Source organism: Macaca fascicularis, chromosome 9 (assembly GCF_037993035.2).
Source record: "Macaca fascicularis isolate 582-1 chromosome 9, T2T-MFA8v1.1".
NCBI lineage: Eukaryota > Metazoa > Chordata > Mammalia > Primates > Cercopithecidae > Macaca > Macaca fascicularis.
The window spans coordinates 88,644,734-89,221,449 of NC_088383.1; the positions used below are offsets into that span (position 1 = coordinate 88,644,734).

Below are 576,716 nucleotides of genomic sequence, written 5' to 3' on the forward strand. Positions count from 1 at the left end.
GTAATGCTTGACATTGCATGTGGATAGGGTGTATCAAGTGTCTCTTCTCCTACAGAAGAGGCAGAAGCTGTTCTTTGGGCTGGCACTTGTGGGAAAACTTGAGGTTAAACACAAATTACAAGATGTCTTTTCCTATTGACCTTGACCATGGTCTCTGCGTCCCCTGACCCCCCAGCTATTCATTTTCTATATGAAGATTCAGATAAAAAAAGAATGGTATTTTCTAAATTAAGTAAAAATTAATTAATGATAATCTGAATTAAGCAATGTTAAATAAGCTTATTTGCTGCAAAGTTTTTTTTCAGAGCCTTTAGATGCAGCTACTAATGCTAATAAAATGATAATAACAATAACAAACATATTAAACACTAACTATATGCCAGGTATCGTTCTAAGTGCTTTGCATGATTTAACTAATTTAATATTTACAACAAACCTATGTGGAAGGTACTGTTATTATCACACCATTTTACACATGTATTAACTAAAGTCAGAGAAAAAAAGTCACTTGCCCAAGGTCATTTAGCTTGTGAGTTTGAGGATAGTATCAGTACATAGTATTTCTCAACCTTATTTGACTATAACCTTACTTCATTTCTTTTTTGTTGTTGTTGTTGTTTTTCCCTGTAGCATTATGGGATTAATGTTCCATGAGAAACAGTTTTGAAAATGTTGGAGTAGAGAGAATAAAATGTAAGAGAATTGAGAAGGGCGTTGAAGAATGATTCGTGATTTTTTTAGTCATATGAGATCAGCATTCTAGCAACCCCCAAAGATAGGGCAGTCCATCCTCATCTCAGTGATCAGATATACTATGTTCATGGCCAGGATTTAGCATTTTAAAATCTGTGATTTTCATCCCAGGTGGTGTCTTTCCATGTCTGGTAAGTAAGTTGAGTGTGTGTAGGGGGGTGATATTTGGAAGTAAATAAGGAAACAGAGGAAATTCTGACACATTGACACATACCACTCAAAAAATAATCCCTAATTCTAGAAACATGTTACTTCACTTGGTATGCATCCTTGACCCCTGTGTCCAATGCCTAAACCTGCTCCTGAGCAGATTACAATGAATTTTAACAGACCATATAAATTCTCTTTCTGTACCAAAAGGTCATTGTTCTTAAAGCATATGAATAGGAAATATATACATAGCCACAAAACATACGAAAAATGCTCATCCTTAACCAGAGGAATGGAAATAAGAACATAAATTAACATTTTTTTCCTATCTCGCAAATTGGCACATTGAACAGCTTATAAAAAATAGGATTGAAAAGATCCTTTTACACACTTTTAGTGGGAATGCAAATTATTACAATATTTTTGGAAGTCTCTTTGGGAGTCTCAGATAAACACAGTATAGATATATGCTTTGACCCAGATATTCTTGAAATCTCTACCTCCAGAATGACCTTCCTCCATTCTTCCTTGTGCAAAACCATATTCCATATATATATATATATATATATATATATACACACACACACACACACCACTTGGTAGGTTGCAGTATCATATTGTTAAATTACATTAATGTATTATTGTTGTATCATTTCCTCCCTCTGAGAAGATTATATATTGTCACTTTTTCCTAAGTGATTTGCTGTGCTCTTCCCGGTAGGATAAGTATATTTGCTACCTCATTAATGGTTGGGGTGGCCATGTGACTTGCTTTGGACAATGGAATATGAAAGTAACACATGCTAAGACACAGAAGACACTTCAAGAGCATCATGTAGTCTCATTATTTTTATCTCTTCCTTCTACCAGCAGATTAAAATAAGGCTGCTACTTTAGCCTGGGTCTCTGGGTAAAGAAAACATTGAACAAAACTGAAGCCAGCCCTCAGATGTCACTTATGTGAGTGAGAAATAAATATTGGATGAGCCATTGAGATTTTTGCTCACCTGTTAACCCTAATGTTGTAACCCAGAATAAATGAACAGAAGCTTTTTCAACAAAGCCTTCATTCAATATCCATCCTAGCATATATATATACTTTTTCAACAAAGCCTTCATTCAGTGTTCACCCTAGCATGTATATATACATATATATGTATAAAAATTCTTTCCAAATCTATAAAAATGTACAGTCTATTATACAAGGCTTTTAAAGTGTGATTTTTTTTCTAATATTGATTTCCCATTATATTAAATATGCCATTGCTCCCCCAAGGTGTATAATAAATTCCCTGAAGCCCCATGTCATGTCTTATTTTTTATAATTATTTTCTCTGGTCCTGGAAATATGGTAGGTACTGAATAAATAAACATTCTTCAGCAAATACTCCTACAACTATTTATTGAGAGTCCTAATATGTAAGCCATTCTTGCTTTTTTTCAGTTGGTAACAATGATAATTGAGAACTTTATTTCTGCTCGGGTTAGCAAGGAATGTTTATCCATTCCCTCAGGTTCCAGAAAGATTTACGGGGTGATTCGTTTACAGAGGCTCTTGTAATGACTGACTTCGTCTACATGACTCATGTTTTCATCTGTGAAAACCTGAGGAAATTAAAAAAACAATACTCAACTCAAAGAGGCCCCATTGTCACTGGAGTTGGAGAAAGATGTGGCTCTGAAACCTAGACAGTAACATGCTTGCTTATTTTTACAGTGAAGTAAAAAGGCAATTATTTGGTGTGTTTAGATTTTCTTTGCAGATAAATTACTTAATAGGGAATGTTTGTGTAAAGTGAAGAGTGCAGAGGCAAGAAGAAAGAAAAATAATAATCAGTTCAACTTCTTCCTGAAACAACTCCTGTTTTCTCTGGGATAGCAGTTGCTGGGCTGGTATGTTCGGCACAGGGTTTATAATTTCTTAACAAGGAAAACATTATGCAATGCATTTAAGCTATCTACTCATCTGAGTTCCAGGCCATGTTTCTTGATACAACAAGATAAAACTGATTTTTTTCCTTCTCATCTTGAAAGAAACTCAACTTCCTGAAACCTGTAAATGGCTTCCAGTGACTTCATATATCAGGCCCTCTGGCATATGGTGTGATTAGTCAGAATCCTAGTGAGGAAGGAGGGAAACCACCGTTAACATTTTAAGTAAAATTGAATGGCATTAATCTGAGAATAACGATTGTCTGGGCTAAATATTTCATACAAGGGGAAGCAGAGTAACACAGCTGTACATTTTCTATTTTTCTATTTTTGCTGAATAGCTATAACAAGTGCATAACATTCCTATTATTTTCTGTACTATAATCTCATAATATTTTGATCTTTAGATAAATGTTATTGAATCATTACACAGTTAACCTTGTGAGGTGTTTTGAAGCTAACAGGCCAACGTAATGTGAATTGATAGACGGCATTAAGTCAGGACTAAACAGTTATTACTATTAGGTGGTACATAAGGGCATTTTAATGTCTGGCAAGAGGATGAAGTGCTATTATTTCTCGAGGGAATGCATACAGGGTGAGGTTATGTTCCTGATTCTACAACGGGCTATGCACAACAATTGGAAAATTCCATCATCTCTTCATGCTTTAGTTTCTTTGTTTTTATACGATTTTTACAATTATATCAGGGAACTTTTTCACTCTTCAGAAGAAAATATCCAGAAAAATTCAGAGAATCTTACATTTGTAGAGTTGCAAATGGCCCTAAGATTTCTGGTCCAACCATCTCTTTATTGGTGAATAAAATGGGCTCCAGAGTCATTAAATAACTTTTCTGAATTCACATTTGGTATAAAAGCTGTGATTAAAATATTAATATTAAGGACATACTTTGGGTAAAGAAAATTTGACAAACAAAGAAAACAATAAAGAATTCAATTCAGACTGAAGGTTATCACTGAGAACTTTGTTGGGTGAGACCAGAAACCTGTTCACTGCCGTGGAAGGGCCACTCAGTGAGGAGCAGGGAAGTGCTTCATGTTAGGGAGGGAAGCACATTCGTGAACACTGATGAACCTGAGAATAGATGCAGAACAGGGAGATGATCCAGTGTGCTGTTGACCACAATCGTGTCATCCTGGAGGGATTTCTTATGTGATACGCTCTGTGGCTTAGATCTTTGCACTCAGCTGCCCAATGTTCTGTGTAGTTGCCTCAAAGGAATCTATGTCTACTGGTGATGAGAAAACACAAATATGGATGTGAAGAACAGGATTAGGACCAAAAACCATTTACCAAGATGTGAACCTTTAAAAAAAAATATTTCAGTAGTTTTGGGGAACAGGTGGGGTTTGATTACATGGATAAGTTCGATAGTGGTGATTTCTGAGATTTTGGTGCACCTATCACCAGAGCAGTGTACACTATACCCAATATGTAGTCATTTATTCTTCAACCTCCTCCCATCCTTCCTCCCTTAGTCCCTAAAATCCATTGTATTGTTCTTATGCCTTTGCATCCTCATAGCTTAGCTCCCACTTATGAGAACACACAACATTTGGTTTTCCATTTCTGAGTTACTTCACTTAGAATAATGACCTCCAGCTTCATCCAAGTTGCTGCAAAGGCCGTTATTTAATTCAGTTTATAGCTGAGTAGTATTCCACAGGGTGTGTATACTATATTTTCTTTATCTACTCATTGGTTGATGGGCATTTATGCTGGTTTCATATTTTTGCAATTGCAAATTGGGCTTCTATAAACTCGTGGGTGCATGCGTTTTTTTCATATAATGACTTCTTTTCCTTTGGGTAGATACCGAGTAGTGGGATTGCTGTATCGAATTGTAGTTCTACTTTTAGTTCTTTAAGGGATCTTCATATAGTTTTCCATAGTGGTTGTACTAGTTTACATTCCCACCAGCAGTGTAAAAGTGTTCCCTTTTCACCACATCCATGTCAACACAAGAAGTGAACTTTGAGCCTACAATAGGTAAAAATGAGAAGAGAGCTAAGAGAAATAAATAAAACAACCCCCCAGAATTTGCATAAGTTCAAGATTGGTGATGCTTAGCTTGACAGCATTTCAAGTGGTATACCCTTGGGTGTTTTAGTTGCCCACAAACTCACTGTAGTCCAATATTTTGTCACAATAATGCAATCTTAGGCTATTTTCATAGAAATGTTATATTTTTGTTCATATCAAAACATAGAACAGAACAACAGTATTCACTAGTGGTCAGACAATGCTAGAATTGTATCACTAAGCATGACCTTTGAAGGTAATAATGAAGAATTAAAGTGGTGGTTTCTAAACTTTCTCAGGTTGACCGACCCTTTTAAGGCTCCTTTATTCACTTTGACCACTTTGAATGCTGCATCCTTTATCCTCAGAATATCAACATGATCATAACATTGACATACAGTTTCAGATAATTTAAAGGTGCAGGTCAAGAACTCAAAGTAGAGATGACCAATAGGAAGGCAATTAGGAAGATGAGGGCTGTGAAAACTATGTCATATGAAAATCAGTTGAAGAAATTAGCAATGCTTAACTTGGAAAAGGAAAGCTCTCAGGGAGATGTTAAGGAGTCATTACCAGAGATCACCAACATCCATGTCTATTTTTCCCAGAACTTGGAAGAGTGCATTTTTCCCCTTTGAAGCTGAGTAGTCCATGTGAGTGGTTCTGACCAATGGAACAGTACAGGAAGGAATGTGTGTCACTTCTGGGCTGGAGTATTTGATTCCTCATCTGATTTCTTCCATTCCCATCTTCTCCTGCTTGTTGATCAGATTATATTCTCTGGTTGACACAGCTAAAAGATGGTGATTCCTCCATCAGTCTAGGTCTTTGAGTGACCCATGTGAAACACATTTTCTGTTAACTTGTGTTTTTACTGATCGTCATTCATTCAGGGTGGAGGTAGGTGGGCACGGAAGGTACTTACATTGCTTCATTCAGGGTGGAAATTTTGTGCCCCTAATGACATCAAACACAATTCCCATTTGGGAAAGTGCTATGTGTTTCTCTCTGCTCTTTTACAGAGAAAACTCCTATATGTTTCTCTGTATTATTTTATATTATATTTTACAATATAAAAGCACTACACATAATCTCTAAGAAAAGGAGCTTTATGTAGGGGATTTGCTGACATTACGTGTTTCTCTCAGTTTTTGAAGCTATGTGGTCTATCCTCTTGTAGGGCCATTTGAATTTTTGATGTCTTATTTAAGACTAGATAGCAATCATTGGCTGCTTCTCCATGAGAAAGAAAAATTATTTGCTACTGATTATTTCATGCCACATAAAGGGAATTTCTCAAGTAGTAAGATAAGACCTTGCTAAACATTACAACTGTCTGACAATTAATGATTTGGGAGTCTTGTAGCAGTTGGAATTAGTCAAATGCTGATTATACAGAAATGATTTGGGTACTAGGTAAACTTTTAGTTCCCATCATGTACTAAGAGTCTATGGTTTTTTTCTCTAAATTTCCCCAGACCCATCTATTTTTCTTCAAACATTTTTAATAACCATTGTTAAAACTATCACAGAATATCTTTGTAATGCAAACACATAAATGTTTATGACGAATTCTAGAACATTATTCTAGAAATCATCTAAGACATTATTACTTTCTTTTATTGCCAAAGTCCAACTTACAGATGCAAAAATAGGCTCATGGTTTGGTATATATGAAGTTGATAATGGAATTATTCATGACAGTGCCAGGGAGTACATGATGAACAGTCTTTATTAAGGGAGTCCGCACCAAATCTAGGCCCAGATACTATTTTTTTTCCTTTTATGTCTAGACCAGTAGCCCATGTTTCCTAACATTTAGAGGAGTGAATCCTTGTGAATCGCCTGATTTAGGAACACATCCTCCTTGTCCCCTCTCCCCATTACAGGAGTTACCACATCCCCCTTGCATGGCCCTCTTATGGCCTGTTTTGCCTGAGTCATAAAATAAATGTGAGTACAATTCCCAAGAAAATGAATCAGACACTAGTAGATGTTGGCTGTTTTCATTTGTATGACATGTAAAGAAAAAGAGAATCATGGCTTCATGAAACAGGTCATAGCCATCCACTAGAGTTACAAAGACCTTGTGTGAAGCTGCAGTGATTCCTTTGCCGGGAAATGTGAAGAAATGGGTTCATGGAAAAGGTAGATCTACACAGAGGTGATTTATTTGAACTTATATTCTCTGCTGCCTACATTTGGCAATATTCCCAAGGGAATCAAGTGCAGTGAGGCTATGTTACTTGCTGGTAAAATAGCACACTTCTTTAAAGTGAATTATGATAAATTCCATTGGTAATTATGTTGAATATTGTGGATTAAACATAAATAAAGAATGAATATTTGCATCAGAAAAAGTGTGACATTAATGACACATTAGCCAGAGGCATGAACGCCCTATAAAAAGTGAACTTAACTATTTCTAGACATGTGATCTTAGAAAAAATCTCCTTAAGTGTTGGTATTCTAATCTTTAAAATGGGAAAGATAATTTTACCTGTACCATACTTTTATTGTCAAGATTAAGTGAGAAAATGCATATAGAGTAAGTGATAAACTGCCTGAGATGTAGTAAGTACTTAATCAATATTTACCTTTTTTGTTTTTGTTATTAATGTCCACTTTTGGTCAGGTTGGTGGGAAGCAACATTGCGGTAGAAATGGTACCAGGAGGAATTGGCAGGCCTGGCTTCCTGTTCTTTCTTTACCACTAAAATGCTGTGTGGTTGTCAGCAAATCATTTGCCCATTCTGGACCTAGATTGAGTATTGTCTTGTTTGTTTTCCTTTTGCATGAATAAATAGATATCTAGATTTGAATTTCTCTAATTTTTTCCAACTATAAACTAGCCAGGCGAGGTGGCAGGCGCCTGTAGTCCCAGCTACTCGGGAGGCTGAGGCAGGAGAATGGCATAAACCCGGGAGGCGGAGCTTGCAGTGAGCTGAGATCCGGCCACTGCACTCCAGCCTGGGCAACAGAGCGAGACTCCGTCTCAAAAAAAAAAAAAAAAAAATCTGATTTTATGTAACTTAGTATCACACATACACAAGCAACTATGTGAGTTGATGGATATGTTAGTTTGCTCGATTTGCCTGTGGAAATCATTTCACTATGGATATGTACACCAAAACATCATGTTGACCACCTAAAATATATACAATTAAAAAAGAAGATTTCAACTATGTGAATTTGAGTATTAATGCTCTCCTATTTGTGTCTATTTATGGTCAGTTTGCAAGAAAATAAAGGGGAAAAATGAAATAATTGAATCTGTCAGAAATGTAATACTAATTCAGCACACCAGTTCAAAGAGTAAAACGGCAGCTCTGGAAGAACCACTGACATTTTCATGACTAAAGTCAGATAAAATTTGTTGGGCATATGCAAGAGCCCAGGCCTCCTTTTTCTCCCTTTCAGGTCTTAAGGATCAAAATATCTATGTCATGGACAAGTGAAATGATCCTGAATATAAATGAACACCCAGACATTGTAGGGCTGAAGCAATTGAGCTGTCTGAGGTATTTCTCACTGAAAGTATTTCTCACTGCCAGTTTTAACCTTGGCAAAGTTTTATGATCAGACATTGTTATAAATTCACTTTTCAGTTAAGAACTGTGGATAATTTTGCCCTAGAAAAAAATTTTGCACAAAACCTATTTTCTTTAAACTGTCAATGTTAGTGTCATGGAGAAGAAAAAGGCTTAAGGGATAAAAGGAAATTAAACTTCTAATAATTCTCTATCTCTCACGTTTCAAGAGGGTGGTGATGGTCCAATGTGAAATGGGAAGAAAGAGATTTCTCACAAAATACCAAATAATGGAGAGAGAAGAGTTCCTGTCCATCTCAGGTTAGGAATTTCCCTTTGATTTTTCTGAGTTCTTAGTATCTTTGATGATGGAGCATGGAGAATGCATGCTGACGACTAGAAGTGTTGGCCAATTGTCATACTCTTCCCGTTGGTCAGACTTTGAAGTCACGAAGAGAGAGGGCAAGATAGTAAAAATTAGTGTGGAGAAAGACTGGCTTAGATGTTCATGTTTGCTGATAGCTGATGGTTTATTGGTTGAAAAACTGTCTGAGCTCCCTATGTTAGATATATAGAGCTTTCAAAGGCAAAGGAAAAGTTAAGCAACACAAATGAGTGGAAAGTTTTGCTTTCCTTAATTTCAAGTGTCCATAGCAATGGAATGTGCACAAGGAAATAATCTGGAAAAAAAGCAGTGAGTTAGATTATAGAAAAATGTCTAACAGTGAAATGTGTTTATGGAATATATATTCTATAATATAAACATATTTATAGAATATATATTCTTATATACATATTTAATATATTTAGACATATACATATTTATAACTATGTTTGTATACTATATAATACTTTGTGTTTTATTTTAATGGATAATTATACATATTTATAAGTACTGTGTGATATTTTGGTACCTGTATACATTGTATGATTAATCAGAATAATAGCTTATCCATTACTTCAAACATTTCTCATTTCTTTGTGGTGAGAACATTCAAAATCCTCTTCTAGTTATTTAAAAATTTACACAATATTGTTAGTTACCCTACTGTGCAATAGAATACTGGAATGTATTCCTCCTGTCTAACTGTAATTTTGTATCCGTTGACTAATCTCTTCTACAACGTTTATATTTCTAGAATATAGAATATGAATATCTTCCAGATATATAAGTAATTAGATTTTTTTTGCATATAAATCCTCTGATGCAACTAAGAATTTTTTTTGTGACACAAATATTTACTTGGCAAATGAGACTGGATATTTTAAAACTTGCTTTTCTAATAGAAGTGGTACCTGTCCTTGATATTTTCATTTTTGGAAATCGATTACTTGCTGCCTTTTGGACAGTGATCTGAGTCCAGATATCAGTATGAGAGATCAATGTCATATGTTGCCAAGGATATTAGCTTGGCCTTAATGTTAAAAATTCATAGTTTACAGAACCGAGATGTATTCAGTTCTTAAAGTGCTTTGGATAATATCTTATTGCTGGATCTAGTGGCTAAATTCCTAAGATGAAAATATTAGCTTCATCTCTGTTCTCTTTCCTTCTTATCAGGCTTTTCTAATCTTGGTCATCCAAACACACAAATATTCAGTCCATTGCAACTCCCAAATCCCCTAACCCTGCCAGGTTGTTTTGGTTCTAACTTTGCCTTAGAAATGCCATCACACCAGGATTGATAAATTTGGATTTTGTTTTTCCAGTCTGAAGTGAATCAAAATGATTTGATTAAATCCTTTTAGGAGGCATAACTTGCTTTGTGTATGGCTTGGAAGTGTATGTCCATTTGAGGCCAAGTCAAGGGTCCTACTGCTTAAGGGGCTGATGGTCACCATAACCTAGAGTGGATATCAACCCTGCTTCTGTGGTTGCATTGAACTGGGTCTGATCTCTGATCTGGCTATGATCTTACAGCTCTACTATGCTAGTGGGGGGAAAAAAAAGGTGGAATGACCCTGGATCACGATGGGCTGGTTTGCTGGCCTGTTCAGTGAGAGCAGATTTATTTGGTAATTATCTTTAAATGTGTGACTTTATGGCTTCCAGGGCTTTTCATTCCCCTGCATTCTGTCTTTATATAGTGAGTAGTTGTTGATGTGATGATTCAGCAGCACTTAGAGTGTTGGGGTACTGTTTAATGAAGAATTGATAAAAGAGGAAAGTTTTCCTATATTTTAGGTTAACCACAGAAAGTATTATTTTAGAAATGTTCACAGGGAGCTGCATCATGGAGTCTATGAGTTTTCTGGTAATAACTTCTCATTTAGTCCCAGAATATCTTCTCTTACATTCCCATTGAAAGAAAACAGGTGGTCATTAGTAAAAGGAAAACGATCCCACTTCTTACACACAAATTACTGAGTAGAGTTATACTACATCTAACAAATGCCTTCTCTGTGTCAGATGCTGTATTGGGCATTGGTAATGTTTAAATGATCAGTCTTGGTTCCCATCCTCAAAAAATGACTTTTTGTTGTATTTTAGCACTTTAAAATCCACATAGATAACCCATGAAATTAAAGACTTTCCATGTGTTTCCTTGCTACATGTATATAAACATAGAAAATTATGCGATAAATAAGTTTCCAAAAAGAATATTAGTTAACACTGTTTATTTCTTGTGTCCCAACTCAATTCTACTGGTTATAATTTCATTAAGAGTCAGAAGTATATGGTAATTCTTTCCTTTTTGTTTATACCAGAGGCCATTAATTAATAGCCCACATGCTGAATATCGATAGTAGATGTATTTTTTGTCTTGTACTTTATTTTAAATGCATTTGAACTGACATTTAAAACTTGAAAATTTCAATAAAATAAGGTTGTGGCGATAGCTGCACAATTATGTGAATATACCTTGAGTGACTGAATTGCATGGTATATAAGTTCTATTCACTGAAAGTATTAAAAACCAATATATCTGGTTTCTCTTGAAAAATGCAAACTCTTTGGCAATACTGGACCTACATTCCCACATGGCAGCCATCAGTGGGACCTGAGCAGCTGCTGCTTTTAGGTGTGACATGAGCTCTCCTTACTCAGCCAACTATACCACTAATCCAGCAAAAAATACATGAGTCTGGGATTCTTAGTGGGCCAGTAACTTTCAGCCCAAAGCAGTTTGTTATGATCCTTGCAGGTAACGGAGGAGAGAGACTGTGATACTAACAATGTCATGCAAGATGGGGCCTCTAGGGTCCTTCCAGGAATGATCAAGTTCCCTGAGTTCCCCCATTAAAAGCCTCCTTGTTGTGAGTTCATGTCCTTTGCTGGGACATGGATGAAGCTGGAAACCATTATTCTCAGCAAACCAACACAAGAGCAGAAAACCAAACACCGCATGTTCTCAGTCATAAGTGGGAGTTGAACAATGAGAACACATGGGCACAGGGAGAGGAACATCACACACCGGGGCCTGTCAGGCGCTGGGGGGCTAGGGGAGGGATAGCATTAGGAGAAGTACCTAATGTAGGTGACGGGATGATGGGTGCAGCAAACCACCATGGCATGTGTATACCTCTGTAACAAAACTGCACGTTCTGCACATGTACCACAGAACTTAAAGTATAATAGAAACAAAAAACAAAAAAGCCTCCTTGTGAACACACCAAACAATGGGAGAGGCAGAGGTTTCTTTTCTCCTTGGTCTGCTGCCTAATATTTTACTATCTGCAACTAACCAGTCAGCAGAGTGTGTCTGGGCAGGCTGCTTGATTCACTCTCAATGCATGTCAGGGGGTAGCCCAGTTGAAACATCACACATGTATTCAAACCTGTAGCGTAGTACTTCCAAAACTGTTTTCCTCACAACTTTTGAGTCTCAAGACAATATAAAAAGCTTCTGTGTTTAAATATTTTGGGGAAATGCTGGGTACAATATTCACTCTTCTTATTAGCATTGCATATTAGCATATTAACAACCTTCAGAAGGTTCACAGTGAAGGAATCTATTTGATTTTGTTGTTTCCCAAATAAAATGATCTGGTGAGTTTACCCTGGAATCTTCACCTCAGTGTTTGAGGTCATATATCTATCAAAAGACTGGTGGGTCACACTTTGGGATATAGTCAAAGAATGTTGTTTGCATATTACAGTTAGTTAACTGTACATCATTTTAGCCATCAGCTGATATCCAATTAAGGACCTGAAAATCCAGCCTGGGAATAAAGGCAGGGTTGAGGTATTGAGAGATAACAAGTTCACCATCATTTATGAAGCATTTAAAAGCTGGAATTATATATAGAGAAAAATGCCTTTTGAAGTAGAATTCTAAGTCACTGAGTTGAATGTAAAACCTGAGGTGATCTGTAAATACAGCTGGGGACCTGATTGTTTCTCAAATACCCATCATGGTGGTCAAAGGCTTTCTTTTGATTATTTGAGGATAGAATGTCTGTTACCTTCTCTCCCTTTAGTACTTCCATAAGTGATCAAGTTGTAACATTCAAAGAAAGCATTTCTTTGAGGAACCTAGTTTGAGCTCTCCAGTTTGAGCACGGAGGTATGAAGAGGCAAAATCAACCAGTTGCAACCACTTATGAACACTTTGATCTATTTCCATCTCAATGTGCGTTGAGCATAATGTGAAACAAGTTCTGGCCCAGCTTTTTCACTTACGTCATGAGCATTTCTCTGCCAATAAAAATTCCTCATACACATTTTAATGACTACATTAGATTCCATGTTTTAGATTTACCATAAATTTTTAAACTGTCATTTGTGTTATTAAAGTAAATATGCATGTGTTTCTGGCAAAACCTTACTAATCATCTCTGTCCCAGGGCATGAGCACAAATAATGTTGAACTAGATCAGATGAGGACATAAAAATGCAGAAGGGCAGGTGACCTATTTAGATTACCAGCAGACCTGGAGCACAGCTGAAAACAGAATTTGGCCTTTTGTTGTCTGATGCTCAGTTCAGTGCCCCACACCTCCAATCCCTGCTGCTCACACCCTATCCCAGACTTCTAAGGAGCATTTCTGTAAAGACTGTCATTTAGGGGCTGTTGATTTGAGGGTAATTTAGCCTGCAGCAAAGGGAGCATAAGTGAGAAAATTGATGTCAAAATGCAGCGTGTCCCTGGAGTGTTGCTTTCTCTGCTTTGAGCCCTTAGAGACTCAGTGGAGGGCACAGGCAGAGAGGTTATGCTGTTGGCCTCTCTCAGTGAGAAATGAAGAGGGGAAAAATAGCCCTGGGGCAATTACCAGTCTTAATTGCTGTGAAAGGGACAAAATGCTTTTCACAGGGTGATCAACAACCGAAAAACCGTCCATTTAGTTTATAAATGAAACCGAGGAAGATAGACATCCCCATTTCTTAGGTAATCAGCACAGATTGCTTTCAAGAGGGTCAGGGAAACCGCGTGGCAATGGAATGGCACAGGAGACTCACCGCTGACCTGCAGTGAGAATGAGTGATTTGTGCCCTAATGACATAATCCTCTTTCCTTCCTGGGTTATTATCTTGCATCTCCACCTCTTTCCAAACCAATCATAACCTGGCAAGATGTGGTTTTCGAGGCCAAAAGAACACAGGTTAAAGTAAATGGTTTATTATTTTCTGTATCTATTCATTTGTTTCTGTCTCCTTTTAGGAGAAAACTAATATAAAGCTTCTCACAAAATTATATGAGCTTTCCTCCTATGGTGGCAGATTTATTCCTTTATTAGAGTTTTTGAGTATTGAATCATTTCCCCATTGATCAGAAAGATGAAATCATGGGTTTTGAAATTCTATATTCTGTGAGAGAAAAAAATGCAGCTTCAACTGTAATAAAATTTATGACTATCAATATTCACATAAAAGTGCATTGCATCTGTGCATGTGGAAACTGTTTACGTTGAATTATCCCACACAAAACCCATCAGGGAATCAGCCTCCCTGAAGCCTCTTTGGATTGTTCCGGACCCAGGCATAAGCACTTGGCTGAAATGTTGATTAGGCATTGTAGGAAGTTCTCTCTCCCATAAACATGTCCAATTATTATGTGCCAATTATAAACAAAAATTTAAAAATTACAATAAAAAAGAGAGGGCTCTTTCAAAGGCTGCTGGTAAGAACTTAAGTTATTCTTTTACCTAAAACCGGAGATATAATACCTTCTAGGCCATTGCATAGCTCAATCTCTGCAGCACACACCTTCCTTGGTGGCTTGAGGAGTCTCACCCTTGTCTGGCCCATGTGCCAATTCATAGGCTGGCTCAGGAGCCTAAGAGTAATGTTCTCTCTCTGTCCCTTGTGAAGGCTTGCCACAAGGAGAAAACAATGAGCCTTCTTCATCCTCATCACCGTCTCTAACATCATCGTCATCAGTTATCACCAAGAAGTACTTTGTTAAATTCTTTTTTTTTTTTTTTTTGACAGGATCTCGTGCTGTAACCCAGGCTGGGGTGCAGTGCATGATCACGGCTCACTGCACCTTCGACCTCCTGGGCTCCAGCCATCCTCCCACCTCAGCCTTCCGAGTAGCTGGGACCACAGGTCCATGCCCACCTAATTTTTGTATTTGTGGTAGAGATGGGTTTTGCCATGTTGCCCAGGTTGGTCTCAAACTCCTGAGCTCAAGCAATCCACTCGCCTCAGACTCCCAAAGTGCTAGGATTACAGGTGTGAGCCACCATGCCGGCCCCAAAGTATAATTCTTAAAATGTTAAAAGTACAACTCTCATACAGAATCTAAGCATATGTCAACTTTCATTTAATGCATTAACGAGGGAACCAGCAGTATGACAGAATGACTACCAAAGAGAATAGGAGAAACTCTTTTTTGGTCAGTAGAATAAAAGAGAATGCTGAGATAAGATTACCAAATTAGAAATAAAAGTGGTTCATGTCTTACAGGGGAAAAAAGTAATTGTTGGGACTTTCTTCTTTACTAGACAGAAAATAATCATATGGTATTAATTTCTTAGAGCTGCCATAACAAATTACCACAAGCTTGGTGGCTTTCAATAGCACAATTTTATTCTCTCACAGTACTTGAGCCTAGAAGTTTGAAATCAAGGTATTGATGGGGCCAAGCTTGCTCCGAAAGCTCAAGGAAAGAACCCTTCCTTACTCCTTCCTAGCTTCTGGTAGCTTCCAGAAGTCCTTGGTGTTCTTTGACTTGTAGCTGCATCATTTCAGTCTCTGCCTCCGTTTTCACATAGCCTTCTTCCCTCTGTGTTGCTGTGTCCTCTTCTCTTCTTATAAAGAAACAGCTGTTGAATTTAGTACTCAAGTCCAGGATGACTTTATCTCAGGTTCCTAATTACATCTGCAAGAACCCTACTTCCAAATAAGTCACATTTAAGGTTCCAGGTGAGCATGAGTTTGTGGGGGACACTATTCAACCCACTAGACATACCTTAACAGTTTTTCAGAGTAGGAAAATACTTGCCTACTAATCAGCCAAGCAAATACAATTAGATTCTCCCAGAGAGTAGGAGGACTCTGAGACAGACTTGTTTAAAAATGACAGCAGATGATCATATAGTTATATATACATTTTCCCCCAATGCCTACTCAATGCCAAGCACTGTGATGTATGATCTTTATCTATTTTCTCATTTAATTGTCATACCTCAACAAGTGGGTTTTGTTCTCTGCACTTTTTTACAGGTGAAGACAACTGAGGCACAGACAAGTCAAGTAACTTGCTTAAAGACACACAGCTAGTAACTAGTACTTTGTATCTGAACAAACCCCAAAGCCCATTGCTCTTTTTGCTACTTGTTCCTTCTTCAATTCAGGTTTGATGAAAGTCTTCCTTTTCTGTTATTATTTTTCAAGGTCCAACTGCCTATCATGGAAGATGAATATAACTTATCAGTGACTCCTTCTGAAGTGTTACATTACTTCACCCCTCATTGGAAGAAGAATATCACAATACATGACTCTTTGAAGATGTTTTCCTTAGATCAAGGCAGCCCCAAAGACACTCATTACTTTTCCTTTTACTTACTGCTGTTCAAGCAAATATGCAGATACTGCTGAACTTACAGTCTTTTGGAAAGTCATTAATACCTGCTGTTTGCTCAAGTCACATTTAAGAAACACACAATGGGGGAAAGCCATGCATGTTGCACTTCATTGAAGTGATAATGCATCCTGGTTTCCTAGGTTCGTACACATTGCAGTATGTGTTTTCATCTGGAAAACGTGTATTATGGATGTGATTTTTGTTTGTAGGCATTTATGAGGACATTTTTCAATGAGCTCGCTGAAAATCAGTGTTAGCTTAAATTGCAGTTTAGGTTGAAATAGTGTGCAACGATCCCAACATGAAATAAGTGCTCATGCTAAAGCAAATAATCTCTCCAGGATATCACAGGCTTGGTTTCTGTAATCCTGGGAAAACTAAGGAATGCTGAATGGTATAGGGGAAGGACTGCAGGCCAGGGGCCAATCTGTGCTATGCTGGAAACTACCAGTGTGACCTTGGACTGATCATTCAACCCATTTGAAGCTCTCTCTTCTCTCTAAATCTAATGTGAATGACCAGATGGTTAAGCTGTGTTCACTATATTCCCATTGAGTGATGTTTATTCTGTTTCGAAGTGTGTGTAAAGCAAGCATTTATCCACTAATAAGGATGTTTATTTTTAAAATTTGTTTGCTTAGATTCCCATTAGAAATATAAAAGCAAATGGAGTAGTTTGGTTTATTTTTTATTTTATTTTATTTTGTTTTGTGACAGGGTCTCGCCCTGTCATCTAGTCTGGAGTGCGGTGGTGCCATCATGGCTCACTGCAATCTTGGCTGCCTGGGCTCAAGCAATCCTCCTGCCTCAGCCTCCTGAGTAGCTGGGACTACAGGTGCACAGTACCGCTCCTGGATCACTATTTTTCTAGAGATGGGTTCTTGCTGTGTTGCCCAGGTTGGTCTCAAACTCCCGACCTCAAGTGATCCTCCTGCCTCAGCCTTCCAAAGCTCTGGGATTACAGGCATGATCCACCTCAACTGGTCATAGTTTGCATCTAAGTAGTACTGTTCTTTCTTTGAAAATCAAACTTGTTCATGTGTTAAATGCTTTGTCACATGTTGCAAGTGATCTACATGTATTTGACCACCTATTTACACAGATACGAGCTAAAAGATAGTAGCTGCCAAAAAGTCATTGGCTTTATTGCTGAAGAATAGAGACTAGATCTTAGGCAAATAATGTGTAGACTGATTTCCAGGCAAGTAAAGTACATTGTGGCTCAGTTTACAGCAACCTTGAGGGGTAGGTCTTTTCCACATTTTATAGCTGAGGAAACTGAATGTAGCAAATGCTGTTTGTGCCTTGAATATATATCCTCTTGGGCTTCACCTGTAGGGAAGCAGGACTTCCAATCCCCAGCATCGGCATCCTTTTGCTTAAAGACCTTTCCTAGCAGCTGGAGGCCACTTTGCCTCTGTGCAATGGCAGCCAAGAAGTGCCTAAGAATTAACACTCTCCAGGAGAAGCCCTCTCCCAAGGACTGACAAAGTTGGTGTATTAATACCCCAGCTTCCCCATCTCTCGGTTCTTCTTCCAAGGCATTTGGAGTATCCCTATCATATTAAACTACAATTAGTGGATAATGGATAATTTTCTTTGTGACTTCCCCACTCCTCTGCTATTGTTTCTTGAAACATTCTTTCAAATAAACTACTTGCTCAGGGTCTGTTTCTGAGGGAAATTGGACAAAGACACAGAGACTCAGATAGCTAAAGTACTAAGCCAAGGTCCTATCGCTGGTTACTAGCAGAGCTCTTTGAGATGCAAATCAAGTATTCTTTTTAGGTGAAAATTGAAATGGATTCATGTAAATATCCACAAATTTGTGTTGAAACAGTGATAATTTGAAAAGATTTTGAAATATGGGACTTATGAACATAAATAATTCAAATGCAGATAATTTAGTATAAACAAAAATATAAATAGACACTGTTAAAAGAAATAAAAACAGACTGAATTCAAGAGACATAAACTAGATCTCACTTAGCAGATTGTGTGCTTCCTAGATGAGGCCAGCCAGGTCAACCAAGCAAGCTGTAATTGAAATAAAAACAAAAATACCAATCAGTTGTTTAATATGAAAGTTTATCCAAAGCAGTGGAATTATGATTGAGTGAGGCGGAGGACTTTACATATTCACTCAACAGATGTTCATTACTAAATGGCAGGCTCTGTGTCAGGCTCTGTGTCAGACTCTGGGACTTGGTGGTGAACAGGAGAGGAGAGACACAGTGCGTACCTGTCTAGAACTTACGTTGCAGAGGGGGACACCAGCAGGTAGGTGACCAAGTGCAGTCAGGTGTACTCAGAGTTAATGACAGTGGAGTGTGGAATGCTCTGGAAATAGATAGGAAGCCACTGAGTCCAGATTGGGTAGGTCGGGGAAGACTGCCTAGGATAATCAAGGAATTGAGGGAGAAATAGGAGTCACCCAGGTGAGTAGGGACCAAATGTGTATAGGAGTCATCCACTGAGAAGGAATGGCATTAATGAGACATCTAGGGAATAAAACATATTAAGGTACCAAAAGAAGTTCAGTTTGGGTAGAATGAGGAGTGAAGATAGGATGGAGGGTAGGAGAATGGCAAGATATTATGGTGATTCTAAGACATTTGTGTCTCTAGGCACATTAACCTTGAAACTCTCATTTCACATTATATCCAGTATCCATATCCAATATCACATAACTTATGGATCAGTTTATAAGAACTATATTGAATAGCAATTAGTTGATAAAATGTTATGTTCTGTGGAAATTTCAGAAAACATTTGCTAAATGTGATACTGATTCTGTTTTCTTTTATATGTTGAAGGCAACTTTTTATTTAGCTTTTCAACATTTCTGTAGGTCCTTGAGAAACTTGAGGATTCTAAGTGTCATGTCCACTGGATCCACAGGACTAGGTGGGCCCATACCACCCACTGGGAACTAGAACAGGAACAGTTTTGCAGTGATGTTAAACCATCAACTTTTTGTCCCGAGGGCAATGGGAAATCATGGCAAGGTTTAAGTAGGGGAGGATCATTGTCAGAATTATACTTTAGAAACAGAATCCTGGCTGCAGTGTGCAGAACAGAAGTAAGGGGAATGTGTTGGGGTAGGGGTTGGGAATGGTGGTGTTAGGAGCAAATATCCAGGGAAGAATTGACTGGACTCTGAACTTATGTGAAGTTATGACAAAGAGTACAACTGTGATCCTGCAGGCTAGTGGCAGGATGAGGTGTTAGTGATTTTGCGATTTTGCCTGTAAGGATATCCTTTCCTTCAATCTTTGAAACAATTTTTTCATATGACCCTTTCTTTGATGGGGCTGTTCATTAGACCTGGTATAGCTGGTGAATTACACTCCATGCCAGAATGAGGTAAATAAAAAAAGTTGGCTGAATAATGGTTTGCAGCTGTTTGACCAACGGACCCACTGACTGATTTGAATGTGTCTCTAGGCACACCATTGCCGTTGGGACTTCAAAAGTGAGTTGGGAAGACACAGATAAAATATTCACTGTATTTATAAAATGATACATGTTTACTAAGAAGTCTCCTTTTTTATTATTTTCTATTGTAAAACCCACATAACAGATAATGTCTGCCCTCCTTTTGGCAATGTAATACATCACTTGCAAGAGTAAGTCCCAGTCATGCTTGGGTCTCTCTCCTCTGCGTTAATGCTTCCTGCTCGTTTATGTGACACAGCAAGGAATCTATCCATCTTGACAGTAGCCCCAAAGAAGCTTCTATTTTAATCAAGTTTACCTTGAAGTTAAGAGCTGGGGGAAAGCTTGTGTGCCTCACTTCTCACTTTGTGTAAATGGATGTTAATTGTACAGTATGTTTACATTTTATTTCCAAGTTCTCAAGGTATGGCAACTTCTGGCATGTGAATAATTGTATAACTGCCTAAGACTCTGAGGAAATTGTAAGCAAAACTCATTTTAAAACATATTTATCAAGCTTAGCCCTATGTTGCAAATTACATTTGCTAAAAAGTAATTTCAGAACTTGTTCTCCACCCTATCAATGATGATAATTTTTGGGGGAAAGATAGGAAAGAGTTGGACATAAACAGAGAAAATCAACAAATATTTTGTTAGCAACCTTGACACTGAAGAACTTTTGGAGACATGGGGGACAGGTGTCTTTATGGGAAGTACAAGTCTATTTGTTAGCATCTATTCATAAAGACAACACTTTAAATATGATTAACTGAAATAGCTAATTTTTTGTAATCCCTTATTCAAGTATATTGGAGTTTTAGAAGTTACAGGAAAGTGGGAATGATACCATGCATTTGTGTGATTTCCAGACAAATATACAAACCATTCTAATAGATAAAAAAGAGGAAAAACAGAAAATAAATTTTTGTGCTTAGTATACATACTCAACTCAACCCCCTGTGTGTCCTTACAATGAATGTGACCCAGAGCAACTCAAAAGGCTGCTCTGTGAACTTTAGTTTTGTCATCTGTGAAACAGGAATGACTTGTCTTAATGTTCCGTTGAACTATGTGCATAAAAATATGAGCCCTCAACCTGGGCAACATGGCGAAACCCTGTCTCTACAAAATGTACAAAAATTAGCTGGGTGTAGTAGTGCATGCCTGTAGTCCTAGCTACTTGGGAGGCTGAGATGGGAGGACTGCTTGAGCCTGGGAGGTCAAAGCTGTGGAGAGCTATGATCATGCCACTGTACTCCAGCCTGGGTGACAGAGTGAGACCCTGTCTCAAAGAAAAAAAATGAAATGAGTGCTATGATCCTATGAAATGCTAAATAAACAAACAAAAGAACTGCTCTTATCTACTACTTAATAAGGCAGGAACATATTCTTCACATTTAAGAGAAAATTTAAATAACTCTGGTTAAAATAGCCCACATCTCCATCAATATGTTTAGTACTTTATTAACTGGGAAATTCAACTAAGCCATTTGATAAATCAGTATTTTTATTGAATTAATTTATCATTTAATTTTTTCTGGACTTATTTTTATCTTAAGTAACTCATATAAGTCCGAAAATCAGAGCTAGTCAGTCATCACTTCCTGAAGTAGTTCTTTATCCCCTTGCCTGGAAGGTAGAGTTCAAGAAGCTGTGGGAAATTAAATTGAAAAAGAAAGATAGGCCATTTCATGAAGGGTAAGAAAGTGAGGGTAAGAATTCTATTCTGTGGGCAACGGGGAGTCTTTGAAGATTGTTAGCAGGAGAGTAACTTGTTCTGAACTGTAGAAGATTAATTTGACATTGGTGTCTAGAATTCATTGGACAGGGAAGAAATAGGAGTTAGGCATTTATTTTAATGGTATGGTGAGAGGTACTGCATTTCTGAACAAGGATGGTGGTGGTGGGAAAGGAGAGGAGGAAATGTGACAAGAAACATCACTTCAGCTGATTGAATAGGGCTGATTGGTTAATTAGATATGACAAATATGGGAGGGACAGCAGTCAAATGTGACTTGGCTAACGGAATAAAAATGACATTGAAACTGGAAAGGAAAAAAGAAGCAGTCAGGAGACATTGAAAGCATCGTAGTAGTAAAAGGGTTAAGAAAAAATTTAATTTTTATAATTTAATTTAAATTTTTGTAATTTAATTCAAATAAATATATATTAACAGGTTGAGAAAATATATTCCAGAATAATGGTAATGATTATAATAACTATGAATTTTCAAGGAAATATTCTGTCAGGTATGTGATAACCAGTATATCATGTATAATTCTTGCAATGTCCTTTCAAGGTAGATTTGCTTATCTCAATTTTACAAATTAAAAACAAACTTCCTAGAGGAAAATAAGTCTTCCCAAGCATTACTTAGCATATTGGTGGTTAAGTAAGAGTTACATACAGATCTGACAGATGCCATGTGACCTGTCTTATGATTGAAAAGACTTACAGATTTGTTACCTGTAAATTTGGAAAAAAATTATAACAATTGAGATAACTATGCTAAATTATTAGCATATTGCTAATATTATAATAAACTATGCTAATTACTCATACATGTAAAATAAAATATTTTAAGCACACAGTATGGTACAGAAAATAATATATCATATGCCCATGTACTTATCAATACTTATTTTAATGTTTTGCCATATTTGTTTCACTTTTCTTATCCATGCAAAGCCTTGCAGTTGACAATTTTAAGTTCTGTTTGTCTTTACAAACACTCAGCAAGTAGTTTCATGATTCCTATTTTACTGATGAAGAAACCAAAACTCTAGAGATTAGGCAGCTTGCTCAAAGGTCTACAGAGAACCCTGAAGCTAGAACTAGCTTGGCTCTCAACTGTCCTTTTTATACCACTCTAAAATCTTCTGGAAATCTATCAAAAGTCAAGAGATGAACAAATATTTTAAATTTCAAAAATGGAAAAATTTAGACCCCACAACTAAAACTCGTAAGTTTAACGTCAATCCAGATGCTTAAATTGGTAATTGGCTTATGAACACTTATAAAAGAAAGAAGTGTTAAAAGTCAACATTGGCTTATCAAAAATAGGTAATACTAAACCTGGTTTCATAAGGAATAATACTGTAGACTGGTAGAAGAGGTGAATACTGTAGATATAATATATTTTGATTTCAGATGATATGGTTATGGATAAGAAAACATATAGACTTGCTTATAGTAGAATTCACTGGAATTATACCCAGAATGTATGACAGTTAAAGTTCAATGTTAACCTCTAAGAAGCCCTCCAGTGCTGTGTCCCATGGGTCTGATCTGGGTCCTCTTCATTGAAATTTTAATCTATAGCAGTAGTTCTTGATGTTTTTATACCTGTGGCACAGTTTCAAAACATATTTTGATAACGTGATTGAAAGCTATAGTTATTGGACTTTTCACTTGGTTGCTCTTTCTCCCAAGTTCCATATTAGAGTGGAACTACTGAATGCTCTGCCTCCTTTTCCTCTTTCATATGCACGTGTGAGTTACCATGTGCATATATTCTGGTTCTCTGTTGCCTGCTTTTTATTACCTTTTGCCTTTGAGTGTAATGTGTGAGCATGTAAGTGCTTTATCAGCTCTTCCCTCCCAGCTCAGTGCTCCATCTGAAAGACAGGCATATGGAGTTGTTTTTCAGCCTGTTTGTTGCAAAAACAAATTTTACATGGGGATCAACATTGTTGAAAGCATACCTATGAAGACTCCACAGTACACTGGAGTAGCAAGGCTCATGGATTGAGAAATGATTAACTATAACATGGGTAGAGTCATGGAATAGAAGGTATATGCATTTTTGCATTTATAGGTAGTAGAAAACAATGGGGATGGTCATAATTTCTCATTGAGATGAACAAATTATGAGTTCTAAGAAGATGCATGTGCACACACACATACACATATAATGAACAAAATTTAAGTCATCTAGATGCTGGATGGGGAAAAATTTGATTTCAAAGCAAGTCATACAAATCTATTAAAATATAGTGTGATGTGAATTTTTGTGCATGGAAGTACAAGTTCTCAAACAAGTTATAAAGAAATCTCATATGTCCTAGTGATTATATTTGATCTTGAGTGTCTGCTATTTGAAATTTCAGCAAGCTGGAATATTTCCAGATGAGAGACTGAGGAACCTGAAGGAGTTGAGAAACCAGATTGTTTGACAATGGCTGGAAGATCTAGAGATGTTTGGTCTAAGGGAAGACTTACTAGAGAGAGGATTAGAGTTCTGAAGCAATGCTGAGCAATGGATAGATTATTTGAGCTATAGATGCCATCACATATGTGATTTTAAATTTTCTAATAGGCACATTAAAAAGTAAAAGGATATAAAACTAACTTTAATCATATATTTTATTTGATGTAATATAAAATATTTCACTATGTAATCCATTAAAAATATTAATGTGGTATTTTACCCTCTTTGTTTTTGTTCTAAGTGTTACAAATCTTGTGTGTGTTTTACACGTAGAGCACACTTCAGTTTTAACCAGTCATGTTTTAAGTGTTCAGTAGCTACCTTGTGGATGGTGCCTACTGTATTGGAAAGCACAATTCTAGAGTGTTTGAATGATTGTCACATGGAAAGAAAATTTGTCTTTTGAACTGATATTGATAAACTAAAATATAAAAGAGCAGATTTAACTCAATTTTCAACACATGTTAGTTGGGTGAAAAATGAATGCCTCTGTGTGTGGTATTGGGCTATCTTTCACTGGACTTGCTGAAGCAAAGATTGAATGACCATCTTTCAAGGAAGTGGTAGAGGGGATAGTGAGAAGAATATTCAACAGATGAATTTAAAATAGAATAAAATAATGTCTCTCATACAAATATAAAATGAACACACATCAAAATTTTTATTTAACTCATTGATTAATGAGAAAACCTGTAGTATTACAACAAATTCAGAAGAGAACTCAAAATGCCACATAGTTATAGTCAGATTAGGAATACTGAAATTAATAAGTGGATTTAAAACTACAAAACTGGTTGGTATCCAGGAAGTAATGATTACAGTCCACTGGACATAATTTGCATTTCTAAGAATAGGAGTTACTAGTATTATTCTCAGTTTTGTAAAGTAGCCTAGTCCACAGAAGATGGTAATAACCACGATGGAATTATTAGTCAGGACAACCACTAAATTTCAGAATTTTATTTTCCGCAAACAATGTGAGGGGTGATGGTCTGAATTGAGGTGTTGTCAGTTAGGTTGGAGGGCAGTGGGTTCTACACCTGCAGTATGAGAATAGATATTGTGCGGATGGGTAAAGAAAGTGTAAGACAAATTACAACCTAATATAGAATAATAGAGTTCATGTGACTTTGAGTCAAGGCTCTCTCTCCTTTTTTTATGTGTACTGTGATATGTCTGTTCTGTGGTTCAAAATCAGATATTTAGGACCCAGACTTTATGCATCTTCCTCTACTCGTTGGTGACTGCTAGACATTCTTTTCTTAGAGTTCTGTTTCCTGTGTATTAAGACTTTGGGAGGTATTAAGATGCCATGACACATACACAAATAAGCATTTAAATCTCTGTCAGCTCAAACTTTCTCAAATCAAAAATTGAATAAATTTCAGAAAAATAAATAGAAACATGAATGAAAACACAAAACATACGCATATAAATTGCCTACCCAGATCACAGAATCAAGCAGGTAAGAAACAGAACCGAAGTTCTGCAAGTTGAATAACTAAGCCAAACAAAGGCAGCAGATTAAACAGAAACAAATTTAAGGGCACTTCAGAAAAAGGACCTTTAAACGTAAGAAGATGGAAATGCCTTATGGAGTTTAGATGTGGTGAGAATAACTGTTGCCCCTACTTCACCAGTCTTGGCAGTGAAGAAAGAATGCAGAAATCTTCAACTTAAGTTGTGATTTTGTAGAATCTCACTAGTCATATTTATGTAAAAGTAGTTTTGTGATATTCCTATTAAATAGTATAATGGAAAGTTTATCTATGGATGTGTTTATTCTGAGATTTTTAAATACCATTTGATGCCCTGGTTTACATTCAAAATTGAACAGACAATATATCACTTTGTTGGGAATCATTTTGCTTAAACTTCATTAAGAGCCTGTAAAGGAAAATGGAACCTCTGTAAACATTCAGGAATAAGGAGCCAGTATTCTTTATTAGTTCTTTACTCATATCATTTAATGAGATTTACAGAACACTTACAGACTACACAATGCACTTAGGCAGGCAATTTTAAAGAAGGATAGTTCGATTTCTGAATCTTACTCTTGTATTTAAAATCATGCAATAAAATGGAGGGAAGGAATTTAAAATATGCATTATTAAGATGATTCCAGTTTTTAAGGTTTTATTTCACTTTCATTTTATTTTTACCATTGTAGCATGGCATCATTGATGAACTGAGCACATAGTATAATGGTGCTGACATGTAGGAGTAATTCCCCAAGGAATTTATACCACCTTAAACCAGAGTACAATAGGTCATTAGCTCTTTGCTGAATCCACTAGAGTGGAATTATTTTTTAGACATGCCAGCACTGTTGGTCTCCATAGTGATTTTTTATGGTGTCCATTCAGTAGTGGGCCAAAACCATAAGCCCTGTGTCTCTATTTACACATCTGGAATTTACCCTTTCAGTTACATTTTTACCATTAGAACTTTAGTGCAAACTACCATGATCTCTCTTGTACATTAGCTTCATTGGCTCTTAACTAGACTGCCTCCACGTGTGCCTCCCTACAAACTGTTGTTTACGCAGTACCTGGAATGTCACTTTCCTGCTTAAAACCAGTAGTGGCTTCTTTCTGTTGCATTTACAATCAAGCCAGATTCCTTACCCTGGCCCCTCCTTGTCTCCCCCATTGCTCTACTATGCTCCAGTCGTATGGTCCTTATTTTGGCCACTTAAGCATGCTTAGTTCATTTCTGCTTTAGGGATTTTGTACTGGAATGTTCTTCCTTGGGCCTTCAGATGGCAGATTGTCATTCCTGTATCAGTCTAAAACGCTGGTTTCTCAGGGAAGTGTTCCCAGACTAACATATCTGAGGTGGCCTTCTAGTCACTTCCTATTACATCTCTGTTCAGCCCTTACGTCTTTGGAATAATTTTTTCGTTGTGTATTTTAAATGTATGTTTGTAAAATTTATACAAAATTGTCTGTCTACCTATGTTTCATTTATTAGTCTGACCCCTACACAATTTCCCCGCAATCTAAGCCCCAAGGGATCAGAGTTTGTGTCTCTCTTGTTCACTACAAAAAAAAATCCAGTAACATAGAAGATTCTTCACAAATATTGAATCCATTAATGGATGGCTAAGAACATCAGATATGACATCAGATGGGCCTGCAGTAAATTCTCAGCTCTTCTTCTTACTCGCTGTATGATATTGGGCAAATTGCACAGCCTCACCACAACTGTTTTAATTTTATTAAATAAAGACAATTATTTTGCCTATCTTTATGGTCATTAAGAAAACAAAACCCAAAAAATACAGTGTTGAGCCCACTACCGCTTCCTCATAAAAAAGAAAAATTTACAGTCAATCACAGTTGTGGTTCTATGATTATTCATCCCACATCTCTCTCTGTTTTAGCAGCCATTGCCCTATAAGGGTGTCTGGATTAGGTTAGCACGATAAAGCTCTAAATAGTCTGTAAGATTATCAGGGATTTTAAAAAATAGACTTTATTTTCTAGAGCAATTTTAGACTCACAGCAGAATTGAGTGGAAAGTGTAGAGTATCTGTATACCCTCTATATACATAATCCATGCATAGATAGCCTTTTCTACTATCAACATCCCCCACCAGAGTTGTCCATTTATTTCAGTCAATGAACTTACACTGACACATAGTCGCTCAAAGTTCATAGTTTACATTAGGGTTCACTCTTGGTGTTGTACATTCTAGGGGATTTGGCAAATGTTTAATGGCATGTATCCATTACTATCACATCATACAGAATAATTTCTGTGCCCTAAAACAATCCTTTGTGCTACTAGGGATTTTAAAATTCAAAAATGTGTTTCTTCATTTTGGGAGCTAAACAGTATTAGCTCAAATTTGGTTTACACAGAAACAAACTTCTATAAGTAATTGAAGCTGTTAATTAAACACATTAATAAGAAAGCAATAGAGTAAGTAAATGAATAAATCTCATCCATGAATAAGGAGACTTATTCCGACCAGGCTCAATCTGGATATGTGAGAATGTAGAGACATATATCAAAACCTGCTATTTGAATGAAACAGTGGCTAGAAAATTGTCACAGGAGAGGAGACAGTCTACTATGTGAGTGGATATCTTTCTCCAGCATGCTCTGTGCAGTTCCAAAGTGCTGCTCATTCTTTTATTTATTTATTTATTTATTTATTTATTTATTTATTTATTTATTTATTTTTTGAGACAGAGTTTCGGTCTTGTTACCCAGGCTAGAGTGCAATGGCGCAATCTTGGTTCACTGCAACCTCTGCCTCCTAGGTTCAAGCAATTCTCCTGCCACTGCCTTCCAAGTAGCCGGGATTACAGGTGCGCGCCACCGTGCCTGGCTAATTTTGTATTTTCAGTAGAGATGGGGTTTCGTCATTTTGGCCATGCTGTTCTTGACCTCCTGACCTCAGGTGATCCACCTACCTCAGCCTCCCCAAGTGCTGGGATTACAGGTGTGAGCCACTGTGCCAGGACGTGTTCATTCATTATTATTTTTAAAATTATACTTTAAGTTCTGGTATACATGTGCAGAACGTGCAGGTTTGTTACATAGGTATACATGTGCCACAGTGGTTTGCTGCACCCATCAACTCATTATCTAGGTTTTAAGCCCCACATGTATTAGGTATTTGTCTTAATGCTCTCCCTCCCCTGGGCCCCCATTCCCATACAGGCCCCGGTGTGTGATGTTCCCCTCCCTGTGTCCGTGTGTTCTCATTGTTCAACTCTCATGCGTGAGAACATGCGATGTTTGGTTTTCTGTTCCTGTGTTAGTTTGCTGAGGATGATGGCTTCCAGCTTCATCCATGTCCCTGCAAAGGATATGAACTCATTCTTTTTTACGGCTGCATAGTATTTCAAGGTGTATATGTGCCACATTTTCTTTATCCAGTCTATCATTGATGGGCATTTGGGTTGGTTCTAAGTCTTTGCTATTGTGAATAGTGCTGCAATAAACATATGTGTGCATGTGTCTTTATAGTAGAATGATTTATAATCCTTTGGGTATATACCCAGTAATGGGATTGCTGGGTCAAATACCAAACTGATATTGGGTATTTCTGGTTCTCGATCCTTGAGGAATTGCCACACTGTCTTCCACAATGGTTGAACTAATGTACACTCCCCACTAACAGTGTAAAAGCATTTCTATTTCTCCACATCCTCTCCAGCATCTCTTGTTTCCTGACTTTTTAATGATCGCCATTCTAACTGGCATGAGATGGTATCTCATTGTGGTTTTGATTTGCATAAACTTTTAACAATTATAAAAATAGCTAAATTTTGCATAGAACTCCTGAGAAACTATACAAAACAATTGAATTATTAGAGGAAATATCAGACTGTAAAAATCAAATAAAATTCTGTGACAACTAAGTTGGAGAGAGAAAATTAAGTAAATAAGAGAAGACATTAAAAGATATTTTAAATAGAAATACTAGATGCAAACACTTTTAATCCAAGTGGAAAAACATAAGAAAGGAAAATGTGTTTTAATTATGAGTACTGCAACAAGTTTGGATTTGCTTTCAGGCTGCAAGTAACTTTTGCTTCAATATATCCCTTATTGTCAAAAGAGAAATGTTTAGTCAAAAGATAAATGTTCTAAAATTTATCATTTTAAACACCACTAATAAGCTATGGCACAAATTTTGACTAAATGTACTTTGATAGTTTTTTTTAATTTTTAAATTTTATTTATTATTATTATACTTTAAGTTCTAGGGTACATGTGCACAACGTGCAGGTTTGTTATGTATGTATACATGTGCCATGTCAGTGTGCTGCACCCATTAACTCATCATTTACATTAGGTATATCTCCTAATGCTATCCCTCCCCTCTCCCTCCTCCACACAATAGGACGTGGTGTGTGATGTTCCCCTTCCTGTGTCCAAGTGATCTCATTGTTCAGTTCCCATCTATGAGTGAGGACATGCAGTGCTTGGTTTTCTGTTCTTGCGATAGTTTGCTGAGAATGATGGTTTCCAGCTGTGTCCATGTCCCTACAAAGGACACGAACTCATCCTTTTTTATGGCTGCATAGTATTCCATGGTGTATATGTGCCACATTTTCTTAATCCAGTCTGTCACTGATGGACATTTGGGTTGATTCCGAGTCTTTGCTATTGTGAATAGTGCCACAATAAACATACGTGTGCATGTGTCTTTATAGCAGCATGATTTATAATCCTTTGGGTATGTACCCAGTAATGGGATGGCTGGGTCAAATGGTATTTCTAGTTCTAGATCCTTGAGGAATCACCACCTGTTTTCCACAATGGTTGAACTAGTTTACAGTCCCACCAACAGTGTAAAAGTGTTCCTATTTCTCCACATCCTCTCCAGCACCTGTTGTTTCCTGATTTTTTAATGATTGCCATTCTAACTGGTGTAAGATGGTGTCTCATTGTGGTTTTGATTTGCATTTCTCTGATGGCCAGTGATGATGAGCATTTTTTCAGGTGTCTGTTGACTGTATGAATGTCTTCTTTTGAGAAGTGTCTGTTCATATCCTTTGCCCACTTTTTGATGGGGTTGTTTGTTTTTTTCTTGTAAATTTGATTGAGTTCTTTATAGGTTCTGGATATTAGCCCTTTGTCAGATGAGTAGATTGCAAAAATTTCTCCCATTCTGTAGGTTGCCTGTTCACTCTGATGGTAGTTTCTTTTGCTGTGCAGAAGCTCTTTAGTTTAATTAGATCCCATTTGTCAATTTTGGCTTTTGTTGCCATTGCTTTTGGTGTTTTAGACATGAAGTCCTTGCCCAAGCCTATATCCTGAATGGTATTCCCTAGGTTTTCTTCTAGGGTTTTTATGGTTTTAGGTCTAACATTTAAGTCTCTAATCCATCTTGAATTAATTTTCATATAAGGAGTAATGAAAAGATCCAGTTTCAGCTTTCTACTTATGGCTAGCCAATTTTCCCAGTGCCATTTACTAAATAGGGAATCCTTTCCCCATTTCTTGTTTTTCTCAGGTTTGTCAAAGATCAGATGGCTGTAGATGTGTGGTATTATTTCTGAAGGCTCTGTTCTGTTCCATTGGTCTATATTTCTGTTTTGGTACCAGTACCATGCTGTTTTGGTTACTGTAGCCTTGTAGTATAGTTTGAAGTCAGGTAGCGTGATGCCTCCAGCTTTGTTCTTTTGGCTTAGGATTGTCTTGGCAATGTGGGGTCTTGTTTTGTTCCATATGAACTTTAAAGCAGTTTTTTCCAATTCTATGAAGAAAGTCATTGGCAGCTTAATGGGGATGGCATTGAATCTATAAATTACCTTGGGCAGGATGGCCATTTTCACAATATTGAGTCTTCCTATCCATGAGCATGGTATATTCTTCCATTTGCTTGTGTCCTCTTTTATTTCACTGCCCAGTGGTTTGTAGTTCTCCTTGAAGAGGTCCTTTACATCCCTTGTAAGTTGGATTCCTAGGTATCTTATTCTCTGTGAAGCTATTGTGAATGGGAGTTCATTCATGATTTGGCTGTTTGTCTGTTACTGGTGTATAAGAATGCTTGTGACTTTTGCACATTGATTTTGTATCCTGAGACTTTGCTGAAGTTGCTTATCAGGTTAAGGAGATTTTTGGGCTGAGACAATGGGGTTTTCTAAATATACAATCATGTCATCTGCAAACAGGGACAATTTGACTTCTTCTTTTCTGAACTGAATACCCCTTATTTCTTTCTCTTGCCTGATTGCCCTAGCCAGAACTTCCAACACTATGTTGAATAAGAGTGGTGAGAGGGGGCATCCCTGTCTCGTGCCAGTTTTCAAAGGGAATGCTTCCGGTTTTTGCCCATTCAGTATGATATTGGCTGTGGGTTTGTCATAAATAGCTCTTATTATTTTGAGATATATTCCATCAATACCGAATTTATTGAGAGTTTTTAGCATGAAGGGCTGTTGAATTTTATCAAAGGCCTTTTCTGCATCTATTGAGATAATCATGTGGTTTTTGTCTTTGGTTCTGTTTATATGCTGGATAACGTTTATTGATTTGCATATGTTGAACCAGCCTTGCATCCCAGGGATGAAGCCCACTTGATCATGGTGGATAAGCTTTTTGATGTGCTGTTGGATTTGGTTTGCTAGTATTTTATTGAGGATTTTTACATCGATGTTCATCAGGGTTATTGGTCTAACATTCTCTTTTTTTTGTAGTATCTCCGTCAGGCTTTGGTATCAGGATGATGTTGGCCTCATAAAATGAGTTAGGGAGGATTCCCTCTTCTTCTATTGATTGGAATAGTTTCAGAAGGAATGGTACCAATTCCTCTTTGTACCTCTGGTAGAATTCGGCTGTGAATCTGTCTGGTCCTGGACATTTTTTGGTTGGTAGGCTATTAATTATTGCCTCAATTGCAGAGCCTGCTATTGATCTATGCAGGGATTCAACTTCTTCCTGCTTTAGTCTTGGAAAAGTGTAAGTGTCCAGGAAATTATCCATTTTTTCTAGGTTTTCTAGTTTATTTGTGTAGAGGTGTTTATAGCACTCTCTGATGGTAGTTTGTATTTCTGTGGGATTGGTGGTGATATCCCCTTTATCATTTTTTATTGCGTCTATTTGATTCTTCTCTCTTTTCTTCTTTATTAGCCTTGCTAGCAGTCTATCAATTCTGTTGATCTTTTCAAAAAACCAGCTCCTGAATTCATTGATTTTTTTGGAGGATTTTTTGTGTCTCTATCTCCTTCAGTTCTGCTCTGATCTTAGTTATTTCTTGCCTTCTGCTAGCTTTTGAGTGTGTTTGCTCTTGCTTCTCTAGTTCTTTTAATTGTGATGTTAGGGTGTCAATTTTAGATCTTTCCAGCTTTCTGTTGTGGGCATTTAGTGCTCTACACACTGCTTTAAATGTGTCCCAGAGATTCTGGTATGTTGTGTCTTTGTTCTCATTGGTTTCAAAGAACATCTTTATTTCTGCCTTCATTTTGTTATGCACCCAGTAATCATTCAGGAGCTGGTTGTTCAGTTTCCAGGTAGTTGAGTGGTTTTGATTGAGTTTCTTAGTCCTGAGTTCTACTTTGATTGCACTGTGGTCTGAGAGACAGTTTGTTATAATTTCTGTTCTTGTACATTTGCTGAGGAGTGCTTTACTTCCAACTATGTGGTCAATTTTGGAATAAGTGTGATGTGGTGCTGAGAAGAATGTAAAATCTGTTGATTTGGGGTGGAGAGTTCTGTAGATGTCTATTAGGTCAGCTTGGTGCAGAGTTGAGTTCAATTCCTGGATATCGTTGTTAACTTTCTGTCTCATTGATCTGTCTAATGTTGACAGTGGGGTTTAAAGTCTCCCATTATTATTGTATGGGAGTCTAAATCTCTTTGTAAGTCTCTAAGGACTTGCTTTATGATTCTGGGTTTTCCTGTATTGGGTGCATATATATTTAGGATAGTTAGCTCTTCCTGATGAATTGATCCCTTTACCATTATGTAATGGCCTTCTTTGTCTCTTTTGATCTTTGATGGTTTAAAGTCTGTTTTATCAGAGACTAGGATTGCAACCCCTGCCTTTTTTTTTTTTTTTTTTTTCATTTGCTTGTTAGATTTGGTGTTTTCACATAATCCCATATTTCTTGGAGGCTTCGTTCATTTCTTTTTCCTCTTTTTTCTCTAGATTTCTCTTCTCGCTTCATTTCATTCATTTGATCTTCAATCGCTGATACTGTTTCTCCCAGTTGATCGAGTCGGTTACTGAAGCTTGTGCATTTGTCATGTAGTTCTTGTGTTATGGTTTTCATCTCTGTCAGTTCTTTTAAGGTCAATCTCTGCGTTGATTATTCTAGTTATCCATTCATCCATTCTTTTCCCAAGGTTTTTAGTTTCTTTGTGCTGGTTGCGTAGTTCCTCCTTTAGCTCTGAGTTTGATTGACTGAAGCCTTCTTCTTTCAACTCGTCAAAGTCATTCTCCATCCAGCTTTGTTCTGTTGCTTGTGATGAGCTGCGTTCCTTTGGAGGGGGAGGTGCACTCTTATTTTTGGAATTTGCACCTTTTCTGCCCTGCCTTTTCCCTATCTTTGTGGTTTTATTTCCCTTTGATCTTTGATGATGGTGTCTTACCGATGGGGTTTTGGTGTGGGTGTTCTTTCTGTTTGTAAGTTTTCCTTCTAACAGGATCCTCAGCTGTAGGTCTGTTGGAGTTTGCTTGAGGTCCACTCCAGACCGTGTTTGCCTGGGTATCAGCAGCGGAGGCTGCAGAAGATAGAATATTGCTGAACAGCAAGTGTTGCTATGATTCTTGTTCTGGAAGCTTCGTCTCAGGGGTGTACCCCGCCATGTGAGGTGTGAGGTGTTGGTCTGCACCTAGTGGGGGATGTCTCCCAGTTAGGCTACTCAGGGGTCAGGGACCCACTTGAGCATGCAGTCTGTCTGTTCTCAGATCTTACCCTCCATGCTGGGAGATCCACTGCTCTCTTCAAAGCTGTGAGACAGGGGCATTTACCTCTGCAGAGGTTTCTGCTGCTTTTTGTTTAGCGATGCCCTCTCCCCAGAGGAGGAGTCTACAGAGGCAAGCTGGCCTCCTTGAGCTGTGGTGGGCTCCACCCAATTTGAGCTTCCCAGAGGCTTTGTTTACCTACTTAAACCTCAGCAATGGCGGGCACCCCTCCCCCAGCCTCGCTGCCACCTTGCAGTTAGATCTCAGACTGCTGTGCTAGCAATGAGGGAGGCTCCGTGGGCATGCGACCCTCTGGGCCAGGTGTGGGATATAATCTCCTAGTGTGCCGTTTGCTAAGACCCTTGGTAAAGCACAGTATTAGGGTGGGAGTTACCCGATTTTCCAGGTGTTGTGTGTCTCAATTTCCTTTGGCTAGGAAAAGGAATTCCCTTCCCCCTTGTGCTTCCCAGGTGAGGTGATGCCTCGCCCTGCTTCAGCTCTTGCTGGTGGGGCTGCACCTGTGGACCAGTGCCAACTGTCTGACACGCCCCAGTGAGATGAACCTGGTACCTCAGTTGAAAATGCAGAAATCGCTTGTCTTCTGTGTCGCTCACGCTGGGAGCTGGAGGCTGGAGCTGTTCCTATTTGGCCATCTTTTTGATAGACATTTTTAGGGGTCAGTATTTAGTCAAAGATTACATATGTTGTTTTAAAGAGTTTTCTCATTGAGTGGTTTGATCATGAAGTTGTTAATCATTTACTAAAAATATATGAAGAAATAAAATTTATTAAGTCATTTAGAATACCATATTATTAAGGTCACTTAGAATACCATGTTATTTTTAGTAGAAACTGATTTCTAGTAATTCCATAAATCATATTAAATTATAATTATACATTATAATCATCATCTACTATTAATTTATAGCTAGTTTAATGTGATATGTGTGATTAGAGCCCTAAACTGAGTTAAAGTTAAGTATGTTATGTGAAATTGCGGTCTTTACAGGTGCTATGGGATAAAAAGCCTGGCCTGGATGTTCTGTGCTACTAACTAAGAAAAAATGATAATGGTTTGGTGTCCAAATACTGTCATTTTTTTCAGGTAAAACAAGGAGAAAACGCCAGTTGATTTCTATTTTAAAGTAAGTAGATGGTGACTGTTTCATGCTGAAAGGGGCTCGCTTAGTTTTAACTAATTATATTAATAAATCCTGTCAGATATATAAGCCTGTCTCACTCTACCTTTTAAGTTTCCTTTAATTCCTATATTAGACAGAATTGGCAACGTTAATGCTGGAGTAAGAAGCACCTCCAAAAATTTTAGAAACTTGACTTATGTTTTTTTGCTCACACTACCTGCCCAACATAGGCCAGCAGGAAGCTCTGCTCATCTCTCAACCAGGCTCAGAGCAACTCCATTGCAACAAAGCTTCCATGATCATCTTAGCTAGAAGATGGGGTGAGCCTTACACTGGATCTTAGAGCTACTGCCTGGAATTGACACTTCTGTTACCATTTCAAGGAAAATACATAGCTGGGCCTAAGTTCAAAGTGGACAGGGGAATGCAGTTCTGTCATGTGCCTGGAAGGTAGAGAGCCAGAAGTATATGGTGAATAGCACAGCTGCTCACTTTGTGAGGTCTTAGGCCTGGGTCATTGCTGGCATGCCAGGCATGTGTGTCACCGGTAACAAAAGAAAAGAAAATGCCTAAGATTTATGATTTATGATAAACAGTGACCTCACTTTAATATACATCATTATCTTGTGAACAGTGTGGCTTTTAAAATAACGTAAGATGTGTTAGATAAGTCATTAGAGAAGTCATCTGGAGATAGTGACATTATCTTTCTTCATGTTAATAGGCAGAAAAATCTCACTGCCACCAGGACAAGAACAGATTCACAGGCTGTTTCGAAATAGGAGTACACAGCTGAGCACAAGGTAGGCGCTCTAAGACTAATGAAAGAATCAAATCAGGTGTGTGAGTGATTTAACAAGTAGTTGAATTAGAGTCAGCTGCTTAGTCTGAGTTGGGTTAAGTCAGAGGAGGAGGGTTGATATTGGGTAATCAGAACAAAATGAGCTGGAGGACCAGCCACCTGTTTAGTCGGAGTAAGAATGCCTGCAGAGACCTGGACCGGAGTGGACAGAAAGGAGGTAGGTCAGAGGCTGGTCTGGGATACTGGGACAGGCAAGTGTATAGTCAGCTTATTGATATTGAGAGAAGGTAATATCTTAGCCTTTTGAAAATTTACTAGTTTATCAGAGGTAAGAATGTGTCTTTTTAGGTGCTGGAACTCTCCAAATTTGACTCAAAATGCAGAAATACTGCTTTAATGTGAATAAGAAAGTTCCTTGGAAGGTGAATAGGAATTGAATTCTTCAAATTCTTGTGGATGTGCTCACAGGAATGACATATGTTTGGATATCAAAATTAGATAAAATTGAGAGACTTAGTCAGTTGGGGTGGGATTGAGGGAATACATTTATCTCACAGGAATAACATTTTATTAATGTTTGATTGGAACTATTGAAGTTGATAATGTTTTAAGCGGTGAGTGATAGACTGGATCAAAGTAATCATTACAATGTAAGACATTATGCCATCTACCTTTTCAAACTGAGAGTATTTTCTCCCTCTTATCTGATTACCTATAACAGTGAATAAGGAATTTCATTTTATATTCATATTATATAGTATTATATAAGAGCACTGAGTAGGTGAGGTAGCTTATTTATTTTTTAGCTATTAATGATTAAACCTGTGTAAAGGCTAATTTTCTCAAACCAGTTGAGAGTTAATTAACTGGCGGCAGAAGGAGAGAGGGTATCAGAACCAACTGGAGAACATTAGCTCTCCCTTAAGAACAATAGCACACCAATTTCACTTTTTAATAGTGACAGAAACAGTGCCATTATTGCCCTTTTGCTATTTGTAAAATGGAGGCTTTAAGGCTTTAATTCTTTTTTTTTAAATTATACTTTAAGTTCTGGGTTACATGTGCAGAATGTGCAGTTTTTGTTACATAGGTATACACGTGCCTTTTTTTTTTTTTTTTTTTTTTTTTTTTAAGACAGAGTCTCATTCTGCCGCCCGGGCTGGAGTGCAGTGGTATGATCTCGGCTCACTGCAACCTCCACCTCCTGGGTTCAAGCAATTCTTCTGCCTCAGCTTCCCGAATAGCTGGGACTACAGGCCTATGCCACCACACCCAGCTAACTTCGTATTTTTAGTAGAGATGGGGTTTCACCATGTTGGCCAGGCTGTTCTCAAATTCCTGACCTCAGGTGATCTGCCTGCTTCAGCCTAATTTTTAAGAAATCCTTTAAGTAACTCTTTAAGCACACTGTTTCCCATAAAATAGGAAATGTTGGGTTTCTAAGAAATGTGTCTATATGATATTACATCTGTGGCTTTCAAAATAAGGATTCTTAATGAGAGTTTCGCATTGTGTAGACTTTTATTTTAAAACTAAACTACCTTAATATGACCACTTGATCTGGTCTTTAACTTTTCCCTTCCAAAATTTTTAATAAATACTAATGCACTTTTTTTTAAAAATTAAGTTTTCCACGTCTTTACAGAACACAGGTTCTTTGGTCTGCATTATTAATAAACTTCTTTATGTTCAGAAATGGGTAGAAAACGTTAGATTTTGCTCCATATCATGTTTCTAATAACATTACAACTTGACGTAAATCTTTGTTTAGAACTGTATTACGTCAAGTTGGAATGTTTCAAAATCAATATAATCACAAAGGTATATCACTAATGAACTTTCACTGTGATGTCTGTACATTCTTGAAAAGAAGACTTTAATATTTTGATACATTAAGTATTTTGTACATCATAATTTTATTTATGTATCCTATTCATTTGAGGTATACATGTCATGATATTTTTATATAATATTATATTCCCTTAGGTATGTTAAGTAGCTTAAAGTTTTATGGTAATATTTACACACACATTTAATTGTGTTATTTTATTATCATACATGGAACATAAATAATTTTAATAGTTGTTTAAACATTTAATAAAATGCAACAAACATCCACATCTATAATTAAGAGGTTTTGGGAAACCAGTAGTATGTAGAATTATTTACACTTGTGCTATCAATTATGAACCCCTCTGATTTAGCTCTGAACACTGGAGCCAGCAGATGATGGCATGACCCAGAGAGCCTGCGGCAGGCCCATTTACCTCCTCCATGTAGACAAATGATTAAAGGCTTCATCAGTCTTTTAAGGAGCTGCAGAGAAAAGTTTCAAAATCATGGTCATTCATGTATAAAGAAACAGAATATTTTCAGCATATATTTCAATTTTGCACAGAATATTAATGTGACAATAAAGAAGAGATTTAAATTGCAGTAAAATGAAGTTATTTCTGGTATTTTTAAATTGAAGTTCATGGTGGCTGTAGGGTTTTTACATTTTTTTCATGGTTATGACTAGTATTGTCTCATCACTTGGAACAGAAATTGGTGTATGGGAAAAGCATATGGGGAAAGTAGTACGGTAATGAATTTGAAGGAGATAGGAACAGATGTTAAGTAGAGATTTCCCCTAGAGTTCCATTATATATGATAGTTCCTGTTGTCCCAATCTGTCTACTTCACATAATTTATCTTCACATTTATTTGGAAATCAGCCTCATGGCACCCCTTCCAGGAAGCCTTCCATGACCTTCAGGAATGGGTTAGGGGGTTTGTAATTATATAAAACCATAAATATTTTATTTTTCCTCTATCCTCCATACCTCATCACACTCAAAATATTATAATTGCTTGCTTTCTAGATGTATACTTCCTTAGGCAAAAATTGTATCCTATTCACCAGTGATAAATCTATAGCTATTGTATAATAATTGTTCAATGAATGAATGCTTCTCATTCAGCCTGGGAGACTGACTGGACTGTGTGTACTGGGTTGCAGGATGTTTGGTTTTAAGTAGGGGTAGCATTGGGGAAAAAGACAATGTGTTTGAGGATTCAAAGATAGGAAGTTTGAAAAGGAATTCTTCCTATTGGTGCTTTTGTATTTAGAGTGGCAGAAAGTATTTTCGACAAGAAATCAGAATTTCTGAGTTCTGATTCTTAGTGGCATCTGCACCTGTTTAATGTTGGACAAGCCTGCTAACTTCTCTGGTCATCAGTTTCTGCACTTGTAAAAAGAAGAATCTTGACTATTTCCGGGGTTTCTTTGAGCACCTATATATAGATTATTATTATATCAAAAGGAAATTGATATCAATGACAGGACTGGCTTCTAATCTGAGTGAGCCTCCTCTTGAATTGAGAGTGGGTATTGCCTCATTTTGTCAAATGTCAGTTAAAAAAAACCTTGAAGCAGAAAACATTGAAGACCTTCCTGATTTGTGGCCTAAGGAATGTTTCTCATTCCTTATTATTTTCAGAGATTCTGAAGTGGAAATTATGATTGGGTTGCTCCTGAAGCAAAGATCTAAAGACTTCAGGAAGGGGAAGTTCCAATATAAACTGATTTCAGACTTAGCAGAAATGGGGTTATCATTTATTGTAGATGAACTACACTGGATAAGGAGAAGGTGAATTAGGCATAATTGCTACTGTAACAGAGAGATCAGATAATATAATAAGTTAAAGAACAAATACATGATTTTCTTTCTTTCACATTTGTCCAAGATTGGTATCTTCCACCCAGTCATTCAGGGACTCGGGTTATTTTCAAGTCATTGCTCTATTCTAGGGTCTGTTGTGATCTGTTCGGTTAAAGCTGGGTTGCTGCAAATTCATGGTTTCAGTAGAGACATGGAGGGGAGATTCTTGGGGGAGAAATGAATGCAGAGAAACACATGTGCAGTGTTTTAAGGTTTAAGTGTGAAAATAACATATATCCTTCTGGATATGGTTCATACTTAGAAGCAAGGGGAATTGGGAAATGTAATCTCAGCTATGTTTTCAGGAAAAAGGGTAGAATAGATTTTGATGGATAGCTTGCAATCTCTACTGATTTTATGACTTTTAGTAGAAAAAGTGGTCAAATGCATTCAGAATGCAATTTAAATCATCATTGTGCACTTTTGACTCATTATGTTATAAATACTTATAGTTCAATAACTAAATATATTTATAGAACATCCGTACAGTAGAATGCTATGTAGTCCTTAAAATACTTTTGTAAAAGAGTTGCTAATGGAATGGAAATCAGTACATGGTATGTAGTTGACTTTAGCAAGTCATGGAAAAAGTTAAGAAATAATGAGTTTTTGTAAAAAATATCATTTGGATAAGTATATCAAAGAGATGAGAGAGACAAAGTTTAAAATGTTACTGTTTGTTGTCTTCAGTGGTAGAATATAATTGATATTTTGTTTCTGTGTTTTTCTATTTATATATCCATATTTAAAAATGTTTCTCCATTAGACATGTATTTAGGAAATAAGCAAAAATCAATAAACATTTATATTAACAAATGAGATGTTTATAATGATCCAGAAGAAGTGAAATTTATCTACACTCAACTTCAGCTACTGATTCTGGTAGAATTAGTAATCTCTTTGGTCAGAAGCAGCCAGATAGACTTGCAGTCTCCCAAAGAAAATATGCCAGAAAACTTGGCATATAGAAATAAATGGTAATTGTACCTTATGGTCCTCTTGAGCTGTTCTAATAGTAAAGCAAATGCATATTGTAGTGCATTTGCACAAAGTCTTATGAGAAAGCCCATAAAAGGACATAAATGTCTTGCTTCCCATAATCAGAAAAGCAAAATGTCTGAAATGAATGCACCTTTTAAAAGATATAACTCCCTACTTTAATCCTAATGACTCAGTTGGTTAAAAAATTTAACCAACTATTATTTATTTGCCCTGAGTTTGGGTTCCAGATTACTTTTGATCACAGCCAAATTAAATAAGAAAACAAACTTTTAATCACAAGCAATGTTGTCTTCCCCTGATAATGGGATATATATGCACTTTTCAAGGCCATTTTTCTACATGATTATGATAAGTAGTCATTGTAAGTCTTATTTATCATTTTTCAATTAATCAGGGTGAGTTCATTTTCCTTTATACCTAAAGTAAAAAGAGATTTTTTTTAAGAAAAATAAGAAACCTTGACATTACTATCAGTATTCTCTTTCTTCATTGTTAAGTGGTAATATATGTCCATTAGGAGTGTACATAGAAATATGTGATCTATGTCCATAGAAGTACACATGGAAATATGTCAATTTACATGTAAAATAATCGGATTGGCAGTCCAGTTACTTACTGGCCCTTCTCTCCTCTCATTAAAAGAAACTGTCCTCTAAGCTGTGGCTATCACCAGGTTGGTTGTGCATTTGTTCTTGCCTGTATAGTCCCTGGAATGCTCTTCCAGTGCATTGTTGGGCTTTGGCCATGGTTCACCTCCAGTGGCTCAGGGCCATTATTCCCTAGGCAATTGCCTGTTCTTTGACAGAGCCAAGAGATGGGGTGTGCCAGCCTTTCCTGTATTTTTGCTTCCTGATTCCTTTAGTCTCACAGGATTTTGGGATGCCCTGAATTTTACCTTTAGTCTTGTGTCAGTATTTGGCCAAACCTGCTACTTGGCATTACCTTGTGGCTTAGCTTTTGGGAAGCTGAATGTAAGTGCATATGGACTTTAACGTCATGCAAATGTTATTGATGACACAGAACGCCTGGTGTGGGCTATGAATAATTTAGGAAGCCTCTCCCATTTATTCACACATTTCAGTCATGTGTTCAGAAAGCAGGTATAGTACGGAACATACTTCAGAATTATAGGTCAAATTTGAGAGCCTTTTATCATCATTCCTCAGCCATAGACAAACTGCACAATTTGCAAGAAATTTTGGCACTGCCTTATCATGTTCAAATAACTTGGAATAACAGAAATTACATGAAAAAAACAAAAAACAAAAAACAAAACCCTGCCCAAGACAAATAACTTTAATACTGTTCTTTGTAATTAATCTTATCTGTATAGCTATGAGCGAATTTGCTTACCAAAATCAAAATAGACTTATGAACTACTAATATTGGTCCTATAGAGAATACTTCATCTTATCAGAGCTTGTTGATCTTTCTTGTGAGGGCAGATATTTGTTGGGTGGGGCTTGCTTGATTTTTCTACCATTCTATTCCAGGAAAAATAATAACACAAGTATGTGTGCAGTGAAAGCTGAGTTGCAGGTGGAAATTTGGAGACTATTTTATGTATCTTAAAACTCAAGCTTATAGCTTCCTTGCCACTTTTTGTTTTTTGAGACAGGACCTCACTGTGTCAGCCAGGCTGGAATGCAGTAGTGTGATCCTAGCTCATTGCTGCCTTGAGCTCCCGGGCTCAAGTGATCCTCGCATCTCAGCCTCTCGAACAGCTAGGACTACAAGCATCTACCACCATGCCTGGCTAGTTATTTTTTAAAAAATATTTTTGTTTTTTGTAGGGATGGGAGTCTCACTATGTTGCCCAGGCTGGTCTCAAACCCATGGCTTCAAGTGCCTCCTGCCTCAGCTTCCCAGAGTGCTGGGATTATAGGTGTAAGCGACCATATCTGACTCATTACCACATTTTTTTTTTGTTTGAGGTTTAAGCACAATTTGTACACAACTGATTATGTGAAACAGCAAGGGCCTGTAAATATATTAGAAGTAAAAATAAGTAAAAGGCCATAATGTTGCTTCTGAAAATAGTATCTTCTGCAAGCAGTGCACAGAGGTTGAGTTTGTGAACTGCATCAGTAAAATTGTAATTGTCTTAGTCAGGGCTCTGCAGAGAAACCAAAGCTCCAGCTGAAGTCTGAGGGCCTGAGAACCAGCAGAACCAGTGGGGTAGTTCTCATCTCAGGGCTGGCAGGCCTGAGACCCAGGAAAAGCTGATGCTTCAGGTAAATCTCAAAGGCAAGAAAAAAGTTGATGCCTTAGTTCAAAGACCGTCAGACAAGAGAAATTCTCTCTTTTTTCAAGAGAGGGTCAATTTTTTTTTTTTTTTTTTTTTGCACTGGCTGTTTCTTCTACCCAGAACTGTCTTCTCCCTGATATCAGTGTAGCTCATTCTCTATTAGTGGATGATTAATATATTTCTCCACATTAAGGAGGGCGATCTTTATTACTCAAAGTACCAAATTAAATGTTAAGCTCATATAAGAATATGAGAATATAAGACTACCCTCACAGAAATACCTTGAATGATGGTTGACCAAATGTCTGGGTATCTTTTAGCCTAGTCAACTTTTTTTTGTTGGTTTGTTTGTTTTTAGAGACCAGGCCTGGCTCTGTTGCTCTGGCTGGAGTGCAGTAGTGCAGTCTTGGCTCGCTGCATCCTCCACTTCCGGTGCTCAAGTGAATGTCCTGCTTCAACCTCCCAAGTAGCTGAGACTGCAGAGATATGCCACCATGCAAGGCTAATTTTTCCTTTTTTTTTTTTAATACAGATGGGGTCTCACTATGTTGCCCCAGCTTGTTTTGAACTCCTGGACTCAACTGATCCTATTGCCTTGGCTTCCCAAAGTGCTGGGATTACAGGCATGAGCCGCTGAGCCTGGCCTTTAACCTCAGTCAACTAATCACATAAAATTCATTATCACAATCATCAGCATTTGGCTTAGGAGTTGAAGAGACTTTGACTGGTTACTACTAGAGGACATAAATACTTTAAGACCTTGGTGGCAACATCAGTCGTAGGAAACAAAAGAAACAAAACTGATCAAAATATACTTGATGTCTTCCATTGACCTGGGTTGGAAGTGAACTTCAAAGCAGTGTTGAAAATGTGCCGTTTGGGAGCAGTGGCTGCAATTAGCTAGTTACAATTCAGAAGCATTTTTTCTTTTCCTTTAATGGCAAACTTATAAAATTTGACTATTATTTTTAAAAGTAGTTGATTTTACTGTAATGTTATCGTACTGAAAATAGTTAAATACTATTATTTCACAGATTTTGGACTTAAGATATATTCTTATCTCAGAAAATTTTATTCTGTGAAGGCGATATTTAGCTTCAGTGTTATTTAAATTTTGATTTAAATACTCTGCCATTTAGCCTTTGACTAAAATGTATTTTTGCTGTACTTATATATGTTTCTCTCCCCCTGAAGATCAGGGCAATTTCAGAAGGGCATTATCTTGTAAGCATTTCCTGTTAAAATCTCAGCAAACTTGGTCTTTCCTTTGGACCCAGGAAGACAGTCCCCAGGGTTGCCTTCTTGCCACAATTATGTCACTAATATTTACACAATCATTTTTGGGTCACATTGCAAATAAGCATAATAGGAAGAAAAGTGAGAAGTTATCCTATTCCCAGAAGATCTGATGGTCCTTAGGGAGGGTTACAGCTAGAAAATTTCTTTTTAGAGGTGGATAGGGACAGCCTGGGGAGGGGGAGTGGGCACTGTGTGGACAGAAAAGGCCTCACTTTCATTTTCAAGGTGGGTGTTTTTTTTTTTTTTTTTGAGACAGGGTCTCACTCTGTCACCCATGCAGGAGTGCAGTAGTGTGATCATAACCCACTGCAGCTTTGAGCCCCTGAGCTCAAGCGATCCTCCCACCTCAGCCTCCTAAGTAGCTGAGACTATAGCTACACACATCACTACTCCCAGCTAATTTTTAAATTTTTTTGTAGAGACAGGGTCTCACTTTGTTTTTTTTTTTTTTTTTTTTTTTTTTTTGAGACGGAGTCTCGCTTTGTCGCCCAGGCTGGAGTGCAGTGGCCGGATCTCAGCTCACTGCAAGCTCCGCCTCGCGGGTTTACGCCATTCTCCTGCCTCAGCCTCCCGAGTAGCTGGGACTACAGGCGCCCACCACCTCGCCCGGCTAGTTTTTTGTATTTTTAGTAGAGACGGGGTTTCACCATATTAGCCAGGATGGTCTCGATCTCCTGACCTCGTGATCCGCCCGTCTCGGCCTCCCAAAGTGCTGGGATTACAGGCTTGAGCCACCGCGCCCGGCCCCGGGTCTCACTTTGTTGCTCAGGCTAGTCTTGAATTCCTGGCCTCAACTGATCCTCCCTTCTCAGCCTCCCAAAGTACTAGGATTGCAGGTGTGAGCCACTGTACCCAGCTCATGGTGGCATTTTTAGCCAAAATAGTAGTAGGTTAGGGAATGAGCTACAGTGGTATCAGGGAGAAGAGAGTTCTGGGTAGAAGAATGAGCCAGTGCAAAAGCCTTAAGAATACCTGGATTGTTCCACAAACAGCAAAGAGGCCAGTGTAAGGCATGAGGCCCTAGAGAGGCATGAGCGTTGCAAGGGGGAGAGTAGGAGGAAAAAAAAAGCCAGGGAAGCCATGGGGCCCAGGACTCCATTCACTATATAGCAACATGGACCACTAAGTGAGCTTCAGCTTTTAATAAGGAGGATGGTGAACCCATCCAGGATTTGGGACTGATTTGTGGCATGATCTGACTTTCCTTTGGAGCATATATGTGTAAGAATAAATATGATTCCACTATAAAACAACAGATTTTAAGGAAATGTTTTAGAATTTATTTGACATAGTACCTAGAGTTAGGCAAGCTACATAGTGTGAGGGAAGACTGTTCTCTAACGCCAGCCACAAATTCAGGTTTCCCCAGGGATATCTTTATGTCTGGCCATCTGGCTACAAATTTGGGGATTCTTATAATCCACCTCAGGTTTGATAACTCACTAGAATGACTCAACTCCGGAAGTGCTATACTTAAAGATTACGGTTTTATTACAACAAAACGATACAAGTTAGAACCATCAAAAATAAAGAAGCACAGAGCCAATTCTGGGAGGTTTCCAAATGCAAATCTTCTGTTGTCCTCAGGGATATGTTATCCTCCCAGCTTTGAAGTGTGACAATGCTTAAAGGGTATTGCTAAACCAGGGAAGCTCCCCTTAGCTTTGGTGCCCAGAGTGTTTATTGAGGCTGCATTGAATCATGATGTTGATTGACTCATTGGCCACATGGTTGGATTCAATCTTCAGTTCCCCTCTTTTCCCCCTTCCAGAAGTCAGGCTGATATCACACTGCTGAAAGCCTAATCTGTTAATCACATGACTGGTCTTTCTAGCATGACCAGTTCCCATCTTTAGTCATATTGTTAGCATAAACTATCAGGAATAGTATGAGGGACCCAACATAAATAACAATGACAGTACAATCACTCAGGACATTTCAAAGGTTTACAGTTTACCTCCCAGGAACTGGGGACAAAAGTCAGCCATATTCTTATTGCACATATAGATCAAATATGGATTATATAGAGATACTCTGATAGAATTGATAATCGTGTATATGTTTTCACTCTCATTCATGTCAATTCAATATGTACCTTACTTTCCACTGATTCTTTGTACTTAGAAATGCTATTTTTATCCCTCTTCCCATTCTTAAAATGAACAGATATTTTGTGATCCTTAACTTGTTTAGAACAACGGCGTTCTTTTTTTTTTTATCAGTAGCTTTAATTTGTACATATTTTTATATTTTTCTTTTATGAACTATTTTTCATAGATATTCCTTCACATATGCTTCCATCTTTTTTCTCTTATTCTCTGGTTTAAAATTCGAGGTATGAAACTGTGAGTGGGTAAGTTGTATAATCATAATTCTGTCTTTTTGCTGATGAACATTTCTGTGGTCTTAAAGTATTGCTCTCTTGCAAGTTTAGTATGTTTCTTCTTCACATGATCATTTAAATTCAGATTGGAAAGTTTACTCAATAAGGTTCCTACTCTACTTTGGGATTTTGAATAGATAGTTCTGCTGAAACATAATCAGTTACATCAGTTTTAATTGGACAATGCTACTCATATTTCTCACAAGTCTGATGCTGCTGGCCACCTAGTGCAGAAATCTTTGAGAACGATACAGTGCTTTTGAATTTCTATACATGCCAAATATAGAAAGCCAGAAATATTTAAGTTTTGGCTTCCCTCTTTTGTCATAGAACCCCCTTTCTAAGGTCAAATACCCATTTCAAGAGCTTTGAAAGGGACTTGAAAGATTTAAATGGTGTTGCGACAGGGAAAAGACTAGCCCAGTCTGAGTCAACAGCTGTGTTCTGTGTTCTAGGAGTCTCTCTCAACCAGAGTTACATTTGTCTTATTTTATTGTTTTCTGATACAAAGCCTTAGTCTTGGGTTTGGTTCATCAGTGACCGGAAATCTGATGATGGAGAAGGTACACAGGTTCTTAGCCACCTGCCAGGCAGATGATGCTAAGAACCAGGTGGCTGCCATTGCTGTAAGGCCTGATTTATGTTTTAAAAGAATCAGTCTGGCTGTTGTAACAAGAATAGACTCAGGAGACCTGGAAGAAGCCAGTTATAAGCTTTCTGCAGTATTCCAGTATGAGATTGTGGTAGTTTGCAACAAAGATATCTCAGTGAAGATATTTAGAATTGCTCAGATTCTGGCTGAATCTTGAAGGAAGAGCCAACAATATTTGCTGAGAATTTGGATATAAGGTATGAGAGAGAGGGAGGAGTCAAATGATGACTCTAGATGTATTGGTTATCTATCACTGAGTAATGAAGTATTTCAAAACTTAGAGGCTTAAAACATTACCATGGATTTCTCATAGTTTCAATGAGTGTTGCTGGGTGTTGTTTTAATGGGTTCTCTGGTTCTGGGTCTTTCTCAAGACTGCAGTCATATCATGGGTCAATTGGGAAGGATCTGCTTCCTGGCTCACTTTCCTGACTATTTGTCAGATTCAGTTCCTCCCAAGCTGTTGGCCAGAGATGACTCTTGGTGTCTCACTATGTAGGCCTCTCCATAAATCATCTCACAGTGTGGCAGCTTGCTTCATTAGAGTCAACAAGTAAAAGGGTCACAGAGTGTGAACAAGAGAGAGGCTGCTAACAAGATGGAAGTCACAATCTTTTGTAAACTAGTCATGGAAATGGCATCCAATCACTTTTGCTGTATTCTATTTAATAGAAGCAAGTCACTGGGTCCGGCTCACATTCAAGGGGAGGGGCATACCCAAAGGCATGAATGCCAGGAAAAAGAATCGTTGGAAGTCACATCAGAATACCTTAGTTTTAGCCTGTATCCACCATGCCAGAGTTTTAGCCTCCATAACTGGACTGTTAGAGATCATCTTTACTGAGATGAGGAAGACTGCATTGGGAGCATCTTTATGAGGAGTTGGGTAAATTAGAATATTTTATTTTTGATATGTTAAATTTGACATGGCTAGTAAACATCCATGTTGGCTAGATGTCTGACTTTAAAGGGTGCTATTCAGGCCGGAGATAAATAAACAGGAATCTTCTTGCATCTTGATTCATTATCACACACCAGTGACAATGTGAGCACACATGGTAGCATATGTTTTACATAAATCAGTATCATGGTGGTTAGCAGCAGAAGTCCCAAAGCACCACTGCATGGGTTCAAATTTCTGCTCTACCATTTACTGTCTGTTTGATCATGAATAAGTTAATTATTTTTGTACCTCAGTTGCTCATCCATAAATTGGGATAATAACAATAACTAAAACATAGAGCTATAATGAGTTGAATGAATAAAAATGTATGAAATGACCGTAGCTTTGCTTATAGTCAGTTTAGTATATTTTTATTATTATTGTTGCTTTTTTTTTAAAAAAAGTATCACCTTTTAAACAGCATGCAATTGGAGAATGTTGTTGCCATCTGGCAGCTTTGGGTGGCTAAAAATATACCAGTGTTCCATAAAATGCCTTATTCATCATATGTGTCTACATGTGATCTCTGGCTATTATTTGACTTGAAAATAATAAGAGCTATTTACATAAATGAAGCTATTATATCATGAAAATAAACAATTTGAAGTTTTTAAAAGGTGTTTCAAATACATTTAATGCATCTATTTAAAAATAGAATTTATTCCACCATTCAGCAAACTTGTTTTATTGTCTCCTATAGCTACATTCTGAGAATATTTATTGTGAAAGATTATAATATTCCTGAACACTTGTGTCATCTGCTCCTTTCATATAGTGGGTCAAAGATTAAATTAGGATCTTCCAGGTATCAGAGTTTAGAAAAGTGTTGGGAGTAAAAAGGAAAAGGTGTTAATCATTTTTTTTCTTGATTCCTTCTAAGAGAAGAGTGAGTCATAGGACATTGGTGGTGGGTGAGAATGACATGACTCTGATAGCTCTCAGTTTTTTTTTTTTTTTTTTTTACACAATTGGATGAGTGGTGAAAGACCTGCTTCTTTTTCTTCTCCCTAACTAAGACTCAGAGAAAGCTGAAACATGTGAGAATCTGCAGCCGCATTCGAATCTTAGTCTGAGGAATGAGGACTCTGAGGATGTGTGTCTGGGGCTATTCTGTGTGAGAGAGGAGCTAAGAGTGCTGGTGTTTGGTCCTACTCCCATTACTTCAACAATAAATTCTGTTTTCACACGTTTTGTACATTTGGCATCTGTGTCAATTTTGTTTAAAACATTTTCTTGGGCTGAAAATATTTAAAAATTATTACTTAAAAAGAAGCCTCTTTGTAAATCTCTTACACCTATGATTTCTGTACTTTAAACATTGATTAAAACATAAATGTGCCTGGGAAGGTTAAGGGGACTGGGCAAGGGGGAAGTGACACACCAAAAAGTCTTTGCTGAGGTGTTTCAGCCCAGTCAGATTGCTTTCCTAAACCCCTATTTATGATCCACATGAGAAGTGGGGAGCTTTGTGGAAAAGAGAAAAAGTGATGTAACCACGGAGCATGTGACTTTAGCGGTTAGGCAAGCCCAAGGGGACTCGCACTGAGAAAAATTTCAAAAGCCAAAGGGCAGTGTGAAGGCATTACATTTTTGTGGTGTAACAGAGGGATTACAAGAAGATAGATGTTAGCACAGAGGTGTAAAAGAATAAACTCTTAAATTTTTTAAAATCGGACTTCGTGTTGGCCGTTTTCCTAGTTTTTGTATGTCAGGAATGATATAGCCCCATATAAGAAAACCAAGGCCACATCTTAGGACTGGACCCAGGACTAGCTGGTAGGGTAACAGCAGAGTGTATATTTGCTATATATTATGTACCTGGGCTCATATGCAAATTAAAGGAAATTTTTTACAGGTCTTTGCTTTTTTGAAAATTTGTTTTTATAAATTGACACATTATAATTGTACACATTAATATTTGTAGAGTACTATTTGGTGTTTCAGTGTCTATCTATGATGTATAATGATTGAATCAGGGTAGTTACTGGATCCATTGCCTCATGCATTTGTCATTTCTTCGTGGTGAGAACATCCAAAGGCCTCTCTTCTAGCTATTTTGTAATATATGATATTTTACTATTATATACATTTTATGTGCAATAGACCACCAGAAGTTATTCCTCCTATCTAATTGTAATTTTGTACCCAGTGACCAACCTCTCCCCATCCTCTTCTTCCCTCCTTAGTCTCTCGTAACCACTGTTCTACTTTCTGCTTATATGATACCAACTTTCTTTTTCTTTTCTTTTTTTTGAGACATGGTCTCGCTCTGTCACCCAGGCTGGAGTGCAGTGGCACGATCACAGTTCACTGCAGTCTCAAACCTCCCAGGCTCAAGTATTCCTCTTGCCTTAGCCTCCCAAAGTAGCAGGGACTACAGGTGCAAGCCACCATGCCTGACTAATTTTTTTTTTCCTCTTAAGATTCCACATATGAATGAGGTCATGTGGTATTTGTCTTTCTCTGTCAGGCTTATTTCACCTAACCTGATGTCCTTCAAGTTCATCCATGTTGTCACAAATAACAGGATTTCATTCTTACTTAATTTTTTCTTTCATCCATAGGACTCTGCTTGATAGGAATTTCATTCTTTTTATGGCTGAATAGTATTACATTATGTGTATATGCCACATTTTCTTTTTTGAATTTAAATTTTATTTTAAGTTCTGGGATACATGTGCAGAGTGTGCAGGTTTGTTACATAGGTAAACATGCCCCATGGTGGTTTGCTGCACCTACTACCCTGTCACTTACATATTAAGCCCTTATGTATCAGCTACTTGTCCTGATGTTTTCCCTCCCCTCCCCACACCAACAGGCCCCACTGTGTGTTTCGTTCCCCTCCCTGTGTCCATGTTTTCTCATTGTTCAGCTCCCACTTATGAGTGAGAACATGCAGTGTTTGTTTTTCTGTTTCTGTGTTAGTTTGCTGAGGATGATGGCTTTCAGCTTCATCCATGTCCCTGCTAAGGACATGACCTCATTCCTTTTTATGGCTGCATAATATTCCATGGAGTATATGTACCACATTTTCTTTATCCAGTCTATTGTTGATGGGCATTCGTGTTAATCCCATGTCTCATGTCTTTGTTATTGTGAATAGTGCTATAATAAATATACATGTGCATGAGTCTTTATAATAGAATGATTTATATTCCTTTGGGTATATACCCAGTAATTGGATTGCTGGATCAAACGGTATTTCTGGTTCTAGATACCGGAAAAATTGCCACTGTCTTCCACAATGACTAAACTAATTTACATTCTCATCAACAGAGTAAAATCATTCCTATTTCTCTGCAGCCTCGCCAGCATCTGTTGTTTCTTGACTTTTAAGTAATCGCTATTCTGACTGGAGTAAGTTGGTATCTCACTGTGATTTTGATTTCCATTTCTCTAATGATGAGTAATGTTGAGCTTTTTTTCATATGTTTGTTGGTCACATAAATGTCTTCTTTTGAGAAGTGTCTGTTTATGTCCTTTTCTCACTTTTTAATGGGGTTTTGTTTTTTTCTTGTAAATTTGTTTAAGTTCCTTGTAAATTCTGGATATTAGACCTTTTGTCAGATGGGTAGATTGCAAAAGTTTTCTCCCATTTTGTAGGTTGTCCATTTGCTCTGATGACAGTTTCTTTTGCTTTACCACATTTAAAAAAATTTAGTCATCTGTTGATGTACACTTAGGTTGATTCATATCTTGGCTATTATCAATAGTGCTGCAATAAATATGGGAATGCAAATATCTTCTTGACATACTGATATCACTTCCTTTGGGTGTATACGCTGTAGCGGGATTGCTGGATCATATGGTAGTTCTATTTTTAATTTTTTTGAGCCACACTGCTTTCTGTAATGGCTGTGCTAGTTTACAATTCCATTTACAGTGTGTGCGTTCCTTTTCTCCATATCCTTGCCAACACTTGTTATATTTTGTTTTTTGGATAATAGCCATTGTAACTTGAGTGATGTGGTATCTCATCTCATTGTCCTGATGATTGGTGTTGCTGAGCACATTTTCAAATAGCAGTCGGCTATTTATAGGTCTATTTTTGAGAACTGTCTATTAAGATCTTTTGCCCATTTTTAAATTGAGCTACTTATTTTTTTGATGTTAGGTTTCTTATATATTCTAGATATTAACCCGTTGTCAGAAGTATACCTTGTAATTTTTTTTTCCATTCTGTAGGTTGTCTCTTCACTGTGTTAATAATTTCCTTTGTGGTGCAAAAGCTTTTTAGTTTTATGTAATCCCAATTGTCTACTTTTGCTTTTGTTGTCTCTGTCTTTAAGGTCTCATTTTAAAAAATTCTTGCCCAGTCCAATGTTGTTTTCTGTTTTTTTTTTTTTTAGTAGTTTTATAGTTTCAAGTTTTAGATTTAAATATTTAACCCATTTTGAGTAGATTTTTGTGTATGATGAGAGGTAGATAGGGGTCTAGTATTTTGTATGTGGATATCTAATTTTTTTGTATGTGGATATCTAATTTTTTCAGCTCCACTTATGGAAGACATTGTATTTTTTCCCAGTGTGTGTTCTTGGCACATTTGTTGAAAATCAGTTGCCTGTAGGTGTGTGAATTTATTTCTGAGCTCTCTATTCTGTTCCCTTGCTCTGTGTGTCTGTTTTTATGCTAGTACTATGCTGCTTTGGTTACTGTAGCTTTGTAGTGTATTTTGAAGTCAGGCAGTGTGATGTTTCCAGCTTTGTTATTTTTGTTCAGTATTTTTGTGGCTATTCAGGATATTTGTTGCATCATTTGAATTTTAGGATTGTTTTTTCTATTTCTGTGAAGAATGTCATTGATATATCCATAGAAATTGCATTGAATCTGTAGATTGTTTTGGATAGAATGGTCATTTTAACAAGATTCATTCTTTCAATCCATGAACATGGAATGTCTCTTCATTTATTTGTATCCTCTTTAATTGTTTTATCAAAGTTTTATAGTTTTCAGCATGGAGATCTTTTACCTCCTTGGTTAAGTTTATTCCTAGGTATGTTATTTGTATTTATTCATAGCTATTGTGAATTGAATTGTTTTCTTGATTTCCTTTTCAGGTAGGTCATTATTAGCATCTAGAAATGCTATTGATTTTTGCATGTTTACTTTCTATGCTACAACTTTACTGAATTTGTTTATTAGTTTTAACAGTATTTTTGATGAAGTCTTTAGGGCTTTCTATATATAAGGTCATGCCACTTCTACAAACAGGAACCAATTTGACTTCCTCCTTTCCAGTTTGGATGCCTTTTATTTCTTTCTGTTGTCTAATTGCCCTGGCTAAGACTTCCAGGACTTTGTTCAACAGAGTGGTGAAAGAGGGGATCGTTGTCTTGTTTCTTGTTCGCTATGATGTTAGCTGTGGATTTGTCATAAATGGCCTTTATTGTGTTGAGATACATACTATCTGTAAGTACTTTTTGAGAGTTATATCATAAAGGTATGCTGACTTTTGTCAAGTGCTTTTTCTGTATCGACTGAAATGATCATATGGTTTTTCTTTCCTTTTGTTAATGTGATATATTATTATAGAATTTATTGATTTGCATATGCTAAGTCATTCTTGCATCTCTGGGATGAATTCCACTTGACCATGGTGAATGGTGTTTTTAGTGTGCTGTTGGATTTGGTTTGCTAGCAGCTTGTTGAGAATTTTTAAATCTATGTTCATTAGATACTGGCCTGTAGTTTTTTTTGCTGTGTTCTTGTCTGGTTTTGGAAACAGGGTAATGCCGGCCTCATAAAATGAGTTTAGAAGTACTCCCTCCTCCTCAATTTTCTGGAACTGTTTGAGGAGAATTGATGTTTGCTCTTTAAATGCTTGGTGGAATTTTGCACTGAAACCATCAGGTCCTGAGCTTTTCTTTGATGGAAGACTTTGTATTGCCGTTTCAATTTCCTCACTTGTTATTGGCCTGTTCAGATTTTATATTTCTTTATAATTTAATCTTGGTCGGTTGTATGTGTCCAGTAAATTATTTATTTCTTCTATGTTCTCAAATTTGTTGGCATGTAGTCATTCATAATAGTCTCTTATGATGTTTGTATTTTTGTGGTATCAGTTGTAATGTTTCTTTTTTAATATCTGATTTTGTATTTTCTTTTCTCTCTCTCTTTTTTTTTTTTTTTTTTTTTTTTGTGATGGAGTCTTGCTCTGTTTCCCGGGCTGGAGTGCAGTGGGGCGATCTCAGCTCACTGCAAACTCCACCTTCTGGGTTCATGTCATTCTTATACCTCAGCCTCCCGAGTAGCTGGGGCTACAGGTACCTGCCACCATGCCTGGCTAATTTTTTTTTTTGTATTTTTAGTAGAGACAGGGTTTCACCGTGTTAGCCAGGATGGTTTCAATCTCCTGATCTCGTAATCCACCCGCCTCGGCCTCCCAAAGTGCTGGGATCACCAGTGTGAGCCACTGCGCCCGGCCTGTATTTTCTTTTTTCTCTTAGTCTAGCTAAAGGTTTGTCAATTTTGTTTACTTTTTCAAATAAACAACTCTTTTGTTGATTCTTTTGAATTTTTTAAGTCTCTGTTTCATTTGTTTCTGCTCTGAGCTTTATTATTTCCTTTCTTTTACCAATTTTGGGCTTAGTTTGTTCTTGTTTGTCTAGATTGTTGAGGTGCATTGTTAGGTAATTAGAAATTTTTATTTTGTGAAGTAGGCATTTATTGCTATAAATATTCCTCTAAGAACTGCTTTTGCTGTGTCCTGTAGGTTTTGATATGATATTTTTCCATTCTCTTTTGTCTTAAGAAAATTTTTAATATTCCTATTGACCCATTGGTTGTTGAAGAGCATACTTAATTTTAAAGAAAAGTGTAATTAGGGTTCAGGGTTAAGGTCAACTGATCAGATACTTGAGTGCAAATAAAATTCAGTTCTCTTTTTGGCATATTTGATATTTTCCCATTCAGAGACAACCACAGATATTTTGTGTATATGTCTACATGCATATTCCAAAGTTGTATTTTGTAAAAGATAGTATTAATCATGGTCTAATCTCTACAAAATGCTAGGCTGCATCTGAAAATGAGAGCTTGAGCTTTCCAAAGTCTATGATACAGAGTGAATATTACAAGACTATAGATTGAGAAAACTTAATTCTATTCCATGCATTCCCTTATGTTACAGAAATATAGTCAATGTTACATCTCCATGTCTCAAAGCCATCTTATACAAATTAGGATAGTAAAGCCTCCTCCTTTACATGCCTCTTATGCATTACATGCTTATAAAATTTTTTCTATTCCTTTGATAGAATTAAATTCAATTTTCTCACACATGTTACCTAAGGTGTGTAGCCTTTGCATTCTATATGTTTATATTGACATAGCCTTGAAAGGGTGGCAGGTCAATGTGGAATATACCAAGTTTTCTCTCTTACCACAGGCAGTTGTATGATCTTTCTATAAAGGTCTGACAATTGGACTGAATGTGGATGCTGAACTTTGCATCTAAGAGGAATGCCATCTAAAAGAAAGCTGCAAAAGACCATGCAAGGGACATGGTTTGTTTAAGCAAATATTTTTCAGCCAGTTCGTCTCCATTAAGAATGGTGAATTTTATCTGACTCATTGAAGCATGAAATACATCTCACCTCTTCAGCAGGAATAACCATTACTGAAGCACATGAATGTTTTCTTTCCATCTTTGCACTCTGTTTCCTCTTCAGTGGAATATTGATAACACGAAAACACTTCAGGTTTATCTCTGGCTCCTTCCGGTGCTGTGAGATTTAAGTGTGGAATTTCGGGCTCAAATTCTGCATGTGACTTGAACAAATTGTATTAAACTATGTCAAGGAGGAAGAAAGCAAGCTGATGATGAGTTTTAAGCACTTTTGTCAATACAATATACTGTAAGAAAACTTTTAGTATCAGTAAAATGAGAATCAATCAGCATTTTATTCTCTGGTAAGAAAGACAGAAAACAGAACTCCCAGTCCTTATTGGACCCCCTCCACATATCATTTTGTATATAAATCTTAAGTGTTTCTGATTAAATTACTTTGATTTTTATGAAAATAGTTTTTACAAATGGAAATTCTGTGTTATGATTTATGTGACTCCTATAAAAAAGGCTGGATGAAATCCCTTCACTACTTCTCATAGTTGGAAGTACTTCCTTATAGCTTTTTGAAATTCTGGAAAATGTAGTCCAGAAGTTCTATGTAGTCAACAGCACTTCCTCCTCAGGGGAGTGGGTGTGCTCCTTGTCATCCTGGGATGGTAAAAGTAATAGCTCCCAGATGTGTCCAGCACTGTTCTGCCTGCTTTATGTTTAATTCTCAGAAGAAACCCAAGTATGAGACGTAAGTGTCTCCTCCATTTCATAGATGATGAAACAGATTGAGGGGATTGAATGGCTTGTCTGAGGTCACACACAAGGTTACGCAGAACATAAGGAATTTGAACCAGGACTTTGATGCTAAAATCTATGCCCTAATCTGGACTCTTCCTTATATAAACTCAAAATAAACACAGAATTTTAATCTTTAAGCTGGCAGTAACTGAGGAATTCTATCTTCTGAGCATGAAAAGAGAATTAACGTCTTCCAAAATTACCCATGGCACATGAAGTGAAAAGACAGAGGGACATTTTCCCAATCCTTTTCAAGTAGAGGACATGACATGCATCTCAAGTCCCAGAATCTTCCAACCATGCCCCCCCCCCACCTTTTTTTTCCTCTCCTATTTTCTAAGAATGGATCCTTGAAGGAAATGGGATTGACTGTGATAGAGAAAGTAGTGAGAAGAGCCAGGCGTGGTGGCTCATGCCTATAATCCCAGCACTTTGGGAGGCTGAGGCTGGTGGATCACTTGAGGTCAGGAGTTCGAGACCAGCCTGACCAGCATGGTGAAACCCTGTCTCTACTAAAAATACAAAAAAAATTTGCAGAACGTGATGGTGGGTGCCTGTAATCCTAGCTATTTAGGAGGCTGGGGCAGGAGAATCATTCGAACCTGGGAGGTAGAGGTTGCAGTGAGCCAAGATCACACCATTGCACTCCAGCCTGGGCGACAAAGAGTGAGACTCCTTCTCAAACAAACAAATGAATAAACAGAAAGTAGGGAGAATAAGGAAGACAGCATTTTCTCTTTTGGGAGTTAATCTCTTATCACAAGATTTGTCCATAGGAAAAAAAATAAATTTGATTTTTAAAAGCTTATTAAATTTTTCAAAGTACTTCGCTCTAATTACCCAGATGGGGAGCTTGTAATTGTCCAAACCATCACTTCTGTACATTTCAATATTTTAAAATCAGGATGGATCCAGGAGTTTCAAAAAGATGAATTAGAAAGTCACTATTCTTAAAAAATGCTCTGATAATAAATATCAGGAAAAATTTAAGAGATAAGGTATTAAGAAACTCCTTCTTCCTTTTTTTTATTCTGTAACCGAACTGATCACTTCATTTTTATATGGCTTCTTTCTGTCCCAAGACCATATTTTCCATTCTGTACCCACAGTGTTACATATAGGCTTTTGGAGATTAGTACATTGTCAGAGAAGATAGTAGAGAAGACAGGATCACTTTTCTTAAAGATCATTCTTGTGCTGGTCACTCTCACTTAACCTAGTCAATTTTTCTCACTCTGCTTAAAATAATCAGAAATTACCTTGTTTATTTATTTTCTGATTTATTGTCTTTTTTCCTTGTTAGAGTGCCATGATCACGATAGAAAGAACCTTAGACTCTTGTTCTTTGCCGTGTCTTCAGGAATTAGGGGACCCTCCAGTAACACACTAAACGCTCAAGTTAACTGAGGAAGGGGATATAGAGTATTCCTTTTAGGAACATAATACTTTGATGTATTCTGATCAGTACCCCATAGACAGGCAATTTATTTGTGCAATTGGGACAAAATTAATATCAAATTTAATTAAAATATCACCATTTTACAGCCTTCTAATGAAGTAATGGACCTTGACAAAGATCATCAGCCCTGATGTTATCACAAAGAGACCAACCAGGTAATATAATGTGGTTTTCCTGGTATAATTGGTATAATCATCTATGAAAGATTCTTTTTTATTTTATTTCCAACTTCTGTTTTAAGTTGTGGAGTACATGTGCAGGATGTGCAGGTGTGTTCCATAGGTAAACGTGTGCCATGGTGGTTTGCTGCAGAGATCATCCCATCACCCAGGTATTAAGCCCAGCACCCATTAGCTATTCTTCCTGATCCTTTCTCTCCCCAAACCCCTGCCCTCTGACAGGCCCTAGTATGAGTTGATTCCCCTGTGTGCATGTGTTCTTAGTATGAAATATTCTTGCCAAAAATTTTAACCTGATTCATATAAGCTTTCAAATTAAATCAAATTTAATCAAAGGTTTACAGGAAATACAGGACAGAGGAATGTGTTATACGGCACCATGGCAATCAGCAATATCTAGAATGAGGGATTTCTATAGAACAAACAGCCTTATATCCTTAATAAATAAAATGAAAGTAGAAAAGTAAAGAGAAAAAGAAGCAATATATTGAAGGCAGTTTAGAGATATCACAATCAGCCGAATTATGAACTTTGGTTCCTATCAAAATAAGCCAATGTTTAAAAATAATTTTGAGTATTTAGAGAAATATGAACACTAAGTGGATATTTGATGTTATTGTGGAACTTTTGTTCAAGTTTTTGAAATGGGGAAGGCTGTCCTTGGGAGAGCTCCAAGCTGTAAATGGATTTCAAAGCAATTCAGTAAGTAGTTTCAATTTGGGGTGAATGCAGAAAGTATTTGAATGTTTTGTTACTGTGTAGCATCGCCTTTCATCTCTAGTAATACTTATTAAAGTCTAATTTGTCTGATAATACAGATTTTCCAAACTTCTTGTTGTTAGCTTGGGCATGGAATATATATTTTCATCCTTTATTTTCAACTTTTCTTGTTTTAGACAAATCTATCTCAAACCATATGTATTAGAGTTTTGTTCTTTGTTATCTACTCTTTCATTTTATCTTTTACTTGGATTATTAAGTTGCTTTATATGTCAAATGATTACTGATATGTTGGAATTTAAATATACCACTCTACTGCTTTGTTTAGTTTGTTCTTGTCCTTTATCTTCCTTTTTCCTTTCTTTTGAAATCAGTGTTTTTTCATTCTAGTCTTAGTGATTACACTTTATGTCATAATGTAAATTCTTAGCTTATCAAAGGCTATTATTAATTCATGATTTTACTTTCTTCCCAAATGTTCTAAGGATCTCTGATAATTATAACACAATTTACTTATTTTAGCATTTTTTATAATGTTTACTGAAGGAAAACTATGCTTTTATCAGCCAGAAAGTGTCTTTATTTTACTTTCATTTTTAAAGAATAAAATCACTAAATAGAAGATTCTAATGTGAAAGGTTTTTTTTTTTTCCTTTTCAGCATGTTAAAAATGTCATATCTTAACTTCTAGCATCCATTGTATCTAATGAGAAGTCGGCTGTATTTTTAGTCATTAAAAAAATCTCTACATAATCTGACTTGTTTTCCATTTGACTGCTTTTAAGATTTTTTTTCTTTATGGTTTTCAGCAATTTGAGTGTGATGTGCTTAAATGTGGTTTTCTTTGTGTTCATTCTGCTTGGAGTTTTCAGAGCTTCTTGAATTCAAGCACTGATATTGTCAATACATTTTGGGACATTTTTGGCAATTAACTCTTTGAGCATTTTCTTCTGTCTCATTTCTTTTCCTTCTGGAATGCTAATTACAGATATATAAGACCATTTGATACTGTTCTAGAGACCTTGGATGCGTTTTTCAGTTTTTTAAACTCAATTTTCTGTTTGAGTTTCAGTGTTGATAATTCTATTGACTGTATTCAAATTCTATTATCCTTTTTTCTACTGTATCCAATGTGCTAATAAGTACATTTGATGGGTTCTTCATTTTTAATGTATTTTGCTCCTAGTAACTCTTTTTTTTTGTCTTTTAAAAGATGATTTTGATATTGCTGCTAAAACCCCAGTATGTTGTACACATATTTATTACACCAATTTTAAAGCCTCAGTCTTATAATTCTAATATCTGTGCTATATTTGAGTTTTTATCTATTGACTTTTGTCTTTTAAACTAGGGTTTACGTTTTCTTACTTCCATGTATATCTCATTTCTTTTGATTTTATGCCAGATTGTAGGCAAAATCAGGAGAGACAGAAGTAAATAATATTTACTTCTAGAATAAGGTGCAATCCTTCTGCCAGGCCACTGGTGTAGGGGCTGAACTAATCCTATCTACAATTCAGCTGGTTCTGGGCTTCGTTACAGTTTTAATTTAGTTGTTTACCACTGTCTTTAAATAGTTTGAAGGTGAGGACAGTGCTTCTCCTTCAGAAAGACTTGGGATCTGAGTACTTGCGAAACTCTGGAAATGTCTTCATTATACAGTCCAGGTTCCGGCTTGCTGAGCTGTGAACATTTCTTTGCCCTCTATGTTGTCTACCAGTTTCCTGGGTTGTTAGGGAGTAATCCCTCCTCTCCAGTCCTTCTTTCAACTGTCTATGCCTCTGGAGATTTCTCTCTCTCTCCTATACTTCCTTGCCCCCAGCCTTTAGAGTATTCCTGAAGTGCACTTGTAGAAGGCCTGCGATGGCATGGGGTGACTCCCTCTACTTTCTTGCTCTACCCCCAGCTGGTAGCAGCTGCTGCCTTATACTCAGAGAAACCTGCTTCTGTTTGAGCAGAATTTTTTCAGTTCTCCTGCCCTGCACACACTCTGTGGGTTGCCATGCATTTTGAGAGGGCTCAATGTACCTTGAGAGAGCTCTAACAGTGTTTCTGTTCCACCTCAGCCTTCAGGAGCTACCTCCTCGTACTGGGAGAAGGTCCAGCGTGCCTCAGAGGGATCTCTCTTGGCAGTCCTGTCTGGCTCCATTCTTCATCTCTACCCCCGGCACTCAGTGAAGGTCAGTGGGTGAAGACTCATTCCTGGGCTTGGTTGACCTCCTGTTTATTCCAATCGATCACACTAGCACATGAGTGACTATTAAAAATCTGTTAAAAGCTCATCTGGTTTCTTTTGATCCCCATCGAAGGGAGATTCCTCTTCTTTCTGCTGACCCTTTAGGATGATAACAGCTATAGGTCTCTTCTCTCCTAGCCAGGGCTGTCTTTCTGGAACTTATTTTGTTTAGGTTATTTTTATTGTGTGTGAATCTTCAGCAATCTGAAAAGTTTAAAACAACTCTGATTTTTGTAGCTTATCCAGTTTGTTTATATTGTTGAGTAGAAGCGATCGTCTTTTGAAATATTCTACATTCTAAGCAGAAACAAATATTTCCAGGAACTGTAACTCACAAGTATCGACACGCAGAATTTTATTTTTTTTCTGTAGTGCATTGTGATTGAGTTTAAAACTCTTCAGGTCTCTTTCTTTAAATTTTCTTATTGCTGATTTCTAATTTAATTGTATTTTAGTAAGATAATGTGATCGATATGATACTCATTTTCCTTTTATTTATTTTTGATTTTTTCAGCATTTTTTTATTATCATTATACTTTAAGTTCTGGGGTACATGTGCAGAACATGCAGTTTTGTTACATAGGTATACACATGCCATGGTGGTTTACTGCACCCATCAACCCATCACCTTCATTAGGTATTTCTCCTAATGCTATCCCTCCTTTTGCCCCTCAACCCCCAACAGGCCCCGGGGTGTGATGTTGCCCTCCCTGTGTCCATATTTTCTCATTGTTCAACTCCCACTTATGAGTGAGAACATGCGGTGTTTGGTTTTCTGTGCTTGTGATAGTTTGCTGAGAATGATAGTTTCCAGCTTCACCCATGTCCCTGCGAAGGACATGAACTCATCCCTTTTTATGGCTGCATAGTATTCCATGGTGTATATGTGCCACATTTTCTTTATCCAGTCTATCACTGATGGACATTTAAGTTGGTTCCAAGTCTTCACTCTTGTGAATAGTGCTGCAATAAACATATGTGTGCATGTGTCTTTATTGTAGAATGATTTATAATCCTTTGGGTATATACCCAGTAATGGGATTGCTGGGTCAAATACCAAATTGATATTGGGTATTTCTGGTTCTAGATCCTTGAGGAATTGCCACACTGTCTTCCACAATGGTTGAACTAATTTACACTTCCACCAATAGTGTAAAAGCGTTCCTGTTGCTCCACATCCTCTCCAGCATCTGTTGTTTCCTGACTTTTTAATGATGTTAACCATTCTAACTGGCATGAGATGGTATCTCATTGTGGTTTTGATTTGCATTTCTCTAATGACCAGTGATGATGAGCTTTTTTTCATATGTTTATTGGCTCCATAAATGTCTTCTTTTGAGAAGTGTTTGTTCATATACTTTGCCCACTTTTTGATGGGATTGTTTGTTTTTTTCTGGTAAATTTGTTTAAGTTCTTTGTAGATTTTGCATATTAGCTCTTTGTCAGATGGATAGATTGCAAAATTTTTCTTCCATTCTGTCAGTTGCCTGTTCACTCTGATGACAGTTTCATTTGCTATGTGGAAGCTCTTTATTTTGATTAGATCCCATTTGTCAATTTTGGCTTTTGTTGCCATTGCTTTTGGTGTTTTAGACATGAAGTCTTTGCCCATGCCTGTGTCCTGAATGGTATCACCAATGTTTTCTTCTAGGATTTTTATGATTTTCGGTTTTACGTTTAAGTCTTTAATCCATCTTGAGTTAATTTTTGTATAAAGTGTAAGGAAGAGGTCCAGTTTCAGTTTTCTGCATATGGCTAGCCAGTTTTCCCAGCACCATTTATTAAATAGGGAATCCTTTCCCCATTGCTTGCTTGCATCAGGTTTGTCAAAGATCAGATGGTTATAGATAATATCACACATCATTTTCCTTTTAAAACCATTGAGATTTCTTTTATGACCTTTTACATATTCAGTATGTGTAAGAGTCTCGTGTAGTCTTTCAAACCATATGTATTTTATTTCTGGGGTCCAGTTATTTTTGCCTCTCTTTCTCTTTTACTAATTATCTATTTGTTTATGGGCCAGATTTATTTCTGCATTATAATATTTTATATTAATGACTATTAATTTCTTATTCTGATTTAATGTATTATTTCATAATTTATTCTATTTCAAAGTCTTCGTGATACTTTAATTTTAGGCATTGATTTCATCTGGGGCAAATTTACATTTAAGTTGCTAATTTTGTCAGCTTTGTAGCACTAGCTAAAATAGTACATCTTCCTGAGCTTGGTCAGTCTCATCTTAAGGCAGATTTTGTTGTTGTTATTTTCTCTCTCTTTTTTTTTTTTTTCTCTCTCTCCCTCCTTCTTTCCTTTGTACTCTCTCTGTCTAAGGATCTTGCCTTTTTGCTCACTGGCATCACCAAGCCACCAGCTCGGAAACCAGGCTTTTCTATGACATTTTGTATCCCTGCCCTAGCTGATATTAAAGATATTGCAGATCTACTGAGTGGCTTAATTTATTCTTGCTAACAAAGCTGTGTTGGTCCTATATAGGCCTTTTGTTTTTATTTAAGTTAATTTCTTAAGCAAGTCTTGATTTGAGGCTCCCCTCAGGAGGTGGGAAGACCCCCACTCATGTCCTGGATTTTGGCTCTGAGCTTGACTTTATTCTCCATCTCAGATGTCATTCTTTGCCCTGGTTACTCTGAGAAGGCAAACCATCACCTGCTACTGCCTCACTGCAGATTGTGAGCCCCTTAAATCATTTTTAGTTCCACCCTGCTCCTACTGTTTCTGAATCAAGCTAAGGCACTCACGTTTTTTACTTTGTATTAATTTTTATTTTCATCACTAATGTTACTGTTATTTCTTTGTTACTCTTGCCTTGGAGGGTCTCACTGTTTCCTTTGGATCTTGGATACTTACCTGATATCTCAATGTCAGTGTGTATGCACTCTTTGTTGAATACCACAGATACACTATGTGGCTCTCTTATTGGGTTCTAAAGCTAATATATTTTTCCTAGTTTTAATAAACTGAAAGGATCTGTTGATACTATAAGATTGGCTTCTCAGATGATGGTAAAATTTTGGCTAGTATCTTAAAAGAGATCAGAACTAACAGTTTTATTTTCATCTGTGTTGAAATTTATGTTGCTGTTTTTTTCTCCCTATTATTCTTTGAACATTGTGCTTTCTAAATGTCTTTTGAAAAGAAATAATGAGACTCTATGTACATGTATAAAGTCTATTCTCTTACACAAATTTATTTATAGAATGAGCTACGTGCGATTTGTTGGCACTAAAAGAGCTAATTCTTCTGAGAAATTGGTTTATTTATTCATTTTTTGAAAATTTCCTTTCTAGGCTTTATTTTTTAGTCTGGGAAAAATAGACAATCTTTGTTTTTGTCCTCATGCAGGTTGGTTCTTTCCCTTTTCTTTCTTTAAAGCTGTGTTAGTAGTTTAGTATTTTCAAGAAGTGTTTTGGTTGCTACTCAGGATAATAATGGCACATCCACGGCTTCAGGAAGAAGTTTCTGTCTTACCTATGATTATCTCAAGGCCTCAGAAGACCTGCCAGGAGAGGATGTACATTCTCTCAGTGTTTCTGTGTCAGTGAGCTCTTTAGGCACAACTCACCGCTGACTAACTCTTCGATCCAGCCCTGTATGCAAACAGAGTGGCTGCCATGGCCATTTCATTTGGTGAAGGCCAAAATGACTGCTGGCAGCTCAAATTTTTTCCCTGTTGGCATGGACAGACTCTCGCTATGCCTCACTTGCAGGGAAACCACATTTAGTTGTGTGCACACTGCAGAGTCCTGGGGAATACTCTTCATGTTGATTGCGATGGCACTCCCTATGTTTGTGCATTGACCATTAGTGCTTTCTTGTAAGACTGTTTCCTCTGGAAAATGCTGTTAAATGCAGAATATTCAGGAATATGGGTGTGTGGATTGGTTGGTTAACTATATATTAGATATAAACATGGTTTTGAAGGAATTAGGTATAGAGGGAGTGTGTTGGACTAGGAAATTGAAATAGTCCCAAGGACAGGTGTCTATTCTCATCTAGTAGGGTTAAGAGGGGAAAAACGCAGGGTGCAGTGGGAAGATAGTGTGTACTGAGTGAGGTGCTGAAAAGGGAAGCACCCAGTGGAAATTGGAGGGGTGAGCACTGAAGAGAAACAAACCTCATGGCTAGTTCTGTGAGAGCTTACCTTGATAAGGTTACAATTTTATTTTTATTATTACTATTTTCTTACAGACAGAGTCTTACTCTGTCACCCAGGCTGGAGTGTACAGGCAGTCATAGCTCATTGCAGCCATGAATGCCTGGGCTCAAGTGATTTTTTCTGCCTCAGCCTCTCAAGTAGCTGGGTCTACAGCTGTGTGACATCACACCTGTTAAAATATATTTTTTTTATTTTTTATTTTTTGGTAGAAGTGAGTTCTATGTTGCCCAGTGATATGGCTTGACTATGTCCCCACCCAAATCTCATCTTGAATTCCCACATGTTGTGGGAGGGACCTGGTGGGAAGTAATTGAATCATGGGGTAGGTCTTTCCTGTGCTGGTCTCATGACAGTGAATAAGTCTCACGAGATCTGATGGTTTTAAAAAGAGGAGCTCCCCTGAACAAGTTCTGTCTTTCTTTGCCTGCTGCCATCCATGTAAGATGTGACTTGCTTCTCCTTGCCTTCTGCCATGATTATGAGGCCTCCCCAGCCATACGGAACTATAAGTCCATTAAACTCTTTTTCTTCCCAGTCTCGGGTATGTCTTTATCAGCAGAATGAAAATGAACTGACACATCCAGGCTAATCTTGAACTCTTGGCCTCAGACAGTCCTCCCACTTTGCCCTTCCAAAGCACTGGGATTACAGGTGTGAGCCACTGTGCCTGATTTTTTTTTTTTTTTTTAACACATCAGGAATTATTGTTATGAATTATTATTACTTGAAATTTTATAATCATGGTGATCGTTGAACAACATTTGAATAAGATTTAAAAATCTCAGTTTATTAGTTTTCCATTGCTGCCATAACAAGTTACCACAAATTTATCAGCTTAAATAACAAAAATTTATTAAGTTACAATTCTGTAGGTCAAAAGTTTGCCCTGGGACTCAGTGAGCTCAAATCAAGCCATCAGCTGGGCTACATTCCTTTCTGTAGGCTCTGGGTAGGGTCTGTTTCTTTGCTGTTGACACTTCTTAGAGGTTGCTCATATTCCTTGGCTCTGTTTTTCCCGTTTTTCCATCTTCAAAGCCAGCAGTGTAGCATTTCTCTGACCTTACTTCCAGTGTCATATCGCTGTCCCTTTCTTCTGAGTTCCTGTTCTACTCTTAAGGACTCACCCACATAATCCAGGATTATTTAATGTAACTCACTGGTAATCTTAATTTCCCTTTGCCATGTAACTTAACATTTACAGATTCTGGGTGTTAAGACATTGTCATATTTGGGGAAAGAGGGTCTTATTTTCCTACTACAGTTGGTATGATGGTTTTAGTAATAGATAACATTCACTGAACATTTACCATTTTCACTGTGCTCAGTATTATATAAGATTTATGCACAAAGCAGCCCTAAGAAATAAGTACTCTGATTATTTTTATTTTACTGATGTGGAAATTGTGACACAGAGAGGACTAACTAACTTGTCCAAGGTCACATAGTAACTGGCAGGGACAGTCTTGACATTCATGTTGTGCTAGAGTCAGCACCCTAAGCAGTTTGCTGTTCTGTCATTTTTTTTTTTTTTTTTTTTTAGCTTACGCTGTTTTTCCTCTGAGAACTTTCCTGTATATTGAGAGTGATATCCATTTGTGTCCATTTCTTACAATATGACCCTATTATATGGCTGGCTATAAGTATTTGAACTATCAATGGATAGTTGGCTTAAACTGACCATAGTAGACTTTCTCCCTAAAAATTTGCATATTGTGACACAGGATTCTGATAATTGATTGGAGGCACTGGAGTAGGGAGGACATGTTTTAGTACCTGAGTAACTATTTCTGACCCCATATCTACACAATTAGTCAGTTCACTTATATAGAGAGGAATGAAGTAGGTATACAAATAGAAGTAGGCAAGATAGTTCATGTAGTTCCAGAATAAAGGAGGGTATTGTCTGACTTTCTTATAACTTTCCACTTTATTATAATTCTAGTACACTGTGAAGTTGTACCCCACTTTTTGCCTTCAGGGTCTGTGATATTCCCTTTATCTTTTTCCTATATTCTCCTTTTTACTTAAACTAGGCTGCCTGGGTCTTTGTATCTTGAAATCATAAGAGATCTTAACTAGAATTCTCAATACATTAGTTTTGTATTCTCATCTTCTTTCTTAAATATTTATTAATTTTGCCTTATAGAATACCAGACGCCATGTATCTGAGGAACTCAAATGCTAAAATGAACTGTAACAGTGTGGTGATAATGGTGCTTTCATCATTAGTATTTCAAAATTTATTTCAGTGTAAGAATGTGAGACATTCCAGTATTGTCACCGCTTATTCAACTTCATCATAAAACAGTTTATGATGTTTATTCAGGAAGTTGGAAGGAAGCTTTAAGGGTGATTATTCCTACTTAATTCTATGTGGTACATTTTCTCAAGATTAAGAAAGAGTATGTATTTTTCTTTTCTTTCTTTATACCTTTCATGGAGAGAGAGAAGGGTTGTGTTCTCACTCCTCGATATCTTGAATAGGGTGTCCTGTGTCAAGATACCGAAATTATCCACATAGGCCAATGGTGCACAACCAGGGGCAATTTGAAAATTTTGGGTGAGTGACCTTTGAACCTTATCTAGTCCTGACATTCCATGAGACCTCTCATTTTATATGCTAGGCCATTCTCATGCTAATCATAGTGAAACCTTATATTGGATGAAAATGACAGAATTTCTATGTATTTTAATGACCCTTAAGGACTCAGCCCATACAGCAAAAAAGATGCTTTTTTTCCCTATAAGAGCTGTGCTTTTTGTAATGACATTTATTAGACATCAAGAGGGACTCAGATATTATTGCAATGTGGTTTCTTACATGAATAAAACACACATGTATTTCTTTGAGCTTCCAAAAAGATATGAGTTGAAGACTAAAATGCCTGTTACAAACAGGTACAAAACTGAAATTTATTTCAGAGAATTTGCTTCTCATATTTATCTGTTTGAAAGCCACCACCATTGCAGTGCCACAGAGAAATCATGAAAGAATATCATAAAAAATAAAAATGAACAGCATCCTTTATCTTTATTATTAATGAGCAGCTAAGTGTTTATTAAAAATATCCTTTGTGTTCAATCTAGAACAAGTGGCTTTTTGAAATGATTCTTTCAAATAAAGCTTTTCAATGTTTTTACTGCTCTCTTGGCAATTAATATGCCAGTAACACTACAGTGAGTTTGTCTATATCCTGGAGGTCCACAGAAGCATCTGACAAAGGATTGTCCCGGTTGCTCATGTTCCGGTAAGTTGAGACGCTAACACAGATATTACAAAGCAGTGTTAAAGACACACACATGGGTTTCGTCCTGACTGCCTGATCTCAGGAAAACAACAAACCTCCCTAGAAGGATTTACTAATAAATTACTATGTTGGCCTACAGAGATCATTTGACATGGACTTTAAAATTAGCTAAGATTTAAAGAATCACATGGAGTAATTTTATAGCCAAAGCTCAAGTCATTTTTATCAATCATTAGTTGTAATATGAATAGCCATAGACACAGGGTAAATATGAAGAAGGTGGTTTTCTCTTCTTTGTAAGATTTTACTCATAGGTATGAAAATATGTTGGTGAGTGAAGGAATAGGATTTTTATTAGTAAAATAAATGTTTTGAGACACTTAGAACTAAGAGGATGAATACATGAAATGATTACATTATCATCAGCAAGTGTTGCGGCCCAAAGAATAGGTTTGTAAGTATATAAACTTGAGTTGGCCCTAAAGAAGAACATGTTAATTTCCTTGTGAAGGTCTCTCAAGGTCCTGGATGGTTGCCTGGTTTGTTTGAGAAATGTTCAGGTTTAGTAGAATAAGCTTCCTTCTGAAATATTTGATTCATTTCTTGAGCTTTTAAAGATTTTAACTTATGTAATTGTCTTACATCAGATGACAAAGATGAAAAGTTTTGTTTTATGTTTCCTTCAATCTAAATATTGGTATAAGAACATTCTACCTTTAGGGCAATAACCCTTTTGCTTTCTTGATCATTATAAATCTGTACTGCACTATGAGGCTCCATCTCTGAACTTGCAAATTATTGCTACATAAGGATTTTCAGCAAGTTTTTTTTCTTGTGAATATCAGAAATTTAGAAATGAACGGGAGTTTAGTGATTATGAAGCACAGTGTCAAGATGTGAATAAACAAGGGTTGGGATTGAGCAACCTGCCCAAGGTTAGACAACGTGAAGAGGAATACTCTAGAGATTCAGGCTTGACAAAAATTCCTATGAATCTCCATCAAGGTTGGAACCAGTCCTGGTTTAGATAAAATTGTTCTTAGACAAGTTCATTCTGATGGTGGTTTTAGTTTCCCCAGACCTCTTTATTTTGGTATCAGTGTATCATGTTCTGTCCTTTTCTCTTTTTGTTGTATAAAATTATTGTTCTGGGCCCTCTAAGTTGTATCTGAAACATGAAATTTAGATCCAGGCTGCCTGGGTATAAATGTTGAATTGGTCACTCACTAGCAATGTGACCTGGGGCAAATTACCAAACTTTTCAGTACTTCACCTTCCCTATATGCACAATGGAAATGCTGACAAATATGAGGCTTATATAAAATACTGCATATAAAACACTTAATAAGGACTTAGCTCATGGTAGGTAACTGGCAGTGGTAACAATGATAACTGCTTTTATTATTGTTGCTATCAAAATAGCACCCAACAGATGTTTCAAATTTCTATCTTCTGCTGCTGTCTTCTGCCTGTATCTTCTACATCTCCAAATTTGGTTGGTGGCAACATGATGTACACATAGGCATCAGTAGTGATTCCTGCTTTTTTTATTTTTAAACCCTCCACCATGATCCAATAGCTACTATTATAAAAACTGTTGATTTTAAATTTCTAAATATCTCTAAATATTTATCCTCATCTCTCCAATGTTATTGCTACTATCTCATTCAGGTCCTCGGTAGTTCTTTTTTAAATTTTTAGAAATAACTTTTAAATTTTTGTAAATATGAGGCTGGGTGTGGTGGCTTATGCCTGTAATCCCAGTGCTTTGGGAGGCTGAGGTGGTGGAATTGCTTGAGATCAGGAGTTTGAGATCAGCCTGGGCCAAACAGTGATAGTCCATCTCTACAAAAAAATTGTTTTTTAATTAGATGGGTATGGGGTCATATGCCAATCCTCCCACCTCAGCCTCCCAAAGAGCTAAGACTAGCTCTTTGGGAGGCTGAGGTGGGAGGATTGGTTGAGCCTGAGAGATAGAAGCTGCAGTGAACTATGATGGCACCACTGCACTCCAGCCTAGGTGACAGAGTAAGACCCTGTATCTAAAATACAATAAATTTTAAAAGTCTTGAAAATATTACACAGAAAGAAGCAATTTCATCTGTTGTAAAGATAGGTTGCCCAAATAAATTGCACAATCACCAACTCAAGAGATCTGAATTAGGTTTCATTAATAAAATAAAAACATTGGTATTTATCAATATTCACAAGGAACCACAGATAAAACTATAAACAAGGCCTTTATACCAAAAAAATTTATCAAATACAAGGTTTTGGGCCTATCTGAGTCTGTTTTAGGTGCTATAACAAAGCATCAGAGACTGAGTATGCTGTAGGAACAGAAATCTATTCCTTATAGTTCCTGAGGCTGGGAAGTCCAAGATCAAGGTGCCAGCAGATTCGGTTCTGGTGAGGGCTGCCCTTCACTTCCAGTTGCATCCCCACATGGCAGAAGAGGCGAATGCTGTGTCCTCACAAGGTGGAAGGTGGAAGGTGGAAGGTGGAAGGTGGAAGGTGGAAGGTGGAAGGTGGAAGGTGGAAGGTGGAAGGTGGAAGGTGGAAGGCAAGAAGGGCACAAGGGCCAGACAGCATTCTGAAGCCTCTTTTATAAGGGGCACTAATTCCATTCACAAGGGTGAGGCCCCCATAAACTTAATGACTTCCCCAAAGGTTCCACTTAATACTGTTGCAATATAGATTAAGTTTCAACATGAATTTTGGAGGGTACACAAACATTCAAACCATAGCAATATCTACAGTCTACCCAGGATTTGTCGTATTTCTTCCCACTTAAGGTGCAAAGCCTCAAGTCAATGTTTTGACTTTAAATTTGGCTATCTACAATAATCCTGCTTATTTTTAATATCCACTGGCAAGCATTGCAGTGGGTGACAGCCCCCATTGCCTCCTGCCTCTGGCTACATTCCAGCTCTTTTTTCAGTCTGATTCTAAGTACTGCGAATGACAAAGTAGGCTCTAGGGATGTGTTTAATAAGAAAAGCTTTGTGGTGTTTTATTGTATGTGTTGTACAGAAAAAGTACCATTTTTCTTTTCATCTTTAGACGTTAGATGCCAGCTTCACAGCAGGAAGGCATTTTTGAGGAAGGCAAAGACAAAGCAGAGAGTATCAGAAACAAGTGGCCTGATGCAGCCCAAAGCAGTTAATATCTAAATCTTGTTTCCTTTCTTTATGTATGCACTGTTTCACTTAAAGCTTTAAAATTCAAAAAACAATCATTCTAATCTTTCCTCTTGTTAAGATTTTGTAATGACTTGACTTAAAAAATATTGGGAAAGCCCAAACATTAGACACAGAGTTAAGTATGATGGGACATTGGACTCAGGTATGCAATGAAGCAGCTGGCAACCAAGTCTTGTAGCAGACTGCATTTCACGTGATGAATGTTAACTGCCTACAATAATATGCTGAGGTATGATCAGGTCTGTGAGCTGACTTTCAACATAAAATTTTGTGTGCGTCTTCTTGTAACACCTTCAACTGGACAATACTCAATGTATTGGTAAATATTTTTCCCCTAAGACAGTTTCTTAAACTTTGGTTTTTTCTTTAGAGAAGATACTGAGTTTTTTGGTCTCGAAAATGACTTGGCATTGTACATAGTTCACAAAAAGTGACGGCTGGATGATTCAAAGGGGGTACTTTCACATAGTTGGTGTTTCAAGAATGGACTTTTGTTCTTTTGAGTTATGAGAGCACAAGATCTATAAATCTAGACCTGTTATAAAAGTTATAAATAGCCCCAGGATTAAAATGTGGGCCTTGGGCTACAGGCGTCCATTATAACTTCTTACTTGCTGTATTTCTGTAATGGAAAGATTTTGGTATATAGAATTTTAATTTCTTAGATGCCTTTAAGCTCGATTATTCTTCCATTTCTTTGATCTCAGGTTGTTGCCTCATGTGACTCATGAGAAAAACAGGTGTTGAATAGCTTCTTTCTCCACAATAATCATATTGGTCTAGAAGACTTATATGCTCAATGTTGGGGGATATCATCCCTGGTGTGAAGGTAGGCAGTTTATCTGAAGAAAACACAAATGTAAAAGTATATGTTATATTAGGTTGAATAACCATGCCTTTAGGAGAAATTGCAGAGTTGGTGCCTGATGGGATGGGGTGGGTCAACAAGCTCAGGAACATCTGCCTCCTCCAGAAATATACCTTCTGGATATAAATATACCTCCAGAAATGTATTTCCGGAGGGAGCAGATGTTCCAGCGCTTGTTGATATGAAGATTGTGGGCAGATTCTCCATGACCTGCTTATCTCCTGTTGTTGTATTAGCTGAGATACAGATGTGAGGTTGGCACAGATAAAACTTTGTGCTTTGAACTTTTTTCCACACAGATGGAACTTTACTTACACCATAATTAGGAGACTGGCTGCTATGGAAATAGTATGCTCACTTTTATTTAAGATCTAGCTTTTAATATAAAGAGTAACTTTGGGATGTTTTAATCCAAAGAAATGCAGTTTTGAAGAATTATTATTTTTATGAGGATCGAAGTTTAATTTCACTTGTTTTTCAAGGCCCTGTTAAAACATTCTGAATGATACACTAGCTATGGGCAGGAGACTTCGAGCTCCCAGATGAAGGAATTGTTGGTGGTTGTGAAGTAGTCAGTGTACTAATGGACACATGGATATTAGCATCTCGTGTCCTTTTTGATATATCTGTTTAGTTAAAGTGTTTGCCCAAAGATTAGATGTAAGTTAAGAAGTCTAGAGACAAGTTTGTAAAATTGATAGATATTTGAGGTTTCCTGGGATTAAACTGAGATTCCTACCTAGGAAGCTGCTGTGTCCGTTGAATTGTAAGCTAGCATAAGGCTTAATATATATAATCAGATAGACTTTCCTGTGAACTATTCAGTAGTATAGGTGGAGGTACACTGTGTAGGTGCAAGATAGATTTCTGTTATGATCAATCTGAATATTGTGTCTAAAGTAACCATGTAATTACATTTGGGAGTGTGTTGAGAAAGATTAGGTGTTCATTTGCAGCCTGAGTGAAATCCAAAATGTGGGACTATATATAGTGAAAAATTCAAAAACATGAAAGCTTTTGGGAGCCCGAGCTGATGCTGTCTGTGGTTCTTCCTGAAATAGTTCATTATGGGATACATCATCAAAAGTAACCCTTCATTGATGATGTGTGTCCTACTTCCATTCATTCTATTTCCTTTTCTCCCATGATGGTTAACATTATGTGACTACCAGTCCAAGTGCAGAGAAGTCACGTGATTTATATAGGCTAGAAATTGCAGAATCACCCTCAAAATTAATTCTTCTTCACCATAATGCTATTTTATACTCTCCTAAGAGACAATCGCGTAGCAGGCATGTAGGTTACGGTAATTCTGTATACAGATACAGCAGCCTCAGTTACTTCAGTATATATATATATATATATATATTTTTTTTTTTTTTTTTGAGATGGAGTCTCGCTCTGTCGCCCAGGCTGGAGTGCAGTGGCATGATCTCGGCTCACTGCAAGCTCCGCCTCCCGGGTTCCTGCCATTCTCCTGCCTCAGCCTCCGGAGTAGCTGGGACTACAGGCACCCGCCACCTCGCCCGGCTAGATTTTTGTATTTTTTTTTTAGTAGAGATGGGGTTTCACCGTGTTAGCGAGGATGGTCTCGATCTCCTGACCTTGTGATCCACCGGTCTCGGCCTCCCAAAGTGCTGGGATTACAGGCTTGAGCCACCGCGCCCGGCTCAGTATATTTTTGTAATAGGTCATGTGAAATCTGGAAGTTAATTTACTGGCTTATTGGACAATTCATATGTTGCCAAATCAGGGCTATCTGGGAAACAGTTTAGGCCTTAGTAGAACTATTACTCATCATTACTTCCCACATACTTTCTGAAATTAGAAAATTTAGACTGCAGCTGCTCTAGGTCGGTTCAGTGTGGCTTTTTATCCTAAACATTTTAATTATGTAACTTCAGTGAGCTCATCTCTACCTAATATTCTTTTTCCAGGGAAGGTCCAGGAGCTTAGCTCTTCACTACGGTCTTCAGGCTGAGCAGAAAGGGAGTAGAATCAGCTGGCATTGCCCAGGTCACAGTGATGGCTGGACAGTGTCTCAGCTCCCAAGTCCTAGGCTCCTGCTTCCTCTGCCACCTTCCTTTAGGTGTCTCCACTGCCACCCTGTCCTGCCCTCCCTCCATTCTCCTTCTCACTCACCTTTTCAGGACTCTGCAGTATGTTCTCTTCATGCTTTGTATGTGCCCTTTACTAAAAACTCCTAACTCATCTTCCTGCCTTTGACATAACCTCCTTGGATCCACGCTTCATACCAGCAGAGATTTGATTCCTTCAAATATGGAAATACAGTTGATTCTTGAGCAACGCGGGGGTTGGGGTGCTGATCCCCTCACATAGTTTAAAATTTACATATAACTTTTGACTCTCTCCAAACTTAACCGCTAATAGGCTACTATTGTTCATAGCCTTATCAATAACATAAATCATTGATTAACACATATTTTGGATGTTATATGCAATACATACTGTATTCTTACAATAAAGGAAGCTAGAGAAAAACTGTAATTAAGAAAATCATAAGGAAGAGAAAATATATTTACTATTCCTTAAGTGGAAGTAGATTATCATAAAGGTTTTCAGCCTGTTTTTTTCATGTTGATTAGGCTGAGGAGGAGGGCAAGGAGAAGGAGTTGGTCCTGTTGTCTCAGGAAGAAAATCCAAGTGTAAATGGAACAGCATAGTTGAAACTTGTGTTTTTCAAGGGTCAACTGTACAACTCTAACTGGCTTGCTTAATGCCATTACTCTCTTATTATCCATAGAATATTCCCATTCCTCAGTGTGGCCTGCAATACAGGCAGCCCAATGTCTGACTCTTGTTTACCTCTGAATCCTCCATTTCTACTATGGCCCTATCATGACAGCATGGTAAATACTTAACATTTATACATGTTAAAAACTAATAGAATGGACTTGAAGCCTGCATAGAATTTAGTAGGAAAAACCAATTTGGGAAAACATTATTAGTTCATGTTAGAATCTAAGCAAATTAGGTTTTTATTAAAGAGCAATATATTTAATCTTAATTTTTGATGAGGTAATAAGGAAGTATGGAATATGACTTCTCGACCAAGATTCCTCTACAACTTGAGCTACCTTCATCTGTGGCTTAGGGGGATTTTTCTATTTTATACTTTTCTCTAAAAAGCCTCATGATAATTTTATCTGCAAGTAACTCATTTATTTATTTTGCTCTAATTACAAATGCTCAAAATCTCGAGATTAAATGTCAGTCTTTGTTGGCTGGCTAATACACAGTGTGTCAGCTGCATAAAACCCAGTGATCAACATATACTAGAGGTGATATACAATTTTATATTTAAATTGATTATGCTTTCAATATGTGATGGGAACCCCCTTTTTCAAGCTTTAGCTAGGTGGCAATTTTATTAAAAATACAAATGCTATATTATCTGTCGAGGAAAGCATAGGATTTAAGACCTTACTAAATTCTCAGTAAAATGTAATCGAAAAATTAGTTTGCACTGTGAACTGCAGGGGTAATACCTTGAAGCATGAATTTATAGACAATGTATGAGTTTCTTTAATAACTTTAACCAATAACTTGTTCCACCATCTTTGATCTGTATGCAGTGTTATATAAACAAAATAACACATTCAGTGTTTCTCTGAAAACAAAGATCCCAAGTTCAAAGAAATGCATCTTTCAAATTTTGATACATTTTGCCAAATTGCCTTATGAAGAGTTTATACTGATTGATATTCATACTATGAGATTTCATCTTTGCCCATAATCTTACAGTTGTGAAAGCAAAGCTCTTGAAAATTACCAGTATTTAAATTCTTACCAATTTAAGAGGTGAAAAAAATTAATCTCATTTAATTTTCATTTCTCTAATAATTAGCAAAACCAATAGAACTCTTTTGTAAAATATATGTTTATTGAGGAATAGATTATATACAGTAAAATTCACCCTTCTAAGGTGTGCAGTTTAATGAGTTGTGACCCATGTATGCAGTTGTATAAGCACCACCACAATCAAGATATAGAACATTTCCTTCGTTCTTTTGCTCCTCAGTATTCAGCTTTCTGCCCCTGCTCCAGCGAATGACAGCCTCTCGGCCCAAACTGCTTACAAAGTCCTTGTGGGAAATGCAATGCAGAATGTTGGGCTCAACAAAATAAATCTCCCTTCTCTCTGTGATCTTATCTTTGTAAGTCTTGGTTTATTAGCTTTTTGGTGTCTTCTGTATTTTTATGTCATTCAGTTTCTCTAGTTGTTCTTGGTGGGAGAGTTTGTCTTATACGGTATAGAATACGATTTTTATCACAGTGGTTCCCTACTCCTGGTACCAATTTTTGTATTTGTCAGGATAGGTTATGATGTGATTAGGAACAGTCTCCAGGCTTACATGGCTTATCACAATACATAAAAATATATTTCTTTCTCATGGCCACATGTCTATTATGGGTTGGATGGAAAGTGGATTTGCTATACATGACCACTCAGGGATCCAGAGTGATGGAGACCCTTCCATCTCAGAGTTGCCTTTTCTGGAGCACATGGCTTCCTTGTCTGCAGTAGCAGAAGAGACTTATTTGAGCTCTTATTCTTACTCTTGTATGTTTTAGCTAACACTTCTACTCCTGTAGCTAAAACTTCCATGGTCAGAACTAGTCACACAGGGCTGCCTAAGGGAAAAAACGGTGGATAATATACTCTTGTGTGTGTTCATTGCAAGGAGAAGAAATCTGGTAGCTAGCTACCATGGGAACTAATATTTACTGGGTGTCTACTATATGTCAGGCCCTGTGACCAGAGACTTACATGTATTATTTCTTCTAAGAATCCTATGAGAGAGGTATTAATAATCTTATTTTCAAGATGAAGAAACTGATGATTGTGCATGTTTAATGTCTGTCTGTAGGCCACACTACCAGTAGTGGTACAATCAGAATTTGAATCCAGCATGTCCCCTGTTTAAAAGTCTATGTTTTTTTATGGTGAAACCCTGTCTCTACTAAAAATACAAAAAATAGCTGGGCATGGTGGCGGGCGCCTGTAGTCCCAGCTACTCGGGAGGCTGAGGCAGGAGAATGGTGTGAACCCCGGAGGGGGAGCTTGCAGTGAGCCGAGATCACGCCACTGCACTCCAGCCTGGGTGACTGAGCAAAACTCCATCTCAAAAAAAAAAAAAAAAAAGTCTGTTTTTTTTTCCCCACAAGGACATAAATTATATGTGTAGTAAATATTTGCTGGAATAAATAATATAAGTTATAGTAAGTGGCAAAATCTTACAGAATTTGTTTTTAGAAAAAATAACTGCTGATTGAAAACTTACATTTTGGTGAAAAATGTCAACAAAGAATCTGTCATCTGTCATTTGTGGGAAGAACTATAGCTCACAAGAACTGAATTCTGGAAGTAGTTACTTTAAAACAATTATCCTGATGTCTGTCACTGTGGAAGATAAAAATCACTTTTTATAGAAAGGATTTGAAGACTGAAAAGGGAGGGAATATAAAATACAAGCAAAATAAACATATTCTGTGGGTAACTTTGGCATATTTCATAGGAGATTTTCAATAGAAGTAATATGGTATAGCTTGCAGCTGTGATTGGCACATTACATGTTTTTAATGATTAGAACACCAATAGGTTTTGGTCTCAAACAAATAGACCTTGGAAGAATATATATTGAATCTGATATAGTGCACTTTGAATAAAATGGGAGATTGTGGCTTAGAAAAACATGACCCCAAGAAACCACTTCCTCATTTTCCTCTTGTGTCTGGGAGGGAATGTGGTCTGCCAGCTAAAAAGGTAGTTTTGAAGGCTCTTCTCTTGTTTCTTAAACATGTCCTATTTTGTAAAAGGTTAATTGTTATTACACCACAGTCTGAAATTTAGAATTATGACTTAAGATGACATGCATTTGTGTAGTGAGGATGGGGGTAGAGGGAGTCCTTGTCATGTACCAGACACTGGGCCAAGTGTTTTTCAAAGTCTCTTATAACTGCTTAATTGGAGTTTTAAAATATGAGTTCAATACTCCAAATTATTTTTATCGTTATGCAAATGCAATGTGTCAACACCCACAAGTTTCTGGAAAAGCCTGCTAAAGGTTGGTAAAGTTAAGTTTAAGGAAGTTGAAGTAAGTTTCTGTGAAATTTAATCAACTGTCAAAAGAGTCCTTGGGGAGGAAAAATGAGAAATCACGGCTGCTATGACCCACGCCAGCATTATAAATAGATTTATAGTTTTGGATTTAACTAACCTGTTGAGAGTGGAGGCTGTGATTTCAAGTGTTTTTCTGACCATTTATTTACAAAAATCTTTGCAAACATCTCCTGAAATAAATGTGTTTTCCCTGATAGTTTTGCAGTTTCATTGCTTCCCTTCAGTTCTTTAGACTGGTCACAACAGAGGACTGCTGTCAATAAAAGAGCAATTTGTCTTTTGAACCAAACTCACACCATAGCTCCTTTTGCTGCTACTGACTATTGATTGCAACCTGAAGTGTTCACCTTTTCTTTCCTAAGGTCTTTCAGCCATTACTTCCTGCTGTTAATGAGACTGAATTCCACTCTTTCTTGTGCAAAACTCTTGATGTATGTCTGAACACTGAACTATTCTTCATGATGTTGTATTATGAAATTCCTCAACCTATACTACGTGGTCATTAGAGGATTATGTGTGTAGAGAAGAAACTTGAGTTTTCTTTGTGAATTGGCTTTGAAATGAGTATCCTTACAATATTTTTATAACATCATTTCCAATTTAAAACTCGGATTTGAAAAGGCCACTTTATGTGCTCATATTAAAAAGAATGATATGAAAGAGTTTACTCTGCAATTGTGACAAACAAAATGGCTTAAATTATGCTTCAATGACATGCCCAATGCCTTAGTGTTTTAAAACAATGAGATTTATTTTCCTGTCTATGCTGCATGTTCTTCATGGGTCTGAGGGAGCTCTGCTCCATGTCATTTTCCCTCAGGGACTGAGATTGTTGTAGCCACCACAATCCTTAATATTATGAGTTGTCATGAGAGAAAAAAAAATACAATTCTTATTTATTGGTTTTTAAAGCTTCCTTCTGGAAGTGATAGAGATAACTTCTGCTTACATTTCATTGACCAAAGAAAGTTATTTGGCTACGCTTTATTTCAAGCAAGGACGGAGATTATAATTTTGCTGTATTTCTCCGAAGGGGAGATTTGAAATATCTGTGACAGTTCTAATCACTAAGGGGTCATCATAATTGTCATAAATATTTGTTTCCATATTTTAAGAGTGACTTTTCTGAGCAGTATGCAATTTTAAGTGTATTTTGTCTAGGTTATTTACATCCCTAATTTTATGAAATGATCATTTAAAAAATCTATTAATATAAATTGATGAGTATGTAAACTATAACAATTTTTATTTAAATACAATGAATAAAATGTACTGATTTTCTAGTTTGTCTATTGTGAGCACAAAAATCTTGATAACAATAGTCATTGCATTAATCTTTTTTCTTCCAACATTTTATTGTGAAAAATATTCAAAAATACAGAAAAGTTGAAATAATTTGATATCAAAAGACATTTATCTAACAAATAGGTTCTACTATTAACCCTTCTATACTTATTTATCTACCACATATTTGTCTCTCTAGTCATCCATTGTTTTCTTACTTTTTGATGAATTTCTAAGTTAGTTGCAGAAATCAATACATTTCCACGTAAATGCTTCAGCATGCTCACTGTCAACTAGACTTCAATATTTATTTACAATCTTTTTATTTTGATCATGTACAACTCATAAATGTACCACTAAATGAGTTTTGACAAATGCAATATTTGTTTATATCAAAGCCCTTTCAAGATATAAAACATTCCCATAACCGTTTAAAGTTCCTTCTTGCTGCTTCCAATCTTCATTCCCCTTTCCCTTCTCTCCCCAGTCAAAAATTTTACTGATTTTTTCCCCTTAAAAAATTAGTTTTGCCTGCTCAAGAATTTCACAGAATGTTTATTCTTTTATTTGAGGCTTCAATGCGTTTTTCATATTCATCTATTCTTTTGCCTATATGTGTTTATTGCTTTTTATTGCTTCACAGTATTCTGCTACATATCATATTCTCCTAGTAACACTCTCCTGGTTTTCTTTTTCCTAGTTTTTGGCTATTATAAATAAGGCTGCTAAGAACATTGTCTGTGGGCATATTTTCATTTCTCTTGAGAAAATACCTAAGACTGCAATGGTTGGGTCATAGGGTATTTATTTATTTATTTATTTATTTATATCTTTGTGAAATTGCCAGAACTTAAACAAAGTTTATATCATATTGCAATTCCACTAGCAAAGTATGAACATGCTGGTTTCACCACATCTACCCAACATTTAGTGTTGTCAGTGTTTGTAATTCCAGCCATCCTGATAGGTCTATGTTGGTATCTCATCATGGTTTTAACTTGCATTTCCCTGGACACTAATACTGTTACACACTTCTTTGTGTGCATATTGGCTATTCATATGCCTTCTTTTTAGAAGTATATATTCCAATATTTTGCTCATACGGGTTTTTTTTTGTCTCTTAATTATTAAGTAGTAGGATTTCTTCATGTTTGTCATATATCTGTTTCACAGGTATTTTCTTTCAGCCTATAACTTACCAATTTGAATTCCTAATAGTAGTTTTGGAAAAGCAATATATTTTAATTAAATTACATTTTTTTTTTCTGTACAAGAGAATTTACCTACACCCATGACACAAAGATATTCTTTGATGTTTTCTTCTAAAAGCTTTATATATTTAACTTTTTAGGCTTAAGCCTATGATCTACCTCAGATTAATTTTTTGTGTATGGTGTGAGGTAGGGCTTGGCAGTCATTTTGTTTTTCCAGGTGGATATCAGTTTTTCTAGCTTACTTTGTTGAAAGTTTCCTTTCCCTCTGGATTGTTTCAATGACTTATTTATTTTCATTTTTTTGAATAATAAATGATAGCATAAATGTGAGTCTGTTTCTGGCCTCTCCATTCTCTTCCATTAATGGATTTGCTAGTTTTTATATCAGTACCACACTGTACTGAATGCTGTAGCCTTATAGTAGTTTTTGAACTTAGGTAGCCTAAACCCTTCAACTTTGTTATTTTTTTTCCCCAAATTCCTCTGGATTTTTTTTTTTTTTTTTTTTTTTTTTTTTTTTTTTTTTTTTTTTTTTGCCATTCCATATAAATTACAGACTACCCATGTCAGTTTTTTTATAAATGCCTGCTAGGATTATGATGGGGTTGTGTCAGATTTACAGATCACTTTGGGGAATATTGATATCCAAACAGTATTAAATCTTTAGATTCACGGATGTGATTCAATTCTCCATTGATTTAAATCCTCTTTAATCTGTTTAGCCAGTGATTTATTTGGTTGGTCTCAAACTATAACTCTGACTTTTGGATAGTGGCTCAGTTATTAGTTCAGTTTTTTTAATCTTAGTTGGGCTGCTAGAAATCTGTTTCATATATGCATTTTTCAAGGGTTCACCAGAGACTTGGGTAGAATTTATACATAGAATTTTGGGCTCCCCTTCTCTGGATTTCTCTTTTCCAATTGTCCCCTTTCACTTTTTAGTGGCTGTGGTTCTTCCAAACTCAGAAAGACAATGTGTTTTCTATAGGAATTTTAGCCACTAAGCAGGGCACCGACCGGGGCTGCCCTCAGACTAAAAGCACTTAAATCAGGGAATTCACAGTTCAGTCTTGTCTTTCAAATATCAACTCCCCTGAAAAATATGCCTGTTTTTGTTTCTCTCTAATTCATTTAATTTCTAGTAATTTTCTCTAGAGTTTATAGTTGTTACCTGTGAGAAGGTCAGTCCTGTAAAAGTTTACTCAACCTTGGAAGTAGAACTCACTTAATCTGGTTTGGACATCTGATTTTTAGCTATAGATGAAGGGATTCTTTAATTTGTGACTTTAATGTCAAAAAAAAAGGATTCATTGTAACCCATTAAACAGTAACTCTATAATAAGAATTGTTCATAGCTTACTGAATCTATTAATTTTAACAGATACCTACATATAACCATAATATGCAGTACAGTTTTTTTTTAACTTTATAATCCAGTGAAAACCTCAGCTGGAGGTGGCTGCAGCTTTAAGCCCATGTTATTTATAGGACCCTAGTTTTCCAGTTTTAGGTGTTATTTATAGGACCCTAGTCCTTCTAGTTTTAGATGTCCTTGCCTTAATCTTTTTCTTTCATTGTTCTGAATCTGCATTTAGTATATTGCTTCTCTTCTCTAGTATGCATCTTACCTCTACTCTTGCATACATTGTTTCAAGGATCTTAGCATTAATTTTAAAATCTTTAGTTTCTCTATATGTTATTATTCAGAGTTTGCACTTAGGTACCAAGGCTTAAGAAACAACTTTTATGGAATGTTGTATTAGTCTGTTCTCATGCTGCTAATAAAGACATATTTGAGACTGGGTAATTTATAAAGAAAAAGAGGTTTGATGGACTCACAGTTCCACATGGCTAGGGAGGCCTCACAATCATGGTGGAAGGTGAAAGAGGAGAAAGGCGCATCTTACATGGCAGCAGGCAAGAGAGCGTGTGCAGGGGAACTCCATTTCTAAAATTACCAGATCTTGTGAGACTTATTCACTGTAGTGAGAACAGTACTGGGGAAACAGTCCTTATGATTCAGTTATATCCACCTGGCCCCATTCAACACATGGGATTGTTACAATTCAAGATAAGATTTGGGTGGGGACACAGAGCCAAACCATATCAAATGTGTTGCCTTTTCTATTAATTGGAATTTAAGATTTAAAAAATTAGTACATATTGCAACATGACTTGTCTTTTCCCTGTATGTTTTGCTCTCTTCTGTATTCCTTTTTGTTTATTCTATTTCTCTAGGACTTCACTGTATCCCTTACATCGTGGTAGAAAGAAATAAGAATTTAGTTTGAAAATGACCTCACAATGATTCCTATCATATTTATTCCATTATGGACATTGATACTTGATATGTCGCAAAATTGGACACCCTTCCTGACTGTGAACTTTTCAGGAATTTATTGTGCATTTGTTTCTTGACTATTATAGATAGATTCCATTTGTTCTTAAACCAATTCGGTTATTTCTATTTCAAAAAAATCTTTAATCTAGTTAAATAGTTCACAAAATGGTTTGAACTTTAGAAGTATCCTATTAATCTAATAGATCACTTCCTGAGCCTTTAGTCCCACAGATTTTAGTGAAATACATTTTGGGTGAGGCCCTGAGATCTGGGTTTTCACTGCAACCACAGAGATTCTCAGGATGACAGTATCTTGTGTCAAATTATACAGTGCACTTATTCTAACACATTATTAGTTTGTAGGCAGGTGCTACTATGCTCCTGATGTAGATGGAGAAATCAAGGCACAGGCAAAAAACACGAAGAGTTGAAGAGCTTTGGAGTTAGTGCTGAATTTCATCTCTGCTAGTACCAACCTCCTCTTCTATAAAAGTGGGATATTTTCCTATCAAACCATTGAAAGAATTAAATAATTTTGTTCCTAGTCCCTATTGTACTTAAACTCTGAAGAATTTGGCACTGAAATTAAATACAATAAATGTAGAAGAACAGAAATGCATTTTTATGCATTGAATCACCTTTTATAGTTATACTGGCGGCGATCTTGCTGGGGACCTGGCTGGTGGCCCTTATAGTGTCTTTTTGGTGGGTTGCGTCTTGTGGCAGAAATTTCACCAAAGAGAAAACTAGGGTCCTATAACATGGCCTTTAAGCAATAATTTATTAATAACATTTTGCACACAGAAGCAGCTAAAAAATATTGATTTAATGACTGCAAAGCATCCTTTCTAAAATAAAAAGTCAAATCTTTACAATTTTTCTGGTTCTTGTTATTCTAAGCCTATTCATGGAGTACTTGTCTCTTTGGAGAAAAGAAATGAAGGTTCCTGTACTTTTGTAGTACTTCAGATTTACTTAGACAGTAAAATACCTCAAGTTGGATAATTGGTTTCAACAATTGGGTGCTACCTGCAATTTGATAGTGATTAGCTTAAATGGGTGATGTTTATACATGTAGTATATTATGGAATTATGGAGGTACATTCTCAGATAATAATATGTAAACTTTTCTTGCAAATCTTGAATGCAAAGGTGAAGCCCCCACTTTACCCCTTATCATACAGGTCCCAGATACTTGTCTTACAATAGTATCCTCTGTTTTCAGGACCCCAAGCTCTGTGGAAGGTATGTAATTGTTATGTCCCTGACTGCACACACTTTTTTTTTTTTTCCCAAGGACAGGATCTTGCTTTGTCTCCTAGGCTGAAGTGCAGAAGCACTATCATAGCCCACTATAGCCTCAAACTCCTGAGTTGAAGCAACCTTTCCGCCTCACTGCCCCCTGAGCTGGGACTACAGGGGTGTACCACCACACCTGGCTAAATTAAAAAAAAATTTTGTAGAGATGGGATCTTGCTGTGTTACCCAGTCTGGTCTCACACTCTTGGCCTAAAGCAATTCTCTCGCTTTGGCCTCCCAAAGTATTGGGAATACGAGCATGAGCCACCATACCCAGCCCTCTACTCTCATTTTTATGCAATATATCTTCTTTTAAAATTTTACCCTTTTAAATGCCTAGACAAGTCTAGCAATAGAAGAAGCCCACAACCTTGAGTTCTTTCTTTGCTTACGTTTCCCTAGGTTTAATTATTCATAGTATTTCCCCAGTTTAAATAATACTAATAGTTGCAATATTCATTGGACACTTACTATGTACCAGACACTGTGCTAAGTGTTTTGCATTGCCTCATATAAAACTCTCAAAATCTGAGGTGGGTTCTGTTATTATCTTCATCATATATAAACACTATGATTTTGGAAGTCCTTGGACTCTTCCAAAAGAGTGAGATAGTTTCATGTACAGTCATTTCCTGATGGCAGATACAATTCTTATGGAAAACAATTTTCTTGTGGAAAACCTGTAAGCAGTGACAAAGTCCATTGTTTCTTCAGTGAACTGCCTAAGACATCAATGATAAAATGTATAGACCAGCACGAAAGCTGTTATCTGCATGAGCCAGTGGCAGCCTTATTTGTTTCATTTGGGAAAAATTGACAAAGTAGGAGACATGTTGGCTCTAGAATGTGGCATTAACTCAGAAAATGCAATGACTTTATATAACCTGTACTCTTTTTTATAATAGTGGATGGAAAATGGGCTGTCATTTCTGATATATGGGACATTATCACCATGCTGTATAGTGGTTGTGTGATTCACAGTAATGCAATGTACTTCTCAAACATTTTATAAAGAATCATTTGACTTCTGGACTGGCACTAATTAAAATGGAACTATGTTGAAAATTATTTTGCAGGCAATTTGTGTATTATGTGTCAAATGGTATTACAGATTTTTAAAAAGTCTTTAATGTTACTCCTTTAAAAAGATTCCTTATGCAATATTGTTAATGGTGCACTTTTAGTAAAAAGAATATTTATGCATGTCATCAAGGAGTTTATATTTTGAGGGCATGAAGATATTTGACAGACCTCAATGGTATTTCATCAAATATTTCTAAAATTTGTGTTTTTAAGAATAAAATTTTTGGGTCACCTCTTAGCAAGTTTCACTTAAATGATCTTGTACATCTCTTTGGAATATGTGAGCACTTACCATTTTTTGCTTGCAGTTTTAAATATCCATTTGAAAATCCAAGGCCACAGGAAAGGTCTGACTTCATGTATTATATTAGTAATGTAGTTTGTACACTAAAGGTAAATAGCAGGACCTTGATGGTCATCTTCACAATTTGGAATGCTTTCATGTAATTCCTGTTTCTAGTTTCATATTATTACAAAAATATTAAATATAAACTTCTCAAACTGTATTTTACTTAGAAAAATGTTTTTCATCAAAATAACTTATGAACATAATTTTCAGAGCTAAATAGTTCTAAAGATATAATAATTAGTCTCTCTCTAGATCCCCCCACCCCCAGTCCTGTTCCTCTATGATAACCATTTTTAACTTCTTAAGTTAGTTCTTTTGGTATTTAACTCTATTTTTCTAAAATATTCTATACAGCCTTTTCTTTCCATTTGTTAATTTCAGACAAGTCTATAATTCTTTCCCTACACCCACATCTCAGGGGTTATTAGATGGAACATATTAGCATTGCCAATATTTGAATATTTATGACCTTCAAAAATGGTAATGTTCTATAGTTAAATTTAATGATAATTGTTTAATATTTTCTTTTGCTTAAAGTTTTCATCATGTCATTCAAATTTATACATTATACTCCTATTACTTTGTAAAACACTTTTGGAAAATTTTAACATCATTAAAATAGCTATATTATCTATTAGTTTCATCATTTCCTTTTCTGAAGACCACACTCTTAGAGCTCCTGCTCCAATCTGGATTAACATAAGACTCGTAATCTAAGAATTATTTTTTTTCTTCATTTTTTTCTTGGGCACTTTAGTTTTTTTAAGACTGCACAGTAAGTACTTCTTTTTCTGCCTTTGCATTTCTGAATTCCTTTTATTCTGCTCCTATTTGAATGGTAATTTGGCTAGGTATAGAAAAATTTTCATGATTTTTGAGGTATTTATCCTTTTTTCTGGTTTCTAAATTTCCTTCTGATAAATTGAAGCTCATTTTTATTCCTGATGTCAGATGAATGTTTTTCCCCTTCTGGTAGCTTAACTTTTTTTTCCTTTATGTCTGGAGTTTTGAAATTTCATAACAGTGTATTTTGGAAGAGATTGTTATTTTCATTCATTATTCTGGGCAATTACTTTGTCATTTAAGTATAGAGACTCATGTCTTTGATTTCTTGAATTATTTCTTTGATTATATATATATATATTTTCCCATTTCTTTGTAATTGTACCTTTTAGTGTATCCCCAGGGGTGACATTTTACAATGCTTGTTCCTTCAGCTGTAATGATTGTAAAGTATTTTGAATATCATTCTGACTTTTCTTATCTTACCTTACAACTGGTGCTATACTTTCCACCTTAGTGAGGGAGTTTTGTTCATAATACCTAAATATGCTAAGCTCATTATTTCTTTACGCTATTTCTCAAATCTGGATACTTTATCAGCTCTGAAATCCTACTACTGTCAATAATGATATATACTAATCCTTCCCAAGTTTTGTTGTGCATATTAACTTTTCATTAATCACTTAAACCATAATTTCTTTTTGTCCTTGATCAGCATATTTTTTGCTCAAAGCATTCAGTTTACCTTTTGGTTATATTCTATATTCAATTTATTATTTGTATTATTTACATTCATCTGGAAACATGTTGAGGGTCTTTAAGATCATTCCAAGATCATCCTGTTCTTTCCATGCTATATGGGTGAGATTAATCTGACAATTTAAATTCTGAGCCTCAGGAAGAGGCACTTGACCTGGGACAGAATGATCAGAGCACTCCATTCTCCCAGCCATGGGTGTTGGATCAGGGAGGACTGTAGCTATTAAAGTAGGATCAGATTGCACCCTGGGATTTGACTTAGGCTTACAAAGAAGACATACTTGCATCCTCTGGGAATGCAAGTTGATTGCCATATTTCCAACTATGAAGAAAAACTCTGTAGTAGAAAAGAGCTCACACAGAGAAATGGAGTGGAAAGACTGGAAGACAGAGTATGAGAGATGGAGAAGGAGAGATGGTGCAAGAAGTGTTGCCTTGCTGATATCCATTTTTTCTTTTTCTATCTTAATGAAAATAATGTAATGTTATATTTGTTAATTTCCATTATAGTTAGAGGTGGTCAGTTGATAGAGTTCTGACCAGTGAGATATAAGTAGAAATCACTAAGAAAGACTTCCCAGACACTCTTTGAAGAGAAAGAGCTGACTTTTATGACACAGATTACTTTTGTGTTCCATCCTTCTACTTTTTTCTACCTGCAATACATTTATTGTGGCTGAAGTTATAGTACCAGATTGGACAATGAGTCAACCCTGAAAATCAAAGCCGAGTGGTAGGGATGATCTAGCAACATACTAGGAGTATGGATGCCTGATGATTTTGGAGCTGCTATCTCAGCATTAGATTTCCTACTTCTGTAATGTTAAAAAAAAATCAACCAAAGTAAATTTAAAGAAGTTTAATTGAGCAATGAACAATTTGAGAGTTGGGCAGCCCCCAGAATCACAGCAGATTCAGAGAAACTCCAGGATACCTTGTGGTCAGAACAAATTTAGAGATAAAAATTGTTAGTGACGTACAGAAATTGGAAATGAGGTACAGAAACATCTGGATTGGTTGGTTGGTGTTTGCCTTATTTGCACACTGTTTGAACACAGCTGAAAGAATTTCACAGTGTAGTGTTAATGTTCAAAGAGACAATAAGAATCTTCCATCTGCATATCTACTTTGCCAGTCAAACTTTGCAGGGAAAGAACTCTGGGTATAGAGTTAGGAGATTAGGTTTAAATTTCAGCTTTGTCAGTTAGTGGTTGTGTGACTTTGTGGGTCATTCAACATTCTCAAGTAAGATAATTAACTCCTTGAAACTTGAAGTTTTTTTATTAATAGAATAATTTCATGCTTATCATCTAGGCTGAAATGTAAAAACAAGATAATCATAAGTAAAAGAAAATAGAAGGTAGGTATATCCACTATAGGGCTTTGTAAGTAGATAGGCTGGTTATTCTTTGTTTCAACAAGGCATTATTGACTAACAATACCCCCTCACTGGCCATTAGTATAGTTTCTATGAGTTTATGCCATTATTTTGATCACTCAAGTATTTATTAGGTGCATATTACATGCTTAGAATGTGTATGTAGGCACACAAAATGTATTCCAGCTAGAGGCTCTAGAACAGTAGCTATGAATAAACTATAACAAAAATGCTTTCTGGCACTCAAAGATAGTGATACATGTTATCTGCTTCTGTTTTATAAAATAAAAAAAATTCTGTGCCTATGAAACAAAAATCATTATATGCTTCCTGTTTGAAGGCAGTGAATACATACTCATGATGACTGCTTCTTTGAAATGCCATGTATGTACAGATACTTCCCACCACCTCTTCCCTTTGTTTATTCTGAGAAATGAGAAGTGACTCAAGGTCATGGATTTAATATTAATATTCTACTCAGGCTCAAATATAAATTAAATTGCACTTTGTTCCAAGTAGGTACAACATAATGCTGAGAAGCCTGAAAATTTCTTGTTATAAATCAGTCTTGTAGCAATCTTTTGTTTTATATTATATATTTTAGAATTTATATCTTCAAAAAATAGCTATCCAGTCTTTCTGGATGGTTAGATTCTCCAGTAAAAAATCACGGACTCCTTGTTTTTTAGTTCATATGTCTCATCATTAACACATTTTGCCATTGCCCTTCTCAGGAGCAGGAACTGTTTCATATTTCTTTAATTTTCTTCATAGAACCTAAGACATTTCTAGACATTTAAAAGATGGTGAAATATTTGATTGAGAAAAAATAAAATTGCTTTAGTTTAGACCACCTTCTATTAATGGCCAATAAAAGGCCACTTAAAAGTATGTATATTTATGTAATTCAAAGTATCCTAATAACTGAAATTGATATAATAGATTGGAGTTTTTATACATTATCTTACCTGAACATTGCCCAAACCCTATAATGTAGGGTCCTTCAACTCCATTTTAAAAATAATGACCCTGAGGCTCAGAGGGATTGGAACTAGTACAAAAAAGGGCTGATTTTCTTTTCTGTTCTGTTTTCTTTTTTTTTTTTTTTGAGACAGAGTCTTGCTCCATCACCCAGGCTGGAGTACAGCGGCACGATCTCGGCTCACTGCAAGCTTTGCTTCCTGGGTTCACGCCATTTTCCTGCCTCAGCCTCCTGAGTAGCTGGGACTACAGGCGCCCACCACCACACCCGGCTAATTTTTTGTATTTTTAGTAGAGATGGGGTTTCACCGTGTTAGCCAGGATGGTCTCGATCTCCTGACCTTGTGATCCAACTGCCTCGGCCTCCCAAAGTGCTGGGATTACAGGCGTGAGCCACTGTGCCCAGCCAAAAGGGTTGATTTTCTAACTCATATCTTCAGATTCCAAGTTATCTTTCCCTTTTATTCATTTAAAAGGTATTTATAGAGTGACTGTTATGTGTTAGGAATTCTACACCCTAGTGACAGAGCAGTGATAAAAAAGCCAAAACTGTTTCTGCCCTTTATAAAATAGTGTCCACATCTTTGTGTCATTATTGCTGCCACTTTCTAGGTTTAGATTTGCCAATTTAGGGAAGGGAGGGAGGAGGAATATTTTTGAGCATCAGGTGGATTATCAGGCATGTCCATGACCACATTTATTCTAATGTTACAACAACACTTCGAATGCCGCTATTATTATTGTCATTCTGTGGCTGGGGAAGGTATATTGTCCAAATTCAGATGGTGGTAGCGGTGATTCGAATGCAGTTCTTTCAGACTGTAAGTCTAGTGCTGTTTCCACCATGCCAGTCCGTGGATTGCCAAAGCACAATCCAAGAACAATCTGCCTCAGTATCACCAAAGCTTCACCCCAGGCCAAGATCATCTGAACCTCTGAGAGAGGGCCTGGGACCCCGTATTTTTAACACATGTCCCAAGTTATTTTAAAGCAATTCAAAGTTTGAGAGCTCGGCATTGTAATATATTCCTTCAACTTTATTTACCGAGCATAGAGGAACATAGAAATCTCCCTTAATCATGAGTGCGATGATGCAAGCAGGAATTGGTTGAGAATATTCTGAAGGGCTGTATACATCATTTCTAGCTAGAAATGGGGTGATGAGCTGATCCTGCAAGAATAGAAAGTACCCTCCTAGAATTCCCTGTCAAAGGACCACTTTCTTCTTTTAGAGCAACAGGACAATTAAGAATGAGAACAATGGAGGTGTACCATCTAATTTCTAGCAAGAAGTAAGTGTAAATATTCGATGGGCTTCATACTGATGAAACCTTTGCATAGTTCTTTGCACAAATTGACTATGAATCCTGTGAGTCATGAGCACTAAACTTGATCTGGTCTCCTGAATCTAGGGAATCACTGAAACTTGAATTGAACCCCCATATAAACCTGGATGGGAGATATAGATAACTATTTGTTTTAGATAGTGTCTCACTCTGTCACCCAGGCTGGAGTGCAGTGGTGCAATCTTGGCTCACTGGAACCTCTGCCTCCTCTCACCTCAACTTCCCAAGTAGCTGGAACTACGGGCACCCACCACTGCGCATGGATAATTTTTGTATTTTTAGAAAAGATGGGGTTTCACCATGTTGGCCAGGCTGCTCTCAAACTCCTGAGCTCAAGTGATCTGCCCACCTTGGTCTCCCAAAGTGCTGGGATTACATGTATGAGCCTCCGTGCCTGGTGGAATATTTATATTTGAAGAAAAAGTGGTTGAAGGAAACATCCTATGCTTCTGGAATTATCTGCTTCAACTTCTCCTTCATAGTCCTTTCAAGTTCATTTTGAGAACCTTGGTTACTGAAGATAGAATACAAATCTTTCTTAACTAGAACGTTGTCTAGACCTTCAACAGGAGAATTCAAACTCTATTCAGGTAACTAGAGAGGGGACTAAGGTAAATCTTTCCTTGTTTTGCTTTGCCATTAATAGGCCTGGAATAAGATTTCTCACGTCAGAAATGAAGATTAAAATAAAATATATAAAATTTATGAAAAAAATTTGTAGAAAATAAAGGAGAAGAATGAAGCATGCAAAAGATTAACCATTAGAAATAAAATAAATTAGTAAACAATTTCTGACCATTTTTAGGAAATTCAAGAGAAAAGAGACTGAAATAAGCTTGAAAATAAATGGAAGATGCAAGAGATCTAAGAAGAGATAAGATAAAAGAACTGAGATGATTAAAGGAAGAAAGAAGAAAATTTAGACCACTGAAGAAGTTAAAACCCCATTACAAATAATAGAATTAACATTGGAGCCGGCTGCAGTGGTTTAGGCCAGTAATTCCAACACTTTGAGAGACCCAGGTGGGCGGATGGCTTGAGCCCAGGAGTTTGAGACCAGCCTGGGCATCATGGCAAAACCCCATCTCTACAAAAAATACAAAAATTACCTGGGCATGGTGGTGCGTACCTGTAGTCCCAGTAATTCAGGAGGCTGAGGTGGGAGGATCCCCTGAGCATGGGAGGCTGCAGAGAGCCATGATTGGGCCACTTCACTCCAACCTGAGCAAAAGATTAAGACCCTGTCTCAGAAAAGAAAAAAAAAAAATGAGGCCAGGCGCGGTGGTTCACGCCTGTAATCCCGGCACTTTGGGAGGCCGAGGCAGGAGGATCACGAGGTCAGGAAATCAAGACCATCCTAGCTAACACGGTGAAAATCTGTCTCTACTAAAAATACAAAAAAATTAGCTGGGAGTAGTGGCGGGCACCTGTAGTCCCAGCTACTCGGGAGGCTGAGGCAGGGGAATGGCATGAACCTGGGAGGCGGAGCTTGCAGTGAGCAGAGATCACGCCACTGCACTCCAGCCTGGGCACAGAGCAAGACTCTGTATCCAAAAAAAAAAAAAAAAAAAAAAAAAAAAAAAAAAAAAAATTAACATTGGGGAAAAGATATCATATTTGTGGGACTGGCAGGAAACCATGTACGCGCATGTGTGCGCGTGCGCGCACACACACACAAATATATACACACACTTTCCCTGGTAGGATATAAAATGAAGATTTAAAAATTTTAAAAGAAGAAATAATGGACATTGAGGAAAGAAAGCAAAGAACCAACATATGTATTATTTGTGTTTCTGATGTTCAAATAAAGAACTGTTATATTAGCCATTTGTTAAAAGTGGAATAGAAAAAGATTAAAATGATTCAAAACATGAAAGAAGACCTGAGTCTGAAGGAAAGTCTCACCATGTTTCAAGAAAGTAGCCCACACTGAGAAAAATACTGTAGGACTGAGAAAGGACCCTACAATCTCCCAGGAACAAGAAACTGCCAGCTACAAAGGAAATGTACCATCAGGCTGGCCTCAACCTTCTCAGCAACTTCTGAGTCTAGTAGATAATGGAGCAAGATCTCTAGATGTTTGAGGAGAAACTTATGATAATCAGAAATTCTGCGACCAACTTTTGTATTATTCATGAATGAAGGGAATAGGAAGTGAAACCCCATCTCTACTAAAAAATACGAAAAACTAGCCGGGCGAGGTGGCGGGCGCCTGTAGTCCCAGCTACTCAGGAGGGTGAGGCAGGAGAATGGCGAAAACCCGGGAGGCAGAGCTTGCAGTGAGCTGAGATCCGGCCACTGCACTCCAGCCTAGGCGACAGAGCCAGACTCTGTCTCCAAAAAAAAAAAAAAAAAAAAAAAAAAGTACTAAAATTTTTCAAAAGCCAATAAAATCTTATTGATGGCATATTTCAGCTGAATTTATAAAGATTTACCGAAATTTATTAAAGTTGCAAATGAAAAATCCATACTATAAAAGAACTTATGGTGAGCAATGGTTTTATTTAAAATAGAGTTACATGTAAGAAACAAAATAACTTCAAGTTTTTGGAAAAAAGTTACATGCTGTGAAAATCATGATTTTGTAAAACTACACTAGAGCCAAAAACCAAAGTAGACATTGGAAAAGAAAGTGTGTAGGAGGAAAACTGTAATATGCTATACTGTTTTCTTCATCTCTTGTCAGGAAGAAAGAAAAGTTGCGTTTTGAAGTTGATACGTTGAGAAATATAGTTTTAAGAAAGTTATATATATTTAAAGTAATAATTACTTCAAAAGTTAAAACAAACTGAATTCTTCCAAATTTATTGAGGAAGTTGGTGAGAATAAAATTAAGTGATTCCTCAAATGGGGTAGAGAGGAGATACTGTGCAAGCAAAAGGAAAACATAAAATCAGAAAATCTTTTTATCACTTCATTTATTAAAATATGGATCTAGTGCTCATCTACTATATTAAGATAATATCAGACTGATCTTTTCAAAAAACCAGCTCCTGGATTCATTGATTTTTTTTGAAGGGTTTTTTGTGTCTCTCTCTTCTTCAATTCAGCTCTGATCTTAGTTATTTCTTGCCTTCTGCTGGTTTTTGAATTTGTTTGCTTGTGCTTCTCTAGTTCTTTTAATTGTAATGATAGGGTGTCAATTTTAGAACTTTCCTGCTTTCTCCTGTGGGCATTTAGTGCTATAAATTTCCCTCTCCACACTGCTTTAAATGTGTCCCAGAGATTCTGGTACATTGTATCTTTGTTCTCATTGGTCTCAAAGAATATCTTTATTTCTACCTTCATTTTGTTATTTACCCAGTAGTCATTCAGGAGCAGGTGGATCAGTTTCCATGTGATTGTGCAGTTTTAAGTGAGTTTCTTATTTCTGAGTTCTAATTTGATTGCACTGTGGTCTAAAAGACAGTTTGTTGTGATTTCTGTTCTTTTACAATTGCTGAGGAATGCTTTACTTCCAATTAGGTGGTCAATTTTAGAATAAGTATGATGAGAAAAATGTATATTCTGTTGATTTGGGGTGGAGAGTTCTGTAGATGTCTATTAGGTCTGCTTGGTGCAGAGCTGAATTCAAGTCCTAGATATCCTTGTTAACCGTCTGTCTTGTTGATCTGTTTAATATTGACAGTGGGGTGTTAAAGTCTCCCATTATTATTGTATGGGAGTCTAAGTCTCTTTGTAGGTCTCTAAGGGCTTGCTAGTTTTTTGAAAAGATCAATAAAATTGATAAACTGCTAGCAAAACTAACAAAGAAGAAAAGAGAGAAGAATCAAATAGACACAGTAAAAAATGGTAAAGGGGATATCACCACTGATCCCACAGAAATACAAACTACCATCAGAGAATACTATAAATACCTCTACGCAAATAAACTAGAAAATCTAGAAGGAAAGGATAAATTCCTGGACACATTCACCCTCTCAAGACTAAACCAGGAAGAAGTTGAATCTCTGAGTAGACCAATAACAGGCTCTGAAATTGAGGCAATAATTAATAGCCTACTAAACAAAAAAAGTCCAGGACCAGAAAGATTCACAGCCGAATTCTACCAGAGGTAGGTACAAAGATGATCTGGTACCATTCCTTCTGAAAGTATTCCAATCAATAGAAAAAGAGGGAATCCTCCCTAACTCATTTATGAGGCCAGCATCATCTGATACCAAAGGCTGGCAGAGACACAACAAAAAAAGATAATTTTAGACCAATATCCCTGATGAACATCGATGCAAAAATCCTCAATAAAATACTGGGAAACTGAATCCAGCAGCACATCAAAAAGCTTATCCACCATGATCAAGTTGGCTTCATACCTGGGATGCAAGGCTGGTTCAACATTCGCAAATCAATAAACATAATCCAGCATATAAACAGAACCAAAGACAAAAACCACATGATTATCTCAATAGATGCAGAAAAGGCCTTTGACAAAATTCAACAGCCCTTCATGCATGAAACTCTCAATAAACTAGGTATTGATGGAATGTATCTCAAAATAATAAGAGCTATTTATGACAAACCCACAGCCAATATCCTACTGAATGGGCAAAAACTGGAAGCATTCCCTTTGAAAACCGGCATAAGACGAAGATGCCCTCTCTCACCACTCCTATTCAACATAGGGTTGGAAGTTCTGGCCAGGGCAATCAGGCAGAAGAAAGAAAGAAAATGTATTCAATTAGGAAAAGAAGAAGTCAAATTTTCCCTGTTTGCAGATGACATGATTGTATATTTAGAAAACCCCATCATCTCAGCCCCAAATCTCCTTAAGCTGATAAGCAACTTCAGCAGTCTTAGGATACAAAATCAATGTGCAAAAATCACAAGCATTCCTATGTACCAGTAACAGACAAACAGCCAAATCATGTGTGAACTCCCATTCTCAACTGCTACAAAGAGAATAAAATAGGAATCCAACTTACAAGGGATGTGAAAAACCTCTTCAAGGAGAACTACAAACCACTGCTCAACAAAATAAAAGAGGGCTCAAACAAATGGAAGAACAGTCCATGCTCATGGATAGAAAGAATCAATATCATGAAAATGGCCATACTGCCCAAGGTAATTTATAGATTCAATGCCATCCTCATTAAGCTACCAATGACTTTCTTCACAGAATTGGAAAAAAGCTACTTTAAAGTTCATATGGAACCAGAAAAGAGCCCACATAGCCAAGACAATCCTAAGCAAAAAGATAATATCAGACTGATTATATTTGTTACATTAATATAAATTACATATAGTCACTTATTAACTAAAGAAATTTAAAAGATATGTTATATGCTCTTCTTACAAATATCTTCAATCACAATTTTTTACCCTCTTCAAATGGGCAATAACACATTTTTAGCTATGCCTTTCTTGACCACCCTATATTAAGTAGAAATCCTCTTATTCACACACTGCTTACCACTTTTCTGTTTCCTTTTCCTTTTTAATCTTTATGAACATCTAATGGATTTTCATTTTAATATCATTTCATTTCATTTTTTCATGTGTTACCCTCTGCCAGAACATAAACTACTCAGAAGCAGATTTTAAAACAATCTCTTTTCTTTATTTTTGCTTACTCTTTCATCCTTAGAGCCCCAAACAGAAGCTTGTATGTGCTTGACACTCAATACATACTTGTTGAATGAATGAGTGAGTGAATGAATGAAATTATGAATTAAAACATCATGACCTGTATATATTACAAACAATAACATATCAAAATACGTAAGACATATAAACACAAAGATAAGAGTAGTGTGAGACATTAAGTAGTTTTCTCAGTTTGTAGAGGGTTATGAAGAAAAACAAAAGAAGTAGGTGTTTGAAGATCTAAATAACATAATTACAGAGTTTTACTTAGTAGATATGTTTCAAATTCTGTATGTATTAAGTAGGGAATGTTATTAGTAATATTGTAGTAATAGGGAATACATTATTCATCCATTCTCCCTACAGCTGTGAAATATTTATAAACATTGACCACATATTAAGACTTAAATATGTTAAAAATTTTCTAAGAATAAAAATAGTAGAAAACTGCTATCTATGCACAGTATAATAAGATTAGAAACAAAATTTTAAAATACTTGAAAAAAACGAAACACTGAAACATTTTAAAGTAAATATATTTTTCTTTATAAATCTTTGGTCAAACAGGAATTTGAAAAAAAAATCTGTAGCGGATAGTGATAAAGCACTATATAATACAATTATGAAAACTAGAATAATTATTCAGGGGCAAGTTCATTTTCCTGAGCACTTTAATTTGTAAGCAAAAAAGTTAAAATAATTAAACATTAAAAAAAAATTTTTCAACCTGACAGATAAAATTGTATTTACCCTGTACAAACATCTTGTTTTGAAGTATATATACATTGTGGAATGACTAAATCTAGCTAATTAATATATTCATGTCTTCACATAGTTAATCATTTTTGTGGTAAGAACAGTTTACATACATTTTCGTAGCATTTTTCAAAAATATGAAATATTTTTAATTATAGTTATTATGTTGTATAATAGCTCTCTTTAACTTATTCTTCCTACTGAACTTAACTTTTTATCCTTTGACCAACAGATTCCCCATCTCCAGTCTGTGCTAACCATGATTCTCTACATCTGCAAGATGAACTTTTCTAGATTTCATATATGAGTGAGATCAAGTGGTATTTGTCTTTCTTTGCTCAGCTTATTTTACTTAACATAATGTTCTCCAGGTTCATTCATTTTGCAAATGACCGAATTTCCTTCTTTTTTAGGGCTAAATAATATTCCATTGTGTACATATACCACATTTTCTTTACCCATTGATGGATGCAGGTTGATTCCATATTGGGCTGTTATAAATAGTTCTGCAATAAACGTGGGAGTGCAGATATCTCTTCAACATACTGATTTCCTTTCCTTTATCTATATACCTAGTAGTGAGACTGCTGATCATATGGTAGTTCTATTTTTAGTTTTCTGGGAAACCCTCATACTGCTTCCCATAATGTTATAATGGCTGTCCTAGTTAATAATCCCATTAACAGTGTGTAAGTGTTCTCTTTTCTCTACCTCATTACCAACACTTGTTATAATTTGGCTTTTTGATAATAGTCATTTTAAGAGGTATGAGGTGATATCTCTTTGTGGTTTGACTTGTATTTTCCTGTGCTGCCTGGGATTGAAAGAGGGTGACATGAGTCATGTAAAACTGTTCTTCCTCTTCAATGTGTCTTTTCTCATTTTTGTGCTATAACTAGGTATTATAATCCTTCAGTTTGTTTCCTGAGCTCTTATGAAGATATCTTTGTGCATTGATAGTTATTCTAATTGATGCTTCTGCAGGGGGATGATCGTTGGAGAGTCCTACTTTATCATCTTGCTTTGCACCTCTTCCAGAATTAAAAATAGTACTAAAGAAGATAAAAGAAAATGAAGTAACCAAAGCAAATAGAAGGAAAATGTAACATTCTGGAAGTAGGGGGTGATATCTGGGAATTTAGATCCTATAATTCCTGACAAGATTTAAAGTATTTCTTATGAATAAGGGAAAAGGGCCAGGCTCATTTTCAGCAATGGGGCAGGGACCCCCTCTGATTTTGAAGGGAGTCTCAAGAGCTGTCTCACCTTTTAAAAAGTGGCACATACCAGCCTTTTGCCAGTAACTGAATAAGCTGACTAGTGACTTAGTGACGAGTCAGATGATGTGCCCCAAATTACTTCAGGACTTAATTACTAGAATGCCAGTACAAGACCTGATTCTTGACTAAGGGCATGGGGGCTGAATTCAGGTAACTTCAAATCCTTTGGAAAGGGATGGACCAACATGTAAAACTTCTCTACTTCAGTCTTATTTGTAATCAACTAGCAAATCCAAATTCTAAAAATAATGACAGAATATAATGTGGAGGAAGATAACACAATCAATATTTGGGAAAAATCAATATTTGGAATGTGAATTTATACTAGATTGTATTTTTAAATTAAAATGTACTTAACTACTTAGATTAAGCATGCTTTTAGGGTTTGCACATTATTAAATGAAGATATCACTTCCATTTAAAATAAAAGAACTTCAGTTAGTTATAAAATAAAACCAATAAGAAATAAAATAAAAATAGAGGATAAATAAGATAAGATAATTAATGCAAGTGCTTATATAGTATATTCATTGACATAAAAATTCAATAGGTGAAATAAACTGTAGATGGTACAGAATGTAAAAAAATTAGTAAACTGGAAGATGGTACTGAGGAATTCATCCTGAACATAGCACAGAGAGAAAGAGAGAGTTAAAAAATGTGAAAGAACCATTGAGACAAGAGGACTGATTGGATGACTCCAACATCTGTCTACTAGGAGACACTGAAGATGAGAAATTAAGGCCTTGGAGGAGAAGCAATATTTGAAAGGATAGTTGAGAAGTTTCCAAAATTGAAGAAATGGCTCTTTTTTCCTCCCAGATGAGAGAAACAACTCATTTGTTTGTATGGGAAATAATAGTTAGAACTACCTCTATCAGTAGATGAGAGGGGATTAGACTACACAATACAGTGGAGACACTGACCTTGCATGGGAGCAAGTCAGTTCTTCCATTGGAGCCCACGTGTCTATGGGCACAGTGGGAGACATTATATGTCATGGTAGGAACCATGGAGGTTATCTTCAAGTCAATTCTTCCATTGGAACGCATGTATCTATGGGCAGAGTGGGAGATGTTAGATGTTGTGGTAGGAACTATGGAGGCTATCTTCTGATTTCTTCTGTGTTCTCAGTAAACTGGGAACTAGACTCACCAGCTGAGGATGAGGATATAGGAGGAGATATTAGAAGTCTGAGGAAAAAATACTCTATGAGAGTAAGAGTATGGATGACTAGGAAAATACATATGGGGGCCAGTGGTTACACTGCCAGAATACTTAGAATCTGTTTGGGGTCAATGGTTACACATGTACAGTGAGAAGAGTCAGCTATCTTCTTCTCCAGCCACATCCAACAGTGTGGTATGAAGGAGAGACAGACCTTAATTTAACCAAAGCTAGAGTAGAGAAAGGCAGAGGATGTGAGATGATACATAAATGTGGGTTTACTACCATTTGAGCATGGACTTTAAATTAAGAGGAAAATAAGAATATGAAAGAATGAACAGTGAATAAAGGTGGGTGAATTATTGAAGAATTAGTTTTAGTGGGGTTGAAGAATTATTGGATTTGGGTATTAGAGAATGATTTGGAATGACTGGAGGTATGATCGGACAACAGGATGCTTGAATTCAGTATCATGGAAGGGGTTGAAGTTATTAGTAATGACAAGCTCTATGCTGAGTTTTCCAATTAGAGTGACAAAAATTGGTTTTAGTTTTACCACAGTAATTAATCTGCTCAGCCCCTCAGACAGCTAGATAAACCTGAAGTGGCCAGAACCCTCAGGTCCAAGAGCAGCCTTCCCCTATTCCTATTCCTCTGATGTGCCATACAATCACCTTCTTTGCATGCATGACATGAAAATGGTTGGAATGCACTGGTCTCATATGTGACTATATGAATGAGTAGCCAAGATAATGAGGATCGGAGATGGTATTGGAAAAATAATTCCTATGATTTTACAGTATCTTCTCTATGGCATTTTAAAATTCATTACTATGGTTGTACAAATGATGAAGAATTATGTCAAGAGCAATGTTGAGAAAGTAACTCAGAAGCAGTGGTGAACGTTTTCAAGGACCGAAAGGAAACAAGTCAGGGATCTTATTGTGACTTTAACATGTAGAAGTAGTAATGGTGTAGCCTCATGGCAAGAGATTCTAAAAGTCTGGGTTTTTTTTTTTTTTTTTCTCGAGTGGGAGAATGCTCTGGATATGTTAATGAAGAGAAAATTATATGTTCTGTGAGGGCTGAAGGGATCTTTAGGAGTTAGCCAATCTTGTAACAAGAAGGAATGTTGGAATAAGAGGTTGTACTTGACCTTTTGTTCTAAAAGGCACTTTGGAGAGGGACAGAAATAATGTTAGAAAAAGGGATGTGTGGAGCCGGTGGGGTTAGAGTTCAGGGGTAAGGGGTACTTGGAGAGTCTTGGACCTTCTATGGTGATAGAAACATTATTTAATTATCACTGATGCTTTTAAGATGGTAATTTAAGGTGGATCATGGAGGTGTGTCTGTGGATAGTGAGACAAACGAAATGGTGAGACTCTTTGCCAGAACACTTGGCAAACTTTCACCTTCCTCCCTGAACATAAGCAATTCTAGGTCTCTTTTCTCATTTTGACTTTGCTGTTCTAGGACCTGGCTCCTAGTTTAGTTCAAGACAATAGTCTCATGTGCCAGTTTTCAGCTTCCTATTTCAATCATAAAAATGTCTTCAATTATAAAGATCTTTCTTTTTTTATTGATAGAAAAGCGAGTTTGAGTACATGAGATACTTAGTAGATGTGAATGCCTAGGTCTTTTTTTCTGAGTTGGAGAAGAGTGAGCACTAAATTAGGAAGAAAATCAAGGCATATCTTACTGTCATGGTAAGCTTGAGACAGATCCCCACTAGAAGGCATGCTACATTGGGTGGGGGGCAGGGGGTAGGGATATTTATCTACTTGGTTCTTTCAGTACTTAATACTCAATGCCTAGAAAGGTGCCTGAGATATAATGTAGGCTCTCTCTTTATATTTGTTGAATGAGTAAGTGAATAAATGAATAAATTAAAAAATGAATAAAATAATAATAGATTACAAAATGAAAATGTCAAATAGAGTCTGGAGAGTTATAGAGACTAGAGTTCAGGGAAGAGAGGTCAGTACCAGAGATATAAATACATGTTCATTCAAGAAAAGTATGAAAAGTATGATAATGGTGATAGTAATATAGTTTGGATATTTGTCCCCACCCAAATCTCATGTTGAATTGTAATCCCCAGTGCTGGAGGTGAGGTCTGGTGGGAGGTGTTTGGGTCGTGGGGGTGGATCCCTCACGGCTTGGTGTTGTCTTTGTGATAGTGAGTTCTCATGACATCTGGTCATTTAAAAGTGTGTGGCACCTCCTCTCCAATCACTCTCTCTCGTTCCTGCTTTTGCCATGTGAATAGCCTGCTTCCCCTTCATCTTCTGCCATGACTGTAAGCTTCTTGAGGCTTCCCCAGAAGCTGAGCAGATGCTAGCACCATGTTTCCTGTACGGCGTGCAGAACGATGAGCCAATTACACTTATTTTCTTTATAAATTACCCAGTCTCAGATATTTCTTTATAGCAATGCAAGAATGTAGATGGTGATGATGACAATGACAAACCATTACACAGAGATATTGTTGACATTTTTGTACATAACTTTTCTATGCATATGCTAGAAAAAATAAAATTGCACTGTATATACAGTTTGTAATTTGGTATTTTCTGTTAATATTTCATGGCTTTCACTGTCACCACATATTCATTTACATTATTTGAACTGATGGCATGTTGTGTTTTTGAATAAAATGTGTGCTCTTCCATGGTATATTTATTCAATATTTATTTATATCAAATTCCAAATTCTGTTAGATTTTTTATTATGCTTTCTCCTAGCAAACTCTGTGCATATGTTAAATGATTACCTTAGAAGAAATTTTCTAAAAGTGCAAATAATGAGTCAAAAACAATGAAATTGCAGTTAATAAAAGCTTAATGGGCACTGCCACATTCCAACCCAAAAAGATAAACTCCCAGTAATGATCTATAACAGCACTTTCTTCTCTAACAGCAGACATTACCTTCTTCTTTTTTTTTTTTTTTTTTTTTTTTGAGATGGAGTCTTGCTCTGTCACCCAGGCTGGAGTACAGTGGTGTGATCTCAGCTCACTGCAAGCTCTACCTCCCAGGTTCATGCCATCCTCCTGCCTCGGCCTCCCGAGTAGCTGGGACTATAGGTGCCTGCCACCACGCCCGGGTAATTTTTTGTATAGTTAGTAGAGGCGGGGTTTCATGGTGTTAGCCAGGATGATATTGATCTCTTGACTTCGTGATCCGCCCGCCTCGGCCTTCCAAAGTGCTGGGATTACAGACGTGAGCCACCACGCCAGGCCTACCTTTTTCTTTTCTTTGCTATCTTTTCCTTTTCTGACAGGTCTCTGTTGCTTTGAAAACTTTCAAATAACGTAACTTTATATGAGGACACTTTGGGGGAAAAAAGTTAGTTTTTTACTAAGAGTAGGGAAATAGTTTTACCACTATGCACATTGGTAACATGTTAAGGAAAACAAGTGGGTGTTTTAGTCACTTGGAACTTTTGCAGTAAAATTTATTGAGTGAGTGACTTAAACAACAAAATTTTATCTCTTACAGTTCTGTAGGCTGGAAGCTTGAGATCATGGTTCCTCATGGTTGGGTTCTTGGTGACGACCCTCTCCCTTGTTCACCGATGGCCGTCTTCTCATTTTCTCTTCACATGGCTGAGAGCAGAGCAGAGGTGCAAGCTGTCTTGTTACTCTTTTTATATGGGTACTAATCTCATACTTGAGGATTATAATCCAATTGTTTAATTTACCCTCCAAAGGCCCCAACTCCTAATACCATCACATTGAGGGTTAGGATGTCAATATGTGAATTTGGTGAAGACACACTATTCAATATGTAGCAGTGAGGGATACGTTTTCTTAGAAACATGAATTAGATCGTTCCCAAATACCTGACTTTAAATTATTTAAGCCAAAGAAACTGTCAGTACAAACATTCAATGTCACGTTAATTGAATGAGAGCAGCTATTTTATTTTCTGTGAAGTAAGGCTGATTAAAAAGTCTCTTTTATCCTTTGAGATCTATGGATGACATAAAAATGTAGAGAGGTACTAACGTAAAATAGGAAAATACGTAAATTCAAGTTGGAAAAGTTTTAGAAAAATGGATTTGCATATATGTTCTTTAGAAATATTTACAAACTTTCACTCATATATCCTCATATATTTTCTTTTACATCTCATATTTAGTATTTAAATAAGAAATGTTTTCTCTGAAGGTAGTAATAAAACCAAGTCAATGTCTCAGCATAAGGTTTATATCCTCTTTTTATTTTATGAATCTCTCCGTGTTGAGACAAACACCTACCTGTGGTTCTCAAGAGCCACACTCTCATTTTTCAAACAGGCGAACACTGTAAGTGATAATCCCATGACTGGAGAGGATGTGAAAGGCAATAAACTCCTTCTGCTTCATAAACAGTGAGATGAAACCTTTACTGCTGAAATCTTTACTGCTGGGTGACAGGTTCCACCACTCTGGGAGTACTGTGCAAACAAACAAAGCAAGATTGTCAGACCAAGGATGTGAAGACTTTTTCTGTACTCTTTTAAAACAATTTGCTTTAAAGGCAAAATTAAAGAAATTTACATGAAGAAGTAGAAGCAGCAAGCAATGGAGGCTGTAATTGTGTAGAGGAACTGGGTGAGATGTGTCTTCATTCAGGATATCAGAGGCAAGAATTGAGATCCACGCTGAGAGAAACAGAAAGGTGAATGTGTTACTCAAAACGAATAATATGATCGGGAGCATTTTCTGAGGCTTAGATAAAAAAATCAGACACAAGAAAGGAATGAGCATACATTGTATATATACCAAAACATAGTATCAAACTGCATATTTAAGACATCATTTGGATAACTTTTCACTTTGAAAAGCAATACTAAAGAAAAAAACAGAGGGAAGATTTAAGGAATTCCCTGCCATTCTACCACCCAAAGACTTTTCCATTTTGATGTGTATCTTTCTTCAACACTTTTAAATGTACAGGTTTTTAAACACCTTTTTTTGGCTGGGCGCGGTGGTTCACGCCTGTAATTCCAGCACTTTGGGAGGCCGAGGTGGGAGGATCATGAGGTCAGGAGATGGAGACTATCCTGGCTAACACGGTGAAACCCCGTCTCTACTAAAAATACAAAAAATTAACCGGGCGTGGTGGCGGGCGCCTGTAGTCCCAGCGATCCCGGAGGCTGAAGCAGGAGAATGGCCGGTGAACCTGGGAGGCGGAGCTTGCCGTGAGCAGAGATCTCGCCACTGCGCTCCAGCCTGGGCGACAGAGCAAGACTCCATCTCAAGAAGAAAACAAAAACAAAAACAAAACAATAAAACCTTTTTTTAAATTATAAAAGTTATTACACTAAATCAAACAACCCAGGCATTTTTATGATAGAGTTAAAAATCCTTCCTTTTTTTTTTTTTTTTTTTTTTTAGTTTCTCTTCTTGAAGTAAAACACTATTAAATTTTATTTGTATTTTTCTAGACATGGTCTATGTACATGATACCAACTATATAATACAATATATAAATGCTGTATTATATATAGCTTAATCATGTTATATATGAGACATATAAATCTCAACTCTAGAGTTGTAAGCGTAAGACCTCATTACTTTTTTAGTGTTGTAGCTCCCAGTCCTTTCTAAAGAAATATTTTTCCTTTTGATAATTCTAGCACCTTGCCACTTTGGCCCATATTTATTCCATTTCTTTCTCTTTCTCTCAGGTAACAAGCTTTATTTATTTTGTTCTTTCCACAGGCTATGGATAATCTAATTATGCACTTGAATTTCTTGTGGATCATACAAAGATACATGTGTACCTCTCATCATGTATTGATTCATGCAATATTTGCCATGCAGTTGACCCAGAGAAACACAATTACTGCTGTTATGGTTCATTTAAAATAGTTTTCAACAGTATATGATGTTATCATCTTAGAGGTTCATTTAAAATAGTTTTCAACAGTATATGATGTTATCTTAGAATTGATCTGTTGGGGGATAGACCATATATATATATACACCATATATATAGACCATATATATATACACACACATACAGCAAGCACATATTCTCTTGCCAGAACCTAACAAAACTAAAAAATATATCATACTCAATATGGTTTCTTATAAAATATTTCTATTTTTTTCTGGATAAGAAGAAAACATTATCTTTAATTCTTAAGGTTCTCAGTTTTGTAGTTAGAAAATGAATCTGTTTCTTTACGTCAGTGAGTTTTGTTGACTTCCTATAAGGATTGATAATATAGTATGGGCTATGCAAATAGGGAATGTTAAGTGATTTTTCCCATCATAGTTTATTTTGCGTTAAAATTTCTCCTTTTGTTGTAGGCTCATTCTAAAATAATTTACACATACATACAAACATAAATATGAAAAGATGGACCTTTTACAATAATGTCTCATAGAAATTTTATTTACATTTTTATCAATATATTTATGACACAGTGACAGGCTTCTAGTTTCAATTACCATGTTTTGAGGTGACAAAACATCTATTCCTATTCTTCAATGGGTAGTACAATTGAATTATCAAATGAAGTTATATATCTTTTATATAAAAGTCTGAAGCTACTAGTTCTGTGTCTTTTATTTTTATACATTTATCTTTCTCCATGGATGTTACCTGGTAATAAAGTTAATATTATTAACATTCTTTTCTTCTTTTTTTATAGTAAATACAAATTTTTGTTAAGGATTTAGATGACATACATATTTTGGAAACACATACCATACTTGTCTGTTATAGTCACTTAAAAACAACCATTAGAACATATGTCAACAAACTCCTCAAACTTCTTAGTTAACTTGGGACTTTCTCTTCTCTAAAAATTTTTTTAAAACAATATTTCAAATGTTTTAAAGTCGAATTTAGTACTTGATTATATACTCTATTTTTGTTTGTTTGTTTTGAGTCACAATCTCATTCTGTTGCCCAGGCTTGAGTGCCGTGGTGCGATCTTGGCTTACTGCAACCTCCGCCTCCCAGGTTCAAGTGACTTCCCTGCCTCAGCTTCCCGAGTAGCTGGGACTACAGGCCTGCATCACCACACCCGGCTAATATTTGTATTTTTTTTTAGTAAAGATGGGGTTTCACCATGTTGGACAAACGGGTCTGGAACTCCTGACCTCGTGTTCTGCCTGCCTTGGCCTCCCAAAGTGCTGGGATTACGAGCGTGAGCCACTGCGCCCAGCCTACTGTATTTGTTTTTTTAAGCTCCTAGTTATTTGTTTCTAAGGACCAGGAGAGCAAGAACTGCCATCCCCTTCCTGTGAATATTTGGAAGCAAGGGCTGGTTACACAAATAGAGCAGCTGACAAGAAACATGTGTATAGCAGCCAGATTAATTCCTTTGGCGCAGACATGCTTGGTTTGTATTTTGAAAGATCGGACTACTGTAGAGAAATGTGTGCATTGCCATTTAAAAAGTACTCTTGGTTTTATTTTTCATTTTTTCATAGACATGGGCAAAAGAAATATTTCTTTTACTTTCCTGTTAACATTGCTATTAAAATAAGAATTATAATGCAAATGTATATATTTGATCTATCCCCCAAAAGATCATCAATTCTAAGATGATAACATCATATACTGTTGAGAACTCTTTTAAATACACTGTACCAGCAGTAATTGTGTTTCTCTGGGTCTACTGTATGGAAATTTTCATATAACTTTTGATCCACCCCAAACTGAACTACTAGTAGTCTGTTATTGACAAGAGGCCTCACTGATAACATAAAGAGTCAATTAACACATAGTTTGTATGTTTTATGTATCATGTAAGGGATATATATGTTATATATTAAATTATAAATATTATATTAGCACATATTTTGTATGTTATATGTATTATAGCAGGGATCTTCAAAAAAATTCATGAAAAATGTGTATGTTATAAAAAAGCTAAGGATAGATTTCAACATTTTTTTGCACCAAAAGAAACTCATACTATCTTGTTGTAACATGTCTGAAAAGGATCTAGTTTGAGACACTGAAGATAAGACCTCAGTTTGAGAAGAGACTCTGTCAGAGCAGGAACAAATTTATGGTGAAACTTGTGTGGGAGAATGATGAAATCGCTGATGCTTTACAAAAATGTTTATGGGGACAATGCCCCAAAGAAATTAGCACTTTGGAAATGTATAGTTTGTGTTAAGAAAGAAGAAGATGTTGAAGATAAAATCCACAGTTTACAAGATACAGCAGACCACCCACATTAATTTGTGAGGAAAAAAAATCTTGTTCATGCCCTAATTAAGGTGCACTGACAATTAATAACAGAAACAATAGCCAGCACCACGGACATCTCAATTGGTTCAGCTTACACAATTCTGACTGAAAAATTAAAGCTGAGCAAAATTTGCACCTGACTGATGCCAGAAATGTTGTGCCTAGATCAGCTGCAGACAACAACAGCGCTTTCAATGGAAACTTTAAACAGGTGGGATCGAGATCCTGAAGCATTTCTTCAAAGATTTGCAAGAGGAAATGAAACATGGTTTTACCAGTATGATCCAGAAGACAAAGCACAATCAAAACAATGGCTACCAAGGGGAAGAAGTGATCTTGTCAAAGCACAGACAAACCAGTCAAGAGCAAAATTGTGGCAACAGTTTTTGGGAGGACACTCAAAGCATTTTGCTTGTTAACTTTCTGGAGGGCCAAAGAACATCTGCTTATTATGAGAATGTTTTGAGAAAGCCAAAGCTTTAGCAGAAAAACCTAGAAAAGCTTTACCAGAGAGTGTTTTTTCACAATGACAATACTCCTATTCATTCCTTTCATCAAACCAGGGCAATTTTGTTACAGTTTTTATGGAAAATCATTAGGTATCCACCTTACAGTCCTGAATTGGCTCCTTTTGACTTCTGTTTTCTAATCTTAAAAAATCTGTAAATGGCACCCATTTTTCTTCAGTTAATTATGTAATAAAGACTGCATAGGTGTGATTAAAATCCAAAGATTCTTAGTTCTTTAGGGATGAACTAAATATCTGGAATTATTGCTTAAAAAAGTATCTTGAACTTGGAGAAGCTTATGTTGAAAAGAAAAGTTTATAGTTTTTAGTTTTATCTTTTATCCATGTTTCCGTGAGCTTTTTGAAGTCCCCGTATACTGTATTCTTACAATAAAGTAAGCTAGAGTAAAGAAAATGTTAAGAAAGTCATAAGGAAGTGAAATTACATTTATGGCACTGTGCAATATTGATTCTGTATGTTTACTTTGTTTACAAGATGAATCATTTGAAATGGTGGGTCTCTGCAGCAGCAGACATCGATCTATGGTACATATCAAGCAATCCAACTTTTTTTTTTGGTGATGTCATGACTTTTCTCTGCTTCTTGGGAGTACTTCCATCATCACTAATGGCACTTTGTATGGGTCTGATGATGTTATTTAAGGTTTAAAGTATTGCCTGAAATATAATGAAAAATACATGAGAACCAACAGAGATCACTATTTACTGCAATACACGATTTACTGGAGAGATGAATGGCTCACATGGAGATGATGAGCATCACACAGTGTTTTAAGTGGATACTTGCAACACTTGAGCTCACCACAATAGCAAGAGGAGATAGCTATTCCATTATTACAGTAGTACAGCATATACAGTATTATAGTTAATTTAATGCAGTTATGATTTAATTCTGCATCTTTGTGTTTGTTTACATTTCTCACAATTGCAAGTGGCATCGTGTATGGTCTGTGAATGTTGTATACATAAGTTTTGACACATTTCAACTATTCATAATACATTTATGTTCTATAGTAGTAAATGACAAAACAGACGAATATCTACGTATATTTTATGCATTCATGACGTATCTTTTTATTTTTAAAAATATGTTTCTAGGCTATACAGTTCACTTGGAACTTTTGAAAAATTGTTGCAAATTTCCAAAAATTTTCTCAATATATTTATTGGGAAAAAACCTATGTATAAGTGGACCTGTGCAGTTGAAACCTGTGTTGTTCAAGGGTCAACAGTGTATTAATTTAATTGGTTTCAGTGCAGTAAGACTTTGAAATGGCCTTGAGATAATTTTTAATTGTTTATAACTTCACATATAGTTTCTTAAATACCTCAGCTATACATAATGTTAGTATTTTATTGAAAAAAATGTGTGTAATTCTTATTAAAAGATGACTAGCAATAGCATTTCCAGGTTTAATCCATCAGTAAATTGCTCCATTAGCACAGAATTAGAAGCTCAGGGATTGACCACAGATCCACTAATCAAGGAGAATATTGTTTGTTCTATACTTCATTATATTATTATTATTATCATTATTGTATAGTTTACATGCAATACAATTCACACATTTAAGTGTACAATTCAGTGTTCAAATTTCCATCAAGCCAGTTAATATATAGGACATATCCTTGTGCCCAAAATGTTGCCTCGTGTACTTTTGAGTCAGTGGCTTACATCTCAACTAATCCCCGGCAATCACTGATCTGATTTCTAAAACTATAGAGGAATTTTGCCTGTTCTAGAATTTCCCATAATCCTTGCATAAGCACTTGAAAAAGTAATTCATTCTTCTTTCTCTCTGCATTATGACTGTGAGATTACCCATGTTGCTACTTTTATTATCAATGTTTGTTTTTATCCATGGTCTTTCACAACTATCCATGATTATTCTTTTTATTGCCGAGTGGTGCTACACTGTGTGAAAATATCAAATTGTATTAATGCACCCCCTTGTTGAACATATTTGTATTCTTTCCAATTATTGGCTATTATGAATAGGCTTCTATGAACCTCTGTGTAGAAGTCTTTGTTTGAATGTGTTTTAATATATTTCAAGTAAATATCTAAAGTGTTTGCTAAGTAATATGCAGAGTAATATTAACTTTGTGATTAACAAACTGTGAAACAGTTTCACTTTTTTCACTCCCACTAGTAATCCCTGGGAATTCCAGTTGTTCCATGTTTCTACTAACACTTGTCAGTAATGTCAGTCTTAAGCCTCAGCCATTCTGGGATGGTATAAAGCCATATCTCATTGTAGTTTTGACTTATACTTCCCTGAAGAGTAATGATTTGGGGCATTTTTTCATGTGCTTATTTGTAACTTTTATATTTGTGTTTATGAAGTATATATTTAAGTATTTCTCTCTGCTTTTATTCTCTTATCATTGAATTTTTAAATATATCCTGATTATAGGCCTCTGTTAAATGTGTATATAGAGGATACTTACTCCTAGTCTATAGCTTGCCTTTCCACTTTCCTAATCATATATTTAGAAAAAACATTTTAATCATGATGGATGTATGAAAATATTGAGTCTTCCAATCAATGAGTATGATAAGTCTCTTCACTTATTTAGACCTTTAATTTTCACAGTGATATTTAATAATTTCATGGAGTGGTCTTGAACATATTTTGGTGAGGTAGATGTGAAGGAAAATTCTGAGTGACTGTATACCTTGCCAGATGTGATACAGATATAAAAATTGATGTGTAAGCTGGGCACAGTGGCTCACACCTGTAATTCCAGCACCTGGGGGACTGAGCTGAATTGCTTGAGGCTGGGACTTTGAGACCAGCCTGGGTAACATGATGGAACCGCATCTCAAATACAAAAATTAGGTGGACATGGTGGTGCATATTGATAGTCCTAGCTACTTGGGAGGCTTAGGTTGGTGGATTCTTTGAGCCCAGGATGTCAAGCCTGCAGTGAGCCATGATCAGGCCACTGTACTCCAGCATGGGCAACAGAGAAAGACCCTATCTCAAAAAGAAAAATTGGTGTTTAAAGCAAAAATCCTTAAGACTTTAACTATATAGATGGTAAAAAAGGTTTTAACAGAATGGGAGAATTGATCCTTAAAAATTATGTGGGCAAATGAGCCATTCCTCAACATGAGGTCTTTGTAGCTGAGTGTAATGAAAAGCTGAATAGTAAGCATTTAACAGTGGGCAAAATCTCTAATGCCACTGTTTTCTTAAAATATTTCTAAGCAGAAAAGTGGTACCAATACGTGTGAGCAGTGAACAGCTGCTGACTGAGGCTGGGGAAAAGAACCTAAGTGCTGATGACAGTGATAGCTTGAGTAGCTTAGACAGGCAAGGTAGACAAGATAAATATCTTTCCCCTTTGAGTTTAATCCAATTAAGAAAGTTAAAGCTTCTTTCCATCTTTTCCATATTATAAAGAGTTACTGCCACTCAACTTGATCCAAGTCAGATTTGGCATGGCTTTTAGCTGGGTTTTTCATCTCATATTCTTGGTAGTAACATTATTGGAAGAGATCTCAACTGTATTACAAGTGGGATGTGTGACAATTACAGCTGAGATGGACACTGCTGTTCATGGTATTTGAAATGTTTTCATAGAGTGATTATATAAAGCAATGAACTCCTCTGAGAATCCTTTCATACATTTTGTTCTTACGCACAGAAGTTGTTTCCAGGCAGATTTGTACTCCTTTTTTTAAAAATCATTTTCTTTATTGTTTTTTATATCTTGGCACTTTTAGCTATTCATGTGCATTCAGAAGCAGAGTCAGTGCTAAAGGACAGATGAAAGATCAGTTTATTTTGTGTAAATGCCTATTATAAGTAGAAAAACATGCCTCAAAAATAAATTGGATTAAGCTATAGCTTAAAAGCACTCAAAATTGTTTAAAATAGAATGTTACAGCAATCCCAAATCACAATAAGACTATTTGAGACCAAATTAAATTATTAAATATAAATGGCATGTTATAAGGAAGCATAAGATTCCAGTTTAGATTGGCTATGTGTTTCTTAGGTCAAGATTCTTGTGGAAAATTTTATATTTGCCTGGAAGTTTTTCTGGTTTTTTGTTTCTTTCTTTTAAAACAACAATAACAAGGGAATCCTAATGTAGATAATCATGCAACTTGAAGTGGAATGCTTTGTAAAAGATCTGTATGTGAACAAAGTCTGCATATCCAGGTACAGTAGAATTGCTCTTAGATTATCTTTAATATATTACAAACAGCTCATTTTGATTATCTGTTGTCTGCTCACGTGTTGTATTCAGTTTGAAAGTTATTAATACCGGCACCTCCCAGAAGGAAAATAAATTTATTAGGTATTAAAGAGAAAATAGAAAAAGATAGTGTAGAGCAGTCATCCATATCCCTATTCCGACACTGTGACCCTGGTAGGCAGTTTTTCTGGAAAGGATTTTTTTTTTTTTCCGAGATGTCTGTGATTTGTAATGTATAGAAGATCCTTCTTGGTTTGTTTTTGGACCCCATTATTTGACTTGCTCTCATAGGAGATGTAGTCAACATTGAGCTGGGTCTCAAATAATCCTCTGAAAAGCAAGATGTTCCTTGAAGACATTCCAAGGCATGAGACGCCACTTCTGCCCCATCAGACAGAGTCCAGGTTTTCTTGATGGGCCCTTCCTCCTTAAGACTGATATGTAGAAAATGAGCTTATTTCAGTTGCTTCTTTATTGTTAAGATTCAGTGTAGGTGGTTCTCAGGCTTACAGATGAGATAGTTTCTCAGACGAGGTCTCACATTTCTTTGTCACACATTATCTTTGACTCATTGTTTATTATAAGCCTAAGAGTTTCTAAATCCTAAATATAACCTTTTTGCGTGTCTCTTTCCAAGGGGCCAAAAACATTACCTTCTGTTATAAACATTCCTTTAGCTGGTATGGGTACCAGCTTCTTTTTTATGTCAACTTCCCATATTTAGAATTTTCAGAAATATTTTCTATTTTAAGAAATAGCTCAACAGTATGAGAACACTTGATTTAGAAAGGGGTTGATATCTGAGCGGTTTCCAACATCCTACTTCTGGATTAGAATGTCCAAATACCACCACTCCAAGCTAAAGGACAGACGAAAGATCATGTTAGAAACCTGAGGTACAGAATGACAAAGTGTTTATGCCACGAAGGGACTCAGATTGCTGGTGTTCTGCTTGTCATCCCAGCTATCCTTGTTTCTCTATTCCTGCTCTTTCCTCAAGTGGTTAAGAGCATAGGTTGAGAGTCAGATAGATTTGGTTCAAACTATGTTTAAACTACATTTGTCCTTTGAGTAACATGAGTTTGAGCTGTGTGAGCCCACTTACATGTAGACTTTCTTCCACCAGTGCCACCCCTGAGACAGCAAGACCAATCCCTCCTCCTCAGTCTACTGAATGTGAAGACAATAAAGATGAAAACTTTTATAATTGATACAGGAACTAGAAATTATTTAGGCAGGTAGGGTAAGAGAGTCCTAGGTAAGGTTTCCTTTAAAGAAAAAGCAGCCCCCAAATCATTTCTTTTCTAACAAAAAGCAGCCTCAAAAATCAAGCTTCAAGCATAGATAAGCAACTTAAAAGCTTGCCAACAGAAAAGGGATACCTGGAAGCCAGGTATTTTCAACATGGAGGTTCCCTCTTCCCTTTTCTTTGTTGCCATGTGTGCAGTAAAAAGCAGGCAACATGGCACTGACCAGGTAGAGACTCCATCTGCATAATAAAAGATTAGAATGGGATTGCCAGCTTCTTTGCATGCTATGCAAAGGGCACAACTGGTCCGACCAATCTCTTGTGCCCTATGTAAATCAGACACCGCCTCTTCAAGCTCCTCTATAAAACCATGTGCATTTCACCACAGAACGAGAATATCCACTCTGAAGCTCCTATCTCTCTGCAGGAGAGAGAGCTTTTCTCTTTTCTCTTGCCTATTAAACCTCTGCTCTTAAATTCACTTCTTGTGTGTCCATGGCCTTGATTTCCTTGGCGTGAGAAAACGAACCTTGGGGTTTTTATCCCAGATGAATGACTCTGCTTCATAATGACCCACTCCCTCAGAATAGTAAATATATTTTCTCTTTCTCATGATTTTCTTAGCAACATTTTCTTTTCTCTAGATTACTTTATTGTAAGAATACAGTGTATAACACATGTATGCTAATCAACTGTTTATGTTACTAGTAAGGCTTCCAGTCAACATTGAGTAGGCTATTACTAGTTAACTTTTTGGGGAGTCAAAAGTTATACATAGATTTTCCACTGCACAAAGCGTTAGTGTTTCTAACTCCTGTGTTGTTCAAGCGTTAACTGTAGTTATGATCTTCATGGCCATGTATACAGTATTTAACTTCTCTGAGATTCAATTTTCCCCGCTATAAAATAGGAGTGGTAATCTTGCTTATCTTATACAGTGATGTGAAGACTTATTGAGATAATGCATGTCAAGTGATTGACTCAGTGTCTGACTCATAGGTATAGTAAATAGGCATTATTATTCCATTGCTGTTTATTAAATCACATTTTTATAAAAAATTATTGTATGACAATGAAACTCTTGAGCCTCTATGTGTACTTACTTCCCATTGATAGTAATGGGTTTGGACCTAATGTGCTTTAAATCTCCAGCTTATTCTCTAGGGTCAGTGATACACTTACTAGACAAAAGTCAGGCTCTTAAATCAGCACAGGTTAACTGCTATTACAACTTCCAAATCTCAATAAAGTACAGTTTTGTTTCTCACTCATTGGACAGCATGGTGTAGTGCTATAGTGGTTTTTTCTCTGTATATTGGTTTAGAAATTGGGCTTCTTTCCTTTTGTGGCTCCACCGTTTCCTAGGGCCTCGCTGTTCTACACTGGGTCCTTTGCAGATGGCTGACCATTTTTAAAGCATTAGGCCATTTCAAGCATCTATATAGCTAGTAAGATTTAGACAATGTGCTTCTGCATGGAAGACCATGCAGGAGTATTGTCGAGGTCTGCCTACAAAGTGGCAGACATCACTTCTGCTCACATTCCATTGAAGACATAAATTAAGCATTAGATTTACTTCTACATGTTATAGCTCAGAAATTTCCAACTTTATTCATTAAAAGTATCCCTGAAATTATCTATATAAAAATACTCATTATTGCTATTTAGGAAATTCATGCTGATGGGCATCATATTTTCATGCTATTCATAGTCCAATTTTTATTTAATTAAAAACTTGGAAAATGAAAAAATTATGCAGTGCATTTTTCTAAAATCCATTAATTAGCAAAATTCAAGCACAGAATTGCCATTCTTAGAATACAAACACATGGGGAGACTGGGGAAAGTAGTCTAATTGTAGACCCAGGAGGAAATGGAAGTAGGATTTGGTGAGCACATGGCATTAACTCTGAAACAGCCAATGTGGAGTCCAATACAATGACTCACATAGGAGAAAATGATCATATACTTTCAAAGCATTTTGGCATTTGAGCTTCACAACATCACAGTGACATTGATATACACTATCAGATAAAGGAACCGAGATATAAGTAATTTTGTTTATATGCTATGATTTCTGTTTCATTTGGCTTAAATAATTAGCTAACCCATGAAAAGCTATTCTTGTGATTTTAATATTAGCAAAACTAAAATTTAATCTCACACCATATTTTTCAGAGGCTGCTTAAGAGATTTCATAAATCCAGTATTTGGCAGACTATTTCTAACTGCTTTTGTAGATACTAATTTATTTTTGCTTCTTGAATAAAATTTCAGTTTGGTTAGCATAATGCCACATTTGTCTAAATCTTATTAGCTATATAGATGCTTGAAATGGCCTAATGCTTTAAAAATTTTATCCTTAATTAATTAATCCTCAATACCTTTCTGGAGGAAACTTCTAAAAATGACAATACTATATTTCAGTTTTGCTAGTTGATGAATTTTAGGCACAGTCATTGCATAATCTTTTAATTTTCCAAGTTTTTAATTAAGTAAAAATTGGACTATGAATAGCATGCAAATTTGGTACCCATAAGTATAAATCTCCTAAATGGCAATAATGGATATATTTATATGGACTGTCTCATTGATTCTTTTAATTAATAAACTTGGAAACTCCTGAGTAAAAACCTGTAAAAGTACATTTAAACTTTAACTTTAGCTCTTATTATTTCATGGAATTTGACTCTACCATGTTTATTTACTGAGATTTTCTGAAACCTGGATATTAACTAGCAGTCCAAACTGAGAGTGAGACAAAGTTAACTCCTAATTAAAAATTCAAGTACATTTTCCATGGCAGTATGTTTACATTTACACATTAGAAAGAACCTTCCTTACTAAAGCTAATTAAAATTTCATGTGGAAATCTTAACCAGATATTTTCATTTCATATTTAGCTTTTGGTTTATTCAATCACTTAATTGTCCTTCCATGTATGTTACTGTCCTGATTCTCTAACCCACATTTTGGCGAGGTGCTTCACAAATATTATGATCCTTAAAATTTATTTGAAGGTCATTTTGCCATTAACTTCTGTGGTTTTGTGTTTCCCTGTAAGGTTGGGAAGAGGAAATACCTATAAGAACATTATGAAAATATTTCCTACTTCCTTTGGTCTTTTCATAATCCAGATCTGTAGGTTCATCAAGGTTGGGTAGCATCCACTGCTTTATACAAATCTTATTTATGTTAAATTGAATTTTTAAATAGGGGTGGAGAGTTCCAAGAAAGAGGTAGTAGTTGATCACTTTACATGTTGCAGGGGGATCATGTAAGATGAGGACCAAAGTGCTTTATGGACAAGAATGGCATTAGGGCAGTTTAAATCCCTTACAATTTACATGTTACAGATCCAATCCTAGCTCCCAAGTTCTAGAACAGAGATTATTTGCCTCCATTTAAGTCCAGAGTCCAAGACTGATCCAAGATTGGGTGTCAGGGGTGGGTCTTGAAGAAGAAATAAGTGGAATTAGAGGGAGGGAAGGGGAGAAGATCAGAGCAGATTTATAGAGAGGAGTGCATAGAAGACTAAGAGTAGCCATGATAGTGCTCTGAGTCCTGAGTTCTAGCTTGTGGAAGCCTCGGTCCACTCCTCAACTTGGCTTCTCTGAGGCAACCAGCATCCTTATGTACAATATAGTCTCTGCTTAAGCTCATTCGAGAAGGATACTTCTTATTTGCAATGAAAAGTTTAAAGTAATCTGATGCCTATCTTGTTTTCAAAATCAACAGAATAACTTATTAGAACAGGATCTGCTTGATGACAACATCCAACATTTTACTTTTGAATAAAGTCTTGGAATCTACCTAAGCTCTCACTAGATCATTACCCTTAACCTTATAAAGGTTGGGACAGCAACCGTGCCTCCAAATGAATCAGCTGAAAGATTCGCTTCTATAGGAAAATCTGAGAATTCTGCTTTAGCCATTTGTCTTTGATAGAGGATATAGCTCTTTTTTCTCAGCCAGTTGAAGTGTATGTCATATTTTGCTGACTACAAATAAAAGAAATACATCCAGTCATAAAGAATACGTTCTAAGCATATTTGGAAACCAATATCTTTTATAATATACTGCTCTGTGCCTACTGTAGTTATAAATCAAGAAGAATTTGGTCTCACACTCTGTGATACAAGTATATGAGATAAATTGTTTTTAAAAGTCTTGCCCTTTTTATAGGACAGGAAATTTTCAGATCTTCATACAGGATAAATTGTTGCCATAGAATATCAGGAGCAGAATATATATTTTTGTGGTCTCTGGTGGAGATTGGAATTCACTGTTGTAGAAAGGATGAAATTTGTCTAGGAAGCCCACTTAGTACTTAAAACTCAATCACGTGAAGTCACATGCCTCAAACATGCATACATTATATGCTACTTATATTAATAAATAACATCACTAGATTTTGTGTTATTCAGCATCCCTCTCATAAGCCTAAGAAAAGGGAAACAATCAGAATCACTGACATATAGAAAAAGTTGTGTCACATGTGTTTTTTAAGAACTAAGCCTTAGAAAATAGTATTTTTTATTTTCATCATAAAAATGTTCAATCTAGTAATTGGTTATGGTTTCAGCTAAACAGAAAAGTTGCGAGGGTCATTTTAAATCAGTTTTAATTTGAGAGAGAGGATTAGCTATGTACTTCCTTGGGTTATTGTTGGCAATAATGATTCATACGTATACAGTCTCCCAATTTATGTCACTGCCGAAAAATGCCAAGAAGAAGGATTCCAAAGTTTCCAAAATTTCAAACTGATACCCTTCAAATTGCCCATATATTAGTCATCTAGTTCTCATATGTGTTTTTAGGCTCCTTTGTGAAATGGAGAAACTTAGAAATTAATTATTTTTTTCCAAAAAGTTCTTAGTTAACTAAGCTAGTCATCTTATTCTTTCCTGGCTGTTTCTAATGAGATTTACACTTAACGGTAGTCCCCCATTATCTATGGCTTCACTTTCCATGGTTTCAGTTGCCTATGGTCAACTGTGGTCCAAAAATATTAAACGGAAAATTCTAGAAGTAAAAAAATTATAACTTTGCTATGTCACAACTCCTACATCATTTACCTCACTTCATCTTATGTAGGCATTTTATTATCTCATTATCATTACAAGAAGAAGAAGGATGAGTACAATAAGATATTTTGAGAGAAAGAATGAGACTGACCACCTATATATAGCTTTTATTACAGTATATTATAGTAACAGATCTATTTTATTATATTATTGTTGTTAGCCTCTTACTGTGCCTAATTTATAAAGTAAACTTTATCATACCTAGGTATGTACAGGGCAATCCTAGTACACAAAGCCCTCAGTACTATCTGTGATTTCAAGAATACATTGGCAGTCTTGTACTGTATCCTAGGTAGACAAAGGGGGACCACCATCATCCAAAGTCATTCACAAATTACAGTTATGGAGGTAGACCATGCTTTGCCCTAGAACTTCTCTTCTCGTTTTCCCATGATTCTCATAGTTATTTTTTCAAATTCTGTATTTTATATTCTAGTACTAAAAGAGAGGATTAGGAATCTTGTTTCAAAGCTTTTAATATTTCTCCACTGATTATCAAGTTATGTTTATAGTATAATTTCTTTGGTACACTACTATAGCTCTTATGAAAAATTTTACTTGTCAAATCTCATAAAATATTTTCCTATGAAGTCAAACAGAATTAAACAGAAATTGTTTTTAAGAAATGATCCTGGCAACTTCTCTACAAAGTTGTTTTTGAGATAAAGCTTAAATGTTCAAATGAAATGGATTTTCGGCATTTCTCAGCTGTTGCTTCTTGTAAAAAATTGCTGACAATTTTGGACACTAAATGTTCACTGCATCAAACGGTGATAAATGTTCTGGGTAATGGCACTTTTTCCTGCAGTCTTGCCCCCAAATGATTAAATGTTTATATCTTCCTTTTGCTATTCTTGATGGTCTGAATTTGTTGCTTTCAGTCACAAGTAATAGCAGGTATAATGGATATAGACTTTTAAAAAATCCCTGGTTTCAAATTGTGCTATTTTAGGACAATGTTCTCTGTTCTCTGCTAAATTTGTTTCATAAAATGTGTGGTTGGATAAATATTTGAATTGAGTACTGGCAACATTGATTTTGAACTGATAGTGGTAACTATTGTTTGTAGACCTTGAGAAATCAAGTAAATGATGTAAAAATATAAGAAATTCTGAATCAATAAAACTGTCTCTAATACACTGTCATGTAAATAGGAAGTGGGATAAATTAACTATGAATATCTTCTTATTGCAGAACTCCTGTTATATATTACTTTACTATGTTTTCTTTGAATGTGGATATTTAGCCATTTCAGCAAATCTTGGTCCACTGAAGTCATCAGGGAATGGTTAGAAAGATAATAATTTGGGTTGTTATAATATGGAACTTATGAATAAGTCTCTATGTGACTGAACATAAATGAACTTTGAATTTGACGGTTTAAAAAAAAAAAGACTGCAGCCGGGAGTGGTAGCTCATGCTTGTAATCTCAGCACTTTGGGAGGCTGAGGCGGGTGGATCACCTGAGTTTGGGAGTTTGAGACCAGCCTGACTAACATGGAGAAACCCTGTATCTACTAAAAATACAAAATTAGCCGGGCATGGTGGCACATGCCTATAATCCCAGCTACTTGGGAGGCTGAGGCAGGAGAATCTCTTGAACCCAGGAGGCGGATCTTGAGGTGAGTCAAGATTTGCCATTGCATTCCAGCCTGGAAAATAAGAGCGAAACTCCATCTCAAAAAAAAAAAAAAAAAAAAAAAAAAAGACTGCTAAAATAAACCAAGCTATTCCAGGAATAAATTGCTCTTGACTCGTCAATCAGAACAAATGTCAAATTGTAATGAACTTACACAAAATATGCTATTAATTTTTATGTGAACATATTTTTGTTTTGTAGCAATTTTTTATTCAATGCATATCTATTTAAAATAATTAAATGTGATTAAATACCATGCTGCCATATTTAGATTGTTAATATATTAACAATACAACTGAATTAGACGTCAAGCAAGTTTGGCAATTATTATTAATGTTAAGGTTCATACACTAAGCACAAGTCACCATAGCTTATTAAATGAAATCCAATACACTTTCAAACTAGAGGTTCTAATCAAGGAAAAATTTTATCACAATCTACTTCTATTCTTTGGTATGCTACCATGAATTCTGATTTATAATATTTCAATGTTCAAAATGTGAACAAAGAATATGAGCAACATAAAGAGGAAGAAACAACCAATAAGAGTAAAAACCTAATTAAATTATGCTTGTAATAACTGCCTTTCCTTGTGCTACTCAACTGGATGTTAACTTCTGAAGTTAACTGGATGTTAACTTCTGAAGTCCTTTTTCTGTTCAATATGGAATCCATACAATCCAGAACACTAGGTGCTCAAAGATTAGATAAATGAGAGTCCATTTAGAAAACTGGTAATAATTCTCCATTTTCCAGAGTTACTAAAATAGCATGAATGTTGAGTTCCTAAATGGTTATAACCACCAGTATGTTCTAAATCTAGATGTTTCTATTTTTACAGAATGCTCATAAAATATCAAAATTCAATAGTTAAAAATTGATAAAAATATGTTATCAATGACTTTTAACTCTTGATTTAAGGCAGAAGAGAAAAATAGACTACAAATTGTTAAATCATGACAAATGCATTCATTTTTATTTGTGAATCAAAAATAAAATATCTAAGGCAGTTTACTGATTTAGTCTTATGTCTAATATGAATTAATCATCAGCGGATTGGCACATCTCAACTTTATTATTTAGTTTCTAAACCACCAACACTAGTACAACTCAATTAACTTTGAGATTTCAATTAAATCTTAATGGGTCCAGAAACTATTACTTTACCAGATTTGTGACTAAAGTGTCAACAAATATTTCTTTAATGTTTACTTTTAGTGGTCAGTAGCTAGTGAATAGACTTAGCTCTGATACTCATTCATTACTTCAGAATTTATTGAATATTGTTCTGTGCCACATATGGAACAAATATATGTAAATGCATATAAAATAATGCCAGTCAATGGGATGGTTTGTGGTGCTAGGTTTTAAAAATTTGAATTTATTATAAATTTTTAAGTTGGCTTTATATATGGAATCCGTAAAGTATCTGAAATTGGCAGAGAGCATTGAAGTAAAAACCCCTGGTGACCACATGGAAACAGTTCTCCAAGGTCATAGCCAGAGCTGTCATATAGGGAGGACTGGCAAAGTATAGAGAATTTTTGAGATAAAATGAAAGCAAAAGACCCAGGGACATTGGGCTTTGGCTGGTCAAGAAGCAATGATAAACCAGATGACCATTTCTCAAGGAGTAAAGAGAGACAGCTGCTCATTGTCATCTTTAGCATTCACTATACATCAACAGCGATTTACATTTCTCTGTGTTAATTGACGTTGTGTGGGATCATTGCAGAACCAAAACTCACAGTCTTCCTTGATGGAAATCTGTCTATGCCCTGGATCCCTCGTTCATTAATCCTCCTGTTTGGGACCAGAATTTCCAGATTATTTTTTGTGTGCAAAGATGGGGGCATACTTGTTAGAATGTTGAATATGGATTCATAAAAGCATTTTTTGCCAGATGGTAAAGTTGTGACAGAAGGCTGAGTGCTTCCATGCATAAAAAAGGAAATGCAACAAAATCTCCTTGGAATTTTCTTCATGTTCAGAGGATTAACTAAGGCAACAGAAAGCTCATATCCTGCTTTGTGGGGACTGATGGAGGAGCAAACAGATGCTCAAAATCAGAGCTATCTGGCTTATGTTCTGGCTCTGGGAGTAGGCCTGGGCCAAGAAAGAAACAGTCAGTGTGTGCAAGCCAGGGAGAATATTCTGGCTGTTCATTCTTATAGCCCAGGAGGAATATATATTATTTATACTTCTATTGTTATATATTTAGAATCAATTTATTAGTTAATATTTATCTGTTGGTGGACACTGGCAGTTACAGCATCAGTGATGGACAGTGGGAAGATTCTACATTTCTTTGTAGTTAATGTGATTTACATGCATTATCTTTTTTAATTCTCAGAAACATCTTTTAGGGAAGGTATTATTTTAAAATTTAATATATGAGCAAACTGAAGCTTAAAGAAGTGACATAAATTGCTGAGGTCAGGAGAGGGCAAAAGAGTCAGGAAGTCATTAGTGGCCACAAATATGGCTGTGGAGTGATGCTACCTGCCTTGACTCTGGAATCTGAATACTGAGCTCTTGTCACCTCAGGCAGCATTCGTGACTTTTTAAAACATCATTTTCTTTACCTATGAAATGGCAATACTAAAGGTACTTTCCTTAAAGGATTGTGGTCAGGGTAAAATGGGATAAGACAAATGATGTATATAGCACAAGGAAGGTTATTAAAGTGACAAAGTTAGGAATCAAGGCCAGGTATAGTTTTTAGATCACCGCTCTGCTTCCTATTAGAGGTTGAGACCTTAGGCCAATCTGAAACAATTATTAGAATCCAAAAGGCTTTTATAGCTGGTTATAAGGTAGTGTACTGTATTTTTAGCATAAGATAGTTTACTATATGTTTAATATACTAGAATCTAAAATCACCAGGCAAATAAAATTTTCGTTACAAATAGACACACACAGATGTGTACATGTGCATGTATGTCAGTTCTCCTGTGGCATTTGCCAAATGGATCATTTTACAGTAAGTCAAGTTTTAAATTTTCAGAGTATATCTATCATCTTGTGAAATACTGCCTGTATTTTACCTCAGGCAGGGACGGGAGAGTGGGAAAATCTTTTATAAAAGTTTATACATTTTTGATTTGACATTTACTTTTATAGAATGATTGAGACCCTTGGCTTTAGAGTTGGTTAAATGAGTGTTCAAGGTTTTGCTTGTAGGTTTTAGCTGTCTGACCTTGAGCAAGTTGCTTAATCTTTCTAAGTCTCAGTTTCCTCATCTGTAAAGTGACAGTAATAACACCTACCCCATAGTGGTGTTGTGAGCATTAACATGGATACTAAGTGTTGATATATAAGATATATAAGGAGTGAGGCCACCTGGCAGCATTCATGGATTTTTAATCTTTAAATGTCTCTGAAATATCACTGGAATATATCAGAAATGTGCACATTAATTTTGGTGCTCGTGTATCATTTCATACTTGACTGGATATATAAAGGTATTTCTCCTAGAGAACAAAACAGAGCCCTGAAGTTCTGAAAAAAAAATTAAGCAAATTTCAAGGATGGTCACCAGAGGCTGGGAAGGGTAGTGGAAGCCTGGGGAGTAGGGCAAGGGGGATAGTTAATGGGTACAAAAAAATAGAAAGAATGAATAAGACCTACTATCTGATAGCACAGTTGGGTTACTATAGTCAATAATAACTGTACATTTTAAAATAAAAGAAGTGAATTTCTATGTTACAGGTACCTAACCTGTCTCTGGTAAATTGAATTTTGTGTGTGTGTGTGTGTGTGTGTGTGTGTGTGTGTGTGTGTGTGTGAAAGAGAGAGAGAGAGAGAGAGACTTTCTGTCCCATTGAACTTATATTTAGTAGTAAGCTGAAATTCTAAATCCAAATACAATCCATACTGTTACTAGAACAAACACCCACAACAAATATAAATAAGCCATATTTAAGTTTAATGAATTCTTATTATTTGCCAACTCTATACCAAGTGCTTTACATATATTCTTTCCTTTGGTGCTCATAACACCCAGTGAATTAGATACTATGATTGTCATTTTCTGATAGGAAAAGTGAAAATTGCAGAGGTTAAGTAAGACTCCTAACATAATACAGCCAAGAAATTTCATGTTCTTAATCACTATGCTATGGTGTGGTACTATTTACTGTTATTTATTTTGTTATGTAAATTGTAAGCCTTTCCTAAGAAGTTCTCTGGTTCAGACTATTGCAAACTAGAGTACAGTAATTGCAGAAAACTGGGAACTGTTTTGTAAAATATATTTGCAATGAATTCTGCTTCAGTTCACACATTTCTGTATAATTTTTTGAGTATTCATTGAGTATAAATTACACTCTTATTTTGAGCCATTGTAGATCCTCGTGTAGTTGTAAAAAAAAAATGGTACAAAGAGATCTGTTGTACCGTTTACCCAGTTTCACCAATGACTATGTTTTGCAAAGTATATCTACAATATCTCTACCAGGATATTGACATTGATACAATCCATTGATCTTAATCTGATTTCTTTGTTTTTACTTGTCCTTATTTGTATATGAACTGTGTGTGTATTTAGCTTTGTTATCACGTGTGCATCCACCACCACGGTTCACACACAGAACAGTTCCAACACCACAGGATCCCTCCTGCTCTTCTATCCCCACCTCCCCACCTCCCCACCTCCCCACAATTCCTTTCCCTGATGTCCCAATTTCTGCCAACCATTAATCTGTTCTCTGTTTCCAAAATATTTTGAGAAAGTTATATAAATGGAACTCTACAGTATATTACCTTTTGGAATTGGAATTTTTTACTCAGAACAATTCACTTGAGATTCATCTAGGATACTGCATCTGTCAATAGTTTGTTCCTTTTATTTCTGAGTGGTATTCCACAATATGGATGTGCCACAGTTTAAGCATTTACCCATGGAAGAACAGGTGTTATTTCCAGTTTTGAGATATTATGAATAAAGCTGTTATGAACAATCTTGTACAGCTTTGTGTATGAATATAAGATTGAATTTCTCCAGGATAAATGCCCAAGAGTGCAATTGCTGGGTTGTATGAAAATTGCATTTTAGCTTTATAAGAAATGTTGCCAAATTTTTTTCCAGAAGCTGTACCATTTTACCTTCCTGCCAGCAATGCGTGTGTGATCTAGTTTCTCTATACTTAACAACAACACTTGATAATGTTACTACCTCAATTTTAGCCATGCTGACAGGCATGTAGTAATCACTCATTGAGGTTTTAGTTTGTATTTCTCCGATGGCTAAGGATGTGAAATGCCTTTGCATGTGCTTATTTGCTGTCTGTATATCCTCTTTGCTGAGATGTCTGCTCCTATCTTTTGTCTACTTTGAAGTTTTTGTTTTTCTAATGTTGAGTTTTGAGAGTTCTATATATTCTAAGTAGAAGTTTTTTGTTAGGTAAGTGGTTTGTAAATATTTTCTCTCAGTCTGTAGATTGTCTTTTCATTCTCTTCACAGAGCAAAAGTTTTTAATTTTGATGAAGTAGAATTTATCAAGTTTTTCCTTTTATGGATCATGTCTTTGGTGTTATCATAAATTCTTTGCCTATCCCTAGGTTGCAAAGCTTTTCTCTTACAGTTTTTTTCCCTTAGATGTCTTAGAGTTTTCTGATTTACATTTAAGTCCATGATCCATTTTGAGTTGACTTTTATATAATGTTTGAGACTCAGGATAAAGTTTATTTATTTTTGTCTATGGATATCTAATTTCTTCAGCACCATTTTCTGAAAATGTCACCCTTTCTCCATTGAATTACTTTTGCTCCTTTGTCAAAAATCAATTGAGCATATTTGTGTAGGTCTATTTCTGGGTTCCCTATTCTGTTCTTTTGCTCTGTGTATCTGTGCTTTTGTCACTGCCACACAGTCTTGGTTACAGAAGCTCTATAGCAAGCTTTAATATTGGTTAGAGTGAGTCCCTCAAATTTGCTTCTCTCTACTCTTCCAAGATTGTTTTAGCTATTCTAGGGCTTGTTTTTTTCAAATATGTTTTAGAATAAGTTCATCTAGATCTACAAAAAATCTTGTTGAGATTTTGATGAAATTGCAATTAATCTACTGATCAATTTGGGGAAAATTGGTATATTATGTTGGGCTCTTCAATTTTTGGACATAATACTTGCTTTTATCTGTTACCTTAGGAGCATCACTTGCTTTTTCCTGATTTTCAAAAATAATTTGTGGGCTTGGTGTTTCTTTGTACCACCTGTGCATAGGTAAATTTGCATCCAAGCCAGTGGAAGCTGTACCTGTAATTTCCCACAGGAGAGCTGTTTTTTCATTATATATCTAGGACAGACCAAAATGTCTTAGTTTAGAATACCTTAGAAGAAGATCTCAAAGTAAGGACTCAAATGCAAATAGTTTATTTGAAAAGTTAACACAACTAAGGGAATGATAACATTGAGACAGAAAAGCGAAGTAGACCAACAAAGACTGATTAACAATCAAGTTACCATGTGGGTAAGTGGAACACAATCTTGCTAGATGTAATGCAGACCATATCCCAGAGTTATCCCAGACAAGGAAAGAGAATGGTAAGATGTTTATAGGCTGACTCCCTGTTCATCGTTGATTTGGGGCACTTCTGAGGGGCATTCTCTCTAACACTTCAAGCTTGCCCTATTTACCCACCAAGCCAAAAACCCATACCAAACCTGCAGGCAATTCCATTTTATTAGAGGGCATTGAGGGCATCTGTCAAACCTTCCTTGTTATTACCCTGGATCAGTGAGTTGAGTCATGCAATGTTTCTTGCACTTTGCTTGTAGCCTATCCAGGACCCAGCTTTCTACAAGGTGCTTATTTCCATTCACCTACTTGATATAAGCCTGAGGTCTGCTCTCCAGTTTGTGAGGGTGTTAAATCCTAAACCTTAGCCATTGTCAGCTCCAATAACTCACCAGGGCTGCTGTACTATAACAAACATGACCAGCGCTCTGCACTTCAGCTTTATCTTTGCTTCTGGCCCCTGGATTTCTTTCAAGTTTTTGCTGATCTAGTTTATTATTTTGCTGGAATTGGAAGAAAACTTATTCTTTTTAATAAGTACATAGTACATTGTGGGATGGGTGCACATTTATTCAAACCATTCAGTTACTGATTGACCTTTATTTTTTGTGTTAGTTTTTTGTTTTGCTTTTGCACTACAAACATAAATGCTATAAACTTTCCTTTCCATGTATCTTTTGTAGTAGTACCTTTATCTATGGGATAATGTCCCAAAAATGATATAACATCACAGAAGTTTGAATTGATTAATTCTTTACTGCATTTCAAAAAGGCTATAACAATTTATATTTCCACCAGCAATGCAGCCTCGTGGAAAGATTTATTGGTCTTATAAATATAAGTCAGAAATTAAAGTCTTTTTATCCGAGCATTAATACTTTAATTCCATAGCTTCTCAGTAAAGAAAATAATTTTGCCATTCATTTATATAGAAAATAAATTATATAATAATAAAACCAAAGCAAAAGGATTGAATAATAAATCTGCAAACTTTCTTTCTGGAAAACCAGGAGAGTTCAGAAGAAATGTAGTATTACTTATACTTGGACCAGAGAAAAAGAAATAAGTCTTCATTTCCAGCTAAAAGGAACTCCATCCATGGATAACTGTTCTCAGCTCTGGCTGATAAGGTGTTATTCAGGTACTTGGTACATATCTTTAGGGAGCCATACTGTCAGAGGCATTCAAACCAGAGTGACTTGGTCTTTAATAGGGTGAGTAAAATTAGGCTGAGACCTACTGAGCTGCATTCCTAGTATGTTAGGCATTCTAAATCACAAGATGAGATAGGAGGTCAGTACAAGGTATAGGTCACAAAGACCTTGCTGATAAAACGTGTTGTGTTAAAGAAGCCAGCCAAAACCTACAAAAACTAAGATGGCTAAGAGAGTGACCTCTGGCCATCCTCACTGCTCGTTATATGCTAATTATAATGCATTAGCATGCTAAAAGACACTCCCACCAGCACCAAGACAGTTTACAAATGCCACAGCAACATCATGAAATTACCCTATATGGTCTAAAAGGGTGAGGAGCCCTCAGTTTCAGGAATTACCCATGCCTTTTCCAGAAAAACTCATGAATAATCCACCCGGTTTAGCATATAGTCAAGAAATAACTACAAGTATCCTTAGTCCAGCAGCCCAAGCTGCTGCTTTGCCTATGGAGTAGCCATTCTTTCATTTCTTTACTTTCTTAATAAACTTGCTTTCATTTTACTCTATCAGCTTGCCCCAAATTCTTTCTTGCATAAGATTGCCCTCTTGGGGTCTGAATTGGGACCTTTTTCTGGTAACAATATCTTGGGGTCATGGCTGTCTGAAGACATCAGTATGGTAATAAGGACATGGTTATTAAATCAGATGAAATAACTGCTTCCTTGGAATTTGATAAATGTCACCTCTTAAGATGTGTAGTGTCAAAGTTATCTTGAGGATGCTTGCATTTGAAACAGCCTTGTTGTCTGGAGCATCACCCAAGTTTTGTGGTCTCATGGCCATGGAGAACATGGTGTGGACACACAAAGAGTGAGGTTAAGAGCAGAAGATTAGCAGATGAAAGAAAGAGCTCTCTGCTGCAGAGAGGGGTCCTGGAGAAATGGGTTGCCAGATCCGTGGTAGAATGCAGGGGATTTTATAGATGCCTGATGAGGAGGTGGTATCTGATTTACACAGAGCATGAAAGATTGGTTGGGCCAGGTGTGCCATTTGCATAGGGCATGAAAAACTGGTCAGACCAGGTATGCTATTTGCATAGCGTGTGAAAAACTGGTTAGGACTAGGTGTGCTATTTGCATAGGGTGTGAATTTGACTGCCCCTACCCTAATCTTTTATTATGCAGGCAGGTTCTCTGCCTGACCTGCGCCATGTTGCCCATTCCTTTACTGTACACTTGGTAACAAAAAAAAGAGAAGGTGGAACCTCCATGTTGGATATGCCTGGCAGTCAGGTAGCCCTTTTCTATTGGCACAGCTGCCGGCATTCCCCTGTGCAAGCTTCTAACTTCCTTATTTCTGTTTGCAGCTCAATTTTTCAGGCTGCTCTTTGTTAGAAAGGAAATTATTTTGGGGGCTGCTTTTTGTTAAGAGGGAAGCATTGCTGAGGAGTCTTTTTCCCTCACTATCTGCCTAAATAATTTCTTTCTACCTCCTGTATCACATTCACAGGATTCTGGCACTGTTGACTGACTGGAAAGGCTTTTCTAAAATCAGCTTGGTTTATCTGTGTTAAATCTTCTTTTATTTCAGGCATGTTCCAATTGACAAAGATCTCCCTAAGGGCGGAGATCACCCCTCATACTGTCTTATGCCCACTTTTTGCTTCCAAAGAAAGAAGAAGTAAAAACGAAAAGGCAGAAATGAAATTCACAGGCACAGCCTGGTGCCGGACCCTGGGCCTGGTTAAAGATCGACCTCTGACCTAACGGGTTATGTTATCTATAGATTCCAGACATTGTATGGAAAAGCATTGTGAAAATCCCTGTCCTGTTCTGTTCCATTCTGATTACTGGTGCGTGCAGCCCACAGTCATGTACCCCCTGCTTGCTTAATCAATCACGACCCTCTCATGCGGACCCCCTTGAGTTGCAAGCCCTTAAAAGGGACAGGAATTGCTCACTCAGGGAGCTCGGTTGTTGGAGACCTGAGCCGGCTGAAAAAAGCCCTTCTTTCTTTAACTTGGTATCTGAGGGATTGTCTGTGGCTTGTCCTGCTACATTCCAAGCACTATGTGGCCATGGCTGTGCGCTTGCAATCTTTCTATGTAAACTGAGAAACTTTCAAATGAAAAAGATCAGCTCTGATGACAGTACGATTTCATTCTAGTAAAGTACAATTCTTATAAAATTTATTTGTTTTCATATAAAAGACACTGAAATAAATTTAACTGATTACAATATCAGTAGTTAAGTCTTTTAAATTCAGAATTTGAAATTCTGAAGTGCCCAGTGTGTTCTTTCTGCCCACTGCACAGGCAAAACCAATTCATAGAGACCATTACGTTGCAACAAAGAAAGAGTTTAATAGACACAAGGCTGGCCATGCCAAATGGGAGATAGAGTTATTACTCAAATAAATCTCCCTGAAAATTTGGAGGCTTGGGTTTTTCAAGAACACTTTGGCAGGCCAGGGAGTCTGTTTCTGGGTGGGGTTGTAGGACCCTTTGGTGGTTGGGTGGAGCCACCTGTCATCAGAAATGCAAAAACCTGAAAAGATCTCTCAAAAGGCCAATCTTAGATTCTTCAAGAATGAACTTAGTCATTAGGGAAGTTGCTATCTTGTGACCTCTGGAATAATGGCTGGTAATCATTTACACCTATGATTTAGCCTTAGCAGAATTTAATTTAGCCTTAGCAAAATTCAAGTTCCTCTCATCCTCCTAACCTAGTCGTCTTTCATTGGCTTGACAAAGATGGTTTTGTTTTGGGGAAGGGCTATTATCATTTAAACTGTAAAAGTTAAACGTCTTCCAAAGTTAGCTTGGCCTAAGCCCAAGAATCATTAAGGGCAGTTTGGAGGTTAAAGGCAAGATGGGGGTTGGTTAGATCAGATCTCTTTCACTGTCATAATTTTTTCAATGTTAACAGTTTTTGCAAAGACAGTTTTAAAAGTAGTAGTTGCACTGAAATTTATTTTGATATTATTGGCTGTCTGGGCATGGTGGCTCATGCCTGTAATCCCAGCATTTTGGGAGGCCGAGGTGGGAGGATCACAAGGTCAAGAAATCGAGACCATCCTAGACAACATGGTGAAACCCCATGTCTACTAAAAATACAAAAAATTAGCTGGATGTGGTGGCATGCACCTGTAGTCCCAAATCCTCGGGAGGCTGAGGCAGGAGAATTGCTTGAACCCAGGAGGTGGAGATTTCAGTGAGCCGAGATCGCACCACTGCACTCGAACCTGGCGACAGACTGAGACTCTGTCTCAAAAAAATAAATACATAAAAACTAAAAAAAGATTGGCTAACAATAATATAAAGATTATGAAGAAAATACTGAAAATTATTATGAAGAATAATTTTCAACTACTACAAGAGCAATATTTAATATAATAAATCTTAATGAAAAGCTTTGTAAATGTTTGCCTAGATAATATTTGGTAAGTCTCTTTCTAGTTTTTGTAGTGTAAACAAAAAATAAAATTCTAAGCCCCCCAACTAACCAAATGGACCCCCCTCTCTGCCAAGGGCATTCTAAAGTAAACCTGAAACACTAGTTGAGGCCATGTTGGGAATGGGTAGTTAGACATGCCTCACTATGCCTTCCTCCCTTTGGAATCCAGGCCCAGCTGACCAGCATTAACATTAAAACAAACACATTTAGACTGACACAACAGACTCTTTAAGTCTGATAAGAAACATTTGCATCTATTCTTGCTGAAGCCTGCTAGCTCGAGGCTTCCTCTCATCTGCATAATAAGAACCTTAGTTTCCACAACCCCTTATCTTAATCCAGTCACCCTCCCTTCTGTTGATTTCGGGTCTTAGGTAAACTCTTTGAACCAACTGCCAATTAGAAAATTTTGAATCCACTTATAACATGGACACCACCCCATCCCCCAGCTTTGAGTTTTTCCACCTTTCTGGACGGAACCAATGTTTGTCTTATATCATGTATTGATTGTGTCTTATGTCTCCCTAAAAGGTATAAAAGCAAACTGTATCCCAACCACTTTGGACACATGTTCTCAGGATCTACTGGGGCTGTATCATGGGTCATGCCAACCCACATTTGGCTCAGAATAAATCTTTCCAATTATTTTACAGTTTGATTGTTTTCGTTGACAGTAGATGCATGAAAATTTAAGAAAAAGCTTTTCTTTTAAAAAATAATTCTGTTATATTAATTGAAAATAACTTTTCATTAATCAATCTTAATGAATTATATATGTGGTCTTCTTTATCTCCATTTATGTATTTGATATCTGTTCAGAAATTGTTAGAGGTGAATTTTAGCTTCCAGAAGAATACTCAATATTGTCAATGTAAACCAAAAAGTATCTGAGACAAAAGGCAATCAATTTAAAAGTTTATTTTGATTATGACCTGTAACGCAGTGTCAGGAGGTCCTCAGAATATGTGCCTAAGATGGTTGGGTTACAGCTTGGTTTTACATTTTGGGGAGACAGAAGTTACTGGCAAAGACATAAATCAATATATGTAAGGTATACATTGGTTCTGCCAAGAAACATGGGAAATCTTAAGGTGGGGTGAGACTTCTAGATTATAGGTGGATTTAAAGATTTATTGATTAGCAATTTGGTTGTCTACCCATTTGCCTTGGTTCAGTTAAATTAAGCCTATACTGGGGACATTTCTTGTTTACCACATCAGCTCTGTATCTATAAAACTTCTATAGCAATGATTTAGTATATTTCTCAGCATGTGTCATAGTGAAATATATTATAACTTTTTGTAAACTCCTTGAGATAAGTGAATTTGAATGAAATATTTCTGTACTCACTCATCCTCAGAGTCAATGTAATTAGCATGAGATTTTCCACAGTTAGTAAAAAATAAATCCATGGTAATTAAAATTACTTAGGTGTATTTCTTAGGGGAAGGCAACATGGAATCACTGCTAAAGAGAAGAAATAACTCTGGCAGAAAGCTCCAGAATAAGTAGATTCGTGTTAGACAGATTATAAATTGTACATCACATAGCAAATTGCATAACTTAGAAGATGACGTTTGAGCAAATACCTGAATGTGTTAAGGGAGTGAAACATGTGGATATGTGTACTTTACTCCCCTGATTAACTGAGCTGTTAATTGTATCAGTTGCTATACTAAGATTTGGGGATAAAGTAATGAGCACATCCTGCTCTACTTCCTCCAAACTAGTGGGAGAGTCAAAATCAAGCAGATAATCATAAATGAATGGAAGATTAAAACTGGAACAAGTGCGTTGAAACAAAATTAATGATGTCTTAATCTATGAGAGACCTGACTTATTTTCAAAAGATAGGTCTGAGAAGATTCCCTCAGTAGTGTTTGAAGCAAAACCTGAGGATGAATAGAAATGGACTAAGAGAGGGTGCTGAAAAGAGGGTGGGGCATGTATGTGAAACACAGAGGTGAAAGGTGTTCCAAGTGAAAGAATATCATGAGCTAAGAGCCAGCAGAGGGTGACATATGTATGACTGAAGGGAGAAACTGAAAGAAGGTGGGCCCCTGGCTGGAGCTCAGAGGCCAAAGGGCAGTGTGGGTGGGAGATGGTATCTGTGAGGATGGGCAGGAAGCAGACCAGGCAGGCTTACTCTCTTATTGCTACAAATTTACAGTTGCCAAATACTTTGGCATTTTCAAAGCATGTTTATGTCAACTTTCTAATTTAATTTCTACTTCATCAATGTGACGTAGGCAAACAGGATGCCTATAGCTGACAGTATCAGAAATTCAAGTGCTATTCCAAGGCCCCATGAACAGTTAACTGAGGAAGCTAGAAATCAAATTCAGCTGACTTTTGAACAACATGGGTTTAACTAAGCAGGTGCAATTATATGTGGACTTTCTTCCATCTCTGTGACCGCTGAGACAGCAAGACCAACCCCTCCTCTTCCTCCTTGGCCAACTCAACATGAAGATGATGAGGATGAAGATCTTTATGATGATCCACTTCCACTTAATGAATACTAAATATAGTTTCTCTTCCCTATGATTTTCTTAATAACATTTTCTTTTCTCTAGCTCAGTGGTCACCAGGCTTTTGGCACCAGGGAGCAGTTTTGTGGAAGACAATTTTTTTCCACAGATGGTGATGGGGATGGTTTTGGGATGAAACTCTTCTACCTCAGATCATCAGGCATTAGATTCTTATAAGGAGCATGCAACCTAGATCCCTCGCATGCGCAGTTCACAATAGGGTTCACACCATTGAGAATCTAATGCTACTGCTGATCTGACAGAAGGTGGAGCTCAGGTGGTACTGCTCACTAGCCTGCCACTCACCTCCACTGTACAGCTCGGTTCCTAACAGGGAACAGATTGGTACTGGTTCACAGCCTGGGGGGGTTGGGAACCCCTAGTCTAGCTTATTTATTAACAATGCCATATATAATACATATAACATACAAAGTATGTATTATATGTATGTTATATGTGTTAGTCAACCCTTTTTGTTATCAGTAAGGCTTCCAGTCAACAGTAAGCTATTAGTAGTTAGGGGAGTAAAAAGATATATATGGAGTTTTGACTATGGGGATCAGCACCCGTGAGCCGCACATTCGTCAAGTGTCAACTGCAATCTGCATTCTAGTCCCTGGAATTTGCTCCCAGACTACGATAAATATTGTTTGCTGGCAGCAACTGTTCTTTTTTTCCTCGACTATGGTCTTGGTAGTTGACTTTGTATCTAAAACACTTAACAGATAAGTTAAATTGACTTAGTTTTATGTTGTCAGAGGATTCCAAATCCTGGTCTTTTTATCTGGCGCTTCTTGACTAAGTTTAAACCTTTAAAGACTGCACTCCAGCCTGGGCCACAGAGCGAGACTCCGTCTCAAAAAAAAAAAAAAAAAAAAAAAAAAAAAACCTTTAAAGAAGGGAAAATCACCCTACATGGCATATTTATATGTTCAAAATGAAATACTTTACAAAATCATATTTTTATAGTGCTCCATTCTAAACTGTGAAGCTTTTAAAAATAAAATTGTTAATACACTTTAATCTCATGAACTTTGGTTTTTTTTCTACCTTTTAACTCAGAATAATTAACTTTATGTTGATTCATATGAGTGTGTCACTGACATTGACTTCGAAATATTTACACATTTATAGAAATACGAAAAGTCTTCAAGGAAAGATAGAAATATCTGGAGACATTCCGTAAAAGGATTCAACAAGACCAACTTGTGCTAGTTCTATCTCCTTTTGCAGATAAAGACTTCCTTTAAATCTACTTGGAAAAATTTCATACTAGATCGTCATTTTCAGTTTAACATGCGGATTATCTTTACATATCTTGTTTAGAGGTTTTTTACACTCCCTTAATGGCAACAAGCAACTATATAATGTCTCTGAAAAGTCTCTTTGAAGAGAATGTACATGTTTAGAACAAAAGAAGCAATGATACTATCACATTATGTGTGTGGCTTTATTATGTTATTAAAATTTCAACACATACCTCTCAACTGTTGCTCTCTCTCTCTCCAGTAAAGATGATTATTATACATGCTTTTAGTAATATATAGCATAGGCATAGCCTGAAAAGTCTCTACCCTTCTGTTTCTTCATAATGACTTTAATATTATACCAATTTCTCCTTTCCTTGAGAGCTCTTTGTAAATATTTTTTATTCTCTTTTAGTTTTGAATTGTGCGATCTTTCACTATTAGGCTCTTATATCTGACTCTTTATTTTGTTTGTTTGTTTGTTTATTTATTTATTTTGAGACAGAATCTCGCTCTGTTGCCCAGGCTGGAGTGCAGTGGCGCGATCTTGGCTCACTGCAAGCTCTGCCTCCTGGGTTCACGTCATTCTCCTGCCTCAGCCTCCTGAGTAGCTGGGACTACAAGTGCCCGCCATCGCGCCCGGCTAATTTTTTGTATTTTTAGTAGAGATGGGGTTTCACCCTGTTAGCCAGGATGATCTCAATCTCCTGACCTCGTGATCCGCCCGCCTCGGCCTCCCAAAGTGCTGGGATTACAGGCGTGAGCCACCGCGCCCGGCTCTGACTCTTTAAGTTTTGATATGCATCTCTACTCCATACCCCAAATAAGTTTTGCAAATGTTCTATAAATATAGCTCTGGTGTGCCTGACTTTGTAGAGTATCTGTTGTCTCTATATTCGAGTTACAAAAATTCTGTAACAAGCCAAAAGCCCAAAGATGCAAAATGGCTGTACATCAAATAAAGGAAAATGAGAGGGTTAAGGAAAATTTGAACTGGAAGACAAGAAAGCAGAGCAAGCGGGGGGGACCTACCATATTTAAAATTCCTCTGCTTCTTAGGCCAGCTGACAAAGATAGTATATTTAAATTCTGTTTCAGTGTTGGTGGGGGACTTTTGACTATACAAGGATATTTAGGGCTTAAAATAGCCAATAAGGTTGTAATGCAAAAGTCCTTTGATAGAGATAAAGATAGAGTGTTATGGGAAGAAAGAGAAGACAGGCATCCACTGCTGATGGAAAGACCAATATGGAGCAGTATTTGGTGGATGATCTTAACTCACATTCTCTCTCTCTCCAGGGACTTCTGCATATAATCTGAAAAACCTGCATTCATGTATTTGTCCCGTATATCTTCTTGTCTTTATTATGTCCTTCTCAAAAGAGATGAAAGAACTTGTGACATTGTATATAGTATTCATATATGTCACCTAGATAAGAATAATACTCAAGAACTATTCTAGTGAGAATATCATGGGCCCTGGTAGAAATGAGATGGCATTCCATTCCTCTTCATCTAGTTACAGAACTCTAATATCCATATTGTGTATCTTTCTACAGTGATGCTGAATCCTTTTGCAGTCAAGTTGTAACACAAAATAAAGGTAGTATTTTTCTGTAGGGCTCTCATTAAATATTCTTATCTTTTGACAAAAAGAGTCTACAAAACAACACTATAAAAATTTTTAGGAAAGATATGGCTTTGTTCTGTGTTATTATAGTCTAAAAATTATGTTTATCAGAAAATATGATAAATTTAGGTTATACAATATTTATATTATAAAACTACAATTCAGAGGAAGATAGCTATGATTCCATGGTGAGAGAGACAAAAATAAACTCGAGTCATAGGGAACTACAAAACAACAGCAAAAACATTTTAATTTTCTTTTTTCTTTTTTCTCTAGTTCTTCTTCTGCTTCTTTTTTTTAAATTATACTTTAAGTTCTGGGATACAGGTACAGAATGTGCAGGTTTGTTACATAGGTATACACATGCCGTGGTGGTTTCCTGCACCTATCAACCTGTCATCCACATTAGGTATTTATCCTAATGCTATCCCTCCCCTAGACCTGCAACCCCCAACAGGCCCCCAGGGTGTGATGTTCCCCTCCCTGTGTCCATGTGTTCTCATTGTTCAACTGTCACTTATGAGTGAGAACATGCAGTGTTTGGTTTCCTGATCTTGTGCTAGTTTGCTGAGAATGATGGTTTCCAGCTTCATCCACGTCCCTGCAAAGGACATGAACTTATCCTTTTTTATGGCTGCATAGTATTCTATGGTGTATATGTGCCACATTTTCTTTATCCAGTCTATCATTGATGTGCATTTGGATTGGTTCCAAGTCTTTGCTATTGTGAACAATGCTGCAATAAACATGTGTGTGCATGTGTCTTTATTGTGGAATGATTTATAATCCTTTAGGTATATACCCAGTAGTGGAATTGCTGGATCAAATGGTATTTCTGGTTCTAGATCCTTGAGGAATTGCCACACTGTCTTTCACAATGGTTGGACTAATTTACACTCCCAGCAACAGTGTAAAAGCATTGCTATTTCTCCTCATTCTCTCCAGCATCTGTTGTTTCCTGACTTTTTAATGATTGCCATTCTAACTGGCATGGGATGGTATCTCATTGTGGTTTTGATTTGCATTTCTCTAATGACCAGTGATGATGAGCTTTTTTTCATGTTTGTTGGCTGCATAAATGTCTTCTTCTGAGGAGTGTCTGTTTATATCCTTCACCCACTTTTTGATGGAGTTGGTTTTTTCTTGTAAATTTGTTTAAGTTCTTCATAGATTTTACATATTAGCCCTCTGTTAGATGGATAGATTACAAAATTTTCTCCCATTCTGAAGGCTGCCTGTTCACTCTGATGATAGATTCTTTTGCTGTGTGGAAGCTCTTTAGTTTAATTAGTCCCATTTGTCAATATTGGCTTTTGGTGCCATTCCTTTTGGTGTTTTAGTCATGAAGTCTTTGCCCATGCCTATGTCCTGAATGGTATTGCCTAGGTTTTCTTCTAGGGTTTTATCATTTTAGCTCCTACATTTAAACCTTTAATTCATCTTGAGTTAACTTTTGTATTAGGTGTAAGGAAGGGGTCCAGTTTCAGTTTTCTGCATATGGCCAGCCAGTTTTTCCAACACCATTTGTTAAATAGGGAATCCTTTCCTCATTGCTTGTTTGTGTCAGGTTTGTCAAAGATCAGATGGTTGTAGATGTGTGGTGTTATTTCTGAGGCCTCTGTTCTGTTCCATTGGTCTATATATCTAGTTTGGAACCATTACCATGCTGTTTTGGTTACTGTAGCCTTGTAGTATAGTTTCAAGTCTGGTAGCATGATGCCTCCAGCTTTGTTTTTTTGGCTTAGGATTGTCATGGCTATGTGGGCTCTTTTTTGGTTCCACATGAAATTTAAAATAGCTTTTTTCTAATCCTGTGAAAAAAGTCAATGGTAGTTTGATGGGGATAGCATTGACTCTATAAACTACTCTGGGGAGTATGGCCATTTTGATATTGATTCTTCCTATCCATGAGCATAGAATGTCTTTTCATTTGTTTGTGTCCTCTCATATTTCCCTGAGCAGTGGTTTGTTGTTCTCCTTGAAAAAGTCCTTCACATCTCTTTTAAATTGTATTCTTAGATATTTTATTCTCTTAGTAGCGATTGTGAATGGGAGTTCACACATGATTTGGCTCTCTGTTTTGTCTATTATTGATGTATAGGAATGCTTGTGATTTTGGCACATTGATTGTTTATCCTGAGACTTTGCTGAAGTTGCTTATCAGCTTAAGGAGATTTTGGGCTGAGATGATGGCATTTTCGAAATATACAATCATGTCATCAGCAAATAGAGACAATTTGACTTCCTCTCTTCCTATTTGAATACCCTTTATTTCTTTCTCTCGCCTGATTGCTCTAAGCAGAACTTTCAATACTATGTTGAATAGGAGTGGTGAGAGAAGGCATCCTTGTCTTGTGCCACTTTTCAAAGGGAATACTTCTAGTTTTTGCCCATTCAGTATTGTATTGGCTGTGGGTTTGTCATAAATAGCTCTTATTATTTGAGATACATTCCATCAATACCTAGTTTATTGAGAGTTTTTAGCATGAAATGGTGTTGAATTTTATCGAAGGCCTTTTCTGCATCTATTGAGATCATCATGTGGTTTTCATCATTGGTTATGTTTATGTGATGGATTATGTTTTTTGATTTGCATATGTTGAACCATCCTTGGATCCCAGGGGTGTAGCTGACTTGATCGTAGTAGATAAGCTTTTTGATGTGCTGCTGGATTTGGTTTGCCAGTATCTTACCGAGGATTTTCACATCGATGTTCATCAGGAATATTGTCCTGAAATTTTCTTTTTTTGTTGTGTCTCTGCCAGGTTTGGTATCTGTCTTCTGTAAGTGGTTCAGTAGCCTTTCTGTTTAAATCAGCTAGAATGCATTTTGTTTTCAGTAATTGAACCCCGACTGACAAGTTTTTAAACTGAAATGTAATGATTACTAGATGCAGAATGTAGAAGTGGCTTATTGTTTAACTCATAGAGTTGAGAAACAGTTTTTGTCTTTGAAAGAAATATTTGTATATTGGACTTTAGACCTCAGGTAAAAATGTTTTATTAAAATGTTTACTAACTAAAATATCGTTAGAATAATTTCCCATACTATACAAAAAGTGAAAATTATTTGCAAAAGTATTTGATTGTCTAAAATATTTATTGTTTTTATTTCATTGTAAAAATAACATTCACATTAGATAAATCTTTGGAAAGCTAGTTGCATTTTAAATCTTCATTTTTCTCCAGCCACTCCCTATCTTGCCTTTGTAAACTCTTCATTTTGTAAAGACAAACTGTAAGTTAGCCTACTCAGGTGATACAACACTAATGTTAAACAGTAGCTTTTTCACTCAAATGTAAAATTATCTTTTACTAGCTACTTTTGTCAGTGCCTTTATAAATTTACATTCTGTATATATTTGAATGCTTAGTATTTCTGTTTCTTTATAAAAACGAACTCTTATATTAAGGTTTCTTTCCCCCATAGCAGTTTATCCTATCTCAGCCTTGACAATTAAATTTAGAAAAGGATATTATAACTTGCTAGTGAATTATTTATTTCTACTGAGTCACTCATAGTATTGTATCTCAGTAATATTATGAAAATAATTCTCGAGAAAATAGTTTTAATATGCTATAAATTTCAGTGTTATTTTAAAAAGGATAATTTGATTTCCAAACAAAGCAAAGCTTTAAGCAAAGGCTTTTTCTTTGTAATAAAATAGGGCACTGGGTTGGAGCAACATTTTTCAGTTTTCTTGATTAAAGGTTAACAAATTATTTGCAGTTTTGAAATGTGACATACCAAATGTCCTTGGAGAATTCCAGATAAAATTACAATAACAAAATATGTCAGTGTGCTTGGTGCTTTACAGCCAGTGACTTGATTCTATTTCAGTAGCGTAAGATTTCTTATCTCTTGGGACAATAATTTGCTTATATTTATATGACAATTCTTCAAACGTTGACTTTATTCACATTTTTAAAGGGTTTTCTATAGTCACTCATCCAACTAAGAAACCACAGAATTGCCCCTGTTCTCTGATAAATAAAAACAACTTGCCTGAAGGCAAAAGTACTGTTACATAATTAATATCATCTTGAAAATTTACATAGTGTCTAAAGCCATGTCTGTGGCTTTAGTCCAAGGCTTGAGTCCAAGGCCGTGTCTGTGCAGTGATTGGTATTAATGATTGATGTGTATCACACAACTGATTCACTTGCAACATTTGGGGATAGCTCATGATAATTAATGCACTAGATGTGTTGGTTATTTTATGGCCAAAGCCAAACCAATTAGCAAATACTACTTTTATCAAATTATTTTGTACATGATTTCCATGTCAATTTAGTGTTCATTAATAAAGGACTTGAAAGAGAGGCTATTCTTATTCTCTCTGACCCCTTAATATAATTGATTTGTGTGAATAGTGACAGTGAAAAGTAAATTAAAAAAAAAACATTATTTTCTTGGTAGCAATGATGACAACAATTATACTTGGATGTACCTTGAAAAGTTAAAGTATTATTTTTACTTGGTAAAATATTTAAAAATTTCGAAAGTACCTTTGTGATTTTCATTCTAATTCGCTTTCTGTAATAACTGTGAGATAGGGCATGATATGATTGTGCCTACTACGGAGATGAAAAAACTGAAGTTTAGCAAGATTTACTCAACATTGCAAATTCTTGTGGTAGAAAATGGGAAGGAATCTAAAGGTTTTAGATTTTAGAATCTAAAGGTATAACTTTATGAAGGTTATATCTCTACCTGCTAGTTACTGATATTTAACAACAAAATACTCTGCTACAGAATTTTAAATTCGCTGAGACAGAAAAACAAGGTACTACATATTTAAAAATCACAATATCATTATGTGAACAGGTAACTTATCTAAAAACTCATATGTAATAAGTTTCTATTAGGCATGGTCACATATGAGTGATCACCTATAGGTATAGTATGGGAATGTTAGTATCTATTAGTGTCTTTTCCCATATATTCATGATCCAAGATTATGTCTCCCTGTGGAGAGGGCGTGTTTCAACCAATCAGTTGCTAATGGAAACATGTCATTCGGTGCAGGTGACTGAGAACCAAGTAAATGTTGCAAAGCATGAACATGCATCAGCCAGTGAATTTCACACCTGGTTGATTAGAAGAATCAGGCTATTCTGAAGACTAGAGAAGTCTGGGATCACTGGAATATGCATATGGCTTATTGTCCAAGTCAAAGTAATACTATTATCTTTTCAGGTAGACCCAGTTTAAGTAGGAAGCCCCTATAGCTTTCCCAAAGAAGGATCAGCAATTCAAAGAATCAGTAGGGCATCAAGAAGACTTCTGGAATTTGGTGATTGAACTGAAATTCCCAATATAGAGCCTTTGTGTTCTCTGAAAACTTTGGTTCTGATATATCCTCAAGTTCTTAAGATTTTAAATGAACTTTACTTGGACATGTCACCATATCAGCTCTAACTCCCCATCCAAATCCCATGATCAGTGGACTTAGCTAGACCACCTTCAACTGAATTGGGACTGGGGAAAATGTTTTCAGAGATATCTGCAGTGATATATGCGGGAGGAAAGGACACACTGTCAGGTCTAGGACCTGGAACGTTAATTTGCCTACAAAGTAGAAAGTGATGTCAGTGAATTAATAGATATAATAGGCATATTAATGCCAGAGGCAGCAGTCCAACACAGTCATTGACATCAGAGTGTTACTGTCTTTCTGATGGCACTTATCATCCTTGCCCTTATCATATGCACAAATAATTTGTTGGAGTTTTTTTGTTTTGTTTTGTTTTTTGAGATAGGGTCTCACTCTCTCAAAGATTGTGCGGTGGCCCAATCCTGGCTCACTACAACCTCTGCCTCCTGGCTTCAAGCCATTCTTGTGCCTCAGCCTCCTGAGTTGCTGAGACTACAGACATGCACCACCAAGCCTGGTTAATTTTTGTATTTTTAGTGGAGATGGGGTTTCACCGTGTTGGCCAGGCTGGTCTGGAACTTCTGAGCTCAAGTGATCTGCCCGCCTTGGCCTCCCAAAATGCTGGCATTACAAGCATGAGCCACTGTGCCTGGACAATTTAGTATAAATATGGAAAAGAAAGTTAACAGACAAATTCTGTGGTGCCATGATGACAAAATCTGCTAACTGAAAATACAAAAGAAAATCATATAGGTAATCAATCTTCTTGCTCAAAATTCAAAACAAAAAAATGGAAAGAGGTTATTTAAATCATATTTTGTCTTCTGTAGTGACATACAGGTTGAGAAAAGGTCAGAGGGCCTACGTAAAGGAAAGCAGTAAATAAGAGCACTGAGAAAATCCTAGAACCATTAGGCAATCAATAAATTGTAAAATAGAATAGGACTCTCCCCAACTCACACACACATGAACACAGTGTGAACTCAGAAGCAAAGAAATCACTCCAACATATTGGCACAGTACAGGAGACTTCCCTAAGAGAAACAGCCTTTCATCTAAAACGTAAAGCATATTTTTATCCTACAAGAGGGAATGAGGTTAAGAATGGGATCTTTAGAGTTCATGTGGATTTGGCAATTCCAGAAGAAGCTGAACTGACCCCACCTACTATCTGTCTATTGGTTCTTTTTCTTTCACCTTTTTTCCTTTATTTCTCTCTCTTCTTTCCCCTTTTCTTTCTCTTTATTATCCTACTATTGAGGACCTACTGTGTGCCAGACATAGGAGCGGGAGCTGGAAATGCAACAAATAACAGCACAACATGAACACTTGCTATCATGGATGGATCTTACATTTTGCTTAAGAGAGTCATAAAATAGACACATACATATACCAACAAACAGGATAACTCCACATAATGGTAATGAAAACAAATAGGGTGAGCTGATAATGATCAATAGAGGTCACGTATTTCAACTTTAGATTAGGTAATGTGGGAAAACGACTTCAAGGAACTAAAGATTAACTAAGAACTGCAGAGTACTCACTAACAAGACTCACTAAAAAGAAAATCATAGGTAAAGTTTTCCAGATAGAAAAAAAAGCAAATGCAAAGACCCAGGAATGAATTTTGGCATCCAAGAAGCCCAGTGTGGCAAGACTATAGTGAATCACATTTGGAGTCAATAACCGTATGTCTTCTGCAGTGGGAAAAAATAGAGACTTCTGTGGGAATTAGAGATTGCATCAAGCCACACCTTCATAGCAGATCTAAATGAGATGGTTATAAAGAACTTGAGATGGCAACTGGAAGTATCAAAACAGTGTGGTTTGCCATTCTTCAAATGCATATCACAGAGGTTCCTTCTTCCCCATGGACAAAACTTATATTCTCAAGCTGAATTAGACTGCAGGTTAATAAACAGCTTATAAAAGTTTGATGCACAAAGTACTACATTTGTCATGCCAGAATGAACAGACTGAATAATGCATGTAAAACCTAATGGTTTACTAGGAAAGAATTCCTTGATGGCACAGCTGATATTTAATTTAACAAGTTAATTGAGGGATAACTCAGGCTTACATTTCAGAAAATGAATTTACCATCCAATTAGTTAAGGCAAAAGAAATGAAAGATATTATCTGATTATGGGATAAGAAAAACATGAACAAATGGGATTGGGATGCTTCTGTCTCAGATATTTTATAAGGAACATCCAGAGAGCCTAGTTTCCTGTTTGGAGCTCTTAAAAACGAAATTCTTAAAATATATATGGAATAAAATGTATCATAATTTACATATATAATTGATTTAATTTATAAAATAACATTAAATCTTCAGGTTCTTGCATATTTTTGAAGAAAAACTGGCTGGTGCCCATGGAAAATGAGTCACAGATAGAATGACTATCCCACTGGGAAATCTTTCAGTTGAACTTCATATAATTCTCTTCAAATTTTGGCATAATCTGAATTGACTACAAACCATATATAATCTCAAACACACATCTATGCACTTCTTTATAACTTTTTATATCATTCTGGACTCATTTGACTATATTATGAAGTTCTTGAAGGTAGAGGACACATGATTTCTTTTTCATGATATTCTGTAGAGTCTAGACCCAAGATAATATGACAAACTTGGTAAGCCAATATGATTTTTACTGGATCTTGTGTAGGTTTTGATTAGGTCACTCGAATAAAATAGATAAGGAATGAAAAACTATAGCTCTACAGCCAAAATGGCCTTCAGCACATTTTTGTAAAGTTTCACTAGAATACAGTCATACCTATTCATTTACTTACTATCTTTAGTTGCTTTGATGCTAGCAAAGCAGAATTGCTAGAATAGCAGAATTGACTATATGCAACAGAAACTATATAGTTCTCTAGATTGCAGATATATGGTACTTTACACAAAAAGGCCTGATCCCTAAAATGATTGTTTCCAGGTTCTTTGTGCTTTGGTGTGATTAAAAAAAAATGTACCTACATTTCCAACAGGTAGTTTAATGACTTAATTTTGACATTTGCTCTTATTTTGGTGTAAGAAGTAGTGTAAAAGTCTAATCACATTACATATTACATTCTTAAATGATGGTTGCCTCCCTACCACTTATTGGGTGATCCATCTGCTCATCACTAATATAAAACACCATATTTATTACATATCCAGGTATTGATTTAGAATATTAATATTAATTAACATATGCTGAGCTTTCACTATATGATAAACACTTTATTAGACATTTTACTAGTATAATTTTATTACATATAATTCTATAATGTATATACTGTTTATTATTTCCATTTTACAGATGAAGAAACTGACATATATATATTTTACGTAACCTGTCCAAGCTCACACAGTTAAAAATTTGTGGAGAAAGCAAATTTTGCAGATCTTAAAAGAGGTAAAAATGATAATTATTAAATACAGTTTGAATAGAAGTTGAATGAATATATAAAATTCTTATATATATATCTTGATCATAGCTTTCTATTGTATTTGTTTTGATTATATAACAAATACATGGTATCAAGCTCTGCTCTAAGCACATTATACATATTATCTCATTTAAACCTCAAAACAACCGTAAGAGGCAGGTATTATTGTAATCAACATTTTGACAGTAAGAAACTGAGGCCCAGAGAGATTAAGTGGTTTCATGATGGGCACCAAACAAGGCAATGTCAGACCGGGGATTTAAATGCAGAAAGACATATTCATGCAACCTTGCTTTTCTCTAGGCTTGCTTCTGTTCACTGATTTATTCTAGTATCGCAGAAATACATATCTCTAAATACTTAAAAAATGAGCTGCTGCTGATCTATAGGGAGAGCAGAAAATCAAGACTGAGTGAGAATTTCTAATTTAATTATGTAAGTAGACATCAAAGAAAATCACCTAAGTCAAATAGTATTAGTAAAAAAGTCCTTGCTTCATATTTCTTAACACACTAGAATATAAAAGTGGTCTATTTGGTTTAGAGAGGAATATTTACATGATATAATCTTGTGGAAGCAAGAACTAGTTGTGTAAATGGTCAACCTGGAAAACAGTCTGAAACCTATAAACATACACTTTTATAATAAAAGAGTTCATTATTTTTTAAAGCATTAAATATGGAATATTTTTTCCCGGTGAAATTAGCTTTATTTTTTTTCCCTCTTTTTAAAACACTGATTTTGGAAGAAGCACGTCTGAGTCATCTAAGCTTTTAAAAATATATGACCTATTCCTTGTGAGGTATGAATCTTCTCCTTGTCCTGTTTATTTGAGCTTGGATGTGTCAAATACAATAAAATGGAATTTTAAACCTCACCAGAAAAATCACCAGTGGCTTCTGCAGAAACTAGATTGATTTCAACCATAGAGTAATTTTTTTGTGTCTGAGCATCGAGGCACCTCTCATGGGTCCATGCACCTCAGCAGCTACTACATTAGGAAAGGCACCACTCTGGGATTCAGAACTGTTTCCTGGGAGCCGAGTAAAGCAGAATGATACATATTTATGTTTCCTAATTGGTTATACTTGTACAGTGGGACATGAGTTTTTCCCAGGAAGGTGCTGGTATTGGCCATATCCAAACTATGTGCAGAATCAGGTCAAAGTTCGTGTCTTTGGAAAATAACTTGGAGAAATAACAGAGGGGAATATTAGCAGAGATGATGCATTCTGGACAGCCTGTTCAGTTTGGTACCATTCATGACTTCTGACTTCCTGGGAGCCAAAACGTAAATCATTTTTAAATGGTTGTCCTCACTTAACATTGAGTTTGAAGAAGGTAATTTACTGGGTCACTGGCTAAGGACCAGCTTGAAAAGAATTTCATTTGCTAACACTGTGGCGCTCGTTGTCACCAGTGGCCTCTGGATCAACTAAGCCAACATCCTGAGGAGATATTGAATCTTGTGTTTCTGAATGCTGAATCTTTGTTTGTTCTTGGAAGATGAGAATGTCATTTTAATTTTTCACAAAAATTTTTATCTAATATTTGGTCCTATGTCAGTTGTGTTCTCTAGAGGGATAGAACTAATAGGATAGATGTATATATAAAGGGGATTTTATTAAGGAGTATTGACTTACAGGATTACAAGATGAGGTCCCCCAACAGGCCATCTGCAAGCCGAGGAGCAAGGAAGCCAGGCTGAGTCCCAAAACCTCAAGAGCTGGGAAGCCAACAGTGCAGCTTTCAGTCTGTGGTTGAAGGTCCAAGAGTCCAAAAGCTGAAGAACTTGGAGTCCTGTGTTTGAGGGCAGGAAGCATCCAGCACGGGAGAAAGATGGAGGTCAAAAGACTCAGACGGTCTAATCCTTCCATGTTCCTCTCCCTGCTTTTATCCTAGCCTCGCTGGCAGCTGATCGGATTGTGGCCAGCCAGATTGAGGGTGGGTCTGTCTTTCCCAGTCCACTGACTCAAATGTTAATCTCCTTTAGCAACACACTCACAGACACGCCCAGGAACAATACTTTGCCTCCTTCAATCCAATCAAATTGACACTCAATATTAGAAATCACAGGTCCCAAACCATGAAACAGATAATGATGAATGAATGCATTTACAATAAGCAGATCATTCTTTGCATGTTTTTTATGTTGACTGAACTCTGATAATAAGTGATTAGGTAAAAATGATGGGTCTTTTATTTTTAGTAAAGTGCTTAAAATAGTAAAATTAGTTTTTTTTCTATTTTTATATCAGTGCTACATTTTCATTTGACAAGTGGTATATTCAGATCACTATATCAAATAACCATATTATAATCACAGCACTTTAGAATCAGTGTTAATAAAGCCAAAACCTCATGGGAGAATAAAGGGAGGAAAGAGAGTCATCAGCAGATCAGCAGATAGATTATTTATTTATAAAGTCTTAAAAATATCTTTAAAATGCAAGGCCTCCGTGCAACTCATCTGTTCAAGGACAATCTTTCCTAAGTAATGACATATAATTCTACTTGTTTTGTGCTCTCTAGTGGAACATTTGTTTGTTTATCATTCTAGTCAAGAGAATGTTTGTGTCTGGGGGACTGATAGACAGGCTGGTGCCCATTTCCCTGTATTTTACTCAGAACCACATCAGACACAGTGTTTGGAAAGTTTGATAATACACAGCAATAATTCATAGCATTTTTTTCACCAAACCAACAACAGACATTTGATGCATACTGATTAAGAACTGATATGTGACAGAACTTTTTCAAACATTTATCTGTCAGAACAAAAAAACCTGAATTCAACATCACTGAATTACACTGGGCTTTGTTTCCCTCTTTCTGTATACATGTTAATTTGCCACAGGCCAGCCACTTAAGAGCTTTGTGAACTTGGATGACTTGTAGAACCATAGAATCTCCTGGATAAAGGAGATCTTAAAGGTCATCTTGTTAGTCACCTATAGGATCCTTATATCTCCTCTTCAGCATTGGCATGAAGTTGTATAACTTCTGTTTGGCTCTTTCCAATGATGGGGAACTCAGTATTAGCCAAGGAACTTTGACCATTTTTAGACAATTCTAAGTGAAAGTAAATTCTTCAAATACTGAGCTCTTTTTTTTTCAGTTATGTGAATGTAAATGGATATGATGACTACTGCCTTTCTTATATCACAAACTTTTGTAAGGACAAAATGAAGTAATATATGTAGAAAATGCAATAAATTTCATGAAGTGAGATCTACTGGAAGGTATTATTCTCATTACTCCAAGTGTGTTAGACTGATTAGTATTCATTTATTTGCTTTCCCTTCTGGGTAAGGATTATGGCATTAGATTTTCCTGTGTGACTTACTCTGACCAATGAAATGTGAATAGAGGTGACATGTGTCACCATATGTGTCACATCTGAGCAAAAGGTTTAAGAGCCAGCATGTGACCCCAAGTTATTTTCCCTCTGCCATAACCAAAGTTTGGGTTCCAGAGTGAAGATGACATGTAACAGAGCTACAGCCTATCCACGTGAGCCTGTTGCATGAGTCAGAAATAAATTTTGGTTGTAAACCACTGAGATATTGAGGTCATTTGTCATTGTGGTCTAACCTAGACTTTCCTAAATGGCATATCTTTTCTCAATTTAGGCCCAAATTATAAATTATATTCTTATGAACATCTTAACCACTGTGGGGCGAGTTCTCTTTTCCTGCTGAGTCTACAGGGGCAAAAAAAAGTTGGAAATGTTTTTCTAATTATCCCTATGAAATTTTCATACCAAACATAAGCTGTATATTGGTTTATGTTATTTTTAGTTTATACTTTGGCTACTAATATGTCTTTGGGGTTCTGTTTTAAGGTGGTAGACTGAACACATTCATTTAAAACTGCAGTGGAATGCTAGTAAAGAAACATAAAAGGTGATAACACTGAATGATAAAGGGTCAACAGTTGAAAGAGATGGCAACAGAATTTCTGGAAGAGAGAAAGCTTATGAAGGCATGTCAGTGGAAGAAACAGGGCTGAAAACAGGCCCACTCGTGCTGCATGAGAATGAGTTTTCCTTGGGATCCCATGGTGTGGTGGAGCCAGCTGCCACAGTTGTGCTCATCTTTTCCCAACTGCGAGTACAGAGATGTCATGGTGGTAGCTTGTAATTGGCCATGCTGGTGGACAAATCTCACTGCCCCTACCGCCAGTCCTCCAATAGCTGATTGTTAAACATTTACCAGAACATCATTGTCAGGAGCCCAACAAAAGACTCGAGTTTCGAGCAATGTGGTTTTAAAGGCAAGAGTGAAGGGGGGGCTCAAAAGGGGAGCACTGGTAATTAAAGCTCTAGACCACCTGTTTCAATCAGGCCTTATTCCTTTTATCCTATTTCTGCATGTCACATGCCATTTGAAGCCCTTGCAAAACCCTAGAGATCTCCTTTCAAGTAGTGGTTCTCAAGGCTTAGCCTGCATTAGAATTACCTGCAATCTTGTTAAAACAGATTGCTGGGTTTCTGATTTAGTCATTCTGGGTAGACAACAAGAATTTACAACTCTAAGAATTTACAACTCTAAGAAGTTGATGCTGCGTCTAGTGGTCTGGTGACCATACATTGAAAACCACTGTTTTAAGTAATTAAAGGAGAACACTAGCATGAATGTTGACATTGCAGACTGAAACACTTCTCATTTTAACACGTGGAATTGTAGAGCGCAGTCTATCAGCTAGCCTACGGCTCTTCATTGTAAAGTTGGCCTCTTAGGCAACAAATCCCTTCCATTAGACACAACCCAATTAACTTTGCCATTCAGCTAAGAGTAAACAAAACCAGTTATTTTTCTATAGCTTCCAGGAATAATCGACTTGATCTTTCCCCTAGGAACCAATCATTTTACAGACATGTCAATGTATCCCGGCCCGCGGGATAGTCAGAGCAGGCCCTGGAGGAGGGGGTGGGAATTTGGGGAACAAGAGACACGAGAAATGGAGACAAGACAGTGCTCTGATCAAGTCTCGTTTAATGGCGGTAATGCACTGCCTTATATACACTTGGAAGGGAAGGGGTTGGGCTAAGGCGGAAATGATCTCATTGCTGAGGGCGTGGCCAGGTTAGTTTCGGTTTCTCCGGTCGGAGGTCATGTTGCGCTTGCGCTATTAAGTAACAATTTTCCCGGGCGCGGGAAAAGTGAGTGAAGAAGAAGCAGGAAGAGCGCCATCTTTAATGAGGTATTAGTACAGGGGAAAAAAGGCAAAGATAGGGAGAAGGTGTGGGGTGGAAATGAATATAGCTCAGGCGTTTAATCCTCAATTATTATTCGCTATGGCCGGGACGTGCAGCTCCGGACATCAATGTAACCTGTTTATTATTTTTCAAAGTTTTGCAATTAACCTATAGTCAAAACATGAATTACGTAATTATATTTACAAAATAAAATGTATATACTATTAATGTTAATAATGTAAAAATAGAGAAAAGGTCAGAAATTGGAAGATCAAAATTGGGAAAACAGGTAGAAAGAAAAATAATAATTGAATAATATTTTACATAATGATCCTCTGAGTTATTATTTAAAGTTGATAGCAAAATATATAGAATTTTAGGTATATTATTGAACTTTACTAAGACAACCAATAGAAAAGCTAAAAATTTTTATCTCTCAAAAATTGAAAGGAAGAAAAAGGTATAATTAAAAAATCTTAGTTTTTGGCCGGGCGCGGTGGCTCAAGCCTGTAATCCCAGCACTTTGGGAGGCCGAGATGGGCGGATCACGAGGTCAGGAGATCGAGACCATGCTGGTTAACACGGTGAAACCCTGTCTCTACTAAAAAAATACAAAAAATTAGCCGGGGGAGGTGGCGGGCACCTGTAGTCCCAGCTACTCGGGAGGCTGAGGCAGGAGAATGGCGTGAACCCGGGAGGCGGAGCTTGCAGTGAGCTGAGATCCGGCCACCGCACTCCAGCCTGGGTGACAGAGCGAGACTCCGTCTCAAAAAAAAAAAAAAAATCTTAGTTTTTAAAAAATAGTAGAGAGTAAATCGAGTTTGGTGAAAGTAAACAAAAAGAAAAAGGCAAAATAAGCATTTGTTTACTGTTTTGGAGGTGACTACCATAAGTGAACACAGAAATGGTCAAAAGCATTAACCTCTGAGGAGTGGAATTGTTGGCATTGAGACTGAGGAGAATACTGATGTTTCTCATTATAAAATCTGTTCTGTCTCTTCATTCAAACTCTCAAGTGAACAATGTGTGTGTGTTTTTTTTAAGTCATCTATGTTAAAATGACTTTTTTTTTTTTAACTATGAACTGGCTTGACCATTTATAGTTTATAGCTTGGTTTAGAAATGGAACATGGGTATGCAAGACTTTTTAATATGGGAATGCTGACAGAAAATATGCTATACTTTGTAAATAAACCCCGACCCACTCACAGAAAGCACACCTGAAGTGAAATTATTACCTACTGACTGATAATTGACTGAGCAATTTTAGTTTTCATCTAGTTCTTTGAGTATCTTTGGAGACTCCTGATAATAATACAAGTAAATCAAGAGGACACTGATTCCTCCTGTGTTAGTGTCTTTGTCTTTTAATAGACATAAAACCAGACTGTAAATGGTCATAACACTCAGTTGAGCACTCTGAAGTTATTTACCAACAGAACCCCACACACGGACAGCTTTGAGGCATGTCAATAATCTGCTGCCCTATAAACTGCCTATGGTTTGAAGAAAATAGTATTTTTAGTCAGGAAAATTTCCAGCTGTAAAGCAGTGAATTCATTCAATGTTCTTCAAAGGCTGAAATGATTTCAGGCTTTATATTTGTCTTGAATTTGAGCATATCATGTTTTTTTATTAAAAGTTTTGAGGGGAAGGGATGAAAAACTATGAAAGTGAAATCCCACATGAAATTGTATCAAATTGCCTTTCAGTTGGCCGAATACATTTGTTATTGATTTTCTCCTTTAGTAACAATGAAGGGCTAATGAAAAAAATCACCCAGCTTTCATTTCTAGGTACAGAATTTCTAGTATATATTTAGGTGGCTTTATGTCCTTCCTTTGCCCCAAAAATGCATTTATTCATCAACTTTATGAGCTGTTATGATCAGAAATGAGTCATGCCACAATATCTTTAACTTTCAAAGCTAAATTTGAAATGACTGCTGTTTTGCATTCAAAGTAGGTGTTATTTAGCATGTAAGACCATTTACAGTGAAGATAATGAAGAAAATTTTTCCTGTCAACTAAGACAGCCCGGCAGAATGAGTGCTGGATGTAGGTACTTTATTTTTACATTATTTAGGATAGAGCATAGATGTACATATAGGCAATCTGAAGTATATTATTACTAACTATCCCTGGGACTAAGACAATAACTTCGAAAACTAATCTACTGGTACAAGGTAGAAGGCCCCATAGATTTAGTTTATTTATTTATTTATTTATTTATTTATTTATTTATTTATTTATTTATTTTTGTCTATAGCAGGAGTCTGGAATAGAACCATGCTTGTCTGGAAGATTCTGAATGGAACTTGAAATCTCATTTAATTTCCTATGTAATACAATTAATAAAATGCTCCTTTGCTGATTAATCCTTTTATTTTTGAAAGGTTATTTCAACAAGTTTGTTCTTCTAAGCATGTGGAGCAAAATAAAAAAGAGAAACGATTGGTGGACAATTTTTAAAATAAAAACAGTTTAATCTAAAAAATTGAAATGGGTTTTACTTTTCATAGGTAAGGACAATAAGTTCTTCACTCTAGGAAATTTTTCTTAAATTTTAGTTAGAATTAAACATTTATATGCAAATCTCAATCATTGAGATTGAGATTTATCTATATATATATAGAGAGAAATATAGACTCTATATGTATTTCTTCTCTCTTTATATATTCTTTATCTTTTCTGCTATGAGTCACACCCTCTACATTTTTAAGGACATGGACATTAATGTAAGGTCTGGTAGACGTGCAGAATAAAATGGAAGTGGTGACCTGTGCAGTTACACCAGAGGTTACTGAGGCTGGGTCATAAGGTTTCAGATCTAGGTTCATTTCAGATCTAGGTTCAGTTGTTATACTGGCAAATAACAATAGTACTTTGGTAGTTGAGAAAAGGCTGTGGAAGAGGCTTCTGGCAGTCAAAATATGCAAGTGAGACTCTTCACGTTTACCTGGATTTCTGCTCCTTTGACTGTCATCTCATTCTTGTTAGTTCCAGAGTAAAGATATTCCTCCTCCTCTTCTCCCTCTGCTCTTAATTTGCACTTTTCTTGGTTTATCTCATTCCTTGGAAATAATTGAATATATATACCCTTCAAAACAGAGCACCCAGATTCAACCATCCTTTTGCTCTTTTGGCCTTTATTTTATTAAAAAAATTGGGAATGAATGCAAACCATCCATAATGATTTACCTTGAGAAAATACATATAATGATGTATAGAAGGGAGGCTTCATAATAGAAAATATAAGTTATGAATCAATAAGGAAGAAGGGGAGTTTCCAGTGGGAGCAGATGAGAAATTTGATTTGTCCTGACACAGTGAGAGTGCCATCAAAATGTGCAGTGACATTTGTACTGTCATAAAGGTGATTATTCAGCATCTAAGCTCTGGCGAGGTTAGACCTCAGATGCTGTTTTTAAGATTGGGAAATAGGCACTGACAGCAGGTAGGCTGAGTTTAAAGGAACTCAAATGTTTAAGCACCTGGAGATTGAGTTTTGAGAGATTATAGGGCCAGGCAATACAATTACAATGCAGAGATTCATTGTGAATGAGCACAAGTGAAAATCTTATGTGATAGTAGTTTCATATGTAGGGCAATGATATGGAACCATAATACATAAGCCATAAGCAGTTAAGCTACTGAAGGGCTTAGCTATGCCAAGAAAAATAAATATAAATGGATAATTCTGCAGACCCAAAAGAGGGTGCTGTGTCTCTTCCTATGCATCTTTATATATATTGATTTAATCCAATGAAAACATCAAAGTAAAGGTTAATATATATGAGCTTAATGTAATATAAAATGCATTGGCAACTGGAGTTAAAATTACAACTATACCAAAGACAGTTTTGTTAGAGTTGAACAGAATTGGAGGACCTACATTACCCAATTTCAAGACTTTATAAGTTACAGTAACGGAGACAATCTTGTATGGGCATGTGGATAGATATATAGGTAAGTCAAACAGAATAGAGAGGCCAGTAATAGATCCACACATATTTGTCAACTGATTTTCATCAAAAGTGACAAGGCAATTAAATGGGGATAGAATAGCCTTATGAAAAATAGTATGAATAACAGCAGAGACATGAAATCAACCTAAATGCCCATCAACAGTGAACTGGATAAAGAAAACATGGTGGCCAGGCATGGTGGCTCATGCCTGTAATCTCAGCACTTTGGGAGGCTGAGACTGGCAGATCATCTGAGGTCAGGAGTTCAAGACCAGTCTGGCCAGCGTGGTGAAACCCCATCTCTACAAAACTACAGAAAAAGAAAAAAAAAATTTGCCCAGCTACTCAGGAACAGGAGGCTAAGGCTGGAGAATTGCTTGAACCCAGGAGGCAGGGGTTGCAGTGAGCTGAGATTGAGCCACTGCACTCTAACCTAGGCGACAGAGGAAGACCCCATCTCAAAAAAAAAAAGAAAAAGAAAAGAAAACATGGTACATATAGAATATTACACTACTAAAACAAAGAGCAAAATCATGCCCTTCGTGGCAATATGGATGTAGCTGAAGGCCATATCTTAAGTGAATTAACAGAAAAATGGAAAATAGAAAAACCAAAAATCAAAAACCAAATACTGCATGTTGTCACTTGTAAGTGGGAGCTAAACACTGAGTCCACATGGACACAAAGAAGGAAATGATAGACACCAGGTGGAGGGTGGCAGGAAGACAAGGATCAAAAATCCACCTATCAGGTACTATGCTCGTTACCTGGGTGGATAAAAATCTGTATGCCAAACCCCTGTGACATGCAATTTACCCATGTAACAAACCTGCACATGTACCCCCGAACCTAAAATAAAAGTTGGAAAAAAAAGAGAAAATATGGTATTAAAACAATTGGCTATCCAATTGAAAAAAAAAAATGAATATCAACACTTGCCTTACGCAGTACATAAATAATAAACTGAAATAAATCATAGATAAAAATGTAAAAGCAAATGCTAATTAAAAATCTTCTAGAAGGAAACATAGGAGAAAATCTTTCTGATTTTGTGGTAGGCATTTTTTTTAATTGAACAAAATACAACCTCTGAAAGAAAAAGATAAATGGGACACTATCTAAATTAAAAACTTCCACTTTTCTAATGAGACTAATAAGAAAAAAGTCAAGCCACAGACTGGGAGAAAACCTTGCAAAACATGTACTTGTCAAAAGATTTATATTGAAATTCCACAATATGAAGTAACTTACCTTATTTTAAAAATGGGTAAAATATTTGAACAGACACCTCACAAAAGGGCAATGATATGGAACCATAATACATATAGTCAATATATAAATTGACCAGTCAGTACTTAAAAAGATGCTTAACATCATTTGTCATCAGGAAAACACAAATTTGAACCACAGTGAGATAGTATTATACACCACTAGAATGGCTGCAGTATAAACAATGGAAAGTGCCAGGACTTAGGTAAAAATATGAAGTAAGTAGAACTTTCTGACATTACTTTTTTGAATTATACTACTTTATACTTCCCATATGACCCAGCAATCCCACTCACAAATACTTACCCAAGAGAAATGAAAACATATGTCCTCACGAATACTTGTATATATATATGATCATAGCATCTTTATTCATAATAGCCCCAAATTAAAAGTATCCAGGTTTCCATCAGTAGGAGAATAAACAAATGGTGCTATATCACAGAATGGAATATTACTCAATAATAAAATGGGGCAACAGATTGGCATATATGACAATGTGGATGAATCACAGGAACATTATTGTGATGTTAATTTTATGTTTTATGTGTCAAACTTGCTGAGTCATGGAAGTCAAATACTATTTTGAATGTTTTTTTGTTTTTTTTGAGACAGGGTATCGTTCCAGTGCCCAGGCTGGAGTACAGTGGTGCCATCTCGGCTCACTGCAACCTCTGCCTCTCAGTTTCAAGCGATTCTCCTGCTTCAGCCTCCTAAGTAGCTGGGACTACAAGTGCACACCACCACACTCATCTAATTTTTATATTTTTAGTAGAGACAGGGTTTCACCATGTTGGTCAGGCTGGTCTCGAACTTCTGACCTCAAGTGATCCACCAATCCCAGCACCCAAAGTGCTGGGATTATAGGCATGAGCCAACAAACCCAGCCTATTTTGGATATTTTTATGAAGAGGTTTTTGGATGAGGTTAACATTTAAATTGGTGAGCCTTGAAGAAAACAGAGTGCTTGCCATGGTGTTGGTGGGCATCATCTAATCACTTGAAGGCCTTTATGAGTTTTGTCAAATTTTTATACCTGTGTAACCACTTCTACTGTCAGAATATAGAACATTTCCCCAGTAGTCACTTTCCAAATATTCTCTTGTGCCCCATTCCAGTTAATTCTCCCCAAACTCCAGCCCCAGAAAACTTCTGACTCGTTTCCTGGCTGCCAAGCAAGAAGGAATTCTGCCAGCAGATGGCCTTCAGACTTGAACTGCAATACCGACTCTTCCGTTTATCTCCAGCTTGCTGGCCTGTCTTGCAGATTTTGGGCCTTCTAGTTTCCATTATTGCAAGAACCACTTCAATAAATCTCTCTGTATATATATCTATATCTATTATATCTACCTATATATATATCTATGTATATATATCTACCCATATATATATCCATATATCTATATCTATCTATCTATCTATCTATCTATCTATCTATCTATCTATCTATCTATCTCCTGTTGATTCTGTTTCTCTAGAGAATCCTGACTAATACAATTATGCTGAACAAGGGAAGTTATACACAAAAGCCCACATACTACATGGTTCTATTTATATGGACCTCTACAGTGACAGGAAGCAAGTCAGAAGTTTTCTGGGGCTAGAGTTTCGGGAGAATTAACTGGAATGGGGCACAAGAGAATATTTGGGAAATGTTCTATATTCTGATAGTAGAAGTGGTTACACAGGTATAAAAATTTGTCAAAACTCATAAAACATTCACTTCAAATGGGTACAGTTGTTGTATGTGAATTATACCTATGAAAAGTTGATTTTGAAAGCATAGAGCCTGTAAATATTACATGTGGGAAGAAGGGGAATTTGTGCACAAGCTCAGGGATGCTTTGCTGGGAAGTAAGTGAAGGCATTTGTAGATGGTGAAGTATGAAGGACAAGATTTATTTTGCATTATGGCTCTCCTCAAAGCACTTGAGATTACCTCAGGGCTTGAAGACTAGTGATGGGGAAAATATCTGAAAGTTGGGACCATGGATGTGGTAGAAAAGCACTGGAGAAACTTAAATACAATACTGGAAGAGACTATATAGTAGACATTTTCTCATATGGAACTTTCAGAACAACTGTAGAGACCATTTGTAAAGAATCTGGCTTTCCAGAGAAAAGCTGGTTATCAAGGAACTCAGATTGAATCTGCACACCACACCAGTCAAGGATTCGCTTTATCACTTCCCCATGGGGAACTTCTATTAAAAAAAAAATACAGATTTCAGAGTCTTAATCTAATGCTTTTAGATCTTGGAACTTGTAATCTATATTTTTAAACATGATTTTCTGGAGGTTCTGATGAACATCCAGGCTTGGGAAATAGTTCCTAGACAATTCATAGGGTGTAGAAAAAGCTACTAATGGCTCATAACAGGGTGGTGAGAGAATGAGAAGATGACCACATAAGATTCAGACTTCCCAAAGAGACTGACCTTCTATTTCCTGAGTAGAGGTTCAACAAGGGAAACTTTGCAAAATGCAATGAAGCAAAACAAACTCTCCATGGTTGCATTGTGGTTTCGCCTTGCTTAATTGGAAACTGCAGTATTTGTCTGGAAATGCTTGCTGATTAAGTCAGTATTTACTTTGTGGTGTACAATTTAAATGAAATTAAAACAGGTAGATTTAAGAAATGTTAACGATATTAATAAACCAATTCCCTGATTTCTCATGAGTTGATTTCATTAAAACACAAAAAAGCTGTATGTCAAATACTCTTTCATTGACAAAAAAAAAAAAAAAGAGAGATTTAAAAAAGAATAGCCCTATTCGTAAATTTTCATCTATTTGAACTCCTTTACATAATTAATATTTAGCAGGAACAATTGCATGTCGTTACACTTATTGGTAAGCTAAATGCAATTATGAGAGCATGTCACATTTGGGATAAAAAATGATAAGATTGACATACCTTCTGACCTCAATCTTCCTGGAAAATAATTCAAGTAAGATAAATTAGACTTAGAGAAATATAGGAACAAGATTCTTGTTAAAGAACACAGTCTTGTTATAAATGCCGCTTGAGTGGAGTACAGTCTGTTTTAAAATCCTTGAATATAATTGACTGTATATCTTTTTGGAATGAAGGCTAAAATATTCTTAACATCAGGAAATGGATTTTAAACAGGTTAAACTGTTTTATCTGTAATTTAGGAGCTTTACCTTTTTGCACTTTTAGCTTTAAATCTCATCCTCTAAAGTCTGAGAAGTTCTTTAAATGATGAAAGTTGGTTTATAGATGTCTTTTCACAAAACAACTGAGTCCTGGAAATTGTTAAAGGATTATGTTAGATTAATTTTTGATTTTGCTACAGACAATCAAATGCTCAACATCTACGGAGCATGTAACATCCTGGTATTCTGAAGTACAGGTGGGATAGAAAATCTTACAACCTGAGGTGGTACTGGTTGTCTTTTCTATTTCTGACATCACCTCTTTCTAGCATGCTTTTTACAGGCTGACTGCAGCCTCTACTTTAATCCTCCTAAAATAGGAAACTTACTACTTCACGATGCTGTCAGTTCATTGCTGGAGAACCTCAGTGAAACAAAAGATCTTCCTTATATAGAGTATTTCTTTAAATTCCACAGATTTACCCTACTTAAGTTTCAGGGAATAGCACAGGAAGCCTACATTTCTACATTTTACTCCATTAATATCTGAAAAAGCATCATGTTTCCCATGAGTTCTCTGTTCCCTTGTCTGTAAATTTCCTGTTGCTGTTCCTTATTTTTTCATGGAGATTTTTCTTCTCACCTACAGCATACAATTGCAATGTCCCATGGCAAGGGCCCTAGTCATCTGGTGCCTGCTTACTTTCTTTAGTTTCATTTCTTATTCTCTGATACTGCTCAATGAGCCAACCATGCTGAGATACCCACAGTTTGCCAGATGAAATGTGCTGTTTTGCAGTGGCATATTCTGAGATGTACTTTCTCCTATGACTTAAGAGTCCTTCCCAGTGAACTTTTATCATCTTTTAGGATTCACTCCATTGTCACCTGCTCTAGAAGCCCCACTTGATGCCTCCAGGAGAGGAAAGGTTTTCCTGCCTTCTGTCTTACCATCTGAAGATACCTCTGCTCAAAGTATATTCTCATATCTCTCTTCTTTCTGAGATTGTAAACCTCTTGAAAACAGTGACCATGCCTTTGTTATTGCTCTGAGTATTCCTAAGTTGCACACAGTGGGTATACAACAAATGTCTAGTGAATGCATGGACTGATATCCCTGATCCCAAGTGACAGAACTTCTCTGAACCCATAGATCTCCTGGTAATAATTATAATGTACCATAAGCATTGTATATAATCAAATACATATTATTTCTTTTCAAGTGTCAGTTTCTTTCTTTGTCCCTAAAAGGCCATAGGTGTCAGAGTTGAGGTATTTGCACTATATGAGTCACCTGCCTTATCTCCTTTAACCCACAAATTCAAGCTTAATCCTTGTAATTTATCACTCTTTTGGCACTCTCAACACCACTTTTTTGTTCCCTTCTTGACTTTCTGGTTCTTAGCCTTTCACATATTTCTGACTGCATTTACATTCTTTTTACTGATGCCAGGTGCTAGAAATTCTCTCCCCTGGTTCTAACTCTGACCTGATTAGTTCTGTCTCTTGACGCTGTCTGTGTTTCAGCATGATGTTTTCCTGTCTTGCTCTATTGATATTACTGCACCAGAGTCAGGTGCTAGGCATAAAAAGAGTCAGCACATAGAGTGAATTTAAGCAATGAGCTGGGAAAGGGATAGCTGGAAACTAGTACCCAAGGGAGAAGAATGATTCTGGAATAGATAATCTGTCTGAAAGGTGGGGACAAGTATACTAGACAAAGCCAGGTAGGCAGGTCAGCATCAGGACATATACAAGTCATGAAGATCAAAGCCTCCAGCAGGGAGAAAACCCAGGGGAGAACATACAACGGGATCCAGAATAGTATAAATACCAGAAGGTTACAATGCAGTTGGTCAAAGTTCATGTAAATGACTTTTTATTCCCCCTTTTCTACATGTGGGTCAGGTGCTGTTTGCTGCACATTGAGGAATGAATAAGGGAGTCACAACCCTGCACTGGGGTTGCTTACAGCTGAGTTGAAGGAGGCTTACCAATACGCAATTAAATCCCCTTGTGATGGTGGAATTACAGGATGCTATGGGAACATGTAGCAGCAACAGCAAGGCTGCTGCTACCACCCTGTTTAAATGCTCTAACCAGGCATTTCAGGGGTGTTTCTTTCTCAATATTCTCAAATCTCAGGCTTGCTTTCCCTGCCCTGTGACTACCTTGAGAATCCCCCAATCCTGGGTCCCAACAATCCCTCTTTATGCATTTCAGTCTCAGACTACAGTGTCAGACCAAGTAACAACACTGCTTTTCTTTTCTTGGCTTACTGATTCTCTTATTTATTTCACGTTCACTCTCTAATGCATTACCTGAGTGGCTGTTCCAGTCCTGTCCCTTCCAATCAACCTCAAATCTTTTCATCCTCAGTGCATGACCTTGTCTCTGATTTTCCTGAGCAGATTGAGGTCACTGAGTGAGAACTCCATCCCTCCACCCCTTGTTATCTGCTGAAATCCATCTCTACTGCCTCTCATTATTCCTCACTTTTACTTTTCCCTATTTCTTTCCTCCAGACTTTGAGAAAAAGGCAACCTTCTTCTTTTTATAGTGCTGACCTTCGCACTTGTGATTTCAACCCGACCCCCTCCTTCTTTCTCCAAAATTCTTTCTGGAAAAAGAGTTTTCTCTTCTTTTCTGTCATCTTCAGTTGTTCTCTCCCTATTCTATTTTTTTTCCAGGTACCAGAATGCATGCACACATGCTAGACTTATCCTAAGGAAAAGTCTCTATCTTTATATTGACCACTTTCTTACTCTCATTACGAAACCCATGTGCAAGTATAAGTGTCCCATGTTTACTTGACAACATGTTGGTAACTTAAGAAAGGGGATATCAAATTGGTATATCCCTAGTGCTTCTATTTCTTCCCAGATTTCTTTTTATTTTCCTTCTGTTTAGATTATTATCATCCATTTTTAACTTCTTTTTTTTCCGTAAGGTTAGTAGCACAATATAACACCTCCACCTATTTGAGCTTGCTGCAATTACCAAATAAATACTTTATCCTTTAAAAGAACTACATGCCTGGCAAAATGTAATCACACATTGAATGTAAGTTAGAATTTTTAAGGCATCTTTTTTATATCCTGTTTCCCAGTGTCCAAATTGTTAGAAATTTCTGTTTAAATCGAATTGCTAATATTTTGATTTGAACATGATCAGCTGCCAGGTATGGAGGTGATCAATTAGAATAAGCCAAGCTGAAACTAACAATTAAATCTTTCTTTATGTATTTTGACGGCACCAGCAAGAGGCAAAAAAGAGAGGCAATCATTCACCAGTATATTATTTTCCCCCAAAAGACAGAACTGGATGAGGCTTGAATGGACACATGATAGACAAGGGAGAATTATCTCACTGCTGAGGAGCCCCAAGCAAAAGGCTCCTGCATTTTTTTTTGTTCTAGCATTATTGAGGTATAATTCACAAATAAAACTTGTACATATTTAAGGTGTACAACTTGATATTTTGATATATGTATACATTGCAAAATAATTGCCACAATCAAGCTAATCAGAATATGCATGACCCCACAGTTACCATTTTTTGTGTTGCTAAAAGAAAAACTTCAGCCAAATTAAATTTAAAAGAGTTTAATTGAGCAATGAACGATGTGCACTTTGGGCACTCTTCCCAACCAGAGTAGTTTTGGAGACTTCAGTGCAGCCACGTGGTGGAAGGAGATTTATGGACAGAAAAAGGAAAGTGATGTACAGAAAATGGAAGCGAGGTAAGGAAACAGCTGGATTGGTTACAGCTCAGTATTTACCTTATTTGAACAGGGTTCCGACTGTTAGCTACATTTGGTTGGCCAAAACTTGGTGATTGCCACAAGCACAGGCCATGGTCTGGTTACACCTCCACTTGTTACAGTTCACAATGTACAGAGAAACCTTTAGTCCAAACTTACAATATGTTAGGAGACAGCTTTAGGCTAAACTTATTTCAACAGTGTGTATGTGGTGAGAACACTTACAATCTACCCTCTTAGCAAATTTCAAGTATATATTATAGTACTGTAAACAAATCACATTACTATACATTAGCTCTCCAGAAATTATTCATCTTGCCTAGCTGAAATTTTCTACCCTTTGGCCAGTTTCACCCTATTTCTTCCTCCCCTAGTACCTGGCAACCATCATTCTATTGTCTGCTACTATGAGTTCCCAACAGGTGTATGAAAATGTGCTCAGCATCACTAATCATCAGGGAAATGTAAGTCAAAACCACAATGATATATAACCTCATATGTGCTAGGATGGCTATTATCAAAAAAACAAAAGATAACTCTTGGTGAGGATGTGGAGAAAAGAGAACCCTTGTACACTGTTGGTGTGAATGTAAAATGATATATCCATTATGGACAGCAGCATGGAGGTTTTTCAAAGAATTAAAAGAACTGCCTTGTGATCCAGCAAGCTCCCTTCTGGAAATACTGAAAGGAAATAAAATACGTATGTCGAAGAAATATCTGCACTTTCATGTTTATTCCAGCATTATTCATAATAGCCAAAATATGGAAACAATGTAAACATTCAATGATGAATGAATAAAGTGCAGTACACACACACACACACACACACACACACACACACACACACACACACACACACACGCGAAGGAATACCATTCAGCCTTAAAAGAAGGAGATCCTGTTATTTGAGACAATATGGATGAAACTAGAGGACATTATGTTAAGTGAAATAAGTCAGACACAGAAATACAAATACTTCATAATCTCACTTATATGTAAAATCTAAAATGGTCAGGATCTGCAATTTTATGAACCCTCTGTATCCGGAGAAGGGAGAGGGGGAAGTGCTAGGAATAGAGAAATACTGAGTCAGAATGGAGAAGAGTTTCTTAGCTAAGGTTCTCTCCTTCCCACACCCCACCATAAGGACCCTAGAGTTAGGAATGTAGATACACCTATGAGCCTGGGGGGTAACCACCCCTGCCCCAGCCCAGTCCTTGACAGCAACTTCCTCTAGAATGCAATGAAGGAACTGCAATTAAGACCAGTCAAAAGAATATGTTAAAGTATAACCAACAATTTAAGAATTTTACAAGGAAACTACTTTAGACACAAAGCTAGTTAATATACAAAAGACATTGTCTGTTCCACCAGAGAGTAATTATTTGCATCTTTACTGGGCCAAAATCTTAAAGATAACCTCTGTCCCTCAAACTCGTAAATTGTTCAGACAATAAAAAGTCAAATCTGTACTGCACCGAAAAATAATCCAGTTCTCTCTTTTATCTGTTTCCAAGCTTCAGATAATTTTTCTGACACAGTGAAATGTGATTATTCTGACCTGCCTCTCAGCGTTGTATTAAATAAGATATTGTATGTTAAGCTCATCATAGTGGTCACTCAAATGCCGGGTGCCATTAGTTAGATGGTCATAGCTCCTCCTCAACCTTCTACAATTTGACTTTTCCACACTATTCAACTGAAATGTTTTGTTAGAAGGGACATCCCAAGAGCTAAGTTAATTGGCCTATTTTCGGATATTACTATTACTATTTTTTTTCCCTAGCATTTTGCCTAATTATCTACTTCTTATTGACACGTTCTCCTTCTTTGGTTCTTTCTTTTGGTTCTACTGCCCTCTCACGAAGCCTATTTCCTGACTTATTCCCTCCTATTAGTTTTAAAATGTGAGCACCCTGCTGCAGTGCCTCATCTTTCTTCACTTTTCCTCATTTTATTCTCTCCATGCAACACATATTTCCCCCCCAGCATAAATTGCAAACATATTTTTCATTACATTTTGGGAATTTCTACATAGAAATTTTATCAACATTTCTCAATAAACACATCTTATATTACTAAAATGTTTCCTGGCCTCGGGATTATAATTGTTTATTTATTTATTTTGAGAGACAAGCAATACCCTAAGACATTTAGGCTAGACACTCTCCTCTGTAACTTTTGACTCATTGCTTTCCTTTATTCTCTATATTTAATCAATTGCTCAAACTTATTGACTTTTATCTTAAAATAACTTTCAAACTTTTTGGCAGAATGTTATTTTGGTGGCCCTAAAGAAACTATGCTTCCTGTATTTATGCCATATGGAGTCTCTGTCCCCAAAAGGGGACAGTCTGCCCTGGAATGCTGGCATTGTCTGTAGAGAACTTAAAAATAATGACAAAGTCAACTGAAAGTTGGTTTAATTTTTGTTAGTGTCATGTACTTGAATTTTAAACCATGTCAGTGGCCAAGTACTCCTCCCAGCTGATGTAGACCTCTCCCACTGCCTCTTGGCTGGGTGCACAACTCTCCTCTACTCATTCTCAGTTTTGTCAGGTGGTTAACTTTCCCCAGTGGGACATTAGCAAGTTTCATGCATTGAAAGACGTGATAAAACTTGCACACTGGAGCTTGTCCTCTGGAATGTTTGCTTTTGGAGTGCTCCCTTTGTTGTGAGAAGGGAGCCATGTTGTGAGAAGCCCAAGCTATATGATGGTGCCATGTGGATAGTAATTGAGGAGCTCTGATAGCCCCATCTTAGTTCCCAGCTTTTTGTAAATCTGATAACAAAAATTCCTTATTTCATCTAGTTATGTTGCAGACCTAGAAATGATCTCAAATTATCATCCAAATATGCATCCCCCAAACAGTCATTATATTATAATAATAATACAGAAAATGGAAACAACATAAAAATAACTGATATAGTCATGTTCTGAGAAATACAACTGCAGTCAAAATTGAATTTCTTTTAGGCTAATAACAATCATCTTAGTGGATAACATAAAAGGTTCCTAGTAACTAGCAGGAAGAAATGAGGATTTTCAAACTTAATCTGACTTCCTGAAATAGAGACAGGAGTTGATGTTTTGTAGAATATCAATACTTTTATTTTCTGATGTAGAATTTAGCATACATGAAACTATATGGAAAGAGCTACAAAGAAGTGAGTAAATGAGTGAATTTAATCCTTTTTATGATTTGAAAAGAGACTATAAATTCTTTTTTTGAAAAATAAAAACCCCCAAATACCCAAATATCTACTACTTTATATCCCCTTACCTACATCTTCACCACCTCCCTGCCCATAGTAACCATTGTTTTATTTTCTAGCTCTGTATATTTGATTTAAAAAATTATTATAGATTCCATATATAAGTATGATTATATAATATTTTTCTTTCTATATCTGGTTTATTTCACTTAGCCCAGTGTCCTCCAGGTTCATTCATGTTTTATAGCTTAAATGTAGCCAATAAAATTTATTTTGAAAAAATGTGGTAATTGGGAAGAAAGCTGGAGAGTCTTTATTATTGCTAATTTTTTTTTGAGTGGGTATCATGCTCCATGTCTCTGTACTTTGGTTTGTCCAATTCAATAGCTCAGCTAATGTGTATTCAGAAAGTACTGAAACCAGACACAGTACTTGGTGATTTAGATGCTGAGATAAAAAAATACAAAATTCAGCATCCAGTAGTAGAGAAGACACACCATACGTGAGTTCAGTGTTGTGCTGAGTGCTGTGAGCAAAGAGCTTGTATACTGGATTCTGCATATATTGAGTTGCAGAAGCACAGAGGAGGGCACTTTGTCCTCAGAGGACAGGGATGACTTGTCAGAAGAGCTGTTGCATCAGCTCCCTTCAGCAATTTAAATTATCTATTTGAATAAAAACAGAGTAAGCCTTATGAGAGCAAGAGATGAATTAATCTACATGGTTAACAGTTCCTAAAACACAGAAAACACTAGATAATACCTCTTGAATAACTGCATGAAAGATGCTTTTGTTATATTTGTGAATAAAACAAAAATGTGAATAATATTAAAATATGAAGGTCTTTAGTGACTGAAATAACTGTCTTTAATAATAGGAAGTTTTAATAGTGAAAAACACAATGGGTTGTACTAAGTTTATGGAATCAAATGTCTATGGATAAGAGTGCAGAGATAATGCATAAATGGTGGCAACTTCTGTTCTTTGTATGGTTTCTATTTCTTTATTAAAGCTTCTCATTTTGTTCATACATTATTTCTCTAATTTTATTTATTTGTCTATCTGTATTTTCTTGCACATCATGGAGCTTAAGGTAATTATTTTGAATTCTTTTTCAAGCTGCTCATGTATCTCCATTTCTTTGGGTTCAAGTATCAGAGCTTTATTAGTTTCCTTTGTTGGTGTTCTGTTTGCCTGATTTTTTTTTTTTTGTTATCCATGTGGCATTACATATTGATGTCTGTGCATTTGAAGGCATAAACACCTCTTTTAGTCTTTTCAAACTGGCTTTGGCAAGTTAAAATCTTTTCCTGTTAGGTTTCCATGTCAATGGGATTGCTTCAAGGATCTTGGTTATGTGAGTGCCTTAATTTAAGGCACCTTTGTGTGCACAGGGCTGTCTCCAGAACATTGGTCCATTAGGCTGGTACTGGAATGAGGGCCCACTTCAGGGTTTATAGATGGTGGTCCTGTTACTAGGTGAGCTGATGGGTGTGGCTACCTCAGCATCTCTGGGAAGGCTCTTGTTGGATCACTGGGTGGGTCCCTGGACAGGTTGTACTGCCCTGGCCCATGATTGAAAGGGGCTGATGCCAATATTGGAAGCAAGACACAGGGTTGTTTCAGAGTCCAAAGCTGAGACAGAGATCTTCAGGCCTCTCTCCAGGGTCACAGATAGGCATGTGTCCTGGTAGGTTCTTGGGTGGGCAGGCGTGCTCTCAGATCACAGTTAAGAAGGGCTGGAGCCAATTATAGGGCAATTTCAAGACCCACAATGGGACCAAGGTCAGCAAACTAGTCTGCTAGGGCACTGCCAGATAGGTAGCACCTTCCACAAATGAGTCCATGTTGTGATGTTGTTGTCAGAGTCAAGGCATTATTTAGATTGAAGTAATGTGTTCAGTACAAAGAAGATGATAGTTCCACTGGTCTTATTGTATTTGTCAGAACCTCTCTAAATAATTGTTTCCACTTTGTAGTGCAACATTTTGCAAAACTGAATATGTTTGTAGGAAGACAGTCAAAACAATAAAAGTCTAAACACTACATAAAGAATGAAGTGGCCTTTTCTAGCTCTTAAGTTATATAGTTCTTTAGAATTAGAGGATTGATCCTGAATAAACAACTAACAAGCTCTGAAATTGAGGCAGTAATTTATAGCCTACCAACCAACCACACACACACACACAAAAAAAAAGCCTAGGACCAAATGGATTTATAGCTGAATTCTACCAGAAATAGAAAGAGGTGTTGGTACCACTTCTTCTGAAGCTATTCCAAACAATTGAAAAGGAGGGACTCCTTCCTAACTCATTTTATGATGTCAGCATCATCCTGATAGCAAAACTGGAAAGAGACACAATGATAAAGGAAAACTTCAGGCCAATATCCCTGATGAACATCGATGTAAAAATCCTCAATAAAATACTGGGAAACTGAATCCAACAGCACATCAAAAAACTTATCCACAATGATCAAGTCGGCTTCATCCCTGGGATGCAAGGCTGGTTCAACATATGCAAATCAATAAACATAATCCATCACATAAACATAACTAAAGACAAAAACCAGATGATTATATCAATAGATGCAAAAAAAAAAAAAAAACCTTTGATAAAATTAAACATCCCTTCACTTTAAAAACTCTCAATAAACTAGGTATTGATGGAACATATCTCAAAATAATAAGAACTATTTATGACAAACCCAAAGCCAATATCATACTGAATGGGTCAAAGCTGGAAGCATTCCCTTTGAAAACCGGTACAAGACAAGGATGCCCTCTCTCACCACTCCTATTCAACATAGTATTAGAAGTTCTGGCCAGGGCAATCAGGCAAGAGAAAGAAATAAAGGGTATTCAAATAAGAAGAGAGGAAGTCAAGTTGTCTCTGTTTGTAGATGACATGATTTTTTATTTAGAAAACCCCATCATCCCAGCCCAAAAACTTTTTGAACTGAGAAGCAACTTCAGGAAAGTCTCAGGATACAATATCAATGTGCAAAACTCATAAGTATTCCTTTACACCAACAATAGGCAAGCGGAGAGCCAAAGCATGAATGAACTCTCATTCAAAATTGCTACAAAGAGAATAAAATACCTAGGAATACAGCTAACAAGGGATGTGAAAGACCTCTTCAAAGAGAATTACAAACCACTGCTCAAGAAAATCAGGATTTTCTGAGAGGATTTTCTGACACAAACAAATGGAAAAACATTCGACCCTCATTGATAGGAAGAATCAATATGGTGAAAATGGCTATACTGCCCAAAGTAATTTATAGATTCAATGCTATCCCATCAAACTACCATTGACATTCTATACAGAATTAGAAAAAACTATTTTAAACTCCATGTGGACTCAAAGAAGACCCTGTGTAGGCAAGAAAATCCTAAGCAAAAAGAACAAAGCTGAAGGTATCACACTACCTGACTTCAAACTATACTACAAGGCTACAGTAACCAAAACAGCATGGTACTAGTACAAAAACAGACATATAGACCTATGAAGCAGAATAGAGACCTCAGAAATAACACCACACATCTACAACCATCTGATTTTCAACAAACCTGACAAAAACAAACAATGGGGAAAGGATATCCTATTCAGTAATGGTGCTGGGAAAACTGGCTAGCCATATACATAAAACTGAAACTCAACCCCTTTCTTACACCTTGTTTTAAGATGGATTAAAGACTTAAATGTAAAACCCCAAACCATAAAATTCCTAGAAGAAAACCTAGGCAATTCCATTCAGGACACAGGCATGGTCAAAGATTTCCTGGGAAAAACACCAAAAGCAATTGCAACAAAACCCAAAATTGACAAATGGTATCTAACTAAACTAAAGAGCTTCTGCACAGCAAAAGAAACTATCATCAGAGTGAATGGGCAACCTACAGAATAGGAGAAAATTTTTGCAGTTTACCCATCTGACAAAGGCCTAATATTCAGAATTTACAAGGAACTTAAAAAATATTCACAACAGGCTGGACGCAGTGGCTCACACCTGTAATCCTAGCACTTTGGAAGGCCGAGGCAGGTGGATCACTTGAGGTCAGGAGTTCTAGACCAGCCTGGTCAACATGATGAAACCTCTTCTCTACTAAAAATACAAAAAGTAGCCAGGTGTGGTGGTGGGCACTTGTAATCCCAGCTACTCAGGAGGTTGAGGTGGGAGAATTGCTTGAACCCACGAGGCAGAAGTTGCAGTGAGCCGAGATCAAGCCACTGCACTCCAACCTGGGCAACAAAGCAAGACCTTGTCTCAAAATATATATATATTCTTTTATCTGAATATATATGTATATACACACACACACACAAGAACAAACCCATCAAAAAGAGGGCAAAGGATATGGACAGACACTTCTGAAAAGAAGACATTTATACAGTCAACAAACATGAAAAAAAAACTCAACATCACTGATATCAGAGGAATGCAAATCAAGACCACAACGAGATACCATCTTGCACCAGTCAAAATGGCGATTATTTTAAAAAGTCAGGAAACAATAGATGCTGGTGAGGCTGTGGAGAAATAGGAACCCTTTTACACTGTTGGTGGGAATGTAAATTAGTTCAACCATTGTGGAAGACAGTAAGGCAATTCCTCAAGGATCTAGAACCAGAAATACCACTTGACCCAGCAATCCCATTACTGGGTATATACCCAAAGGAATATAAATCATTCTACTATAAAGACACATACACATGTATATTTATTGCAGCACTATTTACAAGAGCAAAGGCAACCAACCCAAATTCCCATCAATGATAGACTGGATGAAGAAAATGTACATATACATCATGGAATACTATGCTGTAAAAAAGAATCAAATTATGTCCTTTGCAGGGACATGGATGAAGCTAGAAGTCATCATCCTCAGCAAACTAACACAGGAACAGAAAACCAAACACTGCATGTTTTCACTCATAAGTGGGAGTTGAACAATGAGAACATAGGGACACAGAGAGGGGAACAACACACACCAGGGGCTGTTGGGGGTGTAGGGTGAGAGGAGGGAACTTAGAGGACAGGTCAATAGGTGCAGCAAACCACCATGGCACACGTGTACCTGTATAACAAACCTGCATGTTCTGCACATGTATCCCATTTTTTTAAAGAAGAAATAAAGAAAAGTAAGAAAAAAAATAGAAAAAAAAATAAGAATTAGAGGATTGATTTTCATTGGAGAAAACAATGTATCCCCAAGAAGAATAGTATTTCTTTGTTATTGAGACCATAGGTCTTGGCCTTGAAGAGTTTAGAAATTCATTATATTTCTATAATTTATGACTTTAGAAGAATAGAAAAATGATTTATGAAGAAACTGTGGATATTGCTAAGATTTCAATTTATAGAATAATTTATCTTCTATTTGGTCCATGTCCTGATTTATTATATAATAATATATATTCATGCATTGGTGATACTTTGTAAGTTTAAAAGTTTAAAGATACTATCCTAAGTTTAAAAGTTAAGGATATACAGAGAGCATAAACATACTTTTGTGACTTGAAGCCCCTGCCCCCAAATGATGAATCCTTAAATTGAGAAATAAGCCATAAAATGCCTCCATGCCTGAAGTAAGAGAGAAAAACTTTGAAACTGCTGTGTTATTATCACTTTTAAATGAGTGAATAACACTCAAAGTATGTGTAATGTAATCATGGATTGGTGTAGTTGTGTCCCTTAATATTTTCAAAATGATTATATAGTAAATTTCTGCTATCTATAAATCAGTTAAAAGTGGCCAAGGCAGTAATAAAAATATATTCTATAAATATTTAATATAATAATATTCTACTATGGACTAAGAATCTTATTTTCCTGAAAATAAAATTGCACTAACTTTAAAACAGATATCATGTGCTTTAAGTGATTTGTTTAAACTATCAAGGTAGTATCAGAAAGCAAAGTATGTATATTTTATTGATATTTTCCCCCTTGGAGACAAATCAGGTCAGGTTGAAAAAATAAAAAATAGAGAATTATGTAATACAATTCTTTGGAATATTATTTTCAAGTGGTGAGATTTGAGTATGCTTCAGTACATAATGAATAGCTATCAATCCTTAAATGTTGAAAAGTCACAAATGAAGTAATTTAAGATATGGTGTGATTGAACTCTGAGATAATGTATTTTATATTACAGTCACCATGAATATATGCACCAAGGGAATGAACACATAAATTAAAAGGTAAGTAAATGAAATAGAAAAGTACATAATTCTAGATTGCCAAGGAAAAATTTTAGCCCTGTTGAAATCAAAATCTTTGTCTCCCTCGGGTCTGCAGCTGCAGTGCTAAACATGACTGGTAGGAAACATGCAGCATTTCTATTCTCATTTTAAATTCATGACTACTAACCTCAGGTTGGCCCTTAATTGCTGTTTGGAAACCCTACTTTCTTTTCCCAGTTAATTCACTCTTCTACTTTTCTGGACAACCATTTCACAATTTTTTCTCTTTCCTCAGACTTCGAATACTTCCTTTTCTATACTCTCACACTTAAAATGTCCTGTCCATGATTTTATCTAACGTAGACCACACTTGTTCTACACAAACTGCATCCTCTTGCCTTTTCCCATGTAAGGAACTGGCTCTAGCAATTATCTGTCTTCTTTATACTTTATCACATGCTACCTGTTCATTGTATTTTACCTATCAATATGCACTAGTATTAATACCCCACTGCGATCCCACATTTTCTATTACATATTGCAAAAAAATGAAATTCAACTTTAGCTTTCGGCTATGAATGAGTAAAAGGTTTTAAAATGAGTCTTCCATTACAAACAAATTAGAAAACTGCAAAACCTGTAGCAAACAAGCATTTTTATACATTAGAAAGCAGGCAGCATAAGACTATGATCCCTGAGAGAGAAAAACAAGACAGTTGTATCCCTACAGAGAAAGGCTTGACTTTCTGCCTAGAGGTAATTTTCAGGCTATGGAGGAGAAAAGGAAAACCTAAACAGAACTTTTTTGGGCATAGTGCCCAATAGGAAAGAGCTGCACAGAGAAAAAGTACCAGAAAACTGTGTAGGGAACCCATTGAAACTATAGATAAACACAAATCCAAGCATGCCTAGGGTAAAACCCTATGAGGTCAGACAAGAACAAGTTCTGTGGGAAGAATTATTAAGGAACTGAAAGCTGAAGAATTCTCAGGTTTCACACAAGGCTGGGAGTTATTTGAGTTTTCACCAGCCAAGGCAGCGAGATCTTAACACATGGGGCATTTAGTAGAGACTACAGAATAGTCATGACTTAAAAAACAACTAAATTAATCCTGAAGTCTTCTCTTGAGATCCCCAAAAAGATATTAAAAATAAGGCTTGAAATTATCAAAGTGATCTTCAGTAACTTACCTGCCAGAAAAAATGGATACCTTTTGAAGAAGTTTTAAAGATCTAGCATTCAATAATATAAAAAATATATGCAGAAAAAGTGATCCATAACCTGGAGAAAATAAATAGAGACAGGAATTCAGACATAATAGCATCAGAATGGTTGAGCACAGTGGCTCATGCCTGTAATTCCAGCACTTTGGGAGGCCAAGGGAGAAGAACTGCTTGAGGCTAGGAGTTCAAGAACAACCTGGGCAATATAGTGAGACCCTGTCTCTATGAAAAATAAAATAAAAAACAAAAAAGAAAAAAACTAGCCAGGTGTAGTGGTACATACCTGTAGTACCAGCTACTTAGGAGGCTGAGGCAGGAGGATCGCTTGAGACTAGGAGATTGAGGTTGTGCCACTGCACTTCAGCTTGGGTGACAAAGCGATACCTTGCTTCAAAAAAAAAAAAAAAAAAAGTGTATGTATGCGTGCGTGTGTGTGTGTGAATAAAATAATGCTGCAAAGAATGTATATATATTCTGTAGAAGGTACTATATTTCTCTCAGGCTATGTTATCAGAAATAAAACTGCTGGATCATGGGATATATTCCTCTTCAATTTTATTAGACTTTACTAAATTGACCCCAACTTATAACAGGTTGAACCATTTTATGTATTTATTTATTTATTTTTATTTAATTATTTTTAAAAAGATGGGGTCTCACTCTGTCACCCAGGCTGGATGCAGTAATAGGATCATAGCTCACTGTAGCCTCAAACCCCTGGCCTCAAGTGATCCTCCTGCCTCAGCCTCCCAAAATGGTGGGATTATAGGCATGAGACAGGACATCCAGAAGGTTAAACTACCGTAGAGGATAAGGCACAATCAATTTCCATATTGTATATCCTCACAAATACTTACTAGGGCAAAATGTTAATTTTAGCCAATGTGAAAAATGAAAACTGTTATCCCCTTTTTGTTTTAATGTATATCTTTTAATGATAAGAGCTAAACACATTTTCAAGTGTTTATTAAGCATTTCCCCTCTTTGGGACTTACTTATTTTTGTCTAGGTCCTTTGGGACTTACCTACCTTTGTTCTTTACATGTACTTTTGATGTTAAAAGGTCCTTTGCCTGTAATCCCAGCACTTTGGGAGGCCGAGACGGGCGGATCACAAGGTCAGGAGATCGAGACCATCCTGGCGAACACGGTGAAACCCCGTCTCTACTAAAAATACATTAAAAAAAAAAAAAAAAAAAAAGGTCCTTTGATTTCTCTTTAGAATAAGGCAATGTTTTAGCTACATAGTGGCAATAAATAAGTATTTATTGACTTTAATTCATAGAGTTAGAAAAACATGTTCTATTGATCTTTGAAGAAATGGCTTTTTTCACCCTGTTTTTCTGTGCTGTTTTCTGAATCTTAAATATAATAGGATGTGAAGGGCAGAATCGTTTAATGTGAGAGCCTGCGCTTTGGAACCAGGTAGATTTGGGTTTGAATCCTGGCTCTTCCACTTAATCCCTGTGTAACCTTAGGCAATTTGCTCAGATTTTCTGACAGTGACATAATAATCAATAGCTCATAAAGCTCCAAATATTAACTTAAGAAAATAAGTATAAAGCCCTTAGCATGGTGACTATTAAATAGAAGATGCTCACTAAATATCAATTCCGTTTTTCCACACCCTTCATCTCAAACTGCACATGGAAGTAAACATTGCTTTGGTGTGATGAGATGTCCAGTTAACCTTTCTCACCGAATGTCACATAAAAGTCCCACCCAGGTATCCTGCAAACCTACTAATATACTTAATCTACCTGTAAGTGCACCTTTCTGTACATGGAACAACTTGTATTAACTCCTGAGTTTGAACCAAGAAACCTAAACAACCAATCAAAATAGGGGTTGTGGTTGCTGTGAGACAACCTTTCTCAATATATTCCTTTAAACTGAATGTATCGGGACACTCTTTTCATATTAAAATGTTAGCTGTACACAAATGAGGGCATGAGAGGGACAGGTGCAATGCCCCTGACTAGTCTGAATGAAAGATTGAAGGAAAAGTAGAGCTATTACATGCTGACATATATACACTTCCTTTAAATTTTAATGAATTGTCCCTGTCTTCAGAATTAGAGGCATATTTTTAGATCTTGCATTGGCTGTTAGTCTAGCAGCCTTTTAAACCAGAATCTCAAAGAATATTCAGTAACCATGCTGAAATTTGCCTTGAGAATTTAAATGTGCAAACACATGTGGACAGTAGGGGTCACAGTTGTCTTAGATTAACATCAGAAAATTGGTGTGTACATATTTTTTTTTGTTTTGTCTTTCTTTTTAAGATTTATATATTTATAGAATAAAAGCCTAAAAGCTGAGTTTGGTTTGAAAATGTGCTCTTCGGTCATATTAAGAGGTTTAAAATCTCGTCTTTCTCCCTTCTGCGTATTTGCATAATTGGCTTCAACATTCTTTCTCAGAGACAAGAATTTTTCATTCATGGACAGCTATGTTCTGAATGATGATATTCTTTTAATCACTGTCAAGCTGGAAAGGAATTTTCATTAGGGACTTTTAAATTTTCTAATCAAATTTCCTGAACTTTCTTTTTGAATAAGTGAGTTTCATATTTTAAAGTATGGTAAAAATTATTTCTTTCTTTTGTTTTGAAGAAATGAATGAAGTTTCTAAATTTTCCATTTTGCCTTAAGGCTCTAATTGACAGGAAGTTATTGTTGTAAGATGCTGTTTGCCAGTGATTAGTTAGAATACAAATTTTTACCCAAACCTCTGCATCATTGATTGTAATACATAACAGCTCATATAGCAATGGCAATTTAATGCAACATTTGATGCAACAAATTATGTACTTAGTTGATAACATTTTTATTTAAAAATATTTGTAGGAGATCAATTTACTATGTAAACACACAGGGACATACTATTTATTGTAGATTAAAAGAGGATAATAAAGCACTGATGAAGATAGGTAGTAATTATAATTCACATTGCTTGTAAAAGGGAAGCTAGTACAACTCCTCAAAAGACCAGTTTTTGGCAATACTACTAAAGCTGATCACACGCACACATAGCCCCTCTACTTCTAAAAATATATCTTAAAACATGCTGATAGCACTATTTGTATTAGTTCCAAATCAGAAACTGTCTGAAAGTACATTGACAGGACAATTGGTTAATACATTGTGATATAGTATAGAATGAAATACTACTATACAGTAATAAGAATGAACAACTACAGACAACTGTACGGATGAATCTTACAAATATAATGTTGACTGAAAAAAGTCAAACACAAAAGATAAGGCACTATATAATTTTGTTGCTATAAGCATCAAAACCAGGCAAAACTATGTAATAGTAAGATAAACCCTTATCATGGGGTTATTGACTGGAAGTGGGTGTATTAGTTACTGAAATGCTATATATTGATCTGTATGCTGGTTAAATAGGTAGGTTCAGTTTATGAAAATTGAATAAGCTATGCAGTTGTGACAAAGAAGGTAATGATGAGTTTGCTTTACCAATAGAGATTGTTGGGAGGTCTCAGTGCTTGACAACATTTTCATACATTTTTTCCTAAGGTTCAACATGTGATACTTAATTTGCATGTCTATAATTATATCTTTGTCAAGGTACTTTCTGTTGCCTGGATTAAGAACAACGTATTCATTTTAACTTATGGAAGACTGAGGAATAAATTAAGGTAGATGCATTAATTTAAAAGTAATATTCTTTACCATTAACTGGAATATTCAATTCCCTCATTCAGATAAACCTTCCTATTATTGTAAAATTAATAGCTAGAAGGCAGTTTTAGTGAGTGTACAATGAATGCAGAGGCAGGTGAATTATAAGGAGTTTTTCTTTAGAATATGTTGGTGCCCAGTGATTTGTTTCTTTTACATAACAGAATTTGTGTTTCTAATGTCTGTGGTAGTGTCTCCCAGCTGTAGTGTCTCGTCATCTTTTGCTCATTCATTTTTAAAGTCCAGCAGCCCTAGGGCCACAGCACAACAGAATAAGGGTTTGATTACAAACCTATGTACTGAAGTGTTGGTATTTTCTAAACATGCCTCAGAAGAGTTTCTCCATTGCAGCCCAAGATCTGTAGACATATATTCATGCAATTGAGCAATACCCAAAAGAAGAATATAACTTGTCTTTATAGGACTAACTACATGCAGTCATGGAGTTCAAGTCAGCAGGGGTTGACAGTGTTACATTCCAGCATGCTGACCCTGCCACATTTTTACAAGATGAAACTAGAGCAACTAGTTAAACTGATGTTGAGGATAAGGTCAGAAATTCAGCAAGGTTGAGTACTCATGGTTAAAGAGCAGGCTTAAAAAGCAAAATAGATAAAATATTTGCATTTTAGAAGACTTTGAATATAGAACATTTAACATGTTCATTACAGTTCATGATGATGCATGGCAATGAGCAAAGGAAATTAATTTCTAACATTTAGCTATGTGAATACAATACCATATTATAAAAGTGGAGAAAAAGATTATTTTACTGATTTCTTGTTGACCTTCTCACTTGGATTAGTAGCCATCATTAGATATAATACTGATAAGTTTGAGTAACCAAAGTATTTGTAAAAATAATCTTGGCATTCTGTTACCTCATTGCATCATGAAGAAATTTCCAAAGTGTATGTAAAAAAAAAAAAAAAACAAAAAACAAAAAACAAAATTCTGAGACAGATTATCACTGTGTTTCACCAAGGCTGGAGTACAGTGGTGCGATCATAGCTGCAGCCTTGAACTCCTCCTCCTCAAGCAATCCTTCCTCCTTGGCCTCCCAAAGTGCTGGGATTACAGGCGTGAGCTACTGGGCCTGACCTATAAAATGTTTTATGCTTTCATGAATACTAGGTTTCTGATTTCAGCTTTTTTTATTTAATGAAGATGCACTCACTCATTCATTCATTCATTCATTCATTCTCTACTTTATTCTAAATAATTACCAGGTGCTCCTGGGGAGATACATAGATGCCCAAGAAATAATCCATGTGCTTTAGGCATTTATGACTTAGAAAGTAATATAGAGTAAATTACCGAATAAAGTTAGTTTAGGTCCAAATGAAATCCATGCTTGAAGAGGTGCATTAGTATCCTGTGCTTGAAAAAAAAAAAGGACAATTAATTATTTTTATCAGGAAAGGCTGCAGAGAGGGGTGTTGTTTTCACTGGGTCTTGAAGGATAAGCAGTGTTTCAACAGCAGGGAATGGTGCCAAGAGCATTCTTGGCTGAGAGAACAGCAATAGCGAGGACACAGAGGAACGTTCTTGACATGCTTGGGACACTAGAGACAGTCTAATATTAGTGACGTTCACTGTGGGATGAAATGTAGTGAGATGGGAGAGAAGGTAATTAGGAAATAGGCCAATCTCATAAAGAGAGAAATGGTAGTCATTTCTCTGACATGTATCAACCCGAGTTTAGTACTGATTCAAAATAACAGCATGATGTTTACAACACATTTAATTGGGAAGGAATGTATCTCTCTCTCTTCTCCCCTCTTTCCAAGTCATAGGCTCAGAGAGAGGTGAAGTATTTTTAATCAAGACCATACAACCTGGAGGTTGGCTGGGTATGAAACATCCCAGATTGCTGTATTTGGTTTGTAACTCTTTCCACCATAGTAGTACAAGAGAAGCTGCTGGTCTATGTGGCAGAGTAGAAATCCAAGGCAGAGATATTCCCTGTTGTTGATGGTAAATAAGGCAGTAATTTCCTAGTTTTGTAAGTAGGCAGTGACTTAAATTTGATGCAGGTGACTTCTCAATATAGCAGACATGTGAGGAAGTGCAATTTGGTTCCAAAACTGACCCATCCAGGTAGTCAGGTTTGTGTTATGTGATCAATATCCCTACAAGGGCTACTTGATCAGGCACGAACATCTGTTTCCAATTGATCCATTAACATTCCTTCTTGGAAATTTGGAATTGGGAGATTGAAAGACTGAGATAAAAGATCATGTAGGTTAAGGGCTAACACTGAAATCCTGATGAGCTAAATCCAGATGTAAAAAGAGATAGAAAAAAAATAAAGTGAGTAAAAAGAGAAGAAAGAAGCACAGAGAGAGGCAGAGACAAAGAGGGATGGAGATGCAGCTTCAACGACACTCATTTCCAGCTGTTTCCCATCTTATTCAGTGATGTATAATTCTACCTTTTTGTGCCACGTCAGTTGGATCTGACGTATTTGAGCTGGCTTGCATGGGCCTCTGCTATGTGCCACTAAAGCAGCTTTGACTAGAAAAATCTATGTGACTCTGTTAACTCCAAATGATAAATAACCCCTTTGTATTTTCCTTTGAGTTGTGTTTTCTTTACTTCTCCCTTTGAACAAAACCAAACAACTTAACCCCCTGATTCCTCTTCAAATGAGAAACTCTAGCTTATCTATTTTGTTATTTGGGGGGAAATGCTTCCTTTAGACCTGTTGAGTTAGGATTGCCCCTTAAATTACTAAAGGATAATGGAAGCTGTCTGAAGCTGTCTTGTGTGCAAGGCCAATATGTATTAGACAGTAAGGTTTCAATTGCCTCTGGAACTGAACCCTGCATCAACAACATGCCTCTATCTGTTGCAGAATCACCTTCCAGTTGAATGACCAACTTGAAAATCTGAAGAACAGATGACTGATCCTTAATGGTTTTCTTTTCCCTCTTCACCTCATTATCATTAAAAAGGGCAATAGATCTTGACAGGAATGCTGAAAATAGCACTCTGTAAGAAGGAAAAAAATAGGTGTAGACACCATGCTGGGGTGGGTGTCACAGAAACAGCATTCTTACTGACCATTGTGCTCTTAGGATAATGAACCATCATAAATCTTTTGAACTAGGAAGAAAATGTTATGTATTTAACTAATGTGAGGCTAATCACGATATAAGAAGTACACCTTGATTTGAAAATGCACTTCATTTTATACACATTAATGTATAAATACCATAAATATATTTATAAATTGCTTGTAAATAATATATTTATAAATTATAAATATGAATTTATAAGACATATCACAATCACCTAAATATCATTTTGCCTATGAAGTACCATGCATCTTATTTAGCAAGAATTGAATTGCCTGCTGAATTTTGAAAGGAGTACTTACAAAAATTTTTCTGGCAAATATATAAACAAACAAATGAAGAAACAGGAAAGGGGTTGAATTGGCCGGAATGTTTAAGACATTCAGTGACTGGAATCTTAATGTAGACTCCTGGGTTTGGAAAGACCAATAAACAATTTAATCCAGCAGTTCGTTCTTGGAAAGAAGGAGCCTTCAAGGGGAGATTTGTGCTGGAGCAATTTGCAATCAATTCTCTAGCTCCTCCCTGTTTTAGTCCGGAAATACCATGGATTAATACTCATATCTCTTTCTTTGCTGAAAGGAAAGAATCACTTCAAGCCTCATTATCCTCATTAAACCACAATCAGTACCCGCAGATCAAGGACTACCTGCAGACAACTTTAATCAGGCAAAAAAAAAATAAAAATAAAAACAAAAACAAAACAGCTTCCATCTGAGTCTTGGAGCTCAGCAAGTCTGTTCATAGTGATCTTCCTGACTCTATGTTGATGCTTAACTCTGAGCACTTGCCAGAATTGACCTCTCCTACTTTAGTCACAAGTCCTTGAGATCAGTCCTAGTCCTTTTGTCTACTCAAGTCTATGTAAAACTCTTCCTTCACTTCTAAATTCAAAGTCTAGCCTTTCTTGACTAGCTGTCTCTCTGGCACCTCATCCTGTGGTTGAGAACCCAGAAATAGGAATCAGGCTTCAAGTGTTGATTTCCACACTGAATATTATTCCCAGAATGTTACTTAGTCTTTTGGGTGTTATTCTCTTCATCTGTAAAATAGGGAGAATGAAAAATATATTGCACAGTTGCTTTAAGGAATAGATAAAATGTATACTGGATAAGATGTATACAAGGTCTCTAAAAAGTTAAGAAGTATGGCAAAAATCTCAGAAAATAATAGCAAAAGCTTGCTCATTTGAGAAAGTTGGCTTTGTAGTCTCAAAGTATCTAGTATTACTATTATTGTTATACCATAATTAAAAACACATGGTCTTATTTTTATATTTGTTTATGAACAAGTATAGCAGTGTTGAAAATATATGTGCAAAGTATATCTCCTGCTTAAGACCCTAATTTAAATAATTACTTTGAGTTTTGTGAAATACCAAGACTAATCTTGTAGAATAAGCTTGCTAATAAGAGACTTAAAAATACTGGCTTAGCATTTGAAATCATTCATTTTCCCCCCATAACAATAGTTATAAGTACATAATAGAAGTGTAAAATGATATTAAGGGAGAGATTGGAGCCCTGAGCTTTCTATCCTTTCATGAAAGAAGTATCTGCTTTTTATGCCACCAGAATCACATCTCCTAGCTGCTGAAAAATGCAAAACTCTTTTATTTGAGAAAATATAAATTTAGGATTCTAAGTCTATTAGCAGAAAGGGAAATAATGAAATGCTAAGAAAAAGAATTTGGGTTAATTTAAAGCCACTTAGTCTTTACAGGACTTTGGCTGGAGTATAATATAAGTGTTTCTATTCAGGTGGCAGCATCTCTTGGGGGACCTGCCTTAGGTTCAGAATTGTGACTATTGATAAAGTGACTTAAGAGATATGATTTAAGTGATGTGCAGCTTAGATAAGTTCTCAGAGTTTACTGTCAAAAGAAAGGTCTGTGATTAACAGAAGAGAAATGGTCATTTCATCCATCCATCATTTTCCTTCACTTGGAGAACTAGTATCCTGAATGTGTATGTAATAGTGTCCCAGAAAGAACACAGTGCCCATTTAGGGGAGTCTGGATGACAATGATCTGAGCTCATCTCTGCCACTGGTCACCGCACATCTGTGGATGCTGTGGTTTTATGTAGGTGATCTTTACGTTTGAGTTCCTGAAAGAATGGGGTTTTTATCAATCTGATTATATTGTCAGAACCCTTAGATTTGAGTCCTAGATCCATTACTGTTATGGGTTGAATTGGGTCCCCCTAAATTCATTTATATGTTAAATTCCTAATCCCTGAGATCCCATAATGGACCATATTTGGAGGCAGAGTGTTTACAGAGATAATTAGTTTAAGATGAGGTTATTAGACTGGGTCCTTATGCAGTATGACTGGTGTCTTTATAAAAAGGGGAAATTTGGAGACAGACTTGCGTTCAAGCAGAATACCATATGAACATGAAGAAGACCATCTACAGGCCTGGAAAGAGGCCTGGAGCAGATCCTTTCTTCACAGCCCTCAGGAGACACCTACCCTGCCAACACTGAGTTTGGACTTCCAGCCCTCAGAATTGGGAAAAAATAAATTTCTGTTGTTTAAGCCACTTAGTTTGCGGTACTTGCTTATGGTAGCCCTAGAAACAAATACAATTACTTAAAAGCCGTGTGACTTAGACAAATTACAGTCTTCCCTCAGTATCCGTAGGAGATTGGTTCCAGAACCCCCCGAATACCAAAATCCAAGGAAGCTCAAGTCCCTGATATAAAATGGCATATAGCCTATGTACATCCTCCCATATACTTTAAATGATCTCTAGATTACTTATAATACCTAATACAAGGTCAACACATTACTTCATTTGTGTGGATTGTATGTAGCTCTGAGTGCATGGCAAACTCAAGTTTTGCTTTTTGGGATTTTGTAGAAATTTTTTTTTTTCCTAAACCTTTTCATTCCACTGTTGGTTGAATCTACAGATATGGAACCCATGGATGCATAGGGCCAACTGTACTTAAATTCTTTTAAACCTTAATTCTTAGCACTGAAAATGGGAATGACAAAAACAGAGTTAAAAAGGAAGAGTTCTCAAGCTAGTCCTTGGGCCCATATTCCAGTTCTACTACTTAAGAGATATGTAACCTTGGGCAAGTTGCTTAACCTTTCTCTGCCTCAGTGTTTTTAATTGGTAAAATAAAGATAATAATAATGGTTATGTGTCCGGAATTGGCTCCTTCCGGTGGGTTCTTGGTCTTGCTGACTTCAAGAATGAAGCCACGGACCCTCATGGTGAGTGTTACAGTTCTTGAAGATGGTGTGTCTAGAGTTTGTTCCTTCAGATGTTCAGATGTGTCCAGAGTTTCCTCCTTCTGGTGGGTCCGTGGTTTCACTGACTTCAGGAGTGAAGCCGCAGACCCATGTGGTGAGTGTTACAGCTCTTAAAGGTGGCATGCCTGGAGTTGTTTGTTCCTCCCAGTGGGTTCTTGGTCTTGCTGACTTCAGGAATGAAGCCACAGACCCTCACAGCAAGTGTTACAGCTCATAAAGGTAGTGCAGACCCAAAGAGTGAGCAGCAGAAAGATTTTGAAGAGCGAAAGAACAAAGCTTCCACAGTGTGGAAGGGGACCCAAGCAGGTTGCCACTGCTTGCTGGGATGGCCAGTTTTTATTCCCTTATTTGTACCCATCCACGTCCTGCTGATTAGTCCATTTTACAGAGCACTGATTGGTCCATTTTACAGAGTGTTGTTTGGTCCATTTTACAGATTGCTGATTGGTGCATTTACAAACCTTTAGCTAGAAACAGCGCTGATTGGTGCATTTTTATAGAGTGCTGATTGGTGCATTTACAATCCTTTAGCTAGACACAGAGTGTTGATTGGTGCATTTACAATCCTCTGGCTAGACAGAAAAGTTCTCCAAGTGCCTACTCAACCCAGGTAGCCCAGCTGGCTTCACTTCTCAAATCCCCCATCTAAACAGGACACCCCAACTGCTGTTGGGAATTGGGCGATGAGCATTCTAGCTACTTCCTGCTGGATAGGCACAAAGAAGGGGCCCTGCAGTTGTAGTGTTCTCCAGTGGGGAACTCTTTAGGCCAGTGAAGGGGCCAGCGGGTCTGTCGAGGGGTCCTCAGTAGAAGTTGTTAGTTGAGCTCATTTGGGGTTCCATTTGTAAGACCATCTGTAGCTTGATGGCCTCTATCCTAGAGGAAACAAATTTGACAAGAAGGTTAAAAATACAAGTCCTGAAGGTGAGTAATAGCAAGATAGCTGTCATAGGACCTAGAAAGGGGAGAAGCCATGTCACCCAACTCCAGAGGTTGGTATAAGAGTTTGAAAGGCATTGTCTGATTTCAGAAGCCTTTTCCTGTAAACTCAGGGTGGCATCTCATACTATCCCTGACTGGTTAGTGTAAAAACAACACTCTTCCCCTAAGAAGGTGCAGAGTCCTCCTTTCTCAGCAGTGAGGAGGTCTAGGCCTCAATGGTTTTGGAGAGTCACTGCTGCCAAAGACTCTATTTGGGATTATAGAGTAAGGATAGATTTCATTATTTCTTGCAAACTGTCTGAGAAATCCTTTTAAGCGTGTGGGGTAGTAGTATAATGAAGTAGATAAACTGACTATTCTGGTTCCTGTATCAGCCGTTCCTAACCCTATAAGTAGGGGTATTAGTTGCATGGCTCTGTGATGACGGACTTGAGCTTTGAGAGGTACTGATAGGGTCTGATTTCCTGGGGCAATATTAATGTTGGGACTTAGAAAGGATAAGGTTCAGGTGCCTGTCCAGTTAGTGGGGAGGCAGACATAGGTTGATGTTCCACATAAGAATATACCTTGGCTGGGTAGACAGAACTGGTTATGTTAAAAAGGTGTGTGAGTTTGTTGTTTTCATTTTCCCATACTCCTAGAGTACTTGCCAAGGTAGCTCCAGTGAGTGGCTGGAAAGAGCTGTTGGGAACAAACTGAGTGGCTCCTTGTGTTCTATTTTCCCAATGGAGAAAAAACCGTTTTGTATCTACTAGAAACCATTTGAGAGAGTGATTGAAAGAGGGGATGAGAAGGCATTCACTAGTGGTGGGGGCACTGCTACAGAGGGTCCAGGGGTGAATGGTTATGCGGGGAGTATGTTTGCCGTTACAAAACCTGGACTGTTAAGCAGGGAGGAGGTGATGATTTTTGGAGGACCTGAGAAGCAGACAGGCCAGCTGAATGGAGCTGTTTGGGTAACTTGGAAGTTACTATGATCAGTTGGGGCTTGAAGTTGTAGGGTATAATTACACTGATGGGGTAGTAGGTGCCCCAGGGTCAGGCCTGATAATAGGTTGCATTGGATGTATAAAGGGGCTTGGAAAGTTAAGATGGTGTTCATAGTTATGGGGTCATGTATGGGCTTTTCATTGCTTGTGTAATAGGTGAGGTTGGAAATGTAAGAACGTAAAAGTTGGATTGCACGTCCTATTAGGGTGTTCTTGGTCCTATCAGAGATGGGGAAGTTGGCTAATGATTGCATATTTAGAAGTCAGAAAGGTTCTTTTCCTTCATAACAAGGGTGGTAGGTTAAACTGGTAAAGACCCATTTTTTTTTGCGGGAATGGGAGTGGCAACGTAAGCAGAGGTTGATAGAGAGATACAAAGCCAACAGTCATTTGCCAGGAAAGGATTGGACTGTTTTAACAGAAAGTGGGTTAAGTTGAGAGTCTCGTAGAGGTAATTAGGAGCTAGTGGAAGGGGAGGAGTGATTGTATGAGGTACCCAAGGAAGCAGGAGGGATAGATAGGCAAAGAGTAAATATGAAAGTAAGGAGTGTGCTCTGGAAGACGAGATCATTTTATCCAGTCTGAGTTAAAGGTAAGAGTAAATTGCTGTCAGGAGGAAGGAAGATAGAAAGCAGGTTGATGTGATTAGGATTTTCATCCTGGCAGGAGCTACAGTATATAGTCCTATTGCAAAGAGTATGGTTAGTATGCTGCTTAGTAATATGATGAAATAGTAAAAGGATTCCATTAAAGGGGCAAGGAGAGGTGTTATAAAGATTATGTAGGTTTTCACTTATCTTTTTTAAGGAGGAAGGTGTTTTTCTTCAAGATCAGTGGTAGGAGCCTTTTCAGTCTGGGATATTTCCTTCTGAAATAGAAGATGCAAGTCCTCCAATGGTTCGCAGGTGTATCAAGGCTGGTCTGGCTGATGTTGGGACTCTTGAGCTGATCGTCCTGCAGTTTCCTCAGGGTGTGTCCAAAATTTAACTCAGGTGTGGCAAATCCAGGATTCCACTTCTGCCATCTTAACTGCAGTGGGGGTAGGGAGGATTACTAAGTATGGTCCTTCCCACAAAGAGTCCATACATGGGGAGGTAGAGGATAGAGATTTGGCCAACACTAGATCTCCTGGTTGAAACAACTCTGTTCCTTTTTCTCTGTGACATCCTTCAGGTAGATTTTTAAGGTTTCATTGATATTTTGCCAATGAAGTTATATCTTTGACAAAGTTGGCCATTTCCTGATCAAGTAGGAGATCATTTGTGAGAAAAGGTTGTCCATACAGCATTTCATATGGACTGAGCCCCATTTCGTGAGAAGAATTTCAGATTCTCAACAAGGCCATGGGCAAAAGAGTGGGCCATGGGAGATGAGTTTCTTGTGTTAGTTTCCTTAAGTGTCTCTTGAGTGTTTCATTTGTCTTCTCAACCTTCTCTGAGGATTGTGGCCTCCAGGTGCAGTGAAGGTGATATTGTATCCCTAGCGCCCTGGAAATTCCCTGAGTTATAGTGATTTTAAAAGCTGGACCATTGTTGCTCTGTAAGCTTTGGGAAGCCCAAATCTAGGAATTGTTTCATGAATTAGGACTTTAATCACTTCCTGAGCCTTCTCTGTCTTGCAGGGGAAAGTTTCTCTCCAATTTGTAAAGGTATCAACACAGACCAACAAGTATTGAAATCCCTTTGACTTACACATATGGGTGAAGTCTAACTTCCATTCCTCTCCAGGATAGTGACCTATTCTTTGTTCCCCTAAAGGGGCCTTATGATGGACCAAGAGATTATTCCTTTGGCACACCTCACAGGCTTTGACTACCTGTCAGATGGTCCAGGGGAGATTTGGCCCTATAAATAGGGATTTGGCGATTTGATGAGTGTTTTCAATACCCATATGAAAAGTTTGGTGGAGGGTTTTAAGTATTTTCCACTGACTGACTTCAGGTATAAGTACCTTTCCTTCTTCTGTGATTAACCACCCTGAGGGGAGAAAACTATGCCCCTGTGAAAGTCCCCATTCTGTTTCAGTCGGGGAATACTGGGGCTTAATCTCTTGGAGGGGTTGTTCCATACCAAGGGTCCTTCTATAGGTATTTCTAATGGGAGATTGTTTTGGCCTGGCAGCAATTTTGGCCTCGGTATCTGCCCAACGGTTTCCTTCTGCATGTTCTCCTTCACCTTTCTGATGGCTTTGGCAGTGCAAGACTGACACCTCCTTGGGTTTTTGCACTGCGTGCAATAACTCCATAATTTCCTTGTGGTATTTAATAGGGATTCCCCCAGAGGTTAGGAACTCCCTTTCTTTCCATATTGCAGCATGGGCATGTAGGATTAGATAAACATTCTTGCTATCTGTATACACAGTTATTCTTTTTCCCTTTCCCTGTTCTAAGGCTCGGGTAAGTGTCACTAGTTCTGCTAACTGGGCGCTGGTCCCTGGGGAAAGAGGCTTACTTTCAAGTACAGTTACATCACTAACTATGGCATAACCTGCCTTCATATCCCATTCTCCACAAATGAACTTCCATCAGTACATAGGTTAAGGTCAGGATTAGCTAAGGTGACTTCTAAGAGATCATCTAGGGCAGCATAAGTCTGGACTATAATTTGTTGGCAGTCATGCTCGATTGGTTCCCCACCTTCTGGGAGAAAAGTGGCAGGATTGAGGGCCATGCACATATGTATTTGAAGCACTGGTCCCTCAAGGAGTAGTGCCTGGTATCTAAGAAGATGGTTGTCTGATAGCCATAAACTTCCTTTGGCACCTAGTATGCCATTTACATCATGAGTAGTCCAGACAGTGAGATCCTTTCCTTGTATTATTTTGATAGCCTCTGACACTAGGACAGTCACCACCACAACTACCCATAAACAATGAGGCCAGCCTTTTGCTACTACATCAGTTTCCTTACTTAGGTATGCCACTGGTTGTGGGGTTGTCCCGTGAGTCTGAGTAAGTACTCCAAGAGCTATCCCTGCTCTCTCTGTGACGTATAAAGAGAAGTTTTGTCTCGTGGGAAGGCTTAAACCTGGGACTTGTACTAGGGCCTGCTTTAAGGTTTTGAAGGCTGTTTCTGTCCCTGGTTCCCATTCTACTAGATGAGTATTTGCCCTCTGGGTCTCCTTGATTAGAGTATGGAGTGGTCTGACCATCTCGCTGTATCCAGGGATCCATAGTCAGTAAAAGTTGGTGATTCCAAGGAACCCCTGCAACTGTTTTAATGTCTTAGGGTGAGGATAAGCCAGTATAGGCTGTATTTGTTCCTTGCTGAGGGTCCTGATCCCTCTGGCTAAGATTAGGCCTAGATATTTGACTTGCTGTAGACAAGGCTGGGCCTTCAACCTAGATGCCTTGTACCATTGATTAGCTAGAAAGTTCAAGAGATGTAGAATGGCCTGCTGGCATGAGGCTTCTGAACTGGTAGTCAAAAGTAAATAATCCACATATTGAAGGACCAGAGTGCCTGGACTTGAGAAGTGGCGTAGATCTTGGGCCAGTGCCTGACAAAACAGATGAGGGCTATCCCTAAACCCTTGGGACAAGACCATCCCCGTAAGTTGGGACGTGTGGTCTGTGGGATCCTCAAAGGCAAAGAAAAACTGGGAGTCAGAGTGCAGGGCAATACAGGAAGGCATCCTTGAGGTCCAGAAGACTGAACCATTATGCTTCCTCTGGTATTTGAGAGAGCAGGGTATAGGGTTTGAGTGCAACTGGATATAAAGGAATTACTGTCTCATTGATGACTCTAAGATCTTGCACTAGTCTCCACTGACTGTTCTGTTTTTGTACTCCTAGAATTGGGGTGTTGCAGGGACTGCTGCATTTCCTTACTAAGCCTTGAGCTTTTAAATGTTTAACACTATCCTGTAATCCTTTATGAGATTCAGGCCTTAAGGGATATTGCCTTTGATAAGGAAAAGTGGTGGGGTATTTTAGCCTGATTTGGACTTGGTGGGCATTTTTTGCCCTTCCAAATTGTCCTTCCAATGCCCTAACTTCAGGGTTGATTCCCTCCTCAAGTAGGGGACAACAAATGGGTAACTTGTTCCCCATTTCATGTAGATAATAGTTCCAACTTTGGCTAATATATCCCTCCCTAATAAGGGTGTGGGACTTTCAGGCATAACAAGAATGGCATGTGAAAAGAGCAAAGTCTCCCAATTACAACTGAGATATTGGGAGAAATACCTGGTTACAGGCTGTCCCAGGATTCCTCAGATGGTAACAGACCTTGAGGACAGTCATCCAGAACAGGAGATTAACACTGAGAAGGCCATGCCAGTGTCCAGGAGGAAGTCAATTTCCTGGCCTTCAATGGTTAAACATACCCGGGGCTCAGTGAGAATGATGACATGAGCTGGCACTTTTCTCGGGCACCCCCAGTCCTGTTGTTGGATCATCTGGTTGGGGGCTTCTGGCCCAGAGAACATTTGTTGAGGGGGCGGCTTGTTTCTCATTGGACAATCTTTTTTAAAGTGTCCTTGTAAACCACTCTGATAGCACGCCCTACTGGGTGATTGGCCTGCTCCATTTTCTGTCCTGTCTGAACCACCAAGGTTTGTTTGTCTGAGGGCCATGACTAAGGCTGCGGCCTTTCTCTGATATTGCTTTTCCTTTTTGACCTCTTCCTCTTGGTCCCTATTATAGAACACCAAGGTTGCCAGGTTTAAAAATGCCTCCAGATTTTGTTCAGGGCCCAGGGCTTGCTTTTGGAGCTTTTGCCTGATATCTGTGGCTGATTGGGTAATAAACTTATCTTTTAGAATCAATTGACACTCCAGTGAGTCAGGTAACAAGGGAGTATATTTCCTTAAGGCCTCCTGTAGCTGCTTGAGGAAGGCAGAAGGATTTTCTTCCTTTCCTTGAGTTATGGTGGACGTCATTGAATAATTCATGGGCTTTTTCTAATTCTCCTTAGTCCTTCTAGAACACAGGTCAACAGATGTTTATGACTCCAGTCCCCATGACCTGAGTCTAGATCCCAGTGGGGGTCCATACTGGGGATGGCTTGCTGACCAGTAGAGAATTTGTCCCTTTCTTTGGCTGTCATTTTATCATGTACTTGTCTAAGATACCAGGTATCTCCAAACTCTTGGGCTGCGGTTAAAGCCACATAGTTTCATTAAAGGCCAGGGTTTGATCTAACAATAGCATGACATCTCTCCAAGTGAGACAGAAGGTTTTCCCTAGACCCTGTAGGACATCTATGTACCTATCAGGATCATCTGAAAACTTTGCCGGGACTGCCTTGATCTGCTTTAAATCAGAGAGAGAGAAGGGGACATGTACTCAAGTTGGGCCAAATTCCCCCCTCCCTACAGTTTGAAGGGGACATAAACAATAGCCTGGGGGGTTTTGTCGTCCTTTGGAGATTTCTTTGCTTGTTTCCTTCTGGGTGGGAAGACTAGAGGAGGCTTATCATTAATATGAAGGGGAGCCATCGGGAGGGTGGGAAATGGGGTAAGCTGAGAGGTCCTCTTGTGGGATGTAAATTGCCAGCTTTGCATAGTTGTGGATTCTCCTTCAATGAAAAGAAAGCTTGGACATAAGGGATTTCACTCCATGTGCCTTCCCTCTTACAGAAAAGGTCAAGTTGTAGGATAGTGTTGTAATTTGTACCTCCCTCAGGTGGCCATTTTTCCCCATCAGAGAGATAATATTGAGGTCAAGCCATAGTGCAGAAGAAAGTGAGCTGCCTTTTTTTCAGAGTTTGTGGGTCAAATTGGTCCCAATGGCTTAGGATGCATTTCAAGGGTGAGCCTATTGATGCCTGAGTGTTTCCCATCTGAAAGACAAAACCATCTGTGGTTTTGGTTTATTTCTCCCCCTACCCAAGAACCTGCAAGGTCCCTGGACCGTGCTGATCGGAATAGTTGCACTCACTAACACAGCAGCAGAAACACCTCTTGACCAAGAACCTGCAGTGGTCCCTGGACCCTGCTGATCAGAATAGTTGTGCTCACGGAACACAGCAGCAGAAACACTAGTTTTCCTCCTAGACAACAGTGAGGACCGAGAAATGTTGGATTTAGTGGCCCTTACCAATGTATTCTAAAAAACCTGCACCCTTGCCTGTCCTCCTAGACCACAAAGAGGGCTGAGAAAAATCGGATTTAGTGGCCCTTACTGATGCATTCTCGAAAACCTGTTAGAGTCCTAAGCATTCTCCTGTTAGTATTGGGACTCTACTCCATCCTATAAAGATGTTATGCTCCAAAAATGAAGTGGAGGGCTATACCCTGAGGGAGGGAAGGGATCTCCAGAGTTGGAAGAGTGTTGCCTTTTGTCCTCACTTATATGAATAGGAAGAATACAATTTCTGAGGCTCCCCATATCCTAGCTTCAGGAATAGCTTTTGTTAGGCCTGCTTGTCTGAGGAGGGATCCTAAAATTCCAGATAGTCCCCACTACGGCGGGGCTTTGGGCAAAAATTATGTCTTTCTGATTGGTGAGCCCAGGTACCTAAAGAAGGGAATAGAGTACTGGAGTTTATACTAGAAATTATTCTTATAGGACAAACTAGAAAAACACCAGAGACCTCAAGCCTGTAATCCCAGCACTTTGGGAGGCCGAGACGGGCGGATCACGAGGTCGGGAGATCGAGACCATTCTGGCTAACACGGTGAAACCCCGTCTCTACTAAAAAATACAAAAAAGTAGCCGGGTGAGGTGGCGAGCGCCTGTAGTCCCAGCTACTCGGGAGGCTGAGGCAGGAGAATGGCGTAAACCTGGGAGGCGGAGCTTGCAGTGAGCTGAGATCCGGCCACTGCACCCCAGCCTGGGCGGCAGAGCAAGACTCCGTCTCAAAAAAAAAAAAAAGAAAAACACCAGAGACAGGGAGTAATTTTTAGAAGTGGGACTAGCCTCAGAGAAGAGAGGCAAGAGGAAGTTTGTCTGACAGGCATTAGGACCCAGGAGGCAAGTGTCAGGATAGATAGGATGGATGGGTGAGTCTCACTTGGGTGACACGACTTTGAGAGTTCCACTCATGTCCACAGGGTCAACCAACTTTTTGTTGGGACTCCAGAGCTGAATGTCTTTCCTCTCTGTCAACCCTTGGCTCAGCCCAGAAGTACAGGAAAAGTGGAAGCTGGTTCCAGGCAAACCAGTGCTGCCAACCCCAAAGAGTTGGAGGTTGTTAGAGATCCCTTTTCCAGAAAATCTGACACTTGTGTTTTTAGTCCAGTGGCCACGTTAGTCACTTTTAACTGGCTGACAGGTGCCCGATATTTAGCCCTCGAATTCTAAGGAAAAATAGGACAGAATAGCAAGTGAAAGGGGTCCAGTGGTACTCACTGCTTGGTGGTAGACAAAAGTCCCATCTGAGTTGCCAAAATGTGTCCAGAATTGGTTCCTTCTGATGGGTTCTTGTTCTCTCTGACTTCAAGAATGAAGCTGCAGACCCTCGTGGTGAGTGTTGCAGTTCTTAAAGATGGTGTGTCCAGAGTTTGTTCCTTCAGATGTTCAGATGTGTCCAGAGTTTCTTTCTTCCAGTGGGTTTGTGGTCTCGCTGACTTCAGGAATGAAGCTGCAGACCCTCACAGCGTTGCAGCTCATAAAGGTAGTGCAAACCCAAAGAGTGAGCAGCAGCAAGATTTATTGTGAAGAGCGAAAGAACAAAGCTTCCATAGCATGGAAGGGGACCTCAGCGGGTTGCTGCTGCTGGCTGGGATGGCCAGCTTTTATTCCCTTATTTGTACCCGCCCACATCCTGCTGATTGGTTCATTTTACAGAGTGCTAATTGGTCCATTTTACAGACTGTTGATTGGTCCATTTTACAGAGTGCTGATTGATGCATTTACAAACCTTTAGCTAGACACAGAGTGCTGACTGGTGCGTTTTTACGGAGTGCCAATTGGTGCATTTACAACCTTTTAGCTAGACACAGAGTGCTGATTGGTACATTTTTAGAGTCCTGATTGGTGCTTTCACAATCTTTTAGCTAGACACAGAGCGCTGATTGGTGCATTTGCAATCCTCTAGTTAGACAGAAAAATTCTCCAAGTTCCCACTCAACCCAGGAAGTCCAGCTGGTTTCACCTCTCAGTTATAGGTTTTTTGTGAGGATTGAATGATAATGTGTGTAAAGCATTTGGAATTGTATCTAGTACTTTGTAGGTGCTTAATAAATGTTAGCTATTATCAACCATTTGGTGGATAAGCTAGTGTGTATAAAACATACAGCACAGTGTCTGGCACCTAATAAATGTTCAATAAATGTTTATTATAATTTCTTCTTACTAATCATCTTAACAGGTTCTAATAACATTAAAAAGAATGCAAAGGTCTCATTTAAAGAATAAATCTTTAAACAATTAAAATTATAAAATACAGTGATTTAAAAAATTCCACATTAAGATTTTTATTAATATATACATATTTGTCATATGGCCTGTAAAATACTTAAAAGCTGCCATTGTTTCTTTATATTCAACAATAAACATCTGTACTCATTTTTGAACATCTTATTCATGTCAATTTTATTTTTGTGTGTTTCTTTTACTGAATGTTCCAGAGTTTTTACATGTTCCTTCAGTAAAATTAAAGCAATTTCCTAGAACTAATATTTTACATTGAGCGAAAGTCTTCAACATTGTGCTACAAAGGAGGATGCTGTTTTTCTTTGCCTTTACTGTTTTCACATTTTTCTTCCATGTTCTTTTTTTCCTTCCCCCAAATAGTATTAAAATTGGGAATATCCTCACTCTCTCTTACAGCTATACCTGATGAAATTAAGATATAAGGACTTTCATGATTCATTAAAGTGATAGTCTCAGACTATTCTTAGTAAATAACTTCGACTGTCAAAAAGAGGTGACTTTTGAACTAATTCAAAAAAAACAAAATAAGACAGTTTTTGGTGACTGAAAGTGTTTTCCCTTTTTAATTGCCATTTCATATCTCAGTTAATTAATCAAAACTTTGTCTTTGGGAATAAACCTCTTACAATTCAGGTATTTATAATTCGAAGTTAGATGAAATGGATTGTGAAATAGTTTAGTGGCTCTCAAGTGGTCAGGGGTGCAGTTGTTAAACAAAAGAAAGAATCGCAAACACTCCTAGACTCCACAGTGAATACACTATCCTTGCGATGCTCTAGTGAGAAGCCATTTCCACAGTGGAGAGGAGATGGTGGTTTGTTTGATTGTTTATTGCTTTTGTGTTTTTAACAAGATATATTAGTCAGGGTCTTAGCTGGTACACAGATGACCTACTCAAAGGAATATCTGAAGAGTTTAGTCGAGGTGTTGCTCATATAGATGTGGACAGGCAAAAGGAAATCAACAAGAAAGAGGGAAGCACCCAGGGCTAGTAAAAGTGAAAAGCTGTTGCTACTTTTAGATACACACTTGCAAGGGGAGGGAGCAGTTACCTGAATGGGCAGGGAATATAGCTCTGACAGCAAGTTATGGCTATTAATAAGAGCAAGGAGCCACTTTCAAGCAGCAATAAATTCCTTAACACATTTATGTTCTTGCCTTCTGATTCCCTGCCAGAACTTCCCAGTGGTTGAACACTGAAAGCCAGAGAACAGGGAGCCTAGTAATAGCCCTTGGAGGTCAGCCTCCTGAGGCACAAAACAGGGCATAGAAAAAAGGCTGAAAATAAATCTGGAAGGGCAAACAAAAAATAATCTGTGTGCAAGCGTTTTGTTATCATAAGTTAAAACTGCATTCTAAATATATGACCTTTCAAAAATTACTTTAAGTCTTGTGAGATACTGAGAGTAATCTTGTAGAATAAGCTTGCTAATAAGAGACTTTAAAGGGTCAATTTGAAATCATTCATTTCCCCCCCATAACAATAGTTATAAGTACACAATAGAAGTGTAAAATGATATTAAGGGAGACATTGGAGCCCTGACATTTTGATTAGAATAGCAGTTATCATTTCTCAAATACCCAAATGTAACATGGAATTCATTCTTTTATACTCAATAATAATCTTGATCCACAAAACTAATTGTTGGCATCATGTGTTCAAATGTTGTTTTTCTTCATTGGCCATTAAATACAAATGAAATATTTGTCATGACTCAGGGGTTTACTGATTATTCAATTGGATATTCAGCTTCATTGGATCGTGCACAATGCATATAGGAGTTATTGATATGAGATATAATCATTATAATTATCTTCATATAAATGTTGAGATTAATGGAAGATAAAAATGATGTTTTTTGAAGGGTGAGACTGATGTGCTGTTGAGTGACAGATTGAGCATCAATATTGCATTAGTTATTTCTGTTTTCTTAGTCACCACATCAGATTAATCATTTTAGCCTTGGTGACTTGGTATTGAACTGCTGGGAGCACTTAAAAGCTAAGCCAACCATATGGTGAGTGATTAAGAATATGACTCTGGAGTCCAATTGCCAGTGTTGAAATTGCAGCTCAACAACTAGCTAGTAGTGCAGGCTTGGGAAAATACCTTAACATTTAAAAATTTATCTTTCTTATTTATAAAATATATCTGACAATATCACCCTCATTATAAAGTAATTGTAAGGATTAAACAAAAATATAAATAAAATATTTAGCATAATATTGGTTCATGAAGTAATAACCTCTTAGGTTGGGGTCCCATAACAAAGTACCACAGAATGGGTATCTTATAAATGACAGATATTTATTTCTTATAGTTCAGGAGGCTGGAAGTTTGACATCAGGATGCTGGCATGGTTTGGTCCTGGTGAGGACCCTCTTGAGGTTACAGATGACTGACTTCTCCTTATGTCCTTACATGGCAGAAAGAGATCCAGGTAGACGTATAGCTTCTACATGAGCACTATTCCCATTCATGATGGTCGCACCTTGGTGATGTAATTACCTCTCAAATGTCTCACTTCCAAATACATCACAATGAGATTGGACACATGGATTTGGAAGGGACACAAACATTCAGTTTGTTACAAATTATAAATCTGAGAATGAATTTGTCATGTAGATAGAACCTGTGAAAAATGTAAGTAGTCAGGGTTAATATTCAGTCTACACTCTCTAGAAGAATGCCCTTACTGATGTGAGGTTATGTACACATTAGAAAATTCTCTATTCTTGAGCAGTATGTAGTATAGTAGAAAACAAGGAGAAAAACAAAACACAACATAGAAACAAAAAAATTTCCTTTGGCAAAGAGAAAAGAGGATCACCAAAAATTAAAGAATTGTAGCTACTTTCTTATTCTTCTGAAGCTGAGTCAATGGACCACCCAGTGAAACTATAAAAGTGATTTTTTTTTGTTACAGTATTATAAAACATTCAATATTTAAGATAAGTCAGAACTTTTCTTAAAACAGACTCAGAATATTGTCATTTCCCTGTGCTCAAGGATATGAAGAGAAATGACTATATTTCTGCCATTAGACATAGAAAACTTGGATCCAAGTACTAGTTGTACAATTACCTGTGACTTGGAATGAACTACTTCTCTGAATTTCAGATTCCTTTTGTAAAAAGAGTGAGCTGGACAGAAGCAACAATTTTCAAAATATTTTTCAGAAAAATTAGGTCTTTAGTCCATTAAGTTTGGGAGACAGCACATTTTACATTTCCCTCTCAGAAATTCCTACAGTATCTGCATTCATTAATAATTCTGAGCTAGGCTGGGCGTGTTGGCTCACGCCTGTAATCCCAGCACTTTGGGAGGCCAAGGTGGGCAGATCATGAGGTCAGGAGATTGAGACCATCCTGACCAGCATGGTGAAACTCCATCTCTACTAAAAAAAACCAAAAACACAAAAATTAGCTGGTTGTGGTGGCACACGCCTGTAATCCCAGCTACTTGGGAGGTTGAGGCAGGAGAACGACTTGAACCTGGGAGGTGGAGGTTGTGGTGAGCTGAGATTGCACCACTGCATGCCAGCCTGGAGACAGAGTAAGACTTTGTCTCAAAAGAAAAAAAAAAAATTCTGAGCTCTTCTGAAGAAAAAAAAAATAAGAAAGAAAAGGCAGTTCAATTTTTGTTTTATCTCATTATTTTAAACTTGCTCATTCATAAAATCTTTTTGTTAACATAACATCTATTAATATCCTGAAAAACTACTACAGTAGTCAGTGAAATAATACTTTATTAGAAGATTTTTATGTTCCATGTTTTGAAATATAATTATTGAACTCTGTTTTAATTATATGGAAGCTATATAATAACTCTGTGAGAAAACCCAATTGATTAAATATTCTCAACTCATTTCTGCAAGTAAGGGTTAAAGGACAGGAGAACCCTGGGCAATTCATTTCTCATGTCTGAGACCCAAAGGGAAGTAGAAAGATAATTAAGTCTGATTCCCCGAAGTAGGGTAAAGCTGACTTTTTTTGCTGTTCTGTAGTACACTATGTCAAATTCTTAGAAGACCAGAGATGATTGAATGTATATGCATTTTAATAAATTATCTACAATAACCATGGAGCTCACTGAATATCTAAATCTACTTATTTACCATAGTGTTTTTGAAAATCTACTCATTAAATCTCAGTAAAATAGAGCTATTATTTTCCTTGTACAAATGCATTAAAAAAAGTACAAGAGTAGAAGACATAAGAGAATTGTTGCTACTTATTATGAACTTGGAAGCAAACTTATTCTTTAGTCATTCTAGAATGACACTTGCCTTCAGAAAGCATAGTATAAGTTACCTTGGGTAATCATTAGGCCTATGATTGAGCCCAAAGACTCACAATATATAGAAGTACATTTGAAATATTGGAATCCTTACTACCAAGCTCTTTTCTACCATTCAAATTTCTTCTGATAATAAACAATAGAATAGTATATGTTTGAAATAATTCAGCTATACAAATTTGTATTCTTGAGGTTTCCATAGATTAATTTAGAATATTAATTTAATTAGACTATACTTTTCTCTACTTCAAACAACCCAGTTAAATGCCTTTGTTTATAGAGATTTCAATAGGTATAATGCTTGCATTAAGTATGTGTGTGAGAATGTTTATGTGCATGGATGTGTGTTTATGTGTGTGTGTGTATTTTGAGGATTACTCTAGAACTTGATAATCTCTTTTAAAGGTCATATGAAATACAATTTCAAGGTTCCACTCTATAAATATATAAAGTAGCCCAAATTTTTCTTTGAGATTACTCATTTCCTTCTTCTTGGCTCTTTCCCCCTTCTTGTATTCTCAGCCATCAGAAGCATAGCCTGCTATTATTTCAGTCCTATCATAATTTTTGTTTCAATTCATTATCTGTCTTACCACTTAGAGTAGATAAGGTGTTTTCTACTACTTGCTTAAAAATACAAAATAAGTACACACTAATGGCTACTTCTGTCATGATAATTATAAAATAATATGTTTTATTGAGTATTTTTTGCTTTACAAAACTATACTTACATATATTATATTGAATTCTTTCAATGTCTGTTAATTAGTCAATTACTTTTTTATCCACAATCTCAGATAAGTTTAACAGCTTGCCTAAAATTTAGCAGCTGGTAAATTACTAAGCCAGGATTCAAATCTGGGGCTGCCCCGATGTTCTCATTCTACCACAACAAACCAACTTACCCAACAATGACTATGCACATTGTCATTCTGCCACCGCACATGGTGTAGCACATAGTTTAGCATATGGTATATTGTAGAGAATATTTCATGTGCACTTGCAAAAAATACAAAGTCTGATCTTTTTTAGTAGTGTTCTATAAATGCCAGTTACATCAATTTGGTTGACAGTGTTGTTCAACTCTTATATCCTTACTGTTCTTATGTTTAATTTTTTTCTCAATTACTAAGAGAGGGGAATTGAAGTATTCAACTCTAATATTGAATCATCTATTTTTCTCTTCTGTAAGTTTCCACTTTATGTATTTTGGAACTCAATTGTCAAGTGCATATGCCCTGATAATTTTTATATCTCCTGATGTATTGAACATTTTGTTATGAAATTATTCTTTTTGTTTTTAGGAATATTGCTTAAGGTTTAGTGGAGTATTAATATAATGTCTCCAGCTCTTTTATAATTATAATTTCCATGGTTTTCCCTTTCTATCCATTTACTTTCTCTCTATTTGTGTGGACTCTTGTAGACAATATATAGTTGAATTTTGCTGTTTTTTAAAATTTGTTTTTTGGATTTTATTTTATTTTTAATTTCAACTTTTATGTTAGATACAAGGGATACATGTGCAAGTTTGTTACATGGGTATATTGTACCTGATAGTGAGCATAGTACCCAATAGGTAGTTTTTCATCCTATGACTCCCTCCCTTTCTTCCTTCTCTTATAGTTCATAGTGTCTGTTGTTCCCTTGTTTATGTCCATGTGGTGTGCTCAATGTTTAGCTTTCACTTATAAGGAAGAACAGGTGGTATTTGTTTTTCTGTTCCTAGGTTAATTTGGTTAAGATTATGGCCTCCAGTTCCATTCTTATCCTGTTTGACAATCTCTGCTTTTGATTATTTTGTCCAGTCATAGTTAACATAATTGTTGCTAATATTTAGATTTCTATCTTCAATTTTTTTTTGTATGTCCCATGTCATTTTCTTCCCATTTATTTAATGTCTTCTTTTTTTGTTTAACAAATATTTTTCTGTGTACAGTTTTCATTTCTTTGTTAATATCTAACTATATATTTTTTAGTTGTTTAGTAGTTCTGGTGATGATAATACACACTTTTTTTTAGCATCTCCTTCAGGTTAATATTGATTTATTACAACTTTGCTCCAATATAGGCTTCATTTTCTCCCTTGCCGTTTGTTCTAATATTCTCATATTTATTACACTTATCTATGTTGTAAGTGTACTCTAGCAGTGTTATAATCATGACTTTATATAAACTTATGTTTTTCAAATAAACTAGAAGGTAAAAAATATATGTAGTTTTTAATATTTATTCACAAACTTTTCACTTTTAAAGCTCTAATTTCTTCCTGTGGATTCAAGTTACTATTTGGTGACATTTTCTTTCAGCCTGAAAGACTTTCTTTAGTATTTCTTGTAAGGCAGGTCTGCTAGAAATGAATTATCTCAGTTTTTATTTATGTATAACTGTCTTTGTTTCACCTTCATTTTTGAAGATTGTTTTGCTTTGTTGACAGAGTTTTATTTTCTCCAGCATTTTGAATATGTCATTCCTCTGCCTTTTAGCTTCCATTGTTTCTGACAAGAAGTCAGCCATTAATCATGTTGTTGTTCCCTGGTATGTCATAAGTCATTTTTCTCTTGCTGCTTTCAAGATTTTCTCTGTTTTTCACTTTCAGCAGCTTGACTGTGATGTGTGTAGCATTGTATCTCTTTGTGTTTATCCTGTTAGGGTTCTTGAATTTTTTCATCTATAGAATAAATTTTTTAAGATCAAATCTAGGAATTTTCCAGCTGTTATTTCTTTGAATACTTTTTCATATTTCATTTTCTCTCTTCATTCGATGGCTTCTATTACACATATATTGGTACACTTAAATTTGTCCCACAGTTCTTTGAACATCTCTTCGATTTTCTCCTTTTTCTTCTTATCTGGCCTCAACTTCTTAAAGAACACTGACAAAGCCCAATGAATCTCTGAGCAGAAGATAAACATAGGAAGCAGAAACACCTATACCATCAAAACCTAACGCCTAAGGCTTATCTGTAAGTGAAATGAGAGGAATAGTGTGGCTTAAATCTTTGGAACAATATTTGCCTATTCTACTCTGCAAAACCAATGCCGGGCAGTTAACATGATTGACCCATCCTCTTGAGATAGTAATTAGTGACCACTTATTCTTTTTCAAGCAAGTTTTTTGAGTGCATTTGCTGGCTTCAGGAGGAAACAGGCAACAGCAATCATGCTTCCTATACCAAGTGGCTGATCAAAATGTTTCTTGCAAAATCAGAGAATACTTGCTCTGGGGAGAACCCTAGTAATTACATGCAGCATTTTCCCTGGACATGTTACTTGTCCTCTCTTGTGTCTCACTTTCCTGTAATCTATAAAGGGAGATAATAGTAGGCATTTTATGGAAGGACTAAATAAGTTAATACATGTAAACAAGTTAAAAAAATGTTTGGCACATGGTGAGAACTCTCCATATATCAGTCTTTATGATTATATTTAAAATTTCTATGATATTTTATTAATAGAACTCCAGAGATGTACTAGTATACCAAGTGAAATGGCACTCCAGGTCATTTCTCAATATGACCATGGGCCAACCTCAGTTCTCAGGACTTGTATTGCTCATGTTGGGAGGATGGTTCCAATGATAAGTCCTTTGAAGAATCACCATGACAATATTGTTCGGATATGGAATTCATAGTTGCCTTAAATGGTGTATATATAATATAGCGATAGAATGAGTCAGTGATTAGGATGACATTTCACTTTGGTTATTTTTTAAAATTTTATTTGTTTTGAGACAGAGTCTCACTCTGTCGCCCAGGCTGGAGTGCAGTGGAGTGATCTTGGCTCACTGCAAGCTCCACATCCCGGTTTCATGCCATTCTCCTGCCTCAGCCTCCCGAGTAGCTGGGACTACAGGTGCCCACCACCATGCCCAGATAATTTTTTGTATTTTTAGTAGAGATGGAGTTTCACCATGTTAGCCAGGATGGTCTTGATCTCCTGACCTCGTGATCCTCCCTCCTCAGCCTCCCAAAGTGCTGGGATTACAGCCGTGTTTGGTTATTTTTGAGAAAAGAGTCAACTCAATCATATAAAAGTTTATTTTGTTGTTGTAAACATTGCCAATGTGATGCTATCATCTGCCAGATCCTGGTTTCTAAAGGCACCTGTGTGATGCAATGCCAATACTAACAGAGCTGAGTTTTTATCAGCTGTTTTCCCTTCAGCAGCTTCTTTGCTCACTTCCAACAGTTGAATTTAAGCAGGAATGAATTAAATACAGTTATTTCTAATGTGCTGATCAACCTTATAGCTGCCATTAAAACAAATTAACTGACAAAAAATGTTTGGCAAAGTGGCCAGAACCATAGTGCCATTTTTTTTTTTTTTTTACTAAATACTAGAAAATATAAATCACCTTGGTAAAAACTATATCTGCTTTAAAAGCACTGAATCTATGAACCATTTGTAAAAGTTGCATCTAGAAAAGAATCAGTATAGATTATCTTAACTAGGAAGCCCTAACTAGGAAGCCTAGTAATTGAAATGAATTTTAGGTTCCCACAGAGGGCTTAATCAACCTTTATGCATAATAAACACTTAGTAAAGTATAATCTATTTGTGCAAAGGGCATGGGAAAGATACTCTTCCCAGAGAGGCTGGCTCTTCACATAATAATTCAGAACAAAGGTCTAAAGAAAGCTTAGCAGTTCTAACATAAGCGTTTTAGATACTTCTGTTATGTCTAATGTAAATTCTGGCCTTATTTTGGTACATTCAAGCATTAAATCATGAAAAGTTTTATGTAGCATTTGCAATTCTTCAAATCTTGTTAGAGAATGACAGTTAAATATCTTTTTAGAGCTATCTTAAGTTTCTATAAAATCATAGAAGTTACAGATTTCCAATTCACGTTACAACACTTTCAACATTCAAAAATATTTGAATATTATTATAAACAGTCTTATTATTGTTATAAACATATTAATATATGTTTACATATATTAACATATTTCTTGATCGTTCTAGTAATTCCCCCAACATTAAGTGGTTTGCTAGAGCAAGGGATGAATAGATGCATGCAAAAAGCACCTTAGCAAACCTTTGTTGACTGACTGGCTGCTTGAAGTATACCCTGTTTGGAGTAAGTGTTTGATACCATCGTGCTGATTATTGTTCCACAGAGACCTCGATAACTTAAAAACATTCTTGTCTTAATGTTACATCTTGTGCAGAAAGGAATGAGGGGACTCAGGGTGTTGAATATTGGGAACAGATGAACATTTATAGTTTGCCAAGATGTTTTTATAACCCACAGCAGACAGAGAGAAGACTTACCCTAATTATTTGAACAGTAGTTATCAGTAATTTCTGTGACTTCTGCCTGATTTTCTCTTCTGTACTGAAAAATGCCTAAGAAGGATCTTGGAAGTGCTATTTCCTATGATTTCAAGTGACCCAAAATTTGACTGTGAAGCTCATGGTCTGTGAATGGGGCCTCTATCTTTGTTTAGAAGTTGCTGCCTCAGGTTTCTTTTGTTGTGTTTAGTATCGCTCAAAGGGTGATGTTGTATTGACATCACATAATGCCCTCTAAAGACTAATTTTGCTCATTATTTTTAAAAGTATTTACTGAGTGCTATAATAAATACAAGGTATAAAGTGTTGAACAAGAGACCATCACTGACCTCAAAGAGCTTTCTGGTGACTCTGACTTACTTGCTTTGAAGAGGGCTGCATCTTGGACATGTCTTGTGCTGCCTCCATTTCCACTTCCTTACATATACCATTGACCTTCTCTGAACAAAACCCTGTACTACCATGATATTTCGCTTTAATTTCTATCATACTTACTATTTACAACCCGTATTTATTGAGCTCTACTCTATGCAAGACACTGTGTCAAGTCAGTCCTCACAATTCAGTGAGATACTACAATGGGTACTACAATTCAGTCCTCACAACAACGGGTACTACAATTATCTCTATTCAATAGATAACGAAACTGGAATTTAAAAAGGCTAAGTTTTATGGTTCCAGTTTACCCAGGTCTCACCCAGTGAAGCTGAAATTTAAACCTACGATAGTTTTACTGTAGAACTAGCTTGTCCAACCCACAGCCCATGGGTCGCAGAATGGCTTTGAATGTGGCCCAACAAAAATTTGTAAATTTTCTCAAAATGTTATGAAATTCTTTTTTTGCTTTTTTTTTTTTTTTTTTTTTGCACATCAGCTATCATTAGTGTTAGTGTATTTTATGTGTGGCCGAAGACAATTCTTCTTCTTCTATTGTGGCTCAAGGAAGCCAAAAAATTGGACACCCGTGACTAGAAATTAACACTTACTATGATACATTGTCTCATACTCATGTTATTCTTCTTGTCTATTCTAGTAATCCTTACCTGAGAAAATTGTGTAGATACAGAATGGGGTAGAGAAAATGTGGTCATTCTTGCTTTTCAACTTTAAGAGATTTTTTTCAAAATATACTCCTTAGATTTTCCTCACCTGATCTACCATTAGGTGTTCAGAGGGACTTATTTGATTTGAAGAAACTCCCCAGGGGATTTTACTTCATCATCTCTGGTTGGGAACCTTCAGGGAATTTGCTGCAGGTTTCCAGTTGGGACTCCTTGTTGGTTTCTGATTTTCATCTTTTTTCGTTGTTCAGGACATCTGGCTCTGTTTCCCAACCCCACATTAGATGTGAATGCTCTGGCTTCTGGTGTGATCTCTTTCTGCCTTCAACTACCCTCCCAAAACTGCAAGCCTTGAGATTGGGCTCCCTCATGGTCTTCTCTGTCCACAGTATAAAAAGAGTCTTTTCTTTAGTTTCAATCTTTTCCCTTGAGACTTTACGTTTTAATAGGAGCATGATAGATTTCAGACACATTGGTTACAGAAAAAGAGGTCCTAGGAAATGTTTGACTAGAAGTCAGTTCCTTGGATTAGAGAGTCCAGGGATGCAATTTGGTGTTTTCAGGTGACCTCTAAGTCATGTGAATATTTGATGGGAAAGTAGGAAAAAATAGTTATCTGCTGACTTTGGAAATTCTATAATTTGCTGGCATTATTTGATTAAACTCAGTAAGCATCTATTCAGTTCTTACTGAATGAAAGGTATCATGAATGATATCAAAGTGAGTGAGACATACAAACACTGCTCTTAAGAAGACTAGAAGGAAGCATGAGATAGGAACTATAGCTGAGGTTTAAAGCAGTGCCTCTGGAATCCTTAGAAGCTATTAACTTTTTAAGTTGTAGGTATCTTTGCCTTCAAAAGACAAGAACCACATTATGGCTCAGTCTCATGGAATAAGTAACTGTTAAACAACTAGGGACTCAAAGTAGAGAAGGAAAGGGGAGAGCAGCAAGAGGAGATGGTGGAGAGGAAGGAAAGGGTCAGGATGTTATTCTGCATTGAGGATATTATCCATCTTTGACCTCAAGTCATACAATGTGTATCATTTATGGAGTTGACAAGTCTGATAGGAATTAGCTTATTTTGGTTTCTATTGACCCAGACTTAAGGACACAGGCAGGTTCTTTTTTCTTCTGGTCATTCAGGGGATTAACTCTGAATGTGTTTTCCCAAGGGTGAAACACAACCTCTTTTGAACAATGTCTTTTCAGCAAGTTGTCTATGAGGCTCAAGTTAATCTCAAGGCAAAATGACAATCAAGAGAATTAGGTAGAACTATTATTTCCATCAGTCAACCCTTACATGTTATAGACCCATGACATCCAAAACTGAAAAAATAGAGCCCACCATTAAAAATTATTGTTCTTACTATTAATTATCATGATTTAACTTGTCACCTGAAAGCTAAGTTTTAATAGCCAAATCTAAGGTTCAGCATCAGAAAGCTGTTTATTATGACTATTAACTTTATTTCACCTTTACTGTCCCCACTATAAGCACCACCACCATGTCATTATTGTCCTTTACCCCATCCTTTCCTCCTTCTTCAGTTGATCTTCTAACTTATATTTCATTATCTCAACCTAAAGAAATTAGGCTAAATTGGTTAATCTTTTGTAAGAAGTAAAAATCTTCCTACAATTTTCTTTCTAATCCTCTTTCTAAGGCTTGAGTTATTCCAATTTTGCTATTTTGCTTTGTTATTCCAATATATGTATTTCTCCTTCTCAAATATGCCCATTAGCTACATTTCTTTTTTTCAAGGAAACCATTCATTTTGCTTCTTGAGTAAAGAATGGAATTTAGGTTTTCCCTCAAATGTCAGGAATCCAGTTTTTTACTTATTTATTTATTTGAGACAGAGTTTCACCCTTGTTACCTAGGCTGGAGTGCAGTGGCACTATCTCAGCTCACTGTAGCCTCCACCTTCCAGGTTCAAGTGATTCTCCTGCCTCAGCCTCCAGAGTACCTGGAATTATAGGCATGAGCCAACATGCCCAGCTAATTTTGTATTTTTAGTAGAGACAGGGTTTCACCATGTTGGCCAGGCTGGTCTTCAACTCCTGACCTCAGGTGATTCACCCACCTCGGCCTCTCAAAGTGTTGGGATTACAGGCATGAGCCACTGCACCCAACCCAGGATTCCATTTGGATCAGTGACTTTGAAATGATCGCAAGTACATAAACTACAATTTATTGCCACTTTAAAAAATATAACCTGATAAAAGGGGCACAAAGTCGTTTATCACAAACAATGTAATGAATTATATCTATCTCCCTATCTGTAAATTCATCAGATGTTTACTGAAATACCCTTAGCTAATTTCTTGGGATATAAAGCTGAACACCAATGTCAGGTTCGAGCCCAAGCTGAGGTTGACTGGGAATAGGTGGATGGGTGGCGGATAGTTGAAAGAGCACTCAGGGGGCTGTAGTCAGGTGAAACATGGCATTATTATGAGCCTCTCTCTGTTAACTTTTGTATTGGCTGCCTGCTGTGGCCACAGCTCCTCTCAGCAGCTGACTCTGTGGCTCCTGCCACCCCACACCTGCAGCTGCATGCCCTGGCATGCTTTCTGCTTTCTGGCTCCCCTTGTCCTGCAAGGTGGCTGGCTTTCTCTTTGTCTGCCTGCAAGGTGGCTGGCTCCCCTTTACAGAGTCAGCAATGAAGTTATATTACAGACAATAGTGGCTCAGAGCTAGGTATGAGCTTACACAAACAAGTTACATAATGCACAGAATTGTGCGCCTGCACTCCAAACTTGCTTTGTTATGCTACCCTGGATGTTTACCTCAGCCTATTCTTTACTGAAGCACAGCCAGTTTCCTTACACTTCACCTCCTAGGCTCAGGGAGACATAGGCTTTGGACATACAGGTCTGACATATAGGCCTGATACATAAGTTTTGGGCACACAGGCCTAACATGCAGGCTTGACACATAGGTTCTGGGCACACGGGTCCAATACACAGGCTAAGACATAAGCCTGACACATAGCCTCTAGGCACACAGGTCTGATACACAGGCTTGACACTATGGTGCATGTGGTGGGGGTACCATGTGCTCTCTTATTAACTAGACCCATCCATCATGGAGGCTATGGGTCAGCTAGGGGGCAGGAAACAGCAGGTTACTCTTTGTCCCCTTGCCTGGTTGGAGGAGGTCATCCTTCTTCCAATAGTTCTTACCACGTGGCTTGGCTCCACATGGGCCAGTGACCAACTAACCAATTCTGTAACTTCTAGGTAGTTAACTACGAAGTTAAGCCTCGATAAACTCCCCAGTTATCAGTGTAGATGACTATAGGTGTCACTTCCTTGGTGATCACCATTTATAGTGCTCTAGGTTCAGCCCATTGACTACTTTATCCACACCCAGTATCAAACCATATGGTGTCAGTACTAGGCTGGACCATGACAGCAGTCCAGGCAGCAGTAGCACCCCAGCTAGAACCATCCATATACCATGCCTCATCAGGAATTGGGGGTTGCCCCTTTTTAAATGGTGATGGCTCGGGTCTAGGGGTGCTTCAGTCCCTATAGCCTTATCTTGCATTAGGACTACAGGTCCCCAGACTTCTTGTAATTCTGCTGCTAAGGGTCTTGCACACAGCATAATTTGCTGTTCTAAGTAGGCACTCCACTTTGATAAAGTGGATGTCTGTGCTGTCCCAGTCTAGGGGGTCATTACACATGAACATACCCATCCTGCTATTGGTAAGTTGTCTGCATGATGACTGTAGCCCATCCATTACCCTTTCATGAGCCTGAAGGGTGGCATATGCAGCTGCTAACTGCTTCTCTATCAATGAATACCAGAGCTCAGCTCCCTTTCAAAGTTGGGCCCCAAAGCCTACTGGCATTCTAAAGTCCTCCATGTACTGCCATAGACCATCTGTGGTTACATGCATGTCAAGTTCAAATGGGTGCCCCAGGTTAATCACTTGTAGGGCCTGTGCTTGCTGAATAGCCCACTTGGCTGCCAGAAAGGCTGTCAGCCTCATTATCCCAATCCTAGGTAGCCTGCGTTTTTTTGGTCAATGAGTACAATGGTTTTATCATCTGAGCCAGATGGGGCACAAATGCCTGCCAATATCCTGGGAGGCCAACAGTGAGGTCTGCCTCACTATGGTGGGCTGGGGATATGACTCTCAGGAATTTGGAAGACAATTCAGGACCTTGGACCCTCGATTCATTGATGGCCCAACCACATGCTGTCAAATGTTGTTGCAAGAGGGGTGTCGCTGCTTCTAAATCTGCAAGAGAATCAGAGGTTAACATAATATCAACAAAATGAGATAGGCAGACTCCCTTTGGACATTTCCAGGTGGTTAAATCCATGGCAACGAGGCTATTACGTATGGTGGGGCTATGTACATAGCCCTGCAGTAACACTGTGAGAGTTCGCTGTCACCCTTCCCATGAAGGCAAATTGTTCCTGGCTCTCTGGAAAAGAATGCATTAGCTAAGTCCACCACAGAGTGGTATGTCCCAATTTTGTTGTCAAGTGGTCCATCAAATTCATGATAGACAGGATAGCTGCTAAGCTGTGTAAAACATCCATCCCCAGAATGTATTCATGTACGGGAGAGACATACATAGTGCATAAGCAAGGAGCCAAGCAGCCAATGCCAAGGTGCAAAGATTGGCATAGTCGGCAGGATCCTGAGGTGAGTGACCCTTCGGACCCCACTGATTCCGGGTCAGCCATGTGGCCGCAACATGGGTTAGGGTAACAGGTGACAGCTGTGCTTCTCCGATGGGCTCCAGTGGAGACAGAGCAGGAGTAGATGGGTCCCCCATGAGCATGGAGAAGGTGCTGAAGCACCTGGAAGTGCACAGCACCAAGAAGGAGCATGCCTTTGCCAGCAGAGTCAGCGAGAGAGAGGAACTGCTTAAAGCTGTGTTTCACCTGCCTACGGCCCCTCAATGGTTCTTCGGACAATCTGAGCCAAGAAGCGGTGAGCATATTGGGAAGTACAGCTGCAGGTGTGGGGGTGGCAGGAACCATGGAGGTGGCTGCTGAGAGGGGCTGCTGTCGGAGCAGGCAGCTGAGACAAAGGCTGATAGAGAGAGAGAGGTGCATAATAAAGCCATATTTCACTTGCCTATGCCCACCCCAGTGAGTGTTCTTTCAACTATCTGCCACCTGTCCACCAACTCCCCTCAGACCTTAGCTTGGGCTGGAACCTGACAATGAATTATAGCTGTCTACTTTATGTATTGCTCATGACTCATACAATATCATATTCACAAGAAAATACACCAGTAAACCTGCTTTCCTTAGAGCATTTGTAATGAGCCAATTAGGGAACAATGAGTTTAGGCTGTTTGATATTGATTTCAACTACAAAAGCAATTCACAGATGAGAGAAATCAGTGTGGCCTTTGGTAACCAGGGAAGGATCAGCAGAGGAGATGGGACTATACAGGAAACTTGAAGGATGATAGGTAATTAGATAAATGAAAGCAAACGGGAATGTCCTTCTAATTAGGAGAAGGATGAGGAACAACTCCCTTTCCCTCAATGCTCAGCCTGGAAAGTTCCTATGTACTAGGTTGGTGCAAAAGTAATCACGGTTTCTGCATTACAAAAATGACAAAAACTGCAATTACTTTTGCATCAGCCTAATATTTTCAATATCATTATGACTGGGCCGACAGACCAGTTTGAAGCTGTTTTCTTCTGGTTGAATCCTTGCTTGTGGCAACATTGACAAATTATTCATTTCATCTTTTTACTTCTATCAGTCAGATGGGCAAAAGATACAAAAACTGGCCAGACTCAGTGGATCATGCCTGTAATCTGAGTGCTTTGGGAGACCAAGTTGGGTGGATCACTTCAGGCCAGGAGTTTGAGACCAGCCTGGCCAACATGGTGAAACCCCATCTCTACTAATAACACAAAAATCAGCCAGGCATGGTGGTGTGCAACTGTAATTCCAGCTACTTGGAAGGCTGAGGCAGGAGAACTGCTTGAACTTGGAAGGTAGAGGCTGCAGTGAGCCGTGATTACACCACTGTACTCTAGCCTAGGCAACAGAGCAAGACTCCGTCTCAAAAAAAAAAAAGAGATACAAATACTTAGAGAAATCGTCCCATCTAAAGGGTATTCTGCAATGTGATTCATTTATCATTTTTATGTGAAGCAAGGGATGCTCCCTCAAGGCAGGGGCGATTTTTATTTGTTTTGGGTTTTTTTCTTTTGTACAGCATACAGATAGTTTATAGTAAGTGTTCAATAAATATTTAAGATATTGGGTAAAGGAGAGGGGAGAGATTATAATTCCCCACTGCCTCTTAGCAGGTAATTCTATGTAGGCCTCAGGAAAGTGGGGCTGAGAAACCTGCAAAAACTGATTAACCTGTTAATCTACAAAAACCGATTAAAGAACATAATGCTGATAGATTATTTTGTTTTATAAAATCATAGACTGTCAGAAACTTTGCTATTTAAAAACCATGTCAGTAAGAAAGGAATAGTCCACTTTGCATAGGGGATTTGAGTCACATCGAAACAACCTGAATTGTTAACCAATGTTCAGAGATTTAGATAAAGGGTTATGAACAGAACTTTCCAAATGTATTTTGCCTTTGTAATTTTCAGAAACATCATTCCACTTTGCAGTCCAGACATTATATAAACCTATTTATAACAAGCCCTTTCTTTGAGTCTATCAAAACTTTGCGTCATTTAAATTTTATTAAACTCTGCCCTTCCCCTAAATTTTAAAGTAACTCTGTTTCTTCTTTTGTTTGATGAGAGACATTACATAGTTTCCTTGAAGTGCCTTTCCTTGATGCAGCAAGAAAATTTACCTAATTTTGAGAAACAACTTTGTTTCTATGGTCTTTATCAGATGGAGTTTTTCAAACCTTAATATTTTACATCAAGATTTTAGGGAAAAGTAGTCAATTTTTTTTCACTAGCTGAATAGTATTTGTTTAAAAGAATCTTTCTTCAATAATCTTTCTTTCAACTTATTGTTAGTTTTTGCTCAATAATTTTTGTTTCAAATAATCTTTGTTTCAAAAATACGTGTATGTTTTATATTCATTGCAACACTATTTACAATAGCAAAGACACGAAATCAACCTAGATGCCAATCAACAGTGGACTGGATAAAGAAAATGTGGTACATATACACCATAGAATACTATGCAGCCACAAAAAGGAATAAAATCACATCCTTTGCAGCAAAATGGATGCAACTGGAGGCCATTATCCTAAGCAAACTAACACAGGAACAGAAAATAATAATGCATGTTCTCACTTATTAGTGGGAGCTAAACACTGAATACACATAGCCACAAGGATGGGAACAGTAGGCACTGGGGACTACCAGAGTGGGGAAGGTGGAAGGTAGGTGAGAGTAGGAGGGGCAAGTGTTGAAAAACTGTCATGTATTATGTTCATTACCTGGGTGAAGGGATCATTTGCACATCATACCTCAGCAACATGCAATTTACCCATGTAACAAACTTGCACATGTACCCCTGAACCTAAAATAAAAGTAAAACAAAACAAAACAAAACAAAACAAAAAACAAAAAAATCACCAAACCCCAAAATAAATCAAATCCTTGGCTTGTTATTAAAGATCTACACAATTTGACTCAAACTAGCTTTTCCTGTTTATGTCCTGTTACTTCTCACTAGAACAAGAAAGTAGTTTATTTTTAATCTCATCTTGTAGTGAGAACATTTGCTTCCCAGGTACTCATGTACTTCCATGACATTTATCCTTCCCTACCTATGGGTTCGAATGGCTAGTTTTGGCCAATGGGTTAGGAACAAAGTGACATGTGTTACTTCCAGGTTAAGGAAGTTGTGAGCTGTTGTACCTCCTCCTTTTCTCTCTTTCCCTATATGATGTACTTGGAGGCTACGTGTTGTAAATGGCATAACTACAAGATAGAGAAGGAAAGCTTGCCTATATCAGAATTTATATAAGGGACGTGAGTGACAAAACTATTGTGCTAATTCACTGGAATCAGCTTTTGTGTGTGTTTGTATGTGTGTTATAGCAGTTAGCATTATTTACTCTACGTGACACAACATTTATATTCAACGATTTTCTCCAATCTGGGGTAGACATTTTTCTACCATATTTCTTAAGACTAAAAAATGTGAATAACTCTACCAATACTGCCTATGTAATGGCTCCAAATCAAAGGGGAAGACTGATCTGTTTTCCCTCCGATGACGCATTCCACATCTAGTCTGCAACACATTTCTAAAATGAGCTGCTAATGACTTAGGGAGTATGGCCTGGATTATTGTTTACCTCTTTCAGTTTAATTTGTCCCCTAGTTTCATTATGGGTTCCCACAGCTTGTATTACGTTATGATCTCTACAAGATCTAGAACAAAATGCTTGCAAGCTACTCTTAGTGATTCATTCCAGGATAGATTTTTATCTTCTGAACATTTCCACAAACAATTTTCTATTGGAAATGTCCAACGTGTCAAGGTATGTGGATACTTTTCTTAATTTTTGAATAAAATTCCTTTCTAAAGGAAAGTAAATTGAAGTAAATCAGTTCAAGCACATCAAGATTGATGTAAGCTAATGGTTATTAATGACTTGAACCATTGCTTCTCTGAAGTGGTCACTTAAATGATAATCTGGTGGTAGTCGCCAGGGAAAACCGTATCCTCTGTGTACCTCAAAATACCTGTCCTTGACCATGAAAATTTGAGAATGTTTTGGGGCCATCCCATATTTCACATTGTATGTGTATAACCCTCAACCTGGCAGTCAGCATATCCAGGTGTGCACCTATCCACTTTCATCTCACATGTTCTTCTGTAATTCTGTGTGCACTGCCAAAGGCATTGTACAGGACAACACTACCCTGTTCTAGGGCAATCTTGTCTCTTAAACTACTAGGGTTATTATAATGTCAGATGAATTCTCTTAAAAGTACTAACATGAAATGAGCTCTTTGCCCTAGATTCAATTTTTAGATACTAAGTTTCTTTGAACATATTTCTATGCGTGAGATTAGGCTGGTTTGCTATCAGTCTCACTTGGCTCTTTTATGCTAATTGAGTTGATATGGTTGTTTTTTAAGTTTTCTCTTCTGAATAGATTAGAAGTTTCATAACTGACCCACCAGGGAACCTCCCATCTAGTCTTGCACAAAAAAAAAGGGAAAGGGGTACTCCTCTCTAGAACTTTGGCCACCTATCGTGTATAAAGCACTAAAGATGAGGCCATGTGTTACCCCATTACACCTATTATGTCTTTTTAAATTCCCCTATCATAAGTACACAGAACACGAATGGAATTCTGTGATAGCCCTTTCAAGGACAATGTGTCTGTGACTGACCAATAATAAGCTTCTCCCTAAGTGTATGTGAAAACATGATTCTCTTTTCCAAACTGAATTGTAGAGACTGTTAACTGGAGGTTTATTTCATTTTATACTCCTGCTCTGAAAAGTCAGGTGTAAGTCAAACTTTATTTGAAATGCACTAGGGAAGCTGGCTATGTAAAGAGACCCTAGGTTAATGCTTTTATGGTTTGAATAATCACCATTGAATCAATTGGGAATTTTATAAATTGGCTTCTGAAGGCAAGGACTGCCTGCAATGAGTTACCAAGAGTTCCATGGCAATTGCATTTCTTTGTTGTACCTATTCTAATATGCATGAGCTGACAGAAAATACGTGTCCTCCCTCTCTCCTTAGACTTTTCTTATTCTTTTTTATAGCTCCACCAATCATTACTATGATTTTATCACAAAGTTTTTCAGAGTCTTTGATAGTGATATTCACTGTTGGGAGAAATTCTGCTACTGTGAAATCAACTGTAAGATACTTTTAATGATAATGTTAAGCTTATTTGGACCTAGATGGCAGTCTTGCTGTGAAACTTCAAATTATTGCTATTTAAGTAATTTTTCATTAAAAAGGAAGCAAAATAAGTAGAGAACTGTTTTTAAAATGGGCTTGTTATTACCCCTACATTGTATCTGTAAATTATAATTTTATATTGAATTTGTCATTAATTTCAGCTTCCACAGGGTAATTCCAGGAAACATTATAATTTCAGAGGGACCTATGTTCTGAACTCTGTATTTTCCCATTTTAATAGATTAGTAAAATGATAATAACGTATTGTAAATCGAGAACAGGATAGTTCAGGTAAACAGCTATATTTTTCAGAACAATGCCTAATTCATAGTAAGTTCTGTGAGTGATTGAGAGAATATGTGAGTGATTGAGAGAATGGATGAACTTGCTTGAGGTCAAAATCTATTAAGTGTCAAAACAACATCTGAGTTTAGGTTGCTCTAATTCATAAATCCTTTTATATACATTCAGTATCTTGAAGCCCAAACCTGATGAACTAAAAGTTGTCTATTTTGGATTCTTAGAGGCTTTACAAATTTTTAATTTTTAATGGCTCTTTTGGCTGAATTAAATGACAGTTGACAAAAAGAAGACATAGGAAGTGATAAAGAGAAGAGGAGATAAAGAAAATGTTAATAGAAAGATGATGTTCATTGAGAAGTCCTCTTAAAGAATTCAGGAAAGTTTCCTGTTTTTCCATGACACTTAATAACACTTGTTTTGGAGAGTGACAAAGACAATAGGATGACTAACATCATTGTAATCCTACATGCTAAAAACATTTATTCAGTTTATACACATAATGAAATGCTAATTATTACCAGGGAGTGAATGCAGAACACACTTAAATCACTTAATCCTCAAACTCTTGTTAAGTAAATGTTAAATTTTTGTAAAAAAGACACAGAAAAGTTACATGACTATTTTGCATGTACACACTGAATGAGGGATGGAACACATTATGATACTTAAAAAATCGTGAGTTGGTCCAGGAGCATGAATGTGGAAGAAACTTTAAGTATAAAAGAAATTGCAGCATGATGTGATAGCTGTGAACAGAATTCTCTGCTATTAGCTTTAAGGTGGAACTGGTATAAGATGAAGATTGCATAAGAAGTAAGAGAGTGAGTTTCTGATGGAAATAGAATGATTACCCTTTGTTATTTAACATTTGTTAAGGTATCATAGTGCCCTAAGAAATTATGTTTAAAGTACATGATTTTTAATTGTTTTGAATTAAAATACTCTAAAAGTCTTCTTAATACATGCTTTAGAAAATAAAGTTCAAATCAAATATACACCATTGACCTGATAAATGTCTTATGTCATGTTTCCTTATTAAGTTCTTAATCATTATTTTTGCCAGAAAGCTTATGGGAACTTACAATTTTTTAGAACCAAATCCTTTCTGATGAATTTTGAAAATAGAAGCACAGGTGTCAGAAAAGCTATATCTGCACAATATATTACATGATATAGTTGTATTATGCTACCTGCATTTAAGAATAGTGTAATTTAAAGAACATTCCATGTCAATTTACAATATAATCAAGTTTTCATTTGAAAGGAAATAAAAGAAATAATGTATTAAATTTAGGGAGAAAAACATCTCAGAAACATTGTTATAAAATTACACTTTGTACTTCATGCATTCATTTGACAGAGGAAATCTTTTCAGAGGATTGGGATTTGAATTGTCTGGAAATTTTTAAAAATGAAAGTAAATACAAGCAAAATCAAAAACTGCTTGTCATAGCTAAAGTGAATGCACAGGTAACAGGGACAGTGTAAGGGTTACAGAGAGCAGTCTCAGAGACCCAGACACCTGGATTCAAGTTCTACTGCTGCGGCCTGCTATTGTATTACTTTGGGCAGCTTACTTAGCCACTCTGTGGCTTCTTCCTTTCTTTATCTGCAAAATGGGGATGATAATAGTGCCCATTTCATAAGATGGTTGTGAAGATTAAAGAACATGTAGGAGAGTGTCTGACACAAAATGTGTTCCATGTAAACAATTATTATTATTCCTCTTATCTGAGCGATGTTGAGGGGCAGGTAGCCACCCTGACACTGGGGGATCACTGGGAAACTGAAGAGTAGAGTGAGGAGGTAATAAGAGCAAACATCCATTGCACATCTGCTGTGTAAGAGGAAGATGAAGTTCACAAGCAAATGCAAGCCCTTAGTTCATGTCACACACATTAAACATGTAATACAAGAAATATATATGGATGGGAGGCAGAGAAATACTGGGTAGAAGAGGGTGGTTTTTTGGCAAAGGCCCCACCCTCAGGCCTGGAAGCCAAGGTCCTAAGTGAGAACAGGCATTCCTGGTTTTGCATTGAAATGTTGCCTTTTGGCCTACCATGTCCCCCTATCCTGCACCCATATAAACCCCAAACCCCAGGCTCCACAAGCAGATAAGCAATGAACAGAAAAGCAGCAGAGTGGCAGAGCAACACATCAGAGGAGGAGAGAAGAGGAGTGCCTGAATGTCAAGAGGAGTTTGGCTGGGGTCTGTTGGAGAGGAGATTGGCTATGGGATGGCCAAGCTCCAGGGGAAGATCATTTTCCCACTCCATCCCCTTTCCAGCTCCCCCTCCATCCCACTAAGAGCCACCTCCATCACTCGATAAAATCCCTACATTCACAATACTTCAAGTATGTGTTTTGACCTGATTCTTACTGGACACCTGAAAAAGACCTGGGTACCAAGAGGGCAGGGTACAAAAGGCTATTACTCTGACCCTCCACTGAACTGGTTTAACACTTAGCTGTCTGTGAACAGCAATTGCTAAAAGAGCATTAATTGTAACACACCCCTAGATGTGAATATGAGCCGGATCCCAAAAGCACTCATCCTGGCTCCTGCATGTACCCATCTGCATGCTCCACCTCGCAAAATGGGTTTAAGCACACAGTGACTAAGCAAGTGAGCCACACCCCTGTCACAAATCCTGCAAGGGGGTCAAGGACCTCTCCCGTTTCAAAATTGCAATATTATGTGATAGCTATGGACAGACAGACACACACACAGAGTTTTTATTTAAAGGTATAAAGGAAAACATAAAATGATATATTTATAAAAATGGTTAAAAATCATCTTTAAAAGATTATAGAATATTTCTCATAACAATTTGAAAGTAATTTCAAGGCTTCTAATATGGAACAAAATTACATGTACTTTTATAACTTGTAGTTATGGATAAAATTTATTTCTCTATAGATTTTGAAATAGCATCTGCACTTTGGGTATCAGATTATTTGCTTTATTTTAGTTTTCATTTTCACTATTCACTGAAGTCATCATTCTAAAAACAGGAGGCTTTTAGACACAAAGTCTGTTTTTATTTTTTTACATTATTCTTAGAGATGGGGTCTCACTATGTTGCCCAGGCTGGTCTGGAACTCCTGAGCTCAATCAGTCCTCCCACCTTTGCCTCCCAAAGTTCTGGGATTACAGACATTGATCTATTTCTCTCTATTGCAGACATTGATACGTGAGCATTTTGTATTCCTTCCTAAGAAAACACTGAATACATAATGTTATCTCAAACTTAAGGGATGTGTAAGGGAGGATGAAGAAAACAAGGATTGAAGGAGAAGGGAACTGACTTTAGAAGGAATGATTGAATATGCACATTGTATGTTAGAAATAGTTTCCTCAATCCCTGAAGAAATTTCAACTGAATCCAGAATAGCAGAGATTAAAAATAGCTTTGAAAGTTAACAGGCTACTGAGCAAAATAAATAATTAGGATCTATCAATTAATGCAGCAAGAGAATTAATTACGTATTAACCAAGTGAAAGTTTCCCTGAATGAAAGGCTCTGAAGGTAATTAAAATGAAATTAAAGCCTTCTGCTTGAACAGGAGCAGTGGCCTTTATTATTTTGGAAAAGTTAGAGGAGAATTTAAATAAAAAACTTGATTAGAGATTTAATTTCAATTGTAGCATGAGCTTTAGAGCTGATGACAGAAATATCATATGAAGAGAGAGCCCCTTAGATGGGGTCAGTATTGAATTATTAAAGGGGAAGGAGGCATAGAAAACAAGTATACTGGTAGCTGGAAATGGGCAACGGCAGGGTGGAGTTAATGTGAACAATTAACAGAGAGTGGGAGGAAGGGGCTGGCCAACGACTACTGCTACCTACTGATGGCTGACAATCCCAGGAAAACCATCCTTGTGAAGTTTTGACTTCTACATTTTATCCTTGGCTTAGCCTCACCCATAATTTCTGGCTTATTTCATAGCTAGAGAGAATAAACTTAACTGTTAATTGATTCTTAGCAACTGCCTTTTTTTTTTAAAATTTCAAGTGTTCCTTTAGTTCTAAACTCTTTCGCAGCAAGTATCTTCCCATTTAAAATATAACTGGGAAAGAAAGCATATCTGACAAGCCAGGACTGTTGTGTTTCTGCAAAGTCAACTATCAGTGTTCTTTGAAGAACATGACTAGGGTGAGAAGACTGGAAAGAGGTTAATTGAAGTCAACTGTTATTTTATTGATCTGGATGAAGAGTTGTGGTTAGTTTTAAATTTTTAATATCTAATGTTTGAAATAGTTATGAGTTTCCAAAAAAAAAAAAAAAAAAAAAAAAAAAAAAAAAAAAAAAAAAAAACCTTGCTGGAACTTTCAACCTTGAAGTTTAGGTTAATTGTGGAGTGAAGAAACATGTATTTGAAGCCATGATATTTCATTTGGTTTTGATACCCACCTGGTAAAAAGACATGAGCACTGTCTTTAATGAAACAAAACATAATTTCACCTTTTCTACTGCTTTTTTGTCTATCAGTACAATTCTTTATGTCCTAAAGTCTGATTTACCTGATTAATTTTTAGTCTGACCCAATTTTTTTTTTTTTTTTTTTTTTTTTTTTTTTTTTTGAGGCAGAGTCTCGCTCTGTCGCCCAGGCTGGAGTGCAGTGGCGCGATCTCGGCTCACTGCAAGCTCCGCCTCCCGGGTTCCCGCCATTCTCCTGCCTCAGCCTCCCGAGTAGCTGGGACTACAGGCGCCGCCACCACGCCCGGCTAATTTTTTTGTATTTTTTTTTTAGTGGAGACGGGGTTTCATTGTGTTAGCCAGGATGGTCTCGATCTCCTGACCTCGTGATCTGCCCGTCTCGGCCTCCCAAAGTGCTGGGATTACAGGCTTGAGCCACCGCGCCCGGCCAGTCTGACCCAATTTTTTTCAGAGACATTGTTTTATCATTCAAGTCTAATTATAGACAGTTTAGGAAGGTTTTATCTTATGCTGTTTAAAGGATGCACAGGGCTTTGTTTTTTCCTAATATCTAATCCACCCACAAGCCTGTAAAAAACACTCATACACTTTCCCTGTTTGGGTTAAAATTCTGAGCTATCCCTAACATATCTGCTATGGACTTTTTAATACAAATAATAATATCTTCATAATGCCATTTAAAAATACATGTGTACTGCCAAGAGGAAGGATGGCCTTGAGATTGCTGAAGCTTTTTCCTATTAGAAAAACAGACACTTTTAATACATTATGTGCTACAGTTTTTTGACCCTTCCATATCTCATGTTGATGTTTGATTTCCAATGCTGCAGGTGGGGCTTAATGGGAAGTGTTTGGGAGATAGAGGTAAATCCTTTATGAATAGTGAATCCTTCATTAATGTTCTCCCTGGGAGGGGAGGACTAAGCGAGTTTTTGCTTAACTAGTTCTCATGACAGTTCTTCCAAGAACTGATTGTTACAAAAAAAGCCTAGCATTTATTTGCCTGCTCTTCTCTCTTGCTTATTCTTTCACCATGTGATCTCTGGACATGCTGGCTGCTCTTTTCATTCTGCCATAAGTGGAAGCAGCTTGAGGGACTCACCAGATGGCCTTTCCAGTAAGGCCCTACCTTACTTATTTTTAGAGATGGGGTCTCACTACCTTGCCCAGGGTGATCTTGAACTCCTGAGCTCAAGCAATCCTCCCACCTTGGCCTCCTGTAGTGCTGGGATTACAGGTGTTGATCTATCACTCTCTGATACATGAACATTTTCTCTTCCTTCCTAAGACAACATTGGATACATAATGTTATCCCAAACTTAAGGGGGATGTGAAGCAGGATGAAGAAGGATTGAAGGAGAAAGGAGCTGATTTTAGAAGAAATGATTGAATTTGCATATTTTACAATAGAAACAGTTTACTCAATCCCTGAGGAAATAGCACCACGCTTCTTGTACAGCCTGCAGAACTGAAAGCTAAATAATCCCCTTTTCTTCATAAATTACTAAGCCTTAGGTATTCCTTTATAGCAACACAACAGACTAAGACATTATGTTTATGTTATCCTACAAAATATAGAGAACCTTCTTAGGGTTCCCCAGAGGGACAGAACTAATAGGAGATATACATGTATCTATATATTTCTATGTATGTATGTATGTATGTATGTATGTATGATCTATCTATTCTACCTATTTATATATCTATCTATCTACACACATACATAGAGAAAGCATGGCCTTGAGATTGTTGAAACTTTTTCCTATTAGAAAATAGACAGTTTTAATATATCTATAATATAGATATTTAACGTAAATATCTATATTAAAATAGATATTTTAATGTATGATGTATATACATCATATCATGTGTTTGACTTCTCTAAATGTCATGTTGATGTTTCCAGCATAGCATCTCACTTCAGTGACCACATTGCCTTCATCTCATGTGTCAAGTCTCTTTCTGCATCTCTCTTACGAAGACACTTGTGTTATATTTAGGGTTTCCAGATAATTCAGGATAATCTTTCCATATTGAGTCTTAATCACTTTGTCAAGTCTCTTTTTCAATGTAAGGCAATATTCACAGGTTTCAAGTATTAGGGACTAAAGATATTTGGAAGATGTTATTCAGCCTGCAACAGAGAATTTAAAAAAAAAAAATTAACAGAGAGTAGAGTTGTGGGACAACTTCAAGTAACACAATATACCTGTAGTTTGAGTACCCAAAGAAGATAGAGAGGGTGCAAAATAAGAAAAGTTGAAGAAATAATAAGCAACTATTTTTCCAAAATTGATAGAAAATTTAAACTCATATATTTCATAAACTCAGTGATCACAAAGTAAAATAAATGTAAACAGAAACATGAACAAAACACCACCAAATTCTGAAACTATACCACATGATAATCAAACAGTTCACAGAGAAAACCTTTTAAAAGTATATGAAGAAAATATTACAAATGCCTTCTTCCAAAAGGCAAGTATTTTGTCCCATTCTGCAGATTGCCCTTTTACTCTGTGATGATAATAACAGGTATTTTGAATCACCTCCAATTCACCTCAAAGATTAGAAAAAATTCTTTTCCATTACTTCCTAGTTACATTTATTCACTGTTATCTATATGCTAATGACTTCAGATTTATGTGTCTAATAAAGACTTTTTTGAACTTGACAGCCTATTTGACTTCTCTACTTAGATAACTAAAGATATCTCTAACGCAACTTGTCCAAATAGCATCTTGCTAATTTTCTCCCTAAACCAGTTTCTTTCCATTATTTCACTTTCTCAGGCCAAAATTCTTGGTCTTATCCTTGAGGCCACTCTTTTTATCCGCCCTACATCTGATTTGTTGGCTTTCCACTTAGAATAAAGCCAGAATTTAACCACTGGAATGCCCAAGTCACAGTCACCTTTTGCCTGGATGATTGCAACAGCTTGTTAGATGATTTCTTTTCTCTGTCCCTGACCTTCTCTAGTCTATCCTCAACACTAAAGCCAGGATGATCTTGGTAAAACATAAGTCAGATCATGTCTAATGAGCAGCTTTCTATCTCAGTCACAGAAACATCCAAGTCCCTTACTGCTACCTACCAGACTCTAAGATGTGATTCCCCATGTCCTTTTTATCCTCCATATTGTTCTCTCCACTCTAGCCACATTGACCCCTTGCCATTCAAATATGCCAGGGATAGTCCTATGTCAGAACTTTTTCTTTCTTTTCTTTCTGCTTGGAATGCTCCCAACTACCTAAACACCCCAATTCTGTAGATTCTCTTCTTCTTCAAGTCTTTATTTAAAACTTGCCTTTTCAGTGAGGTCTTTTCTGGCCACCCAACTATGCTTCCTATTGCTAACCAAAATCTTTTATATGCTGTTCTTTGTCGGTCTCCATCAGTGGAATGTGAGTTCCATGAAGGCAGCGATTTTGTCTGCTTAATTTTGTAACCCCAACACCTAAAACGGTGGCAGGCACACAAAAGCTACCCAATAAATATTTGGCAAATGAATACAAACAAAAGGCAGTGCATACAGAGGAAGAAAGTTAAGATGACAACAGATTTCTGGTTGCAAAAAGTGTAAATGAGAAAAGAATGATGCAAAATTATAAAGTATTGAAGGAAGGAAAAACTATCCACCTACAATTCTAGATCCTGTAAAAAAAATTTTCAGAAAATGAAGGTGCAATAAAGACTTTTCAAAAGACAAATGAAAGCAAAAATATTCACCTCCAGCTCACCTGTACTACAAGATATCTGACAGAAAGTCTTTCAGACAGAAGAAAAATAACAAACAGAAATATGAATGTGCACAGAATAACAAAGAGCATTGGGGATGGCAACTGCATGTGTAATCATATCAGGTATTTTATTATTTTGAGAATTTCTTTAGAGTATAAAAAACTGCTTAAACAAAAATTGTAGCATTGTAACATGGGGTTTATAACATATGTAAAAGTAAAAGGTATGACAAAAATCACAAACTTAGGGAGGGAGAATTAAAGCATATTATCTTAAGGTATATATACTTACTATACATGAAGTTTCATAATATTACTTGAAGGTCAACAGTGATAAGCCAAAGATGTATACTATACACTGTAAAGCAACAACTAAGAAAACAAATGAGATATATAATCATAAAATTTTTCAATTAATCCAGTAGAGGGCAGATAAAAAGGAAAATAGGAACAAAGGTTAGAAGAGACAAATTAGAAAACAAATAACAAGATGAAATATGTATATACAACTATATCAATAATCACAGTAAATGACATAATCTATGTTTACTAATTAATAGTTAAAGATAGATTGAATAAAAAATCTTTTTATAAGAAACGTGTATCAAATATAAAAACACAAAGAGGTTAAAAGTAAAAGGATGTAATACCATAAGCAATATAAAGTCTTAGGGCTGTATTTATGTCAGACGAAGTAGATTTCAAAGAAAATAATATTATCAGAGATGAAGAGATCATTTTATAATAAGAAGTAGGTCAATTAATCAAGAATATGTACTATTCTAAATTTTTATTTACCTAAAAATAGATCTTTCAAAGTCAAGAGACAAAAAAATTATAAAGAGAAATAGACATATTCACAATGATAGATGGATATGTTAATGCCATTATTTTAATAATTGATAGGCCAAGGAGATAGAAAGCCAGTAAGAATATAATAATGCAGTCAACTAAGTTGAAGATACAACACCACAATCGGCCCAAAGACCTAATTGACATTTATAGAAGTAATTTATCCAATAACAGATGATTACACATTTAAAGAAATTTAAATGGATCATTACAAAAGTAGACCATATTCTGGGTCAAAAAAATACATTTCAATAAATTTAAAAGAATTCAAGACATGTAAAGTATGTTCTCTCACACTAATGGAATTAAATTAGAAATCAATAACAGAAAGGTATCTGGGGAAACCCTAAATATTTGAAGGTAAATTGCACACTTATAAATAACCTACGAGACAAGGAAGAAATCAAAAGCCAAATGAGAATTAAAACTCAGCATAGCAACATTTGTCAGATGCTGCCAAAATCGTACTTAGGACAAATTTACAGCATTAATCACCTATATTACAAAGAAAAGTATCAAGTTAGTAATCTCATTTTCCACATTAGGAAACTAGAAAAAAAGAGCAAATTAAATCCAAAAATTAATAGAAGAAAGGATATAGTAACAATAAGGGTGCAAATCAAGGCAACAGAAAACACAAACACAATAGAAAAAAAATAAAATGAAAGAATGATTCTATAAGAAGATAAACAAAATTGATAAATCTCTGGTCAGACTGTTAACACATACATATACAAATCACAGAGGCCACATATTACCCATATTAGAAGTGAGGAGGTGATATCAGTAGAGATCTTGAATTTATGAAAAGAATATTAAGGGAATACTATGAATAACTTTATGCCAATACATTTAACAACTTACATAAAATGAACAAATTCACACAAATTACCAAAGCTCACACAAGAAAAAATAGCTAACCAGAATAGCCTATATCTATTAGAGAAACTGAAACTGTAGCTAAAAACTTCTATTGTACGGGGAGAGCTTCTAGTCCAGATAGCTTCACTGGTGAATTCTACCAAACATATAAGAAAAAAATAATACCAGCATTACAAAATTCACATCGAAAAGAGGAGGGAATATTTTCCCCTCATTTTGTAAAGTCAGTATTATCCTGACACAAACTTAGCTGAAGACATTACAAGGAAAGAAAAACTACAAATCAATCTTTTTCATGATGAGAATGCAAAGTTTTAATGAGTACCTTTTGCAAATTGAATCCATCAATATTTAAAAGAGATATTGAATTATAACCAAGTAGGATTTATACAAAGAATGCAAGATTCTTTTAACGTTAGAAAAATAAGTGTAAGCATTAAAACAAACTAAAAAGAAAAACTACATAATCATGTCAATAGATGTGGGGAAAGCATTGAAAAAATATTCATTATTTATTCTTGAGAAAAATTCTTAGAAAACTAGGAGTTTAAGGTAATTTACTAAAACTAATAAAGGGCACATACTAAAAACCTATTGTTAATATGCTATAAAATTGTGAAAGACTAAATGCTTTCCCCCTGAGATTAGGTACAAGTAAGATCAGGTACAAGATTTTTATCACTTCTATGTAATATTGTAATAGTGTTTCTATAATAATAAAGGAAAAGAAAGAAAACACATCCAAATGGAGATGAAATAAGTAAAATTGTCTTTATTTGCAGATGAATGATTATGCAGCAAATCAGAGGAAATATACAAAAAAATTTCTTGAACTAATAAGTTTACTAATTTTGCAGGATAAAAGACACTATTAAAAAATCTATTTTATTTTTATATTCTAGCAATTAATCAGAAATTGAAATAAAAATAATATTTACAATAGCATTAAAATATGAAATAGAGAAAAATTTGACAAAGAAGTAAAAAACTTGTATAACAAAAGTGAGAGCATGTTTCTGAAAGAAGTTGAGAAGTATGCTGTGTTCTTGATTCAGAAGATTTATTATTATTAAATTTTATATCTCCTGAATTGATCTATAGATTCAAAGCAATTCCAATAAAAGTCTCATCATTAGACATTAAGAAATGCAAATGAAAACCATAATGTGATTCCATTACATATCTATTAGTATAAGATTAAACAGATGGGCCATACCAGATGTTGTCAAAAATATGAAACAACTGGAACCTTCTTATATTATGGACAGAATTCTGAAAAAGTGTAACTACTAAGGGAAACTGCTTGGCAGTATCTTTAAAAAGTTAAATGCAAACCTACTATATGATGTAGCTATTCTACACCTAAAGCCTCTACAAAGACATGTACACAGTGTTCATAGCTGCTTCTTTTGCAATAGCCCCAAACTGGAAACAACCTAAATGTTCATCAATACCTACTGATGGATAAACAAACTGATATATCCATATACAATGTAGTACTGCTCAGCAATAAAAAGGAATGAGCTCTTGATAAATACTACAATGGGAAGGATCCCAAAATACCTATGTTGAATGAAAGAAGCCTACACATACACACATACACACACAAAGCACATAGTGTATGATTACATTTCTGTACAATTTTAGTGTTTGCTAACTAATATTTAGTGACTGAGAGTAGATAAGTAGTTGCTTGTACATGGTGGGGACAAAAAAGAGTGGAATGGAGGGATTATGTCAAAACTTATCACTGTGTACACACTATGTGCAATTTATTGTATGTTAATTACTTAATTACCTCAATAATGCTGCTTTTTCAAAAAAATCTGGGGTACAAGTAAAAATATTTTTAAAAGTCTACAGAAAGCCTTTGCTTTTTAAAGATATTCAAATATAACTATTTGCAAACCGTTCTCTAATTATAGATGCATTAAAAAAAAACTTTTCTATTCAGACTTAATTTTCTGCAAATACTGTATCTGGATCACAAATATACTATTAAAAATAAAACAAACAGAGGTCACAACAGATCAGGAATTCAAAGCATGCTAATTCAAAATGTAATTTTCGACATTTACTCGAGACAAATATCTTTCCTTCTGCATTCGTACAGAATTAAAAATTGACTAGGACATTAGTGAAAACACCCAAGACTATGCTGGAGCTGAAATGTAAAACTAAGGTGGCAAAGGTTCAATGATTTATGAATACAGTCTGGTTCAGTAAAAGGAGAAGTGAATTAAAGAATCTCAAGCATATAGCTTGCTGAATAATTTCTCACTATAAAATCCACTCCATAGACTGAAAATTGACCAAAAAGAAACAAACGTTATCTAGGAAAAGCTAAAAGGAAAATTCGTCCCTCCCTTGTCAGTGTAAGATTATTTCTTACCATGAACTTGCTTTTTCTTTGACCCGACATGGTTTAAAAAAATCTCTACAAATGGATTTTCATTCAGTTTCATTTCAATCACTTCCTTTGGGAATCTCTTAAATTTACAGTCTTGTATGTCATTAAAATAATGATCTTTAGTATAGTTAGTTTTCAATTTTATGTAATCAACTTCGCCTCATCTACTGATAGTTTTAGATAAACTTTGGCATTTACACTTTACTGATGTCATCTACCCAGTTGATCAACATTATCCAGGCTCCCAAGAGCTTCTACTTTTTCCTTTGGCTACCTTCCATTTGGCTGTTTCTCTGGTGATTTACAGTTTATTTGTTTGTGAGTGTGTGTGTGTGTGTGTGTGTGTGTATACGTACTGTCTCCCTTATTCCTTTAATTTTAATTAAATATGGTAAATATCACATAGTATGTTGACTTCTTGATGGCAGCTTAAAAATTATTTAGTAGGGAGAAGGTAAAAAGATTAACTAAAATGGGATTAGTGTTTCTCTGCAGTTCATTTATTTGCAGCTTGCTTTTTCCCACGAATGGGCTTAATTTCTGATTGGTCTTAATGTTTAGAAACTATTCATATTTCCCTTAAGAAATCATCATCATTTCTTTATATTAATCAGCAAATATTCTATCTTCTGAAACTTTCTGCATTGCACCTACAGATCAAGATTCCATTACCAAGGAAATTAGTGTTGCTTCCTAAGTGACGGGGTAATTATCCTATGGTGCTTTTGCTGTGTGCTAACAACAAATATGGGTAGTGGTTTAGGGTCAGTGGCGAGAAAAGACATGGCAAAAGGTGGTCAATGAAATATGTATTTATTTATTAGTTTCGCCAGAAAAATATGTGTTGTATACACTTTAGGTGGGGTCAAATATTATTCAGAAAGGCTGATAAGTACTCTTGGTATCACAACAGTGAAGTGGGGGCTAAAATGAATCAGTCTTTTCTGTAATGATCTTATGATTATATATGTGTTTCCAATAACCTGTAGGACTACAACCGGAGAGCACAAATGCTGGGGACAGTCAGAAATTATCTGGGTATTTCAGGTTGTGGCAGCACTCCAGCGATTCGAACATATTAATCTATCCTGGGACACAAAATAAACTTTGATTTTCAGTATAATAAAGTAATTAAACCTGATATTTCCTTTATATTGTGTTAGGTAACAAATATATCTTTTATAACTGTTTTCTTCCAGTGTCACAGAAGTTTAGAGGAAAAGACCAAGGCAAGTTTTAGAAGAGTGAAAGTTTTTTATGAAGTTTTAGAGCAGGAATGAAAGGAAGTAAAGTTTACTTAGAAGAGGGTCAAGTGGGTGACTTGAGAGACTCAAATGCATGGTTTGACCTTTGACTTAGGGTTTTATATGTTGGCACACTTCCAGGGGGTTGTGTCCCTTCTCCCCTAATTCTCCCCTTGGGGTGGTCTGTCCTGATGCACAGTGGCCTGTCAGTGCTTGGGAGGGGCTACATATGCAGTGTTTATGGAAGTTGTATACATGCTCAATTGAGGTGTTTTTCCCTTACCAGTTGAGTGCTTCCTAGAGGAAGGTTATGTATCAGTTCAACTCTGCCATTTTGCGTCACAGTGCACATGTTTGAGATCACTCGCCCTACTACTGATCTTATTGGGAAGCTGCTTATTGCCAGGTTCAAGTATTTTCTGTCTGTTGGGAGAATGCCCTTCTCTGGCTCTGGCTGTGATCAATTATTATTCGAGAGAGATAGTTTAACAACTGTCTGATCATCACCTGATAGTTGTTTGACATTCCTGGTGTTGAGGGTGGAGGATTCTCCTGCCTTGCTCATTTCTGACTATTAATACCTTCTATAGAAGATGGCTGAATAGTAAGAGCTCCAGTGTACAGCTCCCAGCGTGAGCGATGAGAAGACAGGTGATTTCTGCATTTCCAATTGAGGTACCAGGTTCATCTCACTGGGGCTTGTTGGGCAGTGGGTACAGAACAGTGGGTACAGCCTATGGACTGAGCCAAAGCAGGGCCAGGCATCGCCTCACCCGGGAAGCACAAGGGGTCTGGGAATTCCCTTTCCTAGCCAAGGGAAGCCTTGACAGATGGCACCTGGAAAATCGGGTCACTCCCACCCTAATACTGCACTTTTCCAATGGTCTTAGCAAACAGCACACCAGGAGATTATATCCCGTGCCTGGCTCAGAGGGTCCCACACCCAAAGAGCCTTGCTCACTGCTAGTACAGCAGTCTGAGATCAAACTGCAAGATGGCAGTGAGGCTAGGGGAGGGGCGCCTGCCATTGCTGAGGCTTGAGTAGGTAAACAAAGCAACCCAGAAACTGGAACTGGGTGGAGCCCACCGCAGGTCAAGGAGGCCTTCCTGCCTCTGTAGTCTCCACCTCTGGGGGCAAGGTATAGCTGAACAAAAGGCAGCAGAAACTTCTGCAGACATAAACGGCCCATTCTGCCAGCTTTGAAGAGAGCAGTGGATCTACCAGCATGGAGTTTGAGATCTGAGAATGGACAGACTGCCTCCTCAAGTGGGTCCCTGATGCCCCGAGTAGCCTAACTGGGAGGCACCTCCCAGTAGGGGCAGATTGACACCTCATATGTCTAGGTGCCCCTCTGAGACGAAGCTTCCAGAGGAACAATCAGGCAGCTACATTTGCTGTTCTGCAATATTTGCAGTTCTGCAGCCTCTGCTGGTGATACCCTGGCAAACAGGGTAGGAGATATATTGCTCACCTCTGAATTTCTCTGCTGCCTGCTTTTCATCTGTGTTAGGATTTAGCTTAGAAGCAACATAACATCCCTTCATGAGAGGTCAAACACCTGAGTTAAATTTTGGAAGTCTTCTATATACCTATCAGGATCTTCAGAAAATCGGACTAAGCCTACTCCTTTTATTTGCCTAAGGACCTGCAATGAGAAGGGAACTTGAACCCTAGTGGCATCACCTCCATTGGGAATTACCCTGTAGGGGTAAGAGCAAAGGTAGGGGAGTGGGAAATTTTGGATATGGTGGAGGTGGAAAAGCTGGTGGTGTGGTTCAAGGTGGCCCCAAATAAGAGGGGCTTAATGAGCTGGGACACCCAATAGCTACCTCAGATGGTTCCCCTGGAAGTTACTTTTCTAATTTGAGGGAATTATTCTCTTTGGGCCTGCCTGATATGATTGCTAAAAGGCCTGGGTTGATTTTGTGATGCTTACAAAGGTCTACTGAAAAGGCTATGCCCTTGTGCAAAAGAAAATGAGCAGCTTTCTTCTTTAAAATCTCAGGGTCAAAGGAGTCCTTGTGCTTCATAATGCACTCCAGGGAATGGTACTGAATGGTACCTATCTAGAAAGAAAAGTGAGAAAAATGAGTTCCTTTAGTCTCCTTCCTTTTGGCGTGGCCCACACCACACCAAAAGAGGAAGACAGTGGGGGCATCCCCCCTGCTATTTTGCCTCTGTGGTTCCTGGGTCCTGGCACCTTGTTGAACGTGCCACCCATGGTTTCAGAGATAACCCCCAGCCATGGAACCAGAGGAACTAAGTGATTGGGGTTAGTCATGCTCATGCAAGTGGCTCTAGTTCTCTGCCTGTGATTCTCCTTTGATTTCCTAGACTTGTGTGACCTGCCTGGCTCCCCAAAAAATAGATCTCAAGAAAAACTATATAATAGTTGGGCAAGGCCTCTTTAATGGAGGAGAAGTGCTAGATTGAACTCTATATCTTGCTATTATGGCTTGAGCTAAAGTGTTTACCATTAGAGAATGGTTCCTGTTAACTTCAGAACTTAAAATCACCATACTAATTAAATATCACTCTAATTGGAGGCAGAATAGGTGCCTTAAAAGAACATAGGTACTAAATGACTGTTTTCCTGCTAATTGGACAGTATCAAGACTAAGATTTGGCTTCAGAGGACATTTTACTTCTACTTGTTGAAGGTAGAATTTTCCCACTTACAGAAGCAGAATAAAGCCTGGTTTCTAGCAGAGAGGCCCATAAAGAGAAGGAAATTGGAAAGCTAGGGTGTTTTGGTAAAGGACCCACAATGTGCCTCTTGGAGAGGATCCCTCTTCCACTAGGTGGAGCTGTTGACCTTGAGACACCATGTGCTCTCCAGAGCAAGGACAGAGAGAGACTTGGAAATGCCATGTGCTTTCCATACCAAGGGCAGAGAGAGACCTAGAAATGCCACGTGCTTTCCACACTGAGGGCAGAGAGAGACCTGGAAATGCCGTATCCTCTCCAGACCAAGGGCTGAGAGAGAGAGAGAGAGAGAGAGAGAGAGAGAGAGAGAGAGATGCTCACTGTTGGGAGTGGGGAGAACTCTCTCTTCCTAGGAAATCAAGAAGACATCTTCCCTTGAGTTATATCTCCAGTTACTATGATATTCCCTGATCTTGCTAAATAAGATTACTTTCCCAAACTGTAAAATTTCCTGCACATCTTATCCACACAGAGAGGATAAGAGATATAATGATCATGGACCGGAAAGAAGGAAATTATGATAGGAAAGTTGGAGATCCTGTTGCCAACACTCTATAGGGGTGGTCAGAGGCTGGAGTCAGTTCAGAAGCCTTTGGATAAAACCTGGGGGTAGCCCTGGCCAGAAATCCTCAGTTGCCCCAGGACTTCTTCCAGCCCCATGCAACAGCTCAGTCCTCTGTGAAAGGTTTAACATAGAGGCCGAGAGCCTCTGAATGAAAGGAAAGAGTTGGAGTCTGCTCCTCTACTCACCATTTCAATGAATGTTGTACCTTGGTATCCTGGACAAGCCCCCATTATGAAGTGGTTATGCTGTTTGGAATATAAAACTGGGGTTCATTGTCATGCACCAGGAAAATTTAGTACACAGACACACATGAGGAGTTTAGGAGTGGAGGTTTAATAGGTAGAAGAGAAGAGAAAGAGAAACAGCTTCTATAGAGGAAGGGATCTCTGAGCGGAGAGAGGACCAGCTGGCAATGAATGCATTGAGTTTTATAGTCCAGTTTGAGGAGGCAGTGTCTGATTTATGCAAGGCTCACAGATAGGTTCGATCAGGTATGATGTTTACATAGCACATAGGGAAGGCTGGTTGCCTCACCCTAATCCTTTTATGCAAATGGGCTTTCTAGTTGATCAGCACCATCTTGTCTGTTCCTTACAATACACATGGCTGGCAGAGAAGGGAAGATGAAGCTGCCATTTTGAAAATGTCTAGTCCTTAGTTCCTGCTGGCATTCACCTGTGCAAGCCCCCAGCTAGCACGCTACTCTTTCCTAGAAAATGATTTGGGACTGCGTTTTGTTAAAAGTAAAAGCCTTACTGAGTAGTCTCATACCCTTGGTATCTGCCTAAGTAACTCCTTTTTAAGTCCTATATCAGTAAATAAATACAAGAGAAATACAGTACATACTTCTTATTAAATCAGTCAACAATTGTTACATTTCTAGGCAAGTATTAAGCTTGTCTGAATTGTGCTTTAATACATTTTAAAGGGATTTTATTAAACTAATTTGAATATTTTAATAAACTAATTTGAATATTTTGAACATTGCTTAGAATGTAATTCACTTCTATTTCAACCAAAGTGAAGACATTGCTAAAATAATTTGCTTAGTTATAAGTTTTTCAAATCTATTGTTAGTTCAGTCTGGAAGAGCATAGTCTAGTCGGAAGTGCAGTGACAAATTCTTCAGAATTTAAACAATGGGTCTTTGGCATTTTTATTAGTTATGTTAAAAATCATTAAAGGATTGACTTGATCTTTGCAAATTTGTGTCTACCTTGTTACTTGCTCTTGCTTTTGTTGTTGTTATGATTCAGTCTCTTGGCTCTCTAAATGTTCACTGAAAAATCACTGACATGAAGCAGATTGATTAGTAGGATAAAAGGTACAAAACTTATTTAACATATATATGTGGAAGACTTCACAATGAAGGCTTATATTCCTTTGGGTATATACCCAGTAATGGGATCACTGGGTCAAATGGTATTTCTAGTTCTAGATCCTTGAGGAATCACCACACTGTCTTTCACAACGGTTGAACTAGTTTACAGTTCCACCAACAGTGTAAAGCATTCCTATTTCTCCACATCCTCTCCAGCATCTATTGTTTCCTGACTTTTTAACGATCGCCATTCTAACTGGCATGAGATGGTACCTCATTGTAGTATTGATTTGCATTTCTCTGATGACCAGTGATGATGAGCATTTTTTCATCTTGTTGAAAAAATTCAATATGTTGGCTGCATAAATGTCTTCTGTTGAAAAGTGTCTGTTCATATCCTTTGCCCACTTTTTGATGGGATTGTTTTTTTCTTGTAAATTTGTTTAAGTTCTTTGTAGATTCTGGATATTAGCCATTTGTCAGATGGGTAGATTGCAAAGATTTTCTCCCATTGTGTAGGTTGCCTGATCACTCTGATGATAGTTTATTTTGCTGTGCAGAAGTTCTTTAGTTTAATTAGATCCCATTTGTCAGTTTTGGCTTTTGTTGCCTTTCCTTTTAGTGTTTTAGACATGAAGTCTTTGCCCATGCCTATGTCCTGAATGATATTGCCTACGTTTTCTTCTAGGGTTTTTATGGTGTTAAGTCTTACATTTAAGGCTTTAATCCATCTCGAATTAATTTTTGTATACAGTGTAAGGAAGGGATCCAGTTTCAGCTTTCTACATATGGCTAGCCAGTTTTCCCAGCACCATTTATTAAATAGGGAATCCTTTCCCCGTTTCTTGCTTTTGTCAGGTTTGTCAAAAATCAGATGGTTGTAGATATGTGGTATTATTTCTGAGGCCTCTATTCTGTTCCATTGGTCTATATATCTTTTTTGGTACCAGTACCATGCTGTTTTGGTTACTATAGCCTTGTAGTATAGTTTGAAGTCAGGTAGTGAGATGTCTCCAGCTTTGTTCTTTTTGCTTAGGATTATCTTGGCTATGTGGGCCCTTTTTTAGTTCCATATGAACTTTAAAGTAGTTTTTTCCAGTTCTGTGAAGGAAGTCCATGGTAGCTTGATGGTGGTAGCATTGAATCTATAAGTGACCTTTCACGATATTGATTCTTCACGATATTGATTCTTCCTATCCATGATATTGATTCTTCCTATCCATGAGCATGGAATGTTCTTCCATTTGTTTGTGCCCTCCATTATTTCGTTGAGCAGTGGTTTGTAGTTCTCCTTGAGGAGGTCTTTTACATCCCTTGTAAGTTGTATTCCTAGGTATTTTATTTTCTTTGAAGCTATTGTGAATGGGTGTTCACTCATGATTTGGCTCTGTTCATCTATTATTGGAGTATAGGAATGTTTGTGATTTTTGCACATTGATTTTGTATCCTGAGATTTTGCTGAAGTTGCTTATCAGGTTAAGGAGACTTTGGGCTGAGATAATGGGGTTTTCTAAATATACAATCATGTCATCTGCAAACAGAGACAACTAGACTTCCTCTTTTCCTACTTGATTACTTTTTATTTCTTTCTCTTGCCAGATTGCCCTAGCCAGAACTTCCAACACTGTGTTTAATAGGAGTGGTGAGAGAGGGCATCTTTGTCTTGTGCTTATTTTCAAAGGGAATGCTTCCAGCTTTTGCCCATTCAGTATGATATTGGCTGTGGGTTTGTCATAAATAGCTCTTATTATTTTGATATACATTCCATCCATACCTAGTTTATTGAGAGTTTTCAGCATGAAGTGTTGTTGAATGTTGTTGAAGGCTTTTTCTGTATCTATTGAGATAATTATGTGGTTTTTGTCATTGGTTCTGTTTATGTGATGGATCACGTTTATTGATTTGCATGTGTTGAACCAGCCTCGCATCCCAGGGATGTAACCAACTTGATCATGGTGGATAAGCTTTTTGATGTGCTACTGGATTCGGTTTGCCAGTATTTTATTGAGGATTTTCTCATTGATGTTCATCAGGGATATTGGCCTAAAATTCTCTCTTTTTTTTTTTTTTGTTATGTCTGTACCAGGCTTTGGTATCAGGATGATGCTAGCCTCATAAAATGAGTTAGGAAGAATTCCTTTTTTTTCTATTGATTGGAATAGTTTCAGCAGGCATGGTACCAGCTCCTCTTTGTACCTCTGATAGAATTTGGCTGTGAATCCCTCTGGTCCTGGACTTATTTTGGTTGGTAGGCTATTAATTATTGCCTCAATTTCAGAACCTGTTTTTGGTCTATTCACAGATTCAACTTCTTTCTGGTTTAGTCTTCAGTGTGTGTATGTGTCCAGAAACTTATCCATTTCTTCTAGATTTTCTAGTTTATTTGCGTAGAGTTGTTTATAGTATTCTCTGATGGTAGTTTGGATTTCTGTGGGGTTGGTGGTTATATCCCCTTTATCTTTCTTTATTGCGTCTATTTGATTCTTCTCTCTTTTCTTCTTTATTAGTCTTGCTAGCGGTCTATCAATTTTGTTGATCTTTTCAAAAAACCAGCCCCCGAATTTTTTGATTTTTTTGAAGGGTTTTTTTGTATCTCTATCTCCTTCAGTTCTGCTTTGACCTTAGTTATTTCTGGCCTTCTGCTAGCTTTTGAATTTGTTTGCTCTTGCTTCTCTAGTTCTTTGAATTGTGATGTTAGGGTGTCGATTTTAGATCTTTCGTGCTTTCTCCAGTGGGCATTTAGTTCTATAAATTTTCCTCTAAATGTGTCCCAGAGATTCTGGTGTGTTGTATCTTTGTTCTCATTTATTTTAAAGAACATTTTTATTTCTGCCTTCATTTTGTTATGTACCCAGTAGTTATTCAGGAGCAGTTTGTTCAGTTTCCATGCAGTTGTGCAGTTTTGAGTGAGTTTCTTAATCCTGAGTTCTAATTTGATTGCATTGTGGTCTGAGGGATAGTTTGCTGTGATTTCTGTTCTTTTACATTTGCTGAGGAGTGTTTTACTACCAATTATGTGGTCAATTTTCAAATACGTGTGATATGGTGGTGAGAAGAATGCATATTCTGTTGATTTGGGTTATGGTGTTCTGTAGATGTCTATTAGGTCTGCTTGGTCCAGAGCTGAGTTCAAGTCCTGAGTATCCTTCTTAACCTTCTGTCTCGTCGATCTGTCTAATATTGACAGTGGAGTGTTAAAGTCTCCAATTATTATTGTGTGGGAGTCTAAGTCTATTTGTAGGTCTCTAAGGTATTGCTTTATGAATCTGAGTGCTCCTGTATTGGGTGCGTATATATTTAGGATAGTTACGTGTTCTTGTTGCACTGATCCCTTTACCATTATGTAGTGGCCTTCTTTGTCTCTTTTGATCTTGTTTGTTTAAAGTCTGTTTTATCATAGACTAGGATTGCAACCCCTGCTTTTTTTTTTTTTCCCTTTCCATTAGTTTAGTAGATCTTCCTCCATCCCTTTATTTGGAGCCTATGTGCATCTTTGCACATGAGATGGGTCTCTTGAATACAGTGCACAGATGGGTCTTGACTCTTTATCCAATTTGCCAGTCTGTGTCTTTTAATTGGGGCATTTAGCCCATTTGCACTTAAGGTTAATATTGTTATGTTTGAATTTGATCCTGTCATTATGATGTTAGCTGGTTATTTTGCTCATTAATTGATGCCGTTTCTTCACAGCGTCGATGGTCTTTACCGTTTGGTGTGTTTTTGCAGTGGCTGGTACCAATTGTTTCTTTCCATGTTTAGTGCTTCCTTTAGGAACTCTTGTTAGGCAGGCCTGGTGGTGACAAAATCTCTAAACATTTGCTTGCCTGTAAAGGATTTTATTACTCCTTCACTTAGTTTGGGTGGATATGAGATTCTGGGTTGAAAATTCTTTCTTTAAGAATGTCGAATATTGGCCTCCACTCTCTTCTGGCTTGTAGGCTTTCTGTTGAGAGATCTGCTGTTAGTCTGATGGGCTTCCCCTTGTGGGTAACCCGATCTTTCTTTCTGGCTGCCCTTAATGTTTTTTCCTTCATTTCAAATTTGGTGAATTGACAATTATGTGTCTTGGGGTTGTTCTTCTTGAGGAGTATCTTTGTGGTATTCTCTGTATTTCCTGAATTTGAATGTTGGCCTGCCTTACTAGGTTAGGGAAGTTCTCCTGGATAATATGCTGAAGAATGTTTTCTAACTTGGTTCCATTCTCCCCGTCACTTTCAGGTACACCAATCAGACGTAGATTTGGTCTTTTCACACAGTCCCACATTTTTTGGAGGTTTTGTTCATTCCTTTTCACTCTTTTTTCACCAATCTTCTCACTTTATTTCATTAATTTGATCTTCAATCACTAATATCCTTTCTCCCACTTGACTGAATCAGCTATTGAATCTTGTGCATGCATCATGAAGTTCTCATGCTGGTTTTCAGCTCCATCGGGTAATTTAAGGTCTTTTCTATACTGTTTATTCTAGTTAGCCATTTGTCTAACCTTTTTAAAAGGTTTTTAGTTTCCTTGCAATGGGTTAGAACACGCTTCTTTAGCTTGGAGAAGTTTGTTTTACCGGACCTTCTGAAGTCTACTTCTGTCAACTCCTCAAACTCATTATCTGTCCAGTTCTGTTCCCTTGCTGGCAAGGAGCTGCAATCCTTTGGAGGAGAAGAGGTGCTCTCTTTTTTTGGAATTTTTAGCTTTTCTGCTCCGGTTTCTCCCCATCTTTGTGGTTTTATCTACCTTTGGTCTTTGATGTTGGTGATCTACAAATGGGGTTTTGGTGTGGATGTCCTTTTTGGTGATATTGATGCTATTCCTTTCTGTTTGTTAGCTTTCCTTCTAACAGACCCCTCAGCTGCAGATCTGTTGGAGTTTGCTGGAGCTTCACTCCAGACCCTGTTTGCCTGAGTATCACCAGTGGAGGCTGCAGAATAGCAAATATTGTTGCTTGATCCTTCCTCTGGAAACTTCATCCCGGAGGGGCACCTGCCTGTTTGAGAGGTCTGTCAGCCCTTACTGGGAGGTGTTTCCCAGTCAGGCTACATGGGGGTCAGGGACCTGCTTGAGGAGGCAGTCTGTCCATTCTTGGAGCTCAAACTCCATGATGAGAGAACCACTGCTCTCTTCAGAGCTGTCAGACAGTGGCGTTTAAGTCTGCAGAAGCTGTCTGCTGCTTCTGGAAGCTTTGTCCCAGAGGGGAACCTGCCTGTTTGAGGTGTCTGTCAGCCCCTAATGGGAGGTGTTTCCCAGTCAGGCTACATGGGGGTCAGGGACCTTCTTGAGGAGGCAGTCTGTCTGTTCTTGAAACTCAAACCCCATGCTGAGAGAACCACTGCTCTCTTCAGAACTGTCAGACAGGGACGTTTAAATCTGCAGAAGCTGTCTGCTGCCTTTTGTTCTACTATTCTCTGCCCACAGAGGTGGAATCTATAGAGGCAGTAGGCCCTGCTGAGCTGTGAGGGGCTCTACCCAGTTCGTGCTTACCCGTCTCTTTGTTTACACTGTGAGCTACTCAAGCCTCAGCAATGGTGGACGGCCCTCTCCCCACCAAGCTCCCACATCCCAGCTTGATCTCAGACTGCCATGCTAGCAGTGAGCAAGGCTCTGTGGGTGTGGGACACTGAGTCAGGCATGGGATGATATCTCCTGGTCTGCTGGTTTCTAAGACTGTGGGAAACGTGTAGTATTTTGTTAGAAGTGTACCGTTACTCCAGGTACAGACTATCATTGCTTCCCTTGGCTAGGAAAGGGAAATACCCTGACCCCTTGCACTTCCCAGGTGAGGCAACACCCCACCCTGCTTCAGCTCGCCCTCCATGGGTGGACCCACTGTCCAACCAGTTCCAATGAGATGAACGAGGTACCTCAGTTGGAAATGCAGAAATCGCCTGTCTTCTGTGTCGATTTCGCTGGGAGCTGCAGACCGGAGCTGTTCCTATTTGGCCATCTTGGAAGTGACCTCCCATGACCATTTTTAAAGTTTTATTTTTTCCATGAGATGTATTTCTGGAATGTCTGCTGTGTTTTTTTCAGTTCCCTTTCATCATATTTCTCATATCTTGTGTCAGTATTCTATATAATTTCAACAAAATATAGGCACTACTCATTTGAACACTCATGAAATACTGTTTGATGGATTGAAAAGGAGAGAAATCCAGAAAGTTTTGGATCTCAGGAATATTGACAGCTGCATTTGGTACCAATGTGAGTATCATGAGCTTATGTGGAATTATATTTAAGATTACTATCTAGTGTATTGAAGAGCAAACTCTCTATGTGGATAAAAGATTCTTTTGGATGAAGAAAATAGGTATTATTTAGATATCTCATTTCTGACTAAATATTTATCTGATTGCCTGTCATATTGTCCAGCAACATGATTTGAAAGGTAAACTTGAAACAAGTGTTTGAATCTTTTAATATTCCCCATATAAACATATTCACAAGATATGTTAGAGAAACTGAGAAATAAGTGTCTTCTTTACATTATCTTGCTAACCATTCACTTTTCCATGTTACATAAGTGTATCTATTAACTGAATTAACAGCCACATGGTTAGCCTATATTCTAGTCATCACTGTATGGACTAAGATGGCTTTGCAAGGTCTAGGCATCTTATCACATTTCAATATATGAGGGCACAAGGAGGAAAGAAGAGACATACTCCATTTTCACCCTGGAAGTCACAAATGATTGTTCTACTTCATGCTTTGTCCAGACTTTTGTTACATGCACCCAGATACCTATAAGGAGTGTAGCAATATGTACTTTTCTTCTGAGTGATTGAATGCTCATGTTGAAAAAGGTTTTATTTTTCTAAAGTAATATGATTTGGTTGTGTGTCCACCCAAATCTCATCTTGAATTGTAGTTCCCATAATCTGCATGTGTTGTAGGAGGGACTCAGTGGGAGGTAATTGAATCCATGGGGGCAGTTACCTCCATGGTGTTCTCATGATAGTAAGTGCTCATGAGATCAGATGCTTTCATAAGGGGTTTATCTCCACTTTTGCTCAGCACTTTTCCTTGTTGCCACCATGTGAAAAAGGATGTGTTTGCTTCCCCTTCTGCCATGATTGTAAGTTTCCTGATGCCTCTCTAGCCCTGCAGAACTACGAGTCAATTAAACCTCTTTCCTTTGTAAATTCCCAGTTCAGGGTATGTCTTTATTAGTAGTGTGGGAATGGACAAATACAGTAAATTGGTACCAGGTAGTGAGGCACTGTAATAAATTAGATACCTGAAAATGTGAAAGCAATTTGGAAGTGGATAATAGGCAGAGATTGGAACACTTTGGAGGCCTCAGAAGAAGATAGGAAAATGTGGGAAAGTTTGGAACTTCCTAGAGACTTAGAGGGCTCAGAAGACATGAAGATATGGGAAAGTTTGAAACTTCCTAGAGACTTGGAGGACTCAGAAGATACAAAGATATGGGAACGTTTAGAACTTCCTAGAGATTGGAGGGCTCAGAAGACAGGAAGATATGGGGAAAGTTTGGAACTTCCTAGAGACTTGTTGAATGGCTTTGAACAAAATGCGGATAGTGAAATGCACAATAAGATACAGGCTGAGGTGGTTTCAGATTGAGATGAGGAACTTGTTGGAAACTGGAGCAAAGGTCACTCTTGCTATACAAAGAGACTGGTGGCATTTTGCCCCTGCCCTAGAGATCTGTGGAATTTTGAACTTGAGAGAGATCATTTGGGTACCTGGCAGAAGAAATTTCTAAGTGGCAAGGCATTCAAGAGTAAGCAGGGCATAATTTGAAAATTTTGCAGCATGATGATGCTGAAGAAAAGAAAAAAAAATTTTATGGGATAAATTCAAGCCTTCTGCAGAAATTTGCATAGGTAATGTGAAGCCATATGCTAAGCACAAAGACAATAGGGAAAATGTCTCCAGGACATGTCAGACTTTTGCAGCAGCCCCTCCCACCACAGGCCTGGAGGCATGGGAGTAAAAAATGGTTTTAGGGGTCAGGCCAGGGCCCCTCCTTGCTATGTGCATCCTAGGAACTTGGCTTCCTGTGTCCCAACTATTTCAGCTCCAGCTGTGGCTAAGAGTGGCCAAGATATACCTCAGGCCATTACTTCAGAGGTTGCCATCCCAAGCCTTGGTGGTTTACACATGTGTTGGTCCTGTGGGTGCATAGAAGTCAAGAATTGAGGTTGGCAAACTTCTTATTAGATTTCAGAGGATGTATGATGCCCAGGCAGAAGTGTACTTCAGGGACAGAGCCCTTATGGAGAACCTCTCCTGGGGTAGTATGGAAGGAAAATGTGGGGTTGGAGCCCCCACACAAAGTCCCCACTGGGACACTGCCTAGTGGAGTACTGGCAGTACCCTAGTGGGGTGCTGGCAGCGTCCCAGTGGGGACTCTGTTTGGGGACTCTAACAGCACATTTCCCTTCCACATTACCCTAGCAGAACCCACAACTGCACAACCCCGCATCCTCCAGACCCCAGAATAGAAGATCTACTGACAGCTTGCATTGTGCACCTGGAAAAGCTGCAGACACTCAATGCCAGCCAGTGAAAACAGCTAGGAGGGGTGCTGTACCCTGCAAAGCAACAGGGACAGAGTTACTCAAGGCTGTGGGAGCCCACTTCTTGCATCAGCATGACCTGGATGTGAGGCATGGAGTCAAAGGAGATCATTTCAGACTTCTAAGATTTGACTGCTTTGCTGGATTTTGGACTCGCATGGGGCCTGTAGCTCCTTTGCTTTGGCCAATTTCTTCCATTTGTAATGGGTGTATTTACCCAATACTTGTACCTCATTGTATCTAGGAAGTAACTAACTTGCTTTTGATTTTCCAGGCTCCTTTGTGGAAGCGACTTGCCTTGTCTCAGATGAGGCTTTGTGGACTTTTCAGTTAAGGTTGAAATGAGTTAAGACTTTGGGGGACTGTGGGGAAGGCATGATTGCTTTTGAAATGTGAGGACATGAGATTGGGGAGGAACCAGGGGCAGAATGATATAGTTTGACTGTGTCCCCACTCAAATCTCATCTTGAATAGTAGTTCCTATAATCCCCATGTGTTGTGGGAGAAACCTGGTGGGAGGTAGTTGAATCATGGGGATGGTTACTTCCATATTGTTCTTGTGATAGTGAATGAGTTCTCACAAGACCTGACCCCCTTATAAGGTGCTTTCCCACACTTTGTTCAGCACTTCTTGCTGCCACCATGTGAAAAAGGATGTGTTTCCTTTCCCTTATGCGATGATTGTCAGTTTCCTGAGGCCTTCCCAGCCCTGAGAAACTGTCAGTCAATTAAACTTCTTTGCTTTATAAATTACCTGGTCTCAGGTATGCGTTTACTAGCAACGTGAGAATGGGCTAATACATAAAGTGAGGAAGAAGGAGGACAGATACTTGCTGACAAACTAGGTTCTGACATCTCTTCATAAAGTTTTGGCATAAATATCACTCCAGGCTTTCCCAGTGACATGTGGAACTCACAAATTATTTACCCGACAACCTATTGTAGGCAAAAGAGGACAAGAGCCAAATAGAGAGTTAATGTTTTTATAAAGCTTGGCCTTACTTACTCTTGCTAGATTTACACTTGAATACCTGATGAAAGAAAAAAATCAAGAGAAATTTTCAGATTTTGGGGGTGCAAGTTTATTATAGTATTGCTGAACCTTATATAGGTGTAGTATCAAACAAAGCCTTAATTAGCCAATATGAACACACTATTAAAAAAAATCTAGCAAGTACTTCTTTTATAAATTTGAAAACTGAATGCTCAGTTAAAATTTACTTTTGAAAAAGCAAACTTGTAATCTCAAAATTTAAGGAAAACAGTACTTTTCTTTGTATTAAGTAATAAAAAAGATAATTTGTGGAACATTAATATAATAATGCTCTTCTCTACTGGCCCTCTTTCGACATTGACATCAATTTTGCCAATTAAAAAAATCCAGATGAAGTAGAGAATAATTAATCACATACTACATTAATATGAACTAAAAGTCCATACTTACTTTCTAAAAAATTAACTAAGGAAGTGAGGAAAATATCAATGTCATATATAATATAATTATGACTTCCTCTTTAGAGATTTAAGACATCACAGCCTGTTACCTTAGGGAAATGGGTGATGGAATTTTAAAAGCTGGAGAATAAATTGACAGCCTTGTAATTTTCTGAGAGTATTACTCAAGTGGTAGCAATTATTTTAAAAGATTATTGTGAAATGTGTGAAATCTGGAGGGCACTTAATGATGTCTAAAAATGTACTGTACGTAATAGGTGAGGATGTTCTTTTTGTCCAGCTTCAGCAGTCATGACACGTCTGCTTTACCCCATCCCTTTTGGCTGTCACAGTTCTAGAATGTCGCAGGCTGAGGAGCCTTTCAGGATTAGCCCATAAGTTTTCATACACTTTGGAAGATAGAAGGAGGATTCCCCAAAACTGATCTAGGAGCATCTCATTTCTCAGGGTTGACAAGATTTTAGGTGGATTAGCAAACTATCTAAGGGTTGTGCAAACTTTTTATTTACTTTTTTGTAGATACAAAAAATGTAAATGGAGACCATAATTATATTGGTCTGAGGATACCACACATCAAGTAATCACAGTAATATATCATTTTTATATTCAAAATTGCAGCCTTTCACTTTCAATTATATTTATTATTCTCAAGAATATATCTTATCTAATGTTTACCCTACAACTTTGACAGTGAATTTTAGATGAAAGAAATAACGTTTTCACTGTGACTTGGTAGACTGTCAGAACTGCTATTTGCCAAGCCTTCACCATATGTTGGGCATGATAAATACAAGAATATTGAAAGCTAACAACTTTTATTCTCATTTTCAGATGGAAAAGAGAGACACAGTACAGTTAAGTAACTTGTCCAAGTTGGGAAATTAGACATTTCTATTTAGAATCTAGGTCTGTCTAACATTGCATGCCCATACAGGCTTTTTTTTTTTTTTCTTTTCTTTTTTTTTTTTTTGAGAGCTTTTAGGTTACAGGACAGTTTAGAAGACTCCTTGACAATGAAAAGATTTAGCTCTAGTAATATGACTTTGGTTTCATATACAAAGAAGTATCTTCTGAAGAGATGACGTTTTAGCTTCTTTATATTTTCCCAAACTAATTTGTTTCCACTCATGATTTATCATCAGAAGTTGGTGCAAAGTTCTTTTGTTTTATATGCTTGCTCATTATTCAAGTAAGCATGGTTTTCTCTAATCTAAATCCATGTAGTCTATTTATAATTTTTAAAAATAAGACTATCTTTATGAGGAGTTTTAGGTTCACAGCAAAATTAAGATGAAGGTATAGAGATTTCCCATATCCCTCCCATCCACACACATGCATTGCCTCCCCTATTACTAACATTTCTTACGGGAGTGGTGCATTTGTTACAATTGATGAACCTGCATTGACACATCACAATCACATAAAGTGCACAATATACATTTGGGGTTCACTTTTCATATTTTCATGGTTCACATTCTATGGGTTTGGACAAATGTATAATGACATGTATTTACCATTATAATATGATAAAACATGACAGTTCACTATCCTAAAAATGCTCTGTGCTCTGACTTTTTATTGCTCTCTGCTCTAACCCCTGGCAACTTCTGGGAAATTTTTACAGTTTCCACAGTTTTATCTTTTCCAGAATATCACATAGTTGAAATCATACAGTATGTAGACTTTTCAGGTTAACTTTTTTCTCTTAGTAATGTACATTTATGTTCCTTCATGTCTTCTCATTGCTTGATAGTTCATTTATTTAAAAAATTATTTTAGATTCAGAGGGTACACATTTAGCTGTGTTACAAAGGCATATTGCATGATACTGAGGGTTGGCGTATGATTGAACTCATCACACAGGTAGTGAACATATTATACAATAGTTAGTTTTTAAACCCTTACCCTCCTCCACACTTTCCCCTCTTATATTCCATGGTGTCTTTTATTCCCATTTTTATATCCATGTGTACCCGATATTTAGCTTCCATTTATAAGTGAGAACATGTGGCATTTGCTTTTCTGCTCTTGTGTTTATTTTCTTAGGATTATGACCTCTAGCTGTATCCATATTGCTGCAAAGGAAATGATTTCATTTTTTATAGCCGTATAGTATTCCATGATGTATATGTACCAAATTTTCTTTACCTAGTGCACTGTTGATGGGCACCTAGGTGGATTCCATGTCTTTGTTGTTGTGAATAATGCTTTGATGAACATATGAGTGCATGTGTCTTTTTGGTAGAATGATTTATTTTTCCTTGGGTAAATAGTAATGAGATTGCTGGGTTACATGGTAGTCCAATTCTTAGTTCTCTGATAAATCTCCAAACTGCTTCCCACAGCAGCTGAACTAATTTACATTCCCACGAACAGCATATAAGCATTCCCTTTTCTCTGAGGCCTCGCCAACATCTGGTACTTTCTGACTTTTTAACGATAGCCATTCTGATTGGTATGAGATGGTATCTCCTTGTTGTTTTGATTTGGATTTCTCTGATGATTAGTGACATGGAATATTTTTAAATATTTTTTTGGCCACTTGTATGTTTTCTTTTGAGAAGTGTCTTTTTATGTCTTTTGGCCACTTTTTAATGGGGTTATTTGTTTTATGCTTGTTGAATTGCTTAGGTTCCTTACAGATTCTAGATATTAGTTCTTTTTCAGATGAATAATTTGAAAATATTTTCTCCCATTATTTAAGTCTTTAATTCATCTTGTTAATTTTTGTGAGGGAGAGGCCCAGTTTCATTCTTCTGAATATGGTTGACATCCCACTGATTTTTATATATTAATTTTGTGTACTAAGACTTTGCTGCAGTTATTCATCAGGACTAGAGATTCTTTGGCAGCATCTTTAGGAATTCCTAGGTATAGAATTACATCTTTGTGAAGAGAGATAATTTGACTTTTTCTTTTCCTGTTTGAATGTCTTTTATTTCTTCCTCTTGCCTGACTGCTCTGGCTATGTCTTTTAGTACTATGTTGACTAGGAGTGGACATCCTATTCTATAGTGAAGGTGGACATCCTTGTCTTATTACTGTTCTTAGGGGAAATGCTTCTAGATTTTGCCTGATGTGTATGAAGTTGGCTGTGTGTTTGTCATAGATGGCTCTTATTATTTTGAGATGGGTTTGTTTGACATCTGGTTTGTTCAAGGTTTTTTTCATGGAAGGATGTTGGGTTTCATTGAATGCTTTTTCTGATTCTATTGAGATGATCTATGATTTTTGTTTTTAATTTTGTTAATGTGGTGAATCATATTTATTGATTTGTGTATGTTGAATCATCCTTGCATCCCAGGAATAAAGCCCATTTCATGGTGAATTAACTTTTTAACGTGCTGTGGCATTCTGTTTGCTCATATTTTGTTCAGGATTTTTGCATCTATGTTCATGAGGAATATTGGCCTGTAGTTTTCTTTTTTTCTTGTGTATTTGGTAGATTTTTGGTATCAGGAGGATACTGGTTTCGTAGAATGAGCTAGATCTCTCTCTCTCTCTCTCTCTCTCTTTTAATTGTTTTTGTAGGATTGGTACCAACTCTTCTTTGTATGTGTGGTAGAATTTTGCTGTGATTCCATCTCGTCCAGGGCTTTTTCTGGATAGTAAGTTTTTAAAATTACTGATTCAGTTTCATTACTTGTTATTGGTATGCTCATGATTTCTGTTTCTTCCTGGTTCAATCTTAGAAGATTGTGTGTTTCCAAAATTCTATCCATTTCCTCTAAATTTTCTAGCTTGTGTGCATAGAGGTGTTCATAGTAGTGTCTGGGGAACTTTTGTACTTCTGGGAAATCAGTTTTGATGTCACTTTTGTCATTTCTGATTGCGTTTATTTGAATCTTCTCTCCTTTTTTTCTTTCTTAATTTAGCTAGTGGTCAATCAATCTTGTTTATTCTTTCACAAACCAACATTTTGTTTCATTGATCCTTTGTATGAATTTTTGGGTCTCAATTTCATTTAGTTCTGCTCCAATTTTAGTGATTTATTTTCTTCTGCTACTGTTGGGTTTAGTTTGTTCATGTTTTTCTAGCTTGTTTATGTGTAAGATTAGGTGTTAATTTGAGATCTTTTAATCTTCTTGATAGTGGCATTTAGAGCTATAAACTTTCCTCTTAACACTGCTTTTGCCACATCTCAAAGGTTTTGGTATGTTGTGTCTCTATCTTCATTTGTTTTAAATATATTTTTTTATTTCTGCCTTAATTTTATATTTACATAGAAACCATTCAGGAGCAAATTGTTTAGCTTCAATGTATCTGTGTAGTTTTGAGAGTTCTTGGAATTGGTTTGTATTTTTATTTTTATTCAAAATTTCTGTCTTCTAAAAGAGATTATAGAATATTAGCATAATTTCTTTCTAAAATGTTTGATAACCTTCACTAGTGAACCTATCTGGGCCAAATGCTTTGGTTTTATAAGGTTATTAATTATTAATTAAATTACTAGGCTTGAATCTTGTTGATTTTATTGATCTTTTCAAAGAACCACCTTTTGGTTTCATTGATTTTCTCTATTGATTTTGTTTGCAATTTCATTGATTTCTGCTCTAATTCTTATTTTTTTCTTTTCTTTTACTTACTTTGGATTTAATTTGATCTTTTTCTAGTTTCTTAAACTGGAAAATTAGATTGTTGATTTTAGGTCTTCTTTTAAGTCATCTAATATGTGCATTCGATGACTTAAATTTCTTTCTAATTACTGCTTTTACTGTATCCCACAAATTTTGATGAGTTGTATTTTCATTTTAATTTAGTTCAAAATATGTTTACATGTCTCTAGAGATTTCTTATTTGACTTATATGTTATTTGGAAGTGTGTTGTGTAGCTGCCACATATTTTGGTATTTTCAAGTTATCTTTCTGTTACTTATTTCTGGTTAAATTCCACTGTGGACTGAAAGCAGACATGTATGATTTCTATTCCTATAAATTTGTTAAGGTGTGGCCCAGAATGTGGTCTATCTTAGTGAATGTTTCCTCTATTTATACATTTAATGAAGAATGTTAACTCTATGTTATGGGGAAATTCCTGAGCCTTCCATCATGGTAAATTAAAGAACAAAAATTTTTACCCACAGCTTCTCTGAAATAATCTATTCAGGATCATCAGGGACACTAGCTTCTTGTGCCCAAGTGTAATCATGAGCCCAGTCTTAATTATTATTGTTAAAAGTGATATATATTATTTTTCTGGCATTGGTCTTTCAGACTGTTTTGAGGCATTTAATGTCACTAATGATACTACTACTATGGCTGAAAAAAGGTAGAAGAAATCTACTTCTTATCTAAAGGCACTAGATGAGGAACTCCACTTTATAGGGGTCTATTTGTTCTACTTGGATAGATTGGTACTCTTGGTTCATGCCAGGATCATATGGGCATCTGAGTGGTTCAAAAGCAGGTTTTGCTGCTGTAGTGGAGGAGTTTGGTGCCAGCTGTCCTGTACTGACCCTGAGATTTGGAACAAGGTAAGGTCTAAGGCTTGTGAGTAAAGATGCATACAAATTTAGCATGATCTCAAATTTTTGATAATTCTGAGCAGTTTGGTGATAAACTTAATTCTATAAGAAAAGCTATTTTGTATCACTTACAAATCTTCTCTGCTTCTGCCTACTTGCAGGAGACAGTGTGCTGAAGTTGAGAGAATGCAACATCTGGAATATACTAATTGGTTCTGGCTATGACCAAGAGGTCCCATATGGTTTTACTCTAGTCACTCAACTGCACCAAGACAATGTCCTCCATCAAAAACTTATCACAATAATAATACATACATTCATAAGGTTATTGTAAAGTTCTAATAAAAAGAATCAGATAAAGCTTCTCTTTATATTGAAAACTAGTTGCCACAGAGCCTTTTTGGAAAAGGATTAGCAATATAAATCCAATGGAAAATATATCATTGTTCCTAATTGGTTGCTATATTTTTCTTTGGGTGATTCTGGCAGGGTCAATGTTAACTAAGGGGAAATCTTGCAATGGTTCGTCATAGTACTATAGATGGTACTATAGTACTATGTATAGTATAGTATAGTATAGTACAATGCCATTACATTGTACTAGATGAAGTACATTGGTTACAGATTAAAAGAAGTCTATGAGTACTAATTTTTCTTTACTATCAATATATTTAAAAGGAATTGAAGGCCTTAGAAACCAGTTGTCCCACACACATAAATCCTACTTCTCTTAATAACTGTGACAAGAAATTATTTTTATTTTATTTATTGATTTATTTTTTTTTGAGACGGAGTCTCGCTCTGTCACCCAGGCTGGAGTGCAGTGGCCGGATCTCAGCTCACTGCAAGCCCCGCCTCCCAGGTTCACGCCATTCTCCTGCCTCAGCCTCCCGAGTAGCTGGGACTACAGGCGCCCGCCACCTCGCCCGGCTAGTTTTTTGTATTTCTTAATAGAGACGAGGTTTCACCGTGTTAGCCAGGATGGTCTCTATCTCCTGACCTTGTGATCCGCCCGTCTCGGCCTCCCAAAGTGCTGGGATTACAGGCTTGAGCCACCGCGCCCGGCCTAAGAAATTATTGCATACTTCTTGAGACATAACCTTGTGGGTTACACGATGGGGTAGAATATAATGTGATCTCTATTGTCTATGTAATTAAAATTTATTTTCTATTTAACACTCCATCACATAAAAATTGATGGATTCATGTTAAAAAGTTTGATATGTGTAACTGGAATTTTCTAACAAAATGTGGGCTATATAACATATATTTTGTTCACTTCAGAGGACCATAGGACAATAGAGATGTACAGGGTTGCTAGTAGGGTAAGACACACTTTGGCAGCTGAAACTGTAGTCCATCTATAAGGTCGCTTCTTTCTTATTGGTCAAATCATATTCTAGATATTATGGTATCAAAGTCAAGATTCTAAGAAATCTGTGTTGAAGTTCCAGAATTTGGCATTATTGTCAAGTCCTGAAAGCATCATACTTTCCTACTAGAAAGGTCAAATTGGATCTGATATCCAAATATCCCAGAAAATGAAAATGTTTATTAAAAGAGAAACATCCTGAGAATCTTGTTTTTTTTTGTTTTCGTTTTTGTTTTTGAGACAGAGGTTCACTATTGTTGCCTAGGCTGGAGTGCAGTGGCATAATCTCGGCTCACTGCAACCTTTGCCTTCCCAGTTCAAATGATTCTCCTGCCTCAGCCTCCCTGGTGGCTGGGATTACAGGTGTGCGCCAACATGCCTGGCTAATTTTTGTATTTTGAGTAGAGACGGGGTTTCACCATGTTGGCCAGGCTTTTCTCAAACTCCTGACCTCAAGTGATCCACCCGCCTCAGCCTCCCAAAGTGCTGGAATTATAGGCGTGAGCCACCGCATTTGGCCACTTCCCAATAATCTTTAAGAAATTTCAGCAGGTTACAACGTAAGGAAATGAACATTTGCAGCAACATCCACTATCACTGATTTCTTCACACTATCCATTTGCTCTAAAATAAACACAATTCTCAAGGTTTGCTATGAGCATTGAAAAGTCACAAAGGCAGATGTACTGATCTGCAGAGATCAACTTGTGAACAATCTGCTTTGCATATAGGCAACTTCATGCAGCATGCTACAGGATAAGGGGTTGCAGCGGGGATTAATTTAGCTCTGCCCTATATAGTAGAAATACAAATATTTAATTTCAAAATAAGTTTCCTTGTGAAAGAGAAAATTATGTAAGACTATTTTATTTATTAAAATGCCAAAATGGTTATAGTTCTATTGGTAATACTTTTAATGCTGCTAATGAAATTTAAAATATTTATAGATCATTACACATTATTTTCTTGAACAACACTGGCAAAAGAGTCAATTAATAGTGATTAACAGTGATGATACTAACAGCTGACACATATTAAATTTATATTATACACCAGATTCTGTCCTGAGTACTTTATTGTCATTTATCTATAATTGTTATATAAGATATGTTAAGTCTTTGAGAAAGTAGATCATTTGCCTATGATTACTATTCAATGAGTATTGTTTGGGCAGGGGCATGCTGCTCAAATTTCAAAGGCTACACTTTTTATGTCTGCACTTCACTGCTTCCTTCTCATCACATGCTTTCTGCTTGGGTTTTATAAGTAAAGGGGTATATGGAGGACTGTAAGGCACTGGGGATATATTCATAAACAATGGGTGATATTTGCAAATATGGGCAGAATCACGAGAAAGATGCTATTTAAATAATGACTCAAAGCTATCATGTATTTTTTTCTCCATTGATTCTCCTCAGCATGGTCAGAAAATGGGCATATTGGCAAACAGAATATATCATTTAAGTGTTCAGTTAGAAGCCACTTACCCAGCAAGAGTGTTAAGCATATGCAAAGTGTTGTGACAATCCCTGGGAAGAATCTGAGGATGAAAGTACTTAATTTCTAGTAATTTTTTCCCCCAATAGCCACACCTGAAACCAAAGTTGAGGGCTGCTTTTCACATGGGCTACTGCAGGCTGTCATGCTTGATTCCATTGAAAAGTACTTGCACGTAATTTTCCCTTCATTGGGAAGTTTTATTCTCCATAGCTTCAACTCGTCCACATCCTGAACATCGCTGAAGGTTCTAATAAAGTCCCAAGGATTCTTTACCAGATCACACTAATATTTTTCCTTTCTCACTTCTTATTACTGGAAGAATATACCCCCATTACTCTAAGCCATCAATAAACTGATCATGTTCTCATATTACTTTTGCTTCTTAAAAAATCCTGTAAGCTCAGGGACATTGTCTTCATTTATTTATCTTCTCAATGGTTCTTGTACATTCTGGTACACTCTGTCATATCGTAAGGTGAAATGAAGACTTGTTGATTGGTGTCATTTTAGAAATTGGGCTCATTTAAATGCTAATTTTAAAAATAAGCATTTAATTCCTATATTGATAATTCCTATAATGATTCCTTTCCTTACTGCATGTGATTTAAGCATAAGTCTTAAGTGACTTCCCAAGATCCCATTCAACACAAAATTGCAATGTCATGAAAAGCTGAGATATTTGTATTAAGAAATGTCTTTTAAATGGATTCAATTTAAATTTTACATACTTTCCCATTTTCTCTTATCAGGTGAGTTGCTGGCATATATTTGTGTATTGGGATGACTCCTGTTCCTTGCATTTTTTCCATACAAACAATTCACAATATTCTCTTTATAAACTGCCAGTCCGTAAAAAGAAGTACTGCATTTTAAATGAAGATCTCTTATAGAGATCATCCATGAGGATGATTATTTTCCCTTTTCAAATAGGAAATGTAAGAAATTTCATTTTATCATAATTCTCCAGGCTCCATCTACATGAAACTTTTGCAGTTGTTCTTCTTTCAATATATCTGAATGCTTGACTTTTCAAATGTGCTGAGCTAACAAGTCCTCAGTTACTCATGACTCAATACTGGTAAAGTAAATAAACAGTACTCAGATTTATTTTGTGGCTGACAAAGGAGCTCCATTTTTCTCTCTGGGAATCCTTTATTTAACTTTTATTTTAAGTTCAAGGGTTCATGTGTAGGTTTGCTACAACCTACACGTTTCATGGGGTTTGTTGTACAGATTATTTCATTACCCAGGTATTAAGCCTAGTATCTATCAGTTACTTTTCCTGATCCTCTCCCTCCTCCCACCCTCTACCTCAGGTAGGCCCCAGTGTGTGTTGTTCTCCTCTATGTGTCCATGTGTTCCTATCATTTAGCTCCCACTTATAAGTGAGAACATGTGGTATTTGGTTTTCTGTTCCTGTGTTAGTTTGCTTAGAATAATGACCTCCAGCTCTGGGAATCCTTTTTTTTTTTTTTTTTAAACCATCATTTATTCATTTATTGAAAGTTTCTTATGAGCTGTGAAATGTTCTAGGATTTGGTGCTACAGCAATTCAAACTTCAGAAGTCACTGCTCTCACAGAGCTTACATTTTCGTGAGGGCAAACAGTGACAACAATGAAAATATAATATATCTCTATATTCTCTTATGCATAATTACAAAGTGGAACACTTTTAAAAACCAAGTGTTTTTTTTCCTAACTCATCTGCTCACAAAGTCTGACTTGGCTTCGTGAAAGACTGCTGATAATCTTTATTCATCACATTTAATCTTCCGTTTCTTGAATTTTAGTTCACCAAATCCTTATTTCTTTCACAACTCTCTGCTATCTTTAAAATAAAATTGATTTTTGTTTTTCATGATCTTTTTTTCAGCAGGGGGATCCTTGGCCTACTGTGTCTCATGATGTCTTACTTAGCAACCCACTCATACCAGCTTCTTTCAAAACACACTGAAAGTATAGAAAAGTTAAATAAACTCACATCTAACCAATTGGCCATAATTACTGTCTGTACAGACATATACCTTAGAGTTTATCTTAGGACACTACCCCCAGGAGTCTGAATTCAGAATATCATAGACTTCATTTTTCTCATGAGCACCTAATATCACCAAGTCACTCTAATGACAAAATAAAGGGATGGCAGAACGTGTCTAACTTCTCTTTTATTTCTGTTATTACTTCTCTTAGTTCCTGAGCAGGAGTCAGACAGCTCTTCACATATCTTCAGGGTAATATGGTTAAGTCCATATTGTTTTTCTCTCTCCTTATGATTAGATAACACAATCTTACATTTTTAGTACTTTACATTTATAAAATATTTTTAATTTTTTTGCTAAAAATGATTTTATTCTACAGTAAAATCCGCTGTTAACATTTAAGTTAAGATATAGAAGGAATACTGCCTATTTTATCTTGGGCAGTTTAAACTCTCTGAGATTTCTAAAAAATTCATCATTGAAATGGGAATGATAAACTTTCCTACCAATAATACTCTATTATTAATATACCCTTATTTTCTAATGATTTATATCTCACTGTATTTTTAAAATGTCAAATGTTTATGAAAACCCTTTGCAAACACTAATGTCCATTCAATGTTATTTTTGGTTCTGTGATTAGTAGAATAAGAAGATGACTATTTGGAATATGTAGGAATGTTCCAAAACAGTTAAATTAAATGATAATGATTATATAAGAAAAAATATCCATTTATAAATTCTAGAAAAAAGGCATATAAAGGCTACAAATTGGAGAATGTATGAAGCTTAAAACTAATAAAATGATTCGATTGTAAGAAATGAAGTGTACTAGTAGTCTAAACAGTAGTCTTAACAAAATCAGCATGACATGAAATGTAAACTACCTCAACACAATTTACAAGAGATTTTGCACATCTTTGTACTTCTGCTTTCATGATAAAAGAAATAAAATTGTAAGAAAAGATTAGGGTACAAAGGATTTTTAGTATTACCTAGAGCAACCAGTTTAATAACAAAGCTCTGAAATAGCATATATAAAGGCATTTATATCAAAAATCAAAGATTGAAAAATATGTCTAAAAACTGCTAAAATTTCTTTCCAGTTGCAATATGCTTGTATTAGTCAAAATAAACTTAGCCAGATTTACTCTAGATTGGGTTTCCACTTAATTTTTAAGTACATATTAGGTTTGTGATCAAATATTTGAAGATTAATTTCACTATTGTTTTGAAGATTATTAATAATAAAAGGTTCTTTTTGTTGCCTCTAGCAAACCCTGAAGCAAAATTACTTGTCATATGCATATATTTTATTATTCATTGAAAGCGAGAAGAATAAACTGATAAGCTATAGCTGCATAACTGTCAACCCTACATAAGTATTTTCCCAATTCACGTGGAAGTTTGAAATAATAATATGTATCACAGAAATACTAATACAGCTTTTATAGTGACAGCGAGGCAGTCTCATCTAGCAGGCAGATGCCTTAACTAGAAAAGACACTGAATTGTGATTCTGACCCTGCCACTAATTATGTGGATGAGTTTGTGCAAGTCTGTTAACCACACCTGACCTTTTCTTTTTTATTGGGGAAATGAAAAAAGTTTAGAGTAGACAACTTTTAAGATTTTCTGGTTCAAAAATGTGCATAATTATATGCCATGCACCCAGGTATGCAAAAAAGTAATGATTATTATCTTTTAACTTTTTATTTAGGGTACATATTCAGGTTTGTTATATAGGTAAATCGCTTATCACAGGGGTTTGCTGTGCAGATTATTTTGTCACTCTGGTGGTAAGCATTGTACTGGATAGGTAGATTTTTCCATCTCTGTCCCTCCTCCTGCCCTCCATCCTCAAGTAGGCCCCACAATCTGTTGTTCCCTTCTGTTTGTCCATGTGTACTCAATGTTTACTTCCCACTTATAAGTGAGAACATGCAGATTCTGTTTCTGTGTTAGTTCGCTTAGGATTATGGCCTCTAGCTCCATCAATGTTGCTGCAAAGGACATTATCTTGTTTTGGAGTTTGGGGCTCTGTAGTATTCCATGGTGTGTAAGTACCACATTTTCCTTATGCAATCTACCATTGATAGCCAATTAGGTTGATTCCATGACTTTACTATTGTGAATACTGCTGCAATGAACATATGTGTGCATGTCTTTATGGTAGAACAATTAGTATTCCTTTGAGAATATACCGAATAATGGTATTGCTGGGTCAAATGGTACTTCTGGTTTAGGTTATTTGAGAAATTGCCACACTGCTTTCCACAAGGACTGAGCTAATTTACATTCCCAGTAGTAGTGGCTAAGTATTCTCTTTTCTCCACAACCTCACCAGCATTTGTAATTTTTTTGATGATTAATAATGGCTGTTCTGACTGGTGTGACATAGTAATGCATTATGGTTTTGATTTGCATTTCTCTAATGATTTGTGAGGTTTAGCATTTTTTCATGTGTCTGTTGGCTATGTTTATGTCTTCTTTTGAAAAGTGTCTGTTCGTGTGTTTTGCCTACTTTTTAATGGGGTTTTTACTTGTGAATTTGTTTAATTTCGTTATAGATCCTGAATATTAGACCTTTGTCAGATGTATAGATTGCAAATATTTTCTCTCATTCTATAGGTTGTCTGTTTACTTGGTTGATAGTTTATTTTGCCGTGCAGAAGCTCTTTAGTTTAATTGGATGCCATTTGTCAAGTTTCGTTTTTGTTGGAATTGCTTCTGGAGTCTTTGTCATGAAATCTTTGCTGGGGCCTATGTCTGAAATGGTATTTCCTAGGTTACCTTCTAGGGTTTTTATAGCTTTAAGTTTTACATTTAAGTCTTTAATCATTCTTGAGTTAATTTTTCTTTTTTGTATGTAAATTATTATTATATTTAAAATGTTTTTATTTCCATATGTTTTTGGGGAACAGGTAGCATTTGGTTACATGAGTAAGTTCTTTAGTGATGATTTGTGAGATTTTGGTGCACCCCTCACCTGAGCATTATACACTGAATCCAATTTGTAGTATTTATCTCTCACTGCCTCCCATCTTTCCCCCAAGTCCCCAAAGACCATTGTATCACTCTTATGCCTTTGCATTCTCATAGTTAACTCCTACCTGTAAGTGAGAACATGTGATGTTTGGTTTTCCATTCCTGAGTTACTGCACTTAGAATAATAGTCTCAATTTCCATCCAGGTTGCTGTGAATGCCGTTAATTCATTCCTTTTTATGGCTGAGTAGTATTTCATTATATCTATGTATCTATATATATCTCTGTATATATCTATATCTATATCTATATATATGTATCTGTATATCTATCTATCTATCTATCTATCTGTCTATCTATCTATCTATCTATCTATCTATCTATCTATCTATCTCACAGTTTCTTTATCCACTCATTGATTGATAGGCATTTAGGCTGGTTCCATATTTTGCAATTGTGAATTGTGCTGCTATACACATGTGTGTCAAGTGTCTTTTTTGTATAATAGCTTCTTTTCCTCTGGGTATATACCCAGTAGTGGAATTGCTGGATCAAATGGTAATTCTGCTTTTAGTACTTTAAGGAGTCTCCACACTGTTTTATACAGTGGTTGTACTAGTTTACATTCCCACCAGTAATGTAGAAGTTTTTCTATGTGGTGTAAGAAAGGGGTCCAGGTTTAACCTTCTGCATATGACTGGCCAGTTATCCCAGTACCATTTATTGAATAGAAAGCCCTTTCCCCATTGCTTGTTTTTGTAACTTTGTTGAAGATCAGATGGTTGTAGGTGTGGGGATTTATTTCTGGGTTTTTCTATTCATTTTCATTGGTTTATGTGTCTGTTGCTTTGTCATTTTTGCTTAGGATTGCCTTGGCTGTTTAAGATCTTTTTTAGTTTCATATGCATTTTATAATAGTTTTTTTAATTCTGTGAAGAAATTGGTAGCTTTATAGGAAGAGCATTGAATCTGTAAATTGCTTTGGGCACTATGGCCATTTTAACAATATTGATTCTTCCTATCCATGAGCAATGAATGTTTTTCCATTTGTCTGTGTCATCTCTAATTTCTTTCAGCAGAATTTTGTAATTCTCATTGTAGAGATCTTTTACTTTCCTAGTTAACTGTATTCCTAGGTATTTTATTCTTTTTATGGCTATTGTGAATGGAATTGCATTTTTGATTTGGCTCTTACCTTGGATGTTATTGGTGTATACAAATGCTACTGACTTTTGTACATTGATTTTGTAATCCTGAAACTTTGCTGAAGTTGTTTATTGGATCTAGGAGCCTTGGCTTCTAGGTGTAAGCCTTGTTTCTAGGTATGAGGTTTCTAGGTGTATAATCATATCATCTACAAACAGATAGTTTGACTTCCTTTCTTCCAATTTGGATGCCTTTCATTTCTTTCTCTTGCCTGATTGCTCTTGCTAGGAATTCCAGTACTATGTTGAATAGGAGTGGTGAGAATGGGCATCCTTGTCTTGTTCTGGTTCTCAAGGAGAATGTTTCCAGCTTTTGCCCATTCAGTATAATGTCGGCTGTGGGTTTGTCATAGATGGCTGTTATTATTTGGGAGTATGATCCTTCAATATCTAGTTTGTTGAAAGTTTTTAACATGAAGGAATGTTGAATTTAATTGAAAGCCTTTTTCTGCCTCTGTTGAGATAATAATGTGGTTTTAGTCTTTAGTTTCATTTGTAAGATGGATCATATTTATTGATTTGCATATGTTGAACCAACCTTGCATCTCAGGTATAAAGCCTACTTGATTATGGTGGATTAGCTTTTTGATGTGCTGCTGGATTCAGCATGCTAGTGTTCTGTTGAGGATTTTTTTTTTGCATGTATATTCATCAAGGATATTGGACTTTTTCTTACCTTTTTCATTTTTGGTTGTGTCTCTGCCGGGTTTTAGTATCAGGATAATGCTGGCCTTATAGAATGAGTTAGGTAGGAGTCCCTCTTCCTCAATGTTTTAGAATGGTTTTAATAGGAATGGTACCAACTTTTCTTTATACACCTGGTAGAATTCAGCTGAGAATCTGTCTGGTCCTGGACTTTTTCTGGATGGAAGGCTTTTTACTATTGATTCAGTTTGGAACTCATTATTGGTCTGTTCAGGGATTCAATTTCTTCCTGGTTCAATCTTGGGAGGTTGTGTGTTTCCAGGAATTTATCCATTTCTTCCAGATTTTCTAGTTTGCATGCATAGAGGTGTTCATAGTAGTCTCTGAGTGTTTATTGTATTTATGTAAACTAACCTGAAGTCTATTAAGTGCCTTTTTTGCCTGATACCAAACAATACAATTTTGGTCTATGTTAGCTAGATGTTACCTAGTGATGTTTAAATGCAATTATTTAATGATTGTTTCTTTTCTCATTTGTTGTGTCTTGAGTGGCATTTAAATTACTATTTTGTCAGGTGGGGTTAACTGATCATCTGTTTGTGTCTGCCTGTGGTGACTTCTGCTGAAGTGTACACAATTTCCTGTCTTGTTTATGAGCATTGCAACTTCCCATGGTGATATTTCTCTGAGATATCTGAATTAAGTTCTGTATAGTCCAGTTTACTTACCCCTTATTATGGCTAAAGATACTTTAAGGTGCATTGAGGTATTCTTTCTTTCTTGATCTCTTTTTTCTCTTTCTCATCTACAACTTTCTTGGTGAAATAAAAGAAAATAAGATCTCTCATGCTTTAATGGTAACATTTGTATTTTGCCTGGGCCATTCTCAGCTTTCAAACATCACATTTCCAAATCTTTCACTGTAGAGGCTCAGTGAAAACTCCTGAACCTGAGTTTTGGAAACAAGGTAAACTCTTCTACTCTCAGATCCTCAAATATATCTGGGGTAGTATTATGCCCCTCGTTCAGACCATGGCTAGAAAGACAGGCAGCATACAGCCCTGTTCAGAGAGCTCTGTCCCAGTCTGATATTTTTTGCTGTCTCTACAGCTCTCCTTTTCCCTCTCTCTCTTTAAAGGATCTTTATCTATTTTCAGAAAGGGAAGAAGGTGACAAGAACGACATGACATATTTAGCAACATCTATTATCAGAGTAGGACCATGGAATGAAAAAGATCTGGGCATTTGTAACTCAAAACACCCTGTGTTCTCAAATGTATTATCATGAGCATCAAAATTCTATCTTAAAACTCAATACTGAAAATTAACTCATGTAGTCCTTTGTACTTTTTTGTGGTAAAGAAATTTTCCTGAGGGTAGATGTGGAGGTGGACGGTTTTGCTTTTTGGAACTAAGGAGGGCTTTGTGTACATAAAAGATACATGGTTTAACATACCAGTTGATACTTGAAAATATTATTTCTTTACATAATTTCCAGTATTTTATAAATTTGTCTCAATTTTTATAGCAGGTTACTTTTGAGGAATGATTCTTTTAATAGGATAACATAATATACAAAGATCATAGAAACAGAATTTGATTTTAAAATTATATCAATATTACAAAATTCTGAATTTATTTGGACATGCTCAAAAATATCTTTTATTTTGTAACCTTGAACAGGAGGTGGAAACCGTGACATGTTTTCATTTTCATTAACTCTGGAAATAGACTATGGCACAGTTTTATTGCAATACACAAATAAGTAACTTGGTTCTACAATTCTACCTTAAAAAAAGTGTCAAAGTGATGTCAGAAAAATGACACAGTGGGTATCTCCAACCTCCTGTCCCACCTCCACTAGAAACATCAAAACGAAACAGAAATTGTCGGGACCAATCTTGTCAGAACTCTGGAAAATGACAAAATTTTATAGCATACAAGCAAATGCTGAATCAAGAAGAAAGTAACTTAAACATGATAGGAATGTTTTGCAGTGTTTTTACTTTTTTACTTATTCCTGTTCCCCTCCCAGGCCAGTAGCAATCTTGAAGTTTACAACACATGAATCCAGTGTGAGATCTTAGCCCTGGATTCTGCAAATAGCAGAGTACTTCCTGTTTACAAATTATTGTGTATGCCTGTTCTAACCGGCCTGGACCACTTGAAATTCTGACACAAGGCACTTGTCTCTGTTATACCTACTTGCCTAACTAGAAACTAATCTGGGCTATAAAAGCTGTGAGCATTACTGGAAATTTTTTTTTTTTTCCAGACAGAATCTTGCCCTGTTGCCCAGCGCTGACTTTCAGTGACATGATCATAGCTCACTGGACTCTCAAACTCCTGGGCTCAAGCAATAGTCCTGCCTCACCTTCCTAAGTAGTCAGGACTACAGGCACATGCTGCCCTGCCTGGTTAACTTTTTATTTTTTGTAGAAACAGAATCTTGCTATGTTGCTCAGGCTTTCTTGAACTCCCAGTCTCAAGCAATACTTTCACCTCAGTCTGCTGGAAAGCACTGGAAAGCACTGGATAGTGGAAGAGCAGCAAATAGTTGCCTAGGGTGAAAGATTACAGTTGACACAGACGAAAGACAATCCTAAAGCCAGAGAAGAAAAGCCTGGGAGACAGTGTCTTAGAAAAATTATGGCATTTAAAGGCACCCATGTATACAGGGGAATTCTGCCCCAGGACATGCATTCACGCACTGTAGCACGCAAGCATAGGGAATAATACATGCTAGAAAATATCTAAGACCCTATTTTACCTCAGGCTGACGCCTACACAAAATGTAAGCTTAGATAAGTTTGAAAGGGGGCCCTAGCACAGAGACAATCTGCAAAGATCTCAAAACATTTTTATTTTACTTTTTCTCTCTCATTCCCTTATTTTGGCTCCTGGTATTCAAGGAAATCTCTGTTAAAACACTGACTGAGCATAAGCTAATAAATAAAGTCTTCAGTGACAACACATGACAAAGAAAACTGTCTCTGCAAAAATAATTAAGAAAAAGTTACTGAACAGTGGGCAACTAGAGTCTTCAACAATCAATGAAACAGAAAACAATGGATCAGGGGGAGAATCTGATTTCCAGAGTTACCATATTATAACATTGAAATGTACAGCTTTTTTTTTTTTTTTTTTTTTTTTTTTTAATTCATAAGGCATACCAAAAAACTGGAAAGTATGGCCCATTTAAGGAACAAAATAAATTGCTAAAAGTTGTCTCTGAGGAAGCCTAGACATTGGACTTAGTAGACAAAAACTTGAAAACAATTGTCTCTTTAAAAAGTGTTTTTAAGTTGTTATATAATATATATAACAGAAAATTTGTCATTTTAGCCATTTCAATGTATAATTCAGTGGTGTTAGTTATGCTTACACTGTTGTACAACCATCACCACTATCTCCAAAAATTTTTTGTCATCCCAGAAACTCTGTACCCATTAAGTGATAGCTCTCTATTCCCACCTCCCCCTAGCCCATGGTAATTTATAATCTATTTTCAGTATCTATAAGTTTATTCTAGATAGTTCCTATAATTGGAGTGATAGTATTTGTTATTTTGTATCTGGCTTATTTGACCTAGCAGTGTTTTTAAGGCTCAACCATATTAAGAAATTCAGAACCTTTATGGCTGAATAATACTTCATTATATGTGTATATCTTATTTTGGATATCTATTTATCTGTTGATGAACACTTGGATTATTCCCAACTTTTGGTTACTGTGAACAATACTGCAACAAATGTTTGCATTTAGTTATTTGTCTGAGTTCTTATTTTCATTTCTTTCCGATATATACTTAGGAGTGGAATGGCTGGGTGACATTGCAATCTTTTGTTTTGCCTTTTGAGGAAGTGCCAAATTATTTTTCGCAGCAGCTGTACTATTTTATATTTGTGCCAGTAATGTATGAAGATTCCAATTTCTCTACATTCTCACCAGTACTTGTTATTTTCTCCTTCACAACTTCCTTTTTATTTTAGTGTAGCCATTCCATATAGCCATGAAGTGGTATACCACTGTAGTTTCAATTTGTATTTCTCTAATGACTAATGATCTTGAGGATCTTTTTATATGCTAATTGTACATTTGCATATTTTTATATCTTTTTTAGAGAAATGTTTATTCAAGTCTGTTACCTCTCTTTTAATTGGATTATTTGGTCTGTTGTTGAATTTAAAACAATTGTCTTAAACATTCACAAAAAAACTAAGGGGAATCTGGAAAATAATGTATAAATGAAACAGGAATTTTAATAAAATGGTTGCAATTATTAAAAAGAAGCAAACAGAAATTCTGGAGCTGAGAAGTAAAATCCTGAAATGAAAATTTCCCTAGAGGGGCTCAAAAGATTTGAGCAAACAGAAAAAAGAATCAGCAAACTGTGTATAAGAAAATTTAGATTACTTGCTCTAAGGAACAGAAATAAAGAAAGAATGGAGAAAGATAACCAAAGCATAATGTACTTGTGGAATGCCATCAAACAGACTAACATATGTATTATGAGAATCTTAGATGACGAAGATAGAAAGAAGAGGAAAGAATATTTAAAATTTCCCAAATTTGATGAAAAGGATATAAAAATCCAAGAATTTCAAGTACCTCCAAAGAGGGTTACCTCAAAGAGATCCACACCAAAACATATTATAATCAAACTGTTGAATGCTAAATACAGAGTAAATTGTGAACATGGAAAACGAGAAGTGGTTTATCACATACAAAGGATTCTCAATGAAGATTAACAGCCAATTTCTCATCAGAAAACAGGGAGACCAGAAGGCAATGGGTTGACGTATTTAAAGCTGAATGAAGAAACACAGATCTTCAGTAAAGTTAAGCTCATGGGAAATATAAAAGCCAACATTATTTTATTTTGGTTTGTAACTTCTCTTTCTGTTTTCTATGTAACTTAAAACACAAATACATAAAATAGTATAAAACTGTTATTCACCACACAGTGTGTATATACATGTATGTACATACAAATAGTTAAGATTGTAAATTTTTTATGTATATTTTAACACAACAAAAAATGCTAATGCGTGCCACAAACTGGGAGAATATATTTTTAGTATGTAAATCCTACCAACCATTCATATTCAGAATCAATTTTTTAAAAACTTCTTACTAAATAATAAAAATTAAAACAACTGAATTTTTATATTTAGTGATCAGAGAAATGCAAATAAAACTGTAATTACATCCATGTCCCTATAAAGGACACAAACTCATCCTTTTTTATGGCTGCATAGTATTCCATGGTGTATATGTGCCACATTTTCTTAATTCAGTCTGTCACTGATGGACATGGATGCAGCTGGAAACCATCATTCTCAGCAAACTATTGCAAGAACAGAAAACCAAACACCGCATATTCTCACTCATAGGTGGGAACTGAACAATGAGATCACTTGGACTCAGGAAGGGGAACATCACACACCAGGGCCTATCATGGGGAGGGGTGAGGGGGGAGGGATTGCATTGGGAGTTATACCTGATGTAAATGACGAGTTGATGGGTGCTGACGAGTTGATGGGTGCAACACACCAACATGGCACAAGTATACATATGTAACAAACCTGCACGTTATGCATATGTACCCTAGAACTTAAAGTAAAATAATAATAAAAAAATGTAAAAATAAAAAATAAAAATAAAACTGTAATTAGATGCCACTTAGTATCCAGTAGAGAAGCTAAAATGAAAAGTAATAAAAATAACAAAATTTGGAAGGATGATGAACAATCAAGATATTCATTCATTGCTTTTGAAAGAAAAAAGTAAAAATAGCTTTGAAAAACTTGTTTGGCACTTTCTTATAATGTTAAAAATATACTTACCTATGACCCAGCAACTTTACTTTTACATTTTTACCCAAAGGAAATAAAAACATATATCACAAAATAATGTATAAATATGTTTATTCTGGCCTTATCTATAATGGCACAAAATACAAGTAACCAAAATTTTCAACAGATGATTGACAAAGCAAACCGTGATACATTTATATAATAGAATACTATTCAGCCATGATACTTAAGGTACTGTATTGTGTCACATACAATAACACTGATAAATCTCAAAAAGATCAAGTTGAACAGCAAAGCCACATAGCAAAATAATTTATGGGAGTGGCCAAGATGGCTGACTAAAAACAGCTGTCTTTGGTGGCTCCCACCAAGAAGAACTGAAACAGTGAGTGAATACTGCACCTTCAGCTGATGTATTCAGGTTCTCTCACTGGGGCTGACTAGGTGGTTGGTGCAACACACAGAGAGGAAGGAAAAGAAGGGTGGAGTGACAGCCCACCTGGGATCTGCAAGGAGCAAGGGGAGCACCTACCCTCAGCAAGGGAGGTGACTGATTGTTCCCTACCCAGGAAACCATACTTTTCCAACAGATCTGTGCAACCTGCAGGTCATGGGATCCTCTCGTGAACCCACACCACCAGGGCCTTGGGTCCCAAGGACAAAGCTGTGCAGATGCTCAGTGGCTGCTCAGGTTACAACCAACAGTAGCAGGCTGGAGACTGCCTAAGATGACCCAGTTCCTGTAGGGAGTGGCACCTGTCAGCATTGTGACTTCAGTCTGCCATTTTCCCCTGCCAGTGGAAACTGGGCAGCTTGGACCAGGAAGAATTCCCTAAGTACAGCACAGTGACTGTGGCAGATTGTGAACAGACTGGTTATTTATTTGGGACTCAGATCCATTCCTCCTCACTGGGCAGGGCCTCCCTGCGGGAATTTCAGCAACTCCTGCCAGGGGTTTATGGATAGAACTCTGATCTCCCTGGGATGAAGCCCTTTGGTAGGGGGGCAGCCATGGTCTCCCTGGTTCAATGAACTTAATCTTTCCTGCCTGCTGGCTCTGAAGAATCTGGGCAGTCTAAACAGAGGGAGTCCCAGCAGTACAGTGCACTTGTTCAGCCAAGGGGCAACCAGTTTGCTTTGTTAAGTCAGTACCTGATCCTGTGCCTTCTGACTGGGTGAGACCCCTCAACAGGGGTTGACAGACACCTTATACAGGAGTGTTAACCCCTGGCATCTGGTAAGTGCCCGTCTGGCATGAAGCTCCCAGAGGAAGGAGCAGACAATCATCTTTGCTGTTCTGCAGCCTCTGCGGGTAACACTTCCAAGTGCAGAAGGGATCCAGGTGATAGAGTCGGGGTGAACCCCCAGCAAACCATAGCAGCCCTGTGGAAGAGGGGCCTGACTTTTATAAGAAAAACAAACAGAAAGCAGCAACAACCACAACATCAACAAAAAAGACCCTGCAAAAACCCCATCCAAAGGTCAGCAGCCTCAAAGATCAAATGTAGATAAGCTCAGGAAGATGAGAAAGAATCAACAGAAAAACGCTGAAAACTCAAAAAGCCAGAATGCCTCTTCTCCTCCAAATAATTGCAACACCTCTCCAGCAAGGACAGATAACTGGGCAAAGGCTGAGATGGATGAACTGACAGAAGTAGGCTTCAGAAGGTGAGTAATAACAAACTTCTTTGAGTTAAGGAGTATGTTCTAGCCAGATGCGAAGAAGCAAAGAGCCATGATAAAACATTACAGGAGCTGTTAATAACAAATTTAGAGAGGAATATAAATGACCTGATGGAGCTGAAAAACACAACAGGAGGACAGGATACTTGTGGTTCATAATGCAACCACAAGTATCAATAGCCAAATAGACCAAGTGGAGGAAAGAATCTCAGAACTTGAAGACCATCTTGTTGAAATAAGACAAGCAGACAAGAATAATAATAATAAAAAAAAGAATAAAAATGAATGAAAAACACCTCTGAGGACTATGGGACTATGTAAAAAGACCAAACCTATGACTGATTGGGGTACTGAAAGAGATGGAAAGAATGAAAAAAGTTGGAAAATATACTTCAGGATATCATCCATGAAAAACTTCCCCTACCTATCAAAACAGGCCAACATTCAAATTCAGGAAATCCAGAGAACCCCAGTAAGATACTCCATGAGAATACCAACCCCAAGACACATAATCATCAAATTCTTTAAGGTTGAAATGCAGGAGAAAATGTTAAAAGTCAGCCAGAGAGAAAGGCTAGGTCACCTAAAAAGGAAAGCCCATTAGAATAACAGTAGACCTCTCAACAGAAACCCTACAAGCCAGAAGAGATTGGGGGCCAATATTCAACATTTTTAAAGAAAAAAATTTGCAACCCAGAATTTTATATCTGGCCAAACTAAGCTTCACAGAAGAAGGAGAAATAAAATCCTTTTCAGACAAGCAAATGATGAGGGAATTTGTCACCACCAGGCCTGCCTTACAAGAGCTCCTGAAGGAAGCACTAAATATGGAAAGAGAAAAACCATTACCAGACACTACAACAAAAACACACTGAAGTACACAGTGATGACACTGTGAAGCAACCACATTAAAAGAATGGCAAGCTGGATAAAGAGTCAAGACCCATCAGTGTGCTATATTCCAGAGACTCATCTCACATGCAAAGACACACATAGACTCAAAATAAAGGAATGGAGGAAAATTTACCAAGCAAATAGGAAACAGAAAAAGGCAGTGGTTGCTATCCTAGTTTCTGACAAAACAGATTTTAAATCAATAAAGATCAAAAAAGACAAAGAAGATCATTACATAATGGTAAAGATTTGATTCAACAAGAAGAGCTAACTATTCTAAATATATATGCACCCAATACATGAGCACCTAGATTCATAAAACAAGTCCTTAGAGATCTGCAAAGAGACTAGGCTCCCACACAATAATAGTTGGGAAAAATTAACATTCCACTGTCAATATCAGACAGATCATCAAGACAGAAAATTAACAAAGATATTCAGGACTTAAACTCAGCTCTGGATCAAGTGGACCTCGTATCTACAGAACTCTGCACCCAAAACCAACAGAATATGCATTCTTCTCAGCAACACATGACACTTACTCAAAAATTGGTCACGTAATTGGAAGTAAAACATTCCTCAGCAAATACAAAAGATTTGAAATCATAACAGTCTCTCAGACCACAGTGCAATCAAATTAGAACTCAAGATTAAGAAACTCACTCAAAACCACACAACTATATAGAAATTGAACAACTTGCTCCTGAATAATTCCTGGGTAAATAATGAAATTAAGGCAGAAATCAAAAAGTTCTTTGAAACTAATGAAAACCAAGAGACAACATACCAGAATCTCTGGGACACAGCTAAAGCAGTGTTAAGAGGGAAATTTATAACACTAAATGCCCACATCAAAAAGATAGAAATATCTCAAATTGATATCCAACTAAAAGAGCTAGAGAATCAAGAGCAAACAAAACTCAAAACTAGCAGAAGACAATAAATAACCAAGATTAGAGCAGAACTGAAAGAGAGAGAGAGAGACATGAACAATCCTTCAAAAAATCAACAAATCCAGATGGTGTTTTTTTTTGAAAACGTTAATAAAATAGATAGAGCCCTAGCTAGATTAATAAAGAAGAAAAGACAGAGGAATCAAATAGACACAATAAAAAATGATAAAGAGAATATCACCACTGTCTCCACAGACATATAAACAACTATGAGAGAATGCTATAGGCACCTCTATGCAAATAAACTAGAAAATCTAGAAGAAATTGATAAATTCCTGGAAACATACACCCTCCTAAGACTGAACCAGGAAGAAGTTAAATCCCTGAATAGACTCTGAAATTGAGGCAGTAATAAATAGCCTACCAATTAAAAAAGCTTAGGACCAGGGGTATTTAGAGCTGAATTCTACCAGAGGTACAAAGATGGAGCCATTTCTTCTGAAATTATTCCAAACAATTGAAAAGGAGGAATGGCTCCCTAACTCATTGTATGAGGCCAGCATCATCCTGATACCAAAACTTGACAAAGAGACAACAATAACAAAAAAACCTTCAGGCTGGCTGGGCGCAGGGGCTCACGCCTGTAATCTCAGCACTTTGGGAGGCCAAGGTGGGCGGATCACGAGGTCAGAAGATCGAGACCATCCTGGCTAACACAGTGAAACCCCTTCTCTACTAAAGATACAAAAAATTAACCAGGTGTGATGGCAGGCACCTGTAGTCCCAGCTACTTGGGAAGCTGAAGCAGGAGAATGGCATGAACCTGGAAGGCAGAGCTTGCAGTGAGCCAAGATCATGCAACTGCACTCCAGCCTGGGTGACAGAATGAGACTCTATCTCAAAAGCAAAAACAAACAAACAAAAAACCCTAGAAGAAAATCTAGGCTATACTATTGGACATAGACATTGGCAAAGATTTCATAATGAAAATGTCAAAAGCAATGGCATCTAATTAAACTAAAGAAGTTCTGTACAGCAAAAGAAACTATCATCAGAGTGAAGAGACAACCTACAAAATGTGAGAAATTTTTTGCAATCTATCCATCTGACAAAAGTCCAATATCCAGAATCTTTTCAAGAAAAAAAAAAAAACCATTAAAAAGTGAGCAAAGGACATGAACATACACTTCTCTAAAGAAGACATTTGTGCAGTCAACAAACATATGAAAAAAAGCCCAACATCGCCCATCATTAGAGAAATACAAATAAAAACCACAGTAATATACCCTCTCATGCTAGTCAGAATGGCAATTATTAAAAAGTCAAGAAACAACAGATGCTGGCCGAAACTGTGGAGAAATGGAAATGCTTTTATACTGTTGGTGGGAATGTAAATTACTTCAACCATTGTGAAAGATAGTGTGATGATTCTTCAGAGACCTAGTACCAGAAATATCATATGACCCAGCAATCTTATTACTGGATATATACCCAAAGGAATATAAATTATTCTATTACAAAGATATATGCATGTGTATGTTCACTGCAGCACTATTCACAATAGCAAAGACTTGGAATCAACCCAAATGCCCATCAGTGATAGACTGGATAAAGAAAATGTGGTACATATACACCATGGAATACTATACAACCATAAAAAGGAACTAGGTCATGTCCTTTGCAGGGGTATAGATGGAACTGGAAGCCATTATCTTTAGCAAACTAACAGAAGAGCAGAAAATTAAACACAGAATGTTCTCACTTATAAGGGGGAGTTGAACGATGTGAACACATAGACACGGGGAGGGGAACAACACACACTTGGGCCTGTTGGTGGATGGCAAGGGGAGTGATAGCATCAAGAAAAATAGCTAATGCATGCTAGGCTTAATACCTAGGTGATAAGTAGATAGGTGCAGTAAATCACCATGGCACACATTTACCTGTGTAACAAACCTGCACATCTTTCATATGTACCCCGGAACTCAAAATACAATTTAAAAAAAAGAAAAAGAGTTTATTCCTTATGAGTCAATTTATGCAACATTCAAACACTAACAAAACTAATCTATGATGAGAGAAGATGCTTTGGGTTGGGGGAAGACTGTCTGAAAAGGAACACAAAAAACAGTGATGGGAATGTTTCATAGTTTGTGGTGATGCACAAAGATTATATATATATATGTTCTATCAGTTGCAATATCATTACTTTGTCACTTATAACATTAATATTATATATGTATTTTAAATATATGTTTTGTATGTGTATATTTGTCAAAATTCATGAAATTACACACTTGAAATTTATGCATTTGTTGTATGTAAGTCATATCTAAAAATTAATGGATATAGAGTCAAAAACGTATGTTTAATGTATGCATTTATTCTTATATGCCCACAGAAATACAGTTAGGTAAGTATAGTCTTTACATTTTATTGGAAAGACTAGACAAATGATCTAGTAGAGACAATGGGGATTAAATATTAAACACATCTTGGTTTGTGTCTCTGAACAAAGTACTTGATCTCTCTAAGCTCAGGTTTCACTAACACTGCAATGAATAAAATAAATTTTCTGTCCAAAGCAATTACAGATTCAATGCTATTTCTATTAAACTACCAAGGACAATTTTCACAGAATTAGAAAAGAAACGTAAATTCATATGGAACCAAAAAAGAGCTCAAACATCCAAGACAATCCTAAGCAAAAAGAACAAAGCAGGAGACATCACATTACCCAGCTTCAAACTATACTACAAGGCTACAGTAACCAAAACAGCATGGTACTGGCATAAAAACAGACACGTAGACCAATGAAAATGAATAAAGAGCCCAGAAACAAAGACCCACACCTGCAACCATCTGATCCTCAACAAAGCTGACAAAAACAAGCAATGGGGAAAGGACTTTCTATCCAATAAATGATGCTGGGATAACTGACTAGTCATATGCAGAAAATTGAAACTGGATCCCTTTCTTAAACCACATAGAAAAATCAACTCAAGAATGATTAAAGGCTTAAATGTGAGACTTAAAACTATAAAAAACCCTGGAAGATAACTTAGGAAATACCATTCTGGACATAGGCCTTGTCAAAGATTCCATGGCAATGACTCTAAAAGCATTGCAACAAAAACAAAAATTGACAAATGGGATCTAATTAAACTAAAGAGCTTGTATACAGCAAAAGAAACTATCAACAGAGTAAATAGACAACCTACAGAATGAGAGAAAATATTTGCAAACTATACACATGACAAAGGTCTACTATCCAGAATCTCTAAGGAAGTTAAACAAATTAACAAGTAAAAGACAACACCATTAAAATGTAGGCAAAGAACGTGAACAGACATTTTTCAAAAGAAGACATCCATGCAGCCAACAAGCATATGAAAAAATGCTCAACATCACTAATCATTAGAGAAATGCAAATCAAAACCATAATGAGATATAATCTCATACCAGTCAGAAAAGCTATTATCAAAAAGTCAAAAAATAACAGATGCTGGTGAGGTTATATAGAAAAGGGAATGCTTATATTCTGCTGGTGAAAATGTAAATTAGCTCAGCTATTGTGGAAAGCTGTTTCAAGATTTCTTAAATAACTTAAAACAGAAATATCATTTGACCCAGCAATACCACTGTTGGGTATATTCTCAAAGACATATATATTTGTGTTCATAACATCACTATTCACAAAGCCATGGAATCAACCTAAATGCCCCTCAATGGTAGACTGGAAAAAGAAAATTTGGCATATTTCTTCAAAATGTGACACAGCCATAGAAAAAAAATGAATCAATATTCTTTGCAGCAACATGGATGTAGTTGGAGGCCATTGTTCTAAGTAAACTAATGTAGGAATAGAAAACCAAGTACCACATGTTCTTACTTATAAGTGAGAGTTAAGCACTGAGTACACATGGACGCACAAAAGGGAATAACAGACACGGAGTTCTGATTGAGGGTGGGAGGAGGGTGAAGATTGAAAAATTACCTATTGAGTACTATGCTTATTACCTGGATGATGAAACAATGTCTATACTAAACCCCATGATACAATTTACCTATGTAGCACACCTGTACATGCATCCCTGAATCTAAAAGTTAAAAAAATAGGATTTTATTTATTTAGTTTTTGTGAGTTTTAAAATAACAAGAAGCCTTAAACACAGAAAGTGATCGTAAGTATTGATTTAACCAATATGTGTACATATGTATGCATGTGTGTACAAATGCATGAATGAATGAGTAGAAAGAATAACTGTTCTCAGTTATAATGGAAAAGAGCTGTCTCTGGCAGTAGTTCCCCAACATGGTATTTTGCAACATAATTTATTAAAACAATGTTCTATTTTTAGTGCTGCTTTTTTTCCATCTAATCCTCTTCGTTATTCTCACTTTAGCTCCTTCTGTTGCCCAGCATAGTAATGAGCATGTAGCTCTTACTAAATATATGCTCATTGAATGACTAAATGACTATCAGCAAATTGTGATGAAATGTGTACAAAATATGCAGAATCTGGAAATTTTAGGTTAAAGAGGTGCCAGAATATTACGGGAGTGTGTATAACATTTATGACTGCCCAAATGATTTATTATATACAGAAGTCATTAATGAGTTGATGTACAATATGAACCACCGACAAATGTGAACAAATGTATGTATTAATATTTTATAATAGTTGAAAAATCAGACTTTTAGAATCTGTCATCATTAAATGGAGACAAACCTCTGATACCTCAGAAATAATGATATACTATATCTCAGACTTTGAACTTTGAATATCGCAGGAGCATCCATGTAGTGAACTATGACCCTGTGGAAGAGAGACCCTGGCAGGGGCCACAGATAGTGATTTATTAAAGCCCCTACTTTGCCTTTGAAGATGTGTCTTTTAGTAAGTGTAAGAGTAAGAGAACTTGATTTTTCTTCACAAATTAGGAACATGGCTACTGGTGATTTCTTGTTCAAATACCCACATTAAGTAAGAGAAATTCTAATTCTAAAAGTACGAAGCAAAATAAGCTAAATGAATTCAAATAATGAAAATAATACTTGTTTGGAAATGTAATATAAAAATATATGGTAAATAAAATATTTGAACACCTGTCAGGTAAGAAGGTGCAGAAAAACAGAGACAGGGACACAGAGAGAAACAAGCAGAGAAAACAAGTGGAAGAGCTTTTTTGCATGTACTTCTTTTAACTTCCTATGGAGTAGAAAATACTTATAAATGAATGTAACTGTAGTAACTGTGCCTAGGCAAGTCCTTTCAGGACAAAAGCTGGGTCACTTAATGATCCCAAAATAAAAAGAATTAGGTGTTGAGTACCTGAATAGAGATTAACATTTCAATGGAATGTCTTTACTCCATACAGCAGTACACTTTAGTGAAATGATTGAAGAGATAGACTTTGAATGCAGATGCTATCTGTGGATCATCAGAAAATGACATATTTCTTCCTGCACAGAGCCAGTGATGATGATGGTGAGGGTACCTCAAGTAACAAAGGTGAAAATGGGACTAGAGCAAGGATACCAAAATTAGTAGAAGTACGAAGACAGTTAGAAATTTGGTTTCAGAACAGTACCTTTTTACACAGTGGTATGGGAAGAGAAGGCTATTGGAATAAGCGATTACAGATTCAGCTTAAATATTTTACTTTACTGTGTATTTTATAAAGTTACTTATCCTTGAGCTTGTTTCTTCAACTGTAGAATGGCAAAGGAAACTACCTCATATGGCTATTATATTTGACATAATACATACAAAATTCTGAACATGGCATCTAGTGTTGTATCAGCTAGTTATTGCTGTATAACAACTTCAAAATTCAGTGGCTAAAAACAACTATCATTTATTACCATAGTTTACAAATCATAAGACAAGGGCTCAGCTGATCTTGTCTGGGATCATTTTTGCATTTGCAATCTCTGGTGGGGTCAGCTGACCCAGAATAGCCCTGGCTGGAGGGAGTGGCACCCCTTGGTTATGCTCTATTTGTTTCTCATTTTCCAGAAGATGTATTCTCATGTCAATGACAATGGCAAAGGTACAAGACAGCAAGCAGAAACACACAAGCCCTCTCGAGGTCTAGGCTTGGAAATGGCACACTGCCACATTCTATTGGCAAGTTACATGGAACTCAAGATTAAAAAGTTGAGAAAACAGGCACAACTTCCTTACTGAGAGGAACTAAAAAGTCATATAAAAGGATTTGAATATAGAGAGAGATAAAGAAATGGAACGATTAATGCAATTAATCTACCATGGTTTGGGAGAAAACACTCAAGAAACAATAACTATAATTCCTGCGGAAAAGAGACATTCAGTAAATCCTACTGTTGATGTTGATAAATTTGCAAATTGTTTAAACATTTTTTAATAAAAATTTTTCTATAAATTTTCTATAAATTTTCTAAAAATTTTCTGTAAAAATGTACTGTGATTGCTTTTTAGTGATGTTTTTGTTCTCTAATGCATTTTTTTCCCAGAAAATATTTGTTTCTCGTGTATAAGAAAACAATTACAAACCCTGTCTTTTTCCTTTTCCCTACCCCCACCAAAGGAGGCTCCAGTGGAAGGGAGAGGCTGAGTTTATGCTTTTGTTATTACAGGGCTGGTCTCCCCGACATGGGTAATAAGCTTTTCAGGTTTGGTGTGGAGGGCTGGTGGGTTGGAGCCCTACTTGTTTAACCCTGAGTCCTTCCTGGGAAATGGTTCTAGGACTCCAAACTTTAGAACTTTTGAGCAACTGAAATGGAAAATAGTCACTTTAAGGAAGGCCATTTGGCTAGAACACAGTGAGTAAGCGAAAAAAAATGACACAATGTAAAAGTGATAAAATCTGCAACAACCAGGTCACAAATAATGAATAAACTTAAATGTTTCAAACCCTATATTAGAATGAGGAGCTAATAATAATGAGAATTATAAAACAGATATAAATTCTAAAAGATACCCTGTCTGGCTGCAGCATAGGGAATGATTTGGAGGAATAAAAAAGTAGACACAGAAAAACCTGTTTTGAGATTGTTAGAGCAGTCACATCATGAGAGGGTGGCAGCTAGAACCAGAGTCCTGGTGGTGATGTGGATAAAAATGTAAGGATTTGAGAGGTAAATAGAAGGTTGACTGAATAAGATTTGATTTGTTGGATGGGGAGAGTAAATAGAGATACGTATCAAGGATAACTCCTCGATTTCTGAATATAGAGTAGTGTCATTCTAATTTGAGGAACATTTGTGGAGAATTTGTTTGGAGAAAGATTTTTATTTTGTACTTTTTAGAGATACACAATGCCCAAGAAGAAGTCATATTGCATTGCCAGATATACCCTGGAGCTCAGAAAAGAGAAATAGTCTGGACATGTTAATCTGGAATTAAACGGTCATGAATGTCATCAGGGAACTTGGATCCATGAGAATGGGTACATAGTGAAGATTACCTTGGGTACAAGGTAGAGTGACAAAAAAAAGATTTAGGACTGAGCCACAAGATCGCTAACATTTAAACTTCAGGTAACAAATAATGAACTGAAAAAAAAATAGTTGATTAGTTAGGAAACAGAACAGGAAGCTGTGGTATCATGAGAGCCATGCCAATGGAAGAGAGACACAGGAGAAAACTCTGTCAAATAAATGAAAAATCCTCATCCTCCTTGAAATCATAGCATTGGCAATAATACAGGAGGCAGTAAGACTAGATCTTTGCTGGGAAGAGTGTAGGGATTATTTATCTAGGGGATATGGACAGTTTAAATTCTCATAGTTTTCTGTAAAGGAAGAAAGTCCCTCTTGAATGGGCAAGAGTATTCTGGAAACTTGGGTTGATAAAGAGGTTTTTATACATTTGAGGGTGTATGCAGAGATAGGGAAAGGAAGGGAAAGGGCTTGAGCTATTTTTGTTTGTAATCAAGAGAGGCAAAAGGGACCTAAGATTTCTTTCTAACTTCTCCAGCGCTACTTAGTGGAAGAAAAAAACATTTTATTTTATTATTTAATTTAATTTATTTATTTATGAGACAGAGTCTCACTCTGTCGCCCAGCTTGGAGTGCAGTGGTGCGGTCTGGGCTCACTGCAACTTCCAACTCCCAGGTTCAAGTGATTCTCCTGCTTCAGCCTCCAGAGTAGCTGGGATTACAGGCACCCACTAACACACTCAGCTAATTTTTGTAATTTTAGTAGAAACGGGGTTTCATCATATTGGCTAGAGTGGTCTCAAACTCCTGACCTCAGGTGATCCTCCTGCCTCAGCTTCCCAATGTGCTGGGGTTACAGGCCTGAGCCACCATGCCCAGCCAGAAAAAAAGACATTTTAAATTCAGAACAGAGTTTTAGGAATACTATAGACATTTGTTTTGGTGTATATTCTAGGCAACATTTAAAAAAATCAATGTTTGATACAGGATTATATTCGTTGTAGGGGAAAACTCAATTAAAAGTATTTTTATTGCAGGGCTCGGTGGCTCACGCCTGTAATCCCAGCACTTTGGGAGGCCGACGCAGGCGGATCACAAGGTCAGGAAATCGAGACCATCCTGGCTAACATGGTGAAATCCCGTCTCTACCAAAAATACAAAAAATTAGCGGGGCGCAGTGGCAGGCACCTGTAGTCCCAGCTACTCGGGAGGCTGAGGCAGGAGAATGGCGTGAACTCGGGAGGCGGAGCTTGCAGTGAGCCGAGATTGCATCACTGCACTCCAGCCTGGGTGACAGAGCGAGACTCCGTCTTAAAAAAAAAAAAAAAAAAAAAGTAGTTTTATCTTAACAACAGTCAATGATTCCGGCACTTGGGGAATTTTTTTTTTTTTTTTTTTTTTTGGTGGACAAGATATTTGGCTAATCACATAAAAAATTCAAAATGAGTTCAAAAAAGAATGTATAAGGCACTTAATTTGGCCAGGAACTGTAGAAAACATTGTGGACAGAGGAGTGTCCTTGAATCTTTGTCTGTATACTGATCTGTGTATGTATGTGAGGAAAATTCTGAGGCTGAGAAAAGAAAGAATGAAAGGAGGAGGCAGAACATTCCCTGCAGAGGTGGGAATAATTTATGTTCCCACCAGCCAGATTTGAAAAATCTTAAATGTATGAGACATCTAGAAGGGCCTTTAGGGTGATATTGCCCTCAGTAGTTAGCCAAATTATCCTTAGACTAAAACTATTGTAGACTCATTCTAATAAGGCTTACAAACTAGTTGAGAAAGAATAATACTAGTTCCAAGTAATTTGACTACACCCAGAATAAAGCCCCCCGACAAATGTTTAAAGGCATGCACACACATATATATATCCACTACTCAAAAATATAAAACTTACAATGTCTGGCATACCCAAGAGAATTAAAAACATATATTTATATAACAACTTGCACACAAATAGTTATAGTAGCATTATGCAAAAGAACCAAAGAGTGAACACAACCAATATGTTCATCAATTGAGGAATGGATAAACAATAATTTTTAAAAAGGCATTATCAATTAATATGGCCTTTACATGAAAAAAATTCACATTCAATGTTATGAAAATTTTAGAATGTTTCATGGAAGAGATGAAATGTAAGCCGAACATTAGAGGAATGATAAGACATGGAACAGAAATATAATTAATGATTTCTGTCTTAAGCTACATATATATTTTGATTATAAGGCATGCTTATTCAAATTGCTACTTCAGCAATGCTTCGACAGAGATATGGTAGTGTATGTCATTATTTAACATCAGTAGAAATTTGTTTTCTCCGAGACAGTGGTATATTATTTTTCATCAATAAAGAAAGATGTGTTTTCTGTGGTTGGGATGTATGGGATGACAGAAGCCAGAGCTGATCTGTACATAAAACATTTTAATCCTATTTCCTATAGGATTAAAAAATTTAAAAAGCAGAATAGACTGCTTATTACTAAAGAAAATATTCATACAATTTACTCTTCATTCAAAGTATACATTTCATATTGTGATTTCAGTTTGAGTGTTTACAGAATTCTGTGGGTCTCACAAATGCAGCTAAAAATGTGTGCCTACCCTCTTTCTTGGCTCCTTCGTTATCCCTTCTCAAACAAGCCACACGTCTACTATCTACTGATGGGGACCGAATACAGACTAATTTATCCGTGGCTTCTTATGTTCTGGCTATTTTGAATAGTATGGTCTCATTCAATTGTGTTTCTTCTGTAGCAATACAAAACATTTCTTAAATTTTTCATTCCTATGAGGAGAAAATTACCTGTTATTATTGTCTTTGACACAATCCTAAGAAGAGTTCCTGCGCTTTTCTCTAAATCTTGAAAGATGATGTAAGACAAAGACCTAAAATTAAATGTATATATTAGGAGTTGGTAACATCTCCATTTTGTTGTTCTCTGCTTTCTTCAGTGGTATTCAATTTGAATCCTTTACTATTCTGTAAAACTTCAAAAAGCATACTTCATAAAAAGGAGGTGGAGTAGCAAAATGAGACAAGTCATAACACAGTAAAGCAAATGGTAGAGATCTGAAGTAATTCATTAGCTCATTCTCTCTGAGGAAAGGAAACTGGCAGATTATTTAACCCTGCAGAAAATGGAGCATGCATGTGTTTGAAATCCAAATAAGTTTTCCAAAAATTCATCACTGAGATTGGTTGAAGACAAGGGACATCAGTATTCAGTGCCTGCGTCTTAAGATGAAAGGGGAGAAATAATTTCTTGGGTGGAGAGAAAATAGAAGGAACGTTTTCTAAGAGCAAAGCTGCCATCATTTACTCATACCCAACTCTTACTGACTTCAATCAACTTCAGCCTCTCAGCATGAAGAACTTGGTTGCAGGATAGAAATTTGAACTTCACTGATAGTATTACAAGGGGATCAAGGCTTTCATAATGAGTTTAATAACTTGGATGCAGTAAGAATCATTGGACGCTAGAGTCTTAAATCCTGTTGACTTTGTGAATTTGATCTTTCTCTGGAAATGGAAAGTTTTAAAGTAAGTGAATTTCTTTATGTAGATGTGTAGTTGCTGGCACTCAAAAGTCAATACGAGACTACAATTATGTTACCTAAATGATTTCTGCTAACAGGCTGAAGAATTAGAGGATTTGCATCCCAACATAAGAAATCTGAATTATAATGCATTTGGTTAGAAGAATAGCAACATTCTTTAACAGGACTTTTTTTTTTCTTTTTCTCTCTCCTGTACCCCTCCCAATTTTTAAAAAAAGAGTCAATAATATTTAAGATTTTTGAGTATTCCCTGTGTGTTAGAAGTAATGAGCTATTTAATTTTACATGCACATTCATATTTCTGTTAAAATAGTTAATTGGGAGGCCATTAGACTGAGGTGGCTCAAATACCTTGGGTTCCTACCTAAGCAAACAGAAACCCAACTCAGTGCAAAGGGTCTTAACCAATCAGAAACCACCAATGAACCTCTAACTAGGGACTTTCCACTGGAATGATCCAAATAAAGCTACTGCTCCACTGTAACCAATCCAGTGTCTTCTTGCTTCCCGTTCATCCTATAAAAACTTCTCCTGGTACCCTCGGTGGAGCCCTGAACCATTCCAGTTTGGAGTAGCTCAGTTTGTGCGTCACTCTGCTCAAATATACTCTTAGAAATGGTAATGTGCCTCAGTTTTTCTTTGAACCGTTCTTACTATAGTCACTGAATGTGAGAAACTCAATGAAACAAAGGTTAAGCAACTTTTCCAGGTTCCACACCTAGAATCAGGGGATGTAGAGAATGAAACTCAAGTCTGCTTGAAATCAATGATTATGATGCATCCGCTGATGGACGCCACAGAATCCCTCTGTTCCCTTCTATGTGGAGGAGTTGGAAGCCAGTTCTTCTAGTCTGCTATACCTGCTCACCTAATAGAGCAGCATCAGCATTCCTACGCATAGCACCATTGCCAGAACCATTCAGTCAGTGATTTGAAAATACCTAGGCCTGGACCTGGCGCAGTGGTTCAGGCCTGTAACCCCAGCACTTTGGGAGGCTGAGGTGGGTAGATCACTGGAGGTCGAGACCAGCCTGGCCAACGTGGTGAAACCTTGTCTCTATTAAAAATACAAAAATTAGGCAGGGGTTGTGGCGGGAGCCTGTAATCCTAGCTACTCGGGAGGCTGAAGCAGGAGAATCGCTTAAACCTGGGAGGCAGAGATTGCAGTGAGCCGAGATCGCACCACTGCACTCCAGCCTGGACCACAGAGCGAAGACTCCGTCTCAAAAAAAAAAAAAAAAAAAAAAAAAGAAAATGACAGAAAACCAACCCACCTAGGTCTAATTCCCGCTGGGAGAGCAGTGAGAAGCAGAGTGGGCCGATTTCCCCGGGACTTACCAAGGCGGCAGCAGCCAGAATCCCAGGCAGCAGCGACCCCTCCTGGTGACCTGATGGTGACCGGGGTGGCTTCCAACAGCCCAGGAAGCACTGGCTCCATCTCCCACTGGAATACTGAATACTCCTGGCCCTGGCATGGCAGGAGAGATGAATGGCGGCCTTGAAAATGCCTGTGAAGGTGTGAGGTGCTGGCCACCGCTGTGTTCCACCTGGCCGAGATACCACTTTGAGGGACAAAGACCTCACCAGGACCTGAGGGTGGATGGAGCAATGAAGGTCACTGGGTCAATTCGCAGTGTTTTGGTTCCACTGGACCTTGACATTGCAAGAAATGGCAAAGTACCACATACGGCCCTCAGCAAGTGCCCACCAGCCTTTGGAAAGGCTTTCTGACCTGTGTACATACTATGCAAAAGTAACTTTCAACTTCCTTTCCAGCCTTTTAAAAAGAAAATGTATTTTTCTACAAATCACTGCTCAGTGAAATAAAAGAGGACACAAACAAATGGAAGAACATACCATGCTCATGGATAGGAAGAATCAATATTGTGAAAATGGCCATACTGCCCAAGGTAATTTATAGATTCAATGCCATCCCCATTAAGCTACCAATGACTTTCTTCACAGAATTGGAAAAAACTGCTTTAAAGTTCTTATGGAACCAAAAAAGACCCTGCATGGCCAAGACAATCCTAAGCCAAAAGAACAAAGCTAGAGGCATCACGCTACCTGATTTCAAACTATACTACAAGGCTACAGTAACCAAAACAGCATGGTACTGGTACCAAAACAGAGATATAGACCAATGGAACAGAACAGAGTCCTCAGAAATAATACCACACATCTACAGCCATCTGATCTTTGACAAACCTGACAAAAACAAGAAATGGGGAAAGGATTCCCTATTTAATAAATGGTACTGGGAAAATTGGCTAGCCATAAGTAGAAAGCTGAAACTGGATCCTTTCCTTACTCCTTATACGAAAATTAATTCAAGATGGATTAGAGACTTAAATGTTAGACCTAAAACCATAAAAACCCTAGAAGAAAACCTAGGTAATACCATTCAGGACATAGGCATGGGCAAGGACTTCATGTCTAAAGCATCAAAAGCAATGGCAACAAAAGCCAAAATTGACAAATGGGATCAATTAAACTAAAGAGCTTCTGCACAGCAAAAGAAACTACCATCAGAGTGAACAGGCACCCTACAGAATGGGAGAAAATTTTTGCAATCTACTCATCTGACAAAGGGCTAATATCCAGAACCTACAAAGAACTCAAATTTACAAGAAAAAAACAAACAACCCCATCAAAAAGTGGGCAAAGGATATGAATAGACATTTCTCAAAAGAAGACGTTCATACAGCCAACAGACACATGAAAAAAATGCTCATCATCACTGGCCATCAGAGAAATGCAAATCAAAAGCACAACGAGATACCATCTCACACCAGTTAGAATGGCGATCATTAAAAAGTCAGGAAACAACAGGTGCTGGAGAGGATGTGGAGAAATAGGAGCACTTTTACACTATTGGTGGGATTGTAAACTAGTTCAACCATTGTGGAAAACAGTGTGGCGATTCCTCAAGGATCTAGAACTAGAAATACCATTTGACCCAGCCATCCCATTACTGGGTACATACCCAAAGGATTATAAATCATGCTGCTATAAAGACACATGCACACGTATGTTTATTGTGGCATTATTCACAATAGCAAAGACTTGGAATCAACCCAAATGTCCATCAGTGACAGACTGGATTAAGAAAATGTGGCACATATACACCATAAAAAAGGATGAGTTCGTGTCCTTTGTAGGGACATGGATGCAGCTGGAAACCATCATTCTCAGCAAACTATCGCAAGAACAGAAAACCAAACACCACATGTTCTCGCTCATAGATGGGAATTGAACAATGATATCACTTGGACAGAGGAAGGGGAACATCACACACCGGGGCCTATTATGGGGAGGGGGGAGGGCGGAGGGATAGCATTAGGAGATATACCTAATGTAAATGACGAGTTAATGGGTGCAGCACACCAACATGGCACAAGTATACATATGTAACACATGTACCCTAGAACTTAAAGTATAATAATAATAAAAAAAAGAAAATGTATTTTTGTGACATCTACACCTTGTAGATATAAAGAAGTTGCTTACATACAGTAGATATTTTGCAAATGCCCTTTTGTAAAAAGTAAATTTAAAAATTAATTAATTAATAATAAATTGTGGAAAAGAGATGTCTTCTGGAAATGGAATTGCTAGACTTCCCCAGATGCATCACCAAGAATAACACACATTGATTCAGTGTTTCGAGGTGATGGAGCACAAGACCCTGTGGTGGAAGGGTGTTCTGTGCTAAGCTAGTCATATTTAGAAGATGTGTTCTTATTATTAGCATTTGCCATGTGTGCATTTTATTCCTTGCTACTATATATACATATACACACACATATTTGAACATTTTTAGTATTTTAAAAGAAATAGATAATCTTTCTGAATGTTCTGGAGTGCCTGCTGTATGTAAAAAGTAGAGATAGGAATATAATGCATTGTGTAAATACTGTTTTTGTTAAAATTCATTTAAATTATATCTTTTGGAAATGCACTGGCTCTTTGAGCAGTACTCCTTGCATTTGTGCACTGGCTCCTGGAAGGAGGGAGAAGGACATACAAAGGCTCTAGATGGTTAGGCAGGGTCAACCATCATTCCATATGTTCTGTGCATTTTGTTTTTACTTTGCTGTGTTTATAGCATATATAGTGGACAAATGAGTCCTAATTTTACATCTTTTCTCTCTAGATGTTAAAGAGGTGGTAAGTGAACTGTAGAGTTAGTGAATTGGTACATTTTGTTGTGAAATTCACAGGAAAGACTCTCTTCTGAAAACTTGTAGAACAGAAATTATTAAAATTACCTCTAATAAAATCAGTTATTAAGACGTGTGGCTTCTATTAGTATTTCCTCTGATATTCTTAAACTAATTTAGGCTTTGGATTTATTAACTTTCTTGGGTTAGAGTTCTGGTTTAACAATTTACTTAGAGCTCTCCAAGTTTCTTACCTTCCTGGTTTAAAATGAAAACAATAATATCACCTGCTTCAGTGAGTTATTCTGATAATTAAGGTAAATAATAAACAGACTTAGAATGATGACTGACTTTAGGAACTTCTCAGTATCTGTAATCAATCTTATTATTCCAAGCTCTACTGTTTAGCTTAAACCCTCAAGAGACAAAAATATTCTACTCATCTCTCTGTAGTCCTGCTCTTCTTCACTTCATTTTCCACATTGCTGCCAAAATGATCTTCCTAACACCCAAAACCTGGCACATGTCTTTATCCTGCTTAATCTTTCAGTAATTCTCACTGCCTCTTGGATGAAGTCATACTCCTTGTCAGCCCCACGAGACTGTCAGAAACCTAGTAGGTCCTGGTATCTTTTTATAGACCTGGCTCCTGCTCCTCTCTTCTCTCAACCTATGCTTCAGCCACCACAATGACTTAAAAGACTTCTAATTGTCTCATGTTTCTATTTTGCCACTCTTGATTTTTCTTTTCTTTGAAAGCGTTTGCATGTTTGTTTGTTTTAAAACAGGTGAACTATTCTCCTTCAATACGAGTTCTAGGAGCATAAACCTGACCCTCCTGAGAAGAGTGGGCCACTTTTAATCATGCCCCTCTGTATCTGTTACAAAAGCATTACCAACGTAATATGTGGGAATAGTGCATTTGTCTCTTGTAGCATATTGTGTTAATGCTTGTTTGCATCTCTCTCTGTCCTCCAGCAGTCTCAAATGCTTCATCTATGCATTGTGTGATAGACATAATGATGAATAGTCACAGCTTCCAAACAGTTCACAGTTTAGGAGGCAATAGACTTACAAAGAAGAAGTTAGAACCCAAGGTATTTTGATTAGTGCAATGTAAAATGTACTCTGTGTTATCGATGACAGTGGCAAATCACTCTGCAGGGAGCCTGAGGAAGGTCATATAGAAGCCTTGAAGTTTGAATTGACCTTCAGGATGAAAGAGAGTAAATCAAGCAGGAAAAGGGGTAGACATAAATGTAGATGAATGTTTCTCAAGAAGCTTAAGACGTGCGAAGAAGACAGAGGACATTAACTAGAAGAAACCTCACAGTTGAGGTATGTGGTTTTGTTTTGTTAATTTTTTGCTTTTAAGATGGGAAAAGCATGTTTATAGGCTAAGGGAGAAAGGCTGTAGGTGGAATGAATTTGTAGAAGGTGATTGTTTTATCATATCTATAATAAAGAACTATTTTCCTTTTCATTGAAAGTCATTCACTTATTCCCTCATCTAAATATTTCCCCATCCCCTTTAACCCACTTTCTTCATCTGTCCTTCTTCCTGCATTTGTGAACACTTCCACACTTATATTCTGTACCTGTCTGATGACATGTCCATTTATCTGGACCTTTCCTACACCTTTGTCTGCTCTCTTAGGGATTTTGTAAGGTTACTGTGGCTATTTAGATGAAGATTTTCTGGTGATGTAACATTGTAAGACTGATTTGATAGTTGTGGATTCTATTGGTATCTTACTCAAGTAACATTTGTGTAGTTTATTAGATATCATCGAGCTTGAACTCAAAAGCATGCCCTAAGGAGAAACCTGTGTCTAAGATATGTGAAATAAGAGTGAAAATGTCTGCATAGTATTTTGATACTACTTAAATAACAGTTTTGAAGAGAGAGGACACAATGCAAACATACAATATTTTCTGCTTCTATTGCACAGGTTAGGATAGGACTGCTTTCACTCACTAATGACCTGAAACAGAAACCTTGAGATCTGAAATTGTGTAGCAACTCAACATTTACTGAGTCTCCTTGCATTTCCAGATTACCTTTTGGGGAAGAATGTGGCAATCTTCAAGTTATGGGTCATTTAAACAATCAGGAAAAAATTGGAAACACCAAGTGAAGCCCATTTCATGAGAGTCTTAGAAAGTGATCGGAAAATAATGTTTTTAATGTGCTCTTGTCTCTGAGATTTCCAGCTCCTGATGTAGATGGAAATCAAATAGCTGCTTTGTGTCTCTGGGTCATTGTGCTCCACATTGTGTGTGCTAAGTACCTTTTACTCATCTGCAGCAACAAAGGAATTGGAAGACATTTTCTTAGTGTCAGAACAGACAAGCTATCACCATCAGAGCCACCGGCGTTACATGAGCCTTAAGAAAGTGAAATGAAAGTATCTTCTGGCAGCAGGTTCACATTAGCCTAGTAGTGGGAAATTGTGCATTAGCTGGAGATTGATGCTGGTAACACAAGCAAATAATAATATTTTTGATGAAAAAAGATTCTTGAAACTTTGCCTTAAATATATTCCCCTTTAATGCTGAGGAAGACAGCACAAAGAATCTCCGTTAGATGGCCCTGGAACTCAAATGAGATAATCAAAGCCCTGACATTATAGGGCTCATTTTGCTAATTTATTTTTGGTTGGACTAAAGATAGCCTGGCCTTGATCTCTCTAGGAAGTTTTTTAATTCCCTGTACCTGGTTCCAAATAGACATACTTGTCCCAGGAGTAGGGGAATCATGTCTGTCCACCCCTAACCAAATGCTGGAACCAATCATATTAGGCCCTAATATTACCCAAGATCTCACAACAGAGACTTATTTTTTGGAGTGAAGTGGACCATCTTCCTGTCCCCTGCCTTGGTCATAATGTAGGATATTGTGGTCTGAGCATTTCTCTTTCTGCAATGGATATGTCTGGTGGTTGATAAAATTATAGTAATTCCTCAAGTTCAAAATAACATACAAATGAATAAAATTTGAACTGTACCAACTCTAGCCACAGCCTTTGCCCAAAGCTGAGTCTAACAGTGCCTGTTTGATATTCATTGCTTCTTTCTCTCTGTTCCTGTGGCCCATCTTCTTCTCCAAACATAAATAAACAAAGACTAATTTTTACGAGGCTCAATTTTTTATCTTTCTTGATAAAGTTTAATAGCACTGTAGACTAGACTAATTCTCTCTCTCTAGTTAACAGCTTTCAACCATAATCTTCAGGTTAATTATGCTTCTGTAAAGCATTGCTTAAGACTTCAGGAGCATATTTGTCATAAATCCCTCCTTGTTTTCTTCCCAAGAGGAGGACTCTCCCTTCCGTATCTACTAGGTCATAGTAGTTACTCAATAGTAGCAATTATTGTTTTTCACAAGAGTTCAGATGAACCTCCTTGAATGTTAATTCCCTCTTGCAGTAACTTTTATAGATAATAACTATGTTATCCCAACTGCCAAAAATATATGGATTAATACAGCATAGGAGCTTAGTATGAAGTATCCTTGGTGTGCTAAGGGCCACTGAGGGCCACTGGTTGGTAAGATCTGTAGCTACAATGGACTAGATAATTTGGAGGTATAACGAATTAAGATTTAGATACTAGAGAAGTCAGAGAAGAGCCGGGAAAGGGAAAAAGCCCAGGGTGAGGAGTAGTTAAAATAAACTAACTACAGAGATCAGGCTATGGAAATTAGTTATGCAATTGGCTGTTAGGGTCTCTGCCTCTCAACTGAGCGAGGGGGCTTCCAACTGATTCTGCTTGAACTCAAAGGAGCCTTGTCCTAGAGGCTAAGTAAATTGCATTGTTTATATACTAGAAAAGCAGAGCAAGCAATGCATATTAAGTCAATATTCTGGTTCAACTTAGTCTTCATACAGTAGGGGAAAGGGCTTGTGTGTTCTCCCATGTATAGAGAAAGGGCAAGTACCCTGTTCTCACCTTGACACATTTCTATGACTTTATTGATAGCACGGCGGTATCCCCCAAATCCTGAGCTGTGCCTGACCAATACCTTGAAGCCTCAAATGTAAATCGCTTTGCCAAATTCGAATCCATGAAGAGACACTTCTCAAAAGAAGACATCCATATGGTCAGCAGACATATGAAAAAATCTTATATGACTAATCATTAAAGAAGTGCAAATCAAAACCACAATGAAATACTATCTCACACCAGTCAGAATAGCTACTATTAAAAAGACAAAAGTAACAGATATCAGTGAGGTTGCAGAGAAAAGAGAACACTTATATACAGTTTGTGGGAATGTAAATTAGTTCAGCCACTGAGGAAAGCAGTTTGGTGATTTCTCAAAGAACTTAGAACACCATTCAACCCAGCAATCCCATTATTGGGTGTATACCCAAAGGAAAACAAATTGTTCTACCAAAAAGACACATGCACTCACATGTTCATTGCAACACTATTCACAGTAGCAAAGACATGGAATCAACGTTGATGTCCATCAGTGGTGGACTGGATTAAAAAATGTGGTACATATACACTGTGCAATAATATGTAGCCATAAAAAGAATAAAATCATGTTCCTTGCAGCAACATGGATGCAGTTGGAGGCCATTATCCTGAGCAAATAAACGCAGGAACAAGAAAGCAAATATTGCATGATCTCACTTCCCAGTGGGAGCTAAACATTGAATACACATGTATATAAAGATAGGAACAACAGACAATGAGCACTGGGGACTGCTAGAGTGGGGAGGATGGAAGGGATACAGAGGTTAAAAAAACTGCCTATTGGATGCTGTGCTTACTACCTGGGAGATGGGCTCATTTGTACAGCAAACTTCAGCGACATGCAATACAACCACGTAACAAATCTGCATGTGTGCCCCCTTACTACAATAAAAGTTGAAAAAAAAAAAAAAAAAAACCAGAATCCACCAAAATCAAGTTTATCCATTAGAGAATTTCTGAATGAGTTATTAGCTAAGTTTGCATGTTTCTTTAACCATTTATGAAATTTTGAGTAATTTATATTGGATTGTTTAGTTTTTAAACTTTTGAAGATCTTCCTAAGGTGTCGTTATCTGGCTCTCATTTTGTCTTACTAATAACATTTTAAAGTTTGTTGTATCTGCTTCTATTATGGAACCACAGCAAAATTTGGTGGAAGGTGGGGCAGAGAAAGGAGGTCCTTCATCTGGGAGAGAAGATCAAGAGGAGAGTTTATTTCAGAAGCTGGGTATTTGGTAAAGTAAGTATTAGATGAATTGACTTTTGGTAAATTAGCTCTGAGAAAACTGGCTTGCTTTCTGCAACTTTGGGAACTAAATTTAAAAGATTGAGTACTACTTTTTCATTGCAGAGTTCTTTTTATACAAATAAGTATCAGTTTCCTGCAAGTAGAAGAAAATCATGCTAGGGTAAGGAGCTCAAAACAGCAGGGGAACTTGTACACTGCATATGGTTATTTACAATTAGAGAAAGCTGCATTAGCAAGAAAAATTATTCTCCTGTTAGAATAAAAAATATAGAACCATGTGCTTAAGGAACCACTGTTGTGGAGATCTTAGTAACTTGTGCTTGAGATTAATAAAGGGTTCTATGAAAGCAACACTACAAATCCTAGCAAGGATAATTTTAGAACTCACTGAAATGCAGGATCTTTTCCATTAAAATTCAGTTATTTTTCTTTTGCTTGCAAAAGAAAACACTCTTGGAGAAGTAAAAAGTGCTAAGTTATCTAGCAGCACCAAGGCTGTCAGAGAGGACCACTGTCGCTAGGAGCAAGAGAACGGTACAGACAAAATTGATCAGAATTTAGACTGTGATGATAGCTATGAAAGGAAGTCCTACTTCTGGAAGGGCACACTTGCTGTTATGAAGTAAGAGCACTGAAAGATGAAGGAGACATAGAACAGTTGTCTTTCTTCTTTTCCACAAGAAAATTACTGACATACAGGTTAACCTTCATTTGTATGCAAATTTGGCTAGTTTTTCTCTCGCTATGTGTTTTAGTTCGTTTTGTGTAGCTGTAAAGAAATACCTGAAGTTGGGTAATTTATAAAGAAAAAAGGTTTGGCTCACAATTGTGATGACTGGAAAGTTCAAGATTGGGCATCTGCAACTGATGAAAGCCTCAGGCTGCCTCCACTTATGCCAGAAGGTGAGATGGAGCGGGGTCTGCAGAGATCACTTGGGGAGAGAAGAAGCCAGAGAGACAGGGGAGGTGCCAGGATCTTTTTAGCAATGAGTTCTCTCAGAAACTAATAGAATGAGAACTCATTCACCTCCAAGGGAGGGCGTTAATCTACTCATGAGGGATCTGTCCCCATAGTCCAAACATCTCTCACTAGGTCCTACTTCAAATATTGGGGATCAAATTTCAACATGAAATTTGGAGGGGACAAACATCCACACCATAGCCCCATGTTGTATATATTTCCCTATGCTTGGGTGGGCATAAAAAATTTCAACCCCAAAGAAATTAGTTTATAGGTTTTCAATATTGCTGATATAACTGAGAGGTAAATATATTTTTAAAGTATTGTGGAATTATTTACCGATTGAAATGACCAAAGAAAAGAAAAAACCAATGAGCTTCTTTTATAACGAATACACATTTAGCACTTCAGATTTGTCTGATGTGTCTATTCTGAAAGGGTCCAAAATAGAAACATAATTAGGAGCTTAAAACAGTACAAACCAACTTTTACAAAGGGAAACAACAGTTTGATAAAGTCAAGAAATAGATTGAGCAGAGAGGTTTTAAAAATTCCAGTTACAAATTCTTTACATTGCCTGACTTAACATAGTCTAAATTAATGGCACAGTCTCATGTGAGCATAAGAAAATCTAGAGTGGTTATGCAAAACATAGTTCAAAGTGAACAGCTACAGGGAAAATTTCGGGAAGCAAGGGAATCTAGCTCATGTGCAAATCTTCATGGGATCCTTAGAAATTCAGCAACCAACTCTTTCCTTCATAGTATAAAAGAATAATTTTCTTCTTTTCTTGCTTTACTTCAAGGATAAGTCAAGTCTGTGACTAAAAACAAATGTTTTCTTTCCACTTGGAAAACAATACTGCCATTTTTGATTATTAGGGTGAAAATAATATAGAGGTTCTCCTCAGCCTGGGACCTGGGTTATCCCTGTAGAGAGTCCTAACATTTATATTCATTGTTTTTCCATCTGATCCTGAGGTAGCTTAGACTCTTAACTACACTGACTATAAATGCTATCAGTTCTTTGAATACCATTCACCATCAGTGTTGAACCTGAGGATACAAGGCAGCGGTTGCTTGTTTTATTTAATTTAAACTTGACATCTTAAAGGAGAATCTCTTCCTAAACTTGTATATCCCTACTTTGTTATTCTCTTGTTGAATTGTCTTATTGTTAATAACAGGCTCCAAGGACTTTCCTCATCTTTTTCATTTCTATTGCTCTTTTCCACAACTCGTACAAGCCCTTAGATGTTTTATATTCACTCAGTATCCAGCATTTGAATTTTAATGGTATATTTATTCTCTGCTTATTTCTTCTATCTCACGAGAAGCGTTTCCTGAAGAGTTATGGATATGGTCATAAAATCCAATAAATGTGCATTTGTCAAACTGATTTATTTTCTAAACTCTGTCCCTGTTAAATTTATTTAAAAACCAGATTTCCACAGATATTTGACTGCTGTAGTGGAAATGATAAGAAATGTAAGAGTCATCCAGGCACAGATATTAAAAAGAGCCACGTGAGAAAAGCCTCTGTCGCTTACACTAAATTGTTCTTTCTCAAAGGATGAGGCAATTGCCTAAATAGAAAAATTAATCATAAAGCATGTTAAATCATCAGGCATGATAAAAGTTTGGTTTTATGATTCATGATAATTAGTTTGAAGAACTAGGAGGTATAACCAAATAGACTTGTGAGAACTCAAAATTGGGTAAGTTCATTTTATTCTCAGATTCAGCAGTCAAGGCAGATGCCGTATTCCCTGCCTTAAAAAAAAAAAAAAAAGTATTTTAGATTTATTTGGTCATTACGATAAAACCTATTTTAAGCCATGGAGCCTCAGCCCCAAATAATAATTTTTATATACCACCTGGTAAGTTAAGAAATCATTCTGGGCAAAACCTCAAAATAAGAGAATGGTTTGTCCTTAATGCCTTTCTTTCTTGTTCTCTGGCTATTCCATATAATAGGGTCATAATAATCATGGTAGAATTTCATCTCTGTGATTTAGCTGCCATAAGCAAAAATAACTGAAAATATCAGACTTCAGTTTTTTCTTACTAGTTCAAGGGAGTAACTCAAATGTTAAAGTGTACTTGCAAGCAAGTGTGACTATCAATTTTTTCCACCTTATATTTTTATCTTTTCCTCTGCCACTCAAAACCTAATCCTCTCATTCTCTGGTCACTGTGCTCACTTCAGAATTTGTTCTTCATGTGACTCTTTCATCATTATGTTGGTTTCCAGATTAGGACAGATGTAAGGATTTGTTGCTTATGAAATTGGCTTAATTACTCTTTTGCTCCACCTCAACAAACACCATGCTTCATTTATTTTCTTAACCTGTATTTCATTTCCATGTGTTTTTTCTTCTCTCTCATTTTGGAGAAACTTTGAAGACACAGATCTTTGACGTATTTCTTCCTCCCACCATTTCTCCCCAGAAGTCTCTTACGAGTTGGGCCAGAAGATAATCTGAGCAACCCAGTGGAATGTAAATATAATTGATACTTTACGTTGTCTATGAACCAAACCTTTGACATCTCTTCTGCCTTTAACTCATACAAGCTCCTTATTGTCTTATGGACTAGAAGTATATGTCATGGGAACTATCCATTACATCTAATGTATACAGTTAAGAAAATTGGGGTTTATTTCCTTTCTTGTCTTTAGTCACATAGTAAAGCAAGTCTGTGATCAAGGATCAGGGCTAGGAACCCCTGATACTGCCATGGACACAAAGCTTAATTCTGTAGTAACGTCATTCTGTAGGCATTGTTAAGTTACAAAACAGAAGTCTTTGCTTATTACTAAAATATTTCTAGGAATTTTATACACATATAGTTGGTGTCCCTGTCATACTCTGTCATCATGTGAAAAAAGGGCTGTTTTTCACAAATGTTCATGTTTTCCCACAACTCAATCATTAAAAGTCATTTGAAATTCATGCCCATCTTTGCATATGACAAACTAGACCTAATTTAAATTAAGATGAAATTGGGAATTAAAAAACTACAGCATTGCATTCTGACTTCATCTTGAAAAAGTATTTGGTCATCATCTATATCAAAATAACCTCAAATTAGGAAAGCCTAATTAATCTCCATTTTGCTGATCAGCAAATGAGGAACAGAGATAGGTTAAGTAAGTCACCTGGGATTACACAGAAAGCCAACGATAGAACTCCTCAGGCACCTTATTTGGCTTGTTTATGCAGCATCTACTGAGCAGCAGTATCTCCTTGTATAAAGAATAATGACTGTTCAAGATTTTTAGGCTTCTGTAATTAGGTTATATTCTACAAACTACAGAGTAAAATAAATAACCTTTTTATCAATACCATAATACTGTGGTGATTTAGGCATACTTTAAGTAATTTATCAAAGACATTATGAAGTGGTGCTTCTTCTAGTCTACACACCAACCCTTTTTGGAGCTGATACATATGCGAAGAGCATAATTATTCAGACTGTGGCAGCATGAGTAGAATGATGTTAGAGAAACAGGCGTTGTTGCTTGAATGAATATATGTGTAAAATGTAATGATCATCTAAATTCATACTTTAATCAAATATTTATTGGGTACCGACTAGGTACAGCTCTTATTCCAGGTGTTTTGTATCGGGAAAATATGTACTTAAAAATGCAGTATTGGAAGAAATATGTACTTTAAAAATCCTATCAGAATTGAAGAAAGTAGAGTTTTAAGTGCATATTGAAAGCCAGTTTTGCATAAATTTTGTTAGTACCTTTTTGGGTTTCTTTTGATCTTGGTTTTCTTGTTTATAAGCTCATCTTCAAATGATTGATTAAAATACTGCCTGCTTCTGTTCTGAATGTTGCCCTTTGTACCATGTCAGAAAATATGTTAACTTACCTTCCTTTTCCAGTGTTCATATCTCAATTGTCAATTTCCAATTGTTTGATTCTTCTTGCTCTGTCTTACAATTTCAATTTTCCTTCTTTTATTAGCTTTGTTTCAGATTATCTATTCTGTTTCATCTCTGCTTTTGTTATTTTTTTGATGAATATTTCTTTGAAACATCCCTGAGATCAAGGAAATAACACTTAACTTGATAGCACAAGGATTGGTTAGAAGTTTATTTCTTTTTTGAAAAACAGCCATTTCTAGAAAGTGTTGTTCATAAAACCAACTTTTGTCCTTTAGGGTTTTTTTTTTCCCACTTTTGTATTAAGTATATTTTAGGACTTCACGGTACTCCATAATAAATTATAAGCACCTATTTTTTTTTTCACTGGGGTAAATAATTTCTGGAACACAAATTAATTATCTTATCATGGTCAGGTGGAAAATATCTGATTGATTTTCCTTTAAACTTATTTAAAAAATTAAGATTTCTCAAAGATTAATCAGTATATTGAAATATGATTCCGGTAAAGTGAGTATCTCTTGTCAGTTACAAAATAATAGGTCTATACCTCTTGCATAGTGGTGAATTCTGGGCTTGTAGTATAATCATTACTCAAATAATGCGCATTATAGCCATTAAAAAATTTCCCATTCCTCACCCCCACCACCCCACTCTCACACCCCTGTGAGTCTCCAATGTCTGCTGTATATGGGGTACAGGAAGGCAGGAAATCACATCATTCTTTTTCTTAAATTCCTCTTTTCCATAGATTTCATTGTGAGATAATGCTTTCATTTGGGTAAATGCCACTTCCTTCAAACATCTTTCCCTCGAATTCCTGGTGCCTCTCTGACTGATCCCTACAACCCTTGGGTTACTGTGCATGACAATGACAAGGGTTAATCTCTTGTCAATCTGGCTTTTTCACTCAGTAAAAGGGCTTCATAAAAATTGCTCTGCTTTGAAGATGGCTCTCTCCTTTCAACACTAATTGCAAAATCTGGGTAATTGCCATGGGAAATGACATCATTCTTTTCCTTAAATTCTTCCTTTCCACAGACCCCATTAAAAATAAATTATTAGCAGTCATTTATTTATTTTCTTTCATGGGGAGAAATACTGATAAATAATTTCTAGAACCCAGATTAATTTCTTGTTTCTCCCCATAGTTTTTCTTCTTGCTCTAACTAGGAGATCATGTCTGGTTTGTAATCTGAGGTCTGGCTTATTGAAAAATACTGAAGACTTTGGGAATTTGTTCCAGAGAGACCTAGTCCCTAGGTTTCTCTAGCTTCATATCTCTGTCCTGGGTTGTCTAATTCTTCTGAGTGAGGTTCGCAGTCACATCTTCGATGTTCACTTTTGGTAAACAGGAAATTGGTGGCCTACAGGCTCATAATCTTAACTCCCCTAGACATCAGTGGGTCCTAAGGACTCAAGGTTTGCTGCTTTGGGACCTGCTTTGGTGAGTGTTTTCATGCTGACCTTGCCCGTGCCTGGCAATTCCAGCCAATACCTGTGCATCTCCCAATCTCTATTAAAATATGATTGCACCCATGTCTTCCGAAGGTTACCTCTAATTTTAACCTTTATTCATCATTAGGTATTCTTTATTTTAAACATTTAACATTTATGACTGGAATAATACATAGTAGTTTTTCTTGGGACCAATTTCATGTGGAATCTTTAATTTCAATTGAAATACATTGGAATTACATGAAACAAGAAGGAATATAGTCAGTATATTTAATTTAAAGTTAATTGTATTCTTGCAGTGAACAGGTGCCTTTTTATCAATATCTTTCTGTGGCTAGGAAATTCCTTGGGTATTACTTGGAGTGAAGAATAATAAATAACAAATAAGGCAGAAAAGTGTAAAACAACACTGAGAAAGAGATAAACATGATGATACAAGTACAAGGCTTAATACTAATATTTATTAGAACATGTGCCATAACTTTTATATATCTGGCTTCTTTATGGGTTTTTGTTACTTAAAATTATTAGGTGACATTTAAAATGATAGACTTGTCACCCCTAGGACTGTGAACACCATTTTCCACTTAAGTGGAAACTTTGGTAATTTAAAAATTAATATTCATCATATCAGATTAAAAGGATTTTAAGGTAGTAAAATGCTGTAAATGTTTCAATCTGAATTTTTTTGTTGTTATTTTGCAGATTTTAAAAATTATACTTTAAGTTCTGGGATACATGTGCAGAATGTGCAGCTTTATTACATAGTACATGTGTGTCATGGTGGTTTGCTGCATCCATCAAACCTCATCTACATTAGGTAGTTCTCCTAATGCTATCCCTCCCTCAGCACCCCCACCTCCAACAGGCCCTGGTATGTGGTGTTCTCTTCCGTGTGTCCATGTGTTCTCATTGTTCAATGCCCAGTTATGAGTGAGAACATGCAGTGTTTGGTTTTCTGCTCCTGTGTTAGTTTGCTGAGAAAGATTTCCAGCTTCATCCATGTCTCTGCAAAGGACACAAGCTCATTCATTTTTATGTCTGCATAGTATTTCATGGTGTATATGTGCCACATTTTCTTTATTCAGTCTATCATTGCTGGGCACTTGGGATGGTTCCAAGTCTTTACTATTGTGAATAGTACTGCAATAAACATACATGTGCATGTGTCTTTTATAGTCGAACAATTTATAATCCTTTGGGTATATGCCCAGTTAAGGGATTCCTGGGTCAAATGGTATTTCTGTTTCTAGATCCTTGAGGAATTGCCACACTGTCTTCCACAATGGTTGAACTAATTTAAACTCATATCAACCGTGTAACAGCATTCCTATTTCTCCATACCCTCTCCAGCATCTGTTGTTTCCTGGCTTTTTAATGATCGCCATTCTAAGGTTTTGATTTGCATTTCTCTAATGACCAGTGATGATGCGCTTTTTTTTCATATGTTTGTTGGTGGCATAAATGTCTGCTTTTGAAAAGTGTCTGTTCATATCCTTTATCCACTTTTTGATGGGGTTGTTTTTTCTTGCAAATTTGTTTAAGTTCCTTGTAGATTCTGGATATTAGCCCTTTGTCAGATGAATAGATTGCAAAAATTTTCTCTCATTCTGTAGGTTGCTTGTCCACTCTGATGATAGTTGCTTTTGCTATGCAGAAGCTGTTTAGTTTAATTCGACCCCATTTGTCAATTTTGACTTTTGTTACCATTCCTTTTGGTGTTTTAGTCATGAAGTCTTTGCCCATGCCTATGTCCTGAATGGTATTTCCTAGGTTTTCTTCTATGGTTTTTATGGTTTTAAGTTTTATGTTTAAGTCTTTAATACATCTTGAGTTAATTTTTGTATAAGGTATAAGGAAGGGGTCCAGTTTCAGTTTTCTGCTTATGGCTAGCTAGTTTTCCCAACACCATTTTTTGAATAGGAGATCTTTTCCCTATTGCTTGTTTTTGTCAGGTTTGTCAAAGATCAGATGGTTATAGATGTGTGGCATTATTTCTAAGGCCTCTGTTTTGTTCCATTGGTCTATATATCTGCTTTGGTACCAGTACCATGCTGTTTGGGTTACTGTAGCCTTGTAGTATAGTTTGAAGTAAGGTAGTGTGATGCCTCCAGCTTCATTCTCTTTGCTTAGGATTGTCTTGGCAATGCGAGCTTTTTTTTGGTTTCATATAAAATTTAAAGTGGTTCTTTCTAATTCTGTGAAGAAAGTCAATGGTAGCTTGATGGGAATAGGATTGAATTTATAAATTACCTTGGGCAGTATGGCCATTTTCACAATATTGATTCTTCCTATCCATGAGCATGAAAATGTTTTTCCGTTTGTTTATATCCTCTTTTATTTCTTTGAGCAGTGGTTTGTAGTTCTCTTTGAAGAGGTCCTTCACATCCCTTGTAAGTTGTATTTCTAGGTATTGTATTCTCTTTGTAGCAATTGTGAATGAGAGTTCAATCATAATTTGGCTCTCTGTTTGTCTATTATTGGTGTATAGGAATACTTGTCATTTTTGCACATTGATTTGGTATCCTGAGATTTTGCTGAAATTGCTTATCAGCTTAAGGAGATTTGGGGCTGAGATGATGGGGTTATTTAAATATACAATCATGTCATCTGCAAACAGAGACAATTTGACTTTCTCTCTTCCTATCTGAATATGCTTTATTTCTTTCTCTTGCCTGATTGCCCTGGCCAGAACTTCCAATACTATGTTGAATAGGAATGGTGAGAGAGGGCATCCTTGTCTTGTGCCAGCTTTTGCCCATTCAGTGTGATATTGGCTGTGGGTTTGTCATAAATAGCTCTTATTATTTTGAGATACATTCCATCAATACCTAGTCTATTGAGTATTTGTAGCATGAAGCGGTGTTGAATTTTATTGAAGGCCTTTTCTGCAACTATTGAGATAATCATGTGGTTTTGCCATTGGTTCTGTTTGTGTGATGGATTACATTTATTGATTTGCATATATTGAACCAGCCTTGCATGTCAGGGTTGAAGCCAACTTGATCATGGTGGATAAGCTTTTTGATGTGCTACTGGATTTGGTTTGCCAGTATTTTATTGAGGATTTTTGCATTGCTGTTCATCAGGGATATTGGCCTGAAACTTTCTTTTTTTCGTTGTGTCTCTGCCAGGTTTTGGTATCAGGATGATGCTGCCCTCATAAAATGAATTAGGGGGGAAGGAGTCTCTCTGTTTCTATGATTTGGAATAGTTTCAGAAAGAATGGTACCAGCTCTTCTTTGTACCTCTGATAGAATTTGGCTGTGAATCTGTCTGGTCCTAGGCTTATTTTTGATTGGTAGGCTATTAATTACTGCCTCAATTTCAGAATTTGTTATTGGTCAACTCAGGGATCAGATTTCTCCCTGGTTTAATCTTGGGAGGGTGTATGTGTCCAGGAATATAGCCATTTCTTCTATATTTTCTAGTTTATTGCATAGAGGTGTTTATAGTATTCTCTGATGATAGTTTGTATTTCTGTGTGATTAGTGGTGATATCACCTTTACCATTTTTTTATTGTATCTATTTGATTGTTCTCTCTTTTCTTCTTTATTAGTCTTGCTAGTGGTTTATCTATTTTGTTGATCTTTTTAAAAAACCAGCTCCTGGATTCATTGATGTTTTTGAAGGATTTTTCATGTCTGTATCCCCTTCAGTTCTGCTCTGATCTTAGTTATTTCTTGTCTTCTGCTAGCTTTTGAATTTGTTTGCTCTTGCTTCTCTGGTTCTTTTAATTGTGATGTTAGGGTGTCAATTTTACATCTTTCCCACTTTCTCATTTCGGCATTCAGTGCTATAAATTTCCCTCTAAGCACTGCTTTAGCTATGTCTCAGAGATTCTGGTTTGTTGTCTCTTTGTTCTCATTAGTTTCAAATAACTTATTTATTTCTGCCTTAATTTTGTTATTTACCCAGTAGTCATTCAAGAGCAGGTTGTTCAGTTTCCATGTAGTTGTGTCATTTGAGTGAATTTCTTAATCCTGAATTCTAATTTGATTGCACTGTGGTCTGAGAAACTGTTTGTTATGATTTCCATTCTTTTGCATTTGCTAGGAAGTGTTTTACTTTCAATTATGTGGTCAATTTTACAAAAAGGACAATGTGTTGCTGAGAATAATGTATATTCTGTTGATTTGGGGTGAAGAGTTCTGTAGATATCTATTATGTCTACTTGGTCCAGAGCTGAGTTGAAGTCCTGAACATCCTTGTAAATTTTTCGTCTCATTGATCTGTCTAATATTGACAGTGGGTGTTAATGTCTCCCACTATTATTGTGTGGGAATCTAAGTTTCTTTGTAGGTCTCTAAGAACTTGCTATATGAATCTGGGCACTCCTGTAATGGGTGCATGTATATTTAGAATAGTTTGCTTTTCTTGTTGCATTGATTCCTTTACCATTATGTAACACTCTTCTTTGTTTTTTAATGATCTTTGCTGGTTTAAAGTCTGTTTTATCAGAGAGTAGGATTGCAACCCCTGCTTTTTTTTTTTTTTTTTTTTTTGCTTTCCATTTGCTTGGTAAATATTCCTCCATCCCTTTATTTTGAGTCTCCGTGTCTCTTGGCACATGAGATAGGTCTGCTGAATACAGCACACCTATGGATCTTGCCTCTATCCAATTAGAAAGTGTGTATCTTTTAATTGGGGCTTTTAGCCCATTTACATTTAAAGTTAATACTGTTGCGTGTGAATTTGATCCTGTCATTATGATGCTAACTGGTTATTTTGCACATTAGTTGATGCAGTTTCTTCATAGTGTCAATTGTCTTTACATTTTGGTATGTTTTTGCCGTGGCTGGTACCAGTTTTTCCTTTCCAGCTTAAAGGGTTTCTGCAGAGAGATCCACTGTTAGTCCAATGGGCTTCCTTTTGTGGGTAACCCGACCTTTCTCTCTGGCTGCCTTTAACATTTGTCTTTCATTTCGACCTCGGTGAATCTGATGACTATATATCTTGGGGTTGTTCTTCTCTAGGAGTATCTTTGTGGTGTTCTCTGTATTTCCTGAAGTCGAATATTGGCCTATCTTGCTAGGTTGGGGAAGTTCTGGATAATATCCTGAAGTGTGTTTTCCAGCCTGGTTCCATTCTCCCTGTCACTTTCTGGTATACCAATCAGACATAGGTTTGGTCTTTTCACATATTCCCATGTTTCTTGGAGGCTTTTTTGTTTCCTTTTATGCTTTTTTTTCCCTCTAATCTTGCCTTCACACTTTATTGTATTAAGTGGATCTTCAATCTCTGATATTTTTTACTCCACTTCATTGATTTGGCTATTGATAATTGTGTATGCTTCACGAAGTTCTCATGCTGTGTTTTTCAGCTCCATCAGGCCATTTATGTTCTGTTCTAAACTGGTTATTATCGTTAGAAGTTCCTGTAACCTTTTATCAAGGCTATTAGCTTCCTTGCATTGGGGTAGAACATGCTGCTTTAGTTTGGAGGAGTTTGTTATTACCCACCTTCTGAAGCCTACTTCTGTCAATTTGTCAAACTCATTTTCCATCTAGTTTTGTTCCCTTGCTGGTGAGGAGTTGTCTTCTTTTGGAGGAGAAGAGGCATTCTGGTTTTGGGAATTTTTGGCCTTTTTGTGCTGGTTTTTCTTCATCTTCATGGATTTTTTTTTACCTTACCTTTGGTCTTTGGTGTTAATGACCTTTGAATGGGTTCTTGCATGGGCGTCCTTTTTGTTGGTGATTCTGCTATTGCTTTCTGTTTGTTAGTTTACCTCTAACAGTCAGGCTCCTCTTCTGTAGGTCTGTTGGAGTTTGCTGGAGGTCCACTCCAGACCCTGTTTGCCTGGGTATCACCAGTGGAGGCTGCAGAACAGCAAAGATTGCTGCCTGCTTCTTCCTCTGGAAGCTTCATCCCAGAAAGGCACCTGACAGATGCGAGCTGGAGCTCTCCTGTATGAGGTGTCTGTTGACCCCTGCTAGGAGTTGTTACCTTATCAGGAGGCATTGGGGTCAGGGACCCACTTGAGAAGGTAGTCTTTCCCTTAGTAAAGCTGAAGCGCTGTGCTGGGAGACCCACTGCTCCCTTTTGAGCCAGCAGTCAGGAATGTTGAAGTCTGCTGAAGCTGTACCTGCAACCACCCCTTCTCCCAGGTGCTCTGTCCCAGGGAGATGGGAGTTTTATCTATAAGCCCCTGCCTGGGCTGCTGCCTTTCTTTCAGAGATGCCCTGCCCGGAGAGGAGGAATCTAGAGAGGCAGTCTGGCTACAGTGGCTTTGCCATGCTGAGGTGAGTTCTGCAGCCAGTTCAAACTTCCTGGAGGCTTTACACTGTGAAAGGAAAATAGCCTAGGCAAGTTTTAGTAATGGCGGACACCCCTACCCCCACCCAGCTTGAGTGTCCCTGGTTGACTTCAGACTGTTGTGCTGGCAGCGAGAATTTCAAGCCATTTGATCTTAGCTTGCTGGGCTCCGTGGAGTTGGGATCCACTGAACAAGACCATTCGACTCCCTGGATTCAGCTGCCTTTCCAGGGGAGTGAATGGTTCTATCTCACCAGCATTACAGGCACCACTGGGGTATAAAAAAAAAAATCCTGCAGTTAGCTCGGTGTCTGCCCAAACATTAACCCAGTTTTGTGCTTGAAACCCAGGGCCCTGGTTGTGTAAGCACCCAAGGGAATCTGGTCTGCAGGTTGTGAAGATTGTGGAAAAGTGTAGTATCTGGGACAGATAGCACCTTCCCACGTGGCACAGTCCTTCAAAGCGTCCCTTGGCTAGGGGAGGGAGTTCCCCGACCCCTTGCTCTTCCTGGGTAAGGCAACGCCCTACCCTGCTTTTGCTCACCCTCCGTTGGCTGCACCCACTGTCTAACCACTGTCAATGAGATGAACCAGGTACCTCAATTGGAAATGCAGAAATCACCTGCCTTTTGTGTTGGTCTATCTGGGAGCTGCAGATTGGAGCTATTCCTGTTTGGCTATCTTGCCAGCCCTCTGCCTCAACCTGGATTTTTAAAGCTCTTTGTCTTATCTGATTTTATTTGTTCTCAAAACAACCTTGAAAAGTAGAAAGCACAAGTGTCATTCCGAAGTTACAGTTAGTGAAACTGAGACTTAGAAGTGAGATAACCTTCTCTGAGGCCATTTGGAGTCCATTAATTTTAGCCCTCTAATCTTAATGACTGGGATACAAAGCTAAAAAAACTTCAATTGTGTGGGTGTGTGTATCAATGTGGGATTTTCCCCTAACAGAAACCGTCTTAGGTACAATGTGAGAAAAAAACTTTCTCTTCATTCTGTGCTGTGCTGTTGAGTCAGGATGAGCATGTTAGTCAATGACTGACTTGATGGAAGAAGCAGAATGTGAGTGATGCTTCCAAATGTCTTTATTTTTGTTGCTTGCAGCAAAGAAAATGCATAGTGTTGATGCAACCTTCAGCCTTGAGAAAGAGATTTTGATTTCTGGCCCTCTAGCATGTGCTGAACGGACTATGAGCTAATTAACAACTGGAATCCTCTTTCTGCAGTGAGGTGAGGGCTGGTTCTGTGCTCAGCATATAGAACTCAGGCTGGAAGCTTCTATATTCATCTATTATGTCACTTAGTGTGAACTTGAGGAAAAAGGGCTGTCTGATATGTACTGAACAGACAATACTGGAAGAGGGATTACTGTTTTCTTTCTTATTTCCACCAACAAAGAACATAAGCTTGTGCCTTGGTTATCTCCAGGTTCAAAATATTCAAGTAGTCTCAATTATTGAAGTGATACTGAAGTAAGTAGGCCCTACTTTCCAACTCCTGTGTCTCCAGCTCTTGAGGCATGTTTGATATGTTACTGCATATTTGCAGCAGACTTCTCGAATTCTTATTTCAGCAAGAATACCATCTAGAGGCAACATCAGGAACATTTTGGGGAAGGGGAATTTCAATCAGTTGATCCAACTTTCTGGTCACTTTTCAGCAAAGCAATATCAGCTAGATTCAATCTCATGTGGGCTGGATAAGCACTCCTGGGGTTCTAATATACTTATGGTTGAAGGAAGTAATGGGCTTAGCACAGTCAGTGGGATATGGATTTAGATTTATTTACCATGGATATTGTGTCAGCTGTGATCCTATTTTGTACTCCAGCAAATACAGGGATTATATTAATTATATAAAAAAGGTAAGTTTACTTATCTGGTGGGAGCAGCTCTTTTACAAGTTTCATAAGAATTGGTTACAGCTGAATGTAAGAAAATCAAAATCTGTGAGGAAATATCTATCATTTTTGGTGTCAATTTTAACAATTTGTGACAAAATACTATAATCCCTATTTATAATAGATATAATCATACCTCCTTCCTTTAAAGTAGAAAGGTTCTGAGTTGAAATTTCTTTATGAAATGCCTTTATGAGGCATTGTGAGGTATTAATTTTGAAAAGTGTTGTAAATCTACCTCTTCGTAAGTCTTTTGCATTTCTCTATTTTAAAATGGCCTTAATTGTTTTTTTATTTAAACTACATATTTGATAGATTAAATAATGAAAAATTGTTATTTATTAGTACCTCGCAAATTTTGAAAGCCAGAAAATAACTTTTTTCCTAATGAAAAAGACACTAATATCAGATTGAACCATACTACAGGTAGAAAGTAATAACATGAGAAATTACTGCTGTTCAAACAGATTATTTTTTCTTAGAATTCACTTGGGGTTGCTGTCTCAATTACATGAGGTATGTCATATATGATTTATGACTTGTGACATATATATTAAGCTTAACATACACACACATACATTTGAGTAAATAAATGGCATTCTAAATGTCTTCTCAATTAAAATCATCAGATTCAGTTGGCAAAACATTCCTTGAATTGGTAAATCACATCTCTGAAAGCATTACAAAAGATTTGAAGGGGCACTATTTAGTATTTATAAACCCTCGAACAATTTCCAGAATAAAAACTGAAATAAAGAGAAAAAGTGTAAGTGACACTGTTTATGCACTTCTTAAGGGCAAGGGACTTAGATGAATATGGATATTGTTGGAAGCTTTTTACTATTCGTATTTGGCTGGAGATGATTTTCTGAAATATTAAACGAAACAAAACAAAACAAAACAAAACAGAGGCTTGAATCATGAAGGGCTAAAATTAAAGACTAGAAACTCCTTCAAGTGGTTAGTTCCATTTCCTGCAAACTTTTGTTGTTGTTCAAGGTCAAGGAAAATATTCATATATCTTTTATGTCCTGTGTTTTCAGTACAATTGCATTGTGGCTGTATTAGATTTATATACATTTTTAAGAAGTAACTGCTAACTGTAGATTTTTGAAGGTGAATAATGCCCACCTAATTTTGAGTTGAGATCCTGAAGTCGTTTACTGAATTTAACAAAATTATCTAGAGGCAGAGTTGCCAGGGAAGTGTTTTTGCTTCTACTCTTAGAGCTGTAGCAAAGCCTGGTGGTTAAAAGCCTGGGCTCTGAAGTAAAAAAAAAAGTTTGGGTTTGAATCCTGACTTTATCACTGACCAGCCTTGTGACATTGGATAATCTCCCAGACTTAAGTCTCTGCAACTGTAAAATTAGAGAAAAGGAAAGGATAAGTATAAGAAAAAAGGGAAAGGCTAGCATAGTGTAGAGTTGGATTAGAATTGCAGGTGTCAATATGAAATAATGATTTTATTTGTTTATTAGTAGACAGATAGATATAGAAGTGTGTGCAAACACATACACATTATATATATACACGTATTTATGTGTGTGTAACACATATACACACACATATATACATAATATTCACATCTCTAAGAGAACCTAGAAACAATGAAACCCCTGTCCCAATGAGCACACTTAATGTCCATAACTTGTTTTCTAAATTACATTTTTCAATAAATGGAACCAAGTTTCTTGGAAGAAATGGCTAATTTCAAGGCAGAGACACACAAAGTATATAATGAATGTGCAACATTTTACACTAACTGAATAAGTGCTCAAAAAATGATAGGAGCAAGTCAACACAACATGGGAGCCAACATGAAAGAGATTTCTACGGCCAAAGATAAAGCAATGGAAGTACACAAATACTACTGACAGTGCTTTATAACCTGTGGAATAATTATGAGTTTACATTAATGTAAAGAAATAATTGAATAACAAATGTGGTGGAGGAAAGCTTCCCTTACAGAAGAATGTAGAAGGCGTAATAACAATAGAAAAATAGCAAATGAACATTTGATAAACACTACAGTAGTAACTGCTTCTTATAAGGATCATTAATAGTCTACTCGGGAGGTTGAGGCAGGAGAATCACTTGAAGTCGCGGAGCGGAGGTTTCAGAGAGCCAAGATTGTGCAACTGCACTCCAGCCTGGGCGACGAGTGAAACTCTGTCTGAATTAAAAAAAAAAAAAAATTATTAATGGTGAAAAATGAAGTGCATGAAAACATGATCAGAAATAAGGTATTTGGATATCCTCAAAGCATTCCCCAAAGATATTTATTAATTATAAAGAATAGAATATCCTTTTTAAGAAAAACAAACAAAAAAACCCAAAGGACATTAGGTTAACATCTTGAACAATGGGACAATTCAGCATCATGAACTTTCTTATATAGGAAGTAAACTTCTGTAGTATTTTTGCCAAAACTTCTGCAGTATTTTTGCCAAAACTCAATGACCTGAATTTTATCATGAGGGTATATCAAGTAAGTGAACACTAAGCAGACATGACAACTATATGCAATGCATGACCCTAGATTAGATTCTGGATATGAAAATGGACAGATGTGGAACAATTAGAAAAATTTGAATGAGGCCTATAGATTAAATGATAATATTGTATCAGTGTTAATTTCTTGATTTTGAATATTGTTGTGTTAACATTGTGAATGTTAGTATTTGTGTAATCTGGGTAAAAAAATACTAGTTTTTTGAATTTTGTGAGTCTAAAATTATTCTAAAATGAAAAGTTAAAACAATAATAATCACTTCAGAGAATGTTAATTGAGCAAATGACATAACATATGCAGGTAGCTTAGCAGAGTACCTGTCAAATAGAAAGTGCTTATTACTGTTACGATTTTCTTTTCTCCTAAGGTATTTATTTACAGATTATCTAGAGAGTTCTAGAGAGACAGATAAAAATGATAAAATGAAAACTTAGCATTTATTGACATCTTTTATGAAACAAAATAAATAATTGAAATACGTTAAATTTTCCTGGCTTTCAAATGACTGTCGAAAATTATCTTGATTTTTGCTGTTTTGTTTCTAAAATCGTCTTCCATGAAATGTAATACAGCCATATTCTTTCTTAATTACGAGTAAAATAAAGGCTCATTAACAAAAGACCTTTAAACCATGTCTTTTACACAGTAGACTTCAATAAATATTAGTAATTGTCCATCCTGGTATACATTAGTGGGTATGTTAACAAAGCCTTTATACATTACAGTACATACAGTAATATAAAAAATGTGTTTACAAAATGCCAGACAATATTCTTCAGATTGGTATTTATGTATCAATGCCCTTAATAATTACAACAACACCATGGGATATGACTTTATTCTCCATTTATATATGTGAAAACCGAGGCACAAGAGGTTGGGTTGAGTAACATACACAATGTCACAAAGCTGAAAGAAATTGAGCCAGGATTTGAATTTAGACAGTCTTACTTTAGAACCCATATTCACAGCCATTGCACTAGAGTCTTGGAACTGCAAAAGCAATGTACAAATACATTATATGGCAGTATATCAATGGTGGCTATGCTCATTTTTTATTGATCTGTATCAAGTTGCCACAAACTTGGTGGCTTAAAACAAAAATTTGTGATCTCACAGTTTTTGTGGACTGGAAGTCTGGCACATTTTAACTAGAATCTCTGTTCCAGGTTGTACAAGACGGGAATAAAAGTATTGGTTGACTGTATCTGCATTTCGAGGCTAAAGTAGGCAAATATGTACTGGTGGTTTAAGCCAGTTGCTTGCTGGCTGGTGGTTTAGGCCCCTGTTGCTTTCTGGCTGTTGGCTGGGCCTGTATTCAGGTCCTAGAGACATTTCCCAGGTAGTTACCTGCCACATAGTTTCCCCAGGCTCTCTCATACTTTTGTCCTCTCTGACTTCTGGAACAAACAAGTCCCTTTTAAGGGCTTATCTAGATTATGTATCTAGATAATATACTTTTTTTTTTTTTTTTTTTTTTTAAATGGGGTCTTTCTATGTTACCCAGGCTGGTCTCAAACTCCTGCTGGCCACAAGCGATCCTTCTACCTTGGCCCTCCAAAGTTCTGGGATTACAAGCATGAGCCACTAGGCCTGGACTCATCTAGATAATCTACTTTGTGACAAGCCCGTATTAACTGGTTAGTAACTGTTATAGGCTGAACTGTGTTACCTCAAAATTCACATGTTGATTTCCTAACCCCAAGTGCTTCAGAATGTGACTGTATTTGGAGATAGGGAATTTAAAGAGGTAATTAAGGTAAAATGAGGTCGTGTGGATCGACTCTAATTCAACATGCCCCATGTTCTTTTAAAAATGATAGATTAAAACCCCTACCACACATAGACAAAGAAATGACCACGTGAAGAAACTGAGGGAAGATAGTCATCTGCAAGGCAGGAAAGAGGCCTCAGAAAAAAAGCCAAACCTGTCAACAACTTGATCTGACTTCTACCTTCTGGAACTATGAGAAAATAAATGTTTGTGTTTAATCATCGGTCTGTGGTGTTTTGTTTTGGTAACCTTATTGGAGGAATACAGGAACCTAATCATAGAAATGATATACCATCATATTTCCGGGTTCTGCTTGCCCCCAAGGGAAGCAGATTATATAAGGTGTATACACAAACAGATGGAAAACTTGAGGACTGTCTTAAAATTCTGCTTACCACAGTGACATATTGATGCTACTGTCTAAATATATATTCATTTCCATTGATATTCAGAATAAACATCTCTTCTAAATAAAAGAATCAGAAGTGGATCCAGAGAGGAGTTAGAATTTTATAAGAAACATGATGAAAAAAGTAACATGTGAAGAGAATAATCAGAATAATGTCCTGTAGTCTTAGGTCATTTAAAAAAATATCAAAAACAGTGGCAGAGCTTCCCCTATAGAAGACTTTAAAAAGGCAATGCTTATTTGGTTGGACAAGTTTTGCTTTCTTCAAAATGCTTCATAAACAAACATCATCTATTAGCCTAATATTTCAGTGAGCATTCTGTACTCACAGTTTAGCTCATAAGTCCTATAAAAACCAGGTTATTTCTTTGATTCTTGAAGAGCAGTTACCTACTACATTCTACAAGCATTATTCATAAATTTGAATTTTCCATAAAAATAATTTTCCAGGGAAATTTAAGAAAGGAGGAGCATAAGCAAAACTGGATCCAGAAAATTAAAAAAAAAAAAAAAAAAAGATAAATTAGGTGATGTCACAATGTTCCTTCTCCATCTCAATTGTATCTCTAGGGCTTTTCCCCTTCTATCTCCCATATCCCTATTTTCTCCCCAAAGTCACCTAACCCACACTGTTCTCAAGGAAGGGGTGCAGTAGTAGTAACATAATATTATTTCAATTAAAGCCACTGTATTACTTTTCCCAGGGTATTTGCTGTTTAAGTCTTCTTTCTTAATAAGAAATTCTAAATAGGATTTTCTGCTGTGAAAGTCCCAGATATTTGCCTAGCAGACAGGAAATAACTTTTTGATATTTTTTTTCTGTTATGTCTGCATTCAGCTACTGACTAACCTCACTGCCTACTACCTAGATATTTGGGCTGCCTAAGTTTCAAGCTGCTTCTGACTGGACATGAAACATGAAGATGTCAACAGAAACACACATATTCATTTACAAGAGGAAACTCCTATTTGATTTTTTCTTTTTTGTACAAAATAGCTTTGGTTAACTGGGTTTTAATGTTCTATTTCTAATTAAGAGTTTTGTAGCAGATGAAATCTACAATGTATCAATACTTATAGTATAACGGAACTCCTGTCCAAAACTTTTTTTAAAACTGAGATTAACCACATGAAAAGCAGATATATTTTCCAGTGTCTTTTACTTTTAGATATGATTTGCATTTTAGCACTTATGTTTTATTAGCAGCTATGATTTGCTAACAAATGATTCCATAGCTTTTAATTGTAATTAAAATTTTAATTAAGTCAAAGAATGGTATAACTATACATGATAACACAAAGAATATTGTTGAATTTAGGAGAAGATAGGCCAAATGGTGAGGAACTCTTTCAAGTAGATATTTCTTCATTAATTGTTGAGTGGGGGTTGGTTGATGGGATGCATAGAGGGGCAACATTTCTTAAGATTTATATGTAACTAGGCCTGGCTGACTGGGCGCAGTGGCTCACGCCTCTAATCCCAGCACTTTGGGAGGACAAGGTGGGCAGATCACAAAATCAGGAGTTCCAGACCAGCCTGACCACCACAGTGAAACCCCATCTCTACTAAAAATACAAAAAAAAAATTAGCTGGGCGTGGTGGCATGCACCCGTAATCCCAGCTTCTCTGAGGCAAGAAAATTGCTTGAACCCGGGAGGCAGAGGTTGCAGTGAGCCGAGATTGTGCCATTGCACTCCAGCCTTGGTGACAGTGAGAGACTCCGTCTCAAAAAATAATAAATAAATAAATAAATAAATAAATAAATAAATAAAATAACAACAACAAAAAAACTAGACTGGGCTATAGTCTCAGCTGGGTGTGGTGGTGGGCGCCTGTAGTCCCAGCTACTCAGGAGGCTGAGGCAGGAGAATGGCGTGAACCTGGGAGGCGGAGCTTGCAGTGAACCTAGATGGTGCCATTGCACTCCAGCCTGGGAGACAGTGCAAGACTCTGTCTCAAAAAACAAAAACAAAAACAAAAAACAGGATTTATATGTAACTATTTCCATGGGGATATGAATTGAAGATTTTCTCTGAAACTCTTATGCATTCATGAGAATTGACTTATAAATTCTCAGAAACATATTTGATTTAATAGAATCAGAGTTTTATTTTGAATATTAAAAACTTAGCTTTGCTCTATTCTACTCATTTATTTGAGTAGATTCAACTACTGCGACTTCCCTACTAGCTGGGATTACAGGCCTGCTCCTCCACATCCAGCTAATTTTTGTATTTTTAGTAGAGATGGTGTTTTACCATGTTGGCCAGGCTGATTTTAAGTGCCTGACCTCAGGTCATCCACCCACCTTGGCCTCCCAAAGTGCTGGAATTACAGGTGTGAGTCACCATGCCTGGCCTCATTTACTTTGTAATGTTTTATTTTATTTCTAATTGACCAAGAATAATACATATTTATGTGGTAAAATGTGATGTTTTTGTGGATGTATACATTGTGGAATGATCAAATCAGTTTAATTAACCTCAAATATTGTATCTATTACCTAAAATATTTACTTCTCTGTGATAAGAATATTAAAAATTATCTCTCTTAGCTATCTTGAAATATACATTATTATTGACTATAGTCACCATGCTGTGCAATAGATCACCAGAACTTATTCCTCCTGTCTAACTGAAACCATAACCTTTGACCAATGCCTCCCATTCCCCATCTATACCCTGCCCACCAACTTTCTAGGTACCTCTATTCTACCCTCTACTTTTATGAGTTTGACTTTTTAAGATTCCATTTATAAATGAGATCCTATGGCATTTGTCACTCTGAGCCTGGCTTATTTCACTTAGCATAATGTTCTCTAGGCTCCACTTCATTAATTTTTATGTATCTTCAAGAAAGAGAGCTAGTTAAGATACTATGTTAGTCCCATAGCTTTATTAACAGCGATGATAGCGATAACAGAAACGAAAATAATTTACAATTGTATAGTGTTTGTAATTTGCATCAAATGTTCACAGGCTAGCCCCTTGAAGTAATTAAAATGAGTTACAAATCTTGTATGTAAAGAATCGGAGGCTCAGAGTGAGTGAGTGACCTACCCAAAATTTCACAACTTTCAGATAAATTGAGCTAAGCCTAGTATCCAAGTATTTTGACTCTTTTGAGGCAGACTTAATATTGATATTATTGATATATAGTTTCTAAGAATTTATATTTTAATGGCAATAATATAAGGAGAGCCTCAAACAACAGCCAACTTCTTAAACGATGTTTTAAAATACTGTGTTTAGTAAGAATTTGACTTGCATTGTCATTATTATAATTTATCCAAAGGGGTGGGTGTGTGTTTAATGAAAAGAGGAAAAGACTTGTTCCTGACTTTCTCTTTATATTTTTTTCTAGTAACAGAGGCACAAGGCAAAACAATCATTTGATACATGGAATTCTATCTATTTCAAATTGAGATCTGAATATCCAGTATTAAGAAGTACTTACGTAGCAGCGCAATTGCACAGGCCAAACATTATCAAGAACTTAAATATGTAGATTTCTCTAATTTGCTTAGTACTAGTAGAGATAGAGAAAGTAACCTTGTAAAGACTAAAATATGAAGGGCAATAAGTATGGCAATTGTAGAAAATTTTGATTAAGGAATAAAGAGCCAATAAATAAAACAGATTGAAAGTAACGTTTCAAGTGAACCATTTGCCCATAACATATTTGAGAAAAATATAGGCATAAGAAATTCACCTTGAGAATTTCCCAGTGGAAGACAGTGTGTATTTGGGAAGTTATCTATTCCCAATCTCTCCTGATAGTGAGTTGTAATAGGGAGAGGAATATGCCTTTGCAATATTGAGTTTCTCCTTTTCATTTGTTGGTTGGGGGAAATATTTTACAAGTGTGACAACTTTTATTAGTTTAGCTTTAAGGGATTCACTTTAACTATAATATCACTAGTACAAATTAGAATAATAGAAATTATTAATTAACATTTTTTCTAATACCCTGTTTTATCCAAACAACATTCCAGGGTAGCTATTGTATTTTTACTTCACTGGTGAAGAAACTGGTATATAGAGGTTCAATTACTTGCTTGAGACCACACCGCCTATAATAGGTGGTGAAGCTGAAATATAAATCCAGATTGATCTTTTCATTTATTCAACCATTTAGAAAACATTTGTAGAGAGCATGACATATGCCAGGCTTTGCTTTTGGTTCTAGGGACACATCAGTAAGCCAGTGAGATGAGTCCTCTGAACTCAAGGAGGTTATATTCTGTTTGGGATAAACAGGTATTACATGAATAAAACAAATTATTAAGATATTTTTGAGTAGTTCTACAAGGGGAAAATAGAAGTAATCAGCATTAGTTTATACTTTAGGTAAGATAGAGAAGGCCTCCCTGAAGGATATATGGTTTGAGATGATCCCTGAAAACTGAGAAGGAGCCAGCCTTATAAAGGGAAGACTCAAGGCTAAAGCATTTACCAAGGAACTGAGGAGCAATGAGCTTGCCTTATAAAACTGAAGAATAAAAAGGGCTCACTGTTGCTGGAATATATGAACAAAGGGGAGGGTGGTATGAAATGCAGTAAGAGAGATAAGCAGAGGCTAACCCATGATATGGAGGAGTTTGGAATCTATTCTAAGAACTACTTCAAAATGGGAGGCTTTCAGCATGAAGGGAAAAAGAAATAGTAGTAGTTTTAGAACTGGGAATCCAATGCAAAAACTTCTCTGTAGTGGAAAAGATTTTGGCTAAAAAGTCTTTTCCATATTATGCAAATATCCTTTTAATTGTGGTGTTCCTGTCTTCCTCTAGATTGTTTGGAATGAGCTTAGATTAGCCAGCTGGTTCTTTATCCTGGATGTGTCAGACAAATGCCTCTTTAAAGAGGAGAGTGCTATTCAGTTACATAAATTCAAACCCAGTAATCTCTTCTTTGCAATTAAGTCTATAAATTTTCCTTGATATTCCCAGAAACTTAAATGAAGTTCTAATGGTGGAATTTCAGGCAAATTGCCAGACTGACATTAGAGAAACAGTTCTCAGTAAGCTTTCCAAATTATACCACATAGGTATTAGCTTATTCTATTTGTTTCTAATATTCTTCCTGTCTAGAATCCCATTCTAGTGCTGATGACTAAATCAAATTATATAACTATAACCTTAATCAGAACAGTTGAAGAAAACAGGAAAAGGAGAGGTTAGAAATAACTTTTACTTAATTTATTTATTATTTGTTTATTTTTAAATTGGTCTCTCTGCCTTAAAATAGTGAATTCCAGTAGAGACGACTTGCTTTACTTTTTTGGGCACCATGCAATACTACAAAAATTTACAATGAATTTCTATAAGTTGCTCCTTTGTAAAAGTATTAAATTTATTTTAAAAATTCTAGTAGTTTATCCTATATTTTCAGGTGGCGTGCTGTACCTAGGAGTTTGTGTGTTTGCCCATGGGACACATACACGCCTCTGTGTGAGTCTCTACGTGCATGTAGTTGTAAACCCACCAACAGACACGGTGGACAGGCCAAAGCGTGGAGCAGAGAGGGACTAAAAGACATGGCTGTGTGGGGTCACAGGCTCTTGGGGTCCTATAGATTCACTGAAAAAATCACTGCCATGAGGCAGATCAATAGGAAAAAAGGCATATAAATGTATGTAACACGTATTCACAGGAGCCCTCAGGATGAAGACCCAACCCGACAATAAGATACAGAAGTTTATATACCCTCCTAAAGTCAAAGAGTGCAGACTTAGAGCATGGCCAGGAACACGCTATGTTGGTAAATCAGGTTTCGTGGCAAGACAGGTTATGAGAGAAAGGAAGAGGCCTGGGTAGCCAAGGTGGCCTTTTGATGTGGATAAAACCTCATAGGTTAGCAGTCCTCAAAAAGAATAGATGGTCATTGTTTCTTTTCAGACCTTTAAAGGTGTCCAAATCCCAGTCTCTTCTAGATACCAGGGAAATGCCTTGAAAGAGGAGGCAGGGCTGCATTAATGAAGGATCTCTACAGATGCAAACTTTCTCCTTCTCTGTTGGCTCTGGGGCAGCCATTTAAAAATATTCAAAAACCATATTTTAAGGTAAAATGGTTTTATTTCGTTGAGCTGCTTTGTCAAAATAAATTAGCCACTCTGTTTCATTGATTTTGAAATCAACGCATTTGATGAGCATCCCCTGGGAATGTGGGGAGAGGACAGTGGCTGCTCATTACCTTATCCCTTGACCCTCCTACCCACTCACCCCAGCTAGTCCAGGAGGCTGCTGGCAGTGTCAGGCCAGTGTGCATCCTTGCTGAGTGCTCTCCTGAAAAATAGGAAAAATGTCACCAAGGAAAGGTACCTGTAGAAAGCAGCACAATAAAAATTTTAGATATTCTATAATGAAATTGTATTGAGCAGTATATGCTGCTTATCCCAACTTTACAGGAGCAATTGGGTCAATTATTAGATTCAGGACCATGAAAAGAAAATAAATTTAAAACTTTTAGAAAGGAGAATGCTGTAGAACTTCAGTGCAAGTTTTTAAACAAATGTGAATGTTAGGTTTTCTTATGGGTATTGAGATTATAAGGGCAAATACGAATTGAAAAGAAGAGGCTTAAATCTCTGTTGAAAATAGAAGAGACTCCTCACCTCCTCCCTTTTCCTTGAACATTTGCTTTAGAACACTTGTAAGGCCTTTCCCTGTCCCTTTGAAATGTATGTAAATCTTTTTACAAGCTGAATAAGCTTCTTATCAGCTTTTATACCTTTCTCAAGGACCTGGGAACCATCCCTTTGAAATGTATACATCAAGAGAGATAGCATCCCTATCTTCCAGTTTCTGTGAGAAGGTAGGAGCCTAACTTAGGCAAGTTAGTCCAAGTTTCAAAACTGCCTCATCATAAAGCATGTGATGTTTAATTTTTCATTGGACAAAGCCAATTAGCAAACAAAGGTTGTCTCCCCAATCTCCAGACAAATTAGGATGAGCCATGAGTGACATATTGGGCTGCCATGTCCTTTTTCTTGAAGACTAGTTATTGTTTATGTTGAGAACCTTCCTGTAATGGTTATATCTGCTTTACAATATAAAAGGATAAGCTTTCTTTCAGCCTTTGCTGTTTGCTAGAGGATTGCCTAGGATGCACATCACATTCTTGTTGAATGTTTTTTCTTTTTCTTTCTTCCTATCTTTCTATTTTTTTTTTTTTTCTTTTTTGAGACAGAGTTTTGCTCTTGTTGCCCTGGCTGGAGTGCAGTGGCACAATCTCGGCTCACTGCAACCTAGGCCTCTTGAGTTCACGCCATTTTCCTGCCCCAGCCTCCTGAGTAGCTGGGATTACAGGTGCATGCCACCACACCTGGCTAATTTCTGTATTTTTAGTAGAGATGGGGTTTCATCATATTGATCAGACTGATCTCAACTGAACTCCTGACCTCAGGTGATCCGCCCACCTTGGCCTCCCAAAATGCTGGGATTACAGGCGTGAGCCACCGCGCCTGACCGAATGTTTTTTCAATAATAGTTTGTTTTCTCTTCTACCCTTATGAAGAGGTTTTCTGGACTGGGAGGTGATTTTGTTTTTAATTACATTTCCCTAATGCTTTTTTGGGTAAAAGCTTTTAAAGTGTATACTAATAATAGGTAATATTTATTTAGCAGTTAGCAATGTTTGGTTCTAGATTTTTTCTGTGGGCAATGTTTATAAGGTCATCAGTCAATAAGTTCTTAAACCAGGATTTGAATCAAAGCAGAATGAATCTCTGGCACACATGTTTCACAAGAAACTCTACTACAGAAAGCATGGGTGAGTTCTAGTTCACCATTTATTGTTGAACTCATCAAAGTTAATATAAAATAAAAATAAAATAAGAAGTTTTAATGACAGTTCAATCCTAAATTAAAAAGCCTAAAGAAACATTAAATCCGCTGCATTTTAGTAGATTTACATAATAATAATATTTATAATCAGCAGAATTCTCATCAAGGTGGTATATACTGTGTTAGGTTATTTATGCATAATGTAGTGGCTGGAATTTCCACTTGTCTTAATAAGTTTGAAAGACACTCTTTTTCCATGTGAATTATTTTAATTTGTTGGCAGGCAAGTTGTGGCTGCAGGTAACTTCTAATTATCTCACAGTTCATATATATATACCTATCTCAACCCTTATATTCGTAAGGAAATTATGAAAGCATTGAGAAAATCCCCGTTACCTTCATTTGAATGTAAATTTTACTAATCTAATTCTCTGCTGGGCTCCTAAAATCTTTTAGATTTTATTTTCCTTTTTAGTATGCCTGTAATGCCTATAATTTTTTAGAAAAGTTTTTCTTATCTCCAATTCTAAACATACATCTACCTCTACAAATATTTTCTAAAATATTATTCTGTGCCTTTTCATTTCCAGGAATAATAACTCTAGCACAATATATGATTATTTAGAGTCAGTTCTCCTTATTTGAGTTAATCATCTACAAAGTCCCCACAAATACCAAATTAGCAAATATTTATTAAACAAATATTTTATATATATATATATATTTAATTCATTAACATTAACTCATGGCCAATAGCACTATACCTCATGCCTAAATGAAGCTGTTCTAATACATGCATTTTCGCCGTAAGGAACATCACAGCCTTCTTGCTCTTAGGGACACTAGACAACCCTTCAGCACTATGCTTGGGGGCCATTTTAAATAAGAAAATCACCAGGAAAAGGCACAAAAATATAAAACATGTAGCAATAAATGGACTATGAAAAGGACACTTGTTTACAGAATGGGAGTTGTAAAAAGAAGGCAGAGCGTCACCTTGCTCAACCTCGTCTGGGAACATGTGCTTTGGATGACTCATATTTTTATCCGCTGTGAGCCTATTGTGAAAGCATTGTGAGTACTGACTTTGGTCAACAAGTACATGTTAGTAAGTAGATGAATTAGCAAATACAGCATCTGTGAATAACGAGGACAGACTGTATTTGTTTATCGATTTGTAGTTTGCTTACTCTACTGCACTGTAAATTCCACCAGGGCAAAGAATATGAATGTTTTCCACTGAAACATTATTAGAACTGATGCTGAATAAAATACTAAATACGCAGCTATGTTTGGCCTTGATGGTTAGCCAAATTCTGAACTTTGACTTCAGCTTTGGCCTCAGACGTAGGAAGACTGAATTACTGAATGACTATTTCAACAATGGTTCTGAAACTTTTAGTCTCATCATGATAAATGATGATGAAGTCAGGTTGTTTAGCATCAAACTTAATCAGCATAGCCTTTTCAGTAATGTGAGCAATGTATGTCTTTGAGATTTATTGTTAATCTGATTATTCACTTTAAACATAGGCAAGTATCCAATATACATTGGAGCAAAAATCTCCTTATGTCCTTTACATATTGAAATTCTATCTTTGTTAAAGGAAACTGTGTAGTTATTATTGCAATAGTATAATCCTGCAATAATTAATGATACATATAAAAGTTGTGCACTTTATATTCAGAGTATTTATTAACTTTCAGTTACATAGATCTTCAGTATGAATATCAAAGGAAAGTCATACTGAATAACTTTATGAAAAATATTCTAAATAACTTTATGAAAACTATCCTTCCAAAATAACAGTTTTATATATTTAAATAATATAGACAGAAAAATAAGTGATCAATTTGTGTAGTTGCATACTATAGTAGTATTTTAATAATAAGCACATGAACTTTAAGAACTGCACTTACTTTTTAATTCCTTGGTTCAATTTAAGCCGTGTGTCATGAGTCTTGGGCATGAGTATAGAGAAGTAATCACTTCATTAAGGATGTTATATGTTCTTCTAAGGGCCTTGGATTTTATTCTGAAGGGAATAATGAGTCTTTGAAGCATTTAAAGAAAGGGATGTTGTGAACAGATCCAAATTTTACATTGGTCACTTTGCTTTATGTAAAGGACAAATTTAATTTGACTGAGAAAAGATTCTGGGGTACCAATTATTAAATTATGCAATTACCAGGTAAAACATGATGGAAATGGTTATTCTGGGGAAATGTTTAGGACATAAAATTAACATGTCTTAGTCTTTTATTTCATTTAAGATAAAGGAATAAATCAAAGATAATTTCATATTCTGACTTGTGTAACAAAGTGTATGATAATTTTATTCATTGAGATTAGATTAAAATTAGAAAAACCTAGTTTATAGCAATTTGAAGTTTTTTCAGTTTTGGACTTGTTAATTATGAAGTATTAGTGGAAAGCCAATGCATATGTTTAGGAGTGTTATTTATGAATGTAGACCTTAAAAAGTGTTCAGAATACAGACAAATATAGATTGGAGAGTTGGCAACCTATAATTATTTAAATAATTAAAGTGAATTAAACAAATAATAACAACAAACAGACAACAGTTGTGTAAGGTCATCCTGCCATCTAAGACATAAGCAGAAAGCATGTATAAAAGTGATTGAATTGAAATATCCTTCAGAGAAACATAAGAATGATGAGCATATGGTGTCATGAATGTTGTTAGAGAGAGCAGAGAGTCTGAAGCATCAGAAAGAGCCAGAAAGTAACCATAGATGTTTTCATTGGATTGAGCAGTGAGACAGGAATTGGAAATTTTGGACAGAATTGTTTCCAATAATGGTTAGGGGTAGGGATAAAGACAAAACTTCAGTGAAGTAAGGAGTGGGAAATCCAAAAGGGATATCCCAAATAGACCATTCTTATTCAATATGTTTGCCTAAGAAAAATGGAAAGAGTTCCTAATCTTTGAATTTTTCTCTAATGTTTCTAGTATTGTCTTTTCCTTTTTATTTCTTCTGTCACCAGTCTATTCTGGTTTCCCATTACCTCTAGCCTCAGGTACTCTAGTAAACTGTTAATTGGTTTCTCAAATTCTAGTTCTCACCTTAGCACTGAACCCATTGTTTTAGATTAATGTTTCTAAAATGTTGCCTTCATCATGTGATCTACTTGAAAATATTTGGCATTTCCTCATTTTCCACAGAATTCAGGTCAGTCATTTTAGTATCCCATTGAGGGTCTTAAAAAATTTGATCCTAGACTACTTTTCCAGAATTATCTTCAATAGTGTTCTACATGTAACTTTTGGGCCAACAAAATTCATTTCTTTGCTCTATGTTCTGCAGACACATTCAGCCTTTATCTTTCTGCCTTTGCTTATACTAACTCAATTTTATGTCTCAAAATTTTACACAGTCTCCAAATATTAATTATTTCATACAGTCTTTCCTGATTTCCACTTTTGGGTTCATTTGGAAACTGATTTATAGCTTTTGTAGAACCGTTACCATTTAATCTCTTATAGTGAGTTGTTGGCTCCTTGGAGACAGAGAGCTATGTCTGTATACACACACATGCACACACATACATATATGTAGATCTGTATCTGAGCCATATTAGAGTCTTCTCTGTGTTCCCTACAGGGCCTAAATAGTGTTCCTTGGAGTGAAAATTACTCTGGGAGTGAATAAACAAGAGCAACGCAAGTGGTAAGAAGGGGAAGGGTGGTCTTTATCTTTCTAACTCGACAAAAATCACTGTGGATTAAAGCTGTTGTGAAGACAATATCCTAATCACTCAAGACGTCTGTATGAAGGTTATGTTTTCTGAAATTTTCTTATATTGTTACATTGGATGATGACACTGTTACCCATATTTGTGTAAACACTTATGTTGGCCTGGAAGAAAAACAGAAGTTCACCCATTATTATTGCCTCTCCCTTTGAAGTGGCATAACCATCCCTGTCTGTACTGCCATGGCAAAAGTAACATGCAACCCCCACTTCTGGGCTCTTCTTGGCCCTTTGCACCCACTAGGTATACCCATGTTTTGGTGGTAACTTGTCCGCCTTTCTTCTGGTAACAGCAACACATATTTTTCTATGGAAACCCACTCTTTCCCACTCTTATTCTATATGGCTCTGGCATAGCTAATGACAACCCACTCACCCCGACTCTAAAATAGCATATGATTCAGACTTTGCTAACGAAAGCATCACAGCTTGTCAGCAAATGCATGACTCAGACAATCTCAGAACTTTAGTTGAAAAAATGAACACCTGAAAAGCTAAATTTTCTCAAGTTACAGAATATGTGTTTGAAGTTATTTTGTTCTTATCTCATTGTGGGGAGATTTGTCTTAGAAAAAAGGTGTTAGAGAGGAAATCAGAGCAGACTTGAAGACAGATGCCTAATGACATCTGAGCACCTGGATTGTGCTTTAACTGAATCTATATGTGAGACAACAGTTTATCTTTTGTGTTAGTTTCTTTTTTGTTAGATTCTTGCATCCCTGGGAATCCTAAATAATAATCATGGCAATATTACATTTATGACTAAAAGATACGAACTTAAGAAAAATTTGGTTTTGGCAGTTGGTGAAAAAGTGAATTTAAGAGAAGTGACAAAAAGAACTACTTGGGGTTACGTCTATGAAGTAGCTTAATAATTTTCTTTAAAATGTACAATAGTAGTTACTTTAAAAGAGAGAGGAATACCAGGGAGACTAGAATAATACAGAAAACCACAGGGCTCTCTGTAATTCTGTATATCCATGCAAGGGCCTGCATTGTTTATCACAGTATTTACAGTTCCTATCAAACAGGGTAAATGTTTGATGAATGAATACCCTAATCCAAGAGGCCTAGGCATGCTCCCAACTACCTAGAAAATTCAAAGGGAAGAAGAAAAATTGTTATAGAGAAACAGAGCTCAAGAAATATTAACATCATATTTTCCTGAGAGAGAGAGAGAGTAAGCACAAATGTATCCTACTGCACCATGTGTGGTATAAGCTCAGGGAGTTACATAAAGGAAAGGAATCTGGTGTTTCAAGGTGTTAGTTTGTCCTGTGCAATGTCTTTAAAGTAAACTGTAGAGTAATTTTGTGATTTAAGAAGAAACTATTAGGATCTTAGGATGGTGGTAAAAGATAGATAAACAGGTACTTATTAAGGGAAATAGTGAGTTTAATTTGGCCAATTATTTACTTCATTGCATTCATTGGAGAATGCAATCTAATTAAGAATATGCCTAGGAAAATAATAAGATAACAGTCTATACTGGATTCAATAAAAATCTGGACTTAGATGAGGAGAGACTTTACTCAAACACTACTGCAAGTAGGGAGAGCTCTCTGATCCCAGAAATCTGCAAGCGCCTCAAAATCAAACACAAAGGCTTATTTAAAAAAAATAGGGAAGAGTAAGCAGGAATAACAGAAATTGTAAGGTGACACCTGGCAAGTGAGAAAACACGAGTACACAGCATGATGGGTCCAGACTGATAGTAAAGGTGTCCTCTCTGTGGTCAGCAGTTCTCCAGATGGGCTGTTTATGGGACATAGCATTCAAGAATCAAAAGAGAATCAGCAAATTAATAAGAGGAAATTGATGTTCCAGGAAACTCTCTGAATATATTGCTCTGCCAGTGCAAAGAGCACTCTGAATTTGTGTGACTTGATCCCACGCTGTGATTGAATAATAGTATCCTAACAATAATAATATAAAATAATAATCGGAACCAACAAATATTGAAAACTATATATCAGGCACATTATAAGTCCTTTACATGTGTATTTTATTTAATCTTACAGTCATCCAAAGAGGTATTCTTTTTTTCTCAATTTTACAAAACAGGGAACTGAGAAATAGGTTAAATATTGGACAAATGCCATACTTTACCCATAATTAGTATTAGATGTCAAGAAAAGGAGAACAGATATAGACAGATATTTTTGAGAGATATTTTGCTGAGGGTATGGTAAAGTCTGAAAAAATGTTTCTAATCCACTGAAGAAAATCTGATGACCAAATATTTCATATCCCCAGGTTCAGTATCTAGTTCAGGTTAATTGCTGGGCATTATTAAGAAAAAAAATGTCAAAATTGGAAATAATGGCTAATATCGTTTGGCTCCGTTTCCCCACCCAAATCTCACGTTGAATTATAATCCTGAACGTTGGAGAAGTGATTGGATCATGAGGACAGACATCCCCCTTGCTGTTCTTGTGATATTGACTGAGTTCTCTCGAGATCTGGTTTTTAAAAGTGTGCGGCACTTCCCCCTTTATTCTTTCTCACCCCTGCTGGCCATATGAAGACATGCTTCCTTCTCCTTTGCCTTTCGCCATGATTGTAAATTTTCCAAGGCCTCCCCAGCTGTGCCTCCTGTATGGCCTGTGGAACTGTGAGTCAATTAAACATCTTTTCTTCATAAATTACCCAGTCTCAGGTAGTTCTTTATAGCAGTGTGAGAATAAACTAATACAAGGGCAAAAATGACTTCAGATTTTAAAAATGTACTAAAATATGTAAAATATCCATACAGGAATTATTAGATTCTAGAGGTGTGTGTGTGTACCTTTGTTTGACTTATTTCCTATTGATAAAAAGGCTCTGTGAAGCTATATGTTAACTTGTAGATTTTTGTGCAGTTCAGATAAAACTGATTTCTGTGCAGTAAAAAGATAACCCAGGAGATTACAGTTTTATTGTCCTAAATGATATTACAAGTTTTGTAACAACTTTGTAATAATATTTTAACATTAACTTTTTCATTGAGAATAAATATTCATTGTCTCAAATTCTTCTTTGTACCCGGATACTATACTATCCTACTTGTTCTCTCATTAGTAAGTTTTATAAATCTTTGACATCTGCTAAGTTTTTATTTGTATGAGAGTCGTGTTTAACCTTTTTGAAAATTATTCTTATAGCACTTATTTTGACTTCCCTTTTAAACATGCCACTTTCTTTAGGGCATGCGTTTTTTGTTTTGTTTTGTTTTGTTTGTTTGTTTGTTGAGACAGAGTTTTTCTCTGTCACCCAAGCTGGAATGTAGTGGCACGATCTCACCTCAGTGCAACCTCCGCTTCCCGGGTTCAAGGGATTCTTCTGCCTCAGCCTCCCAAGTAGCTGGGACTACAGGCACGCACAACCACACCTGGCTGATGTTTGTATTTTTAGTAGAGATAGGGTTTCACTATCTTGGCTAGACTGGTTTCGAGCTCCTGACCTCAAGTGATCCACCTGTTTTGGCCTCCAAAAGTGCTGGGATTACAGGCATGAGCCACCACACCTGGCCAGGGTATCCTTTTTTTTTTTTAGATGAATTAATATCTATGACTGAGATACAGCTGAACTGATAGGCTAGGAGACATCATTTAACTTTGCTCAGGATATTTACTTAATTAGTTTAATTCATAGGACTTTCTCTCCCTCAAGTTACCTTAAAACCTCTATCCTTTCTAAAATTGAGATATGAATATGAAACATTTATAAATGAATTTGAGCAAGCTATTTAGAAACTGTAGGATAGCAGTCTTGAACTGGGGCCCAGGAAGCTGCATTTTAATAAGCACCAGGTGTCTTACACTTACTGTGGCAACTCAGAAGTCCTGCTTGTCTGTTGACCTGATCTGAAGTGTTGCTGTTTCTTATTTAATGATATCCAGAGTAGTTCTCTTGTCAGTGCAGCTGAAGTAATAACTGTTTCATTGGATCAATGGGTCTCCTTGTGAGTAGCCGCATGCTTAGAGAGATATTTAAACCACATCATTGAATATGAGAAAATTGCCGTCTATCTGGTAATCTTGGGTTTGCTTTGGATCTTCACTGGACAAAGGGTATGAATAGAGATGTGGTTTTTGTAGCAGATTGACTGTTAATGTCTGAATGTTCAATCCATGTGGGAGGCTACAGTATCAACACACAGATAAAACGCAGGTTTAGTCTCAGCCGATTGTGTCAGATTATAAGGACCAGGATCAGGCAATAATTTCATGCAGTGCTGCAACCAGCAAGATGCTCTTGCCTCTCATCCCAGGGAATGACTGCTCACATCTCTCCTAGATTTAAGCAGTTCTTTAGGTGTGAATGACTAGGGGCTAAAAAGTTCCTGTTTCTTTACAGAGTAAGGCAGAATTTTCTGTGTAAACAGAATTGCCCTGAAAGTCTGGTTCCTCTGGAAGGTCCTCACGGTTCAAGTCAGACACTTCTGATATTCTTCGAACATTACTAGTTGTTACTGTTGCTCCATAGCATTATTTTGAAAAAGTTAATTCTTAACAGGAATTTATGACCTTATTTTCCATAAGTGAAAACAAAATACCATGTCAGTCATTATTTAATACAATTTCCCAGTTTTTCTTATGTGGTTCTTTTTATAATTTTTTTAAAAAAAAGCCTTATCTCTGAAAATACGGCCCTAATATTTATGGAAAACATGATATGGAAATTGTTACTAGCTTGGACATAAAGCAGTGGAATAAAAACTATTCATTTAAAAGATAATCATTTCTTTTCTTTACTTTCTTTCTTTTTTTTTTTTTTTTGAGATGGAGTCTCGCTCTGTCACCCAGGCTGGAGTGGAGTAAAAGCGGCACAATCTTGGCTCACTTTAACCTCTGCCTCCCAGGTTCAAGCTATTCTCCCCGCCTCAGAGTCCTGAGTAGCTGGGATTACAGGCACCCGCCACCAAGCCAGGCTAATTTTTGTATTTTTAGTAGAGATGGGGTTTCACAATATTGATCAGGCTGGTCTCAAACTCCTGGACGCAAGTGATCCACCCACCTCGGTCTCCCAAAGTTCTGGGATTACAGGTGTGAGCCGCTGTCCCTGGCCATCATTCATTTTGTACAAGTGTAGAAAAGATATAACAGAAGACTGAGAGCTATAAAACCTAGACATTGAGTTGAATAAGTGCTAAATTTTCTTTGAAGGCAATTTTTATTAATTTATGGTTCCATGATTTTAAAATTTTTTCTTTATGTACCCAGTATTTTGTTAGCAGACTGTATTTTTCACTTTTATGTATACCTTACCAAATGAGGTCCAGATAAAATGTGTGTCTTTCCATTTTATCTTTATAATATCCGTACTGACTAAATAGTCCAATCAGGAAAAACAACAGACCTTCACTTTTAGAGCTACTGTTTTTTCCCCATTTAATTAATGTTTGTCTTGCAGAACAAATCCAAAATTTCCCTTTCTTTCTTTTTTTTTTTTTTTTGCTTTCTTTATTGAGTCATTACACTCTTGAATTGACTTATTTTGTCTCTGCATATATTATACCCTGACTGTTTTTTAGTAATAGTCAAATCGTTGAAAACTGAAAAAAAAAAAAAGAAGGATAATTTATGCCAATCACTGGTACCTCAGTACAGCTCACCCCTTACTATTCTGCCTTTGCATCAAATAGACAAATTATTCACTTGGCTGGTTCTGCTAGTATCCATGAAACCTGTGAATTTGCTTCAGAATTTTGGCTTATGCTAGGCATGAGATCATTACACAATTTAACTGCTTGTTATGTCCTCTTGTTTGTGGCAACCTGAGTGCACAAATGGTCTATTTGTTGAGGCTAAAAATAGAAATACCAGCAGGGAAGACAAATACGAGGACCTGAGAAGGATCTCTGGGGATTTCTGACTAATATTCCATCTCTACCATGAAAGTATTCTGGAAGGGAATACCTAGTCTTTCTCTATGATTTTACGTCAAAAGGCCAGGAATGAATCCTAACTATGAACCCATCAACAGGTATTTAATAAGCGCTGAATATTACTTATTTCATTCATTCAGCAACTGCTTATATACTAGGGCCTAAATGTGGCTGGATGGTTAAATGCATAAGCTTTGGTGTCAAATTGCATGGGTTGAAATCCTGTTTCTGCCACTTAGCATCTGTATAACTTGGGTGATTCACTTAAATTGTCTTGGTTCTTTAGAAAGTTTCATGTGTCGCAGAAACAAACTACATTTATAGTATCTAACACGTGAAAGCACTCAACAAATGTGTGCTATTGTATTATGTGCAAAAGATCATGCCAGAAATGTGAGGGATCCAAAGTTCCTCCAGAAACTCTCCTATCTCTAGTAGTTTAGAATTTAAAAAGGAAACAAACAAGAATAATACCTGTCATCTCAGCACTGCTGGTAGCTTTACATTTTAGTTCTTGTCCACCTTAAAGTTAGATCTGCTTTTTGTGGCATTCATCTTGCTTCTTACCACAAAACAATTCCAAAGATATTGACAATTAATGTAAATTTTTTAAAGTTTCCTTGAGGAGATGGAGAAGACGTTCACGTGGCACATGAGAAAGCCTCTAGTAAGCCATTTGTCTTCTTTCTGAAGTTTTTCTCTTTAGCTATATAAGTGCCAGGTCTTCACTTTTAATATTTTTCTCTTCTACCGTGTCTGTAAATTTCCTTTCTAATCTAGGAGAATCTGCTTTTGTCCCCAGTCTGCACCCTCCACTGGGCAAAATAAAATTCCAAAAAATTAGCAAATATTATCTCTTGATCCAGTTTAGGTAAGCAAGATAAAAAGTGCTCTAACAAGAAAAGAAATAACTGTGGTGTGACTCCATAGATAAAAAAGTGTATTTCTTACTGGAATGCTGAGGGCTTTTAGGCGACAATTCCACTGGACTGTGAAAAATGAGTATGATTTGCACATGTGGAAATGAATGGGTGGAGGATGGGAAATAAAAGAAGAGAGACAGGTATTTAAAATGGAAAGAACAAGAAGAGTGTGGGAGTAGGGCAAAATGCCGTGATTGTGATCTATCTATCTATCTATCTATCTATCTATCTATCTATCTATCATCTATCTATATCTACATATCTATTATGTGCTTATTGCATATATAATAACATATGTGGTATATAGATATATATGAAACATAAGTGCTATGTGTATATAAGCACATAATATATGTGATATAAGCATATTAAGCACATATCACATGTCTTGATAATATATGTGATATAATAATGAATGCTTGGTGCTCTCTCTCTCTCTATGTGTATGTATATATATGGACATATATGTGTATATATATGGACATATATATCTATATATGTGTGTGTGTATATATATATGCAGTTCAGTCAAGCATTACATTATGCAATATAAGCTAGCATCACACTAGAGATAAGACTTACTTAAAGAAAATAATTCAAGAATATTACAAGGCAGTGAGTGAATGCTTAGTGATATGGGGCAGTGAGTTCAGAGGAGGGAGAGGTATGTGTGGAGATATTGATCTAGCTTTGAAAGGTGTTGAAGGTGTGTAAGGGCCACAGCAGATCAATCTCAAAGGCAGTGGTTCAAAACACTTTCCTATGGAATGTTAAATCTCTAGGTTTTCCACAGAGAAAAGTATTTCTATGGCTATATTAATTTTCTAGGGTTGTCATAACAAACTACCAAAAACTAGATGGACTGAAATAACAAATTTATTCTCTCAATCCTGTATGCTAGAAAACTGAATTCCCAGTGCTGACATGACCAGGCTGTCTCCAAAAGCTCTAGGAAGGAATCCTTCTTGCCTTTCCAGCTTCTAGTGGTTACCAGCAATTCTTGGTATTCCTTTGCTTGTGGAGTCATAACTCCACATCTCTGCCTCCGGCTTCACATGGCTGTCTGTCCTCTTGTGTGTAGCTGTGTCTAGCTTTCTCTCTTTATTTCTGTCCTTTTTAAATTTTATTTTCAGTTGAAACATAGTAAAAGTACCGTAATAGTCATACCTATTATGGGAACAAAGTACTATTTTGATACATGTATACACAATGTTATGATTATATTAGGGCAATTAGCATGTCCATCCCCTCAAATGTTTATCATTTCTTTGTTTCAGAAACATTCAAAATCCTCTGTTCACTCAAGATCATGCTATTGAATTTACATGTATTTGTACAGTCTTGAAAGTTCCTCTTATTACGAATTTTTAGTTTTATTCCACTGTATCCTGAAAAGATGTCTGATATAATAATTCTGACTTAAAAAAGTTGTTTAAGTTTGTTTCATGGCCTAATATATGACTTATTCTGGAGAAAATTTCATCTGCTGAAGAGAAGAATGTGTATTCTGTGGATGCTGGATAAAATGATCTATAAATGTTGTTAGTTCCATTTGGTCTATAGTTCAGCTTCAGTTTAATGTTTCTGGTTGATTTTCCATTTAGATGACCTGTTAAATGCTGAGAGTGGGTTGTTAAAGTCCTCAACTATTATTGAATTGGTATCTGTATCTCTTTTTCTATCTAATAATATTTGTTTTTTATATCTGTGTTACAGCGTTGGAGGCATATATATTTAAAAGTATTATATCCTTTTGATGAATGGATCCCTTTGTCATTATATAATAACCTTCTTTGGCTCTCTTTACAGTTTTTGACTTTAAGTCTTTTTTTGTCTTATACAAATACAACAACTCCTGCTTGCTTTTAGTTTTGACTTTCATGGAATGTCTTTTTTCATCTCTTCACTTTTAGTATATCTATATGTCTTTACAGGTGAAGTGAGTTTGTTGTAGGCAGCATATAGTAGGGTCTTGTTTTTTTATTCATTAAGCCAGTACACACGTTTTAATTGGGGAATTTAAACTGTTTACATTGAAAATTATAATTTTATTCTCAATAAATTATCAGTAAAATTGCTACTCCTATCATTTTGTTTATTGTTTTCTGGTTGTATTGTATATCCTTTGCACCTTTCTTTCTCCCTTATTTATCTCTGTGGTTTGTTGGTTTTCTGTAGTGATAAGATTTGTTTCCCTTTTCTTTCTCATATATGTATCTGCTGTCAATGAGTTTTATATTTTTGTGGGTTTTCATGATCTTAGTTATCATTCTTTCACTTCCATATGTAGGATTCTTGTAAGCATTTCTTTTATGGATGGTCTAGTGCTTTCAGATTCCCTCAATAATTGCTTATCTGAAGAAGGCTTTATTTCTTCGTTTCTGAAGGATAGCATCGCTGAACATAATATTCTTGATAGAAGGATTTGTCTATTAGCATTTTAAATATATCATGCCATTTTCTCTTGAACTATAAGGCTTCTGCTGAGAAAACTGTTGTTAGTCTTATGGAGATTACTTTATATGTGACTTCCTGCTTTTCTCTTGTTAGTTTTAGAATTCCCTCCCTGGCTTTGAATTTTGACAGTTTGACTATAATGTACCTCAGAGAGGAGATTTTGGGGTTGAATTCATTTGAGGACCTTGATCTTCCTGGACTGTATGTCCATATATAAGACTTAGGAAGTTTTCAGCTATTACTTTAATAGGTTTTCTGTGCCTTTTCCTATCTCTTTTCCTTCTGAAATTCCCATAATGTGAACATTTGTTTGCTTAATGGTTTACTATAAGCCCTGTAGGCTTTCTGCACTTAAATTTTTGTCTTAAGTTCATGACTGTTTTGACATGTGAAACTTTAGGACAACATATGAGTAAACAGAAAGCCAGGTATTATCAGGAAAACATAGGCAATTGGCTGTGGTAAGATATTGTCTTCTACAGGGTATCCAAGGTTTGAATCTCTTATTATTACATCTCAATGGGCAAGAAGATCACAGACATCTGAATTTCAGAAAATGGATCTAGAGAGGGTTGGACTTGATTAAAAAGATCTTTAGGAAATAACATTCTGGACTTCATTCTTTTGCGAGATTGGAACTAACGGCAGAATTACATTTCGAAATTTATTTACAGTAGAATCATGGTGACTTGACTTTCTTAGTTTCATTTTTTCAATTTTCTGTAACCTTAACTGTGGAATCAACCCGGTGACTGCTGTACATGTTTGTCATTTTCGAAGGGGCAGGCTCATTTATCCCTGATTCGTATGAACACATGGTTAACTTTGGCCTCTGCCCTATTAATTATGAAAAAACACTGGTGGTTAATTGAAAATCACTATGATTTTGACAGTGTAAGTCATTGGTTAAAGTTAGGACTAGCCAGGTCCAGACATATTCATCTATAAAGTAGTAAAGTAGAAGCCCTGTTTTTCATATGACTAGAGACTAATTGAGATAAGAAAGTTGTTTGCTATTATAAATAAAACAGCAAATGTTTTCCACAGCAGTATTTTTTAGTGAGACAATGCCAGACACAAGGTAAATAATGCAGCTAGGTACTAATCCTAAGCCTTCTCTGAAGAGTGGTCAGGGCACAGTAAACTTCATGGAATTAACTATTCAAAGTGCAAATGAATTTATCACTAGAAATTAGAATGCACAAATTTGGAAGAGGAGTGTACCAAGGGAGTCATTTAGCCCAATTATCTGAATTATAGAGAGGATAAAAGCTAAAACCAGGGAGGATAATAAAATTAGTGTGCATTTACTGAATACTTGTCTATACAAAGCAGTTTGCTAAGTGCTTTTTTTATTTCATATTTATAGCAAATGTATAAGGCTGCTATAGCTATCCTAATTTTACAGAGGAAGTAACTTAGTTTTAAATATTCCGTAGATTGCAGAGCTCATAAAAGTTAAAGCATGAACTTAAGTCTGATTTGTCTTCCTCCAACACTAATTCACCTATTTTAATATAAAATATTTTGCCCAAGGCCTAAACAAGCACATCCATCACTTCACTAGTCATCTGAGTTCCTTTATCTTGTCTTGCTGCACTATTTGGAGACTGTTATGCTAAATTATTGATCCAACATCAGTCTACTGAATCACTCACTTTACAGATCAAATAAAAGTAGACGTAAAGAAAAACACATGTAAGTATTTGACCAGTAGCATGCGTACCTCATTTTTAAAGAAAGGAAATAGTAAATGCATGATGAACGTCTATATGTTAGAGAGAAAACTGTGAAAGACTTGTCCCATGTGATGCTTCAATACTTATCAGATGCCATTTTAAAATAGATTCATTTTCCTGTGTTGCCGAGAAGTGCAGCTGGACTAAGTAAATAAATGCCTATTCTCTAAACGTTTTTTTTTTTTTTTTTTTTTTTTTGGCAGGTGTTGACCTAGCAATTGTTATTTCAGCTGCAATGTTTATGCTTTTATGTATAATGATCAACAGCAAAACAATACATTCACAACTTTACCCAGAAACTTTTACCTATTACTGGGTAAATATTTAATATTTATATCTAGAATAGTAATTGATGGTCCTTTTGTGCCTACAGAGTTGTAATCCCTTTAGGGGTTTTGCTGACTTTATGCATTGCAAGAATATGATCCGAGTGCTTCATTACTAGCTTCAAAACCCTGAGGCTAAATTTTAAGCTCTGGAGTTTTCGCTCAGTGAACTTGCTTTGTTTCCTCAAGTTAGAAGACAAAGTATCTTACAAGATACTTAGAAGAAGTTGTCATCTATGTTGTTAGACATTTGTAGAATAAGGACCATGTGATGATTAGTCTTACATATCAACTTGGCTAGGCTAGAGTATGGGATTATTTAATAAAACACTAATCTCTGTTTCTGGAGTATATTTTATAGATGTTAATATTTGCAATCAATTTACTTTAAGTTGACTGTTCTTCATAATATGATGGACCTCAGACAATCAATGGAAGGCCTTAAGAGTGCTTAAAAACTGAGCTTTCCTGGAGAGGAAGGAATTCGACTTCCAGACTGCATCATGAAATTCTGCCTGAGTTTCCAGGTTCCCGTCCCGCCATAAAATCTGCCCACAGATTTTAGCCTTGCCGGCCTCCACAATAATTGGAGCCAATTTCTTAAAACAAATCTTTTTCTAATTAAAATAAATTATGTATAATATGTTATATAAAATTATATATAATTATATTTGCTATATATAACGGGTTATATATAATATATAAATTATACATATATATAAGTAAATTATACACACACACATATATAATTTGTATAAATTTAAGGAACATAAATGTAGTTTTGTTACATGGATATGTTGCAGTGGTGAAATATGTGCTTTTAGTGTAACTATCACCCAAATAGTTTACATTATACCAATTAAGTAATTTCTTATTCCTCATCCCCCCTCACCGTTCTACCCTTTTGAGGGTATACTAGATTCATGTGTACACATTATTTAGTTCCTACTTATAAGTGAGAACATGTGGTATTTGACTTTCTGTTTCCGAGTTGTTTCACTTAAGATAATTCCATCCATGTTTCTGTAAAAAACAAGATTTCATTCTTTATTTTAGCTGAATAGTATTCCATTGTATACATATGTATCACATTTTCTTTATCCATTCCACTGTGGATGAACACTTAGGTTAGTTCCCTATCTTTACTGTTGTGACTAATGCTGCAATAAACCCATGAATGCAGATATCTTTTTGATGTACAGGACAAGTTCTAAGAAATATATACCAAACTTCAGATTACTATAATAGTGAAGAGCATTATCTTTTAAGTGCTTTTAATGGTTATTAGTCACAACTTTTGTGCTTGAAATAAAGGAAAATTTAAAAGTGGGAAATTATTGATGCCTGCCACTGGGAAGTATAATGATGAAATTAGCCTTTAGGGGCCCGTGAATCTAGGTGCATGGTGGGCCAGGACTCACTCCACTTACAGCTTTGTTTTTCGTGCTTGTTGCATCTGCTTTATCACTGTGCAGGCCAGCTTCATCTATGTAGGGTGGAAATGCTACCCTGGGAATTCTTGAACAGGAAATCTCATTTCTGCCACCCTCACTGAGCACCCTTTTTCATTTACTAGGAAAAACCTTGTAAAAACCTTGGTAAAGATTTCTAGATTGGTTCAATTTTAATCAGATAAAATTCTAAGGACGCTTCAATGCTGCCAGAGCTGGACTACATTGCGAGAAGAACGGATCATAATAATGAAGGAGAAAGTCATAATTACAACAACTGATGTATATTCTATGAAGCACAATTAGCAGATATTAGTATGTGAGGAAGACATGATTGTAAAACTAAGAAAATAACATGACTTACATTCATTTAATAAATCATGATATATAACAGTAAGACCAAAATACAAACTGCCTATTCGATATTCTCATTTATAAAATAATCTTAAGGACAATACAGTATCATAGTATCAGTCACACTCTTAATCAAATATGTAAATCAGCTTGAGGATGAGATGTGACAGACTCCAAATAAATTAGCAATAATAATAATAATAATAGTAACAGCATATTGTTTTTTCAATTTTCACTGAGCAGCGGGGTGGAAAAATTGCTTTTGACACTATACATATCAGTGATAAGGCCTTTGGGCCACGTGTAATAACATAATGATATTTTATATCTACATAGAGCCTTTTATATCAACAGCACAAATGTATCCTCACTGGCAGCATCATTTTCCCCAGTTTTCAGAGCAGAGGGGCTATACAACTGCCTGGGAGAACAGATGGTCTTTATGACTTGACGTGCATAGTGGCTGCTTCAGTTTATTTGGAGGATAAATTCCTTTCAACCTTGTAGCCTGTCCTTATGACCCAGGTTCATCTTCTTGTTCCTGAAAATCTCATCATTAACATGCTGAAGAGGTATTGAGACTGCTTCTGGATCCCTCAGTGTTTACTTTTGAGTAATTGAGTTATAAATGTAAAAGCGTATTTATATGTGTGTGTATGTACATGTAAATGTATAATGCATGCATGTATGTATACAACAGCTTTATTGTGACATATTATGCATATCACACAATTCACCTGTTTAAAGTTTTAGTACATTCACAGAGTTGTGCAACTAGCACATGTGGTTACTTTGGAAACTGCCTGCAATATTTGTTTCAGGTTCTAGAATATGAAAATTGGATATAAATATGTAAAAGTAAAAATGAACAACAGCAACAGCAACAACAGTGATTGTAGTTTGAATCTGGTGCTTTCAAATTTATCACCTTACTTCAACATGCAACACTATACAAAGTAGGAATTAGTTTAATTTAAGATGAAAAACATTGGTACAAAAAGACAAAATTGCATGTCTAAAGTTAAAATAATTGGCAGAGCCAAGATTTGATCTAATATCAGTGCAACGCGACAGTTCCTTATCCTGCTACATCAGTGATTATAATCACTTTATGTGATATGATTCACTCTACGGAATGTATTGGTCTAATATTTCCATCACTGTAATGCTTTCTCACTTCATTTATTACTGTGTGTCTTGTCCAATTAATCATTTAGTATTTATTTTGAATCATGGCTACTCTGCTCCTACTTCTATATGTTATTTAAAATGTTTTATTTTATTTAGATTTTATTTCTAAAGCAAACAACTCTCTCAGCAAACATCTCTTCACCTTTCCTGGGTAAAGCCCTCTCAGAGGACAAGATTTTACCCAGGACAGGTGAAATGAGGCAGGGTGAGTAGATGCATGGGACTCATTTGGGGTAAAGCCCTGCAGTATTGGCAGTGGTTTGTGAGTTATGAGAGAGCAGGCTTCATATACCTGGAGTGCCTGGTGAATTCCCTGAAAAGCAGAGAAGGGATGCGCTCAAGGCTTGTGCTGTCATCACATTGTTCTCACTATAGCACCATGACCACATCATCATGTGACATCACATTGCCCTCACACTAAGCCTGCAAATAACAATGCATGAATGTTCTTTGACACCCATTCCTCTGTATCTATTTTGTATTATGGTCAATACTACTGTTTGGCTACTCTGTCTCTATCTTGCTTCATCTACTAAAACATGAACTCCTCTAGCTTTCCTCGCTCTCACCCTGTAAGTATCTCTCTTTCTGGTAGTTGTGCATACACAGAATGTAGAGAAGCTCAGAAAAAGGCAATGCTCTGCTATGCAGACTCAGGTACAATGATGGACAGCTAATGTCCACAATAGTCTCAGGTTATGACAATAGATATTAGTTTGAAAATAAAGTGATTGTTCATTTCATTGTTTTGATTTATCTTTATTCATGACATTTGATTAATTTTGAATTTAATATAATATTAAAGGCCTGTAAGAGACCTTATGTAATACATGAAGACAAATCTAGGAAATATTGAGAATCATTGACCTTCTGACGACTCTGATGTTAAGGAACTAGACAGGGTTTGACTTTGTAAGATGTTGGTACGACAGGAAATGATTAATATTGGATTGCCCTCATTTCTCTTTCTTCCTTCATTTTTTTTTTCCATTTTGATCTTTTTACTCTTACGTCATGGAAATAACACTAGATACTTCACACAAATTATAATTTCACTTTCTTTGTTCAGTCAGATGTATTAGCATTTGTTTGACAATTCTAAGACATGTAAGAACAGAAACATATAGTCTTCAAGCTCAGTCCATGAATAGTCTGAAAATTAGATGTGTTTAAGCACATATAGGGGAGACCCTGAGGTCTATGTCCATTAAGGTCAGGTCTACTCTTGTGAAGATAAATCTTCAGGAAAAACATGATATATAAGCTTGATGCAAGAAGGACAAGCCAATGCAAAAGGGAAGCAACAATGTTTTTTAATTCAACAGTGTGAGCTAAACAGATTATACTTCAAATTTGTCTATTCCCTAAAAAAAAAAACTTTTTACAAAGCTCTAAAGAAAAAATGTAAGCAAAACAGTATCTGTTTCACCCAAATATTTTAGATATATGGAGCACATGATAGGGCTGTTTGAGCAGAGTGTAGTGTGAGGGAGATAGTCATACTTTGTGGGGGTTACTGCTGGAGTTCACTCAAGAAGAGATGGGCAGTGGAAGGAGAACCCAAGGTAAAGAGCAGGGGATCAGATCATCAACACGTCAGTTACCTAGGAAGTTGGAGGGCCAAAGAGTCATCCTCTGGAGTAGAAGTTGCTCATGGTTGTACTAACAGCAGAGCATGACACATAGAGCATGACAGAGAAGGAGAGAGGTAGAACTTTTCACACATTAGGAATGACCTCTCTATTCCTAGGATTAAGAAAGTTATGCAGTATTGTCAGCCGGGGTGGGAAGGGGTGGGGAGAAGACAATAGGGATGGGTCTATTGTAGCCCTCAATCAGTGACAGATAGACCACACAAAGAATTTTTCTTTTCAGAGAAATGGAGCAGTAGCAGTTAAGAAAGTAGATAGAAGTATTTATTTTTATTCATTTAGATGAGAAAAGTTACAGTATATTGTTATCATATACAATAGGAATTACCCAATCAAGAGAGCAAACTTATTGATACAGGAGAGCAAGATCAGAGACAGTGGGATCTAGAGCACAAGGGATGAGGTTGGTCTTCACTATGAGCATCAACAACTCTTCAATTGTAACAGGAAGGAAGGTGGAACAATATGGACACTCATGTGAGAAGCCATAGGGGACTTCTGAAATCTGTTCAGGGAAGAGTTTCCACAATCCTGTGAGTGAGAGTCCAAACTTAGAACATATACAACATATACTTTGGTTACTGTTGTGGGACCCTCATACATTTATTTATTCATTTAGTTGAAGAAAACTCCATGGTAGGCACTTTACTAGTTTCCTACTAGTTGCTGGTTACATAGCGGTGAACAAACTGGAGACTGGAATAACCTGGCAAGACAGAACAGAACAGAACAGTCATGTCAAAAAATTCTGGTGTGTAAATAATTTTTACAACGTAGGGTTTTATTGGAACATTTAGTTAAATAGGTTTTATTTTGGCTAACATTCCTAAATGATAAGCCAGCTATGAAAAATAATTTAAAAATGGGAATTATAAAAAAACTCATGGATAAGGCAAGTATTTTTTATTACAGAGAGACATTATCATTTTTAATTTTATGCCTATATTTTTTACACTATTAATATTTTAGGTATCACCCCTGAAAGAGAAACATAATAAAGAAATACCTTTTGAAGGCTGTGCAAATACAAATTTAGGTGCCAGGATACTTTAGCTGGATGTGGGCATGGGGGTGACAATCAAGGGTCCAACGGAAGAAAGTAGCACATTCGTGGTTGCACACATACACATTTAATTTCAGTCTCCCGTGCTACTGACCTTATTTTCTGTTGGGTATGTCAGTTTTATCTGAGACATTGAATTAAAACCAACCAAATCAACCAACCAAACAACCAACCAACCAAACAAAACCCCAACTACATAAGTATAAACTTCTATTTCCCTTTTTTTGTCTTATATTAAGGATCCTTTTTAGAAGCATAATACAGCAATTATTTTTCAGACTGTTTCTTGTTCTTTTCTAACCATCTTTTCCCTAACAGCCCCATTTAAGGCCACCAGGTCAGACAATAGGCACTTTTCCCAACTTAGTTGGCATGAGTTCGTGTGGGTGCGCACGTGAGTGTGACTGGAGAGCCTGATGCTGGTTGAGCTTCAGGAAATGGTCTTAGTATATCTCCATGGTTCTTACCACTTGTTGAACGTGTAGAATTAAGAGTTACACTTAATTAAGTTGACCTTAGTTATGTTACTTCTGCCTTGCTAAGTGAGGAAGGCACACATTTTTCTTCAGGCGAATAAGCGTATGACAAATTTTCCTGAGTCAGAGCAACTCTGAGATGAAGTCTGAAAGCCCCAATTCTGTGCGTAAATTTCAATTTCTTCCCTGAAAATAAGTTTGTCTTCTCCATGGTGGTGTTTTCACACCACCAATGATTGGCTCACCAATGGTTTCTTGATTTTACATGCATTTTTATTTTAATGGAATTTTATAAGGTTTGTATCTCATTGGCTTAATATGCTGGGTAGTTTTAGCATGAAGTTCAATCTGTACAATATTCTTTCAGATTGTGATTGATTTTTGATCAAGGAAAGAGTTAAGGCCTTCATTGATAAACATAAGAGGTGGAACCAGGTAATTCTGACTCCAGCTTTGCAGATAAAATTCAGAAGCTGGTTGTCAAGCATCTAGTATTAAATGTTACTATAAATGTGATGTCACTATTGCTTTGTTTTTCCTTAATGACACTAGCTTCATGTCACTACACAATGTTAAAAAAAAAAAATGGTATGCTGGCCAGGTGTGGTGGCACATGCCTGTAATCCTAGCATTTTAAGAGGCTGAGGTGGGCAGATCACCTCAAGTCAGGAGTTCGAAACCAGCCTGGTCAACATGGTGAAACCCTGTCTCTACTAAAAATACAAAAATTAATGAGGTGTGGTGGCATGCACCTGTAATCCCAGCTACTCAGGAGGCTGAGGCAGGAGAATCGCTGGAACCCAGGAGGCAGAGGTTTCAGTGAGCCAAGACTGCACCATTGTACTCTAGCCTGTGCGACACAGTGAGACTCTATCTCAAAAAGAAAAGAAAAAGAAAAAAAAAGAGGTATGCTAATTATTTTAGGAAACAGTATAATTGGAAAAGAGATAGGACTAAAGAGATAAGAAGACATTTTTTAAGAACTGAATATCTCATTTAGATATCAAAACTTTACAAGGTAGTTACTTTCATTCACATTTTATTGATCTAAAATCTGAGCTATAGTGAGTTTAAGTGATTTGCCCAAATCTCATCCTGAGTAGTCCGTATAATTGAATTTGATCCTTCTGATTCTAAGCCTGTACCCCTTTTCACCTTATTTTACTTGCATATTTTGCTTTTTAAATTTTCTTTTCAGTGAATTGTCTGCCAAGATTGTACCTTTGTTGTGGTACCAAAGTAGAATTCAGAGATGCTATTATTAATATATGTCCCTTGTTCCAGCTTGAGGTAAAAATAAGATCCTATTTGCTTTAATAATCTGATTGATATCTTTACACTTTTAACTTCACTCTGGGAGAATATCCTCTTCCTATTAGGGCCAGCTTGGCTGGGAAAATAGCCCTCCATAGGTTCTGGACTCCAGTATTTCAGTCTGATTACTCCTACCATTGGAGTAGGCACTCAGGCTTGCCACTTTATGAATATGAAGGACTCCTGGCCAAGCAGTTAGCTAGAGACTTACTTCTTACAGCAAGAAAATGAGCAGGGAACTTTTCCACCCACCCTTCAGCCCACTGTCAGAGCTTCTCAGAGCACACCCAGGAGAGACAATATTGGTGCAGCTCAAAAGTCCTTCAGAGGACAATACTTGAGAGAAAAGAACTGGAGAAATGTTTTGCTACTGGAAGAAACTGCTGTTGAAAAGAATAATCATTGTAGGGATGCAGACAGTGTCTGACACTTGCTGAGATAAGATCTCTACTGGCCAGTCAGTAGCTTTTGAGGTGGGTAGGAAGGGAAAGGAAGAGAAAACGTCTTTCCTCACCCATCCCGTTAACTTTAGTTACCCGAGGGGTGTGGAATTCAAGGACCTGAAGAACACCACTAACTTTCTAAAAATTTTATACCTCTGTATTGTGTGAAATTGAAAGAATATGTGTTTTTAATAAAGTAAAATTAAATTTTGAAACAACAAGAAGTTTAGACTCAGCAAAGTTTGATGCACAGCACTGTGGGCATGAAATCCCAGATGTCACAGCCCCTCAGACAACCCTGAGGGGGTTGCCAACAGTGCTAGGGTATCTGGAGAAAAGAGCTGTGCAGCCCCCACCTGTATAAAATGAGGCTGTAACTGGCCTCTGGATCTTGATGGTTCCCCTTCCTTGGGAGTGGAAGGAAGAGGCATACTGACCTCCCTGCATAAGGATCCCATTTTGGAAAATTCTAAGCTCTCAGAGAAATTCTACAGCATTGAACTCTCAAAGAGAAGGTTATTTGGGTGTTATAATTCCTTCTACAAGATATTCTCTGTTTTCTAAGCAAAGGTTTTCTCAGCAACAGTCGAAAGTAGCAACCAGTAACAAATAACAAGAAATATAAGGAAGAAGAGGTCTATGCCACGTTGAAAATAATATTGGTTATGGTTGTATAATAGAGTATTTTGTGGCTGAAATGCAGTCTATTTACAAATACTGGCATTTTGAAAAGTTTAAGAAACTTAGTTCATGCTTAAATATGAAATTTAGGGAATTATTCATGTAGAAAATAAGTTAAAAAATCCACATATACTGAGTTTTTAATTAAAATTTCCTGTAATCATGGTACCTGGCAATATGCCAATAGTTTAATTTAGTTATAGTTACTTATGGGCCTATAAATACACTCCAATATTCCTTATTTTGATTGTATTATTGTGGTTTCAATAATGGCTATCCTAAAATATGCCAATATTTTATCTTAGAGAAACTATAAATTCTTCCTGAGTAATAATTGTGAAAGAAAAAAGTGGCAAATTAGAAAATATAAAATTTTCACACTATAAAAAAGTGTTATATTTTTTGACCCAACTCTTAGAAACATCAAAAAAATTTCAGATTATAAGTTTCATCATATTGAGCTTGAGCATCTTTGAGAATAAAGTACTGATACAGGTTACACTGTGATTATCTGGCAATAAACTTTTGAGAAATATTTTATCTTAACATGTTAAACCCTGTTAATTGGCAATTAATGCTTTTAGCAATGTACATTAATTTTGTTGGTAAGGTAAATATAGATGTTGAAAGTCAACAGTCTCATCAAATAAGATCCCTTGAGAATCCAAAGCTTACTAATTAGTAGCTTTTCCATTAAGAAATAGAACCTTGATTTTGGGGGGCTTTGGAATGTAAAGTGATGTTTTCTCTTGAAGCAGGCCACCAGCATATGGATGTGTAGTTCTGTGCCCAGATTTGAGGCTGCTGTATTATTACCCTAGGACAGCTGGGAAAGCATGTACAATGTCAGGGTTAGCCATATCAATGGTATCCTGTGGGAAGAAGTGGCAGCCAGAGTAACCTAATATGGCCATATGAAATATTGTGAAGGCTGAAATGAAGGATGAAAGTGATTCTTGCCAATTCATAGATGGTTGCTTTTAATGGAGCTTTAATAAAATAGAGAGGAAGTTTTCAATAGAAAAGAAGTGTTTTATAAGGTGAAACTGTTGGAAATTGACCTGGATTGCTCAGTGAGAGAGCGAATTTCAGACCACTGCAGAGTGGGTCAGCATAGATTGAGGTAACAGTTTGGTGAGGCTGCAGGAGAGGTAATTCAGCAAAGCATTAGAAAGCTAGGGGCAGCTGTCTTAGTAAATTTCAAGTATTATACATAATACATTATTATTAACTGTAGTCACCATACTGTACATTACATCTCCAATATTTAAAAAAAAAAATTAGTGCCAAGGATGATGATATTGTTTGGCTGTCTTCCCACCCAAATCTCATCTTGAATTGTATTTCCCATAATCCCAAGTGTTGTGGAAGGAACCTGGTGGGAGGTAATTGAATCATGGGGGCAGTTTCCCCCATGCTATTCTTGTGATAGTAAAATTTTAAGAGATCTGATGGTTTTATAAGGGGCTTTCCCCTTTACTGGGTTCTTTTCCTTCCTGCTACCATGTGAAGATCGAAATGTTTGCTTTCTCTTCTGCTATGATTGTAAGTTTCCTGAGGCCTCCCGAGCCCTGTGAAACTGTGAGTCAATTAAACCTCTTTCTTTTATAGTTTAGCCAGTCTTGGGCAATTCTTTACAGCAGTGTGAGAATGGACTAAAACAGTAAATTAGTGCCAACGGAATGGGGTGCTCCTATAAGGATACCCAAAAATGTGGAAACAACTTTGGAACTGGATCAGGCAAGGATTGGAACAGTTTGAAAGGCTCAGAAGAAGACAGAAAGATGTGGGAAAGTTTGGAACTTCCTAGAGACTTGTTGAATGGTTTTGACCAAAATGGTGATAGTGATATGGACAATAAAATCTAGGCTGAGGTGGTCTCAGATGGAGATGGGGAAATTATTGGGAACTGGAGCGAAGGTCACTCTTGCTGTGCTGTAGCAAACAGACTGGCAGCATTGTGCCCCAGCTCTAGGGATCTGTGGAACTTTGAACTTGAGAGAGATGATTTAGGGAATCTGGCAGAATAAATTTTTAAGCAGGGCTTGGGGGGTTCAGAGACAGGAAGATGTGGGAAAGTTTGGAACTTCCCAAAGATCGACCAAAATGCTGATAGTGATATGGACAATGAAGTCCAAGCTGAGGTGGTCTCAGATGGAGATGTAGAAGTTGTTGGGAACTGGAGCAAAGGTGACTCTTATTGTGCTTAGCCCACCTCTTGCATCAGTGTGACCTGGATCTGAGACATGGAGTCAAAAGAGATTATTTTGGAGTTTTAAGATTTAATTACTGCCTTATTGGATTTTGGACTTGCATGGGGCCTGTAACCCATATGTTTTGGCGAATTTTCTCCCATTTGGAATGGGTGTATTTACCCAATGCCTGTACCCACGTTGTATTTAGTAAGTAACTAAGTTGCTTTTAATTTCACAGGCTCATATGTGAAAGGGATTTGCCTTGTCTCAGATGAGACTTTGGACTTGGGCTTTTGGGTTAGTGCTGGAATGAACTAAGACTTTTGGGAGGACTGTTGCAAAGGTATGATTGTGTTTTTAAATGTGAGGACATGAAATTAGGGAGGGGTTGGTGTTGGAATGATATGGTTTGGTTGTGTCCCCAACCAAATCTTATCTTAAATTTTAGTTCCCATAACCCCCATGTGTGGTGGGAGGGACCTGGTGGGAAGTAATTGAATAGTGGGGGCAGTTCTCCCATGCCATTCTCGTGATAGTAAGTTCTCATGTGATCTGATAGTTTTATAAGGGGCTTCCCTTTTCGCTCGGTTCTCATTCTTCTCCTTCTTGCCATTATGTGAAAAAGAGTGTGTTTGCTTCCTCTTATGCCATAATTGTAAGTTTCCTGAGGCCTCTCCAGCCATGCTAAACTGCGAGTCAATAAACCTCTTTCCTTTATAAATGGCCCAGTCTCAGATATATCTTTACAGCAGTGTGAGAACAGACTAATACAGATGAACCAGTTTGTTTATTCATTCACACATTTAAGGATATTTAGGTGGTCCACACATTGGCTCCCATCTTAAAGTGACTTCTACACATCAACTTTAGCCTGCTGAGGGTTTACTGCCCCTCCTTGCACCTCTGAGTTTTCTTACTGATACACTTAGTCACTACTAGGTCTCTTGCTGTATATGGTCATTGAGAATAGGAACAGTGCTTTCATTTCATCTATTGCATATGGTTGTTGTGCCATTGCCTTGTGTCATGTGGGAAATAGCCACAGTTGCAGCTTTTTCAAAAGCTTACAAGCTCCAACTAAATCCAGTCAAGTGTGCCATTAGATCCAATGCTTTGGACTGTTCCATACCTATCTATATGTTACAGAATAAATATTCCTGCTCTTCCCACCCCAACACACGCTCACATGCTGGGATGACAGAGCACCTTGGAATCTGATGTAATTATTCTCTTGTCTCTGTTCTCTACACAATAAAGAAGAAGCACAAAAGGACAGCTTTGGAGTTTTCATCTCTGAATTCCATATTTTCCTTCTTTAGTTTCTGGAGATATACTAAAACTCTAAAATCTGATCCTGAAGTCTGTCTGTGTAAAGAGGGGATACAATGGAATCAATAGTCTGTCAAATAGATTACTTTGCTTATGATCTAAAAATTTTATATTGTATATCGGAAATATAATATTAATCCTCTTTCATTTTGTGTTCTTGTTTGAACAATTTTATCACCCCCAACTCCATTCTTAGACAGATGCCTCTTGATGACAGGAAAAAGATTAAGTACATAAAAATACAAAAGAGTAGAGCACACGAACAAATTTTAAAATATTCTTGTAATTTAAACATATATGTGGCTTTTTATTGTTTATAAAAGGTTTTGGTAGCTACATGTTGGAAACAATTTGAAACTATATTAAAGAGAGAAAGGCTGAGTTATTTTAATGCAACTATACTACAGATTATTAGTCATCTATTATAACAAATAAGGTAGAACTACATGTACAGAAACTAGGCCTGTTGTAGAAAAATATGTAAAATATAATTCCACAAAGATTAAATAAAATGTCCTACATAAGTGTATGCGTAGTTCTATATGTTTGTACGAACAGAAAAAACATGGAATGAAAAATAGCCCAACCTGTTAATGTTAGTTACCTGGGAGATATGGGATTGAAGGAGTTGAGGAACACTTGATTTTCTAAAAATTCTGTATCTCTGCATCATGTAAAATATAAGAGAAATATGTTTTTTAAAGAAGTAAAATTAAGTTTCAAAACAAACAAAAAAAAGACTGGATGAACTTTGCTATGGATTGAATTGTGTCACCTCCAAGTTAACATGTTGAAGCCCTAATCCCCCATGTGATGAATGATATTTAGATGTGGGGCCTTTGGGAAGTAATTAAGTTTAGATGAGGTCATGAGGTTGAGAACCTCATAATAAGATTGGTGCCTTGACAGAAGAGACATAAAAGAGCTTACTCTTCGTCTCACCACTGTATGAGGACAAAGTGAGGAGAGGGCCAGCTACATGCCAGGAAGAGGGTCTTTACCAGAGAACCAAACAAGCTGGCACATTGATCTTGGACTTCTCACCCTCCAGAGCTGTGAGAAGTAACTATATGTCGTTTAAGTGATCCAGTCTATGGTATTTTGTCATGGCAGGTTGAGCTGACTAGGACAGATATACAAAAATATTATTGCACTGTAATTTTCTTTTTTTAAAAATTTATTTATTATTATTATACTTTAAGTTGTAGGGTACATGTGCATAACATGCAGGTTTGTTACATATGTATACTTGTGCCATGTTGGTGTGCTGCACCCATCAACTCATCATTTACATCAGGTATAACTCCCAATGCAATCCCTCCGCCCTCCCCTCTCCCCATGATAGGCCCCTGTGTGTGATGTTCCCCTTCCTGAGTCCAAGTGATCTTATTGTTCAGTTCCCACCTATGAGTGAGAACATGCGGTGTTTGGTTTTCTGTTCTTGTGATAGTTTGCTAAGAATGATGGTTTCCAGCTGCATCCATGTCCCTACAAAGGACACAAACTCATCCTTTTTGATGGCTGCATAGTATTCCATGGTGTATATGTGCCACATTTTCTTAATCCAATCTGTCACTGATGGACATTTGGGTTGATTCCAAGTCTTTGCTATTGTGAATAGTGCTGCAATAAACATACGTGTGCATGTGTCTTTATAGCAGCATAATTTATAATCCTTTGGGTATATCCCCAGTAATGGGATGGCTGGGTCATATGGTACATCTAGTTCTAGATCCTTGAGGAATCGCCATACTGTTTTCCATAATGGTTGAACTAGTTTACAATCCCACCAACAGTGTAAAAGTGTTCCTATTTCTCCACATCCTCTCCAGCACCTGTTGTTTCCTGACTTTTTAATGATCGCCATTCTAACTGGTGTGAGATGGTATCTCATTGTGGTTTTGATTTGCATTTCTCTGATGGCCAGTGATGATGAGCATTTTTTCATGTGTCTGTTGGCTGTATGAATGTCTTCTTTTGAGAAATGTCTGTTCATATCCTTTGCCCACTTTTTGATGGGGTTGTTTTTTTTTTTTTCTTGTTAAGCTGATAAGCAACTTCAGCAAAGTCTCAGGATACAAAATTAATGTGCAAAAATCACAAGCATTCTTACACACCAGTAACAGACAAACAGAGAGCCAAATCAGGAATGAACTTCCATTCACAATTGCTTCAAAGAGAATCAAATACCTAGGAATCCAACTTACAAGGGATGTAAAGGACCTCTTCAAGGAGAACTACAAACCACTGCTCAGTGAAATAAAAGAGGACACAAACAAATGGAAGAACATACCATGCTCATGGATAGGAAGAATCAATATTGTGAAAATGGCCATACTGCCCAAGGTAATTTATAGATTCAATGCCATCCCCATCAAGCTACCAATGAGTTTCTTCACAGAATTGGAAAAAACTGCTTTAAAGTTCATATGGAACCAAAAAAGAGCCCGCATCTCCAAGACAATCCTAAGTCAAAAGAACAAAGCTGGAGGCATCACGCTACCTGACTTCAAACTATACTACAAGGCTACAGTAACCAAAACAGCATGGTACTGGTACCAAAACAGAGATATAGACCAATGGAACAGAACAGAGTCCTCAGAAATAATACCACACATCTACAGCCATCTGATCTTTGACAAACCTGAGAGAAACAAGAAATGGGGAAAGGATTCCCTATTTAATAAATGGTGCTGGGAAAATTGGCTAGCCATAAGTAGAAAGCTGAAACTGGATCCTTCCCTTACTCCTTATACGAAAATTAATTCAAGATGGATTAGAGACTTAAATGTTAGACCTAATACCATAGAAATCCTAGAGGAAAACCTAGGTAGTACCATTCAGGACATAGGCATGGGCAAAGACTTCATGTCTAAAACACCAAAAGCAATGGCAGCAAAAGCCAAAATTGACAAATGGGATCTCATTAAATTAAAGAGCTTCTGCACAGCAAAAGAAACTACCATCAGAGTGAACAGGCAACCTACAGAATGGGAGAAAATTTTTGCAATCTACTCATCTGACAAAGGGCTAATATCCAGAACCTACAAAGAACTGCACTGTAATTTTCTATTAATGATCTGGGATTTCTGCTTTATTAAAAATATTTAATTTTTGCTTTCACGTATTTTCCAAATGATTTACAAGGTACATATCATTATTTTAATAATTGTAACACATTATATTTTATCATATTTTGTAAGCAAGCTTTCTTTTTAATAAAATGAAATCACATTACATGTATTATTATCCAAGTAGCTCAGGTTGTTTGGGTGAGGGTCCCATAGCTAGTTGGTGTCAGTACTAGGCATAAAAATGAGAACCCAATCCTAGTTCAGTCCACTTTCCATCAAACATGCTTTTTCATGAAAATATGTGTTGCCATTGTGCAATAGCAGAAGGTTTAAAAGAATAGTCTTTGAAGGCTAATATGTTCTAAAACACACATGCAATATACCCAAGTTGGAAGTTTAGACAGTATGTTTCCATTCCTAAAATACAGACAAACTCTTCAAGGAGACCTAGAAGTCCAAGTGTTTAGAGAGTTAAATACATAGAAGTTACATTTCAGATCAATGAATGTTATTGGGTGGCAAGGTATACACATAGTATTTTGTGTGTTGGGCTTGTCGTATGTTCATTAAGAAAAAAGTAGAAAGAATGACGTAGGAAGTTCTCATCAGCTAGTGAAAGAAGAAAATATGTTGTATGCCTATCTTGTTGTCACCAAATCCTATTTTTACCTTCTGATTTTAAAAACAGGCAAAAGACACCACCCCCCTCATTCTCCCATCCTAAGTTTTACTTAGAAGACTCCTTTGTGTCATATTTCTATTTACTTCCTGAGTCATAACTCATATGTCTATATTTTCACACACACAAAACTTTGAGAATCAAATTTAGATATCTAACTTCATAAGTGGAAGTTAAGCCCAAACTGACTATTTTTGGGGGGCTAAATGATAAATAATCAGTTGCTGTACACAATTCAATCAATCCTGTCTTGAACGGGATCATATCCTAAATCACTTTCATGAGGGTAGTGAAAGGTAATAATGTCACTTTCTTGAGCCACAAATAGGCCAAATAAGGAATACGATAAAGAGGCAACAAAAGAAAACAGAGAAGTCAAAATGCATAGAGGGACAATCTCGTAGAGAGGTTAATAGTAAGGGCTATGGAGTCAGACTGATCAAGTTTTAAGCCTATATCTACTCCCTACACTATATGTATGACAAAGGGAATTTACTTACTTTTTCTATTACTCTGTTTCTTCATCTGTAAAAAGGAGATAATTATAATGCCTGCCTCATAAATAAATGAATACAACGTCACAATTCTGAAAAGCTCTATAGTACATTTTTTTCTTATAAGCTTAATAATAAAACTCAGTGGACAACACAACTGGACTGGAATGGACAGCTATCTCTTCCATTTGCTGTTCACAGATATTTTATTATTTTTTTGGTGATTCTGAGTTTAATTGCAGTGAGATTAAAATTTCAATAAGTAAACAAGTATTTGAGCTACCACTATTCCCCGTGGTCTATGATGATAAAGGAAACATCTGTTATAAACAACAGTGCAGAAAGTGGAGTTACTGCCGAAGTTTGATTATGATTATAAGTCTTTCTGAAAAATTTTATAAATGAAGGATAAAACGAAGTAGCTAACTAAAGAACATAATATGGAAAATATGGACTTATGTATTTTAAGGAAATAGAAAAATAAGTTGTTGAAGTTTCTCAGTGACAGCAACAACCAAAAGCTAGTGAGAAAAATGGAAAAACAAGAATCATTAAAAAATCAAAATAAAACGCAAACCAAAACGAAAAAGATTTAAGATTCCAATTGTGTGTTGAAATAGTGGTTCACCAACTGGGAAGTGAAGCTGAGCTACTGATTGGACTTTGGGTCACAAAGTAAACTGGAATATAGTATTTAAAGAACTGAATATTGAATGTTAGTGTGAATATTCAAAAGGTTGGCTACAGAAATTTAAGAAGCCTCACGTGTAATTATCTGGAAATCTGTTGTGTAAAAATTGCTGCTGGCCATAAAGATGCAGATTATTTTAGTACATTTGCTAAGACAATGTCTTACTTAGCTTAGGCTGTGTGATGGTTAATACTGAGTGTCAACTTGATTGGGTTGAGGAATACAAAGTATTGATCCTGGGTGTGTCTGTGTGGGGTTGCCAAAGGAGATTTACATTTGAGTCAGTGGGCTGGGGAAGGCAGATCACCCTTAATCTGGTGGACACAAGCTAATCAGCAAATATAAAAAAGGCAGAAAAATGTGAAAGGAGAGATGGGCTAGGCTCCCATCCTACATATTTCTCCCTTACTGGATGCTTCCTGCCCCCAAATATCACACTCCGAGTTCTTTTTTTTATTATTATTATACTTTATGTTCTAGGGTACATGTGCACAATGTGCAGGTTTGTTACATACGTATACATGTGCCATGCTGGTGTGCTGCACCCATTAACTCGTCATTTACATTAGGTATATCTCCTAATGCTATCCCTCCCCTGTCCCCCCACCCGAAAACAGGCCCCGGACAGTCGAGTTCTTTATTTTGGGACTTGGACTGGTTCTCCTTGCTCCTCAGCCTGCAGACAGCCAATTGTGGGATCATGTAAGTTAATATTTAATAAACTTCCATATATATATATGAGACTAATATACCTAACAACAGGATGGCATGGCTCCTTACTCATGGCACAGATTATGGGACCTATTGTGGGACCTTGTGATCATGTAAGTTAATACTTAATAAACTCCCATTTATACATTAGTTCTGTCCCTCTAAGAGAACCCTGGCTAATACAGGCTGCTTCAACAAAATACCATAGACTGGGTAGCCTGAACAACAGAACTTGTTTTTTCTTATAGTTCTGAAGCCTGGAAGTTCAAGATCAGGATGCCAGTATGGTAGGGTTCTGGTGAGGGCCCTTTTCCTGGCTTGAAAATGGTTGAGTTCTTCCTGCCCTCACAAGGTTGAGAGAGAGAACTCTGGTCTCTTTTCTTATTCTAAGGACACAAATCCCATCATGACTTCATCTAAACCTAAGTACTTCCCAAAGGCCTCATCTCGAAATACAATTACCTTGGGGTTAGGGACAGAGTTTAGTCTGTGGCAGATAATACATAATAAAAATCTTACTTCTGAACAAATTCATATCAGTGCAATAGCTTTGTATTGGTGTTATATTCCTGGAAAAACAACAGCAGGAGAAGATAGGATTTAAGGACACAGTTGACTGTTAACAGATATGCTGATGCTGTAAGCATGTACAAGGTAAAGTTGATAATGACTAAAAAAAAAAATGAACAACCAAAATGTTTAAATCATGCATGCAATTTGCCTGAATACTGGTAACCAGAGACATATTTTCAGTTATTCAAGTACTATTATCAGTATAAGATCTTTGCAGACAAACTTGATTGGAAAAATATATAAAATTTTATTTTTCCACTCTCCTCAACAGTGTAAAAGTGTTTCTATTTCTCCACATCTTCTCCAGCATCTGTTGTTTCCTGACTTTTTAATGATCGCCACTCTAGCTGAGGTGAGATGGTATCTCATTGTGGTTTTGATTTACATTTCTCTAATGACCAGTGATGATGAGCTTTTTTTCATGTTTGTTGGCTGCATAAATGACTTCTTTTGAGAAGTGTCTGTTCATATCCTTTGCCCACTTTTTGATAGTGATTTTTTTTCTTGTAAATTTGTTTAAGTTCCTTGTAGATTCTGGAGATTAGCCCTTTGTCAGATGGATGTATTGCAAAAATTTTCTCCCATTCTGTAGGTTGCCTGTTCACTCTGATGATAGTTGATTTTACTGTGCAGAAGTTCTTTAGTTTAATTAGATCCCATTTGTCAATTTTGGCTCATGTTGCCACTGCTTTTGGTGTTTTAGTCCTGAAGTCCTTGCCCACGCCTATGTCCTGAATGGTATTGACTAGGTTTTCTTCCAGGATTTTTATGGTTTTAGGTTTTACATTTAAGTGTTTAATCCATCTTGAGTTAATTTTTGTATAAGGTGTAAGGAAGGGGTCCAGTTTCAGTTTTCTCCTTATGGCTAGCCAGTTTTCCCAACATCATTTATTAAATAGGGAATCCTTTCCCCTTTGCTTGCTTTTGTCAGGTTTGTCAAAGATCAGATGGTTGTAGATGTCTGGTATTATTTATGAGGCCTCTGTTCCATTCCATTGATCTATATATCTGTTTTGGTACCAGTACCATTCTGTTTTGGTTACTGTCACCTTGTAGTATAGTTTGAAGTCAGGTAGCCTGATGCCTCTTTGAAGTCAGGTAGCCTGATGCCTCCAGCTTGTTCTTTTTGCTTAGGATTGTCTTGGCTATACAGGTTCTTTTTTGGTTCCATATGAAATTTAAAGTAGTTTTTTCTAATTCTGTGAAGAAAGTCAGTGGTAGCTTGATGGGAATAGCACTGAGTCTACAAATTACTTTGAGCAATATAGCCATTTTCATCATACTGACTCTTCCTATCCATGAACATGGAATGCTTTTCCACTTGTTTGTGTCCTCTCTTATTTCCTTGAGCAGTGTTTTGTAGTTCTCCTTGAAGAGGTTTTTCGCATCCCTTGTAGGTTCTATTCCTAGGTATTCTATTCTTTTTGTAGCAATTGTGAATGGAAGTTCACTCATGATTTGGCTCTCTGTTTGTCTATTATTGGTGTATAAAAGTGCTTGTGATTTTTGCATATTGATTTTGTATCCTGAGACTTTGCTGAAGTTGCTTATCAGCTTAAGGAGATTTACATATTCCAAGTATGGTATATGAAACTTATCTGAGTCAATGTTTCTGATTTCATTGTCTATGATTTTGTTTCCCGGCCAGATTATAGAAATGTTATTATTTTCAGCTGATATATTTACTTAACAAATTAGGATTAGACTAATGAAATTTACATCAAGGAACTTAATTGCTTTCAAATGTTATATGTACCTGAAGATAAAATTAGAATTATGATAGATCAATTTGCATAAATAATAGCTGAAATAGTTATTGTTCTCTTTATACTTCATAATTTAGCATTTTCTCTGTTTTCTGTGAAATATAAACTTTTGAAAAATTACATAATTTTTGTTTTTTTCTAGATTTTTGCCACTGACTCCTTCTCAGAGACTAATCTGATTAGTTTCATAAATCGTAAATTAGAGGGAATCACTCTCAGTTGGCATATGGATACCATTGTGAAGAAATATATTGCATTTAATAGAAATGCTCCATTTCATATGGTTGACATAACCTTGTAGCTCTGCATTTAAAGCTGAACTAAACCATGCTTTTAAAGAATTGTCTGTTTCCAACAAAATAAATTGTATTTTAATGTAAATTTGGTTTTATGAAACTTAGAAAATACAATTTTTTAGATACATAGAAATTTGAAAAAGATAATGAACTACTACAAAGATCAGAAATAATCCTTCAATTCTTAATCAAAGTAAAGGTATATTAGTTGTTTTGAAAATGTCATAGTCATGACAAATTCAGAAAAAGGCTAATTGTAAAAAGAAAAATGAAAGAAAAAGCATGTCATTGTCTAATTTACGTGAAAGGAAGAAATTAGCTGATTCAAAGGTAGTGAGAGAAATCTGCTGGTGGAAACTTGGAAAAGTCTCTAGCAACATCATTCATTGTTCTACAGATTCCTTTCTGAAGTCTGGCACTCGTCTACGTTAAGATAAATTAGATAACATTTGCTTTTGTGTTAAGTAAAAACAACTTTTTGTTAGTGACGTTTATGAAATATGCCATGCATATTTACAATCTGGATTTTCTAAGGAGTGGATTATATCTTCCTGTTTATACTTGTGTGAGAATCATTACAGGTAATCCTCAAAGAAAGTTCATAGTGCCAGTAATTGGAGCTAGCCAGTGGGTGGAATAGAGAGGAAATATTTTTGTGTTTGCGTAGAGTTGGGGCTTTTTGAATAAATTTTGTTGAAAATTTTGGATCCTAAGATAAGAGCAAGCCTTGGGAAATTAATTTATGACTGTATCGATAGTGAGAAAACTCCAGATAAATTTCTCTAACTCCAGAGGTATGTGTTTACCTCTCAAGGAAAAATGTGTCTCAGATCTTGGAGACATCTGTAGGTCAGAAAAGTCAGACACACCAGGTGAATCTGGCCTTTGGAGATTCATATTTATATTCAAAAAGTTGAGAGTGAGATTTCAGGATACTTTTTATCCAGTCTCCCAAGAGCAAAGGTTTCCTCTCCGATTTCAAGAAGGGTAAATGAGGCAGTTGTCTTTTCCCCATGTATACAAAGAGATAAAGTCCAATTTTCTCCATTCCTCATCTATAATATAGACTTTGACATTTATATGTGTAATATTGACATGGTTTTCATTGAATTGTTCTACGGGTAAGGATTGGGATATGAAGAATGTGCAGTTATTTTTCTTTAGGTAAACAGTGATAATGTGTGTTGATTCAGAATACCTCGTATGTACCTTCAGGGTAATATTAATAAAGGTAAATATTAAAACCAAAGACAAATAAACAACATGTTAAAAATCCATAATTAATATGCAGATCAAGAGTAGTCAGACTGATAATATCAACCTTTTCAAAAGCCTTGTTTTTGTTTTATTTATTTATTTATTTATTTATTTATTTATTTATTATTATACTTTAAGTTGTAGGGTACATGTGCACAACGTGCAGGTTTGTTACATATGTATACTTGTGCCATGTTGGTGTGCTGCACCCATCAACTCGTCATTTACATCAGGTATAACTCCCAATGCAATCCCTCCCCCCTCCCCCCTCCCCGTGATAGGCCCCGGTGTGTGATGTTCCCCTTCCTGAGTCCAAGTGATCTCATTGTTCAGTTCCCACCTATGAGTGAGAACATGCGGTGTTTGGTTTTCTGTTCTTGTGATAGTTTGCTAAGAATGATGGTTTCCAGCTGCATCCATGTCCCTACAAAGGACACAAACTCATCCTTTTTGATGGCTGCATAGTATTCCATGGTGTATATGTGCCACATTTTCTTAATCCAATCTGTCACTGATGGACATTTGGGTTGATTCCAAGTCTTTGCTATTGTGAATAGTGCTGCAATGAACATACGTGTGCATGTGTCTTTATAGCAGCATAATTTATAATCCTTTGGGTATATACCCAGTAATGGGATGGATGGGTCATATGGTACATCTAGTTCTAGATCCTTGAGGAATCGCCATACTGTTTTCCATAATGGTTGAACTAGTTTACAATCCCACCAACAGTGTAAAAGTGTTCCTATTTCTCCACATCCTCTCCAGCACCTGTTGTTTCCTGACTTTTTAATGATCGCCATTCTAACTGGTGTGAGATGGTATCTCATTGTGGTTTTGATTTGCATTTCTCTGATGGCCAGTGATGATGAGCATTTTTTCATGTGTCTGTTGGCTGTATGAATGTCTTCTTTTGAGAAATGTCTGTTCATATCCTTTGCCCACTTTTTGATGGGGTTGTTTGTTTTTTTCTTGTAAATTTGTTTGAGTTCTTTGTAGGTTCTGGATATTAGCCCTTTGTCAGATGAGTAGATTGCAAAAATTTTCTCTCATTCTGTAGGTTGTCTGTTCACTCTGATGGTAGTTTCTTTTGCTGTGCAGAAACTCTTTAGTTTAATGAGATCCCATTTGTCAATTTTGGCTTTTGCTGCCGTTGCTTTTGGTGTTTTAGACATGAAGTCTTTGCCCATGCCTATGTCCTGAATGGTACTACCTAGGTTTTCCTCTAGGATTTTTATGGTATTAGGTCTAACATTTAAGTCTCTAATCCATCTTGAATTAATTTTCGTATAAGGAGTAAGGGAAGGATCCAGTTTCAGCTTTCTACTTATGGCTAGCCAATTTTCCCAGCACCATTTATTAAATAGGGAATCCTTTCCCCATTTCTTGTTTCTCTCAGGTTTGTCAAAGATCAGATGGCTGTAGATGTGTGGTATTATTTCTGAGGACTCTGTTCTGTTCCATTGGTCTATATCTCTGTTTTGGTACCAGTACCATGCTGTTTTGGTTACTGTAGCCTTGTAGTATAGTTTGAAGTCAGGTAGCGTGATGCCTCCAGCTTTGTTCTTTTGACTTAGGATTGTCTTGGAGATGCGGGCTCTTTTTTGGTTCCATATGAACTTTAAAGCAGTTTTTTCCAATTCTGTGAAGAAACTCATTGGTAGCTTGATGGGGATGGCATTGAATCTATAAATTACCTTGGGCAGTATGGCCATTTTCACAATATTGATTCTTCCTATCCATGAGCATGGTATGTTCTTCCATTTGTTTGTGTCCTCTTTTATTTCACTGAGCAGTGGTTTGTAGTTCTCCTTGAAGAGGTCCTTTACATCCCTTGTAAGTTGGATTCCTAGGTATTTGATTCTCTTTGAAGCAATTGTGAATGGAAGTTCATTCCTGATTTGGCTCTCTGTTTGTCTGTTACTGGTGTGTAAGAATGCTTGTGATTTTTGCACATTAATTTTGTATCCTGAGACTTTGCTGAAGTTGCTTATCAGCTTAAGGAGATTTTGGGCTGAGACAATGGGGTTTTCTAAATATACAATTATGTCATCTGCAAACAGGGACAATTTGACTTCTTCTTTTCCTAACTGAATACCCTTGATTTCTTTCTCTTGCCTAATTGCCCTAGCCAGAACTTCCAACACTATGTTGAATAGGAGTGGTGAGAGAGGGCATCCCTGTCTTGTGCCAGTTTTCAAAGGGAATTTTTCCAGTTTTTGCCCATTCAGTATGATATTGGCTGTGGGTTTGTCATAAATAGCTCTTATTATTTTGAGGTACGTTCCATCAATACCGAATTTATTGAGCGTTTTTAGCATGAAGGGCTGTTGAATTTTGTCAAAAGCCTTTTCTGCATCTATTGAGATAATCATGTGGTTCTTGTCTTTGGTTCTGTTTATAGGCTGGATTATGTTTATTGATTTGTGAATGTTGAACCAGCCTTGCATCCCAGGGATGAAGCCCACTTGATCATGGTGGATAAGCTTTTTGATGTGTTGCTGAATCCGGTTTGCCAGTATTTTATTGAGGATTTTTGCATCGATGTTCATCAGGGATAGTGGTCTAAAATTCTCTTTTTTTGTTGTGTCTCTGCCAGGCTTTGGTATCAGGATGATGTTGGCCTCATAAAATGAGTTAGGGAGGATTCCCTCTTTTTCTATTGATTGGAATAGTTTCAAAAGGAATGGTACCAACTCCTCCTTGTACCTCTGGTAGAATTCAGCTGTGAATCCATCTGGTCCTGGACTTTTTTTGGTTGGTAGGCTATTAATTATTGCCTCAATTTCAGAGCCTGCTATTGGTCTATTCAGGGATTCAACTTCTTCCTGGTTTAGTCTTGGAAGAGTGTAAGTGTCCAGGAAATTATCCATTTCTTCTAGATTTTCCAGTTTATTTGCATAGAGGTGTTTATAGTATTCTCTGATGGTAGTTTGTATTTCTGTGGGGTCGGTGGTGATATCCCCTTTATCATTTTTAATTGCGTCGATTTGATTCTTCTCTCTTCTCTTCTTTTTTAGTCTTGCTAGTGGTCAGTCAATTTTGTTGATCTTTTAAAAAAACCAACTCCTGGATTCATTGATTTTTTGGAGAGTTTTTTGTGTCTCTATCTCCTTCAGTTCTGCTCTGATCTTAGTTATGTCTTGCCTTCTTCTAGCTTTCGAATGTGTTTGCTCTTGCTTCTCTAGTTCTTTTAATTGCGATGTTAGAGTGTCAATTTTAGATCTTTCCTGCTTTCTCTTGTGGGCATTTAGTGCTATAAATTTCCCTCTACACACTGCTTTAAATGTGTCCCAGAGATTCTGGTATGTTGTATCTTTGTTCTCATTGGTTTCAAAGAACATCTTTATTTCTGCCTTCATTTCGTTATGTACCCAGTAGTCATTCAGGAGCAGGTTGTTCAGTTTCCATGTAGTTGAGCGGTTTTGATTGAGTTTCTTAGTCCTGAGTTCTAGTTTGATTGCACTGTGGTCTGAGAGACAGTTTGTTATAATTTCTGTTCTTGTACATTTGCTGAGGAGTGCTTTACTTCCGATTACGTGGTCGATTTTGGAGTAAGTACGATGTGGTGCTGAGAAGAATGTATATTCTGTTGATTTGGGGTGAAGAGTTCTATAGATGTCTATTAGGTCTGCTTGCTGCAGAGATGAGTTCAATTCCTGGATATCCTTGTTAACATTCTGTCTCGTTGATCTGTCTAATGTTGACAGTGGAGTGTTGAAGTCTCCCATTATTATTGTATGGGAGTCTAAGTCTCTTTGTAAGTCTCTAAGGACTTGCTTTATGAATCTGGGTGCTCCTGTATTGGGTGCATATATATTTAGGATAGTTAGCTCTTCCTGTTGAATTGATCCCTTTACCATTATGTAATGGCCTTCTTTGTCTCTTTTGATCTTTGATGGATTAAAGTCTGTTTTATCAGAGACTAGTATTGCAACCCCCGCTTTTTTTTGTTCTCCATTTGCTTGGTAAATCTTCCTCCATCCCTTTATTTTGAGCCTATGTATGTCTCTGCGTGTGAGATGGGTCTCCTGAATACAGCAGACTGATGGGTCTTGATTCTTTATCCAGTTTGCCAGTCTGTGTCTTTTAATTGGAGCATTTAGTCCATTTACATTTAAGGTTAAGATTGTTATGTGTGAACTTGATCCTGCCATTATGATATTAACTGGTTATTTTGCTCGTTAGTTGATGCCGTTTCTTCCTAGCCTCGATGGTCTTTACATTTTGACATGTTTTTGCAATGGCTGGTACCGGTTGTTCCTTTCCATGTTTAGTGCTTCCTTCAGGGTCTCTTGTAAGGCAGGCCTAGTGGTGACAAAATCTGTAAGCATTTGCTTATCTGTAAAGGATTTTATTTCTCCTTCACTTATGAAACTTAGTTTGGCTGGATATGAAATTCTGGGTTTAAAATTCTTTTCTTTAAGAATGTTGAATATTGGCCCCCACTCTCTTCTGGCTTGGAGAGTTTCTGCCGAGAGATCTGCTGTTAGTCTGATGGGCTTCCCTTTGTGGGTAACCCGACCTTTCTCTCTGGCTGCCCTTAAGATTTTTTCCTTCATTTCAACTTTGGTGAATCTGGCAATTATGTGTCTTGGAGTTGCTCTTCTCGAGGAGTATCTTTGTGGCGTTCTCTGTATTTCCTGGATTTGAATGTTGGCCTGCCCTACTAGGTTGGGGAAGTTCTCCTGGATGATATCCTGAAGAGTGTTTTCCAACTTGGTTCCATTTTCCCCCTCACTTTCAGGCACCCCAATCAGACGTAGATTTGGTCTTTTTACATAATCCCATACTTCTTGCAGGCTTTGTTCATTTCTTTTTCTTCTTTTTTCTTTTGGTTTCTCTTCTCGCTTCATTTCATTCATTTGATCCTCAATCGCAGATACTCTTTCTTCCAGTTGATCGAGTCGGTTACTGAAGCTTGTGCATTTGTCATGTATTTCTCGTGTCATAGTTTTCATCTCTTTCATTTCGTTTATGACCTTCTCTGCATTAATTACTCTAGCCATCAATTCTTCCACTTTTTTTTCAAGACTTTTAGTTTCTTTGCGCTGGGTACGTAATTCCTCCTTTAGCTCTGAGAAATTTGATGGACTGAAGCCTTCTTCTCTCATCTCGTCAAAGTCATTCTCCGTCCAGCTTTGATCCTTGCTGACGATGAGCTGCGCTCCTTTGCCGGGGGAGATGCGCTCTTATTTTTGGAATTTCCAGCTTTTCTGCCCTGCTTTTTCCCCATCTTTGTGGTTTTATCTGCCTCTGGTCTTTGATGATGGTGATGTACTGATGGGGTTTTGGTGTAGGTGTCCTTCCTGTTTGATAGTTTTCCTTCTAACAGTCAGGACCCTCAGCTGTAGGTCTGTTGGAGATTGCTTGAGGTCCACTCCAGACCCTGTTTGCCTGGGTATCAGCAGCAGAGGCTGCAGAAGATAGAATATTTCTGAACAGCGAGTGTACCTGTCTGATTCTTGCTTTGGAAGCTTCCTCTCAGGGGTGTACTCCACCCTGTGAGGTGTGGGGTGTCAGACTGCCCCTGGTGGGGGATGTCTCCCAGTTAGGCTACTCAGGGGTCAGGGACCCACTTGAGCAGGGAGTCTGTCCCTTCTCAGATCTCAACCTCCGTGTTGGGAGATCCACTGCTCTCTTCAAAGCTGTCAGACAGAGTTGTTTGCGTCTGCAGAGGTTTCGGCTGCGTTTGTTATTGCCCTGTCCCCAGAGGTGGAGTCTACAGAGACAGGCAGGTTTCCTTGAGCTGCTGTGAGCTCCACCCAGTTCGAGCTTCCCAGCAGCTTTGTTTACCTACTTAAGCCTCAGCAATGGCGGGCACCCCTCCCCCAGTCTTGCTGCTGCCTTGCCGGTAGATCACAGACTGCTGTGCTAGCAATGAGGGAGGCTCCGTGGGTGTGGGACCCTCCCGGCCAGGTGTGGGATATGATCTCCTGGTGTGCCTGTTTGCTTAAAGCGCAGTATTGGGGTGGGAGTTACCCGATTTTCCAGGTGTTGTGTGTCTCAGTTCCCCTGGCTAGGAAAAGGGATTCCCTTCCCCCTTGCGCTTCCCAGGTGAGGCGATGCCTCGCCCTGCTTCAGCTCTCGCTGGTCGGGCTGCAGCAGCTGACCAGCACCGATCGTCCGGCACTCCCCAGTGAGATGAACCCAGTACCTCAGTTGAAAATGCAGAAATCACCGGTCTTCTGTGTCGCTCGCGCTGGGAGTTGGAGACTGGAGCTGTTCCTATTCGGCCATCTTGCTCTGCCCCCCCAAAAGCCTTGTTTTTGAACTTGTTGTATATCATACCACTTTATCAGAACATGTTTTCATAATATTTATAGATTATGTAGTTTGCTAATATTTGCCTTATTTACCTGTAACTTAAATGGAATTACATTTATAATCTGTTGTGATCCTCAAAGGCATTAAAGTGGAATCCTACTGAGGTAATTTTATTAGTTCCTATAATTGTAGCTCATTTTTCGAGTTGCAATTCCACCTTTCTAGAGATTAATTTTAGTATTATTAATGCTGATAGTAAGTTCCTATCCTGTAGAGACTTTGCACTAAAGCAACTGTATTTAGTTTCTTAAAACAGTGAAAAAGTTGTATTTGGCCACTGTTTATTTATCTCTTAGTATTTATTTTCATAAATAGTAGAGCCAGTGTAGATCTTACCAGAAAACAATAGTCAATAAAACAGCGCCTCTAACACTTGACCTCTACTACTTGACTTCTTGCTCACTGATACTTACTGGCAGCTGGAAAAAGTATAATTTGAAGATTTGACTCCTGGAGACTGAAGACTGGACAAATGTGATTTGTTGTTTTCACAAAGTCAGAAGAATCAATTTAAAATGAAAATTTAAAAAGTTCAAACAGATGTTGTTTTAAATGCTGAAACAAAATTTTGAGAATATTTTTCTATAGAAATAACAGCTGTTTGCTGGGATTGAGCAGAGTTGTAAAGATCACACAGCTAGACCCCAGTTTCTCTTTTTAGTCCTGTGGTAAGAAATCCTATTATAATAACAAAATATTTTAAATGTATCTAGAATGTACAACTTCAAAGCATTTATACTAACTGCAACATAAAGTTATTTAAGAAATATGTCAAATATACTTCACAGGAAGTGTCTGCACTGAATGAAAAAGATTTAAAACCATGCATATATATTCACTGACATTTCTGCCCTGCATCATGTAGCATTTTATATTCCAGGGACATTAATGTGCACTTTTCCATTTATGAGAAATAAAGTTAGAGCCAACAGCTGGTGCCTCATAATTTCAATTTTCAAGATAGTGATAGTGTATGGCACAGGATTTAATCACTATTCCTGTAACTCAAGCATCTCTCCTCTGAGATTACACTTTCTGGTATGAAAAGATCCATGAACTCTGTACTAGCTAAGACTTCTGGGAAATATTACAGGATAACAGACAAGAGCGTCTTTGAATTGATCATGTTTTCTGATGTCATAACTTGACACTGTGGGAAATGCATGACTGTACTCACACCATTTCTCTGAACTTAAAACCCTGATGTGTTTGCCAATGTTGTGGGAATTCTTTCCTAAGAAAAGTCAGATTGAAACTTTTGGTTTAAAATGGTGGTTTGACAGACACATTTGAACGGACACATTTTTGTCAGTTCCCTGAAGAAACCACACAAAAGTGAGAGAAAAGGAATTTTAGATGCTTATTTTGACAAAGACAGTCCTGTATAAGAAGAGAGAATAGAAAAAAAAATTGGAAATTCAGAAAGAAGATAATGAGCGTGATGGATTTAGTGTGTCCAGGAAAGTTAAATGCCAACTTAATAATGGGTAAAGTCAAATTGTTTACCTCATAGACACCCCAAAAGGCCTGGGAATGGGTACAGGTTAGCACTTTTTAGAGGTATAATTGAATACAGGTATGGATAATAATAGGAGGATTATTTCAAGGTCTGTTTGCAAAGCATTTGGATTCATTTTCTCTCTCTATTAAGAAACCTGAATGACTTCTCCTCTTACTCTCTCAATTTTGGAGATTTATTTTGTAAAGAGCATAAACAGAATGGCACTATAGTGGAGTTCAAAGGGAAAAATGGAAAGTACAAGTTAAATACTCAACATGGGGATAAAATGGAAATTTACACAGTGACTATGCTGATTCTACATCATTGCTCAATTGACTTATAGAATGCTAGAAGCAAAAGCTAAATAATTCAGGTAGGATAATAAAATAATTTTGCAAGATAGTATCTCATCATCCTAAGAAGAAAAGACTTAATGAAACTGAGATAGGGGATTCTCCCACAAATCAGAATATTTCAGTGAAGCTCAGAATCAATAAATCTCACCCAAGGACATGGAGAGTCTAATCTACTTTTAACAGACCCACTTTTATAAAAGCAAACAGTCAAAGATGATCAGATACTTGAAAAAACATCAAACATCGAGATCAAAGGGAACAACAAACAACAAACAATAAATGTGGAAGAAATCTAGAACATGCGGAGAAGAGAGAATTGAAGGAGAAAGAGAAAAGAGAGAAGAAGAAAAGACCTGGCTTGGATTGGTGTTCTATTTGCTCATTATGTGGGTAGTGAAAGGCGAGGAATGCTATCAGTTTCATAAAGACATGCCTACTGTTGGGTGGCCTGGCCATTGGAGGACATGTCATTGGTTGATCAAATGATGTCTGATTGGTAACAGTTACTTTTCCTATACTCACCTGCAGGAGAATCTTCTCCTGGAGAGACATTGGCTTTCCTTTGGCATTTCAATCATAGAGTAACTCTGATAATGCAGAGGTGTTGGGCTAGTGAGACCTTAGAGGCTATGCCTTCACACTGATGACTCTAGTATTCTAATCTCATAGAGAAGTTGTACAATTTTTGGATCTACTGTCATCTTTGACTTCCAGATAGTCTGTTCAGTCCAAAACAGTCAGTCCGAGCATTCTCATTTTTTATTCATCGTTGGATAAATACCCTATATACTGGTGTGCTTGTGTGCACGTGTGTGTGTATGTGTCTGCACATGTACACACAGGCACATGTGCATGCATAAATGTTTAAGAAGGACTTCCCTCAATGGTATTTAATCACAACCAAGACATTCTACTGCAGGTAATCTCATTGCCCTGGGTATCCTCTTTTTAGAGAATATGTGAGATTTGTTCTTGTGAGCATCAATGGCCACACATATTAAAGCCTGACTGATTTGCATCAGATGAACTTTTCCCTCCTTTACAGTTGGTCATTTTCCTTTGAACCCTCAATCTTCTTCTAGAAAGCCATGGTGGCTTTCTAGCCACCTGACCAGATCTACATCTTGCCTTGCTAACTCTCATACACATGAGGGGAAATGGCAAGAGAGCACACATATTGAAGGTGCTGGAGTAGCATTTATCAGGGCAAACTCATGGAGACAGGAATAGTAGCAGGTGTGTCAATGCCTCATTGTTGATTGCATTCTAGGTCAATGCCAAGAATTTAGGCTGTGCTGAAAATCAGACTGCAGTGGCACTCTGACATTTTGGCCCTGGGATTTTAAGCTGTATGATTAGGCAAGCCCTAGTTCTTTCTCCGATGTGGTTTGTGACTAAGAAACAGTAATATGGTGTGACAGAACTTTCGCTTCACCCATATTTTGACAGGATTCTGGCTGCCCTCTGTGCTATGGTTTGGGTGAAGTCTAGAGGTACTACTGTATTTGGGAAGACTGTTGGTGACCCCCCAGATGAAGAACATACCCATTAGTTTTACCATGTTTAATATTATAATATATTTCTGGGTCCAAACATTTTGCCATGTCGGCTTCTCTCACCCTGGGTACAAGTACCAATGAGTAGACTTCAACCACATGAATAACATGAGAGTGGGTTAGTTTGGTGGTAAAAGGGTAACTACTGGTTTCCAGTGAGGTGAGCAATCTTGGTATGGGACAGAGGCTCTGGGTACATTTAGAAGAAAAAACACGTTCTCACCTAATAAGAATGGAAAACTGAATTCATCGGAGGCCGGAAGTGAGTTTACACTGTCTTGTAGTGGGATTTCTCCAAGAAGTGTCACCACCAAGGTCAACCCAAATTCTTTGTTACAATTTTCATAAGTGGTGACTATCTTTGCTAAAATGTCTAATCTTGCAGCAAGAGAGAGAGATAGAATACTTCTAGGGCCTAGTAATTCCCCTACTCTGTTCCCAAAGCTTCCTAGAAAACTTGATTTATATACCATGTAGCAGTTCTGGCAAATACAAATGAGTGCCAAAAAAGGATCTTAGCTCCCAAAGTTTAGGAAAGTTATTTGTGATGGTTCTTTCATCTCTCAGAATAATAGAGGGCACTGGCAGATACTTGGAGGAAATCTTAGAGGTCTTCTTAAGACTTTTCTCAATCTATGATGTCAGCCTTATTAATATTTTCTATACCAGATACTGGATGTCTTTTGGGCTATCCATAAAAAAGGATCTTACCACATATTCCTCAAAAGAAATAATTTGCATCCTGAGGGTGGTTATTTGGCATTGCTGATAATCCGCCAGTTTTTTTCTTTGGCAAATTTAGTTCTTATTTTCATAGTTCTTAGGGGATTGATCATAAAATTGTGGTATTTTGCTTTAAGTATGACCTTTAAGGACAAGCTTTGTGATCAGTGTATTGGACTGAGAAGTTAGGGTTAATATGCCCGACACTAACTCTCCTAAAGATAGTCTTCTTAGAAAAGGAATTTATTGGTAAAGCTCAGTGGAAACTATCTAGGGTCCAATAATTAATGCTGGTCAACACAGGATTTGGAGCCCTGACCCAGATTATTCCAATGAAGATATTTTAGTTAGTGACGTCTGCTAAAGAAATTACCTCAAAACTTGGTGGCTTAAAACAACCACCATTTATTATCTTTCACAAATCAGTGTATGGGTCAGCTTAACATTTCTGCTGAAATTAATTTGAGCTGAGATTAATTGGTCTTGACTGTGCTCTATTTCCCATTTTGTGTTCTACTGGCTGTTGTCTAGCATAATCTCAGCAAATAGTAATATACTTACAACTTTCAATTCTCTGATTACATTACATTTACTAATACCCATTGGTCAAAACAAGTCACAACCTCTTTCAGAGTCAGAAAGGGGAGAGACTGGGAATTTACAGAGCAAATGGCTTGCATATAGAGACATTCACTGATTACATTAATGTAATCAATCTACCATTCTACCCTCTGCTCAAAATTATATATGTGCCTCTCAAATGTAAAGTACATTCATCTCTTTCAATTGCCCCATGAAATCTCATCTAATCACAGTATCAGACTGTGAATCTAGTATCTTATCTTATACTTTAAGTCAGGATGCACGCCTCTAAATCCAGAGCTTTATTAATAACTTTATCAATATCACACACACCCAACACAAGGAGTAGACTAAGGCAATGTAATAACAAGATATGTGTCTATTCAAAAAAGGGAGAGAGGAAAACCACATAGCAGTCACTTGTCTGCATTAATTCTGAAATCTCACAGGGCAGATGCTGCTAAGTCTTCTTACTGTGGGGCCGGGGACTGTTCCTTAATTCTGCTATTAGGGAGTGGCTCATCAGTCCACTATTCCTCACAGCCCTTTGCTGCACACCCTAGAAGGTACTTTGTTTTTCGTGCTTCTTGACTACTTTTAAATAGGGTATTATTGCTGTCTGAGGGGTTTCCTCAGTCCGTTTCCTGCTATAGAAAGTTGGTACCCATTTAGAAATAGAGCAGATGAGTTGCTGAAAGCTTTACACTTTTTAAAATGTTAAGTGAAAAATGCTGTTGTTACCCATTATATGTAATTATAATTCTAGGAAATAATCTCATCCAGTGGGTGTTAATTTTAACATCAGATTTTACCTTAATAAGGTTCATGGACAAGAGAGCAAAATGATGTTGCCTTCGGTAGTTGCATTACCATGGTAATGAGCTTCTTCCAATGAAGTGTATTATTCAATAACATTATTGTTTTGTATATTGGTGTTTCCCTCATTTCAAGGGATTGTCCTTTCAGTTTTAATAGAGAAAAATTGAGAACAACATGGAACTATAATAGTGTGCCATTTCTCATTAACATCGGTTGTTAAAATGTATATCTTATATTATAGTTTCCTTAAGTATATTTTATGATCAAGGAAATTTAATTTGGCTATTTGACATATTCTTAAAAATAATGACAATGGTTTTTAGGCCTTGATTTTTCCTATAGGGATTAATTTTGTGTGTAATATAAAGAAAGGGCCTATTAAGTATAAAATAAATGTTTGTAATTTCAAGAGAACTTTGTTTAAAATTATTTTCTCATTTTAGTCATTCTCATATTTCACACTAAAATGCAATAGATTTTATGGCAGCTTAATGCACTTGAATGTACTTATTACAATAGCCACAGATTTTTAAATTATTTTTCTCATTTCGACCATGTTCTGCTAAGTGATTTTCTCCAAGTCCATTCTAATATTTTTATATTCCTTTTCTTCCATAATTTGCAGATTATGGAAACCAATGTTTTATCTCTTTGGGAGGATTAAATGACATAAATTGTCCTTAAGTTTGTTACAGTAATGTTGTCATCAATATATTCTATAATTGTTATAATAATAATGCCTGTTGATTTAAACTAATATAACCTAATTGTTCCCCAAATCTCAGGCAAGAAAATCCTTTGTGGAAATGCGCATGCAAATAAGCTACTGCAACAGAACAATAAACATCAATAAGATTAAGTAATTATATATACTCTAAAGTTCCAAGTAGAGGGAAAAGTACATGAATTTTAATAGCAATGGTAGCAATATAATCACCCATTATCTCTATAAAAAAATGAGGCGGTAGTGGAATAGAAAAATAACATAATGAAAAAAACAACCATTAAAACAAACAAACAAAAAAATCCCAAAAATTAAGATTTCTATGCCAGGTCTTTAAGACTTAGCAATGAACTCCCTTTCCCTCTCTTTTTTTCCCTTTCTTTTCTTTTTTCTCTCCCTCTCTCTCTCCTTTGCCCTTTTCCTTCCTTCCCTCCTCCCTTCCTTCCTCTGTAATATGCAATTAAGATAAATCGCTATGCCATTTATTACATGTAAACATAATGAGACTGATTTGTGAATGATATGAGAGGGAATACCCAAATTATCTTTCTTAATTCTATTGTGATGGCTGAAAATAGAAACTAGAATACTAGAAGACAAGTCAAAGCAGAATTCTCATTCAACCATAATAATGACAACTTCTCTGAGCCCAGGGACAATAAATTGTGTTTTTTCATTTACTTTTCAAAGATCAGTTGAATACCTTGTTCTTCATAAGCGCTCAGAGTGATTTTTAATGAGAAAGTGTTTATTTCTAAAAAAAATGGCAAAAGAATTTTTATTTCCATAGTATTTGAATGAATATTCAAATGTAATGAAGAACAGAAAGGAAGTGTGATATGGAAATTAATAGAGGTAGTTCCCAAAATTAAGTAGCCTGTTACCAAATCATGTAAATTCTCTGGACCTCAAATTTCTTAGGTATAGGCCGAATGTGGTGGCTCACGCCTGTAATCCCAGCACTTTGGGAGGACGAGACGGGCAGATCATGAGGTCAGAAGATCGAGACCATCCTGGCTAACACGGTGACCCTGTCTCTACTAAAAATACAAAAAATTAGCTGGGTGTGGTGGTGGGAGCCTGTAGTCCCAGCTACTTGGGAAGCTGAGGCAGAAGAATGGCGAGAACCTGGGAGGCGGAGCTTGCAGTGAGCAGAGATCGTGCCACTGCACTCCAGCCTGGGCGACAGAGCGACACTCCATCTCAAAATCTACTACTACTACTACTACTAATAACAATAATTTATTAGGTATAACACAAAAGAAAAGAACTAGATGAACTCCAAAGTATTTTCAGCTTTATAGATAAAATATTTTTTTTAAAAATTTGAAGAACTATCTGTCCATTGTTATGATTTAATTGCATTGTCTTTTGCATAATTCATTCCATACTTATGGAATGCCAGTTCTATGCCAGGCACTGTGTTAAACTTCAGGATAGAAAAATGAATAAGACAAACTTTTAATCAGAGTTTATAATTTAGTTGGAGATACAGTGGAATAAATTTATGACTGTCATAAAATAATAGGGTTGTTGTGATTAAGGACTGACAAATGAGTGGTGCTTTTCTTGCTAAGGAAAACCTAGGAAAGAGGATTAAGAGATATCAATTGTTCTAAGTTTTGTAAGGATTGTAGCCTTTGCTTATGGACATGGTAGCAGAGGAACTTCAAGACTTAAGGTGAACACAAGAAGGTGATTATGTGGAATGCCATGTTACAGTGTGATAGGAGAGCTGAAAATTTTTGTTCACTATTTTTTTCTTTCACAAAACTAATAATTTGAATGTTTCTCAAAAAAAAAACATAGCTCTGGAAAAAGTCAGGAAATTTACTGGAGGACCTCGTTTGTCTTATTAATAAGATTATGTTTTAATTAAAAAGGATCCTAGTTTTTTCTTGGGAGTAGTAATATATAGAGTGTGAGAGAGAATTAAACAAACTAGCTGGGGAGAAGGAATGGACACACTAGTTTCCTTATTTTTAGAGATGTGTTTCATACTTTAGTTTCCATTGTTCAACTCTTTTTCTATTAGAACCTTAAAAAATATTTCTGAGACAAACTGTGACCTATTTAAAAGACAGGTTTATTGTTCAAACGGGCTAAGTCACCTTCCAAGCACTTATACTGCCACACATGGCTATTCATTCTCCAGGGTCATTGCCTTGAGAACATGCAATGTCTTGGCACAGAATGGACCTTGAGCGTGAATGGTGGTCAGTGAAGCAATGGAAAGGCTATGTTCAAACCAGTTCTGCCCTTGAGGCAGTGAGGGTCTCCAGTGTGTTGCCACGGATATTTCTGAGTCTTCTACTGTGGTGAACAAGTGACAATATCCGAGAACCAGATGAAATATGCATATAGATACTCTGAAAGCAATACCAGAGATTAATGAAAGTTCCCTTTCTTTGGATAAGGCAATGGAGCTAAAATAACAATCAATTAAACAATTATTAGTAGGCTTACTAATATATATTTGGATTGATAGGACAATGTAAAGAAACTAAAAAAAAAAATCACAAACATATTTGAGAAAAAGCATCTCATCATGGCTGAACTAAAAGAAAATTTCATTTAAATGCTGTTGTGAAGTAATACTATTCTTGACGGTCAACGTTATTTGTAAAGCTGAAGCTGAAAAAATAGTGATGTTCAAAGACTCTCCTTTTCTTAGTGATTCTTTTAACTGATAGGTCCTAGATGACATATGAGAAAAGTTAAACACATTTTAAAGCTGCAACAGACATTAGCTAAAATCTGAAAATTACATGATGAATGATGTAATAGCAATATAAATCAGAAGAGGGAAGACTTTGTGTTTTGTAACAGCTGGTTGTCTAGAAATGATTTTACAGGATTTCTCTCCTTCAGATATAGTCACCGGGTAGCTATTTGGAGGCATAATTAAATTTGAGCCTCATTCTAATAGTCAAAAAAGCTCTTACAGAGAACTAGGATCCCATGAGTATCATGAGAGTACAAGCTTAAAAATGAAGACAGTGACTCCAGCTTCAGAGCACTACATTATATCTTCTTGTGTGTTTTACACATACAAGGAGGCCAGTCCTCTCATGATGTATAATTTTAAAATTATTCTAAATATCTTGGTAGATCTCTTTGGGGGGGTACTATTTGCATATTTAAGATATGTATCCTAATCGATACGTGCTACTTGCTGGTCTGAACTGTTTAATAGAGAAGCCCCAGGGGATCCATTGTGGAATGGCACATTTTTCTCATTTACATCATTCAGAGAGGTTACAAATGATCTCTAAATATCCATGTTTGTTTCTTGTTGAACCATGTTGTGTTTATCATCAATGAATTTAGTTGCATAATTTTGCTAACATGCTGAATACTCTCAGAATAATTTTCAGAGGTTTGATGTATTTAATTTCAAGATGGAAATACATCAAAATAATTATTTAGTAAAGTTGCTATTAGCCAGGGGCCATGGCTTGCACCTGCAGCCCCAACTACTCGAAAGGCTGAGGTAGGAAGATCACTTGAGCCTAGGAGCTCGAGGCTACAGTGAGCTATGATTGTGATGCTGCGCTCTAGCCTAGGTAATAGAGCAAGACCTTGTCTCTAAAAAAGTAGTAAATTTTAGTAAATTTTAAATTTCACATACCTCTAGACACCTCTCCTTCACCAGAGTTCATGGACACAAAGCCTTTCTTTGTCTCTTACATTAAAGTTACAAATCAAACTACCTTGTTTGCGATATGTGGAGTTTGAGGACAAAGTTAAGCAACTTGTTTAACACTTTTAATTATCTCAGCCTTAGAAGTGTAGTCCTGATAACTTGACTTCAAAACTGATGCCTTTTGTTATTCAGGGTGGTATCCAAAAGACTAATGCCAATTGTCTTCGTCACCAAACATGGCATTGCTGCCTGGCTCATTTGACCTTATTTGCATTGTCATGCCTTTACAGGCTTTGCGTCAAGTTTTTTTTATCAGCGTTTGTTCTATTCTTTAGCATTTCTCATTAGATGGTTCCATCAATTTCTTGATAAATTTTGGTTTTCTGCTCTGACCAGCATCATTTTATCTTTCTTAGGACAGTGTGATATTTGGGTGAGTGTCTAATAATTCCAAATTAGATGGATATTAATGAAAATGACTTTTACAATCTGCATAGATATTTAAATGCTGTATATTTACTTTATAGCTATATCTCAAAAAAAATAAAAGAATTAAACCAGAAAATAATACATCTTTGGTATGTGTTAGTTTTTAAGGTTTCAGATCTTGTCTGTTTTTTACATAGGTTCTGAAATTGAGTTTAAATGAATAATAATGCAGATTCATAGGGCTCTTCTTTTCTAAGAGACAAACTGTTCTTTTTTCTTTTCTTTTTTTTAGTATATTTTTAACAACTAGCTTTTGTCTCTACATTTTTAAAGACTACAGAAATTCTTCAGGTTTTTGAGTAAATTTTGATCACTGCATGTGCTCTATAGAGTAAATTTAACAAAAGAGACAAAAATAATATGAGACTTTCCTTATTTTTTTTTCCTTTTCACCTTGTAAAAGAAATCCTATATGCTTGTGATAAATCACGCATAGAGCTCATGCCCAGATCTGTTAGACCAAACACAATACTCAATTAATTGTGAGTTGATGAAGTTGTGTAGGCTAGAACGAAAAGGACAGAGTGTTCAAAAACCTTGAATTTGATTCCTGTATTTTTTAACCCAGAATTTTAATTTATTTTAAGCTATTCAATTTTTATGGAACTTCAAATAATTTTCAGTAATGAGAATAGAGATAAAACAGCACAAGTGGTCAATTTATGTATTAGAAAAGATATTTCCAAGAAGCTCCTGATGAAAATGTTTCACCATATAATTAAAATTTCTTATCTTTCAGTAACTGAAAGCAACAGCTGCATAAAAAGGGTTTGGAGTCTTCTGTCAAACAATTATTGTTGTTTAAAATACTGTACATGTTAAATTTGAAGAAGTGTGCCACTTGAATATTCTAAATTAAGAATATACATGGTACTGATCTCATTTCCATTGCAAATTTCAATCTGCATAGAATGAAAAGGCAGAGATTATTTGGAGGCTGGTAGGCTTCTCCTTAGATACTTCTTTTGAGTGTAGTTGCCTAATTAGATTTTGTTCAATAATAAGTAAGTATATATCCTGAGGCTTGCAGCGTCATGGGTCTGTACATCAGCAGTTGAGCACATCTTTAAGTCAGTCAACTAGGGAAAAATATGAATTAGAACTAGAAGTTTAGGAAGCTGGACTTGTTAAGCCAGTGGCTACATAAATTTCTCCTTCCTTCCTTCCATCCATCTGTCCGTCCGTCCGTCCTTCCCTCCCTCCCTCTTCTCTTTTGAGACAGGGTCTCACTCTGTCACCCAGGCTGGAGTGCAGTGGTGTGAATACGGCTTACTGCAGCCTTGACCTCCCGGGCACAAGCTATTCTACCTCAGCCTCCCAAGTAGCTGAGAACACAAGCGTGCACCACCACATTCAGCTAATTTTTACATATTTTGTAGAGACGAGGTCTGCCATGTTGCCCAGGTTGGTCTCAAACTGCTGAGCTCAAGCAATCCTCCTGCCTTGGCTTCTCGAAGTGGTGGGGTTACAGGCATAAGCCACCATGCCTGGCCCTCATACATTTTTTTTTTTTTTTTTGAGACGGAGTCTCGCTGTGTCTCCCAGGCTGGAGTGCAGTGGCGTGATCTGGGCTCACTGCAAGCTCCGCCTCCCGGGTTCACGCCATTCTCCCGCCTCAGCCTCCCAAGTAGCTGAGACTACAGGCGCCCGCCACCACGCCCGGCTAGTTTTTTGTATTTTTAGTAGAGACGGGGTTTCACCATGTTAGCCAGGATAGTCTCGATCTCCTGACCTCGTGATCCACCCGCCTCGGCCTCCCAAAGTGCTGGGATTACAGGCTTGAGCCACCGCGCCCGGCCTAGCCCTCATACATTTTAAAAGCTAGATAAAGTCTACTTGCATTGGTTTAGACTACATTATTTTAACTGTAGAAGGTTATGTCTGGGAGGCACCAACGAATGAGAAAATAATGAGCTATCAAGCACAGATTGCATCAGCCAGCTGCTCTTGCATTACACTCAGCATCTCATTTAATCCTCATAACAACTTCATGAGAAAGGTACTGTTATTTTCACCTTTTTTTTTTTTTTTTTTTTTTGAGAAAATGAAGATATTGAAGGGCAAATAATTTTCCCAAGGTAATTAGTGGAGCCAGATGTTGAATTCAAATTGGACTACACGGTATTTTCTGTTAAATGACTATGATCCACCCTCATTTTAGGAAATTGCATTTCACAGCTTCAGTGAATTTCTCAAGATCCCACAGCTCCTTGTAGAGGAGCTGGGGCTTGCATCCAACTCTCTAGCTAGCTAAGTCGAAGGAAGTAAAATCAAAGATGTACTGAGAAGTGTTTTCTTAAGATGGTCACATAATATTTAAATGGATCAGAGTAGGGCCAGAGTTCACTCCTGTTTGTGGAGCTGGGCAGGCTGCCAGCCCCTCAACGATCAATTCCTTTGATGGAAATGCTAACAAAATGTCCTTATTACAAAGACTCAGGAGCGCTGCCAATAGAGTGTGATGCACTCATATTACCTCTAGGTGGTGTCCTCTGCCTTCAAGAAAGGTTGCAGCCACCCACAGGTACACACTCAAGCCCAGAGCTGCCCCCCTTGACCACTTTTCATCCTTTTGTCTTTTCTTGTCTCACTTCATCTCTGCGGTACCCTTCTCCCTTTCTTCCTTCTAACAAAATATCATTCTAATAATAATAATAATAACAACAACAACTAATTGACATGTGTTTGTGGTTGGTAAGTGCTTATATATTTTTGTTTTATCAAGTGTTTGATTCTCACAGTAATCATTTGAGAGTTCTATCCCAACTATTTTAAAATAAGAAAAAAAAAAAATCCTGAGTGCTAAAGAGCCTACAAGCCTGCAGTGACAGAAGCAGGGTTTGAACTCAAGCTTTCTGAAACAAAAGTCAGTTTACTTGCCATACTCTTTCTGGGTAGGATGATCATATCCTGTTTTGCCTGAAATAGTCGTTGTTTATGCCTGTTGCCTTGACATAAACATTAGTGTTCCTTTTCAGTTTCAGAGTGTCTCAGTTTTCATAATAAAATTACTTTAGTGACACTAAGTAAATCAGTTATAAATTTCTGTTGTCTAGCTGTATAAAATTGTAAGCCTTTACCACTAGTTTGGTGAATCCTTCTTTGAAGAAATCCCAGGCACCTGTGAATAGGTGAGAGATTCTTATTTTTCTGAATGTGCATATTTCCATGATCTAAGAAGTCAGAGTTGGAGAAACTGGGATCTTTTGCACTTCTCGATCCAGCTGGGCTCCCATCTGCTTCACACTGTTTTAATCTGAGTGCACCTGAGCTACTGTGTGAGTCAAGATTCTAGCTTTTCCAGTCACGAAACTCCCTCTAAAATACTCTTTAAACCAACAATTAAACTTAATTGTTAACATAACTACAAGGATCAAATAAAGTGACCTTGTTTTGTCACAGCTGGCACAAGAGCCTAGATCTCTCTCTGTCTTTCTCTCTGATGCTCTCTTTGTCTCTCTCAGTTTCTGTTTCTCTCAATTTCCATCTCCTGCCTGTGCTTTTTCCTGTATGACCTTCTTTTCTCAGACAGTAAACTTCATTGCATGAATGATGAAAGTCACCAGCAGCTCCAGGACTGCACTTGCCCCTTGGCACCAGCCTAAAGATCTGGGCTTGATTTTCATTAGGTTACATGCATTTTCCTGAACCAATCATTGTAGTTAAATGTGTAGAATCTTCTGCCTAACTGGAGGTGGCATCATGTGCCCATCCCTGAAGCTCCATAGTAGATTTGTTGCAGCCAAAGACCATGGATAGAGGATTGCAGCGGAGTCCTTCTTTATAAAAAGACAAGAATGAAGAATGGGCAGTGGATAATAGAAAAACACCACCATGAAACAAAACAAGCACAAGTTGTTAACTATTCTGCTGCAAGCTTAATTGAAAAACATATGACATGAGGCAGAGGTTGTGTAATTAGAGGGAAGTTATTTTTGCATAAGTGATATGAATAAATTCCCATCGTGGTCAATTCTACTCTAAAAGGGAAACAGGGACTTTAGTACTTTCTCAAATTTATTGGTTAGTACTTCAGGCCTCTTGTTTTAAAATTGAGTTCATGCATGTGGATCCTGTTGCTGCTAAAACAAATTGCCACAAGATAGCTTAAAATAACACAAACCTATGACCTTACTGTTTTGGGGGTCATAAATCCTAAATGAGTTTTATGGGGCTAAAATCAAGTGTCATCAGGTCTGTGCTCCTTTCGAAGGCTCGGGATAATCTGTTTCCTTCCCATTTCACCTTCCAGACATTGCGTACATTCTTCAGCTCATGGCCCTTCCCTTAACCTTGAAGTGCATCACTCCAACCTCTGCTTCCATCCTCACATCTTTTCTGACTTTGACCTGCTTGCCTTCCCTTATAAGGACTGTTGTGATTACATCAAAACTATCTGGATTACCTGGATAATCTAAGATAATCTCCTCATCTCATGATCCCCATTTAATCATATCTTCAAAGTCTGTTTTGCTATGTAAGATAATATAGTCACAGGTTTTAGGATGTGGGCATCGTTGTGGGATTCATTATTCTGTCTACTACAGTAGGCATTTCTGAATTTGGTCAGGCTTGACCTTCTTAGAATTGTTTCAGCCATCACTGTAGCTCTAAACACTGAAGCTTTAGTAAAGAAATACTCTGGCACTATCCAGACTAAGCAGATCTGCCATTTGGACAGGACCGATGGAGGATAATGCATAACTGAAAGCTCCTTAAATACGGATACTTTGACATAGTGTTCAGCTTCCTGTCTTATCCTGGACCCTGCCCTACCAAGTCTTTTTTCTTTCCATCTTCCATGGCGGGTAAATAGTAAATATAGGTTGAGCTGAAAGGTGCCTTAGTGTCTAGAAAACTCTGTCTGTACAAAAAAGTTTGAGAGGAGAGTTTCTTATCCTAGAATCAATGTCAGATCTTAATGACACACATGGTAATATATTGACTCATGTAACTTGAACAGACACGGGTTGTGTAGTCCTCCATCACCATCAGCTATAGGAGTAAAAAATTCATGCTCTCTCTCTCTGTTTGTTTGTATCTCTGTCTCATCTCTATCTGTAAGCCTGTGGGTAGTAAAGAATTTGGCTGGTCCCACCTGTCTAGTCTTAGGGTAGGAGCTGACCATGCCAGAAGGAGCAACAATGTAACTTAGTGTGGGGGCTTTGGGTGGTGTTGTATCAGTCTAGGTGCAGACTGAAATCAGCCCCATGGGTGATCAATCATGCCTACATAATGGAGCCTCAGTGAAACTCTGAACACCGAAGCCCAGGTGAGCTTCTCTGGTTGGCAGTACCCTGTGCATAATTGTCACACATCAACACCAAGAGAGTAACGCATCCTGATTCCATGGGGAAAGGGCAACAGAAGTTCTGCATTTGGAAACTTCCTAGACTCTGCCATGTACACTTCTTCCCTTGGATAATTTTTATGTGTATCTTTTCCTTGTAATAAACTGTAACCATGAGAATTAGAGCTTTCCGTGAGTTCTGTGAATCTGTCTAGCTAATTATAAAACACGAGAATGGTTTTGGAAATGTTTTAAACTTGCAGTTGGTACCGGAAGTGAAGGTAGTCTTCTAGAAGTTTGTGTGTCTTCTAACTTGGTAGTTCAGACTTCTATTCTGTTATAAACGTGTGGGCAGGCCAGACCCAGTGGCTCACGCCTGTAATCCCAGTTCTTTGGGAGGCTGAGGCGGGTGGATCACTTGAGGTTAGGAGTTTGAGACCAACCTGGCCAACATGGTGAAACACTGTCTTTACTGAAAATAAAAATAATAATAATAATAAAAAAAAAATTAGCTGGGTATGGTGGCGTGTGCCTGTAATCAGATACTCCAGAGGCTGAGGCAGGAGAATCACTTGAACCCGGGAGGTGGAAGTTGCAGTGAGCCGAGATCATGCCTCTGCACTCCAGCCTGGGAGAAAGAGCAAGATTTGTCCTCAAACAAACAAACAAACCTGGACGACAGAGCAAGACCCCAAATCAAGCAAACAAATAAACAAACAAAGCAAGTGGGTAGGCTATTCCTATACAAAGCATGCAAAAGAAAAGAAATGGATGCAGGCAGCTCCAGGTTTATATTATTACAATTCATCAGTCTTAAAGGAGGGAGGTGTCTTTCTCAGATTCAGTACATAAAAATGTGGGGCAAACGTGTAAGTAGTCTGGCTTGAGACTTAAGTGCAAACTCTGAAACAATTACCATGGCTAGTGAGTGTGATAAAACAATTAATACCCTGGCTGCGCGGTGGCTCAAGCCTGTAATCCCAGCACTTTGGGAGGCCGAGACGGGTGGATCATGAGGTCAGGAGATCGAGACCATCCTGGCTAACACGGTGAAACCCCGTCTCTACTAAAAAAAAAAAAAAATACAAAAAACTAGCCGGGCGAGGTGGCGGGTGCCTGTAGTACCAGCTACTCGGGAGGCTGAGGCAGGAGAACGGCGGGAACCCGGGGGGCGGAGCTTGCAGTGAGCTGAGATCCGGCCACTGCACTCCAGCCTGGGCGGCAGAGCGAGACTCCGTCTCAAAAAAAAAAAATAATAATAATAATTAATACCCTAAGCAGAGTAACATTAGAATGGATGGGGAAGAGAAACAAGTCTTCCAAAGGAATGAGTGAGTGTGTGGGGGAGGGTGGGGGTAGAGAGGTTAGAATGTTATTGAAATTGCTCTGAATAGAAAAAAAATGTTTTGTCCAAAATGACCTTGTGTCCCACTTAAAAGAGGAAAAACAAAAATAGACTAAGAGTGCTCTAGAAATGTTTAAATCTTATTTTGAAGATTAACTCAAGTTTTTATTCTATGTGCTTTTGTAAGAGGCTTAAAAATGAACAATTCAGTTTTGATTCTCACCAAGCCAAAAAATGACATGATTGTTTATGATTAAATACAAATATATTGACAGAAAATGTGGAATTTTCTTACACAGAGAATTAGTTGAAATGAGAGTACATCTGAGAACAAGGTGAAATCATAAGAGCAGGAGAATTTGATTGCTGCATTGAAACTTGATTGAATTTTTCACTTTAGAGACCTGATAAAAAAGTTGAAAAAAAAATGCTGAAGAGCATAACACATTAAGTGAAGCCATATGTCATGATGAAAATTCAAGGAGATTATTATTTTTAGAGAAAATGATAATCTCAAATTGTTAGTTTTTTTGAGGGAAATATATTTATTATTTAAAATCAGCTTTATAGTATGTAGGGACATTGCCCTATGAAATTGGAAATAGTTATTTCCAAATTCTATAAGGACACTTAGACATTAAGTGATATTTTTGTGTGTGTTTTGTTTTTCTTGTTCTAAGTTTTTCTGAAGTAAGTTTGTGTCACAGAAATCAAGTTATTGGTTTTTCTGTTGTATTCAAAATAGGGTTTTGTCCCCTAGAAATTGGTTCGGTCAAGTGTTTTTGATTGCTTTTTGCTATAATTAAAGTAAGTAGTAACATTTATAATTGACAGAATAATATAATAGCTGATTTTTCTAAGTAAAGGTCGGTAAAACACTTCATATTCCTATATAAATACAGGTATATGTGTATTTATCTGCCAATGTGTTTCTACACAATTATAAATATAGTAAAAGTGAAAAGTGTGCTTTGTGTTATCTAAATGCCTGATTAATACCTTTGTTTTAAAAGGAACCATTCCTTCATGCGGAAAACAGCCAACCTGAGAGCCAAAAAACACAATCCCATTCACAATTGTCACAAAAAAATAAAATACCTGGTAATACAGCTAACCAAGAAGGTGAAAGATCTCTTCAAGGAGAACAACAACAACAACAACAAAAACACCGCTCAAAGAAATGAGAGATGATAAACAAATAAAAAAACATTCCGTGCTCATGGATAGGAAGACTCAATATTGTTAAGATGGCCATACTGTCCAAAGCAATTTATAAATTCAGTCCTATTCCTATTAAACTACCATTGAGATTCTTCACAAAATTAGAAAAAAATGTTTTAAAATTCATATGGAACCAAAAAAAGAGCCTGAATAGCCAAGACAATCCTAAGTAAAAGAACGAAGCTGGAGGCATCACAAGGCTACAGTAATCAAAAAAGCATGGTACTGTTTCAAAAACAGATGCGTAGACCAATGGAACAGAATAGAGAACCCAGATATGCAGAAGATCAAAACTGGACCCTTTCCTTATACAATACACAAAAATCAATTCAAGATGGATTAAAGACTTAAATGTAAAACCCTAAACTATAAAAACCCTGAAAGACAACCTAGGTAATACCATTCTAGACATAGTAATGTGAAAAGGTTTCATGAAGATTCCAAAAGCGATTGCAATGAAGTAAAAATTGACAGATGAGACCTAATTAAACTAAAGAGCTTCTGCACAGCAAAGGAAACTATCAACAGATTGAACAGACAACCTACAGAATGGGAGAAAATGTTTGCAAACTATGCACCTGATAAAGGTCCGGTATCCAGTATCTATGATGAAGACTATAAAACCCCGATGAAAGAAATAGAAAATTGAAGAGGACACCACAAATATAGAAAATATTCTATGTTCATGGATTGGAAGAATTAATATTGTTAAAGTGTCCATGCTACTCAAAGCAATCTACAAATTCAAATCAATACCTATACATATTCCAATGACTTTCTTCACAGAAATAGAAAAAATAATTCTAAAATTTGTGTGGAACCACAAAAAAACCAGAATAGCCAACACTATCCTAAGGAAAAAGAACAAAACTGGAGGAATCATATTAACTGACTAAATAGTAACTAAAACAGTATGGTGCTGGTATAAAAAGAGACACAAAGACCAATGGAACAGAATAGACAACCCAGAAACAAATCCACACACCTAGAGTGGACACATTTTTGACAAAGTTGCCAAGAGCATTCACTGGGGAAAAGACCGTTTCTTCAATAAATAGTGCTGAGAAAACTGAATATCCATATGCAGAAGAATAAAACTAGACCATTATCTCTTGCAACATACAAAAATCAAATTGAAATAGATTAAAGACTTACATCTAAGATAGCTAACTGTGAAACTACCACAAGAAAACACTGGAGAAAATTCTCAGGATATTTGGGCAAAAATTTCTTGAGGAGTACTCCCACCAGCATTGGAAACCAAGGCAAAAATGGACAAATGGTATAATATCAAGTTAAAAACCTTCTGTACAGCAAAATATACAATTAATAAAGTGAAGAGACAACCCAAAGAATGGAAGAAAATATTTGCAAACTACCCACATGTCAAGGGATTAATGACTAGATTATATAAGGAGCTCAAACGACTCTACATGAAAAAAAAATCTAGTCATACAATTTAAAAATGGGCAAAAGATTTGAGTAGACATCTCTCACAAGAAGACATACAATTGGTAAACATGCATATATGAAAAGGTGCTCAACGTCACTGATCATCAGAGAAATGCAAATCAAAACTACAATGAGATATCATCTCACCTCAGTTAAAATGACTTATATCCTAAAACAGGCAATAACAGTACTGGTGAAACTGTGGACAAAAGAGAACCTTTGCACACTGTTGGTGGGAATGTAAATTAGTACAATCACTATGGAGAACAGTTTGGAGGTTCTTCAAAAACCTATAAATTGAGCTTCTGTATGTTCCAGCAATCCCACTGCTTGGTATAAACCCCTAGGAAAGGAAATCAGATTAGGTATACATAGGTACATGTACCTATGTTTGTTTCAGCACTGTTTACAATAGTTAAGATTTGGAAGCCACCTAAATGTCTATCAACAGGCAAAAGGATAAAGAAAATGTAGTACATATACACAATGGAGAATGACACAGCCTTTAAAGAGAAGGAGATCCAGTCATTTGTAACAACATGGATGGAACTGGAGATTATTATGTTAAATGAAATAAGCCAGGCACTGAAAAACAAACATCGCATGTTCTCACTTATTTGTGGGATCTAAAAATCAAAATAATTGAACTCATGGACATAGGATAATTACCAGAGACTCGGAAGGGTAGTGGGAGGGTGGGAAGTGGGGGATGGGAGTGCTTAATTTGTACAAAAAGTAGAAAAAATTAATAAGACCCACCATTTGACACTGAAAAGGGTGACAATAGTCAATAGTTACTTTATTGTGTATATGTGTGTGTGTATATATATTTTTTATAATTATTATAATTTTTTAAAAATTATACTTTAAATTCTAAGGTACATGTGCAAAACATGCAGGTTTGTTACATGTGTATACATGTGCCATGTTGGTGTGCTGCACCCATTAACTCATCATTTACATTAGGTATATCTCCTAATGCTATTCCTCCCTCCCCCACAATAGGACCTGATGTGTGATGATCCCCTTCCCGTGTCCAAGTGATCTCACTGTTCAGTTCCCACCTATGAATGAGAACACGCAGTGTTTGGTTTTCTGTTCTTGTGATAGTTTGCTGAGAATGATGGTTTCCAGCTGTATCCATGTCCCTACAAAGGACACGAACTCATCCTTTTTTATGGCTGAATAGTATTCCATGGTGTATATGTGCCACATTTTCTTAATCTAGTCTGTCACTGATGGACATTTGGGTTGATTCCAAGTCTTTGCTATTGTAAATAGTGCCACAATAAACATATGTGTGCATGTGTCTTTATAGCAGCATGATTTGTAATCTTTTGGGTATATACCCAGTAATGGGATGGCTGGGTCAAATGGTATTTCTAGTTCTAGATCCTTGAGGAATCACCACACTGTTTTCCACAATGGTTGAACTAATTTACAGTCCCACCAACAGTGTAAAAGTGTTCCTATTTCTTCACAGCCTCTCCAGGACCTGTTGTTTGCTGATTTTTTAATGATTGCCATTCTAACTGGTGTGAGATGGTATCTCATTGTGGTTTTGATTTGCATTTCTCTGATGGTGAATGATGATGAGCATTTTTTCAAGTGTCTGTTGGCTATATGAATATCTTCTTTTGAGAAGTGTCTGTTCATATCCTTTGCCCACTTTTTGATGGGGTTGTTTGTTTTTTTTTTGTAAATTTGACTGAGTTATTTATAGTTTCTGGATATTAGCCCTTTGTCAGATGAGTAGATTGCAAAAATTTTCTCCCATTCTGTAGGTTGCCTGTTCACTCTGATGGTAGTTTCTTTTGTTGTGCAGAAGCTCTTTAGTTTAATTAGATCCCATTTGTCAATTTTGGCTTTTGTTGCCGTTGCTTTTGGTGCTTTAGACATGAAGTCCTTGCCCATGCCTATGTCCTGAATGGTATTCCCTAGGTTTTCTTCTAGGGTTTTTATGGTATTAGGTCTGACATTTAAGTCTCTAATCCATCTTGAATTAATTTTCGTATAAGGAGTAAGGAAAGGATCCAGTTTCAGCTTTCTACTTATGGCTAGCCAATTTTCCCAGCGCCATTTATTAAATAGGGAATCCTTTCCCCATTTCTTGTTTTTGTCAGGTTTGTCAAAGATCAGATGGCTGTAGATGTGTGGTATTATTTCTGAGGACTCTGTTCTGTTCCATTGATCTATATCTCCGTTTTGGTACCAGTACCATGCTGTTTTGGTTACTGTAGCCTTGTAGTATAGTTTGAAGTCAGGTAGCGTGATACCTCCAGCTTTGTTCTCTTGGCTTAGGATTGTCTTGACAATGTGGGATCTTTTTTGGTTCTATATGAAGTTTAAAGCAGTTTTTTTCCAATTTTGTGAAGGAAGTCATTGGTAGCTTAATGGAGATAGCATTGAATCTATAAATTATCTTGGGCAGTATGGTCATTTTCACAATATTGATTCTTCCTATCCATAAGCATGCTATGTTCTTCCATTTGTTTGTGTCCTCTTTTATTTCACTGAGCAGTGGTTTGCAGTTCTCCTTGAAGAGGTCCTTTACATCCCTTGTAAGTTGAATTCCTAGGTATTTTATTCTCTTTGAAGCTATTATGAATGGGAATTCATTCATAATTTGGCTCTCTGTCTGTTACTGGTGTATAAGAATGCTTGTGATTTTTGCACATTGATTTTGTATTCTGAGACTTTGCTGAAGTTACTTATCAGCTTAAGGAGATTTTGGGCTGAGACAATGGGGTTTTCTAAATATACAATCATGTCATCTGCAAACAGGGACAATTTAACTTCTTCTTTTCCTAACTGAATACCCTTGATTTCTTTCTCTTGCCTGATTGCCCTAGCCAGAACTTCCAACACTATGTTGAATAGGAGTGGTGAGAGAGGGCATCCCTGTCTTGTGCCAGTTTTCAAAGGGAATTTTTCCAGTTTTTGCCCATTCAGTATGATATTGGCTGTGGGTTTGTCATAAATAGCTCTTATTATTTTGAGATACATTCCATCAATACCGAATTGATTGAGAGTTTTTAGCATGAAGGGCTGTTGAATTTTGTACAAGGCCTTTTCTGCATGTATTGAGATAATCATGTGGTTCTTGTCTTTGGTTCTGTTTATATGCTGGATTATGTTTATTGATTTGCGAATGTTGAACCAGTCTTGCATCCCAGGGATGAAGCCCACTTGATCATGGTGGATAAGCTTTTTGATGTGTTGCTGAATCCGGTTTGCCAGTATTTTATTGAGGATTTTTGCATCGATGTTCATCAGGGATATTGGTCTAAAATTCTCTCTCTTTTTTTGTTGTATCTCTGTCAGGCTTTGGTATCAGGATGATGTTGGCCTCATAAAATGAGTTAGGAAGGATTCCCTCTTTTTCTATTGATTGGAATAGTTTCAGAGGGAATGGTACCAACTCCTCCTTGTACCTCTGGTAGAATTTGGCTGTGAATCTGTCTGGTCCTGGACTTTTTTTGGTTGGTAGTCTATTAATTATTGTCTTAATTTCAGAGCCTGCTATTGGTCTATTCACAGATTCAACTTCTTCCTGGTTTAGTCTTGGGAGAGTGTAAGTGTCCAGGAAATTATCCATTTCTTCTAGGTTTTCTAGTTTATTTGCATAGAGGTGTTATAGTATTCTCTGATGGTAGTTTGTATTTCTGTGGGGTCGGTAGTGATATATCCCCTTTATCATTTTTTATTGCATCTATTTGATTCTTCTCTCTTCTCTTCTTTTTTAGTCTTGCTAGGGGTCTATCAATTTTGTTGATCTTTTCAAAAAACCAGCTCCTGGATTCATTGATGTTTTGGAAGGTTTTTTGTGTCTCTACCTCCTTCAGTTCTGCTCTGATCTTAGTTATTTCTTGCCTTCTGCTAGCCTTTGAATGTGTTTGCTCTTGCTTCTCTAGTTCTTTTAATTGTGATGTTAAGGTGTCAATTTTAGATCTTTCCAGCTTTCTCTTGTGGGCATTTAGTGCTATAAATTTCCCTCTACACACTGCTTTAAATGTGTCCCAGAGATTCTGGTATGTTGTATCTTTGTTCTCTTTGGTTTCCAAGAACATCTTTATTTCTGCCTTCATTTTATTATGTACCCAGTAGTCATTCAGGAACAGGTTGTTCAGTTTACATGTAGTTGAGTAATTTTGATTTTCTTATTTCTGAGTTCTAGTTTGATTGCACTGTGGTGTGAGAGACAGTTTGTTATAATTTCTGTTCTTTTACATTTGCTAAGGAGTGTTTTACTTCTGACTACGTGGTCAATTTTGGAATAAGTGCAATGTGGTGCTGAGAAGAATGTATATTCTGTTGATTTGGGGTGGAGAGTTCTGTAGATGTCTACTAGGTCCGCTTGGTGCAGAGTTGAGTTCAATTCCTGAATATCCTTGTTAACTTTCTGTCTCGTTGATCTGTCTAACGTTGACAGTGGGGAGTTAAAGTCTCCTATTTTTATTATTTGGGAGTCTAAGTCTCTTTGTAAGTGTCTAAGGACTTGCTTTATGAATCTGGATGCTCCTGTATTGGGTGCATATATATTTAGGATAGTTAGCTCTTCCTGATGAATTGATCCCTTTACCATTATGTAATGGCCTTCTTTGTCTCTTTTGATCTTTGATGGTTTAAAGTCTGTTTTGTCAGAGACTGGGATTGCAATCCCTGCTTTTTCTTGTTTTCCATTGCTTGGTAGATCTTCCTCCATCCCTTTATTTTGAGCCTATGTGTGTCTCTGCATGTGAGATGGGTCTCCTGAATACAGCAAACTGATGAGTCTTGACTCTTTATCCAATTTGTCAGTCTGTGTCTTTTAATTGGATCATTTAGTCCATTTACATTTAAGGTTAATATTGTTATGTGTGAACTTGATCCTGTCATTATGATATTAGCCTGGTTTTTTTGCTCGCTAGTTGATGCAGTTTCTTCCTAGCATTGATGGACTTTACATTTTGACATGTTTTTGCAATGACTGGTACATGTTGTTCCTTTCCATGTTTAGTGCTTCCTTCAGGATCTCTTGTAGGGCAGGTCTGGTAGTGACAAAACCTCTAAGCATTTGCTTGTCTGTAAAGGATTTTATTTCTCCTTCACTTATGAAACTTAGTTTGACTGGATATGAAATTCTGGGTTGAAAATTCTTTTCTTTAAGAATGTTGAATATTGGCCCCCGCTCTCTTGTGGCATTGTCTGTATTTCCTGAATTTGAATGTTGGCCTGCCTTACTAGATTGGGGAGGTTCTCCTGGATGATATCCTGCAGAGTGTTTTCCAATTTGGTTCCATTTTCCCCATCACTTTCAGGCACCCCAATCAGATGTAGATTTAGTCTTTTCACATAATCCCATATTTCTTGGAGGCTTTGTTCATTTCTTTTTACTCTTTTTTCTCTACACTTCTCTTCTCACTTCATTTCATTCATTTGATCTTCAATCGCTGATACGCTTTCTTCCAGTTGATTGAGTCTGTTACTGAAGCTTGTGCATTTGTCACATAGTTCTCATCTTATGGTTTTCATTTCCATCAGTTCTTTTAAGGTCTTCTCTGCATTGATTATTCTAGTTACCCTTTCATCCATTCCTTTTTCAAGGTTTTGAGTTTCTTTGCACTGGTTACGTAGTTCCTCCTTTAGCTCTGAGAAGTTTGATCAACTGAAGCCTTCTCCTCTCAACTCGTCAAAGTCATTTTCCGTCCAGCTTTGTTCTCTTGCTGGCGATGAGCTGTGTTCCTTTGGAGGGGGAGATGTGCTCTGATTTTTTGAATTTCCAGCTTTTCTGCCCTGCTTTTTCCCCATCTTTGTGGTTTTATCTGCCTTTAGTCTTTGATGATGGTGACGTATTGATGGGGTTTTGGTATGGGTGTCCTTTCTGTTTGTTAGTTTTCCTTCTAACAGTCAGGACCCTCCACTGTAGGTCTATTGGAGTTTGCTTGAGGTCCAGTCCAGACCCTGTTTGCCAAGGTATCAGCAGTGGAGGCTGAGAAGATAGAATATTGCTTAACAGTGAGTGTTGCTGTCTGATTCTTGCTCTGGAAGCTTTGTCTCAGGGATGTACCCTACCGTGTGAGGTGTGAGGTGTTGATCTGCACCTAGTGGTGGATGTCTCCTAGTTAGGCTACTCAGGGGTCAGGGACCCACTTGAGCAGGCAGTCTGTCTCTTCTCAGATCTCAGCCTCCGTGCTGGGAGATCCACTGATCTCTTCAAAGCTGTCAGACGGGGCATTTACCTCTGCCGTGGTTTCTGCTGATTTTTGTTTAGCTATGCCCCGTCCCCAGAGGAGGAGTCTACAGAGGCAGGCCTGCCTCCCTGACCTGTGGTGGACTCCACCCAATTCAAGCTTCCTGGTGGCTTTGTTTACCTACTTAAGCCTCTGCAATGGTGGGTGCCCCTCCCCCAGCCTCACTGCCATCTTGCAGTTAGATCTCAGACTGCTGCGCTAGCAATGAGAGAGGATCCGTGGGTGTGGTACCCTCTGGGCCTGGTGTGGTATATAATCCCTTGGTGTGCCGTTTGCTAAGACCCTTGGTAAAGCACAGTATTAGGGTGGGAGTTACCTGATTTTCCAGGTGTTGTGTGTCTCACTTTCCTTTGGCTAGGAAAAGGAATTCCCTTCCCCCTTGCACTTCCCAGGTGAGGCAGCGATGCCTCACCCTGCTTCAGCTCTCGCTGGTTGGGTTGCACCCGCGGACCAGTGCCAACTGTCTGACATGCCCCAGTGAGATGAACCCAGTACCTCAGTTGAAAATGCAGAAATCACCCATCTTCTGTGTTGCTCACGCTGGGAGCTAGAGGCTGGAGCTGTTCCTATTCAACCATCTTGGGCACATCCCTTAGTTGTGTATTTTAAAATAACTTATGGAGTGTAATGGGACTGACTGTAACTCAAAGGATAAATATTTGAGGGAATGGATACCCCATTATCCATGATGTGCTTATTTTACATTGCATGCCTGTATTAAAACATTGTATGTATCCCATAAATATATATACCTACTACGTACCCACAAAAATTAAAAATAAATAAGTATAAAAGGAAAATTAAGAATGGATATATATTTTAAACACCAAGTCATTTTTAGGTAGAGAGTTCATATAATTTACTGTTTTAATCAGGGTACTATTACAGTCATTTGGGACACTGGCAACAGGTATACAGCAGGACTGTCCTGAGAAAACCAGATTTATGGTCACTCTAGTTTTGGGAAACCAGTGAACCCTTTAAATCATCTGTGAATGCTTGTGGGTTTTTTTGTTGTTGTTGTTTGCATGGGCATTTAAGGATTGACAAAGCAGACCCAGAGTTTTATACAACTTTTTAAATGGGTTTATTTCCAAAGGAATTTTAAGAACTTCTGGTTTGAGCTATTCTGTAATCAAGAAATAAGAAAACATTGAAACACTCAGGAATTATGAATGAGTTAAGCAAAGAAGCAAAGCAAGTGACTAACTTATGAACACATGTATATATGAACATGTAAATTATAGAAAATCTGCTCACTATGTTATTAACTGTTTTTAGATATCCAATTTAACAGTCACTGAAATTTCACCAATTCAGTTATGAATGGATTTTTATCACAAATAATGGTAATTGAAGCTTACCCTTCTTTTATCCACCAACACCCCATATACATTCTAATGAATAGTTAACTACTATTAACCAATAAAAGCAGTTCAGATGATAGAGTCAAGAATTAATAGATAAGCTTGGTTCAAATTCTTTCTATAGTCTTTAATGATTTGAGAAACTTTAGGCAAGTTATCTTTTTATCCTAGGCCTCAATTTCTACATCTATGAGATGAGAAAGCTATGCTGAGGACAATGATTGTAACTTTGTAAGTTCACAAAAATAGTACAACTTAACATTATTTTTATGAATGTACAAACTATGCCATTGCCATTCTGATTTCCGTAGGTCTTCTGAAAATAGAGACCATTTCTGTTAAGTTTTTAAGTTCATTGTCTAGTAACCATCCCTTTGCACAGTTGGCTGGGTCTCACATCCAGATAATATATCACATTTTAAAACACAAATGAAATTTTAGAATATGCAGTCAAATGGAGAATTCTAATACCAATAACTGCATGATAATGTAGACTACCATTTAATTTATTTTCTGTGGCACTTTTTCTCCCAAGGTAAAAAATTCTATTAGTAATATTTCCAAGTACTTGTTATTTCATTAATATTAGTCGTGGCAGCTATGTCCAGGTAATAATTTAAACTATTAAAAAGGTAATATGTTGCTCCCTAGGAATTTATTAGCATTATAATAACCTTAAAAGACTTGTAGATAATTTTGAGTCTGTTGAAATATTTATATATGCTAAGTTAGAGAAGGGATTGTAAATGAATCAATTCTTCCCTGTTTATGAAAGAAGCATAAGTTCATTGTAATAAAACTTAAATCAGACAGATGACAAAAATAGAAATCTTCCCAATCCTATGGTTGGAGAAAGAGACATTTTTTATATATATATATATACACACACACACACACACACACATACACACACACACATACACCAGGGCTTTATATATATAAATAAAATGGATATATAAATATCCATTATACAGGAGGTCAAAAGTTGTCCTAAATTGTCTTCCATGTCATTGAATGAAGTCAAGAAAGGGTCAGGCTTAGTCTGAACAGAGAGCAAGCATTTCATGATTTCCTAGAAGTTTTAAATGATTCCAAACTTCCCAGTTCTACACCTATACCATCCCACTCTTGATACAATGTTCATACTTTGTCCACCCTACCCATATTGTTATAGGTAGAGTGCTGACAACTGTCACTCTCATCTAGAGGTCTCTGATTCTTGCTTGTAGTAATGCATTACTATACTTTATAACCTCCAGCACCACCCATAAACTCTGAAGTTCTAAACTAGTCATCTTAAGGACTTCATGCTAAATACTAAACATCATTTATCTGCATACTATTTGTGGAAAAATGAAGTCTTCACCTTCCCCATCGTCCTCAGCCTGAGTGTAGAGATGCTATTACTGATTTCAACTTGTTATGCCTACTTTTTAGCAAAAGAATTACAGTTAATTAACTGAGATATCAAACAACAAATCAAAGTCTTCATTTTGCCTTGATATTGTAATGAGCACTGAATAGGGGAGGAAAAGTTTGGAAACTTCATACCTCTTTAATTACACTTCTCATTGTCTTTTATTATTGGACCTCTATATGAATATTGATAGTACAATTAAGTTCATCCCTTCATACCAACCACTGTTAATGCATTTTCCAAAATCAATAATCAAATTAGTAAGGAATGTGGGAGAACAAGTTATGTTTACAATATCAGACCAATATGCAACTAAAACAACATTAGACAATAGTGAGAGGTGGATCCAAGTTTAAAACACATTAAAATACCATTCAACTAACATGGGCTTATCAGGAAAACTTTTATAAATCAGTTTTTCTGTGGCAGAGCTATGACCATGACAAATTACTAGATCATAAACTTTCCATAACTGCATACTGTCTGATCAAGGTCAACAGCATAAATTTTAAGTCAAAGCTCAATCACTTAGTTTCAATAAATCTCATCTTCCATCACTTATATAACATTTTTGATAGTCCATCACAACTGTACTAATGGCTCATAGAAGTTATTCAACAATATATTTGATGCATAAAAAGCTTAGGAAAAAGTAAATTGCAAAAATAAAATTAGGTTATGAACATATCTCTGGGATTCTCATTACAAAGCTTAAGAACAATAGTATCTGCTGTATTAGTCCATCCTTGCACTACTATAAAGAACTGTGTCTGGAATGTATTCCTTCCAGTGGGTTCTTGGTCTTGCTGACTTCAAGAATGAAGCTGCAGACTTTCCTGGTGAGTGTTGCAGCTCTTAAAGCTGGCCTGTCCAGAGTTTGTTCCTTCAGATGTGTCCAGAGTTTCTTCCTTCCCGTGGGTTCGTGGTCCCACTGACTTCAAGAATGAAGTCATGGACCTTTGCGACAAGCATCACAGCTCCTAAAGGTGGTGCAGAACCACAGAGTGAGCAGCAGCAAGATTTTTTGTGAAGAATGAAAGAACAAAACTTCTACAGCATGGAAGGGGACCTGAGCTGGTTGCCACTGCTGGCTGGGGGGTGGCCAGCTTTTATTCCTTTATTTGTCCCTGTCCACGTCCTGCTGATTGGTCCATTTTACAGAATGCTGATTGGTCCATTTTACAGAGTGCTGATTGGTACGTTTACAATCCTTTAGACATAGAGCGCTGATTGGTGCATTTTTACAGAGTGCTGATTGGTGCATTTACAATCCTTTAGCTAGACAGAAAAGTTCTCCAAATCCCCACTGGACCCAGGAAGTTCAGCTGGCTTCACCTCTCAGAACTACCTGAGACTGGGTAATTTATAAAGAAAAGAGGTTTAATTGGCTCATGGTTCAGCAGGCTGTACAGGAAGCATTACTGGAGAGGCCAGGAAACCTACAATTATGAAGGAAGGTGAAGGCAAAGCAAGCACATCCTACACTGCTGGGGCAGGAGGAAGAGAAAGAAGGGAAGGTGCTACACACTTTTAAACAACTAGAGCTCATGAGAACTCACTATTATGAGAACAGCAAGCAGGGAAATCTGCCTCCTTGATCCAATCATTTCCCACCAGACCCCTCCTCCAACATTGGGGATTACACTTTGACATGCGATTTGGGAGGGCATACAAATCTAAACCATATCATCTTTCAAAGCTTAATATCTCAGTAGTTTGATATGTCATATTCTGAAAAGAAATGTAAAGTAGGCCTGCCATTTATTTACAGACCAGGCATCTCTTTTCAGGTATAATACATTTTTTGTTTCATATCAATTTTTTAAGGAAGTATTTTAACACCTTCAAAGTAGATTACATTCCCTGTACCTTTTCATTTATTGATTTTTAAATTTATTTTTATTGATATATATTTGTACGTTTTCATGGGATGCATGTGACATTTTGTTACATGCATAGAATATGAAATGATCAAGTCAGGGTATTTAGAATATCCATCACCTTGAGCATTCATTATTTCCATGTGTTCGGAATATTTCAAATCCTCTCTTCTAGCTATTTTGAAATATACAATATGTTGTTAACTATAGTCACTCTACTCTTCTATCAAACAACAGAATGTATTCCTTCTATCTAATTGTATGTTTGTACCCATTAACCCAATTGCCTTCATCGCCTCCCCAACACCCCCACTCAATCTCTGGTTTGTATCATTTCACTCTCTACCTCCATGAGATCAGCTTTTTTAGTTTCTACACGTGAGTGAGAACATGTGATAGATATTTGTCTTTCTGATCTGCTCCTTTTCATACTTCCCTTTTATAGCACTTATCAATATAATTAGTTTTTCTGCTTCTATATTCTCTCATGGATGGTAAGAATCAAGAGGACAGATAAACAAGCATTCAGTATTCTATACTGCATCCACAGTGCCCAGCATAGAGTGTGTGATGCACAGCAACTTCTCAGAAAACTGTTGAATATAAATTGTTATCATACTGCTTTTTTGTCATGTTCATCAAAATTTCCCAAAAGGTACTTAAAGCTCAACCTAAGATTGAAGTCATTAGCTCCCAGTCTTCCCCTGATTCCCTAACTCCCCAGTGCAGTTCTCCTCCTGTATTTCCCATCTGTGTAACTGTTGGCACCATCTATCCCAGAACGTGGGAATCATTCTTAGCTCCTTTACCCTCTTCTCCCCAGCTTACGTTACTTTCTTAGTGTGTTGAGACGCCTTCTATGTCTCTTCTCATCTTAACAACGGGATAGTCTTTTGACTGGACCTTTTTTTTTGACTGGACTTTTTACTTTTTTTTTTTTCCCCTTCCTCTCTCTCCTATGTTAGCCAAATTAATTGTTTTAATAAAATGCAAATATAATAATTTTAACACCTTGTTTAAAAATATGTTTTATGGCTTCCTATTTGTTAAGATTTAAGCCCACACTCCTAAATGTGGCTTATAAATTCATATTTTAATCTAGTTTCTGTTTTTCTTTAGCTTAACTCCTTACCGAACCTCTTCTACTCTCATTCTCATCAGACTGAAATAGCTTGTCATAATCATTTGGACTTTGGAGGCTTTGAATGCTTCGCATACCTTTTTCCCTTTGCCTTCTCCCTTGTCTATCCATTAGCTAATATTACTTCTTCTACAGAGCTTTGCTCACCCTACAGGTTGAGGTCAGGTGCTCTTTTTGTAGGTATTTGCTCTCTATTTCAATCCAACATTTTATTTTAGTAGTCACTTGTTTGTGTCTCCCACTGTATTGTAAAATTATTGGAATGGAGGCTGTATCTATTTTATTTATTGTTTTATACCTAAAGTATGACACATACTAGGCACCTAAATATTTGAATTAATGAACAGATAAAGAATTGTTAGGGGAAGCACTGAATAATATTAAGCAAGAGGGTAACAAAATCAGATTTAGAATAATTATAAAAGCATAGGCTCTAGAGATAGGGCTGTATTCAAATCCCGTGTTTACTTCTTACTCCTATATAATCTTCTACAAATTAATTAATTTTCAAAACTGCAGTTTTCTTAAGTTAAAAATTATTAATAATGACATTAATAAGGAGAGGCATTTTGTTTGGATTCTAAGGCATTACAAACACTCATTTTTAATAAGCTGAAACTAAATGTTACATAGCCAGGGTAGTCAGACATATGGAGTTGAAAATATCACACTTACTGTTGATAAAGATGAGACTGAAAAATAAAAGTCAGCATGTTAGCCAAGATTATTTTATATTCCTGAATTAAGTTTCCCACACAACTATAAGCAGCATTGGCAAAACCTATACAAATGTGGCATAGAAAATAAGAAAGAATACTCTGCAAGCAGGCAGGCTGTCTGATCCCAAAAGAAAGGGAGGAGGTGAATCTAACAGGCTCAGTTCCTTATGCCAAACTTTCCAATCAGAGGAGCTGTTTTTCCTCTACAGGAAGTGAGTAAAGTGATGTAGACAGGCCAGGGATGTCCCTCGAGGCATTGGTGCTCACATTTGGCAATGTGTAGAGATATGTTCAGGTGTGATACATGGATGGGGGTACAACTAGGATCTAGTTGGTGGAGCCTAGGAATGTTGGTAAGCATGTTACAGAACAGTATTCCAAAATGACAATAATGCCAAGGTCAAGAACTTTGCTCTAGTGGAAGTTTTCTTGTCTCAAATTATATCACATTTGATATTATTATATTTTAGTATTTTTCTAGTACTTTATGTTTTTTGGGGATGTATATGAATTATTATACCCTCATATTATAAAATATTCCCTCATATTATTTAGGAATATATCTAAATTATTTTTTTCAAACTTTAAATATTAACTTGGGAGTTTGTTTTATTTTATTGTAATCATAATCTTGGCTTCATTGTTACAATCTTTAATTTTCCTATGCTTTGTATGACTCTTTTCTTATCTTTTTGTGATTTATTCACATTTTGTGAATGTGTGTATAATTTTCTTAATCTAGGTTTTTCATCTTTTGGCTTGTAGGTTCTATGCACTATTGATAAGATTTTAGTGTTTACATAAGAATGTTTACTATTACTCTGCTCATGCTTCAATAACAAAATAACACAAGTTAGGTGGCTTAAACAATAGAAATTTATTATCTCACAGTGCAGGAGTCTGGGAGGTCCAAGATTGAGATGTTAGTAGAGTTGTTTCTGTGTGTGTATGTATGTGTGTCATACAAAGTACATTTTAACTCAAAATTGTCACATTGGTTAAAGAACATTATATAATGATATAAAGGTCAATTTATCATGAAGATATAACAATTATAAATATTATATTTTCTGCTTCTATGAGTTTGACTATTATAGATACCTCATATAAGTGGAATAAGTGCTGATGGTATTAATATCACAGGCGTAGGCCTATGTATAATTCATCAAATTTTATACATTCAATTGGGCCATTCCTCATATATAAATTATACCTCAATAAAACTGTTAAAAATAGGAAATGGAAGGGAAAAGTCTAGGGGACAGCAGAAAACTTGACACATCATAACTCATTTGTTTTATTCCAGAATGAAGAGAATGTGTGCATTGTTGGGAAATCAACACGATTTTCCATATTTCTCCTTGCCCAGGTCCATGGACATAGCTTAAGAACAATAGGCTAGAGATGGCGAGAGGAGTGTTTGGGCAGGATGCTAGCTCGCTTTATGACTGTTGTCTTGCTGCCAGTGAATAAAGCTTTGCTCTTTCTCTTCTGTTTTCTGATGGTTTTACTCTGGGACTCTAGAAATAGCTAATAAAAAGTCTTTGTGGTTATATTGAAATCAATTTCTTTATAGTTTTATCAGTTCTCTACTATTGGTTAAAAATGGAAACTAGTATTTTGAAATTTTAATTTTAATCTTGATAAAGCTTTCATTTTTCCAAAGTATACAAGATTGTAAAAATAACATATTAATATATCAAGTTCATTTTCAGTTATCTAATATTCAAATTTTAATATCTCAAGTTTCTGTGAAAGCAAGAGCCTTTTTACCTATAGACAGTTATGTTTGATTCAAACAGATAGCAGTACTAAGAGGTATTACTTTATGATGACTGGTGGCTGCTTTGAGTGCTGTGAGTCTATATTTTAGTTCTATCTCTCAAAGAACAATTATTACTGCAAAAAAAAGTGGGCAAATAATTTTGCCATTTCAGGAAAAAAGCCAAATTGTAAATGTCTCTAGGAAAGGGTCGTGGACCCAAAAGTCTTAACTTAAGGCTGCATAATATTAGCGAACCAGTAGAGCACTTGAAATCAGGAGACCACCTGGCCAACATGGTGAAACCCTGTCTCTACTAAAAATACAAAAAATTAGCCAGGTGTGGTGGCACGCACCTGTAATCCCCGCCACTGGGGAGGCTGAGGCACAACCATCACTTGAACCCGGAAGGTGGAGGTTACTGTGAGCTGAGATCGCGCCACTGCATTCCAGCCTGGGCGACAGAGTGAGACTCTGTCTAAAAAAAAAAAAAAAAAAAAAAAAATTCAGGGGATGTGGTTTGCTATTAAACTATGTGACTAATTAGCAATGTAGCTTAATTTTCAGTTCTGATAAAATGTGGCTTCTGCAGTAGTGGAATAGAATACCCCTGCCAGCACTTGGGTTCCATGATTAGGGCATGAGGCATTTGTATCTGTTATTTGGATCACAATTTTAAAAATATCCTTGATAATCAACCCCTTTTGGAGCTTTGCTAAAACACTGGTTCCCAGTATCCATCCCTAAAGAGTCTGATTCTTTCAGTCAGGAAGGGGACCTTGGAATCTGTATTTAAAAATGAAATCCCCGGAGATTAACCAGGTAATATACCATACTAATTCAAACTACAATAAAATGGGTAAACACTGGAGCAACTAATTAATTCTGTGTCTCAGAGAGCTTTAAAGTTATTTATTTTTTAATTTTAAAGTAAAAGATGTGTTATAGAAAACATAGAAAATACAATAGTGAAACAAAAAATATCTAAAAATCATTTATGACACCACTGCCTAAAGGTAACATGTATTAATATTGCTTGCATGTTTATTTTTAGCCTTTTTTGGGGTACATATGTGTGTGTTTCCATGTGCATGCACAAATACACATATATGCACACATCTGTATAAACATATATGTATATATACACACATATGCATTCATATTTTAAAGGTAAAAATGATCCATCTAGCTGTGTTTATGTCACATTAAAAAAATTTAAATATAGTAATGCATTACTTAATGATGGGAATATACTCTGAGATGTGTTTTTTAGGTGATTCTGTCATTGTATAAACATGGTAGAAGGTACTTATACAAACCTAGATGGTATAGCCTAGTATACACTTAGGTTCTGTGGTAGAGCTTATTGTTCTCAGGCTGCAAGACTTTACAGCATGTTACTATCTTGAATGCTGTAGACAGCTGTAACACAGTGGTAAGTATTTGTATATCTAAACATATCTAAATATAGAAAAGGAAGAATAAAAATATGGTATAAAAGGTTAAAAAATGATAGCCATATATGGGGCACTTACCATGAATGGAGCTTGCAGGAATGAAAGTTGCTCTGGGTATGTCAGTGAGTGTGTGGTGAGTGAATGTGAAGGCCTAGAACATTACTGTATACTATTATAGACTTTATATTGTACACTTAGGTTACACAAAATTTATAAAAGAATGTTTTTCATTCTTCACTAATAAAGTTACTGTAATAAATTAAGATACTGTAACTGTATTTCACAAACTTTTTAATTTTTTTAACTTTTTAATAATACTTAGATTAAAACACAAACATATTGTACAGCTGTACCAAAATATTTTTTTACATCCTTGTTCTATAAACTTTTTCCGATTTATACATTTTTGAATTTTTTTTGAACTTGTAAAATTTCTCTTAAAAACTAAGACAAATACACACACATTGGTCTTGGCCTACACAGGGTCAGGATGTTCAATGTTACTGTCATCCCCCTCCACATCTTGTCCCACTGGAAGGTCTTCAGGGACAACAACATGCACGGAGCTGTCATCTCCTATGATAACAATGCTTTCTTCTGGAATATCTCTCAAAGGACTTGTCTAAGGCTGGGTTACAGTTAATTTAAAAAAAAAATAAGAAGGAGTACATTTTAAAATAATAATTAAAATATAGTGTACTAACTACATAAACTAGTGACAAAGTCCTTTATGATCAAGCATTATGTACTGTACATAATTGCATGTGCTACATTTTTATATGACTGGCAGCACAGTAGGTTTGTTTACACTGGCATCACCACAACATGTGAGGAGTGTCCTGTGGGCTTTATGAGGACTACAACATCACTAAACAGTAGGAATTTTTTAGCTCCATTATTGTCTTATGGAGCCAGTGTTGTACATGCTGTCTGTTGTTGAGTAAAATGTTATACAGTACATGACTGTATTTTTAATTTAAATTCAAATATCATTAGTATTTCCCATAATTAGAAATTCTTTAAAAATACAATTTTATTACTTGTTTTTTCGTATGTGAAAAGTGTAATTAAACTGGTAATTTGTGTAATTTCTAATATTTCACAATGACCAACAAAAGACTGAAAAATATCTTGTACGTAAATACTAGTTCCTAAATTTTATTACTTTGTCATTACTTTTAATAGCAAAAACTACAATAACTTTTGCACTAACCTAGTACTACATCCTCAGTGTAGAGCCTGTAATATTACTGTAATGACATCAGGCTGCCTGGTGTCTTTTATCTTTGTGGCGTTTTAATTGGTTGTCTGGAATCAGTATCAGGGATGGCTAACCTTTGGCAAACACTAATTTCTAAGACTCTCTGACAATGTTTTCCTGAGAAGGAATTCTGTTCAAACAACTCTGGGAGTGTTTTTGGTTTATTGAGGTATGTAGTTCATATGAATTAATTTTAGATATAATTAAAAATGATTTTTAAAAGTCTAATTGAAGAGCCTGAGTCTGTGTTTCTGAGATGTTTTCAAGCCTTACTATTTATCTCTGTTATAAATTATCTGAAATTTTTATTTTTTTCTTAATATTTACTATATACACTTTAAATTCTCAACTGCTATTTTTATTTTTTAGTTGATATGTCTAACAACATTGGAGGCTTATGATTAAATTGGTGGCTCTCTGTAAGAAGAGAAGGATGATTCACTCGACCTATCTGAGAACTTGCTTCCTCCTGGAAGTCTCTCTCTTTGTTTCCCTGTGTTTTTTCTTCCTTCACACACAGACATACGTATTATGCATGAAGTCACAAGTGTACACACATGCAAACACATATAGTGTGTCCAATATTTTAAAAACTTGAAATGGTTGGGGACAACTAAGCCATTGAACTGAAAACTGATGTCTCTTAGTCTTATCTTATTGCAACAGACCTATGGTTGGAACAATTAACTAAAACAGTCCTGGCATTAAAATGAGAATAAGTAGGCACAGTATAAAGTAGACTCAAAATGGTGACTCAAAACCACTTTAAGTGGATAACTCTTAGAGGCACTGACTAAAAAAGATAAGTTGTTTTAATTAGAAAATTGAACCAACTGGTTGGAAGAAAGTAAGATTAAAAAAAAGAGAGAAGTGAAATCAACGGTCATCTTTATGAAATATACATTGAAGATGGCCCTTCTTTTTTCCTGAGTAAAGGTTTCAGGCTTATTCTGGGCCGAGCACTTGCCTCCACTGATATACTAGACTGGCACAAGCAGAGAAGAGAGTATGTTGGATGAGTCATCCATTTGCAACCTTGTTGAGTTTTAACTGTGGCTAGTCTCAATTCATTGAACGCTGAAAATCCCAACGATGAAATTTTGGAACCAGAGGGCTTTCATTATTCTTCAACTCAGCTTGTCAGATAGCCCTGCTGACAATTAAATCATTTGCCACGAGGCAGCTTTGTTATTTGCCTCTGAGTTCATTATTTTCTTTAACTCTCTTCTCTCACAACCTATTTGATGGAGAAAGGAATGAAATGTCTTTTAGTTTGTGATTTTAATTAATTCTTCCACTGTGCTGTTGGTGGTCAATGCAGTATAATTCGAGGTCTAATTTTTAAATAATGAACTTATAGACCTGGAAAGCTTTCTCATTTTGAGAGTTTAAGCAAGAGTTCATACAATTTAGGTGACTTACCTAAGGACAAACAGTATATTGCAGCAGAGTGGGAACCCAAAACCTGAATCTCTTTACCCCTAATCTAGTGTCATTCTGTCCTACCATATGGCATTTCTTTAATGTCCCTGCTGAAAAGAATATGGCAGGTGTAGCTGCGATTCATAAGATCAGTTACAACCATCAGATAGTAATGACAGCCAGTGGTTGCTGACCTGGTCTGATTGTAAATAAGAGACTCCAGCAATAAAAACACAAAACCCTGATATCTCATTTCTAATAACCTATCAAAAAGAACGTGAAGTAGCTTTTCTATTAGTAGTAGACCACATTTTGTAAATATATTACCACACGTAATTTTTTTCTAAACATCTCAGAAGATATATAATTAGGTTATGAAATTGCTGTGGTTTGAAGTGTCCCCCAAAGTCCATGTGTTGGAAACTTAATCCCCAATCAAAAAAGTTGAGACATGGGAGTTTTAAGAGGTAATTAGGTCACCAGGACTCTGTGTTCATGAATGGATCAAGGACATTAATATGGAATTGGGTTGTGGTAAACTGATGAGTTTGGTTTCCTTCTTTCTCTCTTGCACGCCTGCTCTCTTGCCCTGCTACCTTCCACCATGGAATGACACAGCAAGAGGGCCCTTACCAGATAGCAGTCTTCCCGACCTTCAACTTTTCAGTCTCCAAAACTGTAAGAAATAAATCTCTGTTCTTTATAAACTACCCAGGCTCAGTATTCTGTTATAGTGGTACACAACAGACTAAGGCAGTAATAATGTTCTTATTTCCTTTTAAAATCTCATTTTACCTAGAATATCTCACTTGAGGCACAGTGGCTCTACTCTGCCTTCCCTGTGTCATTATCTTTTATTACCAAGTATGAATCCCCAGGCCTACTCCTCCTGCCACTTATGGGGTTTTGGACTCCAGTAACTCCATGTGCTCACAACAAAGAAAGAACAAGGCAGGGTATTTTACTAAATGTCAAAAATGTCAAATCCATTTGAGCACTGTTATTCTCTTTCTGGATCAAATCCTTTTCCTTCATATATTCCCCTTAGCTTTCAGGAAACAATCACTGTCTCCTTTTCAATGTAATGAAAAAATAAAAGCATCCAGCAGTTATGAGCTGAAAACTCTGAGCAAGAATTTAACATTTTTCTCATCACTGCTGTTTCTCCAAGTTACTGGTCTAGTTCAAAGTTATTCATCTCTTTTGTGTATTTAAAACATTTTTTTCAAAAAAGTTGAATGAATTGTGCCTGTCAGTGAAGGTCTGAAGTATTCTTTCAGTGCAGTTTAACATGAACAGTATTTTATATGTAGATGACATTTTTTATATATTGTGTGATTAAGTAATCTATTTTGATAAGCCCCCTAGCCACTTTGCTTTAGTAAATCAAATACTTGGAAAAATACATTATCAGGGCTGATGAAGTTATGACTTAATTTGGCAGGTGAGCACTCTATTCAGTAGGATTTTAACAAGTAATTGTCTAAACATACCCCTTAGCAACAAGTTTTGTAGAATGACTTGGACATTGAGAAGAATAAAGATCACAGTTATGCTCACTAATAAAATCATTTTCATATAAAATAATAATTCTACAAACTGGAGTGATTAAACTCAAGTAATATATACTAATGTGTCTAATCATATGGAGCCATTTTCTTGTTATTCTGAGATACTTTCAGTTTTCCTGTTGACCTTTCACTCTTTCCTCTTCAAATCCTATTAGCTGCCAAATCCCTCACCCAGCCGACCTGCACCCCTGGCTCCCTAGCTGATTTTTACTCAAACTTTGCGCCTAGCATCAATTTAGCCATGACTTCCTCCACCAGGAAGCCAGCCATAATCACTCTCTACCCTGCAACTCACTGCCAGTAGAGAATGGGTGCCCCTTTTAAGTATTTCTACAGCACTCAGTTATAGCAGTTACCATTTTCCTATAATTGCCTGTTAAATAATGGGCAGTAATAGACTATATGACAAGTGCATGTTTACAATTTTCTATCCTAAACCTTAAGTTCCATTAATACAGGAACCATGTAGTTTGTCTGTTATATTTCTAGTGCCAAGCACAATGACCACCATATGCTGGAGGCTTTCGTTTCTCTCTCTCTCTCTCTCTCTCTTTTTCTCTCTCTCTCTCTCTCTCTTTCACACACACACACACACACACACACACACACACATTTTACAAATCTTATTTTTCTTAGAACAAATGTTGATCACATATCAACTTTACGATTTAAAAATGAATTTATTAAAACCTGATAGAAAGCCTTTTAAAATATTTTCTAAATTGTGTTTTTTTAAAGGAAGTATTTGTTTTAGTGCTGACAAATATTCAACTTCTTGATACAAAAGAATACATTTCAACTGCAGTCCTGTTATGTTGTTCATGAACTGTTAACCAACTGCCTCAAATCACAATAATTTTCAGGCTTCTTATACTAGAACAGCTGCAAAACATGTGTGAGAAATAGTGACCTTAACGCTCCATGGAGGTATAGTGCAATCAAAATGCATGTATGCATTGTTTAAAGTTAGGACTTAAGTGAGACACCAAGATGTTATTATATGCCTATGCTGGCAATATTTAAACTGGTCTGAATCCTTGTCATTTAATTACTTTAAAGATTATTACTTTAACAAGTATAAATGAGCAATAGAAATTTTTGGATGTAGATGCTCCCTAATTCTTAGTAAACACTAACACATTCACGTTCTAATATCTATGAATTAGAGTTCTATTCATAATATTAGGAATACAAGGCAGCATTCTAATGAGTATTTTTTATCACCTCATCATTCATTCAGTCACTTAGAAACTACATACTGAGTACAGTGTACACTGCTTGGGTGATGGGTTACACTCAAATCTCAGAATTCAACACTATATAATTCATTCATGTAACCAAAAACCAAAAACTGCTATCCAGTTTTCACAGCACCATTTATTAAAGAGACTATCTTTTCCCCAATATATTGTTGGCATCTTTGTCAAAAATCAGTTGGCTGTACATGGTTGGATTTGTTTCTTGGTTGTCTATTTTGTTCTATTGGCCTATGAGTCTGTTTTTAGGCCAGTACCATGCTATTTTTGCTACTATAGCTTCGTAGTGTAATTTGAAATCAAGTAGTCCGATGCTTACAACTTTTTCCTTTCTGGTCACTCTTGCTTTGGCTATTCAAAGTCTCTATGGTCCCATATGATCCAGCAATACAATTCTGAGGGTTCTACCCAAAAGAAGTGAAAACATGCAAAAACTTCTATGCCAATGCTTATAGAAACTTTATTCATAACCAATGAAAATTGGAAACGATCTAGATGACCTTCAGTCAGTGATAGACTGTCAATGTTCTACAGCCCAGAGCCACTAGAACATACTTGTAGATGAACAAGTTGGGTTTTTTATTCATTGAAGTAAAAGAGAATGCTCGCCAAAGGAAACTGTGAGGTACCTCCGTAAGGTAGGGTTAAAAAGAACTAATTATGTAATTTGTCCTTTGGTTGGGTAATTTTGGAGAGCGTCTAAGGAAGCAGAAGTTCATTCTCCTGAAGGTGTAGTAAGAAATTGGGAGCAATTCTATGATTATCTCAATGCATCTTAACTATTCAGAAGGCAGACACGAGTATGGTTAAAACTAAAGCTGGTAAACAATTGGAAGTTACTTATTTAAGGAGAGGCTGGGATGTTTTGTATTTTGAGGCTCGCTGAATGGCTTTGTCTGAAGTGTATATTCCGTGAGATTGTTTATGTCCAACAAGAGAACAATGTGGCTTAGCTATAAACACAGATCAGTTTGTAATAACATTGTGGCTTGACTATGAATATCAGATCAGTTCCTGGACCTTATGGGCTGATTTTTATTTTTATTTTTTTCAAGATAAACACACCATACAATGAAATACTACTTAGAAAGAAAAATAAAAGAGCTATTGATTCACATATGAACATGGATAAATCTTAGATTCATTTTGACAAGAAAAAGAAGCCATCTTGAAAAGACAATATACTGCCTGATTTCATTAAAAGAAACACCAGAAAAGGCAAAACTAAAGAAAGAAAAACAGATCAGTGGTCGCCAGAAATTGGAAATGGGGAAAGTAGTTGCTATAATGGTGTAACATGAGAAAATTTCAGGGGTAATGAGACTGAGAGGTGGATAATATCTGTTAAAACTCTTATAAAACTGCCCACTACAAAAAGTGGTTTTTACTAATTGAAAAAATAAAATCCAACCAGGATGTGTGAAAAAAGACTGGGGAGGGGGAATATGCAGACTGTGACAAATTTATCTAATTGTATTGTCAATTAATTGCATAGTCTTACCTAAGCAGATGGAGAGGAAAGGCACCGAGCTAAGTAATTTTGGAGGGCTGTGCTGTAAGACCAAAGAGAGAAATGTATACTAACAATGGACTTTAGTTTGTCAATATATTTTTCTTAGGATTATGGGCTAGAAATTATGAACTTCTTTATTTGTGTGCTAGAACTGACAATAAGTAAATATAAATAATGAGACAGAAGTTATAAGTGGAGAAAGAAGTTACGAATAAGACAACAGGAGAGGCTGGAATGAACATATACAAGAATGATTAGAGGTATCAATATAGACTCATTTAAAAATTACATAATTTTATGAATACATAACCATTAGCATATTTAGAGATACATGTAGATATGTATTTATGGACAAGTTGGGATACATACTTACATTTCCTGGCTCTGTGATAAATGCTTAAAGCACTGACACATCAGTGGCAATGAGCACACCTAGACCTCTGATCTTGGTTTGTAGAATAAAGAGCCAGATATCAATACAGGCACCAGAACTTCAATAATAATAATAATAATAATAATAATAATAAAATAATCTTTGGAGAACTGGTTGATTCTAGGGCTGGGGCAGGGAAAATACAAGGTGTTACTGGAGGATCTTTTGTTTCCAGAATTCAAGAAAGTGCTAAAAAAGATGGAGACATATTTGAAGGGAACAAGAACTAATCTGAAAGAGCTCTCAATGGACAATAATGGAATAAGTTGAGCAACAAAATAAGTATAGTAATGGATTATAAGTCAGATAATAAATAAGAGTTCATATTAATATAAATAAATAACTGAATTAATGGCAGATAAATAAAAATATTCTACAGAAAAATTTCAATTAATAAATATATAAAAATGAGGAAAATATGAAATCCTTGTTAGAACCCCTCAGTAATAATTGCCACAGGCAAGATACATGCAGAAATGCTAAAAGAATGCGTGAAACTTAATGCAGAAACAACATATGTGCATTGTTTCATATTTTCTTCCCTGAAATATTTAGTAATGCCAAGAGGAAAGAGTAAGTCCCCAGGGGAAAATCCTGGCAGACGCCACCTTAGCAAAATAATCAAGGTGTACATCCCCAATAATACATATCAATATTATAGACCTCTTGATACAATGCCCTGAGAAGAGAACATCACTTCTGTGCTATCCTTCCCAATAATGCAAATATTCATAAGAAATGATAAAACAAATCAGATATACAAACCCAAATTGAGGAACATTCTACAAAGTAATGAATGGTAAGATATGGAAGATAAGAAAGGGCTAAGGGACTATCGAGATTGGAGATCAGGAAGACATGAGGACTAAGTTCAATGCAGAATTCCGGATTGAATCCTAGAAAATACAAAGGATTTTAGCAGAAAAGAAATGGTGAAATCTGAATACATCTTGCACTTTGGTTAATAGTATTGTAACAAAGTTAATTTTTTAGCTTCAATAATTGCATTATAATTTTGTAATGCTTCTTTAAATCTGAGGCTCCCTGCTTCCAACTCTCTCTCCATCATATTTGTGTGCTCATTTGTATACAAAGATATTAAAACCAGAGTCAGAACACTTAGAGCTAAGCTGATAAGAAGTGAGCTTGAGTAGATTAAGAGGGAAAGAGGAGTGGTCTCAAAGGTAATGTTAGTAGCTAATAGTAGCTAGCATTTCTGAACACTTCACTATATGCCAAGTGCTTTTTTTGGTTGTTTGTTTGTTTGTTTGTTTTTCGAGATGCAGTCTCACTCCGTTGCCCAGGCCGGAGTACAGTGGTGGGATCTCAGCTCACTGCAATCACCACCTCCTGGATTCAAGCCATTCTCCTTCGTCAATCTCCCAAGTAACTGGGATTACAGGCATGAGCTACCACGCTTGGCTAATTATTGTGTTTTTAGTAGAGATGGGATTTCACCATGTTGGACAGGCTGGTCTCAAACTCCTGATCTCAAGTCATCCCCCTGCTTCGGCCTCACAAAGTGCTGGGATTACAGGCGTGAGCCACCGCACCTGGCCCTGTGCCAAGTGCTTTTAACACTTCACTTCATTTAATGCTCAAAACAAACAAATGAGGTAGATGTATTATTTTTATCCTCTAAAAATGAAAAACTCCAGATGAGAAATTTTAAATACTTTTGTAAAATTGCTTAGCTGTATTCAAACCCAGTTCATCTGACTCAGGTTTGTGCACTTAACTATCAACACAGGTCACGTGAATTAACAGTGACTAGGAAGACACCCACAGACTTCCTTTTTCAGTGTTTAATTTACACCTTATTGATACCCAGATAATATATAACAATAAAAAGTGGTAAAATTTTTCATGAGACTTTAAAAATTATATTTGCACAGTATAAAAGTAATGGATCCATAATGTTGATTTTGATTATCAGATACAGTTCATCCAGTCCTGGAATCAATATATGAATTCTTAGAAGACTTCTGAAATGTGTGATATTATGAAGCAAAACATTATAAAATTACTGAAATTAATTTCTGAAAAGCTATGCACATTCTGCAGTCTTCATATACAATGAAGTATAAAAGTTATAAAATTGTTCTGAAATCAGTGCTGGTTTTTGTATTCACTAGGCTTTATTTTCCTCAAGTAGTTTAGCTTAAAAGATTATTTCAGTGCTCGTTTACTTGAGGTCCCTTTCTTGGTCTCCTAGCAGATTAATGTCTGCTGATATGTCCATATTTGCTTTGGGTCCTTATTACCAAGTCTTACTCTTTGCCATGAAGACTTGCTCTGAGTACATATTTTAGTATTGATTATTTTACAATTAATTTCTCTTGAAGCCTTTGTTTTCCTCCATTAACTATGTCCCCTGGTAATTTTAACTCAGGATATTAGTTGTAATCATTAAATGTCCCTGAATAAATGGAATACTCATGTTTTGCAAAATGAGTATTACCAGGGTTAGCTTTTCTTCTTCACTTGATTCAGTGATTAAGCATTAGTAAGTGTCTTTAAATTTGCTTAGATTTGATAAGAAAAAGCCTGCTGGTTTGATGAAAAAGTGACTTATTCTATTTTATTTTTTATACTTTATTATAACTTGACCACTGTCTAAATATTTTAGAACATATAATTTTGTTTTTAACTATAGCATGCCTAGTGTGTATTTGGGTTACACTTGCATGGTCGAGAGCAGCAATGGCAAATGAAGTTCATATAAAAAATAGCTATCAGGGAGTAAAAGCCTAGTTCAGGTTTAAGAGACAGAGTGGGAAGATCCATCATGATGTATGCCCTGGTTGAGAGGCCTAAGTGGCAACTTGCATGTATTAGCCATCACTGAAAGGGTCCGGAAATTTTGTAGTTTCTTGTTTAAAATCTCACTTCTGTACTATTTAACAGAACCAAAATGTTATGGGCTAAATGTGACAATTTTGTATTATACAGTTTGAATTTTGAGTTCTCTAATAACAACCAAACATTTCTACTGTGCTGGGAAGAAGTAAAGAATTGCTGAGTCATTGCTGAGTCACTCTTTGAACCCTGTTTGTTGCTATTAATAGAGGGAGCCAAGGTTAATTATCACCAGAATGAGGGGAGTGTCAATCTGTCTGCCATAGCATGGTGCTCTGAACAAGCCCAAGTTCAGAAAAGAAAGGAAAACAAATGTCAAAGTTTACTAGCATATGGAGATTCTGTACTCCAGTCCCTAAGGAGGAGGGTTATCCAATCTGTCTTCAGCCCACCTTTGCTGATTCTGCTCTCCTTCTTAATGGTGAGTGCTCCTTTCATCTCTCAGCTTTCCTTCTCTCTGAGGCTCCTCATTTGCACTGATACTGAGAGTCTGTACAATATTTTCTAGCAATTCTGTTGTTCAATAGATGAGGGACAGTGCAAACCATTATAAACCAAAAACAAAATTCTAAATTGCCCAACCAACTAAATGAACCCTCGTCTTGGCCAAGGGTATTTCAAAGTTAACATGAAAAACTAATTTATGCTATGAGGGGAAAGGGAGGTCCAACATGCCTCATTGTACCTTCCTTCATTTAGAATTCAGGAACAATTGATCAGCATTAGCATTAAACAGAGATCTTAACACTGACAAAACAGACTCTTTGTAGCAATGAGATACCAAATTCCAACCTGACTCTATAATAGCATCAGATGAAAGATAACAAACAGGCCCTGAAAGAAACCAAAATATTTTACCCCAAAATATACTTGTTTGATATATTTTGAAATGGTCCTGCAAAACTGACTCTTGTGGGGAAAATCAACATTCTGCAGAGAATGCCCTTCCTTTCCAGGTCTTTTCCTCGATCCAGGAGAGAATTAACTAAGAGTCTGGCACCTTTCACTTCTAGTAAGAGCTCTAAAGCCTGCTATCTGGGCTTCATCTGCAAAATAAAAATCTTGATCTTTGCAACCCCTTATCTTAACCCAGATCCTCCTTTCTGTTAATTCCAGCTCTTTTGGTAATAACTGAGCTCTTTCAACCATTTGCCAGTCAGAAAGTCTTCGAATCCACCTGTGACCTGGAAGCGCCCCTACTTTGACTTGTTCACCATTCCGGACTGAACCAATGTACACCTTACATGTATGGATTGATCTCTGCCTGTAACTTCTATCCCTCTAAAATGTCGAAAATTAAGCTGTAAACCAGACATCTTGGGCACATGGTCTCAGAACATTCTGGGTCTGTGTCATGGTCATGCTCCTCACATTCGGCTCAGAATAAATCTCTTTAAATATTTACAGAGTTGGACTTTTTTCATTGACACCAAGCAACCTGAATCAAGCTAGTACAGACACCACAAACTCTCAGATGAAAATTCTTAATGTAATTAATGGGAAAGCAACTTGGAAAACACATAATTTATTAATTTTTATTTATTTATTTTTGCTTAAATCCATGTTTCCGTGAAACATATTTTAATTTGCTATGGCGTTTCTTATTATTTGTCTTCCTTTCAAGATAATGTATCATCCTGTTGTGCAACAAGGTTGTACAGCAAGGTGTGTACTTAATATCACTGAACTGTATGCTTAAAATGATTAAAATGGTAAACCCCATTTACATTTAAATGTAAATTAAAACACACATACAATTGCTGATTAATTCTCTCATTTTAGAAATGCTAACTTTAGTGAACTCATCAGTAAATGGTATCTGGGAGCTCTCAGATGATAAATATTATACGATTCAATGGGAAATAACAAATGTTTCAATATAATAAACAGCCCAAAGAACTTTCAGTATTTTAATTGTAAGCAATATTTTGTTAATGCTAGAAGATTAGAGAATTCTGTAAGGTACATTAAAGGCAAACAGATTTTGTGTCATATTCTTTTATGATTATCTTTATCATGATCAAGACTGGGTTTGAATATTAGCTAAATGACAATACCTTTTCAGAGTCTCATTTTAACATCTAATTTTTAAAAAGTTGTAGGGTTCAAAAGAATATGTGAATATACAATAATGGGATAAACATGGATTGTTTGTTATCACTTAGACTCTTGATTCAGTGAGGCTTATTTTGAATACTGTGTTCATCACTTACTGTGTGATAATCTCTAGGGCTCAGTTTCCTCATACACAAAAATAGAAAAACAATAGCACCTTTCACTATAGACGGTTGCATAGATGAAATAATTTAATAAATTACTTGACACAGTACCTGATACATTGCAAAAATTCAGAAAAAGGGTAATTATAGTACCTAGACCAAATGATGCTTTGAAGATTTCATGAGATAGTATGTGCAAAATACGTAGCATTGCCCATCATATTGTAGCAACTCAATCAATGCCAGGTATTGATGCCATTATTGTATGTATCAAAATTTTATGGTAGCATCATGTATCATCATTCAGCCATTTCCTTAATCCTGCATCACTGCAGCACTCTTGGAATGCCCAACTTCATCCTAATGTTTCTTTTTCTTCATACTGATCTTCTAGAATACCACTTTCCTCATTGCCAGTTGTCTTTCCAGAAATTTTCCATGACTTTCCCTTGCCTGATGAACCTGAGCTATTAGAAGCAAAGTTGCCAGTTGATTCAATGATGCTGGATTCAGCCTCATAAATTCTGGCTCTGTCATGAATTCACATCAGAAACTATGTGAAAATAAAATGTATCTTCATTATTCATTCATTCATTCATTCATTCATTCATTCATTCATTCATTCATCCAGTACTTACTTGTCAAGTCCCTACTATGTTTTAGGACTGAAGCCAGACAGACTAAGGTATATATTATAATATATAATATTATATATTATATTTAGCCCTTTACTTACTGGGTCTGTGATCGTTAAGTGTTTATTATTTCAAATTTTTAACCTCTCAAATCCCCTATATGTATAAATTAGGGATAATACTAGTGCTTATTGGTTATGAGATGTTATGTGTCCTCCTCAAATTTATATGTTGAAGTCTTAACCCTTAGCACATCAGAATATATTGGAGATATAATTTTAATGAGGAATTTAAGGCAAAATGTGGTCATATGGGTGGGTTCTAGTCCAATCTGACTGGTGTCAACATAAAAAGAGGGGATTAGAATACATATACACTTAAAGATCACATGAAGTCACTGGAGGAAGATGGTCACATGCAAGCCAAAGAGAGAGACTTTAGAAGAAACCAACTCTGCTGACACCTTAATCTCAGGCTTCTAGCTTCTAGAGCTGTGAGAAAATAGATTTTTATTAAGTCACCTAGTCTGTGGTGCTTTCTTATGGCAGCTGTAGCAAACTAATATATCACCTTAAAAAATAGTATAGGCATTAAATAAGAAAATGCATGTAAGCGTATTTCAAGGCCCTAACACCAGTCTTTATACTTTCTTTCTCTAACCTGGCCTGTATTCTCCTATCAGATAATCTTAAGACACAAATGCCATCTCCTTCATAGAACAATTCAAGGTTCTGACAATGACATGATACAGAGGGGAGTTCTACATCCTGAGGATGGTAATTTATACAGAATTCCTTCAATGTAGTATTCTTGCTCTGCCTTGTATTTTCCTCTCATCCCAGTACTGAGATGATCCAGGTACTCCTTGACATATAACTCACTTTATCTTTGAATCCTCTTCAGTGACTAGAGAGTACATTGCAAACAGCACACAAAAATTCAGATACTGTCAAATTGAATTGAATCACTTAATTTGTGCATGTGAGTGTGGGGAGAATAATAAAGTGTAGAAGTATGATAATCATCATGATTGAATTTTTAGAGAGGTTGCCAATTCCCATTTATTTTCACCAACAAGTGTACACCTAGCAGAATCATTTGAGTAATTTTCAAGAAGTGGATTCAATTGCCTTTATAAATGGGCATCAGCGCACTGTGTGAGTCACTGTGTTAAAATGTCTTTTTGTATTAGGCATATAGTCAGAAAAAATGATCTTTGAAAGTAATGGAAAGCAGATAATAACTTTAATTTTTTTCTATTTATTTTCTACATGTTATTTTGTAAGTATATTTATTGGCTGGACAATGTAGCATATAGGAAAATCACTTCCATATTTATGACTATTTTATTACAAGAAGAATCATATTCAAAGATACTGTAAAAATACATTTAATATTTATACTTTACCAAAAAAAGAAAAAGTGCGCGCGCGCGCACACACACACACACACACACACACACACACACAACCTTCGGGGATTTTTGAGTTCTAGTTGCCCAAAATGTGATCGGTGTGCGAAGACAAAGTAAAAAATACATATATTACCATTAGCTTAATATGCTTTAACAATACTTCTATTTCAAAGTGTATGTGTAGTCTTCATTTCTTTTAACTTCTTTTAATTTTTCCAAAATTGCTTCCAATTAGAATAAGTTGGGATTTGAAATAATTTTATTTATTCAATTTGGAATAATATTTCAAATATAATAACAGATATATTTATAAACAAAACATATTTGAACTTTTTTTCTCTCTTTCATCTAGGCCGGAGTGCAGTGGTGTGATCATAGCTCACAATAACCTAGGACTCCTGGGGTTAAGCAATCTTCCTGCCCCAGCCTCCCAAATAGCTGGAACTACAGGCATGTACCACCATGTCTGGCTATTTATTTAATTTTTCATAGAGATTGGATCTCCCTGTGTTGCCTAGGCTAGTCTCAGACTCATGGGCTCAAGCGACCCTCCCTCTTCGGCCTCCCAAAATGCTAGCATTACAGGTGTGAGCCACTGCACCTGACCCGCATGTTTATTTAGACCCCTTTCACCATGTAAGAACTGGTTCTATGGTTTGGTGGTTTTTAGCTTGCTGAAAGTGAAATTTTTGTAAAATAAAACTCAATAATAATATGTTGGTATGTACTTAGAAAGTAATATAAGAAGGAAGGCTACCGAAACCAGCAGTGATTATATTATGCAAGGATTATAGAACTTTTGCTTTCCATATTATATATATCTGCAGTGTGTCAATTATATTAATCATTGCTCCTGCATCATGAAAAATATATAATATAAAACAGAGAGATTTTGCCTTGCTTAAACTAACATAGAATTTGAAGACGAGACTCGTATTTTGAAAATGGATCTTTCTGGTGCCTGAACACATTTCCCCCCCGTTCTTCCTAAAATTTTCAAACTTGCCTAAGAATGGATTTAAATATTCAACAATCCAGCCCTATTTATTAAATTAAAAAATGACTCTTTCTCATTGATTCTTTTCTTCATAATGTTTGGCAATGTACTACGCAGACTCCAGCTAGATCCATAATTACTCTTTTACACAATCACTCTTGTCTTTTTGGACAATCACTCTTGTCATGGACTTCCTTCTTCACCACAGCAGGGAATGGTAACAACGGGAACAGCCCTCTTGGAAAAGACTTGATTTGCTAACCTGAGTCTCTAGAAAACTGTGAAGCAGAACTGCTTATCTATTATACACTTCTCACTAACCAAGTGCATTATTATAAATTCTCTTTTTATGAACCACTATACTTTAATTCTTTTTAAAGAGAATCTTAGTTTATATACTAGTTTTATACACTACGGAAACACAATCTGCTAAGTAAGGCATAGCGATATGCATAATTTCAGTAAAAGTATCAGTTGATTTCTATGGTTAGATAAAAACTGGGCTGCAGGTTTTATGTGGATTAATCCAGTACTAGGCAAATGAATTGTCACAGTCAAGGCAGGTTATTTCCTAATTATTCTAATACTGCCAATTCTAAGATAAGAAATATTTTTGCAGTAAAATGTGCTAAAATATTAAATACACATACACATATATCCCTAAAATTTAATTATGAATTTAAATCTAAATTTTCTTCAATCTATTATGATAGCTGTTAAGAAAACACCTGATTAGAAATTTTACTTTCCTTTTTTAAAAAAAAATCAAAGTGTTAAAACTGTAGTAAAATAACAAAGAAATTGCTACTGGCCAGAAAAAAAACCAATGTATTATTTATCCACATCCCTGTTTTTTGGTGACACTGACCTCTTGGATTGGCAAACTAATTATAAAAAAGTCTTAAGCATTTTTGCTGATAAGTGGATTAGTGAGCATATCCTAATACCCCCAAAGAGACAGTGTAACTTGCACTGCTAACATGTTTCTTGCATGCTCAGACTGCATATCAGGAGGCATATACATAAGGTGAGAATGAAGATCTAATAGGGGATTTATGCACTTGGACACTAAGAAGGCTAGAAAATATTCACTGCAACATCAATTTGACACACCTCATTACATGGCTCTTTAAATCATTGCAGATTAGAGGAGGAAGTATAATCAAATTAACATATTAAAGTCTTCTTTATGAGAGGGACTTTGCTTTGCATTTCATGTATCATTTCTTAATACTCAAATTTAATCCTTCCTATGGGATAGGCTGTACCTCCATTTTTACATTATGAGCACATTGAGGCTTATCGGGATAATGGAAGTGACTCCAAATCTGTCAGGGAAGAGATTTTAACCAAGTTTTGTTGGAATTCATGTGCAGCCTTTCTGCTACCCATGCTAATTCTCTAGAAGCAGAAGATTAGAAGATGGTGATTTTATATTTAGATACTAAACAGCAGCAAGAAGGTATATCTGAGAGAAAGAAAAGGTCAAAAAGTAAGAAAAAAATGGAGAATATACAAAACTCAGTAATCCAGAAGTAAGAGCTACTAAGAATATTGCATGAAGTGTACCCCAAATAATCCCAAGTCATCAAAATAGTTAAAATACTGTTTATGGTTCCTTAGGAATGCTGAAAATGTGAGTCTACATAAGAAAGATTTTCATTAGGGAAGTTTAAATTACAATTTGAAATATAGAAACACTCAGCACCAAGGACTTGGACAGCTCTTCCTTGGGCACGGTTAGTTGAGGGGTTTTACTTTACCTGTTCTTTTTGAAATAAAATGCTACTTAATCCACTGTCCCGTTATGAAGATTTTTACAGATGACACTGTACAGTACTCTAGATTTACACTTTTTTCTTCTAGATGTAATTTCCTTTACAGTTTTCTGCATGTCATCAGAACTCCAAACATGAACACATTCCCAACTTGTTTTTAAAATAAGAATTTCAGTATAAATCTGATTTCAGGCTTTAAAACTGTGTGTATAAACTTAAGATATACTGACCTATTGCATATGGTGTTTGAATTTTTATTTTGCCTTTGCATGGCAATTCTTAAAAATATTTTTGAAGATAATAGTTAAACTCTTAGTCAAATATCTATGGTCATTTAAATGTTGGTGTAAAATAACTTCAACACCAACTTCATTGATGTTCATTTGCATTTGCAGATGCAAGTGATATAAGCCTGGAAGAATTGTATTCTGTCAGAATTTTGGTACAATGCAAGGAATTTTTACCAGCAATTATTGTTTTAGTTCAGGTGTTGAATTTTATTTAGTCATGTATGCTTCCTGTTTTATTCAGTAAAAGGTAGACTGGTGGAATAGAAATAAAAACCATTTTTTTGTTATTTCATTTAGCTTATCTGAGTTACTTCAATGAGAGATTGCAAAGACCTACATGGCCAGCTACTTCACTCCTTCCCAGTGCAATACTGAGACTTTCATTATCACTCATGTTTCTAATTCAATTGTTGTTAAATGTTTTCAGAAAATGTTGTGTAACTACTTCTTTTAAAAAAATATTGTATAGTTACTGCCTGAGTTTGAATTTATTCTTCAAATTTTCCTCTTTAGGATATGGTAATTTCATTATCAATAAATATTCATGAAATATATATATATATATATATATATATATATATATATATGCCCAAACCTGTGAATATAGAAAAGAAGCACAAGACATCTCAAATGAAATAGACAAGATTTGTATCCATTACTGACAATTGACATTTATAAAAAGTGGGATTTGTAAAATCCTGATGCTTCCACATAGAAATCGCTGGACCCAGAATTCGATCTTATGTTTATTGGTTTACAGCTCTATATTCTTTTATTATGAGTCCTGTCTCTTAGGAGGGAGATAACTGTTAAAACAAAAACCTTAATGTTAACTTAAATTATAACACTCCCTGTTTGACACTCTTCCAGTCTCGCAGTTGGTCTACGTCCTAAGACCTTAGCATGTTTGAGGCCAGTAAAACAACTGAATATAATGATAGTTTTTAAAACACCACAAGATGATTGAATGCTTTTTGGTTATGATCTACGCTTTTGCAACATTATTCAATAGGTGACCAATCAACCAATATGTAAGGCTAATGGAAGTTATTCTCATTTATGATCCCTTAATAACGACTTTCAGGGTAGAACGAGAAATCTGAAAAAAATCTACCCATAAGGTCAGTAGCAGCTGAAATTCTTCTTTCTTTAATCAATTTTTCTTTTTTACCTAGTATATTGTTGACAATATTCGCATTATTAATATCTTATGACTAAGGTGTAAAAATGTCTTGTTAAATAAATACTGGTTTCTCAAAGGGAGAATACTTAAAAGAAGGTAATTCAAGGACCTGATGAATGGGTAAAGGGTTGACATGAGAAGTAATACTTAAAGAAGATAATTAAAAGGGCCTGCTGAATGGGTACAGAGTTGACATGGTAAGCAGAGTTGAATGTCTAAAATTCAGACTGCCCTAGTTTGAACAGATGGTGTACTCGTTCTGTAGACACGTGGTAAAGGGGTAAGAAACATGCAGGACAATGTCTCATCTTTATGGAACAATATAAATTAAGTTTGGCAGACAAAGACTTTTTCTAGAATTTAGAAAATTCTAGACAGATCTTACATAAAAGTCAATATTGAGTATATAGAATATAGTTAATAAACAGGATTACTTTTATAAGAAATAATGCTTTTGAGGTATATTGGAGAGTACAGATTTAGAAGCCATATACAAATACATTTCATACTTCCATTTACATAAAGTTCTAAGTCTAGTTTATGGTAATAGAAGTCAGGATAGTGATTATCTTTGGGGATGCAGTGACTAGAAAACGGTAAGGGGAAGGTTGATGATCTGCTAGTAATGGTCTGAGTTTGAATCTGGGTGTTGTATTCACTTTGTGAAAAACATGAGCTGTAGATGTAAAAATTGAGTACTTTTCTGCATATTAACGTATATGTAATGTTTCAATAAAAACTTTATGTAAGAACACAAAAGTTAAATTCTTCGAGATGTATTTACTTGTTCTTCCACCCAAATTTATTATTTGTACTGAAAGTATTTTCAAACTTTGATAGACATGCTCATCATGTGTGATGAAGTGCATAGATTTAAAAAATCTTAATAAGTAGTCTATTTTCTTTAGATTAAAAAATTAGGAAATAGATGAAAACTCTTAGAAATTTCATGAGACTGGGTGTTGGAAGAGATAAGTTACAGTCCTACTTTGACTATTAAATTGCTATGAACATCCAATTCTCTATTTGTCAGATAAAGATGGTAAGCCTTGCCTTGAAACACAAATTTGTTATGAGGCCCAAATGAGATACTACAGCTAAAAATACTTTATAAACTCTAAAGCAAAACAAATATAAAATTCATTTGTTCCTTAGTTATGTGTACCAAAGAAAGTACTTATTTTTAAAATGTATATTTAGATTAAGTGAACAATTTAAAAATTCTGTTACTAGTGCCTTCTGTTACAAGAACATTCAATGCACTACATTTCTGTGGATTCAGTAATGTGTCGTACCCAGCTTTTGCTGGCTTTCCAGTCTTTGTGCTCTCCTACTTTATAATCCTATGGTATTAGAAGATTAAGCTGACCAAGAAAAAAATGAGAGAACAGGTCTCTTTTCTGCTTTCTTTGCTCTCTCTGTAATCATTACTTCCTGCACATGTGTTAAATAAAACTAGAAAGAGTTGTGAAACGTTTAACTAAATTGATGATTCATTCAATTTTGCCAAAGACACTGAATATTCATTTATTCTTGCCCACAAAATTACATTGGTGTTTTATGTTGTTTTATCAACCTATTCAAACTTCATTATTGACTCAATGACAGAATTTTAATTTCTCTCCATTTTTTGCCATTTGGCGAAGATGTTTTGCTGAAATAGAACATATCCCTTACTCAGGAATTTTATTCTAAGTAAAAATGTAAACCTGTATGGGAGGATGTAAGCACGAAATCAAGGAATTTTGAAAAACATTTTGAGAAGACTAAAGTGAGCAAGTTTTGTGCAGTGGAAGTAAATGTAATTGATTTTCATCTACAATGACTCTTCTTTTCTCTTCTCTTACTATCACTCTCTGTCTCTCACTCTCTTTCCCTACAGCGTGGTTTCAATCAATTTTTTTAGAGAAGCTATTAGAGCAAACTAATCCAAATCTTTCTTTTGCTTAATAAGTTGGTTATTTTAGAAAAACTAAGATGTCTGACAACATAGCTAAGATATGCAAAATGGGACATTGCATTATGCCAAGTCAACAAGACGTTATGAGTACACTACAGTCTTGGCAACAGTGAGGTGTGAATAAGGAGAAACAAAAATAGGTAGCTCCAAACATTTTATAATCTAGTTTGATTAGGGGAAAAGGAAACTCAGGATGGTTTACTGGGATTTGCCTTTTAATCCAGAAGATCATTTTAATTGAGCCATCGATAAAAACAAGTTTTAAACAAGCTTGTCATGTTCTGTTCATTTAATAGATAATTTTCTTTCATTTGGCAGAGAAAATGCAAAAATGAACTAGGTATGCAGAAAGAAATCAATCTCAGAAGCTGATTACTTCTACCTAAAAGGCAGTCTGTCTTAATGTAGTGATAATAATGAATATCAGTAGTTGAATTATCTTAGGAACAACAGCCTGATTTTCTCAAGGTACCTTGATAAGATTATTGACAGTTATTCAGGAATGTTACATTGTTGTTAAATACTATGTTTGGAAGACAACAGACATTGCTCTTGTCTTAATTGGTGCACTGAGCGCCATTTGTTTTAGAATAATTCAAGCTGTCTATATAGAATGATTCAAATCCTCCAATGATTATGATGGAAAATCTTCAAAGTTTAGCAGAATAACATAATCATGACAGAAAGCATGACACAATGTAAGTGTATCTGTTGAATGAATGAGTAAAATAGTTTGTCATTTTAATCTGGGGACTATAATACACTGTTACACTCTTCCGTGATTGATTAATTAAATTAAAATACCAGGCTAATAATTAGGCTTATTGCAGAACTGTTATAAATACAGATGAGATATAGAAGTAGATAGAGACTACTTCTATTTGACACTATCCTCATAATTACTAATTTAGTAAGTCTGTGTTGGGTCCAGTGTGATTACAGTGACTAAATGTGTTTGGTGCCCACTAATTTAGAAGGCTTTGGTTTGTTAAATAATTTACTTATCTATTTTCTTCTCAGTTCTGTTGTAACAACTACTGTCAAATTCTGGTCACCTGTCCATTGGGACCATGTTTTAATGTATCCTTCATTATCTAATTATTTTACTTCCCTTGTGGATGCTCCTTTAGTGAATTAGGAGTTGACCAAATTATATGTTGAAGGGTTTATGAATACCACATTGAAATTTCTCTCAGAGATTTCCTTTTGAAATATAGAGGACAGGGGTGTTTGCCCATCAATTGGCAGGGCCTAATAAAGGGAGTGAAAGTATTCATGTTTCATTATATTTAATAGAAGCTGAACCTAGAATATCTGTGTTAAAATGGCTTGGAAACTGAGTACTTTGAGGACCTGAAAAAGTAACCACCTGAAAGAAACAAGATTTAGGGAGCTATCACAGGGCTGGTTAATATTGTGCTAAATATAGAAATTTGTGAAAATAATATAATTGTTATTAATTTAGAGAAGAGAAAACTGAATCTTACAGCAGTAAAGAAGTTTTTGTTATTATTTTTTTCCCTAGGTCACAGTTGGTATTTGGCAGTGATGGAATATTCAGAGAGAGATTAATTCATTTTTATTACCACTTATTACCTCCTCTGCATTATGTTAATATGTTTCACTTAATATAATGCTTTTAAGTTTTCAAAATACAATGCCAGTGGTGATCCAAAATTTAAAAATATGATTTATTGAAGGCACAATGAGAATTCAGAAAATATTGAAAGGCTCTGTCAAAGTATACTTTTCAAAGTATGACTCATAAAACTATAAAATGAATACGTGTCAACATTTTATTTAACTGATTAGTAAGAGAACCAGTAAGATGATGAAGCTGATTCCAAGAACATTTGAGGAACTGGATATTGATAGGAATAAACAGAAAGAATGTTACAATAAAACTGGCAGGTTTGATAAAAAACTGATTTGTGCTCCAGAAGGCAATACCACAATTTTGGTGGCTATCATTTTTAATACAACTAAACTGAGATCTACTCAAATGACAAAGAAAATGAAAAATGTTTGACAGAATCTGTTAAATAATGTCTGCATATGACATTGAAAGATTGTGATCTCCTACTCAATTGCCTTATTTCCAAATATTGGATTCTCTTAACCCTATAAAGAGAAAAAAAGTCAGCCACAATCTATCACCCAGAGATAATCATTGTACCATTTCTGTCTTGTCTCTTAGCAATACATATGTGTTTGTACAGATGCCTGTGTCCATTTCTCTTTATATAATTGGAATGATATTGGGTATATAATGTTATATTTCACCCTTTTTACTTAGGATTGTATTGTGAGCATTTACTCATGCTAGTCTGTGATCTAAAGGGATATTTCAAACCATCCTGTGATGGTTCAGGATAACTGGTTTTCCTGTCTTGGAGATGAGAAAAATGAGGCACATAAATTACAACTCCCTAGCTTAGCAGAGGCTGAAATTCCAAGTATCCTGGCTACTGACATTAAGTTCTTTCCTCTAGGCTGCATGACTTAATTTGACCGCTTTTCTACTTGTGCCAGGCTTGAACACTTCAATTCAAAATGATATTACTAATCTTGATATGGTGAATTTTTCTAGTGAAAATTATTTTTGAATAGTAATATGAATTAAATTGCAGTAGTTTCAATTTCATCAGAGCAATTAAGGCAAACTGATTTAAAATACGCCTTTTAAGTCCAGAATGCTTTTGAATGCTTTTTGTTTGGCCATGAATAGACATAATACCAATACGTTGACTTGAAATATTTTATAAAAACAAATTGCATTTTTTACTGTAGGTAAGTTTACATTTTGCATAAAATGGGCTGATGCCTGAATATAAATTTAAGGAGCCAGTGATTCTTATAATAGTTTTGAACAATTTTAAAATTCATGTATAATTATTGTACATATTTATAAGGTACAGAGGTATATTTCAATACGCGTATACAATATGTAATGGTCACGTTAAGGTAACTAACATATCTCTCACCACAAAAGTTTATTATTTCTTAGTATTGGGGTCATTCAAAATCTTTTCTTCAGCTATTTGAGAATATATAATGAAATATTGGTAACTACAGTCACTCTACAGTACTATAGAAAACTAGAATTTATTCTTATCATCTAGCTGCAATTTTGTATCCATTAACCAACCTCTTCCTATCTTCCCTGCCTTTCCAATTTCTAGTAACTTCTACTCTATTTCTATGAGCTCTATTTTCTTCGCTCCCACATATGAATGAGAACATGCAGTATTAATCTTTCTATGTGTGATTTATTTCACTTAACATAATGTTTTTCTAGGATAATCAATGTTTCCATGAATGACAGAATTTCATTTTTTTATGACTGAATAGTATTCCACTGTGTGTATATACAAGTTTTTCTTTATCCATTTATCTGCTGATGCACATTTATTCACTAGTGTGAAGAGTGCTGCAATAAACATGGGAGTAGATATCTCTTTGATATACTCATTTCCTTTCCTTTTGATAAATACCCATTAGTGGGGTACTAGATCATACGGTAGCTCTATTTTTTGTTTTTTGAGGAAACTCCATATTGTGTTTCACAATAGTTGTACTAGTTTACCTTCCCACCAAAAGTATTTAAGAATTTCATTTTCTCTTCATTCTTGCTAGCATTTCTTAGTTTTCATTTTTTTGGTAATAACCATTTTAACTGGAGTGAGATAACGTCTCATTGTGGCTTGATTTGCATTTCCTTGATGATTAGTGATGCTGAGCATCTTTCATATACTTCTTGACCATTTGTATACCTTCTTTCAAGAAATATATCTATTTAGATCATTTGCCCATTTTTAAATCACATTGTTTGCATTTTTTACGTTTTAGTTTTAGGTGTTTTAATTCTTTCTATATTTTGCTTTTTAGATGTTTTAATTCTTTCTATAATTTGGATATTAACTTTGTCAAATAAATGGTTTGAAAACATATTCTCCCATTCTGCAGGTTGTCTCTTCACTCTGTTGATTGTTTTGCTGGCAGAAGTTTTTTAGTTTGATATAATCCCATGTGTCTATTTTTGCTTTTGTTTCCTGAGCGTCTGAATTCTTATCCATAAAACTTTTGCCCAGACCCATGTCCTGAAGTGTTTCCCTTATGTTTTCCTTTAGTAGTTTTATAGTTTCAGATCTGATTTTAAGTCTTTAGTATGAAGTGTTTCTGAGTCTGTAAGACAAAATGAAAGCATTGTCATATTTGCTGCCATATTTATAATTATTTATACATTTATACATAATTAATAGACATAAACCAACAAATTGACTTTATTTTACAGTAAAGGGGAACATATTTTTCAAAGTTCAATTTGGGGATACTGAGAAACTTCAATGCAATTTCAGATGTTTTTATGGATTTTCTCCCACAGATCTCTACTGATCCCACTATACTAAAGAGTAATGTTTGTAAATGAAATTCTTACTCTTCTATTCATACTACAAGTAAGATCTCTAGGAATTAAAATTAACACATTCTTTATAATGGGAAGTTAAGATAAAACTACAATTGAGTCATGAGCTTGCATGAAAACCATTTCAGAATAATCATTGTCTTCAAAATGCAATGATAAACAACGTGTTCAAATATAAATGAATTCCAAAGGATAGCTAATAATTGGCTTTATAAGGTCTAATAGACCTTTTGGCTATCAAAAGGTCTATTTTCCTTCAAATCATTACCTCTGGATATGTTGTCAGGAATTTTGCATTATAATTTATATGGCTTATAATTTATTTGCTTATCAAAACTATGCTAAAGCAACCAAGAATAATTAGTATGTCAAAGTTTACTCCCCATAACAACTTGGTTTGGTTGATCTGGCAGATGTCCCAAAGCAACAGTATAGTGATTTGGTCTAGTAATTTCTGTAGCCTGAATTCTTTTGTATTTTATCTATCTATCTATCTATCTATCTATCTATCTATCTATCTATCTAGTCTTCTAGCATTTATTTTCTTCCAAATTTACAAAGTTATTTAGATTAGAAGTGGCAAAGAAAAAAATACATGATATGATTGAGTCATGACCAAGCCCTCAATAATTGCTATTCCATTATTAAATAATAATTATTTTCTACTCTAAATATTTTGCTTAAATCACCCTTCAAGATCCAGATTTATCTGATAGTTTTCCATAAACCTCCCAGGGGTTTACCAAAATTAAAACAGGTCAAAAGAATGAGAGTAGTGCAGATGTGTTGACTTTCACTTCTCCCTTTCAAGATTAGAAGACTGTCTTGCAGGTGCAGGAAATAATAACAGTAATACACATTTAATGTCTGCATTGAGGAAAACTGGCCATAAACTATGCTACATCTCTGACTTTTAAAAATTTGGAATATCTCCTTAAGTATTAAAGTTATATATGCAGTTCTAGCCTACAGAACTTATAATACTTTTGTTTCCTCCTTATTTACTATATGACTTCTAATTCCTTAAGGATCAGAAAGGGAGGATAGATGAAAGGAAATAAGAACTTCAAAAATTTACTTATTATAGCTGAAGCTTTTTCCTATTATTTCTTGTCTTTCATGCCATCAGACTGGGAAGATTTCCAAACACTAACTCTTTCTCATTGGAAGGTTTAATGGGTTCTTTAGAGATCCCAACCTCCCATGCAAATTGGAATCTTTTGTATTACATAATTGTCAGACACAGGTGGCACCATTTCTGAATGATTTCTCACAAATTCATGACCTTTCTCTTTGCCTGTTGTTACCCCCACAGACTCTGGTGGAGTACCTCATGTTTCAGACTTCTTAGACAGTATTCTTACAAGTTAGTTCAAACAGGAATATCCATTGAGTTGTCCACCTTCATCCATTTTAAATATTATGCATTTTTGTCTCATGTCTCTTAAAACCTATGGCACTCCAAATATCTTTTTTAAAAACTGATAAAATTAGCAGCATTGGGCAGTTCTATTCTATGTATGATCTTGTATCTATCTATCTATCCATCCATCCATCCGTCCATCATCTCTCTATCCATCCCTCCACCCATCCATTTAATCTATTGTCTATCTCTTTCTAAGGCAGGCAGAATTCCAAAGATGCCTTCCTCCTAGTCTCCAAATACCTGGCTTTTGTCCATTCAATTAAACATTAATACTAGTACTGCTGTGAAGAAATTTCAGTTGTAGTTAAAGTCTCAAGTCAGTTGACCTTTAAGATGCAGCTATTATCTTCGTGGGTCAGAGATATAGTATAGTTTATGGCCAGTTTTCCTCAATGAAGACAGTAAATGTGTACTACTGTTATTATTTCCTGCACCTGCAAGATAGTCCTTTAAAAGTCAGAAGTCAGAAACGTGGTAGAAGCAAGGATCAGAGAGATTAAAAGTGTGAGGATCCCATGTATCATTGTGAGTTTGAATATGGATTATGTATGAAGGAATGTAAGTGGCTTTAAAGAGCTGAGGGAATGTTTCCTAGTAGACAGCCAGCAAGAAATATGGCCTCAGTTCTACAACCATAAGACACTGAATTTCATGAACAGCCTAAATGAGATTGGAGGCAAATTATTTCTCAGAGCCTCCAGAAAGGAAGGTACCTTTATTGACTTCTTGATTTGGGCATAGCAAGAAAAAAACGGAAAACTCAGTTCAGTCTGCCTGGATTTCTGACCTACAGAATGTGGTCAGAATCTATGGCTGTTGTTTTAACTTACAAAGTTTGTGGTAATTTGTTATGTAGCAATAGAAAATTAATAAATTATTGACCTAATCTATCAATCTATGTATAAAATCATATCAGAATCACATAAGAATAACTTGTTAATATATCTTCTAGATACAGGGAATCTCCTAAGAATAAGGTTACTCTCTTACATAAGAGAGTAAAAGGATAGTTATCAACCTGAACAAATTATCTTTAATGTAGTACTTTTATCAGATCTTTTACCCATGTTTCAATTTTTTACCTAATAGTGTCCTACTTAACATATTGTTTTCTTCCAGTGAGAATTCAGTCTTAAATTACATACTACATTTAATTATAATGTCTCTTTAATCTAGAGCATGTTCTTAGCTCTTCCTTATGTTTTATTGCATTGAAACTTTTGAAGTATACAGTCACTTTTTAAAATAAAGTACTTCTCATTTTGGGTTTGTCTAATGTTTTCTCATAATTAGATTCATTCACTCATTCATTCATTCATAATTAGATTTTACATTCCTAGCTAGAATGTGATACTGCATATAAATGACCATATGTAGTCACATCAGAAGGTACACAATGTCAATCTGCCCCTCATTGGTGATATTGACTTTGATCATCTGATCAAGGTGTTGCCCTTGACAAAGTATAGTTACTAATTTTTCCCCTGTAACTAATAAGCAATCTGTCAAGAGATACTTTAGAACTATGTAAATGTTCTGCTCACTACTGAAATTTCCCCCAACATTTAGCATCTGTTGATGATGCTTATGTGAAGTAATAATTACTTTGATGATTACCAAGTGACGATTATCCAACTCCAGCACTCTCTCCATATTTGCCAATCAGCATCAGTCATTGTGCTGTGAGAAGTAGCCTGTCCCAGCTTCTACACTATTTATTTATTTTGTATCTATTACTATTGGTACAGACTCAGGTTTTCTACTCTTTTTTTCTACGTTTTATAATTTATTATGCTCATTATTTATTTTTTTGAGTGCTCAAACTATCTCAGATTTGGCAAATTAGAGTCCCTTCAAGTTGGCTACTATGGATGAAATAGGAAGCCAGGTGATAATACCAAAAACTTTAAAATTGACAAAATTACTACTGTTTCTTTGTTCCTTTTCTGTAGATTTTGGTAAAATGCCAGGGTGAGGTTTTTGTTTGTTTCAGAAGATAGATACAAAATACTTCTCTTTCTTTATTCTCTTCCATTTCATCAAATGGAAATCACTTCCTGGACTTAACCTTATCATTTCTTATGACAAATTTGATGTCTATACATTCATTGGCATCTCTATTAAGCCATAGGCATAGTCAAAAGAATGATTTAGACATCCTGCTTAATACAAGCATGCCGTGGAGATATTATGGGGTTACTTCTGGACCACTGCAATAAAAGGAGTATCACAGGACAGTGAGTCACACACATTTTTTAGTTTCCTAGTGCATATAAAAATTACATTTACACTATACTGCAGTCTGTTAAGTAAGTGTGTCATAGTATTATGTCTAGAAAGAAATGTACATATATCTTTTGTGTGTGTGTGAGACGGAGTCTCCCTCTGTTGCCCAGGTTGGAGTGCAGTGGCACGATCTCCACTCACTGCAAACTCCGCCTCCCAGGTTCACGCCATTCTCCTCAGCCTATGTATCTTAATTAGAAATACTTTATTGCTTTTTTTTTTTTCTAAAAACTAATGATTATCTGCTCCTTCAGTGAGTCATAATTTTTTTTTTTTTTTTTTTTTTTTTTTTTTTTTTTTTTTTTGCTGGTGGAAGATCTTGCTTTGATGTTCATGGCTGCTGACTAATTAGGGTGATGGTTGCTGAAGGTTGGAGTGGCTGTGGCAATTTCTGAAAGGAAGGCAACAATGAAGTTTTCTACATTGATTGGCACTTTTTTTATGAAAAGTTTTTCTGTAACATGTGATGTGTTTGATAGCATTTTACTCACAGTAGAACTTCTTTCAAAATTAGAGTCAATCCTCTTAAACCTTGCCACTGCTTTATTAACTAAGTTTATGGAATAGTATAAATCTTTTGTTGTCATTTCAACAATGTTTACAACATTTTTACCAGGAGTAGGTTTCATCCTAAGAAACCACGTTCTTTGCTCATCTCTAAGAAGCAACTTCTTATCTGTTCAAGTGTTATCCTGAGATTGTAATTCAGTCACATTTTCAGACCCCGCTTCTAATTCTCATTCTCTTTCTGTTTCCAGCATATCTGCAACAACTTCCTTCACTAATAAGCCCCTCAAAATTATCCGTGAAATTTGGGATCAGCTTCTTCCAAACTCCTCTTATGTTGATATTTTGATTGACCTCCTCCCACAAATGACACATGTTCTAGATGGCATATAGAATGCCTAATCTTTTCTAGAAGATTTTCAATGTAATTTGTCCAGATCCACAGAGGAATCACTATCTATGACAGCAATTGCCTTATGAAATGTATTTCTTAAATAGTAAGACTTGAAAGTACAAATTACTCCTTGATCCATTGGCTGCAGAATGGATATTGTATTAGCAGGCATGAAAACAACATTAATCTTGTAAATCTCCATAAGAGCTCTTGGGTGATCAGGAGCATTGTCAATGAGCAGTAATATTTGGAATAAATCTTTATTTCTGAGCAATAGGTCTCAGAAGTGGACTTAAAATTGTTAGTAAACCATGCTGTAAACATCTGCGCTGTTATTCAGGCTTTTTTGTTCTATTGATAGATCACAGCAGAAGTAAATTTAGCGTAATTCTTAATATGCTAATTATTATGCTAATCTCATCCTTAGAAGCCTTAGGATTTTCAGAATGGTATATAAGCATTGGCTTTAACTCAAAGTCGTCAGCTACATTAGCCCCTAACAAGAGTTTCAGCCAGTCCTTTGAAGCTTTGAAGCCAGTCATTGACTTCTCTCTAGTGATGAAAATCCTACATGGCATCTTCTTCCAAAAGAAGGCTGGATTTTTTTTTTATTTATTTTTTATTTTTCTGTATCCGTTGTTTATTATAGCCACTTTCATCAATTATCTTAGCTAGATCTTCTGGCTAACTTGCTTCAGCTTCTACATCAGCACTTTCTACTTCACCTTGCACTTTTATGTTATGAAGATGACTTCTTTCCTTAAACCTCACAAACCTATGAGTGAGAACATGCGGTGTTTGGTTTTCTGTTCTTGTGATAGTTTGCTGAGAATGATGCTTTCCAGCTACATCCATGTCTCTACAAAGGGCACAAACTCATCCTTTTTGATGGCTGCATAGTATTCCATGGTGTATATGTGCCACATTTTCTTAATCCAGTCTGTCACTGATGGATATTTGGGTTGATTCCAAGTCTTTGCTATTGTGAATAGTGTCACAATAAACATAAGTGTGCATGTGTCTTTATAGCAGCATGATTTATAATCCTTTGGGTATGTACCCAGTAATGGGATGGCTGGGTCATATGGTACATCTAGTTCTAGATCCTTGAGGAATCGCCATACTGTTTTCCATAATGGTTGAACTAGTTTACAATCCCACCAACAGTGTAAAAGTGTTCCTATTTCTCCACATCCTCTCCAGCACCTGTTGTTTCCTGACTTTTGAATGATCGCCATTCTAACTGGTGTGAGATGGTATCTCATTGTGGTTTTGATTTGCATTTCTCTGATGGCCAGTGATGATGAACATTTTTTTCATGTGTCTATTGGCTGTATGAATGTCTTCTTTTGAGAAATGTCTGTTCATATCCTTTGCCCACTTTTTGATGGGGTTGTTTGTTTTTTTCTTGTAAATTTGTTCGAGTTCTTTGTAGGTTCTGGATATTAGTCATTTGTCAGATGAGTAGATTGCAAAAATTTTCTCCCATTCTGTAGGTTGCCTGTTCACTCTGATGGTAGTTTCTTTTGCTGTGCAGAAGCTCTTTAGTTTAATGAGATCCCATTTGTCAATTTTGGCTTTTGGTGGGAACTGAACAATGAGATCACTTGGACTCGGGAACGGGAACATCACACACCGGGGCCTATCATGGGGAGGGGGAGGGAGGAGGGATTGCACTGGGAGTTATACCTGATGTAAATGACGAGTTGATGGGTGCTGATGAGTTGATGGGTGCAGCACACCAACATGGCACAGGTATGCATATGTAACAAACCTGCACGTTGTACACATGTACCCTAGAACTTAAAGTATAATAATAATTAAAAAAAAACAAAACAAAAAATAAATTAAACATGAGATTAAAAATAAAGTGCTAAAAATGAAAAAAAACAAAACAATAAAAACCTCATAAACCAACCTCTGCTAGCTTCAAACTTTTCTTCTGCAGCTTCCTCATCTCTCTCAGCCTTCACAGAATTGAAGAGTGTTGGGATTCACTCAGGATGGGGGCAGAAATATTAAAGGGAAATATTAGGGAGAGTTATAGGGAATAGTCACAAATCTTTTTGGAAGGCCGAAAAGTTACATAGCTTGTAATAATTGAACAGGCTGAAGGCGGCAGGTTCTTACCTTAGAGCATTAGGCCATAAGGTAAATACTAGGGACAATAGAGACTTTCCCAGTTAAGTCTGCTTACCCTACCTCCATTAACTACCCTTTGAGCCAGATGGCCCTAAAGTGTGTTTACTCAAAGCTTCTGTTGTTAATTCTATACTAAATAAATGCCTGGAGTGCGAGCTGCTCAGGGCTGCGGCTGCTATTCCTTACATGACTCTCCTTGGAGATTGTGAGTGACCTCGGACCCTCAGCTGGACTGGCAAAACAGAATATCTGTGTGTCAGTGTACTTTATTTATCCATCGCTGAATCAAGGGGCTTCAGGAACAGACCCCCCGCAGCTAGTGCTGCTGCAAAGAGAGTTAAGATCTTGGTCTGGATTAGGCTTTGTCTTAAGGTAATGTTGGGAATGATTTTATCTTCTATCTAGACCACTGAACTTTCTCCATGTCAACCATAAGGCTGTTTTTCTTTTGTATCACTTGTGTATTCACTGGAGTAACACTTTTCATTTCTCTTATGAGCTTTTCCTTTGCATTCACAACTTGGTTAATTGTTTGGCACAAGAAGGCTTGCCTTCTGCCTATCCCAGCTTTTGACATGCCTTCCTTACTAAGCTTAATTATTTGTAACTTTTGATTTTAAATGAGAAATGTGTGACTATCCCTTTCATTTGAATATTTAGAGGCCCTTGTAGGGTTATTCATTGGGCTAATTTCAATATTGTTGTGTTCCAAGGAATAGAGAGGCCTGAAAAGAGAGAGAGAAATGAGGGAACAGCCAGTTGGTGGAGCAGTCAGAACACACTGCATTTATTAAGTTCGCCATGTTATGTGGGTATGGTTTGTGATGTCTCAAAACAATTACAAAACTATCATCAAGGATCATTGAAATATTGTGAGAACTACCAAAACGTAACATAGAAACATGAATTGAACACATGCTATTGGAAAAATGATGCCAATAGACTTGCTTAACACAGGGTTGCCACAAAACTTCAATTTGTGTAAAACACAATATCTTCACAGTGCAGTAGAGAGAAAAACAGTAAAATAAGACATGACTGTAATCATAGGGTTTGCAGCTTGCCCAGATAGCTTTTGGGGACAGTAGGTTCTCACTAAAATCAGAGGAGAAAAGGCAGTAAATCATGCACAGTGAGAAGCAGCAAAGAGCACTGTTGATGGATCCAGTATTATACCACATGTGCTAGAAATTGAGACATGGTTTCATATAGAACTGTCAATGTTCATTGGGCAATGTTGGAAAATTTTACTGTGAATTTTTGAGTACAGTAAGTAAGATTTGAGGGGTTGCTTGTACCTAGAAATCAGACCTTGAGGTTGGATTAGAGGCATGGGGGAACCATTTTAGGCTCTCTTTTGCTTTTGATGATGTTGATTTTTTTAATCTCATAGTTATACTTATAAATACAATGCTTATTTTTCTCACTCTTAGGGATTTTACCATTGTCCAAAAAGAGGTCAACACAACTACATATTTTAAGTGTCACTAAGTTTTGATTCTTAATTCCAGAATGAACTGGAGAAGAATAAATTAAAGACTATCTGGTCTGTGACCACAGGAGAGAGACTGAACCTTTTGAGCACCATTTCCACTAAGCAGAGTAATCTTAGATTAGAATTAGATATAAAAGCCAACATGAAGTTAATATCTTCCCAAAAGATCCATTAAGATATAAAGACCTGAATTTATTGTCAAAATTCCATCCTTAGAAGCCATGTATGAAAAACAGGATGTTAATAATAGTTGTTATTTCTAAATTATTTAACTATGTACAAACACAGGATAATTTAAATATGCATCAAAGCATTTAATCCTTAACCTTGCAAGGTAGGTACTGTTATTATCCTTACCTTACAGAAGAGAAAGCCGAGTTAAGTACCTTGCTCAAGCTCCCACAGCCTAATGGTTGGAATTAAAGTTGGAACTCGAGAAGTCTGACTCTCCACTACTTCATCATACTAGCTTATTATAATCTCATACATACTGTCATAATTCATTTGATAGTAATATGTTCTGAGAAATGCATCATTAAGCAGTTTCGGTGTTGTGTGAACATCATAGAGTGTACTTACATGAATCTAAATGTTATAAACTACTACACACTTAGGTTATATGGTACAGTTTATTGATCTTTGGCTATAAACCTGTACAACATATTATCAAACTCAATACTGTAGGCAATTGTAACACCATGATAAGTGTTTGTGTTTCTAAATATACCTAAACATACTAAAGGTAATATGTTGTGTTATGCCATTATGACAGCTACAACATCATTAGGTACCATGAATTTTTCAGCTCTATTATAAGTTTATGAGGCCATTATCATATATGTGGTCTATTGTTGACAGAAATGTCATTGCGTGATGCATGACTATATTTTAAACAATGACTCCCTAGTGATTCATCTTGAGGTTCTAAATCAAGGAGTAAAAGTCAAAATTTGAAATAGATACAAGTATCTAAGGAAACAGAATGAGAGAATGATGGTTTTATGAAAGAACACTGGCAACTAAGGACAGATTGCTTATCATTCATTTATAGCTGAAAAGAAATCAGGCAACATATTAGGTGCATAGTAGAAGGAAAATTGAGATAAAAGATTACTGTCTTTCCTGATTTGTGATAAATCATTTGATGTTGAAAATAAAAAAAAATAGAACCAAAATTAATGGTGGGTGTTAAGAGAACGAGGTTTTCAAATGATTGAATAGAACCACAGGCTAGGAATCTGAAACATAATACACAGTGTAATAGAAACTAGAGGTTTTGAATATTTGAAAGAGCTAAAGCAGACACTGTGTCTCCAAATAAAAATCTGCATGAAAATGAATCTTTTTTTTTTTTTCTTTTTTGAGCTGAAGTCTAGTTCTGTTACCAGACTAGAGTGCAGTGGCGCGATCTTGACTCACTGCAACCTCCACCTCCTGGGTTCAAGCGATTCTCCTGCCTCAGCCTCCTGAGTAGCTGGGATTATAGGCATGTGCCACCACACCCAGCTAATTTTTGTATTTTTAGTAGAGACGGGGTTTCACCATGTTGGCCAGTATGGTCTTGATCTCCTGAACTTGTGATCTGCTCACCTTGGCCTCCCAAAGTGCTGGGATTACAGGTGTGAGCTACTGCACCCGGCCGAAAATGAATCTTAATATCTAAACTTAGAAGGTGACTTTCTCTTAAAAAGCAAGAAGAGGCAGATCCCAGAAAATAACAACTAACTTAAACAATAGAAGATAATTTTTTGTCTTTATTTTAAACCATAACAAGCAAAATAACTCATACCTGTGATGATTTTGTTATTAGAATTGCATCCTTTCTTCTGACTCCCACATGTAGACATTTTCCTCCTGCTACTGGGCACAGTTGTGAGACATAGGAGTAAGCAATAAAATTTATCATAATAAAAATAACACTGGTGAAATTGCTAAAGTGCTTAGCTTCTCTGTGATTTGGAGGTTCAAACCATATAAAACTCAAGTTTCGTGTATGCTGCCAAAATCACTATAAGGCTGATGGGCGGCAAAATGTGAAGTGTGTAAGAAATTTGGGTTGAGAAGAGGTCATTCTATGTCCTTTCACACCATCTCTGATTGTATTTTACTTCAAGGTTTCTTCTCCCTGACCCTCACCCCACCAGTCTGGATTCAATTCATGGGCAAATTGAAATCATTGATAATAGCTTAAAACATCACTTACTCTGCTTGTATTCATATACATAACTATATATTTGGTGTACATATGACTGCTATGTTTACTTCTGAATTGGAGCAAGCTCATTAACTAGTAATCAGTGAATGTATCATTAATGATCCTAACGCCTATCATATATTGAGCATTTTCTCAGGCCAAACACTATGATGAGAATTTGCATAATACATCTCATTAATCATGCTTTCTTTCTGAGAATTACAGTTGTTTTATTAAAGCTTTGCATGGTCAAGTTACTAGCTCATTGTCACACAGCTAGTTAATGACATAACCCGAGCCCAACCCCAACTACAAAGATCGTGTTTATAAATGCAACATACTGTGGCGTTGTCATTAATAGTAATTCTTCTTCCAGAAAAAAATATGCATATAGCATGTTTGTGTCTGTGTGTCTGTGTATATATTATATATATAAAACCATGTGTATAGGCAGATGTATGTATATATAAATGTGTACACATACAAAATTGTATATATGCATATCTAAATATACACACAGTTAACCTTTGAATTTCAGGGTCCATTTATAAGCAACTTTTTTCAACCAAACACATATCAAAAACATAGTATTATTGGGATCTGAAGCCTACATGCAGGGAGGGCTGCCATTTTGTTTATGCAGCTTCTGCAGCGCCAACTATGAGACTTGATTGAGTATGTGCTGATTTTGGTATGGGGTGGCACTGGGGATGGGCAATCCTGGGATCAATTCCCTGAGTCTATGGAGGGATGACAGGAGAGAGAAGAGAGAAAGAGGGAGAGAGAGAGAGAAACCTTGACATGCAGATTTTAGGATTTTAGATATGCATGGGAAACATGTAAGCCTGGAGAATGTTACTTGTTTTTATTATCTCAAATCATGACTAAATGCATCATGAAAGAAAATTATTTACTCATTCAATTTTATATTTGTGGTCTCTACAAAGAACACAAATTTTCTACTATAGATGATCCCCAACTTTTCATGATTCAACTTAGGATTTTTTTGACTTAATGATGATGCAAAAATGATGCTCATTCAGTAGAATCTGTACTTGGAGTGCCCATAAAACCATTTTGGATTTTTACTTCCAATACAATATTTAATATATCACATGAAATATTCAAGACTTTATTATAAAATAGGCTTTGTGTTAGATGATTTTTCCAAGCTGTCGGCTGATTTGAGTGCCTTGATCATGTTGAAGGTGGGCTAGGCTGAGCTATGATGTTCAATAGGTTAAGTGTATTACATGCATTTTCAACATAAAGAAATTTTCCATTTACAATGGTTTATCCAGACATAACCCCATTGTAAATCAAGGAGTATCTGCATATTTCCAAAAAGGGTATTTAGTTGAACTTGCGTTATTTATTTTTTTAATCTTCAGCTATCTAGTAATAGCTTCAACCCAGCTGAATATATTTATGTAAGACCTTCTGAAACTGGAAATTAGTATTAGGCACAAATGAATTACATGTAAAATGCATGCACTCTTTGAATTTATTTTTTTTAACTCGTTAAATAAGTGAATGGGGAATTTGCATTTATATGTGCAAGAGAGAACATCTGGAATTATTGAGAGCAGTGCTACAAGAAGGGCAGTCTTGAACTCTGATGATCTGTGAACTGTTACTAGTTCACGAAATAAGTTTAGAAGACGAGAGTAAACATTTAGAAATTTATTGAAATTAACATTGCCATGATGTAGATATGTGATCATTTTTCTAGTAATTTATTTTTATTATATTTTCAAAAACATCAGTACACCAAAGGTGTAAACTGAAAAACAAAGTAAAACAGAAATAGACTGAGTCTTCATCACAGAGTTAATAAAGTACAAAATAGAAATATATCCCCAAATAAGGGTCCGCTTGAAATATCCAAACTATAGAATGCTTTCATTATATATGTTATTTAAATTTTCTGAATAAATGTATCATTTTCATTGTTTTCTCTAAGAAATAGCTTTATGCACATAAAAATAAAATTTTTACTTTCTGCCTATCAAATCTCCTTGGCCTCTTCTCTACTCAATTTTCTGAGAAAAAAATAATTTTTATCTCAATATTAAAAAGAGCTATCATTACCCATGCTTCCTAGCTTCTTCTGAATCTAATTCAAATCTGCATCATAGTGTCAGGAGATCAGAGAAGTAGCTCTTGTCTAATTCACAAGCTCTTTTGCAATTTAAACTTCAGAGACATCAAGGACACAGAGTTCACTGAGAAAATTAACCAGGGTCTTGTGAATAAAGCATTGACATAAAGCATGCAGCAATATAAAATTGAGTTAAGCAGTTGGCAGAAAATCAATAACATCTTGGTGAGTTGAAAAATTCTAACTGCTTTGTGGCATCATTCTGAGCTCTAGGCATTAATTATTGTATTTTTTAAAATGTTTATTTATATAATTATTTTGTCTTGTTACAAAAGTATTACTTGATTATCATACAAAAAATTAAAATCATAGAAAGCTATAATGGTAAATGAATATCAAATGTTCTATTAACCAAGGGTAACTGCTTACAAGATTGCATTAAATCTTAAGTAAGTATTTCTTCTTTGTCATTTGGTGTTATTTGTGTACATAAACTTTGATAGAGATTTTTTAATCTACTACCACGTAGCCATTTTTTCTCATGTAATTTGGAATTTTTAAGAACATAATTGTAAAGATCTGCTGGCATTTCATAATATTTTAATGAATTTCCTCATTGTTAACATTTATTTTTCTGTTTTTTATAAAAATTGTAGCAAAAACATTATTATATACATATTTGTCTGCATTTCTGATTATTCCATATCATTTATCTGTAAAGCAGTATAGTTTTATTGAATTATAGTTATTCCTTATTAAAACATTTTTTTGTTCTCGAAAGCTATATAATTTATTTAAATATTATACACATTTTATTTTATTCAAGTACTTATAATAGTTTGCTTCATTAAAAAATAAATATAAATTTTTAAATTCAATTCTTAATATTTAAACTGTATTAACATAATAATAAAAGCATAATACATAAATGCATATTTTAAGATATCCAATACTTCTGTTCACAACCAAGAATCTCGTAAAATATATAAAATTTTAAATTGTTTCTGTTTTCAGTTCCTGTGATTATTGCTGCAATGCTTAATAATATTCTTTTATATTTATTTCTTTATCTGTGAATGTATGGCATTTTCTGTAGATTCTTGCTGTGATGGTTGAAAATTTCCCTCTGTTATGCTCCCCTTAGTTACTCTATTTCTGATAGTTACATTGTTATTCTTGCTTTTAAAATTATGTCTAGAACTCTGTACAATATAATTACATCATCTTTTCTTATATCCTCCCTAGTAGCTAGTTTCATGGCTCCAAAAGATGTGATTATTTATGTTTACAATTCCATCGTGTTTTTCACTGGGTTAAATTTTATGCCTTCGGTCCTTTGTACTTTTACAAGGATAGGGAGGTTATATTTCATTCTGTATTCACAATTTAGTTTTCTGAACTTTTTCTGCATGTTGCTTCTAGGAAATTTGAAATATAAAGGAATATTATATTATTTATGAGATAGTATGAGATAATAAAGATACCGAATGCATGCAAAAATATATAAGATACATTCAAGGATGTCTGACATCTGACACACCTGAGTTGTAAGAAGAGAAGAATAAGAAGATGGGCTAGAAGAAAGGGGAGACAAGGAAGAAAAATATCAAGGGTTAAAATTGACAGGTGTCTATAATTTGTTTTCTTCAAAATTGTTAGTTTTGTAGGCCCCCTGTATTTCTGTTAAAAATTTAAAATAATTTTGTCAACTTCTAAAAAAAGAAGCAAAACCTACGGGGATGTTGCTTGAAGTTGCATTGAATTCACAGGTAAATTTGGGAAGAATTGACATAGTGAGTTTCTTGCTCCATAGACATGGTCATTGTCTCCTCTTATTTTTTAAGTTTCTCTGGAAGACTTTGGCAGTTTTCAGTGTATAGGTCTTACTCATCTTATGGAAGATATATCCTTAAATACTGAATAATTTTAGTGCCATTTTCAATGGTATTTTAAATTTTAAATTTTTATTTATTTTTTGCAAGTGCATAGAAATATTATTGATATTAGAATATAGACCTTAAATCCTATAATTTTTCTACACTTACTAGTTCCAGTAGTTAATTCATAGATTCCATAGAAGTTTCTACATTGGCAAGTGTGTAATATCTAAATAAAGACAATTTTACATCTTTCTTTCCAGTTGTGATGCTTTCTATTTTCTTGTCTTATTGCACTGCCTAGAATCCCCAGGATGATGTTATATAAAAGTGGTAAGAGCAGACATTCTTGTCTTGTTTCTGATACTAGGGGAAATAATGGTCTCATTGTTAAATACAATTTTAATAGAATTTTTCTGCCTGCCCTTTATGAGGCCTAGGAAATTATCTTTTATTTCTTCCTAGTTTTTCTGAGGGTTTTAAAATCAAAAATATCTTTTATATTTTACAATAATTTCTTAAATTTTTCTACGATTTTTTGTTTAACCTTTAAGGACATCTTTTTTATTGGACAGAAATACAAGTTAATATTTACCTCTCACAAAAAATAACAGAAATAGGTATTAATATTTACCTCTCACAAAATCAAAGACATGTGCCTTTCCACACAGGCTAGAAGATAGGGTCTCTATCTTCCTCAGTGACTACATTTTTAAAAATGGCTGCCTGATTCTTGAGAAAGATATTCCTACACCATAAAACTGTCAAGAATCTTTTTAAAAAATTGTATATTCTTAACAGGACGTAGAAATAATTTACAAGTTTTCTAAAGTAATGCTCCAGGAGAAGAGAAATTGGAGGCCTTGAGTGAGGAAGAAGACTGTATAATATGGTCAAGGTGGGGGGTACATTCAGGCTGTCTTGGTCAAAATGAAATATTCCTTGATGGGGCTTGTTAAACAACGTTCCTGTACTATGTTGAAAGGGCGTAATGTGCTTTTGATTTAAAAGTTTTGGATAGGTTTTCTTAGCATGAGGTATTTCAAAAAATCACGTTAAGTTTCTGTGCCCAGGGTGGTGACATGGTGACATGGTGACATAGTAATGCTAGTAGTGATCAGTAGTCCCATTTAAAAAACAAAACAAAACAATTAAAGGTGAGCAAAGAACATTTTTTACAAATGTGGGATGTTAGAAAAAGAGCAGAATCAATAATGACACTGAACCTTTTTTTTTTTTTTTTTTCTGAGCAATGGGAAAGGTGGCATTTTCATTACTATTGGTTTTATGGAGTCAGTCATCAGACTAGCAAACAAACTCCATCAACTCTTACAGAATATAAGGTTTCTTTTCTCCACTGTGGCTATGTTAGTCACCAGTACTATTTTCTTCTTCCCATTTCGTATCTATCTAATGCTTAGCTTTTCTTTAGAAATCTGCTTTTATGCTATCATTTCAATAAAATAATTCCTGAGATTCCTAGACAGATATGGTGATGTCAATATTATTGATGTTATTGCTGTTGCTGAAATTTTGGCACTATGCTTGGTTCTGTACTAAGGCCTATACATGAATTATCTAATATAATCTTTATAGCAATTTGATAAGTCATTACAATTTATTTATTTGTTTTTACAAATGCAAAAATGAGGGGCTAGAGGTGTTACTCTTAGAGATAAAGACACAAAGTTAGAGATGGTGGTACTGATAGATAAATTCATTTCTGTCTGGCTCCAGTGGACCATTCCCTTAAACTTCTAGATAATGAATTAAATGCAATTATTGATGAATGACTATTTGTTCTGTTGCCTGTATTTAGTTTCCCCTGAAGTAATTGCTTTTGTAATTTAATTAATCCTGCGCATCCATCCTTTATTTCTCCCAGTTACCCCTGTGGTTACTGTTGCTATCCACCCTTCAATTCTTTCTGTTTTGTAATTCTCTACTGTATCATAGTTGAAAGAAAGGTTGTTTCTTTATTCCAAAAAATGTAACAGTACCTACAGCAAATTATGAATATAAAACAAGTGGGTTTTATTAAAGGCCACATTTACCTGACTTTTTAAATCTACTCACATTGCTCATTATCTAAGTATTTATTTATTGACTTGTGTTAATACAGTTTTCATAATGAAATAGTATACTATACTGGAGAACTTAAGCAAGGAGGAACTTGAACATAATTTGGTACATCCTTCTACCCAAAGGAAAATTCCTTTCATACCCCCCGTGACAAAGTCCCACTTTATCTCTGATTAATTATGACAGTGAAGGGAAAAACAGAGTGGCTCAAAGCAGTCAGTTTTATTGTTGAATGAATGTATCTGTTCAAATGTTAACCCTAATAGTTAGCTGAAATCTTTCTCTTTGTAACTTTTCAATTAGAGTTTCTAGTTCTACCCTTTTAAGAAATAAAAGTAAATTTAAGAATCATACCTTGAGCATGTCACATGCCCAAACACCTTAAGATGCCCATCCTGTTCCTCTCAAGATTACTTTTGCCAGGCTAACTTTTACCAATGTACTCTGCTGACATCCATCTTCTACCATCTCAGTGGGCTCAAGTTTTATCCCAGCAAGATGCAGGAGAAATATTCATTGCTATGGGCTGCCATATGAAAAAGAAACAAGTCAATTTACAAAAGTCATCAGGATGATGAGCAGTCCCTAAATAATCCTTCCATGTATTGATTCTATTAAGTAGATGATAGATACATAAACACTTGGTTAATTGATATTAATCACTAATAGATAGTGTTCCTGATGTTGTTCATATTATGGGTTCTCTATAGTTTCTTTGATAGACAAGTTATATCCTACTTCATTTGATCTCTTCCTTTGTTTTCTGCTCAAGAGTTGTGCACTCTGACAGTCTTTCTTAGTATTGGAGTTAGTAAAGATCTTCTATCCATCTTAAATACTCTTTTTTTTGTGGTAGTTTTTAAATTAACGGCATTAGTATGAAATAATCTTATATCTTGGTTAATTTGGAAGAGAACCATTTTTAGCTGAAACTCCTGCTACGCATACAGTAGATTCTCATTATTCACCAAGTGGTGTTCTAGAAAGTTACTGTGGATACTGAATTAGAAAATGCTGACCCATTGCTCTTAGAAGAAATGCAGAGTTATATTCATACAAGCCTCTGGTCACATTTTTATTAATTGAAATGCCATTTACATTATATAGGTTAATTTGCCAACAAGGTCTTTCCTTATAAACTAGCCAGTCTTTTTATTGTTGGAAATCTACTCTTCTGTAAAACCCTTTTCCTGAATAACAACACTTAGCAGGTATTTTAAAGATTCTACTATAGTCTCCTGACTTGCAGAATCTGCTTTTCCTGCAAGTTGAGCATGTTTCATGCTCTATCTCCTTTTGAAATGTGCAAGCCAGCAAACCAGCACCAGCTGCCAGTGATTTAACATTTTCCTGACTCTGGGTAATGTGACCATAAATTTCTTTGGAGTTAAGCCTCACAATAATGCTATCAAATACCCTTTTTAAAAATGGGTCATCACCTCATGAATCCACAAATTTAGCTACTTTCCCATCTTTTAAGTAAGTTTAATATGCAGTGTAGATGTTGCCTTACTTCCTGGAGCAGTCTCACACACAGATTGGTAAAATTTGTCTTCATTTTTGTATATGTACCATCTTGTTGATTCACTAACATTGAACTCATAGCCAACAGCACTGTAATTCATGCTTGAATGAAGTTTATCTCACATGAGTATTTTTCCTGTAAGCTATATAACAGCTTTTTTGTATAAGTAATGCTAGACAGCATTTAGCAGTACACTTAGGGGCCATCTTAAACAGTTAAATCACTAAAAAAATGGCAAAAAATATGATAAATGAGGAACTTAATATACTATGAAAAATAGAGTTGCTTATAGTATAAGGAGTGAAACAAGAAGGCACAATAATGTTTTGTATGGCCTAGGCTGGGAAGGACCCCGTTTGCCAATACAAGCTTTGCTGCTACTAAAAGTGATCTATAAATTCATTCCTATCCATATCAAAATCCCAAAAGCATTTTTACAGAAATAAAAAAATACTAAAATTTATACAGAAGCACAAGACCCTAAATAGGCAAAGCAATTTTGAACAAAAACAAACAAGGCTGGAGAAACAAAAGCTACGGATTTCAAACTATAGTACAAAGCTACAGTAATCAAAATAGAATGATACATAAAAAACAGACATATAGAACAATGGAACAGAATAAAGAGTCAAGGAATAATCCAATACACATACAGTCAGGTGATTTTCTACAAGGGTGCCAAGAATAAACATTGAGAAAGCAATAGTCCCTTATATAAATGGTATTGGGAAAACTGGATATCCACATGTAAAAGAATAAAATTAATAACTTATCTTACATCGTACACAAAAATAAACTCAAAATAAAGACTTAAGCATAAGACCTGACGTCATTAAACTACCAGAAGAGAATATAGGGGAAAATCTATTTGACATAGGCTTTGGCAATTACGTCATTGACATGACACCAAATGACACAAGAAACAAGATTGAAAATAGACCAGTGGGACTATATTAAACTAAACACTTCTGAACAGCAAAGAAAATAAAACAAAAAGGCAACCTATGGGATGGGAGAAAATATTTGCAAATTAAACATTTGATAGTTAATAAACCAAAATATGGGAAAAACTTCTACAACTCCATCACAAAAATAATAATCTGATTTAAAAATCAGCAAGGGACCTGAATAGACATTTCTCCAAAGAAGACAGACAAATATCCAACAGCTGCATGAAGAGGTGCGTACCATCACTAATCATAAGGGAAATGCAAATTAAAGCCACAATGAGATATCACTTGTTTGGGACGACTATTATTAAAAATGTAAGAGATAATAGGTATTGGTGAGGGTGTGGAGAAAAAGAAATCTTTGTACACCATTGGTGAAAGTGTAAATTGGTGCAGCCACCATGGAACGTAGTTGGAAGTTCCTCAGAAAATTAAGAGTAGAACTATCATGAGATCTAGCAATCCTACTTCCGGATATATATTCAAAGGAATTGAAATAAGGATTTCAAAGATATATCTGTATACTTATGTTCATTTAAGCATTATTCACAAAAATCAAGACATGAAAGCAACCTATATGTCCATTGACAGATAAATGAATAATGAAAATATGATATATACATACAATGGAATATTTTTCAGCCTCCAAAACAAAGTAAATCCCTCTCTATGCAACAACATAGATGAACCTGGAGGACATTATGCTGAGTGAAGTAGACAAGCCACAGAAGGAAAAGTACTATATGATCCAACTTATATGAGTAGCCTAACTGGGAGACATCCCCCACCAGGGGCAGTCTGACACCCTACACCTCACAGGGTGGAGTACACCCCTGAGAGGAAGCTTCCAAAGCAAGAATCAGACAGGTACACTCGCTGTTCAGAAATATTCTATCTTCTGCAGCCTCTGCTGCTGATACCCAGGCAAACAGGGTCTGGAGTGGACCTCAAGCAATCTCCAACAGACCTACAGCTGAGGGTCCTGACTGTTAGAAGGAAAACTATCAAACAGGAAGGACACCTACACCAAAACCCCATCAGTACATCACCATCATCAAAGACCAGAGGCAGATAAAACCACAAAGATGGGGAAAAAGCAGGGCAGAAAAGCTGGAAATTCAAAAAATAAGAGCGCGTCTCCCCCGGCAAAGGAGCGCAGCTCATCGCCAGCAACGGATCAAAGCTGGACGGAGAATGACTTTGACGAGATGAGAGAAGAAGGCTTCAGTCCATCAAATTTCTCAGAGCTAAAGGAGGAATTACGTACGCAGCTCAAAGAAACTAAAAATCTTGAAAAAAAGTGGAAGAATTGATGGCTAGAGTAATTAATGCAGAGAAGGTCCTAAACGAAATGAAAGAGATGAAAACCATGACACGAGAAATACATGACAAATGCACAAGCTTCAGTAACCGACTCGATCAACTGGAAGAAAGAGTATCAGCGATTGAGGATCAAATGAATGAAATGAAGCGAGAAGAGAAACCAAAAGAAAAAAGAAGAAAAAGAAATGAACAAAGCCTGCAAGAAGTATGGGATTATGTAAAAAGACCAAATCTACGTCTGATTGGGGTGCCTGAAAGTGAGGGGGAAAATGGAACCAAGTTGGAAAACACTCTTCAGGATATCATCCAGGAGAACTTCCCCAACCTAGTAGGGCAGGCCAACATTCAAATCCAGGAAATACAGAGAACGCCACAAAGATACTCCTCGAGAAGAGCAACTCCAAGACACATAATTGCCAGATTCACCAAAGTTGAAATGAAGGAAAAAATCTTAAGGGCAGCCAGAGAGAAAGGTCAGGTTACCCACAAAGGGAAGCCCATCAGACTAACAGCAGATCTCTCGGCAGAAACTCTCCAAGCCAGAAGAGAGTGGGGGCCAATATTCAACATTCTTAAAGAAAAGAATTTTAAACCCAGAATTTCATATCCAGCCAAACTAAGTTTCATAAGTGAAGGAGAAATAAAATCCTTTACAGATAAGCAAATGCTTAGAGATTTTGTCACCACTAGGCCTGCCTTACAAGAGACCCTGAAGGAAGCACTAAACATGGAGGGGAACAACCGGTACCAGCCATTGCAAAAACATGCCAAAATGTAAAGACCATCGAGGCTAGGAAGAAACTGCATCAACTAACGAGCAAAATAACCAGTTAATATCATAATGGCAGGATCAAGTTCACACATAACAATCTTAACCTTCAATGTAAATGGACTACATGCTCCAATTAAAAGACACAGACTGGCAAACTGGATAAAGAGTCAAGACCCATCAGTCTGCTGTATTCAGGAGACCCATCTCACACGCAGAGACATACATAGGCTCAAAATAAAGGGATGGAGGAAGATTTACCAAGCAAATGGAGAACAAAAAAAAGCAGGGGTTGCAATACTAGTCTCTGATAAAACAGACTTTAAACCATCAAAGATCAAAAGAGACAAAGAAGGCCATTACATAATGGTAAAGGGATCAATTCAACAGGAAGAGCTAACTATCCTAAATATATATGCACCCAATACAGGAGCACCCAGATTCATAAAGCAAGTCCTTAGAGACTTACAAAGAGACTTAGACTCCCATACAATAATAATGGGAGACTTCAACACTCCACTGTCAACATTAGACAGATTAACGAGACAGAAAGTTAACAAGGATATCCAGGAATTGAACTCATCTCTGCAGCAAGCAGACCTAATAGACATCTATAGAACTCTCCACCCCAAATCAACAGAATATACATTCTTCTCAGCACCACATCGTACTTACTCCAAAATTGACCACGTAATTGGAAGTAAAGCACTCCTCAGCAAATGTACAAGAACAGAAATTATAACAAACTGTCTCTCGGACCACAGTGCAATCAAACTAGAACTCAGGACTAAGAAACTCAATCAAAACCACTCAACTACATGGAAACTGAACAACCTGCTCCTGAATGAGTACTGGGTACATAACGAAATGAAGGCAGAAATAAAGATGTTCTTTGAAACCAATGAGAACAAAGATACAACATACCAGAATCTCTGGGACACATTTAAAGCAGTGTGTAGAGGGAAATTTGTAGCACTAAATGCCCACAAGAGAAAGCAGGAAAGATCTAAAATAGACACTCTAACATCACAATTAAAAGAACTAGAGAAGCAAGAGCAAACACATTCGAAAGCTAGCAGAAGGCAAGAAATAACTAAGATCAGAGCAGAACTGAAGGAGATAGAGACACAAAAAACCCTCCAAAAAATCAATGAATCCAGGAGTTGGTTTTTTGAAAAGATCAACAAAATTGACAGACCACTAGCAAGACTAATAAAGAAGAAAAGAGAGAAGAATCAAATAGATGCAATAAAAAATGATAAAGGGGATATCACCACCAACCCCACAGAAATACAAACTACCATCAGAGAATACTATAAACACCTCTATGCAAATAAACTGGAAAATCTAGAAGAAATGGATAATTTCCTGGACACTTACACTCTTCCAAGACTAAACCAGGAAGAAGTTGAATCCCTGAATAGACCAATAGCAGGCTCTGAAATTGAGGCAACAATTAATAGCCTACCAACCAAAAAAAGTCCAGGACCAGATGGATTCACAGCTGAATTCTACCAGAGGTACAAGGAGGAGTTGGTACCATTCATTCTGAAACTATTCCAATCAATCGAAAAAGAGGGAATCCTCCCTAACTAATTTTATGAGGCCAACATCATCCTGATACCAAAGCCTGGCAGAGACACAACAAAAAAAGAGAATTTTAGACCAATATCCCTGATGAACATCGATGCAAAAATCCTCAATAAAATACTGGCAAACCGGATTCAGCAACACATCAAAAAGCTTATCCACCATGATCAAGTGGGCTTCATCCCTGGGATGCAAGGCTGGTTCAACATTTGCAAATCAATAAACATAATCCAGCATATAAACAGAACCAAAGACAAGAACCACATGATTATCTCAATTGATGCAGAAAAGGCTTTTGACAAAATTCAACAGCCCTTCATGCTAAAAATGCTCAATAAATTCAGTATTGATGGAACGTACCTTAAAATAATAAGAGCTATTTATGACAAACCCACAGCCAATATCATACTGAATGTGCAAAAACTGGAAAAATTCCTTTTGAAAACTGGCACAAGACAGGGATGCCCTCTCTCACCACTCCTATTCAACATAGTGTTGGAAGTTCTGGCTAGGGCAATCAGGCAAGAGAAAGAAATCAAGGGTATTCAGTTAGGAAAAGAAGAAGTCAAATTGTCCCTGTTTGCAGATGACATGATTGTATATTTAGAAAACCCCATTGTCTCAGCCCAAAATCTCCTTAAGCTGATAAGCAACTTCAGCAAAGTCTCAGGATACAAAATTAATGTGCAAAAATCACAAGCATTCTTATACACCAGTAACAGACAAACAGAGAGCCAAATCAGGAATGAACTTCCATTCACAATTACTTCAAAGAGAATCAAATACCTAGGAATCCAACTTACAAGGAATGTAAAGGACCTCTTCAAGGAGAACTACAAACCACTGCTCAGTGAAATAAAAGAGGACATAAACAAATGGAAGAACATACCATGCTCATGGATAGGAAGAATCAATATCGTGATAATGGCCATACTGCCCAAGGTAATTTATAGATTCAATGCCATCCCGATCAAGCTACCAATGAGTTTCTTCACAGAATTGGAAAAAACTGCTTTAAAGTTCATATGGAACCAAAAAAGAGCCCGCATCTCCAAGACAATCCTAAGTCAAAAGAACAAAGCTGGAGGCATCACGCTACCTGACTTCAAACTATACTACAAGGCTACAGTCACCAAAACAGCATGGTACTGGTACCAAAACAGAGATATAGACCAATGGAACAGAACAGAGTCCTCAGAAATAATACCACACATCTACAGCCATCTGATCTTTGACAAACCTGAGAGAAACAAGAAATGGGGAAAGGATTCCCTATTTAATAAATGGTGCTGGGAAAATTGGCTAGCCATAAGTAGAAAGCTGAAACTGGATCCTTTCCTTACTCCTTATGTGAAAATTAATTCAAGATGGATTAGAGACTTAAATGTTAGACCTAATACCATAAAAATCCTAGAGGAAAACCTAGGTAGTACCATTCAGGACATAGGCATGGGCAAAGACTTCATGTCTAAAACAGCAAAAGCAACGGCAGCAAAAGCCAAAATTGACAAATGGGATCTCATTAAACTAAAGAGCTTCTGCACAGCAAAAGAAACTACCATCAGAGTGAACAGGCAACCTACAGAATGGGAGAAAATTTTTGCAATCTACTCATCTGACAAAGGGCTAATATCCAGAACCTACAAAGAACTCAAACAAATTTACAAGAAAAAAACAAACAACCCCATCAAAAAGTGGGCAAAGGATATGAACAGACATTTCTCAAAAGAAGACATTCATACAGCCAACAGACACATGAAAAAATGTTCATCATCACTGGCCATCAGAGAAATGCAAATCAAAACCACAATGAGATACCATCTCACACCAGTTAGAATGGCGATCATTAAAAAGTCAGGAAACAACAGGTGCTGGAGAGGATGTGGAGAAATAGGAACACTTTTACACTGTTGGTGGGATTGTAAACTAGTTCAACCATTATGGAAAACAGTATGGCGATTCCTCAAGGATCTAGAACTAGATGTACCATATGACCCAGCCATCCCATTACTGGGTATATACCCAAAGGATTATAAATTATGCTGCTATAAAGACACACACACACGTATGTTTATTGCAGCAGTATTCACAATAGCAAAGACTTGGAATCAACCCAAATGTCCATCAGTGACAGACTGGATTAAGAAAATGTGGCACATATACACCATGGAATACTATGCAGCCATAAAAAAGGATGAGTTTGAGTCCTTTGTAGGGACATGGATGCAGCTGGAATCCATCATTCTTAGCAAACTATCACAAGAACAGAAAACCAAACACCGCATGTTCTCACTCATAGGTGGGAACTGAACAATGAGATCACTCGGACTCAGGAAGGGGAACATCACACACCGGGGCCTATCATGGGGAGGGGGGAGGGGGGAGGGATTGCATTGGGAGTTATACCTGATGTAAATGACGAGTTGATGGGTGCAGCACAGCAACATGGCACAAGTATACATATGTAACAAACCTGCACGTTATGCACATGTACCCTACAACTTAAAGTATAATAATAATAAATAAATTAAAAAACAAAAACAAAAAAAAAACACAAAAAAAAACCAAAATATAACTCTCTTTAAAAACATAATTCAAACTGTTCAACTGAATTATATTAAACTAACTGGAAGTGTATAAGTAAGCCTAAAATTTGAGTGTAAATGTTTTAAAAGAACAATTTAAATGTTCAAAAAGTTAGCAGAATAGAAATAATAATAAACTTTCAAACACAGTATTGGGAAGTGGGGGCTAAAAATTAGAAATAATTGTAACAATGATAATTTTCTCAACTTCCATACCTCACACTCAATAACTGATACATGTAATCTAAACATGGAATCCAAAAAGTAGCTTCTTCAATCTTCTAAGGCTGCATCCTTCTTAACTTTAGAAATATTTTATTTCAGGGCCGGGCGCGGTGGCTCAAGCCTGTAATCCCAGCACTTTGGGAGGCCAAGATGGGTGGATCACGAGGTCAGGAGATCGAGACCATCCTGGCTAACACAGTGAAACCCCGTCTCTACTAAAAATACAAAAAAAAAAAAACTTAGCCGGGCGAGGTGGCAGGCGCCTGTAGTCCCAGCTACTCGGGAGGCTGAGGCAGGAGAATGGCGTGAACCCGGGAGGCAGAGCTTGCAGTGAGCTGAGATCCGGCCACTGCACTCCAGCCTGGGTGACAGAGCGAGACTCCGTCTCAAAAAAAAAAAAAAAAAAAAAGAAATATTTTATTTCAGAACTACCATACTTTTGTGGAAACGTATTTAGAAAACTTCTCTTCAGTCTTTTTCTTCAGTTTTATTTAAATAAATTAAAAGTTAATATTTTAAAGGTGGAAATAATATGTATTTTATGATTATATTATATAAAACTAACTTCTACATTCATAAATGTGTGGAAAGCAGCCTATAATGCTCACTTTCAGGGGTATTAAATTATCTAATAATGGTTTTGTTGTGGTCTTCCCTCTCCGACTCTTTGTATCTTTCAATAGGGTCTTAAAAATGAATTAATATTTAACAAAGTTTGGCACCTAACTTGACAGCACAAAGTTTTTAGATTATATTTTAAGTATATACAAATATACATTCTTATATATGTGTATACACTATATATGTTTTATTATGTTTTATATATAGGAAACTTTTAGCAGAGATGGGCCTTTATAGAAGGATTTAAGAACAAAGAATGGCAAAAATTAGCAGATCATTAGAGTAATTGAAGGAAAAGGCTTCAAATGTAAAAGACTACCAGAATAACCCATGCAACATTGGTATCTACCATCTGATCTACTTAATTAATTTGCCGATAACAAGAGGCTCGAGACTGTACGTTGCAAAATTTGTTATAAATGTCTTGATTTCCACTAATTTATAATTTTTTTATTTTTACAATTTGTAAAAAGTATTTTTACAAAAACTGTATATAGAGAAATATTAGAATATATGTATATAAAATATATACCTGATATAGCACATATATTTGAACATACCTGTATATGTACATAGAATATATATATTTTTATACATATATAGAATATGTGCATTTGTATATATAATTTTTAGAAGAAAATATTTAATACTTTAGCTAACATAAAATAAGTATCTGTCTGTTTAATATAGAGTAACTTAGGCCGTGGATTGAAGAAAAAAACTTTCTAGTCATATAATTCTGAGAAAAGCAGAGAAAAGAGTGAGGATAAAAATTATAACTTAGATGAGAGACATGAACCAAGATCACAGCTGGATTCCAACTACAGTGGTCTCTCAGATATTACCGTTTTGATTTTTTTTTCCTCATTTTTTCCCTTGTGTGATGCCTTTTAATTCTTACATTGGACCACTTGGTTAGATTATTTTTATTTTACAGATATTTCTCTATTTCCATTTCCTTGTTACAATTAGTTCCCATCCCTTCTAAAGAACATTAATTTCATAATTTCTTCAAGTTTTCTGGAGGAAGTTCCCTTGTTTTCTATTCACTTTTCATTAACATGCTATTCATGCTGTATGAATTGAATATATTTTAAAAATTGTCTGAGGATGCTTCCCAGGGTTTTCTCTCCATATTCTCCTCTTTTCATTGGAAAAACCTGCAGGGCTACTCTGTGATCTGGGTGGGCTTGCCTCTCAACGAGCTTCACTTCTGTGTCACTAGTTGGGGAACTGGTCTCTGTGCAGACAGTTTCCAAATTCCAGAAATGTGAGGCCTTTGTTGGGAAAATATCCATTTTTCTTTGAATAGAAGCTTTCACCCACCCTATTTTGTCTCGGAGGAAATTATCTAACTCCTTAGATATTTTGCATTCCCAAATGGGGAGAAGTATGGGACTGAGGTCCGCTTTTCCACACAATGCATCTCCAAGTCTCATCTCACTGCCTTTAGTCCCTGGATAGTCTGATCCTGAGGCTTCTTGCGTTTCTGCTACATTGACTTGAACCTTCTGGACTATATCCTCTGCCTCATAAGCTCAAAGCTAAGTTTTTCTCAGGCTGTTTTTGCTAATTATTAATATTATTATTCATTTTTAATTATTTTTCTTTTTTGCCTTTAAAAAATGTATTTTCCTTCTACTGATGGTACTCTTCTCATACTCTTAATAAGAGGTTTCTATCCTTTTGGACTTTTTTTTTTTCTTTTCTTTTGTGATAGAGTCTTGCTCTGTCGCCCAGGCTGAAGTGCAGTGGCGTGATTTTGACTCACTGCAAACTCCGCCTCCCGGGTTCAAGCCATTCTCCTGCCCCAGCCTCCCGAGTAGCTGGGACTACAGGCCCCCGCCACCACGACAGGCTAATTTTTTGTAGTTTTAATAGAGACGGGGTTTCACCGTGTTAGCCAGGATGGCCTCAATCTCCTGACCTCATGATCCGCCCGCCTCGGCCTCCCAAAGTGCTGGGATTACAGGCGTGAGCCACCGCACCCGGCCCTTTTTGGACTTTTAAACTATGTTTTTAGTAGTATTAGGACAGAGAAGAAGAAAAGCACATTTGTTCTCCCTTCCACTTTTTACCGACAGCTCAGAGATGGAGAAGTTCAATGTGCTCTGTGAGAAGCTGAACGTGGATAAATCTCTGGAAGCTGGACATAGGTGGATAGTAAAGACCACCTCAAATACCGAAATGTGTGTTCCAAGATCATGTAAATCACCTGAGCTGGGGAAGAGATAACTGACATGCGTTATACTTCAGAATGTAGGTTTGGAAAAGGTAGATAAGAGCTAGTAGAACAGTGGAGACTGACTCCAACTTAGCATTTGTTTGACTCAACCCCTAGGGGCCTGAAAATATTTCTTAAAAAATATGGAGATATGATCCGAAATCCTAACCAGCTTTTTCTAGTGAGATACAATATGTGTTTTTGTAGAATGAAACCACGGATTTGTACTTGATATTTTTATCTAACTAATACTAAATTTATTTTGTTAACAAAATCTACACATGCTATAAACTCAGATAAGAAAGACCTCCAAACTGTTAGAGTGCTCAGGACTGTAAGTTAGAACTGGATGAAATGAGCATATAAGTTATCCATTGTATCATCATTTTCCCACCGAGGAAAAAAAAATAAAGCAAAAAAACAGAATTAAAGCTTTTCTCTTTGTCAGCTTGTCATCTGGGTAATGGAAGAGGAGGGTGAGCCTGAATAAATATGATGGGAGGGATACATTGATTCATATTCATAATGAGATGTGGTTGTAAAAAATTTACCCAGTTAATTAATATGTCAGTCAAAATAAGGCAGGGGATTTAGATAAAAGTAATAGCTTAAAAAAATCTACAGCAGAAAAAGCCATTAACTATTATGCTTAAAAACAAAATAACCACTTGCTGCAACATTTCTTACCTTGGTATGGCAGAAAAATAATGTGTTAGAAATAGCAAAACCTTAAGGTGCATAAAAAGTAGGTATAGTGAACAAAGGCTGATATTGAGTTTTTGTGTCTCTTCCCAACTTTAGCTCCAAGTCCACGTAGTCTCCGCAATAAGGCAGCATTATGAGCATCAAATGGACTTTGTGGGTCAAGCCTAACCCTTTAGAATTATTCATCTTTATCATAGGCAATTATGCTTCTCTTCAAAATTACTTGCTTGTCAACATTGGCTTATGCAAATTATAATTCATATTATGAACATTTGTACAGTGTATTTATTCACCAGGGAGAAGCAAAGTGGTTCATTGAGAATACTGGTGTGTACTTCTTTCTGCCTATTTCCATATTTTTTACCTAGTGCAGAGTCTTTAAGGGAAAGGAAAAGATCAATCTTATGGGCCTACAAAATGGTTTGTTCAAAATCTATTCAACCATGTGATGTGCCATTACGCTCTAGTGAACAAGATAGACACGAACCCTTTTCTCAAGTGCTCACATTTTGTTAGAGGGAAACACACAATAAATAAGAAAATACGTAGTTTTGAATTGTACTGAGCACTAAAAAGAAATTAAATCACAGTGATGAGTAGGACCTTCTACTTCGGTTAGGATGGTCTGGGAATGGCTGGGTCACCTTAGCTACTTAAGAAGGAACTCTGAGGAGGAGGTGACATTTGAGCTGAGACAGAGTGATAAAGAGGAAGCAGCCATAAAAAGGACAGAGATCCTGAAGCAGGAAGGAGATTGGGATATCTGAGTAAAACAAAGAGAAGATGGAAGATATATTTTTCTTAAGTGCATATGTCTAGGTAATGGATTATAACCCAGAAGAAATTCTTTAAACCCTTGTCAAAGAAGACAAATTCAACTAATGATTTAGCAAAATTTACAATTTTAAGAAACCATGCTAATTCTTCTCTAGAATGCATTGTTCTTATATAGTTTTTCTTGAAATGCCATGCCTCTGTTTCATTGTCACTCCTTAAACTAATTTTCTTGCAGTACTACTTAATGGGTGTTATAATTATCTTGATTAAATGTAAAAGCCTCGTTATATTCTTAACCATTGTGGTCCATAGCCATGGATGGCATCTTCTGGCTACATATCATCTCTATTTTGAATAGTCGTGAAATCATTTTGAAAATTAGAAAGGAAGAACAAAATCATATCACAATGATAATTGTCTATATGGATATTCTAACTTTTCTTTTGTAGGTGATTTTGAATATATGCATAGTGTACAGGTACACACTGGAAGATTTCTTTTTGTTTCAAAGGAAATAGTGACCTTAATTGCTTTGATTTTAAGTCGGTCATGTTCTCTGGCTTTTAGATTTAAGGCTGTCTACTTCCAGTAGACTCACAACACTACAACACACAGACGTTTCTTCAAATCACAAGCAATGTTTTTTCCTTGTTGTATGAAACACGGAAAACCAAGAAGGAATATATTGGAAAAATGTTTGTGGAAGTTTAATGGGAGTAATTGGATGAATATGTTCTTTTCATGTTACATTCAAAATGTTCTCCTCTGGTGTCGTCAGTATTAACCTTTTTCTCCTTTGGAGATGAACAGGTCTTAATTTTATATTCACTCACGTACATGGACAACCCACCCACAAAAGGATGTTAATATTCAGCATGCAAAAATTGCACATTAAAATTGTAGTTAAGTCTAAGAAAATGGTTGCCCACAGAATTTAGATCTTTGATTACTTTTTATTTTGATTTATTAATGGAGCATTTCACAAAAAGCCAAAGTAGAGTAGATAGATTATTAGCTGGGCTTGTACTACTGAGGTCATAAAAATCAGGAAGTAAACATGGAAAATATAACTGTCAAATTATTTATGGGCTTCTTTTTTAGCATAAAGATTGTTAAGGCTGCCTGTATATTTCCAGGTAGATTTGGCAGCAAATGGAGTGAAGTAAGCCAATTAGATTATGTGAAAACAGTTTTCCCCAGGTTCCAGATTATTTGATATTGGGGTATAGATAATGAGGATCCATTGTAGACTGCTACTCAAAGAGTATTGAGCCATGGCAAAAACATGTGACTATTGGAATTTAGGAAGAAATAAGGATGGAATGAAAATTTATAAGACCAAGGCTAAGACGTATGTATTTCCTACTTTCTGAAAGAGATAAGAGAAATTTAGTTAAAGTTCAACGATGAGTTATTAGTTTTAAGTATTTTAAAACCCCGGGATTAGGATGATAGTTATGGCCCAGTGGAGAAGATGAATTAGGAGCTCAGTCAGGCAAGGAAAGGGAATTTTGACATAGTAGTTCCTTTAACACTTCTTGCAAGCAAGGGCTGGAACTACTGTCAGAGTGCAGATGCCAGTGGGCCTGAAAGTGTAAACTATAAGGTTAAAGATTTTTCCAACAGAGGAAATGGAGTAGTGCAGTAATTTTGACAAGGAAAAATCTGAGAAATAAAAGACCTGATGCTAAGTCCTAACAAATAGGCCTGTTTCTCATATTTTCCACATAGAAAATATCTGTATCACTTACTCTCTACCTCCTGTTTTTTTTTTTTTTTTTTTTTTTTTTTTGTTTTTTTTTTTTTTTTTCAGAGTCAGATGAGCAACTGTATTCCCTTTGTTGGATTTACTGTCAGAAAAAATATGTTTAAAATACAACTTTGGAATAATTTATTCTATTCTTAAAACTAAATACATTTTCCCCAATATAAATCTTCTCCTATGTATAATTAATAATGTGTTTAAAATATTTTTTTTCAAATTTTGAAGAAAAATCAATATTTAACATGCTTTTGAAGAAGGTCAATAATGAAAACAAAACATGACAAAGTCCATAGAGTGTTAAAAATTAAGTCATTGCTAGGTACCAACTCGGTCACAGTAAAATAAAGCAGAAGGCAGACCTCTGAAGCCCCCAATTCCAGGTCTTTACTCCTGGACAGCATTTCTAAATCTACTCTAGGCAAGAAGGGAACCCCCAGCTCTAATGGGATGAACTCAATCATAGAATTCACCACCTGCTGAATAAATGGGTCTTTGCCTAGAATAAACACCAATGGCAGCCAAGCAGTCATGGCTGTGTGCCATAGTAGATGAGCCCTAGAACTGTGCTGGTCTGCAAGGTTTTACATGTGACCCAGTGCAGTGCCACTGTGGTGGCCATGGGAGTGTTTGTGTCTCCTCTCATGCAACTCTACCCAGCCAAATGTGACGAGAAACTCCTTCTGACCTGGGGAAGGAGAAAGAGAGGGAAACTTTACCTGGTAACCCATGGAATTATCCATTACCTTACCCAAGTCCATCAAAGCTGTCTATTTAGGAGTGTGCAAGAGTCACAGCATACCTGGGTTTAGGGTACCCATTACTGCTAAAATGGCTGCATTGAACATAGGCTTAGGTCACAACACAATTTCCTTTGAATTCCTGGGAAGCCCTCTCAAGAAGAATGGGTACACACAAGCCCAGACTGTGAAGACTGGAATAAATATCAATCTCTTCTATGTCCAAACAGCAACAAGCATTCTCAATCACCAAGAACACCTGGGGAAACATGACCTCACAAAATATTCTAAGTAGGTCACTTATGACCAATTCTGAAGTGATATGTGAACTTTCAGACAGGGAATTCAAAATAGCTGTTTTGAGGAAGCTCAACAAACTTCAAAGAAATTTAACAGTTGCCATATATATATATATATATATATATATATATATATATATATATATATGCAGAAATTCTGGAACTGAAAAATTCAGTTGACACATTGAAAAATGCATCAGAATCTCTCAAAAGCAGAACTGATTAAGCAGAAAAAAAAGTCAATGAGCTGAAATACAAGCTATATGGAAATCTACAGTTAGAGGAGAAAAAGGATTAAAAAATAATATACTATGCCTAGATCTACAGCATAGCCTCAAAAGGGAAATCTACATTATTGGCCTTAAAGTGGTTGTAGAGAGAGAGATAGAAGGAGAAAGATTATTCAAAGAAATAATAAAAGAGAACTTTCCAAACTTAGAGAAAGATATAAATATTCAGGTACAAGGAGATCAAAGAACAGCAAGCAAATTCAACCCAAATAAGGGTACCTCAAGGCATATAATAAACTTTCAAAGGTGAAGGATAAGGGAAGGATATGAAGAGCAGCAAGAAAAAATAATCAAATAACAATTAAGGAGCTCCAGTATGTCTGGAATCAAACTTCTCAGTGGAAACTTCAGAGGTCAGGAGGGAGTAAAATATTCAAAGTGCTAAAGGAAAAATACTTCCAACTTGGAATATTATATTCAGCAACATTATTCTTCAAATACAAAACAGAAATAAGTATTTTTACATATCAGCAAAAGCTAAGGGATTTTGTAAACACCAGACCTGTCCTTGTGAAAAGGTACGAAAAAAGAAAGAATTCTATGCATATTGATTAGAAGAATGATTATTGTTAAAATGTCTCTGCTATCCAAATTGATCTACAGATTCGATGAAATCTCTATCAGAATACCAATGATATCTTCACAGAAAAAAAAGTTATAAAATGTATATGGATCCACAAAGAACAGACCAAGAATAGTCAAAGCAACCTTGACAAAAAAGTACAAACCTGGAGGCATCACGTTACCTGACTTCAAATTATACTGTAAGCTATTGTAACCAAAATGGTGTGGTATGGACATAAAAACAGACACAGACCAATGGAAGATAATATAAAACCAAAAATTAAATCCATGCATTTATAATCAACTCATTTGCCAAGAACATACATTGAAGACAGGGCAGTTTATTTAATAAATGATGCTGGGAAAATGGATATTCATATGCAGAAGAATGAAACTAGACTCCTGTTTTTTTTGCCATATATAAAAGTTAAATCAAAATGGGATAAAAACTTAAATCTAAGACTAGAAACTATGAAACTAGTACAAGAAAAACTTGTGAAAACACTCCAGCACATTGGTCTGAGCAAAAATTTCGTGAGCAATATCCCTCAAAAACAGTCAACCAAGGCAAAAATGGACAAATTGTATCACACAAAGACAGTCAACACAGTGAAGATACAACTCATAAAAGAAAATATTTGCAAACTAGCTATCTGAATATACAAAGAGCTCAAACAACTCTATAGGAAAAAAACAAATAGTCCAATTAAAAATGGGAAAAAATATCTGAGCAGACATTTCTCAAAATAAGACATACAAATGACAAACAGGTATATAAAAATATTCAACATCACTAATCATCAGAGAAATGACAGTTAAAACTACAATGAGATAGCATCTCACCCAAGTTAAAATGACTTTTATCCAACAGACAGGTAATCACAAATGCTGGCAAGCATATGGAGAACGGGGAAACCTTGTAAACTGTGGGTATGAATGTAAATTAGAACAACCACTATGGAGAACAGTACTGTTTCTCAAATAACTGAAAATAGAACTACCATGTACCATACAATCCACCAATTCCACTGCTGCGTATATATCCAAAAGAAATGAAATAAGTGTATTAAAGAGACATATGCACTCTGATGTTTACTGCAGCTCTGCTGACAATAGCCAAGATATGAAATAAACCTAAGCATCCATCAGCAAATGAATGGATAGAAAAATGTGGTATATATACACCACGGAATAGTATTTAGCCATAAAGTAGAATGAAATACACTGTCATTTGCAGCAATATGGATGGAACTGGAAGATATTAAGTTAAATAAGCCAGGCAAAAAAGGAAAAATATCAAATGTTCTCACTAATATTTGCTGACTAAAACACAGTTAACTTTATGGAGATACAGAATAGAATAATGGTTAACCAGAAGCTGGAAAAGGTTAATGAAAAGATGGGAATAAAGACAGAATGGCTAATGGGTACAAATACACAATTAATTAGGAGAAATAAGATATAGTGTTCAGTAGCATAATAGGGTGATTATAATTAACAATAATTTATTGTATATTTCAAAATAGCCAAGTGTAGAATTAGAATTGGATTTTCAAAAAGTTTTAACCTTCAACAGATATATTTTAATTTTTAGAAATCCTTTGTTTTTCAAATAGTTTGGAAGTTTTCCAAGGAGTTAAACGTAAGACTACCAGACAGTAATTCCACTCCTAGGTATCTGCCAAAGAAATATTAAAACATGTATCTACAGAGGTACTTATGCATGGTTGTTCATAGTGGCATTATTCCTAATGACTAAAATATGGAAACTATATTTTATCAAATAGTAGATTGATAGAAAAAAAGAAATGGTGAGCTATCTATATGATGGAATACTGTTCATCAATAAAAATAAACTGACACATACTAAACCATGGGTGAATCTCTTTTTTAACCTTTTTACTTTTAAAAAATCATATTATTTTTAATTTTATTTTTTATAAGTTGTTAAGGTACAGGTGGTATTTGGTTATATGAATAAATTCTTTAGTGGTGATTTGTGAGATTTTGGTACACCCATCACTCAAACAGCATATACTGCATGATAAATGTAGTCTTTTTTCCCTTGCCCCCTTCCAACACTTTCCCCCAAAACCCCAAAGTCCATTATATCATTCTTATGCCTTTGCATCTTCATAGCTTAGCTCTCACATATCAGTGGGAACATATGATATTTGGGTTTTCAATTCCTGAGTTACTTCATTCAGAATGATAGTCTCCAATCTCATCTAGGTTGCTGCAAATGCTCTTATGTTAATTCATTCCTTTTTATGGCTGAGTAGTGTTTCACAAGATTATATATATATATATATATATCACAGTTTTGTTTTAATCCACTCACTGATTGATGGGAATTTGGATTGGCTTCATGATTTTGCAACTGTGAATTGTACTGCTAGAAACATGTGTGTGCTAGTTTCATTTTTGTGTAATAACTTCTTTTCCTCTGGGTAGATACCCAGTAGTGGAACTGCTGGATCAAATGGTAGTTCTACTTTCAGTTATTTAAGGAATCTCCACACTGTTTTCCATAGTGGTAGTACTAGTTTACATTCCCACCAGCAGTGTAGAAGTGTTCCCTGATCACTGCATCTACATCAACATCTACTTTTGATATTTTGATTATGGCCATTCTTGCAGGAGTAAGGAGGTATCTCACTGTGGCTTTGATTTGCATTTCCCTGATCATTAGTAATGTTGAGCATTTTTTTCATATGGTTGTTGGCCATTTGTATATCTTATTTTGAGAATTCTTTATTCATGTCTTTAACCCACTGTTTGGTGGGATTGTTTGTTTTTTTCTTACTGATTTGTTTGAGTTCATTGTAGATTCTAGACATTAGTCCTTTGTCAGATGTATAGATTGTGAAGATTTTCTCCCACTCTGTGGGCTGTGTACTCTGTGGACTGTGGACTTTTTTTTTTTTTTTTTTTTTTTTAGCCATGCAAAATCTCTTTGGTTTAATTAAGTTCCAACTATTTATCTTTGGTTTTTTTTGAATTTGCTTTTGGGTTCTTGGTCATGAAATTCTTGCTGAAGCCAACATCTAGAAGGGTTTTTCTAAGTTATCTTCTAGAATTTTTATAGTATTACATCTTAGATTTAAGTCCTAAAATCCATCTTGAGTTAATTTTTGTATAAGATGAGAGACGAGGATCCAGTTTTATTATCCTACCTGTGGCTAGCCAGTTATCCCAGCACCATTTGTTGGAAAGGGTTTCCTTTCCCCCACTTTATGTTTTTGTTTGCTTTGTTGAAGATCAGTTGGCTATAAGTATTTGGGTTTATTTCTGGGTTTTCTATTCTGTTCCATTGGTCTGTATGTCTATATTTATACAAGTACCATTCTGTTTTTGTGACTATGGCCTTATAGTATAGTTTGACATCAGGCAGTGTGATGCCTCTAGGTTTGTTCTTTTTGCTTAGTCTTCCTTTGGCTATGTGGGCTCTGTTTGGGTTCCAAATTAATTTTAGAATTATTTTTTCTAATTCTGTGAAGAATTATGGTGGTATTTTGGTGAGGATTGCATTGAATTAGTAGATTGCTTTTGGCAGTATGGTCATTTTCACAATATTGATTCTACCCATCTGTGAGCATGGGATGTGTTTCCATTTTTTGTGTGTCATTTATGACTTCTTTTAGCAGTGTTTTGTAGTTTTCCTTGTAGAAATCTTTTCACTCCTTGGTTAGGTATATTCATAAGTCTCTCCATTTTTTTTGCAGCTATTGTAAAAGGGGTTGAGTTCTTGATTTGATTCTCTGCTTGGTCACTGTTGGTGTATAGAAGAGTTACTGATTTATGTACATTAATCTTGTATCTGGAAACTGCAGAATTCTGTTGTCAGTTCTAGGAGCTTTCAGGAGAAGTCTTTGGGGATTTCAAGGTGAATGATTATATAGTCAGCAAACAGTAACAGTTTGACTTTTTCTTTACCAATTTGAATGCCCTTTATTTCTTTCTCTTGTCTAATTGCTCTGGCTAGGACTTCCAGTACTACGTGAAGGGGAGGGTTGAAAGTGGTCATCTTGTGTTGTTCCAGTTCTCAGGAAAAATGCTTTCAACTTTTCCCCATTAAGTATTATGTTGTCTGTGGGTCTGTCATAGATGGCTTTTATTACATTGAGATATGTCCCTTGTACACCAATTTTGCTGAGAGTTTGAATCACAAAAAAATGCTGGATTATGTCAAATGCTTTATTCTGCATCTATTGAGATGATCATGTTATTTTTGTTTTTAATTCTGTTTATATAGTGTATCACATTTATTGACTTGCATATGTTCAACGATCCCTGCATCTGTGATATGAAACCCACCTAATCATGGTGGGTTATCTTTTTGATATGTTGCTGCATTAGATTACCTAGTATTTTGTTAAGGACTTTAGCATATATGTTCATCAAGGATATCAGTCTGTAGTTTTCCTTTTTGGTCATGTCCTTTCCATATTTTGATATTAGAGTGATACTGGCTTCAGAGAATGAATTAGGGAGGGTTACTTCTTTCTCTATCTTGTGTAATAGTGTCAAAAATATTGGTACCAATTATTCTTGGAATGGCTGCTAGAATTTTGCTGTGAATCCTTTTGGTCCTCGACGTTTTTTGTTGGTAATTTTTAAATTGACATTTTAATCTCACTGCTTGTTATTGGTCTGTTTAGGTGTCTAATTCTTCCTAATTTAAGATAGGAGGTTTGTATTTTTCCAGGCATTTATCCATCTCTTCTAGGTATTCTAGTTTATGCAAATAAAGGTATTCATAGTAGCCTTGAATTATCTTTTGTATTTCAGTCATGACAATTGTAATATCTCCTGTTTCAATTTTTAATGATGTTATTTGGATTTTCTCTCTTCTTTTCTTGGTTTATCTTGCTAGTGATCTATCAATTTTATTCATCTTTTCAAAAAATAGCTTTCTGTGTCATTTATCTTTTGCATGATTTTTGTTTCAATTTCATTTAGTTATGCTCTAATCTTGATTATTTGCTTTCTTCTGTTGGGTTTGGGTTTGTTTATTCTTGTTTCTCTAGTTCCCTCAGGTGTGACCTTAGAATGTCAGTTTGTGCTCTTTCAGTCTTTTTGATGTAGGCATTTAGGGTTATGAACTTTCCTCTTAGCACCACCTGTGCTGTATCCCAGAGGTTTTGATAGGTTGTGTCATTATTGTTATTCAGTTCAAAGGATTTTTAAATTTCCACCTTGATTCATTTTTGACCCAATGCTCATTCAAGACCAGGTTATTTAATTTCCATGTATTTGCATCGTTTTGAAGGTTCCTTTTGGAGTTATTTATAGTTTTATTCCACTGTGGCCTGAGAGTGCTTGACATAATTTCAATTTTCTTAAATTTATTGAGGTTTATTTTATGGCCTATTGTATGGTCTATCTTGGAGAAATTTCCATGAGCTGTTGAACAGAATGTCCTGTATGTATCTGTTAAGTCCATTTGTTCCTAGGTATAATTTAAATCCATTGTTTCTTTGTTGACTGTCTGTCTTGATGACCTGTCTAGTGCTGTCAGTGGAGTTTTGAAGTCCCCTGGTGTTATTGTGTTGCTGTCTATCTCATTTCTTATGTCTATTAGTAATTGTTTTATAAATTTGGGAGCTCCAGTGTTAGGTGCATATATGTTTAGGATTGTGATATTTTCCTGTTGACAATGCCTTTTACCATTATATAATGTCCCTCTTTGTCTCTTTTAACTGCTGTTGTTTTAAAGTTTATTTTTTCTGATATAAGAATACTTACCTCTGCTCACTTTTGTTGTCCATTTGCATGAAATGCCTTTTCCCACTCCTTTACTTTAAGTTTATGTGAGTCCTTGTGTGTTAGATGAGTCTCCAGACAGCAGAAGATAGTGGTTCGTGAGTTCTTATTTATTCTGCAGTTCCGTATCTTTTAAGTGGAGCATTTAGGCTATTTACATTCAACGTTAGTATTGAGATGCAAGGTACCATTGCATTCATTGTGCTATTTGTTACCTGTGTGCTTTTTGCTGTTGTTGTTTGTTTTGTTTTTTAACTTGTAGTTTTGTTTTATAGGTCCTGTGTGATTTATGCTTTAAAGAGGTTGTGTTTTGATGTGTCTCTAGGATTTTTTTCAAGATTTAGAGCTCCTTTTAGCAGTTCTTGTAGTGGTGGCTCAGTAGTGGCAAATTCTCTCAGCATCTGTTTGTCTGAAAAAGACTGTATCTTTCCTTCATATATGATGTTTAGTTTCACTGGATACAAAATTCTTGGCTGGTAATTGTTTCATTTGAGAAGGCTGAAGAAAGGGCCCTAATACCTTCTGGCTTGTAATGTTTCTGCTGAGAAATCTGCTGTTAACCTGGTAGGTTTTCTTTATAGGTTACCTGGTTCTTCTGTCTCACAGCTCTTAAGAGTATTTCCTTCATCTTAACTTTGGCTAACCTGATGGAAATGTACCTAGGCAATGATCTTTTTTTATTTATTTCCCACATGTTCTTTGTGATTCTTGTATTTGGAGGTCTAGGTCTCTAGTGAGACCAGGGAAGTTTTCTTTGATTATTCCCCCAAATATGGTTTTCAAGCTTTTAGAATTCTCTTCCTCAGGAACACTGTTTATTCTTAAGTTTGGTCATTTAACATAATCTCAGACTTCTTGGAGACTTTGTTTATTTTTTTCTTATTCTTTTTTCTTTGTCTTTGGTAGATTGGGTTAATTCAAAGACTATCGGGGGAACCTGCCCCCAATATTTCAATGTAGGTTCTTTCTATTTTCCCTAAGTGTCGGCTGGTCTGAGAAATAAAGAGAAAGAGTACAAAGAGAAGAATTTTACAGCTGGGCCACCAGGGGTGACATCACATATCGGTAGGTCTGTGATGCCCACCTGAGCCACAAAACCAGCAGGTTTTTATTAAAGACTTTAAAAGGGGAATGGGTGTATGAACAGGGAATAGGCCACAAGGTCACATGGTTCAAAGGGCAATAAAGATCACAAGACAAAGGACAAAGCAAAGATCACAAGGCAAAGGGCAAAATAAAAAAACTCCTGATAAGGGTCTATGTTCAACTGTGCATGTATTGTTTTGATAAACATCTTAAACAACAGAAAACAGGGTTTGAGGGCAGAGAACCAATCTGACCTCAGTTTCACCAAGGTGGGGTTTTTCCTCACCCTAGTGAGCCTGAGGGTACTGCAGGAGACCAGGGCATCATATTTCAGTCCTTATCTCAACTGCATAAGACAGACACTCCAAGACCAGCCATTTATAGACCTCCCTCTAGGAATACGATCTTTCACCAGGGTATTAATTATTTCTATTCCTTGCTGAGAAAAGAATTCAGCCATATCTCCCCTACTTCACATCTGTTTATAGGCTCTCTGCAAGAAGAAAAATATGGCTCTATTCTGCCCGACCCTGTAGGCAGTCATACCTTATGGTTGTCTTCCCTTGTTCCCTGAAAATCGTTGTTATTCTGTTCTTTTTCAGGGTTCACTGATTTCATATTGTTCAAACACACATGTTTTACAATCAGTTTGTACAATAGTGGTCCTGAGGTTATGTACATTCTCAGCTTATGAAGATAACAGGATTATGAGATCAAAGTAAAGACAAGCATAAGAAATTATAAGAGTATTATTTGGGAACTGATAAATGTGCACGAAATCTTCACAATTTATGTTCAGAGATTGCAGTAAAGACAGGCATAAGAAATTATAAAAGTATTAATTTGGGGAACTGATAAATGTCCATATTAAAATAAAATCTTGGCAATTTATATTCCTCTGCTATGGCTTCTGCTGGTCCCTCCGTTCGAGGTCCCAGACTTCCTGCAACAAAAGACTTTGTCTTCAAGCTCTGAATTTCTTTCTTCTACTTATTTAGTTCTATTGCTGAGACTTTCCAGAGCATTTTGCATTTCTATAAGTGTGTCCATTGTTTCTTGAATTTTTGATTTTTTTTCTTTAAGCTATATATTTCCTTGAATATTTGGATTTCCTTGCATTGGGCTTTGCCTTTCTCTGGTGCCTCCCTGATTAGCTTAATGACTAACCTCCTGAATTCTTTTTCAGGTAAATCAGGGATTTCTTCTAGGTTTGGGTCCATTGCTTGTGAACTAGTGTGATTTTTCGGGGGAGGGGGGTGTTAAAGAGCCCTGTCACATTGTCAGAGTTGGTTTTCTGGTTCCTTCTCATTTGGGTAGACTTTGTCAGAGGGAAGGTCTAGGACTGAAGGCTCTTGTTCAGAATGTCTCATGGGGTGTTCCTTTTATACAGTACTCCCTCCCCCCAACCTTTTCCTATGGATGTGGCTTTCTATAAGCCAAACTGCAGCGATTTTTTGTCTCTCTTCTGGGTCTAGCCACCCAGCAAGTCTACCTGGCTCTGGGCTGGTACTGGGGGCTGTCTTCACAGAGCCCTGTGATGTGAACCATCTATGGGTCTCTCAGCTGTGGATACCAGAGTGGAGATGGCAGGGTGGTGATATGGACTTCATGAGAGTTCTTAGCTTGGCAGTTTAATGTTCTGTTTTTGTGCTGGTTGGCCTTCTGCTGGGAGGTGGTGCTTTTCAGAGAGCATCAGCTATGGCAGTATGGAGAGGAACTGGCAGTGGGCAGGGCCCTAGAACTCCCAAGATTATATGCCCTTTGTCTTCAGTGACCAGAGTGGGTAGGGAAAGAGTAACAGGTAGGGGAGGGGCTAGGCAGGTCTGAGTTCACTCTCCTTGGGTGGGTCTTGTTTCTGCTGCTGTGGGAGATGGGAGTGAGGTTCCCAGGTATACGGAGCGGTGTACCTAGGAGGATTATGGCTGCCTGTGCTGAGTAATTTAGGTTTTCAGGGAATTGGGGAAAAGCCAGCAGTCATGGGCCTCACCCAGTTCCCATGCAAACCGAAGGACTGGTCTCACTCACACCATGCCCCACAACAGCCCCAAGTATCTTTCCAGGTGGTGAGTGAGCTGGACTTGAGCACTTACCCCAGGATATCCACCTCCCAGCTGTGAAAGAAAAGGACTCGGTTTTTCTCCCTACCCGTGAAGTCTGCACACTGGATTTGCACCCTCCCCTGGGTTCTGGCCAGGAGGCATCTCACCTCATCCAAATTGCTACAAAGTACAGCTGGAGATTTACTTCTCCTTCTCCCTGTGGTCTTTTCTCCCTGATTCCTCTGGCCTCCCTCCCAGTGGATCCCTGTGTGCCATGCAGGAATGGCCTACTTGGGGACTCAGCAAGCTACCAGGGCCTTTCTGCTGCTTCCTCTACCCTGTATTTTGCTCAGCTCTCTAAACTGACTCAGCTCCACATAAGATCATAAACTTCTCCCACAAACAGACCTTCAGTTTCTCCAGTGGAGCTGTGTGTTTGGGAGAGGAGGCTCTCCCTTTCCTGCTTCCACAGTTGGGGCACTCACAGTATTTGGGGGTGTCTCCTGGGTCCTTTGGGAACAGTCTGCCTCCTTCAGAGGGTTTTTGGGTCCTCAGGATTGCTGGTTTGTTTTTGCAGTGGATCCGGAGCTAAAATTCACAATGCAAGCCTCCTCATGCTGCTCTGTCCATTCAAGTTGGAGTTGCAATCTAGTCTTGCCTCCAATCTGCCATGATGATCTAAACCCTGGGCACTCAATGGCAGAAGTAGACATGGCCTCAGGTCTTGCTCCCCCATATTTTCTGACCTCCAGTGGGCAGCTGTTCCGTTCATGCTGCCCAGAGGTCCAGGCCTGCTTGGTGCCACCGTGTCCTTCCTGCTGCTGTCCCTCCCTGACGGAGCAGCAAAGGCAAACTTGCCGAAGTGGGAAACCTGAGCACCAACCTGCCCTGCAGCAGGGACCACTCAATTATGGACAAATCTCAAAAACATCATGCCTAGTGAAAGAAGATAAATATGAGACCACACATTATATAATTTTATTTATATGAAGTGTCCAGAAACATCAAATTCCTAAAGACAGAAAGTAGTTTACTCATTGTCTAGGTCTAAGTATGGGACATGGGTTAAGTGTAAATGGGCATGAGCGATCTTATTAAGGAGATAAACTGTTCTAAAACTGATTTATGTTAATGGTTTCATGTCCAGAATTGGTTCCTTCTGGTGGGTTCTTGGTCTCGCTGACTTCAAGAATGAAGCCGCAGACCCTCGCGGTATTACAGTTCTTAAAGATGGTGTGTCCGGAGTTTGTTCTTTCAGATGTTCAGATGTGTCTGGAGTTTCATCCTTCTGGTGTGTTCATGGTCTTGCTTGACTTCAGGAGTGAAGCCACAGACCTTTGTAGTGAGTGTTATAGCTCTTAAAGGTGGAGCATCCGGAGTTGTTTGTTCCTCCTGGTGGGTTCGTAGTCTCACTGACTTCAGGAGTGAAGCCGCAGACCTTTGCAGTGAGTGTTACAGCTCTTAAAGAGTTGTTTATTCCTTCTGGTGGGTTTGTGGTCTTGCTGACTTCAGGAGTGAAGCTGCAGATCTTTGCAGTCTTACAGGTCATAAACGTAGTCATAAACCCAAACACTGAACAGCAGCAAGATTTATTGTGAAGAGCAAAAGAACAAAGCTTCCAGAGTCTGGAAGCAGACCTAAGCAGAATGCTGCTGCTGGTTTGGGTGGTCAGCTTTTATTCCTTTATTTGGCCCTGCCCACATCCTGCTGATTGGTCCATTTTACAGAGTGCTGATTGGTCCATTTTTACAGAGTGCTGATTGGTGCATTTACAAACCTTTAGCTAGACACAGAACACTGACTGGTGCATTTTTACAGAGTGCTGATTGGTGCATTTACAAACCTTCAGCTAGCCAGAAAAGTTCTCCAAGTCCCCACTCAACCCAGGAAGTCCAGCTGGCTTCACCTCTCAGTTTCATCATTACCATAATGGTTCAGTTAAGTTACTAAAAATGGCTAACTTGTACACTTGAAATAGGTAAATTTTATGACATATAAAGTACTATAATAAAGTTGTTTTTAAAAATAAAATATTTGTTTTTCAAACCAGTATTTCATTTTTTAAACAGTTTTGTTCTTCATGTATTTATTCCTTATGTTATCGCTTCAATCAGTTTATAAGTTCTATTCTTATTTTATAATCACTGTAAAATAGTTTTCATTTTGTAGGTTCTTGAAGGTGTTATTTCTATAATTCACTTTTATTAGTTAACTCTCTTTAGTGTTAGGATGGTTTTGTATATGCTTTATAATTTTATGTCTCCACCATTCTGGTTTTCTTTCTATATACATTGACTATTGATTCCTTACTACTTGTGTCCTACAATTTATAGACTTTGCAGTCCTTAGAAGCTTTTTGAGTTACACAATGGCTCCTCTTGATTCCTCTATCTGCTTCAGATCTGAGGACACATCTATCCAATCTTGGCCTTCAAACTCATCCTTCAGCCCTTTGTCTAGGATCTGCTGCCCTAGGAACTGCCTTGAGCTTGACAGCTGCTTACCTTTCTTACCTTCTGTTTACTTTTTGGCTCTGGCACATGCAAATGGCTTCTGAATTTGTTTCTTTTGAGCAGAGTGATTTCTTTAATGTTACTAACTCATATTTTGTAATTACTGTTTTCTGCTGTTTCAGCAAGAAGATTATCCTTTTATGCCAACTTATTCCAGCATATTGTTGAAATTCTGTTTCTTTATGAATGTTCTAATTTACCAGTAACTCACATAGTTATAGTTTTTTTTTAATTTAATATTGCTAGTTTTATTTTCCAAAATATTATAAAAATGTACATTCATCAATAATAAATGAGACTGCCATTTTCTGTAGGTTTTCATTAGCACTGAATGTTCTCAGACTTTTACGTGGTCATGTAATAGGCAAAAAAATCATTGTGTTGTTTTAATTTGCATTTTTATGTTTACTGATTATGGTATATTTTCATTTTTAAAAAAAAAATTTATTTATTATTATTATACTTTAAGTTGTAGGGTACATGTGCATAACGTGCAGGTTTGTTACATATGTATACTTGTGCCTTGTTGGTGTGCTGCACCCATCAACTCGTCATTTACATCAGGTATAACTCCCAATGCAATCCCTCCCCCCTCCCCCCTCCCCATGATAGGCCCCTGTGTGTGATGTTCCCCTTCCTGAGTCCAAGTGATCTCATTGTTCAGTTCCCACCTATGAGTGAGAACATGCGGTGTTTGGTTTTCTGTTCTTGTGATAGTTTGCTGAGAATGATGGTTTCCAGCTGCATCCATGTCCCTACAAAGGACACAAACTCATCCTTTTTGATGGCTGCATAGTATTCCATGGTGTATATGTGCCACATTTTCTTAATCCAATCTGTCACTGATGGACATTTGGGTTGATTCCAAGTCTTTGCTATTGTGAATAGTGCTGCAATAAACATACGTGTGCATGTGTCTTTATAGCAGCATAATTTATAATCCTTTGGGTATATCCCCAGTAATGGGATGGCTGGGTCATATGGTACATCTAGTTCTAGATCCTTGAGGAATCGCCATACTGTTTTCCATAATGGTTGAACTAGTTATAGTTTTTTTTAATGGGTATTTTTTTTTTCTTTTCACAAAGAAACAGTGTGACGTAACTATGAACTATGGTCAATGAACATATGGATATATTGTGATTGTTGCCAAAGGCTGTTACATGTTTTGCTGAGGTGGTTATCAGTTAAGGTGGTTATCACCTGTATTAAAAATATGTTCTAGAGTTTAGATTTTAATTTTTAAATTTTTAAGGCAGATATTTAACTTGAAAAGTTGAATAGCTAGCTCTATGAATTTGTATAATATATTGAGTACTTAATTTCATGACTAATAATACAGAAAGGATCCTATCCATACTACATAATTGAATAAACACCAGGGAGTTGAAGATTAGAAAGTATCTGTTGCATAGATACTTTGCATAGATAAATAAAGGATAATGTGATTTTTTGTAATTTTTTGTTCATTAAAATATGATTTTAAAATATCAATAAAATCCCTTTTACAATAACTGCAGTCAATTTCCAACTATTTGACTCTGCTCATAAATTGTGACCAGATACTTTTATATTCTTCAACCTCTCCTTTCCTTATGTCTTCAATGACTTGGAACTCTTCTCAATAAACTTGACAATGAAACAAAATTTGATTACCTCTCCTACCTAGGAGTTGATCAAAATAACCTGAAGCTAAACTGACAATTTGTTAGACTTGTAAAATATTCAGTCTTAAGCGAGAGAATTTTTTTTCTCACTGATGAAACTGAATAAGAAGAGAAATTCAATTTTCTCACATATGTATAGATCTGTGAATTGAGGTAATACAAAGCAGATATGGTTTTTTAAAATACAAGCTAGACGTACTCTTGTACTTCTTAAGTTGTCTTGTTGTAGTTGGTAAAATTGATGCAGTTTTCACCTGATCTTTTTAGGAAATCAATACATTTGTAAGATGTATTTTAGCAGAAGGAATACCCTTCTACACAAGGTTGATCTTGTGCAGAATTTTCCTTTGATCTTCAAGCTGCGCTGACTGATTGAGCAGCTGAAAGATGTGAGGTGATTGCAGAACTGAAAACAATCTGATAGATATTCCATTAAGTATTGAAAGTTAGAGTTATGTATCACACATTGTTTACAAAGTGCCAGTACAGAACATTCTTTTTTATTTGTAAATATCATCTTATAATACAAGATTCTTGAATGTGCCTCCCTGAACCCTGAAGTCCAAACAAACACAAAATTTTAAAATATCAATTTTGTAAGTACTTTTTAGTTCTTATAAAATGCTAGTTTGAGGGCACACATTAAATGTGGATTTCTGGACCTTACACTCAGAGATTCTGATTCAGTTGTTATGGAGTGATGTCTAAGCATCTATATTGTTTTTAAAAGCTCCACCAACTACACAACTATACACCAAATATAACATTGTCTCTAATCAAATATTTTTCAAACATTAGGTTACTTCAGCACCAGTAGGAAAATAGAAGAAACAGAGATACCCAAACCCTGCCCAATTCTGCTAAATCAGATTTTCTGGGCTAAGAATACTGATACCGTTTTTATTAATAATCTCTACAGATTTTTCATGGTGTCCATCAAAGTTTGATAAACACTGATTTAATAATAAACTGTCGGGGGAGCGGGGAGGGATTGCATTGGGAGTTATACCTGATGTAAATGACGAGTTGATGGATGCTGACGAGTTGATGGGTGCAGCACACCAACATGGCACAAGTATACATGTGTAACAAACCTGCACGTTGTGCACATGTACCCTAGAACTTAAAGTATAATAATAAAAAATAAATAAATAAGAAAAATAAGCCGTCTAATTTGGCTTTACCAGGGTCTTGATTGTAACCTATCTATAGTGACAAGAAATGTTCTATTGATACAGGAGTTAAGAAGAAATTATTTCGGAAGATTGTGAAGGTATAGAAGTCCTTGGTAAGGTTTTTCTTTTAATAAAAAAGTAGCAACAAATTATTTTCCTTTCTAACAAAGAACAGTCTGTAAAATTGAGTTGCAGACATAAATATCAGCAGTTGTGCCAATCATGTTCAAGATAGTGGATCCATCTTCCCTTCTCTTTGTCAGTCACATGTACAGTAAGGAGTAGACAAGATGGTGCTGATCAACTGGAATGTATATTCATATAATCAGATTAGGGTGAGGCAACCGGCCTTCCCCTGTGTGCTATGTAAACATCACATCTGATTGAACCAATCTGTAACCCTAAGTAAATCAGACACCACCTCCTATAGAGAGCGAGCTGTTTCTCTTTCTCCTCTCTTCTTCCTATTAAACTTCCACTCCTAAACTCCTCATTTGTGTCCATGTCCTAAATTATTCTGGCATGAGACAATGAACACTAGTGTATATACCCCAGATAATGTAGCTGCTTCATGTTGGGGACCTTGTCTGGGATACCAGGTACAACATTCATTGAAACAGTGAGTAGAGGAACGGACCCCAACTTTACCCTTTCATGTTGAGGCTCTTGACATCCATTGTGCAATGAAATCAAACCAAGTACCCGGCCCCCTTCAGCCATTTAAAAATAATCAGCATGGCTGCGAGCCTTACGAGACTTGGGGTACAGGCTTACTGGGTAGAACATGGCGACTACCCCAGCACCAATAGGTTGCTGGGCATGTTGGCCAGGTTTGAACCAACTTCGTTTCATGTAAGACTTAGCCATCACGTGGGGCTGGAAAACGTCTTGGGAAAACTGAGGATTTCTACTTGGGGCTACCCCCTGGTGTTATTCAAAGGCTTCTGTACTAACCTCTGACTTCTTGATGGGGTGTCAACAACAGGATCTCTAATTTTCCTACTGTAATATCCTCCTTTCCTGTCCATGACTGTCATATGTCTTATTTTCTCTGTGTACGCAATGTGCGGGAAGTTTTACAGTTCAAGGAAGTAATCTTGTTGGGCAAGTTCAGGGAATGTCATAGTTACTGCTGACATAGCTCAAGGGAAGGCGACTTTGTGATTTTCTAGAAACAGAGTGTCCCCCTTCACAGTGAGCATCAATCTCTGCCCTTGGGCTGAGGAGCACATGGATTTCCAGGTCAATGCCACCACCTAGTGGAATAAGGATCCTTTCCATGAGTCACATTGTCAGTCCTTTACTGAAACACCCTAGCTTCCCAATATGCTCCCCTTTTTGCACCTCTCAACTAGAAACCAGGCTTTATGTTGCTTCTGTAAACCAGAAAATTCTGCCTTCAATGACTAGGGGTAAAATGTCCTATGAAGCCAAATTTTAGTCTCAATACTGTACCATCAGCAGGAAAATGGACCATTCGGTCACTACATACTTGTAAGGCGGGTATTCTGCCTCCAATTAGAATTAAAATCTCCAGCTAATTAGTAAGGGGATTTTAAGTTTAGAAGTTAACCAGAACCATTCTCTAAAGGTAAATGCTTTGGCACAAACCATAATAGCAGGATATAGAGCTCAAAACAGCACACTTCCTCTATTAAGGAGGGAAGTGCAACAGTTGCACAAATGCAACTGGCACATAGTCTCTCCTGAGATCCATTTTTTTCAAGGAGCAAGGCAGGTCACACAAGTCTAGGAAGTCAAAGGGAAGCTACAGGTGGAGGACTAGAGTCGCATAGATAAGCATGACTAATCCTGATTGCTTAGTTCCTCTGGTTCCATGGCTGGGGTCACACCTGCAACCATCGGTAGTATATTTAAGAAGGTGCCCAGACCCAGGAACCAAGGAGGGAAAACAGCAGGGGGACATCCCCATTGTATTCTCCACCCTGGGTCACACCAAAAGGGAGATGGTAAGAGGGATGCCTTTTTCTTGCTTCTCTTTCTCGATAGGAAACAGACTATCTTCAGTCTGCACTCTTAGAGTGCAGTCTGAAGCAGGGGGACTCCTTTGACCTTGAGACTTTGAAGAAAAAGTGGCTCATTTTCTTTTCCACAAGGGCTTGGCCTTCTTACAAGATCTTTGCAAGCATTGCACAATCAACCCAGCTGTTTTAGCAGTCATATCACACATGCCTATAGAGAATGATTCTCCAAAATTAAAGAAACAACTTCTGGGGTAACCATCTGAGAATCCCCCTTATTTGGGGCCTCCTCAAGTTTCTTTCTCATAACAGGACCTCAGGAAATAAAGGGAGACCTTGGCCAATTTTCTGATGACCCTGATAGTTTCATAGAAGGTTTTCAAAATTTAACTCAGTTGTTTAATCTCTCATGAAGGTATGTTAAGCTGCTCCTAAGCCAAACCCTAACTGCTGTGGAAAAATAGGAAGCTCTGCGGGCAGGAGAGAATTTAGGAGATGAGCAATATGTCTCCTATAGTAGGCCAAAAGGGAAAAGAGAATAGAGGGAAGGCAAAGAAATAAAGGAAACATAATTCCCTATAGGAAGAGAGGCAGCACCTCTTGACAACCCTAATTGGAATCCCCAGACTTTTCTGTGGTGTTTTTCCTTCTTTCATGGTTTAAAATGGCTTTTATTCCTTCCTTTATAATGTTCAAGCAAATTGGGAAAAACTAATTTTCTCAAACCTTAACGTGTTTGGCTCAGAGTTGAGCTGGGGGGAGGGGAACACAGAAGACTGACATGCTGGCAAAAAGGTAAAAATTTCTTACCAGTGGGGCTTTTGTGTTCTCTTTCCCTGTGCAAACTGGTAAAAGGGATAATAAGGATCATTGTTTACATTTTCTGTAAAGTTTTAAATAATGAAAAAGATTCATGAGGTTGGTCTTAAGCTGTAGCCAATCTGGTGTGCCTTGTGTGTCTTTCTATATGGTTCTGTCATAAGAAAGGGTATCTTAGGTTGGGATGCAGACCCAGGACCCCGTAAGCCTTCCGTTCAAGTCAGCCTAAAAAAAATGGTCAGTAACAAACTTGACTACAGGCCACCATCTTGTTTCATGTTCTTAGGAACATGACCTGAAACCACGTGGCAATACTTTTACAATGGTGGCTGTCTTCCTGTGCTAAGTCAGTTTCTGGGTGAGGGCCACAAAATCAGATAAGTCAATTTATTGATCTCTGTGGGGACAGCTACTCCACCAAGGGCAAGTTTACAAAATAAACAGTGATTTGAGAGCAGTTAAGGGAGGGTCAAAATCTTGTAGCCTCCACCTACATTACGCCTAAGCCATGGTTTTTAATTTTGTGGCTAGTTTCTTGATCTGGTCCCTAGGTAGGAGGGAAGTACGTCTTAGAAAGGGGCTGTTATAATTTTTGTTTTGAACTATGAACTTTAAACCAGGCTCCTCCCCAAATTGGTTCAGCCTATGCACGGGGTTGGACAAGAGTGGCTTGGGGGCTGAAAACAAAATGAAGTTGATTGGGTTGGATCTCTTTCTCTGTGTCAGTCACAATTTTGCAACGACAGTTTCAATAGCTGCTCATCATCCCTTTGAAAATACCTTGTATACTCGTGATTAAATCATAACTTAATTAAACCTTGTTGGTTTCACCTCTGAGCTATTGAACTTTTCAGTTCAAAAGCTGAAAATCTTAACAGCTTGGTGTAGCTAGAGTAGAGTAACAAGGGATTCAAAATGATTTTCTTAAAGAGTGCTCAGCTTAATTAAAAGTAGACATTCAAGTTATAGGGATATTTAAAAGGCCTTTGTTTTTCTCTTCTTGGATCTTGTTTTTCCAGAAAAAGATTTTTTTTTCTTTTCAGTTAACTGAATAATTTTTCTCTACTTTTTTGTCTTGCCACTCTTAATGCACACAAGAGAGGCCCTAAGATAACTTCTGGTAGCCTGAGACTCCTTGGAAAGAAAAACAAACAAAAACCTCTGTTTTCCTCATTAAACCACAGGAATTAAAAGTAGATAGTTCCCTCTCAAAATCAAAGGTTCTGTTCTGTTTTGCATTGTGTTATCTGACAGTTTTTAGTTTTGAGGTATCAAATTACATCACATTATGAGAGAGCTATAGTGTGTAACAACCAAGTAGGAAATATGAAGTTGAATTTGAATTCATTCGCATTCACATTTGAAACAGAAGTATGCTCTTAGCCACCTGAAAAATATGGGAACAACCCCCCAATCCCCCGCCCTGGTCAAGAGATGAGACTCCCATGAGGGATGGGCTGATTACACAATAAGCCAACTGACCTTGGGTTGCCTTGCAATGATGTGCATGTTAGAAGCACTGCATTGTCTTCTCCCATAGTATCTCCCTCATTTTGGTGATCCAAGATCCAGTATATAATGGCACCCTTAATTTTAGGGATCTGTCTTTGACTTCAGCTGTGCCTGCTTATTATGCCCTAGAAATGCATGCTTTCCTGGCCCTGTTCCTCCAACGACTCCACCCTGAAACCAGTGATCCAATTAAGGAACTGGCAAATGAAAAATCTTATAAGTGCTGAATCTTCTGTTTGTGTCACTATATATATGTTGTGTGTAATGTCTTTAAAGAGTTCTAATTGATTGACTTAAGAAAAAATAAGCACTTAAATATCTTTTAGTTCATATGACTTTAATCTTTAAGAAATGAAAATAGTCTTAAGAATTATTGGTAAAATACAAGTGTCATCAAAATGCAAATAGGTGGTCTAAATCATACAACTTAGATACTAGGTTTGCTAAGTGTCCCAAGGTTGTATACTGCCTGCTTTACAGATAGGTACTGTCTGGGACACATGGAGTTAGAAGCTTGAAGGAGTCAGAACTTATCTGCACTTCTGTCTGGGTCCTAGGCTCCACAGCTGATACATAATTAAAATCGCTTACAAGGTTTTTCACCAAAAGTAAAAGTTGCTAAGAGTTAACAGTGCAACATGTATTTGAGATCACTAAACAGTTTTACATGATCTCCCGCAGCTTGCAATAAACAAAAAAAGATGAGTAATGTAAAAATCTGGATTAGTATGCTAGTTCTGGACAATTATCCCACAAACTCTGCCAGATAATGAAAGTGAGTAGGATGCCCATAACCCAGATGTTTCTTTGTTTGGGAAAATAAAACCAAGGAACTTCATAGACTTCCCAAAGGAAAATTCTGTATCTTGGCAAGTAAAATTTTAGATGGAAATAATATACTACATCTCCCTTGCAGTAATTGCTATACTCAATCTATTTTTTGTAGTAGAACTTTACATGGGAGCACCTTCTAACTGAAATGTTGGACAGACTGTTTCTATTGCTATCATGTTTTGCTTAATTATTATCTTTATAGCTAGGATAATAGTAACCAACAAAAAGGAAGCCTGAAAATTTTACTATCACTGAATCGGCTAGAACATCTTATTGGGTTTGGTAATATGTGAAAGCTTGGCTATGGAGAGAAGGTTATAAAGGAAAGAGATTTTATAAAAGAAAGGATCTCATGTGGTCAATACTTGTCCTAAAGAGAATAGTTGGTTGTTTAAAAGAGGGATGTTTAGGACAAGTCAGAAGGTTTAAGCATGTCTTAGATGGTCTGCAGAAGTCATTAAGGGGTTAGTAATTGCAGGAAAGATTTAGCCAAGGTTAACACTAATGTTACTCTAACCATTCTAATCTAATTCCACTTACCCTAAAATAAATGTTACTTTTATATTAACATTTCAATATCTGGTGGAGGCAAACCATTGTTACAACCCATCAGAATAGCTGACAGCAATCAAACTCCAAATGGTGCTGCAGACAGAACCACACATGGATATGTGTTTCTTCCAAGGACCCTGATCGACCCCAAGAGGAATTCTAGATGCTGTTTCCCACATAATGGCTCTTTTCAGCAGGAAGTGGCCAGAAAGAGTTGTTGTCCAACACCCACTAACAGTAGTTAGGATTACCACTCCAGAGGGGAGAATGATACAGGAATTAAAAGTAAATTACTTAGGCAGATAGGGTACAGAAGTCCTTGGTAAAGTTTTCTTTTTGATAAAAAGTAACCCCTAATCATTTTCCTTTCTAATGAAGAGCAGCCTGTAAAATCGAGCTGCAGACATAGATACTGGCAGTTGTGTCAATCATGTTCAAGATAGCTGCACCATCTTCCCTTCTCTTTGTCAGCCATTTGTACAGTAAGGAGCAGACAAGATGGCACCGATCAACTGGAAAGCCCATTTGCATAATCAGATTAGGGTGGGGCAACCAACCTTCCCCATGCACTATGTAAATGTCACACTTGATCAAATCAATCTGTGGGCCCTATGTAAATCGGGTCCCACCTCTTCCACCTGGACTATAAAATCTGGTGCATCCATCACCATCTGGTCTTTTCCTCTCAGATACCCCTCTCTCTCTAGAGAGGGAACTGTTTGTCTTTCTCTTTTCGTCTTCCTATTAAACCTCCACTCCTAAACTCCTTGTGTGTGTCTGTGTCCTAAATTTCCTGGTGGGAGATGATGAAACCAAGGAATATACCATGACAATGTAACTGGTTCACTATTGGTGCTTATTTAATCTGAACCATCTACCTTTGGCTGCTAGAAAACACATCTTTATATTATATGAATCTGTCTCTCTATCAATCAATCAATCTATTTGTCTAGAACCTCTTTGCTATCTATCTACTATGTATCTATGCACTATGTATCTATCTATCTATCTAATCTATCTATCATCTATCTATCTATCTATCTATCTATCTATCTATCTATCTATCTATCAATCATCTATCTATCTATCATCTATCTATCTAATTTTCACCTATTAGGACTATTGTTACCCCTTAATGTACATTGTAAGGCTTGTGAAGGTATTATTGTAGTGAAAATCATTTTTCTATTTGTTTCCATGTGTCTATTCATTTATCAATAATTTGTTTGTTTATTTGTTGGTTCACTTTCCAACCTGTATAGAACCATAAAACCAAATAAGGCAAAAGAATGTTGCTATAGATGGAGCTATGTATGTGGTTCTGAGAACAATGAGATCAATGATTTAGCATTTTAGGAAAATAAGCATCAGGACTTTTAGGACAATTCACTCAAGTATTTTGAAAGAATGAATGCAAATTTTAGTAGGTAGCAGCTTTTACTTTCACCATACCAAAAAACAAAACAAAACAAAACAAACAAACAAACCCCAAAACCATGGCATTACTTTTACCATACAAAAATAATGTTTTTTTTTTTACTACAATTAAATTACACAATAAAAAGGTTGCTCGTTTGTGTTTTAACTATTGTACGATGATGAAAGTACTTTATTTTTCCAATTTCAACGTTATAATTCAGCTGTTTGACAATTCATTATGTTGTGAGAAGATTTCATCATTGAGCAATGAACAATCATTTTTACAACTCTTTTTTCTATAGTAATTGCTAAAGATGAGAGTCTTTGGCTCTTGGCTATTGAGCAATTAACATGTTTCTAGAAATTACTGATTTAAAAATCAAGCTAGATTCTACTGGTTCCCATTTTTGCAATAAAATTTTAAATATGTCTTTAAGAATTAAAAACATGGTACTAGAATTGATAATATCCTATACCTGTTATATGTGAATGTTGATTTATTTGTGGACTGAAACCTAAAAACAATTCTTAACACACAAGCTTTATAAAAACAGGTGATGCGCTAGGTTTGTCTCTTAGGCTATAGTTTGACAACCCTTGCTCTAGAGGCTTGGCAAAGTTTTTCTGTAAAGGGTCAGATAGAAAATATTTTAGTTTTCCATTCCACATATATCTCTCTCACACATTATTCTTAATAATTCTTTAAAATTGTAAAAATCATTCAGATCCTAGGAAATTAAAAATTCAGACTGTAAGTTAGATTTGACCTGTGGACCATAGTTTGTGGCTTATTGAAGTGAGCCAAGAAATATTTTTAATTTGTAAATATTTATTAAAAAGAAGATGTATATTTTACAGAGACCCTAAATGGCTGGCAAAATCTGAAATATTTACTATCTAATCCCTTACAGAGAAATATTTGCTGACCCATGTTCTAGAGTGTAGGTCACATTTGTCTGATTCCTTGTATGTCAAATAATTTTGTATTTTATCCAGGACATTGTGAATGACATGTCAATAGGTTTTTTTTGTATTTCTTCGCCGAGTGCTGATAGTTGTTTCAATAGGAACAACTTAGTTCAACTTTAACTGCAAATTACCTGTTTTCAGAAGCAGCTCAAATATCAGATCAAGTTAATTTAGTTGGACTCCTGTCCCATGCTTGCAGGTTTCTTCAATGGAAAAGGTTTGTACAGTGTTTATAAACAGTATTTGCTGCTTCCTTTTTTGGGTTTGCTTTTTCCAGCTTGCTTTTTCCTGAGATTGTCCCTTCACTTTGTAGCCATCAAGGTATTGCTCCAAATTCTGACATACCCAGAAGACAGACTTTTTTCCCCCTAGCATTGTAGCCACTCTATGTAGCCACCAACCTTGCAGTCCTCATGCAAAAAAGCTACAAAAATAGGAAAGGCTTTCTGGTGGCATACCCTTCTTTCAAGTTTTGACTCTTCTTCCAAATGTATCTTTTATAACTCCTAGGGCCTTCAGGTACTTCCCCTCCACTCGTAATTTACAGTTGCTAAATAAATTGTAGTTGTTATTTGCAGGATGATAGTTACAGCAGGAGCTTATCTTGCTATGACAGAAGGAGAAAATGTTTTAGTTCTTTGTTTTTAAAATTATATTAATTAACAATCTATTTTATCTTGGTTTCATTTCTTTTCTTGTCCTGCTCATGTATCACTGGGGATATATAATCCTTTAGCTATTGTGTCTCCTGTAGACATGATGTCTTTAGGGTGGCCATATGCCCTGGTTTGCCCACGACAACCGTATTTCACTTTTGTTCTGACATAGTTATCAGCAGTGCCTCCTGTCACTTCTAAATTTCCTTGATTTAGTGATATAATATATAGTCATTCTAACTATAACAATAAAATACTGCACTTTGAGAGCTTCTATTACTTGAAACATTTGTGTGGAAAAATTATACATCTTAAGATCCAACAGGTCACTTTGAGATGTCATTTAACAACAATTGAAGTTGAGTTCTTATGAAACTAATTTTGTAGGAACTGCTGACTTCTTAGTTTTTGGTCACAAGGTTATTCTTTCACCTCCAAGTTAAGAAGGGGTTTAAGGTAGAAGGTGCATCAGGAATTCACTTTCTGATTTTATTTGTTTCTAAATAGTTTAAAATATTCTTGAGGAAGAGTTTTGTTATTATCTTAGATATTTGTTTCTGTATAACGGAAATATATACTGCTCTGATGGTGATATATACCTTGTCTTTGTATGTGTCTCAGCATGTAAGGTTTTAAAATACAACAAGCATTTCAATGTCATTCAACATTTTAATTTTAAAGGTCTGAATTTATCTTAGAATTTTGAAAATTTGTTTTCATTTATACTTTAATCATTATAAATGGCAACTGGAGCTTGAATATTGTTTATGCTTGGTACTAACTTTCAAGCCAATTAGTGTTTTTCTGCTTGCATGCTTTAAGCAATTAGACTTTGGTGTCAGACAGATTTAGGTCAAAATCCGAGCTTTGCCATTTTGTAGCTTAGTAACTTTAGGAAGTTCATATCCAAGACTTTCAGTTTCATTCTTTCAAAAGGCTGTTGTAAGAATTAAATGAGTTAAAAAAAATGTTGTATCTATCATAGTGCCCGTTATATAGTAAGTTTTTTTTTTTTTTTTTTTTTTTTTTTTTTTGAGACAGAGTCTTGCTCTGTCGCCCAGGCTGGAGCGCAGTGGCCGGATCTCGGCTCACTGCAAGCTCCGCCTCCCGGGTTTACGCCATTCTCCTGCCTCAGCCTCCCGAGTAGCTGGGACTACAGGCGCCCGCCACCTCGCCCGGCTAGTTTTTTGTATTTTTTTAGTAGAGACGGGGTTTCACTGTGTTAGCCAGGATGGTCTCGATCTCCTGACCTCGTGATCCGCCCGTCTAGGCCTCCCAAAGTGCTGGGATTACAGGCTTGAGCCACCGCGCCCGGCCTATATAGTAAGTTTTAAGACATGGAGACTATTTTTATTATTAATGTGTATTTTAATGGGAATATAGAAGAAGAGATTCCTGGAATGCTTGCTCCAAATAATATCTTCCCAGAAATATTTTTTAATGAATATTCATCTTCTTTAAAATAAATTAAAAATATGACTCATTTAAAAGTAATTTATATTGGTTAAATATTATTTATTCCAGGTCATGAGTAAAAGAAATAATTGTAATACTCTGAAGTAGTTTTAGTTTTCTTGGAATGACAGTTCAATGTGTAGGAGAAAGTACATTTGTTATTCTGCAATGATATTAGATATTCTAAGAAGGTATGGTGAAAAGGTTCAATTATCAATGAAGACAGTCTGATTAAAGACTTGGTGCTGACACGTATGTTTATTGCGGCACTATTCACAATAGCAAAGACTTGGAATCAACCCAAATGTCCATCAGTGACAGATTGGATTAAGAAAATGTGGCACATATACACCATGGAATACTATGCAGCCATCAAAAAGGATGAGTTTGTGTCCTTTGTAGGGACATGGATGCAGCTGGAAACCATCATTCTTAGCAAACTATCACAAGAACAGAAAACCAAACACCGCATGTTCTCACTCATAGGTGGGAACTGAACAATGAGATCACTTGGACTCAGGAAGGGGAACATCACACACCGGGGCCTATCATGGGGAGGGGGGAGGGGGGAGGGGGGAGGGATTGCATTGGGAGTTATACCTGATGTAAATGACGAGTTGATGGGTGCAGCACACCAACAAGGCACAAGTATACATATGTAACAAACCTGCACGTTATGCACATGTACCCTACAACTTAAAGTATAATAATAATAAATAAATTAAAAAAAAAAAAAAAGACTTGGTGCTGAGATAGCACCCATTGTTTATAACACAAAATGGCATTTGCCTAAAGAGTTATCGCTAGATTTTAGAAGACATGGAATTTACAAATGTCCCTCTAGGGGAGTGGTGAATTACAAAGAGAATCTGACATTCTCTTCATTCATCTCCCCAGTCACCACATCCCATCTCAACTGACATTGGGTGTTACTTGATCAGCTTTATAGGAAGTAAAGCACAGGTTTATCAGAAAGCCTATTTGCATATGGTGAGAATTTTGAGTATTAAAATATTTTATAAATAATAAAATATATTGCTCAAAACATTTTCTCTCACTTAATTTTCTTATGGGTCAAAGATGATAGTCCAGTTCATTAGATTTGCATTTAAAACGATACTTTTATGGTTAAAATATTCACTTCTGTGCTAGAAAACTTAAGAAAAGTCTTAAGGATCTTTAAGAAAAGCCTTAATGATTAATGCTTAAGAAAAGCCTTAATGTTCAATGGAGGCTGGTTGCAGTGGCTCACGCCTGTAATCTGAAAGCTTTGGGAGGCCTAAGTGGGTGGATCTCTTAAGGTCAGGAGTTCAGGACCAGCCTGGGGCAACTTGGGGGAACCCCTGTCTCTACTAAAAATACAAAAATTGGTCAGGCATGGTGGTGAGTACCTGTAGTCCCAGCTCCGCAGGAGGCTGAGGCCTGAGAATTGCTTGAACCCCGGCGGTGGAGGTTGCAGTGAGCCAAGATTGTTACCACTGCACTCCAGCCTGGGCAACAGAGTGGCACTCTCTTGCAAAAAAATAATAGCCTTATGTGTCATGTGTCATAAATAAAAAATAGATGTTGGTTATTAGTAGAAATTAAATACACAAAATTGAAATGTGTGTGGTAACAATAACTATTTTCCAAAGAGATTCATCTTATTGATATTGTCATTGTATCTGTCTTTTTCTAGAAGTTTCTTTTTTTTTTTTTTTTTTTTTTTTTTTTTTGAGACGGAGTCTCACGCTGTTGCCCAGGCTGGAGTGCAGTGGCGCGATCTCGGCTCACTGCAAGCTCCGCCTCCCGGGTTCCCGCCTGCCTCAGCCTCCTGAGTAGCTGGGACTACAGGCGCCCGCCACTGCGCCCGGCTAATTTTTTGTATTTTTAGTAGAGACGGGGTTTCACTGTGGTCTCGATCTCCTGACCTTGTGATCCGCCCGCCTCGGCCTCCCAAAGTGCTGGGATTACAGGCTTGAGCCACCGCGCCCGGCCTAGAAGTTTCAAGTTAAGCATTTGTCTATGGTTATTTCATTACCAATTATTGATTACTATATTACAGCATAGATTGCACTTTATAGGAAAAAGCCAAAGTGCCCCAAACAGTTTATCAGCACAATTAATTTGCAGTAATTATCAGAGCCAAAAAGATGACTTAATTAACCTAGGCAAGAGCTTATTTTACTCATTTGAATGCTATAATCATTAGGCCAAATCAAACTAACTGCTTACATAGATGTTGTTTTCTCAGTTAAAACTTTCATATCTTGGCTGGGCACAGTGGCTCATGCCTGTAATCCCAGCACTTTGGGAGGCCAAGGCAGGTGGATCACAAGGTCAGGAGATCGAGACCATCCTGCCCAACATGGTGAAACCCCGTCTCTACTAAAAATACAAAAATTAGCTGGGCGTGGTGGTGGGCGCCTGTAATCCCAGCTACTCAGGAGGCTGAGGCAGGAGAATCGTCTGAACCTAGGAGGCAGAGGCTGCAGTGAGCCGAGATCAGTGCCATTGTACTCCAGCCTGGGTCATAGGGCAAGACTCTGTCTCAAAAAAAAAAAAAAACAAAAAAAAAAAAAAACAAAAAAAATCGTATCTTGGCCGGGTACGGTGGCTCACCCCTGTAATCCCAGCACTTTGGGAGGCCGAGGTGGGTGGATCACAAGGTCAGGAGATTGAGACCGTCCTGGCTAACACAGTGAAACCCCACCTCTACTAAAAATACAAAAAAATTAGCCAGGTATGGTGGCGGGTGTCTGTAGTCCCAGCTATTTGCGAAACTGAGGCATGAGAATGACGTGAACCCAGTAGGCGGATCTTGCAGTGAGCCAAGATCGTGCCACTGCACTCCAGCCTGGGTGACAGAGTGAGACTCCGTCACAAAAGAAAAAAAAAATCATATCTTTATGTGCTTATAGTGGGCTAATAATGATGTCTCAAATATGTCCATGTCCTAATTTCCTGAATCTGTAAATGTATTACTTTACATGGGAAAAGAGGCTGTGTATGTGTTTCTTTATGATGACTTATTTGTTTCTAGGAATTTATCCATTTCTTCTAGTTTATCCGGTTGTTGCCATATAATTTTTCATTGTGGCTTCTTATGATCTGTTGTATTTTGTGGTAGCAACCTTTGTCTATTTTTTCATTGGGTTGTTTGTTGTTGAGTTGTAGGAGTTTTTTTTAATATATTCTGGATGTTAACTACTTATCAGATAAATAATTTGCAAATATTTTCTCCCATTCAGTCTGTCAGTAGGTAGTCTTTTCAATTTTTTGATAGCATACATTGATGTATAAAAGTTCTTAATATTGATATGGTCTAATTTATCTATTTTTGATATTGTTGTTACTGTCTGTGCTTTTGGTGTCACATTAATATCTATAGTTTTGCCTGTAAAGTTTTGTTCTTTGATCAATTTTTCATTACATGGTGGTCAGCCAGGTTGCTTGCACCTTAGCCATTAGAAGCATCAATTCACAAGCAGAACATGGAACCCTGATAGTTGGAAGAGAACATCTGTTTTGCTCACCCTGACTCCATCAATCCATGGTAGAGATGAGTTTGGATACCCACAGCTGCATTCTAAGGAAATGAGGGGTGGAAATAAGCTAATGGCTGAAATGGGCTGAAATTAACAGCAATTGATAAGCAATGTTTTCCCCTGGAAGCTGCAAGCAAGTGTTTACATTAACTCCAGCATTCCAAAATAATCACGTCAGACCATTTCTGCCAGCAAAGTTGTTTTCCAGGTAAAGAGACAGATTCCTGGCACTTGCTACTCTACCATCTTCACTGACATCACTCTCTGTGATTGAGATATATATATATATATATATATATATATATATGTATATGTATGTATATGTGTATATATATATATATATATACACACACACCTGCATATGTACCCCCTGAATCTAAAATAAAAGTTAAAAAAGAAAACATATATATGCACACATATATACACACATAAGATATATACATATACATACATATATACATATATACACATAAGATATATACATATGCATATATACAAACAAGAAAACATATATACATAAGAAAACATGTATGTGTGTGTGTGTGTGTGTGTGTATATATATATATATATAACTTTTTAAACTTTTATTTTAGATTCAGGGGGTGCATATGCAGGTTTGTTACCTGGGTATATTGCATAATGCTGAGGTTTGGGTTATGAATTCTGTCACCCAGGTACTGAGTATAGTATAAAGATGTTAGATTTTTAATCCTTGACCTCTCCCTGACTCCTCCTTCTAGTAGTCTCCAGTGTCTATCGTTGCCATCTTTATGTCCATAGTTCCCAGTGTTTATCTCCCATGTATGGGTAAGAACATATGGTATTTGGTTTTCTGTTCTGGAGTTAATTCAATTAGGATAATGGCCTCAACCTACATCTGTGTTACTGCAAAAGACATGATTTCATTCTTTTTTATGAGTGTATGGTATTCCGTGGTGTATCTGTACCACATTTTCTCTATCCAGTCCACCACTGATGGACACCTAGGTTGATTCCATGTCGTTGCTATAGTAAATAGTGCTATGATGAATATGTGAGTCTTTTTGGTAGAACAATTTGTTTTCCTTTGAATATATAGTCAGTAATGGGATTGTGGGTTCAAATAGTAGTTCTGTTTTAAGTTCTTTGAGAAATCTTCAAACTGCTTTTCATGGTGGCTGAACTAATTTATATTCTTACCAACAGTGTATAAGTATTCCCTTTTCTCTGCAGCCTCACCATCATCTGTTGTTTTTTGACTTTCTAATGATAGCCATTCTGACTGGTGTGAGATGATATATCATTGTGGTTTTGATTTGCATTTTTCAGTATCTAGGTACTTTATATCAACTTAGGTAATACAAAGTATTTTCTTTAGTTTGAATTTAATCCCCATCTTGGTACTTTGTACAAAAAGGCTTTAATTATTTCGTTTAACCATTCATAAACAGGTAAGATGGCCTCCCTTGTTCCAAACATGGTAGTTTGTGTCATTCTATATGCCACAAATAACAAAATAGTCTTGAAATGTGTATTACTTTAGACAATAGCCAATTAATAATCATGGCCAATTAATGAGAATATATTAGATAGGTATTGCTAGGTGAGTTTGATGTCACAAATAAATCGAATTGACAAATTTTGGAATTTGTAAATTTTTTATCAGCTTCATGTGCAGGATATTAAATATCAGAGACTAGGTTCACAGGAACCCTAACCTGATAGTCAGCAACAGTAGCAAAGTCACCACCAATTTGGTTGAGATGTAACCTTTAATATGCCGGCAAGAAATGCATTTATAATGCAGTGTGTACTGAAGTAAAAAATTTAGGAACATTTTTGTTGAGAGTAAGTCTTACTATAGCTACTACTTAGCTATTATATCGCTAAAGGCAGGTTTTCTTATATTTTATATTTCCATATGTTTTGACGTAAATAAACTAATCTCAAGTGGACAAAATTCTGCAAACAAGTAAATTTTCTTGATGCCATGGACATGATGACAATCCAAATTCATAATTCAGAACTGATTAATCTATTGTTTAAAAATTGGTTATTGCTTTAGTATCTTTTTTAGATGTTAGTTGCATAAATTCCCATGCAGTTTTAGATAAGAGACTATAAGAAACTGTAAGAAATAAGTAGCTAGAAAAAATATTTAAAAAACCTAGAGTTGGGTAATTACTTATATTTTAGACACAATTTCTTTTAGTTTGAAGATGTCTTTACCCCTTGTTACTATTTCTATTCTGTTAACATTGTGTGTTCATTTGTCACTTTGAAGAATCAATTTAAAATATAGGTAGGTTTCTATAACCAATAATGATGAGTTTCAATTTCCCTTGTTTTATGTCTATGCTATGGAAACTGAGTATGACTGTTTGAAGAATATGTGGTCTTTAGGGAATTATTTACATTATAGATATTCAAAAGAGTAGAGACAATTATTTATTTTATTTTTAGAGGATGTGTAATAATTGTACATATTATGGAATACAGAGTGATATTTTAATACATGTATACCATGTTTAATAAATTCAGAGTGATTAGCTTATTCATCACCTCAAAAATGTATCTTTTTTGTTTTGGAAGCATTCAAAACCCTCTCATCTAGCTTTCTGACATTCTTCACAGGAAGAGAATAACATTTCTAAAATTAATATGAAACCACAAAAGACTTTAAAGAGCTAAAGCATTCTGATAAAAAAGAACAAGGTTGGAGGCATCACATTACCAGAGTTCAAAATATACTACAAAGGTATAGTAACCAAGACAGTGTGGTACTGGCTAAAAAGCAGACACATAGGCAAATGAAAGAGAATAGAGAATCCAGAAATAAATCCTTATATTTATAGCCAACATATTTTTGACAAAGGCACCAAGAACATTCACTGGAGAAAGGAGAGCCTCTTCAATAAACAGTGTTGGGAAAACTGAATATCCATAGGCAGAAGAGTGAAACTAGGCCAATATCTCTCAACTTATGGAAAAATAAACTCAAAATGGATTGAAGACTTAAATCTAATACCAAAAACTATAAAACTACCAGAGGAAAACATAGGGGAAATGCTTCAGGACACTGGTTAAAGATTTTATGGGTAAGATTTCAAAATCACAGGTAACAAAAACCAAAAAATATATAAGTAAGACTATATGAAATTAGAACATTTCTCCACAGCAAAGGAAACAATTGATAGAGTGAAGAGACAATCTGTAGAATGAGAGAAATATCTTCAAATATTTTGACAAGAAACAAATATCTAGAATATAGAAGGAACTCAACTCACAGAAAAAATCCAAATAATCCTATTAAAGATCGGCAAAGGATATATATACACACACACACACACACACACACATATATATACACACACACACATACACACACACACACACACACACATACATATGCTGGTCATCATTAATCATCAAGGAAAAGCCAATAAAAACCATAAGGAGATATGATCTCATCCCTGTTAGAATGGCTATTATCAATAGATAAGAAATAATAAATGCTGGTAAGTATGTGGAGAAAAGGAAATTGTTATACACTGTTGGTAGGGATGTGAAAAAGTACAGCCATTAGGGAGAACAGTATGGAGATTCCTCAAAAAACTAAAAATAGAACTACCATACAACCCAGCAATTCCATTACTGGATATTTATCCAAATGAAAGAAAATCAGTATATTAAAAAAATACCCACACCTTCATATTCATTGCTCACAGCTAAAATATAGAATCAACCTAACTGTCCATTAATAGATGACTGGACAAAGGAAATATAACACATGTACATGTGAAGTAGTATTCAGCTATAAAAAATGAAATTCTGTCATTTGTGAAATATGGATGAGCCTAGAGAATTAAACAAATTAAACCAGGCACAGAAAGATAAATACCCCATGTTCTCATTCCTATGTGGAAGCTAAAAAAGTTGATCTAATAGAAGCAAAGAGTAGAATAGTGGTTACTAGAGACAGGGAAGGGTAGTCAACCATCTTCTAGGGCAAAGTTTTAAATATAGACTATTGACTTTAAATTATTCAGAATAAAAATAGGGGAAAATTCCAATAATTCTATACCTCAGCACAACCATTTTTTTTTGTACAAAGTTCTTTTTAAAATTTTTCACACAGAGAAGAATATTTGTCAAGTAGACTGGACACACACACACGCACATACACACTTTTGTATCCTGCTTAATCCTTTGTGATATTGCATCAACAGGATATTTGCATGTCATCACTTATTTTCCATTAAGTACCATTTTAATGATATATAATTGATATTCTCTCTGTATGCAAAGTTCTTCCCTCCTAGCATCATATACAGGCCAAGTCCTCTATATCTTTCAAGGTTCAGCTCACATGTTAATTCCTCAATAGCTTGTGTATTAATCTGTTCATATGTATAAATAAAGACATACCTGAGACTGGGTTATTTATAAAGACAAATTTAATTGACTCACAGTTACACATGGCTGGGAAGGCCTCAAAATCATGGTGGGAGGCGAATGAGGAGCAATGTCACGTCTTTCATGGTGACAAGCAAGAGAAAAATTAGTGCCCAGTGAAGTGGGAAGCCCCTTATAAAACCATCAGATCTTGTGAGAACTAACTCATTATCATGAGAATAGGATGGGGGAAACTACCCTCATGATTCAGTTATCTCCACCTGGTCCCTTCGACAACACATGGGGATTACAGGAACTATAATTCCATATGAGATTTAGGTGGGGACATAGTCAAAACATGTAAGCCTGTTCTCACCAATCTTTTTGAAATGGAACACTTCCCATTTTTGGGTCTCTATATCAGACTTTGCTTTACTGTTTATGTGGCACTTACTTTCTGAAATTAATTTATGTGTTTTCTCATTTGTTCTATTTTTCCACTAGAATGCAAACTCAATTGAGCAGGATTTTTGTTTATATTACTCAAAATTGTATCCTCAATGCCTGCCTGCAAAGTGTTTGCAACCGATGAACAATTCAATAACTACCTGCTCAATAATAAATTAATGAGTTGTTCAGGGTAATGATGCCAGATTTTGATACTTTGATTCTTAGTAAAGTTCTTTCTGATGGACCACCTTAGCGTTCTTTAACTTGAGAGACAAGTTTCTTTCTCCTTTTCCAGGGTTCTTGTGTTTTCACCAAGGGTAACAGCAGGGCAAGGGGAGGTTGCCCAATACACTGCACAATGTGGAAGACCCTGCTTGTCCTCTTAGAGGTGGAATAAGATGGTGGAAGAGAAGGCTCCACTGATTGTCCCCCAGTTAAATAACTATTTACACAAAAAAGCACCTTCATAAGAGCAAAAAATTTGGTGAACACTAACCGTACCTGGTTTTAACTTTTCATTGCTAAAACACAGACTGAAAAGGTAGGAAAAAACGGTCTTGAATGGCTGATGCCAACCCTTCCCAACCCCTTAGTCGTTATCACTTTATGCAGAGAGCATTTCTGTGTGCTGTGGGAGGGAGAGCATATCAATTGTGATACATTGAACTCAGTGCTATCCTGTTAGAGTGGAAAGGAAAACCAGACGAAACTCAGCTAATGACCACCCATGGAGGGAGCATTTAAGTGAGCCTTGTGAGAGGGGAATTGCCCATCCTAGCAGTCAGCACTTGAGTTCCCACGAAACCCCGTCACCACCAGCTAAAGTGCTCTGGGGCTCTGAACAAACTTTAATGGCAGGCTAGGCCACAAGAACTACAACTTTTAGGCAAGTCCTAGTGCTGAACTGGGTTCAGACCCAGCAGATCAGGGAGTAGGTGATGGGACATGACCTACTGGACACCAGCTGGGGCAGCTAAGGGAGTATTGGCATTACACCTCCCCTAACCCAACTGCACACTCGCGGATACAAAAGAGACCCCTTCCTTCCACTTGATGAGAGGAGAAGGAAGACTGGGAAGGACTTTGTCTTGTATCTTGAATACCAACTCAGCCACAGCAGAATAGGGCACTGGTCATGGTGGTGAAGCCCTCATTCCAGGCCCTAGCTCTTGGATAACATTTCTAGAGCTACCTTGGGTCAGAAGGGAACCTGCTGCCTTAAAGGGAAGGACCCAATTGTAGCAGCATTTATCACCTGCTAACTGAAGAGCCCTTGGGCCCTGATTAAGCAGTGGCGATATCCAAGTACTACATTGAGGGCCTTGGTTAGCCTCTGAGACTTGCAGGCTTCAGGTGAGACTCAGCATATTCCCAGGTGTGGTAGCCACAAGCAAAAACTGCTTTTGCTTGAGAAAAACAGAGGGAAAAGCAAAGGGAACTTTGCCTTTAACCTTAGGTACCAGCTTGGCCACAGAGTGGTTCTAGGACTTGGCTCTTGGACAGCATTCTGGTCCTGTCCTGGGCCAGAGGGGAGCCCACTGCCCTGAAGTGTGAGTCCCAGGCCAGGCAGCATTCAGCACGGACTGACTTAGGAGCCCTTTAACCTTAATGGAGCATTGGAAGTAGTCTGTACTTCCAAGAAGGCAGTACTCCCCATGGGCCTGTGTGGTTATGGCTGTGAGGTGAGACTTCTCTGTCTTTGGAAAGGGAAGGGAGGAGCGGGAAGGATTGAATCTTATGGTTTGAGTGCCAGCTCAGTGGCAGTACAATAGAACACCTGGTAGATTTCTAAGATTTTTGACTCAACTCTCTAACTCCCTGACAACAACTCAGGACCCATCTGGAGCCTGTGAGAACTTGCCATCCTGAAGGGAAGGACGCAGGACTGACTGGCTTTGCCAACTTCTGATTGTAGAGGCCCAGGACCTTGGGAAAACATAGTCTGTAGCAAGGGAGTGGTTATAGCAGACAGTGGGCAAGCCCCAGTGCTGTGTTGGCTTCGGGTGTGACCTAGTGTGGTCATAGTGGTGGTGGCACCAGGGTTCCTTGTGTCACTACACCACCAGTTTTAAGTGTCTCAGAACAGAGAAAGAGAGAGACAGAGAGAGAGAGAGAAGAAAAAGAGAGAGAGAGAGAGAGAGCCTCCATTTGTTTGGAAAAAAGGAAGGGAAGAGAACAAGAATCTCTGCCTGATAATTCAAAGAATTGTCCTAAATCTTGTGCAAGACCATGAAGGCAATACCTCTAGAAGTACGCAAGAATGACAGCATTACTGGGCTTGAGTGCCTTGTAAAGCAGGTCTAACTTAGATTACAATACTCAACTCCTTTAGAAAATCTGGAAAGCTTTCCCATGAAGAAGGAATACATGCAAACTCAGACAGTTAAGATTATAATAAATAACTAAGTCTTCAATGCCCAAACACAAAGATGCACAAGTATCAAGACAATACAGGAAACATGACCTCACTAAATGAACTAAATAAGGCACTGGGGGCCAATCCTGGAGAAAAAGAGATATGTGACCTTTCAGACAGAAAATTCAAAAGAACCATGTTGAGAAAACTCAAAGAAATTCAAGATAAGATAGAGAAGGAATTTAGAACTCTATCAGATAAATTTAACAAAGAGATTGAAATACTTAAAAAGTATCAGGCAGATATTCTGGAGCTGAATAATGCAATTGGCATACTAAAGAATGCATCAGAGTTATCAAATGGATGTGATAGATGTTTACAGAACATTTTGTTCAATGGCTGCAGAATACACATTCCTTTTTTTGGTACATGGATCATTCTTAAGGATAGACCTTATGTTACATCACAAAACAAATCATAAGACATTCAAAAAATTCAAAATTATGTCAAGCATCTTCTATGACCACAATGGAATAAAACTGGAAATTAATCATAAGAGAGGTTTTGGGAACTATGCAAATATATGGGAATTAAACAATATGCTCCTGAAAAACCAGTGGGTCAATAAATACATTAAGAAGGAAATTGAAAAATTTTTTGAAACAATTGATAATGAAAACACAACATATCAAAAACTATGGTATACAGCAAAAACAGTACTAAGAGGGAAGTTTATAGCTATAAGCACCTACATCAAAAAAGAGGAAAACCTCAATAAACAATTTAATGATGCATCTTAAATAAAAGAGCAAGCCAAACTAAATATTATTAGAAGAAAATAAATAAAGATTAGAGCAAAATAAATGAAATTGAAATGAAGAAATTAATATAAAGGATCAATGAAACAAAAAGCTGTTTTTTTGAAAAGTTAAACAAAAAGTTAAACAAAAAGTTAAAAGCTTTTTGTCAGACTAGGAAAAAAAGAGTGATCCAAATAAATAAAATCAGAAATGAAAAAGGAGACATTACAACTATTACTTCAAAACTTCAAAGGATCATTAGTGTCTACTATGAGCAATTATATGCCAACAAATTGGAAAATCTAAAATAAATGGACAAATCACTAGACATGTGCAACTTACCAAAATTACACCATGAAGAAATCCAAAACCTAAACAGACCAATAACAAGTAATGAGATCAAAGCCACAATACGAATTCTCCAATAAAGACAAACCTAGGACCCAGAGGCTTCAATGCTGAATTTGAATCAACATTTAAAGAATAACCAAGCCAGGCATGGTGGCTGACACCTGCAATCCTAGCATTTTTGGAGGTCTCAAGACACATCAAGAAAACTACAGGCCAACATCTCTGATGAATATTGATGCAAAAATTATCAAAAAATACTAGTAAACAAAATTAAACAATACATTAAAAAGATCATTCATCATGACCAAGTGGGATTTATCCCTGGGATGCAAGGATTGTTCAACATACACAAATCAATCAATGTGATACATCATATCAACAGAATGAAGGACAAAAACCACTTAATCATTTCAATTGATGTTGAAAACACATTTGATAAAATTCAACATCCCCTCATGATAAAAAACCCTACAAAATTTGGTGTAGAAGGAACATATCTCAACGTAATTAAAACCACATAGGACAGAACCTCAGCTAGCATCATACTGAATGGGGGAAACTGAAAGCTTTTCCTCTTAAGACCTGGAACACAACAAGGATGCCCACTTTCACCACTGTTTTTCAACAAAATACTAGAAGTCCTAGCTAGAGCAATCAGAGAAGAGAAAGATAGGAAGGTCATCCAAATTGGAATGAAAAAAGTCAAATTATCGTTGTTTGTGGATTATATAATCTTATATTTGGAGAAACCTAAGATTCCACATGAAAATTATTAGAACTGATAAATTCAGTAAAGCTTCAAGAGCAATCTCTCTCACAATATACAAAAATCAAATCACACTGGATTAAGGAGTTAAATCTAAGATCTCAAAGTATTAAATGACTACAAGAAACCATTGGAGAAAATCTTCAGGACATTGGTCTGGGCAAAAATTTATTGAGCAATATACCACAAGCACAAGCAACCAAAGCAAATATGGACAAATGAGATCACATCAGTCAAAAAAACTGCCGTACAGCAAAGGAAACAATCAACAAAGTGAGGAAGCAACCCACAGAATGGGAGAAAATATTTGCAGACTACTCATCTGACAAGGGATTAATAACCAGAATATATAAGGAGCTCAAACAACTCTAAAAGGAAACATCTAATAATCCAATCGAAAAATAGGCAAAAGATCCAGATAGACATTTCTCAAAAGAAGACATACAAATGGCAATAGGCTTATGCAAAGATGCTCAACATCATTGATCATCAGAGAAATGCAAATCAAAACTACAATGAGATAATATTTCACCCCAGTTAAAATGGCTTACATCAAAAAGAGAGGCAATCACAAATGTTGGTAAGGATGTAAAGAAAAGGAAACTCTCACACACTGTTGATGGGGATGTAAATTTGTACAACCACTATGGAGAATAGTTTGGAGTTTCCTAAAAACACTAAAAATAGAGTTATCATGTGATTCAGTAATCCCACTGCTGGGTATATACCACCTCCCTCACAAAGGAAATCAGTATATCCAGGACATATCTCCACTCCCATGGTTTTTTGAAGCACTATTCACAATAGCTAAGATTTAGAAGCAACCTAAATGTCCAGCAACAGATAAGTAAAGAAATTATATATATATATAATATATATATTATATATATATGGAGTACTATTCAGCCATAAAAATGAGATCCTGTCATTTGCAAAAACATGAATGGAACTGGAGATCATCATGTTAAGTGAAATAAGTCAGGCACTGAAAGACAAACATCATATGTTCTTACTTATTTGTGGAATATAAAACTAAAACAATTGAACTCATAGACATAGGAGTAGTAGAATGGTTACTAGAGGCTGAGAGGGCAAGTAGGGAGTTAAGGGAAAGGTGGGAATGTTTAATGAGTACAAAAAGATAGAATGAATAAGACCTACATTTGATAGCAGAACAGAGTGACTATAGTGAATAATAACTTAATTTTATAATTTAAATTAATGAAAAAGTATATTTGCATTTTTTGTAACACAAAGGATAAATGCTTGAGGAGATGGATACCCCATTCTTCATAATGTGATTATTATGCATTGCATGCCTGTATCTAAACATCTCATGTAGCCCATAAATACATACACTTGATATATACCTACGAAGATTTAAAAAATTGTGTAAATGAAGAGAGTAGACTACATGTATAAAAACACCATTTAATTTATGTTGGCTTTAAGAATAACTTCTTAGCACTCTTCTTGAGGCAAAGGTCACTTCCAGAGTTAGTGACAATTCTAGCTTCTATCAACTGACCTGAGGCTACTTGGGTCACAGCAGTCAGTGCACTGAGCTCCTTAATTCTGAATTTTGGGAACATTATTAGGAGAAATAAGAAATGATGATTTTTAAAATTTCAAATAACTATTTCTCTTCTGCCCAACTCATGTTCTTGGCCATCACATAATTAGAGATGGTTTCAAAATTTTCAGTAGACTTAAATATACTTGTCCGTGATATAACAACTGATAGGAGCAGATTCATCTCCAAATGCTACAAGTTTAGTAAGCTCCTCCATGCAACATAGTCATTTCTTTTGTTTTTATAAATAAATACTCTGTAAAAAGTAAAAAGTCTTTCCTCCCTTCCTTCCTTCCTTCCTTCCTTTCCTTACTTTCCTTCTTTCCTTCCTTCTTTCTTTCCTCCTCCTCCTTCTTCTTCTTCCTCATCCTCCTCCTCTTCTTCTTTTTTTTTCTCTCTCTCCTTCCTTCCTTCTTTCTCTCTCTTGATCTTTCTTTTTCATTTTTTTTTGACTCATGGGGAAATGGACATTTACAAAGGTTAATGAAATTATCACTAGTCATAACATAACCAGAATACTAAGCATCATTGAAATCTAAATGTAGGATGTTTCCCAAATGGTCCTCTCCTTTGTCTAACAAGATAGGTCCTTATATACATTATCAAATATTATTGTCCTACTCGGTTGCTTATATCTAATCTATTCTATAATAGATTGAAGAACAGAATTTAATTGATCCTCTTTGCTGAGTATAATGTTAAGAAATACAGCTACAGGAAGGTATATATTTGACCTAATATAATGATGGAATTTAAAGTTTAATATGAGTTTCATATGAGAAGAAGACAGCAATTTGGACTTCAATGTTCAGAAGATTAAAAGTCAGGACAATAGCAGTGTCAGAGGGCAAAACTAAGTCAAATACTTTCTTAAAGTAATTTCTTCCCTGGGAATAAGATTTTAGGTGAAAAATTTAGATGTGCTAATTTAGAATTAATTATACCTAATTACGATTTACATTATTATATATAGTTTATATTGACATAATTTATTATCCAAATTGGAACCATTTTAAAAGTAAAATGGCAAAGGTCAAATGTCATATCATATGGGATACTGGGGCTCCTTACTGTGTATTTATTCTGCTGTTTTGATGCTTGTAGGATGTTGAGAAACATTTTTTCTGCTGTTTGGATGCTTGTAGCATGTTGAGAAACATTCTGAGTGACATATCTATTTTACATCCACTTCTAACTCAATGGCTTATCTCCTTCTCCTTATTATGTTTCCCCCACTTAAGTAGTCACATCATGGCATGATAACAGCCATTCAGAGCTAGCACTAGCCAATGCTTTCATCTCTCCCACACCTCTCTGATTAGAAAATAGATGCATTTCCTATCACTAAAGCATTTTGCTTTCATTTGTTGGATATAAACACACTGGAAACAGAAAATGACATATAACTTGAACTGATGATCTGTTTTTCTCTTAGTAAGAGCTGAAAATATACCACTTCTAGATATTCATTAGAATATAAAAGCAAATGCTTATATTTTAAAACACCTAACAGTCTATCACTATCCTCCAAGGTTCAAATCTCATGAAAGTTCCATTTCTTTCACAGTTAATAATTGATTTCAGTCTTTAAAGAGAAGGAACAAGGGATGACTAATTTACAAATGCACATTGATCTCTCATCTAAATATGTGCTGACTAAGAATTGAATATTTTTAGTCTAATGAACATATTATTCAGTCAAAAGTGATTTACTTCTATGTTACTAGTGAATTTCCTCAGTCTATTTGAACAGTGTCATTCAAATACCAATTTTGTAGTAATAAAAATCATAAGTAATTTAGTATTTTTGTTCTTAGGCATACTCCCATCTCAATGTCCAGTTTCAGAGAGGAACTAAATGAGGTTTCATGGACTTTCCCCATAGAGAGAAGACGAATTTAGGATGCAGCAACTGTAGTTCAGAACTCTCACCATTAATGCTACATGTGGAAGAAAATACTGCAATATTCTACCCTTTTTCTATGCCCAGTCTTCAATTTGAGCAATAAGATATTTGAAAAGCTAGAGACACTAAAATTACATACACTTAATTGAGTCAGGAGCAACAAGAAGATTCTTTTTCTCCATAAGGTGTAGGCTATATATTTTCCTGTTTAACAAGTGGCCCAGTCTCTGGAAAATAAGTGGTGTTCAATAAACATTTTAAAAATAAATTAGTGAACCTCAATAATCTAGAAACCAAGAGACAATATGAGAACTGATTGATGATGGTTGAGCACCTGAAATTGTGAAACAACCCAGAGATTATTCTAAGCCCCCTCTGAGTGGGAAGAAGTCATTCGGAGGGACTGCACATACAGAAGTGACTTTTCTTCCTAATTAACGTATTATGCCTCATAGAATGAATGGAGAGTTGCTACTATTTAATCTTGTCTATTTTATCGCTGTATTTGTCGATCCTGTCTGCCATAAAAAATACCATAGTCAGGATTGCTTAAAGACGAGAAATTTATTTTATCTCAGTTCTGAAGGCTGAAATCCAACATCAAGGTGTCAACAAATTTGGTATCTTGTGAGGGCTCTCTTCCTGGATTGCACAGCTGCCTTTCTGATGTGTTCTCACATGACCTTTCCTCAGTGCATGCATATAGAGTTGGGTGAGGAGAGATCACTTCCTTTACTAATAAGGCAACCAGTCCTATCAGGTTAGGGCACAACACTTATAACTTCATTTAACCTTAATTACCTCATAAAAGCCCTATCTCAAAATTTAGTGACAATGGGGAATAGGGCTTCAACATATGAATTTTGAGGGGACACAATTCAGTTCATAGCAATCACATGCTCCTAGAGTCATCTAAAAGTCCTGCAGATTCTATTAATAGCCACATTCTTCCTCTACAACCAATTAATCTTCTACAGTGCAATCATTACAAGGGTTTGGAATTCAACAAATATGATTAAATGCAATAGTTCATGATGATACATAAAATATCTTTGGATAATGTTAGGAGGCAAATTCACTATTTTTGTAACTGGAAGAAGGTTAAAAAACCAAACATTTATCTTGCTTTTCTTGTATAAACTATATCTCAGCATAAGCCTATAACTGATGAGTGAAGTATCTTCATAAAATATTTTGGGTTATATTTAAAAATAAATAATATAATTGGAATATAACTAATGTCTAGTCCTTGTTACATCGCAGTCTTTCTGGTGACCAGTCTTCATCTGACAGCACACCAAGAGACCCCTCATCAGAACACAGACGATTTTATCAACCCAGGAAGTCACAAGGGTTTAGGAGCTCTATGCTAGGGACTAATGTTAGAGATCAATATATCTACTTCTTATTATTTCACAATGTGCATCATCAGGAAACTATACAGTAACACCTATGATGTATTCCTTTAAAAAGTTTATGTTTTTTCATATAAAAACAAATATACAGAAAATACAGTGGCAGAGAAACACTGCAGTGGTAGATGTACTTAGAAAAATCTAGACTATGGAAAGCTTTATGGGACAAATTACTTGACCCATCAACAAATAAATTGCAAGTAAAAATAAAGGGGTGAGGATGTATAGATTATATGTAAGGCCAAAAAAAAGCCCAGTGAATTGAAATTTATGGACAATATTTGGATCCTGATACAAACAAACTGAAATAAATTAGGTATTCAGAGAAATGTGAACATGGACTGTTATTGATGAAGTTAGCAATTATTATAAACTTTATTTTAAGTGTGGTAATAGCATTGTGTTTATGATTACAAAAGCATCACTGTCTTTAAAGATACACACTGAAAATATCTATGAACGAAATAAGATTTGTATTTGTGTCAAAGCAATCCATGGTGAGTGATTTGGTGGCAATACCAATGTTATCCTGTTGTCTGTGAATTGATAATTGTTAAATCTAGATGAAGCAAATATTTTACTCATTTTATGAAATTTTCCACAGCAACAATTAAGTTTATAATAATATTTTCAAATGTTGGGAGGATGAAATTATATAACTTATAGAAACATGCATGATATACAAATATTAATGGATGCTTTCCTTATTTAAACACTGTTTGTACAACGCATATGTGCTTTAGAGAGATCTTGAGAAAATAAGCACAAATAGCAGACACTTACATGGCACTAAACTTTGAAAACATTGACTCTGTCAAATTCATTACTTAATACCAAACGTACTGGGCAGAATACTGATGTGGTCTATAAAAGGGAGGTGATTTGCCAGTTTCCAGTTGAATCTGTGATTCAAACAGATAATTTAGTAAAAATTGGGATATTTTTGTGTCCTCCAGACCCAGATCAAGAGAAAACTTTCAAAATAGTGTGCAAAAAAGGGGAAAATTATGAATACGCACCAAGCCTCATTGCAATTATACTTGTATGAAAAGGAATAGAGCAGATGCATTTCTTCTTGGAATAGTGAATGAATTTCAGCAGCTGTAGACAATCTTGAAATTTTATTATTTGTATTTTGGGTAACTCTATCTGTAGATGCTTCTAAGCCTGATGACAAAATTTACTAAGTGAAAATCAGATGATGAATTCCGTAGTTCTTTCTTTGGTGTGCTCCAAAACTTCTAATTTAATACCTTTACAAGACATTTCTCTGTAGCAGAGTCCCTCGGTTGGGATATTATGTTCATAATTATACTGAGTTTCATTCAAGCACCTCATATAGTGCCTGAAATGAAGTTTTTTGTTATTGAATATTATTTAATAAATAATTATTTATAAAACATTTTATGAGCATTTTATTACTCCCTTAGGATCAACTTCTCTACTATGTCTCTTGATGAGAAGTGATTGGTTAAGATACTACTAGATGGTAATTTCAGATGGTAATTTTTTTTTTTTTTTTTTTTTTTTTTTTTTTTTAGTGTAACCCTTATCTCATGCAAAGTAAAACCCAAAACAAAACTCATATTGGCATTTGGCTAGTTGCAAAGACATTCGAAGACAGACTTTAAGTAATTTACAGAAGCCCCTTAAGATTATATAGTTGACTGTCCAAATAGTATTTCTAAAATTAAGATTAGTTTCTGCTAAAGAATGACCACAGTGTCTTGGATTATCTATAAAACAAATAAAGACCCAGTCTGTGAAAAGCTAATTCAGTTGCATGCATTTTAAGTTGGACATGTATTATAGCCATAAGTCTTCCCTCTCCACTCCATATCATGCATACACTTAAGGGTAACAAAGGTTATCTACCTGAGATAATTTTTTTGAGTGTGTTTTCTTTCAATGGGTTAAATAATTACTTTCTTGACAGTAGCATGCACAATATTTATATAATAATGGAAGCATACATCACCTGTTTTTTATAAAGCATAAAATGAAAAAAATAGTTTTTGTTTCACCAAAAAAATGCTTTAGAGACTTTAAGAAAAAGCATTACATTTCTTTATTTTTATTCCTCTGCATTACATTTCTTTATTTTTATTCTTCTAGGCAATGAGCTTGTAGGCAGCACAAAGTAAGATGAATGGCAAATCTACAGAATATAGCTGAGATAAGAATTATACAATTGCAATTAACAGAGATAAGATTTTTCTAAGCTGCTATTACCTCTCTCAATTGATACCCACCATTTCTGACATTTCTACAATTTTTGTCTACCAATGGACTATAATTAAATTCAGAGAAAATCTGGTTGAGAGTTGAAAGTTATTTTAAAAATGAATGCCTTGCTTGTATTTGCAATTCTCCTATGAAAAATCAGTAATACAAAATATTATGTCTCCGTGTAGTTTCTACCAACAATACATAAATAAAGGGCAGTTTCAACGGAATTGTTTTAATTACACAGTTTTCTCTCAAGGCATGTGACTAATATCAAGGTTTAGAGTCATGACACTTGGAATAAGAAGATTCTGGATGTCACTTATGAAATGCTGAGGATATTAAACTGGTTGCAACTTCCCCAAGCCAGTTTCCTTTTAGAAGGCACTTTGACTACCTGCTGTGTTATGGAGTGATAAGAGAACTACCGGCAAAAAGCCTGGGATTGGGTAAAACTTTATTAATTTAGTCTAAGCAAGCTTCTGGATAAATGATAAATTAAAAAGGAGGATGTTTAGACATTAAAACTTCTCTGTCCACTGTTTGGCTCCATATAATGCTCTCAGGCATTATTCTCTTTGACTTAGGAAATGTAGCCTAATTGCAAAAAATCCCTTACATTTCTGTGGGGTTTAGATGTTTCCAAAGTTAACCCTCATGTAATCCTGTGAGAAAACCAGAAAAGTTACTATTTTCTCATTTTAGAGATGAGAAACCTGAAGCTCAGAGCTAAGTGGTTTACCTCAAAAGTGACAACTAATAACCAGACAAATAAATACATAATTATAACATGTGATAAATGTAATAAATGACAGAATAACACACAAAGAACTTTCTAGATAAATAATCTTTTAGTAGATATTAAAGGTTAATTTAAGATTGATAATCAGCTGACCTTGAAATCAGTAGATTATCCTGTATACTTTGGATGGGTTCAATATAATCACATAGTCCTTAGAATTGGAAGGGGATCTGAGTAGTCAGTGACAGAATGATATCAAGTAAAACAGACAGGACCAGCCATTGCTGGCTTTGAAGATGGAAGCGAGTCACAAGCCAAGGAATGTAGGCAGTTTCTGGAACCTAGGAAAATCAAGGAAATTGATTCTCCCCTTGAGCTACCAAAAGGCATATAGCTCTACTAACAATATGATTTTAGTCAATGAGACCCATTCAGACTTCTAACCTCCAGAACTATAAGATAATACATTTGTGTTGTTTTAAGTCACCGAGTTTTGGCAATTTGTTAGAGCAGTGAAAAGCTGGTTAATTACCTGATGTTAGAGAACAGAACAATTGCCTCATGGTAGAAGACTAGTTTTCAAACGGCCAATTAAATCTGGTAACTGAGAAAAAAGACCTGGCTAATTTCACAGAAAGGGAGTGGCATCTTCTCTAAGCTCTCATGTTTTTAAAAATTTTATTTAATTTTGTTTTAAGTGGACAAACAATTGAATATATTTATGGCAGATAATATGTTTTCTGAGCACCTTTATAGGAGAATGGCAAAGGGTTACATATTTGTTAATTGGTAGTTACTAACCATAAAATGATTGAACTGACAATGCTCTCCCTGCTTAGAATTTTCTGGCCCTCTGTCTATTCTCCCTTACCCTCAATAATAGAAATGTATTAACTTACCATATATCACTGAAATATTTTCACTGAAGATTCTGTCCCATTTTAGGCATACATTCTTCTGAAAAAGACAAAAATATTGTACCGAAACAGTTGCTTTGTAAATATGCCATAGAACAATTATTTCTCACCTTAATCTGAGATTTTAAAAAATCTCATGAATCCTATGTAGCCACAACATTTAGCCTTTCACTAATTTCTTGAAAATTAAAACAATATTGGTGACCTATACTATTTATGATTATTATGATGAAAATTATGGAACGGAAAATTACAATTAAACAGTAACCTTAACATGCAGTATACTCTTTAAGAATAAATATATTGTTTGGTTTTGTTTGGGGTCATAAGATCCTCTCATCCTCTAAAGTAACCATTCTCATATCTTATTAAAATCAATGACTTTTTTTTAATAGAAGTAAAAGAAAATTCTGAATATGTGCGTGTGTGTGAGCGCGTGTGTGTGTGTGTGGGTGTACATGTATATCTATCACATCTGTAAAAGACAACTAATTCAATTGGAAACATTTCTGGAAACTGATGTACCGTATTTTTGTTTATTTGAGAGATTCAGTGAAGTTTTTACCTAGGATGCAGTAAATACTATGAATTACTTTAAAAATGCAACATTGTAATAGCAGTCTTTCCCCTCCCCTCGGTTCTAATCTCCTCTGTTTTCCTGTTTCTTTTTTCTCCCCTCATCCCCTCTTTCCTCCTCTACCTTAGTGCTTCTGCCCCTTCCCTCCCTTCTCTCTGTGTCTCTCACCTTTTCTTTTTCTTTCTTTTCCCCTTATTTGCTCTCACCTTTGCTTTCACTTCCTTCCTCACTCTTCTTCCCTCTCTCCTTTTCTTCCTAACTCTTTCTCTTTCTCCTCCTTCTTACAGTAATTCTTTTTATTTAATTTTTTCACCTTGAAACTCTGATGTTACTGGTAAAGTTTTTTTTAATAATTAGAAAGATTCAATTGAAATCTTACGTATATTATCCATCTGATTTTCTAATTAAAAATACGTGTCCTTAGGTTTCTAATCTCCATCTTTAGCCAGTGAGATTTTTTTTTTCTAATTCTTCAATGGAAAAAAAGAGATTGAAACATCACCATTAGATTATGTCTATATTCTGTAAAGTTGCACTTAAAACACTGTGTATACTTGCTTTTATTCAAGTATATTGAGGCAAAAGTTTTATAAAATAAAGTGCAATGATGATAAATATGCAGTTTATGAATTTTGACAAATATAAACGGGCATGAAATTACTACCAGATAAAGATATAACATATTTGTATCATCTCAGAATATTCTCTTTTGCCCTTTGCAGTCAATCCTCATAGCCACTGCCCCAGGTAACCACTAATTTGCTTTGTTACAGTTTAGCTCTGCTACTCTAGAATTTTATATTAATAAAATCTAATAGTGTGTACTCATTCATGTAGTCATATGCATCAGAATAAATGATTTATTCTTTTGATTAATATTATTTCCTTACATGAATATAGTTTGTTGATTTACTTCTAAATGAAAATTTTGGTTCTTTCCAACTTTGGAATGTTATAATTAAAGCTGATGTGAGTATGCTTATAGAAGTTGTTATATGGGAATATACTTTTACTTCTCTTGTGTAAATGACTAAAAATAGAATGAGTGATTCATACAACGAAGTGGTGTAACTTCATCAGAAACTGAAAAATTATTTCTGAAGTTGTACCATTTTACATTCCCACCAACAGTACATGAGAGTTCTAGAAGCTTCAAATCAATGAAGCTGGTATTGTCTCTTTCAAATTCCAGAATTCTGATTCTGGTGGTTTATAGTGATGTTTCATGGTTTCACGGTTTTTATTCACATTTCCATGATTATTGACATTATTAAGCTTATTTTCACATCCCAATTGTTCATATATTTTTTAAAGTTCCTGCTCAAATCTTTTGCCCCTTTACATTAGGTTGCTTGTATTCTTACTGCATGGTATTAGTATGTATTGAGGTTTAATATTTTCTTATATATTCTGGATGCAATTTTCTTCCATTCTGCTGTTTGTTTTATTTCTTAATGGTGTCTTTTGAAAAATAGACAATTTGTATTTTGTTGAATCCTAATTATGATTGTTTTCTTTAATAGTTTGTGCTTTTTCTTCCCTCTAAGATATATTTTTCTAGCCATAGAAGATTCTTCCTTATTTAATTCTGGGCAATTAATAGTCTTAGGCTTTAAGTTTAGATATGTAATCTTTTCCCAGTAAATTTTTGTGTGTGGTATGAAATACAGGTTGAGGTTACTTTTTCTATAAAGTTAGCCAATGATTTCAACATCATTTGATAGAAAGGCTATTCTTTATTGAATAACTTTGGTACCTTTGTTGAAAATCAATAACCACATTTAGAACTATTTTGATACTGTTTATTCTAATCTGTTAATCTATATGTTCATCCTTATATGAATATCAAACTATTTTAATTACTGTTGCTTCATAGCAAGCCAGTGGTATAAATCTTTCAATTTTGTTCTTTTACAAAATTGTTTTCTCTTCTATGCTATTTGCATTTACATATAAATTTTTAGAAATTGTCAATTAAGAAAAACTTGCTGGATTTTGATTAGTATTGCATTAAAAATATAAACTGGCATGGAATGAGTTGAAATCTCAACATTGAATGTGCCAACTCTGAATATGACATATTTATTCAAGTATGTCTTTAATTTCTTTCTGCAATTTTCTGTAGTTTTTAGTACACAGGGGTTTGTTAATTTTAAGTGTTTCATTTTGCGGGTATGTGTGTGTGATCCTACAGTAAACTGTATATATTTACTTTGAAATTATCGATTGTCTATAGGCAAAAATGTAACAATTTCTTTGACCTTATATATAGTGGCCTTGTTAAATTCACTTATTAGTTGTAGTGCTTGATTTTATTGATTCTATGGGATTTTCAGCATAGATCATAAGTTGCTTCCTAATAAAGACAGCATCCTTTCAATCTGCAAGACTTTTAACCCTTTTGCACTGGTTAAGACCTTCAGTTCAATGTTAAAAAGAAGTGGTAAGTGCCTTTTTTCCTGATCTGAGGAAGAAACTCTTGTGATGCTGTTATTAACAGTGTTTTCTTTCCTTTTCTTCCTTTTCTCTTTCTTTCTTTCCTTATTTTTCTTTCTTTCTTTCTTTCTTTCTTTCTTTCTTTCTTTCTTTCTTTCTTTCTTTCTTTCTTTCTTTCTTTCTTTCTTTCTTTCTTTTTCTTTCTTTCTTTCTCTCTCTTTCTTTCCTTCTTTCTCTTTGTTTTCTTTTCTTTTCTCTTTTCTCTCTTTCTTTCTTTCTCTCTCTTTCTTCCTTCCTTCCTTCCTTTCTTCCTTCCTTTCCTCTTTCTTTCTTTTTTTCTTTTTCTTTCTTTCCTTTCTTCTTTCCGTTGGTAGATGCCCTTTATCTTCCTGATCTGGTGAGAGTTTTCCATTTTTTAAAGTCATGAAATGGTTTCGAATATTGAAAGTCTTAGATAAACTATTGTATTTTAATATATAAATATACTCATATTTTCTGTTTCATGTTTTGTCTGTTTTAGTAAGTCGTTTTCTGAAAACTTTGTTGATTTTATATAAATTGTTTAATTTACTGTTACAATTGTGTTCATAATAATCTCTTCCATCTTTCAGTTTTGTTTAGGATTGATAGGGTTTGGCTATGTCCCCACCCAAATTTCATCTTGAATTGTAGCTACCATAATTCCCATGTGTTGTGGGAGGGACCCGGTAGGAGTTAATTGAATCATGGGGGTGGTTTCCTCCATACTGTTCTCAGGATAGTGAATAAGTCTCATGAGGTCTGATGGTTTTATAAGAGGTTTCCCCTTTCACTTGGTTCTCACTCTCTCTCTTGCCTGCTGCCATGTAAGACGTGCCTTTCACCATGATTCTGAGGCTTCCCCAGCCACGTGGAACTGTGAGTCCATTAAACCTTTTTCTTTATAAGTTACCCAGTCTTGGGAACGTCTTTATCAGCAGCATGAAAACAGACTAATACAAGGATATATAGTGATTTCTTTCATTTCTGATATAGTTCATTTATGTTTTTTCTTTTTTATTTTTATGATTATTATGTCTAGGAATGTATCAATTTTATTAGGATTTTAGATAGTTAATATTTATTTATTTAGGTTTTCTTTGTATTTTATTGATTTATTTTATTTTTTACTAATACTACTTCCTTTGGTTTGATTGGTTCTTTAACTAGACATATACAAAGAAATCTTAACTTATTATTTTGTTTTTCTTCTTTAGTGTTATAAGAGCTTAATAAAAATAAATTCCCCTCTAAGAATTGCATTAGCTACATCCCATACATTTTGATATGTTGTTTTAATTATTTTTAATTTTTTTTTTCACTTCAGAGTAGTTCCACATATTTCCCCCTTATTTTTCTTTAACCTGTGTGGTGTTTGGAAGTTCTGCTCAGTGTCAAACATTTGTTTGTTTTGGGTATTTTTTCATTTTGATTTGTAACTTAACTCCGAGTAGTCAGAGGTTAAGACTATATTTTTAAATCCTTTGAAATTTATTGTGATTTCTTCAGACTAGGGTTTACTTTGTAAATGGTTCCACTTGAAAACCATTATGTGTCCAGCAATTGTTGGTATAGTGTTCTATAAATATCAATGAGAACAAGTCAGTTAATAGTATTATTAAAATATTCTATTTTCTTACTTGTCTTTTTTCATCAACTCCTAAGAATGATTTATTAAAATTTCCAAATATGATTGTGAATTTGTTCATCTTTGCCTTTCATTGTATTAATTTTCACTATGTTATTAGCTGTGTATACATTAAGGATTATTAGGTCTTATTAAGGGTCTGTTGCTTGATTTTATTTTGAAATGACCTACTTTATCTCTTGTGACATTATTTTCTAAATTCTTGTTGATAAACCTAGCCAGACCAGCTTTTTTCCCATTAGTGTTTGCATGAAATATGTTTTCTAAATATTTTACTTTACATTCATTATAATATGTCTATTATTTTACCTGTCTTTATATTCAAAGTTTTGTGTTTTCTGTAAACAACATATTGACATATTTATTTCTTGTTTTTTTAATCCAGTCTTTCAATACATGTCTTTTTGACTTTTTAGTCCATTAATTGTCATGAAATTAATGATATATCTGGTTTAAGTCTACCGTCTTGGTATTTGTTTTCTATTAGCCTTATAATTCCATTTAACTTCCTCATGTCATTACTGTTGCCATTGTTTTCATGCATTTTATTTAAACATATATGTCTGAGAACATATTATTATAACTTATTTTAATCAACTGATTTTCTTTACAGTATCTAAAAAAGAAAGCAAAATAGTAAATTACATTTCATCATATATTTAGCATTTTATCTTTCCTCCTCTAGATATGAATTTTCATCTGGTATTATTTTCCTTTTTTCTGCAGATCTTCATTTAATATTACTGGTTTTATGATTCAGCTGGAAAAAATTATTTCTCAACTTTAATCTATTTTACTCCAGAGTTTCCAAAATCTCTGTTTAGACCCTTTGGCATTCCTATTTATTTCTGCTGGGCTAAATCACACTCTTGCCTTACTCAGTTAAGAATTTTACCAAAGGATATAAGGGAAATTTCTATGCAGATATTTTGGGTTTCCTACTATGGCTTCTCATTTTCTGAAGGTTCCCATTTATTTTCCAATTGCTCTGGTAGCAGTAAATTCTGACCTCTCACTTTTCAGATGAATAAGAATGCTGTTTTTTGCAGATAAATGTGTATGCTCTCCAATGTAATTACTTTTTTCAGTGGAAATCTCTTTCAGTTTCTGCTGTTTTTGCCTTCTATCCAGCGCCTTCAACAGTATATACAGTCAAACCTCATTTTTTTGCAGATTCTGTATTTGCAAATTATCCTACACATTAACATTTGTTTGTAATCCCAAAATTAATACTTGGCAATTTCTAGGTAGTTAGCAGACACACACAGAACAGTGGTAGATTTGAGTTGCCTGATGTGCATGTTTCCAGCTGATGTCTAACGAGGGCATGCTTTGCCTTCTGGTTTTAGCTTTCCCAGAGGGTGGAGCTGGTAGAGGCTGATGCAGAGTAGTGGAAGAAGCTTTAGTTCTTCCAGTTGAATGGGACTTGAATCCCAATTCTGGCACCTGTTAGTGGTACTGTCTCAGGCAAGTCACCTTAACATTTCGGAATCTCATTTATTCTTTTGTAAAATAAAGACTATGGAATCTACCAGGATGAGTTTTCTTTTTTTTTAGATTCAATCTATGTGAGATATGTATGTTTATTTGTACCCACACATACATACAGATATAAATTTATTTATTTACATATTACCATAGAAACAATGTTTCAGTATCTGTTAATTCTGCATTCACAGCAACTTTATAAACATTAATACTGGGAATATTGAGAACTGACTATATACCTAAAATTTATGCTGGTTATTGACAGCATGTTAATATTATACAAATTATGCTGTCATTAACAAAAGAAGAAATTATTTGCTAGTTTTCCTCATTTCTTAATGGTACAAAATTATGTTTTCCTATACATTTTTTGTCTGTCATGTAATCACATCATTACATCTAACTTTAAGTGAGACTTGAAAATACATTCTTTTAGCTCAGCTAAAATTAAGCTGTCTGTTTTCACAAGGAAGAAAAGGGGTAGGACAGTAAGAAGCAACCCACAGTATGCCGTATAAGCAGTGGTAGTAATAACTCAAAATAAGTAAAATATACAGCACTTATTCTTACAGAAGACAAAGATCAAATTGAGAAACAGACTGTCATTTACAGTTCAGTTAGAACACTTCAGATATTACCTAATGGTATGTGTTTTAAAGTATCAAAAACAAAATGAGAAAAGGGATAGCATGACCACAGTGAAAAAATAGAAACCGGCACGGAATATTTACTGAGTACATGAATAAATATGTAAGTAAGCATGTAATTTGAAGGACAATCAAAATATTACTACTAAAAGTAAGTATTGGGCACTCTTTCCTTTTTGCAGTTGACACCACAAGATCAACTTAATGCTACCTAAATCTTTGAAAAATCAGGAAAATGTATTATCTTGCTACACAGTTTTTACTGAATGATATCACATGTCTTAAAACTAAGCAAAACCTTAAAAGTTCATTTTATTCTTTTATTTTAGTCTGATAAATAATTACTATTCTCATTTCAGAACCAAGACTTAAGTATCTTATCCATGAGAAATATCTTAGTAAGTTCATCATTAGGAATCTAGAGACAGGACAGGTTTCTTACAGTGAGTAACTTTTGCATTTCATTGCTTATAAATACATGTTAATACTTTTGGGGTTTTGGATAATAATTTATGTGTGGAAAGCAATTTTTAAAATTTCGTGCTCCATCTTTTCTGAAAAGGGATATAAAGGTGAAGCATTTGAAGTTATTTCAGTGGATGGTCAGCCATAAATTAGTAAGAAATGTCCAAGTACAAATATCTTTCTTTCCCCCAAGCAACATTCCTCTTCACAAAGTTTTTAGATGTTGTGTTTCCGGAAACAAGACTAAACTCTTCCTATGTGGGAAGCTAATAATGAAAAATCTTTTTTTTTCAAACAGAACCCTTTCATCTTTGTGATATGTCTACGTAGGTGTTAGCATAAATTGTATTCATTGTAAGGACTTCAGGAGAAAAAAGATATTAAAGGCTGAATTAGAACTTGGGCTATTTATTTTTTTATCTTTCTACATTTTTAGGAAAGAAAGAAAATAATAGGTCTTCCATTAGATAAAAGATAAGTTGCGGAGGAAGCAAAATGATATACTGTATCCATTGTTTTTATTTTTAAAAAATATTCCCATTTGCTTAGGAACTCTCCTGTGTAGTTAGGTCATTTATGGTATTCCTTTGTGCTGATGACATGTGTTTTTTTTTGTTTGTTTGTTTTTTTTTGTTTTTTTTTTTTTTTTGAGACGGAGTCTGGCTCTGTCCCCCAGGCTGGAGTGCAGTGGCCGGATCTCAGCTCACTGCAAGCCCCGCCTCCCGGGTTCACGCCATTCTCCTGCCTCAGCCTCCCGAGTAGCTGGGACTACAGGCGCCCGCCACCTCGCCCGTTTGTATTTTAGTAGAGACAGGGTTTCACTGTGTTAGCCAGGATGGTCTCGATCTCCTGAACTCGTGATCCGCCCGCCTCGGCCTCCCAAAGTGCTGGGATTACAGGCTTGAGCCACCGCGCCTGGCCGTGATGACATGTTTTTAAAGATGACTGATGATTATAGCATTAAAGTACCAAGAATTGACTTATTTTCGGGGCTTTGAAATAATTTAATGGGAACAGTTTCTGTTAAGTATAAAGAACAAAAATGCCTTTGCAAGAAGGTAAAAATCAGAGGTCCTGTTAAATCCAGGATTGCATTGCTAGAGGGAAAACTTTTAGCTAAAAACGTCATACTGAAGGGCCAAGATTTCTGTAGTTGCTCCACTACAGAATCAGAGCTTGTTTCTCAATGCATTCTCCAGGAACATTCGGAACTTGTAAAGGGAAAGCTCTGTCAGAGCAGAAGAAGGCGAAGAATAATAGAATTGTAACTTATTAGAGCCTAAAGTACTTTCAAAGGTCACTGAGCTTCTTTCTTTCATCTTACACCTGAAGAAACTTAAGACTGTGGAGGTAAAGAAGGCAAGCAGTTCATCTGAAATCACATGGCCAGATGGAGGTGAATTCAGGACTAGGCACCTGTGTCTTCATCAATCCAGGCCTGAGTGTCTAACAAGGCCTTCCATTTAAAGGATGCCATTACCAAATCAACCCAAATGTAAAAGCCACTGGCAAAATCAAGGGCCTTAATAGAAGCATTGCTTCTTTCGTTTCTTAAAAACAAATTTTGATTGGGCCAGAAATAAGCAGTTCTCTTCTTTGTTGTTTGAATTACAAAATACTTTGTCCTTTTTAAATTTTATTTTTGTCTTTCCTTTAATTTTTCTCAGCTTGCTACTCTCTGTATCAGGTTTCTAATAACTAAAGAACGTACATCTAAGTCAGGCTTAGAGCTAGAATGTGATCGTAATTAAAATAATATGGATAACCATGAATAATAAAAATTATGGTACCTATTCAAGTTTTTCTTTGATTTTGACATCTAGACTTTCAGCTTCTATTTACAAATCATATTTATTGGTCTCCAAAACCCCATAATTCTGAGCAGCACTTTTCTAATCTATTTTTGTTACTGCTACTCCACACTCTGCACTACACATTGCCACCTGTTCCTAATGTAGTATTCTAATTTATTTTCACTTGATTTGACTATCTGGTTCTCTCTATACATTATAAATATATATTCATAAAATATCTTTCTATACCCATAAATATTGTTATGTTTTTATTAAAATCTGCCCCAATATTTTGTTGAACAATGCATAAAATATATGTAGACATCAAGAATGTTAATTCCTTAAGTGCAAGTTGTTGTTGTTGTTGTTGTTGGTTTAACCAAGGCGGGCAGATCACGAGGTCAGGAGATCGAGACCATCCTGGTTAATATGGTGAAACCCCGTCTGTACTAAAAAAAATGTTAAAAATTTAGCCGGGCATGGTGGCAGGCGCCTGTAGTCCCAGCTACTCAGGAGGCTAAGGCAGAGAATGGCGTGAACCCAGGAGGTAGAGCTTGCAGTGAGCAGAGATCGTGCCACTGCATTCCAGCCTCGGCGACAGAACAAGTCTCCATCTCAAAAAAATGGAAGGAAGGAAGGAAGGAAGGAAGGAAGGAAGGAAGGAAGGAAGGAAGGGAGGGAGGGAGGGAGGGAGGGAGGGAGGGAGGGAGGGAGGGAGGGAGGGAGGGACTGGTCTTTGCATTCCAGGCATCTAAATTGACTTTGATGAACAGAAAGCGCTGAATAGGTATCTAGATAAAGTATTGTATTAGTCAGAGTTCTCCAAACAAATAGAAAAAGTATACATAAACACATACATGTATACACATACATATGTTTACGCAGGGTGGGGGAGGGAGAGAGAGAGATTTATTATAAGAAGTTTCCTCACACAACTGCGAAGGGAGGCAAGTCCCACAATGTGTCTTCTGCAAGGTGGAGAGTCAGAATGATGTAATTCAGTCTGAGTCCAAAGGCCTGAAAACCTGGGGAGCCACTGATGTAAATTCCAGGTCAGGCCAAGGTCCAGAGAAGATAAGATGAAATGTCCCAGCTGAGCGAGGCTGGAAAGAAGGGGTAAATTCTTCTTTCCTTTGCCTTTTGTTCTATTTAGGGAAAGCAACCTATTTGACTATGATCATTGATTCAAATGCCAATCTCATCTGGAAGCCCTCTCACAAGAACACTCAGAAATAATATTTAGTCTGCATACCCCATAGCCAGTCAAGTTTACAGGTAAAATTAACCATCTCAATTTGTATATGATTTTCTTGCTATCTTCATATATATAAGCATCCAAAATATAGAAACATCAAATCCTATATAAACTACATATTTTTAATATGTGATATCAATTTCAAAAATTGGACAGCACATAATAACATTAGAAAGCATCAACTAGTCTTCATAAACTTTAATGTATTCATTTTCCCCCTAGGGATAAAAATATGTCTTGATTTATTTTGGGATAATTACATTCATTTTGTAAGCTTAAATTGTTTCTCTGTAAAGAGATAATATTAAATGCATTATTCACTTTGTTTTTAAATTTGTAACATAAAACATGCTTTGTTTTTCTTGTAATTGCTGATCCGAGGAAGTAAATACCACAGATGGACATACATACACACAAATGTACATACTCATACATACACAAACAGATAGACACTTGTTTTCTCATCCACAGAATTATTCTATTTCATTTTTTTGATAAAACAAAGGGATGAATTAAATAGAGGAAATCTAACAAAAATTATGCCTCCTAGTGTTAATACAAAGGGTTAGATATTTTATTTTAGTGTCTTTCCATGATTCATCTTTCTGAACAAGACAATAAGATAAAATCATTTTATTTCTCTATCACACAAAACGAATCTATACTTCTAAATATAGGCCCAAATGGCAATATAATAGCTGTAAAATAATAAAAAATTAAATAATTACAAAACAAACTGAAAAGAATGTGACCTCCAGGATCCTGATTACATACTGGTAGGTAATACATAATTCAAATCAATAAAGTATGAACTATAATAATTATTACATATCATTATACCACTATAATTCTCTAGCAGAGATTATAACATGCAAGTGGAGTCAGTAATTTTATATTATTCATATACATATGAACTGTACATACTGTATTTGTTCTTGCTACTTGGATGGCTCGTGTCTACATACTTATGACAATTATCATGGGGTTCCTTATAATAAGAATAGCACAATGAGAAATAAACCTGAATTGTTTTTGTTCTCATATGGTGGATACATTCATAACAATGGTATTTAACATAAAGTATCTAGTATGTCAAGTACATTGTTTATCAGTTTACAGTCAACACTTTATGTGATCCTATTCCATGAAATAGATGGAATTGTCACCATTTACAGAGAATAAAGCAAAGCTTAGATAATTTAAATAACTACCAGAATCTCACCGCTAGAAGGAATAGGGCACATCAACATCTCCACATATAGCTGTGCAATTATTTGACCAGTGCAAAAGGCAGACAACAATTTGTACAGTTCCATAGGTTCTCGACTTGGGTAATAGACAGCATAAATAAATAAATTTCACTAGGTGATAAGATTTTTGTTTTCCTGATGAAACAAAGTCTTCCAGTCAAATATTTAAAGTTCGGAATTTTAGCTTACCTGAAAGTAGCAGGAGTATGAAAGGCAAATCTGCCAGAAAGATGGGGAGAAAAAAATCCAAACTCCTTAGAAAGCAAGTCTTTGGGTCTCAATTTAGAAGTTGCTTTCTCAATTATGTCCTTCCTTAATCCACACTTCCTGAGCGAGTACCCAGTGCTGCCTTCATCAGAGGTAGTATTTCACTAACAAAGGTTACATCACCTTACATGAAATTGCCTGCACATGAATATCACCTCCAATTGACTATAGGTTCTGTGAAGACAATGATCCCCTCAGACTTTATGCTCAGAGCCTAAAGAAGTTTCTGAAACATCAACAATAATGAAATATCAAAGACTATAGATAAATATTTCTGGAGCTTAACTGAGTTGTAATGATATTGAATAACTAGAAAGAAACATTACCTCACACAGTAATAAAATGAAATTCATATTTTAGCACATTCCCTTTTCTTTTTTAGTCTTATTTGGTATAAAGCATTTTAAACTGGATTTAATTAATTTTTGGGGGGTGAAATGACTATTTTTATTTTACACTTTTAAAAAAATTATACTTTAAGTTCTGGGATACATGTGCAGAACGTGCAGGTTGGTTACATGGGTATACACGTGCCATGGTGATTTGCTGCATCCACCAACCCATCATCTACATTAGGCATTTCTTCTAATGCTATCCCTCCCCTAGCCTCCCATCTCCCGACTGACCCCGGTGCGTGATGTTCCCCTCCCTGTGTCCATGTGTTCTCATTGTTCAACTTCCACTTATGAGTGAGAACATGTGGTGTTTGATTTTCTGTTCCTGTGTTAGTTTGCTGAGAATAATGGTTTTCAGCTTCATCCATGTCCCTGCAAAGGACATGAACTCATCCTTTCTTACAGCTGCATAGTATTCCAGAGTGTATATGTGCCACATTTTCTTTATCTAGTATATCATTGATGGGCATTTGGGTTAGTTCCAAGTCTTTGCTATTGTCAACAGTGCTGCAGTAAACATGTTTTCATGTGTCTTTATAGAATGATTTATAATCCTTTGGGTATATTCCCAGTAATGGGATTGCTGGATCAAATGATATTTCTGATTTTAGATCCTTGAGGAATCTCCACACTCTCTTTCACAATGGTTGAACTAGTTTATACTCCCACCAACAGTGTAAAATGTTTCCATTTCTCCACACCCTCCCCAGTAGCTGTTGTTTCTTGAATTTTAATGATTGCCATTCTAACTGGCATGAGATGGTATCTCATTGTGGTTTGGATTTGCATTTCTCTAATGACCAGTGATAATGAGGTTTTTTTCATACGTTTGTTGACTGCATACATGTGTTCTTTTGAGAAGTGTCTGTTCATATCCTTTGCCCACTTTTTGATAGGGTTGTTTGTTTTATTTCCTTGCAAATTTGTTTACGTTCCTTGTAGATTCTCGATATTAGCCCTTTGTCAGATGGATATATTGCCAAAATTTTCTCTGATTCTGTAGGTTGCCTATTCACTCTGAAGATAATTTGTTTTGCTGTGCAGAAGCTCTTTAGTTTAATTAGATCCCCTTTTTCAATTTTGGCTGTTTTTTTTTTTTGCCATTGCTTTTGGTGTTTTAGTCATGAAGTCTTTGCCCATGCCTATGTCCTGAATGGTATTGCCTAGGTTTTCTTCTAGAGATTTTATGGTTTTAGGTTTGATGTTTAAGTCTTTAATCCATCTTAATTTTTGTATAAGGTGTAAGGAAGAGGTCCAGTTTCAGTTTTCCGCATATGGCTAGCCAGTTTTCCCAACACAATTTATTAAATAGGGAATCCTTTCCCCGTTGCTTGTCTTTGTCAGGTTTGTCAAAGATCAGATGGTTGTAGATGTGTGGCATTATTTCTGAGGCCTCTGTTCTGTTCCTTTGGTCTATGTGTCTGTTTTGGTATCAGTACTATGCCGTTTTGGGAAGTAACTATTTTTAATGTAAGACATCAGCATCTTTTGAGACACGTCACTGAATGTACCTCTATGTTTATAAAATAAATCATTCTGTTTCCTAAATGTCTTCCAAGTTTAGTGAAAGCAACTAAAATATTAAAACATATTGGTGTGGCTGCATGGGGGAGAACTTCTAGTTGAAAATAGTGCATTAGCTGGGTGCAGTAGCTCACGCCTGTAATCCCAGTACTTTGGAAGGCCAATGTGAGTGTTATCACCTGAGGTCAGGAGTTTGAGAATAGCCTGGCCAACATGGTGAAACTCCAATTCTACTAAAAAAATACAAAAAGTAGCCGGGTGTGGTGTTGCGTGCCTGTAAATCCTAGCTACTCAGGAGGCTGAGGCAGGAGAGGAGAATCACTTGAACCTGAGAGGCAGAGGTTGCAGTGAGCCAAGATTGTGCCATTTCACTCCTGCCTGGGCAGGGTGACAAGAGTGAAATTCTATCTCAAAAATAAATAAATAAATAATAAAAGAAAGTGCATTAATATCTGCATGTTGCAAAATGCTAAAACGAAAAAAGAAAGCGCATTAATATCTACATTCTGCAGAATGCTAAAATATAATTAAAGCTATAAAAAGTGTTTAAGATCACAATAAAATAGACAACAGGAAGGGAGACAACAGCAGAGAAGAGAGTAATTGCTGGCAACTCAAAGATGGAAAACAAATAGTTCTGTAGTAGCAGACATATCAGACTAGAGAAAACCAAAACCTAAAGGCCTACATGGGGGCCACACAAGAAAAGCTAGCTAATTTGTGAGAAAGATAAATAGAGACTAAAGAATTGGAAGCACTGGGTAAATTCGAATGGCATAAGATCTCTAGTCTCGAGAAATCCCCAGCCTCTGTAGCCATGTGGTTTTCTCTGGAACACTTACTTTCAGGAGGTATTCTGTGCTCAGTAACATCAATAAGTGCTGAAGTTCTGGTTGAGGAACCAAAACACCAACAACAGAATTATCGTCAGATCAAAATACTGAAAAAAATAAAAGTTCTTTCTTTGGTTCTAGAATTTTGGAAGCCGGATTTATGGTTTCCATGCAGATTAGATTTTTTTTTTTTTTTTTTTTCCTGAGAAACTAACTAGCTTAGAGATTTACTAATATTGATATTGGGGGTCTCAGATAAAATGGCCATGCGTTTATCTGAACACCTTCCAAATGAGGTTTACTAGGTAACAATGCCCAAAGTCTGGACTAAGATAATACAATTACTTTTGAAGGTTTTATTATTTAAATATGAATGGTAATGCAATAATCACTCTTTGAGAGCATCATCTGTTCCTGTTACTGCAAATTAACCATCAAAAAGGTTATTCATCAACCCCATAGGAAAGGGTGAGATGCCTTTTTGTTTAGGCCATGAGACCAGATATGTATTCTGGATATATCATATATCCATACTCATAGATATATGATAACATATATCTATATTCATAGATATATGATAAGAAGTTTCAAAGTGAATTTTCTGGGGAATTGTTTTAGGCAGATAAACTCAGCTAATGATACCTTTAGCCCTTTAACCCAACCCCATTTATTCATTTTCTTGCCTACAATATAGACATAATACCTGGAGGTATGAGAGCCATAGTGATACCTCAAAAAAGAAAGTCACACGCTGAGGACATGAAGCAAAATAATAATAATAATAATAATAATAATAATAATAACACCATCTTTGAGCAGTGGCACTGGCCTGGGATTGTTTGTTATATTTCTGCCACAGTTAGTAAAGTATTGTCGTTACTGTAGCTTACTGCTAAAGCTGAATGCAATCCAAAACAATGCAGGCTCAGAGAAAACCCAGACAATTATAGGAGAAGAAAACCTTACAAATGTGAATTAAAATTCTCAAAAAGATAAGCAGAGATACTCTCAGAGAGTAACAAGAGGCTGCTGTAAATTAGAATATGAAAAAATGAAGAAGTATTATTAGAAATTAAAATTTGATGGCAGAAATGTTAATGGAAGGACTGAAAAATACAGATAAAGAACTGTCTTCCTATGAGAGAGGAAATCAAGAAAAACGTGTAAATAGAATACCTAAAAAATATTGAATTACTCAAAAACATACTGTATTATTTACCCAAAAGGCTAGGCTAGTGAAATAAAGGAGCCTTATAAAAACCAGAGAGAAATTTGTTTTCGTGTATCAAGAAATAATCCTAGATAAGCATATTAGATTGGCAGGAGATTACGTTCTATTATTATTTCAGAGACCCAAAGAGTATTGTCTTCACTATCTCCAGGAAATATTTCTAACTTAGAATTCCACACATTACCAAAGTATTTTAAATTATGCGTGTAGAATAAAAGCATGAAATTTCTCAAGGTTGTCTAGACCTAATATACTTTATTGAAGCAGCGTTTTAAGGATATGTTACACTAAATAAGGAATTAACAAGGGGAGAAAGACATGAATATGGAAATGAAAAAACCAATATAGGAGAGACACAAATGCAATTCTCAAGATGACAGTAAATGCAGCCCAAGATGACAGGTTTTTATAGGCCCTAGAAAGGAAATAGTGCAGACTGGTAAAAGAATAGTCTGGGAGAGATTCTTTAATTATAAAATGGGAAACTAAAACGTACCTGATGTGTTTGTATATATTGAGATAAGTTTTATAGCTTTGTCATGGAGTTCTGTATTAATAGTTGAATTAGAAATGTGTACCTAGTGCAATACAGGAAAAAAAATAGGAATGATTTAACTTTAGCAAATATAAAAGGTTATATAAAAATGGTGAAGTAAAAATAATCCCCTGCGTTTGTTGATGTTTCTGAGGAGACCTAATGCATGTTTTTACTATTTCTCATCTTAGTTTATAACCAAATAAGTGAAATATCAAAGAATTTAGCAGACAGAATTCAGTTTATCAGCAGATATTAAAATATGTAATTTCATACTTAAAGATGTTCTTGGTAGTGAATTCAAGAATTACACACCCCAGGGTACCCCATTCCAGGCAACTCAGAATGGAGTATAACTCTGACATCTTATCATATTAAACATAAATTTGCATACAATCCAGAAATTTCATTTCTAGAAATCTACCCCCCAAATTAAAATATATACTTAGAAAAGAAATATTGAAGAATGGTCAGAGCAGTAGTATTCATAATGGCTATATCCTGAAAACAATCCAAATGTTTACAAATAGTGAATGTATAAGCAAAATGTGGTATATCCACCATGCAATGGAATGCTATTCAGTAATAAAATAAACTGAGACCGTATGCTACAACATAAACAATCCTTAGGAATATTTTGCTAAGTGAAAGAAAGCTGTTGGTAGACAATTTTTCAAGGATCTTTCATATATGTTCTTATTTTTTTGAGTCATCTCCTGGGTTCTTTTTGTTTCAAGCTATATTTTCAAGGATATCTACACAGGGAACAGCCTTGGAATGCAGATATGGTATCTCCCTCCTGAGCATAGGCCAGGCATGCTAACTCCCTGTTATAAAATTGCTAAACCTCAGTGTCCCTGTCTGGTTACTACAACCCAATGTATGTATAGATCTCACCTGACCGTTTTCATGTCAGTCTGTGAGAACTGGGGTCTGGGGAACTGACACAAAAATATGCTTATACTCTGCATAATGCTGTTGTCATGAGTGATAGCTATCCTTCCTCTCTGCCAGCATCAATAAAAATGTGGCACAATCACTTCTTATCTTGAAAATGGGGTAAAAATTACAGACCCTTTACAGTACTTGAGAAAACCAAAATGAACAAAAAATACATATAATTACTTTTATATGAAATGACTAAAAAGGGTTAGAGACAGAAAGTTGATCAATAGTTTCCCAGGACAGAGGTCGAACAGAATAACTGCAGAAAGTTATGAGGGAAAATTTTGTGATGATGGAAGTGTTCTAAATTGGGTGTGTGGTGATGGTTGCACAACTCCATAGACTTTCAAAGAATATTGACTTGTACATTTATAATGGATGAGTTTTATGTTGTATTGTGATACCTCAAAGAAACTGTTTAATAAGAAAAATCAGTAATACAGTGACACATAATTTTCTCCCACAAACGCTGAAAGGTAGTTGGCAAAATTTAAAATATCTTATCAATAAAAATTATGTAATTATAATAAAAATATAAAACCTCTCTTAAGGGATAAAATGTGTGATAAATATGCAATAAATCTATAAAACATAATAAAATTCCTACTTACCATAACTGAAAACATATAATACATAAAAATAACAAACAAAATATAGAATTTCCAAGATGAAAACTATAAAATTTTGCCAAGTGTTAAATGAAATTCACCATGTGCCTTGGGAGAGAGAGATTAAATACTGTTAAAAGATAGGATGACAGATCTTTTGTGCACTAATTTATTTCTTTCATACAGATTAAATCAAAACCTATTTAGAATTTTGACGATCCAACATATTTTTCTAACACTAATTTGCAGAAAAAAAATATTGCAGCCAAATGTAGAGTCTCATAAAATAAGGGGACTATCTGTTACTGAACATTAAAATACATTACAAAATACTAAAATTAAAATAACATGGTAGTAAAAGAACAAAGAGATAGATAAATGGTTAGTGTTTGGTGCTATTATTTGGTGTTATTTATATTAGAAAAAACCTTTTTAAAAAATAAATCAATCTGAAAATACCTAGACATCTGAAATTGGGAGTTATACTAAACTTAGCACATACATGTGAAATAATGCTTTTCATTCTTTAAAAATATTGATTTCGGAAAACACATTATGAGTTGGAAAACACTCATGGAATAATTTAATGTGGGAAATAGCCACAAAAGTGAACATACGAATTTTTAACTTTTAAATATAAAACACATATTTTTCAATTTTTCAATATAAATGCACACAATTTTACAAAATTGCATCTTTTGCAATGAATGGGAATATCATTATTTCTTTGGTATGTCAAAGACGGAAAATCTACATAATTTGAAAACCAGTTTCTTTTGCTTTGATGGCATTTCACAACAAATATTTTATATGCATGTATGTCTGTGCTGATTTCTTTATATCTGTTCATTTCTGTCGGTCTTGTTCACATATAGATGTAGTCCATATAACTATAAGAAGATATGTTATGTGAGATTATGTATCATGTTTACTTGCATCTTTGTATACTAATACATTTTCTAAATGTTGTATAATAAATGTAGCTAACTTTGATCACAAAAGAGTAGCAAAAATATTTAAAAGAATAAGGAAAATGTAAATGGGAAATTAGCAAACTCTATGAGGCATTTATGAACTCGTTACATCATCACATGTTTTGAACCTTCTAGATTTATTACTGTACAATTTTTGTTCAGAGTATTGATTGGGATCTAACAATAAATCCTTGTAAATTTATGCAAAATGTAAGATCAAATTAAATACTTCACTTGGAAGATCAAATTTTAATTCTTTAATGGAGCAATTTTTGGACAATATTCAAACTAGCCATACTATTGTGTTAATTTTTAACATGTTGTACCATAAAATTTGTTTTGGAAGTGAAATAAAATGGGAGTAATTTAGACCATTGGCTTTGAAAGAATGATCTCCAGATTAACATCAGCAGCATCATGCGAGAACGTGTTAAAAATAATTTTTTTAGCCCCATCCAAAACCTACTGAATCAGAAACTCTAAGGGTGAATACCAGTGACTTGGGTTTTATTAAACTTCACATGTGATTCTAAGGTTATGTAAAGTTTGAAAATCATTAATTCAGAGCACACAATGACCAGTTTAGCTCAAAATTTGAAAACAAACAACTCAAAATATCTTGCACAGTAGAAGAGGAGAATGTTGTTACATATGTTTTAAAAGCTGATATATTTGTAATCAATGAATGGAGAAATGGACCTTCTCTATTTAAAAGTGTTTGTATGTTTATTATTCTTCTGTGGTAAATATAAAAGGATTTCTGACAGTTATAGTCAATGTCAGTTATAACAGGGCTGTGTTTTATATAAAGGCACATGAGAAAACTTTTGAGGGTAATGAATATGTTCATTATTTTGATGGTGGTGATTGTTTCAAGGCTATATCTACATTTCACAAAACATACCAAAATGCATACTTTAAGCAACGAGGTCTTTTCTTTTTTGTATGTCAGTTATACCTCAATAAAACAGTTTTGTAAATTTGGGGCAGGAGAAGAAATATTGAACCACACAGCAGCACAGATGATTCTAAAATTTATTCCTTATATGTTTTAAAAATCATGTTTCAGTTATTATGATTTATCACCCAATTTCAGCACCCATGTGTGCATTTGTGTTTTTGATAGTATTGTTCCAAGAGAAGGGGAAGGAATATTATTGTATAATGTTTTTAGTAGTTTAAGTAGTGAAAAATTATGGAAGGAAATGGACATCCCCAGGCAAATGGAAACCTACACTGTAGCTTTGGTTCCACACTCACCATGCAAGCATGCTTGACTTGGCTTTCTTCCCCTGTCCCTATCAACTTCAACAGTTTATTCGCTATAAAGATACCAATGAAATAGTCAAGGGAGACCATTTTGACCTCAGTTCTAATAATAATTGGATCATGTATCAGTTGAAGACAGAATTTAATAATGATACAACAGGGAATACATCTTCAAGCAAACAAAAAAATTTACATGTTTAATAAGTGAAATACCATTAAAATTTATATTGAATATGGCTCTAGCAAGTTTTCATTAAGTATGATATCTGCTTCTAGGCAATTAGAAAATCTTTAGATAATTGAATGCACTTTTGTCTAACATTCTTATGGCCATAAACTTCCTTATGTTAGTATTATTCAAGAAAAATTACAGAATAAAATTGACTGTAAAACTATCCTGAGGGTACATGTTTCCACCGTGACACACAAGAGCAGCGATTTTGACAACAAACATTATCTGTCACATTAAATTAAATTAGTGTCCTTAAGGTGGATTTTATGGTTGGAAGCTAATTTTTAAGTGAACTTTGGTTTTGTATATATGAAAGAGCCCTAAGCTGATAGAAATTTTACTTATATACAAAAATTAAATCTGAGAAAAGATGCCCAGCCACATAATCGCCTACGGTATTAATAATCTAATGACAGTATCAAAACCTGGATAATATTTTAACCAGAAGTAAATTTTAAATTTGTTTGATTTTAAATTTGTTTGATTTTAAATTTTAATTCAGGTAGTAACTTCTTTTACATCCCAAGGCAGAAATGAATCAGATATTTAAAAGTATTTAGTAGCAATATTATACAAACAAAAATATCAGCATTCTAGTAGTTTTAGATATCAGGTTAATAGGAATCTAGTATACAAAAAAACAGTTTTTTCAATAAACATAACTTTCCCCAATATTATTCTTTTGTATAGTTAATATGTGTATTTTAAGAAGTTTTATGATATAAAATATTTTACAGCATAAAAGCTTTAATATCACAAAAGTTTTATGTTATAAAAGAAGTTTTATATAATTTACATGCAACAAAATGTATTCATTTTTAGTGTAGAGTTCAATGAGTTTTGACAAATATATGCACTCTGGTAACCATCGACAAACAAAACTATAAACATTTTTCGTCACTTTGAAATTTTCCCTTTTATCTCTTCCTGGTCAGTTCCACCTTCTAGTTATCACAGAGATTCCTCCTAATGTATACAATATCTTGACTTGAATATTCCAGCAAAGCACAGCATTAGCCAACATCAAATTAAAGCTGTCTCTTAGCATCATCATTTACATGAGAGTGGTAAGAGTTTTTGAGCTAAATGTTAAGTCTCTAGAATGGTATTTCTTTTTAATCGCTGTTTTAATAAAACTCCCACATTTATTAATAGGAATTTGCATTTATTATTTTGAGTGGCATTTAAAAATGAAGGTAAATTACAAAAGGTAAAGACACTACATTATATTGTGTGCATGTGCATTACAATTAAATTACAATTACTTTTAAACAAATCTCCAGGGACTCATGTTTCTAGAAACATGAGCAATCTGTGTAATATGTTTCTGAGTCTATTTTGGGCTCTTGCACGAGAGACTAAGCACAAAGATTTCAGCAACTTTTCAGATTATAGTTATATTTAACTATAAAAACTCCAAGAACGGGACTAAAGGAAGGGATAATTTAAACCTACTCAAAGGTGTTTTCTAATCCCAGAGTAAAATAAAATTTCTGAATCTTTGCATTTGATATTCTATATTGTATATATTCTAAATATGAAATTATATTTTTTCTCAATTAATTCATAAGAATGGTAGCATACATAATGACTGGGCCTAATTATTACTCACTCATCTTTTTCTCATCTCTGCCTTCAGTGCTATGCACATTACTGACAATATATGGTTAAGATAAATATTAGGGAATCAGAGCCTGTTGGAGGTAGGCAGAGTAGGTAACCATGACAATAAGGCGGTTTGAAGGGTATCTGCAGTCCACGTTTACCAGGATACTTTCTTTCAGAAACATTATAGTCTGAATTTGTCAGTATATTAACTTAATATTTCAAAGGGTCATAAATGTAAGCTAAATATCTTATTAGGAAAATGCACTATTAATATATTTGGGTATAGAAGAAAACAAACAACATCAAAAGAATTTCAAATTCATTTACCAAACCTTCACTGAGACTCAAGTACAGTCATTTGGTGGTGACTATGAGGTAACAGAGAATTTCACAAAGACAGAATTTGGTTGCTGAAAACCTCTCAGGTTTAACTCTCTACTTAGCAAGTGTTAATATGTGTTACTTAGTCCTTGGGCACCTCAGATTTCTCCATATACGTGAAAGATAATAAAAACTACCTTGCAGAACTGCTGAGGCAATAAAACATCAGGGTAAGTGTAAAACACCTATTCTAGTGTCTGGAACTTAGTAAATGTTCACATCTTTCCTCCAAAACACTCTATAGATGACTGATTGAGGGAAGAATTGATCCAGTTTGCTGAATTTAAAATATTCATCTACATTCTGAATTTGTTTTTTCAGCACAATGGGGTGCTTATCCCTTAGGGGTTTCCAAATAGGAGGCAGAAGTTTGCATTTTATTGGTGAAAAATTCACTTAAATATATCCCAGATAATTATCTAGCTCTGTCAGTCTGAGCATAGCCCTTCCTTTACATACTTTCTTATACATCTGTTTAACTATTAAAATAATTATTTGAACTGTTCTCTTTTTAACCAAGAGGATGCTATTGCGTCAAAATCATTGATTTGAAAAGGTAATTCCCTGTAAAAGTATACCTGGTCCATCACTATTTTTATTTGCTAGAAATTGATCTACAAAGATGAAGGCTGAACAGTTTATGGACTCAGTCATTTCCTAGGAATGATTACTGGCTGTTACCTTTGAGTTTAATGTGTTAAGAATATTAAATCTTCTCTGGAAATTCACATTAATCATACTTGAAATATCATATTGTGTTTAAAAAGTAAAAAGGCTACTATAGTGTAGCTTTGAAATTTATAATATCTTCATTTGCTTTAATAAAATTATCTCATGGAATTCTTAATCGGGAAATGCTAATATGAACATAGAAAAAGAATCATATTTTAGACGTGACTGCTCAGTATGTTTTATTTCCTTCTAAGAACACCAATATTCACACTGGAACACAAGTAAACTGTGACATAAAGTCTCACAATGGCATGACCCATCCTGAGCTATTCAGTCGGTTATTGGATCTAATTCATGTAAAAAGTCTTAGCTTAGAACTTCATTATAAACAATAGTCATTTTGGAACATGTAAAAACTAGACAAAGTGTTTTATTACAAGGTGATATGCTCTGTTATTGAGGAAAGGGAAGTTTCTAGTTTTAAGCCCTGTGTATCTGTCTTGCCTCTTGACTGTTTAAAGTTGGTGATCTGCAGTGGTCCAGTAAGAAAAAGTCAAGCCAGCATCCTCAGGAATTTAGAGCTGATTTCTGTAGGAGCAAGTTTAACTGTAGTTCCTCTCTACTATTAGCAGAGACTCCTGGGAATTGACTGATCCACAAACCAACCTGAGGTTCGCTTATCAGGTGAACATTTGTTCTCCCAGATTCCTCCGAAAATCTTTCTAGCTTTTACTTTTATTCACACTGGTTCATTCTCTGTGCTTTTCTTCCATGCCTTGTGCTTCTGTTCTTGATTGCAAATTTGCATGCTGAAACCAATCTTCATCAACCTTCTGAAAACAGCACCACATTTGGAATCACATAAAATAAGATCTTTCTTGACTCCGAAGCAGGATCCTAAATTGTAAATTGACTGGGTTTTTTTTTTGAGACGGGGTCTTGCTTTGTTGCCCAGGCTGGTCTTCAACTCCTGGGCTTAAGCAATCCTCTTGCCTAGACCTCCCAAATTGTTGGGATTACAGGCATGAGGCACCATGTCTGGCCCAATAAGTCTTAAGAATATTAAGATGATGATCTCAGGTATCTATGAAGTTAATATGAGAGGACTCAAATGTCTGCATTTCTATAGGCCTTCTGAAATTGGTAACAACATGATTGGATATTAACATGCAGATTCAACTACTAAGGGCCGGACTGACATGCCTAATTGCATGATGCGGGAATCATCAATGTGATATAATTTTTTTCTCATCTCGTAAATCAAAAAGAAGTGCCTTTTTCTCTTTGCTTTGTAAGAGGAAAAGACGTACCATGAAACAAATGCAGCAGGCACAGGAAGTACTGTTTGTTGGGAAAAGTCACCCTCCAGGTTGGCAAGTGTATCACAGGCAGCATATCACACAGCATATGATGGTATGCGTGGAGCATCCGTGAATTCTCTTGAGGAAAGCCATAGTAAAAGAAGTGTGTCTATAGTTTTTCCCCATAATGAAATCAAAATGATGGGGTTTTGAATCTTGAACTAGGACTACACTTTATAAAGATACTATTGAGGAGTGTGGCATTCATAGTGTGTGACACTCAGGTCTCTTGACAGGGAAGTACTTGCTGCCTACCTTCAAAGACTGTTGGTTGGCTGATGGCCTCTATCTATAAGGTCTTTGAAACAGAGATAATGGTCTCCTAGGGGTGACCCCAAACCAATCATTGAGCAAAGTAATATTTTGCTAATAAGCAGTATTTGCTCTGGAGTTTCCTATCGGACTCGCAAAGGCCTCAGCCCAATCCTGCTTCCTTTCTATCTTCACAAGTGTTATTTCCTAATAAACCATTTGCATTTCTATTCCATCTCTACACGTGCTTCCCAGCCATCCCAACTAGTTAAAAGAACTAAGGGAAAAAAATGATTTATGTTTCACTTCTTGAAATGATGGAATAAGAAATTATCCAAGTGCTTTAAAACAAAGACAGTTCATTCTTATAGTACAGAAATTGTATATGAAACGAACTAAGGTGGTTCTTGACAACTTCCTGTTATGTATGTCCCCGCCAGCATCTAGAGGATAATGTTAGACTCTGCTAGATACTTGCGAAGTATCCCAGAATAAGGTAGGCAAGAGGGGAACCATGTGTTTGCATCTATTTCAAGAATAATCATCTCCAATAACTACTGTTCAAGGATTAATGTTGTGTAAGCCTGTAATTAATCCTTGTTGATTTAACATTCTGTCATTGTCAAGAAAATTTTTTTTGTGATTCTTGTAATATCTTGGATTAAATTATTCCTCTACATAATTCGGTCAATGTTATATCTATTTTACCTCTGTTTCTCTCTTTAATCACTATATTTACAACAACTATCATATTCATGTTCACATTTATATTTTTGCTAGGCCTTACTTATTGCTATTACTGATTATTATTATATTTTACATTTATTGTTATGAGTCTGATTACTAAATGGTCAGCCTAAATAGAGAGAGATATATGCACACACAGATGTACATGTACATGAACCTTCAATTTGCAAAGTAATTTAAATCCTAGAATGGACTTTAAATCTTTATATTTAAAACTTTATCAATATTTGACAGGTTGGAGGGTAATGCAATTTGTTTCTAAGGCTAAGAAAAATATCCACAGCCAAATAATTTAATAAACCTAGTATAACATAATTACTACCACAAATGAGATGTTAAATCATAATTTAATCAATTATAAAGAAAGTAGTGGTCAGATGTATTGTGTTTTATAATCACAATTTAATTTAATTTTGTAGCATAAGTAAAATTAAGAAAAATTAAATCATTACAATGTACAATGTTCATAATAAATGGTTTTATTAGATCATGAATTTCATTACCTCTTTGTTTAAATAATTAGATCATAAAGGTTACATATTAAATTCCACATTAAGATTCCATGAAATGCACCCAGATCCCACTTCTCTGGTACATGAAGGAAAAGAGTCTTGCCTGATAGAAAATGTATTGTAAATGTTAAAATTATTTAGCAAGTTTCATTCTTTGGTAATTTGAAATTGTTCCTTTAAATAGACATTGGCCATAATCAAAGACGGTGGAAGTCTCACAGGAATAAAATAACGTAAGGTTTATTTTAACACTTTTCCCTTCAAGCTCTTATATGTCACTTGGTACATGTAACCTTATATCATCATCTGTATCTTAATATACAATTCTATCTTGAATATGATAGCAGTGCTCCATTAAGGTAAAGCATATGCCATGCATCAGGGCTTAGTAAAGTTCCTTGCTCTTAACAGAAAATTGAAGCTTGTGATGGTTATGGTTATTTTGATTATTTTTATTAGGACAAACATATTAATAAATTTTAGGTGAATCCACTTAAACCTATTGTGACTTAACCACAGAAAAAATCAATTCCATCCTAAATAGCACTGTATAAATTGTAGCCAATTTAAGTCACTGGAATTTTATTCATGATGGCTTCCATTGCAGTTTCTAAGCTACAGCATTTATTCTTTCAATTCCTCAGTTACTCTCTGAGTATCCATTATGCACTGATTATTGTGTCAGGCTTAGATGATTAGAAATATAAATAATCTATGGTTTCTGCTTCAATTTGCTGACAACCAGTTCATAAATGAGAGCAGTGTGATGCAATAAATGCTATAATTGATGTGTGGTACAGAAACCAAAGAGTCATTGTGGGAGAGGTGCATTGCAGTTGTCAGGATGGCAGGAAATGCAGCCAAGAGGGCAGATTTTTAGCGGTCCTAGAAAATAACCCGTTCAGATTGGTGAAAGAAGATGTTCTAAAAGGTAATCCAATAATAACATTGGAAATGAAAAAGGTACCTAAAATGTTTCTATATATTAAGATAAGATTTACAGCTAGGTTACAAAGTTTTGGGATTAAATTATAATTGGGTCCATTAAAAAACTAGCATAGGTTGTATGTTCACTCTGATGATAGCTATTTGCTGTGCAGAAGATCTTTAGTTTAATTAGATTTCATTTGTCAATTTTGGCTTTTGTTGCCATTGCTTTGGGTGTGTTAGTCATGAAGTCTTTGCCCATGCCTATGTCCTGGATGGTATTGTCTAGGTTTTCTTCTAGGGTTTTTATGGTTTTGGGTCTTACGTTTAAGTCTTTAATCCACCTTGAGTTAATTTTTGGAAAAGGTGTAAGGAAGGGGTCCAGTTTCAGTTTTTTGCATATGGCTAGCCAGTTTTCCCAACCCCAATTATCAAACAGAGACTCCTTTCCCCATTGTTTTTTTTTTTTTTTTCCAGGTATGTCAAAGATCAGATGTTTGTAGATGTGTGGCATTATTTCTGAGGCCTCTGTTCTGTTCCATCAGTCTATGTATCTGTTTTGGTACCAGAATCATGCTGTTTTGATTACTGTAGCCTTGTACTATAATTTGAAGTCAGGTAGCATGATGACTACAGAATGGGAGAAAATGTTTGCAATCTGTCCATCTGACAAAGGGCTAATATCCAGAATCTCTAAAGAACTTAAACAAATTTACAAGAAAAAAACAAACAACTCCATCAAAAAGTGGGCAAAGGATATGAACAGACACTTCTCAAAAGAAGACATTTATGCAGCCAACAAACATATGAAAAAAAGCTCATCATCACTGGTCATTAGAGAAATGCAAATCAAAACCACAATGAGATGCCATCTTATGCCAGTTAGGATGGTGATCATTAAAAAGTCAAGAAACAATAGCTACTGGGAAGGGTGTGGAGAATTAGGAATGCTTTTACACTGTTGGTGGGAGTGTAAATTAGTTCATCCATTGTAGAAGACACTGTGGTGATTCCTCAAGGATCTAGAATCAAAAATACCATTTGACCCAGTAATCCCATTACTAGGTATATGCCCAAAGGATTATAAATCATTCTACTATAAAGACACATGCACACGTATGTTTATTGCAGCACAGTTCACAATAGCAAAGAGTTGGAACCAATCCAAGTGCCCATCAGTGATAGACTGGATAAAGAAAATGTGGCACATATACACCGTGGAATACTATGCAGCTGTAAAAAAGGATGAGTTCATGTCCTTTGCAGGGACATGGATGAAGTTAGAAACCATCATTCTCAGCAAACTAACACAGGAACAGAAAACCAAACATCACATGTTCTCACTCATAAGTGGGAGCTGAATGATGTGAGCACATGGACACAGGGAGGGGAACATCATACAGTGGGGCCTGTCATGAGGGGTGAGAGACCAGGGGAGGGACAGCATTAGGAGAAATACTTAATGTAGATGACGGTTTGATGGGTGCAGCAAACCACTATGGCACGTGTATACCTATGTAACAAACCTGCACATTCTGCACCTGTATCCCAGAACTTAAGGAATAATAATAATAAAAAAACATAAACAAAATGTTTTTTTCAAAAGAAAAACTAGCATAGAAAAAAAATAGGTAAATTTTAACTTCAGGCAATATGAAAAGTTGGATAAAATGGAGAGTATAAATAGTACATATGTACTGCAAAATTTCTGAGAAAACCAAATATGTAGCAATTATTTTCCTTATCAGATTTTGTAACCAACTAAGTGAAAAATCAAATAATTCAACAGACAGAATCCAAATTAACACCAGATATTGAAATAAGTGATCTCATACTTCAAGGTGCTTTTTGGTAGTGAAGTCAAGAATTAAACAGCATGACCCTTGCATTTCCAAGCAGTTCTGGATAACACATGCCTCTGCATCCTTTTGTTTTTTAATGCAGACATTATTGTTGTTGTTGTTAGAGTAGTTTTAGGTTCACAGCAGAATTCAGAGGCACGTGCAGAGATTTCTCGTATACTCCCTTTTCCCACACATTCATAGCCTCCCATGTTATGAATATCTCTCACCAGACTGGTACATTTGTGCATAGAGAAAACTCTTTCTAACTGTTTTTCCTCTACTCTCACATCAGAACAATCAACAGAGAAGATTTCTGTGACCAAATGTATGTGGAGATTTTCCCACACACCAAGAGCAGATACCAGCTGGGTTTCCCCCTAATTCAGTCCTGAGACTATCCACCCAGAGACAGTGTCAGATCCCACAGGTTGGGATCCTACAGATCACACAGTCTCCAAGACTTCCCTCGCAACCACACTGGTCCCAAGTTCGGCCCTCTGGAACTTTTGACCAACCAGCTCAAGTTGGGGTTCCCATGACTCCCACTTTAGACGTGATTAATTTGCTGGAGTGGTTCACAGAACTCAGGGAAACACTGATATCTACTGGTTTATTATAAAGGATATTGCAAAGGATACAGATGAAGAGACACGTAGGGAAAGATACTTGGGAAGGGGTACAGAGCTCCCATACCCTCTTTGCACACATCACACTCCAGGAACCACCAAGTGTTCAGCTATGTAAAATCTTTTTTATGGAACCTTCATGACATCAGCATTCCTTCCCCCAGAGTATAGGGTAGGATCCTCTCAGGGTAGGGTCTTAAGGCCCACATTCAGAAAGGTGGTGGAACATTCGAGAGAAAGGAGGGCAGAAGATTATTGGCTTCCTACTGAGGCCTGACGTATCCAATATTATAACAAAAGGTGAGAACAAGGGCTATGGGAGTTATGAGCCAAGAACTGTGCAAGAAAACCAATATATATTGTAACACCACAATTCGTTATAATTGATGAACCTAGATTGATACATCATTATCACCCCAAGACCATAGTTTACAGTAGGGTTCACTCTTGGAATTATACTTTCTATGGGTTTTGGTAAATGTGTAATGATACATATTCCCCATAACTATATAACACAGAATAGTTTCACTGTCCTAAAATTCCTTTGTGCTGCCTTACATATTCTGTATTTTTTGGTAAAATGTTAAATATAAAATTACCATATGGCTTAGCAATTCTACTTCTACAAATCTACTGAAGAAGAATAAAACATATATCCACACAAAGATATATTTGTTAATGCTTACAGCAGTAGTGTTCATAATGGCCATAAACTAGAAATAATCCAAATGTCCATAAATGATAAATGGGTAAAACAAAATGTAGTCTATTTACCATATAATGCAGTACTATTTACTAATAAAATAAACTGCAAATATAGGCTACAATGTAGATGATCCTCAAAAACATTTTACTAGGTGAAAGCAGCTGTTGGTAGACATTTTCCCATGGGTCTGTTATGTTTGTGAATGACTTCCAAGTAAAACCATGGTTGTTCTTTGTTCCAAGCTATTGGAAACAAGATGAAGAAAGAAAGAATGTTTAATTTTGCATAAAGTGTTTCCAGAAATATTTTAAAAGACATGTGGCAATTGAATATAAGAAAAATAAATAAATATATTGGGTAGGGAGTTTGAATATGTCAGGAGTCATTTTTCAGGGTAAAACTAAAATTATATAAAAGAGGCCAGGTGCGGTCTGTCACGTCTGTAATCCCAGCACTTTGGGAGGCCGAGGCAGGCAGATCAGCTGAGGTCAGAGTTCGAGACCAGCCTGGCCAACATGGTGAAACTCTGTCTGTACTAAAAATACAAAAATTAGCCAAGCATGTTGGTGGACACCTGCAATCCCAGCTACTCAGGAGGCTGAGGCAGGAGAATCACTTGAACCTGGGAGGAAGAAGTTGAAGTGAGCTGAGATCGCACCACTCCAACCTGGGCTACACAGTGAAACTCTCTCTCTTAAAAAAAAAAACAAAACAAAAAAACCCCCAAAAAAAACAAAACAAAAAAATTATATAAAAGACATGAGAATGGGTGAGGGAGAAGTAGCGGCCTTAATCTTACGATAGAAGGGACAAGAGAGAAAGTTGGGCAGTAATGCTAAAGAAGATAGTACCATCATTGGGCATAGGGGAGAAGCGGTCAGCTCTGGGTCAAGGGCTCTTTGAAAAAGGAAAACTGACCTACTTCCTGGGCCTGAGGGTCTATTTCGCTTAGGCTGAGAAGCAAGGATATTCTGTATTGAATCTAAAGGCTGGCAGAAATCTGGCCGTGCAGAGCAGCCGGGAGGGAACCCAAGAGCTTGCCTAGGGAGTTGGAGTTATTCTCTGTTGATTTCAACTTTTTCATTGTTATAAATCTTCAGTTCAGTTGCTACTTCTATATAACAAAATAACAACAATGGTAATAACAAGTAAAAGTAAAAATGAAACAAAATTAAAAGGCTAATGGCAAACTGAGAAGATATTTTCAGTATATTTTAAAGAGTCTAATTTTCTCAGTCTATAAGAAGAAAAATATGAACAAGAAGAAAAAAATGGATGAAACACATGAAATGGCAATATGTGTGTATCCATGCAAAACTAAAAGAAATGGCTAATAATCATGTAAAATAATTCTCACCCTGTTATAATTAGAAAACTATAAATTAAAACTTACATGTTATGATTTTTTTCCTGGGATTTCTTTCCTGTATTCATACACAGCTTGAAATCTGTGAAGATTTAAAAAAATAAACATTTTTTAAAGAGGTGTAAATATGTGTAAACTTTTGGGAAGCAATGTATAAATATTTACCAAAGTTAAAAATATACAGATTCCTTAAGCCAATTAGTTTACATCTATTAATTTTGCCTACACACACACACACACATACATACACACATACACACACACACTACCCAAACTTATGAAGCAGGAAAATACGGTCTGGAGACAGTGATGACAGGAAACTTAAGGCCAACTCCTAGCTGCCTTCTTGGAATTGGCTAAGGAAAACCCCACGCTGCTACCACCAAGTAATGAGGAGCCAAAGTACCTTCCCTCTCTGAACCTCCCCCTATTCTATGTTCTGAACGGGAATGTCTGTCTGTAATTGGCCCATTCTGGAACCTTCATTTGCCTACACTTCATAGGTTGAATGTGTCTGACTCATCCTAGGCCAAATCCTTCATTTGTATAGGGTGTAACCTATCAGAAACCTCTAAAGGGTACTCAGGGGGGTCACCATGCTCTTTTAATTCAATAAAATCCCCCAGGAACATTGCAATTAGGGCTCTTGAGTGGCTTGCTCCAGCCTGCTCCCACTCTTTGAGTGTACTTTTGCTTAAATAAATGTTTGTATTGCTTTGTTCTTTTGTTGTTTTGTTTGTACATTTTGTTGAATTCTTTATTCAGAGTACCAAGAAACTGGACAACTTACAGTCAACTGGACAACTTACAGTCAAGTCTTTAAATCTAGTAACACATACATGTAAAAAATATTTTGTAACATGCTGATCCAATCAGCAAAGTCGCTGCTGCTCTTGTTTTAGACATTAAGCATTTGCTCGTCCACCTCCCTCATGGACATGTGCCCCTGAAAACAGCAGTCACAGTTAGGTAGCAGCCATGGCGGGAGTTGCAGGCAGCCATTATGTTTTTGGCGTCAAAATATCTGCTGGGTGAGCTCAGCCAACACCAGTGCCTAGTAATGTCGGTTGTCCTAGCTGATCAGTAGGGTAAAACCAGGCATACAGAAGTGCAGGTAAAGGATGTGAGAATGACTGAAACCAACACATAATTAAACCATTCAAATTCAGATATAAAATATTTGTATTTCCTGAGATCTAAAAAAGTCCAAGATGCTTGGCAATTAAAAAAAAATGTTGCAAAGAAATATATAAAACATGATCATATAAACTTAAAGAAAGTAAATGATGTAAATAGCTTAATGGGCACTTAAACTTTTCATAGTTTACTTTGGGAAACTAATATTTTGACACTGGAAAATGGGCAAATAGAGGGTGACATATAGTTTTGCTTTATTAACTTCCTTGTTGATATTTTTCTACAGTAAACACATGTTAATTACATTAATGTTTTTAGTAATAATAAGATGTCATAGAATTTCTGCTGTTCTATGAAGAACTCAATGGAGCAGTTACGCAGGGCTTGGAAAGAAAGACGAGAGATCAGTATTTCCTTTTTAAGATCTCAGCTTTGTTGTGAGCAATGCTCATGAGAAGGGAAGAGCTGGCTAGCAAAAAACTGGTCTTACTGGATCAGCATCTGCAAACACTGCCATTTTGTGGCATGATAGGTGGGCTATGTTAGAATTGCATGTGAATTTTTTGGAGCCCCTCTTGAGGCAAACAGACCAGATACTATTGAGTGAAAGGTCAATCTATAGCTGTTGGTATTCACATTTTAATGGGGTTGCTCTGTCCACATGCTAATGATTTAAAGATAGACGGGTATTTCTCCAGAAATAGTGATACATGGTGAAAAGTAAGACTGGAGACTTCCACATGATGAAGATCACTACTACATAGTAGTGTAGAAGATTCGAATTAGCAACATGGTTTAGGAATGGAAGAAACATTTGTCTGGAAGTACCAATGGTAGACAGATCATAGTCAAACAGATGAAGACTGGATAGGATGACAATGTTGGATATAGAGTTCATTTTATTTAGAATTTTTTTTTGAAGCCCAAGGCAAGGCAGAGCAGGAAGAAAGGCAGTTTTCTAGCACATGTAGCTTGTAAGGACATAGAACCCATTTAGTCTTCCCGGAAATTTTGATTTGAGACATTCCCCTCATTTTTCCTTCTAGGCTCCTAGAGAAGATCCATGAAGAACACTCAGAATCTTCTGCTGAACTGCTGTGTCCGGAATTGGTGGCTTCTTGATCTCACTGACTTCATGAATGAAGCCGCGGACCCTCATGGTGAGTGTTATGGTTCTTAAAGATGGCGTGTCTGGAGTTTGTTCCCTCAGAGGTTCAGATGTGTCTGGAGCTTCTTCCTTCTGGTGGGTTCACGGTCTCGCTGTCAGGAGTGAAGCTGCAGACCTTCCGCGTGAGTGTTACAGCTCTTAAAGGCAGTGCGTCTGGGGTTGTTTGTTCTTCCCGGTGGGTTTGTGGCCTCCTTGGCTTCAGGAGTGAAGCTGCAGACCTTCCCGGTGAGTGTTACAGCTCATCAGGCAGCGTGGACCCAAAAAGTGAGCAGCAGCAAGATTTATTGCAAAGAGGGAAAGAACAAAGCTTCCACCCTGTGGAAAGGGACCCCAACGGGTTGCCAGAGCCGGCTGGGCAGACTGCTTTTATTCCCTTATCTGACTCCACCCACATTCTGCTGATTGGTCTATTTTTCAGAGAGCTGATTGGTCGATTTTTACAGAGTGCTGATTGCTGCTAGTTTACAATCCTTCAGCTAGACAGACTCACAGATTCTAGTCCTCCAAGTCTCCACTAGGTTAGCTAGATACAGAGTACCAATTGGTGTATTTATAAACCCTGAGCTAGGCACAGAGTGCTGATTGGTGTATTTACAAACCCTGAGCTAGACACAGAGTGCTGATTGGTGCATTTACAATCCTTGAGCTAGATACAGAGTCACAGAGTGCTAGTCTCCCAGGTCTCCACTAAGTTATCTAGATACAGAGTACCAATTGGTGTATTCACAAACCCTGAGCTAGACACAGAGTGCTGATTGGTGAACATACAATACTCCCACTAGATATAAAAGTTCTCCAAGCCCCCATCCAGTTCAGAAGCCCAGCTGGTTTCACCTAGTGGATCCTGCACCAGAGCTGCAGGGGGAGCTGCCTGCCAGTCCTGAGCCACAGCCTGCACTCCTGAGCCCTTGGGCTGTGGATGGGACCTGGCGCCAGGGAGCAGGGGGCAGCGCCTGTTGGGGAGGCTGAGTCCACGCAGGAGCCCACCACAGGGGGAGGAGCTCAGACATGGCGGCCGTAGGTCCGGAGCCCTGCCCCTCTGGGAGGCAGCTAAGGCCCAGGGAGAATTCGAGTGTGGCGCAGGTGGGCGGGCACTGTTGGAGGACCCAGCTTGCAACCTCCACGGATGCCTGCCCCGATGCCAAGCCCCTCACTGCCCTGGACCGGTGGTGCGGGCCAGCTGCTACGTGTGCAGGGCCTGCTGAGTCCGCGCCCCTGCCCTCCGGAACTCACTCTGGCCTGCCAGCCCAGCCCTGGTTCCGGCCCGGGCCTCTCCCTCCACACCTCCCCGCAAGCAGAGGGAGGAGGCTCCGGCCTCAGTCAGCCCAGAGAGGGTCTCTCATCCTGCTGTGGCGGGATGAAGGGCTCCTCAAGTGCCTCCGGAGTGGACGCTGAGGCAGAGGAGGCACTGAGAGTGAGGGCTGCTTGCACATTGTCACCTCTCACTGCCACATGTTTAGCACGTTACAAGCTTTATCTTCAGGAGAGAAGCAGCAACACAGTACCTATTTCAAAGTTACATTGGAAATGACTATCTGAATTTTCATTCATTTTGAAGACAAGTGAAGTAATTATGTTGGTGGAATGTGATAAAAAGAAAGAATATATTGACATCTTCAAAGATAGCAAAAAGCATGTTTATCAAAGAATTATTAACCTTGGTTCAGTTTTCTACATAAATCTCTGCACAAAATAGCTATTTCTCCTTGCAAAGTATTAAAATAGAGTTAATTTTCAAATTATTCTTATAGGAACGTCAAGGAATTAGTAAATTCAGAATATGACCAGCTTCAAATAAGACACAAACTAAGGTTTCAGATCCATAACCAAAGCATGAAAGCCTTACAGAACGCAGAGGAAACACCTACCTTGAGTTCTTTTCTGAGTATATTCTTACACTTTCTCACCATTATGCCCCCTTTTGGCATTCAATATCATAATTAAATTGACTCTAAACTAATGGAGAGCCAGAGTTTTACCCTATACTACTTTAATGTCTTTTTACATGGCTTCCCAGGTTTAGGCTCATAAGTTAAGTTTAATTAATTTAACCTTAACCCTCCACAATCTGAAATGGAGTAGGAAAGCAGAAAAGAAATAATATTTTGAGGTTTGAGTAAAATTATACTTCTTCACAATATATTGTCTTTTTATTTTTAATAAATGTGGAAAAATGTTAAGGGAAAAAACAGGTATAATAAATAAATAGTAAAATTTATAATACAAGCATTTAAGAATTTGGAAAATGAATAAATCAAGTACATAAGAAAGTTAATTCACGACGATCAGGTAGACTGTTTCCTGGTATACAGTGCTAGTTCAAAATACGCAGATCAATAAATGTGATTCACCACATAAACAGAATTAAAACAAAAACAATACAATCATCTCAGTAGACACAAGGCTACAGAAAAAAGTTTTGGTAAAATCTGATATCTCTTTATGATTAAAAATCCTCAACAAACTAGGAATCAGAGGAACAAATCTCAAAATAATAAGAGCCATCTATAACAAACCTACAATCAACATCAGACTGAACAGGTGAAAGCTGGAAGCATTCCCCTTAAGGGGAACATGACAAGGATATCCACTGTCACCACTCCCATTCAACATGGTACTGGAAGTCCTAGCCAGAGCAATCAGGCAAGAGAAAGAAAGAAAGAAAGAGCATCTAAATAGAAAGTGAAGTCAAATTATCTCTCTTCACTGGTGATATGATTCTATACCTAGAAAACCTGAAAGACTCTGCCAAGACTCCTAGAGGCAATAAACAACTTCAGTAAAGCTTCGGAATACAAAATCAATGTACAAAAATCAGTAGCATTCCTACATGCCATTAACATTCAAGATGAGAGCCAAATCAAGAATGCAATGCCATTTACAATAGCTACAAAAATTAAAATACCCAGGAATACATCTAACCAAGGAGGTGAAAAAGCTCTATAAGGAGAACTACAAAACAATGCTGAAAGAAATCATAGGTGATAAAAACAAGTGGAAAAATATCCCATGCTCATAGATCGTTACAAAAATATCATTAAAATGGTAATACTGCCAAAGGAGTCTACAGATTCAACATTATTCCTATCAAATTACCAATGTCACTTTTCAAAAAATTTGAAAAAAAAAAAAACTATTCTAAAATTCAGTTGGAACCAAAAATGAGCCCAAATAGTCAAAACAATCCTAAGCAAAAAGGACAAAGCTGGAGGCATCATATTACCTGACTTCAAATTGTACTATGAGGATATAGTAACCAAAACAGCATAGTACTGGTAGAAAAACAGATACACAGACCAATGGAATATGATAAAGAATCCAGGAATCACAGAACCTATGGCTCTCCAGTGTTCCACAAAGCCAATAACAACAAACAATTAGCAAAGGACTCCCTATTTAATAAATGGTGTTGGGATAACTGGCTAGCCATATGCAGAAGAATGAACCTGGACCCCTATCTTTCACCATATACTCAAATTAACTCAAGATGGATTAAAGACTTAAATGTAAGTCCTTAAGTTATAAAAACTAGAAGAAAACCTAGGAAATGCCATCCTAGACATCAGCATTGGAAAAGAATGTATGATTAAGTCCCCAAAAGCAATTGTAACAAAAATTGACAACTGCTACCTAAGTAAATTAAAGAGTTTCTGCACAGCGTAAGAAACTATCAACAGATTAAACAGACAAACTACAGAATAGGAGCAAATATTCACAAATTATGCATCCAACAGACGTCTAATATCCAGAATCTGTAAGAAACTTAAGCAGTTCCAACACAAAACTAATTGCCCCATGAGGAATGAGTAAAGGGCATGAATAGACACTTCTCAAAATAAGAAATACATTTATTTATTGGTCAACAAATAAATAAAAACATGCTGGCTAGGTGTGGTGGCTCACACTTGTAATTCCAGCACTTTGGGAGGCTGAGGCGGGCAGATCATGAGGTCAAGAGATTGAGACCATCCTGTCCAACATGGTGAAACCCTGTCTCTACTAAAAATGCAAAAATTAGCTGGGTGTGGTGGTACATGCCTACAGTCCCAGCTACTCGGGAGACTGAGGCAGGAGAATTGCTTGAACTTGGGAGGTGGAGGTTGCAGTGAGCCGAGATCGCACCACTGCACTCCAGACTGGTGACAGAGCAACACTCTGTCTCAAAATAAATAAATAAATTAAAAGAAAAGAAAGAAATGCTGAATATCACTAATCATTAGATAAATGCAAATCAAAACTACAGTGAGATAGTATCTCACACCAGTCAGAATGGCTATTTTTAAAATGTAAAAAAAATAGCAGATGTTGGTGAGGCTGCAGAGAAAAGGGAATGCTTGTACACTGCTGGTGGAGATGCAAATTAGCTCAGTCACTGTGGAAAGCAGTTTGGAGATTTCTCAAATAACTTAAAACAGAACTACGATTTGACCCAGCAGCCCAATTACTGAGTACATACCCAAAGAAAAACAAGTGATTCTAGAAAAAAGACACGTGCATTTGTATCTTCACTGCAGCAATATTAACAATAAAAAAGACATAGACTTCACTTAGATGCCCATTAATGGTCTACTTGGTAAATAAAATGTGGTACATATACACTATCGAATACTGTGGAGCCATTTAAAAAAGAAAGAAATCATATTATTCTCAGTGACATGGATGCAGCTGAAGGCCATTATCCTAGGTGAATTAACACAGAGACAGAAAACCAAATGCCACATGTTCTCACTTATAAGTGGAAGCCGTGCATTACAAGTACACATGGACATAAAAATGGGAACAAGAGACACTGGGGACTACTAGAGGGGGGAAGGTAGAAGGGAGGTATGGGTTGAAAAACTATTGGGTGCTATACTGACTAACTGAGTGACAGGATCATTTGTACACCAAACCTCAGCGGCCCACAATTTACCAATGGAACAAACCTGCACACATAACCCCTGAACTTAAAGTAAAAGATGAAAAAAGGAATTTGAAATGTACTCAATAACTAATTTATTACATATTTTTCTCGGATATATCCCTGTATTTTATAATCTCTTGAAGATACTGTTTTTAAAGCAGTATACTCACTTGATCAAGTCCAAGAACTTTGACTAGCTGAATTTTCATTGTTGAATTTACATGAGCATCCAGTACCTTAATAGCCACATGTATCATGAATTATACAGGTCAAATTTCCCCCTAATTGGGATTGGGGAGTAATTGGCAATATATGTATATATTGTTTTACTTTCTCCATTTGTAGATCTTCTTTTAAACTGGAGATAGAGATGGCCTTGGCACAAGAAAACTAAGTAATGTCATAGGATCCTTAGGGTGTCACTTTTCTAGCCAGAAACCTCTGTGGCTGGTGGCACCTTTGCCTAAGTTTTGCTCAGATTCTCTGGACTTGTTCCACCCACTCGGTCTGGCAGGCTGCACTTGGCTTGGGCTACCAGCCCAGATCCCACACCTGCCAAGGGCAAGCCAGGCACGGAATGGCAAGGGGTTTGTGAGCAAGCAAGCATGGGGTCCAGTCACTGTGCACAGTCAGGCATGCCAGCTACTTCAGCAGGGCAAGCAGCTCCAGGCACCAGCACAGATGCCGGCTCAGGTGCTGGCTCTGTGCAAGGCTGCAGCTGGATCCAAGCTACTGCAAGCAGCTTCCACTGTAGGCTCCCAGATCAGGACAAGGGGAATGTGGCAGTGCTCAGGAGCTTGGAGATGCCAGGAACCACAGAGCTCCAAAGAGGGTGTCACAGCCCTGGCTTCAAGAGCCCCAAGTCTGTGCTCTCTAAAGGGCCCAGTTCTTCTTTCCTTCTTATTGCCCGCAACATGGTGAGCAGGGGTGGAGGGGGTGTATTTCAGCCATATTTGTTTTACAGCTCTTTCAGTTCTGCCATTCTGTAGGTCCCAAGTTCTTGTCCCATATCCAGGAAGAATGAGGTACTCAGACAACCAGAGGGTGAGCAAGGTAGAGAGAAACCTCACTAAGGGTCAGAACAGCTCTGAGGAGACCCAAAGTGGGTAGGTCCTTTCTGCAGGCAGGCCATCCGATGAGTGTCTAGCTTTCAGCAGAGAGGAGGCCTATAGTGCATAGTTCCTTTCTGTGGGTATGTCATCCTGATGAGTGTACAGCTCCACTCTGATGAGTGTCCAGCTCTCAGTGGAGAGACCTGTAGGGGGTAGTTCCTTTCTGCAGCCAGGTCATCCTGAGGAGTGTCTGAGTTTGGCTGAATCTGGGGTTTTTATGTTCTCAAAATGGAGGAAGTGTATGCTGACTGGTCCATAGGCAGCCATGGGGAGGCCTGGAAAAAGCACTATCTGACTGGCCAAATGGTCATCAATGAAGTTCTCACTCCAGGCTGCAATTTCACCCAGAATTGGCAGCCTGGCCCCAACGTTTCAGGCCATCCCTGGCTTGAAGGTGGAGTTTTAGTGGGAATCTGTCCCTTCCCACGTAGGAATCTGTTTGCCTCCTCCATTAACATGCCATCCACAGTGCCCGGACTGTCTGCAATGAGGGGGGACTGCAGGTCCCCACTGATCCACCCTCAGCACCCCTGGCCCCTCTCCCACGCTTGTTGGTGTCCAAAGTCAGGAGGGGGCCGAGGTAGCAGGGGGCTTGTGTGTCAGTGCCACCCTGAGTGCACACATACTCAGTGGGTAGTGACATCACCTGGGTTCAGCCACAACTTTGCATTCGTCCTGGAGTGGGTGCCAGGAGTGGAGAAAGACCAGAAAATGGAACCAGGCACTTTCAAGCCTGTGGGTAGGGGACTTCCTGGGTCCCTGAGAGTGCAGGGATACCAGGATCTGGAGCCTTTGCTAGGTGGTTCTGGCTATGCCCAGGAGTGTAGGCTCCTACCCTGCCAACTCCATAGTGGGTGGGCTCTCACCTGTTCCTGGCTCCCACCAGCTCCATGGAGCATGCAGCCCTGACTGCTCCTCCCTTGCTGCAGCTGGCATATCTGCAGTAGCTGCTCCAGATGGGCCACCACCATCATCAGCAACACCTTTTGTACTCACATTTGAGTAATGTCCTTCAAACATATGTCCTATACCCTACAGCTAGAATCCAAAAGTTCCTCCTCGGTGAGTTGTTCTGCTATAGACAAATGTTTTGACTTAAAATGTTAGTGTATTCAATGAAAAAACAATACTTTAGTAGTCTCCTGAGGAAATGATATACATAATAGGCACATTTTCACATGTGAGGTGGAGAAGGCCTGCAGGTGTGGTATGAAGAATGGCAGGATGATTAGAGAAGGGAATTGAAAGAAGGAGTAAAAGAGGGAGGGGGGGCAGCACATCAGTAGTGGAGCTATGAAGTCTGAAAGTAGGAGCAACTGAATTCCAATCCTGTCTTCAATGTAGTACAATTGGGCAATTGTATTTTAGTAAAATGGGAGAAAATATGAGATAAATAGTAAAAGTCACAGATTCTTTGTAGTAGAAAAGCATGAGCCAAGATGTCTAATTCAGAAAAAAATGCAATAGTTCTTAAATCATTCCTCTTTATTAATATCTTAATGTCTCATTTACTAATATGTGACTTAATATACATGATTTTGTTCATCTGACTTCTCACCATTTTTTAACAAGCTTGCCACATGATAGCAATCTAGAAACATAGTTCTTATAGTTTCCATTTCTAGAACAGAAATGGAATTGGCTATAGGTACCAAAGACATAAGATGTAGTTTTTAAATATCTGGTAAAGTAGCAAAGGCAATTTTCTGTATTTTTATTGCAAAAATATTTCTTGTCTCATTATCTATGTTTATGCAATGCTCCACGAATCTCGGGTAAATTTGCCCTCAAGACACTCCCTGCATTCCTAATGAAAGTTGATTTTCTGCTTGAGTGCTAATGGAAGTAACGTTTTCAAAGCCTTTTCTCAAGTGCTATACAATAACTGTTTCAAAATGCATGGAAAACTTTGCTGTTTCCAACAACAGATGTTTTCTATTTTGATTTTCCATTCGCTCAATGGTTCTTAGATGTCTCCATCTCAATAATGGGAAGATATATTAATTAGATGCTTAAAAAACGTTTCTTTTTTTCTTTATTAACTATGCTATTTTCTGCATCAGAGTAAGATTGGTTGAGCCACACAGAACTTTTGTGTTTGATATGGAGGGTCACTAGAGCTTGATGAGCCACAAACAAAAGCCTTTTTTGTTTCCTTTTTGAGTTATACACTTAATCATTTATTGTGGTATCGAAAATAGTGAAACAGAATCAGGGAGTAGAATTGTGGGGGTGGGGAAATGAGGGAGTTGCTAATCAATAGACATAAAGTTTCAGTTTGGCAAGATCAATAAGTTCTAAAGATCTGCTGTACAACATCATCATTATCGTTAACAATACTCATTGTACACTTAAAAATGTAAGTGGGTAAATCTCACACTTTTACTCATCATACCTTCACTTTTCTTAAATTCGCTTTTCCTAAAGTACAGAAATTCTTGCCTCCTTTCATAGTTAAAACAATTTTATTATGATCCCCAAATCTTACTCTTGTTCTGTCAGAAACTTGAAACCCCTTTTATCACATAACTTGAATCAGATTACCCTGGCATCAAGTCAAAGGATATTTGAATAATATTATCTTGTGATATTCCCAAAAGGCACAGACTGCCAACTGCTCAGAATTAAATCAAGAAACCCTACTTATCGTATGTTCTAGGGTAAGTTCAGACTACGTGTAATTTTCTCTGAAAGTTCAGAGCATGAATATTATTGTTTAAGAGTTTGATCTTTGTTTAGGACTGCAGTGATTTATCCTAACACTCTCTTTTCTGTTTATCTGTGGGAATTCTCAGTGACCTCTCCAACAATCTCTAGTTCTTGAATAATGTATGCAGAAAGATGTTGCTAGTTTTGTTCATACTTTGTTACTTAAATTTTAAAATTTAACTGTTATCTGCATTATGGAATAATAAAATGTTAAAAGAGACTTTAGATATAATTTCATACAATAGTTTTATTGAATAAAACATTCAATTTAGGCCCAAAAAGATTAAGGGGAATTGCTCAGGATCATCAGGTTTAGGTTAATGATCACTGGCCTCCTAAAAGTCGGGATACTGTTTATTCCACTGAAACTTGCTTTTCACTCTAAGCAGACTTTTATCATGCTTATACAACTATTTTGCACTGACTGTTCTTTTTTGTGTGTGCAGGCAAATATATAGGACAATGCAAAAGCCAGAAACACATTCCTTGACTTCAAACTGAAAACAAAAATACAGTCTTCTTTCATAAGCATTTTTGCACAACTATGGATTTTTATAGGGTGGCTCTCAAAGTATCTGCACTTCAAACATTGTCTATCATCATTCTTTCATCACTGGGAAATCATTTCAAATATTACATGTATCAAAAATAAAATCAGATCAAATTACAAAAAAAATTAAAGTTTATTGTGCATACAAAATAACAGTTCGTGACTTGGGAGACCACAAACTAAGAGTGGTAAGAAGTCTCCTTACAACAGTTACAACACAGTCTATAAGCTTAAAGGAGGAAGTATTTTGATCTCTTTTATTATTGGCTATTATACGTTAATATATTTTTCAGGCAAACAACTGCTTAAGTTGATTTCTCTATAGCCAATCATTTAATTTTACTGAATCATGCTGGTGAGGAAGTAAAGCTTACATTTTTCCTTTTGTTTATGATTAGACCTAGCATTTTGGAAAAGTCAAGAAGACTTGTTTTGATTTTGTAGTTATTGGTGGTTAACTTTGGAGTATATATAAAGTGTGATCTGCATTTTTGTTGTTTTACAAATGCAATGATTGTTTGCATTGTTGTGTGTAGTTGTTTTTATTGTTTATTGCATCTTTAACACACGTTGATGCAAAATGAAACTGGTGTGTGTGTGTGTGTTTGTGTGAGTTTGGTCCTGGTAGTAGTCATGGGTCAAAGAAGCAGTACATGATCCAAGTGTAACCTCTGAACACTTAATAGTTACTTTTCAAGTTGTGTTTACAGAAATATGTAAGGCCTGGGAAAGGCCATGGAATACACCGTTCATAAAACAACACATGTAAAATTAACACCTTTGTGTTAATATGTGTCCATATAAAACAACTTCCACATAACAGATATAAAACAAAAATTTATTGACGTTTTTGAAAGCAAAAATCAATGTCAGTCCATGGCAATGCTTCTTAACAGGGAAGGGAGATGAATTTCCCTAGAGAACATTTGCCAATATCCAGAAATATTTTTGGTTCTCACAACTGTGGGTGGAGTGGAGGATTAATGGCATCTAATGAGTAGAAGCAGGGATTCTGTTAAACATGCTACAATGCTCAGGTCAGCTTTTATAACAATGAATTATCCAATCGTAATTCTCAATAAATGCCTAGGTTGAGCAAATCCTGGTTTATATTAGCTGAGTTTCTTTGATAAAGAGAAATTAGCAAGGTAAACCATACAAGGAAGTAATCTACGGCATATCCATAGAAACCCCCCACTTCAAATTCTTAGTAACTAATAGATGTGTTCATTTATTAAAAGAATATTATCTCTTTTGTTATTTTAGCTACTGAAGGTTATCTTTGTTAAAGTCACAGTGTATGATCTAGAGGTTGCCCCCTCTATTTGTGTAATCCTGGTTATAAAGATACAGTGTAGTGGAGAGATACAAATTGGTAAGTGCATTTTAAAGAACCACTGATTATTCATTTGCTTTACTGTTTATCATTTTGCCATGAAGTTCATAATTAATTTGTGTGTGTATGTGAATATACTTTACAAATATACATGAACATGGCATTTGAAATCTAATATCCAGATCCCATGGGAGCTCCAAGAAAGTTAACTATGTTTTCTATAACTATGTTAGCCTATACAAACTGAAGTAAATAATACAAAAGAAAATGAACAACCAAGAAATTCCTCAAAACAAACATAACTGATACTGATTTTTCAGACATCAATACTGAAAACTAAAATCTAAATTACAGTTCGAGGAGCAAGGTATATCAATGAAGTACGGTCATTATTTGATTGAATTATAAATAACAGAGCTATACATTTCCTCAGGGCCTAGAGTTTAAGTTCTAAGAGTTTCACTTAAGGATTAGGATAAGAACAATAATAAAAGCAATACTTTTACATGCCATTAGTATTGTGGTTTAATGAAGAATATATCTAGTTTCTGTCCAGGGGTCAGAGTTTCACTCTTGAAATTACCATAGTGATGGGAAGGTTTTTGTTATAGTAATGACTTGACTCTTGGTAGGTACTTAGACAGCTTCAGAATGGGAGCTGGTCACCAAAAAGCCCAACTACAATATTAAAAAGTTTGAATGTGGGGTCAGCTTGACCACTGGGGAAAGGAAGGAGGTTGGAGATTGAGCTCCACCATGTGGTCATTGATTTAATCGATCTTGACCATGTAATAAAAACCTAAATAACATTCTGGACTCAGGCTCCTTAGAGCTTCCTGCTTGGTTAGGGCACAAATATGCTGGAGGGTAATATGCCCTGGCTCCCTAGGGAAAAGTATGGGAAACTCTGCTTCTGGGACCCTACCGGTCCTTGCCCTAGGTTTATCCTTTATAATAAAACTATAATTGTAATTATAGTACTTGTTGACTTTTGTAAGTTGTTTAAGTGAATTATTGAACCTCAGAAGATTATCGGAATTCACAAATTTGTAGCTGCTTTGCCAGAAATGTGGGTGGCCTGGAGATCCAAGTTGCAGGTGTTACTGATGATGGGTTCTTGGGCTTTTAATGCTGTAGAAATTGACATGAGGCTGAAAGCATTTTCCCAGACAAGGCTTCATTGGAGCTTATGCCTGGACATAAGGGATGCAGCATGAGAGAGAGAGAGAGAGAGAGTTCCCTGATTGACTCTCTGAAAAGAGTTGGTAGGGCTTTTATTAGGCAAAGCACAGAAATTGACATCAGGGTGAATTTGAGTACAAACTGCTATATATATCACATATAAGATATATATGTGATATATATAGTATATATATCACATATAAGATATATATGTGATATATATAGCATATATATAGAGACAGAAGCTGTTTTATGTATGTATATATACACACACACATATATACATATAAATATATATATGCATATATATAATACTTTAGGTTCTGGGATACATGGGCAGAATATGCAGGTTTGTCACATAGGTATACATGTGCCATGGTGGTTTGCTGCATCCATCAACGTGTCATCTACATTAGCTATTTCTCCTAATGCTATCCCTCCCCTAGTCCCCCACCCCCTGACAGGCCTTAGTGTGTGATGTTCTCCCTGTGTCCATGTCTTCTCAGTGTTCAACTCCCACGTATGAGTGAGAACATGTGATGTTTGGTTTTCTGTTGCTGTGCTAGTTTGCTGAGAATGATGGTTTCCAGCTTCATCCATGGGCCTGCAAAGGACATAAACCCATCCTTTTTTATGGCTGCATAGTATTCCATGGTGTATATGTGCCATATTTTCTTTATCCAGTCTATCACTGATGGGCATTTGAGTTGGTTCCAAGTATTTGCTATTGTGAACACTGCCACAATAAACATACATATGCATTTGTCTTTATAGTAGAATGATTTATAATCCTTTGAGTATATACCCAGTAATGGGATTGCTGGGTCAAATGGTATTTCTGGTTCTAGATCCTTAAGGAATCACCACAGTGTCTTCTACAATGGTTGAACTAATTTACACTCCCACCAACGGTGTAAAAACATTTCTATTTCTCCACATCCTCTACAACATCTGTTTTTTCCTGAGTTTTTAATGATTGCCATCCTAACTGGCATGAGATGGTATCTCATTGTGGTTTTGATTTGCATTTCTCTAATGGCCAGTGATGATGAGCTTTTTTTCATATGTTTGTTGGCTGCATACATGTCTTCCTTTGAGAAGAGTCTGTTCATATCCTTCACCCACTTTTTGATGGATTTTTTTTTTCTTATAAATTTGTTTAAGTTCTTTGTAGATTCTGGATAAAAAATACAATGGGGAAAGGATTCGCTATTTAATAAATGGTGTTGGGAAACTGACTAGCCATATGCAGAAAACTGAAAATGGGTCCTTTCCTTACATATTATATAAAAATTAACTCAAAATGGATTAAAGACTTAAATGTAAGACCTAAACCCATAAAAATCCTAGAAGAAAACCTAGGCAATACCATTTAGATCACAGGCATGGGCAAAGACGTCATGACTAAAACACCAAAAGCAATGGCAACAAAAGTCAAAATTGACAATTGGGATCTAATTAAACTAAATAGCTTCTGCACAGCAAAAGAAACTATCATCAGAGTGAACAGGCAGCCTACAGAATGGGAGAACATTTTTACAATCTATCCATCTGACAAAGGGCTATTATCGAAGAAAAAATTTTTGTAAGTCCTTTATAACTGTCTAAAATTTGCTTAAACTTTCAGTTTTATTCCATCTTTCTTTAAACCCAAAACAATATTTACACCCTCTAAATTGGAGAAAGTTACTTTATCTTACAATAAACCATACTCCCATGCCTTTTTATTAAAAACATAATTTTCTTTTGTAGTGTAAGCAGTTGTAATTATGTATCAGGTGCACAGCCTTGGACATAGGAACTGCAGGTAATGCTGACTCTTTTCCAGTCTGTCCAGGGGCATCAATAATTCTATGTCCCCAAGCCTTACCTGTAATATAATGGCTCCAAAGCAGGCAAGTTGAATGATTATTAAAAGTCATAGAAACAGTTTATAACCTTAAAGCATCTAGCAAGTACAGTATCTGATGTGATTTGCCTGTGTCCCCACCCAAATTTCATTTTGAACTATAGCTCCCATAATTCCCACATGTGGTGGAAGGGGATCGGTGGGAGATAATTGAATCATAGGGGCAGTTTCACCCATATTGTTCTTTTGATAGTGAATAAGTCTCACAAGATCTGATGATTTTATAAGTGGTTTCCCCTTTAGCTTGGCTCTCATTCTCTTTTCCCTGATGGCATGTAAGACATGCCTTCTACACATGAAGGCTAAAGGTTTTCTCATAATTCAAAGTAATCTTTGATGTCCCCCAAAGTGAAAAAGTTCTGATAATGTAATGCAAAACAGAGAAAGGCCTTAGATTTTGAAACAAATATGTCCACTTACATTTCTTGGGGTTCCATTAGGAAAACAGAGAAAAGGAGTTTCTCTTAAAATGGGGTTTGTAGTGCCTCCTCTACTTCTCCCAAAGAGTCTTAGGCTGTCAGAAATTACCTTACATCCTCTTATGTGAGCATAGAGGGTTACAAGAACACAGGCAGAAGTAAATGAAGGAATGAGTAAGTTGATTGAGAAGAAAATGGAAAACTTTTTTTTTCTCAAAAAAGCTCCATTTTTTTTCCTCAAAAAACAACATTTAAGAAGAGAAAAAAAATAAAGACCTCTTAAAATATATGTATAGCTTGGATATGTACTTTTAATTAATCTGATTTTAATTCTAGAGCTCTTTTATTTATTATTATTATTATTTAATTTTTTAAATATCTTATTATCAGACTGTAGTTGGGACAAACAGCCAACACCTCTGGCTTTTAAGCTTTCTTTAAAAAAATTATTTTTATCAAAGGTATTTTCCCAAGTGAAACTAATAAGTTTTAACTAATGTTGTGACTTAACCAGGCATGCACAAGTTGTCTCCAAAGAGATGGGAATGGGTTTTTTCAAAATCCAGAATTGCCCAGAAGGTAGGTCAGAGAAAGGAAGATTCAAGACAGGAAGTCGGAAGTTGTTCATAGAGGGGAAAGAAATCAATAAATGGCAAAAGTCACATAAATACCTAAATACCACAACAGAAATGACTCATTCCCTGAGGACTGGAATGAAACCCAGGGCACCATTGTGAAAGGGCAGAGGCTTAGCTACTGAGCTACATTATGGGGCAGTCCATTGCTCTCTCCGGAAGGAGTACAGAGCAGTTATCTTTTAGGTTTGCAAAGTATTTAAACTGCCCAGGATAATTTTTAAGGCTATGAAATTATTATATATCCTTATTTTAATTTAAACCTTTAAAAAATTGTTGATTATAAGCGATCTCTAGGATTCTTTTTCTTTTAGTGGTGTACTTAGTTCCAATAGCGACTCAATCCAAAAGACTTTTAAAGGCCACATAGTAATTTTTCAGGTGCTTTTCTTTTATCATATACACAAGTATTTCTCCACGGTCCCCAATAATTTCAATGTCCTTAAGATAGCAAAATATATCAAAAGCCCATAGAGATTGGACTTTTTAAGAAAAAAATTCAGCCAAGGGCTTCACACATTCAGACCAAGAGCAAGCTGGTGTCTTAGACCCCCAGTCCTTTCAGACTGGCTACCTGATACAAACTAAAAAATTCCCACCCTTAGATGGCAAAGACCAAGAGAGAGTACCAAGAAGATATGGGACCACTAGCCGTATATCCTGAAGCCTTTAAGTTTTTTTATTTGTATTTTTATGGCTGTAATAATAGTTGTATATATTTATGCTGTAGATGTGACATTTTGATACAGGAATACAGTGTGAAATGATCAACCAGGGTAATTGGAGTATACATCACCTCAAGCACATACCATTTCTTTGTGTTAGGAACATTCTTTTTTTTTTTTTGAGACGAAGTCTCGCTCTGTCGTCCAGGCTGGAGTGCAGTGGCACAATCTCTGCTCACTGCAACCTCCGCCCCCGGGGTTCACGCCATTCTCCTGCCTCAGCCTCCCGTGTAGCTAGGACTACAGGCGCCCGCCAGCACGCACGGCTACTTTTTTTTTGGATTTTTAGTAGAGACAGGGTTTCACCGTGTTAGCCAGGATGGTCTTGATCTCCTCACCTCGTGATCCGCCCGTCTCGGCCTCCCAAAGTTCTGGGATTACAGGTGTGAGCCACCGTGCCCGGCCTTGTTAGGAACATTCTAATCACACTCTTGTTTCTTTAAAAATATACAATAAACTATTGTTAACTGTAGTCACCCTATTGTGGTACAGAATACCAGAAAATGTGTGTACAAACACATTTCTTTTCTTGATGTTGCTTTTCTCTTTTTAAAAAATGGAATCAAACTAAGTGTCCATCAGTGGATACATGAATAAGAAAACATGGTATATACACACAATGGAGTGTTATTCTGCCATAAAATAAATGAAATCCTATCATTTGCAACAACATGGATGGAACTGGAGGCCATTATATAAAATGAAATAAGCCAAGCAAAGTAAGACAAACATCACCTGTTCTTACTCCTATGTGAGAGCTAAAAGAGTGGAACTCATGAAGATAGAGTAGATTGCTTGTTTCTCATTGGTTGTTACCAGAGGCTGGGAAGGGAAGGAAAGAACAGAGGAACAAAGGGAAAAAAAAAGAATATGAATGTATTTATAACCACTGAACAGTACACTTAAAAATGGTAAATTTGATAATAGTAAATTATATTTGTATATACCTCAATATGAGGGTTCCCCTTTTTGCACATCCTTTCCAGCATACATTATTGCCTTGTCTTTTTGATACAGTCATTCTAAATGGGGTGAGATGATATCACATTCATTTTAATTTGCATTTCTTTGATGGTTAATTATTTTGAACATTTTTTATATATCTGTTGGCCATCTGTATATCTTCTTTGGAGAAATGTCTGTTAAAATATTTTTCTCATTTTTTAATTGGATTATTTCTTTTTCCTATTGAGTTGTTTGAGCTTTTTATATATTCTGGTTCTAAATTCCATGACAGATGGATAGTTTGCAAATATTTTCTGTCTCTTCATTTTGTTGATTGTTTCCTTGGATGTGCAGAGAAGCTTTTTAGCTTGATGTTATCCCAATTGTCTATTTTTGCTTTGCTTGCCTGTACTTTTCTGGTTATACACAAAATTCTTTGTCCAAACTAATATCCTGGAGCATTTCCCCAATGTTTTCTTCGAGAAGTTTCATAGTTTCAGGTCTTAAATTTAAGACTAATACATTTTGATTTTGTTTAATAAAGTGAGAGATAGGGGTCTAGTTTTATTCTTCTGCATATAGTCACCCAGTTTTCCCAGAACCATTTATTAAAAGACTGTCCTTTACCCATGGTATTTTCTTGGCACTTTTATTGAAGATGAGTTGGTTGTAAATCTGTGGATTTATATCTGGATTCTCAATTCTGTTCTATTGAGCAGTGATTTGTAGTTCTCCTTGAAGAGGTCCTTCACATCCCTTGTAATTTGTATTCCTAATTATTTTATTCTCTTTGTAGCAATTGTGAATGGGAGTTCACTTATGATTTGGCTGTCTGTCTGTTATCAGTGTATAGGAGTGCTTGTGATTTTTGCACATTTTTTTGTATCCTGAGACTTAGTTGAAGTTGCTTATCAGATTAAGGAGTTTTTGGGCTGAGACGATGGGATTTTCTAAATATACGATCACATCATTTGCAAACAGAGACAGTTTGACGTCCTCTCTTCCTATTTGAATACACTTTCTTTCTTTCTCTTGTCTGATTGGCCTGGCCAGAACTTCCAATACCATGTCAAATAGGGGTGGTGAGAGAGAGCATACTTGTCTTGTACTGGTTTTCAATGGGAATGCTTCCAGCTTTTGCCCATTCAGTATGATATTGGCTGTGGATTTGTCATAAATAGCTCTTTTACTATTTTGAGATACGTTCCATCAATACGTAGTTTATTGAGAGTTTTTAGCATGAAGAGGTGTTGAATTTTATCAAAGGCCTTTTCTGCATCTATTGAGATAATCATGTGTTTTTTGTCATTGGTTCTGTTTATGTGATGGATTACATTTACTGATTTGTGTATGTTGAACAAACCTTGCATTCCAGGGATGAAGCCAACTTGATCGTGGTGGATAATTTTTTTGATATGCAGCTGGATTCGGTTTGCCAGTATTTTATTGAGGGGTTTCACATTGATGCTCATCAGAGATATTGGCCTGAATTTTTGTTGTTGTTGTTGTTGTTGTGTCTCTGCCAGGGATGGACAAACATTTGCCAAGCAAATGGAAAGCCAAAAAAAACAAAAACAAAAAAATTCAAGGATTGCAATCCTAGTCTCTGATAGAACAGACCTTAAACCAACAAAAATCAAAAAAGGCAAAGAAGGGTATTCAAAGAAAGGTAAAGGGATCAACACAACAAGAAGAGCTAACTATTCTAAATATATATGCACCAATATAGGAGCACCCAGATTCATAAAGCAAGTTCTTAGAGACATACAAAGAGACTTAGACTCCCACACAATAATAGTGGGAGACTCTAACACCCCACTGTCAATATTAGACAGATCAATGAGACAGAAAATAAGCAAGGATATTCAGAACTTTAACTCAGCTCTAGACCAAACAGACCTAATAGATATCTACAGAACTCTCCACCATAAATCAACAGAATATAATTTCTTTTCAGCACCACATCACACTTATTCTAAAATTGACCACATAATAGGAAATAGAACACTTTTCAGCAAATGCAAAAGAACAGAAATCATAAAAAAAAAAGTCTTTCAGACCACAGTGCAATCAAATTCGAACTTAAGATTAAGAAACTCACTCAAAACTGCACAACTGCATGGAAACTGAACAACCTGCTCCTGAATGACTACTGGGTAAATAACGAAATTAAGGCAGAAATAAGTTTTTAAAAACCAATGAGAACACACACAATGTACCAGAATCTCTAGGATACAACTAAAGTAATGTTTACAGGGAAATTTATAGCACTAAGTGCTCACATGAGAAAATAGGAAAGATGTAAAATTGATACCCTAACATCACAATTAACAGAACTAGAGAAGCAAGAACAAACAAATTCAAAAACTAGCAGAAGACAAGAAATAACTAAGATCAGAGCAGAACTGAAGGAGATAGAGACACGAAAAACCCTTCAAAAAGCAACAAATCCAGGAACTGGTTTGTTGAAAAGATTAACAAAATAGATAGACTGATTGCCAGACTAATAATAAACAAAAGAGAGAAGAATCAAATAGACACAATAAAAATGATAAAGGGGATATCACCACTGATCCCACAGAAATACAAACTACCATCAGAGAATACTATAAACACCGCTATGCAAATAAACTAGAAAGTCTAGAAGAAATGGGTAAATTCCTGGACACATACACCCTCCCAAGACTAAACCAGGAAGAAGTCAAATTCATGAATAGACCAATAACAAGTTCTGAAATTGAGGCAGTAATTAATAGCCTACCAACCAAAAAGAGCCCAGACCAGACAGATTCTCAGCCGAATTCTACCAGAGGTACAAAGACGGGCTGGTACCATTCCTTCTGAAACTATTTCAAACAATAGAAAAAGAGGGAATCCTCCCTAACTTATTTTATGAGGCCAGCATCATCCTGACACCAAAACTTGGAGGTTGCTTTTTCAAAAGAACTTTTTAATTTTGCTCAAGAGACTGCTTTAAATCTATTGTCAGAGTCACAGAATTGATTCCATTTTGAAAATTCAGTGATGGCTTGTATTAGGTTTCTGCTCAGCTGTACTTCCATACATATGTACAGATAGATTAGATAGATAGATAGATAGATAGATAGATAGATAGATAGATAAGATAGATAGATAGATAGATAGATAGATAGATAGATAGATAGATAGATAGATAGATAGATAGATATAGATACCCAGCAACAATCTATTTGGATCCCCAATTATTTCACCCTATGTTCTAATACCCATTACACCAGATTTCTACATGTTAAGCCTCCCAGGTTGCCTTTTGGCCTTGCTGTGTATTACAGTAACTATTTCCCCCTTGTCTCTGATGGTTAATTACTGTCACCTTGTTTCTGAGTTCTCAAATCCTATCATTGCCAAATGACACTAGAAATTTCAATTCCATAGCAATATCTTTTATTATGAAGCCTAATTTGTGAACAGCAACCACCACTGAAGTTTTAGCATTGTCAGTTCCCGCCCTCATTATTGTATTTGTCACCACTGTAAACACCTGGATCTCAGTCCTCTTGAGGGACCTCTAGCAACCAGTATAGAACACACTTTTGATTTGTCTCAGCCATAGAGGCGAGAATGCTTAGGTATTTATCTACCAACTCTCCTTTGTGTTTTGATGAAGGTTGGGCAGTTCTGTGCTGGTAAATATTTAACAATGAGCTCTCTGAACAAATGGCCCTGATTTGTAGCGTTTACCAACTTATTTGGCGGATATACTCTCACCATGGCCAGTTTCAAGTTCTAACATTACATTGCTGAGTGTGGAACTGGGAAGAGATGTACAGTAGCACACCATTCTATGGAATCTCTATCCTACAGATACAAAAACATATTTGTAAAACTTCAAAAGCACAGATAAGACTAAATTGCAAAATGACTAGAAAGTGATGAGTTTTGAGCATATTTTACTCTTATTTTTAATGTATTCCATTTGATTATTAGGTTACATAATTTAATTTTTTAATAATGATGCTATTTAAAAATCAGTTTGCCAGATTCTTGAAAATTTAACAATCAGAACTTGCATACTGCTTTACATAGCTCCAGCACACCACTGCTCCTGTGGAAGCCAACTTTTCAGCACCTCTGTCCTGACCTGCACAGAAACTAAGCAGCACCCTTAGCTATAGAAAGGAGTCACTTTGAGATCTCCAAGTACTTGCAGTAAGAAGCCAGTGATGTCTCTGAGAGTGGTAAATGGTGAGGATCTCTGGGTGAAGCATTGAAAGCATCTGCTGCATTACTTTTCTTTAATAATTCATGGAAACTTGCATGAATGGGACTTAAGACATTTATATAGAACTGAGGAGGGATTTCTCATTTGTTGCATTCCAACAATGTATTAAATGGCCTTAATTTTCACTCTGCCTATGTGTAGGCTGCATTATCCACCATACAAAAGGCAAGAAATAGTCTCAGGGTCTCTGACCATAGCAACCAGCCAAGCAAAGCTTTTAACCCAGGTTTGTCTGACCCTGAGGCTGAGCTATTTACTGAAGGTTAGAGTTATGTGTGATTATTTCCATTATTTTATATCATACAAGTAGGACAAAGATCAAATATGTTCTTTGAAATTTCTAAGTACTACAGAAAACTAGGGAATAAGAATTATATATCCTGCCTAGATTCCCTGATGGGAAATTTTTATATCAGAAAATTCATCCCAGTTGGTGACTGACAATAGAATACAAAATGAATTTAGGCAGAAGTGATTCTTCTTCTCCATTTCAGTATCACGCCCATCTATCTAGTAAAGGCAAAAATTTTCCAAGGGAAAGAAGTCTTTATGAAATGTCTACTGTAAGTAGATATGAAAAGGGATAGTTTGGGCAAAAAAGTGAAGGAAAAGTTAAAATTAAACAAAATCATCTTATTTAAACACCATTGCTTTAAGTCATTTTCAATAATGGGAACAAAGAATACCCAAAGGTTTTTTTCTTTGTAAGTCACCATTCTCTCTGAAAGAAAGCCTAATTAAATGACAGAAAGAAATGAAGAAGGGAAACATCCGTAATTGCCTGACTGGTTCTGATGCTGAACAATTCACACCGAGCTCTTCATCAGTAACTGTTTTCCTTTTTCAAAGTTAATATCAGTCTCTATTAACTCCAGCTTCATTTTGAGGAGACTAGAAAAATAGTGAACTATTGATCCTGATGCCAAAGGAAAAATAAATAGAAAAAATTAAGCCAAAATTTTACTATTTAGGCCAAGGCTTATCAAATATTTTCTGTAAACAGCCAGATAGTAAGTATTTTGTGATTTGCAGGCCATGCAATCTCTTGGCATAGCCTAAAAGGGGTCATAAGCAACAGATACATAAATAAGAATGAGTGTGTTACAATAAAATTTTATTTCCAAAATATGTAGGCAGGCTGAACTTGATTGTTGAGCCATTGTTTTCAGATCTTCAGTTTAGGCTAATGGGGTAATATTGCTAAGTTGCTGATTATTCTGATATTCTTAAATGATACTAAGGTACAAATAATGGATTCATTGTTTATTTTTTATTTCAGTATATATTGCTTCAGTGCTTAATATGTGTCAGACACTGCTCTGAGCACTGGGCATGCAGTGACAAATCATAAAAGCCCCTCCTTCAATATGTTGTAGTCAAGTAGAAGGGACCTGAGCAAATAAACAAAAATATAAAACATGATGTCAGGTATTGCTCTGAAAAAAAATGAAGTCAGGTAATTAGAATGAAAGAAGTTTTATATTAGATACTCAGTCTAAACAACATGAATGATAAGGTGATGTTTGAACACAGACCTCAATAAAGTGAGACAGAATTCCAAGTAAACAACTGAAAAAATAATTCTCCTGGAAAGAGGAGAGCCTTGAGACAAAAGCCCCGAGTAGAGAGCACTGAATATGTGCATGGCATAGTGAGAAGGCTGTGATAATTAGAGCAAAGAAGATAAGGAATAGGAAGGTAGAAAAAATGAATATTTGAAAGAAAGCCAAAGCCCAGGTCTTATGGGATCCACAGTTCATGGTGAGGAGTTTGGATTTTATTCTGAGAGTGTCAGGAAGTCATGTGGGGATATTGAACAAGAGAACATAATGGTCTGGGTCATATTTTATTTTACTTATTTTATTTTTATTTTTATTTTTTATTTTTGAGACGGAGTCTTGCTCTGTCACCCAGGCTGGAGTGCATTGGCGTGATCTTGGCTCATTACAACCTCAGCAAGGCCTCCTGGGTTCAAGTGATTCTCCTGCCTCAGCCTCTTGAGTAGCTGGGATTACAGGCATTCGCCACCACGTCCAACTAATTTTTTTTATTTTTTATTTTTTTATTTTTTTTTTGAGATGAAGTCTCCCTCTGCCACCAGGCTGGAGTGCAGTGGCACAATCTCAGCTCACTGCAACCTCCGACTCCCTGGTTCAAGTGATTCTCCTGACTCAGCCTCCCAAGTAGCTGGGATGACAGTCACGTGCCACCACACCCACCTAATTTTTGTATTTTTAGTTAAAATGAGGTTTCACCAAATTTTTTGTATCTTTAGTAGAGGCAGGGTTTTACCATGTTGGCCAGGCTGGTCTCAAACTCCTGACCTCGTGATCCGCCCGCCTCAGCCTCCCAAAGTGTTGGCATTACAGGCGTGAGCCACAGCACCTGGTTGGTTTGCATTATATTTTAAAAACTAATTATGCATGCTGTGCAGAGAAGCAGAGCGAAAGTAGAAATAGAATGACCATTAGGATCTCTGCAGCATTCTAGGTGAGAGCTAGCAGAGGCTGGATTACTGTGGTATCAGTCAGGTAGAAAGAAATGGTCAAGTTATGGATATATTTTGAGACTAGAGCTGACAGAATGTGCTTCTCCCAGATCCCTGGCATGCACATAGCCATATTAATGTTCTCTGCTGAACTGAATGTCTGCTGTGACCCTGTCTAATTTGACAGAATTTACTTAACCAGGATCTTGATTGTCTTCCAATACCTCTCTTGACACCAGGTGGCACATCCAAAGTAATAAATATGATGAGAGAAAACCGCTGACAAGAAGAAACAAAATAGAGACATTTTTCATTGACTACTTTGTCACAGGGAGGGAGGATAAAGTCGCTGCAGTTTAGGAAACATCAGGCTTTGGCTGTCAAGGCTGCCTTTTTTGTCACAGCCTGGGGATTCTCTAGTCACCCCATGATAAAGGAATAGTCACTAACAGTGAAGTTTGATAGAGCTTATCCTGACTTAAGTGCTCAAGACTTGCAAAGGGGAGCTAGTGAGAAATACGAACCAATAGCCATTAAGATATGACTCTGTTGGACAGTGGGCCTGCTGAACTTCAGATGGGAGTCAGCCCACAGTACTCATCAGTATGGAGGCAGCTGCTCTCAGACATATCACCCGCCTGAAGGGATATCTGCACTGATCAGGGACTTCTAATTTGCAAGTTACACGATCCCAGAATTGCTGAGCTGGGAGTTGTCTTAAAGGTTACGTTACCTAATAGACTAAAAATCTACAGCAGTCAAAGGAAAAGATAATTGCCTATCAACATACAAGTAGATAGTAGCAGAGCCGAGACTGAATTTGTAAAGATTTCTTCTGGTAGGAGTTGGGGATAAAAAGCCACTGTAACTGTTCTCCAGTAACATTAATAGATATAATTACTTTGCAGGTTTTTTATTCTTAGTGAAGAACAATGCAATCTCCATTTCTCAAGTTTCAATGAGTAAATTAAAATACGAGCAGGTTTTTCTCCCTATATTGTAATTGTTGTTTAAGCAAGAAGTCTTAGATATTCCTTACTAGGAATTTTAAAGGAATAGTTAGAATGGTTGGGAACAGACAAGGAAGTTCTTAACCCCCCATTATTGGAAAAATCCATAGATGTACTCAGAAAATTGGGATAGTCATTAAAAAATTACTCTATATACTTACTGTATATATTTTATGGATAATGGGAAGGAGAAGGCAATGTGTACACATTAGGGATTATGGTTGTAATACTTTAGCCAGACAAATTTCATGTTGTCAACATAAGAAATGAAAAAATTATATAGCACTGTTTCACCAATGTTATTATCTATAGCTACACATTTGCATCCAGGCCAAGATAACTAATCATCAACAGAAACTTCAGAAGAGGGTATTTTTCAAGAGCCCTCTGTGTAAAAACAATATCTTAAAAGTTTGTTTTTTGGTTTGTTTTGGCTTTTTGGTGGATTTTTTTTTTTTTTTTTTTTTTTTTTTGGCAAATCTGGTTTACCCTGGTCTGTTATATATACTGTGAATCTTCATGTTATAGCATATCACATGTATGACAAAATTAGTCTTTCTAGTATTGTTTTTCTTCTTAATTTTCTAAGATCATATTTGTAGGCATCTAGAAAAGTTGATTGTACCTTGCTTTTATATACTTACATACTTTATTATTCTGTGTTGTATCTTTTGGGCTAAAAAGAAATATATTTAAATCCTTGAGAGAAAACAAAAAAATATATATTTATTTTCTGTGCAAGCAGGTGTCTCAGTCCACTTGGGCTGTTACGACAAAAACACCATAAACAATAACAAACCTTTACTTCTCACAGTTCTGGAGGCTAAATCCAAAATCAAGACTCTGGCAGATCTGGTGTTTGGTAAGGACTTACTTCCTGGTTCACAGACAGCCACCTTTTTGCTGTGTCTTCACATGGTAGAAATGACCAGGGAACTCTCTGGGGCCTCTTCCAGAAGGGAATTAATTTGCCCTCATGACTTAATCACCTCCCAGGTGTCCCATCTCCAAATACCATCACATTTGGAATTACGTTTCAACATATGAATTTTGAGGGAACAAAAGCATTACCTATACCACAGGCGTTATGGTAATATTTTTAAAACCTAAACTTGTATTTATTCAAATAGTCTCTTCTTGTTAAACAGATGAGAAATGTTTCCACAGAGGACATGTCCACTTGTCTTCATTGGCACTAATATAACAATAGCAACCACTACATCAGTTTATCGCTCCTTCTTTTATTTATTTATTTATTTATTTATTTATTTTGAGATGGAATCCCGCTCTGTTGCTTAGGCTGGAGTGCAATGGTGCAATCTCAGTCACTGCAGCCTCCACCTCCCAGTTCAAGCGATTCTCCTGCCTCAGCCTCCCGAATAGCTAGGATTACAGGTGTGTGCCACCATGTCCAGCTAATTTTTGTACTTTTAACAGTGACAGCATTTCACCCTTTGGTTCCGAACTCCTGACATCAGGTAAGCCTCCTGCCTTGGCCTCCCAAAGTGCTGGGATTGCAGGCGTGAGGCACCGCACCCAGCCAGCTTACCACTTCTGACTGTTGTAATTTAACACAAGAGTTTAGATTTTAGTTTGGAGTTTAGATGAGTATTATTATTTTGTCTAACACAAACTCAGAACACAGGAGCAATTTGATACCTGTTGGTTGGGCTGAATCAAACTGTTTGCATCTTCCTATTTCAACTCCAACTGCCTTAACATTGGGAATAGCAGAATATTCATGCTCTTTGCTTCTCAGACAGAATCCACTTCTTTCCAGTCTTAGGACTCTTCACCAAGGACTCCTATTAATATTAATTCATAAACAAATATTTATGAAGTATCATCTCTATGCCATGTTCTTTTATAGACACTAAAGATATGTCGGAAAACACAACAGGTAAAAATCTCTGCCATCATGGAACTTACATTATTGTTGGTAAAAAGAGTGATGAGAACAATCAAACAAATAACAATGAACACTTCAAGTGGTAATAACCACTATGAAGTAAAATACAACAGGGAAGGGGAAATGGGAGTACCATTTAGAGAGAGTCATTGTTATTTGGGAAGCAATATTTCAAATGAAGAAAAAAAAACAGTGGGAACAGCAACTCTAGAAATGTAATATCTCAGAAAGGCCTTGAGAAAGGTGTCAGGCATGTGGATGTGCATAATACAAACACCCAGGCATCTAGATGGGAGAGAGCCTAGTGTTTTCTAGGAACGTCAAGGAAGCCAGTACAGCTGAAGCAGTGTGAAGAGTCAGGGAACATGCAAGATGAGTCAGATAAATCATGTGAACTGGCAGGACATTGTAAAGACATTAAGTCTTATTTTAAGTGAGATGGGAAGCCACTGAAGAGATGAGAGGGCTTTGGAGTGGAGGAGTTACATTAACTGACTTATATTTTAAGTGGGTCACTCTGTTTTACATGTTGACAGTAAGGGGTCAGTTGACAAAAAAGAACCAGTGAGATAAATTAGAAGACTATTACAATGATTTAGTTAAGAAAGACTTGGGTCAGAATAATACTGGTTGAAGTGGTAAGAAAGAGATCTTTAATACAGTTTTTAGGAAGAGAAAACTGGCTATTTTGATAGGTTGGATATAGCATATAAGACAAAGAGAATAGTCAAGTGATTTCGAATTATTTTTTAGTCTGTTAGCCTGATGAGGTGGAGTTCTCATGTACTGAGATAAAGAAAATGGTAAGTTGGACATATCTGGAATAGAGATTAAATGTTCAGTTTTTGGACTTGTAGAAATTGTCAAGGTGGCAGTTCGTTTTATAATAAGCCTAGAGTTCAGAGAAGAGGTCCGGGTTGGAAATACAACTTGGAACATCAGTGTGCAGGTTGTATTTGAACTGAGAAAGAAAAGGACATTTTATCTAAGGAATGTGAGCTTCTTCTAAATTATCAGGCCCAAAGAGGCATAGGAATGAGGCAGCAGTCATATCCCACTTCCTCCCTTGAGCTAAGTAATTATCTCTTCAAGCTGCTTATTATGTGGACTCTAGACTGACTGTTACTACAAAGAGCTATAAATTTATCTAATAATGCTGCATACTGTACACCATAACCCATGCCCTATGTTCCAACAATTTATAGCCTATCACTAATCAATGTCATTTCTGTAAATCAATAAGCATTCCCGACAAACAGCTATCAACCCATTTCCTGTCCTCCTATTTGCCTTTAAAAACCTGCTTGTAACAAAGGCCAAATGAAGCTCATATCTTAGCTTTTCTAGTCTTCTGGGCAGATGTCCTCATCTTATCCCAAATAAGCTCTCCATTTATATTATTTTTTCCTGTTTCTTCTTTTAGCTTGACAAAACCCATGAGAATGCATAAGATTACTAAGGGAGAGGCTATAGGTAGAGTAAAAACAAAGAGAAAAGGCACCTGGAGACTCTCCATCACTTGAAAGTTGGGAAGATGTGAAGGAATCAGCAAAATCGAAGAATAAAGAGTGACTACTGAGAAGGGCAGTAATGAGAAGTAAGATATTCTGCAAGCCGTATGAAAAGTGTTCCAGAAAGATGGAGTGATCTATTGTCAGTGCTATAGACAGTTATCTTATAAACAGGAACTAATAAATACTGTATTTTGCCGCATGAAGATCATTAGAAGAAGTTTTGGTGGACAAGGGATTAAAGTTGAATTGCAATATGCTCAGGAGAGAATGAGTGAAATAAGATTAAATAGGTATAAATAACCACGTGGAGAAGTTTCATTTTAAAAGAAACAATAAAGAAACACTAACGATAACAACCACTGGGGCAGTAGTTGGCAGAAGATGGAGAGTTATGAAAGTGGAAAAGGATACAAGTTCTTGAACAAATAAGAAAAGAGATTTAAAGAACAAGAGGAAGATACATTCTCAGAAAGGGGCACAGGGAGCTTCTCGGTGGTAAACAAGGAAAGGAAAATTATATGAACACAGGTGCAGAGACGTGGAGAGAAGTTTTGGTGAGAGCTAAGGTAATTCTTTTCAGATTGCTCCCATTCCTTCAATGAACATTTCATCTGCTTTATATACTCATGTGTAAAAAAATATATTTTACAAATGTAATAAAAGCAAGCTAAATATCTGGAATCTTACCTGTTGGAAAAGAAGACTGGAAAGAAGGCAGTGAAGGCTTGAGAAGAAATTTTGAAGTGGTTGTCTTAAAATAGAAGAATAAATAAACTATGGAAAAGTAGTAATGATAGGTATCTGTAAGCACTATGAGGTTAGTGTTAGTACATTTAGCAATAAATCTTTCAGTTCTTGTCTCTCTACATATGCAAATTCAGAGTACGTTGAGAGTTGAACTTAATCAGTCTGTTTTCTTTTCCCATGAAGGCACAATAAAGAAAGTGCAATAAAAGGTATGGATGGAATAAAAGATGCGTATGTCTTTATGTAATTTATTATAATTCTGAACTCTTGAATCTAGCAGGGCTAAGAAATTACATATAGTCAAGCAGTATGAGTGATAGTGAAAAAGTAGTTGGAGTAATAGATGGTAGGCCCTCATGGGGTTGAAGGATTGTTGCAATTGTACTATAGAGAGTGAGCTGGGTAGATGAAAACGTGTCAGAGGATGAAATACATTAAATTGAAATGTAAGATGAAATGTATTTATTAGGAAAAACAAATTCAAGTGTGTGGTAGACATTAGTGCTCACTAATATTCCTTGTTTCCTTTCCTTCCCTGCCATATTGGAAGATTCCACATTTACATACCTTGAGTTTGGGTATGATCATGTAACTTACATTGGTCAAAGAAATGAAAACATATGAGTTGCTTCCATGTGAATAATTTAGAAAAATAGTTTCCTCCATTCTTTATGCTCTTTCTCAAAAGGTAGTTGTGGATATATTGAAATGGTCATAAATAATGTAACAAATAAAATATCCAAAGTCTTCTGTGACCTACAGTAAGTGATAGCTCTAGGCCAAAGATGAGCAGAACTTAGTAACAAGGCAAGGTGAACCATTTACCCAATTAACTTATCCTATTTATTTATTTATTTATTTATTTTTGAGATGGAGTCTTGCTCTTGTCACCCCGGCGTTGGAGCACAGTGCTGCAATCTTGGCTCACTACAGCCTCTGTCTCCTGGGTTCGAGCAATTCTCCTGCCTCAGCCTCCTGAGTAGCTGGAACTACAGGCACCTGCCACCACACCTGGCTAATTTTTATATTTTTAGTAGATATGGTGTTTCACCATGTTGGCCAGACTGGCCTCAAACTCCTGACCTCAGGTGATCCATCCACCTCGGCCTCCCAAAGTGCTGGGATTACAGGCATGAGTCACCACGCCTGACACAATTAACTTATCCTTGAATATTTAGCAGTGATGTAGAGACAGTTACCCTGGAGAAATACATAGATTGACAGGGTATTTTGCAAGGGTGAGAAGTGAACTTTTCTGATGTTAAGCCATTGAGAGTTTGGTGGTCTTTATTACCACAGCATAATCTAGGCTATCTGGTCCACCACAAAGGTAGGCTGATGGAAGTAAATGGGTGATGTAGGATGGAAGACAAGATCCCTGAGGGAGACAAGGTCACGAGAGGTGAGGTCAAGGTGCAGGATAGTCTGTAAAAAAGATGTAAATCACCACAAATTATGATAGGATGAATTTGAAGAGGATGGCAGTAAGCCATGAACTAAAATTTTTAAGGAATAAAGGGGATTGACTTGGAAATGTTAAAGGATTGCAACGAGCCTGTGTTAGTAGGGTTATAGTGTGAGAGTATGAAACAGGGTGAGAGATTTAGGAAGAAGGAAGAGGAAAAGTCTTAGAAGTACCAACAAAAAGAAAGAATAATTGAGATCTGGCCATTTTAAACAATTGTACATAGGAAATTCTTATTAGAAAATCACTGAGTGCATTGATCAAATAAAATGTATTCTACTGAAATATTTCTCTAGTTTCAGAACTTTCAAGTCTCCAGTTTTTGAAATAAGATCTTTTCCTAGCCTTCTGACCATGGAAATTACATTAAAATATATCAGAATAGACTTCTTATTCTGGAATCCCCATGCGGTAAGGGGCTATGTGGACTTAACTTAAAATGCTCTCATATAATTTACAAACCATAGACTGCACTAATTTTAATCCCAATTTTTTTTAAATTACCAGTTCAGTTCCAATATTTGCCTTTGCTATTAATAAAGAAATGCAAATTGCTTCTATATTTGGAATAATACAATGTGCCTGAAATCTTTTTACATAAATTTGCATATATTTCATTTTCCTTTTCAAAAACTATGAGTCATATATTTGACTAATTTAACCTTTGGGGTATTTTATAGTTAAGAGCTTAAATAGTTTGGGCAGTATGTTAAATATTTTTGCAAATTTAGTCCTCTTGCTTGCTTTTATTGAGTACTTGACAACTTTAGGAATATGAAGAGAAGTTATGAATATGTATTAGTCTGTGTTCACACTGCTGATAAAGACATACCCAAGACTGGGAAGAAAATAAAAAGGTTTAATTGGACTTACAGTTCCACATGGCTGGGGAGAACTCAGAATCATGGCAGGTGGAGAAAGGTACTTCTTACATGGCTGAAGTAAGAGAAAATGAGGAAGAAGCAAAAGTGGAAATCCCCATTGAAACAAATGAAAACAGAAACAACATACCAAAACTTGTGGTATACAAGAAAAGTAGTATTAAGAGGCAAGTTTATAGTAATAAATGCTTACATAAAAAGCATAGTTTCAAATACTATTTTGGAAAATACTGTAATTTTAGAACTTACTTATGAAGGATGATTCAAATCTCCATATCCACCAGATCTCATTAGATGATGTCCTACAGAATCCATACTTAGTTATACTTTTAGCTATATATTTACTTTTCCTTATTTTGTCATTTTCAGAAATCAAAGTTATATGAGCTATTTGCTTTATGAAGCCACTTGCAAAGATTAAATTTCCTTGATATAATGTTTATAGCATTAAAATTAAAAATTAACAAACTGTGAAAAGTTTGTTAATATTTCAGAAGTATGTGATGCTCTTAATTTTACCAATCAGAATAAGGGAGGAAGCACAATCCTATAATTTTCCTAACACATTAGGCTTTGCTTTGTTTCCAGCTCTAATAAGAGTGCTTATTTTTTGAATGATAAAATATTCAATATGTACTACATGTCATGCCCTATCTTTTAGTTACCGTATGACAATCTTGTGAGGCAGAATTTATTACCATTTTATTCTGTGAAGCTGTGAATTAGTAACTTGCTCCAAGTCACACAACTAGGAAATGGAGGTGTTGGCACACAATTAAGTCTGTCTGTTTCTAGCCCCTGCTTTCTAACCACTAACCATTTTTCAAGATACCGTCTTCAGATGACTTCTTATGCTTTATAAAATACAATCCAGAGAGTCAGTTTGAATGATTAACTAGAATCTGCATTTTTACTAATCTACTCCAGGAATTCTGGCATACCTAATTTGAGAACAATTACAATAACTATTACAAATGGCCTTGCTTACCCAGTTGTTGGGTGTACTGGTTCCCAATCTTCCTCTACTCTCTACACTTAATCTCTACCTGAGACACAAAATATAAAAGTCTGTGGCCCTGCAGCAGCTTGTACCAAGTCACCACTGAGTTAATCATGATGTATTTATTTTTCTGCTAAGTGAACTCCTGTCTTATGCCTTTTAAAACACAGAAAATTAGACCCTCCTGATTTATTTATTTATTTATTAGCTCAGCTCTGACTAGGAATGATCAGAACTATTTTGTTGTTGTTGTTGTTTGTTTCTTGAGACAGAGTCTTGCTCTGTCACTCAGGCTGGAGTGCAGTGGCTTGATCTTGGCTCACTGCAACCTCGCCTCCCAGGTTCAAGCGATTCTCCTGTTTCAGCCTCCAGAGTAGCTGGGATTACAGGAGTGTGCCACCATACCCTGGTAATTGTTGTATTTTTAGTAGAGACGGGATTTCACCATGTTGGTCAGGCTGATCTCAAACTCCTGACCTTAGCCTGCATCGGCCTTGCAAACTGCTGGGATTACAGGGGTGAGCCACCATGCCCAGCCAACCAGAACTTGTCTACTTTCTGTTAGACAATGATAATGCCACCCTAATTGAATCTTGGCACATTTACTTCCAGATGTCTTCCTGACAAGTTCTTCTAGTCCTTGGGTTCGAGCTACCGCTTACCATGAGTCACAGAAGGCTTTGTGTGTTTCTTACATTATTTTGCTGGATTGTTATTTCTTTCCAACAACTTCAGCTGAATGTGAAGCATTCCGCATGCCCTATTGCAAGGAGCAAGTTTATATTCTGAGTTATTCCAGTGACTTGGATGAGCCACATCCTGAGCTATGTCATGTTTCCCTTTTAAAACAGAATACAGCAAATCTGTCATATAGCAACATACCATGTAACCCAAACAGATTAGTGAGTGGATCTGGTAGACGCAAAAATGTTAGATCTAAGTCCAATAGATAAGACATAGGAACAATGTTTGAGTGACATAAATATTTTTTTTTATTCCTGAACCCCAGACCAAGAAAAGTATAATAGGATTTTTGCTTACTCACTCGCGTGTTTAAGCAAATATTATTTGACGTAAATGTGACATATATGGCCTATGTTGTACATTCTTAGATACTATCTCAAATATTTAAAATCTCTTACAATCTTTGCTTTGGAGATTTCATAATTGCACAATGTAGATTACGTCTCTTTCTTAAGATCACCGTGAGACACCTATTAAAAAAAAATTCAAGAGGAAAAAGCATTTTCTCCCCAGAACTTAATTCAAAAGGAAAAATGTCTTTACAACTTAGGTATTTCAACTACAAATTACAACAAGAAGATTTCAGTCTTATATGCTATAAAATAATATTTTGTATATAATTTTTAATATTATATATTATATAATTTTATAATATAACAAAATTGTATGTATAATATAATTTTATATATAATTATATAGTGTATTATATGTATAATATATTATATGTATAATTATATACTATATAATTTTATATATAATTATATCCCATATAATTTTATATATAATTAAATACCATATAATTTTATATATAGCTATATACCATATAATTTTATAATAATTTTATATATAATTATACACTATATAATTATATATATAATTAAACACTACATAATTATATATATAATTATACACTATATAATTATATAATATTATACATAATTATATACTATATAATTTTATAATATAATTTTATATAAATTATATATTATATATTATATAATTTTATAATATAATATATCATTATATATATAATTTTGGCTATTTACTGTTTGTCTAACTCTAGTCTTTCAAATAACCACAAATACCATGAATCTCAGCTGATCATCATTTCTTTGGCAATCTTTTCACTAACTCTGTCATATGTTCTGTTCCTTCTCATATCCCCCTTCTATTATTATGTATTTCTCTTTATGGGCTTCATTTATGTTGGCTCTAAAACATAGTCAATAGAATGAATAAAACATATTAAGGAACCCCTAAACCAATCAAGATTTATTTCCAATGATTACTCAAGTTGAATTAATTATCATGCCTATTGTGAATAATTTATAAACCAAGAATGAATAGGATCATTAATTGGGATGAGTTCCTGTAGGTTTGTAAATCATTATTCATGACTGATAATTATACAAAGAAAGGGCTTTACACCTCATTGGTGCATTATCACAAAATTCTCCAGCAGCAGTTGAGAATGATAATTGAGAGAATGACACTTTTTGGCACAGCAGCCTGTAATAGTAAAACTTAGGACAAATGCATAGAGAGATATGTGCATAACTTTTAGAGAGTTGCTAGAGAAGTTTATTCGGTTTTCTCTACCTCTCTGTTCAGGAAGACCCAGAGAAAGACTGGGATTTTTTTTTAGGGCACAGCCTTTTGTCTACAAAGTGACTGCTTCTTTTTTTCTTTAATCTTCTCCTGTTGCTCCATATATGAAACCTTTACTGGGACAGTCAGTAAGGTGAACAGTAAAATAAAGGTAGGAGAGCTGCCTATGTCAAGATTATCATCAGCCTGCAATTGTCACCACTTTGATTAAAGAGTCTTGCTCCAAATAAAGTGGAGTAAGTTATCTGTAGTAAATTATCTTTAAGTGGTTTATCAGGGCAAACAAAACTAAAATGAATACTGTATAAAAATTGAATAATAGTATGGCAGGCTAAGTAACACCCTAGCAATATGCACACATAATCCATGGAAACTGCGAATGGGTTATATCAGTGGCAAAACAAACATACAAGCAAGCAACCAACCAACCAACCAACCAAGCAACTTCCAGATGTAATTAAGGTTACTGATCCTTAAGTCAGGCAATTATCCTGGATTATCTGGATGGGCCAGAGAATCTACCAAGATAATCTGCTTATCTAATCACATAAGTAGAGAACTTTCCCTGGCTGGAGTCAAAGATGTATGGGTGTGGCAGATTCTAAGCTTAAGAAATATTTGATTCACCACTTATTGTTCTGAGAGTTAGGAGCCAGTAACAGTGTAAAGACTGAGAGGTCTCTAGGAGCTCATGGTAAACAAGAGAAAGAATGAAGACAGCTCCTAGGAACAAACACTTTTTGGTTGATGGCCAACCAGGAAACAAGATCCTCAATCTTACAACTTCAAGGAATTGAAGTAGGCTAACAACTTGAATGGGGTTTGAAATGATTATTTCCCAGATTTTCCAATAAGAAATAGTCCTGCCAGCACCTTGATTGTATCCAGTGAGCCCAGGTCAGACTTCTAACCTACAAAGCTATGAGGTAATAAGTCAATGTTTGAAGCTGTGGTAATTTGATGGCAGCAGTATAAAACAAATCCAAACAGTAACTTAGCGTTACTTTTCGACTTGAGCAAGTTACTCAAATTCTCTTTGCCTCCACTTCCCCATTTGTAAAATGGGTGCAATAAGGGTATTTAATTCAGGATTGTTGTGCTATGTGATTTTAAGTCCATAGGTGTCATTAACTCTAGTTATAGAGGAACAACCATATAATAGTGCCAAATGGCTTACCAGAGTGAAGTAGAATAAAATAAATGAAGTGAAGGAAGTAAATGCCATGCTACATATAAAATAATTATAATTTATTAAATTAATTGCAAATAAAAAAGAAAGCCTACCTTTACATATGCAGAGTGGCTACAGTTCATGTGAGGTATGTATTTCTGACAATATCCTAATAGCTGGAACTAAAAATATCCAGGCTTAATCATTTCAAAAAACAGAGTACTTTGTTATCTTTCTAGAGTTAACAGTTTGGCAACAGTGTTAACAGTTTATAATTCAGTCATTCAAAATTCTTCAAAAGTATGCAATTATCCATTCTTTGGGAGGCCTTAAAATTATATAAAAATTATATATATAATAAATTTCAATATTATTTAGGATTAATAGAATTTGATTGGCATTGAATGCAGCCACACTGCTCAAGATAGTTCTTTCCAAACAGATTTGAAGTGGCAGCTTCAGCATAGACAGCACCCATTGAGTGCAGGTACTGTGTCAGAGTAGTTAGAAGCCGTGTAATCTTCACATTAAAGCCCACTACATAATAGAATTTTTATAGCTAACATAGTCCTGGTTAATTAATGATATGTGTGGATTCTTGGTTAATTCTTTAATGCACATGAATTTGGTATGTAGCAAACTTGCTTTATGTAGACATGAAAAACAGACCTAAAGATGTTATCTCTAGGCAAATTAACTTGGCCGCTTTAAAAGGCTTTAGGTTTACATGTTCTTAATGTTCATTTTCTACTTATAATCATTGGCTGATAACCTAATTAGACTGCCAAAAATTATAAAAATATGATCTCTATTCTCAATAATTTAATCACATATTCTCCAATGGAACTAAATCATGAAGAAGGGAAAACACCTCACACCAAATTACCAATGCTCTTTGATAGGCATTCACAAAGAGAATAACAAAGGAAAAAGAAAAAAGAAAATCAAGTATATTCTCCTTTGCCTCAAAATCCAAGGGTTTCTTGGAATAACTATGAAAAAATTCGGAGGTTTTAACCATAACCCTGATCAAAGACTGACATAGAAAGACACGTATTGCTCCTTTGCTAAGCTTTCTCAAGGTAAGCCTACTCTAGGTATTGAGTTCTCTTGGATACAGAAAAATAGAAAACTTAAGTATTTACAAAGGTAAAAGTGTTATTAGTTCATTGATGAAATACTTCATGTTCTATACAGGTTTTAAACTTAAACACAGATTGGTTAATGTAGCAGAAATAGTTTAATGGCTTAAAATAATATTCCATCTGTGTGATGGTGGGACAGATCTTCACTCTGCAGTGGCGTCAGAGAATATGTCCACACTATTCCATCTAAACCCTGGAATAATTTTAACAATGTAAGTTATACTTACATTGTTCAGGTATACTTGAGCATAAGCATAAGTTATTATTCTGATAATTCAGGTATACTTGAGAAGGAAGAAGTTGAATGTAAATGAAATAGCAGGTAGATAGGGAATACAAAATCATGAAATTGTCCTCCATGATGAAGGTTAAATCAGCCAAACTTAAGAACTAAAGAGATCTAAGGAACATGGGCTTGGTTTTAGGAAGACAATATGAATTCATATATTTTACATATAATGTATGCTGATGACAACGATGATTATAATAGCAGCTGCCATATTTTGAGAGCTCAACGTGTGTTAGACATTACCTTCATTATAAATAAACCCTATGAAATGGCTAATATGTTCTCAGTGAGAGATAAGAAAAATTAAATGTATTTAGGTTAAGCAAAATGCCTAAGGTTAGATATCTAGAAAATTTCATTTTGAAAATCAAAGCCTGCTAGTAGATACATTATAAAGCAGTAAAGACAGTCAACATCTACCAGAGTTCCTAATGAGAAGTCCTATTAGAGTGGGGAGGTTAAAGATAATATGCTCTTTGTTATTTTTGCAATTAAAAGGTGAAATCTATTTTACCCACCCTTGGGTCTGGGGTGGCCTTAATGACTTGCTTGACCAGTAGAATGAAGCAGAATTCTGTGTTTTGAAGCTTCCAAGGATAAGTCATTCATGTCTTCCATCTGGCTACTTGAAATACATGAGTCTGAATGCAGTGGCTCATGCCTGTAATCCCAGAACTTTGGGAAGCCTATGCAGGAGGATCACTCAAGCCTGGGTGTTTGAGACCAGCCTGTGCAACATAGGGAGACCCCATCTCTACAAAGAAATTTAAAAAGTAGCTGCGCCTATGGTCCCAGCACACAGGAAGCTGAAGTGGGAGGATCGCTTAAGCCCAGATGTCAAGGCTGCAGTGAGCCATGACTGCACCACTGTACTCCAGTCTTCGTGACAGAACGAGAACCTCTGTCTCTCTCTTTCTCTCTCTCTCAGAAAGAAACAAAAACAAGAAACAAAAAAAATCCGATGGTGCTTTCATCCAGACACTTAGAATGCTCATGTTTGGAGAAGTAAGACTTCATGTAAGAAATATGACTACCCTGATAACTCAGGCCATGAGGAACGCCAAGCTATCTATGTGGGGAGACAATGGAGAGAGCAAGATGACCGGCCAGCCAAAGCTGGTCCAACCATCACAGGCCAGGCACCAGCATGTGAGTGAAGAAGCCTTTATGGGCATTCTAGACCACACCAGACATAACCAAAGATGTGGAAAACTGAAGAAGCTTATCGACAGAGAAAACTGTTAGTTCACAGCATACGGCCCTAGTCAAATTGTCCTAGCCATCTCCAGCCATTTGAGCCACCTAAGCTGAGACCCAAGTCTTTATGGAGAAGAGATGAGCCATATCTGTTGTTCTTTGCCTAAATTCCTGATAAATATAATTGAGAGCATGATGAGACAGTTGTTATTTTATGCCACATAATTTCTGGGTGGCTTGTTTTATAGCTATAGGTAACCAGAACATAGATTATACACATAAAAGAGAGGAAGGCCTATGAGGGCCAGATTCCAATTATGCCACAATGTTTCTGTATAAAATTGTATTATTTTCATTTAACAAATATGATATTTATGATGATACAGCTATAGCTCCAACTGATGCCAAATGAAGACAGATCTTAAAGTTAAGATTATATATCATGATTTGTTAAAGAAAATGTGGCCTGAGGCTGCCTTTGTACCTTAAGTCCTTACACAACAAACTTCCAGGTAGTGTGCTATGTAGACAAACTGAAAGCCTAAATTAAGAGTATTTGGTTTTAATAAATAGCTGTCTCAGCCAATTATAGCAGTTGAGCTGCAGCCAATCACAGTCTGCCACCTAATCAGACCATACCCACATAAGGCAAACCCTGATCTGTAACCAATGAAGGTGTTTCCGTACATCACTTCCCTTTTCTGTTTATAAATACTGCCAGCCTAAATGCTGGATTAGATCTCCATGAACGTTGTCTGGTTCTGAAGGCTGCCTCACTGGTGTGAATCATTCTTTGCTCAATCAAAACCTGTTAAATTTAATTTTTCTAAAGTTTTTCTTTTAACATGTTCATCAAATAGGTGGGAGTGCATGTCAGAAATTTTACACCATTTGGAAAAACAGAGCTTTTGATGCATAAACTGAGACACACATCCAGTTGGTAATTAATTATGAAAGAGTAGCCATATTGTGTGAAACTATTATGTGCCCAGAAGTATGGCAAACCCCTTACATTCACAGTATCTATTTTTCACAAATAACCTAGTCTATATAGAATATAGTCATATGTGTCATATAACTAGTAACTATCTAAGCTGGAATTCAAACCTACTCCATTGATTTTGAATACAGTTTACTATTCCACTATATGGTTTGGCTTTTCTTGAAGTGGCTGGCATCATAGCAGAGGAACTAAAAGAGAAATTGAAAGATCAGTTCTTAACCCTGTAGACACAATAGGATTCAGATTTTCTCCAAGTTCTTAAGACACCACGTCTTAGACAGCACTCTCAGTTCTTGGTAGGCTAAGACCATAAAAAATAATTGTACCTGTTCTAAATTGGCTCAAGGAAGAATAAGTTTGCTCTTATCACAAAATTATTACATATTTAAAGCAGTGAATGTGCAAATTAGCTTGATTTAAGCATCCTGTATTATAATAAAAATAATAATTCCACTTTGTACCCCATAAATATATATGTCTATCAATTGTCAGAAAAATTTAAAATAAGCAAATTGACTCAGGATTTGATTGAAGCAAAGACTGTCAACAGAGGACATCAGTGGTGCCAGCCAGCTAAGGCGATGAAGTATAAATGCTGTGCAGAAGACAGTCTATCATTTGAGCTGATCAGATTCTTATTTTCTGATGCAAAATTTTAAATGTTGTGTTTGTACATAAATCTAACTATTCTTTAGTCCTGTCTTCTTCACTTTATTTCTATCATAACATACACACCTAAATACTTAATAACATACACAAATTCTTCCTTCATCCAAGACTATGGGTGGTGAAATTTATCTTATCAGTAACACGAATGGACTTCAATTAAAGAGTTATTTTTGGTTTGGTTACTTCCCAGTAATATGGCTTTTTCAAGATAGAAATTCATTAAGCTTCTGTTTTCTTATCTGTCAAAAGGAGATAAGGATACCATATCACAAATTATTAGAGATAATTGCATGTGTAACTCTATCAGCATAACAATCTTCATTATTTTTTCTTTTTAATATTATGCTACTCACAGAATCATAATTTCTTTAAAGAATAGAACTGTAGGTCAAATTTTATTGATTCCTGTAGCAATCTTGAATGGTCAAGTCTTTGTTTTGCAGACTAAATATGGGTCTTAATTTTGGACATGATATTATACTAATCATATGGTTTGAATTTTGATTTTATTGAGTTACTGAGAGCAAAAGTTATAATAACAACTCTGTGTAACATAAGCAAAAAGATATTTCAAACTAGTTATGACAAAAATATCAAGTACATCATAATAGGCAATAACATAAGCTTGGATAACCTCAAAGGAATGTCATGGTTGTCCCTAAAGTTCATATGTTCTTTTCAGCATTTTCTAGTCATTGATGGTCTGGTGTATATTCTAGAAAGTAAAGTGGTGCTCCAATGATAAGCGTCATATAAATCTATGGTATTTTTGCAAATTTTGGGGTTTCTGCGCTGCTGGATGGCCACTATTCAAAAATACCACTTTTGTCTGTTCATTAAAAACATTGGATACAGTTATAGTTTCAACTGCTGCCAAATGAAGACAGATCTTTTCTTCTTCTTCTTCTTCTTCTTTTTTTTTTTTTTTTTTTTTTTGGACGAAGACTTTGCTGTGTCACCCAGGCTGGAGTGCAGTGGTACGATCTCAGCTCACTGCAACCTCTGCCTCCCAGGTTCAAGTGATTCTCTTGCCTCAGCCTCCTGAGTAGCTGGGGTTACTGGTACCTGCCACCACGCCTGGCTAATTTTTGTATTTTTAGTAGACACGTGTTACACCATGTTTGCCAGGCTGGTCTCGAACTCCTGATTTCAGGTGGTCCGCCCGCCTTGGCCTCCCAAAGTGCTGGGATTATAGGTATGAGCCACCGTGCCCGGTCATAAAGGCAGATCTTTTTTCTTTTTTTTTTTTTTTATTTCTGGATAGTATGTGTTTTTCTTTTATTTATTTATTTATTATTATTATACTTTAAATTCTAGGGTACATGTGCATAACGTGCAGGTTTGTTACATATGTATACTTGTGCCATGTTGCTGTGCTGCACCCATCAACTCGTCAGCACCCATCAACTCGTCATTTACGTCAGGTATAACTCCCAATGCAATCCCTCCCCCCTCCCCCCTCCCCATGATAGGCCCCGGTGTGTGATGTTCCCCTTCCTGAGTCCAAGTGATCTCATTGTTCAGTTCCCACCTATGAGTGAGAACATGCGGTGTTTGGTTTTCTGTTCTTGTGATAGTTTGCTAAGAATGATGGTTTCCAGCTGTATCCATGTCCCTACAAAGGACACAAACTCATCCTTTTTTATGGCTGCATAGTATTCCGTGGTGTGTATGTGCCACATTTTCTTAATCCAGTCTGTCACTGATGGACATTTGGGTTGATTCCAAGTCTTTGCTATTGTGAATAGTGCCGCAATAAACATACGTGTGCATGTGTCTTTATAGCAGCATGATTTATCATCCTTTGGGTATATACCCAGCAATGGGATCGCTGGGTCATATGGTACTTCTAGTTCTAGATCCTTGAGGAATCGTCACACTGTTTTCCACAATGGTTGAACTAGTTTACAATCCCACCAACAGTGTAAAAGTGTTCCTATTTCTCCACATCCTCTCCAGCACCTGTTGTTTCCTGACTTTTTAATGATTGCCATTCTAACTGGTGTGAGATGGTATCTCATTGTGGTTTTGATTTGCATTTCTCTGATGGCCAGTGATGATGAGCATTTTTTCACAGGTCTGTTGGCTGTATGAATGTCTTCTTTTGAGAAATGTCTGTTCATATCCTTTGCCCACTTTTTGATGGGGTTGTTTGTTTTTTCTTGTAAATTTGTTTGAGTTCTTTGTAGGTTCTGGATATTAGCCCTTTGTCAGATGAGTAGATTGCAAAAATTTTCTCCCATTCTGTAGGTTGCTTGTTCACTCTGATGGTAGTTTCTTTTGCTGTGCAGAAGCTCTTTAGTTTAACTAGATCCCATTTGTCAATTTTGGCTTTTGCTGCCGTTGCTTTTGGTGTTTTAGACATGAAGTCTTTGCCCATGCCTATGTCCTGAATGGTACTACCTAGGTTTTCCTCTAGGGTTTTTATGGTATTAGGTCTAACATTTAAGTCTCTAATCCATCTTGAATTAATTTTCACATAAGGAGTAAGGAAAGGATCCAGTTTCAGCTTTCTACTTATGGCTAGCCAATTTTCCCAGCACCATTTATTAAATAGGGAATCCTTTCCCCATTTCTTGTTTCTCTTAGGTTTGTCAAAGATCAGATGGCTGTAGATGTGTGGTATTATTTCTGAGGACTCTGTTCTGTTCCATTGGTCTATATCTCTGTTTTGGTACCAGTACCATGCTGTTGTGGTTACTGTAGCCTTGTAGTATAGTTTGAAGTCAGGTAACGTGATGCCTCCAGCTTTGTTCTTTTGACTTAGGATTTTCTTGGCAATGCGGGCTCTTTTTTGGTTCCATATGAACTTTAAAGCAGTTTTTTCCAATTCTGTGAAGAAACTCATTGGTAGCTTGATGGGGATGGCATTGAATCTATAAATAACCATAAAGGCAGATCTTAAAGTTAAGTATTAGAGGTATGTAAGGCATCAAAATGTGTTTGGTATTAGCACCTGTATTATATTTCTAGTAAGCACATAGTTTGTTTTTTAAATTTAGGATTAAATTATCATCTCTGTAACAGAAGGAGTCTAGCATGACTATGCATCCCTGTTCTTGGCCATTTTGGGTTCTCATAATGCTGCTTTGACCTAAGAACCAGGACTGCCTCCTGGTTATGAATATTGAGTAACTACATCAGCAAAGAGAACTTGCCATCTTAAGCACTTATAATGATAGATACCAAGTTCTTATTCATATATTTATACATGTGGAGTAAGCCCTTTATACAGGCCTTGCAGACTATAGCAAAGGATCTTTGCTTTCTCTTAACTTCAGGTAAATTTACTATAATCGGGCCATATGCTTTAGTGCTTTGATTATACACTTTCCAAAGCTGAAAAACATATATTGAATACAGGGTAAGGTAGAACACATAGATCACTTTGCTAGTAAACATTGGGGTGCTAATTATGGTCCAGATTCTGTTCTAAGCACTTTAGATGTATTATCTCATTAATTTCTCATTCAGTTTTACTGTTTACCTATAATTATTTCTCAGTTTTAGAGAAGGGAAATGAAATCTAGAGAGTTAGTTAACATGTTGAAAGCCATGCAGTATGGACGCTAGTATTTCTGCTCCTGTATATTTGGTTCCAAATCTCGTATTATTAACACTATGCTGCTTTTAACCACTCTGCTTAATAAAGTCTTGCCAACTCTTGATGTATTACTAAGAAATCTTCTTAGCTTTTCTCATATCCTGTAGAAGTTTGAAAACTACATTTTCAGATTATCTTAAAATAAAAAATACATAAGCTTATCAGGTCACCTTATTCTGATAATCTTTCAGGCATGTTGTATGGTTAAGATATTTACTTTGAATACTCAACATTTTCCACAAAATTCCATTTTATTTGAACATTTTCTGTAAGCAGTATATATTGGGGGTAAAGATATTAATTTATAGGGTATCTGCTGGCAATTTGAACTCCAGAGATTATGACTCTGAAAATAGTAAATATTTAAATAGGGATCATGAACCAAAAGAATAATTCTTTTGGTCTTAATGTTTGACGTAGTTTATTTGAATATAAGCGTGAAATCAATATGTTGAAATTATTTGTTATTGATCTGTAACACAAGTTTTAATCATACTAGAAGACCAGT

General features: G+C 36.4%; 1 long non-coding RNA gene across 1 annotated transcript; it reads left to right on the forward strand.

Moving 5' to 3' along the window:
• The first annotated feature begins 36,513 nt into the window (after positions 1–36,513).
• On the forward strand, positions 36,514–322,501 carry LOC123566829 (uncharacterized). Its single transcript, XR_006689476.3, has 4 exons — positions 36,514–36,565; positions 58,484–58,552; positions 173,762–173,807; positions 319,704–322,501. It is a non-coding gene; the product is annotated as an uncharacterized lncRNA (long non-coding RNA).
• Positions 322,502–576,716: the final 254,215 nt, after the last annotated feature.